Source organism: Mustela putorius, unplaced genomic scaffold (genome assembly GCF_011764305.1).
Source record: "Mustela putorius furo isolate JIRA1106 unplaced genomic scaffold, ASM1176430v1.1 tig00000580_pilon_pilon_pilon, whole genome shotgun sequence".
Lineage (NCBI taxonomy): Eukaryota > Metazoa > Chordata > Mammalia > Carnivora > Mustelidae > Mustela > Mustela putorius.
In genome coordinates this window covers 249-493,274 of record NW_025421423.1, presented here as the reverse complement: position 1 = coordinate 493,274, position 493,026 = coordinate 249, and the positions used below count along the sequence as shown (strand labels likewise).

General features: G+C 43.6%; 16 protein-coding genes and 1 non-coding gene across 46 annotated transcripts; 8 read left to right on the top strand and 9 right to left on the bottom strand.

The window, feature by feature from the left end:
* Positions 1-11,697: 11,697 nt before the first annotated feature.
* LOC101681027 (microseminoprotein, prostate associated) lies at positions 11,698-12,722 on the top strand. Its single transcript, XM_004747542.3, has 3 exons — positions 11,698-11,827; positions 12,052-12,160; positions 12,542-12,722. The coding sequence occupies exons 1-3, from the start codon at positions 11,698-11,700 to the stop codon at positions 12,720-12,722; spliced, it is 420 nt and encodes a 139-aa protein (XP_004747599.1).
* Positions 12,723-12,767: 45 nt separating this feature from the next.
* Positions 12,768-16,087, bottom strand: RGP1 (RGP1 homolog, RAB6A GEF complex partner 1). The gene is made up of 8 exons (XM_004747545.3): positions 15,959-16,087; positions 15,444-15,580; positions 15,050-15,133; positions 14,796-14,945; positions 14,375-14,521; positions 14,054-14,181; positions 13,662-13,851; positions 12,768-13,172 (listed from the first exon to the last, which is right to left on the bottom strand). Exons 1-8 carry the CDS (start codon positions 16,072-16,074, stop codon positions 12,949-12,951), a joined length of 1,176 nt encoding a protein of 391 aa, XP_004747602.1. The 5' UTR covers positions 16,075-16,087; the 3' UTR covers positions 12,768-12,948.
* Positions 16,088-16,628: 541 nt separating this feature from the next.
* GBA2 (glucosylceramidase beta 2) lies at positions 16,629-28,470 on the top strand. 4 transcript variants are annotated; one of them, XM_045081565.1, is made up of 18 exons: positions 17,384-17,494; positions 17,877-18,100; positions 21,236-21,327; positions 21,621-21,736; positions 23,868-24,086; positions 24,378-24,617; positions 24,820-24,922; positions 25,083-25,236; positions 25,328-25,453; positions 25,654-25,826; positions 26,060-26,164; positions 26,370-26,477; positions 26,581-26,732; positions 26,860-26,966; positions 27,076-27,248; positions 27,327-27,442; positions 27,537-27,728; positions 28,010-28,470. In XM_045081565.1, the coding sequence occupies exons 4-18, from the start codon at positions 21,704-21,706 to the stop codon at positions 28,301-28,303; spliced, it is 2,295 nt and encodes a 764-aa protein (XP_044937500.1). In that variant the 5' UTR covers positions 17,384-17,494; positions 17,877-18,100; positions 21,236-21,327; positions 21,621-21,703; the 3' UTR covers positions 28,304-28,470. The 4 variants fall into 4 exon arrangements, with proteins under 4 accessions (XP_012909213.1, XP_012909214.1, XP_012909215.1 ...); XM_013053759.2 differs by lacking the exon at positions 17,877-18,100 and having other exon boundaries at positions 16,629-17,494; XM_013053760.2 differs by lacking the exon at positions 17,877-18,100 and having other exon boundaries at positions 16,631-17,494; positions 27,106-27,248.
* CREB3 (cAMP responsive element binding protein 3) lies at positions 28,468-33,092 on the bottom strand. 2 transcript variants are annotated; one of them, XM_004747546.2, is made up of 9 exons: positions 32,858-33,092; positions 32,607-32,754; positions 32,464-32,531; positions 32,261-32,350; positions 30,906-31,012; positions 30,726-30,794; positions 29,300-29,384; positions 29,124-29,208; positions 28,468-29,045 (listed from the first exon to the last, which is right to left on the bottom strand). In XM_004747546.2, the coding sequence occupies exons 1-9, from the start codon at positions 32,948-32,950 to the stop codon at positions 28,729-28,731; spliced, it is 1,062 nt and encodes a 353-aa protein (XP_004747603.1). In that variant the 5' UTR covers positions 32,951-33,092; the 3' UTR covers positions 28,468-28,728. The 2 variants fall into 2 exon arrangements, with proteins under 2 accessions (XP_004747603.1, XP_044937501.1); XM_045081566.1 differs by having other exon boundaries at positions 32,464-32,754.
* A 111-nt stretch (positions 33,093-33,203) lies between these two features.
* Positions 33,204-66,084, top strand: TLN1 (talin 1). Of its 4 annotated transcripts, none has more exons than XM_045081564.1 (58): positions 33,204-33,547; positions 39,754-39,916; positions 40,148-40,245; positions 40,485-40,614; positions 40,721-40,873; positions 41,129-41,271; positions 41,379-41,506; positions 42,219-42,279; positions 42,902-43,006; positions 43,343-43,498; positions 44,439-44,540; positions 44,711-44,787; positions 45,021-45,201; positions 45,374-45,487; positions 45,604-45,712; positions 45,934-46,142; positions 46,299-46,397; positions 46,796-46,846; positions 47,401-47,568; positions 47,749-48,043; positions 48,612-48,778; positions 49,543-49,671; positions 49,857-49,973; positions 50,075-50,188; positions 50,379-50,513; positions 51,092-51,220; positions 51,825-51,927; positions 52,037-52,245; positions 52,604-52,723; positions 52,926-53,123; positions 53,327-53,466; positions 53,668-53,761; positions 53,866-53,955; positions 54,069-54,191; positions 55,526-55,669; positions 56,128-56,289; positions 56,521-56,661; positions 56,755-56,936; positions 57,133-57,265; positions 57,470-57,571; positions 57,660-57,830; positions 57,933-58,082; positions 58,190-58,291; positions 58,371-58,490; positions 59,232-59,378; positions 59,549-59,715; positions 59,826-60,009; positions 60,104-60,229; positions 60,331-60,447; positions 63,087-63,272; positions 63,407-63,514; positions 63,998-64,103; positions 64,317-64,441; positions 64,541-64,666; positions 64,794-64,856; positions 64,957-65,139; positions 65,278-65,406; positions 65,511-66,084. In XM_045081564.1, exons 2-58 carry the CDS (start codon positions 39,787-39,789, stop codon positions 65,634-65,636), a joined length of 7,677 nt encoding a protein of 2,558 aa, XP_044937499.1. In that variant the 5' UTR covers positions 33,204-33,547; positions 39,754-39,786; the 3' UTR covers positions 65,637-66,084. The 4 variants fall into 4 exon arrangements, with proteins under 4 accessions (XP_044937499.1, XP_012909200.1, XP_012909199.1 ...); XM_013053746.2 differs by having other exon boundaries at positions 33,204-33,588; positions 39,758-39,916; XM_013053745.2 differs by having other exon boundaries at positions 33,205-33,588.
* Positions 66,085-71,859: 5,775 nt separating this feature from the next.
* TPM2 (tropomyosin 2) lies at positions 71,860-79,050 on the top strand. 4 transcript variants are annotated; one of them, XM_004747532.3, is made up of 9 exons: positions 71,860-71,992; positions 72,421-72,546; positions 75,444-75,577; positions 75,675-75,792; positions 75,885-75,955; positions 76,411-76,486; positions 76,663-76,725; positions 76,889-76,958; positions 78,902-79,050. In XM_004747532.3, the coding sequence occupies exons 1-9, from the start codon at positions 71,879-71,881 to the stop codon at positions 78,982-78,984; spliced, it is 855 nt and encodes a 284-aa protein (XP_004747589.1). In that variant the 5' UTR covers positions 71,860-71,878; the 3' UTR covers positions 78,985-79,050. The 4 variants fall into 4 exon arrangements, with proteins under 4 accessions (XP_004747589.1, XP_004747590.1, XP_004747587.1 ...); XM_004747533.3 differs by lacking the exon at positions 76,411-76,486 and adding an exon at positions 76,093-76,168; XM_004747530.3 differs by lacking the exon at positions 78,902-79,050 and adding an exon at positions 77,839-78,156.
* Positions 79,051-79,997: 947 nt separating this feature from the next.
* On the bottom strand, positions 79,998-86,617 carry CA9 (carbonic anhydrase 9). Of its 2 annotated transcripts, XM_004747534.3 has the most exons (11): positions 85,982-86,583; positions 85,138-85,167; positions 84,700-84,870; positions 84,392-84,534; positions 84,224-84,316; positions 83,116-83,182; positions 81,403-81,560; positions 81,050-81,194; positions 80,873-80,899; positions 80,342-80,423; positions 79,998-80,230 (listed from the first exon to the last, which is right to left on the bottom strand). In XM_004747534.3, exons 1-11 carry the CDS (start codon positions 86,346-86,348, stop codon positions 80,164-80,166), a joined length of 1,350 nt encoding a protein of 449 aa, XP_004747591.1. In that variant the 5' UTR covers positions 86,349-86,583; the 3' UTR covers positions 79,998-80,163. The 2 variants fall into 2 exon arrangements, with proteins under 2 accessions (XP_004747591.1, XP_044937497.1); XM_045081562.1 differs by lacking the exon at positions 84,700-84,870 and having other exon boundaries at positions 85,982-86,617.
* Positions 86,618-92,695: 6,078 nt separating this feature from the next.
* Positions 92,696-97,397, top strand: ARHGEF39 (Rho guanine nucleotide exchange factor 39). The gene is given in 10 exon segments (XM_045081559.1): positions 92,696-92,831; positions 92,834-92,976; positions 93,162-93,256; positions 93,520-93,640; positions 93,897-94,015; positions 94,651-94,721; positions 94,976-95,104; positions 95,287-95,516; positions 95,769-95,857; positions 96,017-97,397. Coding segments are annotated over 10 exon segments (1,134 nt in total). The 5' UTR covers positions 92,696-92,710; the 3' UTR covers positions 96,033-97,397.
* CCDC107 (coiled-coil domain containing 107) lies at positions 96,675-99,645 on the bottom strand. 4 transcript variants are annotated; one of them, XM_045081560.1, is made up of 6 exons: positions 99,467-99,645; positions 99,225-99,379; positions 97,399-97,459; positions 97,216-97,306; positions 97,008-97,120; positions 96,675-96,953 (listed from the first exon to the last, which is right to left on the bottom strand). In XM_045081560.1, exons 1-6 carry the CDS (start codon positions 99,570-99,572, stop codon positions 96,718-96,720), a joined length of 762 nt encoding a protein of 253 aa, XP_044937495.1. In that variant the 5' UTR covers positions 99,573-99,645; the 3' UTR covers positions 96,675-96,717. The 4 variants fall into 4 exon arrangements, with proteins under 4 accessions (XP_044937495.1, XP_012909221.2, XP_044937496.1 ...); XM_013053767.2 differs by having other exon boundaries at positions 96,675-96,926; XM_045081561.1 differs by having other exon boundaries at positions 99,225-99,376.
* A 2,661-nt stretch (positions 99,646-102,306) lies between these two features.
* Positions 102,307-103,977, top strand: SIT1 (signaling threshold regulating transmembrane adaptor 1). The gene is made up of 5 exons (XM_013053768.2): positions 102,307-102,523; positions 102,643-102,778; positions 102,861-102,919; positions 103,037-103,098; positions 103,190-103,977. Exons 1-5 carry the CDS (start codon positions 102,475-102,477, stop codon positions 103,421-103,423), a joined length of 540 nt encoding a protein of 179 aa, XP_012909222.1. The 5' UTR covers positions 102,307-102,474; the 3' UTR covers positions 103,424-103,977.
* Positions 103,978-115,254: 11,277 nt separating this feature from the next.
* On the top strand, positions 115,255-122,843 carry CD72 (CD72 molecule). Of its 3 annotated transcripts, none has more exons than XM_013053744.2 (9): positions 115,256-115,497; positions 115,589-115,651; positions 116,295-116,366; positions 116,957-117,046; positions 117,360-117,695; positions 120,461-120,606; positions 121,241-121,359; positions 122,081-122,227; positions 122,505-122,843. In XM_013053744.2, exons 1-8 carry the CDS (start codon positions 115,416-115,418, stop codon positions 122,220-122,222), a joined length of 1,050 nt encoding a protein of 349 aa, XP_012909198.1. In that variant the 5' UTR covers positions 115,256-115,415; the 3' UTR covers positions 122,223-122,227; positions 122,505-122,843. The 3 variants fall into 3 exon arrangements, with proteins under 3 accessions (XP_004747582.1, XP_012909198.1, XP_004747581.1); XM_004747524.3 differs by having other exon boundaries at positions 115,589-115,696; XM_004747525.3 differs by lacking the exon at positions 122,081-122,227 and having other exon boundaries at positions 115,255-115,497; positions 115,589-115,696.
* On the bottom strand, positions 122,792-127,404 carry TESK1 (testis associated actin remodelling kinase 1). Its single transcript, XM_004747526.3, has 10 exons — positions 126,864-127,404; positions 126,609-126,730; positions 126,431-126,479; positions 125,782-125,928; positions 125,391-125,473; positions 125,131-125,221; positions 124,798-124,881; positions 124,556-124,645; positions 124,306-124,420; positions 122,792-123,972 (listed from the first exon to the last, which is right to left on the bottom strand). Exons 1-10 carry the CDS (start codon positions 127,080-127,082, stop codon positions 123,086-123,088), a joined length of 1,887 nt encoding a protein of 628 aa, XP_004747583.1. The 5' UTR covers positions 127,083-127,404; the 3' UTR covers positions 122,792-123,085.
* A 17,092-nt stretch (positions 127,405-144,496) lies between these two features.
* FAM166B (family with sequence similarity 166 member B) lies at positions 144,497-146,637 on the top strand. Of its 3 annotated transcripts, none has more exons than XM_045081558.1 (6): positions 144,497-144,663; positions 145,067-145,290; positions 145,380-145,597; positions 145,807-145,858; positions 146,080-146,132; positions 146,378-146,637. In XM_045081558.1, exons 1-6 carry the CDS (start codon positions 144,608-144,610, stop codon positions 146,597-146,599), a joined length of 825 nt encoding a protein of 274 aa, XP_044937493.1. In that variant the 5' UTR covers positions 144,497-144,607; the 3' UTR covers positions 146,600-146,637. The 3 variants fall into 3 exon arrangements, with proteins under 3 accessions (XP_044937493.1, XP_004747575.1, XP_012909197.1); XM_004747518.3 differs by having other exon boundaries at positions 144,512-144,663; positions 145,935-146,132; XM_013053743.2 differs by having other exon boundaries at positions 144,513-144,663; positions 145,100-145,290; positions 145,935-146,132.
* RUSC2 (RUN and SH3 domain containing 2) lies at positions 146,572-216,506 on the bottom strand. Of its 5 annotated transcripts, none has more exons than XM_004747520.3 (12): positions 216,201-216,506; positions 157,721-159,817; positions 152,026-152,655; positions 151,591-151,776; positions 151,290-151,430; positions 150,159-150,235; positions 149,778-149,952; positions 149,585-149,690; positions 148,844-148,890; positions 147,583-148,387; positions 147,351-147,488; positions 146,572-147,267 (listed from the first exon to the last, which is right to left on the bottom strand). In XM_004747520.3, exons 2-12 carry the CDS (start codon positions 159,747-159,749, stop codon positions 147,066-147,068), a joined length of 4,536 nt encoding a protein of 1,511 aa, XP_004747577.1. In that variant the 5' UTR covers positions 159,750-159,817; positions 216,201-216,506; the 3' UTR covers positions 146,572-147,065. The 5 variants fall into 5 exon arrangements, with proteins under 5 accessions (XP_004747577.1, XP_004747579.1, XP_004747578.1 ...); XM_004747522.3 differs by having other exon boundaries at positions 152,026-152,265; XM_004747521.3 differs by lacking the exon at positions 216,201-216,506 and adding an exon at positions 169,310-169,750.
* An 8,510-nt stretch (positions 216,507-225,016) lies between these two features.
* LOC101673740 (phospholipid-transporting ATPase FetA-like) lies at positions 225,017-340,522 on the bottom strand. Of its 2 annotated transcripts, XM_004747511.3 has the most exons (29): positions 339,201-340,522; positions 333,366-333,409; positions 311,524-311,601; positions 285,400-285,458; positions 280,766-280,879; positions 279,736-279,834; positions 277,898-277,959; positions 272,907-272,979; positions 272,463-272,533; positions 271,297-271,379; positions 269,407-269,565; positions 266,867-266,955; positions 256,739-256,935; positions 253,417-253,625; positions 252,635-252,678; positions 245,536-245,701; positions 241,723-241,911; positions 240,920-241,035; positions 236,997-237,161; positions 235,363-235,474; positions 233,855-233,960; positions 233,378-233,525; positions 232,648-232,831; positions 231,096-231,319; positions 229,641-229,724; positions 228,022-228,267; positions 227,700-227,838; positions 226,770-226,900; positions 225,017-226,673 (listed from the first exon to the last, which is right to left on the bottom strand). In XM_004747511.3, the coding sequence occupies exons 1-29, from the start codon at positions 339,317-339,319 to the stop codon at positions 226,482-226,484; spliced, it is 3,702 nt and encodes a 1,233-aa protein (XP_004747568.2). In that variant the 5' UTR covers positions 339,320-340,522; the 3' UTR covers positions 225,017-226,481. The 2 variants fall into 2 exon arrangements, with proteins under 2 accessions (XP_004747568.2, XP_044937491.1); XM_045081556.1 differs by lacking the exons at positions 225,017-226,673; positions 226,770-226,900; positions 227,700-227,838; ... (1 more) ...; positions 229,641-229,724; positions 231,096-231,319 and adding an exon at positions 330,988-331,141 and having other exon boundaries at positions 231,439-232,831; positions 339,201-339,235.
* LOC123392506 lies at positions 234,221-234,327 on the bottom strand. Its single transcript, XR_006607228.1, has one exon. It is a non-coding gene; the product is annotated as a U6 spliceosomal RNA (small nuclear RNA).
* A 141-nt stretch (positions 340,523-340,663) lies between the features above and the next one.
* UNC13B (unc-13 homolog B) lies at positions 340,664-491,455 on the bottom strand (the record flags this gene model as incomplete). 7 transcript variants are annotated; one of them, XM_045081549.1, is given in 38 exon segments in its annotated part: positions 340,664-342,239; positions 342,406-342,565; positions 342,748-342,840; positions 345,208-345,355; positions 346,254-346,334; positions 346,522-346,578; positions 346,687-346,810; positions 346,934-347,086; positions 347,307-347,395; positions 347,564-347,641; positions 348,309-348,386; positions 348,707-348,850; positions 349,246-349,342; positions 349,594-349,720; positions 354,072-354,157; positions 354,790-354,917; positions 359,838-359,966; positions 360,300-360,389; positions 361,816-361,884; positions 363,466-363,616; positions 366,215-366,378; positions 366,703-366,818; positions 367,283-367,452; positions 369,671-369,812; positions 370,412-370,639; positions 373,786-374,005; positions 374,486-374,560; positions 375,348-375,353; positions 376,787-376,865; positions 379,524-379,570; positions 427,565-427,655; positions 429,709-430,023; positions 442,695-442,929; positions 447,922-447,957; positions 480,366-480,423; positions 486,918-486,991; positions 490,018-490,141; positions 491,338-491,455. In XM_045081549.1, coding segments are annotated over 38 exon segments (4,666 nt in total), but the record flags the coding sequence as incomplete, so codon positions are not given.
* Between the last annotated feature and the right edge of the window lie 1,571 nt (positions 491,456-493,026).

Here is a 493,026-nt window from a genome sequence, read left to right as displayed (position 1 = left end):
GTCTTTATTTGTAACTTGACTCACAAATGTTTATTATGATCATTTTTTAAATGGCCGGATGCTGGAAAGGCTTTCATGTAAACACAGGAAGGGCAGAACACAAAGTAAAACCCATCAACTGCCCTTTCTACCTGCTGTCTTGCACTTCTCTCCCTCATCCCCATAACTCACTGCACCTTAGTCTCCAAAGTAAATGCTAAAACTATACCTGAGGACTTGGGTTAAGCCAAAAGTAAAGAAAGTTCTAGGATGGAAGTGTAAGAAAGAATTGAGAGGAGGGGTGATGAATTCAGTGGACATTTGTCCTTTCTAGTTCCCACCATCCGTGCCCCCTTCCTAAGACTACTCTGCCGTCATTTCAGGCAATTAACTCTCCTGTTCTCTATACATCTTTGTTGGGAGAGGAAAACCAAAAGTTTTCCCTCCCTTCACAGAAACCAAAGACTTTCTCGGGGTGCGGGTGGGGGCTCCTTCTCCTAGACCCTTTCTCTCTATATCCTGATAGAGCCATAGATGGCCCTTGATTCAAGCTTAGCCAATCAAACAATCTCTTGGGACTTCACTTTAGCAGAGTGATGCAAGAAGTAAAGAAATGGTTGGCAGTGGATCCGGCAAGACAGTTATGTAGTTCCTTCTCTGTCAGCACCAAGCCTGCTTCCTCAGGTTTCCCTTCTCTGTGAGGCTCTCCTCAGTGGAGAAATAATTATTTTAAGTGCCCCCCTTCCTCCACTGTCCCCCACTGTTCTTCAATCTCCCTCCTTATTTGTCAGAGAGAGAGAGAGTGTGTGCACAAGCAGGAGGAGCAGCCGACCGAGGGAGAAACAGGTTCCCTCCCAGACGAGCAGGAAGCCTGATGCAGGACTCGATCCCAGGATCCTGGGATCATGACTGGAGCTGAAGGCAGATGCTTAACAGACTCTGCCACCCAGGCGTCCCCAGAGAAGGTTCTTAAGCAGGGAAATCCCATGATAAAGACAATGTTTCAAGAAGAATAACATGGCAACCATGTATATAACATAGACCAGAAGAAGAGGAGACTGGAGAGCAGGGAGAATAATTCAGGGGCTAACAGAAGACAGTTCTAAGAAATAAAATTCTGGATTACAGTGGGGCCAGAGAAATGAAGAGAAACTTGTACTGAATTACAAGAAGTTGGGCTAGTAGAGTAGAAGATTAGGATTAGAAGGGTTCAATTTGAATTCCAACTCTGAAATTTACAAGCTGTATGACTTCTGGCGAGACACTTCCCTGCTCCATATCACAGTTTCTTTGTCAGAAATTTGAAGAACTTAGAATATTAGGCTTTTGCAAGTTTTTCCCCCAATGGGACCCTTTTTTTCTGGGGGAAAAACAAGGCAAGATTGTTCTGGCTGAGCATAGGTCAAGAGCTCAGAGCCTTAGCTAGCCTTCATTTTATTTCTCTCAGCCACCTCTGAGGCATTCTTGAGTGATCTCCAGAGGTCTAGGGAACAACATTTGAGAAATTTCTAAAGATTCTACTACCAACTCTAATATTCAATGACTCAAGGGGGTAAACTTGGCAGAGGTGCTTAGGAAAACAGTAATGACTTTAAGAGTTGCCACAGAATCATATAACAGAAAGGGTAAATTGCCCTCCAATAAATTTGCCTGCTTTTCCTTCCAGGCCAAACTCAATTTAATGTCCCAACTCTCATCCAAAATCTTGTGCAAGCAGTAATCTAACCTCCATATAAACAATACAGTCACAAATAGTTCACTGCCTAACAATCAGTTCTTTCCAATTCGAGGTTCACCAACTAATAGTAGAAGTTTGTCACTCCATCACTGTCATCTGAAATAAAGGTGCTTATTCTAATTTCTGGACCTAAAGCAAGTAAATCTAGCCCCTCCTCCATAGGAGAATCCTTCAGCTTTTTGAAAAGAGCTATAAAGGCTGCCTTATCACCTTTTATTCTCTTTTGCTCCAACCCACCAAGAAGCTCCATGGAGGTGGCCTGCTCTAGTTCTAGATAGATTCAACATTTTCTAAGCATCTAAGTGCTTAGGTGTGCAAGCAGATTTTCATTTATTCAGGGCTTTAAAGACTTAATCAAACCAGATGATCTTCCTTAAAACAAATGACTAGTTTTATGGTGAAATGTAAATAGAATTCAAACTCATTATCTGGTAACTATTCTTTTCTTGCTTAACATTAGCTGCTCCCAGTTTATCAGAAGTAGATTGCTAAGTCTTTTGACCCAAAGCTAATTGTGAAAACATCTATCCAGGAATCCAAAAAGATCTAAGACTCAAGGTCCACTGAGGCAACTACAAATAATAAAAATAAATTAAGCAGTCTGACTCCAAAACCTGTAATGTCATCAACTCGCAAGGGAATATAATTCTCACCATATAAAATTCAATTATCACCAAGGCAACACAGAATATCATCAGTGTTAGTAAGAAAACTTCATTCACCATTCTCCATGCCACCCATTGCATATTCCACCACCAGATCTATAAAATCAGGGTCTGTCGCTTGGGCCTGAGCATCTGCCAGTCTAGAGAATTTGAGGGCGTGAAGTAGAAAGCATGACTGAGCCCCTAAGGAGAAATCAAGCCAGCGCAGCCACAGTCCATGATGCCTGTAGGAGCGTAGAACCTTTACAGTTTCCTGTGCTCCAGTTGTCCTGGTAACCTGAGGCCTCCTTATTTGTGTTGGCATCTTGGGGCCAAGAGCGGAAGCAAAGCTGGAGCACCAGTGAGATCTGCAGGAAAAAAAATGTGGGTAATGCAGCAGTTATGCCACAGGAGGGTCAAGCCTAGGGCATAAGAATTACCTGGTTAGGGAAGAAGAGGGTGTAGTGTCTTATAAAAATCAGATTTCCAGATTTAATTTCCAATGTTTCTGATTCAACAGGTCTAGGATGAGCTCAGAAACCTGCAATTTTAAGAAGCCACCTCCTACCAAATAAGACAAAGACCACACTTTTGAAAATTCAGGCTAAGCAAGCAAATCAGCAGTCAGAGAGAAAAAGTATAGCCACCTATCAATTTCAGAAAGCCCATATTCTAGTGCAGTAGTTCTCAACATGGGGAGAGGGTTGCTGATTTTGCCTTCCAGGGGGACATTTTGGCAATGCCTGAAGACATTTTTGGTTACCACAGTGGAGGTCAGGGATGCTCCTAAACATCTCACAGGTCATAGGACTGGCCCCAAACAATAAAGTCTCTCCTAGCCCAAACCCCAGTGCCGTGGTGGAGGATATTCTGTTCCTCGGCACCACCATTCCCAATCCACAGAAATCAATGCTACATACACAATTTTGGTCACAGTACAGAAAATTATGTGAAGCCCCCTGGGGAAAAAAATGAGACCCCAAAAATCACTTTTTAAAAAAAAACAGTGAATGTCATTAAAGATATGGGTAAGAAGGAGACTAGAACAACAGACAAAACGGGCACCTGGTTGGCTCAATCAGCAGAGTATGTGACTCTTGATCTCAGGGTCCTGAGTTCAAGCCCCACAATGGGCATGGAGCCTACTTAAAAACAAAAACAAATCAACAAAAATTAGAACAGACAATGATGGGAGGTAGGTATGGACAAAAATGATGAGCCAAGAAGGAAATCAAGAAAGGACGAGGCACTGGGTGACAGCAGTGAGCAATGAACACCACTCCCTCAATGGATGCAGCCTCTCTCTACATGTAGAGGATTGGTAAAGAGAAACCTATTAAAAATAATATAAGCAAAAAAAGAAAAGGAAAGGAAAATGGATAAAGGAACTATAAAGAAGGAGCTTGAGGATACATCAAACATAGATCTGGAGTGAAAAAAGACAATAGAGATTCCTTTGTAAAAGAAAGCTAAATAAAGACTCTTAAACAATGGTAAGAAAATGAAAAGACTCCTAGAAGGAGGTTGGGAATTATGTGAGAAAGGAAAAAAAATTTTTTTTATGATCTTCTAGCCCTAATTTCCTCCTCCACCTTCACCCCAAGAAATTGATCCTTTAAAAGTTCTTTGATTTTATCAAGCAGACATAATGACAGCAGGGTGGGGGTGGGGGGTGGTGACTGGCTCAGTCACTTAAGCAACTGCCTTCTTCAGCTCAGGTCATGATCCCAGGTCATGATCTCAATCTGGGGATTGAGCCCCACATTGAGATCCCTTCTCAGCGGGGAGCTTGCTTCTTCTCTATCTGCCATTCCCACTGCTTGTCCTTGCTCTCTGTCTCTCTCGTTTGCTTCTGTGTCAAATAAATATGTATTTTTTTAAATCTTAAAAAAAATAAAATAGGGGTACCTGGGTGGCTCAGTGATTAAAGCCTCTGCCTTCAGCTCAGGTCATGATCCCAGGGTCCTGAGATCAAGCCCGGCATCAAGCTCTCTGCTCAGCAGGGAGCCTGCTTCCTCCTCTCTCTCTCTCTCTCTCTCTCTGCCTGCCTGCCTGCCTCTCTGCCTACTTGTGATCTCTCTGTCAAATAAATAAATTAAAAAAAAAAAAGAAGACAAAGTCTTCTGAAACTTTACAAAAATAAATAAATAAATAAATAAAATCTTAAATAATAATAATAATAATAAAATAATGAAAGGGAAGTTGGAGAAAGAGGAGCACACCTAAGAATTTTTGTTGTTGTTGTTAAGATTTTATTTATTTACTTATTTATTTATTTAAGAGAGAACAAGCACAAGCAGGGGAGTGGCAGGGAGGGAAGAAGCAGGGCCTCAAGCCCAGGTCCCTGGGATCATGACCTGAGCGGAAGGCAGACACGTGACTGAGCCACCCAGGCACCCCTAAGAATTCTTCTCAAAGGAGAAGATGGTGGTGCTCAAAAAAAAAAGAAAAGTAAGACTCAAAGAGAAGGACAAAAGATGTTTTGGGGAAAGGAGAAAAGATGAGGGAGAGATCTGGTAGCAACTTGAGGAAGAGGGACTTTAAGGACTCTTTCTCTTTGGGAAAGAGAAATTAAATGAGGTTTTTTTTTTTTTTTTTTTTTTTAAAGCATTACTTCTGGGGTACGAGAGATGAGACATAGCCTTTATCTTCTACCCCTTCTAAGGAACCTTCAGTAAAATCTGACATTACTTTGGGGATTGGGTCTGCATTTTTTCTCAGTTGTGACAACATGTAAGATTGGCCTTTAGGCAGATCAAGAGCCCAGTTACATACATTTTTACCATGTTTGAAGTGACTATAAGATTTCTGGAGCAACCAAAAGACAGCCATATGACAATAAACTAACTCCCAGAGTTTAGAGCTGTACCAACATAAGTTATTCACCTCAAGGCATTATTTAAATTTAAATTAACTAAAATTTAAAATTCCATTTCTCAGTCACACTAGCTATATTTCAAGTGCTCAAAAACCACATGTGGCTAGTGGCTAAGGATTAGGCAGGACAGGCAGAGAACAGTTCCATCACCACAGAAAGTTCTATTGGACAGTGCTAGAGTAAAGAAAAAAGCTTAGACAAATAGCTAACAAAAAATGAACCACTTTCAAATCTTTAAAGAGCTGCCACATTGAAAAACAAGTAGATTTTTCCCCCATGTTGTTTCAAAAAGCAGAATTAAGGGGGAAATGAGATGCCATCACATGACAGATTTCAATTTAACAACTCTCTAGTACCTAAAGCCAGATAACAGTAGAAGGGACAGCCTCTGACCACAGAAGGAAGTGACCCTTTTCAGTAGCAGTCAAGCAAAGACCAACTTGATCATCTTTTAGAACTAACAAAGAACTGGATGCCTTCTAAGTATCTAGTTTTGAATCTATAATTTTAAGAAAAGAGCAATTTACATATAAGATAAAAGTGAGAATCATAAATAGAATTTTAAAAGTCACTACTGCCACAAGTAGACTACAGAGCAGGCAGGAACAATGAAAACATTTTTTTTTTAATTTATTTATTTGACTGACAGAGATCACAAGTAGGCAGAGAGACAGGCAGAGAGAGAGGAGGAGGCAGGCTCCCTGCTGAGCAGAGAGCCCGATGTGGGGCTCAATGCGGGGCTCGATGCGGGGCTCGATCCCAGGACCCTGGGATCATGACCTGAGCCAAAGGCAGAGGCTTTAACCCACTAAGCCAACCCAACAATGAAAACATTTAAGCGGACAGGGAATTTAGTCAAACATTAATGGTGGTTAGTTAGGGATTAATTACTGGTAGTACAGGCTATCATGAATGTAGTAATTTGTAAGGAGAAAAAAAATTACACGAACTTGTTAAGAATGGTACCAATGGTTCAGAGACAAGGTGGGAAAACTTCAGTATGGGTTATTAATGGAAACTTGACCACAGTTGAAATCAGTACTAGAACCAGAGGATCTTTTCTATTCTCTGCCAAAGAGAACACCAGGCTAAGTATAGCAATTGAATGTTCTTGGAACTCTGGCCCCTTCATCCCATTCCCCTGCTGTTCACCCATGGTCTTATTTATCATCTCTCTCAACTCCTGAAACTCAGTCTCCTTCATGCGATCTCCTCATCTGCATAGGAACAGCTTCTTTCAACCTTCTCAACAGAGAATGCCAAAGGATGAGGTCTCTTAACATTCTATCCTAGCTATGAACTTAACCCATCTTCATCCTCCACCCCAAAATGCACTTGGCTTGATTATAATGTAACGTACTGAATATATATTCATATACATGTACTGACTTATTACATTATCTGTGCATTTTAGTGTTTATGTGTACATGAGAGAATTCATGCACACGCATGTGGTAACATCCTTTCTTGGTCAACACTAAGGAATCTGGGGCCAAAATTGTGAAATTCACTCTTCAGTGGCTAGCATACAAAAGCTTCAGTGGAGTCATCCAACGGACTCTACGGTTGACCATGTCATGCTTCTGAATGCAAAATACTGGAAGAAGAAACAGAAGTAGATATAAATTTGAAAACTTTTATCCTTGTAGGAAAAATAGTGGAAACATAAGCATCTTAGAGGAAGACTAGCTTAATCATAAGGGGAAGGTTGAAGGCTTGGTGAAAGCAAGCATAAGAGGCTTTTCAAACAGTCCAGAATCAGAAAAAGGTGAGAGGAGAGGAAGGAAGACAGAAGTAGATCATGCAGAATAAGTAAAATTCAACCTTTAAAAAAACAAACAAACAACAACAACAAAAAACTAAGGTCTTACCAAAGAGAAAGGTGGAAAAAAAGAAGATTTCAACAAGAGTGTTAAAGATGGAAAAGAGCCAGAAAGGGCTGTAGGCTTAAAAAAAAAAAAAAAAAAAAAAAATCAATGAAGAAGTAGTGGTGTATGTTGGCAAAGAGAAGTGCAGAGTTGAGGGAAGGGATAGAATTTATGGTAGGGGAAGTTGGTGTGAAGCTTTCCTCTAAAGATGCCCAGCAGAGCAAAGAAGGAATGAAGGCAAAAGCCACTGGGAATAAGGTAGGGCTGGGACTGAAACAACAGAGGAGAAAGCAACAGGGTCCAAAGTAGGAAATTATTTTCTTTTTTTTAATTAACTGACCCAGATTTTCTTGTCTGGGGCCAAAGGCAACTGTAGGATTTAAAGATCTTTAAAATAAATCATAAAGATCCTGCTCCTTAGAATTGCCTTTGGCCCGAAATAAAATAAACAATAAAGATCATGACAGAATTAGTGTCCGTTTCTAAGACAAGTACAAAATACCATTGTGGAGTTGATTTTACATTTTTTTAAAAATTATTTTATTTTATTTTTTGTCAGAGAGAGTGAGCACAGGCAGACAGAGTGGCAGGCAGAGGCAGAGGGAGAAGCAGGCTTCCCGCTGAGCTCCGTCCCTGTGGAGTTGATTTTAGAAATCAGACTAATTAAGTGCTGTTAAAGAAATGCTACTGTGAATATAACACCTTTACCTTTCTCTTTTTCAGTCACAGGGTAAATATAGAAACTTCATAGTTACACATGTCCACAGAAGACAGTAAGTGACCTAATATATATGGTAAAACCGAGTTGTTTGTCTTTGTATACTGTAGCCTAATGCCCACCCCCCAACAAATGTTTTACTTGGCTCAGGATTCACAGGACAGGTTATAGGGCTGCACAGAGAAAAGATAAGCTTAAAAACAAAGACCGTAAGATGAGGGAGGGGGAAATGAGAGGTGTTGTGCTGATACAGAACTGAGGTATTAGAAACACAGAATTCACGCAAGTCAGCAAGGGGGACAAAGGCACAAAAGCATGGCAGTGCCATATAACTAATCTTGATAGCCTCACTGTGGGTGTTAAAACACTGAACCCGACTTTTTAACTCTTTTTAAAACGTCAACATTTAATAGCTTGATATATGCAGTTATGTGATTTTAAATGACTATTAAAATTAGAACATCAACGCCTAATTCTTTGGCAAAGACCGAATGAATGGCAGATGGTAATCTTAGACACATTTAACCTCACCTTTAAGTCACTCACTGCTCTTCCTGCTCGGAAGGCCATAGATTCTACCTGTGAGGGCAAATCCCAATTCCTCACGCCAGCATTCAAAGCTTTTAATGACCTAGCCACATTGTACCTACATAACCCTAAGTCCCCTACCCCCAAAACCTAGCCTCCACTGTCAGAGTGCACACCTCTAGACAGACCGTACCTCTACGGTCTGGCCGTTTCCACCTTCCTACCTGATGTGGAAGTCTCCTTAATTTACAGGTTCTGGCTCGCCAAGGCCTACACTGGCGCTGCACTCCTCCAGCACTCCAGTACACCTCGCTCTCGCTCTGCCGCCCCGCAATCCGCCCCTCCCCAGGCCACATCACCTCGCCCACTTGCCGTTTTGCCCCTGGGCCCCTTTCCCTCCCCACCACCAGCTCTCTGGGGCCTTCTCCCTGCCCCCAAGAGATTCTCCCAGCAGACATTCCCGGCCAGCCTCCATTCAGTCGCAGGCTCTGTATTCAGTGTCTGATAGGGGACCCCGCAGGACCCATCCCCGCTTAACTCCCCGGCGCTTCAGTGACCCTCCCGGGGCTCCCCCACACCTAGTCACCCTCAGGGGCCCCAGCCACCCAAATCTCCCGGCTGCGGTGGGTCCCTCCTATCCGGCGGCAAGCAGCGGGGGTCGGCAGTGACTCACCGGAGGGCCAGTGGCCGGAATACGCTCACTTCCTCTCCGCGCGCACCTGCCGGGCCCCGCTGGAGCGCTGCCCGGCTGGACCTCCGGCGGATGTTTTTTCTGTCCCCGCGCTCACAGTCAGTGCGCGCCAACCAAAGCCTCCCGGCCGCCCCCCCCCCCGCAACTGGCACCCCCAACCACCGCTGCCCCAGGAATCACAGAATTGGGCCCTAAACACTGACATCCCCAACAGACAAGCGCACACACACGGAGCAACCACAAGCCTGGCCTCCAGCCCCACGCAGCTACAGAAACGCACACTTGAGCGCACCCATCAGCTGGAATGCAAGTGGGTTCAACCAACACCTTCCAGACACCCACAGCCCCAACTTCTGAGAGAGGGATCCTGGCTCAGCCCCAGCCTTTCTTTCCAGAAGCCCCTACTCCTGCCCACAAGCCTACCTTCTCTTCATTACAGGCGGCTTTCACTTCTGTCCCCATTACCTCACACACCAATCCCCATTGGGCCCCCTCTGCCTTCCAGCATCATCACTACCTTCAAGCTTCCTAGCTTCCCAGTCGTGTCTGCCCCCTACTGGGTTGGTTCCAGGTTGCAGAAGCAAAAGACTGGTCCGGACTTCCAGGGTGTCAGCATGTCCCCCTTCCCCAGAAAGGCAGCAGCAGAGCTATTGACCACTGACAAGACTTCGGGCCCTTGTGCTAGAAAGCCTTCTCATCCATCTCCTCCAGCCAAGAGAGCAGTCCAGGGCCATGCCTCCCACACGCCACCCTATGTCAGAGCACCCTGCTTCAACCACTGAGTCTTTATTCTCTCAGTACTCCTCTGAAATAGAAAGGTAGCAGACCTGACAAGGGTGAACATGTGGTACAACTGGAATCTCCATCCACTTAAGCTATCTACTTGGAAGAGGACAGACAGGGAATCTGAGGTGGATGGATGAAGTTGTGTTTCTGAATGGTGAAGAGGGTGGCCCTCTAAAAAGGTCAGCCAGAAGTATTTGTATCTGATCCGCTGGGTGACAGGGAATGGGAGTCTTGCAGTAAAAGGAACTGGAGACTCAGAAGGAAAAATAGAATGTCAAAGTGATTGGCGTAGGAGGGGAATAACTCGGATTGGGTCTTTGGAGTGTGGCAGACTGAGAGAGAGGGGCCATTAGTAGCAAAGAGATGGCCCCCATTAGAGTGGTCAGAAAGAACTTGAGAGTTCACAGGAGTGGGGATGGGCAGCAATGGATCAGAATCCTAACATGAAAAGCTGGAGCCCCCAAGTCAGCTGGAAGGATTAGAAAATGACACCTCTTCCCAGGGCAGAAGTGAGGGGACTGAGCTAGGAAAAGCGGGTTTATCTGCAACACTGTTTCTCAAACTGGAGGTGGTAAGGGTGACATGGAACACAACTGCGAAAAGGGCAGAAGTCTGTGGTAGGAGACCGCAGCCCCTAACAGAAGCCCTCAGCTATGCAGAGCTTCTCAATGTGATTTAAACAAAGAACTGTACCTTTGTCTCTGAACTCTAGAACTAATCGCAGCAGCTACTATTTTCTGGGGGCCATGTGGCAGGGACAGTACTAATACCATTACATGCATTACCTCATTGAAAGCCTCTTAACAACCCTATGAGTTAGTATTACTATCCCAATGTAAAGATAAGGAAACAGGTTTTAGAGAGGTGAAGTAGTTTGCCCAAGGTCACAGGCTTAAGTAGAATCAGGATCTGAATCCAACTAGTCTGATTCTATAACCTATGCTCTTAACCAGCCACCTTGGGGGTCTCTAGAACCTGCAGGAGGATGTCAGAGGATTCCTCAATTCTCATTCCATAATGTACAAGAGGAAAGCGGCATACCTCTGTGAAATGAGTGACTCATATCACCTGGGTATTTGAAGACATTCCTCTTTGAAAGTACCACCCCTAACTATGGGAAGATCGTGTATCTACTGTGTGTTTGGAGGTACTGAACAATGCACCCTCAGGATGCTTATGGAAGAGACACCTGCCTCCCCATCTCTGAGGGGCAGCCATGTCTCTAGGATACTTCTGGGAGATTCTGCCATAGGGTCTGAGAGAAATAGTCTGCGCTCCAGGTGCCTGTTCGCTCTCCTGGAGCCTCTGGCTGTTGCACCCTACTGAAGCTCCTTGGTTTGGCTGGGGCACAGGATTAGCCATCCCCAGGAAATACCTCCCTCCGGTCCAGGCAAGGATCCCAGCACACACACCCCTGGAGTGTGTATGTGTGTTGGGGGAAGGGTGGAATGCTTCCTTCTCTCCAGGTCAGGGAAGAGATGTGGGGACCACCTGGGGGCCCTCCCCCCTCCCACCTCCTTGCTGGGGAAATGCCCAGTCCAGTGCCCCTTCCATGGCCACCTCCCTCCCCCTAGCTGTGCCTGGGCATGAATCAGCTCTCACAGCTTGTTAAAGCTGGACCTCTTGTTTTCATGCCCTCACCTCAGGAAACAGAATTACAGCTTTTCCAGCTCTACTCAGCAGGGGGCCAGGGTCCTCACTTTATAAACATTCCCAAGCCTGTGAGAGCAGAGGGCACGGAGATGGTGAGAGACAGAAGCCCAGGGGAGAAAGACAGAAACTAAGACCGAAGGAGAAAAACAAAGAAAAGCCAGAGACAAGACCAGAAGAGAGGCCAAGAAGGGATCGCGAGGGCTGTGCTACAGGAATGACCCTAAGGATGCTCTGGGCTGGACAGGCGAAGGGGGTCCTGGGAAGCTGGGGGATCATCTGCTTGGTGATCTCTCTGCTCCTCCAGCAGCCAGGAGTCCACAGCAAGTGCTACTTTCAAGCTCAAGGTAAAGCTGGGGGAGGCATTAGGAAAGGACAAGGACACAGGGAGCTGGGGCAAGGGGGCTTAGAGATGATCCTCTACCAGAATACCCAGACTCCCTCCAGCTTGGAAACAGGAGAGACTAAATATGGGGGCAATATGCACTTACTTTCTCCCATTCCAGACCACAAGCGATTCTGTCGGCCACCACCAATCCCCAGCACACTAACATTTCCTGTTCTTCCCTAGCCCCCTGCCACTATGAAGGGAAATATTTCACCCTGGGTGAGTCTTGGCTCCGCAAGGACTGTTTCCATTGTACCTGTCTGCATCCCGTCGGTGTGGGCTGCTGTGACACGTGAGTGACCAAAGACAGCCAGAGAGAATGGCTCTGACTAGAGTGACTAAGGGCTGGCCAGGGTGTAACCAGATTGCTGTGATGTGAGAATGAATAGAACAGAGGTACGAGGCAGGCTGAACCTGAGTTACCAACAAGAATTTGAGAGATAAGGCTGCAAGCTACAAAATGAGGGATGTAGGGGTGGGTCTGGAGGGGAAGTATTTCTGCTGTGAAACGAAAAAATCCATATATGGTAGGTGAGAGCTTGGCTAGGGGGACCAAGAGGGCACTAAAGATATGGGAAAGATATGAGAGGAATGCTGGCAGAGAGAAGTGTGGGGCAGGGATAAAGGTGGCCCTTCACTGTGCTGACTCCTTTCCCATCCTTTGGTTCCCCAGGTCCCAGCATCCCATCGACTTCCCTGCAGGCTGTGAGGTACGTCAGGAGGCAGGAACCTGCCAATTCTCCCTGGTGCAAAAATCTGACCCTCGGCTACCCTGCAAAGGGGGAGGGCCCGACCCAGAATGGGGCTCAGCTAACAACCCTGCTCCTGGGGCTCCTGCTCCCCACTCCAGCTAAACTCAACTGATCACCCTTCTGCTGACTTCCCACTGCTGCTGCCACTTCCAGGGAAACCACTAGCAGCTGCCAATTTATTCTGAATAAATAAATTAATGCTCCAGCTGAAAGCCTGCCTCTCGTTGTCCATTCCATTGGACCCCACGTGGGAAAAACGGGCCCTACTAGAGTCCAGGTGCTGAGTTCTCTGTATCCTGAAGAAAGATAGTGTCACGGTGAGCCATCTTCAGATGGTTATGGTGCTGGTGCTGGGGCCTGGGGCTGCATATGAGGCCAGGGTAGGACTTGTGGGCAGCACCTTGATGGGGAGGTCCCAGCTGAAGGTGTCCACGGGCACTTGCTCAGGCCCTGTCCAGGTGACAGGCTCAGGCTGTTCCAAAGGAGGTAGGAGCACCAAACCTGGTTCTCGTGATGTTACAAATTCAAAATGCAATCGCCACTTCAGGGACACTGTGGGAAAAAAAGATAAAGGCAGAGGCATTAGAAGCCAGGAGTAAAAACGAGTGCAGGATGTGGTTAGTGAATGAGAAAAAAAAAGCAGTATTTGGGAAGAGGAGGAAAAGCCACAGGGCTAGGATCAAGGGTTTCTCTAAAGAAATCTGTTAACCAGAAATGTGACAATCAGGACAGCAAGGTCAAGCACCTAATAACTATAGCATGGGACAGTCAGGACTTGGGAGCTTGACGTAAACATGCTAGAGCATCAGAGATCAATGTGCCACAGGGTCACAGTGGGCAGGGAAAGGAAGAACACCCACAAAGCTCTTAAAAGTTTAAATGTCAGTGCATCTAGGAAATAGGCTGAAGGTCAGAGAAAGTGTTAAGGGTCAAAGGCTGGGTGTGGGTATGGCCAGGAGTTTGTTAGGAATCAGGACTCATTACACAGAGAAAGAGGACATTTTACTCTCTTCCCCACTCCGATAACGGTCAGGATCTCACCAATGGCTGTGCAGAAGCCTGGGGTGGAGCTGAGAGGGATGGGGAGGGAGAAGCTGGTTCTAGTTGTATGCAGGCAGGACTCCTGGTGCCGGGCATGAGTCACATGAGACACGGAGGGGACACCTCCCGTCCTGCGGCGCCTCTGGTACTCGGGCTGTACACGCTCCTCAGTCTGTAAGCTTACTGAAAACTGGGAGCAAGAAGAGAAGTGGGTGCTAGCAGGCACTGGGAAGTGCGGACTCTAGATGAGAGGCTTGAGCCCAACCTCAAGCTTTTTTCACCCTGGGTGACCACACTCTTCACTTCTATATACCACCCCTCTTTATGCAGGCCCTTCTCCTTCCTCCCTAGCCCTCCAAGCCCAGCACCCCAAAAGCCCCTTTCCTTCTCACCTGCAAACAAGCTACAGTTCCTTCCCCTAAGTTTAAGGTCCCCACCACATCCTCGCCGAGTCTGTATACAGATTTGAAGATGCCAAATGTCCCAACTTTTCCTCGGCCATCACTGATATTGTATAGATCTGGGGAGAATGGGACACTGTAAGTGTGGAGTCCATACTGGAGCGTATCAAGGGCTGGGAGCCAGAGGCCAAGGTGGGGCTTTTCGTTATAATGTGGGATATCAGTGAGTCCTTAGAAGTACAGGCAATTAGGAAAATCTGTAATACTATGAGAGGGCTGGTGGGGTGGGGGCAATTGTGAAAGGATTCTCACGGAGGCTGCGGCAGGATGTGGCAGCCATGAGACGCTCCCCAGCCAGCTCAGCTATCCATGAATCCTTCTTCCCACCTTCATCCTCTTCCAGGAATGGACTAGATGGGGCTACGGCCTCATCCTGGGGAAACCGGACATCTTGAAGGCCTACAGAGAGAATGAGCAGAAAATATTGCTAGGAGGGAATGGACAGTAGAGATTAGGTTTTAGACTCCAACCTATGAAGGCTGAAGGTAATGGGAACCATGCCCCAGGTACCCTTTAACTTATTGTCCAGAACCTCCCTCCCCAAACCCCTTGCACCTTTACGGAGACCAGGAAGCCTTTCTCCAGTCCCCCACCCACAAGTCCTCTTTAGATCTTTTCTGCTTTGGTGAGGCTCTTCCCCAGCCCTGGATTTCCTCCAGAAATCCTTACTTACCCGTCAGCACAAGAACCCTCAGAGGAACCCTGAGTAAAGTGATGGGTGAGTTGACACGCTGGCAGCCAATGGTCAGTTTGTAGACATACTTGACTGACTGACCCCGAAAGGAGGGTGGTCCCTCTATGGGCAGCACTTCACTGTAGGAGTCTGGTTGGGAAGTAGTAGTCAGGGCAGCCAGAGGCAGTCAGAGAAGTCCTCCCTCCAGGAGCCTTAGAAGGCAATCCAGGGGTGGGGAGGAGGCAGACACTCACATGATTTGGACTCTCCGGGATCTAGCCTCAGATCACAGAAAAGGATTTTTGGTGGAGTGGAAAGGATACACTGACCTCTCTCGCCTAGAAGAGATTAAAACAAAACAAAACAAAAAAACCCCTGCAATTTAATGACCCCATTGTCCAATACTGGATGAAGCTAGCGCAGCAATGGGGGCCATGAGCACTGCCAACAAAGGGCAGCCCAAAGTAAGCTACCCCTCTTTTCTTATTGTAAGATAGGATCAGTCTTATATCCCCAACATTAACAAATACATTCCTCCACATCTCCGATATGACAAAGACTAGAAGCACCCACTAGAACAATTTAACAAATTCACTCTCAGGTGGCAATGACTCCGCCCCCTTCCAAAGGCAAATGCCCATCTCTAACCTCGGTGTGGCAGAAAGACAGTCTGGCTCTCTGGCTGGACATCTGGCTGACTGGAGTCAGGGGGAGGTAGTGCTACTCGACTCTCACTGGCATGGAACTGGCAGTGGATTTGGGCACTGGCCCAGGCCAGAGCCTCACTATGGGAGGAGGAAAAGAAAACATCAGAGGGGTGATCCTGACCTCACAAATACACTCCCAAGCTCCCTTAACCCCCTGAGGAGACCAACACCATCAGGTGACTGTCTAGGAGTAAGGGAATCTAGAACCCCAAAGAGAATCCATCAGACAAAGAGAAGTATACTATGGGTAGAAGTGGGAATGGGGGAGAAGGAAGGAAGGGCGTGTGTAGGGCTCTGTCAATCCCATCTTCTGTTAAACAGCCCTTTCCTACAATGAGAACACAATGAGCAAGAAAGTGGTGGCATAGCTACACGACAACCTGAGCTCTGGCTTAGCACTATAGATACCAGGTTTTCTCCCAGAAGAACCACCTTCTTCAGTATCTGCATCCCTACCTGGATGCAGAGGTGGCGGTGGGGGGCAGGGGGTTGGTGACCGTCACTACACACTCCAGCGCCTCCCCCGCCAGAAACACAGGACCTCGGCTCAGCTCTGCTACCACTTCAATCATGACAGCTCCGGAATGAGAACTAGAGATAAACGGGGAAGGGTGTGTGTGTCAGAGGTCAGTACCATGGCAGGGAGGGGCGTCTGCGGCGAGTCTGGGGGCGATGTCAGAGGAGACGGGCAGTCACCGTCACGGAGTTTGGGAGAAGCACCTGGATTTGGGATGCGGGAGGTGGATGGGAAGTACGGGTAGCAGCTGACTCAGTAAAGATAGGACTTCGCTCGGGGCCCCAGACCCCCGCCCCTCTTAGCGCCGAGTTAGTTCCCTTACCACCCACACCCGAACCTCCAAACCGGCCTCCGCCGCCCTCCCTCCAGATTCCAGGTCCCAGCCCAAGGCCCTGCCCGTCACCTCGTGCCCCTAGCCTGGACACCTCGCACGGTCGAAAACGGGGTCTCGGCACACCGAGGCCCTCACCTGCCCGCCCCTCCAGAACCGGGCCAAGTGCGTGGCGGCTTCCGCGACAGAGGCGGGACTTCCCTTCAGCACCCCCTTCCCAACAGAGCGCCTTCCGGCCGGAAACACCCGGCCGGCCCAACCGGAAGGGGCTCGGGTTGTCCTGCAGCCTTGGGTCACCTTCCCACGGGCTGGCACCTGGGCGCAGGCGCTGTCCCAGACACCAACCGGCAGGACCCGGCGTCCCACCCAGGGAAGGGCCTGGCGCGACGGCCGGGGGACCAGGCTGAGGCTGCCGAGAGCTCCCAGGCCGGTCCCGGGGGCGGTTCCTTGCGGGCTGGCCCCCGGGGCTCCTCCCCTTTCCGCGGACTCGGTAGCTCTTTGGTCGGACAAGCTAATCACCGCGGCCCAATGACGACGAGGCCCGACCCTTCCCTCCCAGGACCCAGAAAGACGACCGAGGGGGAGCCCGAGGCGGCTTCATTGCTGTCGCCGCCAACGCCGCTGCAACAACAGCTCCCAGGCTCCATAGAGACACCAGTTCACCTCGGCTTTCCCCAGCGCCCGGCTCTCCGAGACGACACCTAACTACCACAACTGCCCACATCTGGACTTGGCTGGCGAGGTATTTTGTACCAAAAGACTTGGGACCAGGGACCGTCGAGGTCCTGCGGACCCAAGATCCAGGGAACATGGGAACTGGAGTCCCAGCCTCGGAGCAGACGAGGTGTGCCAAAAGGGATCCACAGGTTTATTGCCCTGAAAATGCCGGAGGCACTGAGGCTGGGCAGGTTACAGACCTCCAGAGCCCTGAAGACAATCGACCCCAAAGTGAGCCGGGCGGCAGCAGTCCGGAGGACTCTGGGCAACTGATGGCATCCTATGAAGGTAAAGCTAAGGGCTACCAGGTGCCTCCCTTTGGCTGGCGCATCTGCCTGGCTCATGAGTTTGCAGAGAAGAGGAAACCCTTTAATGCCAACAACGTCTCCCTAAGCAACTTGATAAAGCATCTGGGCATGGGCTTGCGGTGAGTAGATCTCATTGCCTACAGTACGTTAAGTTTCACTTTGTTCCAGCACAAGCCTTCCAGCAGAGGTGAGAAAGGGTGAGAAAGCAGGTGAGTGGCTCTGTCCCAGTCAGGTGACCCCCAACCCCCAACATATTCTAAGCGTGGTTTTAGGGGGTGAGATTGGGTCACATTTCTGCAACCCCCATCCTCCCAGTAACTTATCCTCCTAGTAGGAAAGAACAGGAACATCTGGACCTGTAGTCAGCCTTTCCCATTTAGGCTCCCTCTCACACACTCCCTCTTATCCAAAGACCGCCCTTTAGTATTTGCTATACTTTGTGGCAAGGTGAGAAAGGATAGTCTGGCTGCTGCAGTGCTGACACAATGTTGTTTTATTTAGGAGAGGGAAGTTCTCGACCCTGATTACCCTGAGCTGCTGGGCTACTCTCTGCCTCATTTAGGCACACATTACGTGTCTTTCCTCAAGCTTTGGCTCCGGGGAGTGGGTTGCAGCCTGCCGGCTCTCACCCCAAGGAGAGGGTGTGAGAGGTGCTGTTCACTCTATTCTGGGATAGCCAATCCCTGATAGAAAAAGCAAAGACCTCTGGCCAGAGAGGCAGTGCTGTAAGTATCCCCGGTAATACAGTGTTCCAAAGCCTGCATTAGTGCCCTTTCCACCAAGGGTTACAGACACCCCAAGTGCTTACCCTGAGCTGTAGAACTCCTTTAGATCCCTACAGATCTCCTCTGAGTTTAAAAGCTAGTGATGAGGAGCCACGACCTATTAACAGGAACAGGTGTATATGAGGACAGAAAGCATCACCCTGAGGTCATCCTGAGTCAACCTACACATAAACACAGGTGGCGATGGAAGTATAAAGGTTGGAAAACTCGGGGCGCCTGGGTGGCTCAGTGGGTTAAGCCGCTGCCTTCGGCTCAGGTCATGATCTCAGGGTCCTGGGATCGAGTGCCGCATTGGGCTCTCTGCTCAGCAGGGAGCCTGCTTTCTCCTCTCTCTCTGCCTGCCTCTCTGCCTACTTGTGATCTCTCTCTCTCTCTCTCTCTCTGTCAAATAAATAAATAAATAATCTTAAAAAAAAAAAAAAAGTTGGAAAACTCAGCCCTAACAGCCTCTAAACTAGGGGGTCCTTCCCTCTCTGTCAGTGCTATAGGGCTGGGCTGGGTAGCCCATTTACCTAACCCCAGCTCTAAGCAGTGGGAAGGACCTGGCACTGCCTGGGTATCTGGCTCCTTTGCTAGATCCTGTGGGTGGCTTGTACCAGAGAACAATCATCCCTCCAGGCTACTTCAGAAACTGACTCAGCCTAACTTTGACCCCCAAAGCTTCTGGGTTAAAAAAGATGGAGGGCTAGAGTGCTGAGAGAAGCACATGGGGGTGCATGTGGTAGGGACACTGAGATCAGGAACAGGTAGGCATCCTAGCCCCTCGGTCCCTCAGTGTGAGGGAGTCAGAAGCCTGAAACTGTGCTCAGCCCCCTGGACCTTGGCTCCACATGCCAGGATAGGGTGGACATCACCAACGCAGGTCTTTTAGAACAGAACGTGGTCCTGCATTGAGGAGAAAGCAGGAGTGAGACAAGGAACAATTCTGAATGATAATTCTTAAATTGGGGCTGACATATGGAGAAGGCCAAATAGGTCAGGAACGGCCAGCTGCCAAGTTAAGGGAACGAGACATGAACCCTAAGAGGAAGTCAGACTGGGGGTACTTTAATCAGGCGTTGCAGCAAGCCAGCATTCTCTTGGCCTCATTGTGGGAAGAACTCCATTTTGATTGCTCTCCCTTCTAGCTAGATTCCATTAGTTCATAAGTATTTATTGAGTGCTTGTTCTATGCAAGATTCTCCTTTGTTCAGCGTATCTCCCTGTCTTGCATTTCTCCCTTGTTGCCCTAATGCCTGCTGCACCCTCCCCTCTCTTCCCCAGTTCTTTCTGGCCTCTAGTTTCAAAGTCCAGTTTACTCTAAAACAGCAGGACTTTATGCCTTCCCTCTTCCTTCCCCTACTCCCAGAATGTATCCTCCCTATTCTGTAATCACATTTCATCCTCCCTTGCTCCTCTTCGTGTTCATCTGTCTAGTGCCCTAGTGCTTGTATAATTATTGGTAAATTCGGCAAATACTTAACCAGCTCCAGACCATGTGCCCTGCCTGTGGTTGAAGCTGCGGGTAATCAACTAGTCTTTGTCAATATCCCTTTCCCCATGGAATGTAAAAGTATGTCAGACTTACATAAGGAATGCTTAGAAATAACAAGACAGTGTCTGATGGGAGTTCAGATAGTGTATGTAAAGGTCACGATCATAGCTGACACGCATACTCCACTTGGTGGCTTTCCCACTTGTTACACCATTTGCTCTTTCAACCATTCCATGAAGTAGGTAGGATAGGAGGTACGTCATCTTGTAGATGGGGAAACTGAGGCTCTGAGGAGTTACTTACCCCAATTATATGGTTACAGGTGATATGCTTGAACGATGGGTATAAAATAGGTGGGTAGGGAGGACAGTGGAATTGGGAGAGTCTGGTGGGGCAAGGGTTGCTTAGTGAGGACCCAGTCTGAATGGGGATTTATAGGGCTTGAGATTAGAAGTTAGGCTGAAACAGATGTCAGAGCCTTGAATCCCAAACAGAATCATTTGTCTGTTGGAGTTATGACAAGACCAGGAAAGTGTGGGAATTTTTTTAGGCTTTACTAGGATGTTATAGAAGCACAGACTCAGAAACTTTACAGTTTAAACACTAAACTTTTTAAAAAGACTTAAAATGATATGCCCCAAAATGTAAATCCTGGTTGTCTATGGGTGGAATTTTTTGACCTTTCATCTAGTATATTCTACAGACTTTCACCTTTTTTTTTTTTTTTAAAAGATTTTATTTATTTATTTTACAGAAATCACAAGGAGGCAGAGAGGCAGGCAGGGTGCGGGGGGTGGGAAGCAGGCTCCCTGCTGAACAGAGAGCCTGATATGGGCCTCGATCCCAGGACCCTGGGATCATGACCCAAGCCAAAGGCAGAGGCTTTAACCCACTGAGCGACCCAGGCGCCCCCAGATTTTCACCTTTCACAACCAGGAAGACAAACAGTCATTTTAAAAAAGAAGAAAGTTATCTGAGCAGGCTGTGCCTATTGGGGGTGGGGTGTAGTTGGGAAACCAAAACTGGCCCTTTCAGCACCTCAAACAAAAGCTCCTGGGCTAAACTCAAGCAGTGGTAGTGGAATTAGAGGTGAGGCAAGGTCAGAAAGCTCCTGAGGAACAAAGGGGAGAAACAAAGACAGTTCCTTGCTATAAACTGGGGTGACTGGGAAGAGGAGAGGACTTTGAACTGTGGAGAGATAGAGAACAGGAGAGATTTGGAAGTGAAGGGAATGGGTCTTCTGCAGACCCATTTAATAAATAAATAAATAAATTCTAAATATTTTAATTTATTTATTTTTAAAGATTTCATTTATTTGTTTGACGGAAAGAGGAAGAGTGAGCACGGGCAGGGCGAGTGGCAGGGAGAGGGAGAGGCAGGCTCTCCACTGAGCAGGGAGCCCAATGTGGGACTTGATTCCAGGACCTTGGGATCATGACCTAAGTCTAAGGTAGACACTTAACGACTGAGCCACCCTGGGGCCCCTCTGCAGACCCATTTAATGGGAAGTTACACCTGAGTGTCTAGAGAGAGGCAGGTGATTGCTGCCCAGGAGGTGCCGCCTCCTGCCCCTTCCACTCACACTGCCTCTTGCTCCTCAGGTACCTGCAGTGGTGGTACCGGAAGACCCAGGTGGAGAAGAAGACACCTTTCATTGACCTCATCAATTGTGTACCCCTAAGACAGATCTATGGTGAGCCTCATCCCAGCTCTACTCTGCACAGAGAGGGCCCAGCCTCTGGGGCTACTGCAGAGCTAAGCAAAGAGGCTTCCGCTTAAGCACATTGCACCACCCCATCACTGGGGTTTTCTCTCCCCAGCTTTGCTGAGCTATAATTGACACAAAACATCCTGTAAGTTTAAAGTGTACAATGCATTGATATGATATTCCAGTAGTTTTCAGAAAAACTCATCTTTATCATCTAGAAAGAAATGGGCTTCTTTTCCTCTGCCATGCCCCACTAACCATCCTGATTCTACCTCTAGGTTGTCCTTTGGGTGGCATCGGGGGAGGTACTATCACCCGAGGCTGGAGAGGTCAGTTCTGTCGTTGGCAGCTTAATCCTGGAATGTACCAGCACCGGACAGTCATTGCTGACCAAGTAAGAACCAGGAGGTGGAGGAGAGGTCCAGAACAATACCCCAGGTCAGGAAGAACCTCTTAGCCCGTGTAGGATGTGGAAGTTAGATGGGCACATGTGCACATGGTTCACTCTAATAAATATTTTCAAGATGCTTTCCGTGTGCCCAGCCTTGTGCTAGGATGTACTAGGAATAAGATACTCCAAGAGCACACATTTCTTAAAAGCATAAAGAGCTCCAGCACCCCGTGTCCTCCATTTCTCTAGTAAATGTCTCTTACGTCCTTCACTGTCCCAGCTTCACTAGCTAATCCAGTACCCAGCCACAGAGGGTGCAAGGAATTCCCAGATCACTTAACCTGGTTGAAAGAGTATTTAGTAGGACCAGAAAGGAAAACAAACCCCAAAGTCTATAAATGCGTGGGGAATAAAGATGTACAGACTACCCACTATTCACCCCGATTTGCCAGCCTTCAGCCTGAGCTCAGCTCCTCTGCTGCTGATCACTCCTCTGGAGGTCTCTCTCCAGAGAGACCTGAGACCTGAGAGCCTGGGAAGCCCCTCCTCTCCCAGGCATAACTCTCTAGCCTTTTTCCTTTCTCAGAATCTTCACTTCTTTTCGCTCTATTCGTTCATCACATCTGGGCATTCAGTTGCCAGAGTCATGTGGTCTGCCTTTCATCATCATCTCTCTAGCGCCCTCAGAGGTGGAGCTGTCCACCACGTTCCCATTTCCTGTCTGAGGGATGCCTCCAGCTTTCAGCTCATCTTCAAAGAAAAAAATGACTAGCCGACCTTGAGTCCAATTAATGACAATGGCCTTCCTAGTGCAGGTTTACCAGCCCTGCCCAGTGCCCCAAGCTTCCTCTCTGGCTCATCCATTAGGTATCCTGAGGGGAAGTGCCTTCCAGAATCATGACTCTAGAGTTAAAGTAATTATTGCATACTTAACATGTGCTAGAGATTGTGCTATGCATTTTGTATGATATTTAATATTTAAAGACAGTCCTACAAAGTAAGTACCATTATTATGCCCATTTTATAGAGGAGGAAACTGAGATCCAAAGAGATTTTAGTAAGACGCCCAAGGTCATGTGGTTGGCAAAAGGAAGTACGCTGGGATTCAGAACCAGCTTTCGCTGTGGTTAAAAGGCCATGGTCTTAACCATTCTCTACCATTCCAACAACATAAAAAATTATTGTATACATACATTAAAAATGTAAGGCATATTTTCAAGCAAGGGAAGAGATACTAACCCCTCATAGATCCTATGCTCCAGAAGCTTATATTTTTATTAGAATGGGACTTTGAGAAAATGGAGACTGTGAGACCATGTAAGAACCAAAATGAGAGGGATAGATAGTACACTGAGAAAAAAGGGATACTGCTCTAGACTTTACCCATTTTCTCTCTACCCATGCCAGCTGTGCCTGTCTCTGGCAGTGGAGGCATAGTAGAGGGGGGGGGGGCCTCAGTGAATTGGAGAGGGCTCTGCCCTCAGTGAACCCACAGAGCAGTCAGAGAGTCAGAATGTAAACAAAAACATTATAACATGCTAGACTAGAGAGGAAGGGGGACATACAGGGCAATGACTCACTGCTTGAGGATGGAGATGGCATTTGGCCTAGGCTTTGAAGGATGAAAGGTTTCACCAGATGGAGAATGAGCAGGAGCAAAGGCACGAGGAGGAAATGTAGTGTGTTCAGGGAACAGTGAGTATTTGACATGATCAGAATATAAGTGCTTGAACAGGTCATGAGTATAATGGGCAGGGACAGGCCAGATCAAGGACCTTGAAAGCCAGCTAGAAGAGTTTAGACTTTAGCCTGAGGGCCATGGGGAGTCACTGAAACATAAATACAGACTAGCATATCTTGATTCTTCTGTAAGAAAGATCACGCTGATACCAGATGGGGGGAGGCAGAGCATAAACACAGATATGGTGAGGGCACGAAGACCACCAAGAAGGGAAAGAAAGCCACGGAGAGAGGAGGTAGGACCTGGTGGTGACTCACAGTGTGGGAGAGGGGCCGAGTGGATGAGTGAGGCTGTGGCACAATGAGAACTCCCGTAGGCTCAGAAAGGGGACAGGAGATGAGTTTGAGGTGCCTGTGGTTACCCCATCCCAGCCTATCTGCCTTCTTGGTTTAGTTCACAGTTTGCTTGCGTCGGGAGGGGAAGACTGTGTACCAGCAAGTCCTGTCTGTGGAGCGCCCAAGTGTCCTGCGCAGCTGGAACTGGGGCCTGTGTGGGTACTTCGCATTCTACCACGCCCTCTATCCCCGAGCCTGGACTGTCTATCAGCTTCCTGGCCAGAATGTCACCCTCACCTGTCGCCAGATCACACCCATCTTGCCCCATGACTACCAGGTGAGGCTCCCACTGTGTTTCCTCCATTGCCCTCCCTTCTCTGAGATCTGTCTCTGCTGTAAATTCCACAATCTGTGAAAGAAAGGGGACTGGAACATGACATCATGCTGGTTTTCCAGGACCTCCACTCAGTGGTAAGACAGCCTGCCTGGGAATATGGGGAGATGCAAGTGGAAACTAAAGAGAGTCCCCTGGGGGCAGGGGTAGTATTTGAGCGAGGTCCTGGGTGTGGAGGAGTGGGACTAGGAGGAGCTACACTGGGACCGTCTGAGTACGATCTTTTGCTCCCAGGACAGCAGCCTGCCTGTAGGAGTCTTTGTGTGGGATGTGGAAAATGAAGGGGACGAAGCCCTTGATGTGTCCATCATGTTCTCCATGCGCAATGGTCTGGGGGTTGGAGATGATGCCCCCGGGGGATTGTGGAATGAGCCCTTCTGTCTGGAGCGTGATGGGGAGACTGTGCAGGGGCTGCTGCTGCATCATCCAACCCCTCCAAATCCCTACACGATGGCCGTGGCTGCACGGCTCACGGTACGTTCCAGCCTACTCTAGACCTTAGCCCCCATGCCCTTCCCCTCAGCCTGGCCCTGGTGCACCCCATCCCTGAGTCCGATCCTCACTACCGCCCTTAAGCCTGTAGAACTTGGAGGTGGGAATTACAGTGGGAACTGGAGAGGTAGCCTGAAGCCAGCATACTTGTGGCGCTTCCCCTGAGTGTTTGGCCCCTTAACAGGCGGATACCACGGTAACCCACATCACAGCCTTTGACCCTGACAGCACTGGGCAGCAGGTGTGGCAAGATCTACTTCAAGATGGACAGCTGGACTCCCCCGCTGGTGATGGGGGGATCTGATAGGGAGGTGTGGGAAGAGAGGTTGTCCCTGTCTTGGGAGGAGGGGTGAGAGACCTGGTAACAAATAGGCCTTATTTTCCCGTATCAGGGATCCCTGGGACTGAAGGGGGTGCCTATGCCAATTTTTCTTGTGCTTCTCTCAGGCCAAAGCACCCCCTCGCAGAAAGGAGTAGGCATCGCTGGGGCTGTGTGTGTTACAGGCAAGCTGCCACCTCGAGGCCAGTGCCGCCTGGAGTTCTCACTGGCTTGGGATATGCCCAGAATCATGTTTGGAGCTAAGGGCCAGGTCTACTACAGGTGAAGGGACCAAGAGAGTACAGGGATCTAAGGTGCCAGAGCTCTGACCTAGAACCCCAGTTCTCATTTTTCCCCTTTCTTTCCATCCCAGGCGGTACACAAGGTTCTTTGGCCGCGATGGTAATGCAGCACCCGCCCTTAGCCACTATGCCCTGTGCCGATATATAGACTGGGAAGAGAAGATCTCAGCTTGGCAGAGCCCAGTATTGGATGACAGGTGCCAGTGGGGCGGATCTCTTGCCTTTCTCCCGGGCACTCATTCCAGTTGGGATTCCTTGGTTCAGTCTCCACTCACCAGAGTCAGCAGAGTTGGGCTGGAATTCACTTGGTGCCCCCTGCTCTGCAGAACTCCAGAATCCTTCCCTTCCTGAGAGGTCCACACTCTACTAAATTAGACCATTCCTCCTGACTCCTCAGATCCTTGCCTGCCTGGTACAAATCTGCGCTGTTCAATGAATTGTACTTCCTGGCTGATGGAGGCACAGTATGGCTGGAAGTTCCCGAGGACTCCCTTCCGGATGAGCTGGTGGGGAGCATGTGTCAGCTCCGCCCCATCCTCCAGGAATATGGTCGATTTGGTTACCTTGAAGGTACGAGCTGCTGGTAGGCCACAGTATGGCAGGCCATAACCATGGGCCAGTTAGTGCCATACCACAAGCCAGGATGGTGGGTTTTGCCTACCCCAAGGGACTGGTTGGGATGAGGGAATAAGTGGCAGCTGTGGGCTAGGCTGGTGCCCCAACCCCAACACAAGCACAAGCTAGGGAGGGGAACTGAAGGGGAAGCGGGAATTCTGGCAAGTGTATCTCCCTCCTTTCTCCAGGCCAGGAATATCGCATGTACAACACATATGACGTCCACTTTTACGCTTCCTTTGCCCTCATCATGCTCTGGCCCAAACTTGAGCTCAGCCTGCAGTATGACATGGGTGAGGGTCCCTTTTGTGCCCCTTCTGCCCTCTTAGTCCACAATACCCCTGAATCTTTGTGGTCCCCCAGATGGTCTCCACCCTTCTCTTTACCCAACGTATCTGCATCCTGCTTACTGGTTCCCCTCTAGGGTCATAAACAATTCTGAGCCCCACTTCAAGTTTGCCCGTTCCCTGCCCCCACCTTGTGTGTCTGCTCCTCCAGCTCTGGCCACTCTCAGGGAGGACCTGACACGGCGACAGTACCTGATGAGTGGGGTAATGGCACCTGTGAAAAGGAGGAACGTCATCCCCCATGATATTGGGGACCCAGGTAAAAGTTCTTACACCCCACAGTTTGCATCCCTCTCTCAACCTTTATACTCTCTACTCTACCCCCTTAATGCAAATCAGTCAGGTTTCCTCCCTTCCCACAGATGACGAGCCATGGCTCCGAGTCAATGCATATGTGGTCCATGATACCGCTGACTGGAAGGACCTAAACCTGAAGTTCGTGCTGCAGGTTTATCGAGACTACCACCTGACGGGTGACCAGAGCTTCCTGAGAGATATGTGGCCTGTGTGTCTGGTAAGACATGCATGTGCCATGGCCAGCATGCCAAGGGCATGACTGGTGTCTGGGGGAAAGTCCAGCGGGCTAGTGTTGTCTCTCTTTAGCATTCATCTAGGTCTTCAGTGTCTTGGTCCCTCTCTAGGCTGTGATGGAATCTGAAATGAAGTTTGACAAGGACCAAGATGGACTCATTGAGAATGGAGGCTATGCAGACCAGACCTATGATGGATGGATCACCACAGGCCCCAGGTTGGGGAGTAGGGATTTCCAGGGTGCCTAAGGTGGGGAACTGGGCACCAGGAATTGTAGGCTCAAGGAAGAATGACTCATTGCTTGTTATGTTGCATGGAACTGCCAGTCTGACCCCCAAACCTATGTCCCTGATCAGTGCTTACTGTGGAGGACTCTGGCTGGCAGCTGTGGCCGTGATGGTCCAGATGGCTGTTCTGTGTGGGGCAAAGGACATCCAGGATAAGTTTTCTTCCATCCTTAGACGGGGCCAAGAAGCCTATGAGAGACTGCTGTGGAATGGTGAGTTGGAGGACCCTAAGGAATCCTAAGGCAGCTCTGGGGACACAAGAAACATTATTTTGTCTTGTTCTACCCCAGGCCGCTATTACAACTATGACTGCAGCCCTCAGCCTCAGTCTTGCAGCATCATGTCTGACCAGTGTGCTGGCCAGTGGTTCTTGAAGGCCAGTGGTCTAGGAGAAGGAGACACTGAGGTGAGAAAGACTAGCAGGAGGAGCCAGAAAGGTGGGTTTTTCCTGGACGTGGGAAGCAAATCTAAGAAACCCTAATTCTGCCTTTGCCCCTCAGGTATTTCCTACCCAACACGTGGTCTGTGCTCTCCAGACTATCTTCGAGTTCAATGTCCGGGCCTTTGCAGGAGGAGCCATGGGGGCTGTGAATGGGATGCAGCCCCATGGTGTCCCTGACAGATCCAGTGTCCAGTCTGATGAAGTCTGGGTGGGTGTGGTCTATGGGCTGGCAGCCACCATGATCCAGGAGGTAATACACCACCTTTCCATCTCTCCACCATCTCTACCTTGGGCTGGCAAACTTCCTCAGCCATCATATACTTCTGTAGGGCCCTATCCACCTAGAAAGCTTCTTCTTTCCCCTGGCATGCCTTCCATTTTCTGCCTTCAGGCTTCTGTCTGTGGGTCAGATTTATTTCTGCCACTAGCTGGGAACTCCCTAAGGGCAGAGGCCTTGTTGTCTCTATCTGTGCAGCTGAACTAGCTATTCAGGGATTGCCAAGTAAAGTGACTGACATCTCTTTCCTACAGGGCCTCACTTGGGAAGGCTTCCAGACAGCTGAAGGCTGCTATCGAACTGTGTGGGAGCGTCTGGGCCTAGCTTTCCAGACCCCTGAAGCATATTGCCAGCAGCGGGTATTCCGCTCTCTGGCCTACATGCGGCCACTGAGTATCTGGGCCATGCAGCTGGCCCTGCAGCAGCAGCAGCATAAAAAGGCCTCCAAGCCAGGAGCCCAGCAGGGCACAGGACTGGGCACAGGACTAAGCACAGGGCCTAACCTTGGACCAAAGGAAGCCACGGCAAAACCAAAGGAAGCCCTCTGACTGTGGGAGGCTCTAACAGCCCAGCCTCCAGCCTGGCCTTTCCTCTTCATCACTCCCCCTACTCTCCAAGTCTCCTGCAACCCTGAGCCACCAAGACAATCATGCCCCTTCCCTTCTCCCCACCCAGTTGGGCCAGTAAAGAGGGGCTGATGGTGACCCAAGCATCAGAATCACTTATTTATTTCTCTCACCCAATCCCCTCACTGCATGAAATGTTTAAGGAGGTCAGCTGATTCCCCCGGGCCCATTCATGGGGTGGTAGATTTACATGGGTACAAATAAAAGACCCAGAAAGCCAGTTAAGTGTTCGGACTCTCAGTCTTCCTGACACAGGACACAGGAGCTCAGGCTAGCCCTCTCCCACCCCTTTCATGTGGACCCAGACTAGTAACCTCAGGCTCTGACTTAGCCCCCCATATTCACATCTAGCCTGAGTATCTGCCCTGTAAGATAACAGATGCGGGGCTATGAGGAGGGAGCCATCCCCTACCTCTTGTGAAATTTGCATGCAGGGGAAGGATGGGACCTGGGCAGGGGGACTCTGAGGAAGGGACAGGAAGTGGTAGCTTCAGGGGAGACTCAGCACCAGGAGTCTGAGGCATGTGGAAGATCAGGAAGCAAGAGTTGCCAGGAGCCTGGAGCTCCTGGTCTGAGCTGTCCTTCGGTGCCTCTGACTGCAGGGCAGGCAGCTCCAGCTGGCGGGGATCCTCACTGGGGAGGGCACGAAGCTGGCGGGACAACACTATGGAAACAAAGACTCCTCAAGGACTGGCCAGGCTTTCCCCCAGCCCTTCCTGAATGGTATTCCCAAGCCTCTCACCTCCACGCTCAGCCAGCGGGCTCCCCCTTGTGTCAGAGGAATACATAGCAGGTACGATGATCAGACAGAAGGAGAAAAGGAGAACCTGGAGAACGGGAAAAAATGGAGGGTTCTAGGTTGCAGCCCTGTCCCTGCTACCCGAGAAAAAGGATCTCTCCTTCCATCACCATCCTCACCAAGACACAGGTGCTGGTACTGCTCGTTTTGTTTGATATCTGAACCACCATGGCCTGAAGTCTCCTCAGCTGGTCCAGAAGGGACCTGGAAGAAGAAGGGGGACAGTGAGCAGCCCCTGGCCTGGCACCCTGACATAAACAATGAAACCATTCTGTTAAGGCTGCCCCTCCATCTGTGCAATGAATGATCTCTTTTGTTTTTTACCCTATTTTTCAATGGATTCTTCCTCTCTGTGGACAAAATGCTTTTAGTTCCTCATTAAAACACCTTTCTGTCCTGACCTGATTTAAACTCCTTTGCAAATACCTTCAGTGGTTCTATACTGTCCACTCAGCTATTTACACAATCCTCACCAGGCATTCGATGTTCTCTTTCTGACTTGACTCACCTACGTTCAGGTTCATGCCAGACTGCGCTATACCACTTTCTTTTATCTTTTTTTTTTTTTTTTTGCCCTTTTTCTTTCTGCCTAGAGTGTTCCCTATCCTGATCCCCACCCCAGAATCCTATCTACCATCACACATCATCTGCCCCATTGGGTTTTTCTTTTTTTGTTGTTTTTTTTAAAATTAACATATAATGTATTATTTGTTTCAGGGGTACATGTCTGTGATTCATCTGTCTTAGAAATTCACAGCTCTCACCATCGCACATACCCTCCCCAATGTCCATTACCCAGCCACCCCCTCTACTCCAGTAACCCTCAGTTTGTTTCATGAGATTAAGAATCTCTTATGATTTGTCTCTCTCCTTTCGTCTTGTTTCACTTTCCCCCTATGAGCCTCTGCCTTGCTGCTCAAATTCCACAGATCAGTGAGATCATATGATAATGTCTTTCTCTGACTGACATTTCTCTTAGCATAATACCCTCTAGTTCCATCCACATCATGGCAAACAGCAAGATTTTTGGTTTTGATGGCTATATAATATTCCATTGTACATAGATACCACATCTTCTTTATCCATTCATCTGTTGAAGGACAACTAGGCTCTTTCCATAGTTTGGCTATTATGGACATTGCTACTATGAATAATGGGGTACACGTGCCCCTTCCGTTCACTACATTTGTATCTTTGATATAAATACCCAGTAGTGCAATTGCTGGGTTGTAGGGTAGCTCTCTTTTCAACTTTTTGAGGAACCTCCATACTGTTTTCCAGAGTGGCAGCACCAGCTTGCATTCCCACCAACAGTACAGGAGGGTTCCATGGGGTCTTTGTTACTCCCTCCTCTCTCTTTCTGAGTACTTAAATTACTAAGTTACTTGTGAATTTGTTCCCCGTTACTATGAGCTTCTTGAAATCAGATCCCCTAAAGGCCAAGCACCAGACCCTGCATGTTGGAGCTGCCCAGTGTGAAGCAGGGGAAAGAGTGAGATGGCATAAAATGGGAAGGAGAAAGGACAATGTTAGTGAGTTACTTACAAATTCTGTTCCTCTAAGAGCTGTACTTTGTTCTGTAGCTCCAGATTCTGGGCTGTGTATTTCAAGACCCTAGGGAAATAATAGGATATGGGGATATGGCCTGTGTCCCCACTTCAAAACCCAGTGCTTCCGGCTACCTCTGCTCCTTACCCCCCACCCCCATCCCTCTCCCTCTTGTACCTGCTCTCTAAACCTCCCAAATACACCTTCTTCTTCCTGCGGCTCTCTTGAGCAGACTTTTTGTTTCTAATCTTCCTCCGCACTCGTGTCAGAACTTGTTCCTCCATCTAAGAGAACACAGAAAAGAAGTCTCATCAGAAGAACACTGGACCAAAGAGTTGGAATGCAACTGAATTCAATCTTCTTCTTAATGCAGGAATCCCTTCTAGAGCTTCCCTGACCAACAGACACTTGGCTTCTCTCTGAACACCTCTGAAGGCCAGGGTTAACGTCCTCATGAGCCAGACCATTTTAAACAATTTTATGAATTAAAGCAACAGAAACAACACCAACAACACCAACACCACTCCCCTTGGGGCGTCTGGATGGCTCATTTGCTTGGGCATCTGACTCTTTTTTTTTTTTTTTTAAGATTTTATTTATTTATTTATTTTATTTGACAGACAGAGATCACAAGTAGGCAGAGAGGCAGGCAGAGAGAGAGGAGGAAGCAGGCTCCCCACTGAGCAGAGAACCCAATGCGGGGCTCGATCCCAGGACCCTGAGATGATGACCTGAGCTGAAGGCAGAGGCATTAACCCACTGAACCACCCAGGCACCCCGACAGCATCCTCTTAATATCTGTCAAAGATCTGGGTTCAAAACTAGACACTAAGATGTGCTCTTTTGGCCAGTACAAAGGATAATAAGACGGTCATTGCCCTTCTAGAGACAACACCTCCATTGATACAGCCTTTGAACCCCACTCACTTTCTTAGTCATCCCCAACTGCTAACTCATCTTACACTTTTTTTTAATTTATTTTTTATTTAATTTCAGCATAACCTCATCTTATACTTTTTAAGAAATTAAAATTCTCTCAACTTTTCTGTACTGTTGATTTCACAACAGTACCACAATACGGTGCTTGTAAAGCTGCCTCTCATTCCTTGAAACTTTAAAACTTAAAACTTGGGATTTTATAATTATTCTTGCTATTAGTCCAGCCTTGATGAATTCTAAAACTTAATTCTACCGTTCAGCTATAGGTGGATTTCGATGAGGCACTGAAATCTAAGCATCAGGGCCCTTTGCTTGCACAGTCCTTTCCAGGTCCCTATACCAAGGTTGCACTGATGATTTTGAACTCTTCTTTCTTAAAGAGAACACCAAAAATTTGTATAAACCCCACAAAACCAGGATTTACCTCTGCATCCACCTTATTAATGACATGTTCCAATTTCCTACTAGCAACAAATGGTCTAAGTTGTCTAAACTCAGTCCTGTCCTGTAATAAAATTAACAGAAGTGGGGGCTTGAGACTCGACCCCCGCCCCCTCCCCCGCAGCTTTCACTCCCACCAATCAGAGTCTTACCTTAGTAAGAGGAAGTGTCCCATGCAGAGTAAGCCCCTCCTTCTCTAACAGCCTCTTCTCCTCATCTGTCAGTATCAGCCTAGCAATTTCCTGGGGTTACCAGGAGAGATGGGCAGCAGAGTTGTAAGGGGAGGTCAGAAAGGAAAGGGGAATCCGCCCCCACCCCCTGCAATGTGGGAATAATCCCGCCATAAATCAACTACCTGCTCTGCAGGCTCCTCCACACGCAGTGGAGTCGTCTGGGCCCCCTCTTTTCCATAGTTCCCACCATCTGCAAAAGGGAAAGTATAAACAGCCAGGCCCACAAGTCTCTCCTCCCACCAAACCTCACTTATTTGAGACTCACCTAGATCTATGGAGACATGCTGCTGTGAGAGAGAGTACGTGTGATCATGGAGAACAAGACAAGAATCAGAGGAGCTAAAGTCGCTCAGCGATGCGGCGGGACTCAGCAGGGAACTCAGGAAATCCTCTGCCTCCCATTCACTCAGCGTCTGCACAGGGTTCAAATTAACAAGCCCTGACCTATTATTACCCACCGCCTCAAGAACGCGGTCCCAGCAACCCCGCGCCTCTCCGACTCACAGCCCCACCCACCTCGGAAAGTGGCTGCTCGGCCCCCAAATCTCCGCTTTCCTCTAGCAGGAAGTCCAGCAGGTCCTGGTCACCCAAGTCCAAGGCCAGTTCCATAGCCGGTTATGAACGGGAAGGATGGGCAGAAACACAGGAGTTCACCCCACCACCTACTCGCTGCCCTGAACCAGTCGCTCTCAAACCGCACCAGCCCCCTAGACTCGATCCTCCGCAACTTCCAACACCACGGAAGTGACGCTCCTACCCCCGAGACATTCCGGGACTTGGAGTTCCCTTTGACGCGGAAGTAGCCTAGCAGCTGCACGCCACGTCCCGGGAGCGACGCAAATAGAGGGGACGTCTCTGCGGCCTCCTCACACCCTAGGGGCGGGCATTGTAGGGGACGGACTCTGACTCACCCCCGGCTGAAAAAGGGAAGGGTTAGAGACTAAAAGGGAACTCGGGAGCTGTTCGAACATTTGCTCCGGATTGTGCCGCACCCTTGCTTCCTGCCGGGGAGGGGCAGCCTGTCTGAGGCCGGCTCCCGAGCATCGAGTGCCGCGGCCAGAGCAGCTTCCTGCTGCCCCCGCAACCATAGAGCGCGGGCCCAGGGCGCCGCCCGCGGGTGGGGGACGTTCCGCGGACGGAAGTGCCCGAGAGAGTGTCGAAGGGAGGGCGAGGCCGGAGCCCGATTGCCACCGGGAGAACGAGCGGGTTAGCGGGCCGGCGGGCGGGGCACGAGCCGGGCAGCGCAGGTAGGCCGGACTCGGCCGAGCCGGAGTCTCAGGGTGGGGCCGCGAGGCCGGACTCGGGAAGCTGGCGGGCAAGCGGGCGGGCGGGGCCCTCTGACTCTCTTGCGTCTCCTGCTTCGGGTCCTGTTGGAGAGGTCAGAGTCCAGTGTATCTCGGCTTGGGATCGGAGTTAAGTAGGGCGTTTTAAGGGAGCCAGGCCCTTCCTGGGATCAGTCCTCTGTCTGGAATAGTTTTGGGGAGGGCGAGATGTGGGTGGCATTGAGGCGCAGGGCGGGGATCGGGTTTGAGGTTAGCTGATAGCGGGTATGTGGGTAGGAAAGCTTCGGGTGAGTTTGGGATTAGGTAGAGTTGGGTTTAGGAATCAAGGTTAGTTTAAGGAGTTATAAAGCCGGAGTTGGAAATTTAGAGTTACTGGCGTGAGTCAGGTCCGTTTTATGTAGGTGAAGTTTGGATTAAGTCATTGTGGAGTTTTTTGGTTTTTTGTTTTTTGTTTTTTTCTGGCCAAGGTAAGTCAAAGGTGGGATTCAGGGCCGAGTCAACACAGGAATTAAATTAGAAGTCTAGTTTTAGGGATTAGAGAACATTAGCATGGTACTAGGGATAAATACCAAAGGAATGGGTCAGGAACCAAGTGACAAAGGAGTTTCAGGCTTAGAGATCAATATTTAAGGTTAAGGTCAGGGAATTTGGTGCTGGAAGTAAAAATTAGATCAATATTATGGATGAAGGATTGGGTACGGTGTCTGTTAGGAAAGGGATGAATGTCAAAGCCAGTATTGGGAAACAGGAAACAAACTAGGGTCAGGGTTAATGTTAAGAATTAGGGTTAGTTTTAGGGGCGCGTAGGTGGCTTAGTGGGTTAAGCCTCTCCCTTTGGTTCCTGTCATGATCTCAGGGTTCTGGGATCAAGCCCCACATCAGGCTCTCTGTCCCCCACATCCCCACCCCGACCTGCCTCTCTGTCTTCTTGTGATCTCTGTCAAATAAATAAAATCTTTTTTAAAAAAAGAATTAGGGTTAGTTTTAGGAGGGGGTTATGGTTGAAGTCTGGGTAGTTGGCCTCTGATAGATAAAATTTAAGAGATTGGTAGCAGGTAGGTGCACTCCTTTTGTGGGGAGGTCTCATTGCTACATAGTTTCAGTGGTTCTCTAGCCCAGAGATATGGTAAACTAATTTCACATTAGGGTTCTGGGCTTCACTAGAATTGCAGGTATCTGGGATTCCAGCTTCTTTATTTTGCTGTCTAAATCCAGCGCTCTTGCTGTGGTCACCACAGTTTAGGGACAGTGGTTTCTGGACTATGTTACTTACAAGATAGGAGGTAGGAATAGGCCTGGGACCCAGGAGATGTACAAGGCCTGGTCACAAGTGGGGGACTATTTAGGGAGAAGGGACTGTGATTAAGGGGAGGCTGACCATGAAAACATTGTTGCCATGGGAGAAAGAAATGACTGAATCCTCTGAAAGTTCAGCCCTACTGCCTCCCAGTTCCCTCATTCTCTGGCTATTAAGTCCTCTCTCCAGCTCTCCTCCCTGGCCCTGCAGTTCACATCCTCCCTGCATGCCCCTTTCGTCAAGCCCAATCCTGCATACAGATTTCTCCCCTCACCTGTCACTTCTTCCATACTTGTTCATCTTGCCAGTGGTTCCCAGCTGCAGTTCTGCCTCCCTTTCTGTCCCTGATACTGCACCTCCTACCATATTTTGCCCTCCCAAATCTGAGCTTTCACATCATCTTAAAGCACTCTTCCACACTTTCCCCCCTTACCCGCACCTCCTGGTCATCTGCTGAATACCCTACCCAAAGCCTAACATAACTGTCAAGTACCTGCAGGCCCTGCTGTGTGCCAGCCCCTGGCTCTAAGCCTTCTTAATTTCTTGGTCCAGTTGTAGATCCCCTTCCCCCACTCCCCAAACAGAAAAGAGGAAATAAGACCCAAAGAGGAAACTGGGTCTTGCTGATCCCACGCCCAGCCAGGCCGCTGACCACACCCCCATTTCACTCCCAGCCTGACCCTGCCACTGACCACAGCACTATCCCCTACTCAGTGTGACCCAGCTGCTGGTTGTGCCCCAGACCCACCCCACCCCCACCAACTCAGCTTATATACTGCCACCATCCCATCGCTCTCCCCCCAACACCATCCTAGCCTTATTTAGCCATTGACCACAGCCCCATCTCTTCTCAGTCTCCCGCAGCCTAATCTGACCTCTGACCTCACTCTGTCATTCCCTGTCTTGTAATTATTTTGTCCCTTCGCCTAGCCTGAGTCGGTGACTGATCATAGATGTATTTTTCCTACCGCCGTCTTCCCCAGCCTTCTTCCCCATTTCTAGTTCGATACAGTCACTAACCTCATCCCTTCTGCCGCTACTGGTGCTAACCCCATCCCCATCTCCTGTGCCCCAGAGCCTCATCTTCATATACCCAGCTCGGCCCAATCCTGGCATTCTCCCCTTCCCAATTCCTTAGTAAACTCAAGCCACCCTAGCCACTGAATGGCTACTGATGACAGAAGCTGTGGGACTTCAGTCTGACTTTAGGCCCTGGTCCCTGAAGATTGACAAGACAAACTGTCATCAGGTCCTGACAGTTCTACCTCTTCAAACCACAAATGAACAACGTCCTCCTCTCCACCATTCTAACTACTGTCATCACTTCTCATTTGTGCTAATGCAGTGTCTTTCTGACCTATCTCCAAGGTAACAGCCAGAATTATTTTCCAGAATCTAGTTCTGGTTATGTCCCTTTTCTGCTCAAAGCCTCCCTTGGCCTCATGGTGCCCTCCAGGATGTAAAATACTCCTTCCTCTCTAGTCCTCCCCTGCCTTTCCACCCTGACCTGACTTCCCCGTCGCTGCTCCCTTGCAGGTACTCTGTGCTTCCGCCTGCCCACCCGCTCACTTCCCTGAATGCTCCTCCGTGATTTCCTGTTCCTCCACCTTTGCTTATGCTCTTCTTTCTGCCTGGAATGCTACCCCTGACTCACCTCCGGCTGGCGTAGTGGAGACAGCTTGGGCTTTGGAGTCAGAGATATGGGTTCAGATCCTGGCTTCACAACTTATTAGCTGTATGACTTTGGAGCAGTTCCTTGAACAAGTATTTAATATCTTTGCGCCTCAGTTTCCTAATCTGTAAAAATGGGTATAATGATACTTATCTTGCCGGGTTATTGTAAAGATGAAATGAAATTATGTATACAAAGAGATTGACATATCATCAATAAAAGGTAATCCTTACGATTTTTATTATCTTTATTTTAAAGTCCTAACTTCAAATGACACTTAAAACAGAGACTTTTCGGTCCCTTTTCTGTAACCTAAAGGGATCTCTCCCCTGAACACACACATCTTGACTCTGACCACATCCTGCCCTGTATTATAATTCTGTATTTGGCTTACTCACTCAACTAACCAGGAGCCCCTTGAAAGCGAAGGCAAGGGCTTGCTCTTCTTGCTTCCCAGTCACTGAGAGTTTGGCCCAGGGCCTTTTTCACAACAGACCCTCAGAAATGCTTGTTGGATGAATGGAGGGAGAATGTGTAATGGGAAGAGAGATGTTGGGGCAAGTTGTTCTCCTACGGACAGAGGTGTGTTTGTGGGGAAGCTGTGTGCGTGGGACAGGGTCTTTATGGGAAGATAATGTGGCTGAGATAGGGTCTGTGTAAGGGACTGCATGTTTGAGATAACGTGTATGTGGAGACAGTATTCGTAGTAGTTTTGTGGTAAAGAGCTCTGTGCATAGACAGGGGTGCAGTTGGAGAGAGTGGATATGTATAGATAGGTGTAGGTGGTAAGGGGCTATGTCGAGGGAGATCAGGTCCAGCCCGTCAGCTGCCCAGTCCAGCCCGAAATGAGCCTCCAGCAGCCTGAGGCCGGATATGTCAGTCTCACCCACAACCACCCCCCCCTTTACTCCCCCCTCCCCCCGCCCCGCGGTTGCGGACTCAGAGGCCAAATTTGGTAACAGACTGAGGGTTACTCCCCCAACCCTCATACATTCTGACTTTGTCTTCAGGTTTCTTTCTCCCTCGTCCCTTTCTGTAGCTCCCTGTCTTTCTGCAGCTCCCTTTGTGGGTATCTGTTCTGACTATATTTCCATGTGCCCCAAATTCTTTACCCCGCCCCCCCAGTATACTTACATTCCATTCCTTGCTAGGATTTGACCTCTTGTCCTCCACCCCCCCCCCAATTGCCCAACTCCTCTGGAATGCATCTCAGGAATGTCTTGAGGGAGGAGGAGTTCCCTGGGAGAGGGATGGGGGGGGGGCATTGTTGCTGTTTCATAAAACATGGTGGAAAAGGGAGCAAAGTTCTCAGGCCAGAGGAGGAACTGGATGGCTTCTCCCCATACTTCCAAGGGGCTTGTTCTGTGCCCTCATCACCCTCTCACTTCTCAATTCCTTTTCCTCCTTCACCATCTTGTAGCTATGTGGGTGTCCACTCAGGACCAGCCTGGGAGTAAGGGTAGGCATGACTCATCTCCCTTATCGGGGTCTCACCAGAGGTTTCCGTGCTTGAAGAAGAAGGGGGTGTCCATATGTCCGGAGGAAGTGGGGGAGACGTGCCATTTCAGCTTAGGGTGGAGGGTCCTTTCAGTCCTGCCCTCAGCTCCTCCGACTCCTCCACTTCGCTGACCCTCCAGCCCTCCAGCAGCCCCACAGCCAGGTCTGTCAAGCTACTGGGAGAGGTAGCTGAGGAATGGGGGAGGTGGGCAGAGAGCTGGGGAGACTGGAAGGGTCCTCGCTTGTTTGGAAATAAAGATAGCAAGCTGTGGTTTCTTGTGAGACTCTGGACTGTTTATAAGGTCAGAATGGTCTCTCAGATCTCTGCTCCACACCTTTCCCACATATACCTGTCTCCTGTTTCTAGATTTTTCAGTCTCTACCTCATCCTTCCTAATCTCTTCACCATCCAAAAACCTATCCCTTCCCAACTTCCCTGGTTCTGGCTTCTGTATCCCAGCACTCCTACCTGTTTCTAACCTAACCCGAGTTGTCTGTTTCCCCACTTGGGGTTTGCTGCTTGCCAGGAGGGGAATGAGCAGCCCGAATTTGCTCATTCTCTCAGTTGAGAGGAACCAATCCCTGTACCAAACTGGGTCACATCATCAGCTGCCAGGCAGACTTGTCTTCTTGTCCCCCTGGGTGCCACCTGCCACCTGCAAGGGTTCCTCCAGCCTGCTGAGAGGTGCCAAGGAGGGTGGGGGAGGTCAGGGTGGGACTGATATCTTGAGGTGCCCTGAAAATACCATCAAGGGAGGCAGTAAGATAGGGGGCAGAGCTTGAGAAGGGCTTACTGAAGACTGGAGAGCCTGAGACCAGTTGTCGTGAGGACTGGGTATTCACTTGGTGACTTGGAGCAAGGACCAAGTTAGAGACTGAGCTCCTCCTCTGATCTGCCTTGAAACTACCCAACCTGCCCCACCATGTCTGATATCCATTCTGCAAAACTGAGAATTTGACTAGGTAATTTCTGAGATCCATTTGGATTAGAGAATCATCATTCTAGTTTGACTGCCAGGAAAGCCAGATGCAGGGCCAGGCTCCCTGGGAAGGCCCCTCCCTCTCCAGTTAGACGGTGCAAGCTGCCGGTGTTTCGTCTCCCTGCCCAGCTAGCTGGAGTCGGTGTTTGCAGGCTTCAGGATCTCTTGGGAATTACCTAATATAACGTCCTCATTTTGTAGAGAAGGAGGCTAAAGCTGTCAGAGGGGAGGTCACATGATGAATCAGGGCAGAGCTCTGAAAATCCCAGACAGGAAAAAGCCAGTAAGACCTAGTGAGAGACAAAGAGAGAAAAAGACTGAACTAAGAAAAGATGAAAACAAGGCAGAGGCAAGGCTGGGAAAAGAGCAAGGTAGGGGCCAAGAGAGAGACACTTGGCACACAGAAGGGAGGCACAGATTCTAGTGGTAGGGACAGGATGGTGTCTTCCGGGAACACTGCATTGCAGACCAGACGCACACCTAACCACTCTTAGGTGGTTAGGATTGGTTTTTTTGGTATAAATAATGTTTCCATCTTTAAAATGCTTAAATAAAACAAAATAACCACGTTACTCTATGCTCTGGTGGGTCCCTTTCAAAAACACCCCTCCCTGGGGCTCCATCTGGGGGACCTCCTGTCCTCTAATACGGATGTGTGCTAATGCGCTGATGCCACGGGCCAGGTAGAGACAGGCTGGAGAGGAGAAGCTGCCACCATGGTTGCGCTTTCGCTGAAGATCAGCATTGGGAACGTGGTGAAGACGATGCAGTTTGAGCCGTCCACCATGGTGTATGATGCCTGTCGCATCATTCGTGAGCGCATCCCAGAGGCCCTGGCTGGCCCTCGTGAGTCTGAGTACCCTGGTGGCGGGGGTGGGAGTCTTCCGTCCCTCCTTTTTCCCCGGGCTCTTGATTTTAAGGGATGAACTCAAGGCTGCTCATCCCTCAAGCGTGTGCTCCCTGGTTCCTTCTCTCCCCCTTAAGCCCTCAGTCTCTGGGGAAATAGTAAGGGAACCATGCAGCCATTCAGCAACACTGGGGTCCTCGTAGTCTGAGGTGAGCCATCCTTTCTTTTAGCCAGCGACTTTGGGCTCTTCCTATCAGATGAAGACCCCAAAAAAGGTATATGGCTGGAGGCCGGGAAAGCCTTGGATTACTACATGCTCCGAAATGGGGTGAGTATCCCTTCATCAAGGACCATCAACATCCCCTCTTCTACCTCCTGTTTCAGCACCCATGTCTGTTGTCTCTGAGCCTCTCCAGGCTTTCTATCCCAGGCAGTCAAAATAACCTGCTTTTTGAGTGAGCCACCGTAGTGTTGCTTTTAGTAATCTACTTGCCTCTCCTCTGGAGGAGAAAGGAAGTAATACCTCTGGCTTCAAGGGGACCCCTCCTCCTGTTCCCGCCCCACCAGGATACCATGGAGTACAGGAAGAAACAGAGGCCCCTGAAAATCCGTATGCTCGATGGAACCGTGAAGACTATCATGGTGGATGACTCTAAGACTGTCACCGACATGCTCATGACCATCTGTGCCCGCATTGGTAAGGGGTCTTGGGGGGGCTGAGGGCACAGGAATGGAGGCTCCCGCTCTGCTAGAGAACACAGATGTGGTGCCTGGGGTGCCACCAACCCCTCCCCCTCCCCCAGGCATCACCAACCATGATGAATATTCACTGGTGCGAGAGCTAATGGAAGAGAAAAAGGAGGAGGTGACAGGGACCTTACGGAAGGACAAGACACTGCTGCGAGATGAAAAGAAGATGGAGAAACTAAAGCAGAAGTTGCACACAGATGATGAGCGTAAGCAGAAATCGAAAAAAGAGGGCCCTGGAAATGGTCGGGGTCGGGGGAGTGGCGCGGGGGCGGTGTTCATTCGTTAGTTACGGAGAATCTGCTTTTGCGAGGCGCCATTTGAGATGCAGGCTGCATCAGTAGTAAAACAAAGTCTTACGCTCATGGAACTTCTCAGTGAGTGAAGGTAGGAGACGAAGAGCAAAGAGCAGACCAGGCAGGCGCCCTAGGGGCTCGGCACTGAGGGGACTGTGTGTGTCTCAGTGAACTGGCTGGACCATGGCCGCACGCTGAGGGAACAGGGAGTAGAGGAGCATGAGACGCTTCTGCTGCGGAGGAAGTTCTTCTACTCAGACCAGAATGTGGACTCCCGGGACCCCGTACAGCTGAACCTTCTTTATGTGCAGGTGTGGAGAGGATTTGCCTGGGTAGGGGAGGTAGGGAGAGGCGGTGGGAGCACAGAGAGGGATATCCCCACACCCACACCCACCACCCACCGCCTTGTGTTCTCCAGGCACGAGATGACATCCTCAATGGCTCCCACCCTGTCTCCTTCGACAAGGCCTGTGAGTTTGCTGGCTTCCAGTGCCAGATCCAGTTTGGGCCCCACAATGAGCAGAAGCACAAGGCTGGCTTCCTCGAGTGAGTGACCCACATCCCACACCCTGTCAGGGCCCAGGACTCACTGGGCCCAACAGCCCTGCCCCCCTCCCAGGCTTTCTCTCTCTGTTCTTCTTCCAATGCACCAGGGTTTGACCCACACGGGTCCCTTTTTTTGCTGCCGTCAGCTGTTTATCTCCTTGCTGGCCCCATGTGGAACACAAACGTAACCCAGAATCTCTGCCTCTGCCCCACACCTCTCAAGCAAGCATGTAGCCTCTCTGAGATTCTCTGAAGAATTTTACTGTAGCAGCCAGAGGAAAACAGAACATTTCTCCTCATAGGGAACATAGACTTAGAAAGCTTCATGAGTCTCATCCACCAATACTCAGAATGTGGAGAGTGCAGCGTGGCTTGCTTGGCTTCCAACATGCATGGTCATCCTTCTCCTGAACTCCGTCTGCTCTTGGTTCCCTGCAGTAGTGCTCTAGACCCTCTTTCCCTCAGGGACTGAGCCTGCAACTCAGGTTCCCCCAGTCCCTCTCCCTGTAGGGTGAGACATGGGCTGCACTTAAGAGCTCATGCTAGGCCTTCTCGACTTCATGAATAATCCCAACTCTGTTCCCTTGAGCCTTCCTTCTCCCCAAAGATAACATTGTCCTAGACATTTCCTCACACCCCCAGGCCTACAGTCCATGGCCCACATATCCTTGATGCTGTCCACTACATGCTGACCCTCCCTTTTCTGGTGTAGCCTGAAGGACTTCCTGCCCAAGGAGTATGTGAAGCAGAAGGGAGAGCGTAAGATCTTCCAGGTGAATGGGGGTCGGGGAAAGTGCTGGGGATGCCCTGGGAGCTTTGCTGCTTAATCCTACTGACTGAATGGACCCCGCCCCTTCTTTGTCTCTTCCCACCCGGGTTCCAACCACCAAGCTGCTCTTCCACCTCTCCTGTGCTGAGAAAGCCAAAGACCTGGGCTCCATCACTGCATTTGCTGTGGAATTCAATTCAATATTCTTGTTTTCTTTTCTTTGCCTCTAACATGAGATGACAGTACCTTTCCTGGGTAGGACTGATAGGAGAATCAAATGAGATAGTATGCCTCAAATTACTGTGAAAAGTATATCTTTGTACAAATGTGTTATCCCCACTTCTTGAATACTCAACCAAAAAACGATCTATTTGACCTTCTACTTCTTATCTGTTTGTTTCCAGAACATCTGCAAGTTCTTTAACTGTATCCCCTGAATTCCCGCTTCTGCATATTCTTCATCAGCCCCCCCAGTCTGTCACCCTCTCATTTCTCATATCCTGCACCCCCAACCTTTCCTGTGCCCCCCATAATACGCTTTCATTGTAGTTAATGTCACAACTCCTTGTCTGTAACACTGTCCGCCCACATTCTGCTAAACGTTTTTTCCCGTTTCCCGTTTCCAGGCACACAAGAATTGTGGACAGATGAGTGAGATCGAGGCCAAGGTGCGCTATGTGAAGCTAGCCCGTTCTCTCAAGACATACGGTGTCTCCTTCTTTCTTGTCAAGGTGGGCTACAGACCCTTCTCACTGTCCTCCTCAGTCCTGCTCTTTCCTTTCCCCTCAAAGTCTGGCCCTGCCTTTGGTCACATTTTCTATCATCCCTACAACTCCCATTCTCTGCCATGCTCTGACCTTGTGAAAATTTGCCCTGTTGTCAGCCCTCTGCCACCACTTGGCTCCCAACCCTGTGTTTTCCCTCGAGGAGCTTGTCCCAGCTCCATCTAGATACCCAGTTCAGCTCTTCCCATGCTCCTCAGCAACCCCTTGTGATCCAGATCTGATCTCCTCGTTCACTCGCTATGGCCTGTAGCCACAGTACCAATGACAACCTCTGCCTCACAGGAAAAGATGAAAGGAAAGAACAAGCTGGTGCCCAGGCTTCTGGGCATCACTAAGGAGTGTGTGATGCGAGTGGACGAGAAGACCAAGGAGGTGATCCAGGAATGGAGCCTCACCAACATCAAACGCTGGGCTGCCTCTCCCAAGAGCTTCACCCTGGTGAGTCTGGGAGCCCAGAGGGGAAAGCGCTTTGGAATTTCCAGGCAGGGGTAGCTGCAGAGGTCGCTCCCCTCCCTTGGGATAGTGCAGTGTGTGTGACTCCAGCAAAGGAGAATTTTGTAACGATTACAGGACCATGGAGATCAGAGTAGAGGAGAAGCTTTCCTGGAGAATAAGTGATGCTACAATGAAACTGTCTAAAAAATCAACAGGACAGGCGCACCTGGGTGGCTCAGTGGGTTAAGCCTCCGCCTTCAGCTCAGGTCATGATCTCAGGGTCCTGGGATCGAACCCCGCATCGGGCTCTCTGCTCGGGCGGGGAGCCTGCCTTCCCCCGACCCCCGCCTGCCTCTCTGCCTACTTGTGATCTCTGTCAAATAAATAAATACAATCTTTAAAAAAAAAAAGTCAACAAGACAGAACTGTCACCAGCAAGCTGAGCTTGCAGAATACTTGAGGAGAGGGAAGGAAAAAGTGGTAGAAAAGATAAGCCTCCTCTCTTTGAGCAGGAACTATATAGTAGTCCCCCCCCCCCGCTTTATATTTTCGTGTGCTGGATGGAAACTGATACCACCTTGATAAAGTGCCCCAGTAAGGGGATGAGAATTTCTTAAAGGCTATTTTTCCATTTTGGATACTAGTGCTAACCCCCAGATGTGGTCAGTGATAAATGTTTGTCTTCCCAATTTTATTATCAGGGAAGAGAAAAGAGATTTCATGGATGGCATGCATGTGAACTATGCAGCACAAAGACTCTTCTCAGAAATAAAGTGTTGCCCTCCTGGGAGGAAAAGAAAGAGGAAATTAAAGGGTGGGCTTCTCCCCAGAGAGCTGTTGCAGGGGAAGCCCTCGCCAGCTCACCCGTGGGGCTCCCATCCTACCCTTTTCCATCCTGAGTATATGCTGGCTCTCCCACCAAGCCCCCACCTTGTCACCCTAGGATTTCGGGGACTACCAAGATGGCTACTACTCAGTACAGACGACGGAAGGAGAGCAGATCGCACAGCTCATCGCTGGCTACATTGATATCATCCTTAAGAAGGTGCCCACCTCAGCCTTTTCCTTATCTTCCCCCACCTTCTACCCAAGTCAGTCCTTTCAAAGTGGGGCACCAGGTTCTGGAAAAAGGCTGACTAGGGGAAAGAAGAAGCTACCTTTTCCCTGCCTCTCTTTTCTTTAATTGTTGTTCCTTTTTCTTTCCCTTTCCTACAGAAAAAAAGCAAGGATCACTTTGGGCTGGAGGGAGATGAGGAGTCTACTATGCTGGAGGACTCAGTGTCCCCCAAAAAGTACGAAGGGAGCTGGGCTCATCCCATCCATCAGGGGCAGGGATGGCAGGGCCTGACTCCAACGACTGCTGAGGGGTGGGAAATCCCTAGGACGGTTCTTTAACCAGTCACAGGCTCTCCTAAGACCTCACCTGCCCCACTAGACTCTAGGACCTGCAAAGGTAGTAGAGCTGGGTGGGAAGGGGGTGATAGCACAGAGTCCTCTGAGTGCTTCCCGGGGTGTCCCCTTCTAGGTCGACAGTGTTGCAGCAGCAGTATAACCGGGTGGGGAAGGTGGAGCACGGCTCTGTGGCCCTGCCCGCTATCATGCGCTCCGGAGCCTCTGGGCCTGAGAATTTCCAGGTGGGCAGCATGCCACCAGCCCAGCAGCAGATCACCAGTGGCCAGATGCACCGAGGACACATGCCCCCTCTGGTAAGAGTATGCTGCCAACAGAGGGCTAAGCCGTTCCTCCACCGTCAGCGGGGCCCAGCCAGGAGCTAGGCAGTCTTTCCCCACATCCCTGTTTGTATTCCTGTCCCTAGCCTCGAGTTCTTTACCTTCTCTTGCCTCTAAGCATTCCATTTCTCCTGCCCTTGTGTTGCAGACATCAGCCCAGCAGGCGCTCACTGGGACCATCAACTCCAGCATGCAGGCCGTGCAGGCTGCCCAGGCCACTCTGGATGACTTTGATACTCTGCCCCCTCTGGGCCAGGATGCTGTGAGTACGGGAGGAAGGAGTGGCCGGAGGTGCTAAGGCCGGGACTCCCTGGAGTGATCAGGGTTGACCAAACCAGGGCAGACCCTGAGCTTTGCTTCTCTGTCTTTCCCTCGCAGGCCTCTAAGGCCTGGCGTAAGAACAAGATGGATGAATCAAAGCACGAGATCCACTCCCAGGTAGATGCCATCACTGCCGGTACTGCCTCTGTGGTGAACCTGACAGCAGGTAAGCTGGGCGCCAGGCTCTCCTTGTGGTGGGGAGGGGGAGGAAGAACGCGTGTGAGCACAAGTGTGATGGCCCTGGGTGGGACCGCACCTTGACTCATAGAAGAGACCATGTGCGTGTACGTCTGTCTCCGGATGTGTGTATGACTAACGCCTCTGACTGTGCACTTCGTCTGGCCTGCCCGCCTCTCACTCATGCTCCTCTCCCTCATCCTCCCTTAGGGGACCCTGCAGAGACAGACTACACAGCGGTGGGCTGTGCGGTCACCACCATCTCCTCCAACCTCACGGAGATGTCCCGCGGCGTGAAGCTGCTGGCGGCGCTACTGGAAGACGAGGGCGGCAGTGGCCGGCCCCTGCTGCAGGCCGCCAAGGGCCTCGCCGGGGCAGTGTCTGAGCTGCTGCGCAGTGCCCAGCCTGCCAGTGCTGAGGTCAGGGGCCACGGGCTGGCACCAGGGCAGAGAGCCCAAAGGAGAAGGGGGCAGTCCAGGCTGTGGGGTAGAGTTGGGGGACCCATGGGCCTGTAGGACTCAGGTGCATGTGGGCAGGGATTGGGCAGCTTCTGACTGGTGTCCACTCTTCCACAGCCCCGTCAGAACCTGCTGCAAGCAGCTGGGAACGTGGGCCAGGCCAGTGGGGAGCTGTTGCAGCAAATTGGGGAGAGTGATACTGACCCCCACTTCCAGGTTAGTGACTTACCCAACCCCTAGAACATAAGCTTCTTGGAGGTAATCTCTGACCCTGAATCTAGCTCCTAATCCTGTTCCTACAAATCAACGTCTCAGAGCCAGTCTGAGCCTCTCTTTGCAGGGAATGACACTGGGAACCTCCAGTCCCTTTTTTAGGGGATGAGAATTCAGAATTCCTGAGTCTAAACTAAATCTACTAGTTCACACTTGGCTGATTGATATTTTGTAGCCTCTTGTCATCTTTTCCTTGTCTTCCCCATATATAGCCCTTGTCCCAGCTTAACATGCTGAAACCCCCTCCATGCCACCCTAAGGACACCATTCCTCTAGCTACCCCCTTCCCCACCCCATGCCGGTTTCCTCAGCTGACTTGTTATCCTGGATTTCCCATGCAGATATGTGCACCCAGAGGGGCTGGGGCTCGATCTCCCCACGATACCCCCACGGTAACGGCCTCTGGCCTGGGCCTTCCCAGCTTTGTCCTCTCTGAGCCGCATACACTCGCTCTGCACCTCTCCCTCAACCTCCTAGGGGAGCAGAACATGATGGGAGATGGGTAGGCATATCAAAGGCAGGGCTTAGAAAAATAGGATCAGGGAGGGCTGTACAGGGTCTCGTACTCCAGGGTGACAGCTTCCAACCAAGATTGAGAAGAAATGAAGGAAAGAAGCTGAGGGTAGGAGGGATGCCAAGGGGTACCTCTCTCCATCCCACTGTAACACCACTGCTCTTCCCTCCCCATCTCCATCCGAGTGTATCCGCCTCATGCATTTCTCCCTTTGGTGTAGGCTCTGTTTCTCCTGGTGTAGGTTTGTTCCTAGGTGGGGGTTCTGTCCTACCGGGTGCTCGAGGCAGGGGCTTGGGGTTTCTTCTGGTTGCTTCTGCATATACTGTCCTATGATTGGAGTCAGTGGGAATAATGAAACAGCTTATGCCTCTGAGAAGGGTCCCTGGATCCCAAGCCCGATCTCAAGGCCTGCTGACAGCTGTTTCCTCACAGGACGTACTAATGCAGCTAGCCAAGGCCGTGGCAAGTGCCGCAGCTGCCTTGGTCCTCAAGGCCAAGAGTGTGGCCCAGCGGACAGAGGACTCCGGGCTCCAGACCCAGGTCATTGCTGCAGCAACACAGTGTGCCTTGTCCACCTCTCAGCTGGTGGCCTGTACCAAGGTGAGTCCCACAGGTGGCGCTAGCCTGTGCTGCGGGGTGATGGTGCCGCACACCAGAGCCTCTTGCTTCACTTCTTCGGCTCCTCCTTACCTCTCCCAGTGACTGCTGCACACACCACAAATACCCCACCTCGCAGCTCCTTTCCACAGCCTTCATCTCTCACATGCGGTTTGCCTGCAGGTGGTGGCGCCTACGATCAGCTCACCCGTCTGCCAGGAGCAGCTGGTGGAGGCCGGACGGCTTGTGGCCAAAGCCGTAGAGGGCTGTGTGTCTGCCTCGCAGGCAGCCACAGAGGATGGGCAGCTGCTTCGGGGAGTGGGAGCAGCGGCCACCGCTGTCACCCAGGCCCTGAATGAGCTGCTGCAGCACGTGAAGGCCCATGCCACAGGGGCTGGGCCTGCTGGCCGTTACGACCAGGCCACTGACACCATCCTCACCGTCACCGAGAACATCTTCAGTTCCATGGGTGATGCTGGTAAGGACACCACTCCCGGGGAGACCACGAACCCCTCTGAGGCTCCTTGAGCCCAGTGGACATTGCCTTGCAGACCCGCCACCTCCCCCTAAGGACTCAGCATAGTAGGCTAGATGTTCGGTATCTCTGAAACCTCCAGTTTCTCCTCTGTAAAGCAGGAATATGATCCCTGTTCTGCCTTCTTTGGTGCTTTTAGAGAATATGCAGAAGTGTATACAAACACAGCAGGAAGTTGGAAGGTGGCATTAAGAGATAGCCTTCCCCACTCCACCCTACCTGTTCACCCCTAAAAGCCTTCGCAAGAACTATCTTATCTTCTCAAGACTATTTGCTGAAAATAGCCATTATAGACCATCTTCCTTCCCACGAAAGCCTGCCAGGAAATCTCCTTCTCCAAGATCCTAAACTCAAAAAAACCCAGTAACTCAGGGGAATCACTTCGAGAACCTTTGTGTCTCTTTAACTCTTCTCAAGAGCACGGTCTACCTTGTCTGCACCCTTTCCCCCCACCCCTAGCACCCTTGCAGTGTCTCAGGCTTCCTTACCTGACTGTGTCCTGTCCTCTCAGGTGAGATGGTACGACAGGCCCGCATCCTAGCCCAAGCCACCTCTGACCTGGTCAATGCCATCAAGGCCGATGCTGAGGGGGAGAGCGACCTGGAGAATTCCCGAAAGCTATTAAGCGCTGCTAAGATCCTCGCTGATGCCACGGCCAAGATGGTGGAGGCTGCCAAGGTACAAAACCTTCTGTGCACAATCCCTGATTGAGACCTGAAAGGAAGTAGAAAGGTCCAGAGGGGGTCACCCTTTCCTGATGGAAGAGACCCAGGAAAAGCAGGGAATACATGAGAACAAAGAGAAGCGCTCAAGAAGTAAATGCACCCCAGGCATCCAGTGGATGGCGGCCCAGGCTTCGCGCTAGCATGCCGCTGCCCCTTTTTTTCCCTGCAGCCCAGCTGTCCTTACTTTCTCCTACTTTGCTACCCGCTTCCTGGTCTCTCCTGGGAATGCACAGACGCATTCAGTCCTCAGCAAGGCAGGGGGACACGGACACAGGGTGCAGAAGACTGTCAGGAAGAAGCCAGGAAGCTCTCACACTCCCTGGGCTGTGGCATTCTTCAGCTCGCAGGAATAACCAGGTCCCCTGATGTGGTTTTTGAGATCCCAGATCTAAACTTTGTCCCCACCCCATCCCAGAAAGCCCCCCTCACCCCCATTTGCTAGTAGCATCTTGTGGGGAGTAGGGAAAGACACATGGCTCCTTCCCCCAAGAGGGACAGAAGCAATAGTTCCACCTAAAGAGGGTCCAAAGGGAATCCAGGGCCCCCCTACACCTCCCTCTTGCCTGCCCGAGGCAGCTCATCTCAGCTGCAGTTACATTTAGCGCGGAGAGTTAGAAATGACTTGAGGAAAATGTTTGAGTCTGGAGGGGTCTGAGCAGAGCTTATTTGGGGGTGCACAGGGACAGTGAGTGAGGAGTGTCTTTCCACTTCTCTCAGGGAGCAGCTGCCCACCCTGACAGTGAGGAGCAGCAGCAGCGGCTGCGGGAAGCGGCTGAGGGGCTGCGCATGGCAACCAACGCGGCTGCTCAGAATGCCATCAAGAAGAAGCTGGTACAGCGCCTGGAGGTGAGGCTGGGAGGGGAACGTGGAGCAAGGGTGTGGGCGCCATGGGAGGAATGAATGACAGTGGGAAGGAGGAACGTACAGAGAGAGACTTGAGCAGTATCTCCTTGTGGGCTAGCACAGCCAGGGTGGGCCAGAGGCCGAGTAGGGCACTGCCTGGGCCTTGTCCTAATGCTCTGTCCTCACAGCACGCAGCCAAGCAGGCTGCGGCCTCAGCCACACAGACCATCGCTGCAGCCCAGCACGCAGGCTCCACCCCCAAGGCCTCTGCCGGTCCCCAGCCACTGCTGGTGCAGAGCTGCAAGGTGAGACTCAGTGGGAGGTGGTGAGGAGGTGTGGGAGGAGGGACTCCCCTCCCCACCCCCAGTCTGTGGCAAGGCAGCTCTCATGATGTTTTCCCCCACAGGCTGTGGCAGAACAAATTCCACTGCTGGTGCAGGGCGTCCGAGGGAGCCAGGCTCAGCCTGACAGTCCCAGTGCTCAGCTGGCCCTTATTGCTGCAAGCCAGAGCTTTCTGCAGGCAAGGCACCCTCTCCCACCTCTCAGACAAGACCCTTCCCACCCTCTGAGCTCCCAAGATCGCCTACAGTGTAAAGCTCCGCCAATAGGCTCCTTCCCGGATGGAGCCACAGCAGTCCGAATGCCCTCACCAGCATCAGTCCGTGTACCCAAGCAGATCGTACATTCATCTGCTCTCTGTTCCCCAACAGCCAGGTGGGAAGATGGTGGCCGCTGCGAAGGCATCAGTGCCAACAATCCAGGACCAGGCTTCGGCCATGCAGCTGAGTCAGTGTGCTAAAAATCTTGGTACCGCCTTGGCAGAACTTCGCACTGCTGCCCAGAAGGTATGGGAGCTGGCGGCTTTGGAAAGTGAGGGAAGGAGCGCCCAGGGCACAGTCAGTTAAGCATCTGACTCTTGATTTCGGCTCAGATCATGATCTCAGGCTCATGAGATCAGGCCCCATGTCAGGCTCCATGCTCAGCGCAAAGTCGGCTTAAGTTTCTCTCTCCCTCCCTGCCGTGTGTGCATGCCTATGTGTATGCTCTCTTTCTCAAATAAGTAAATCTTAAAAAAAAAAAAAAAAGATGGGGCGCCTGGGTGGCTCAGTGGGTTAAGCTGCTGCCTTCGGCTCAGGTCATGATCTCGGGGTCCTGGGATCGAGTCCCGCATCGGGCTCTATGCTCAGCAGGGAGCCTGCTTCCCTCTCTCTCTCTCTGTCTGCCTCTCCGACTACTTGTGATCTCTCTCTGTCAAGGAAATAAATGAAATCTAAAAAAAAAAAAAAAGAAAGAAAGAAAATGAGGGTGGAGTTCTGGGATGATGGGGAGTCTGCAGAACCACCTCAAATGGGTAATTGTGTAACCTGGGGTATCCCTGAGACACAGCAGTACCTCCTGTATCCAAAACCCCTTATCATTGTAGGCTCAGGAAGCATGTGGACCTCTGGAGATGGATTCTGCCCTAAGTGTGGTGCAGAATCTAGAGAGAGACCTGCAGGAAGTGAAGGCAGCAGCTCGAGATGGCAAGCTTAAACCCTTACCCGGAGAGACTGTAAGTATTCTTAATACTTCTTGGGTGCCTGGGTGGCTCAGTCAGTTAAGCATCTGCCTTCGGCTCATGTCATAATCCAAAGGTCCTGGGATCGAGCCCTACATCGGGCTCCTTGCTCAGCGGGAAGCTGCTTCTCCCTCTGCCTGCTGCATCCCCTGCTTGTGTACACTTTCTCACTCTTTCTCTCTGTCAAATAAATAAATAAAATCTTATTTTAAAAAAAAAACCTTCATTCTAATTAAACGCTGAGGTTTTTTTCCCACCTGCACTCCAGAGCTACCCAAAACCTTCATTTAAACTGCCAGCTGGGGGCGCCTGGGTGGCTCAGTGGGTTAAGCCTCTGCCTTCTGCTCAGGTCATGATCTCAGGGTCCTGGGATCGATCGAGTCCCGCATCAGGCTCTCTGCTTGGCAGGGAGCCTGCTTCCTCCTCTCTCTCTCTCTCTCTCTCTCTCTCCCTACCTCTCTGCCTGCTTGGTCTCTCTCTGTCAAATAAATAAATAAAATCTTTAAAAAATAAATAAACTGCCAGCTGATCCCAACTAGCTTCTCAAGGTCCCATTTCCCAGGTCTTTCTGCCCCTGAGTCTCCCACCTCATCCCTAGATGGAGAAATGTGCCCAGGACCTGGGTAACAGCACCAAAGCAGTGAGCTCTGCCATTGCCCAGCTGCTGGGGGAGGTCGCCCAGGGCAATGAGAATTATGCAGGTATGTGGAGGGGCAGGGGAACAGGAGCTGAAGGAGGGATGGCGCTACCAAGGAAGCTGTGGGGATTGAAGCCTGGCAGTAAAGGCACCTTTTCCCTTCATCTGCCCAGGAATCGCAGCTCGGGACGTGGCAGGTGGGCTGCGATCCCTGGCCCAGGCCGCTCGGGGTGTAGCTGCCCTGACATCAGATCCTGCAGTGCAGGCCATTGTGCTTGACACCGCCAGCGACGTTCTGGACAAGGCCAGCAGCCTCATCGAGGAAGCAAAAAAGGCAGCCGGCCATCCCGGGGACCCTGAGAGCCAGCAGCGGCTTGCCCAGGTCAGGTCTGGGGAAGAGGCCACTTACCCCATGGCCCAGCCTGACTGGCGCTGAGTCTCATCCACATTGATAGGCCCCTTCCCAGGTCTGCTCCTGACAACTCCTGTCTGAATTCCATTGTTTCCCTCAGTATTGGGAGGAGGGTCTCAGTCAGCCTGAGGCAGGGGCCTCACTGAACACTGGGTTCGAGACAGTTTGATCACTATCAGTTGACACCTTAACTTCAGCCCCTTTGGCTGCACATCCCCTTCCTTTCCTCTTCACTTTTGGAGGCAGTAGAACATGTCCCCATGAGTGGAGGAGGGGCTCTCCCAAATTGTTTCCATTTTGGCAACGCCTGTCTCCTTTTCCACCTCAGGTGGCTAAAGCAGTGACCCAGGCCCTGAACCGCTGTGTCAGCTGCCTGCCTGGCCAGCGAGATGTGGACAATGCCCTGCGAGCAGTGGGAGACGCCAGCAAGCGACTCCTGAGTGACTCGGTAGGAAGACCAAGGGTGTGGGGGGCACGTAGGAGCAGAAGAATTCCCAACCTTTAGACCTCTCCTTGACCTTGACTTCCCAGATTTACCCTCTTTCAGTACTCGCAGGCTCTGTGCCCACCTCCCAGCACTCCTTGACCAAACTCTCCCTCGCATCGTTCCCCATGCTCACTTCTGACTTCCTGACCTTCTGACCCTGCAGCTTCCCCCCAGTACCGGGACGTTTCAAGAAGCTCAGAGCCGGTTGAATGAGGCTGCTGCTGGGCTGAATCAGGCAGCCACAGAACTGGTACAGGCATCTCGGGGAACCCCCCAGGACTTGGCTCGAGCCTCGGGTCGATTTGGACAGGACTTCAGCACCTTCCTGGAAGCTGGTGTGGAGATGGCTGGACAGGCCCCGGTATGAAAAGGCACAGGGTCTGGCTCGGGCCGAGTGGTGCCTGCGTGACCACTCAGTCCTGACCTCTGCCTGCCTCCTTCCCCTCTCCCCCGGCCCCTCCCTAATCTCTAGCAACATTTGAGTGTTTGGGACAGAAGAGCCCCTTTAGAGACAGATAAGAAAGGACTGACTGGACAATGTGTTGACCTTTTCACCTTCAACAGAGCCAGGAGGACCGGGCCCAGGTCGTGTCCAACTTGAAGGGTATCTCTATGTCTTCAAGCAAACTCCTTCTGGCTGCCAAGGCCCTGTCCACAGACCCTGCTGCCCCCAACCTCAAGAGTCAGCTGGCTGCAGCTGCCCGGTAAGTAGGAGCTGGGAAGCCCAGCCCTGCAGTGTTGAAGAGACTGGGGCGGGGGTGGGGGGGAACATTTCATGAGAAGCCCCAGCTTAGGAGTAGTTACACACAGAAGAGAAATAGACACTTCACATGCATAGAGGACCCAAAACTGGGTCCTCTACGATGACCTGTGCATGCATCCACTCCACTTCCTGTTCCTCCCAGGGCGGTGACTGACAGCATCAACCAGCTCATCACCATGTGTACCCAGCAGGCGCCAGGCCAGAAAGAGTGCGACAATGCCCTGCGGGAACTGGAGGTGAGCACTTGGCAGGCTGAGTGGTGTGGAGGCTGAGGAAGGTATTCTGGGTTTAGGCGGGGAAGGAGGTGTCTTGAGTCCTACTTTGTCCTCCCCCTGTACAGACTGTCCGGGAACTCCTAGAGAACCCAGTCCAGCCCATCAATGACATGTCCTACTTCGGCTGCCTAGACAGTGTGATGGAGAACTCAAAGGTAAATGCAGTAAGGGGCCCAGGAGGGCAGAGGGCAGGAAGATGGGGTGAACCCGGGCTCCTCTGCCCCTCTGAGGATAGGGGCAGACTCTTCTGACAGCCTCTGTTCCTCAGGTACTGGGTGAGGCCATGACTGGCATCTCCCAAAACGCCAAGAACGGGAACTTGCCAGAGTTCGGGGAAGCCATCGCCACAGCCTCCAAGGCCCTCTGTGGCTTCACCGAGGCAGCCGCACAGGTTATTCCCCTGCGACGGTCCCTGAACCTTCCCCTTCTTTCCCTCCCCCATCTCCTCCACAGCCTGACGCTCCTGTAGATAACCAAGAAGTGATGTATGCAAAACCAGCTCTGTGGAAACTTGAGTTTCTTTCCCCTCCTCAGTGGAGATGTTTGTCAGCAACCACAGAGTACCAATAGTACTGGTCGCTGTTCCCCCTGAACCCCTGGTACCTTGGGCTATGATGACACCCTCCAGTCATGGGCCCTTGTCCAGCCCTGGCTTTCTTGGTATATGCTGATTAGCATATGCACATCCTTTTTCACAGTCTCTAGTACCAGAGACTACATTTCCAGTTAATTGAGTCACCACTTAGCTTTGCCTTTTTATACAATTATGAAATATAAAATAATCTGTTAGCTGTGAGTATTTTGCTTTTAGTACATGAACCCTTAAGGCAGACCGGCTCGAGAGTTCATCTCAGACTGTTTTCCTGAAAACCTTCTGGCCTGCTCCCCCAGTCTCCATGACCTCCCTTTGCCCTGTTCTGTTGGGTGGCCTATTCTATATGGTGTGACTTACTTTTGGAAAAGCATAAAGAGGAACAAGCAGAGTGACCATGCGTTGAAGTATAAATCAAACCTTCTGATGGTCTTCTAATCATAAAAAATCACTGGCAGCCATTATAGCCATCCTCTCCCTCTCCAAATCCCTGAAGCTTGGAGGTGTTGAAAATACAGTGACCCTAACAACCTGCACAGGTTTTTAACTCTTGCAGAGGGGCTTTACGTGTGTGCCACATGTATATGCATGCCAGGGTGGTTTTCAAACCTTTTTGACTTCTACTTAAGTAAGGAGTACTTTTTACCTTTTGGTCCCCAGATACACATCTACACAGAAGTCTAATGAAATCCTTACCATGTGGGGCACCTGGGTGGTTCAGTCATTGGGTATCTGCCTTTGGGTTGGGTCATGATCCCAGGGTCCTGGGATCGAGGCCTGCTTCTCCCTCTGCCTCTGCCTCTGCTTACGTTCCTCTCTGACTCTCTCTGCCAAATACATGAGAAAAATCTTTTAAAAAACACAAAACAAAACCCTTACAATGTGGTTTTCCTTTTTTTTCTTTTTTACTCTTTTAATCTTTTAACCTTCTGAAATGTTCAAACACATTTAACAAAGCAGGAGAGGTTTTTCCCTTTTTGTAGTGTTACTATTATTTGTTAATATACCACCACTCACATAGGACCCTGGCTACCAAACTTATCCCTACTCTCTTTTGTCCCCACTGTCACTAGGCTGTCCACTGAGAGACAGTCTTTCTTCCTCACCCCACCTTCACCCCTCTCTCTCTCCAGGCTGCATATCTGGTGGGGGTCTCTGATCCCAACAGCCAAGCTGGGCAGCAAGGACTGGTGGAGCCCACGCAGTTCGCCCGTGCAAACCAGGCAATTCAGATGGCCTGTCAGAGTCTGGGGGAGCCTGGCTGTACGCAGGCCCAGGTAACTTAAGGGAGCAGGTACTATGGGCAAGACTGTGAAACAGTGCCTGGCCAGGATGGACTGGCCCGAGAGAGTTGTGGGAGATGTGGGGGGTGCATCTCTGACCTTCCACACACAGCTTCTCCAGGGGTGATTGTCTTTTCCTGCCATGTTTCTTATCACTCTTAGTTACTTTTAAGTTCAGAACTTCTCTGTAGCTGTTTGAGTTCACTCCCTTCCTTACCCTCCTGCAGCTTCTCCATCAGCGTGTCTGTCTTCCATCTCCCCCTTCCGACACCCTGTTCATCTTTGGGTATCTTTGTCTCCCAAATCTTCACTTCTCAGGTGACTCCGTCTTTCCTAATTAGACTTCCAGAGGTCTTGCTCTCCCTCCCCCAGCCCTCAGTAGGCTCCCGCCTAGGTGTGTACACTTCCTTCCTGCCCTCAGGGTGGCTCTGCCACGTGTCTTGTCTCCACAGGTGCTCTCCGCAGCCACCATCGTGGCCAAGCACACCTCTGCGTTGTGTAACAGCTGCCGCCTGGCCTCTGCTCGAACCGCCAATCCTACTGCCAAGCGCCAATTCGTACAGTCGGCCAAGGAGGTGGCCAACAGCACAGCCAATCTTGTCAAGACTATCAAGGTTGTCAGTTTTTGAAATTCCCAGCCTCCCTCTGACCTGTCCTGTCTCCTGTCCCCTAGTCCCTACATCAGTCCCTGAGGCCTTTGGCCACAGCCTGTCTGCCTGAGCCCAAGCCCTTTTGTGTCCAATCTGGTCATCCCCAGCCTCTCCCCATGCCCCCAGCCCAGGAGAGCTGGGCTTTGCCTCCTTTGCCTGCAGTCAGTCCTGAGGGCCTGTCACTCCTACTTCCAGGCACTTGACGGAGCTTTCACAGAAGAGAACCGTGCCCAGTGCCGAGCAGCAACAGCCCCTCTGTTGGAGGCCGTGGACAATCTGAGTGCCTTTGCATCCAACCCTGAGTTCTCCAGCATCCCTGCCCAGATCAGCCCTGAGGTGAGGCGGTGTGAAGGGAGAACCGATGGGCCGGCTGCCCCCTCATCTTTGCAGGAGTCTTGAGACTCCCCTCCCTGCCTCCTCTCTCCCCAGGGCCGGGCTGCCATGGAGCCCATTGTGATCTCTGCCAAAACAATGCTGGAGAGTGCCGGAGGCCTAATCCAGACAGCCCGGGCACTTGCAGTCAATCCCCGGGACCCCCCACGCTGGTCGGTGCTGGCTGGCCACTCCCGGACCGTCTCAGACTCCATCAAGAAGCTCATTACAAGCATGAGGTATTGCAGGGGTAGAGAACCAACGTGACTCAGGAACATACACAGTAGCGGACTGGCGGGGAGGATGGGTAGTGCAATTAGATGGGATAGTGTTGGAGGAGATCTGTTGTCCAAGATTTGGGGGATATGGGAAAAGCTAGACTAGCCTTGTTTTCAAGGACTGTTCTTGGTGTGGGAGCCTATGATGTGTCCACAGGGACAAGGCTCCAGGGCAGCTGGAGTGCGAGACAGCCATTGCAGCTCTGAACAGCTGTCTGCGGGACCTAGACCAGGCTTCCCTCGCTGCAGTCAGCCAACAGCTTGCTCCCCGGGAGGGAATCTCTCAAGAGGTAAGGGGGAAAGGGGTTATACGAAAGCTTGCCTCTGGGAAGAGAGATGGCAGACTGGAGAAGGATGGGGGAATCCGGGAGTGCGCCTCACAGAGACGTCAAGGGTTTGGGAGGAACGTGCCCAGGGGGGTGAGTTCAGTATGGAAAGAAGTAGCAGGCCCTGTTCCAGGTCGCGGTCAGGGCTCAAATTCGCTTCTCTCCCAGGCCTTGCACACTCAGATGCTCACTGCAGTGCAGGAGATCTCCCACCTTATCGAGCCACTGGCCAGTGCTGCACGGGCTGAAGCCTCCCAGCTGGGACACAAGGTACCTGGAGAGACAAGTGGGGAGTTCCAGGGCAGGGCAAGCGAGTGTTCCTGGCGCAGCTGACCTCCACTCAAACCCCTCGCCTCAGGTGTCCCAGATGGCCCAGTACTTTGAGCCTCTCACCCTGGCTGCGGTGGGTGCTGCCTCCAAGACCCTGAGCCACCCGCAGCAGATGGCGCTCCTGGACCAGACTAAAACCTTGGCCGAGTCAGCCTTGCAGTTGCTATACACAGCCAAGGAGGCTGGCGGGAACCCCAAGGTACCAGGAGTGGGAGGGAGGGGCTGCTACTAGGAAGAGGTCAGAGAAGCAGGAACACCATAGCCACCCCCCCCGCCCCACTCACTCGCTCTGCCCCCGCAGCAAGCGGCTCACACCCAGGAGGCCCTGGAGGAGGCTGTGCAGATGATGACAGAGGCTGTAGAGGACCTGACAACAACCCTCAATGAGGCAGCCAGCGCTGCTGGGGTGGTTGGCGGCATGGTGGACTCCATCACCCAGGCCATCAACCAGGTTAGAGTCCTGGGGTGCCTGTGGTCAGAGGCCCCATGAGTCAGGGCCCCTGAGCTCAGTGTCAGAGACCCTGGTAATCTTTCTCCTTCCCTAATCCGAACCCTCAGCTAGACGAAGGACCAATGGGTGAACCAGAAGGTTCTTTTGTGGATTACCAGACAACTATGGTGCGGACAGCCAAGGCCATTGCTGTCACCGTTCAAGAGATGGTGAGTTTGGGAGAGTATAACAAGGCTACCCCTGGGGAGCTTAGTGTAGGCATAACTTTACTTCTTCTGTTGTCACCAGGTAACCAAGTCAAACACCAGCCCTGAAGAGCTTGGCCCTCTTGCTAACCAGCTGACCAGTGACTATGGCCGCCTGGCCTCCCAGGCCAAGCCTGCAGCTGTGGCTGCTGAGAATGAAGAGGTAAACGTGGGGGCAGCTGCCATGAAGGCCTGCCCCCTGCCCCTCGTAGAAAATCCCAGTGGCAGGCCCCTTGTCCCCATCAGGTCAGCCTCTGGGGTCATCCCACCCTTATTCTGTCTAGCCGCCTTTAAGAAAGGGGAACATCCCCTCAGGGCCACTCTGCTAAAGAGTGATCAGGGATCGTGTAGGGACAGGATCAAAGTCACAGGGGTAGAGGAGACAGCCGACAATCTAGAGCTTTCCTGGTCTGCCAACATCCCTCTGGGACTGTGGCTGCTTCTCTGCTATTCTGCAGGTCTGTAATCTCCTCTTAGTTCTTCCCTGTTGCAGGCCCATGAAGTTCTTCCTTCCCTAAGCTCCCGGCTTTCCAAGAAAGCAAGTAATTGGATCTTACTACCACACCTAATCCCCAGACTCATACCCCTCCACATCCAGGCCAAATTGTAATCCGTGGCCCTCTGATTCAAATACCCCAGCATAAAGTGCTTCTTCCCCACCTCCTCACTGTGCTTAACATAATCCTCACCAGTTGGTGCCTACATGCTATTATTTTCCATGTGTAGGAGGTGACCTCCTGCCTGAAGGATATGAAACAGGAAATCTGCGTGCTGGGCACTTTTTCTCACTGCCCTTTTCGTCTACGATGCATGTTCTGCTAGGTCCTTCGTGACTCCTCCAAGCACAATGGAGGTCCCTGAGTGCTTTTTGTAAAGCCCCTCTCCCTTTCCCATCCGCCCACAGATAGGTGCCCACATCAAGCACCGTGTGCAGGAGCTGGGGCACGGTTGTGCCGCTCTGGTTACCAAGGCAGGCGCCCTGCAGTGCAGCCCCAGCGACGCCTACACCAAGAAGGAGCTCATAGAGTGTGCCCGGAGAGTCTCCGAGAAGGTGACTGAGCTCATCACTGTGGACTGGGGCCCTGGCTCCCCAACCCTGTGACCCTTCCCATCCTCTTCCTATTTTCCCAGCCCCCTCCTCCATCCCATCTCCCCAGCACCAATGACCTTCCTCTTCCATAAGGCACTGACTAGAGTCACCATGTTCCTTTCCTCCCCCAGGTCTCCCACGTGCTGGCTGCACTCCAGGCCGGGAATCGGGGCACACAGGCCTGCATCACGGCCGCCAGCGCAGTGTCCGGCATCATCGCTGACCTCGACACTACCATCATGTTCGCTACCGCTGGCACCCTCAATCGTGAGGGAGCCGAGACTTTCGCTGACCACCGGTGAGGAGGGAACTGGGCCTCCCAGATGCAGGGTGGGTTGTGGGGCCAGAAGAGGCTGGAGGAGCTAGGGGAGGTCTGTGAAGGGCTGACTGAGTTGGGCCCTCCCTCAGGGAGGGCATTCTGAAGACTGCAAAGGTGTTGGTAGAAGACACCAAGGTCCTGGTGCAGAACGCGGCCGGGAGCCAGGAGAAGTTAGCACAGGCTGCCCAGTCCTCTGTGGCCACCATCACCCGCCTCGCCGACGTGGTCAAGCTGGGCGCAGCCAGCTTGGGAGCCGAGGACCCTGAGACTCAGGTATCCACCTGACGCCCCTACTTCTGGCCAGACCCAGTCACCACCTGTTCGCCCGTTCCTTCCCACAGACCGGAGCCTCTGCTCTCTCGTGCAGGTGGTGCTGATCAATGCAGTGAAAGATGTGGCCAAAGCCCTGGGAGACCTCATCAGTGCAACAAAGGCTGCAGCGGGCAAAGTTGGGGACGACCCTGCTGTGTGGCAGCTCAAGAACTCGGCCAAGGTTGGAGGGGAAGGAGCGCAATATCAGGAGTGGGGGCGGCTGGCTGTGCTGCCTCCACTTCCTTAACATGACCCCCTGTCCAACACCTCGGATGCCCACAGGTGATGGTGACCAATGTGACATCGCTGCTCAAGACCGTGAAAGCCGTGGAAGATGAGGCCACCAAAGGCACACGGGCCCTGGAGGCAACCACAGAACACATACGGCAGGAGCTGGCGGTGAGCGAGGGTCTGGGGCACCAGGGACTTGGGTCTGAGAGGGATTGTGACACACTGTGAATCTGTATTTCACATATTTCCACAGACATGTAAACAGTCACACTCATTCTCCTCGCGCACTGCCACACTTTTTTTTTTTTTTTTTTGCTACACTTAAATGAGCTGCGCTGATGTCTGTCCCCTCCTCGCCTGCTTCTCAGTTGTTAGCATTTAACACCTGCCTTCTCCCACCCTCCTGCTTTCCCCGCCACCTGGGTCCTCCAAACTGCCACATTCAGTGGCCTCTTCTTGGCCGTCATCTTCTTCAGACATTTCAAAATCATCTGACTTGGTGAACAAGCCTCTCTGGAATTTTCTCTTCCTCGGGTCTCCTGACAGCAGCTTTTGTCTCACTTCTCCAGCACATCTTCCATGGCATCAGCCAGTCACCTTCAGCCTAGCACGCGCCAAGGCTGGCCCAAACTGGTGCAGATCACCTGCTTTCTCTGTCCTCTACTTTGGCAAGTTTAACCACTTCCACGGGCATTCTCTAGCAAGTTGACTTCAGTTCTGAGTTTAGTTATTATCTGCTGCCTGATGGACCACCGAATGCCAGGCCTCCCCCACTTCTGGCCAGCAAGCCACTTCCTCTTTCAGAGGTAGCCAACCTCCAGCTGTGCAGAGTCCCTTCAGTCACCTGCAACTTCCTGGTCTCATTCCCCGATCTGGACCATTGCTTGTCCTCCCAGCGCCCTCCTTTCCTGTCCCCGCTGTGGGCACCGTGGTTGGGATTCTCACCCACTCTCCCTCACTGTGACTGCTGCGGGTTTTCTGCTTGGGACTCTGCTAGCCTTCGCTGCCATTCGCATCTCGCTCATTTCTGAATTCACCTTTCTGATACGGTCTTTGGCAATGCCCAAACTAAAACTCTTAACTTTTGCCTCCCAAACCTGATCATTCTCTCGCCTTTCCCTTCTCGGTCAGTGGCACATTTTAATAACTCAGATCCTAAAGGCAGGAATATAGCTGTAATGGTCATTTTTCTCTCGTTGCTCACATCTAAGTGCATTGCCAGGACGTGTCAGCACTCCCTCCCAGTGGCTCTCATTTTCTCTTTTCCCCATCCCCACCACCTCCACCTGTCCAGACCATCACCAGTCCTTTGGTATATTTACACCACAGCCTCCATCTGCTCCGCCCCCTCCCTCACCCCTCTGATGTGCTCTCTGTACACAAGAGCCTTAGAATGTAAACCAAGTTATGTCACTTCACTGTTTAAAACTCTTTAGTGAGTGTCCTGGTGTCTAAGGCAAAATCCACACTCCTTACCATTGCCTTCCAAGCCCGATAGCTCCTTCCAACCTCCCCCATCTGCTCATCCCGCCCTCCCCCTTGCAAAGCCCCAGTCCCTGCACTCTGTCCCTCCCTGCCTGCTGCAGGCCCTTGCACTTGCTTTACTCCAGCTTTTTGAATATCTGGCTTCTTCCAGTCCTTCAGGCTGCAGCTTAAATGTCCTCTCCTTAGAGGCGCCTGGCTGGCTCAATCGGTGGAACATGCAACGCTTGATTTCAGGGCTATGAGTTCGAGCCCCACTTTGGGTGTAGAGATTACTTTAAAAAAAATAAAATCTTAAAATCTAAAAAAGCTCTTTCCTCAGAGAGGCTTCCCCAGCCACCTGTCTGAGAAAGGATCTGATTTTTCTTTTTCTTTTTTTTTAAAGTTTTATTTATTTATTTGCCAGAGAGAGGGAAAGCACAAGCAGAGGGAATGGCAGGCAGAGAGAAAAGCATATTCTCCACTGAGCAGGAAGCCCAATGCAGGACTCAGTCCCAAGACCCAAGGATCATGACCTGAGCTGAAGGAAGGCACTTAACCCACCGAGCCACCTATTTTTTTTTTAAGAGAAATTTTATTTATTTATGGACCACATTTTTATTTCTCAGCACAGCACTCTCTTTTTTTCCTTCACAGTCCCGCTTAGTCTTTCATTTTTCTGCTTGTTTACCTGTTTACTGTCTGTTGAAAACAATAGTGTAAACTTCATGAGAACAAGGGCCTTGTCTCATCTATTCCTCACTACACTCCTAGCACCTCACACAGAATCTACCACCTGCTAACTTGTAATAATTTGCTAGATAAATACGTGCATCAAAATATTTTTTTTACTTATTATGTAAAATTCTAAGGTTCTTGGTCCAATAGTCAAGGCCCCAACAACCTTTTCTCCACCATCCCTATAATTCTAGAACATTTCTTGATACTCTCTCACTTGACATCCTGTTATTCGTGGCCCCCTGTCTACCGAAAATGCCCGCCTGTTATCTAGGTCTCTTAAGACCCAGCCCCTTGCCCCACCTCTGCCACTCACCCCCTTCAAGGCTTCTCTATAGTTTAGGAATAAAGAGCCAGTTCAAACAAATTTAATTTGTTTAAATTTCAAACAAATAAACTCTCCCCAATCACTTCGGTCAGAAATGACTCAGCAGTCTTACATTAACTATGATGTGTGAACTCCTCCAAGGACCTGATATACAGTAAGTACTCAGTGAATGCCTGTTACCAATTCTGTGGATGAATGGACCAGATTATATAAGTAGAGGGCTACACTGTCTTAAGTCTCACTCACTGTATAATTTTTCTTCTTGTTCGACCCCCAACAGGTCTTCTGTTCCCCAGAGCCACCTGCCAAGACCTCCACCCCAGAAGATTTTATTCGCATGACCAAGGGTATCACCATGGCAACAGCCAAGGCTGTTGCGGCTGGCAACTCCTGTCGCCAGGAGGACGTCATTGCCACAGCTAATCTGAGTCGTCGCGCTATCGCAGATATGCTTCGGGCTTGCAAGGTAGAAACCCCGATAGCAAGGTGGAAGTCTGAGGCAGTGTGGCAGCTTTAGGGCAGAGCATGGGAGGGGAGAAAGGGGAGGGGCTCTGGGGGCCTGGAGCTCTTTGGGATCCTAACGCTAACTCTGTGGGTTAGGAAGCAGCTTACCACCCAGAAGTGGCCCCTGATGTGCGGCTTCGGGCCCTGCACTATGGCCGGGAGTGTGCCAACGGCTACCTGGAGCTGCTGGACCACGTGCTGCTGGTAAGGAAGGCGGGTGTGTTCTGCTTCCCACCAGCTTCCCTGAATACGGTCCTCTCCCTGTGTGCTTCTCACCCAGTTCTTGATTTGTTCGTTCACATCTTCCCACCCCACTTTCTATTTCCCAAATCTGTTCTCATTCCCAAGCCTCCCTTCCACTGGGGTCCCATCATTCTTAGCATCTTTGGTTTTCCTGCTCACCTCTTCTTTTTCATTTCTCTTATCTCCTCTCTTCCCTCCTGAATGCCCCCTTCTCTACCTTCGTCGTCTCTTCTTTCTCATTTCATGATTCTCCTTGCTCCTTGTCAGCCGGTGAGTGACACACCACCCCATGGTCTTCACCACGTGTGCAGTGTGGGGCTGCTTAGGGTTTGAGGGCTGTAGTGAGCCGTCCCGGCTGGGGGTGGGGGTCACGGTTGGGCTGTTTCTTAGCCCTCGTAGAAGCTAAGATCTGATGCTTCCTGCTCCCTGGCCCCTCTTCCCCAGACTCTACAGAAGCCAAGCCCAGAACTGAAGCAGCAGTTGACGGGACACTCAAAGCGTGTGGCTGGTTCAGTCACTGAGCTCATCCAGGCTGCAGAGGCCATGAAGGGTAAGCAGTGACCAGAGGTGGGGGCGGGGGGTGGGGGGGTAGAGGACACCCTTGTCATAAGGAGATCTCTGCCTCCTGCTTGGGCTGCTCTGAGCTGGCCTCTGCCCACAGTCCCCACAGGTGCCAGGGGCTCGTGATACTAACGACGTTGCCCAGTGCTCCTGACCTCCCTGCTCTGCCTTAACCCTTTTCTTCCTCCCTTCACCCCACTAGGAACAGAATGGGTGGACCCAGAGGACCCCACAGTCATCGCTGAGAATGAGCTCCTGGGAGCTGCGGCCGCCATTGAGGCTGCAGCCAAAAAGCTGGAGCAGCTGAAGCCTCGGGCCAAACCCAAGGTCAGTCCACCCCTGTCCCTCTTCCTGCCCCTCTTACTGGCAGAGTGTCCCCACCTTCACTTTGCATCTCTCTCTACAACCTTTGTCTGTCTGTTGTAGGAGGCAGATGAGTCCCTAAACTTTGAGGAGCAGATACTAGAAGCTGCCAAGTCCATCGCGGCAGCCACCAGTGCCCTGGTAAAGGCGGCGTCGGCTGCCCAGAGGGAACTGGTGGCCCAAGGGAAGGTATGTACTTGGACGCCAAGGAGAATGGGCCCAGCAGCCACTTTGCTGTCCATCCTCAAGTTGATGGGGGGCTTTTACACACCCTGGAGAGCACAGGTCTGAGTAGGCCCTCCTCTTTCCTCCACAGGTGGGCGCCATTCCAGCCAATGCACTGGATGATGGGCAGTGGTCCCAAGGCCTCATTTCTGCTGTGAGTACACAACACCCACTAGGTCCCTCCACTAGGGGGGCTTGGAGAGGGGAAGGACCAGGGTAAGAGGCATATTCTAATCTAATCCTCCTCACCTCAGGCCCGGATGGTGGCTGCAGCCACCAACAATCTGTGTGAAGCCGCCAATGCGGCTGTACAAGGCCACGCCAGCCAGGAGAAGCTCATCTCCTCAGCCAAGCAGGTGGCCGCCTCCACAGCCCAGCTCCTCGTGGCCTGCAAGGTCAAGGCCGACCAGGACTCGGAGGCAATGAAACGACTTCAGGTGAGGAACCCTGACCATCTGATGGTACCTTGGGCTGTGCTGCTTTAAACTGTTACCCCGACATGTGCTTCTCTGTGAGGGAGTGGGGCGACTCACTCAGCTGAGTTCCCGACCTCCTGCTGCCTTCTTTCTGCATAGGCTGCCGGCAATGCAGTGAAGCGAGCCTCGGATAACCTGGTGAAGGCAGCACAGAAGGCCGCAGCCTTTGAAGACCAAGAGAATGAGACAGTGGTGGTGAAGGAGAAGATGGTTGGAGGCATTGCCCAGGTGAGCTTTGCCCTAGACCCTCCACAGGACACTACCAGGGCCCCAGCGACCCCACACCCTAAGGCACAGACTTCTAAACCAAGCCCCTGCTCTCCATCCCTCAGATCATTGCCGCACAGGAAGAGATGCTTCGGAAGGAACGAGAGCTAGAAGAGGCGCGGAAGAAGCTGGCACAGATTCGGCAACAACAGTATAAGTTCCTGCCTTCAGAGCTTCGGGACGAGCACTAGGGCAGCCGCTTCTGTTTAATGCAGACCCAGCCCAGAGACTGTGCCTGCCACTACCAAAGCCTTCTGGGCTGTCGGGCCCCACCCGCCCAACCCCAGCACTCCCCAAAGTGCCTGCCAAACCCTGGGCCTGGTCCACCCAGTCCCGCTGCACATCCCCTGTCCCGTCCCTGATTCCAAGTGCCTTCATTCATGCCTTAGGGCCCCCTAAGTGCCTGCCCCTCCCTAGAGTATTAACGCTCCAAGAGTATTAACGCCGCTATACCTCAGTCTGAACCTGCCAGGGCTCCTGCCCGCTCCACCCTGCCAACAGCTGCCAGCCAGTCCCCACAGCCTTGGCTCTCCTCCTCCTTTTTTGATACTGTCTGCCCCCACCCCCAGCTACGTTGGGGGCCACGGGGTTGTAAGCCCCAAAAAGGTCATGCTCCAATAAAGGTGATTCTTCCTGCGACCTCTGCCTGGCTTTATGAGGAGGGGGGGGGGGGAGTCCCCTCAGGGAAAGAGGGTGTGGAGGAAAGAATGCGATTCAGTTCTATCACCAATTTCATCTGGCTCAGAAATGGGCTGGGGATACATTGTGGCATTCTGCCCCCTGCAGCCCCTTCTTTCTGCTTGTACCCAGATCCCCAAAGTCACCATAGTTCGGAAGCTGAGAAGTCCTATTCCTGTTGTCCCCTAGCACACCGGCCAGTGCCTATGCCTCACCAAGTGTCATTCTTTGGCTGGGACAGCAGCTGCCACTGCTCTTTGTGGCTACCAGGGACACTCTGTTCTTCATAACTGCTCAAAGTATTTGAACAAATCCAGTTCCTGCCCAAATTCAAAGTTTGTTTGTTTTTTTAAGATTATATTTATTTATTTGACAGAGAAATCACAAGTAGGCAGAGAGGCAGGCAGAGAGAGAAGGGGAAGCAGGCTCCCCCCTGAGCAGAGAGCCTGATGTGGGGCTTGATCCCAGGACCCTGAGACCATGACCTGAGCCAAAGACAGAGGCTTAACCCACTGAGCCACCCAGGTACCCCATCAAATTCAAAGTTTTAAAAAGCAGTTTTGAGGAAAAGAATAAGCTTATAAGTTACAAGTGTCTGAGTCTCAGAGACCTATCACCACAGATCTGGTCGAGGCTGTTAACAAGCAAAGAATCCAACCCGAGGGTGCATCAGGTAGGTTCCACTGCTGACGGGGCACTTGTAGGCCCTCTCAGGCCTTGTTACTCCTGCCTAGAACAGCACTCGAAGAAAAAGAACTGAAAAAGCTTGACCCTGGTGTAAGACCTCATCTGGGGGCCCAGCTCCCCTCATGGCCAGGCAGGTACTGGTAGCCCCATTCCAGTTGCCCTGCTAATCTGGAGTTAGGTGGAGGGAAGTGGTCAGGGAGGGAGATGTTTCCACTTCCTTCCACGTTTACCCCCGCCTGCCTCCATGGCATGGACCAGGTGGCGGTCCTCTCAGGCATGTCATGATTCTCATGCATGATTCTTTAACCAGCCCCGTTGCCCAGATTATTTCCTTGTCTCTCCTTCCAAGTAAAACACAAACATCACCCACTACTATTCTTGGGTGCATTTCACATTAAAGCTATCTTCTACTCCTATCCCATCAGAGTAAGTTTAAAGTAGATGGAATTACTTTGTCCTCCTCAGAGCAGCCCATTAGGGAAAGTGCCAACTTCCTACCATTGCTCCTGTCCCCTATGATTATTTCATTCAATATTTGCTAAGCCATGCCCATGCTAAGCACTGGAAAATAGAGCTGCATTATCACCTCTGACGCAGAGGCCTGGCAACTCCAGCGCATACCACTATGGCCCCCTCATCCCAGATTCAATGTCCTAACATCGTGAGTTGGGAACTGTAGCATTCAAATCCCTTCTACAACCTCCCCAACAAGTGGTAGTCCAGACTGTCTGAATCCCTCCAGCTATCAGCCCAGAACAGCTGCTTCTCCTGCTGCCACTTCCCTGCTGTGTTCTCAGGAACTGTGACCAATCGCATACCTCTTACTCGAGATGCCTCAGGGAGCCTTCTGGGGAGAGCCTCGAACACCCATTAGACCAGCAGTTCTTAAAATGTAGTCCTTGGGCACCTACTGGTGCCTAAGACCATTTCAGGAGTCCATAAGTTCACGATTATTTTCATAACACTAAGACATTATTTTCCTTCTTTACAGTGCTCAACATTTGTACTGACAGTGCAGAAATAATGGTGGGTAAAACTGCCTCAGCACCTAACGAGGCACTGGCACAAACTGTACGGATAATTGTAATTCTTCACCATCATGCACTAGCAATTTAAAAAATAAATGCCAGCCTCACTTAATGTCCTCGATGAAGCAGTTTTTAGAAATTAATTTTATTAAATCTAAATCCTTGAGTAACAAGTCTGCTTCTGCTTCTCCTTCTCCCTCTACCCCTACCCCCCCATTCTGGTGGTTACCAGAGGGAAGGTGGGGGGATGGACAAAATACGAAATAGATACAGGGCATTAAGAGGTACAAACTTCCAATTATACAATAAATGTCATGGAGATGAAAAGTACAGTGTAGAGAATGTAGTCAGTAATATTGTAATAACATATGGTGACTACAGTCATTGTGGTAACAGTATAGAATTGTTGAATTACTATGTTGTACACGTGTAATTAACATATCATATGTTAATTATACATCAATATAAAAACATTTGTTAACAGGGTTAATGTATAATGGGTTTCCATTGTTTTTAACTAATTTGTAAAAATTTAAATTTTTTCTGTTTCCCTTTTTTTTATTTTTAAAGGTTTTATTTATGTGACAGAGAGAAAGAAAATACAAGCAGAAGGAGCAGCAGAGGCAGAGGGAGAAACAGGTTCCTTGCTGAGCAGAGAGCCCAATGTCAGACTCAGTCCTCTCAGGACCCTGGGATCATGACCTGAGCTGAAGGCAGTTGTGTAACCAACTGAGCCACCCAGGTGCCTCTCAGGTTCCATTTTAATATGTTAAGTATTGATAGATATAATCCACTTCAACAAAAGTTTTTCAGATCTTCAAACCCTATTCTTAATTTTTAAGAATATAAGAGGTTCTAAAACCAAAAAGTTTAGGTGGAAAAAAAGTCTGAGAACTACTGCACTAGATCATAAGTTCCTTTAGATCCAGACAGTATTAATATTTTTGTGTGCATAAAAAAATTTACCCAGCATAAGTTTATCAAGTGTCAACTCTTATGCCTGATGCTGTATTACACCCTGGGGATTCAGAGTTGAAAAAGTCCCTGTTCCCAGAGGATTCACAGGCCATTGAAGAAGACACATAGGTAGGTACAAGAACAACTCTAACAGGAACTATGAGAATTATAGGAGCCTACACCAAGAATACCAATCTATTAGGTGAAGGGAATGAGATGTGCAGTGACCAAGGAAGGCTTCCCAGAAAAGCCATCATTTGATCTGAGTTTTTTTTTTTTTTAAAAAAGATTTTATTTATTTGACAGAGAGAGGCAGAGAGGCAGGCAGAGAGAGAGAGAGGAGGAAGCAGGCTCCTGCTGAGCAGAGAGCCTGATGCGGGACTTGATCCCAGGACCCCGAGATCATGACCTGAGCCGAAGGCAGCGGCTTAACCCACTGAGCCACCCAGGCACCCGTGAGGGTTTTGTTTTTTTTTTTTTTTTTTAAGATTTTATTTATTTGACAGAGAGAGAGAAATCACAAGTAGGCAGAGAGGCAGGCAGAGAGAGGGGAGAAAGCAGGTTCCCTGCGGAGCAGAGAGCCCGACGTGGGGCTCGATCCCAGGACCCTGGGATCATGACCTGAGCTGAAGGCAGAGGCTTTAACCCACTGAGCCACCCAGGTGCCCCAAGGTTTTTTTTTTTTTTTTTAAAGATTTTATTTATTTATCAGAGAGAGAGAGGGGGAGAGAGCGAGCACAGGCAGACAGAATGGCAGGCAGAGGCAGAGGGAGAAGCAGGCTCCCCGCCGAGCAAGATCCCGATGTGGGACTCGATCCCAGGACGCTGGGATCATGACCCGAGCCGAAGGCAGCTGCTCAACCCACTGAGCCACCCAGGCGTCCCTTGATCTGAGTTTTTAAGGCCACCAGAATCCGCCAACAGAAGAGCATTCTAGACAGAGGGAACAGAATACATAAAAAGTGGAAGCTTTAAGAGAAGTATGGTTATTTCCAGGTCCTGCACGTGGTTCAGTCCGAATGCAGCATGAAGTACAAGTCTGTGTATTGGGGGTGAGTCTGGGAATGAAAGGAAATGAGGCAGGGAGGTAGGCAAGGGCCAAAACGCAGGACTTCATATACCATATTAAGAAAAGTGGATTTTTATCCATAAAAGAGAGTGGCAGGAGGGAGGGGTTTGGGAGTATTCTAGTATCTTATTGGCAGTAACTTTTTAAAAAACTTTTGGTAACAATGTCAAGGTTCTGTTGAAAGAACATATGAATTGGGGACCCAGGAGGAAGACCACAGCAGACACAGGCAGGGGGTACTGTAAGGAGCTGCCCTAGACAACCCCAGAGACATCATGTGTAGGAAGTAGAATCCACAGGATTAAGTGGCTGTGGAAAGTGAGGGACAGGGGAGCGATCGGTAACCCCCCGGGTTTAGCACTGGCTACTGGGGAGGGTGGAGGTGTCTTCCACGAGTTTGGGGAAAAACAGGGAGATGGTCGCAATGAACGCTGCGAGGTCAGATTTGTTCCACGCGTAGCATATGGCAGCTGAGCAGATCTAAATACATTTCCGCACCCCGTCCCCAGCGGCCCGGGCCGGGGGCCCTCGGTTCCCACGGCTCCCGCCCCCACGAGCAAAAGCCAGCCGCCCCCCCCGCCCGCCCCCCCCCCCCCCCGCCAACGCACTCGGCCTCAGGGGAGCGAGGAGAACCGCTCCCTCCCAGTTTCCTCCGCCGGGACTCCCCTTCCCCCTCCTCCGAAGCGGCTCTCCATTTCCTCTCCCCCCAACCCCGCCCGAGGAAGCACGAAAACAAACAGCCCCGCACCCCTGGGCTCACGCTTCCCGACGCGGGAGCGGCTCCCGCTGCGGCGGCCTCAGCCAGAGGAGGCATCCCGCCCCCGACTCCCGACGCCGGGAGCTCAGGAACTCTTCCCCTCGACCCCCGCCTTCCCCGCCTCAGCCCGGCCCCGCCTCCCCACGGGGAAACAGCCCAAAAAAGGGCAGAAAAGAAATTTTGGCGTAAAGTTGGCTAGCAAGAGACAAGAGAGTCCGCAAGGAGAAGGAAGGGAGGCAGGGCGCGCGGGGCAGCGGCGGCGATTGGAAAGCCGGCAGGGGGAGGGAAAGGGGACGGAAGGGCCGCGTCCCGGGGGTGGGGGCGGGGAGCGCGCCGGGTCGGGCCCGGCGGGAGCCACGCGGAAAATATGCGGGGCACGTGGGGGGCAGGGCGAGCGGGGCGCGGAGCTGGGTACCTAGCCGTTCCGCCACCGTAGGAGGGGCGCTGCCTCAGGGGCAGGGGCTGGAAGGGGAAGCGAAGGGAAGAGAGGTCAGGCCCGCCCTCGGGGGCAGCAGGCCCGGCCTCGTTCCTCACTGGCTCGCGACCCTGGGCTCCCTTCCTGCCTCAGCTTCCCCAGGTCCCTGGTGAGACTCACCGCTGTCAATACCACGTCAGTAACGCTGACCCAGAGTCTGGGACTCGGGGTAAACTGAGGTACTCGAACCACGGAGGAGCCCCGCCTCCCAAGAGACATTTAATCCAGGGGGATTTACAGGAAACTTCTAAATTAAGGGCAGCGACTGCTGCAGCTGAGGGGGGCACGCGGGTCCCTGCGCCCGCGCAGCTGCCGTGAGCTCACGCCCCGAAATAGCCCCAGGGGCCCCAACCGCAGCTGTTACTGGGCCCGGCTGTCACTCAGAGGAACTTTAGAGCCCCCAGCCCGAGGGTCCCCCTCCCTTCCGCAAGACCAGAGTTTTTCCAGCAGACGGTACCAGCTACTTTACCTTCCGACGGCTGGGGGGTGGGGGGAGGGGAGGAGCCTCGAGGAGGGCGGTCCCGAGGGGGGTGGGCGCAGGGGGCAGCGGCGCTCCCCCACCCGGCTGAGCTTCTGCCCCTACAAGGTTTGGGCCGCGGTGGGGGAGGGTCCCGGGCCCCGGCTCCGCCCGGCCCCTCCCAGCCTTTTAGGCGCCCGAGCGGCTGGGACATCCCAGTCCCGCTTGGTCTTCCTCGCCCGCCACCCGTGCGCCCAGTCCGCGCAGCCAGCCCAGTTCGTCCAGTCTACACTGCCCGCCGGCCGGCCCGCCCCCCACCGCAGCCATGGACGCGATCAAGAAGAAGATGCAGATGCTAAAGCTGGACAAGGAGAATGCCATCGACCGTGCCGAGCAGGCCGAGGCCGACAAAAAGCAGGCTGAGGACCGCTGCAAGCAGGTGGGGGCCCCGGACCCAGCGCAGCGCCCTCCTCCCTAATGAGGGAGGGGTAGGCCCTGCCCTGTGCCCCCTAGCCTGAGGCCTGCGATCGCAGGCTTTCCCGTCCAGTGTGGGAGCTGGACTTTCACATTACCATCAGGAACCCAGCCAAAGCCACACTTAATCTCACCCACCATACCTGGGCAGCTGCAGTCTCCCAATTTCCACACCTGCCCCTGCAGAGCAATGATGGGCCCAGGTTCTTGGGGCTGGAAGCTTTATCTCTAGCTCCACCAGATCCCTCTCAACACCCCTGGCTGCACTGTCCTTCCTCTGCTCTCCTGCTTCCTACCTGACAGCCTCTAAGTACCTTTTAGTAGCCCCCTCACCCACAGCCAGGCCTCCTTCCTGGGGCTCCGGCCTAACTAACCAAGGCCTCTCCCTCCCAGCTGGAGGAGGAGCAGCAGGCCCTCCAGAAGAAGCTGAAGGGGACAGAGGATGAGGTGGAAAAGTATTCTGAGTCAGTGAAGGACGCCCAGGAGAAACTGGAACAGGCTGAGAAGAAGGCTACCGATGTGAGTGTGTACCTGGGGTATGGTGGGAGAGTGCACTGGGAGGGGTCCCAGATACAGGAATGAAGGGAGAAGGGGACCTGGACATCCCCAGCACCAGGACAGAAATAGTTTCCTCTCAGAAACCCAGGCCAAGGCAAGGTTGCACAATTAATCTAAGGCAGTGGTTAAATCAAAACCACACACCATTTCCCCCAGAAGACGCAGCCTTGTAAGTCCATTTGGTTCCAGCTCTTAGAACGCACAGTGATCAAGCAGTTAGTCATCGTGGGGGGGTGGGGGTGGTACAAGAATTTACCATCTACCTCAATTAATCCTCTAGCTGAAAGTGGAGAAGAGGTTGTAGCTCCATTTGCAGGGTGTGGGGTGTGGGTGTAGGTTCTACTGAGTAGGAGGAGGGAGAGGAATCCAGAGATGGGGCCTGACTTGAGTTACACCCCTGGGGGGCCATTAGAAATTCCCTGGCCTTGACCTCTGGCTCCAGCAGCCCTGCTGTGCACTGGGGCCCAGCTCAGGTTCTAATGGCCCCTCATTTACCCTCATTAAGCTGTCAGCCTTGAGACCATGCCAGGCCACAGGACAGAAGGACAGGGCCACAAATGCCAAGGCAGCCACCTTACCAAGTCCTGTTCACTCTGATATTTCTCTGTCCACCCTACATCCCCCTAACCAGACTTCTCTACCTTCTGCCATTCCCAGCCCCCACCTTGAGGTTGAAGAATGACCAAATGACCATCCAAATGACTTTGGTTATGATACTTGTACTATTCTCTGCCTCAGTTTCCCCACTTGCCTTCCATCCAGGATTAAAATGAGTCTATGATTGGAGGTATGGTAGGATTGACAAAAGTAGGTCTGGAACATTTGAGATCTGAGGTGACATTACTGTTTATGTTGACCATTATCCATGTTCCCCAACACCTCCCCGCCAAGGTTGGTTTCTCTGACCTCCAGGCTTGGTTTTGGTTCTCCACCAGCCCTGGCACTTGGGAGGGAACTGACCTGCAGCTGCTCGCAAAGGCAGCCCTGTGTGTCTGACGCTCTATAAATAACTAAGGCCCAGTGCAGCTGGAGGCAGGACTGGAAACCCAAGGAGCTGGGTGGGGGCTGGAGGGGAGGGGAGAGGACAGGGACAGAGCCGGGGATGCAGGGCAGCAGCGCCAGGAGTCAGTAGCAAACACTGCCTGGACTTACTGTATGACCTTGAACACAGCACTTCACTTACACAATGCCTCAGTTTCTCCCTTCTCTCTTCACATTTATCCAGTGGGGACAGTAGTGCCTGTCCTGTGGTTGGAGAGCAGCATCTATAAACTGGGAAGAGCTTGAGAAGTAGAAAATGGTAATTTTCAGCCCTGTGATGAGGACCCCAGGACTTCCCAGACTTTTCAGAGTCATTTGTCATCCCACTATCACAAAGAGAGTTTTCCTTTTATAAAGTCTCATCTTTCTCTAGAGTAGACCCCTAAGGTCCCCCAGAGTCATTCTTCCCAATCCCCACTGCTGTCCCCAGAATCCTTCCACACTGAGTCATCTGGTCCTCTGCCCATGATGAGCTTTTGTCACTCTAGGTGGCCTCAAGCACCTGGAGGACAAGCCATGACTTTATATGGTGCTGAGTTTCCCCTGCTGTTCCATACCACCCAGGACCTACTTTCTACCTGCTCTGCCCCCAGGGCTGCCACCCACCCCTTCCCTCTTTCACTTCTTCCCCTACACTGGTCCTTTCTCCTTTCCAATCTCAAATCTCAAGGTCTTTGTCTCTGAGGGAGACACAAGGATAACCTAACATTTATGGAGTGCAGACTCTGCGGATAGTGTGCCCAAGTGCTTTCCACATACTGTTTTACAATTTCCCAAACTTGGCTTATCATCAAAATCACTTGGAAGCTTAAAAAAAAAGAAAGGGGGGGAAAAAAAAGATTTCCAAGCTCCTGCCCTGGAAATCTAGAAAGCCTGTTTGGTTTTACAAGCCCTTCCACGTGGTCTTGATTATAAGAAGACCTGCATTACCTCAGAACCACCTACAAAAGAGGAACTGCTTGTGTCAACTCAGATTTAAAATTTAAAAAGGAGGAATCTGAGGCCTGGAGGGACTAAATAAATTGCCCAAGGTCACATAAGTGTAGAGTGAGTGAGCTGTAGCTGACTCAGAGCCCCTGCTCTTAACACCAAACTGCAGTGCTTCTCTCATTTTCCTTTATTGGAGGCCCTTCTTGCTCTGCCTTCTTATTTTCATAAGGTATCATCATTGTCCGTGGACCATTCTCAAAACCTCCGTGGTTCTTCTTCTACTGCAGATCTGGGGCTACACAGGTGTCACTCACACTGCCCTAGCACCGCCTCCAGGTGCCTCCTGGCGGGGCGGGGAGGGGGAGGAGCCTGTTCAGAAGCCCCTTGTTAGAGCCACGGATGTCTCCCCTAGGCCTGGCTAGGCACCAAGCCCCTCACTGGGAGTCTGACTGGCAGCTGGTGACATCACTAAGCTTGACTCTGTGATTGGCTGTTTTTAGCAGCGGCTCTGTCTGGTTGGCTCGATTTTCCCCACCCCCTTGGGCCAGGCTTTGTTGTGGAGGAGTCAGGAGGGCTCAGACCTGGTCTGAGCTTGAAGCTCTTTCAGTGGGTACAGAAAGGCCTGCAGATAACCATCAGGAAACTATGCACAGTGTTAGAAGAGTCCCTGAAGCAGAGGAGTGGAGCTTGTTAAGGAATGCATGTTTGGGGCTGGAGTAGAGAATCTGGTTGGTTAGCAGGGAGGAAAAAAAATAGACTGAAAGTCTGGAAGCCAGGAAACAGATTCTTTCTGACAAGAATCTTACCATCCTCTGGAACCTCTCTGATCCTCATCCAAGGCAAAAAAAAAAAAAAAAGCCCCCTGACCTCTGGCCTTTGACCCACAGGCCGAGGCAGATGTGGCCTCCCTGAACCGCCGCATTCAGCTGGTAGAGGAGGAGTTGGACCGAGCGCAGGAGCGCCTGGCCACAGCCCTGCAGAAGCTGGAGGAGGCTGAGAAGGCAGCTGACGAGAGCGAGAGGTGGGCAGGGGGCCTCCCAGAGGGTGGGCCAGGCAGAGGCTGGCAGCCTGTCTCTGCTGGTCCTGACCCCACTTCCACCCCACACCCTGCGCCTCAGAGGAATGAAGGTCATCGAAAACCGAGCCATGAAGGATGAGGAGAAGATGGAGCTGCAGGAGATGCAGCTGAAGGAGGCCAAGCACATCGCTGAGGATTCCGACCGCAAATACGAGGAGGTGACAGCCTTGCCCCACTTGTCTCCCTCCCAAACCACAGATGTTCCCAGCCACTCACCAGAGGTGTGTGCCTTCTGTCCCTCTCCCCGCAGGTGGCCAGGAAGCTGGTGATCCTGGAAGGAGAGCTGGAGCGCTCAGAAGAGAGAGCAGAGGTGGCTGAGAGGTAAGGAGACCCTGGGCAACAAGTGAAACTTGGCCTGGTCCGTGGCTCTGGGGTACTCTGGACCATGGGAGGCAGTTTCCCAGGCTTGGGGCGATAGGGACAGGTCCTGTCTTCTGACCCCTAACTGCTGCCCCCAGCCGCGCCAGGCAGCTGGAGGAGGAACTCCGAACCATGGACCAGGCCCTCAAGTCCCTGATGGCCTCAGAAGAGGAGGTAGTGACCTCTCTGGACCTTTCTGGGCAGTGGTGCCTTCTCTCAGCTCACCTTCCCCCCCAAGTCTCAGGCTGCTCTCTCACCTGCTGGGGGTTGGGAAGGGCCTGGGGCTTCCAAACTCTGCCTGCTGTCACTCTCACAACTTTGCTCTTCTCTTCTCTCTTCCACCCCTTCTTCACTGTGCGGTCTCCACTGTCTCCCACACTGTGCCCTCACACCCCCCCACCACACACCCCCTGCAGTAAATGTGGGGACCTAGAGGAGGAGCTGAAAATTGTTACCAACAACTTGAAATCCCTGGAAGCCCAAGCGGACAAGGTAGAAGGGGGTAGACGGGCAGTGAGGATGGGGTCCTGCAGGGGAGGGAGGAGGAACGCTCAGGCAGGGAGGGGCTGGGTGTTCCCTGGAGACAAGATCAGGAGTAGCCTGTGGGCTCAGTGGAGTGAAGGAGTTGTGGAGGCGACCTCCTGATGGCATGTGTATGTCCCTAAAAGTATTCCACCAAAGAAGATAAATATGAAGAGGAGATCAAACTGCTGGAGGAGAAGCTAAAAGAGGTGAGACTTTCCCATCCCCGTTCTTCCCTCGAGCCCCCATCCCCGTCAGAGACTGCCTGTGGGAGGGACTTTAGGAATAGGGATGGAATAGGAGGTTGACTTAAGTGAAAGTACCTGGGAGGGTCTAATTTTTATCATTCCCCCTTCTTACCTTTACTCCCAGGCTGAGACCCGAGCAGAGTTTGCCGAGAGGTCTGTGGCAAAATTGGAGAAGACCATCGATGACCTGGAAGGTAAAGGGATATTCCCCTAATTCCCAAACCTTTTTAAGTCGATCTGTCCCTTATTACATGTCCCAGATAAATTGGTGTTGGACCACCTAGGACTCCACCAGCTCCCAAGGCTGTGCCCACCATTCAAGTAGCTGCACCTGGGTGCAGTGTGCCCACTCCAGTGCTTCTCGAACTTGAGTAGGGTCAATGCTGCTGGTCCTCAGACCACACTTTGAGTAGCACTGACCTAGACAATTTGTCCCCAAGTGCAACATAATAGCACTATATCACAAAGCTCTCTTTATTAAAAATAGAGAGATTTGGTTTAATATCTAAGTTTTCATGACATTAATGGAAAATACTATTTTAAGCTAGATTTGATGAAAATGAACATCCAGGTATTTGCTGTCTGTGGCTGTTTCTCAGTAGTAGCAAGAATGTTGTACCTAAACTGTATTTTCTTTTTATTCTACGATAACCCTTTCACTTTCGTAATTCCCACTTCTCGTGCTTCTAGCCTTCTCAGGCAAGCCTCAATTTTATCTCCAACTTTAGGACCTTTGTCCTTTCTGGCCCTAGCACCCTCCCCTTGAAGCAAGCACTGCTACTCATTCAAAGCACTGTGCCCCCATGTCCCTGAGGGAGGTAGGAGCTCCAAGGGGAAGGACTGATTGGGCCTCCAGAGAAAAAAGAAACGGGTACAGAGAGGGGAAGAGGGAGCCCTCAGGGCTGTCCAGCCTGTTCTCTGGCCTATTTCTCCTACTCCATCTTTGTCCACCTCTCTCTGATTCTTGTTCTCTCTTTCCATTACCCTCTCTCCTTCCTTTCCTCTTTCCCTTCATTCCCTCTCCCCACACTCCCATCTGGCTCCCTTCCCCTGGACCCCCACCCCCACCCCCAGACGAGGTCTATGCACAGAAGATGAAGTACAAGGCCATCAGCGAGGAACTGGACAACGCACTCAACGACATCACCTCCCTCTGAGCCCCACGCCAGTGTGGCCCCCTCAGCCCCTTCTCTCTCCTCTTTCCATTCTCTGTGGGGAGGAGGCAGGCAGGAGGAGCAAAATGGTCAGCATCACACAGCCAGGCTGGGCGCCGCCTCAGAGAGCCCCCGCCACACCTGCCGCCCACCTTGGCACTTGCTTCGTCCTTCTATCCACCCACTCCACCCAGCCTCTGCCTCTTTCTGCTGCTTAATAAACTCAACTTGGTCTCCATGCTGTTTTCCTGCCCTCCAGAGAGCACTTCCTCACGCCCTCAGAGACCCTGGCTCTTATAGACACCCCCAATCTTGTGAGCCCCACCCCCACACTGAGCTCACCCACAGAACACTGTGGCCCACACAGAACCCCCTTCACATGGCACTCTCGCTCTGTCACTGTCTAACTGCTGCACGTTGGCACAAATCATCCCGTCAGTCGCTGTGAGCCCTCTGCTGCCTCTGAGAGACACGCTCTTATGCCGACCTAGCCCTGTCACTAGTGCCGAGCACGCCACTGCGGTTCCAGGATGAAGGAAGGACTGGAGAGGAGATGGGTGGGGAGGTGCCAAGGACGGGCCAGAAGGTGGTGAAGGTCTGGGGTGACCATTGGGAAAACCCTGCATCCCAACATGGGGCTTTCACTGCAGGTCTGGTATCTGTCTCAAGCCTGTCTGTCTGGCCTTCCCCTTTCTGGCTCAGTCTTTGTCTTCTCTTCTGATTCCAACTCTGGTAAACCCTCTAGAGAAGGAGGTAAAGTAGTTTATGACTCAGGCCTCCCCATCCCACCCCCACGACCCCGAAGCCTTGAGTGAGGCATCTGTCTCTCTCTTGGTCAATCCGTCCATTTGCCCGTGGCACGGGATCCTCAGATTCCTTCATGCTTATGTCTTCCTGTGCCTTCATCCCATTCCAAGTCGGCCTCATCCCCCATCTCCCCTCATGTCTCCCTGCCCCTCCTCACATGCTGCTTCCCCTCACAGAGACCTTGGCCAGTGCCAAGGAAGAGAACGTGGAGATACACCAGACTCTGGATCAGACCCTGCTGGAACTCAACAACCTGTGAGGGTTGCTCTGCCCCCAGCCGGGCTGCCGTCGCCGCCCCAACACAATAAAATGGATGTTACCTGCATCACGGGGCCCTTTAAACCTTTCTTTGATGTTAGCAATCGTGGTGGTAGTTTTCCAAAGTAGAAAGGCTGAGAGGATGCCCAAGGGGAGGAGTGGAAGGGCCCGAGTGACCATACTCCACAGTAGGACTTCCTTTTACCAAGGGAGCCAAGGGGTGGGGGCAGTGGGTTCCCTGAGGAGGGCTGTGAACAGGCTGAGTGAAGCAGAGAAGCCCCTCTGGACTGGGGGAACATCCAAGCCGTTATTATCCATACCGCAAAGGAGCTGCAGTCAGCGGCCCTGTGCCGTTCCAGCAGCGGCCAGTCTGAAGGAAAAACAGCAAAGCTACGCAGATTTTACTTGAGCAGGGTCAAAGCCCAAAAGCCTCACTATGATTTTAAGCCTGGAGGCTAAGCCTGCCCTACCCCCAGACACATATACTGCTGTGTGTGTGCCCAAGGCCATTCTATCTCAGTCATTTCTACAACCTTCCCGAAAACATGTGCTAGGCAGTAATGCCACCACCCCCCCCACCAAACTGTCCACACCCTGATCCTGTGAAAAGTTACCTTATGTGGGAAAAGGAACTTTGTGTTTAAGCTAAAGATTTTGAAATTAGGAAATTATCCTGTGACCCAAGTAGGCCCAGTGTAATCACAAAGGTTCTTATAAGAGGGAGGCAAGGTCAAAGGCAGTCGTTAAGAGATAAGACAATGGAAGCAAGAGGCTAGGGCAATAAGAGGAAGGGACCGCCAACCCAAGGAATATTGGGCTTCTAGAGCCCGAAAAAGGAAGCCTCCCCTCAAAGTGCCCAGAAGGAACCAGCCCTTACTGACACCTTGATTTTGGCCCAGAAGATTCATTGTGGATTTCTGACCTCCAGAACTTAAGAGGATAAATTTGCATTACCATTAAGTTTGTGGTGATTTTTAAAGGCAGCAATAGGAAATAAATACACCATCCTCCTCATCTGGGGAACAGAGCTGCCTTCCATATATTTTATTAACATTTATTTTAAAAAACATTTGGCCCTTAAAAAGAAAGTGGTATAAAGGGTAGGACAGGACAAAGTCTCCAGCTCCCCCTCAGATTCTTCTGGCTGGCTTCTCTGCACATTCTCCAAGTTCCAAGTCCTCTAGGCAACAGTCTCCGTGACCTCTGCTGGGTGGTAGCTAACATTTCCTTTGGTCCCACTTCGGAGTCTACACAACACAAAAGCCCAATCAGAAAACTCAAATGTGCATGAAACTGTCTGGACTCATCCAGGGAAGTGGGCCTGAGGAAGAGGGGTGTCAGGAAGTGGGCAAGTATACCTTTGCTGCCTTCTCATTTGCACAAGGAAGGCGATGCTTGTGACTGCAAAGAGGAGGCCAAAAACCAGGGCCAGGATGTCACCTGGAGGGAGAGGAGAGGCTGCCTCAGGGTGACGAGGAGTCTGTAGGATTCCCTCAGCCTGCTTCAGTGTATCCCCCACCCTGCCCCCTCACCGACCCCCCCCCCCCCCCCCGTTCTCCAGCTGCCCTCAGTGTCAGAATCCAGAAGAGGCCCACAAAGGAATGGGGTTGGATACACAAGAAAGAATAAGATAAGCACCTCTTTTTCTTACCTAAAAGCAAAGTAAAAGAGGTTGTTTGAGAAGGAGGATGCTAGGAGATTTCTGTAGCTTCATGCTAATTAACTTTTGCCCTGGGGACAGCGGAATCCTCTCTCCCTTGATCTGACACTCTATCTAATTGGGGTTGGAGGTCTGTTCTGCAGAAAAGGAGAAGGGGTAGGGGTGGTCCTAGCTCCTGAGGCTGAATGATGCCAAGGGGTCAGGGGCCAGAGATGGGGCACAGACTCACCAGCAGCAAGGCAGGAATTCAGGTGGACTGAAGAGGAAAAGGACACATTAGAACCAGGGTCTGTGACTGCCAGTGACAGACACAGGCACAAATGAAGACACATGGGAGGATGACGGATCTGGGATTGGGGGGGGGGGGACACGGGGCATGGCACTATGGGTCACCACAAAGCTGCACCTGGCTCAACAGTCCTGGGGCTGCCCTCTGTTTCAGTGAGGAAGGAGGCCTCGATTATTCGCCCATTCAAAGGCTGTGTTGCTCGGAAGTTCAGTTGTAGCCGTGAGTCATCGGGTCCCCACAGGGAGCCAGAGAGGGTGTGGAGCTAGGGAAGTCAGGAGACAGATGTGGGGGTAGGCTCATGACAAGAAAATGAAATGGTCACAGGCCTACTCACCGCCAGCACTCAGGGCTTCACCCTCTCTGTCCCCCTCATCCCCCATACGGCAGCTTCATCTCTTTATGCACCTTGATCTCATCCCTACACCCCTTTCCCCCACATCCCCTGTGTCACCACCATGCCCCAGCCCCACCTGCTTCGCACTCAGCCTCACTGTCTGGTTGAACACAGTCCAGATGACCCCCTGGGCGCAGGGGGGTGTGGTTAGAGACCCCTCATAGCGGAAGTAGCGGCTGAGGTCAGAGGGCAGCAGCGCAGATACATCCAGGCCAGGGACCCAAGTCTCTGAGTCTGTGGAGAGGACCTGTGCCAGAATCCCACCTGGACTGCTTCCCTCCAAAGCTTTGGAGTATAGGGATACAGTTTCACCTCCCAGAAGCCAACTGATGCAACTTCCTGAGACCACTTCTTCACTAAGTATGTCCCTTCCCATAACTCAGCATAATACCTAACTCAGAATAAGGTAAAAAGTCTGTGGGGCCTCACAGAGTGAAAGAAGTGCTCCCAAAGTCCTCCCTGAGTCTTCACTCTTATTCTGCATACTATGATAACATGCTGGACTACAGATTTAAACCCAAAATGAGTCAAAAGGAAAAATGAGGGGGTGCCTGGGGTGGGCTCAGTGGGTTAAGCCTCTGCTTTAGGCTCAGGACACGATCTCAGGGTCAGAACCCGCCCCCCCCCCACAATCAGGTGCTCTGCTCAGCAGGGAGCCTGCTTCCACCTCCCCCCACCCCACCCCACCCCCTCTGCCTACCTCTCTGCCTACTTATGATCTCTCTCTGTGTCAAATAAAATTTTTTAAAAAGGTGGGGGGAGGGAGTGAGCAGAGTAACTTGTAAATATAAATATTTGAAACCATAAAAAACAGACACAAAACTCAAAAAAGTACAGTTCCCTCTAGTTTGGTAAAATGTAAGTTCCAGAAGTGAGGCTTAAAATTACTTAGAGTGAGAGGCACCTGGGTGGCTCAGTGGGTTAAGCCTCTGCCTTCAGCCCAGGTCATGATCTCAGGGTCCTGGAATCGAGCCCCACATTGGGCTCTCTGCTCAGCAAGGAGCCCTGCTTCTGCCTCTCTCTCCCTCTCTCTCTCTCTCTGCCTGCCTCTCTGCCTGCTTGGGATCTCTCTCTCTCTCTCTGTCAAATAAATAAATAAAATCTTCTAAAAAAATAAAATAAAGGGACGCCTGGGTGGCTCAGTTGGTTAAGCAGCTGCCTTCGGCTCAGGTCATGACCCCAGCGTCCTGGGATCGAGTCCCATATCAGGCTCCTTGCTCCGCAGGGAGCCTGCTTCTCCGTCTGACTCTGCCTTCCACTCTGTCTGCCTGTGCTCGCTCTCGCTCGCTCTCTCTGACAAATAAATAAAATCTTAAAAAAAATTTAAATAAATAAATAAATAAATTAAATAAAATAACTGAGAGTGACTGAGAAGGCAAAGATTTTCAACAAAAGTACAACTTTAAAATATTTGATGCTTATGGAGGAGAAATAGAGAATTTTCAGAAAAATTTTAGCTCTCTGGACTCAGCCTCTGAAGTTCCAAATGCTTTTGTTGGGAGGGGGCTTGTTTTGTGTCTTCTTTTGGTTTTTGTTTTGATTTGGGGTTTTGTGGAGTTTTGGGGTTTTTTTGGGGGGGGTGAGTTTTTTGTCTGTTTATTTTGGTTTTTAGCCATAAAGCCTGTAGGCCTCTGCTCAGCTTTGTAATTATTGTCAAGCTCAGTCAGTTCACACGTTGGTTCCCTGCCTGTGGGAGCCAGCCCATCTCCATCCTCACACCTAAGGCTCCCCAAGGACAGTTCTTTATGAACAAGAGTATTGAGGGTAGTGGCCAAACTAACAAACTGACCTTCCTCAGTAATTTCTTCCAAATGTGACAGCAACTGCTCATAGGCACTGTTTTCTTCTGGACCCTCCTGGGAAATGACAGTTCAAGACAGGATTTTACAGGTATCCAAGGTCGCGGCTGGAGGCCTGAAGGTGAGGTGGGCTTCCCATACTCTGAGAATGCTGGGAGAACACAAAGTCTTGTGTATTACTACTCAGTGGATTTACTTTTATTTGCAAACGAATTTAACCTGCTTGGTGGACTGATTTTCAATGGTAAGTTGGAGGAGAAGGTGGGTCACTTTCCTAGGATAGGAAGCCTCCAGTGACCTGGGTCCTAACTATCTTTTCCAGTCTCACTGATCCTACGTCCACATACACACTCATGGTCTCCCCACAGAAAACCATAATAACCTTTGCATTCACATTTCCTCTACATTCACCTGAATAATTCATGTGTTTGCCTTTGGAGCAAGGACATGCTATCTCAGAGGCAATTCTCTGAACTTTGTGCTGTTAAGGCTGGCGTTAAAGAGTCAGTAAGGCAGTGACAGAGCCTAGAAGGTATCTCACCATCTGCCCATTTTACTAGCCTCTTCTAATCACTGTGTATGTAGCCTGGATCCATACAGGTCCAAAGATGTCACTAAATAATTCTCTAGGCTTCACTGCATTACACAAAACAGAAATTATAGGTTACCGGAGTATTCAATAAATTACTCTTCCTGGCGTTCCCCCCGCCCCCCGCCCCCACCCCGTTCCACAGCCATTCCCTGAGTGGATATATTCTTACTCCACATACACTGTTGGCTCTGCATGGAACATCTTTTCTTTTCCACTACTGAAGGCTTCAAGTTTGACCTCCTCTGTGAAGCTTTCTCTGACCACCTCTTTAACTCTGTCTGTGCCCTTCGTATCAGCCTCCCCCACCGGCTGTAGGCGGAGCCACGGTTTTCGGAATCCTTTGTGTGGCTCTGCGCCTGGCTTACAGGGCGTGTCGAATGAATTAATAAGTGAATGAGGACGGCCAGGTGCCAGGGTGAAAGTGCTAGGATGGGATCTCTGGGGTCAAGCTACAGTGAGCCCTGGGGCGTGGAGAAGCAGGGGATAGGGGTGTCCAGGGCTGGTACCTGCAGAAAGGCGGCCAACACGGCCAGCCCCCCGGGGCGCCCCAAGGCTTCATCAACTTTGGCAAATGCAGTGCTGAGGTGAACCACATGGATCTGGAGAGAAACAGGGTAGAAGTGGGCAAGACCCCCGGCCCAGCGCCCCCCTTCGCCTCTCCGCTGCGCGCTTACCTCGGCTGGGAAACGGTGGCCGTCAACCGTGTGCTCCGAGCCCGGGCGACCCGCAGCCCCCCAGTGCAGATGCAACTGCAGGGCCCGGTACTCCCGCCCGGGACCCAGGGCCATCTCCAGCCCCGGCGGCAGAGTCAGCTGCACTGCGAGGGAAGAGGCAGGTGAGCCGAGAGGACCAGCCTACCCGGAAGGGCCAGCCTAACTCCCAAGCACCCGCCTGGCGGGCCCGCCGCTCTGGACCGGTCCCTGTACAGCAGATACCTTCCCCGCCTCCTCCCCGAGGCTCCGCAGCTAGACCCTTCCCTCACCCGTGTGGCCATTGTTGCGCAGGCGCAGTTCTGGGAGTTTCGGGAGCTCAAAGCCCAGGAGTTCGGGGGGTTGCAGAGCCCGGCAGAATGCAGCGAGCTCTGGGCGGATATCTACCGGCGATTGGAAGCGGCCTGCGCAGGCTGGGGACACCTGGGGCCAGGGCGGGTCGCCTGGAGTGAGAGAGTGTGGACCGGCAGTCTGGTGACAAGATCAGAAATAAGAAAGCGGGATAGAAAAAGGGAGGGGGTGGAGTGAGAAAGCATGGGGCGGGAAATAGAAATCAGGGATGTGGACAGAAACAGGGAGCAGGCTGCGCGTTGGGGACTGTCAGACATGGATGCAATGGGTGGGACACCCAAGATCAGAGTTCCGGATGGCTGGGGGGTCAGATCAGAGCAGGGTGCCCAGGCTGGGTGTGCAGGGGGTAGGTGTCTTACCTCCATAGCGCCAATGACTGTGGTCATCCCCTGCATCAATGAGAAGAATGAAAAGCCGATCTTCAAGCCCAGTCCCTCCCCAGTGGCCAGAAAGAGATGGATCCCCCTTACTAGTAGGGGTTCTCCAACTCAGATGTCTTACAGGGTCATAGCAGGTAACCAAAATACCTAACGTGGCCAGATATAAAGCACAACGGATTGCAACCAAATATAACACCACAGCTTGGTAGACCAAAGATCCTACTGGTCTCAGAGATACCAGTTTGCAACCGGTGTCTTTGTAAAGTAGGTGGGGGGCCTCAGTCCCCAGGCCCAAATCAATAGACCCTCTTTTCTTTCTCCTTGTCTCCAACTCCCTTCCCAAGGTTCCTGGTTTCTGAATCAAAATACCAGGTTCCCCTACTTCTTATTCCCCCTTCCCAGGTCTCAATTTCTTCATCTGTAGACTGAAGATAAGGTGATCTCTACAAGCCCTCTGGCTCCTCCTCTGCTTCCCAACCACCCCTGCCATCCTTTCTCTTCTCTTCCCTCGTATTCCTACTTCTCTCCACCTGTCTTCTCTCTTTCCACATTCTGCATCTTTCTCCTCTCCAACCTCCCCTTTTTTCTTTCTCATCTCTTCCTGCTCACCTTGCTCCCTCTGTGCTTTTTGTCTCCCCATTCATCCCCTTATAGCTCTGAAAGGGGAAGGGTCTAGTGGCATGAGATCCCCTGGGGATGGGAAAAACTACTGTCGGAGTGCAGACTCCATTCCTTCTCTGAATAATCCCTACCTGGGCTGGGATTTAGTGTGGGAAGGACAAACCTCCTGGAGTCTAGATTTGGAGGGCCGATGACCGCTTACCTTTGTTGTGCCTGTAGTCATTATTCTGGGAGCCTTGGGGGTCCCTGGGTGCCTCAACAGTAGGCAGATCCTCTAACTTCAGAGAGTCCTCTTTTCCTGGTTCAGTCTTCATTCCAGATGGGTCCTGCTCTCCCGGTGGGTCCTCGTCTCCGGGTGGGTCCTCTTCACTGGGTAGCTTTTCCCCGTCCAGTTGATCATCTTCCCCAGATGAATCTCCTCCCAACCCAGGCGTCCCCTGTATACGGGACAGGCTCTGGGCATGGGCAGGCACCAGGAGCAGCAGTGCAAGCAGCAGTTGCAGGGCAGGGCCCGGAGAAGGGGCTGGGATCGACAGAGGGAGCCAGGGTCTGGGGCACAGGGGAGCCATGTGGCTGACTGTGGGGTGTCCCAGACACGGTGTGTACGGGCTGTACGTGCATCGGAAACAGGAGCTGGATGGGGGAGGAGCAAGCCTGGAGGGGAGCAGGCTGACTCACAGAGGGCCCTTTTGTAGAGATGGAGCCAAAGTCCTGTGGGTCTGCCTGGCCCTGTGCCCCCTCCCCGATACCAAAGCCTGAATGGGGGTGGTGCGAGGGGCAGGTATGTGCACAAGCAGGAGGTTATCGGGGTCACAGGCTTAGCCTGGAATCCAAGGCACCACCTGGCACTACACAGGCTCCCCCTGGCACCGCCCAGCTGCTCACCAGGCAGCCTCAGCTAACCCTGGCCTGCTTCCCAGGCCCAGGCAGAGAAGGGGAAAGACAGGGAGTTGGGGCCCCCACAGCCTCTGGCTGAGAGGGGAAGCAGCCCATGTATATATCCCTGGCCTAGCCAGGGAGCAGATAAAGGGGTAGGACAAGCTGCTGGGGAAGCCTGGGAGCAGGACAGATAGGTAGGTGGGAGGCAAATCTGAGTATAAATGGAAAACTGAGTGGGGCACCTGGGTGACTCAGTCCTTAAATGTCTGCCTTCTTCTCAGGTCATGATCCCAGGGTCCTGGGATTGAGCCCCACATGGAGCCCCCCATCAGGCTCCCTGCTCAGTGGGAAACCCACTTCTCCCTCTCCCACTCGCTCTGCTTGTGTTCCCTCTCTTAGTGTGTCTCTGTCAAATAAGTAAATAAGAAATCTTTAAATGCAAAACTGAATATATGTAGAAGAGGGACTGTGATGACTTTACAATAAATTGATTTTTCATCATATTATACATCTGTTCAAAAACCTTCATTAGCTTCCATCTGCCCATCTTCTTCCTCTAGTTGACTTTCAAGTCCTTCAAAATCTTACCCGAGAATCCTTTCCATTTTATCTCCTACTATTCTCCCTCATACTCCAGCCAAATTAAAACATTCATTTTCCCCCCCGACCTCTGACCACCTTTGTTCATCTAGTTCTCACTGCTGGGAATACCATTCACTCTTATATTTAACAAAATTTATTTAGCATCTACTATGTCTAGCACTGGGCTATGGACTAAATGTACAGAAATGAATAAGACACAATCCCTGCCCTAAAAGGAGCTCACTGTCTAGTGAGTGAGGGCACAATATTCAGTGGAGAGAGATTAATTCTGCCTTAGAAAGAAATACAGAAGTAGGCAAAATCTGATATGGCTTTTGGAGAAGTAGCGATTCAATTGCTAAAAACAATGGGAAGAATGGTATTTTGTGCAAAGGAAAGGCATCAAGTATCTTGTGCAGGAGAATGACAGAATCCAATTCTCATATTAGGTTGTGTTGAGTGCTGGTGTGGAGCATGGATTGGAGGGGGAGAGCAGGTACAAGGAGATGAAGACTGAAAGGACCCTAAGAATGGACTTGGGGTTCCCAGTATGCCTGTTCATTTGAGAAACATTGAGCCTCCCCTAGGGATGCAGCACTGAACTAGAGAACCCACCTCTACTGTTCTGTAGCTCACATTCTAGTAAGGTCCCCACAGCTTCAACAAACCAAACGAGATTAAGGCCATCTCAGGAAGTTCTTATCTGGGGCTAAATTCAATAGATATGTGCCAGTATGATTGTATGCATTAGAGAAACATGTTGAAATATTTCTAATCCTGTTAAGAACTAGTTCCTAGCTTCAGGGCGCTCCTTCTACCTCCCTCTTCTCTGGGGTCTCTACTAATCTCTTATCTAAAAAGGTAATGCCTAGGGTGCCTGGGTGGTTCAGTGGGTTAAAGCCTCTGCCTTCAGCTCAGGTCATGATCTCAGGGTCCTGGGATCAGGTCCCACACTGGGCTCTCTGCTCGGCAGGGAGCCTGCTTCCTCCTCTCTCTCTCTGCCTGCCTCTCTGCCTACTTGTGATCTCTCTCTGTCAAATAAATAAATAAAATCTTAAAAGAAAAAGTAGGGGTGCCTGGCTGGCTCAGTGGGTTAAAGCCTCTGCCTTCGGCTGAGGTCATGGTCTTAGGGTCCAGGGATCAAGCCCCGCATTGGGCTCTCTGCTTGGTGGGGAGCCTGCTTCCCTTCCTCTCTCTGCCTGCTTCTCTGCCTGCTGTGATCTCTGTCTGTCAAATAAATAAATAAAATATTTTTTTAAAAAATAGGGGTGCCTGGGTGGCTCAGTGGGTTAACCCTCTGCCTTCAGCTCAGGGTCCTGGGATTGAGCCATGCATCGAACTCTATACTCAGCAGGGAGCCTGCTTCCCCCTCTCTCCACCTGCCTCTGACTACTTGTGATCTCTCTGCAAATGAATAAATAAAATCTTTAATAATAATAATAATAATAATAATAATAAAGAGGTCATGACTGGCACAGCAGAGGCCCAGCCAGCTTCCACTGTCAGGAATCAGTACTTCTGTACCCACTACCCTGTAAAATAGTTTTACTGTCTCTTCTGTCTAAGTCCCTCCTATGATTCAAGACTTAGCTCAAAGGCCACCTCCTCCACTCTCTTCCACAGGAAGAGATTTCTGGTGCCACTGAACCACTACAGTTCTTTGCCTACCCTTACTAATAACCTTGCCCACCATCCAACTTATATTAGGTGATTTATGATATTTTATCTGCTCTAATAGCATTGAGTTCCATAAGGGCAGGGTCCAGTATTTGATTAAGTCTTTTATTCACCAACCATTATGGAGCATTTTTCTCTCTGCAGATCACCTTGCCAGGACTTGAGGAAAACCAAATCAACTAAGATGGCTTCCCTGCCCTCAGGGAGTTCATTGTCGGATGACTTATGTTTGCCAAACCACAACTGTTCCAAGAGCATGAGGTCACATTTTTACAGCACCCCAAATTATCTGCCTTGTCAGATTAACTGTCGCAGTGTATACCAAAACTTGCACAGAGCTGAGCAGTTGCTGTCCTCCAAGGAGGGAGGCAGCCTAACAATCCAGGTTGCTATTTCTGGAGCCAAATTAAGAGCCATCCATGGAAATCTGACCCAGTGTGCAATGTGGAAGGTCAGCTTATTGTCTGGGTTGGCTGTGATGTCAGCACCTTGGTTAGACCAGTGTCTACCCACATGGAGGGTACATGCTAGTGATACCGAATTGGATGGACTTGGACAAGACAGAATGTAGTAATGACAAGTCTAGTTGAGGTGGAAGAGGTCATGGGCAGCCACAGTAGACAGAAGCACCATGCTTACTGGGGTCTGGAGTCTGTATGTGTGGAGATCTTTCTCCAAGACCCATCCCAGCTTTACTTCATTTTCCCTCTTTACAAATGTTCTTCATATTTCCATCGTTTTCTTTTTTGGTCTCTGTCAAGATTTCCTGGTACACTTCTCTGCAGCACTCTACGTCCACCTGCCTCTCTGCCATCTCAGCTGCTTTTAGTCAATGTTTCAGAGCCTAGATCTGTGTCTATGTGCAGGTCTCTCTCTGTTTCAGCCTTTTAATTTTCCAAATGCCATTCTTCATGCTGCTGTGTCTTTCTTCAGCACTCTGTTTCTGTGTGTGGCTGTGTCTCTGGTCTGGGTGGGAGTATAGACTCTGACCCTGGATCATGCCTTTGCAGCTGGGAGACTGCCAAACTCTAAAACCGGTTCAAGCTCCCAGAGTCTTACTCTGGGAACTTTCCCAGGTTGGGACATGGTGTACTCAGGACTGGGGCACCACCTGCCTGTGCATGGCCTCTCTGTGGTGTTTATGGCCAAGTCTTTGGTCATTAGGGTCTGTGCCTTCAGACATTTAGGGCCATGTTTCTGCTCATCCCGGGACTGCAGAAGAGACTCCTAGTGATATAGATTACTGTGGGCTTGGGGCACCTGGGTGGCTCAGTGGGTTAAGCCTCTGCCTTCGGCTCAGGTCGTGATCCCAGGGTCCTGGGATCGAGCCCCGCATCTGGCTCTCTGCTCAGTGGGAAGCCTGCTTCCTCCTCTCTCCCTGCCTGCCTCTCTGCCTACTTGTGGTCTCTGTCTGTCAAATAAATAAATAAAATCTTAAAAAAAAAAAGATTACTGTGGGATTATCTGTCCCATCTTGCCATGAACTCCTAGCGTGGACTGCCCCACATTCACTGAAGAGTGTGTAACTAGTCTTCACCTATATGGTATCATCAGTTTCCTTGAGTCCAAGGTACAGTCTGACCCAAACTTTCTCTTTCCGCCATTCAACCCTTCAAGTTGTTTTTCCCTGATCTAAGTCCTGCATTTCTCCTTAGAATTCTTAGAATGTCAGTGAGCTAGAGGGGACCTCAAAACCCTAACAGTACTCTGGTTTTTGTCTTGAGTTCCAAATTCCTAGGGTTCCACAGTGGGAGGAATGCAGGGTCTGAAAGTTTCTTAACATTTTGGTTTTTAATAGTATTTTTTTTTTCCGGTTAAAAAGTAATGCATGGGGGTGCCTGGGTGGCTCAGTGGGTTGGGCCTCTGCCTTCGGCTCAGGTCATGGTCTCAGGGTCCTGGGAATTGAGCCCTGCGTTGGGCTCTCTGCTCAGCAGGGAGCCTGCTTCCACCTCTCTGCCTGCTTGTGATCTATGTCTGTCAAATAGATGAATAAAATCTTAAAAAAAAAAAAAGTAATGCATGCAGGGCACCTGGGTGGCTCAGTCATTTAAGCATCTGCCTTTGCCTTAGGTCATGATCACAGCGTCCTGGGATCAAGCCCTGCATCAGGCTCCCCTGCTTCTCCCTCTCCCTCTGCCAGCTGCTCCCCCTACCTGTGCTCTGTCAAATAAATAAATAAAATCTTAATAAATAAATAAATAAATAAATAAAATGTAATGCTTGCATGCTCCAGCAGAAAACTTACAAAAAGGAGAAAAACATTAAGAGAATTTTTGGGGCTCCTGGGTGGCTCAGTGGGTTAGGGCCTCTGCCTTCGGCTCAGGTCATGATCCCAGGGTCCTGGGATCGAGCCCCACGTCGGGCTCTCTGCTCAGCGGGGAGCCTGCTTCCCTTCCTCTCTGCCTGCCTCTCTGCCTACTCTGTCTGTCAAGTAAATAAATAAAATCTTAAAAAAAAAAAAGAATTTTAAAAAATCATCTTATTTGTCCCATTCACCTCTTTAACCTCAGCGACCCAGTGCCTGACACAGATTAGATGCTTAAAAAATATTTGTAGAGTGCATTAACTTCAATCCCATCACCCAGAGATAACAACCACAACTACCTCTTAATTGCTTATCCTTCCAGTCCTATATATGCTATACCTAAATGGGATCATATTGTACAAACAGCTTTGTTAGCCTGTTTTTTTTGGTCTTGGCAATATACTCTGCATGTTTTTCCATATTGATAGGCTTTTTACATTTGTAATGCTTTCATATTTCTTCAAATAGCTGTACCATAATTTTCCTAGCCAATTCTCTACCACTGGACATTTAGAAGGCTTCCAATTTTTATAAGGTTACAAACAACACTGTACCACCCATTCTGGTATACATATATATATATATATTTTTGATATACATATTTTTGTTCACATCTATTTCTTTAGGGTGCATTCCTAAAAATGGAACTTCTAGGTGATAAGAGTAAGCACTTTAAAAAAAAAAAAAAGATATTTATTTATTTGACAGACAGAGATCACAAATAGAGAGGCACACAGAGAGAGAGAGGAAGGGAAGCAGGCTCCCTGCCGAGGAGAGAGCACGATGCGGGGCTTGATCCCAAGACCCTGGGATCACGACCTGAGCCACCCAGGCACCCCAAGAGTAAGCACATTTTAAGACTTCTCATACATATTGGCAAAATGGCTCTGCCAATTTACCCTCTAGGGCTACTGCCAATTTCTCGAAAGACCTAACGAAGTAAGGAAAATCTGGTCCATTTTATCTTTGACGGGGTAGCACAGACTAATCAACTACAAGCTTGAGCCTTTGACCAGAATTACAGCAATTCTGACCACCACTTTAGTTACTGACATTTGCTGATCAGGAGCTAATGGGCTGTCAGGTTTTGGATCAGTATGAAAGGAAAAAACGAGTTAGTAACTTAAAACCTATAAACTTTTGTCCAAGGGCCAAAACATTTCAAACCTTGTGACCCCTGAGGTTTCCTAGTAGTGAAAGCACTGGGGACGACTGGACCCCAGATCTGGCACAGGCCCAGGAGAGAATATGTACGGTAATTATTGCCCCTTTCCTAATTTTACAGATAGGACACTGAGGTCCCGCTGATGTCTGCTTTCCAAGGTCCAGACTACAGCCCCAATTTAGCGCGCGCCAGTCCAGAGGAGGGCCACCCACCTGCCCCACTCAACGCCGCCTGAGGGGGCTTCTCGCACCTGCAGCGCCGCCCAGGCGGTAGGGCAAGGTCCTAACCGCAGAGACTCAAGGCCTTTCCGCCGGCCGCCGCGCATGCTCCGTCCTGCGCGCAGCCTCCCGGCGCCAGGGGGCGCACTCCTCTCTCTGGCCCCGCCCCCGGAGCGGTTGGGATTTGAATGTCTGGCGGGCTGCGGCCGGAAGAACCGACCCCTCAGCTTGGCATGGAGAAATGGGGCGCCAGCGGACGGTGCACAGTTCAAGAGCAGCGTGCCCGTTGGGAGCGGAAACGCGCCTGCACTGCCCGGGAGCTGCTGGAGACCGAGCGGCGCTACCAGGAACAGCTGGGGCTGGTGGCCACGGTGCGGCCGCGCAAGCCCTCCCGTATGGGGCGGGGACCCCAGGGTATGGGAGGGTCTCTGCGAGGTATAGTGGGTCTTGGGCCGGCCGCCTGCATTTAGGGAGCTCAGGCATTCTAATTTCTAGCAGCGGCTTGGCATTAGCCTCCTCTTCTGGCAGATTATATACCCGTACTCTCCTTCCGCAGTACTTCGTGGGGATTCTGAAAGCCAAGGGCACCCTGCGACCAGCAGAGCGTCAGGCCCTGTTTGGGCCCTGGGAGCTCATTTACGGCGCCAGCCAGTGAGTAGAGGGGCGAGGGGAAAGAGAAGGCGGGGGGCACTCGCCGCTGGCAGTGCACAAAGCTTGGAGTCGGGGGAGACCCAAGTTCATATACGGAGTCTGCCAGTTGCCTCATCTGTGGTCTTGGCCCAGTGCCTTACCCTGCCCCACCTTCCATCTGTAAAATGGGATAATACCACTACCTCCAGGGCAAGGTTATGAGAATTCAATGAGGTGGTGCCTGAGTAGTTGTTGGACTGCTTTTACTATCCTCACCCACGCAGAGAGCTTCTTCCCTACCTCGAAGGAGGGCACTGGGGACAGGGGCTGGAAAGCTTCTGCCCCCACCTGGAGCTGTACACCGAATTTGCTGCCAACGCAGAGAGGTCCCGGACCACCCTGCAGGTAACCCCAAGATAATCTCAAGTTCTTCCCCTCTTGCCCCATACATTGCCTCTTCCTCTGGAGCTCCAAACTTCACTCATACTGTTCCTACATTTCTACAGCCCCGTAGGTGTCCCCCATCTCTCCAAAGTTCTCTGTAGGGCTTCTCCCAGGAGCACACAGCTTACAGAGGGCTGGGTGGGGGAGTGTACACAGATGAATACAATATAAGGAGTGGCTTCTCTCCCTGCTGCCAATCCTTTCCCTATCACTCCAGGAGCAACTAAAGAAAAACAAGCGTTTCCGGAGGTTTGTGCGACTTCAGGAAGGCCGCCCTGAGTTTGGGAGCCTTCATCTTCAGGACCTGCTCCCTCTGCCTCTGCAGAGGCTCCAGCAGTGAGTAAACTCCCCTGGATTCAGCCAACCTCTCTTTTCTGGGTCTGTATGATCGCTGCTCTCAGCTTTGTGGGGTTTATGGCTTCTGTCCCATTGCCTCTCCCGGGACCAACCGCTCTTAAAAACCTCTTGCAAGAGTAAATGTGAACCCACTGGAGTAGCTGGGGTCTGCAGCTCAGGCCCTTAGCTAGGAATGTGGAAGTCTGCACTGAAGTGAGGGGGCCTGTAATAGAAGCAAGGTATCTGGAAGAGTCGGTTGAGGTGAGAGGTTTGCCTACCTTAGATTTTTGTTCCTGGGGACGTTAAGAGCATATAGTCAGGTTGTCTTTAGCATCCTCCTTGGATGGATTAATTTTCATTAATCTTGGATTAAATTTCATTAATCTAATTAACTAGACTCCCAAATCATGGTCAGTCTGCTCCTGACTCTTCAGTGTGGGAAGATGGAAGCAGAGGGCCATGTGGGGTGAGCCCGGGTTCTGAGTCCCAGATGAAAGAAAGGGATGTAACCATCAAAAGCAGGTCTTTCCTGGCCTTGCAACTAAAGTGTGTGTTGGGAGCGATCTGTAGGTCAGGCAGAAGGAATTCTGCCCAACTCTACTTCCCCTCATGGACTTCCAGCTGTCTAATTCCAGGTATGAGAATCTTGTTGTGGCTTTGGCTGAAAACACAGGTCCCAACAGCCCTGATCAGCAACAGCTCACACGTATGTTCTTGCTCCTCTGAAACACAGGCAGGAGGCTGCCTCTCCTGTTCTGGTTCTGCCTTTCTGGTTCTGTCCTCTAACAATGTCTGGTATGTCCCTATCTTCCACTGACATGTACACAACGTGTCTGTTGCCCTGCCTGCCCTCCCAGAGGTTAGACCCTCACCCTAGTCCCCTCCAGAATAGCCTTTCCTCACCATCAGTCACCCAAAGTCAAAGCTGTACCAGGAATGGGGTGGGGGATGTTGTTCCAGGGGCTGCCCGGCTGATAAGTGAAACCGCCCAGAGAGTCTACAGCATTGGTCAAAAACAGAAGAATGACCAGCACCTCCGGCGTGTTCAGGCTTTGCTCAGTGGCCGCCAGGCAAAGGGGCTTACCTCAGGTACTGCGCGCTCCCCTTCTCTGTGCCCCACCCCATCCCCAATCCTCAAACTCCCCTTTTCTGACCCTTTTTCTCTATTGCCAGCACACATGCCCTATTTCCTTAGCCTCCCCTTCTGTCTGCTCCCACGGATCATGGTCCTGGAGCTGCACCAGAATAACAGCTCTCCCACCGCCCCCCAGGTCGCTGGTTCCTACGCCAGGGCTGGCTATTGGTAGTGCCTCCCCATGGGGAGCCCCGGCCCCGAATGTTCTTCCTCTTCTCCGATGTGCTCCTCATGGCCAAACCTCGACCCCCACTGCACCTGCTGCAGAGTGGCACCTTTGCCTGCCGTGCCCTCTACCCCATGGCCCAGTGTCAACTCCACAGAGTCTTTGGCCACTCAGGAGGCCCTTGTGGTGGACTGCTCAGCGTAAGTTATTGGCGGGAGCCCTAGTTCGGTAGGAGAGGCTCAAAACAGGCCTCGAATGCCTATGTACTATTTATCCCCTTGGCCTAGGCCCCCTTCAGAGGAACTAAGCCACCTGCATTGAGATGAGAGGGGGGGTTGGGGTTCATCCCTAGTTCTCACCTCAGCCCTGAATTACCTTCATGGAAACAGCAAGGCCTTCAGTTTTAGCCTGGACCTTTCTGAGCTCTGCACTAAGTGGTGATTTCTCCTTAGCTGTCCTTTCCCCATGAGAAGCTACTGCTTATGTGCACAGACCAGGAGGAGCTGTTGCACTGGCACCACAGTTTGACTCTGGCCATCAGGTAAGAGTGCTGTGATGAGGCCCATGGGCTGGGAGTGAGCAGTTCTAATCCTGTCTCACGTCTAACACCTTCTGGGCTGCCCCACCCCCAAGGCCATGGGTGTTTTGTCTGAAGAAAGTGCTCATGGCAGTGCCTGAACTGACCGTCTTTTCTCCATAGCAGCCAGAAGAACTAGAAGAATCTTCATTCCAGAACCCAGTTTACTTGAGAGACAAGTCAAAGTCAGAGGAGTACAAAGAAATCTTCAGTACTAACTAAACAAAACACACACAACACTTCATGGTTGGAGAAGGGTCATTTCGGGTTTGCTTGGGACCAACCTGTGCCAGCTCATCTGACCAGCCCTTGAGAATCAGGAAACCAAGTCCCACCCTGGTGAAGTTCTGCTGAACCAGCCCCTCCAAAGCAGATGAGGGGATTTAGGACTGATTAAGCTCAGTGCTGAATCCCTGGGTGGTTGTTTATCAGGACTGCAGCTTTGTAAATGTGGATGTTTTTATGTTGAATACAGTTTCCGTAATTTATTTTCCCACTGCATTTTAGTAAATATTTTTCTTCTTCCCCTTTTTGGAAAGGCCTTTCTGTCTCAGCTCTGCAATAAGGGAAAGAGAGGTGTTTGTGCCCTGAAGGTTGCCCTGCTGGTGGCCTCAGGAATATAAGGAAAAGAGCTGGAGCTCCCTCTCTCTCAGCTCTCACACTGGAAGGTGGCCTCTTTTTATCCTAATAAGGGAAGCTTTTCAGGAAGGCCCAGTTGTTCTTGGGCACCTAGTATGGGTGTGTGTAGGACCAGCTGGAATAGAAAAAGCACACAGGAGTGTCCAGTCACAAGCACAGACTTTGTTTTACTAAACCTTTAGCTGTCATTTCTCCTTGCCGGCAGGGGCTGTGACTGCAGCCCTTCCCACAGCCTTGCTGCATCTTCTCCTTAGCCCCTGCTCCACTTCCCAAGGAGTAGCTAGGTTTCTCGTCTCAGTGCTCCAGTGTAGGGGCTCCTCCCAGGCCTGACTGTCACCAGCCTCCGCCTCCTCCTCCTCTATACATAAGTCCTCAGGAAAGGGTAGGCTGGCCTCTGTGAGGGGAAAGATCAGGGATATTCCTATCTCAGAGATTGTCTCCACCTCCACAAGACTCACACCACCCAACCCTTTACCTGGTTCTGGAACGTCCACACCCTTGTTTGGCTTGCTGTCTTGTAACAGCTGGTGGATGGTCTGAAGCTTCATATTCAGAAGCTCTTGCTGGGCTCCAGCCAGGGTAGTCACACTAGAAAAATATCCACTCAGAGGCTAGCCGATCTGCCGCCACCTCTTCCACCTATCACAAAGCTCCCCTGGCCACAGGGTCACTGCTCTTCTTACCGCTCAAAAAGGGGGTCCAGCTGGGCCATCAGATTGTTCAGGTGTTGCTCTGTCTGGGCTAGCTGTTGTGTCAACTGGGCCAGCTGTTGCTCTGGGGGTAAAGGAGAAAAGGAGAACAATGGTTATTTGTATCTTCTGTGGTCCTGTCATCCCCTACCAAATACAGGCTTGTGCAAAACCCACCTGACTGTGATGATTCCTTCTTGCCTTCCTCCTCCTGGAGAACTGCAACCTCATCTTTCCCCTGATGAAATAGAAGAAAGAGAGGGCTAGCCTGCAGGAACAAGCTTCTCCATCACCTCTGTCTCCAAAGCCATGAGAAGAGAAGGATGATTTTGAAGTCAAGAAAGCCATAGAGATTTTACTTTAAAGAATCATAATCACACCTAGTCTAGCTCCTCACCTAGGATGTGAAGCAACATGTCAGTATGCCCCCACACGGGGTCATTCAGTCTAATGAAACACTCCCAGGAATGAGCATCTCTCTCCAGTTTGATAAAGCTCTGGTTGTTAGTTTATACACAAAACCAAAAACTTTATGTATCTTCTTTCCATGTTGCCTTCCAAAACCATGTCCTTTCAACACGATAGCCATTCAGGCATTTGAAGACAGTGGTCTTTACCCACTCCCCTTCCCCATGTCTTCTCTGGTTTAGTATCTCTAGTTTTACTCAGTCACTGTTCATTTGATATGGTTTTCTCTGGTTGCTCTACTGGGCACATAGTGTTTTTAAAAATAGTTCCCTGAAGAGAATAAAATTCTCCCGAGTGTTCTGATCAGAAGATGAGATGCAGGGGCGCCTGGGTGGCTCAGTGGGTTAAGCCTCTGCTTTCAGCTCAGGTCATGATCCCAGGGTTCTGGGATCGAGCCTGCATCAGGCTCTCTGCTCAGCAGGAGCTTGCTTTCCTTCCTCTCTCTCTGCCTGCGTCTCTGCCTACTTGTGATCTCTGTCAAGTAAATTTTTAAAAAAAAGATGATATGCAATACCTTGTTCCTAGCATTGCCTGGGGAAGTGGGTTTCACAACACACGACTGAACTTTATTATTCAACTAATAAACTGCTAAGTTATATGTTTCTTCCAGATAGTACTTGGGTCCACAAATATAATTTATTATTGATTCTCTTTAAATTTCATCATGATAGGGGCACCTGGGTGGCTCAGTGGGTTAAGCCCCTGCCTTCAGCTCGGGTCATGGTCTCGGGGTCCTGGGATCGAGCCCCACATCTGGCTCTCTGCTTAGCGGGGAGCTTGCTTCCCCCTCTTTCTCTCCCTGCTGCTCTGCCTACTTGTGATCTCTGTGTGTGTGTGTGTGTGTCAAAATAAATAAATAAAATCTTTACAAATAAATAAATAAATTTCATCATAACTAGTCAAGTCTATTTGGAATCATGACTAGCTATCCCTTTTAATTTCATATCCCCTCCAAATTGGTAATAAGTGCAATAAGTAATTGGTAATACTTATTGGTAATAAATGCAAATAAGTAATCAGGCCAGGTTTGAGGATAGAGCCTTGGAAGGTATTATTTTCCATTCCAACCATTTCCATACACTAAAATGTACTGTCATTTTACATTTCAGGGCCTCCTTTCTAAGGAGAACATGAGACTAGGGCCTTCCATATTGTGGCTACAGCAACCAACACTTTGTGTGCCAAGACTAGAATCTTACCAGCAGCCACACTTCCGTAGTAGTATGGACACAGACTTGCTGGGTTCAAATCCCAGTTACTACCAGCTGTGTGTGACTTTCAGCAAATGACTTAATCTCTTCATTGGACTGTTGGGAGAATTAAATGTGGTGGTCATTATTTATTTACAATTTACCAAGAACGCTTCACAACTGCTACCTCGCTGGATGCTCAAAATACCCCTCTAGTGTTGGAAAGCCAAGGAACTACCCTCTTCGTTTTACAAACTGACGGAAAGAAGTGTCTCGTTCATGATACTATAGCGCCCCCATGGGAGATTCAGGCCCGGAGCATCCCCACCCCTCGTCGTCCCGCACCTGCAAACACTTGTACAGCACAAAAGCCACGACAGCTGCGGTGTACAGCGCCCCCAAAGGCAGAGCTCCCGCCCGGGCCCGCTCTCGTTGGTCCTTGGGCGGCGACCGTCGCCGGGGTTCTGTGGCCTCAGGGCCGACCTGGGCATTGTCCCCTGCTGAGGACGGCAGAGGTGGGTCAGTAGAGCCGGGGCCTGGGGACCCATGGGCAGCCTTAGCCTCCCTCCAGAAGCCCTCGCTGATACCTGAGTGTGCCCGGAGGTCGGGGCTGGGGCGGTCTCCGAGGACCCCGGGCAGTGCAGACACAAGTAGCAACCCCAGCAAACCCGCAAATGGGACCGACCCCGCCATTGCAGGCCACAGAACGATGGCCCCGGAGGCGCCAGAGCTGGCCCGGAGTCCCGCTGCGCATGCGCAAGAGGGGCGGTGCGAGGGTCGCGTACCGGGACACGCTAGGAGGTCACGCCCATTTAATGTGTGGGCGGGGCACGCTTATTAGCATAGGACCTTGGCCCAACTTTCCCAAATGAATCCATTTCTCGTCTATTTAAGAATTCGCCAGAATGCTTCTAGGAGCCTACAATCTTATAAGATTATGCTGGAAAATGGATTTTATCTCCCATACTCGCAACCTATTCACCCTAAGCAAAAAATGCTTAGGACGCCGAACCTTAAAAGAATGAGCGTGGAAACTGCGTACAGCTCGTGCTGAAGGCCTGTTTCCTAGGCTACAGACGGAGGACTTGTTCCTTATTTGTGCCTAGGGGAAAGTCCCCGGACCCTTTGGCAGAGAGTGCCGCGTGCGCGTGCACGCTGACTTTCCCTGCTTTGCACTGTAACGTCCGCCGAGAAGCCATCCCGTGTGCTGCGGGGGAAGCTGAGCGGCGTGCTGCGGGGCCGTCGTCCGTCAGCATTTCTAGTTACGCAGGCAGTGCGCGCAGCTGTGCGCACCAACCACACGGGGCTCATTCTCAGCGCGGCTGACTTTTAGAAGTGGGACTAATAGGTCCTCCCCTGCGGAGGGTCTCTGTTCCGGGTACTGTTAGCGGCTCAAGGATGGAGCGGGCAAGTGGTTTAATCCACCGCTGAGTCATTTTCTCCTGACCTAACGCGCTGTATGTATCACATCGGTTGGAGTTTCTTTTTTTTTTGCAGTTCCCTCTTCCTACAGTGGCCTTCTCTACCCCCACCCTCTTCAATCGGCAAATGTTTCTAATAGCCACCATTCACTGTGTAGCACAGCACACCGTAGACTATGGACTGATGGCCTAGAACCTGCCTCTGCTACTCGAAAGCTAAATGACTTTGGGCAAGTTACTTAATTTCGCTCTGTGCCTCAGTCTCCACTCTGAGGAATGGAGATAATGATAATACACTATCTGTACCTTACGGAGTCGTTATGATGATCAAGTGGGATAATCCAAGGAAAGTCCTTAGAACTATGCGTACTGGGCACGCCTGGGTGGCTCAGTGGGTTAAAGCCTCTGCCTTCAGCTTGGGTCATGATCCCAGGGTCCTGGGATGGAGCCTGGCATCGGGCTCTCTGCTCAGCGGGGAGCCTGCTCCCCACCGCCCCCCACCTCTGCCTGCCTCTCTGCCTACTTGTGATCTCTGTCTGTCAAATGAATAAAATCTTAAAAAAAAAAAAAAAAAAAGAGGGAATGAGTATCGGTTCATACTCCATGGAAGTCTGCTTCTCCCTCTCCCTCTCCCTCTGCTCGCTTCCCTTGCTCATACTCTCTCCTTCCCTCTCAAATAGATAAATATTTAAAAAAATTAAAAAAACAAAGAATGAAGAAACAAAGGTTCAGGAAGGTCAGTAAGTTCATCAGGTAAGAGGCAAGTCAGAGATTCCAAAGCTTTCTGCCTGTCTCCCTATCAGTTACCACATGTCACCCCCCACCCCCAGCCCTTCCTTTCACCTCCAGGACCTCAGGCAGACCTGGAGAGTTCCCGTGTTTCATGCTGCCTTTTAATTGTCTGGGACACATTGGGTCATCTTCCTAATTAGGTCAAGAGCCCTTTGAGGAAAGAAAACATTTCCCACTCACATCTTTATCTCCAAAGCTTGGCACATAAGCAAGCAATCGGCACAGGTGACAAATGAATGAGGTATATGTGTGCTAAATAAATGAATGACCTAGGAGTGTATCTTCTTGTTCTTCCAGAAATGGAGGGGGCAGGGCCAGGAGGAGAGACCAACACTCACAGGAGTTACCGTAGTCTAACTGATCTAGAGGCAGCCTGGTGGCAGAGCCGTGTAGTCCAAACCTTGACCCTAAGCCAGCTGGCATAGTCAACGTAAACAAGTGGTTCAGGCCAGATATAATACGATAAATGGCCCTTGACTGATAGTTGCCTTTAGGGAGTTTGAACCCATTATTGCCAGACGTATCACTGACCTCTGGCCTAAGGAACCTGAAATCCTTCTTCTGCTTCAGTAGCAGCCCATGTGGTTGGGTTGTATTGAGCATCACATGTGCTCCACTTCCTGAAGGGAACAAGCGCAAAGACATGGCTCAGTTTCCAGGATGTACTGGGGTAGAGGTTTCTTTGATTCAATTAACTTTTGAGACTGACAGTTCTTGGGACAGTTTGGATAAAGTGGGTCGGGAGGGGGAGAATATAAGTTTCCTCTATGCCCTAAACTATTATACCAGTAATAATAAGAATGACAATGGTCATCTTATCTCCTAGACTCAGCCTTAGGGTGTGATGGGATTTTAGGTACTAGGAAGCCTCCCCATCTCATTCCTCTTGGTAGTATGCTCAGTGAGGAATATATTCTCTCTCACGGGTCTCAGAGTGGGAGAGAAAAGGCAGACACTCTGTGGCAGAGAGTAATCTCTGTCCTAAGGCCTGGCTTCCTTGACTTATTGGTCCTGCCCCATGCTATGTTGTCTCCTGGGAGTCTTCATGGGCTCACCTGCACAGTGGCACAGAAATCGCAGGCCTGCTTCTCTTCTCTGGCCATAGAAGGTATAGGGCCACGAGGGGTGGGGGCGGAAGCTTGGGAGATACTGGGTGGCGCAGGTGCAGGCACAGGGCGGTGTCTTTGTTCTTTCGCTCATCCCTCCCCTCCCCCTTCCTCCCCGGAAACCAGTGACTCTGCCACCAGCAGTATTGGGGATGAACTGTGGGGGCCAGGCCTGGGGAGGGCCGAGAGTAAAGGGGCCTGCAGCAGCAATCAGGCCATAAGCCAAGCTGACCCCTCAGCACAGGGCTTGCAGACTCAGCTCCCAGGTCAGCAGTCATGAGCAGAGGTGCCAACCGCACAGAAGTCACAGAACTGCTAGTGCCCGGTGAGCTGGGCGGGGCAGGGGCAGGGGGAGGGGTCACATGGCCCCTTGTCCCACCTGCTGGGACCTGGAGGGCTGGGCTGGGCTGGGCAGTAACAGCCCCCATACCCTGGCATCCACAGGAATCCCCACTGTGACTCAGGCCTGGGGATTGTGGGCCCTCTTAGGGGCTGCGACGCTGCTGCTTCTCATCTCACTGGCTGCACACTTGTTCCGATGGACTAGTGGCCGGAACAGAAGCCATCCGGGACAGGGACGGTGAGTAGGGACAACAGAGATAGGTGACTGAGATTTCCCCCTTACCCAGATGTCCCCTCATCCCCTCATCTCTGTCTTGCAGCTCTGGAGGATCTGTGGAAGAGGTCCCCCTATATGGGAACCTGCCTTATCTTCAGACTGGTAGGGAGCTGGCAAAGGGGAGGGGCACCAAGGCCATGCACGTCCTGGGTGGGTGGGATGAGGGATGGCAGGGGGAAGAACAAGAAGTGACCAGATTACTACTGTTCCCTATCCCAGGTCGACTGTCTCAAGAACCGGGGCCAGACCAGCAAGATCCAGCTCCTAGAGACCCCGTCACGGTGAGTCAGTTGTGGCTGAGGAAGGGGGGAGGGAAGGAAGTGAGGGCTTTTCCAAGGGTCCAGTGAACTTCTAACAGCCTTGCATCTCCAGGCTACAGAGAAAGTGATGTGCTATACCAGCCTGCAGTTGCGGCCTTCTCAGGGCCATCTCCCCAGCCCCGGAACCCCCATCAAGTACTCAGAGGTGGTGCTGGATTCTGAGCCAAAGCCCCAGGCCTCAGGCCCCGAGCCGGAGCTGTACGCCTCAGTGTGTGCCCAGACCCGCAGGGCGCGGGCTTCCTTCCCAGACCAGGCGTATGCCAACAGCCAGCCTGCACCCAGCTGAGACGGAGGAGCTGGCAGAGTAGGACGATCATCACCCCAGCCTCCTCTGCTGCAGGGGTTACTGCTACCCTGCCCCACCATGACTGTTTCCCAACCACCCCCCAAAGACAGGTAGGAAATGTCTGGTCACAGGAGGTAATGTTTCCCAAACTTCCCCTCTAAGTGAGGGAGACACTTCAGGGGAACGAGTAGGTCCCTGGTTTCTTGGGGATGGAGGAAACTATCTATTCCCCTAAGGCCCCAAGCTCCCGAGTTACTTACTTCCCGTCCTTGTGGATTTTAACCAGATCCTCTCTGTTCCGGCTCCCTTAAAGTCTATAGTTCGGTGTCCCCTCAGATACCGGAAATGGGCAGTGGTGGAGGGGGTAACCGCCTGAGAGGAGAAGGGTGGGTATTCTCCTTGGGACCCCATAGTCTGGAGGGATCCTGGAACCTAGCAACCTGAGGAACCCAAGCCTGGCTTCTTATCTGAGAACGCTGGCTGGAGAATACCAGCCCACATCCTGCTGTCTCTGTTATGTCCCCAAGTTTTCAAATAAAACTTCTCAGAAAGTGTTTAGATTTTTATCTAGAGGCTTCAGACCTGCAACAGGCGCTACATGGTAGGGTTGTGAGCTTTGCTATCTGTACAGAGCACTTCTGGGGGCGCCCGCTGGACCAAGAGCGTCAGTGGCATCAACACTGCCAGGGTGAGTGCTAGGGGTGGAGGCTGGAGCCCAGCTCTAGCTGTACTTGCTGCTAGATCATCGTTAGAATTTGCACTCAGAGCCACCCCACTCCCATCACCTGGTGTTGCAAGCCCCCCAGCTCCTGACCCACTCTCCCCGTGGCCTCTATGACTGTGCTGCCACCAGCCACAACCTCAAGTCTACACCACTTCACCCTCCGGCTTCTGTAGAGGTAAGTCTGGCTTAATAGACCTTTCTGAGGTTTCAGGGCCAGAAGATAGTGGAAGCCAGGCTTCTACTTCCAAACATCTCTCCTTCCCACTCACAGTCCCAGAGAAAACCAGAGTAGGGAACTGTGCTCCTGAGCCTTACCTGGTGGTCCCAATAAGGCAGACCCTCTACACACACACAGAGAATAACCCAAACGCCAGATCCGCCTCCGTGGACCTCAACTTGGGCCTCCCCCAGCAGAGGCGCGGGTCGCGGTAGCAACAGGCAGCTGAGGCTGTGTGGGAGGGAAGGCGGCTTTGGGGGCCGGCACCGGATGCGGGGAACCACTGGCAGCGGGATGTGGGGTTCTGAGGATTGCTAGTCTGCAGACCGCTCAGTTCCGCGGCCTGGGGGACGTGAAAGACAGGCTCTGTAAGAGAAGGGGCTTGGGGTCCCGCCAACCCACTGGGATGAGCCGAAAACTGCAGCGGAGGCCTCAAACACCACCATCGCAGGACTTAACACTCCCCCTTACATCCACTCTGCCCGTCTCCGGACCAAAGCCGGAGCGCCCCCGTCAGGCACATCGCAGGCTTGCCACGGCCTCTGCGCATGCGTAAAACTGCCCCGTCCACAGCATGGTGGGAAATCTAGTCCCGACAGTTCTCCACCCTTCCCCCACCTTAATCTTACCCACCCCACGAGTTTAGCCCTACCCTTCGCGGAGCTGGGACCCTGGGGCTCCCAGAACAGCGTTTCGCGGTTCGCGGGACGTAGGGACTCACTAGATCTGGAGCTGGGTGCGGTTGGAACGTTATTTTACTTCTGGTCCTGAAGCCCGGATCTTTTACCTTCTCTCTTCGCTACAACCTTTTAATTTAATCTGTCTCCGAGGCTCGTGCCCTGGCCCAGGCCCTCAGGACTGAAGGCCAGGACTGTGTGGCAACGTCCTAGTTGATCCCTGCGTCTAAGAAAAAAAAAAAAATGGGGCAGCCAGCTCCACCTCAGACATCTTCGGGGACCCCTTTGCCTCATCTCTCTAAGTGGTCAGCTCGTTTCCCAAACACCTTGCAGTTGTCTCCCCTTCTGTAGCTCCAGGGGTGCTTTCCTTAGTGGTCTCCCTTTCCTGACTGGTGTAAGATCCAGCCACTAGGAATGTCCTGTTCCAGGGCGCCTGGGTGGCTCAGTGTGTTAAAGCCTCTGCCTTGGGCTCAAGTCATGATCCCAGGGTCCTCGAGCCCCACATCGGGCTCTCTGCTCTGTGGGGAGCCTGCTTACTCCTTTCTCTCTGTCTGCCTCTCTGCCTACTTGTGATCTCTGAAATAAATAAATGAATGAATGAATGAATGAATGAATGAATAAATAGAAAGGAGTACCCTGTTCCTGGCAAATTCCTAGGGGAAGATCATTGGGGTAAGCCATGAGAGCCCTCTGGAGGATGCAGCCCCAGCTTTCCCCCCTCTTCCTGTCATCTCAGTTGGGAGGACTGGGGACAAGCCCAAGACCCAAAGAGGAAGGGCCTCTGGGATGGTCAAATGTTCAATGATAGAAGGTTCTTTTTTTTTTTTTTTTTAAGATTTTATTTATTTATTTGACAGACAGAGATCAGAAGTAGGCAGAGACACAGGCAGAGAGGAGGAAGCAGGTCCCCCACCGAGCAGAGAGCCCGATGTGGGGCTTGATCCCAGGACCCTGAGATCATGACCTGAGCCAAAGGCAGAGGATTAACCCACTGAGCCACCCAGGCGCCCTAATGATAGAAGGTTCTTAAGGAATCACTTGTAGGGCCACCTGGGTGGCTCAGTCATTAAGCGTCTGTCTTCGGCTCAGGTCATGATTCCGGGGTCCTGGAATCGAGTCCTGCATCAGGCTCCCTGCTTGGCAGAAAGCCTCATTCTCCTTCTCCCACTTCCCCTGCTTGTGTTTCTCTCTCACTGTGTCTCTCTCTGTCAAATGAATAAATAAAATCTTTAAAGAAGAAAAAAAAAAAGGAATCACTTTTTAGGTGGGGAGGGGGCCTATGAAGCCATCCAGCCAAGAACCTCCCATCTTTGGCCTTGCTCTGTACTCTGTAAAGATGAGTCTAAACTTCCAAGCTTGTTTTGGCTGTAAAGAGGGAAATAGAGCTGGGACATGGAAAGAGACCAAGTTGTAATGACTTCATTTGGAACCTTGGATCCAGACATGCCTAGAGCTATATCTGCCTCCTGAACTTTTTGGTTATGTAAGCTAATGCATTCTCTTTTTTTGCTTAAGTCATTCTGTGAGGGAAAGATCAGCACACCAGAGCCAGCAGAAGATGCTGAAACTCTGAGATCTTCCCTTATTGCTCAACTCCTCCACCAGCCCATCCTCTGCTGACTTATTTAAATGAACTAAAATGCCATTTGACCCTCAAATATTTCTGCTTGGTGTGTGCCTCTTGCCAGGCTTTTAAATTTCTAGAATTCTACAGCTGGGAGGAGGCAAATCTGGCCCAAACTTATACCCACTGCAGGAGCCATCCTGCCAGCCACTTCTTAAACATTTCCAGGACTAGGGACCTCACTACCTTAACCAAGCACTTGTTTCCAATCTTTCTTTTCGGTGGGGAGTGGGGGGGACAAAATCTGCCTGTTACTTTTGTCATCATTCTGCCTCCTGAGTTGCAATCATTTAATTGTCCTTCTCCCTCCTGTACATGATAGCCCTGATGGATGGCCTAAGTCTTTTTTTTTTTTCCTCCCTCCCGGAAAAAGCTTTCTAGAATTCCTTTTACAGATATTTGCAGCTACTCATCATTCCCACTGTTTTGCTTGAGCAGAGTCTCTCTTCAAGTGTGAAGTACTTAATAAAGTACTCTTTACTAAGAGGTAAATATAGTACTGGTAGGAAACTGGACAGTCCGTCTCTTCACTGGGCACCAAGTCTATGGGACTTTGTTTGTAAGGAATACACTCACTTAGCCTTGGTTAAGTTAAGGGGATTTCAGATCTCAAATCACAGCCTTGCTGGGGACCTTAGTGACAGGAGTATGTGGGTCTTCCCACTCCGCTCCTCCTGTCCCATGACTCTGACAGAGTTTCTGTGTCTTTTATTTATTCCCAGTTTTTTCCTACTTTGCTAACTTGCTTCCTCATCCTCTACTTCTGGTTTCTGCTTCCTCACAACTGCTTGATATTTTCTCCTCTGTCTCATGACCTCAGTTCAATGTTTAATTTTAGGAATAGTGTAAGTACATGTTTAAAAAAAAAAAAAAAGAATTGAAAGGTCGACACCAATGGTTCTCCACCAGAAGTGACTTCGGCCCCCAGGAGACATTTGGCAATGTGCAGAGATACGTTTGGTCTTCACAGCTGGGGAGTGCCCCAAAGTACTGATTTATAGGGGGTAGAGACCAGGGATGCTGCTGACCGGCCCACAACACACAGGTCAGCCACTCACCATACAGAATTTTGGTCCCCCAAAGTTAAAAGTGCTGAGGCTGAGAAATACTAGAATGGGGCAGGGGGGAGTAAAAGGCCATCCCCCCACCCCAATCCTACTTCTGGTTGTAGTTCACAGAGGCACTTGCTATTAATGGGTTCTGTGTTTAAGTCTTCTGGTGATTATCATTCTGTCAATAATAAGAATACTTCGAGCAAGAGGATTCTAGGTACGTGCAAACCCTGGTGAAGCTCTCCCTTCCACAACCCCTCTGACAACTCCCAGCTACAGAGAATGAACTTTAAATGCGCTCTGCTGAATTCCTGGCAGAGTGAATTTCCTGCAGACAAGTTTCTGGAGAACAGTCTCAGAGCCAAGAAAAAGGACCTTCAGGAAGGCAGCAAGTCCCAGAAACAGCTGGCTTCCCAGGAACAATCAATGGCTTTGCTGAGTCTCTCCAGCTCTCTAAAAAACTAATGGTGGATTGAATTTCTCAGCCTTTGAGGCCAGGAGAATGCAGACAAACCAGAGGGCGGGAGAGACCTGCTGGAGGAAACAAATGACTCTCTGACTGAATGAGAGCCTGGGGAAGATATTTGTGAAGGTCAAACACAAAAGATTTCCCTGAACTAGAAAATGTGATATCAGAGCTAAAAACTTCCAAACATAAAGCAAAGGAGAGGATGGATACTGCTAACCCCCCCAAAAAAGGTCCAGAAAATTAAACAGATGAAATATCTCAAAACATGTGACAAAAATACAGAGATGCAAATTATGTGGTGAAAGATGGGAGACTGAAACAGTCCCAGGAGATTTAGCCTGCAAATTCTATGAGTTCTAGGAGAAGAGGAACAGGAGAGGAGACGTCATAATTAAATAATTTAACAGGGAATGTCCCTGAGATGAAGAAATATATAGCCCCATACCGGTGAAAATTCCTGAACTCTAAGGATGAGAACAATGTTACACACATTTCCAGGCAGAAAGAAAGTTCATTTTTCTTATTTGCAACCCTGGAAGTTAAACAACAGCGAAAAGGAATGTGAGGTAGGTAATAAAAGAAAAGGCCTGCGACCAGGACCTAGCAAAGGGAGAAAGAAAAATAGTTGAAGATTTACAAAAGTCAATCAGTATCTCATGTGAGAAATATTTTAAAGAAAAGGCTCTAATGAGACAACAAGTGAATCAGAACAGACTTCAAGATGGGGGAAGGTCAAGGGAGGAGGAGAGAAATCAGTGGGATGCAACGAGCCATGAGCTATGTATTTATATCTATATTTCTACATATGTATAACACATCACTCAAATGCTAAACACCCTTGAAACAGAAGGAACAGGTTGTAAGGGAAATTCTAATAAGGACTAAATTATCTCAATAAAACTCTGGAATCAGGTAGTGAGGATAAGGTGAAGGTGAGTGTTCTAGGATCTGAGGGAGGAGGAGGTAGAAAGGTAGTAAAAGTAGTCTAAAGACAGTATCTTACTGAGGTGGAGAGGAAGTAGAAGATAAGTAGAGTATGATGGAAATAGTTGTTCTGTATTCATGAACTAGAACAATCATGTGCATCTATTTAAGAGAACAGGGCAAGGGATGGTAACTATGAATAGAACAACAAACTCCAAATTAACAAGGAGAAAATGGGATGAACAGCCATTCACTCAGTACAGCAAAGGTAAAGAAGAGTTCCCAACACTGTTTACACATTTAAAAACAAGTAAGATGGAAATAAATCAAATTTATCCCTTGGTACAGGAAATATGAGTGGACTGAATTCTTCCATTAAAAGAGTCTAAGACTGGGGCGCCTGGGTGGCTCAGTGGGTTAAAGCCTCTGCCTTCAGTTCAGGTCATGATCCCAGGGTCCTGGAATCGAGCCCTGCATCAGGCTCTCTGCTCAGCGGGGAGCCTGCTTCCTCCTCTCTCTCTGCCTGCCTCTCTGCCTACTTGTAATCTCTGCCTGTCAAATAAATAAATAAAATCTTAAAAAAAAAAAAAGACTCTAAGACTTTGTTAAAAATCAAATTCTGGTCAATATTACTTAGAAGGAAGATACTTAGAGCAAAGTGATCAAGAAAGATTCAAAATAAAGATGTGGGAAAGGGATACCAGACAGATAAACAGAAGGCAGTGGTAATGCTGGTATCCAAAATGGGAATTTAAGTTACCAACTGGAAGAGGAGTGAGGATTGCCTGTGAAGGGGTAGGAAGGAACTTTTAGGGAGATGGGAATCTTCTGTACCTTGATTGTGGTGAAGGCTGCATGACTGAATACATTTGTCAAAACTCATAGGACTGTATGCTTAAAATTGACAAAACTTACTGCAAGTTACAATACAGTAAAACTGGCTTCAAAAAAGTATAAAATTAAGGTATTTACAAAATGTAAACAATGAATGAAAAAATAGTGAATACTGGATACTCTCTCAATTACCCTGTATCTATATATCCTCAAAATGCTATAAAGACAGCAGGCTTAAAAACAGCGAGAGAGAAAAAAAAAATAAAGGGGATACTTATTTCAATAACTTATAAAAAGAACAAGAAACCAAAATTAATCCGGAAATATCAAAAGCTGACATGAATGCAATGGAGAACAAACAAAAATACTAAAAAGCATGAATATAAAGAATTTCTTTAAAAGGGTTAATAAAGGGGGCACCTGGGTGGCTCAGTGGGTTAAAGCCTCTGCCTCCAGCTCAGGTCATGATCTCAGGGTCCTGGGATTGAGCCCCGAATCAGGTTCTCTACTTAGCAGGGAGCCTGCTTCCCCCTCTCTCTTTCTGCCTGCCTCTGTGCCTACTTGCGATCTCTCTCTCTGCCAAAAAAAAAAGAAATGGTAAATAAGGGGGCACCAGGTGGCTCAGTGGGTTAAAGCCTCGGCCCTGGGCTCAGGTCATGGTCCCAGGGTCTTGGGATCCAGCCCCGCATCAGGCTCTCTGCTCAGCAGGGAGCCTGCTTCACCCCCCCACCCCCCAACCCCGCCTGCTTCTCTGCCTACTTTTGATCTCTCTCTCTGTTAAATGAATGAATAAAAATCTTTAAAAATATTATTAAAAAATAGAAAGGCTAATAAAGTAAACTTCTTATAAGCACAAAGAAAGAGAAAAAAGAGCAAAAATAGACAAGATTAGTTCTGAGAAGAAAACATGACAGAAGAAAAAAACTAAAGAATTAATAAAAGGTGGGATGCATGGGTGGCTCAGTCGATTAAGTGTCTGCCTTCAACTCAGGTCATGATCCCAGGGTTCTGGGATGGAGCCTGCATTAGGCTCCTTGCTTAGCGGGGAGCCTGCTTCTCCCTCTGTCTGCCAGTCCCCTGCTAGTGCACGCTTCTCTCTCTCTAACAAATAAAATCTTTCAGAAAAGAAAAAAAGAATTATAAAATGGTGCAATCTAAAATTCCACATCAACTAGCTTGAAAATTTAGAGGACATCTATACATTTCAGGAAAAATGTGAATGACCAAAACTGGACCAAGAGAAAGAAGAAAGCTTGAATAGCTCAATCTACCTTTGAAAAAACTAGAATAAGAAGGTGACTATAGAGCTACTTTTGGAAAAGACTGCATTCAAAGGACACCAGAGCTGAGTTTTATCTATTCTTTTTTTTTAAATTCATGGGGCAGGGAGAGAGAAAGACAGAGATGGGTGGGCGAGGGGCAGAAGAAGGAAAAGCAGACTCTTCACTAGGCATGGAGCCCAAAATGGGACTCTGGGCTTGATCGCAGAACCCTGAGATCATGACCTGAGTCAAAGTCAGATGCTTAATGGACTGAGCCACCCAGTAACCCAAGTTTTATTTATTCTTCAATAATGATAATTTCCATGCCATTTAACCTAGTCAAAACTACAGGAAAAGAAGAAAAGCTCCCATATTTAATATTTAGAACCAGAATAATATAATTCAATTCCTAATAAAAATTCTAAGTAAAGGGCGCCTGGGTGGCTCAGTGGGTTAAGCCGCTGCCTTCGGCTTGGGTCATGATCTCAGGGTCCTGGGATCGAGGCCCGCATTGGGCTCTCTGCTCAGCGGGGAGCCTGCTTCCCTCTCTCTCTCTCTGCCTGCCTCTCTGCCTACTTGTGATCTCTGTCTGTCAAATAAATAAATAAAATCTTAAAAAAAAAATTCTAAGTAAAAATGAAAAAGAGGAAAACTGCTGAAATATCATGAAGACTTTCTACTAAGACCTAACAGCAGATATTGTTCTCGATGGTGAAATACTAAAACCACTTCCATTAAAATAAACATTTAGACAGAGGTGCCTGCTATTATGCTTATTTAACATATCTTGGATGATTTAACAAATGCAGGAAGTCCTTAATTACATTTACATTTAAAAATTTTTTTCTTAATAGATTTTATTTATTTGCCAGAGAGAGAGAGTACAAGCAGGCAGAGGAAGAAGCAGGCTTCCCTCTGAGCAAAGAGCCCAACCTGAGACTTGACCCCCTGACCCTGGGATCATGATGACCTCAGGTGAAGGCAGGTGCTTAACTGTCTGAGCCACCCAGGCCCCCATGATGGCCAGTCTGGAAAAGTAATGTGAAGGTCAGTATTGCAAAGACCACATGCAATACACATGGGGAAGAAGGATCCCACCCTCACACCCTAGTCCGAAAAGAAGGCACTGGAAGGGAAAGCAGAGCATCATAAGGGGATGTGTAGCCACCACCAAAAGGGCTAAGGAGGACAGAGATGCAGGCCTGGCCTTCTTAACATACCCATGCCATTGTGGAAACGCAGTCTAGCTCATTCCACTGGCATCCTGGTGTCCTTCCTTCTGAAGCCTCCCCAAGGGCCCGTTTAGGCAGCAGACCCATTGATTTTTTTTTTTTTTTTCAGCATATACTGGAAACTTGGTTTGGCATTTTACCTGGTGTCCAGGCCGTGTTCACTTGTGTGTACTGGTTTTGAAAACTAGGGCATTGGGGTGCCTGGGTGGCTCAGTGGGTTAAAGCCTCTGCCTTCGGCTCAGGTCATGATCCCAGGGTCCTGGGATCCAGCCCCATATCGGGCTCTCTGCTCAGCAGGGAGACTGCTTCCTCCTCTTCTTCCTCCTCTGCCCACTTGTGAACTCTGTCTGTCAAATAAATAAATAAAATCTTCAAAAAAAAAAAAAAGAAAGAAAGAAAAAGAAAACTGTAGGCATTACCTACAGTTTACTGAATTCCTGCAAATGTTCCCATAACTGATCTACGGAGAAGGGACCCCTACCCCCAGACACCACACCCGGTCTCCTGACAGCCCGCACCGGCCCCTGCCCCCAGCTGCTCTATATGCTCTCACTCCATCTCACAGACCCCAGAAGCCCCCAGGGAGCCACCGACTCCCACCACTGTCTGTTTTCTGGAGGAAGCCCTGATGAGGGGGCTGGGGGAGGGGACTGGGTTGTTGGAAACTTTAATTAAGCAAGGACGGTTAACAGCTGCAGGGTCACCTTAGGAACAAGTGAGCTTGAAAAAAGAAATATTTCCCTCATCTGTCCCCATGACCTTTTAAGACTTTTCTGCAAATGGCTCCTCATTCCCTGTCATGGTAAAAAAAAAAATAGCAGCCATCACAGGCACCCTTCAGCCCACAGAATCCTCTGAGCTAACTCCTTCCAGCAGGCCTTGACACAGATGCTCACTGCACACAGACACCCCAACAGACCACGAAGACCTGAGGATGCCTGTTCACACATGCACACTCACATGCATGCACACACCTGCCTCTTCTTCAGGTGACAAATGTGCTTTCCTACCTCGGCGGGCACTTTCTCTGGGAGGGCTGCGTGGTGCTGCTGGGCAGAGCTGTCAGCAGACCCACAGAGCCGGGTCCAACACCTCTCCACACACCACTAGTCATACACTACAGCTGTCAGCGTGCGGTGAGCACCTCTTCCCCCTTTCTTTTTCCTCCCCACAGGTGCAGCGTGTCAAGAGGTTCTGCGGGGGCAGATGCCACCTACTGCAAGTGGGTTTTTTCCCTCCCACAGAGCCTGTCTTCTCTCAGCCCCTTTGCACCCACAGAAGCAAGCCCTTCTAGGGTCATAGCTTGGTAAAATAATGTTAGGCAGCACCGCTGAAACACTGCTCAACAACCCTCCTCTCCCAGCCGGTTTCCCTCCCTTCCATCAGCCAGGCCTTCACCACCCATGAGGGCCTCCCACTCCCTGGTCTTCTCCCACAAACACTCCCTTTTCCCTTGGGGCGGAGTGCAAAGGGACAAAGTTGAGGCTCTTTAAGGGACAAACTTTAGGAAGGAAATAAAAACAAAACAAAACCGGGGCACCTGGGTGGCTCAGTGGGTTAAGCCTCTGCCTTCGTTCGGCTCAGGTCATGATCCCAGGGGCCTGGGATCGAGTCCCGCATTGGGCTCTCTACTCAGCAGGGAGCCTGCTTCTCCTCATCTTTCTCTCTGTCTGTCTCTCTGCCTATTTGTGATCTCTCTCTCTGTCAAATAAATAAATAAAATCTTAAAAAAACAAACAAACAAAAAAAAACAAAACAAAACCAAGAAAATCTCAAAACCTCAGGCCCAGCGTCTGTGCGCTCAACACCCAGCTCTGCTTTGTTTCCTTGCCTCCCTTCCAAGAAGCCACTGCCCTTCTTCCTCCCCACCCAATTCCTTTGTTCACCTGCCCCCCAACCCGACTCCCCATGAGGGTGCATAAGGCTCTCAGTACTGCAGGCTTTTCCAAAGGTGCACAAGCTTGGGATTGCCCCTCATCCTCACCCCCAGCCCTAGCTTATCCCCAAGCCTGTGCCTCTCCGACTCAGTTTGCTGGCTCCAGCCCTGATGTTGGGACATAGGATGCCATGTCCAGCAGGGGACAGGATGGGATGAGGAAGGGGACGATTGTCCAAAGGTGTGATCAGGAGGGAACAAGGGTGGACAAGGCCAGGGAAAGGCTGTGGAGAGGGAATCTAGGGCAGTTTGCAGAAGAGAAATAGTGTGGTCCCAGATCCATCCTCCAAAGCACTGCCACATTCTCAGGAAGGGATTTGGAGTGAGAACCTCCCTGTGTGTGAGACCCTCAGCAAGTCTGCAGGACTACTGCAGGAGTGGAGCTGGGTCTACCCTGAAAGTCTCCAAACTGACAGGGAAAAGAGCTCCACCAAATCAAAGGCTCCTTACCTGCAGAGAGCCCATACCTGCTGGGAACCCCAGGATGAGGAGCAAAGGCTCCTCATTAGGACCCCCCAGTATGATGGGGAGGATGGAGCTCCACTGTGAGAGAACCTCTGGGTTCAGCTGGGCACAGAAGAGCTCTGACAACACATGGATAAGCCCGTAGACAGAGAAGCACGGGCAGAGAAGAGCATAGGGCAAACCAGAGTAAATGATCAGGAAGACACGTATTCAGAGCCCAGCACAGCCCAAGTGCATCTGGGACGCATGACAGGGGAGCACAGGCAGGATGAAGGAACAGGCCTGAGTAGTGATCTAGTGACACCTCCAGACTCAACCCCTATGTTCCGGACCTCAGTTTCCCATCCCCTGTCCCTTTAGCAGAGGCTCAGGGATGCAGTCTGCTTCACTGAACCCATTAGTCTGACACTTGCTGACGTCTTCCTCTTTTGTAGCTGGAAGTCACAGGGCAAAGCACTAAGCTGTGCAGTCACAGAAAGAGTCTAAGGGTGTGAAGGGACAGAGGGGAGAGTGTCCAGGGAAGAGTGTCAAGGGTGAAGAAGGAGGAGACAGGTGGGAGCAGAGGTGTTCAGGGCAATGGCTGAGGCCATCACCTATGCTGACCTGCGGTTTGTGAAGGCTCCGCTGAAGAAGAGCGTCTCCAGCCGGTTAGGACACGGTAAGGGTGGAAGGGGCATCTCCTTGATTTTGCATCCCTAAGCTCCCTCATGGCCGCACCCCCACCTCCACCTTTTCTCTCCTCTTCCAAGACCCAGAGACTGATGAGGATGAGGAACTCACCTATGAGAATGTGCAAGTGCCCTCAGTCTCAGGTGGGCCCTTGAGCTTGGCTTCTTCTGCAGTAGGGGACAAAGCAGGTATGGAGACCCCAAAGGATATATGTTTGACGGGGTGGGGTGTGTGTGTGTGAGTCTTGAGCTGGACTCTACGGTATTCTTGAGCGGGGCAGGGGCGGTACACAATATCCCTGGGAAAGGAGGGGATGCTTAGGAAAGAGAAGAATGAGCCCTGGATAAATGGGAGTCAGGTAAGAATAAAGCTCCTGGGGCAAGGTGGAAGTCCCAGTGCGGAGACAGGGCTCAGCGAGGAGACGTGAAGGCAGCCCCCGTAGGGAGACGATTTCGAGTGGGAAATGGGGAGTTACAGGACAGAGAAGAGGGTAGGAGAGAGGGATGAGGGCACTTTGGGGGAGAAGGTTTAGGGGTGCTGAGTAAAACCTAAAGAGAAACCCAGGAGGGAGACCCGGAAAAGTACTAAGACCCGGACAGACACAAGAGTCCCGGTGGAGATGCGGGACTCCGGGGAGTGCTAAGGGGGTCCCAGAGCATCTCAGGAGGTCGCAGAAGGTATCTGGGGCCAGACTGGAGAGGGAGGGGTGGAGGCGGAGAGGGTGGAAAGAAAGGGAATTTCCCGGGTCTTCCCTTCTTGGAAACCGGAGTCTCTGTGGGTCCTCAGGGCTCCACCCCGAGCAGCCAACTGCGTCCTGGAGCTCCGTGACGTCACCGGCTGCCGGGAGGCTCCTCGCGGGTGAGTCCCTCGCCCTCCTTGCGGCGCGCGCCCCCAGCGGCCCGGCTGGTGCTTCGGCGCGCGGGGCGGTCGTCCCCCCGACTGCGCCGACCCCGCCCGGCCGCGCGGGCTGTTCACGGAGGGCGAGCTGGCGGGATCCCAAGGGCATGGTGCTGGGTCCTGCGTGTGCGTGTCCGGTACCGAGAGTGAGCCCGGGGAGCAGCACTCTGGACTGCTCCGAGAAGCCTGCCCTGCCTCTTTGACCCCCCATACCCAGATGTATCATTCCCAGATCTGGGTTGACCCAGATCCTCCCTCCTTCCCCTTTGCGGTGGTCCCATTCCCATACCCCCGTCCTCTGTCGCCGTCTGAGATTTAGCTCCCATCCTACCAGGTAGCGCCCCTCAGTGCTTACCAGAAACGACCCAGCCCTTATTCTGGAACATCTTCCTTCTGCTACCTGCGGAAGTTCACTAACCGACAAAACCCATCATACCTGCACCATATCCTCTGAGGGGTGCTCTTTCCCATGAATATCCCCCACCCACCCAGCCCCTCATTCTCTAAACTTTGCTGGGGCTCTCTGCCCTTCGTCCCACTGTCTCGCTAAGGTCGCCCAGCCTGTATGCAGTACCTCTTTCTCGGCCTGTTCTTCACCAGCCTGCTGTTAGGGGTGGCCGCCATCTGCCTGGGAGTACGCTGTGAGTATGGCTGTCCCCCATTTCACATTTACCCCAAGCCATTTTCTCCCCTATTCTCTACTCTCCCCAACAACTGCCCCCCAGAGACACCACCACCATATCCTTAGCTTTTCAACTAGTTTCTAGTCGGGTCTATTTTAGAGTGCTGTGTCTTCCTAATCCAGTACCTCCTAAAGCTTTAGGCAGTCAGCTCTTATATTTCAGCCTGTTTTGCAAAAATTTGCAAGAAGCAGAAAAAGGACGGACGCTCAAGTCTCAGGGTGGCAGGGCATGGCTGAAGATGACCTCCAAATCTCTCATTATGGCCAAACAGATCTGCAGGTGTCTCAGCAGCTCCAGCAAACGAACAGGCTTCTGGAAACCACTAATAGTAGCCTGCGACAGCAGCTCCACCTAACGATGACCCAGCTGGGGAAGAAGGAGGAGGATCTGCAGGGGTCCAGGAGGGAAGTAGCCCAGAGTCAGGAAGCACTACAGGAGAAACAGAGGGTTTGCCAGACTACCCAAGAGCAGCTACAGGCCTGCCAGTCTGAGATGGACAAGACAAAGGAGGACTTGCAAAGTAAGGAGGTGCAGAGGATGACCTTGGAGCAGAGGCTGAGCAGCATGCATGACACACTGAAGCCTTTATTCACGTGCCCCTTAGGAGGTATCCACTTTGGGAGACAAGAGTTGGGAGGGTCTCTGTAAGGGATGGATTGAAGCAAGGAGACACTCCTGGCAGGTGTCTCTCTGTCGGGGGGCCATTGAGTTGTGGAGGAAAGGGATAGTAAATGAGAGTGGTGGCCAACAGAGAGGAGAATCAAGCTGCATTCTGGATTTAGGGCGAGTCACCCAGCTCTAAGGCAGATCCTACAGGAGGAAGGAGGGAGACAGATGGCAATGCAGATCACACTGTTCAAAGCACCGAACTTAAGTCTCTGCCCTTGATATCAATGTCAAATTATCTGGGAACCCCCTGAATTGGGATGTGGAACTGGGCTTTCGCACTTTTTTCTAAAGAGAGGGTCTATAGCTTTAATTATTTCTCACCACATCTGAGATTCCCCAAGTGTTAAGAAATCCTGATTACTGAGGTGCAGTGTGGCGGGTGGGGTCGAGGCAGCTGAAGCTCTCAAGCGTGGGCAGCACTTACAATGAGGTGGGTGGGGGTAAGGTTGGGGAGAGAGCTGGCGGGAAGAGTTCATCTATTTTGAAGGCAGGAGCCCAGGCAGTATGTGGGGATGAGGGAGGGGGCCACAGAAAAGGGGAGAGGCTGTGCAAGAAGCAGGCTGAGGTTCGGGGTGGGGAACCAGGCCCAAGGCAACCAGAGTGTTCATGGCCTGGTTACCTACGGTCCAGGTTAGGCTCTGTCTAGCTCAGGGAGCATCCAAAGACTCCCCCAAGGCTTAAGATAGTGAGTTGATGTACAGATACCCCCAGCCCTTGTGTCTTTAGCCTTCTCATTCCCTGTGACCCTTAGTCCCAGGCAGTGCTGCCACCCATTCCCTCAGCTGCACCCCAGACCCAAGCAATCTGAACTGTTCTTCTGCTAGAAGGCTGGTTCTAGACCAATCCGACCACAGCTGCCTCCTCCAGTCTTTCCCCACACTTCTTCAACCTCACTGATGCCTCCAACTCACTGTCTCCCCTTTCCTCCCTTTGCCTTGGCTGTCACTTCTCTCTCTACCCTTCTTGGCTTCTGGGGCCCATCACTTCAGCCAGTCACTCTTTTGTTCTGTTGTCCTTCTGGTGTACCAGAGGGGCAAGATCTCAACTCTGGATGAACTGCGCCCCCACTGCCCCTTCCGCACCCAGGTGTGCCATATTGTGCCATCATTCTGCTTGGTGCCACCAAAACTCTAGTCTCAACCTCAGCCCAATACTCGGTACTGCCTGGCAGCAGTGCAGAACTCCTTACCCTACCACCCTCTCTCCCACTTTTAGCAGATGCCCCACTCCATTTTCCACCACTGAGCCTATACATCCATTCACATTTTTGCTCACCCCCATTTTTTGCAAGGATCACTGTGACAGCTTGCTGCGTCATTTCTCCTAAACATCTCTCATCCTCTCCCACCCATCCACTTGTCATGTGGAAGCCAGGGCAATTCTTTAAAAACAAAATCTGATCATGTCATTCCAGTTAATTAATTACATCAAAAGTCATTGCATACATACTACATGTCCAAGCACTGTGTCCAAGCACTTGGGATATAGCCAGTGAACAAAACTTCTCTGTGTAAAAAAGCTACATTGACTTACTCTTCCCTGTAATATAGAAAATTTTTTCTGGGGCGCCTGGGTGGCTCAGTGGGTTAAGCCGCTGCCTTCGGCTCAGGTCATGATCTCAGGGTCCTGGGATCGAGTCCCGCATCGGGCTCTCTGCTCAGCGGGGAGCCTGCTTCCCTCTCTCTCTCTCTCTGTCTGCCTCTCCATCTACTTGTGATTTCTCTGTCAAATAAATAAATAAAATCTTTAAAAAAAAAAAAAAGAAAAGAAAATTTTTTCTTTTAAAAAGCCTTAGCCTGGCTTCCAAGGTCCCTGCCTACCTTTCAGCAGGCCACTTAGCCTCTCACCCTCTTCCATTTGGCTACACTGACTTTGTATTCCTTTAGTTGCCATAGGACAGAAACTCAAGAGGGTACCTGGGTGAGGACACGAGACAATGTAGACGGAAGAGAGGGAGCTGGGGAAGGAAGGAAGGATCTTTGAGTGTCACAGTTAGGATTCCTGGAACAAAGCAAAGAGACAGGTGGGTTGGGATCAGGAGTACAGATTGGTATATGGGCTGTGAAAGAAAGAGGGATGTTTATTGCTTAGAGATAGCCAGGAACAGTGGAACAGAGAAGAGAGTTTTGGGGGTGCAAGGGAGGGAAACATCAAGTGTCTTGACAATTTCAGCAGAATAGGAACCAAGGTTTTTGCTTGTGGAAGTGGAGAGAGAGGGAAGGAGGTGGCTAGCAGCTTGGAGGGTGTGGGCAAGTTTTGAATATGCAGCGAGGAATGCTTTAGGGAGCGATTAAAATGATGATGAGGTTGATTGAACACTTACGGGGGCCCAGGTCAGGTCAACCAAAGTGTAAGGTGGGGGGGAGACTGCAATCATTCAGAAATTGGGAATAGTACCACCACCCTATTAAAATAAACCTCCCAGACTGTTGAGCGAGACCGGCACCCGCAAACCTCCCAGACTGTTAAGGAGTGCTGTTGTGAATATTAAAGACTTTTACTAAATATGAATAGGAATGGCATTACCAGGGGAGGCCAAAGACAGATTGCAAAGGTGAAGGGCTAGAAGCCAGTGAAGGTGCTGGGACTAGACCAAGGCGGGCACTGTTAGCAACCAGACTGAGGAATCATCACTTTTGTCCCAAATGGGGAGATCTCCCTCCTGGGTCTGGGCTATGCTGTTACATTCTTTCTGGTTTATAGATTCCTGCTGTCCCATGGGATGGATACTGAATGAGAGGAGTTGCTTTTACATCTCATACACGGAGAGAAGTTGGGGGGAGAGCCAAAACTACTGTCAATCTCTGTCCTCTGACCTGGCCACGTTCGGTGACATTTCTTATTATTTGGTAAGCATCCCCTTATTCACAGACTGTAGTGGGTACTGTTGGGCCAAGGGATATGTGTCAGCGAGTCAGGAATGGCGGTGCACACAGGGCGCACGTTCCTTTTCCGGCAGCTTCTCAGCACAGTGCTCCAGGCGGCCCCTACCAACTGGCCAGAGTTGGCACGAGAGTTGAAGCTCATGAACTATCTTTACCTGAACCTGTTTCTCATCTCAGCTTTCTGGTCAACTCTCCAGGGCTGCTTAACAGCGTCTTTGTCTCTCATGGCCTCTCAGGCAGAGGTCCCATATCTGGGGGGCTGGATTGTTGGGATTGACGCTTTATGACCACAGCAGTCCGTGGAATGACTCCTCTTTCAAAGGCTGGCAGAAATTCTTCACCAGCTGGGGGGTGAACTGAAGGGTGAGCTTGCATCTGCAAGGTGGCACTTGAAGGCCACAGGGACAGGCCCCCAAGGAGCTGATGTCTTGTGCCAGTCAGAAACAGTCCTCTTGTCAAAGCTGAGACCTCCCCCATAGAGCTCATTTTTTCATTGGCCAACATTCCCCACTCCCTACACTGCACCCCCGCCCCGGCCCCTTGCACTGGAATATTTCTCATCATTCTCCAAATACCTCTCCTCTGATTCTCCCCTCAGTTTACAAACCAGAACAGCGCAAGTAAGATGTTGATGCAAATTAGCCCACCTGGTTCATTTTGGATTAATTACAGCTTTGCTAAGAGGCGGCAGCAGGCTCAAGGCAAACGAGGCACTGGGTAAGTCTGTTAGGACTTCTGGGCATACTCAACCCCATAGCTCCTTCATATAGACATAGTAATGAGATTCTCCTCCTGTCCCCAAAGTTTTGGGAGGTCCTGCTCCCAAAATTCTTTCACAAGTCAGTATTGTAATTGCCTACTTGTCTGTTTCCTTTACTTAAGACTCTTTAGGACAGCCTTCTTCTCTGGCGCCTTTCCAGTACCTGGCAGTCCCAAGTACTTTTTTTTTTTTTAAAGTTACTAGGTTGGGACCTATGTTGTTTTTCTCTCAGAGGGAGAAGCTGAGGCTTTAGCTAGGACTTCACAGCTCATGAACCCCAGCATTCAATTTCCCATCCCTTGACAGGGCTACCCAAACTGAGATGGCACTTTCTCAGTCAGGGCCTTTTGGGGGCACTATAGTTACCTCCAGGAAGGGAGCAGTGGGGCAACTTTGAAAATCAACTCCAGGAACCCTGAAACAGGCAGTCATCTCCTATGTTCCCTATGGAGTTTCCATCTTTAATATTTTGGGTGACTTTTTCCTCCCCTGGTTCTAAAGCCTCTGTTAGAGTAGCCAGCCATCTGTCCCTGAACCATACCCAAATGTGGCCTTAGGCAGGTAGGGCAAATTAGGACTTCATTGTGTTTAATGCAGGGCAAGGGGAGCAAGGGGAGTGAAGGCAGGGTGGGAGAGGAGAGGCAGGCCTTGTCCCAGTTCTACCTCACCAATCTTTAGGTATTACAGTCAAAGCTCAAGCTGTTTTAAGGTACAAAGCAACTGGCCAAAAATACAGATGGATGACTGTAGTTCTCCTCTTCCCTGCATCTGTGAGATGACAGCTTTCAAGCACCCTGACAGGGACCACTTTTTGCCCTGAGTTGGGTAAGCATGACCACCCACTGAGGCATGGGGGTCAGGGAGCAGGGAAGGAAAGGAACTTAAAGCAGGGGCTCAGAAGCCAGAGGTAAAACTAATTCCTGAGAGCAATGGTCACTTCCATAGCCTTCAGGGTCTTGGTCTGCTTATGAAGGAGGGTGTTCAGCAGGAAAGTTGGGAACTGAAGGGAGCCTGGGGGTTCAGCTGTCCAGGGAGGTAGGAGCTGGATGAATGTTCTTAGTAGTAGTCTACTGCGGACCTCACTGGTGCTTTACTCTTACAGGTACTCATGCCAACAGAAGCCTGCACCCTTCACCCTAACTGCAGTTTGCAGGCCCTAAGATCATCTCCCTCTAGTGTTCTCTCACTCTGCCTGGGCAGTGCCTAGCCAAGGGCTGATCCATGCCCAACACTTCTAGCCAGTCTGTTGCCTGCTTGAAATCCTGTCCCAGAAGCTGGACTGTTCCTGGGAAACTGGTGAAGAAGTCACTAGAAGAGATTTTGGCCTCCCCCAAAACTTCCCATAGTGGCACTGCAGGGGGGTGGAGGAGGGCGCATGGGCTGAGTGGATAGGGGCAGCCCGGAGCCAGCCAGGCAGTTTTATTGAAATATTTTTAAATAATTTGCACGTGTTAGTCTCATGTGTCAGCAATGCTTTGTCTGGTTCAGTGATCGCCCATGGGAGAGCAGGCCCAGGGGCTAGACAGGAAATGTTCTGTCCCTTGAGTCCATGCTGAGGTTCCCCTACATGGGGAGAAGAGCCGGTCAGCCCTGCTGGGGCTGGCACTGTCCAACATGTGTGCTCCGTCCTCACAGGGCATCCTGAAGGCCAAAGTTGGAGGCCAGAGACCACAGGCCCCACTGCTAAGAGCGTGCCCCGGGCAGCTGCAGGCCGGGTGTGGGAGGCTTGGCATGGTGCCCTCGGTGGCAGAGAAGACTGCCCGCCTCACAGTTCAGGTTGCGGTAGCGGGCAACAGCTGGTGTGGGGCGGGGGCACATGGATAGAAAGCCAAAGCTGAAAGGGCCAAGACAGCAGCCAGGGCAGGGTAGCCCCTCATCAGACTCCCGGGGAGCTGAAGGGGGCGGCGAGGGTTCTGTCCGCTCCAGGGCTGCCGCCCGGGGCAGGCTATGCTGAGCCCGGTTCCACGGCTCCCCAGCCCAGCCTTGTGGGGAGTTCACCACCACAGCTGGGGGGTTGTTGTTAAGGGCAGGTCCTGATCTAGGGGACCAGGGCTGGGAGGCCGAGGAACAAGTGCTGATGAAGTTGTCTGTGGCCACGGCCAGGGGCAGCTGGGGAGCTGGTCCTGGGGGTTCTGGCTCAGGGCTACTGCCCTCACACTCCATTCTTTCTTCAGCCGAGGGGCCCATACTGGGAGGGCCAGGACCTGGCAGTGCTGTCTCCATACGTCGGGGGAGCTCAGGGGATGATGGGAGCGAACGGCAGCGACGGGCAGGTGTCCCAGGCTGGATGAGGGTCTCTGGAGTGGTCACCAAGGGCAGCTGCGAGGAGGGCAGTGGTGATGGTGGAACAAGGGGCAGGGGGGTCACGGGCTTGCTAGGTGTGTCCAACAGCTTGATCTTGCCTCCCCGGAGGTCTTCCCGGAGTGAGAAGGGATTGACTCGAGTCAGATTGTCCCCCCAGTTGGGGGGTGAGTCTGGTGATGGGGGCAGGAAGAGGTCTGACCGGCTTCGGGAAAGCCGGGGGTCTGGCCTAGGAAGGGTGGCAGAGGGACCCCCTCTTGAAACAGACCCTGTAGACAAGAGAAGTCTGGTTACTGTTCTCAGCGTTGATCATGGCTCCTTGAGGCCTCATTATTCACCAGGAGGCTGGTGGGACTACAGCTTACAAAAGGGAGTCCCACTGGGTATTTTAGACAGGGGAGATATCACCTCCAGCCCTCCTTCACCTCTCCTTTCCTTCTTCCCCTCTCTTGGTTCTAGAATTTGAAAATATTTTATTTAAGATGTCCTTTCACACCCCCCCCCCAACCTTCTCAACTAATAAATACATTTTAGTCTTAATCCCTTGAGTTCTAAAGAAGAGGCAAAAAGAGTTTAGTTGCATCAAGGTCATGCTCACTTACTCTGATTGTGTGTCAGGGAAGCTCTGGTGAGGGGGGCTGGCTCAGGCAGCTGCTCCAGGATCCATTCCAGATGCTGGGTGATTTCCGTGAAGGGAGCACGAGTGCTAGGTTCCATCTGATGGGTAGAGACCGGGATAGCTTCACTCAGTGCTCGAAAAGAGAGTCCCTACATTTTCTTCCCACCACCTGGAGCAGGAAAGCCTTGCAGCTGATAGATGGGGGTGGTGGGCAGGGAGAGAGGGGCTCTTACACTGCAGCAGTGGATGGCCAGGAGCAGGAAGGGCAGTGGGCAGTCATCCCCTACCAGGGTCCGGAAAGCAGGCACATCCAGGCCAAAGTCCTGCAGGGACAGAGAGAAGGGGTCTTCAAGTCAGCCTTCCTTGGGTTCTCCTTCTGACCCCCAATCAGGACCTTAACCTCCAGGGATCCCTCCTCAGTTATAAGCTGCCCAGTCTGGAGCTCCCCATTTTCGAAACTGGAGACATTATTCACCTCAGTTCGGGGTAGGTAATCTGGGTCCGCAGGTACTCGTGCAATGAGCTCACAGAGGACAATACCAAAGGCAAAGACATCGGCCTGGGGGGAGGAGAGAATGTCAACGGGAGGAACTGATGGTTTTCATGTCAGAATTTTGTCAGAATATGTCAGAATTTGGGGGAAGTCATGATAATTTCATGCATTGGAGGGGTCCCTATGAGGGGGCAAAGGAGGATTTGGGGGTCTCCTAAATATTCAATATGGCTGTTGAAGAACTTGGGATGGGGCCCTATGAAATATCTCAAGGGTCTCTGGAAGGCCTTGGAATCTGAAGGATTGATGTCTTACCTTCTCATCATACAGCTCACCCCGCAACACCTCTGGAGCCATCCAGTAAGGGGAACCTACCACAGCCAATGGCTCCTTTCTTGCCCCTTCCCTGCAGGGGTAGGGGCAGAGTGATCAGAGACATCCCACTCAGATAACCCCCCTAAACAAAAGGGGATGAGGTCAGCTCCCTCCCCACTCCAAAGGATAGGTCTCTGGGGGCTTCATTTAGATAGGGACCTTCTAGAAAGTTTGGGGGGGTACAAGGGCATTCACCTCACCTATACACAGGAATCTTTTCAGCCAGCCCGAAGTCACCCACAACAGCCGTGAAGCCTCGGTCTTCCCGCCGGATCAGACAGTTCTGATATACATACAGCATCCCCACACACCCATCACCTTCTGTTTTCTGTTCTCCCAATATATACCCCAAAGCCCTGTCACTCCAGAGTAACTCCAACCCCCTCTGACCTCCCAGTTCTCCAGTGCACCCCAATCTTTCAACATCATCACTCCAAACATAGCATGGTACTCTGCCCCTCAGAGCTCCCTGTCATCCCAGTCCCCATTCTCCAGGGCCTTGCTACTCTGGACATCCTAACATGTCCACTATCCACACTCCAATCCACACCTGAATCCCCTTTCATGCCTCCACCCACCTGGCCAGCCTACCTTGGATGTTAGGTCTCGGTGGAATACACCTTTGGCATGCAGGTACCGCAGGCCCCGGGCAATGTCCAGAGCCAGCCGGAGCCTGACTGGCCAGGACAGGGGTTCTGGGGAGCTGAGCAGCTGTTCCAGGGTCCCCCCATTCATATACTGGGGTATAGGGGGAGAAGAGGAATCAACATCAAGGTTTCCGCCTGTACTCTACGTCTCCCACTTATAGGCCAGGGGACACTAAGGAGGATCACAAAGGTCAGAAGGGGGAGTCTGTGCTCTAGAGTCTCCCACTCACGTTCTAGGGCTGTCCTTCCAAGACATGTGCAACTATTTAAATTATTAAGTTTAAATAAAATTAAACATTTAGTTCCTCAGTCATATTTCTACTGGTCATATTTCTACTGCTCCCTAGCCACATGTAGCTGTAGAACATTTTCATCACTGCAGAAAGTTTTACTGGACAGTACTTGTTAAAGCGCATATAGAAAACGTGACCAATGGAGGAATTTTATTTGTGGTTAGCCCAAAGGGAAGTTCAGGGAAGCCTCTCATGGGAGGGGGTCCTGCTGCCTTTCATTATTCCTTAGCAAATGCACCGGGCGCTGACACTCTCTCCCCTTGGTGGTGGTGGGGGTCCCCTTTCCTGGCCCATCCTCACCTCTGTAAGAGCGTGCAGCTGCCCCTGGTGCACACAGACCCCCATGAACCTGGAAGAGGATGAAGAAGATAGGAGGGTAGGCTTTAAGAGTCCAGGCCCCTCTGCAGTTCCCACTTTTCCCACGGGATCTTTCCTTTTCTCCCAGCAAGCTTCTCAGCAAGCGGCTGGGGCCGCTCACCTTAGGATGTTGGGGTGTCGGAGCCGGTTCATCAGCTGCACCTCCCGTAGCGTGTTTCCCCGGTTACTGGGGAGTCTGTTCATTTTCAGCACCATGACTTGCCCTGACTGTCGGTGCCTAACCTGGGGGCGGCATAGGCTGGCGAGTCCCGGGCAGATCCGCCAGGTCGCGCGGGTCGTCCGGGTCTGGGCCCCTTAGCTCCAGCCTCGCGGCTATGGCTCGGTCCCGCCCATCTGCCCTCTCTGCTGATCCTACCTTGTAGACCTCAGAGAAGAAGCCGGCCCCGATCTTCTCTGCGCAGTGGAAATCGTCCACGCGCGCCAGGCTGGAGACGGCGCTGCGGAGAGCCCGGTAGGAGGAGGGGCGGCCCCGGCCCGGGCCTCCACCCGTACTCCCCGGTCCCGGGGGCCCCTCCCCCGGCGCTTCTCCCGGCCCTGGCCCAGGGCCCCGCAGTGGGGGCCGTTCCCCGGCCATGGCCGGGCCCCCAGCCCGGGCCTGCCTCACATGGCAGGGTCCCCGGGGCCTGGGCAGGCCGCGCTTGCCATGGGCGTGCGCCGAGCCCGATCCGGGACGCCGGAGCTCCCGCTCCCGCCCTGGAGAATGGAAGATCCGCGGCAGGTCTTGGGCCCGCCCCCGCCGCGCCGGTTTGCAGGGCCCGGGTAGACGCCGCTCCGCTTCGCTCTGCGCAGGGCCTGGGCCTGGGCCTGGGCCGGGCGGTGGCGGTGGCTCTCCTGGGCGCCGGCGGGCAGGCGGGCGGGCTCCCCGCAGGCGGAGGCGGGCTGGCGGGCTGGCGGGCGGGCGGGCGGGCTGGCGACCGCTGCTCCGCTTCGCCGCTGGGGCTCAGGCTCCGCGGCCTGCCGGGGGCGGGGCTGAGCCGGGCCTCCGCTTAACTCCTTCCAGCCCGGCCCACGGGCAGCGGCCACGCCCCCTCAGGTACGCAACCCCCAACCGGTGGCCGAGACACCCGAGGCGAGTGGGTCCGGGACGTCGGGACCAAGTAAGTTCAGGCCCGAGCTGAATAACTGAAGGAAATTATGGGCTGATTGTGCGTACGCGCAGCTCAAACGTCTTTTAGCTGCCCTGGGAGTCCTTTCTCTCCTCCCACCCTCAGGCCACTGTCTGAAGAAAGCCGGGCTCAGGAAGCCGCCGGATTCCTGGACTCCGACGGCCAGCAGGGCAGAAAAGTAGACCCTTCCCGGCCAGCCACAATCGGAGGTAGCCCAGCAACCCGCCTACCTGCCTGGCCTCCGCTCTGGCCCCGCCTGCCCATTTCCCAGGTCTCGACCCCAACACCTCTGGATTCCCTGACACTTTCCCCTTCTCGGGCGGTGGTGATGCCTCAGGCCTATATAGTGAGCCCGCGGCCCGCCTGTCCCCGGTGTGGCCCCACACCTCCTTATTCCATCCCGCCTCCCTCGAATAAAGTTCTAAAGAAGAAAGGTGTATCCGCCCGGTGACCACCCAGCCTGAACCTTCCTCTTACTCTTTCCTCCAAACGGCCCTATCTCTCTGCAGAGAAGCCTCCACCTGCCCGGAAGCCCCGCCTTCCGTGGGATTCCGCCCCCTCGGCAAAAACCCGCCCCTCCGGGAGACTTCCCTTCGGAGACCCCTCTCCTCCTTAGTGAGACCCTCCCTTCAGAGGGACCATTCCTCAATACGATTCTGCCACCGTCAGTGTGTGCCAGAACCCCTCAGTGCGACACCCTTCTGTCTGTTCCTCCCACACAATGAGACCCCACCTCTCGGAGTGACTCCACGGGTCATTGTGACCCCGCCTTTCAACGTGACTCCTCCCCTCAGTGTGGCCCAGCCCTTATCTGTGTGACCCCTGTCAGGAGGTTCCGCTATCCGCCTGGTAGGAATCCGGTCTGCCCCCTCAGGCTGGAGGAGGAGCTGCAGCTGGTCTCTTTTTTTTTTTAAGGGGGCGCTGGGCCCCGAATGCGCACGCGCTGCGCACAGCCGTCCCCAAACGCTTCCGGTTCTCCGCTGGCGAAATAGCCAATTATCGCCAGGGATGAGTGACGTCTCGGGATCGGACGGACGCCTACAGGGCAAGCTATTATGGGCGGCACTGAGCAGCTCTCCACCTAGCGGCGGAATGGAGGGCGGCGGTAGTGGGCGCTGCAAGTCTCCGGAACCAAAAGCGCTGGGACAGAGCTTGAGGGAGCAAGTCTGAATTCTTATCAAAAATTCTCACTCAAGGGGCGCCTGGGTGGCTGAGTGGGTTGGGCCACTGCCTTTGGCTCAGGTCGTGGGATCGGGCCCCGCATCGGGCTCTCTGCTGAGCAGGGAGTCAGCTTCCTCCTCTCTCTCTGCCTGCCTCTCTGCCTTCTTGTGATCTCCTGTCAAATAAATAAATAAATAAATAAATAAAATCTTTAAAAAAAAAAAATTCTCACTCAAGGCTGAATTCTTTTAAAAAATTCTCAAGTACTGCATGTCTATTTTTGTGGTAAGATGGAAAGGAAATTTATACAAGCCCAGTCCGCATCCGTGTGGGTGCTCGCCTTCTGACAAGAATCCTGTTTATGAGAGTTGGAGCCGAGTTCTATTTAATTGTCCAATTATATTGAGTAGAGAAAACAGTCTTAGATTACAAACGGTGCCCCAGGGTGGAGAGAAGGCTAGAGGCTGTGCCCATGCCCTGTGCAACTGAAGGTTTCTCACAGGTTTGGAGAGAGAATGGGCAAGATTCACGGTCGTTCTAGAGCCCGTGGAGCCAGGCCAGTCTTGAGAACAACCTATGCCTGGACTTTGTGCCTCATACTCATTCTTCCAGAGACCGTTCGGTCTCAGCAAAACAAACTCATTCATTATCTTAATGTTAGCATCCACAACTACTTAATTTGTAAGTTTGGTTTCTATAGCTGTTTGAGATCTATAAACACTAGCACTTTATGCTTCATTTTGTTAAAATAGTATTATAATAATTTAATTCACTTATATCTGATCCTTTATCTAAATTTGAAAGTTACTGTTGTTGGTGGTAATAACTCTAAGCAGAGGAGCCGGGATCCTGTTCTAGAAAGATCATTGTGGTTGTTGTATGGAAGCAACGAGACTTGCCAATGCTGGAGTCAGGAGAGGATGAGAGACTGAACTAGGATAGGGATAATAGGGAAGGAGAGGAGGAAAACAGTCAACTAATATTGGAAAACTTGCTGATTGATTTAGTATCCAGAGTCAGTTCAGGGGAGAGAAGGAGCATCAGCCAGTACTTTTTTTTTTTTTTTAAGATTGTAATTTTTTTATTTGAGAGAGATTGAGAATACGGTTAGAGGTGGGCAGAGGTGGTGGGGGAAGCCTGATGCAGGGGCTCCAGCCCAGTGACCTGAGCGGAAGGCAGATGCTTAACCAACTGAGCCAGCCAGGCAGGCACCCTGGCCAAGATCATTTTTATGTTTGTAGCTTAGATGACTGTATGATATCAACTGGGATAAAGAACCCAGAAGGAGAAAAGGTTGGGTGGGGTAAGACAGATGATTGCCATAAGGAAAGGGGTGATGATAAAGGAAATTTTGAAGGCAGATGCCATCATCCAAGTAGGGTGTATAGAGGAGAAATGGGTTGGCAAGAATCCTGGGGAACACCAACTTTAAAAGGGAGGGTGGGTGGCTCAGTCAGGTGTCTGCTTTCAGCTTAGGTCATGATCCCAGGGTCCTGGTATCAAGCCCTGTATCAGGCTTAACAGGGAGTCTTTTTTTTCCCTCTCCCTCTGCCCTTCAGCCTACTTGTGCGCTTTCTCTCTCTCAAATAAATTATATATATATATATACACACACACACACACACATACATACATATATATAAAATGGATAGGTGAAGAGATGGATATATATATATATATATATATATATATATATATATATATATAAAATGGTGGATATGGATAGATGAAGAGAATTTCATGAAGGAGACTGAGAAGAAACAAGGTGAAAGATAGGAAGAGACTCTAGAGAGGCTGGTGCTATGGAATCCAAGGAATGGGGAATTTAGGGAAAGGGGAATAATGAATAGCATTAAATGTATTGAATAGTATTAAGTGTAGAGGGGTCTGCTAAGATAAATTTTTTAAAAAGATTTTATTTATTTATTTGACAGAGATCACAAGTAGGCAGAGAGGCAGGTAGAGAGAGGAGGAAGCAGGCTCCCTGCTGAGCAGAGGGCTGGATGTGGGGCTCGATCCCTGGGTCCTGGGATCACGACCTGAGCTGAAGGCAGAGGCTTTAACCCACTGAGCCACCCAGGCGCCCCCTGCTAAGATAAATTTTAAGTATTGCTCAAGTTAGGCTATTAGAAGATCCTTTTGTTTTTGTTTTTCAGACTTTTATGATGGGAAAATGTCAAACATGAAAATAAGAACAAGTTGAGAATATAACAATGAACCTTTATTTACCTCTGTAAGACCATTTGTGGAGAGCCTTGCACTAAATCACTCACGCCTGGATGGCTCGGTGGGTTAAAACCTCTACCTTAAGCTCAGGTAACAATCCCAGAGTCCTGGGATCGAGTCCCGAACCAGGCTCTCTGCTTGGCGGGGAACCTGCTTCCCCCTCTCTCTCTGCCTGCCTCTGCCTTCTTGTGATCTCTGTCTGTCAAATGAATAAATAAAATCTTAAAAAAAAAAATAAATCACTTACCCCTGCCTCAGTTGTGTTGTTGACATAAATGACCTGGCTGAAGTGAAAGTACCTGCTTTTATGTACCTTTTGTGCCAGTGATTCTCCAATGATCAATTCTTGGCCAATCTTGTTTCATATATACTCTGTACCCCTGTGCTCTCCCCTCACCTAATTATTTGGTGTATATTTCTTTTTTTTTAATTTTTATTTTTTATAAACATATATTTTTATCCCCAGGGGTACAGGTCTGTGAATCACCAGGTTTACACACTTCACAGCACTCACCAAAGCACATACCCTCCCCAATGTCCATAATCCCACCCCCTTGGTGTATATTTCTGATATAGCATTTCATCAATAAATATTTCAATATGTTACCTCTAAAAGATAAGAATTCTTCTTTAAAACAAAATCACAGTACCATGCTACATCTAAACCCCCCCAATTCCTTAATATCAAGTATCTATTTGCTCACATTTCCCCCAATGTCTTATGTTTAGTTTAAAAAAATTGTTTGAATCAAAATCCAAATAAGGTCCATACTTTGCAGCTGATACATCTCTTAAATCTTTTCATTTTTATTTTTTAAAAGATTTCATTTATTTGTTAGAGAGAAACGACAAGCGGGGGAGGCACAGGCAGAGGGAGAAGCAGGCTCCCTGTTGAGCAAGGAGCCCAATATGGGGGCTTGATCTCTGGACCCTGGGATCATGACCTGCCAAAGTCAGCCACTTAACCAACTGAGCCACCCAAGTGCCCTGGGGGCAGATAATCCTTTATTGTTAGGTGGCTGTCTGTGCACTGTAGGATGTTTAGCGACATCCCTGGCCTCTACCCACTGGATGCCAGTAGCAGCTCCTCTAGTTGTGACATCAAAAATGTCTCGAGACATTGCCAGTTTTCCCCTGGGGGAATGTAGGAGTTAGAAAACAATACTCATTCTACTCTTCCTTCCTTCCTCTACAAAGAGAAACTTTTCTATATCTGTTTGTTATGCAGAGACATATTTCATGTAGGAAAGGCAAGAAAAATGCTTGTTTCCTTTTTATTTTACCAGCTTTTAGTGAGTTGGTTCCCTTGCGTCCTCGAAAAGTAAGTTTTTTTTTTTAATGTCAGGGTTTTTATTTTTTTATTTAGAGAAAGCATATGAGCAGACAGGGGCATAGGGAGTGGGAGAGAGAATCTTAAGCAGGCTCCATGTTCAGTGTGGAGCCTCATGTGGGGCTCAATCTCATGTCCCTGAGATTAGGACCTGAGCCGAAATCAAGAGTTGGATGCTTGACTGACTGAGCCACCCAGGCACTCTGAGGGTTTTTTTTTTTAATACCCCTTTGTGATTTTTAGTACCACTGTGAACTCAGTTTAAAATAAGTATGATGTGTCTCAATTGTTGGTTGTTTTTATCTTTTTTTTTTTTTAGATTTTATTTATTTATTTGACAGAGAGAGATCACAAGTAGGGAGAGAGGCAGGCAGAGAGAGAGAGAGGAGGAAGCAGGCTCCCCGCTGAGCAGAGAGCCCGATGTGGGACTGGATCCCAGGACCCTGAGATCATGACCTGAGCCGAAGGCAGCGGCCTAACCCACTGAACCGCCCAGGTGCCCTGTTTTTATCATTTTTAAATTGTCCCGTTTTGGCCAGTGGGAGTGAGTCCTTTTGACACAACCCTTAAGGTTTCTTCCTATTTGATATGGTAAAATGTTCCAGGCCCATTTTGTGCACTCCTAGACTAGAACTGGTATCAGCTATTTCTTCCAATGATTCATAGTTGCTTTTAGTTAGAAATGGTATTTAGAGACCACAGTTTGGCTACTATGAATATAAGATTATTTGGTCTAGGAAGAGCAGTTTTGTGAATATAGTCAATTACGTATTCTTCTCAAAACAGTCCTCTTTACTATCTCTTTATTCAGAGAATTTTATTCTCTGAAAATTCAAACATGAAGAAAAGTTGAAGAAATGTACAGTGAATACCTGTGTACCTTCATTTAGGCTCAACAATTTTTAACATTTTGCTGTTTGTTCTCTTTGTGTGTCTCTAATGTGGTATATAATGTGTGATCTGACAGAATATAATACACTTTTATTGTAGCATTTTTTGTAAAGATTTTATTTATTTGACAGACAGAGATCACAAGTAGGCAGAGAGGCAGGCAGAGAGAGAGGAGGATCAGGGCTCGATCCCAGGACCCTGGGATCACGACCCGAGCTGAAGGCAGAGGCTTTAACCCACTGAGCCACCCAGGTTCCCCTTATTGTAGCATTTGAAAATAACTTATAGACATCATGGCACTTCATTAGAATTGTCTCCTAAGGTCATTTCTGTGTAACCAAAATACCATTATCACATCTTTAATTACTTTCTTCATTTCATTTCTTGATTCTCCTCATATTTTATTGGCTTTTTCTTCTAGGTCTCTTTTGCTGGTCTTCTAGATCTTCCTGATCTCTAAGCAGTGACATACCCAGGGCTCCATTACTGGACATCTGCTCTTCTTTCTACACACTTATGTGGCAGGTCATTCCATTAACTACATGGCTTTAAATACTATTCATATGCTAAAAACTTCCATTTTCTCTCCCACCTTTCCTCTGAACTCAGCTCCTATAGTCAGTTGCTTACTCATCAGCTCCAGTTGGTATCTTTTTTTTTTTTTTAAGATTTTATTTATTTGAGAGAGAGAGTGAGTGCATAAGTTGAGGGAGGGGCAGAGGGAGAGGGTCAAGTAGACTCCCCACTGAGTGGGGAGCCTGATACAGGGCTCAATCCCAGAATCCTGAGATCATGACCTGAGCTAAAGGCAGATGCTCAACCAACTGAGCCACCCAGGCACCCCATATCTTATTTTATTTTTTATTTTTTAAAAGATTTTATTTATTTATTTGACAGAGATCATAAGTAGGCAGAGAGGCAGGCGGAGGGGGCGGAACAGACTCCCTGCCAAGCAGAGAGCCTGATGCGGGGCTCGATCCCAGGACCCTGGGATCACAAACCAAGCTCAAGGCAGAGGCTCTAACCTACTGAGCCACCTAGGTGCCCCTCTTTTTTTTTTTTTTAAAGATTGATTTATTTGTTTTAGAGAGAGTGCTTGTGTGCTTGTGCCTGGTGGGGAGGAGCAGAGGGAGAGAATCTCCAGCAGACTTCTTGCTGAGCACGGGAGTAGGATATGAGTCTCAATCCTATGTCCCATGATATCATGACCTGAGCCGAAACCTATGTGCCCCCTCCAGTTGGATATCTAATTGGCTTTTCTTTTTTTAAAAAAATATTTTATTTATTTGATAGAGATCACAAGTAGGCAGAGAGGCAGGCAGAGAGAGGAAGAAGCAGGCTCCCCATGGAGCGGAGAGCCCAATGTGGGGCTCCATCCCAGGACCCTGGGATCATGACCTGAGCTGAAGGTAGAGGCTTTAACCCATTGAGTCACCCTCACCCAGGTGCCCCTCTAATTGGCTTTTCAAAATCAATGGGTACAAAACAGAACTCTTGAATCTTGTACCTCTTTCCCAGTTTTTCTCTAAGGCTTTCCCATCTCAATAAATTTAATCCATTAGGTGCTCGGGCAAGACAATTCAGAGTTATCCTTGACTTTTCTCTTTTACTCTACCTCATATTCAGCGTATCAACAAATCGTGTCTGTTAAATGTTTGAAATTTATCCGTATCTTGATCACTTCTGACATTTCCATTGTCTGTGACCCAATTAAGCCACCTCTGCCTCTTGCCTGGGTTGTTGCAATAGCCTCCTTTTTGGTCTCTCTGCTTATGCGTCTGCCTCCCTATAATCTCTTGTGTATACAGCAGCCAGAATACTCCTATTTAAAGTGTAAGTCAGTTCATTTTCTTTCTCTGCTCAAAATCTTCTGTTATTCAGAATCAAAATCTGAATCTTTACTATTGGAACGCCTGGATGGCTCAGTCAGATAAGCGTCTGCCTTCCACTCAGGTCATGATCCCAGAGTCCTGGGATTGAGTCCCACATCAGGCTCCCTCCTCAGCAGGGAACTTGCTTCTCCCTCTACATGATGCTCCCCCTGTTCATGCTCTCTCTCTCTGCCGAATAATAAATAAATCTTAAAAACAAAACAAAACAAACCCCAAAATCTTTACTATAGTTTTTTACTGTGGGTTTTTTTGTACCTATGTATACCTGTTCTTTTTTTTTTTTTTTAAGATTTTAATTTATTTATTTATTTGACACATTCAGAGAGAGACAGTGAGAGAGGGAACAAAAGCAGGGATAGGGGTGGGAGAGGGAGAAGCAGGCTAACCACTGAGCAGGGATCCCAATGCAGGGCTCCTTCTCAGTACCCTGAGATCATGGCCTGAGCTGAAGGCAGATGTTTAACAACTGAGCCCCCTACCTGTTAGTTCTTATCACAAAAGTGGCATGTAATTAATCACATCCAGAGGCATAGGGGCATCTGTGTGGCTCAGTCAGGTAAGTATTCAAATCTTGATTTCACCCTGTGACAGACTTCCCACTCAGCAGGGAGTCTGTTTGTCTCATCTCCCTCTGCTCTTCCCCCTGCTTGCACTCTCTCTCTCTCTCTCAAATAAGTAAATAAATCTTTAAGAGAAATTTTTTTTTTTTTTTTTGAGAAAGAGAGAAAGTGCAAGCAGGGCGAAGGGTAGAGGGAGAGAGAAAGAATTTCAAGCCTGATGAGGGGCTCAATCTCAGGGCCCTGAGATCATGACTTGAGCCAAAATTAAGAGTCAGACACTCAACCAACTAAGCCACCCAGGTGCCCCAATAAATAAATCTTAGAAACACACACACACACACACACAAACCTGGGGCACCTGGTTTGACATGGGTCATCATCCCAGGGTCCTGGGATCAAGCCCCACATCAGGCTCCCTGCTGCTCCAGAAGCCTGCTTCTCCCTCTCCCACTCCCCCTGCTGGTGTTACCTCTCTCACTGTCTCTCTCTCTCTGTCAAATAAATAAATAAAATCTTAAAAAAAAAAAAAAAAAAACAACAGTTGCATAAAACAACAATTACTAATTCCCCTAGATCCATGGGTTGACTGGGGTCAGCATTCTAAACTAGGACTGGCTAGAGTGTTTTGCTGTGTGCCACCTGTTTCTCTTCCTGGGACCACCCGGATAGGCTAGGCATGTTCATAGTGACAGAAGAAAAGGTAAGAGGACAAGTATGGTTTTGCAACTGCTTCCATGTCTCTGGGTCCTAACTTCTCTGTCAACATTCCAGTGGCCAAAGCAAGTCATATGACCAAGCCTAAAGTATACTCTGTCTAGAGTGGGGATGGTAGGAAGGGAGAAAAGATTTCTATGCAATGATATAATACATTAATTAATTTTCTAAAATTAAACTAATTGCATTTATAGAATAAATCTAACTTGATCTTGATGTTTTTTCTTCTTCTTCCCCTCTTCCCCTCCTCCTTCCTATCCTCCTCCCCTCCTTCTACAATATTAGACTTGGGTGTTTTTTTGTTTTTTTGGGGGGATATTTTACAATTTAATTTTTTATTAGTTTTATATTGAGATATAATTGAAATACTATATAATTCACCCATTTAAAGTGTAAAATTTAAAGTGTTTTTGTTGTATTCACTGAGTTTTGCAACAATCATCACAATGAATTCTAGAGTATTTTTATCATTCCAAGAAGAAATCTCATATCCATTGACAGTCACTCCCTACATCCCCCTCTGACTCCTTCACCCATAGTCCTAGGCAGCCATTAGTTAAAACTTCTCATTGTGCAGATTTGCTTCTTTTGGACACTTCTATATGGAATGGTGCAATATATGGGCACTTGTATCTTTCTTTCACTCAGCCTAGTGTTTTCAAGTTTCATGCATGTGCTAGCATGTATCAGTACTTCATTCTTTTTTATTGCCAAGTAATATTCCATTGTGTGAATGTACTGTGTTTATCTGTTAATCAGCTGATTGTCATTTGGGTTATTTCCACCTTTTGGCTGTTACAAATGATGCTCCTATGAAGATTCATGTATGGGTTTTTGTGTGGACATACATTTTCATTGTCTCTTGTCCCTTTTGATGTGTTTGTTCCTCTTTTACTATCTTTGGTTTAAGCTAATATTTTTTAGCATATAGTTCTAGTTTTCCTAATTTCTTAAACATTCTAGTTTAAGAATTTTAGTTTAGTCTAAGTATTTTAGTTACTTTCTTAGTGGTTGCTCTAGGGATTACAATCTAGTCAAATTATTGAAAGGCAAACACACAGTTACCTAATGCAGTTGATTTGCTTATGTAGTTGATTTGCTTTGGGTGATCCTCTGAGGACCACTTAGATGTTCTGAAGTCCCCCAGCATGACATGTAGGTGCTGGCTAGTAAAGCTATTCATATTTGAATTGATTTTTCATGTAATAAGCTGTCTTATACTACTCTTATTCTCATTGTTTTTCAGTGGTTTCTTATCTAAGTAGATAATTATTTTCTTCTTTTCCAACATTTATGGTTTTTTTTTAAGGATTTTATGGTTCTTATTTTTGTTTCATGTACTGTCTATCTAGAATAATACTGAATAATAAAGGTAATAGTGATTAGTCTTGTCTTGGTTCTGACTTTTAAAAGATGGCCTAAGTGAAGGACTATCAACTCTACATGCTGGCATTCATCTTTTTTTTTTTTTTAAAGATTTTATTTATTTATTTGACAGAGATCATAAGTAGGCAGAGAGGCAGGCAGAGAGAGAGAAGGGGGGAAGCAGGCTCCCTGCTGAGCAGAGAGCCCGATGCAGGGCTCAATCGCTGGCATTCATCTTATGTCCATGGCGAACATAGCTAATCCTTGGCTCTTTTTCAGAAACCTCACAGTAACATTCCCCTAAGTGACTAGTTAATTGGATTTGATACAATGAATGAGATCTGTTTGGCCTTGGCTTTTCTTTGATGTAGTTTTGATATTGGCTGTTCATTTCAAATATTCTTTTTCATGTTTCTGTTCCTGGTTTACTAAAAAGCCTTTTAAAAATCACAAATGGATATTTAATTTTCTAAAAGAGTTCCCCAGGGCCTGTTAGAGTGATGAAATGGCTGTTTCCTTTGGTTAATTCATCTTAACTACATTGATGAATTTTATAGTTCAATCATTGCTGTAGTCCTAGAAACTTACTAATCTTAACGTGTATTATTCCTTTACAATACTGGTGGGTTTTGTTTAGTTCATATTATGTGCCAGACAGCTCTGCTGCATGCTAGATACACACCTGTGAACAAGATAGACAACGTATCTGTCTGTATTGGGCTCTCAATTCAGAGGTAATAAAGAGAGAACATTTGCCAGTTATCCCTTATGCTGAGCCTTTGGCAGAACTCACTCAAGGTATGCTGTCTTGATATGGCTCTGCCTTTGTCGCTCCCCCTGCTTGAGCTCTCTCTTGAATAAATAAATAAAATATATTTTTAAAAAAGATATGCTGGGGGTGCCTGGGTGGCACAGTGGGTTAAAGACTCTGCCTTCAGCTCAGGTCATGATCCCAGGGTTCTGGGATCGAGCCCCGAATCGGGCTCTCTGCTCAGTAGGGAGCCTGCTTCCTCCTCTCTCCCTGCCTGCTTCTCTGCCTACTTGTGATCTCTGTCTGTCAAATAATAAATAAAATCTTTAAATTAAAAAAAAAAACAAAATATGCTGTCTTACAGAGCCTTGAGAAGTCCCAGAATGAGGCCATGATCATTTAGTGGAACCTGCCATTAGACTGGAGGACAACAGACAAGCATCCTGCTATTTGCTATCCCTGGTTTGATGTTTTATTTAGAATCGTTCATCATATAATGTGTGTGAGGTTGTTAGTTCTTGAATATGTTAGGTCTTGAATTAAGTTAACACTTATTTGGTGAATTAAGTGTGACGTGGGTCTTTTGGTGGGAGGTATCTATCTGACCACTTTTTCAGGTTCTTCAGTGGCTATTATTGCATTCGGATGTTCTGTATCGTTTGGGTTGATTTTGATTTATATTTTCCCAGACAATATTAATTGCACTGAGACTTTGGTTTGGTTACATGGAGTTTCGCATAGTATTCTTCTTCTTCTTCTTCTTTTTTTTTTAAAGATTCTATTTATTTGAGAAAGAGAGTACAAAGGGAGTAAGAGGGAGAAGCAGACTCCTGCTGAGCAGAGAGCTCAACATGGGACTCGATCCTGGGACCCTGGGACCATGATCTGAGACTAAGGCAGCTGCTTAACTAACTGAGCCACCCAGGTGTCCCGAAAATGTACATTTTAAAGATCAATTAAACTGTATGGAACTTTTACAAATATAGCTGAATTTAGAAGTGACTCTGAAAGCATGTCCAAGTTTCTCTTATTATTTTTTTAATGTGTTTGTTTTTTTAAGCCCATTAAACATTTGCACTGGCAAATAGAGAAGGGAGTTAGAACTGGAAAGAGTCTTTTTTTTTTTTTTTAAGATTTTAAGTAATATTCATACTCAACATGGGGCTTAAACTCACAACCTCAGATCAAGAACTGCATGTTCCACTGACTGAGCCAACCAGGCACCCCAGAATTAGAGCCTTAACCATCCAGTGCATCTCTTTAATTTTAAGGATGTGGCTCAAAGACTTGATTTGCTCAAGCCTATACCATTATTAGTTCCATGCTCTAGTCAGGACTAGACTATATAACCAGTTTCTTTTTTTAAAAGATTTATTTATTTATTTGACAAAGATCACAAGTAGGCAGAGAGGCAGGCAGAGAGAGAGGAAGGGAAGCAGGCTCCCTGCCGAGCACAGAGCCCATATATGACCAGTTTCTAAAGTCCAATGCCCAGATTTGGGTTATCATAATCCTTGGTTTATGATATAGACTCATCATTGGTCCTGCTTTAATTATTAATGTTTAATAATAAGCATTTATGAAGCCACTATCCCAAACAAAAACTGAGACCTTGATAGTAACGTACATCTAACTGTATGGTCTCCCCTCCCATTTTGTCTCACTCCCTATGGGGTAAGCATCTGAAACTCATGCTCAACATTATCTTGCTTTCCTTTTGATGTAGTTTTCTTTTTTTTTTTTTTTAAAGATTTTATTTATTTATTTCACAGAGAGAGATCACAAGTAGAGAGGCAGAGAGGCAGGCAGAGAGAGAGAGAGAGAGGGAAGCAGGCTCCCTGCTGAGCAGAGAACCCGATGTGGGACTCGATCCCAGGATCCCGAGATCATGACCTGAGCCAAAGACAGCGGCCTAACCCACTGAGCCACCCAGGCACCCCTGTAGTTTTATTTCAACTCTCCCTTTCTGTGTATTTCTTTTTGCCTATTTCAATCCTCCCCTCTGTCAACCATCACTTCGCTCTTTAAGCATCTGTTTCTGTTTGCTCATTTTTTTTTTAAGATTCTACATATAAGGGAAATCATGTGGCATTTGTCATTCTCATTCTGACTTACTTCCCTTAGCATAGTACCTCTAGGTCCATCCAGGTTTTTTGCAAGTGACAAGATTTCATTCTTCTTTTATGGCTGAGTAATATTCCATTGAATATATATATATATACACACCACATATTTATGCATTCATCTATCAATGGACACAGGTTGTTTCCGTATCTTGGCTATCGTAAATAATGCTGCAATGAACATAGATAGGGGTACAGATACCTTTTGAATCAATATTTTCATTTTCTTTGGGTAAATACCCAGAAGTGGAATTACTGAATCATTGTATACTTGTTTTACTTTTGGTGGTCTCCTGATCTGAGGAATTTTTTTCAAGGGTCCTGTGATTTTCTTTTAATTCATCTCCACTGAGAGGATTTATGCTTGCCCAGTATTGTCTTAAAATCAAATAACTGATTTGGGATCCACCAGAAATTTTTTTAAAAATAAATATTCCAAGTGATTTTAAAAATTAAGGATAATAGTTGACATGTAATATTAATTTCAGCTGTACAACATAATGATTTCATATTTGCACTTACATGAAATTTTACACAATTCCTGGTCAGGATTGAAGGCAGAATGACAGGGTTATAGACTGCTATTTTGGAGACCTCACAGGCTGTGTGGAACAGGGCAGGGCACTAACGTGGCTTTACTAACTGGACCCTCATTTTTTGAGTAGGTGTAATCCCAGGTGTAATTCTGCCTGCACTGGCTGTGCTGCTCCCAAAACTGGGGTTGTGTTGCCATGATGACTATCCACTGGAATCAGGGGGCAGAGAGGCAGTGAGCAGTCCTGTGGGCCCCTCAGCTAGGTCTTTCACTTCCTTCCCAGGTTAGAACACCTTTCCGATCTTCAGGGACTTAGAAATACCGTTTACACAGGTGGAAACAACAATAGTAACAGGCCATTCACCAAGAGAAGTGGACTGTTTCTTCATAAACACAAATCTAAGACTCACTGTAACTTGCTTCCTAAATTGTATTAATTCACACAGATTCTAACTGCCATGGTCAGTGCTGCAGAATTTGTTCCAGCCCCTACCTTCTACTCTATACCCCTACCTTCACATTCTAACCTTCCAATTTCTTAGCTTCACATGCTTTCCCCTGAACTCCCAACCTCTGTTACTGTCCTCAGCAGTTTTCTTTTCTCCCATTCCCACCACATTCCAAGCAAATACTATGAATGGCTCTTTAGTTAGCACTTAACATCAGCTAGACACTGGGGCCAATTGCTCTTTACGTACCATCTTGTGCTACTGTTTTGTCCCGCTCTTTTTGTCCTATTCAATGAAGTAGTAACATTAGTGTCTTCATTTTATGGATAAGAGACTGAGGCTTATTAAGATGAATTTGGACAAGGTCCACATCCCCAAGAAAGCTAGGACTTGAACTACTTTTTGTTGTTTTTATTTTTATGTTATGATGCCTTGTCCAAGTAAAAGAAAACTTAAATTGGCTTTAACAATAATGAAATTATTTCCTATAAAAAGGTTGGTTAGTTCAGTAGCTCATCAAGGACCTAAGCCTTTCTATTCTCCCACCCACCCTTGCTGTATTAGGCTTTGTTCCCAGGTTAACCTAGCTTCCCACTAGGTTTCATAATGTCTACTGAAGTTCTGTCATTACGTTTGTAGAAATTCTAGAGGCAGGGAGGGACACCATTCCTCCTTGTCCATCTCTCTCTTTAATTTGTCGTGCATTAAAAAAAGAAGATTTATTTATTTCAGGGGGGTGAGGGGTAGGAGGAGAGGGAGAGAGAATTTTAAGCAGACTCTGTGCTGAGCATGGGAGCCCAATGCAGGGCTTGATCTCTTGACCCTGAGCTCATGATCTGGGCCGAAATCAAGAGTCATACACTTCACTGACTGAGCCACGCAGGCGTCCCTGTCATGGTTTTTTTTTGTTTTGTTTTGTTTTGTTTTCTTTTTTAAAGAGCATTTTAAGTTGCTTATTTTTCTTATGACTCTCTCTTATCCTGGCAGATTTTTTATCGTCCAGAATGCCATAAACCCGTGCTCACGAATCACTTGGCAAGGGGAATAGGACCAGAATCAAGGGATTAGACTAATCAAGACTCATTCCCAGGGCTGGATTTAAGCTTCCTTGAACCACCTGGCTGCTCCACAGAACAAAATTAAAGTTCTGTTAGGAAGAAGGGAGATGGGGGTAGAGAATGGGTATTGAGTGTGTGACCAGCAGTGTCTATTATAGAATCCAAAGGTCCAGGTTGTGTTTTGTGTGTGTTTTTTTAAGTTCAGGTTGTTAACCTTGCCACACTGCTGTTTTTCTGGGTTCTCCCCGCAATTCCCCTCCCCATCCAGCATATTTCCTTAACAGTGAGCCAAGTCTACAACCATAGCTCTAAATGACACATACCAAGGCTGTCCTTAACAGAACAGTGAGGAACATGAAATATATTCCTTGGGGCTGGTGCTCCTGTGGAATCCACAGGTCAGTGACCCATGCTTGGTCAGCCTGGATGTGTCATACTTGGGTGGGGAGAAGAACAGGGGCTCTACCTCCTGGAAAGGAAAACTGGCCTGACCCTGACTCAGCACCAGAGCTGAGTTCCATGCATGTTCCCCCGTCTCTGAGAGCTCTTTTCTGGTCCATACTTCTCTGCTCTTAGGATATTAATTCTTTTTCCTTCCTTCCTCTCTTTCCTTCCCTTCTTTTCTTTCTTTCCCCTGTTCTTTTCCTTCATTCTTTCCTTTCTTCTTCTCTTCCTTTTCCCTTTCTTTTTTAAGTAAGTTCTGCAGCCATTGTGGGGCTTGAACTCACAACCCTGAGATCAAGAGTTGCATGTCCTACCAACTGAGCCATCCAGGCACCCTCTGAATTGGTTTCTTAACAAATTCTAATTTGTCACCAGTCTTAAAACCCAACATTACCATCATATTTCCTTTCCTTAAACTCCCACAGTAGAAAAATCCTTATCCACTGAATTTACTAACCAGTCACAGGTCTCCCATGTGTCTTAGAAACTTAGAGAAAATATTAGACAATAGAGAAGAAAGTTAAGTTTTAATAACTGAGTGCCAGGTGCTGGGGTAAATTCTTTCCCACACTGACTTTATCCTTAACAGCATCCTGGTAAGTTAGGTTATTTTAACCTTCATTTTGGGTTTAGGGAATTCACATTCAGCAGAAGTTATGTCACTTGCTCAGACGAGGTAAGGTTGGCTTGAGGCCACAAGCTAGTAGGAGCCCATGATAGCCTGACCTCAGGCCCATGGTCTTTCCTCTCCATCCTACATGAACTCCGTCCTACAAAGACTACATAGTCTTTGCTGGTACAAAACACATTTGTATATATTTGAGCCTCACAACAGTAGCAGGGGAAGTCCTGGTATCTGCATTTTGTAAGAGGTGCAGAGATAGGAAGTGACTTGCTGGAAGTCATGTGGAGCGTGGCTTTTCTGACTACAAAATATGCCTAGCAGGGCTTAACGGTATTTGTTAAATGATAATCCAGATGATGGTGGGTATTTAGTAACTGTCAAAGTAAAACAATTGAAAAGCAACTTAATGTCACTGCTTAGAGGTCTCTAGGTTCCTTTTTCTCCCTGTCACCTCCCCTCTGGGATCCCCTCAGAGACCCTCCTTTCCCAGGAATTCCATCACTTTGAGTCAACACTCAGCAAAGAGTAGCACTCACGTGTCTTCAGGCAGGGGGTTTAAGAAGGAAGGGCCCTCTTTAAGATAGAGCTGAAAGGACCTAACAGTGTTTGTTCTCTCACCTGGAACATGGAGGCAACACTCAGAGTTTCCCCTACGTCATAGGCTGCATTTATTCTGGAGTAGACAAACCAGTGTGCCCCTGCTCTCCTGTTCTGCTAGCCTTGGCCCTGGCAGTCCTCACTAGTGTTTCTCCCCTCTCTCCTCTCTTGGCACTGCCTCCTGCCTCTGGCCCCGCCCCACAGCCCTGGACACAGTACACACAGCCTGGAGCTTCAGCTCCAAGGGAAACAAAAGCTGGATTCTCACGGCTATGACCAGCACCTTCATACCGGGGCTGAACCCTAAGAACCCTCATTATATCCCAGGGTAAGACTTCTACCTAAAAGTACACCCCTCCTTGCTTCTGGGAATAGGGATGTAAGGACAAGAGAGCTGTGCCACCCAGACCTTGGGGGCCAACAAGCAAACTGGTATGGTAGGCCTAGGGCTGAGATATTTATGGTGCTGGATGGAAAAGGAAGAGCAAGGGGATAGTGGTAACTGGGCCCGGCATGAAGCTCTGTGTTGTCTTCTCCATGGTAACAGGGTAACAGTAGAGGGGAAGGGTTGAAAACCCAGAGAGGATGGAGAAATGCCTGCTTCAAACAAACAGAGCTGAATCCAGGAAAAAAAAAAAAAAAGGAAATCAGGGCTTCAGAGGTCTCTGTATATCTGGGGGTGGTGGAGCAGGGGGGAGTGTAGAGGTGAGCGGGTGAGTCCTATGCTACAGGTACACTGGACACTGCCCACTACTTCGGTTCAGCATGGGCCAGACCTATGGGCAGATGACCGGTCAGCTACTTCGAGGATCTCCTGGCCTAGCCTGGCCCCCTGCCCATCGCACACTTCTGCCTCCCATCCGGCCTCCGGCATCTCCTGAAGTTCCCAGGGGAAGCCTGCCTGTCAGGCGTGGGCATGAAAGACTCAGCTCCAGCATGATCCCTGGGTATACAGGTATGTATGGATAGTCTGAACAGATGTCCCGAACCTAGAATGTGTGCCCCAAACACTAATCAAAATCTTCCTTGCCCCCTTCCTCCCAGGTTTTGTGCCCCAGGCACAGTTCATCTTTGCCAAGAACTGCAGCAGGGTCTGGGCTGAGGCTCTAAATGATTTCACTCAGTGGTCTGGGGGACAAGTCAGTCAAGAGCTGCCAAAGGAGGCCGAGGGTAAAAAAGACACCAAGAAAGACCAAGAGCCAAAGCCTGAGTCAGAGCTGGAGGCAGAGAAGGAGCCAGAGCTGCAGCAAGAGGCGGAACAAGTGAGACCAAGAAGGGTAGAGGGGGTCCAGGGGCTTAGGAATGGGGAGCCTGACCTCTTGTGAGGTCAGGCCGGTGGCCACGAGTAGCATGGCTATGGGTACCGGGAATGTGGACTCAACTGCCAGCTTCACCTTCCGGGGAGCTTCTGCTGGAGCATGAGGGCTGAATTGGATAGCCTTATTTTTTTCTCTTGACTTCTCCTCCCAAGGCTTCCCCCTATTCCATGGATGACAAAGATCCTCGCAAGTTCTTCATGCCAGGTGAGAGGAAGTGGGTAATGACTAAAGGCATGGGGAGGCCCCCAAACGGTCCTGACTCAGTATCCTCACCCCCCAGGCTTCACTGGTTACGTGCCCCGTGCCCGCTTCCTCTTCGGCTCCAGCTTTCCTGTGCTCACCAACCGGGCGCTGCAGGAATTTGGACAGATGTATTCAGGGGGCAGACCCCAGAAGGATCCCAAACCTCTCCCTCCACTTTCTAGGACCTACCCTCAGAACCTGGGCCTTTTACCTAATTATGGAGGCTATGTGCCAGGTAAGGATAGCCCCAGAGGGGACTGGAATATTTGTGTGTGTGTGTGGAATGGGTGGAAGTGGCTTGGGAGAGTTGGAATAGATATGGGGGGGGGTGTCCTTGGATCATGTACTTTAGCTTTCTCACTGTGCAAAAAAGGAAATGGAGATAGCTCACAGTGGGAAGTGGTGACTGGATTTTAGAGGGCTTAGAAACTGGTCTCCATGCCACTGGCTACAAGTGACATGACTCTCTTGTCCATACAGGGTATAAGTTCCAGTTTGGGCACACATATGGGCATCTCACCCATGATGCACTGGGCCTCACCACCCTCCAGAAGCAGCTCCTGGTGTAGGTACCTGGACTTCAAGGTCTTTCTTCTCTGTCTTCCTATCCCAGTCATCCTTTTGGAAGGAAGAGAAGTGGGCCCGAGGGTGGGGGGAGGCACAAAGAGAAATGGTTTGGAGGCCGAGCACCTTTTTTATTAATAGGTGTAATAAATAAATAAATAAATACATAAACAGAAGCCTGGGCTCCTCCTCCCTCTTCTGACCACCAGGCACTGGCCACAGCCTATTTACATTTGGGGGCTTAGGGAGCTGGCCCCAATACTGTCACCTCTCCTCCTACTTGGCCTAGGGAACCCTGCAAATGGGCCTCTGGTCACCTCCCTCCACAGGGACATGCTTATCTGTACCTATGGAAGGGCTGGCCCAGATGGGCTGGGGAAATCCTGGCAGCCCAGTGCTGCATCCCTTCCCTCCTTTCCTGGGTGGAGGTCTGGATGAGGTCACTGGGACAGTTAATGGGGAGTAATTAATACTGAGCACAGGGATGTATGGCCCCCAGCTCTCAGTCTACTCTCTGTGGCCAAGCCAGAGGGCTTGGGAAGGGCTCTCAGGCTCTGAGTCAGGGGTTATGAGGGTCCCTGAGGCCACCAGCATGCACAGGGCCTCAGTTTTGGCTGCTTCCTGGGGTTGGACTTGGAGTTGGGGTCAAGGTCACATAGGCCAGAGGCACCAGGCCGGTGTCGGGGCCACGGCTGCAGCGCAGCCAGTCTCCTCCAGCTGGCCCCAGCACCCGTAGGATATCTCCCTTGTGGAAGCTCAGCTGTCCAGGGCCTGTAGCCAGATGATGGCACAGTGCCTTCACCTCGCTGGGGAAACAACAAATGGAGGTCAGAGAAACCCCTCCCAAAGCCAAACCCAGCCCCCCCCAATCCTCTCTTCCAGGGCTTACCATGGAGGCTTGGAGGGCAAGACTGGGGAGTGTGGCTCCTGCAGGCTCTCCTTGGGCTCTGGCTCTCGGCGGGCACCCACCGTCTGTGCCACTAGTTGGAACATGGACTTGTCCAGGCTCAGCCAGTCAGACGGTAGCCTAGGGGAGAGCAACCGGGGCTCTAGCTCTATCTGTGCTTTGGCTTAGATAGGCTCCCCAAATCCCTCCATCTACACCTTGCGTTGCCTCTCACCTGTTTGTGGGCCGGGTCTCCCGCTGAGCCTTTCGGGAGCCAAAGAGGTGTCCCCACTTGATGCCCCCGGGTGAAGGCTCTGAGGCTCCTTCCTCATTTTCTGCTGGGGGGGCAGTGGATCCTTCCCTCTCCCGGCTACGCCTCAGCTCAGCCAGCACAGAATCGGGGGGGCTTCCCATCCAGAAGGGCCAGCCCCTGTCCCGGCCAAGGGTCTCCTCAGGGGCAGGGCAGGCCTCTGCCCCCTCAACTACTCCCTCTCGGGGGGGTGGTCCTCCGCCTCCGGCCCCTTTCTTTTTCTCACTGCTATTGCTGCCACCACGGGGGAACCTAGAGCCCTCAGTTGAGCCATCTATGTAGACCTGGGAACTCTGCATGAGCTGGTACCACCAGCCAGCCTGCCCGCCTCGGGCCCACCTGCCACGCCCTGAACCCCCAGCTGCCTCTGCCACCTCTTCTGTCTCCTCTTCCTCCTCGTCTTCTCCACCTTCAGGGGCACCCACACCCTTCACCCGCTCCCCATGGACTGCCCTATCCATGTCTCCAGGCCCCTCCTGGCCCCTGGCCCGGGCCAACTGCAATGTCGAGTGTGCAGACAGCAGCAGATCCTGGGACACCCGCAGCAGCTCCTTGTGTTGCCGCTGCTGCTGCCCACTTTGCAGGAGCCGGTGCTGGAATAGCAAGTCGAGGCTGAAGGGCAGCAGGGCCAGGGGCTGCAGTAGCAGCAGCAGTTCCTCGAAGAGGCCGGGGCACACGGTATGCGCTGCACTCAGGAAGCCCCATGGTTGGTAGTGGGTCTGGATGATATCTAGGGGAGCAAGAGAGAGAGCCTGAGCCCCACAGAGAAGGAGAGCCTGGCCTGGGGGGGGTGCCTCCAAGAAGTGGCCCTGGCAGAGCTGCTGCATACTGCTGCACAGGCTAGGCACTGTGGCTTTGGGTGGATGCCAGCGCAAAAGAGGCCGTTCGAAGTTGGTGCAGGTCGTGACCTCTACAACCCTAAGTGGCGGCCTCAGGTTCATAGGAGAGGTGTGGGGGTTCCTGGCCACCCTGACCTCCAGATTTCCTGAGTATCCTGCTGACTCCAAGGCTCTAACACAAGTAGAAGCTGGGGAGAGACTGGACTGGAAGTCCAGGCTCTGATGATCGCTTGGGTGGTCTCCTTCCCCACCTTCATCATCTGTAAAGAGCCATGTCTCCCTCTTCTGAGCCTCTGAGATCTGGCCTATATTGAGTTTGCAAGAGAGAGTAGTGTTCTGGGCATTACCTTCGTGGTTATAGAGGTGATTAAACCAGAACTCCAGGGACCGGATGCTGTAGGAAAATAGGCAGAGTTGAATCTTTGTGGAGACAGCCAGATGATAAGGTACAAAGGAGACAGACAGGGGGTCAAACATAGGGCAGAGGCATAGGTACACCTCCCTTCTATGGCAGGGATGTTACCTAGTTCATTTCATGTAAAATAGTTCTGGAAAGTCAGTGGGGGATGTTGGGAGGGGGGTGAACATGTGATTCAAAAGTCAATGACATCCCTTTAGAATGGATGTGGCTTGCCTAGGACCCCAAAAGTCAGGGCAGCTACTGAGAGTACAGGGTACACATCCCAAAGGGGATGACCCAGGCTCATACTTGAGAAGCAAGGATACTGTAATGTGGATCTCAAGGGGATCTTATGGTCAGGCAGGATTTGGAAGTAGTGCTGGAATTGGGTGGATCAAGGTTTACAATATCCAGAGAACCACATTAATTTCCAAATAAGCCAGATTATGAATTTATAAAAGCAAAAGACCATGTTGGTGAGCAGTGCCAGAGGGCTATGGGTATGGTGGGAAACCAGGGACACACTGAGAGAGGCTGAAGCTAGATGGGGAGAAAGTGAGCCTGGGCCCTGGCCACAGAGCCTGCAAATTCCCTTGCCTCTCTCAGCCTAGGGATTTGGTTCCACAGACGTGGCAGAGCCCAGGGGTGATGGCTGTGGTTTGTCGCTCTTGCTTCCCCACACACTCACTTCAGCAGGCCGAGAATGAAGGCGTTGAAACGCATGGTGTGACTGGTGAGTTCTGGGAACTGGCTGACCTTGTTGTAGAGGCCATGCAGGACCTTGGTGGATGGGCCTGAGGGGAAGCCAGAGTTAGCAGTCACATTCCCAGTCTCCTGAATCTGAATCTTTGCCTGGGGTCATCTTGCCACCCAGCACTTACCTAGCTGTGTGGAAGCCTCAACCACACTCCACGGCATGTTCTTGCGTTGCCCAATGATGACATCTAGCACGAAGGCCTTGAGCCCATCCTCCAGCACAGCCTGGACTGCAGGGCACAAGTACTTCAGAACCAGGTGGCCCACATTGGGGCTCACAGAACTGTTCCCCAGCTTTGCCTGTGGATGCAGTAGAGAAGAAGAAGGAATCGTTTGAAGCCCGACCTTGGTCTTCTCTGACTTTCTTAGGCCTCAGCGTGCTTCTCTTGCAATCCCCAGCCCAAAGTACCCGATTCTGAGTTCTAGGTGCAGGAGAGCAGAAGGCGGCAGCATAGAATGGGTGAGGGTCAGCAGGGTAGAGCTCAGCTTGCCAGTTTTTTGCCTACCTTCACCCCAGGATCCCGGCTTGTGCCAAAATGGGCCACGATGAGGTCCACGGCAGTGTTAACCGCCTTTACCAGCCCTGCAAGTGAGAACTCCATGTGACGGGTTCCTAAGCAAGTCCCTCGGCAACTCAGCTGAAACTGAGTCCTCAGTGGAGAGAGAGAGGGGAGTCCACTCTCTCTCTCTCTGTCCTGCACATGGCCCGGCCCCTTCCTGTTTTTGCCCAGTTCTCAAGCCTTGTACTTTTTTCACTGCCAGTGGGCCTGTTCCAGCGATTGCCTCTTCAAGACCCTCTTGCTCCAGTCCTGGATCAAACTAACTATCCATCTTCTTCACTATAAGAAACCAGGCTAGTGGTTGTTGGAGAAAGTCCAGGGCCACTCACAACAGTGGCCGACAAGGGTACCTCTTTGACCTCTTTGACACACTGCTTATGCTCTCACATTGCCAAGTTTTTACCCTCTTCTCAAACTCTTGGTTTGACTTTACCAAGAGAATAGAGGCCACTGGTCATCAATTCAACTTCATGATCCATTCAAAAGACATAACTACGTTCTATCTATCTTCCTTCCTGCCCCCCTCAATCTCTACCTTGCTCAAGGTTCTTCCCTTTTCCCAGCTTTGAACTCCCCACTCTGCCTCTACAGGGGACTTCAGCTTCATCCTTCTCCCTTCCCACAGCCTTCCCTTCAGCCCACAATTATGCTCAATTCTTTCCCCATCATCTCACTGAAACAGCCCTCTCTTAGTCCAGTGGTCCCTTATTTGCTGAATCTCTTAGTAGATGTTACCATCATGCCTACCCAAGCTGGTAGGCCCTGTGGTACTTATACTCCCATTAAAGCTCGTGGCCATTTATGACATGGCAATCTCCCTCACTCTCCTTAGCTCCCTGAGGTAAGAGACCAAAGCCTGATTCTTAAGCATCTGATAAATGATCCTTGTGTACTCATGCACACTCGCCTTACAAAATGCACAGACTTCAGCCTCTTGCCCCAGTTCCTGTGCTGATTCCTTTCTAGCACTTTCCCTATCCAAATAGGGAAATATTCTGGAGGACCAGACAGTAGGGCAATAGGCACAAAAAGGTACTGACAACAGAATTCCTGGCTTGACCTGGGGGTCATATTCACCTTTTTTCTGAAGCAGGTCAATGGAAATGGCCTCTGAGTTGCCATCTGGGGACAGACAAAACTCAGCTGGAGGCTTCTCAGTCAAGGAAAAGGGATCTTGGAAGTCAGGGCAGGTCAGTGGTAATGGCTTCACTATTTGACCTGGAAAGAAGAGAAAACTCAATCTCAAGCAACATCCTTCCAAGAGTCGCAGCTCAGTTCTGTGCCTCATACTCTCTGGGACATGCTCCTGTGGGACTGCCCCCTTCCCCAGCCCTTCCCGGGGCCTGCCCTGGGCATCCTGGGGACCTGGCCCACACACCATTCAGCCGGCAGTTCAGATGGCCAGCAGCACTGAAGGAGCCAGGGAACTCAAAGATGGGGTTCCTTCGGGCCAGCCGAGCATCCTGTGGCCTTCGGTCTAGGCTCCCTGACAATCCAGGTGGCCCTAGTGGGTTCTTCCTCCTGTATTCCCGCCACTTGAGTGCTTGAGGGGATAGGTGGTTGGCTGAAAGCAGAACAGATGAGCGGAAGAGACGGGCAAGAGTTAGCAGGAGACAACATTTCACATTCACCCAGTGTGGCCATATAAAATGAGGGCTGGGAGTGCTTGGATATTATTCATAGAAGCTGGGGAAGGAGATATAAACATTTTAACCCCTGACCCCAGGTCGGAGAATAAGAAAGCATTCACAGGCAGCCGGGGTAGTGGTGGTGGGGGTGTAGAAATGCTTGCGGTGGAGGGTAAAGCTCATACCGTTATTGGGCCTGGAGGCCATGCTGCCCTCACCACCTCCCCGGGCTAGGCTTTCTGCTCGACTGAGGCTAGATCTCCAGGAGCCCAGAGGAGGCAAGCTTCCTGTTCCATGGAGACGGTACTCAGCCAAGGTCAGTAGCTTCTGATCCTCCTTCTGTGGCTGCTGGGAGGTGGCAGGCCGGGCAACAGGAGGACAGGAGCGGCTCCATGGGGGTGGGCTTTCTGTGGCTGTGGCCTGCTCTGGAGGAGGGGAGCACGAGGTGGAAGCAGAAGAGTCGGTGCTGGGCCCAAAGGGGCCAGCACTGCGGATGGGGGAGTAGCTACCCAGGGGCGATGGGCGTGAGGTTTCTGGCTCAGGCCCAGCTTTTCTGGCACCTCTGTTGGCAGGTGCCTGTGACTCCCCTGAGGGAGCTAAGGCTGGGACTTGAGCAGTGGGGGCAGCCAGTGGGGCAGGCTGCTGTGCACGGCTGCAGCCAGAGAGGCCATAGAGCTGGGAAAGGCTATGGAGGGCACGGGCCTTGGCCAACTGCTTTGGGAAGTGGTGCTGGAACACGAAGGGCTGGATGGGCAGCGTGGTTGGCCTCTGCTCCTTGCTGTAGCGAAGGACTGGTCGGCTGTCCGCACCACCCCCTGTGGCAACAGTGATGAAGGAAGAATCAGAGAGACAGACCCTAGAACCCCCAGGAGAGGAAGCAAAGAAGCAGACAGATAATGCTCACAGGGGAGAGGGGAAGAGATGGGCAGGAAGGATGGGTTGTAGGAATTGAATGCGGGGTAAGGGCAATCCAAGTTTGGGAATGTGACAGTGCTCCTCCCATCTTTTATAGAACTTTTTCTATTTTTTTATGATGCTTAACTCTTCTGTACTCTTGACTAGTCACCCCTTTTTCATTTTCTTGACTTCAAGGGTGGGTGTATCTTAAGCCTCCATCCTTAGATCTCCCTTTACATTTTCTCCCCTGTATTGTTCAAGTTCAGACATTCATACAGAAGACTCCTGAACCCATAGCTTTAGCCCCCACCTTCCCCTTAATCTTTGGATTATTCTGCTTGAGGATTCTGCTTTCACTTAAAATGTACTATTTTAAGCGTGTCTGGGTGGCTTAGTCAGTTAAGCATCTGACTCTTGATTTCGGCTCAGATTATGATCTCAGGCTCTGTGTTGGGCTTGGAGCCTACTTAAGATTCTTTCTCTCCCTCTGGGGTGCCTGGGTGGCACAGCTTGTTAAGCCTCTCACTCTTGGTTTCGGCTCAGGTCATGATCTCATGAGTCATGATCTCAAGGGTAGTGAGATCAAGCCCCATGTTGGGCTCTGCTCTCAGTGGGGAGTCTGCTGGAGATTCTCTCTCACTCTCTCCTTCTTTCTCTGCCCCTCCCCTGCCTCGCTTACTCTAAAATAAATAAAATCTTAAAAAGAAAAAGACTCTCCATCTGCCCCCCTCCCCATCAAAATTTTGCTATTTTAAGTAAGTTCATCTATCACCTTTCCTCTCATGACTTCCATTTCTGTCAAGGGCAGAACTACCATTTCCTTTTTTCTAAGCCTAAAGAGTTGGGAGTAAGGATCACAGATATTCAAGGTAAGATGTTATTTACTTCAAGCTTTTGCTCATCACCAGTCTCCACTAAAGCTGACTCACTTCATTATTAAGCAAATCTAACTATAACATTTCTTCATTTGCAGCTGGAATCAGCCTCCTGTCACCTCCATCCACCCCATTCCTACTCTTTCATGATCCTGGCACTGGAGCCTCAGGATCCACATTTGCTCCCTCTACACAGAGCTGTGGTCCCCAACACTGGTCCTCTCTTGTTCTTTCAGCCAATCTTCAGGTCAGCGTCTCTCAACACACAGGGCTCAGAACTAAACACAAAATTCCAGGATACTGCACAGCCTGTCTTTGTGTGAGCTGTGCTTCTAATAAAACACTGCACACACTATAAACATCTGAATTGACACAAGGTGGTGCTACAAGCTTCCACGAAGCCAGAAACCCTGGGTGTGGCTCACTAGACGACTCTGGCTCAACAAATCTATGAGACAGGAATTAATATCCTTACCTGACAGCTCAGGGTATTGGAAATTTAGAGAGACTAAGTCATTTGTCCAAGGTTACACAACTAGGAAGTGCCAGAGCTAGAATTCTGCCTAAGCCGGAGTCTGACATAGGGGCTAATGTTCTCTTTATCACACTGCACTACACAGGAAATGGTATCCCTCATCTTTTCCCATTTATTTACTTCATTGATTCTTAAGGGGATAGTGATCACAACCCCAACAGGGAGGGGTTTCAGAATCACTCCCAGGGAATATATTCAAAATATACCCTCCTGTCATCTCCAATCTGTGCTTAGAGAACAACCTTTGTCATTCTCCCTTGCTTATTACTATGCTCCAGCCACAATTCCTTCTGCCCTTAAACATGCCAAGTTAATTAACATCTCAAGGTCTTTTGCACCTGCTGGTTATACCCGAAATCATCTCATCATTCAGGCATCAGTTCAAATATCACCACCTCAGTGGTGACCACCCCAGTCCCTCTGGGAAGTCACCCTCTGTCTCATTATCCTGTTGTATTTTCTTTTCAGCATTTTATCCCTATTAGAAATTATCTTATTTGTTCATTATCTATTACTCCTCATAAGGACTCCAAAAAAGCAGGGCTTTGAGTTGTTCATTGATGTATCCTCAGTGCCTAGACTAGAGCCCAGTACATAGTAGGTACTGAATAAATACCTGTTAAATGAATGAATCCCCATGGTCACCCTTGGTTCAGGCTAGTCTTGCTGCAACCAGATCTTAGATAAGTCAGATTTCTTCATAAAATACCAGTTTTATCCCCTGTGGCCCTACTGCCCACAGAATGAAGTCTAATCTTCTCAAATAGGTATCCACACTTGCCACCAATTAGATTGCTCCACTCAAACTCACACACCTGCCATAGACACCGCTCTTCCCACCATATTCCCATCTTTCAGTACACAGCCTTTCCTGTTGGGAATGCCTCCTTCCTTTCCATTTATTTAAATACCAAATTTCAAGGCTGAACTGACCCTGGCTTTCAGATTAGGCCTTCCCAACAGTAGCTTTATTATGCCTGCTATATAAAGTATGTTTGAATTAGACTGTTTATTTCTACTCTTTAAAAAAAAAAAATCCTCCCCAGGTCCCCAGCATAGGGTTTGAGGCAGAGGAATGAGATAAGGGAGGAAGGAGGGGTCTGACCTGGGGAGTGGGTCTCAGTTTTGTCCCCAGGGAATACAGAGACTAAGGTTTCTTGCTTTTCTGTGGGACAGCCCTTGAGAAAATCAGAGACCACATTCACCCAAGTTTGCTGTTCTGTAGGTGACACAACCACAGTCCTTCAGTTCCTTCTTAAAATGAAGTACCCAGAACTTGCAGGTGAGTGCTAACTGTTCAGAGGAGTAGAGGACTATCTGCTTCTCCCTTCTGGCGTCTATCAATGAAGATAGTCATTTGAACTGTGTGGAAGCCCTTCCAAACTGCTGACTCATTCTGAATGTGCAACCAATTAAATATCACAAGTTAAGTCCAGCTTACCTATCAAACTTCACATTAGCCCCTGCTTTTTTGTTTTGTTCTTTCCAGATTTGGTAAGATCTTTTTGAATCTTGATTCTGCTGCTCAGGATGTCAAAGAGATCTCAGTTTCTTTTGTCATTCATGAATTCATTGAATTGTCATTCACTCTTTAATTTAAAAAAAAAAACCATACAGAATTGAGAGAGGAACCGTATGGGAGGTCACTGGAGACTTATGCAACAGAACAGCATCTCTATATGAAAAGTCTTACCCAATGATTAAACACACACACACACACACACACACACACACACGCTTTAAAATGCCTCTCCCATCTCTGACCAGGACTGTTCTTGCCTTCAGAATGCCAGCCACAGCATCCCCTGGGCTGAGTGGCACCCACCAGGTAGTGAAGTCTAATAAGGGAGTGAGACTCTGGCCAATCTCTGCTGTTTCAGAACCCCCTCCTCCTTGGGGTCTCCCCTTTCATCCTCTACCCCAAAGGCAGCTTCTCTGTGTCTTTTTAAGAGTGTGAAGTCTTTTCAGGCTATGATCTCCCCAACAGCAGAGATTACACCATTAATGGTTCTTTAACCCACTCCCAAGCCAAAGGACCCGACCCGAGCCCACAGCATAGCACATGCCCCTTTATCTCCCTTTCCCTGCTTTGTCTCTTCTTCCAAGCCCTCTGAGATCTGCTTCCCCCCTCACTACTCTCAAATGTTGTTTTCGGGATTCTTCAGCCTTAATGTTAGCAATTTCTCTTCAAAACTTTGTTGAACCCAACTCTTTTTTGAAACTTTCACCTCCTCTAGTGCCTGTGGCTTTACTCTCCCCTGATTTTCCCAATTCTTCTCAGAACCTTTGAGTGTTGCTCTGCTCACCCTTAAATCATTATATCCTCAGGGCTCTCTGTCCTTGTTCCCTTTACAACTCCACACATTCTCCCTGGGGGCTCTCATCTACTTGAAGCTTCAGCTACCTCGATTATTCTGATGATTTTGATCTTTGTGGTCTCCTGACCCCCAGGGCATCCTTTCCAATTCGCCTTTCACCCAAACAACCAGTGATCTTTCTAAAATGCAAAGACCATCCCATTAAGCTATTAAAAACAACCAAAATGCCACTTCCCTGATTAAAATCCTTCAATAGTTCCCTCCACACCCTACCAAATTATTTGGCTATACCAAATTATTTAGAGTTTTTGTAAGCATCAAGTTATTCTTCACCTTTGTGGTTTCACACAGACAACTGTATGAACCCAGAATAAGTTTCTGCAAAGCCTATTCTTCATCTCTTTCTAGACTGGCTTTAAATACAAATTGTTAGCAGTCTTTCTCTGACATTTTAGTCTGTCTAGAGATGCCCAGTACTGTACACCTTCATCTCTGGTTTTTGTTCTTAAGTAGGCTCCAATACAGGGCTTGAACTCACGATCCTGAAATTGAGACCTCAGCTGACATCAAGAGTTGGCTGCTTAACCAACTAAGCCACCCAGGCGTGCGCCTCACCCCATCTCTGTGTATTAATGATGTTACCTTTTCTGTTTTCATCCATAGTCAGAATTCCTTGAGGCTAGAGACTATCCCTCACATCTATCACCAACATTTAACACAGAGCATTTATATAACAACTATTTAAATGGAATAAAATAAATAGGGAAAGAGCAGGCCCAGGATGCTTAAAGGTGAAGTGTCTGGATTCAGGCTCTTTGAAGAGCAGCAACAATCACTGACCAAAGAACAAACCTCACTGACACCCAGTGTGGTTTGCCTATGGGACATATCTCTTAGGCACTGTAAATTCCTAAATGTCCCAAACTGAACTTGGGATTTTCTCCTTTTTCTAGGAAATCCACTTTTACATCAGTGTCTGTGGTCCCTATCCATGAACCATCATCTTTCCAGTCATCAAGGCTTACTATCACAGTCTTCTGCATACTTCCTTTCCCAATATATCAATCTCTGACATTTCAGTGTTATTTTTTATCCTTCCCTCCATTACAACTGTAGGACATGACCTGGACTGGAAAGATGATGGATCTAGGCTGAGGAACCTTTAGTGGTTATGGTTAGGGTGGTTGCTAGGGCCCTATCACTGAGGAGGCCATGCATACATATCCTGGTATTCTCCAGCCTCTAAGTTCCTTACCGTCAGCTCTAGCTCTTGCATCCTTCTGGGTATGGCTGTTGGCTGGGCTCCCTGAGAGAGCAGACCCTGGATCCATCAGCTGGGCCAGGGGTCCTTGCCCAGCAGCTCTGAGGCTAGCAGGTGGCATCTCACTGGACTGGGGGCCCTGACAGACCTGGGTGGACCAGGACTCTGGGCCAATTATGTCCATGCCGGGCCCTGAGGGCATGGGTGGTAGGCTGTGGCTACAGCGAGTGCCCTCGTCCAGTGGGCCCACCCTATCTTGTTGGGCTTCTGGGATGGGTGAGAACTCTTGGGAGGAGTCCCCAATGCTCACTCGGAGTGGAGGGGAGCCAGAGCCTGCAGCCTTCTTCCGGCCCTTGGCGAGCTCAGCAAAGGAGGTGACTCGCCGAGGTGGTGAGCCAGGCCCAGCGAGGGCCGCGGGACCCTCACTCAGGCGCACTGGGCAACTCAACATGCGTTCCAGTGAGCCTAGGCGGACAGGAGGGCTGCGCGCGAGGCTGCGATCACAGCTCCGAGAGCGCTGGCGTCCAGTGCTAAGGTTGGGGGGTGAAGTGTTAGTATACACTTGCCCCTCGATCACACCGGGGCCCATAGGAGCTGCTGCTTCCACCGAGGAACCCACCACTCCTTGTTCCTCTGTCTGGACTTCTGGCCTCTGGAATAGGTAATACTCAGAGGGCTGGCTAGGGCCAGGGTCTGGGCCAGGGCCTGGTGCAGGGCTTATCTTGGTGTGTTCTTCAGAGCAGCTGGTGATGGAAGAGCCAGCTGGGCTTGGGGATGACTGGGAGGAGAGGTCACAGGTGACAAGTTTATAGTAATTCTGGGTGGCCACAACAAGACGGGCCTGGCTCTGGAAGCAGGCTGTGAGGTCAGCCACACCTGGGCAGGGCTCACAGTGTGGGCGGTAGGAGTTGCAGTTGGCATCGAGCTCAGGAGATGAGGCATGAGGACAGCCATAGCTCCCTTCCCTTCCTCCGCTGTCAGGGTGGTGGGACTCACAAGACATCTTCGACTCGGCTGGGGAGGGCTGCAGGTCCAGGTAGAAGGCGCCAGGGTCTGAGTGGCTACAGAAAGAAGAGTTGCTGCAAGACTGTGGGGCGGAGTTGAGATTGGCACGGGAGTTGCCATGCATCTTGTTGTAGAGGGTGCTGAAGGTGACCAGCACACCATCTGAGCTGTTGCAGGAGGAGTCACTCACGTAGCCCATGGACTGGTCAGCCGCCTCGGACTGACTGGAGGTGCTACTGCAGCGGCAGTGCTGAGGCCCCGAGCCTGAGCATCCTGGGTTCCTTGGGGACTCATCTGAACTGAGCTTCCATTCCTGATCGAAGGAAAAGCCAGAGGTATCACTGGCTCCACCCCCACTGCCACTCCCCCCAGGTCCCCCACACTCATCCAGCTCCATGGTCTCTGCTTCCAGGTCTGGCCGGCAGCAGTGGCTAGGGCTGCAGTGCTGGCTCTCCAAGGTGGCCACCGGCTCCTGTTCCTGCCCCTCCACTACTCCAGCCCGACTACGCATTGCCCCCCATGGCCTGCCCGCTCTGGGGCCAGGTGGTGGCAGCTGGAAAGGGGACAGATGGAAGGTGGGCTGACCAGCCCCATGCAGGTGGAAGGACTGCTGGGTGGCACTATCACCAATGCTGTCGTCATACAGATCACTAAGTCCTGGCTCAGCCGCACCCTCCTGCAGCAGGAAAGGATTGTGCCGTTTAGGGGCCCCAGGGCCTCTGCCATCCCGAACCCTACTCTTCGTGCTGTCTGCAGGCCGTGCGGATCCCCCTGCAGCAGAGTGCAGACTGTTGTATAGCAGCGAGTCAGCTTGTCCTAGGTCTTGATCAGGCTGGGTGATGCCCAGGTCAGGGGGGCAGAAAGGATTGGATCTGGTGCTCCCACTACCTCCACTTGCCCCTCCACAGCACTGCCTGTCTGGGACCTGACAGTGCACCAGGGGGATGTGGTGGACGATGAGGGTCTCTCCAGCCAGCTTTGGGGGACTATCCATTCTGGAAATTTCGAACAAGGGCATCAACAGCACCAGACACTGCCCCCGGAGCCCAGTGGGGCAGAACACATTTCATCAGGAGAGCTTGGCACCTGGAGAGAGAGGGAAAGAAAGGGAACCTAATGTCACCTCCCTGGAAGTCAGGGACATGCCCTTCCCCAAAGCATTTTCAGATGGAGAAGAGCCCAAGGGGAGAAAAGACTCAGAGTCAAGATGGAGCTTGAGAGCACAGCCTGACAGAGTAAGGCCACCCTGCTGGACTTTCCGCATGGCACAGGTCCAGCTCCTGAGTGCCTGCTCCATTCCACATCGGCCATGCATCCACTCGTGACAAAGGGCAAACCCCTTTTCATGCCACCTATGAAGGTCTGGGGATCTCAAGAACAGTAATTTCTCCTTTTCTTTCAAGGACATGTTCTTAGCAGTAAACGATGATGATAAGTCCCAACTACAAAAAAAGCATGAAAACTTAGAAAAATCATCTAGGATGCTGAAAGGGTGCTCGGCCCTGAGGGGGACAGAGAGATGCCATAAACCCAGCTACAGTTTGCCAGCTCTCAGACAGGGGTAAAATCATGAGTACGAACTACATCATGTACTCACGGCAATAAGCTATTAATTTTGCAAGAAAACTGTTTTTTAAATATTCTGTATGGTTTGCCCCCATGTCACTTCATTTTCTCCTTTGAGCCCCAGAATGCTTGTCCCTCTCTGCTGGCTGTGGGCTAGCTAGCGATCCTCACTCTCCCTCCTACTGTCCTGGAGCTTCTACATTTTTCCTTTTTCAAGACTTTATTTTATTTAATTTAAGATTACTTATTTATTTATTTGACAGAGAGAGAGATCACAAGTAGGCAGAGAGGCAGGCAGAGAGAGAGGAAGGGAAGCAGGCACCCTGCTGAGCAAAGAGCCCGACGTGGGACTCGATTCCAGGACCCTGAGATCATGACCCGAGCTGAAGGCAGTGGCTTAACCCACTGAGCCACCCAGGCGCCCCTCAAGACTTTATTTTTTTAAAGATTTAATTTATTTATTTGACAGAGACACAGTGAGAGAGGAACACAAGCAGTGGGGAGCGGGAGAGGGAGAAGCAGGCCTCCCGATGAGCAGGGATCCTGACATGGGGCTCCGTCCCAAGGCCCTGGGATCATGACTGGAGCTGAAGGTAGACACTTAATGACTGAGCCACCCATGCACCCCTCAAGATTTTATTTTTAAGTAATCTCTGCAGTGAATGTGGGGCTGGCACTCACAACCCTGAGATCAGGAGTCACATGCTCCATTGGCTGAGCCAGCCACGCACCCCTGTCCTGGAGCTTCTTGAATACAGAGACCGAGTTGGGCATTAGAGTGACTACAAGTATGGGTGAAGCCAACCTTCTCACTGAGGGAATGGGTGTCTATTTCTATCACTTTTGTATCACTCAGGCACACAGAAAGCCTAGCAAACATCATAGGCATAATACACTCCCGATGTATTATGTCTTATGTATTATGTATTATGTATCTGTATCCGGCTCAGGATACAGATCTTCTGAAGTGCCCAAATTCTGCCCAGTTTCAGTCCAGAACTTTCACTATCAGGGTCCCCTAGAAAGTATTCTCTTCCCACTTTTTCCTCTAACAGGCAAAGGTAAAGTTCTCTCCTGTTCAAAGTCTCCTGGTCCCAAGCACACAGAGCCCATTCGGAGATTCTTTGGTCTGCTGGCTGGACTGTGGCCAAATGGCTTCTTCAAATTCTAGTCTCCTGTGCTACCAAGTTCAAGTCCTAACAGTCGTTGCTTGCTTAGACTCCTCCTATCTATTTTTTGCTAATTCATTCATTTCTCTTCCTTCCTTTTTTATTCCTGTCATTTTCCTTCCACCCACTATGAATCTAATTGCTCAATGCCTAAGTTTTCCGTCATTTAGTTGAATGCTTAACATCAATTTTTAAAAATTTAACTCATTTAGATTACAGGATCACAGCTCTTCATGTGGAGTATAGAAAAGATCTGGGTAAGTCACACATGCTCAAGGACATGAACAGGCAAAACATAAATGAAAAAATTCAAGTGGCTGATCAATACGTATGTGAGGAATACAGTTTTAAAAATTTATAAATTAAATTACATCAATAATAAAAAGCGAGTGTTGATCTTTTCTCCCCACCACCCCCCACCTTTACTTTCTGAGAGGAAGACTTCTTTGTTGGACTTCCAACCCTTTGGGAGTTGATTGGAGTAATGAGTTCATATGGAGAAAAGTAGAAACCAGAGAGGCTAAACTGAGCTATGAGGTTTGAGTTCTACAAGAAAACATGGAAATAATATTTATCATCTTGGATTGGGTGATGGTTTCTCAGATATGATAGATAAGGTGGACTTCATAAAATTTAAAAACCTTCATGCTTCAGAGGATACCATCAAGAAAAGACAATCCACAAAATGGGAGAAAATATTTGCAAAGAGATTACTGATCAAAATATATGAAGAACTATTCTTATAACTCAACAATAGAAAGACATATAACCCAATTAAAAACTAGACAAAGAACTTCAATAGACATTTCTCCACAGAAAACTTACAAATGGCCAATAAACACATGGAAAGATGCTCAACATCATTAGTCATTATAGAAATGAAAACCACATAGATACCACTTCATCTCCACCATGATGTCTAAGATAAAGGATAGTAACAAATGTTGGTGAGGATGTGGAGATATTGGAAACTCAACCTTGTTTGAGGCATTGTAAAATGGTACAGCCACTTTGGAAAATCAGTCTGACAGTTCCTTAAAATGTTAAACATAGAGTTACCACATGACCCAGCAATTCTACTCCTGTGTATATATCCAAGAGAAAGGAAAACACATGTTCACACAAAAGTTTGTATATTAATATTCACAGCAGCATTCACAGTAGCCAAAAAAGTTGTAGCAAGCCATTATCCATTAACAGATGAATGGATAAACATAATGTGAAACAGAGGCACCTGGCTTGCTCAGTTGGTAAAATATGTGATTCTTGATCTCAGGGTCTAGACTTCAAGGCCCACTCTGGGTGTAGAGCTTATGTACTTTATTTTTTAAATTTGGTTTCTCTTCTTTTCTTTTCTTTTTTTTTTAAAAAGATTCTATTTTTTTTTTTTAAGATTTATTTATTTATTTATTTGACAGAGAGAGAGATCACAAGCAGGCAGAGAGGCAGGCAGAGAGAGAGGAGAAAGCAGGCTCCCTGAAGAGCAGAGAGCTCGATGCGGGGCTCAATCCCAGGACCCTGAGATCATGACCTGAGCTGAAGGCATGGGCTTAACCACTGAGCCACCCAGGCGCCCCTTAAAGATTCTATTTTTAAGTAATCTTTTGACCCAAGGTAGGGACAGAACCAACAACCCTGAGATCAAGAGTTGTGCACTCCAACAACTAAGCCAGCCAGGAGCCCCAGTGTAGATAGATAGATAAAGCTGCAAAAAACCCCCGATGTTAAAAAATAATTTGATATAGGGGCGCCTGGATGGCTCAGCCATTAAGCGTCTGCCTTCGGCTCAGGGCTTGATCCTAGGGTTCTGGGATTGAGCCCCGCATCAGGCTCCCTGCTCAGTGGGAAGTCTGCTTCTTCCTCTCTCACTCTCCCGGCTTGTGTTCCCTCTGTCAAATAAATAAATAAAATCTTTTTAAAAAATTTGATATACGCATGCGATAGAATATTATTTAGCAATAAAAGGAATCAAGTAGTGATCAATGCTACAATCTGAATGAACCTCAAAAAGGTAAGTGAAAGAAGCCAGTCAGTCATAAAAGGCTTCTTTGTATGGTGTTGTATGATTCCATTTATACGAAATGTCCAGAATAGGCAAATCCAGGGAAACAGAAAATAGATTAGTGGTTGCCGGGGACTGGGGAATGGGGAGTGACTTCTAATGGGTACAGAAGTTCTTTCTGGGGTGATGAAAATGTTCTGAAATCAGACAGTGGTGATAATTATGAAAGTCTGTCAGTAAAATAAAATCTATAGATTTTTATGGTATGTGAATTATACCTTAACAAAGCTTTTATTTAAAACCTTTTTTAAAAATAGAAAAAATATTAGGATTTATGAGAAGAGGAAAGGGGAGATGAGGAAGGGAATGGGTGTTGAGCAATGGAGAGGATTAGGCATTTGCAGACACAAACTGAGAAAGACAAAAGAAAGAAAGCTGCCTTCAAGTATGGGATTTTGTTGAGAGGAATAAAGAGGATTTTTAGGAAATTTAGCTATGAAGTACATGAGATAATTTTCCCTTCACGACTCCCCATCTTTCTTCTTCCTTCACCAAGAAAACTTGGGTTCAAATATATATGCTACAAGGATAACAGAAAGTTGCAAACAACCTAAAATTCCAGTAGCAACAATCCACAAAAAAGTACAGAGCAGAGTATCATTAAAATAATATGTTAAGGGGCGCCTGGGTGGCTCAGTGGATTGCCTTCGGCTCAGGTCATGATCTCAGGGTCCTGGGATTGAGTCCCGCATCGGGCTCTCTGCTCAGCGGGGAGCCTGCTTCCCTCTCTCTCTCTCTCTGCCTGCCTCTTTGTCTACTGTGATCTCTCTCTGTCAAATGAATAAATAAAATCTTTAAAAAAAAATAATATGTTAATATGATTACTGACTTGGGAAAATGTTAATAAAATGTTAAGTAAAACTGCAGATTACAAACAGCATGCAGAGTATGACACCATTTTTGTAAATAAATACATGTCTATTACGTGTCTTAGTCTGTTCAGGCTGCTATGACAAAACATCTCAGACTATGTGGCTTATAAACAGAGAAATTTATTTCTCACAGTCTTAGAGCCTGGGAAGTCCAGGATCAAGGTGCCAGAATGGCTGCATTCTGCCCTCTTCCTTGTTCATGGCTGGCACCTTCTAGCTATATCTTTATATTGTGTAAGGGACAAGGGAGCTCTCTGGAGCCTGTTTTGTAAGAGCACTAATCCCACTCATGAGGGCTTTGTCCTCATGAGCTATCACCTCCCAAGGCCCTATCTCTTACTACCACTACCTTTGAGGTTAGGATTCAACATATGAATTTTAGGGGACACAAATATTCAGACCGTATCAATATGCATGAGAGAAAATTTGAAGGCATATACAACAAAATATTAATAGTGCTTAACTCTATTGAGCAATGTCGGATTATTTTTAATTTTACTGTTTCATCTATGTTTTCTTTTTAAATTTTTATTTAAATTCAGTTAATTAACTATAGTGTATTATTAGTTTCAAAGGTAGAGTTCGGTGATTCATCAGCATATAACACCAAGTGCTTATTACATCATACGCCTTCTTTTTTTTTTTTTTTTCCATATGCCCTTTTTAATGCCCATCATCCACTTCCTCAACCCCCTACCTACCATCCCTCCAGAAATCCTAGTCATTTGTATTTTCTAATTTGTATATAATAAATATCTATTATGTACATAATTTAAACAGTTTTGTTTTTCTCTCTCTTTTAGATTTGGGGGGAGAGGTGCGGGAGAGACTCTCAAGCAGGCTCCACACCCAGCACGGAACCTGGCAATGGTGCTTGATCTTACAACCCTGAGATCATGACCTGACCTGAAATCAAGAGTCAGATGCTTAACCAACTGAACCACCCAGATGCCTCATTTTGTTTTCTTTAAACAACACAGATACAGTGGGTTCAGGGCTTAGAGAGGGCAGCTTCCCCTTACATAGAGTATTAAGTTTCCCCAAAGTCTAGGCTATCATGTGACACCTGGACTAAAAGGAGCATAGAAAACTGTCTTGTACAGATAGGAGTACTTTCAGGAAAACCTATGGGCTACAGCCATCATTTGATCTTCAGTGAATAGCAACCAACCCCCCGTCCCCAGCACGATTTTCAAGTAGCATTCACAAATAAAACGTACACACATAAGAACTTTTGATTTGATTCACAAAACTATTACTGAGTCATACAGGCTTCATAATGGAAAAACATAATGACACAGAGTCTAGAAGGCTGATCCTCTAAACCAGGGAGAGAGAATAAATGGATACAGAAGATGATGAAGAACCCTTGGCTGGAGGATACAGAGAGCTGTATTACAATGTTGTTTATGTATCTGTCTCCCAAACTAGAGTTCATTCCCTGAGGTTAGAAACTGGAATATAGTCAACTCCGTGTCCCCAGAACCTATACATAGTGCTCGGAATGTGGTAAGTGCTTGGTTATTTGTGGACTCATAAACGTGACTTGTTTATCTTTTTATAATTGAGTTGTAGGAGTTTTAAAATTTCCTTTGTCAGATAGGTCTTTTTTTTTTTTTTAAGATTTTATGTATTTATTTGACAGAGACAGTGAAAGAGGGAACATAAGCAGGGGGAGTGGGAGAGGGACAAGCAGGCTTCCTGCCAGCAGGGACCTGATGTGGGACTTGATCGAGGGATCCTAGGATCATGACCTGAGCCAAGGCAGATGCCTAAGGAATGAGCCACCCAGGCACTCCCATCAGACATATCTTGAGAATATTTTCTCTTAGCTTGTCTTACATTTGTTTTCTTTTTCTTTTCTTTTCTTTTTTTTTTTTTTTAAAGATTTTATTTATTTACTTGAGAGAGAGACAGTGAGAGAGAGCATGAACGAGGAGAAGGTCAGAGAGAGAAGCAGACTCCCCATGGAGCTGGGAGTCCGATGCGGGACTCGATCCTGGGACTCCAGGATCATGACCTGAGCCGAAGGCAGTCATCCAACCAACTGAGCCACCCAGGCGTCCCTTATATTTGTTTTCTTAATGTTGCTTTTCAATTAATGGGAAGTTTTTAATTATATAAAATCACATTTATCTTTTTCTTTTTTTATGGTTAAAGCTTTTCATGCCTTATCTAAAATGTCTTTGCCTATCCCAAGATCATGAAGAAAATTTTTCCTTTTTTCCCCCCTGAAAGCTGTATAATTTTAGCTTTTATATTTAGGTTGTGTTGAATTCTATTTTAACTATAAAACTACATCACTGGTGGATTCATTTTATATTTTTGTATCTTAGAGAAGGTCTTATTCCTCCCTGATCTCCACACAACCAAGGGAAATGCCTGCCCAAGAGTTCCTTCACAGACAACTCTAGGTCAGCCAACTAAGGTGAAGTTCTGCAGACATCCTATGCGATTTTGTACTCATGCCTCTGCCCCCCTCCCCCAAATATGTTGTCTCACTGATCCTCACAACAACTCACCAAAGTAGGCAGAGCCACTTTCATTTTAAAAAATGAGGAAAGCAACAATCAGAAAAAAAAAGGACTTGTCCAAGATCACTCAATGAATAAATGACAGATTAAGACAGGACTCAGGAATCTTACCTTTTGATCAGTTAAGAATGTAATGAGAGTATACTGTACATGTGACCTTATTTCAAACACCACAGAGCACATACCTCTTAGACTTCTTTCTTGGGAATAACTTGTTCTATAATAATACAAGTTTAATACTGCAGCCCATGAACTCTAATAAAGTAAAAGAGAAAACAATGGGGTAGAAGAGCTAATTCCAGACTCATTCTGTACCCCGATTAAGTGGAGAGACATGGAAGATGAAGATGCAGAAGGAACAGAGAATCCAGAATAGGAAGAAAGTGGAAGAAAGCTCTCAGAAGATGGGCCTTCTAGCTATGATTACTAGACAGATAGTGGTGGGTTCAGCCAGCATCAAGTGAGGAAGTCTAGCTCTCTAGAACCAGGGTAAGCTTTCCATGAGAGCCCTTTTCCTGGCTCCCATCCCAAATCGGTGTCTCCTGGCCTATCGTAACAATACTATTAGTGATCATTCATTGATCTCTTGCATGCCAGGTGATTTACATATGTCATCTCTAGTTCCCCTATAACTTTTTAAAGATTTATTTATTTATTTTAGGGGGAGAGGGATGGGTGGGGAGGGGCAAAGGGAGAGAGAGAATCTCAGACTCCCTGCTGGGCACAGAACCCGATGTGAGACTCAATGACCCTGAGATGATTACCTGAGGAGAAATCAAGAGTCAGATGCTTAGCCAACTTAGCCATCCAGGTGCCCCACCACTCTAATCTTTTAAAGTAGGCATGATCACTTCCATTTTACACATGAGAAAACTGAAGCATAGCAAGAGTTAAGTAGTCTGCTCATAATTACACAGCTGAGATGGGACACAAACTCAGGTCTGCCCAATTCTTAATTATTTCTATTACAACTCCCTCCCAAAGAAAATGATCAGGGCCACACCCTCTTCCTAAAGTCTTGGCATTTACCCTGCCAGGCTGCTTCCTACCTTTCCTGTTTAGGCCGGCACTCTAGCCTCCACTTACATAATTTGTGTTTACCCACTTCTATGTTCTCTAAACCCATTGTCTCTTTCAATATTACTGCCCCAGTAATATGAGTGTTACTAAACAGTCTTCAATTCACCTTCTATTGCAGCTCCTGGTCCTCATCTCCCTGCCCCCTTCATAGTTCCCAAGGCCCCCTTTTCCTGTTCTGTAGTTCACATTCCTAGATGCTTCCTGGGAACTAACAACCTCCCACAACTTCCCAGTGTATTCCCCAACCACATATTTGCACAAAGTGGAACTACTGACTCCTATTAGCATATTTTTGAATCATCCACCAAGGTGGTGAATGGAAATGGGAATTTAAGGAACTCTACCTGCTCAGCAATAAGGTAACTCTGGGCAGGAAAATGTTCTACACTCCAGAAGAAAGGTTTCCTCTATTTTTGGTCATCAGCATCTCTCTGCCAGTCATTGAATGCCTTCCCTCTTTTTTGGGCCTTCTGAAGGAGGACTGGGATGACAGTGGTACTCAGTTGCTAATCTCTAACAATCTGACCTTGACCTTAGGTCCCATGAGGAGCATCAGTAGGACGGATAACCTTTTTCCTGTCTGGGTCCCCTCTGTGGCGGGACTGAGGGAGGAGAGGTAGAGGGTGCATTTGGGAGTTTCAGCTTATGGTCAGGTCCCTTCCTGTTAGGAATCTATGTCTGTATAAGGAGACCGATTGTAACAAGTCAGGTGCCCTCAGCACAACAGTGACCACCTCCCTGCGCGCCCCCAGTAGACTGTGGAGCCTCTTGGTCAACATTCTTTCTTATTCCATCCTTACCGAGAGCCTATTGGCTTCCAAGGTACCAGAAGATATGTGTGTCCATAGGTATGTATGTTTTTGTATGGAGGAAAAGGAATGGGCTGGATGTTTCCCAGCCCCTCCTCTTGAAAGCTGCTCAAATCCCTGCATTTTCTCCATCATAAACTTATAATAGGTTTGGGGGTGTCTCCTCCCATTAAGCCTTTGTTCTTAGATCTGAACCCCTCCACCCTGGCCCACACTATAGTACTTCATTAGAAACACCCATAGAGGAAGGAGGGGATCTGCTTCTTGACAAAACAGCATTAGCCCAAGCCTCTGCACCACAGCACAAATATATGCAAGGATGAGCTCAGCTAATGTTTGCTCTCATGCTCTCCCCCTCTTTCTTGCTCACTCGCTCTCTCTCTTTCGGAAAGACAAAGCCAACCCTCAGAAACCAGGGCCCAAATGTGCTGATCGGTTATCCTAGCGTCTCTGCCCTGCCCCTCCCCCAGCTCCGCTGAGCCATACCTCTGTAAGGAGCCTTGAGCTGTACCCGGAGGCTTCTGTTCCTTTTGCACTCCAACCAAGCTCTACCTTGACAGTTCCAGCTGAGGCATTGTTCCACAGGACCACACAGAGGGAACTGAACCGATTTCCTAAGATCTGATTTCTGCTAATACAATGGCATCGTTGCTAATGCAGGGAGCCTGCGCAATCCCAGCCCCAGGATCCTCACTGCTGCTGCCGCCGCTGCCACTGGTGCTGAGGTGACGTTGCTGCTAAGGGAAGGGGGAAGGGAAAGGAGCAGGCATGCCCACAGTACAGCCACTCAGCCTCCCTCCCTGTCAGTCCCTGTGGGCCCTTTAGCCCAGGGAGGGGGGTGGGGAGGGAAAGGAGTCAGCCACAGAGGGCGGGCAGTGCTGGAAGGCTGAGAGCTCTAAAGGCAGCGAAGAAAATTAGGGAGAGAGCGGGGCCTACCTAGCTTCTCTCTTGTCCTTAGGAGTCTCAGGGAAAGTCTGGGCAGAGGCTTAGAGCTTCCTTTCTTTATGCCTCTCCTTTTAGATCTTAGCCAGAAACCTCTCCCCCCTCTCTTCAACCCACTCTGAATGACTCCTTGTTTTCCAGCTTTTTCCTTTCACTAAGATTCCAGACGAGCCTCAGGGTGGGGCAGCCAGCCTGGGAGGGGGTTCCTGAACCTTGAAGGGAGGTTGTAAGGACCTGTCATCAGTCTACCAGCAGGCAGAGTCCTTGTGGATCCCAGCTGGACTTAGCACTAGGCAATTTAGGGTGTGCCTCTTCAGAGAAATGAGGTCTGTCTCAGAAAAAAAGGGAGACTGGGCCACAGGCAGGCTTCTTCTATACACTGGGTGGTAGTGAGACTGAGGACCAAGCTGGCAACAGGCCCCTTCCTAACAAGGGTCCAATTCAGTTCCCTGGATTTTCAGAGGGCCTGTTAGTGTGGCCGGAATAGAACCTTTCCCTTTCACCTACATTAGCTTTTGGACATGTGCCGAGTGGGGTCCAGCTGGGCCTGTGATGAGGCAGAATCCATTTGGCCAGGGTGAGAGGCCAGGAAGCTTCTTTTCCTAGGGAAAGGAAGGCTAAGGAAAGGGAGTGGTCTCCCCTTAGCCACAGAAACATCTCAGTTCTACCTGTAGACCTACAGAGCCCTTGTAAGCTCCACCTTACTCGTTCTGGGGCAGCTCTGTGGGGATCAGTGAACAGTGGAGAAGTCACAGCCAGAGCCAACTGTATAGCAAGCAACAACACTGTCCACTTCATGCCACCACTTCCTGCTGCCACCCTTGAACACAGAGATAGTCGCAAGCTGGGCTTGGCCCCCAAGTACTAGCCCGGTCTAGGTCTCCTCCCAGTGTTGACCAGTATCTGGATTCCACAGCCAAGCCCTTGGATTTCAGGTCCCTAGAAAGAAGCCTGGTGTCCACTGGCTGGGACCACAGCAGACACCACTCAGGATACAGAAGAGATGTAGTTTCTCTCCCTTATTGCTTCTTCTATTCCCTGTGAGACCCATGAGGCCACTGACCATATGCTGGGAGGTACAGAGTTGTAGAGAGAACAGAAGCGGGTGAGAACCCCAAAACCTACCTCCAACCTTGATCTTTTTTTGAGGGGACATGGCACCATGATCCTATAAAGCAGAAACAGTGAGGAAGAGAAGGAGAAAGGGAGTCTGCGTCCTAAAACTAACCATTAGTGATCCTCACGGGGAAGTTGAAAGTGGCAGATATGGTGTCACTGTACAAGCATTAACATCATTTACTCAATTTGTGTCGCCGTGTCATATTTTAGAATTCTCACAATATTTCAAACTTTTTCATTATTATTATATTTGTTATGGTGACTTGTGATCAGTGATCCTTGATATAAAGCTGTTGTTAATTATTTTGGGGTGCCATGAATCATACCCATATAAGATAGCGAACTTCATAAATGTTGTATATGTTCTGACTGCTCTATTCACTGGCTACTCACCTGTATCTCCCCTTCCCTGTGGGGCTCCCTCTTCCCTGAGACACAATATTGGAATTAGGCCAATTAAAATTCGTAAGATGGCTTCAGGGTTTTCAAGGGAAAGGAAGAGTTGTACAACTCTTACTTTAAATTAAAAGCTAGAAATGATTAAGCTAGTGAGGAAGGTGTTTTGAAAGCTGAGATAGGCCAAAAGGTAGGTCTCTGTGCCAAATGCTTATCTAAGTTGTAAATGCAAAAGAAATTTCTGGAAGGAAATTAAAAGTGCTACTCTGCTGTAGCATGAGTAGCACTTTTCATATGAATCATTAGAAAGCAAGAGACTTATTGTTGCTATAGAGAAAGTTTCAGTAGTCTGGATACAAGATCAGACCAGCCACAACAGTCCCTTAAGCCAAAGTTTCATCCAGAGCAAGGCCCTAACACTTCAGTTCTGTGATGGCTGGGAGAGGTGAGGAAGCTTCAGGAGAAAGCTGGAAGCTAGCAGGGGTTGCTTCCTGAGGTTTAAGGAATGAAGCCGTCTCTGTAACATCAAAGCGCGAGGTGAGGCCGCAGGTGCTGATGCAAAAGCTGCAGCAAGGTCTGGAAGATCCAGCTAAGATCGTTCATGAAGGTGGCTCCACTAAGCCACAGGTTTTTGGTGAAGACGAAATAGCCTTCTACTGGAAGAAGATGCTTTCTAGAACTTTCAGAGTTAGAAAGGAGAAAGAAGTCAATGCCTGGCTTCAAACGGTAAAAGGACCGGTTGACTCTCTTGCTCAGGGCTAAGGCAGCTAGCTGGTGACTTTAAGTTGAAACCGGATTGATATACTATTCTGAAAATCCTAGGCCCTTAAGAATTCTGCTGAATCTGCTCTGCCTGTGCTCTGTAAACGGAAAAAAGTCTGGATGACAGCACATCTGTTTACAACATGGCTTGCTGAACTTAATTTTAAGCCTATTGTTGAGACCTCCTGCTCAGAAAAAAGATTCCTTTTGAAATATTACCGCTCATTGACAAGGCACTTGGTCACCCAAGAGCTCTGATGGAGATGTACAAGCCTGCTAACAAAATATCCACCTTGCAGCCCATGGATCGAGGAGTCATTTTAACTTTCAAGCCTTATTTTTTTTTAAATTCTTGAATTTTAAATTTTATTTTCTTGAAGATTTTATTTTTTCATGAGAGAAAGAAAAAGAGAGAGGCAGAGGGAGAAGCAGTCCCCCCACAGGGCAGGGAGCCCTATGTGGAACTCAATCCCAGTTCCGTGGGTTCATGACTTGAGCCAACGGCAGATGCTTAACTGACTGAGCCACCCAGGCACCCTCAAGTCTTACTGTTTAAGAAATTTATTTCATCAGGCTAAAACTGCCATAGGTGGTGATTTCTTTGATTGATCTGGGCAAAGTTAATTGAAAAGCTTCTGGAAAGGATTCACCATTCCCGATGCCATTAAAAACACTGGTAATTTATAGGAAGAGGTCAAAATATCAACATTTAACAGGAGTTTGGAAGAAGTTGATTCCCCTAAAGGATGACTTTGAGGAGGTTCAACACTTTAGTGAAGGAAGTAAGTGAAGATATGATGGAAATAGCAAGAGAACTAGAATTAGAAGTGGAGCCTAAAGATGTGTCTGAATTACTATAATCTCAGGATAAAATTTTAACAGATGAGGAGTTGCTCCTTATCGATGAGCAAAGAAAGTGGAAAGTGGGTTCTTGAGATGGAATCTACTCCTGGTGGAGATGCTGTGAATTCTGCTGAAATGACACAAAGAATTTAGAAATTACATAAACTTAGTTAATAAAGCAGTGGCAAAGTTTGAGAGAATGGATTCCAATTTCAAAAGAAGTTCTACTGTGGGTAAAACACTATCAGACAGCATCAAATGCTACTGAGAAATTGCTTGTGAAAGGAAGAGTCAATTGGAGCAGTAAACTTCACTGTCCTATTTTTTTTTTAAGATTTTATTTATTTATTTGAGAGAGAGAGAGAAAAGAGAGAACACCCACGCATGAGCACAAGTTGGGGGTGGGTGGGCAGAGAGACAAGCAGATTCCTACAGCTAACCAGGGAGCCTGATGTGGGGTTTGATGCCAGGAGCCTGAGATGACAACCTGAGCCAAAATCAGATGCTTAACGGACTGAGTCACCCTGATGCCCCTTTAGTTGTCTTAGTTTATTTAAGAACTTCCACAGCCACCCCAGCCTTCAGCAACCATCACCGTGATCAGTCAGCAGCCCTCAATATCGAGGGCAAGACTTTCCACCAGCAAAAAGATTCCAACTTACTGAAAGTTCAGATGATGGCTGACATTTTTAGCAATAAAGAATTTTTTAAAAAGATTTTATTTATTTATTTGAGAGAGAGAGAGAGAATGAGAGAGAGCAAGAGAACACGAGAGTGGAGAGGTGAGAGGGAGAAGCAGACTCCACAATGAGCAGGGAGCCCAATACAGGACTTGATCCCAGGACTCCAGAATCATGACCGAGCCAAAGGCAGTTGCTTAACCAACTGAGCCACCCAGGTGCCCCAGCAATAAAGTATTTTTTAATTAAGGTGTGTACATTTTAAAGGACATAATGCTATTGCAGACTATAGTATAGTAAAAACATAATTTTCATATACACTGGGAAACCAAAATATTCATTTCCCTTGCTTTTTTGCAACATTCATTTTATCGCGGTGATCTGGAACAGAACCTATAATATCTCTGAGGTATAGCTGTACTTCCCTCTCCTCTGACAGACACCTCAAAGTGGGCTGGATAAGCAGCTTTAGGGTAGGACAAAGTCATTCTCCATGACCAAGTGCTTGGACTTCTAGCGTCTTACTGTAAGATTTCTAGGTCCAGGATCTTGTTCCCTGAAATTTCTGTGAGGCTAAGCTGTGTATCACACTGGAGAGCCACTATTTAGGAAATGTTGGTAACTTTCAAATTTTCAATGCCTGGCTTATTTCACCATATCATCACCTACTTTCTACCCACTATTGCTAAAAATCTATGCTTTTTTTTTTTTTTAAGATTTTTTTTGTTTAATTTAACAAGGAGAGAGAGAGATCACAAGTAGGCAGAGAGGCAGGCAGAGAGAGAGGAGGAAGCAGGTTCCCCGCTAAGCAGAGAGCCCAACGTGGGGCTCAATCCCAAGACCCTGAGATCATGACCTGAGCTGAAGGCAGAGGCTTAACCCACTGAGCCACCCAGGTGCCCCTAAAAATCTGTAGTGCTTTTAATGAAAGATCAAATTATTTTCTGGTTAGCAACAACAAAAAAATTTTGTCACACTATAAACTTCAACTGGCTCCTAATTAGTATTCTCACTTGCAATTTACCTTCCACAACTGCCAGATTCATCTCTTTAAAGTACCATCTTTCTTCAATACGTCACTCCTCTTGCCCCTTTTAATGGTTTCCCATTACCCAGAGAATCAAGTTCAAACTCATTTTGGCTTTCAAGATCCTCCATCTTGGCTATCTACCTACTCTCTCTCTATACAAACTTACTTCTGACACCCCATCATGTAGTCCTTCAAACCTGTTTCATAATCTCATTTCCACTCTGCCACCCTTATTCACATTCTCCTACCTATTATAGTTGCCTGTATTCAGAATTATCCAAATTCTACAAGGCTCAAATCAGTTCCTTCTTCAAGTCTTCACTGCCAGAAATGATATTCCTGTCTTCTGAACCTGTGGCTACAGGTTGTTGGTTTTACAGACAAGAAAAGAATCCCACAAAAACCAGTAGATCTATATGGGATTGCTAATTTCTTACACTGCCTAATAGCACCATTTAAAAAATAATAATAAAACTTCACACCAACTATAATCATTGCATAAGAGAAAGCATACTGTCATAATTTTTCTCATTTCATTGTGTACTGATGCAAACTTCATCAAAAAGTAGTATCAGTCCATGAACAGTTTTATTAAATAAGTCATTTGTCCTTTGATATGTTTAATGTTCTTTTTTCATATCTACTTTAATGTCTCTTTTGACTGCAAAATCCAAGTTAAATTCATCTTTTTTAGGGGCGCCTGGGTGGCTCAGTGAGTTAAGCTGCTGCCTTCGGCTCAGGTCATCTTTTTTAAAAATTTTATTTATTTATGGCAGAGAGAGATCACAAGTAGGCAGAGAGGCAGGCAGAGAGAGAGGGGGAAGCAGGCTCCCTGCTGAGCAGAGAGCCCGATTCGGGGCTCGATCCTAGGACCCTGAGATTACGACCTGAGCTGAAGGCAGAGGCTTTAACCCACTGAGCCACCCAGGTGTCCCAGTTAAATTCATCTTCGCCCAATACCCAGTGTGTAGGACAGAATCATTTTTGTTCTGTTTCCCACAAACCTAGCACAGTGGTTGGCAGATACAAGGTGGTTAGTCCAAATCTTGCTGGACGAGAGTAGTGTAAAAGAAATGTGCCTTGAGTGTAAATGAGAGTGAGTGGTAGACAGATCTGACTCAAAAGGCTTACAAGACCCTGCTATTCCCTTTGGGGAGGAGTCTATTAAAAGAAAGCCTCTGCCTTTGGCTCAGGTCATGATCCCAGGGTCCTGGGATCGAGCCCCAAATTGGGTTCCCTGCTCAGTGGGGAGCCTGCTTCCCCCCTCCCCCACTGCCTGCCTCTCTGCCTACTTGTGATCTCTGTCCAATGAATAAATAAAAATCTTAAAAAAAAAAAAAGAAAGCTTAAAAAAAGGAATAACTTCATAATCTTGAGTTAGGCAATATATTCTTGTCTAAATAATATATTAATATTATAACAATACCAAAAGTACAAGTGACAAAAGAAAACACAGATAAAGTGGACTTTGTGAGAATTTAAAGCTTTTGTGCTTCAAAGGACATAATCAAGATAATGAAAAAAAAAAAAAACCACAGGATGAGAGAAAATACTTGCAAATCAAATTTCTGATAAGGGATTTCTATCCAGAATATATGAAGAACTCTCACAACTCAAGAATAAAAAGACATATAACTCAATTAAAAAATGGGCAAAGGATCTGAATAAATATTTCTTCAAAGAAGACATAAAAATGGTCAACAAACACATTAAAAGATTCCCAACATCATTTGTTATCAGGGAAGTGCAAGCCAAAACTAAAATGAGATACCACTTCACCCTACTAGAATGGCTGAAATCTAAAAGACAGATAATAACAAGTGTTGATGATGTAGAGAAATCAGAACCCTCATACATCGCTGGGAGGACTGTAAAATGGTGTAATCACTTTGGAAAACAGTCTGGAAGTTCCTTGAAATCTTAAATATAGAGTTACCATATGACCCAGAAATTCTACTCCTAGATATATACTTATACTAGATAAGAAATGAAAACATATATTCACACAAAAGCTTGTATATGGGGATGCCTAGGTGGCTCAGTGGGTTAAGCCTCTGCTTTCGGCTCAGGTCATGATTTCAGGGTCCTGGGATCGAGCCCTGAATGGGGCTCTCTGCTCAGCAGGGAGCCTGCTTCCCCTTCTCTCTCTGCCTACTTGTGATCTCTCTCTCAGTCAAATAAATAAATAAATCTTAAAAAAAAAAGCTTGCATATATGGGTGTTCACAGCAGTATTCATGATAGCCAAAAAGTGCAAACAACCTCAGTGCCCTTCAATAGATGGATAAATAAAATGCAGTATGTTCATAAAAAAGAGTATTATTCAACAACAACAAAAAAAGGAATGAAATACTGAAACACACTATAACACAGATGAACCTTGAAAACATTATGCTAAATGAAAGAAGCCAAATACAAAAGATCACATATGGTTTGACCGCATTTATATGAAATGTCCAGATTAGGCAAATCAATGGAGACAAAAAGTAGGTTAGTGGTTGCCAGGGACTTGGGAAGGGGAAAATAGAGATTGATTATAATAGGTATGGGATTTCTTTGTGGGATAATGCAAATGTTCTAAAATTAGATTATGGTGACTGTTGCTCAACTCTATGAATATGCTAAAAACAACTAAATTGTATACTTCAAATGATGAAACATGTACCTCCATTATATCTCAATAAAACTGTTAAAAACAAAAAGCAGCAGCCTAGGGAATAGTGTTGGTCAGCTCCACAGAGATAGAAGTTTTTGAAGTCTCTGTAACTGGGTGGGGATGGTGGAATTTCAGGTGTACAGAAAGCGGCATCTCCAGCATTGCTAGCATGTCAACCCAAGGACTTCAGACAATTCCCTCTTTCTTTCTTTCTTTTTTTTTAAAAACACAAAAGTTCGGGGCACCTGGGTGGCTCAGTGGGTTAAGCCTCTGCCTTCAGCTCAGGTCACAATCTCAAGATCCTGGGATCAAATCCCGCATCAGGCTCTCTGCTTGGCTGGGAGCCTGCTTCCCCCCGTCTCTCTGCCTGCCTCTCTGCCTGCTTGTGATCTCTCTCTCTCTGTCAAATAAATAAATACATAAAATCTTAAAAAAACAAAACAAAACACAAAAGTTCTTTAAAAATAGACTATATTAACTTTAGCTTCTCCTTAACCATTTCTTAACCACCAGAAGTCTATCTTCTTATAATACTTGGACTATCTGAACTAGTTTAATTTTGAACTTATATTACTTAAATTTTCTGATACTTAGCTATCTTCTCCTTTTGAAACCCTCTTCTCCCTTTGGCTTCTGTAACACCAAACTTCCTAGTGCCTCTTCTTATATCAGTCTTTCTTCATTGTTTAATAAAAACGCATTGATAATAATACAATAATAGGAAGGGACTTTAATACCACACTCACTGCAATGGACAGATCATCTAAGCAGATCAACAAGGAAACAAGGGCTTTGAATGACAGCAGGGCCAGATGGACTTCACAGATATATTCAGAGTATTCCATCCTAAAGCAACAGAATACACATTCTTCTCAAATGTACGAGGAACATTCTCCAGAATAGATCACATACTGGGTCACAAATCAGGTCTCAACCAGTACCAAAAGATTGGGATTATTCCCTGCACATTTTTAGACCACAATACTTTGAAACTGGAACTCAATCAATCTGGAAAGGTCTCAAATACATGGAAGTGAAAGAGCATCCTACTAAAGAATGGACAGGTGAACTAGGAAATTAAAGAAGAATTTTAAAAATTCATGGAAACAAATGAAAATGAATATACAACTGTTCAAAACCTTTAGGATGCAGCAAAGACAGTCCTAGGATGGAAGTATATAGCAATACAAGCCTTTTTCAAGAAACAAGAAAGGTCTCAAGTACACAACCTAATCTTAAACCTAAAGAAGCTGGTAAAGAATAGCAAATAAAGCCTAAACCCAGCAGAAGAAGAGAAATAATAAAGATTAGAGCAGATATCAATGAAACAGAAGCCAAAGAACAGTTGAGCAGATCAACAAAACTAGGAGCTGGTTCTTTGAAAGAATAAATAAGATTGACAAACCCCTTGCCAGACTTACTAAAAAGAAAAGAATGAAAGAGGAGAGATCAAAACCAATACTGAAGAAATACAAACCTTTATAAGAACATATTATGACCAACTATACACCAACAATTTAGGCAATTTGGAAGAAATGGATGCATTCCTAGAGACATATACACTACCAAAACTGAAACAAGAGGAAGCAGAAAAGCTGAACAGACTCATAACTAGCAAAGAAATTGAATCAGTAATCAAAAATCTCCCAAGATATAGGAGTCCAGGGTCAGATTGCTTCCCAGGGGAATTCTACCAAACATTTGAAGAATTATTAACACCTATTCTTCTTAAACTGTTGCAGAAGATAGAAATGGAAAGAAAACTTCCAAACTCATCCTATGAGGCCAGCATTACCTTGATCCCCAAACCAGACAAAGACCCACCAAAATGAAGAACTACAGACCAATATCCCTGATAAACATAGAAGCAAAAATTCTTACCAAGATACTAGCTAATAGGATCCAATAATACATTAAAAGGATTATTCACCATACCAAGTGGGCTGCAGGGGTGGTTCAACATTTGCAAATCAATCAATCAATCAATCAATGTGATATACCACATTAATAAAAGAAAGGAAAAGAACCATATAATCCTCAATAGACACAGAAAAGGCATTTGACAAAATACAGCATATAATACAGTTTTTCCTGATAAAAACTCTCCATTGTGCAAGAACAGAGGGAACATACCTCAATATCATAAAAGCCATATAGGATGGCTCAATGTGGAAAAACTGAGAGCTTTTCCGCCAAGATCAGGAACATGACAAGGATGTTGACTCTTCCCACTGTTGTTGAACAAGTACTGGAAGTCATAGCTTCAGCAATCAGACAAGAAAAAGAAATAAAAGGCATCCAGATTGGCAAAGAAGAGGTCAAATTTTCATGCTTCGCAGATGACATGATACTCTATGTAGAAAATCCAAAAGACATCACCAAAAATTTGCTAAAACTGATACAGGAATTTGGCAAAGTCACAGGATATAAAATCGATGCAGAGAAGTCAGATGCATTTCTATACACCAGCAATGAGACAGAAGAAAGAAAAAATCAAAGAATTGATCCCATTTACAATTGTACCAAAAACCGTAAGATACCTAAGAATAAACCTAACCAAAAAGGTTAAAGGATCTGTACTCTGAAAACTATAGAACACTTATGAAAGAAATTGAGGAAGACACAAATAAATGAAAGAAACTGAGGAAGACACAAATAACTAACTCATGGATAGGAAGAACAAATATTGTTAAAATGTCTATGCTACTCAAGTCAATCTATACATTCAGTTCCATCCCTATCAAAATACCACCAGCATTTTTCACAGAGATGAAACAAGCAAACTAAAATTTATTTGGAAAAGATCCCAAATAACCAAAGGAGTGTTGAAAAGGAAAACCAAAGCTGGAGGCATCACAATTCCAGACTTCAAGGTCTATTACAAAGCTGTAATCATTAAGACAGTATGGTACTGGCACAAAAATATGTACAAAGATCAATGGAACAGAATATAGAACCCCGAAATGGACCCTCAACTCTATGGTCAACTAATCTTTGACAAAGCAGGAAAGAATATCCAATAGAACAAAGGCAGTCTCTTCAACAAATGGTGTTGGGAATATTGGACAGCCACATGCAGAAGAATGAATTTCTTTATGCCATACACAAAAACAGACTCAAAAATGGATTAAAGAGCTAAATTTAAGACAGGAATCCATCAAAAGCCTAGAGAACACAGGCAACAACAGCAACTTCTTGCTAGACACCTCTCCAAAGGCAAGGGGAACAAAGGCAAAAATGAACTATTGAGATTTCATCAAGATAAAAAGCTTATGTCCAGCAAAGGAAACAGTCAACAAAACCAAAGACACATGACAGAATGGGAGAAGTTACTGGCAAATGACTTATCAGATAAAGGGCTAGTATCCAAAGTCTCTAAAGAACTTATTAAACTCCAATCAAGAAATGGGCAGAAGACATGAACAGATATTTCTCCAAGAAGACATACAAATGGGCCAACAGAGCCATGAAAAAATGCTCAACATCACTCAGCATCAGAGAAATACAAATCAAAACCACAATGAGATATAACCTCACAGAAGTCAGAATGGATAAAATTAACAAGTCAGGAAACTACAGATGTTGACAAGGATGTAAACAAGGATGGGAATGCAAGCTGGTACAGCCATTCTGGAAAACAGTATGGAGGTTCCGCAAAAAGTTGAAAATAGAACTACCCTACAACCCAGCAGTTGCACTACTGGGTATTTACCCCATAGATACAAATGTTGTGATCCAAAGGGGCACCTGCCCTCCAATGTTTATAGCAGCTATGTCCATAATAGGCAAAATATGGAAAGAGGACAGATGTCCACAGACAGATGAATGGATAAAGATGTGGTGTGTGTGTGTGTGTGTGTGTGTGTGTGTAATGGAATACTCAGCCATTAAAAAAAATTATGAAATCTTGCCATTTGCAATGATCTGGATGGAACTAGAGGGTATTATGCTAAGAAAAATAAGTCAGTCAGAGAAAGACAATTATACTATCCCACTCATATGTGGAATTTAAGAAACAAAACAGAGGATCAAAGGGGAAGAAAGGAAAAAATAAAACAAGATGAAATCAGAGAGGGAGACAAACCATAAGAGACTCCTAATCTGTGGCGCCTGGGTGGCTCAGTAATCAAGTGTCTGCCTTTGGCTCAGGTCATGATCCCAGGAGAGCCCCACATCAGGCTTCCTGCTCAGTGGGGAGCCTGCTTCTCCCTCTCCTACTTCCTCTGCTTGCGCTCCCTCTCTGGTTGTGTCTCTTTGTCAAAGAAATAAATAAAATCTTAAAAAAACAAAACAAAAGAGAGAGAGAGAGACTCTTAATCATAGGAAAAACTGAGGGTTGCTGGAGGGGTGGTGGGTGGGAGGATGGGTTAACTAGTGATGTTGGACATTAAGGAGGGCACATGATGTAATGAATACTGGGTACTATATAAGACTGATGAATCACTGACCTCTACCTCTGAAATAAGTAATACATTATATGTTAGTTAACTGAATTTAAATTAAAAAAATAAAAAAATACCTGTCACACATATAAATGTAGATTTATAGTCAAATTGTAAAATTTTAAAAATAACAGTGGAAAAAAACGTAGGTTTATAGCAAGGCTCAGAGGTAAGGTCTTTCCAACTTGAGAACTGCTTGGCCCTTCCCATTATGCTGCTGATTTCTAAATCTTACATTCTACCAGAATTTCCAGAATCAAATCTCTAATAGCCTACTATATACTTCTTACCATTACCTCAAATTCCACATATCTAAAGTCAAGCTGATTTTTCTATTTTTTTTTTTTATTATTTATTTATTTGACAAAGGTCACAAGTAGGCAGTAAGGCAGGCAGAGAGAGAGAGAGGTAAGCAGGCTCCCTGCTGAGCAGAGCGCCCAATGCGGGGCTTTATCCCAGGACCCTGAGATCATGACCTTAGCCGAAGGCAGAGGCTTAACCCACTGAGAAACCCAGGTGCCTCTGATTTTTCTATTTTAAATCAGCTTTCTTTGATCAGTAACACAAGCTTGAAAACACCAAGAGTCATCTGGACTCTCTCTTTATATTCAGACAATCAACCAAGTCACGCTGAGTCTTTTTTCCAGTGTTTTAGGCATGGATCTAATAATTAATTGTACTTTCACTATATTTCAACTATTATGCTAAGCACTTACATCATCTCATTAATCTGTATAGCCACTCTTTAAGCTAAGTATTATTATTTCTATTTTATGGATGAGAAATGAGGCTCAGGGGTGTTAAATCATTTTCCCAAGGTAACACAGTAAATATCTGATCTGGGATTCAGATACAGATCTGTCTGATTCCAAAGTCAGTGTTCTTAACCACTCATTATATTGCCTCTCAAGTTCCCACCCCTACTCCTATTGTTCTAATTCAGATCTGCACTAATCTCTCCTCTGAATTATTATATAGTCTTTCTACTAGTTTTATGGCTTTCATTCTGGCTTCTTCCTTCAAGCTATCCTATATGATGACACAAGATTAACCTCCTCAAAGCACGGTCTTCAATATGTCACCTTATTACTAAGAAGTTTTCAAGGCTCCCTATTGCCTACAGGATAATCCCAATTCCTTAATGCTACATTCAAAGTTCCTTCCTACTTATTCAATCATGTTCCCTCACATGCCAAATTTGTTAAGAATTCTGAGTTTTGGCTTTCCACTGGGAAGATATCTGGAATGCTCTCTTCCTATTTCCTTTGGCCCTCCCTGCAACCTTGAGCTGAGGGGAGGGGAAAGGACAGGAGGGGAGGGAAGGGAGGAAGATAGATTGAAAACCAAAAGGCTGAGCCTTATTAAAAAAAAAATCTCAATGCCAAGATCTTAAACTCTTAACCTCTCATTTCTCTCAATTTTCATACTGAGGATGGAAAGATGACTAAGCAGCTGTGTCTTCAGTAAGCACTTTGCTACCATTTATTCTGTTATGATCCTAGAACATACACTGCAAAGTCATATCTTTTGGGTCAACAAGTTTTATGTGGCTTGCAGTCAAAATGCCCCCATAAACATTTTGGAGATTTCTTAAAAAAAAAAAATCATCATCATCATCATCATCATCTGGATTTCCAGTTTGTCTCGCTCGAAGAATGAGAACTGACCATACCAGGCTCTCATTTCTAGATGGTAACCACTGACTGGAGTTGAGAAGTGGCTGCCTTCATAAGATAGGCATGTGCCCTTCAGGTTGACATGTTCCCACCACTCCTTATGGTCTTTTGCAGCTTCATTGGTTCGTTTTATTCATCTGCATTATTTGCCAGGATCCTATAAAGCATTTGAATTTGGAACCCTTGCTCACAATAAGTTATACTTTTTCTCAATATCCTCAACCCCTGATTTACCTTCATTTCTACAATGATGTTCACTGCAGCAAAAAATTAAAAATATCCTAAATATCCAAATAGGATTGGTATTTATGACGACTGTATAGAAAAAGGCTTAAAAGTTAATTAAAAAACGTATGATATCAAAAGATACAAAGAGACTTCTTCTCCTTGAATATGGTGAACAAGGTATTAAGGGAGTCCTTTCTACTGCAAAAAAACCTAGATCCAGTAGAACATATACCTTTGAAAACATTTCAGGGCTCACAGTAAATAGAAGAAATCTCCCAGGCTACTCCTTAAAGGAGGAAAAAATCACGAGCTATGGAGTAAACAAGGAGGGGGGTCAGGGTTCCTTGTGGGCCAATTCCCAAAACATTCTAATTGTGTTCAAAATGATAAGCTCTGGACCAATAAAGGTGGGGGGGGGTCAAACCTGAGACTCCCACATTAAGCTGAGACTTTTGAAGTATGTCCAAGTGATTCAGGGCTGGTGGTTCCCCTCCCCCCAATTCTGGGGAAGAAGCAGATACAAATTTTCACTGGAGGAAACTACACCACCTTAACTAGATAGCATTCTCAAAATTAAAGAGCAAACAAAAATTTATATCAAAGATCACAAACAGAGGCGCCTGGGTGGCTCAGTGGGTTAAGCCTCTGTCTTCGGCTCAGGTCATGGTCTCAGGTTCCTGGGATTGAGTCCCGCATCGGGCTCTCTGCTCAGTGGAAAGCCTGCTTCCTCCTCTCTCTCTCTCTCTCTGCCTGCCTCTCTGCCTACTTGTGGATCTCTCTCTGTCAAATAAATAAATAAAATCTTAAAAAAAAAAAAAAGATCACAAATACACATGGAAGCAAAACACCACGAATGAATAACAGAGAAAACAACAAATAACAGATTTAAACTGCAAGCACTTCAGGTATTAAAAATGTCAGATACAGAATACAAGCTATGTGTCTACATGTGAAATGTTTTAAATACAGGATAAAATCTCAAAGATAATCAAATAGCAGAGATCTAGGGGTGGTAAAAATAAAACGTAAATGAATATAACCACTGGCTACTAACCATTCCTATTCCTGCCCAGGCTATTTTAATGGGGGGGAGGGCAAGTGTCACAAGGTGCAAAAAAAGAATGTGAAGGCTAAAGGAGACACATTACACCCCCAGCTACAGATGTGAACAGTAGCTTACTCAAAACACAATGTGTGAAAGTGCTCTATAAACTGTAAGTGTTTTATGGAAATGTAAAGCATTGGTACTGCTCTTAAAAAATGCTAGCATCTGGGGCACCTGGGTGGGTCAGTTAAGTATCTGCCTTTGGCTTAAGTCATGATCTTGGGGTCCTGGGATCAGCCCTATGTCTGGTTCCCTGCTCAGCAGGAAGCCTGCTTCTCCCTCTCCCTCTGCACACTACCCTCCCGGATCCTTCTGTCTCTCTCTCCCTCTCAATAAATAAAATCTTAAAAAAAATTTTTTTTAAATGCTAACATCCATTGATGATTTTTGCTTGAATCAGCTATTACTCTTTCTACATTTATTAGTTGGCATTCTAATACAAGAAAAATTTCTTTTTTCCTTTCCTCCCTCTCTCCCTCCCTCGCTTCCATCTTTTCTCCCCTCTCTCCCTCCCTCCCTCCCTTTGGTATCGAATAGAATCTTGGGCTTTTTAAAAAATTGAATGGATTGTAACCTATTGTTGATATTGATTTTGATGATCAGATTGTCTCATATCTGGCATTATTTGTTTTTTTTTTCATTGTGAAGACCTTTATTGCTGTGTATAAACTCTTTAAAATTATTTATTTTGGAATAGTTTTCAATTTTAGAAAATTAACTATTTATTTTATTTAATTTTTATTTTTTAAAGTAGGTTCCAGGCCTAGCATAGAGCTCAACGTGGGGCTTGAACTCACAACCCTGCAATCAAGACCTGAGCTGAAATGAAGAGTTGGATGCTTAACTGACTGAGCCACCAGGTGCCCCCAAATTCACTATTTTGAAATAATTTTTGAAGTATCTAAGATTGTTCAAAGAGTTCCTGTATGTCCTTCAACCAGTTCCCTGTTACTATTTTACATAATCCTCATACATTTATTAAAACAAAGAAATTAACATTGAACACATTACTATTAACCAAACTTGCAAACTATTTGGGTTTTGCCACTCTTTCCACTAAATGTCCTTTTTTATTATCTGTTTTTTTTAAAAAACTAAATGTATATATGACTTTCATAAAACATATGTTAATTATAAACAAAATAAAGCAAAACAAACAAACAGACCAACCCCAAAAGATATTTAGATGTATACTGGAGGCTGTAGACAAGCAGCCTGGATGTTGTTCTAAATGCACCTCAGTAAAGAAAAAGATCTGCATTTTCCACTTTCATAAAACATATGTTAATTATAAACAAAATAAAGCAAAACAAACAAACAGACCAACCCAAAAAGATATTTAGATGTATACTGGAGGCTGCAGACAAGCAGCCTGGATGTTGTTCTAAATGCACCTCAGTAAAGAAAAAGATCTGCATTTTCCACAGTCAAAACACTGAACAGTTCTGGAAACTATCTAGGCAGGTAATTTTTAGTGAAAGCAAGCAGTATTTAAAAATAGATAAGACTATGTGGTCCAAGTCCACTCCCTAAAGTCCAAATGCTTTATAGGATCCTGATCTTACTAGACCTCTGCCCCAAGTCTTTCCCAATAATTACTCTGCCTACCTCAGGACACTCTTCTTTGGAAATCAACAGGAAGTACTTTTGCTTGTGACCTAGTCAGCTATCCTCAACACCAGCAGCAAACTTATGTTAGGTAACAACTTTAGCCATGTTTTCACCAGAAATTGCATGACTGATTCCAGTAGGAAAGGTCAGAAGTGGTCAAATCATAACAAATCAAATAAACTAATGACATACTATACAGTAGTCCCCCTTTATCTGCAGGGGTTCTGTTGTAAGACACCTTGTGAATGCCTGAAACCGTGCATAGCACTAAACCCTATATATATCATGCTTTTTCCCTATACGTACCTATGGAAGTTTAATTTGTAAATCAGGCATAGCAAGAGATTAACAACAATAACCCATAATAAAATAGAACAATTTTAATATCCTATAATAAAAGTTAAGTGAATAAGGTCTCTCTCAATGTATCTTACTGTGCTACACTTACCCTTCTTGTATTGATGTAAGATGGTAAAATGCCTCTGTGATAAGATGAAGTGAGATGAAAGACACAGGCACTGTGATGGTGCTTTCAGCTACTGACCCTTTGACAACTGTCAGGAGGAGGAGGATCATCTGCTTCCAGAAGGACCATGGTTGAACATGCATGGGTTTACTGAATCCACGGAAAGTAAAACTATCGATGACTACTGTATACTTCTCCCTGATCTAGAAGCATCCCAAGGCCATTAATTAATATCATCTCGGGAGTTAGTTAAGGAAGCAAGCAAGCAAACAAACCACAAACATCCTACTGTGTATAAGCATTATGTTAAGAGCCCAACTTGAGGGGCTCATAATTTTGTTAAAATTATTGTCAACATGCCTCTCCAGAGGGCTAAAGAAGCAAGAAGGACATTTCAGTATGTGAGACAAGGGTTACGGCAGTGGTTTCAAACTTTTTCAGCCCTCATACATGAAACAGAGCTACTCTGGTTGAAGCAGGAGAGGCCTAAAGCTGTATATACTCCAAATCTCTCTCTCTCCACTGTGGGGTCCCCAAAGGCACCTCCAGGGGACCCTAGGGCTTGGAGGAAGAAATTCTGAAAACCTCAAGACAAAGGCAAGACTGACCAACGTGCTTTGTTGGGCCAGGGAAATGGAATGTGAAATAAATGATTAACTGACAGAGACCATCTCTTCTCTCTTTCTTCATGGCTCCCAAATAAAATAGGCCTGGAAAACGCCAATTAGCTGCATTAATAACAGACTTACTTCTGAGTACAGAAATGAACTTCTGCATTAATTCAGGAAAATCAGTTTTATATAAATACCCTCCATGCCTACCAAGCTTCTAGGTCTTTATAGGCCATGAGATTTGATGGAGACTGAATTTGCTGTAAGGTAAGTACTTCTCTTTGAAATGTGTAAGAGATGCCACGAAAAGATTTCAGAGATTTAAGAATTGGTGTGATAGTGATTCCTGTGGGTGTCCACACTGAGCTACTAGGAAAGAATAAACAGACTGTTGGAGGCCCGAGAGCACCTGGTTATGGCATCAGCAGTCTGATTCCACGAATGAAATAGCAGCCAATGCCCAGAGCTCATTTGTCTTTCTTCCTGGTTACATGTTGCTGCTGCTAGCTGAGGAGGCTAGCTGAACTGGTATTATGTTATTTTGGACTCCAAATGAGGCCAGCCAGCATGCTGGGAGTGTGCTGGAAAAGGCCTGCAGGGTTGTCCTAGACACACCCAGCTGCTTCCTTCTCAGGACTCCCTAATATAGAATCCTCTTTCCAAGCACAGGGCTTGTTTTGCTTTCAGCTTCTCAAATTAAGTTACAAAAAGGTTCAGCTCCAAGTCCACTCCCTAAAGTCCAATATAAACACTATAGAAAAGGCCTGGTTCTGAAGTAGAATGGGCTTGTTTTGCTTTCAGCTCCTCAAATTAAGTTACAAAAAGGTTCAGCTCCAAGTCCACTCCCTAAAGTCCAATATAAACACTATAGAAAAGGCCTGGTTCTGAAGTAGAATGGGCTGTTTCCTAGGACTACCTGGTCCCCAAGTCCTCAGTTATGGACTGGAAAAATGCAGGCACCTTAAGTGTAATCAAAATCACTGGCAGAACATCCAGGGGTGGAACCTTTATTAGGCCCCAAGCCTTTTACCTTTCAGGTTCAGCTGTGTCCGAAGCTCCCAAGGCCCCAATTCAATGAATGGAGACTACAGCACGGGAAATTATACGCAGGAAATGAATAAACTAAAAGCCACTAACCCTCATTGAGCTATAAAGAGTTGCTTTCCTTTATTCCATTAAAATTTGGTAATAATAAACCTAGCTTTGTTCCAGAGTCCCTCTTTACTCAAAAGAGGTTATACCTAGAAAAAAAAAAATTCTTCTTTTCTGCTCATCCAGCCAGCAAGTGTATAACTTTCCCCAGTAGGTCAATACTTTGATTCCTTCATTAGTTCAACTTATAGCACCTGTTTAGAGGCACAAAGCTGAATCACATGACTTTTTAAGGTCCCTTTCATATTTAATTACAAACTAAGCCAAATTAAAACTTAAGGCCCAAGGAAAGGTTCCTATGCAGGGTGCTAATTAATGTACTTCCACTCACCCTCCTGCCTTTCAACAAAAATAAACAGACACACACACACCTATACCTCCAGGTGCCTGGTGTCTCATTGCTACAGTTAGGAGTCTCTAGAGATTGAGAATTTGCTAAATCCTACTTTTCCCTTCTGAAGATATAGATTAGGGAGAAAGAAGACTATAGAGAATTAGGAAAGATTTAGTTCCTACCTTGACAGACCAAGTTCTTCAACTGAGGGAATGAAGATGAAGATGGGAAAGATTAAGCCTTCCAATGCTGGGTGTAGGTGAGCCACAAGGGAGGAGAAAACCACCAAAACCTGTCATAGTATGCCAGAGATGGAGAGTCAAAGGCCCGGCTTAGGGTGCTCTGCTAGGAGGAAAGCTCTCAAGGGTGATCTGCAGGAGCAAGTTAGCTAGGACAAAAAAGGCCCAATGTGATCAATCCCTTGTTTTTTCTTTGGCTGTTCCTTTTGGCTCCTAGGCTCCAGGAAGCAAGGCCAGAGTGCTCTCTGCTTCCCCTCCCCCAAGGCATTGGACTGAGGCACGCAGGCTGGTAGGCTGCTGTTCAGTCAGTCTTTCAAAAGCTGTAAATAAAGGGCCACAAGTGCACGGTGGACTATGAGAAGAATCTAGATTGAATTACACAAGCCAGTTGTGGAGACAGGGTGGGGGAGATAAGAGAAGAAGAAAAAGAAGTCTATCCGCCCTTCAACGAAATATTATCATCTACACACACTCCTTCCTCAGTGTGACCACTAGACGCCATCAAAGCCTTAGGGAACTGGGCTCCAGTCTGGGCTTTTTCTTAGTGGAGGGGGCCTAGTCCCTGAGAATTCTCAGCCAGAGTCAAATCCTTTTCCCAGAGGTGACTTATCTTCTGACAGGCTTTAGAAAATAGTCTGAGTCCAGGGGTGCCTGGGTGGCTCAGTGGGTTAAGCCTCTGCCTTCAGCTCAGGTCATGATCTCGGGGCCGTGAGATCAGGCCCTGCATCGGGCTCTCTGCTCAGCTCTCTGCTTCTCCCTCTCTCTGCCTGCCTCTCTGTCTACTTGTGATCTCTCTCTCTGTGAAATAAATAAATAAAATCTTAAAAAAAAAAATAAAAGAAAGTCTGAGTCCAGTTCGCCATGCTTGGTGAGAGCACTGGGGCTGCCTCATTAGCAGGTGGTGGCAAAGACCATTTCTGTGTATCAGATACTGTATTTGCTTTAGTTTTAAGACTAAAAGGAGAGGGGCGCCTGGGTGGCTCAGTGGGTTAAACCTCTGCCTTCGCGTCAGGTCATGATCTCAGGGTCCTGGGATCGAGTCCCACATCAGGCTCTCTGCTGGGTGGGGCTTTCCCTCTCTTTCTGTCAAATAAATAAATAAAAATCTTAAAAAAAAAAAAAAGACTAAAAGGAGAGTAATTGATGCATACTTAAATTTTAAAAGCAGGTGACTAGGGTCTGGCCTGAATCCTGAGTATTCAGGAACCTAGGTTCTCTAATGATTTAGAACATGGATTTTGGTGTTATTATGTCTGGATTCAAGTGTAACTCACTGGTTGCTAGCTATGGACTTTGGGAAGTTACTCAACTTCACCAAACTTCAGCTTCCTCATTTGTAAAATTGTCATGTCTTCCTTCAAAGGCTTGAGGTAGAATTAAATAAGATACTGCACGTAAAGGGTAAGCGCTCTATCACGGTCACCATTATTATTGTATTTTTGGCAGATGATCACTGGAATCTTTTCCTCTCTTCTTTTCCAATTTCCCAGAAAACCTAAAGCCTCCAGGTCCAGAGAACTGGTAGGCAAAAAGTCTTAAAAAGATCCAAAGGAAATGGAAAGAGTCATGTTTCTTTTTTCCCTGCCCTGCACTAGGAATGAATCAGTCAGCCTGTGCCGATTATACTCTAGACTGGTAGGCTGGCCCTGGGAGCCCAAGACTCTCCTAAACCAAAGATACTAATCCATCTCTAGTATTACCTGTTGTGGGGCATGCTCCCAGACTGATGGTGCTTCTCCAAGGGCCCCAGATCAGATCCCAGTAGATGTAGAAAAGAAACAGTCTGATCCCAAGCTGGCAAGATAGGTTTGTCCAGGCTGTTGTCTGCCCATCACAGCTGCCTATGAGGCCTATGGGTTAATAATAGCAACTCTGATGCCAATGGATTAAGACAGCACTGTAGGAGGTGTTTATTTTTACACTCTGGCGTCAGTATCAAGTTCTACTGGTTACTGCCCAAATCTAGGACAGCTTCCTGCTACAAGACTGGCCTCAGGCTTCTCCAGGATGCTAAAGTGAATTCTGAGGGAAGCAAGCCTTGTTGAAAACAGTTCAGAATCCACAGAGACAGGGAAGGGGAAAGGAAGCAAACAGAGCTGTCACCATGTCCAGCTGTCTGGCTAAATCTCTGGGACTAGGAGGACTTCGACTGAGAAGTGTTCTTCATCGCATTCTCTGGAGCCAGGTAGGCCCCATCCAAGGGACCTAATACACTATTTTGGAAGGGTGTACATATATACACACGATACAAACTAGCTGCACTCAAATCATCTGAATAAATCAAGAAAAGACTGTGACTCAACTAACCAGAAGCTCAGCCTTATCAGTTACAAGTCCCAGATTAGTGCTGACATTTTAAGAAAAATATATCTGAAACAAAGAATGGTTAGGCTGGTCTTTAACTGATTTGTGTAGATTTTTTAGCATTTTCAAATCCCTTGAAAATTTATTTGGCCAGAGCTCTTCCTACACATGGCACAACAGGATAGAAGCACCAAGAAACCAGCCCTCATCTTTCTGGCCTCGAGCCAATGCCCAGAACATCTTTCCTAAAGGCTTCTTTATCCCTCAAGGCCTACAGACTGGGGTCTCAGGGACCTTGCAGTTTGACTACAGTCTCTGGCTCTCTGTGGCTATCCCACTCGTCTCCCTGGAAGGCAGCTTCTAACACAGATTTCATCTTGTCCTATTAGGCAGACAGGGATGCACAAAGGCTGACAGCTGGACAGCTGATGTAAATAACCTACTAAGGGGCCATGTGCACAGCAGACTGCTGTGGAATGATAAAAATGTACCACACATCAGGTAGGAATGCTGAAGTGCAAAGAAAGAAGCCAAGCAGCCAAGTGCACAGTAACAGTGACTCCATCATCTTCTTGCCTGTGTCTGACTCATAATCATCATCAGTGATACAACAATCATTATCTTCAGGAGCCAGGGTGCTGGCAAGAAGGTAGGCTGGTGAGCCACTCATTCAATACATTTTTTTCCTGTTATTCAAGGCTTAATCTACCTGGTCATCAGAACAACAATGCAGCCTCAGAAACAACCAGATCTGATCACTAGAGATACAGGATTTGCTCTCAGTTCCATCTGAAAGCTACCCATGCCTAGGATAGTGGCAGGATGCCCAAGGACAGGAACACTGCTTTCATTCTTGGCTTTTTCTGATTTTTTGGTCATCTGGGGGCAGGGTACCTGTCCTCTCAAAGGTAAAGGAGCTAACCGTATTCATCTTCTAGTGTTGTAGCAAGGAAAAATATTTGAAAAATTAAAACAGTAAGTAGCAATAAATGTGAATGCTGTAAATTTTTTGGACCAAAGGTTTTTTTTTTTTTTTTTTTTTAAAGATTTTATTTATTTGACAGAGAGAGAGAAAAAGAGAGAGAGCACAAGCAGGGGGAACAGCAAAGGGAGAGGGAGAAACTGGCTCCCCGCTAAGCAGGGAGCCTGCTTAATCCCAGGACCCTGGGAACATGACTTGAGCCAAAGGCAGACGCCAGCCACTCAGGGGCCCCGAGCACCAAAGTATTCTAGAAATATAATTGTCATTCATGCATATAGGAGCCCTGGCCTTTCAGGTTTTTCCTCCTAGGTCATGGGGGTCGTGTTGGGAAGTACAGTTCCTTTCCTCAGGCCTTCTGGTTTGAGGAACAGCTGAAATAGTTAGAAATCTGCTTACCTAGACATAAGGTATTACTTTCCACTAATGTGTAACAAAGAAAGTAAAAACATGCAAGCAGAAAGAACACCTCCACTCACCAACTTGCTCCATCTACACATCTAATTCTCCCTAACCCCTGAGCCCAGGCCACTGATCTGAGGCTTGTATCCTATTGATACAGCATTTAGCAGCAGGACTTACCAACTGGATTTAGCCTAAAGGCCTGAGAAAGCAACGTTAATGAAAGGATGTATTCCACTGCTCTGTTAGAACAAAGGCAACACTGTGTTCTACATCCAACACAAGCCTTCACTCTTTCTAGCCCAGCAATCCCTCACTATGGGGTTAGTTTGCCAGGTCTCCAGAGTTCATGGAGAAGAGAAACAGAAATCTATTATTCACTGATGCTGACACCTCTTTTTCTGCAAGTGTCTACACTGGCGATTCAAGAGATGTTCTGATATCCTGCAGCCTCTTGTCAGACCCACCCTCCTTACAGCACACTCAATAGGTAAATATGTAAAGGGCCAAAGAGGAAATATTTAGGCTTCATGGGCTGTGTGTGTGTGTGTGTGTGTGTGTGTGTGTTTAAACAACTCTTTAAAATGTACAAACCACTTTCAGTTTGTGGACCACTATTAAATCACCCTGGCGTGGGCCATAGTTTGCTGACTCTAGACCTTAAAGGCCCCTCTAATCAAGGTTTGGATCTTAGAATTCTGCCTCTGCTGGGCCTGCCTAGAGATCCTCTTTCCTCTTCCTGTAGGGCTTTCGGAGTAAACTCCCCTCTAAGGAGCCACTGAAGAATGTGAAGGAAGAATTCTAGGGTTATTTGTATTGGAGCTAACAGACGTGCTAATTCCCCTCATATAAAGCACTTAAAAAACATCTGTGGAATTTAGCATATTGCATTATCATTCTGGAGTGCAGACTAAGCCATAAACAGTCTTACAATCTTATCTTTCTATTTCTGCTTAAAATACTATACCATGCCTCTGCAAGGCCTTTGTTGTTTGTTTGTTAGTTTTCCCCCTGCTCCCAGGTTCCAAACCCACACTTGAATTGGCTCAGGTCCCAAGTCTCTCCTCCCCATCCCTTCTACTTCTGTATGTGGTATGGTTGTGGACAGCAAGGAAACTATGAACAGTCAGAAGGGGTTGGGCATGGTAAATATGGATGAGAGGTATGGTGGCAGGGAGGGAAGAGTTCATTTTGAGCAACAACTTAGGGCTGACTGTGAATCTACGCTCTATCACAAACACAGGTTTGTGTTTTTTTCCCCCCAAGATTTCTTATATTTATTTATTTGACACAGAGAGAGAGGTCACAAGTAGGCAGAGAGGCAGGCAGAGAGAGAGGAGGAAGCAGGCTTCCTGCTGAGCAGAGAGCCTGATGCAGGCCTCATTCCAAAACCCGGAGATCATGACCCGAACCAAAGTCAGAGGCTTAACCCACTGAGCCACGCAGGCGCCCACAAACACAGGCTTTATAAAACTGGCTCTAACTGCTATAGAGGCAACCTAAGAACAGTGTACATAGGGTCAGGAATATTGGGAGTTTTACCTCTCCATAAGCCATGGATTAGAAAGAAGTAAATGACTTACAGCTAAAGACTAATACTTCTATCTAATCTTCACAATGAGCCTGCAAAGTAGCTATTATTATTTATTTTTTTCCTAAAGATTTCATTTACTTATTTGAGAGACAGAGAGACAGCGAGCAAGAGAGAAAGCATGAACCGGGAGGAGAGGGAGAAGCAGGCTCCCTGTGAGCAGGGAGCCCAATCAACTCCAGGACCCTGAGATCAAGACCTAAGCCAAAGGCGGATGCTTAACAGACTGAGCCACCCAGGTGCCCCAACAAAGTAGCTATTATTATTTCTTCTCTGCAGTTGAGGAAACTAAAGCTCTTGTTGAGATAACTTTATCCAAGATCACAGAGCTAGAAAGTAGGGGAGTTGGGCTTGGAATTCTTGTTAGACTCACTCCAAAGCCCTTGCTTTTTCCACTGTCATACACTACTAATATCCTTGGTGGAGAACAACAATCAGCAAATGTTTTTATTTGGATCTTATTTAGATTTTGTTCTAAAAGCAGCAATCTGTTGGTCTGTTCTTTTATTTTTCTTAAAATATTTTAAGTAATCTCTATACCCAATATGGGGCTTAAATTTACAACCCCAAGACCAAGAGTCTCATGGTCCTCTGAATAAGGCAGCCAGGGATCCTGGCCAGTAATTTCTTATGGTCTGAATATTAATGAATGACAAGGTGCTTAAAATTACAAGCATGACAATTTTGTGTGATAGTGATTCAGGTCACATCAATACAGCTATATTTACATTTAAGCTGGGGCCTTATCTGAACTAACATACTATGTTAAATCTCTGCCTAGTTGCCAAATACATCACTTTTCAATAGTGGTATATGTGTATCTTTGTGTAAAAATCAACATTACTTTGTAATCAATTTGGCTGAATTGTAGTTCCCACCTTCCCAAGCCCCAGGTTGTTAGTTGCCAATAAAACATCTATTCTCTCTCATTCAAATTAATAGAAGCCTGATATTCAGCTGGGTATAATGTTTTCCAACTAAAATTCTACTTCCCTTTGAATGAATGAATGAAATTCTCAAAGAGGGTAGCTAAGCAACACGTAACAGAATTTGAAATAAGTATTCTCTTTAGTCTACTTCTAGGAAATAAATCTAAAAGAAAGCATGATAAAAGTACATGAAGATATATACATAAGGATGTTCACTGAAGCACCATTTATAGAAGCAAAAATTTAAAAGATATTCTAAATTCTCTTTCATTAGTGTATTGGTTAAATTATGAGGTAGCCCATAATGGAACAGACTACAAAGCATTAAAAAATATTGTTTAGAATAGTATTGAGACAAAACTGTATACATATTCATCAGCTTTATATAATACTCAGCGCTCATTCTGTCCTTAATGCCCATCGCTATCACCTCACCGACATCTCTTCCACAACCCTCAGTTTGTTTCCTATAGCTAAGAGTCTCCTATGGTTTGTCTCCCTCTCTGATTTTGTCTTATTTTTCCTTGCCTTCCCCTATGCATGATATAATTTTTTAATAATGTAGTTTATAAGGTACAATTCATGGTGTAAGCTAATTTTAATTAAAAAAATACACACACTTAGTTCTTTTTATCAGTAGTTTGATAGCAGTAAATGAGTTTTCTAGCAGTAAATGGGTTGATGAATCTTTTAGGCCAATTAGGATCCTTATACGCTGGAAGGTCTGGGCCTCCTGGACCATATCATCATAGGAGACATGAAGGACCACCCATTTACAGCCCAAAAGAGGACAGACACTTTTATCAACAAGTACTTATGAAATGCCTAATGGTATTTCAGGGAAGAAGCAAAAACTACAGGCATGTTCTAGGGCAAATTACAATTCATTGAGAAAGTTATCTTATTTTGAAAGATTTAGGTTATATTCAAAGTTCTAAAATGCCTTACATTAGCTTGAAAAAATTATGGAAATAAAAACAACTAAGGTGAGAATATTCTTAAAACTTGTGCCTGCCTCTTTCATGAGTAATTTGGTAAAATAACTGGTCACATCTGAAGAGGGGAAATTTTCTTGTATTTTTCTTTAGCTTGAATTACCTAGGACATTAGTTCACAGGTAGACCTAAACTTGATGGTTACCTCTGTAAGAGTTAAGACCACAAGAATCACATGAAGTAAAAAGAACTATAAAGCAAAGAAGTGTATAACTAGCATATACATTTCCTCTTTCCTCCTTGGTTGCATGTTAAGGATAGAGACTGTCTTGATCTCAGTAGTCACTTAACCTACTATAGAGCCTTATATGTGCCTTAAAGTGTTCAGTGACTTTAACTAAGGAGTTCACCAAACTAAACTAGAAATTTCTTTTCTAGAGCAGAATTTGGTCATTACAGTGGTAGTCATATTTACACACTAGTTCTAGATCTTTTTGGGGTGTGAGGTACTGAGAGGATCAAGCAAGTATAGCAGCAGGCTGCCTTTTGGAATGTGCAGGGCAAGGATGCCTAGGTATAATTCCTCTCCGGGAGTTCCCCTCACACCCAGCTGGGCACTCTCTCTACTGCTAGCAGGAGCTGAAGCAAGAGAACCAGAACTGTATGTTCCAGCCACAACGACAGACCACACCCCCTCCTCTTTCTTCATCTTTCCCCACTTAACCTCACTGGTCTTCAACTCTGTTCTATGTGCTGCCCCCAGTGGGGCTGCTGAGCATCTAGGAAGGAATGCAGGATGGGTCTCAGAGAGTCCAACACTAGCTGAGGAACAGTTTGTTTTTTCCTAAAAATGGGCAGTCTATAAAGTTACGTAAGACCCAGCTCTCTCTGCTGGGAGCTTTTCCAACTCCAGCTGGAGAGATTCCTCAAGCTATTTAGAGTTTCAGGAAAAGGGTTTGGAATTTCCTGACTGGCCAGCTTATACTGGAGACATCTCTGGGCAGAGATAGGGAGGTTCCAGCAAGGAAAGCAGTAACTGAACTCCCACTGCCCCTCAAGTGTGGACCCACTGAGTTCTCCTGGAAATAGCCTGATCCGTTTGTAGTTAAAAATCTCTGAACAAGGACAAGCCCCACTGCCAAAACCAGAGCCCAAATAGAATCAAGTCTTTGGGGCCCACTCAAAAGAGGCTGGGTCTGGGAAATCTAATAGCCTGACCTAGAAGCACATCAACAGGGCTTTGGAAGGGCTTTCTTCCCTACTTTAGGCAGATGTATGGAGGAATTTGCTATTGGCTTGAAGAACCTCAGATGCCAAAGTCTTGCACAAGGACTCAGTCAATAAACACTGACTGAATACCTGTGAAGTGCTGCAATATGTGAACAGAACAGACCCGGTGCCTTCCTTCCTGGAGCTTATAGTTCACCTGGGGAGACTGAACAAATAATTGAGTAACTATGACCATATAAACTATAAAGTAGGCCTCTGGAATATGCTACATTCAAAGGAAAGATAGCTAATTCATAAAAGCCAGTTCTGTGCAGGGAGGCCAGTGAACACATTTGTTAATCAGGGATCAGTTTACACTGACTTGGCAACTGAAATGATCTGTATTTGAACTGAAAATTCCGGTCTTTGAAGCCCATTCCAGGTGGAGGGAATGACATGTGTGAAAGGCCCCAAGGAACAAAATGGATGGTATCTTAGAAAAACTGAAAGGAAGTCACTGTGGCTGAAAGTGTTCATTGTATTTGACAACCTGGAGTTCACTGGTGATCTTGACATAAATCATTTCATGGGAGTGGTAGGAAATGAAGTTAGAAGAGGGTTCAAAAGTAAATGGAGGGGTTACTTGGGTGGCTTGGTTGGTTAAGCATCTGACTCTTGATTTGGGGTCAGGTATTGATCTCAGGGTTGTGAGACTGAGATCCATATTAGGCTCTGTGCTGGGCATGGAGCCTGCTTTTGAGATTCTCTCTTTCCCTCTCCCTCTGCCTACCACGCCCACCCCCAAACCCTGTGCATGCATTCTCTTTAAAAAAAAATAAAAAAGAGAGAGAGAGAGGTACCTGGGTAGCTCCATTGTTGAACATCTTCCTTCAGCTCAGGTCATGATTCCAGGGTCCTGGGATGGAGCCCTGCATCGGGCTCCCTGCTCGGCAGGAGGCCTGCTTCTCCCTCTCCCACTCCCCCTGCTTGTGTTCCAGTTCTCACTGTGTCTCTCCCTCTCTATGTCAAATAAATAAATAAAATAAAATTTCTTTAAAAAAATGAAAAATGGAGTAGTGGCAATAGCATAGATGGTCAATGAAGGTTGGCTGTTACAGTGAAGAATTAGAGAGTAGAGAAATAGGACAGTACCAAGAGAATGATGTGTGGTCAAAGGACTTCTAAAAAAATTAGTATTTATTTTATTAAAACTGATAAATACACATGCTTACAAAGCTAAATAGTATTATCACATTTATAACGAAAAATAACAATCTTCAGCCCCAAACTTCCCATCTCTGTGTCATTCTTGAGACCACTACTTTCAAATCTTTTAGCTGTCTCAGTGGGCATTTATGTCTATGTTTATAAATAATGTACTTATTTAGTTTCTTGGTTTTAACTTTTTTTTTTTGAAGATTTTATTTATTTTTCACAGAATGAGAGAGCAAGCACAAGCAGGGGAAGCTTCAGGGAGGGACAAGCAGGCTCCCCACCAAGCAAGGAGCCTCGGGACTTGATCTCAGGACCCTGGGAATCATGACCTGAGCCAAAGGCAGGTGCTCAGGACTGAGCCACCCAGGCATTCCTTTAGTTTCTTGGTAAACATTAAACATTCTCTTTTTACTTCCTCGTATAAGACAAAAACTCAGCAATTTCACACCCACTTTCCTCACAATTTCTAGTTAGATTAATATCCAGTGTTTACTGTGACTTGGTAGCCTGTGGACCCTCACTATTACTATATAATTTATAATACTTGTCTCTCTTTTGGTTTAGTTTTCCATACATTTGCCCCTAATTCTTCCCAAACTGTCTAGCAGAACAGTAAAAATCCCTCTCAAAAAAATCCCTCTCAGTGTCAAATACAGTTTTTGTTGTTCTTGTTTTTTCCTCTAGAAGATCCTCCTGGAACTTTCTTTCTTTCTTTTTTTTAAATTTTGTTTATTTATTTGACAGACAGAGATCACAAGTAGGCAGAGAGGGGGGGGGGGAGCAGGCTCCCTGCTGAGCAGAGAGGGAGATTCGGGGCTCGATCCCAGGACTCGGGGATCATGACCTGAGCCGAAGGCAGAGGTTTTACCCACTGAGCCACCCAGTGTCCCCCTCCTGGAACTTTCTATTCTCCTGATGCATTCTGAAGGGACTATTTTCTGTGTTTATGACACCACAATCATACTGGGCTTCCCTTTATCAGCATCCTAGGAATTTCCTTTGCCTCTCTCTTATATTAGTTGCCCTAGGTTCTAGATCCCATATTTTTTTTCTTGTTTACTCTCTTATTTTGCTGGAGCATATTCTTTAGTAGCATCCTAAAAAATGATACACAGAAGGAACATTTTGGAAATGAGTATCTGACAATATATAAACTTCCACACATACACAAAAACTTTCACAGATGGTAATTTGGTTGTGCGTAAAGTCCTAGGCTAGAAATAAATTCTTCTGGGGGCACATGGATGGCTCAGTCAGTAAACGTCCAACTCCTGATCTCAGCTCAGGTCTTGATCTTGGGGTCGTGAGTTCAAGCTCCATGTTGGGCTCCACACTGGGCATGGAGCTTACTTAAAAAAAAGAAGAAGAAAAAGAAAAAAATCAATTCTTCTCAGAAATTTGAAAGCATTGCTCCATTGCTTGCTAATTAGATTCCATTATTGTTCAGCCCAATGTCATTCTGATTCCTGATATTTGTATATAACTCTTTCAAGAAGAGTTTTGGATTTCTCCATTACCTCCAGTGTTCCAAATTTTGATGATGAGGTACCCTTGGGTAGGTTATTTCTATTGCTGTAGTAGCACACACTGCGCCCTTTTAATTTGGAGACTCAATGTTCTTCAGTTCTGGGAAATATACTTGTCTGCCCTGCTTCCTTCCTTCTTCCCTTTCCTTTCTTTTCCCTAATTTCCTCCCCACTGATGTTGAATATTTAGAAAAGGTTGGGATTAAATGATAAGCAATATCCTGAGAAGCAGTACTAGCTCCAAAATTGCTATATAGTTTGAATTTGGGATTAGCAAACAGATCAAAAGGTGTGGGTAGGAGTTGGGTGGCATTAGGGAATTGCCTTGAAGTTCCATCTGTATAGCAATCACACTGTTTTTACTCAGGATACAGATTTATTTGGGGTAGCTTAAAAAGTGTATCATTTAGGTGTGATACCCTGGGCTGAATGGACATAAAAAACAATCTCAAAGCAGCTTAAACAATAGAGTAAATTTATTAATCATATCTATCAAGAAGACCAGAGGTAGAGTTACTATAGGGATAGTTAGTTCAGAGCCTTAGCATGTCTTTCAGATACTCTATTAGGTGAACAGATGGCTATCACCATCTCAACCATTACATCCAGCTATGTTAACTTCAGAGGCCAGCAGAGAGGAAGGAAGGCAAACTCTCCTAAATAAAATCTGGTTTCAGTGGGCAGATAATCAACTGCAAATATTTCAGGGTACTACAGTAGCTTAAAAAATAATGAAGGAGGATATGCAATCCAGTGCACCAGGAAGAATTGGCCTTTGCTGAGAGCTGGGGTATCTCTCCCATTCCAGTTAGTGAAGAGAGGATGGCTGCAGACACATCTGCAGATTGATAGTAGAAAGTGAGAGAGTTCATACTCAGACTTCTTTTCTCTTTCGAAGTGCGTAAGTCAAAGTCATCAGCAGAGTGCATGGAGGGAAAAAAGGAGGGTCAGGAGCTGCAGAAGGTAGTGAAGGTATAAAATATTTGTTACAAAGAATGGAGGAACAACTTTGTCAGAAAAATCTAGTAAGATTGCTGGTCACTGTAAGTTTGGTGATGATGAATTTAAGGTGATATTAAATTTGCTGGGTTGTACAATTTTCTCCGGCAATGTGAGGTGGTTTGAGTATGACAGAGTAAGGTGAAGGATTATGTTCTTTCAGGGTAAGGGTTTTACTAGATAAATAAATATATACATATGTATATATGTATATATATGTATAATATATACATAAATAAATATTTAAAAAATATTTTATTTATTTATTTGATAGAGACATAGCGAGAGAGGGAACACAAGCAGAGGGAGTGAGAGAGGGAGAAGCAGGCTTCCCACCAAGCAGGGAGCCTGTTGCGGGGCTCGATCTAGAATCATTACCTGAGCCAAAAACAGACACTTAACGACTGAGCCACCCAGATGGCCCTACATGTATATATATATATTTTTTAAAGATTTTATTTATTTATCTGACAGACAGAGATCACAAGTAGGCAGAGAGGCAGGCAGAGAGAGAAGGGAAGCAGGCTCAACACGGGGCTCGATCCCAGGACTCCCGAGATCATGATCTGAGCTGAAGGCAGATCATGAGCCACCCAGGCACCCCTAGATGAATATATTTTTAAGAGAATTGTTATGTGAATGAAATTAAAGGGCTACCACTGAGGGTGCTGCAGCAAGTGAATGGAATACACTATGTCATAAACTATAGGGCCTCAATAGCAACATGGAAAAATGCTTAGGAAATAATGTTAGTTAAAAGAAAGTAGAGTACAAAATAATTTTATGTTATAATTACATCCCTACAAACTTTATATATGCATGTAAACAGAAAAGATAGGCAGATGGGATTACATGTGATTTAAATTTATTTTATTATTACTGTTTTATTTTTGTTTTTAAGTATTTTTTAAAAATTCCTATTTCCCCTTCACCGAATGCCAGCTTGATTTATAGATCTTCTTTTTATAAGGTCTTTATCTGGCCTACCAGTATTAACTGACCATTCTATCTTCTTTAAAACTTGTTTTAGGGGCAGCTGGGTGGCTCACTGGGTTAAAGCCTCTGCCTTCGGCTCAGGTCATGGTCCCAGGGTCCTGGGATGGAGCCCCCCATCAGGTTCTCTGCTCAGCGGGAAGCCTGCTTCCCTTTCTCTCTCTGCCTGCCTCTCTGCCTACTTGTGATCTCTGTCTGTCAAATAAATAAATATAATCGTAAAAAAAAAAAAACCAAAAACTTGTTTTATAGGGCTAAAACCAAACTTATCCTGGGGCCAGGCTAGAATTTCTGTGGATGTTAATATCATGGATCTTTGGTAAAAGCAAAAAAACCTTAGGAATATAGATTTGCTGAACTAGGCTTTAAGTCAGTTCAGTTACCATAATTCATTCATCACACAAATATTTATTGAGCTTATATTATTTGTCAGACATTATGTTCGGGACATGAGTCTATGTCCCTAGGGAACAGAAAGATCTTTGGCTCAAGTCTGACATTCACACAGGGCCTCAAACTTAGCCTTTTATCCTTATATTCAAATGAATTTTATGTGTAAATTAGATATTTACACATAAAGCAAAATAGCTTTACTGTACATTTTTAAAATGTACAATCAGTGGCGTTTAGTGTATTTACAGGGTTGTGCAACCAGCACCACAATCTAATTTTGCAGTATTTTCATCACCTCTAAAAGAAACCCTATAACCATTGATTTTATATCCTATAGTCTTACTGAACTCATTTATTAGTTAAAATAGTTTTTTTGTGGATTCTTTAGGACTTTCTATATACAAGATCATGTCATTCGCTAACAGAATAGTTCTACTTTTTCCTTTGTAATCTGGATACCTTTTAGTTCTTTTTTTTTTTTTTTTCCTTAAATGTGCTGGCTAAAACCTCCAGTATAATGTTGAAATGGCAAGAACAGATATCCTTCTCCTGTTCCTGATCTCATAAAGCTTTTAGTTAGGTGCCTGGGTGGCTCAGTTGGTTAAGCAACTGCCTTCAGAGCTCATGTCATGATCCTGGAGTCTCAGGATTGAGTCTGGCATCGGGCTCCCTGCTCAGTGGGGAGTCTGCTTCTCCCTCTGACCCTCTCCCCTCTCATATTCTTTCTCTAATAAATACAGAAAATCTTTTAAAAAAGAAGAAGAAGAAAAAAGCTTTTAGTTGTCTTTTTCCATTAAGTACAAAGCTGGTGTGGGGTTTTTTGTAGATGCCCTTTATCAGCCTGAGGGTGTTCTCTTCTATTCCTGGTTTGTTGAGTGTTTTTTGTTTTGTTTTGTTTTTAAAGATTTTATTTATTTATTTGACAGAGATCACAAGTAGGCAGAGAGGCAGGCAGGGAGAGAGGGGGAAGCAGGCTCCCTGCTGAGCAGGGAGCCCGATGTGGGGCTTGATCCCAGGACCCTGAGATCATGACCTGAGCTGAAGGCAGAGGCTTAACCCACTGAGCCACCCAGGTGCCCCTGTTGAGTGTTTTTATCATGAAGTTGTCAAACGGCTTTTCTGCATCTATTGAAATGATCATGTGATTCTTATCCTACACAGAGTTTGTTTATGTAAATATTTAAAATATGCCAAAATTATTATAATCCTCTTTCGGATTTCAGCCATTTTTTTAAAAAAAAATTTGCGAGGCCTGAAATCATGACCCTAAGATCATGATCTGAGCTGAGACCAAGAGTTGGACATTTAACTACAGAACCACCCAGGTGCCCCTGTCATTTTTAATATACAAAGAATTTCAAAAACTAGGGGCACCTGGCTGTTCACTTGGTAGAGCATGTGACTCTTGATCTCAAGGTTGTGAGTTTGAGCCCCATGTTGGGTATACAGACTACTTAAAAACATTTTTTTAAAAAATCAAAAACTGGATGAGACCAGGATCTCTCAGAAATCTTGAGAGATCCTGGATTCAAAGACTATTCCTGCACTCAGAGTTTACCATTAGGTGTTAACTGTTATAATGGAGCCCCAGACAAGGCCAATGGCAGCACAGTGGAAATCATACCTAAGTTTGCAAGCGGTGATTAGGAAAGGTTTCAGAAAGGATGTCATATGAGTAGATTCTTAAAGGAGTAAAAGAAATATTTCTGTGGGTGAGGGTAAAGCCTTCAGTCAGAACAAATGCAGAGAGTTCCTCTTATTATTCAGCCATTAAGAAAGAAGGAATCTGGGACGCCTGGGTGGCTCAGTTGGTTAAGCAGCTGCCTTCGGCTCAGGTCATGATCCCAGTGTCCTGGGATCGAGTCCCACATCAGGCTCCTTGCCCCGAAGGGAGCCTGCCTCTCCCTCCGACTCTGCCTGCTACTCTGCCTGTGCTCTCTCTCTCTCTCTCTCTGACAAATAAATAAATAAAATCTTAAAAAAAAAAAAAAAGAAAGAAGGAATCTTGCCAATTGTGACAACATGGGTGGACCTCAAGGCGACTATGCTTAGTGAAATAAGTCAAACAAAGAAAGATAATACCATATGATTTCATTTACATGCAAAATCTAAACAAAACACAAAAACCAAGCTCCTAGATTCAGAGAACAGACTAGTCACTGTCAGAGGGAGGGAGAAATGGGTAAGGGAGTAAAAAGGTATAGATTTTCAGTTATAAGAGAAAGGACCTGGGGATATAATATACAGCATGGAGACTATAGTTAATACTATACTGCATATTCAAAAGTTGCTAAGAGAGTAATTCTTAAAAGTTCTCATCACAAGAAAAAAATTTTTCTAACTATGTATGGTGATGGTTGTTACCTAGACTTTTTGTGGTGGTCATTTGCAATTTATGGAAATATTGAATCATTATGTTGTATACTTGAAACTAAATCAAATGTTATATGTCAATTATATCTCAATTTAAAAAATGTGGCTGTCAGAACTATTCAGTAGTATATTTTCATTTTATACTTGTCTTTATTTATTAGATTATCCACAGTGAGCATATTCATCTATAATAAGAAAAAAAAATACATGGGGTGCCTGGGTGGCTCAGTGGGTTAAGCCTCTGCCTTCAGCTCAGGTCATGATCTCAGGGTCCTAGGTTCAAGCCCCACATTGGGCTCTCTGCTCCGCAGGGAGCCTGCTTCCCTCTCTTTCTCTGCCTGCCTCTTTGCCTACTTGTGATCTGTCAAATAAATAAATAAAATCTTAAAAAAAGAAAAAGAAACACCATTATTAAAAAAGAAAAAAATGCAAAATATTTTCCAGAAAATATCTTTAAACAAAAATACCCAAATTTTGCTTTAAGTTTAAAGAGAAAATGTCATAGTACCTTTCATTTCACCTTTCTCCATAAAAAGACACTTAAGTTTAAATATTTTCTAGGTTAAAGTCTGGGCAGCTAATAGCATTTCCTTAGAACGATTCTCCATAATCCCTTAATCTTGAATGAGTGAGATATTTATAATCCTTATCTCTAAAGGAATAAAATCCAGTGTGGAAATTATATGCTCCAAATAACACTCTTAGACAATGGTACTTTTGCCTTCAATTCTTGGGTCCTGTACATGGGGCTCTCCCCCTGCACCTCCTACCCTCTAATGAAAGTTTTTATATTGACCAACTCTGAAAACCACTGATTAAAAGGCAGAGATCAGAGTGTAGATCTAATAGTAGTTCTGCTCAAAGTGTGGTCATTGGAGCAGTAGGATCATCTTCATCTGGGAATTTATTAGAAAGGTAAATACTGGGGTTCCTGGGTGGCTCAGTGGGTTAAAGCCTCTGCCTCTGACTCAGGTCATGATCTCAGGGTCCTGGGATCGAGCCCCACATTGGGCTCTCTGCTCAGTGGGGAGCTGCTTCCTCCTCCTCTCTCTCTCTCTCTGCCTGCCTCTCTGCCTACTTGTGATCTCTGTCTGTCAAATAAATAAATAAAATCTTAAAAAAAAAAAAAAAAGAAAGAAAGGTAAATACTGTGACATCTGGTGGCTCAGGTCGTGATCCCAGGGTCTTGGGATGGAATCCTATACTGGGCTCCTTGCTTAGCAGAGAGCCTGCTTCTCCCTCTGCTTGTGCTCTCTCTCTGACAAATAAAATTTTAACAAGAAAAGAAAAGAAAAAGAAAAAGAAAGGCAAATACTTGGGCTCCAAGCCAGACTTACTGAATCAGAATTTCAGGGGTGATCTAGGTGATTTTTATGCACCCTCAACTTTGAAAAGCACATGTCTAGAGGAAATTGGGCAAAGAGGCCAAGGGTACTCAAAAGGAAGGAGGTACAGAGCTCCCCAATGCTGAACGTATACATTTTTAAAGCATATACATTATTATAAAATAGTCTAAAGACAAAACCTTTTATTTACTATAAACCAAATGTATGGGTAGAAAAATTCTTCTTGGCTCTGGGCTAAAAAGGGTCAACAAATTAGCACAGGTCTTAGATGAAAGGGCAAAAGGTATCTGTAATTCCTGCCTAGTTCCATGAAGTTTGTTAAATTAAGACTATCAATTTTTTTTAAAGATTTTATTTATTTGAAAGAGAGAGAGGGAAAGCAAGAGGGAGAGAGTGCACACAATCCCCTGAGCTGAAGGCAGATACCTTTTTTTTTTTTTTAAATATTTTATTTATTTATTTGACAGAGATCACAAGTAGGCAGAGACGCTTGTGGGTGGGGGAGCGGTGGGTGGGTGGGGGGAAGCAGGTTCCTCGCTGAGCAGAGAGCCTGATGCGGGGCTGATCCCAGGACCCTGGGATCATGACCTGAGCTGAAGGCAGAGGCTTTAACCCCACTGAGCCTCCCAGGGGCCCCTGAAGGCAGATACTTAACGGACTTAGCTTCCCAGGTGTCCCAAGGCTATCAGTTTTACATAGGAATTTGGGAATCACTTGGTTATATTTTTGCAAAATACATTTCAGTTATATTTTTTTCAAACCATGACTGGCTACTAGTGGGTAGTCAACTGAAGACGGGATCTCAAATTCAATCATTTATGTGAACCTCTTTCTACTTTGGAATCATGACTCAGCAGGAGAAACATCTTTGTCAGTGGCTTTCAAACTGTGCTTTACAGAGCTCCCTCATGGGGCTGTGAGACAGGGAGATGAAGGAGATGAAGAGGAAAGGAGGGAGAGATGACTAGGTTAGACTCTATTTCCCCAACTCCTTGCCTGTTGTCAACCAAAACAGCTCGGATTTTATCTTTTTGTGTCCGCTTTCTTGTGGAATAAACTTGAACAAAGAAGTCCCTCTAAAAGAAGTTTGAGATTCTCTACTACAGATCTTCCCAACTGACACAAAGCCATAGCTGTCTTTTGTTCTCATGAGATCAATGACCTTTGTTAACTATCTATTACTACCACTTGGTTGGTAGAAAGGACTCACAAATGCATAATCAGGCACATGATTCTGCTTCCAGGCCTCCTCCCTTCTCTGATCACTGTCATTAGGGATGAATAAACTAATGATGTTGTAGGTTGCTGTGTTGATGTCAAGCAAAACACTTTACATAAACCAGCCTATAAACCAAAATAAACACTACATTATCTAAGAAGTTAACTATAGCTTTAAGCATAAAGAAAAGAGAATAATATTTTAAAGAAGTAGACTAGCTCTTTTACAACCAAGAGGTAAGCTTCAAAGTAGTCACTTTGAAAGACTTACTTCATTACAGTAGTGCTCCTATACAAAATATTTCTAGAACTCCTGGGATGCCTGGGTGGCTCAGTTGCTTAGGCATCCAATTCCTGATCTCAGCTTGGGTCTTGATATCAGGGTTGTGAATTCAACACCTTCACCAGGCTCCATGATGGGTGTGGAGCCTACATTAAAAAAAGAAAATCTAGAGCTCCTATAAAAATTTTAAAAAGTATGTATGTTAAAAAAAAAAAAAAAAAGTTGGGGGCACCTGGCTGGCTCAGTTAGTAGAGTATATAACTGTTGATCCCGGGATCTTGAGTTCATGCCCCATGTTGGGTGTGGAGCCCACTTAAAATAAAAATTAAAAAATTATATATATATATATATCAAATATATATATAAACATTTCTAGAACTCCTCTTTTGGAACTGCAAAAAGCCCACCTAGCCAACTCACCAAATTGTGAGGCATAATCACTGTTTTAAGCCACAAGTTTTGGGGTGGTTTGTTATACAGCAATATATAATAAGTGAGACAGAAAAGTTTAAATCAGGGGCACCTGGGTGGCTCAGTTGGTTAAGCATCTGCCTTGGGCTCAGGTCATGATCCCAGGTCCTGGGATCCAGCCCCGCATCAGGCTCCCTGCTCAGCAGGGAGTCTGCTTCTCTCTCTGCCTCTTCCTCTCTCTCTCTCTCAGGAATAAATAAATTGTAAAAAATCTTTAAAAAAAAAAGTTGAAATCATTATGCTTTGGAGGATATTGAAAGGAAAAGATTAGCCTTACAGAAAAACTCTAGCTATGCAGCTGTATCTTTTTTTTTTTTTTTTAAGATTATTTATTTGAGAGAAAGAGAGAGAACGCACAAGCAGTGGGGAGAGGGAGAAGCAGACTCCCTACTGAGCAGAAAGCCCGAATGGGGCTTGATACCAGGACCCCAGATCATGACCTGAACCAAAGACAGAGGCTTAACCAACTAAGCCACCCAGGTGCCTGTATCCTTATTTAGAATACAACATTTTAAAAAACAAGTAAATAGTATTTTGTAAGAGAACTCCATAATGAATGGGATCAGCAGTAGATCCCCAACTTTCTCGAGTTTTTGCTTTTTTCCTTAGGGTCACCTGAACCCTATCTATTTTGATGTTAGGAATACTCTGCTCTCCTGTTCTCTTTACCTGAGCATGGATAAAAATAATTTTCCATTTCTCTCTGAGTACACTAAATATAAGGCTACATTTTCTTTTTAAAAAGAGCTGTATAAGAAAAGAAAGTACAAAAGTATAAAAACAGATAAACAAGTTAAATATAGATTTTAGGATACTAAGATAAGCAAGTTAAGTATAGACTTTGGATCCTAAGATAACTAAAGTGTAACCAGAAGTTGGCTGGCCCTGTTTTCCTCTCTATCCAGTTATCAATACACTGTCTTTGACTATAGGACCTCACACAAATAAAAAACACAGCAGATTATTTCAAAGCTCAATGTCTTAACTTCCTGGAAGAAAAAAAAGACTATCCTATTAAACCAAGAATTCTAGAGAACAGAGGATTTCTTCCTGAAGCATCAAAATTTTTAAAAAATTTTAGTAAATTCCCTTTTTTTCTTTTTTTAAGATTTTATTTATTCATTTGACAGATAGAGATCACAAGTATGCAGAGAGGCAGGCAGAGAGAAAGGAGGAAGCAGGCTCCCCGCTGAGCAGAGAGCCCGATATGGGCTTGATCCCAGGACCCTGGGATCATGACCTGAGCTGAAAGCAGAGGCTTTAACCCACTGAGCCACCCAGGTGCCCCCCTTTTTTTCTTTTTAAAGATTTTATTTATTTGACAGAGAGTGAGAGAGGGAATACAAGCAGGGGGAGTGGGAGAGGGAGAAGCAGACTTTCCATGGAACAGGGAACCCGATGTTGGTCTTGACTAGATTCCAGGACCCAAGAATCATGATCTGAGCCAAAGGCAGCAGCTTAACAGCTAAGCCACCCAGGTGCCCCTTGGTAAATTCCTTTAAAAGTACACTTTTAGGGGTACTTGGGTGGCTCAGTCGTTGGGCATCTGCCTTCAGCTCAGGGCATGGTCTAAGGGTTCCGGGATCCAGCCCCCAAATCGGGCTCCCTGCTCAGCAGGAAGCCTGTCTCTCCCTCTCTCTAGCTATCTCTAAGAAATAAATAACATCTTAAAAAAAAAAAAAGAAATGAAATCTTAAAAAAAAGAAAGTACACTTTTACTGGGGCATCTGGGTGAGTCAGTTGGTTAAGTGCCTGACTCTAGATTTCGGCTGAGATCATCTCAGGCTCATCAGATGGAGTCCTGTATCAGGCTCCATGCTCAGAGCAGACCCCTTGTCCCTCTCTCTCTGCTCCTTCCCCAGCCCCCGCTCGCTCCCTGCTCCCGCTCTCTCAAATAAATAAAATCCTTTAAAAAATAAAGCTACATTCTTATTTATATACTTTGTTTCACATACAATATATAGGTTATAACTTTTTTTTTCAACTTTTTATTAATGATTCACTATGAACACTAATTAATATACTAGGCTAAAATTCAATTTTGTTCTCAGAGTCTGTTAAGGACTTGCATACCAAATTATCAAACCCCTTTCTAGTTTATAGGCAAGAAAAAGAAATAAAAGGCATCTGAGTCTCTGTTTGCAGACCTGATCTTACAAGTAAAAAACCCTAAAAATACCCCACAAAACTGTTAGAACGAATAAATTAATCCAGCAGAGATGCAGGACATAAAAATCTGTTGTGTTTCCATACACCAGCAAAGAAAAATATGAAAAGAAAATTAAGAGAACAATTTCATTTACAGTAACATCAAAAAGAACAAAATACTCAGGAATAAGCTTAACCAAAGAGGTAGAAGACTTGGACACTAAAAACTATGAAATGAAAACACAAATAAATGAAAAGATAACCTGTGTTCATGGATTGTTAAGACTTAATATAGTTAAGATGTTAAAACCTGCAATATGTGACAACATAAATAGACATTATGCTAAATGAAATAAGCTAAGCACAGAAAGAAAAACATTTCCTGATGTCACTTATATGAGGTATCTACAATAGGCAAATTAATGAATCGAAGAGTGAAATGGTGGTTGCCAGGGGCTGGAGGAGAGGGAAATGGGGAATTGCTGTTCAATGAATATAAAGTTCCAGTCAAGCAAGATGAGTAAGCTCTAGAGATCTGCAGTACAACAATGTACCTATAGCCAACAATATATTTTTAAGTGTTCTTTCCACATTAACTAAAAAAAAAAAAAGTCAGTACCACCCAAAGCAACCTGCAGATTCAATGCAGTCATTTTCAAAATCCTAACGATATTTTTTGCAGCGATGAAGAAATCCATCCTAAAATTCATATGTAATCTCAAGGGTTCCTGAATAGCAAAACAATCTTGAAACAGAAGAATAAAGCCAGAAGGCTTTGCTTTCCTAATTTCAATACTTTCTAAAAAGCTACAGTAACCAAAAGAGTGTGGTATTGGTATAAATACAGAAATATAGACCAATGGAATTGAATACAGAGCCCAGAAATAAACTCTGGCAAATCTGGTTGATGATTTTTGACAAGAATGCCAAGACTATTCAATGGAGGAAAAGACAGTCTTTTCAATAAACAGTGTTGGGAAAACTGATATCCAGAGTGCAAAAAATAAAGCTGGGCTTTTGTCTTACACTATATACAAAAATTAACTCAAAATGGATCAATGACTTAACCACAGACATAAAACTATAAAAAACTTAGAAAAAAACATAGGGGGAAAACTTCATGACACTGAATTTGGCAATGATTTTTATTGCCAACATTGCACCAAAGCCACAGGCAACAAAAAGAAAAACAAATAAACTGGTTTTCACCAAAATTTAAACCTTTGTGCATCAAAGGTCAATCAACAGAGTGAAAAGGCAACCCACAGAAGGGGAGATATTTGTCTATCATATATCTGGTAAGGGACTTCTATCCAGAATATATGAAGAACTCACATAACTCAATAATAAAAAGATATGTAACCCAATTAAAAAATGGGCAAAGATGGGGCACTTGGGTGGCTCAGACAGTTAAGAGTCTGCCTTTGGCTCAGGTTATGATCTCCAGGTCTTGGGATCAAGCCCCAGGCTGGGCTCCCAGCTCAGGGGAGTCGGCTTCTCCCTCTGCCTCCCCCGCACCTTGTGCTTTCTCTCTCCCTGCCTTTTCCTTAAAAGGAAGGAAATTCAGATACGAGCTGCAAAATGGATGAACCCTGAAGACATTATGTGAAATGAAATAAACCAGTCGCAGATAAATATGATTTAACTTACAGTGGTCAAATTCATACAGTAATCTAGAGTAGTCAAATTCTTAGAGGAAAGAAAGCAGAATGGTAGTTATCAGGGGCTCTGGGGAAGAGGGAATGAGAGTTCTTGTTTAATAGGTATGGAGTTTCAGTTTGAGAAGATGAAAAAGTTTTGTAGATGGATGGTGGTGATGAATGGATAACAATGTGAATATACTGAATGCCACTGAACTGTACACTTCAGAATGGTTAAAATTTCTCCAAAGAAGACATCCAGATGGCCAAAAGACACATGAAAAGATGCTCAACATCACTCACCATCAGGGAAATGCAAACCAAAACGACAATGAGACACTGCCTCACACCCATCAGAATGGCTAAAATCAACAACACAAACAAATGTTGGCAAGGATGTGGAGAAAAAGGTACCCCCTCTGCACTACTGGAGGGAATGCAAACTGGTGCAACCACTAAGGAAAACAGTATGGAGTTTCCTCAAAAAATTAAAAATAGAACTACCCTAGGATCCAGTAATTGTACTACTGGGTATTCCCCCTCCACCCCTAGAAAAAAGCAAAAACACTAATTCGAAGGAATGCATGCATTCCTATGTTTATTGCAGCATTATTTACAGTAGCCAAACTATGGAAGCAGCATAAGTGTCCATCGATAGATGAATGGACAAAGAAGACATGGGGCGTGTGTGTGTGTGTAAAATACAGAATATATATATTACAGGATATTATTCAGTCATAAAAAAGAATGAAATCTTGTCATTTACAGCAAGCACAGAGTTAGAGAGTACAACACTAAGCAAAATATGTCAGTCAGAGAAAGACAAATATCATATGATGTCAATCACATGTGGAAGTTAAGAAATGAAACAAATAAGCAAAGGGGGAAGAAAGAGAGACAAACCAAGAAACAGACTTTTTTTTTTTAAGAGAGTGGAGAGGGGCAGAGGGAGAGGAAGAGAGAGAATCTTAAGCCTACTCCATGTCCAGCATGGGGCCTCACACAGGGTTCAATCTCATCGCCACCTGAGCCCAAATATGAGTTGGATGCTTAACTGAGTGAACCACCCAGGAGCCCCCAGACTCTTAACTAGGGAGAACAAACTTATGGTTACCAGAATGGAGGTGGGTGAGGGAATGGGGGAAATAGGAAATGGCTATTCAAAAGTATAATTATGATGAAAAAAAAATGATTAAAAAAAAGAATGGTTAGAATGGTAGACTTTATGTTATACATATGTCACCACAGTTGGAAAAAAAGAGAGTGACGGTGGTACAGGAGGTTCTGCTATGTGTTGTACTTTTTTGTTAGAATCTACTCACCCCCATCCCACTCTCATCTCCATTCCTGGCCATCACTCTCAGAGCTATGTTGATATCTGGCCACTCAAAATATGTTCATTTTGCATGACAGATTCTTTGACAGGTACTATAATATTGTACGCCAGTGTCTGAGTGGGTGTTTTCTGGGTAACCCAATCAGACTACCTTCACAGAGCTTGCCCTTACCCTAATGTGTCATAAGCCACTCCAGTCAAGTGACTTTTAATAGGGTGCTCAGTCATTGTGTATGAGTAACAGAAGAGAAGGGTGAGTTATTGTCCTAAGTTTGCAGAGAGAAAATTAGAACGCATAAGCCTTCCCATGAACTAGGGTTGCCAGATTTAGCAAACAAAAATACAGGACACCCTGTTGTTCATCTGAAATTCAAATTTAACTTGGCATCTTGTATTTTATCTGGCAACATGATGAAGTACTAGAAGTTGAAAAGAAAATCAGTAAAATAACCCAGAGTGTTCAGGGCTCCCTGAGGTCCAACTTGATAGGGAGTCTACACAGGTTAAAGTAAAAAAGCTCCTTAAGGGGCGTCTGGGTGGCTCAGTGGGTTAAGCCGCTGCCTTCGGCTCAGGTCATGATCTCAGGGTCCTGGGATCGAGTCCTGCATTGGGCTCTCTGCTCAGCAGGGAGCCTGCTTCCCTTCCTCTCTCTCTGCCTGCCTCTCTGCCTACTTGTGATCTCTCTCTGTCAAATGAATAAATAAAATCTTAAAAAAAAAAAAAAGCACCTTAAAAATTGGTCCCACTTCCCCCACCAAAAAAACGTATTGGTCTCCATATGCAATGCTCATGTGGACTCCATCTCAGGAGCCCCTCCCTGATTTGGGTATCTATGGTCCAGGACTTACTTTATAAAGACAGATCAGAGGGTGGAGGGAAAAAAAAAAGTGAAGAAGGATAAATCAAAGCTAGAAATGGGTGAGAACATACTCAGCTTCCCGTTAGGCTGCCCTGGCCTGGAAAAGCGACTTACAGCACTTAAAATCAGGGGAAATCAGATTTTGCCCTGGCTCAAAGTGGAAGAGAAACAAAGGTGGTTAAGTATCCTATGGCACTTGTAGCAGGAGGGGCACAAGTAACAGAATACAGGAATAGTGGTGGGATCTCTCCTCCTTCCACAAAGCCATACCACTGCCTCCTAAGAAACTTCAATCATTATTTGTACTTACTAATACTCTGAACCCCAGTTAAAACAAGGCCACTACTGGTCAAGCAACTACTTGTCAGCTTATCAGCGCCTACAGCTTCCCAGCCATTGTTTCATGACTGCAGTATCAACTACTTCCCTACAGAACCTGAGCTAAAACAGGTCTTTGAACCCTGTCCCACCTTCAGGAATCTGAATCTGTTCAGGTTATCCTCCTAAGAATTAACAAAAACAGATTTCAGGCTATTCTTTGAGAACGCATCTTTTAAAAGGTTCACATTCTCATTTATTACTTACACTGTTCACATAGTGGTAATCCCTGTCTGACTCTGGTCTAATGAGATATAAATGGCTCAATATGGCCTGATCATCATACTACAGCAGTATTTAGGACTTTGATATCTATCACAGTAGGCCTGCCTGGGAGGTCTACCACTCCAGTCTCTGAGGGTTGTGGATGGGGGTATCCAGGAGCTAAAGAGTAAAATCAATGAGGACTTTCATTCCTTAACCTGTCCTGAACACCAGCTGACTGGCTACACTGAGTCAGCATTAAAGGCTGTGGCTGACCTCCAGAATTCTTCCCCAGAGGGAGTAGTTAGCCTCTAGGGCAAGAGGAGCAGGTCACTTGGGCAAAGCTCTTTCAAGATTATCTGGGCAGCCTCTAAGGCACCTACCAATAAGAATTTCTGCAGCACCCCCGCCCCCTTTTTAGAACATTAGTGGAAAACAGCTGATAGACCAAAGGTCCTACCTGAATGAAGTTAGATGTGTGAATTATAAGACTGAACATACTCCATTGTAGGCTTGCCACATGAGCATCACAAGTAACCTTTCAGATACCCCCCCCCCCATGCTAACTAGAGACACCTTTCCCACCAAAGCACTCTGCCTCACACCTTCTACATTGGGGTCATTCATTCATTTATCCACCCGTCAAATATTACTGGGTGCAAACATGTCAGGTACTGTGCTTGGGCGCTCGGGATACAAAAGAATACTGTATGGTTTTTGCCCCCAGGGCAGTGCCCTGGCGTCTGCTATGCCAGCCTGACAGTCCCAAACCAGCTCCGGGCACGGGATGACCGTGCCCTTCGCAGCAGGTAAGTGCATGGGTGGGAAAACCGGCAAAAGGTCAGGCCAAACGTTTTCTTAAGGTGAGAGCGAGAGAAAGATCTTAGCCTGGCTCCGGCAGATATCAACTCCAGAACCAGGGGCCAAAGGGGCGGAGGGCACCGACGGCCTGGCTGTGCGGAAGCCCCCGCCACGGTCGCGAGGCTGGCTGCTGGGCCGCTGCGCTCTCCCAGGGCCCGCAAAGGAGATGTGGCTACAACGATACAGCTGCGCGCGAGTCAGCTGAGGGGTGTCACCGCAGGGACAGTCTGAGGAGACGGTTGGGCTGGATCTGAGGTGACGCCCAAAGGGATGTCTGGTCCTTGGTGCTTGAGGGTTCAGCGGATGGTAGGGCTGTAAGGTCAGGAGGAGGTCGGTCCAGAGGGTGGGAGCGGACCAGGAGGGTGGGGATGAAGGGCCACCGACAGGGCTGAGGGGAAGGGCGGGGGCACGCAGCGCTTTCTCCTAAGAGATCCTTCGGAACGTGAGAGCAGTGGGTCTTCCGGACCCCGCCAACCCCAAAGAGGCGTCCCTACCTCGTTTCTCGCCTCAGCGTGAGCCTACGGTGCCGGCGGCGAGGGTGCTGGCGGCGGCTGCGGCGCCGGCGGCCGCTTCTCGCGCCCTCCTGGGGTCGTGCTGCAGCTGGGTCAGGCCGGCGCCCCCCTTCTCTCCGGCCGGGTTGGTAATGTCCGGCCCCCCCTGCAGCCGCGGAGCCGATGGTCCAATCTGGTTTTCCCTCCAACCGCCCCTCCGGACGGCGCGTTGGTTCGGTCCTCTGGGCCGGCCGTGCTTGCCCACCTCCCAAGCGGCTCACTGCGATGGGTGCCGCGAGTCACGCGCAGTGCTTTCCGGCGACGGGAGCGGCGAGGCTTGGGCCGCAGCCCCGCCTTCTGCGGCCCCTGCCCCGCCCCTTTGGGGTGGTGCCCCGCAAGTGCGGCTGCGGTACCGAGAGCCCAAGGGACCGTAGGCGCCGGCCTAGCGGCATTAAAGATAGGTATATATCCGTCCCACCTTCTCGTAAAGCAGCGGTTCTCAACCTTGACACCCCAGCAGATCCTCTTAGGGAAAACAGAAACTCGAAATACACCAAGAAAACCAAGGCTTGACCTCGGCAGAGACGGGCTGAATCAGGATCTCTGGGGTGGGAGTGTAGTGGTCCTTGGGTGGCGCCCAGGCTTTAATATTTTTAAAAGTATTCCATGCATCGCCAGGATTAAGACGTCCTGGTAAAACCCGGAACTGACAAAGATTCTCTCTTTTGACCAAAACCTTAGGCTCTTCTGAATTCCCTGCTGGACTAGGCCTGACCTTGGGCTTCCCTGGAGAATCCAATTTGAGCAAGAATCCTAATTTAGTGAGAATCCCCCATCTTTGGTATCTGACCACCCTCCATATCTTAACACCTTGGCCTGCCTTTAGCAATAATTATTAAGACTCTGTGGTTTGAATGTGTCTTTTAGAAATCCACACATCGAAATACTCCTAAACGCTATGGTATTAGTAGGTGGGTGGGGACTTTATGAAGTGATTGCCTCTCGAGATTGGAGCTCACGTGAATGGGATTAGTGCTCTTACGGAAGAGATCTCTCAGTGGTCCCAAGTCAAATTCTCCAGGTGTGGTTACCAGGGGAAGTCTGCTGCCCAGAAGGGAGCTCTCACCCATCCTTGCTGATGAAGCGGCAGAGCTGGGTTCTTGTCCCAGGAGTGGAAGAATGAATCTCTGGGACAATGGAGAGTGAGTAAACGAGTTTATTAAGTGAAGATACTGAAAAAGCTCTCAAGAGTGAGAGGGGTCCCAACAGGGTTGCCAGGGTTGGTTTTCTATAGAAAGCTAACCGGGGAATTTAAATCCTTTAAACATTCTACTGATACCACCATTGAGCAAGGACTAGTGATGACACCTTCAAATAGCTTACTTCCTTTTCAGGGTCTGGTTATTCTTTGTTGGTCTCAGGTGATTGTCATAAAAAATGACACCCATCCCTCACACCTAGGGCAGGTGGTCCCGTTTGTTCCCTTATCTCTGGTTTCCCTACAACTACACATTTTGGGGATTTCAGTGAGCCTGATCACAGAGCCCCCCCTATCTATCTCTCCCTACCCAGCCCCACCTGCCCCCTACTCACTGGTACTCCGATCTTGGATTTCTAACCTCCAGAACTGTGAGAAATAAATGTCTGTTGCTTATGAGGTGGTATTTCATTATCGCTGCCTGTGCAGACTAAAGACTTCAGTTTTGCATCCACTGCCCACTACTGTGCTTCTTGGCTAGAAATCCCTGATGAGGGATCAGAGGGCTAGCTGAAGACAAAGCACAGGTTGACCCCTTGAAACCTACCCCCACCCCCCAACTTCTGGGTGGGACACTTGTGACATTCTTCAGGGATTTCCCAACTAAATGTTAATACCTTGCTAGAGGGGAAAACAACCTTAACTTGACAGCGGCAAGACCCCTGGTATTTTGTAGGTATCTTGTAGGTAGGTCCTCTTTAGCATATGAAAGTTCTTTTGAAACCTCCCTTTTCCTTATGTTCCCCAACCCCTGAGTATATAATCAGCCCCTCCCCAAGATCCCGGGACAGCAGCTCTTTCTGCCCACAGGTCCTGTCCTCCTGCTTTAATGAACCACCATTTTGCACCAAAGACGTCTCAAGAATTCTTTCTTGGTCGTTGGGTCCGGACCTCAGACCACCAAACCTCACCATATTCCAAAACCCCATCAATCCCCACTGTCCTTGAGGGTGTTTGAGTTGAGCTAAATCCCTAGAGCACTATAAGACCCCATTGCAGTGGTCCCATACCAGTTGTGATGCCCCTTAAGGTCTACTTTATCATCTTTAACAAGTGTCATGAAAATTTTTTTCTTCAAGAGAACGCATGCTCTTCTCATGGCAGGCCGAATGTATGGGGACATTGGGAATTCTGCTGTCTCCTTCCACCCAAAGTGGGGTGGAGGGGAAGGCAGGCAGTCATTAAGTAGATAGTTACTAGAAGTTCACTGGTTTCCATACCCCATGGAAGAGTTAGAGACGAAGACCCTACCGCTCAGAGTTGTTAGGTCAAAGTCAAGAAAGCAGCTAAATGTCATGCTGTGTAATGCATCCTCAGGCTTCACAGAAGTGGTGTGAGCTGAGTTTTGAAGAATGAGTGAGAGGTAAAGGGTTGGGAATCAGGATGTACAAAGAAACAGAGGGGCAAAATAACTGGTATGATTGAAATGTGGGGTACCATGGAGAGAGCACAGCAAAGATGGTCAGGCATGTGATGAAGAGCCTCCTATGATGTACTAAAGAGTCGGGGCTCATCCTGTAAGCAGTGGAAAGACACTGAAGGGCTTTATGCAGTGGGAGGAATGACAAATGACATTTGAATTTTAGAAATAAAATTCTGGGGTGAAGTGGAGAGGGCTAGGTCTACCAGTAGGGAGATTAATGAAAAGCTTGTACAGTTAAAGTGGTCCAGGGTAGGGACTTAACCCAAAATAGGCCAATTAGAATCTCTTCCCTGAGATTATTATTCCTTATAATTGGGGGAGAACTACACCCTTACTCATGGCTGGGCTTACAATGGAAATCTGAGAGTTGTGACTATCTTTTACTTGCTAAATGGCCTAAGTAGCAAAGAAAGCCAGTTTGCTGAGAAGGATCAATCTGTTGCAAAGAGAGGAGCCAAGTCTAGACACGAAGAGACTACTCCCCAAGTTCTTGAGTGACCTTCTAGCAGTGGGTTCTCTTCTGAGGGTCACCTTGATTCCTGCCTTGGGCTCATGGCACATCTTTCTGTCCTTTCATATAGTCTCATTTTTGTCTTCAGCAAGCATAGGTTACTTCCTGTTATTTATGTTAAGGTATAATTTTTTTTAAAGATTTTATTTATTTATTTGATGGAGAGAGAGAGAGATCAGAAGCAGGCAGAGAGGCAGGCAGAGAGAGAGAGGAAGGAGGAAGCAGGCTCCCTGCTGAGCAGAGCCAGATGGGGGCTTGATCCTAAGAGCCTGAGATCATGACCTGAGTCGAAGGCAGAGGCTTAACCCACTGAGCCATCCAGGCGCCCCTGTTAAGGAATAATTTTTAAAAAGGTAAAATTGTGAGTCTTATACAAACATAAACACATATTAAAACTCACTAATTAATGAGGGGGCCAGTAAGATACTAAAACTGGTTCAGATGAGAATTTGACTTTCATAAATGTGTATTTTCTACTAGGCAAAATTAATTTGCATCATCAGGAACAGGAATCATTTGCTTTGTCATGGGCAGAAACATTCTGCATTATTACCAGTACTCAAACAGACTTGCACTTTAGAAATCTCACTCTAGTAGGAGTGTGGATATTGAAATAGAAGAAGGTAAAGAGACCAGTTAGGAAACTCTGGTAATTCTGACAAGAAGTGAGAAGCTCTAAATTAGAACAGTGGCTGAGGTGTTAGAAAAGAGAAGATAGATTTAGGTTATAGAATAGGACTTAAAATGGAGGCCCCACTGCCTGAAAATATGTGACCTTTTAGATACTGTCCTCATCACTGACTTAGTTTCTCAGAGTTCTAATTCTAATTTCTAGAGAGACAGAAACTACAGTGTGTTATATATCCACTCTTGGCCAGTTGTGTCTAAGGGTAGTGGAGTCAACTGGCACCAAGCATGACCACCTAAATTCACCCCTTCATCAGGAGCTGTGTGGGAAGTGTCAGTAATCTATGAATTTAGTACCCTGATTATCAGAGAAGAAGCCACTGAGAAAATCCACAGGATCATTTGATAAACTAGTGTTTGCATCTTTGGTAGCCAAACCATGAAGTCCTTTGATTCCACCTTCAAAATATATTCTCTATTCAACCACTTATTTCTCCACTGCTTCTATCCTAGTCCAAGACACCACCATGCCATGTCTAGACAATTATAATTGCCTCCTACTCTTCCTGATGTCACTTTGCACCCCTATTGTCCATAGAATAGCCTGAGCAGTCTTTCAAGCTGGCTTTTTAAAAGTCCTCGGCTGTTTCCCATCGGATCTATCTAAATGTCCTTCTCTTTGCTCACCATGTTTTGTCTGCATTGGCTTCATTTTGATACACACAAAGCTTGCTCCTTTTAGGACTTTTAACTAGCTATTTACTTTGCCTACAAGGCCTTTACATCAGGTTTTTGAAAGGCTAGATCCTTCTAGTCATTTAGGTCTCATTTCACATGCTACTTTCCTCACAGAAAGGGCTTTTCTGACTATAAATTATAAAGTAGCTTCCCCTTTCCTCTCCATAGTCCCTCATTGTTACCAAGTATCTTCATAGTACTTATTATCAAAATGATCTTTTTTTTTAAGATTTTATTTATTTATTTGACAGACAGAGATCACAATTAGGCAGAGAGGCAGGCAGAGAGAGAGGAAGGGAAGCAGGCTCCCTGCTGAGCAGAGAGCCCCACATGGGGCTAGATCCCAGGATCATGACCTGAACTGCAGGCAGAGGCTTTAACCCACTGAGCCACCCAGGCGCCCCTATCAGAATGATCTTGTCTGTTATTGTCTCTCCTACTAGAATGTAAGATCCATGACAGTAGAACTACCTTCTTGATTTTTGGCTTTCACTGTATCTCCACATCTAGAACAGTACTCAGATTATGGCAGATGCTCAAGAAATATCTGTTGTATGGATGGATGAAAGTGATCAGAGAGACAATGGGAGAGCAGGAGAGAGGGAGACAGGGAGAGAGAGAAGCTGGAACCTTGAAAGAATGGGATTTGTGGGATTGGGATGACTGTAAAATGACTTTATTTTGTCTTCCACTCTTTAAACCCACTCATGAATTTTCTGGTCATTTTTCAGGTAGCAACCAACACTTGCCAATTTGTTTTACTTTCATAATTAAAATGTTCAGATGATGAAATAGTTTTTTAAACTTCAGACTTTAAAATTACGTTTTTTTCCTGTCTCTGAGCTTGGCCCTAATATAGATGCCCATGTTTATTTGGGAAAAGGTGTGAAGATGAGTAGATGTCTGTTTTTTCTCCCTTCCCCCACTTGCTAACATTCTTTCTTCAGAATTTGAGCACGGTGGAGGGGGAAGAGATGAGGAAGGTTTTTTCCTTGACTAATGCTACCGCAAACTAGTTTTAGTGCTTGGCGGGTGTCTAAAACTGACTCTTTCTCAAGGAGCCCTTTTGTAGGTTCTTCAGACAGACCCTTTCTATGGGTGGAGATATTTCTCCTATACCTACTTTAACGTTAGTTACTTTAACGTGGGTGAATTCAGCTCTAGTTGGTCACTTATGACTCCTTTAGAAATCTCAAAGAGTTAGGGGTTTCTAGGTGGCTCAGTTGGTTGAGGGTCAGAGTATTGGTTTCTGCTCATGGGATCGTTGCGCTCCACATCAGGGGGGTAGTCTGCCTCTCTCCCTCTGTCCATCCCCCTGCTCGTACTTAACTCTCCCTCTAAAATAAATACATGAATCTTAAAAAAAAAAAACCCAAAACTCTAAGAATTAAAATGCAACTTTATTGAAGTATAATTTACTTACATACAATAAAATTCACAGATACTAAGTGTACGGTTTGATGAGTTTTGACAAATATATACACCCATGTAAACACTTCCAAAATCTAGATACAGCTAATTTACCTCATGCCCCTTCACAGGCAATCAATCCCACCCTCCGGTGACCTTTAATTAATCAGAAATCTCTAAGCATTTGACAGCAGATCTATTGCTTCCTTCTGCTGAGATCTCCTCAGCTTTTCTGCTCTCTCTGGCAGAATAAAGAAACTAGCTAACTAGGTCTGTTAGATGGCCCATAAGTAGGTGGTCTATGGGGAGTTTCCATTCATCCCTTTGTCCCGAAAAACACAGTGTAGGGAGTATAGGCCCATCTCACTATAGCCACCAGCAGCCACCACTTCTAGCTCTGTCATAAAACAGATAGCTGATTGTTCTCCTGCTTTTTAGATTTTCCAGGTATGAGTTAGGTGTGCATTCTCTGTATCCCCCAAACACATTTATCATATCAGTCTCTCCAAATAATTTCTTTAAAACCCTCCCAACGTGAACTGAACTGAGGGTAGACTCAAAGCCCCCTAGCAATTCTCTCCATAGATCCCTTATCAATGTCTGAATCTCTGGACCTTTTCTCAAGGTGGGTAGGTGATTAAAAGTTGCACATAAAAGTTGTTTTTCACACTCCCCTTTTCCAAGTCTTGCATGGCCATCTCACCCCTCAGTGTGCAATATGGCATGTGCTATCTTGGATCCTCAGCAGAGATGGAGACTCATATCTCCCAAGATGCACATAAACCACTGGGAGAGGATGCTGATTGTTCAGGAACATTGGAGGATACTTAAGGTCCAAATTATTTTCTTACAAATGCCTTATAAGGGAGACCAGACCATGAGTGGCCATGTTTCATAAAAAGAGACCCCTAAAGTATAACTGAGCACTAGATACCAAAGGATAAGATTCATTTTGAAAGGACAGGGTAAGGGGTTCCTGGGTGGCTCAGCTTGTGGGGTAACTGCCTTTAGCTCAGGTCATGGTCCTGGAGTTCCAGAATCAAGTCCTACCTCCAGCTCCCTGCTCAGCAGGGAGTCTGCTTCTCCCTCTGACCTCTCCCTTCTCATGTTCTCTCTCTAATTCTCTCTCTCTCAAATAAATAAATAAAAATAAAATCTAAAAAAAAAAAAAAAAGGACAGGGTAAGAGGCAAGTTTAGGACAAATGAAAAGTAGGAGGGGCGCCTGGGTGGCTCAGTGGGTTAGGGCCTCTGCCTTCAGCTCTAGTCATGATCCCAGGGTCCTGGAATGGAGCCCCACATGGGGCTGTCTGCTCAGCGGGGAGCCTGCCCCCCCCCACCTGCCTCTCTGCCTACTTGTGATCTCTGTCTGTCAAATAAATAAATAAAATCTTAAAAAAAAAAAAAAAAGAATGGACAGGATTAGAAGAAGGAAAGGGAGGAGTCCAGAAAGACTTTAGTTTTCTGATTTGAGCCAGTGGGTGGTGATGCTGTTCAGGAAAGAAGAAAACCAGGCAGAGAAGCACATATGTTTCATTTGTTCATTCTTTGACAGACATTTATTGAAGTCCTATTATATGCTGTGAATAGACAAGTATATCAATGATTCCAATGCCCTGTGATAAAGTGTCACTGAGAGAGTTATTAACAGGGAAGCAAGTAAATACATAGGAAAGGTAGATAAGTCACACTGAGGGAATTCGGGGAAGCTTTTGGAAGAGGTTGCCTAACCTGATCTTTCAAAAAAAAAAGAAAAATCAGGTGCCTGAGTGGCTAAGTGGGTTAAGCTTCTGTCTTTGGCTCAGGTCATGATCTCAGGTTCCTGGGATCAAGTCCCACATTGGGCTCTCTGCTCAGCAAGGAGCCTGCTTTCCCTTCTCTCCCTCTGCCTGCCTCTCTGCCTACTTGTGATCTCTGTCAAAGAAATAGATTTTTAAAAATCTTTTTAAAAAATTGAGGGGAAATGCACATAACATACAATTCACCATTTCAAAGTACACAATTCAGTGGCATTAGTACATTCATAATGGTTTCCAACCATCACCTCTATCTAGTTCCAACTATTGTTTTGAAGGGGGCCTAGGACTTTGCTACACGAAGAAGGGAGTGAGGGAAAACATTTTAGGATATGAGAATAACATGTTTGATGACATGAAGACCAGATGTGGCATGGCTGGAGTGACTACAGGTGGGGGAGTAGTAGAAGGCAAGGCTAGAGAGGGCCCAACAATAAAATGTCCAAATTTTAACTTTATCTAGAAGGCACAGAAAGCCACTAAGGGGTACAAAGTCGGGGTTTGACATGATCAACTTTGCTATTTATTTATTTATTTAAAGATTTTATTTATTTATTTGACAGAGATCACAAGTAGGCGGGGGGGGGGGGGGGGGGGGGAAGGGAAGCAGGCTCCCTGCTGAGCAGAGAGTCATCGGGCCACAGGGCTGGATCCCAGGACTCTGGGATCAGGACCTGAGCCGAAGGCAGAGGCTTTAACCCACTGAGCCACCCAGGCGCCCATCAAATTTGCTATTTATAAATATTACTCTGGAAGTAGTATTGGTGGGATGCTTTAGATAGGGGAAAATGAGGAACGTGAGTTGGGAGATTTTATGCAATAATTCAGATGAAAGATGATCGAAGTCTGAACAAGAGTAGTAATGATGGAGGGAACCGAAAACAAGACATAATAGAGGCAGAGTTTACATTTCTTTTTTTTTTTTAAGATTTTATTTATTTATTTGACACAGAGATACACAGCCAGAGAAGGAACACAAGCAAGGTGAGTGGGAGAGGGAGAAGCCGGCTTCCCACTGAGTGGGGAGCCTGACACGGGGCTTGATCACAGGATCCTGGATCATGACCTGAGCTGAAGGCAGATGCTTAATGACTGAGCCACCCTGGCACCCCAGAGTTTACATTTCTTGATGACCTATTAATAGACATCAGACTAGAGGAAGAGTGTGGAATGATTTCCATCACTGCCTTGGGTGACTGGGATCACGGTGGCAGCATCCTGGGTGACATTTTGGGGGAAAATGATTAATACATGTTGGTGGACTGAGAGTGAATTTCCTAGGATTCAAGTAAATGAAGGATTTCAGAATCAGTTTAATAAATGGATCTTGTTCTAAGAAAGATCTAAGATAGTTTAAAATCTTCATTCTGTTGATAAACGAATTCTGGATGAAGTCACTCAACCTAGTACCAAGGTGTGTAAAGGGGATAAAGCTCCATGGTCAAAGGATGTGGTCATATTGAGGTCAAGATAGAGTTTAGCAACAAAGGACAGAAAAGTGAAATGGAACTGCAGAAGGAGAGAAAAGGGGTGGATAGGGCAGTGGGGCCAATGATACTGCTTGGATGTTACTGTCACTGGGATCCAACAGATCATATACATCTCTCCACTCCAAAATAAGCAATTTATTACTCCATAAACTTCTCAGAAACAATTTCCCAAGTACATACAATTTCTTCTCAAAGTAATTTTATGGAATGAAGACAAATGTTCATCAATTGTGGCTTATACCCCCTCAAGAAAGGATTTTTAAACATCCCCAGCAGTCTCCTTCTCCCAGTTCTGAAGCCTGAAAAGGTGTCAGCTCTTGGATAAAAGGGGTCAAAGAGAGGGGAAGAAGGCGAAATCTTGAGCTGTCCTATCAAGGCAGGAACCAGCTCCCCGCCTCCCCCCCCCCCCAGCTTTTTTTTCTTTTTGGTCCAGAAACTCTCCTTCAGCTTTTTATGATCAACTTCTCATAGCTGCCTCCTCCTTTTGAGACCCAGGGCCAGCAAAAGACTTACCCTGAATTCCCTGGATGAACCTGAGAAAGGTATCTGGTGAGATATACTTGTGTGGAGCCCTGGAAATGTTTACAGTTGCTCTGGGTATGGGAAACAGGACCCAAAGTAAGATTCTTAGGAGATATATATATATAGATAGATAGAGATATCTATCTATCTATCTATATATGTATCTATATATATATTTCTTTTTTCCCCTTTCTTATGTTGCCCCCTTTCACTCACCACTTCCATAGTTGCTTGTCTGGATTAAAACTTGGAAGGGGTGGTGGAAGGGAAGCCTGACGTCACTTTTTCTTGAACCGCTGCAACTCTGACAGATATCAGGAGGTCCTTTCTTTACCTTTCCTTGCCTTACCTGGCCACAACCTTCTAGGGAATGAAGAGGCTGAGCCCCTAGAGTGAGAGCAGAATGGCAGGTTTATTCTAGTTTTCCTGGGGCTCTAATCCATCCTTAATTTGTGCGGATACAAGGGAGGAAGAGCAATGACTGATTCCTTTGGGATTTCCCTAAGGGCCTTTACTTTTTAAAAGAAAAGCTGTTTTTCTTGAATACCTTGTCCTTCATTGTTTTGCCTGAAGTGATGAGGGCCCCAAAGCCCTGTTTGTGGGAGAATGCATAGGCAGAACGTCGAGGCCTTATGTGTCTCAGTTTGGTCTGGGTAGGGGGTAGCAGTGGATGTCTTGTCCAAAGATGAATTCTGTTCATAATCTATAGTCAGAGCATGGAGGACAGGGTTTTTATCCACCGAGGCAAAGACAGACAGGACCATGAATTCTATCTGGGTAGATTCCTTGTTCCACTCACCTTGTCCACGTCGGCAGGCCAGAACAATGGTTTGAGAAATCGGTACCCAATCACAGGCAAAATACAGAGGACCACGCTGAGGATAATAATCAGCCACATTTGTGGCAGGTTCAGAGTGTTCCTGGCCACACCTGTAAACAATGAGGTGCAGGAGGGAGGCTGAACCAGAGCCTAGAGGAAGGGGACCGTCAGCCAGAATTAGAGAACTCTCCATTCCAAAAAAGGAAGTTACTGGTTTGGAGACCATTAAGTTTCCTAATAATATAAATGCAGAAGAATTACAGTGAGGTCCTTTGTAAAGCCAAAGGCACTGTGAATTCACATGCCTTCATCTCCCTCTAAAGGGTGGGCAGGGCAAGAGAGTGGGGGCAGGTTATAGGAATCCTGGAACACTGGCCTGGACACAAGAATGGGATACAGGTTTTTGGAGAGGAAAAATGAGTGGCTTGATGAGAGGTGAGAGGCAGCTACATCTATTATCCACTCTCACTGTATTTTGTTCCCATCAAAGTAGAATGAAAGGTAGGGAAATTAATATGGGAGACAATAAGGCAGTATACAGTGGTATGCTGTATAAAGGATACTGGACTGGGAAGCAGGAGAGCTAGATTTGAGTAATTTAATTTTTAAAAGTCTCTAAAATAGTACTAATAATTCTTGCCATTTCTACCTCATAGGATGCTTGCAAAGATTAAGTTAGATAAGAAATTTGAAAATATCTTAGAAAAATCTAAGAGGGTAAAGTATTCCCCTGGCTAGATTTTGAGTCCTTCTGGGGCAGAGGCCATGTCTTATTCCTATCTATATCCACAAAGCCTAGTACATAGTAATACCTGGACAGTGAACATTTATTAAAGAAATATACTTTGTTCACACTTCCCAACCCTACCCTCCACCTCCTTGCCACACACTGAGTGGGCATAGCCTTACCTAGGAATTGGAAGACATTGGGGAACATTAGGCACAAGCCATCACTGTACAGGAGGAATAAGATGCAAAAGTAGAAACCCAGGCTACCCCAGGTGAAGATGTGGCTTATCAACGTCCAGTAGGTTGTGTCCAGGGCAATCTGAAAAACACTCTTTTATGTGCAATACTGTACAACCTGGGACATATCGGCCACCTCCCTTCTCCAGTCCATAGTGGAGAATATCCCTTCCCACTTTTCCTCCCTCCTTCTTTCCCTTTCTTCCAGACAGGCTCCCCACCCAATCCTCCTCCACCACCCCTTCCCCTCCTCCCCTAGCCACACCTGCACTGTGACCACGCAGAGCAAGGCAGTCTGTACTAGCAGGGAGAAGGACTGGTAGTCAGAGATCTCTTTCCCATCACTGTGCACTGAGTTGTGAATGGTCTTCATAGGGATAAAGAACAGCACGAAGGAACTATAGATCCCACGCACTAAACACTTCACAAATTCCTTCTTGTTGAAATAGAGGTTGTGCTGGCCTGGGTCATACAGCTCTGGGAAGCGTAGACTCCATGTTTCATTCACGTCCTGGAAGTACCAGAGGGTAAGGAGGAAAGTTTAGGGTCTCTCCATAGAAGTTCCTATCTCCATTGGAGTAGAAGTTTCTTCCCTCACTGCATCTGCTGACAGCCTGCCTAGGAACTTCCTCATGGATTACTTGAGAGGTGGAACCAGAGACCAGAGCAGTGACCATAGACCCTTCCTGAAGTCCTACACTCTAGGCAAGGATCTAGGTGGTGGAAGAAAGCTAGGAGAAGGTCAAGGTGGCGGTAAGGACCTGGAAGCAGTTAGGAGAGGGGAGGTGGGGAGTAACTAGGGTTGGGGGTAGCTGGAAGGGAGAATGGGAGCTTAGGATGGGGGGCAGTTGGTACATGAGGCCCCAGTTTTAAGTGTTCCTTTAGTTGAGTAATTTTTGCGTCAAAATCCAATAAAAGGAGAGGGGGAAGCCAATGGGGACCAGCTAGTCACATGGAGGTATCCATGTTCTGTAATGCTCTTCCCATTTCCATAGCTAATGGTAAATCAGGTGACAGGATTCTCCGTGTGAATGCCATTGGATCATCTTCATCTCCTAAACCAGAAACTTTGGATAACAAAGCTTGCAGCTTGTTTTTGAGAGGTTGTGGATCCCTAGAATTAGTCAACTGAGAAGCTTCATGGGACACAACTCATCCCTCTTGTTGCTCTGTGGCTAACAGCTACCTTGTGGAGAATTCGACTTCCTACCCTGATGGAGACCAGGAAACCATGATGCCTTGGTGTCCTCTTTCAGCTATTTTATTCCTCTTTGGAGGCTTCGTTTCTATTCAATGTGCCCAAGACAGGAAGTTGGGACAGAAGAGGAAAGAGAGGTGTGATACTAGGACCCCCCAATGCCCAGGAAATTTCTGACAGGGACAGATGATATCCCCTAGGCTGACTCCTCAGGACTCAAAGTATCATACTCACATTCCCATGCTTGGCCTTCAGGACTCTCACTAGATCACCCTGAATTGGCTTACTTTATCTCTGTATGTAAGTTGTACTTTATCTCTGTATCTCTCACTTCTTGAAGTTCCTTGTTTTACCTAGTCTTGCCCTAATAACTCTATTTCCTTTAACTACCTTTTATACACACTCAATTTACTATAAAGCACAATTACTATGTTTCTCTCTACAAAAATAAAATTGACACAGGAAAACTTGGATTTCTAAAACTGATGATTATTCTCTGTGGAGGAAGATTCTTTACTTTATCCCATGATACCTCTCCAGGTGATAAGCTCCCTTCCTTGCTCTAGAAGTTATTCCATTTACAACTGCCTTTGTAGAACTCAGCTCTTGTCCTTCCCACTCTTGTGAATACTCCTCAAGGGCCCAAGGGCTTTAGTCCTGACTAAGAGGTTTGCCGCTGGTCTTACCTGGTCAAACAGACTCAAGCTCAGGACAGGGAGGGAGGTGTAGACCAGGTTGTAGAAAGTGATAAACCAGGTATCATAAACTGTCTAAGAGAATACCAAGGAGATTTCTTAGATTCCTCTGTTTTCCAAAGTCCCAGCTCCACCTCCCAGGTTCAAGAGTCCCTTCTGGTCCACCTACCCACCACTACACTAACCTAGGGCAGGATTTGGATTTCAGAAATCTGACAGAGAAGGCTGACCCCCATCTCTGTTTGGTCCTACAGAAGTCAGAACTCTGTGTCCCAGGCTGGGGCAAGGCCACATCAAGCTTGTTTGTGGCCAACGCTACAAGGTTGATTTGGAACAACCCTACCATGACCTGCACTGCCCATCCGTGCACAGAAAAGATCCAGAGTGTCTGCTAGGGAATGCTAGCTGTACCCCTGAACTTTCAGGCGTGTAAGCCTCTGGGCTCTTTAATCTGATTTATACATTCAGTAGCTTCTACAACACTGGGTACTTTTTAACAGTGGTAAGTAGAATAGACTCAGTAACCTTTTCCTAGCTGGGTGCTCCATCCTTGGGGCCCAGAGAGGGCTCCTTTACTAGCCACAAGAGGTCAGCAAAACACACACATATGAATACACCTCTCGCATACTAGAATGACTTTGTTAAACAATTGGGGGTATACGAGTCAATTATTTTCTGCTGAACAATCTGTTTCCCCCAGAGCCCAAGGCAACAAAGGTAGTAGGGATTTCCCAAGATAATAATTCCTGAGCTTGTTTTTCTTAGGAATGTGAGAACCCTGAAAAACTTCTCATAGGAAAAAGGATTCCTCTTAGAATATAAAAATCCAGGTCCTACTTCTCTCCATTACTGTGGGGGAGATTTTATACTCAAATGTGGAATTAATTCATTAAAGCAACAACAGTATATGTTTGGGGCACAGAGAAGGGGTATCGGGGTGGAGAGGCAGAAGTAAGGGAAGCTGTGTTATGAAATTGGGCTACAGGTGAACACCATAACTAACCTGCCTGGCAAGACTCAGAGGCCCCTTGAAGCTTAGTCTGTTCCATAAAGATTGCTTTGGATACTAAAAAAACTACCAGATCCAAGAATTTCCACATACTATCTATGTTTGGAAACTAGGTCTCCATGTCAGGTAAAAGGTGAAAATATCTTATGGGAGAGTTTTGGAGATAGGAATCAAGTCCAAGTCAAAGCCAAGCCAGAAAAGTTAGGGTTTGGAAATCTAAGGTTAAATGTAAGGTTAGATGGGATCAGCATGGTTGAGGACCTTCATGCTTAACTGAATGAGCAACCCAAGTGCCCCCATGTGAGAAGCTTTATGGATGGATGGCAATATGTCATACATTGGTCTCTAGAAAAGAAAAGGGGTCTGAGATGGCTGAAGTGGGGGTGAGTAGAAAAGACCCAGCTGACCAGAGTGGGGAATGTCACCAGATCTCCTACCTGTGCAGAGAACCCGCTGAAGAAGGCATACCAGAAGTGCATCAGGGTGAAGGCAAAGTTTTTGTAAAAGAAGTAGCTGAGAAACTTGCACATGCGATTATAGGACCATCGGCCATGGACCAAAAGTAAACGCTGAAGATAGCAGAACTGGGAGATGGCGTAGTCACTGTTGAGCATGGCCTGCATTCCCTCCTGGCCAGTGATGCCAACCCCAATGTGGGCAGCTGCAAAGAAATCCCATAAGCTTCTCAACCACAAAGCTTGTCTGCTGGGCTCCCAGGTTGGGAAGTGTAAAAGAAAGGCTGAGATCATGTTGTATAAACACCTTATTTTACATTGGAAAACACTCAGGAATGCCTGGCATGGCTAGTACTAGAAAGCTCTCTTAGATGGTCTTTGTACCTACTATAGCCATCTAGGGTCTTTCCTGCTGTCCAGATGCTGAAGTTAAAATTTCCTGTTATCTCTCGAAGCCACTTAAATCAATTAAAGATGCAGGATAGATGTCAATCTAATACAATATTTAATTATCAATGTTTATCTAGAGCTAAAAATCCACCTGTTAGGAGGAAATAAATGATGTACCTATTTTGTTAGTGAAAAGCAAGTTCTTCAGAGGCCTAACATGACTTTTTCTAGATAAAACAAGGATTACACTTGATGGAAAATAAGACCAAAGTTCCTAAAAGTTTTAATTAGTCTGTTGTAGTGTAGGGTAAATTCACTCATCTTCTGGTATATATCTATTGCATTGCTTAATGGAATAGTTGAAATTTCTAAGGCCCTAAAAACCAGAGAATTCTAGAAAGCGAGGAAGCTATCGAGAACACTTCCTGGTATTAAAGACACGGCTAGAATGTCTGCTAGTGTTTCCTGGATGGAGAGAGTGGTTGGGCTAGAGGACCTCTAGATGTTGTCCATATTTGACAGAACCACAAGTTGCTGGAAGCTAACAACACTCAGTTGAAATGAAAACAAATTTCAGCCATTTGCTTCTATTGGTTCAAAGCATCAGTAAGTCTGCTATTCTCCTCCAGCCAGGTGAGTCAGGACAAGTTCTAATGAACACTGCCTCAGGAAAGAAGAGATCCCTACATTGTGCCTCATAGCTAATGCCCTGGTTGAGCAGTCTTGTCTTCTGCTTAACATTGCTCAGGCATACAGCTTTCAAAAAAGGAACAGACTATGACTCATGCCCAGGGGTTCTTTCTGTAGACTTTGATGCCACCTTGGAAAGATGGTATTGTAGTTCCATGGCCTATTCTGTGAATATATGCATATGTCTTATGGAAGCCAGGCATATACGTGTGTTAAGTGCATGCAGTTGAATGTGTGCATGTCTGCATATGGACTGATGTATGCATGTGTAAATAAGTGGGAATGCAGGTATAGAGGAGCATGAATGAAGTTGCAAACATTATAAATGTACAATATATATGATATGCAAGAGTGTGAATCCAAAACACAGTGCCACTCAGGTTGGTTTTTGCCCATGGAGGAAGGAAAGTGCAAGCCCTTGGTTGGAGGTTATGGTCCCCCGTCCCTCACATGCCTTTGATCATGCTGACGTCATTGGCCCCATCCCCGATGGCCAGTGTCACCACCTCCTTGTACCTCTTCATCAGCTCTACCACCTGGGCCTTCTGAAGGGGTGTCATCCGGCAGCAGATCACTCCCTTGCACATGCACACTGTTCGCAGCAGTTCCAACTCCAGGTTCCCTTCTAGAGCATAGGCCTGCAGGACCAGGACACACCCACATTTCAGGTTGCCCAAAAAGGCTCTCAGAACAAGATCTTCCTAGGCCCTTCCCCATAGCCATACTCCCCTATACTACAAAGGTCAGGCATAGTGGCTTCCAGGTACTGCACTCCCAAGGGAGGCTAAGTCCCCAAGTCACTTTTAGGCATCCTCACATCTGACCCAGCCTCCAATGGGAAACTGGTCAGCCTTTCTCACTGGGTCAAATCAGTTAACTAGGCTATAAAGGCCAAACGACTTTTTAGAGGACCTGGTTCTGTTTGCTCCCCACTTCCTCTAACTGATAAGCCACATCAGTAGTGAAGAATTTGGATAAGGAAGGAACATGGCTTCTCTTTCTTCATTATTCCTGCCTAGAGAAAGATAGGGAAAGATGTCTGTTGGGAAAGAGCACCAGAAGAAAGGGGGAAAAGGTGACTGATGAAATAGAGAAGGGGTCTTAAAATTTCCCTGAAGCAGGCTGGACCTAGGAAAAAAATTCCTTGGGAGAAGAGAATAGAGTTGTAGCTCTGCACTGCCCACCAGACTGTAGCCATTGATGATCAAGCCATAGTTGCCATTGGGCACCTCCTCAGGTATTCTGAAGGGCATTTGGGGCTTCGTGTTCAGGTAGGTGTTTACTGGGTCTGATTCCAGTAGAGACTCAGGTTTCATCTTTTTCCTTGCCAACCTGAAAGTCAAGAGTAGTGGTTAATGTTTGACTGAAAGCCCCAGAGCTTAGGAAAGTGAAAGTGTCCCAGAATGTAAGTGGGCAAAGGAGGTACATAGCCTCTATAAAGCACCAGCCAAACTCGACTGCCTCCCGAGAACTGCCATTGTCTCAGGTCCCTGACCATCCACACACCACACTTCTCCAACTCCTTGAGCCCTAAAGCTTCTTCACAAAATCATCTCAAGTATTTTAGTTTTTTGCCCCCACTTCTCCGTATCTTCTTTGTTCCTTCTGACAGTGTGGGAGTCATAGTAAGTTAAGAGCTGTGGCAGTTCTCCCATCTGTACCTGAGTTCTTGCCGAACAGTCTCATCATTCTTGCCTTCCACGATGAATATTCCATCCATTTCTTCCTCAAATATGTTACAGGCATAGGCAATGTTCACAGCAGTCTCTGCAGGGAAGGGGGGGAACACTGGCCACATTTTGGCTGGGACAGGGTCTTTACAAAAGTGTATACGTACATAAGCACTAATGGTGGGCAGCAGAGCCCATTTGTCCACATTTGCCATGGAGGCAGTCAAAGTATATTTTTTATGAGTCAGTGGAGACCATATTCAAACACATAGGAGACACTCAGCCTAGTACAGACTAGTGAGTTACTTATCAATAACTAGGATGATTCTGGTTTAGTCTTTCTTTTTCTTTCATTTTTTTAACAAGGAACACTTCATGAATTTGCCTGTCATTCTTGTGCAGGGGCCATGCTAACCTTCTCTATTTTATTCCAATTTTCACATATGTGCCGCCGAAGACAGCACCATTCTGGCTTAGCCTTCCAACAGGGCCTTCCCTTATTTCCTAAAACAATTCCAGTCTGCATCCACTTTTCCAAACAGTCAGGATGTATTTCCCTGTGCCTGCTTTTATGCCAGAGTTTATGGGGGACTGTTTCGGTTGTGGTCTTTACATCAAGAACCTGGAATTTGGAATAAATTCATACTAAGGAAAACAATTTACAAAAATTTAATCCTGAGCCCTCTCTGCAATGGTATCAAAATTCAGAGGAGAGATTGTAATGTCATAGAAACTTACTTGGGAAAAGACTTTGAAGGACGAGTAAGACTTATTTAGAGGTCGGAAAAAAACCATTACAAACAGGGAAACAACCCAAACAGAGGCCCTAGAGTAGGAACTGGATTGTTTGGGACATACTAAAAATAATGGTCACATCAGGATGGAGATAAGTATATGTAGGTAGCAACAGATTATCAAGATCTTGAAGGCTGTACAGTGGAGTCTGACTTTACCACATAGAGTTTCTGAAGGTATCTGAGCAGAGGAAGAGCATATAAAAGTAGTATATTTTAGTAAGATCAAGCTGATGGTTGTATAGAGGCTATACTGAAATCAATATGGACAAGAGACAGAGATCAGAAGTTTTTTTGTAAATGTACAATCAAAGGGGACAAAGGCTGAACTACGGTGGTGGCACAGTCAAAAGGGGATCTTCAGAACCCTCGGTGGGACATGGTGAGACAATGAATCTTTGGGACAACAGAGAGGGTATATTCCAAGGTAATTCCAAAGTTTTTAGCTTGTGGGTTCCTGAGTGACAGGGGTTGTGTCTGACTGAATCATCTCCGTGTCCTCACTGCCTAACACAGCATCCAGCATAAAATATACTCTTAGAAGACTGTGTACAAAACTAGGAGTGAAGGTGTCCTGTAAGGACTTGACCTGAACTATAAGGTATTTGTCAAATAAATGGCTAAGATAAAAAGAAAATGCAAAATAAAAGAAATGGCTAAGGTGGACAGGGAAGAGAACTGGTGAAGTGAGGAGCTCCCCGTTACCTTGCTTATCTCCAGTTAAGACCCATATCTTAATTTTGGCTTTGTTCAGGGTGGTGATTGTCTCAGGTACACCATCCTGGAGCTTGTCTTCTATGGCTGTGGCCCCTAATAGCTTGGGACAGAGAGAACAGTGAGTGAGAAGGAGGGAGAATGTCACAGCATTTAGTGCTACCCAACAACTCAACTGGCACCTCATCATCCTCGTTAGCAAGCTGGCTCTGTCCTGACATAAGGATCCATAAGCATCACAACAGATGCAGCTTTTCAACCACATAAATCAAACTGAGACACAGAATGTCAGGGGTCAAAGAGGGAAAAGACTTATCCAAGTCATACATGAAGCTGTGTGCTACTTCTAAACCATCTGTTTCTCAACACACTTTCACTGCTCTTTTGCTTCAGAGTACACTTACCGGCTTTCCAGTGTTGACCAGAGGGATGGGCACCAGGACTCAGTCTAAGGAACTGACAGACAGACAAACAATCGGCTGATTTCTTTTAGGCCTCCAGAAGGACAGACTAGAAATACTAACCGCTGAACTGATGATGGAAGGAGATGTATGACCTCTGGGATCTCTGTTTTCCCATCTGGTATCAGAAATTTCTGTTTTCAGCAGAGCCAGCCTGTGTCAGTCTGGTCAAAAACTTTTTCTTTTTGACTCCGGTTGTGATGTCAGGGTCCTCGAATTGAGCCCCACATCTGGCTCTGCACTCAGTGCAGTCTGCTTGTCCCTCTCCCTCTGCACCTCCCCCTGCTCATACTCATTCTCTCTCTCTCTCTCTCTCAAATAAATAATTTTTTTTTTAAGCTATCACATCACTTCTTTGGTTGAATTCTTTAATGGCTTTCCATATCTCATTGTGAGTACTTACGCTGGTTTATGAGGACACTCTACTACTTCTCTGTCTCATGTCCTTTTTTTCTCTCCTCCTCACTTATACTTTATCAGCCCCACTAACTGACTCGCTGTTCAACTAACAAGTTAGGCCTATTCCTGTTTCAGGGATTTCACTTATGTCATTCCCTCTGTCTGGAAAGCTAATTCCCCCAGAGGTCTGCTTGGCTCGCCACCTTCTTCAGGTTTCTGCTCAAAGTACCCTATATAAAATAGTAACTATACTCTGCCCTCTCTAAAACATACATGTGTATGCCGATATTCCCTAGCTATCTCTCTGGCTTTATTTTCTCCCATAGCACTTCATTATCCAAAATCTATATATGTTATTTTTGTCTGTTTTTGTCTACTGCTACATGCTCAGGGCTTAAAACATTCCTGGCACATAGGAGGTGCTTAGTAAATATGTTGAATGAATGAGTGAATATTTTCATCAGTTAGTTCTGGATTATCTAATCTATGCATTATTCAGATCCTCATCTTTCCCAGATTACTTAGCTTCTGTGAGTAGCTTTGGGATACAATTTGCAAATAGTGCATTCCACCTCCTCACCCCCCTCATTATTTGTTGATTTCAAAGATCCAGGACATTCTGAATCAGCCTGGATTCCAGTATCCTGTATCCAGAGTCCCTGAACCTATTGATTTGCTGGAAGTCACTCTTAGAGACCTTGCTCAGTCTGCTAACTTCCACCCCCAGTGCTGCCCCCAATCTGTCCCTGGCTTCTTCACACTAACCATCAAGTCTTTTTCCATCTCTCTATAGACATCTGATATTTTATCTTCCCGATTTTCCAAAGACAGGCAGGCTTCACTGTGCTTCTTGCTCCAGGCCTGGTAGAAGGCATTATCCACTTCTCGGTAGGCCACCATGAGGGTGCGGAGACCTTCAAAGGCAAAATCCTGGAAGACATGTTGTGCACTGAGTAGGCCTGGGCTGGGTGAGGGCTGAGTTTAGGAAGAGGCCAACTGACCCCACTGCCCATTTGCCTGCAAAATAGGATTTAATGATTAGTACCATGGGGCTAGTACCCAGCCTAACCACAAAACAACTGTTGAGCTTTCTCAGAATAATGTCTTAAAGGTGGGGCCAGCATAACTGGGGGCAAAGTTTGAAAGTACTTCTGAAATATAGAGAGTTCTAGCTTTTACCTGTAGTTAGATAATTTCCTGTGTGACCCTGGGAAAAATTTAGCCTTCTAGATTTTTTTTGTTGTAAAATTGGGATAGTAATTCACTGCCTACAGAGAGGATAATGATGTCTGTAATATGAGAATAGAATACTAAAGTAAAAGGAGTTGTTATAAAATATAATCAAAGATCTTACTACTTTTACAAGCATACATTCATTTTTTAAAAAAAGATTTTATTGGGGCGCCTGGGGTGACTCAGTGGGTTAAGACTCTGCCTTTGGCTCAGGTCATGATCTCAGGGTCCTAGAATTGAGCCTCGCATCGGGCTCTGCTCAGCAGGGAGCCTGCTTCCTCCTTTCTTTCTCTGCCTACTTGTGATTCTGTCAAGTGAATAAATAAAGTCTTTTAAAAAAAAAGATTTTATTCATTTATTTGAGAGAGAGAGAGTGCACAAGCAAGGGGAGTGGGGAGGGAAAAGCAGCCCCCCACCCCCGCCCCAGAACAGGGAGCTTTATCAGGACTCGGGGATCATGACCTGAGCTGAAGGCAGATGCCTAACTGACTAAGCCACCCAGGCACCCCATACATTCATTTTATTTTCCTCTTTCCCTGCCTTCCTTCAAGTATCAACAGGCCCCTCAAAAAGCACACACACACTTGTATATTAGTCTACAGCTGATTGGCTGACTCAGTTGATTAGCCACAGCCAGCCGTGTTGATGATGCACTGCAGAAATGGTCTTTGGGTGAGTTAGCATCTTTTTGCTCTATGGCCACCAGTATATCCTATCTTATAAACTATATTATATCCTATCCTGCAAAGTATTCTCTGGGTCATAAGGAGAGCCAGGTGAGAGTGTGGGTAGTTTAGGGCAGAACTCACATCCAACTGAGGGTGAGTTAGATTTTATGTCCTGAGAATTGCACATGAATAAAAATTCTCCATGATCACTGTTATAGTAAACTTCAAAATAATTCACTTTGGCATTATAAGAGCAAAGAGAAAAAGAATTTTATTATCCTGATATTCTGCTCTTAGTTGCCTGTGAAACTCCTGAGTGAAATGAGCATAAAACAATGTATGTATGGAATACCATATCTTAAACCTCTGTGCTGTTAGCAGAAGCAGCTATGAAGAGAAGCCTGAGAGAAGATGTCAGAGACTTCTTAGAAGGAAGAGACATGGCAGAAACTGATCTTGCTTAGGATACTAAACGAGGTTTAACACACTGACAGATCCTTAATTCATTCAACAAATAATTTAGTAGTCTGCACTGAAGTTATTTCTTACTTACCTCTTACTTGTGTTTTTTTTTTCTTTTCTATTGTGGTGGGCAAATCCTGACTGTTGCTTGTTTTTATATGAGACGCTTGCTGATTCCTGTCGTAGAGGGCCCGGAGGCTGTGTTTTGTAAGAGTTTTTGAATCTTGGGGCACCTGGGTGGCTCAGTCACTTAAGGGTCTGCCTTTGGCTTGGGTCATAATCCCAGAGTCCTGGGATGGAGCCCCTTCTTAGGCTCTGTACTCAGTGGAGAGTCGGCTTCTCCCTCCCCTCTGTCCCTCCCCCTGCTTGTGCTCTCTCAAATAAATAAATAAAATCTTTTTTTAAAAAAGAGGTTTTGAATCTTGACTTCTGAGTATAAGCTTCACTCTTACAAATTTCTCATCTGTGGTTAACAGATTGCAGTGTAGTCAGGCTCCATTATGGGTATCTGTAAAGGTGGGTAGCAGGACGCAGGTCAAAATATCTGAAACAGTTTTATGATCCCCTTTGGAGCCAGCCTGTGGAAATGCTCTCTGAGAAGATACCCCAATTCATGTGTTCTGGAAGGTTAGAAGATAAGTTTTTCAAACTAGCCCATAGAAAATACTGTGGCCTCTGGGAACCAGTATAGGACATAAGAACTGTCCTATGTTGGATACTTCACCAACTTTTTTTAAAACCTGAAATATAATGTATAGAGCATAAAATTCATACTTTTTAAAGTATACAAATAAGTGGTTAAAAAAATTACACTCATACAGTTGTGCATCCTTTACTATCTAATTCCAGAACATTTTCATCATTGCCAAAGGAAATCCTGTACCCATTAGCTGTCATTCCCATTCTCTTTTCCCCCAGCTCTTGGCAACCACTAATCTACTTGTTTCTATAGATTTGTTTATTCTGGATATTTCATATAAATGAAATTATACATTATGGGGCCTTTTGTGACTAGCTTCTTTCACTTAACATAATGTTTTCAAGGTTCATCTGCATGTATCAGTATGTTGTTCCTTTTGGGGACTGAATAATATTTGTTGTTTAGATATACCACATTATATTTATCTATTCATCCATGCCAATCATGATGGACATTTGGGCTGTTGCTACTTTTTCACTATTATAGATAATGCTGCTATAAACTATGTGTACAAGTTTTTGTGTGGATGTTTATTTTCATTTCTCGTGGGAATATACCTAGGAGTGGAGTTGCTGGGTCATATGATAACTCTACCCTTAACTTTTTCAGGAACTGCCAAACTGTTTTCTAAAATGACTGCATCATGGGGTGCCTGGGTGGCTCAGTCCATGAGAATGACTGTATCATTTCACATTTCCATCAGCAATGTATGAAGGTTACAATTTCTCTATACCTTACCATTACTTATTATTATCTGATCATCTAGCTGTCCTGGTGATGTGAAGTAGTATCTTGAGGTTTTTGATTTGCATTTTCCTAAAAGCTGATGAAACTAAGTATCTTTTCATGTGCTTATTGACTATCTGTTCTCTGACTTCTGATAATGTGTTAATGTGGGTCAAACCAAAGTGGCTTAATAAAATAGCATTTTCTTCAATCTATTTCCTCTTAAAAAATTTTTTTTTTCCTGATCTGCCCCTCTCCCATCCCATCTCTTTCCTATTCCCTCAACCCTTTATATATCTAGGTTTATGAGTAGAAATCTTGGAGAATATAGATTTGGTTTTCCTTTCCAGTGCCAGAAGGCTGGAGCCATTCTCTTTCAGATCCATCTCAAATCCTAGAGGGTGGAAGGAGGGTGGGATAGGCAAGGGGGAAGGTACCCCTGGGGAGTCTAATCTTGTGATAACATAGACTGGTAACAATCAGTAGTCCCCTAAATAGCCCAAGCCTGGCACCTTTTCCTCTATACCTTCAAAGTTGCCATGGCTGGTGAGGTAGCGCCTCCTGTACCAGCAGGCCCAATTCTGAAGTAAGTTCTAGGTCTGACCATGGTACCTCCTGAGCCAGGAATCACAGAGAGAACCATTTTGATTGTAGTAAGTGTCCCCACAGATACAATTCTCATCATGCCTTTGTGCCATCTAACTTCTTGACACAGAAGCTGGCAATGTAGTCGTTAGGAATGCCACACAATGAAGTAGTCTTTATTCTTCCATCAATTAAAGAGACACAGATACTAAAATACGTCCATAGGGAAACACATGGACACAATATATGTGGACGCATAATCCATGTACAAAGAACCACCCACAGCTTCCCTCCCCTGTGACCTAAACACTTACATCTAAATGTTCCATGGTCACATCTCTGAGGGATCTACAGGATGGATGGAGCAGCTGACAGAGAATGGTGTCTGCACCCTTGCAGAATAACATTACTCGATCTTCAGGTGTCCTCACTAAGGGCAAACAAATTAAGAGAGTAACCATATAGGCCCATTGTTACAAGAACTTGTCTGGGCCACTGAGGAATAGAATGAGGCTGTTCCCATGACATTTGTTTCTGATTCTTTTGGGGGATAAGCACTCATTGAGTGGTTACAGAGGATAAATGTTGCAGTCAGTAAAGGCTGGTGGGAGTGGAAAGAGACCTTATGCAACCAGTTCTTCTATGGGTTCAATGTCATCTTGGAAGACTCTGATGCAGAATCACATTTAGCTTCCCAAGCACAAGTTCCAGACCGAGGCCCATACCTAGTAAGGACCAAGGATGAAGAATGACCCTCTTCCTCTTCAGTCTGAGGCTCAAACTATTTGAGAGTAAGATAGTATGAATTTCCCTTATATTGTCTCCCCCTATCTCTTATGGGTTTATTCTCTGTTCTTATCTTGGCTTTGAGGTTTCAGACAAGCCATTATCCAGGAAAACTAAAGAGGTATATGGTAGCAAGCTCTCAAAGAGAAAATATATAGGATATGTGAAGGAGAAAGTAGGAATGGCTATGTGTTTGTATTTGAGGCATGGTACCTTTGAGAAGGCATTTGAGTAGGAGAAAACATTTGTGTGTATATAAAAGAGAAAGTCAACGTGTGAATGTATATGAAAGACAAATAAAGGGAGAGGACTGAGTAGGAGGGGCACCTACCAATAACAGACATCCTCTTGCGCACATTGCTGAAGTCCAAAATAGCCAGCAGTTGGTAGACTTTGGTCTCACCCATTTCAACTACCATGATCGTCTCAGATGTGCGGGAACGGAATACAAAGCCAAAATTCCTGGCAGCAGTGACGAGGGCACCTTCATCTGGGGACTGAGCCTGGTACACCAGCTTACCTGGCAGGAGAGAAGAGGGCAACCAGAGCCCACAGAGATATGCAGCTGAAGTTAACCCAGAGGTGACACCAAGGGGCTTATGTAAAGATAGAGCCCAGGAGGGAACATTTTTCTTCAAACTTCCTTACAAGTTTAGTTCTAAAAAGCTAGGCTGTATACAGGTCAGTTTCCCGCCCCCCCCCCCCCCCACCCCCTTCCCATATTTTCAACTTATTTCACAGACTTGAGTTAGTATTATAGAGGCACATGGTACATGCAATATACATGAACAAACAAAACATAGTTCACTCTCTGGTTTTAGTGGGTAAAGATGGGTCAGGGGGTTTGTTAAAAATGCAGGCTCCTGGGCTCTACTCAAACTTACTGAATCCAGAGTCACAAAATATGAGAGGAGGACTCAGGAAATTGAATTTTTAACAAATCTCCTGGGTGAATTTCATGCAGGTTGTTCTGCATAAACTGTTCCTATGTAAGACTGGCTATACCTTGATAAGATAGGACAATAAGGATAGGATTACAGAGCAGGATAATAGGATTCATGATAATAAGACTAATGATATAACAAACAATTTATATATACATATATATGTATATATAAATGAGTACTGTCACCTTTAAAACTCTCACCCTGGGAAGCTTAATGATTCATTCTGTTGAATCAGTCTGTCAATCTTATATTATTCAAGACATTTCTGTAACTCCTCTTGAATATTTTTTAAAAGATTTTTATTTATTTGACAGAGAGAGATAACAGTGAGAGAGGGAAGACAAGCAGGAAGAGTGGGAGATAGAGAAGCAGGCTTCCATCTGGGCAGAAAGCCCAACACGGGGCTCTATCCCAGGACCCTTGGATCATGACCTGAGCTGAAGGCAGACGCTTAACGACTGAGGCACCCAGGCACCCCACTCCTCTTGAAATTTTTTACAGCAGAGTAAAATAAAATTTATTCTTTCCCATTTTGCCATTGTAAGGTAATTTCTCTCATGGTTTTCAGTGTCCATTGATGAAAAAATATTTTCCTAGATTGTGAAGAAACACTTCATAAAATTAATAACAAAATGCTTGAGTGGTGCCTGGGTGGCTCAGTGGGTTAAGCCTCTGCCTTTGGCTCAGGTCATGATCTCAGGGTCCTGGGATCGAGCCCCACACTGGGCTCCCAGCTCTGAAGAGCCTGCTTCTCCCTCTTTTTTTGACCCTCACCCTGTTTTTTTGCCCATCCACTCTCTCTCAAATAAATAAAATCTTTTAAAAAACACCCCAAACTGTTGAATTCAATCAGTTGTGACATGTATTATTTTTTTCTCATCACAAACTACTGTATTCTAATAACTGGTTCAAATTATTTTGGTCATAAAGAGAACAGAACAAAAAACTGCACTGATGAATGCAAACACTATAGCACTGAAAAATGCTTAACTCCTCTTTGAAAATATTACCACAACCTAGGGTATATTTTGGATTATTTTTCTTCTGAAGGTCAATTTGATTTTTTTTATTGTGTTATGTCAACTTGATTTTAAAGATTTTCTTTATTTATTTGACTGAGAGAGAGATCACAAGTGGGCAGAGAGGCAGCCAGAGGGGGAGGGGAAGCAGGCTCCCTGCTGAGCAGAGAGCCTGATGTGGGGCTCAATCCTAGGACCCTGGGATCATGACCTGAGCCAAAGGCAGAAGGTTAACCCACTGAGCTACCCAGGCACCCCCAACTTGATTTGTATAAACAGTTATGTATCATCAGAGTCTTATACTTGTGAATAAGGCACATGGGATATAATTTTATGTCAGACATAAGATGTATCTCTGGGACAATAAGACTATTTTCTTGTTTCCTACCTTGTCACGTAAGGCAATAAATAAAGACAATTCCAAATATGCTTCAAGTAATAGCAACTTGGTAGAATATCAGGTCTGGAGACACCCATGGTGGGTGGGGCAAGATCTCATGGCATGAGATTTGGGTTCTTTTTTTTAAATTATTGTTTTTATTTTTAAATTTTTGTGGTGGGCAGCAAAGCAAAGTTTATTGAGAGTACAAAGCTCCTGAAGAAGGTGGGTACCCAAGAGGGTTGCCTGGGATTGGGGTTCTTTTTTTTTTTTTTAAGATTTTATTTATTTGACAAGATTTTATTTATTTATTTATTTTTAAGATTTTATTTATTTGACGGAGAAGCAGGCCTCCGCAGAACAGGGAGCCCAATGTGGGGCTTGATGTGGGGGTCCATCCCAGGACCCTGGGATCATGACCTGAGCTGAAAGCTGATGCTTAACGACTTAGCCACCCAGGCACCCCTGAGATTTGGGTTCTTATCTCTGCCTTCTTAACTAGAATTTTAGGCAAGTCACTTAATCTCTTTTAACTCCAGTTTCCCTCTCTATAAAACTGGGTTCCTTTTTCTTTTTCTGCTTACTTAAGAGGGCTGTTGTGAAAATTGTGGGAGATAATATAAATGCAAGCAATTTGGGGCACCTGGGTTGTTCAGTCAGTTAAGTGGCTGTCTTTGGCTCTATTTGTGATCTTGGGGTCTTGGGATGGAGCCCTGTGTCCGGCTTCCCTGCTCAATAGGGAATCTGCTTCACTCTCTCCCTCTGACTCTCCCCCCTGCTCAAGCTCTCACTCACTCTCTCTCAAAAAATCTTTAAAAAACATGCAAGCAATTTGTAAAACTATAAAGTGATACACAAATATAAGGTGGTCCTAACGGTAGTATTATATTAAAGGTACATTGATTTTATCTATTTAGTTTTTAAAGATTTTACTTATTTGACAGAGAGAGACACAGTGAGAGAGGGAACACAAGCAGGAGGAGTGGGAGAGGAAGTAGCAGGCTTCCCATGGATTAGGGAGCCTGATGTGGGGCTTGATCCCAGGACCCTGGGATCATGACCTGAGCTAAAGGCAGATGCTTAATGACTGTGCCACCCAGGCACATTGATTTTAAAGGATATGATTGATTTGGTTACCTAAATTCTTGTTTGTTAAAAAAAAAAAAGCCTTCTCATTTTTTTTTTTTTTAATTTTAAAGTAGTCTCCATGCCAGGGTGGAACCCAGTGTGGGGCCTGAACCCATAGCCTGAGATCAATACTGGAGCTGAGACCAAGGTCAGATGCTCAACCGACTGAGCCACCCAAACGCCCCAAAAGCCTTCTTAATTTTTAATCAGTCATTTCTCATTCATTGTTTCTAAAAGAGGTTTAAGTAAATTCATGGATGTCATAGTTATATTTGATTACTAAAGAAACTAGGATATGTGGGGATACTGTGAAATTGTGAAGCAACAAGACAACTCAACTCATCCTTCAGGAAGTCTTGTCAGAGATAATGGGATTGATCTTGGGGACAATTCAGGTAGACTCTGTGACAGAACACTGCTGAAAATCAAGGTCAGAAGCATCAAGTTTGAACCCTATCCAATGACTGAATCTTCTATATGACTAAGAGGTTGTCTTCTACTTGAATATCTCCAGCTCACTAGTTGCCTATCCATCCCATTGCTGGACAACACTCCCTATTAGAAAGCTCTTAGATTAAGCCATTACAAATGATATCAAACCAAGCCCACCTGTAGCCATCCTAGATTCTATGACATATTCTCTGTCAATGAGTCCTCAGGCCCCTCCTCACCTTCCACTTTCTCTTCTGACATCACAGTGTGACACAATGAGAGTGAGAGGAAAAACAAGTGCACCCAGTGATCTCCCTTTTTCATGGCTTCCACCAAAGTATTGTCATAAAATGAAAACTTAGGATCAGCCAGTTTGTTGTAGGAGAAGTCGACCTTTTCTGTTTCCTAGAACATATAAGCCAGAACAAACTTCTCAGTGGCAGCCTGACACTTTACAGAAGGTCTATTTGGGGACAACTTCTGGAATGGGATAAGAACACTTAGCAGGAGGATGGGAAGAGAAAATCAAGATAAATGGAGGAGACTCTGTGCTGGTTTCTAAGGTCTTTCTAGCTCTGACCTGAACCATCCATTCCCTGGGGCCAGAAAAGATCCATCCCACAGGAGAAAAACTGAGGGCTAGTTGGCAGACCCTTCTTGTCCCCTTTCTTCCCCAGCTACCCTGAATGATCAATGGCCATCTTTAGGCTCTACTCTTCCAAGTTCCAAATCCAGGGTAATCAAACTTGAGGAAATGGGGGGGGGGGGCAACTGCTCCATAATAGTAAATGGTATCTGGAAAAATTTTGTCTCTGGATGCCCTATGTCTGATTTTGGGGCCTGGGAAGGGAACTTAACCCTAAGTACAGTGATATCACTGTGTTGCACTACTTCTGTCTAACCACACAGGTGGCTAGAGAGGAATACTGCAAAATAGAGGCAGGGCTGTATAACAAGGAAGCTTCAGTATATACCTATTGATCACAGACTTAATTTTGAGCCATTTTACTTGACTTGTCAGCATACCTGGTCCCTTCCTGCCTCTAACCCTCAAGGACCCAATATTCACTAACATTTTCCCAGTTCCTTTAGATATTGACTCTCATTCTCCATTTCAGCTAGGCTTGTAGTGACCATCTTGGGTAAACATGACTCCGTTTGGCTGTGAGACTCTATTGCCCCCATCCTGGAGTGTCATATTAATAACAAACTTCTCCAGTCCATACCAGAACTCTCAAGGATATTTCTCTAGCTCTTTGTGGTTATGGTTCTACATCTGCTGGGTCCCAGTATGTCAAGTATAGATGTAACTGTCCTGGTTGGTGCTATGTCTGGAACAGGGACATTTGTAGTAAGCTATATTGGCTCTTTCCTTCTTCTTTCTTCTTTAAAAATTTTATTTATTTACTTGAGAGAGAGAGAGAGTGAGAGAGAGAGAGTGAGAGAAGGAGCAGGGAAAGAGGGAGAGCAGAGTCCCTGCTGAGTGGAGAGCCCAACTCAGGGCTGGATCACGGGACTCTGAGTCAAAGGCAGATGCTTAACTGACTGAACTACCCAGATGCTCTTTCCTATATACCATCTAGAAGGAGTTTTGTCACAGCAGTGAGGAAGTATGGTCAGGTCCAGAACCAAGCCCTAGACCTGGCCAACCACAGAACTGTGAGCTCTGAGAAGTTTGTGGGTTCAGTAATTTAAGATAATTTAAGATAATTCACTAGCATTAGTGAATTATTATTATTATTATTAATTATTATTATTAGTGTAGCATCTCCTGAGGCTTTTCTAGAACTGGGATCTTACACCGGCACACTTTTTGAAACTGGAAGCTGGTGAGTGATGAGAGAAAAGTTGGAGGGTAGGCATGAGGTAGATCCTGCATTACCATCTTATATGCAATAGGGAAGCACAGCAATTTTTTTTTTCTGGAAATGATATAATTAGATTTGTGTCAGAGAAAATCCTCTGGTAGCAGCAGGAGAATATACTGGAACCAACAAGATGTGAAGCAGGGAGACCAGTTAGGAGGCCACTGAGTAATTCATAAGAGAAATGATGTAGTAACAATAAATATTAAATTAAGAGAATAGTTTGAAAATATAGGGAACTAGAACTGATACATGATATGAGGGGTGACAGAGGGAAAGAGTTAAAAATAATTTTATATTTCCTAATAGGGCCCCTGAATAGGTGATAAGACCATTCACTGAGATAGGATACCTGTCAGGAGGATATTTTTTACAGGCTGAACTGGAGATACTTGAAGGATTTACAGGTAGTGACGAAAGCAGACATATATAGTTTGAAGCTTAGGTAAAGATCAAAGCTAGTTTCTAATCCCCCCTTCCAGACAAGTAATGTTGGAGAACATTAGATCTGGCTGGATACAGGAGTGATACAGGGCAGTCTTGGAGCTGCAGTACAGCATGATCTGAGAGTCAGAATTCATGGAAAATTCCGAGACTGTAAGCCAAAGAACCAGTTAAATAAGGTGGAAAAGCAAATCCAGGTACTACACAAAGGATGGAAACTGGGGATACCAGGTGAGAGGAAGGGGATTCAGAATGGAGGGTAGAGGTAGTAACTGAGTAAACTCCTTAAGACACTACGGCATAGCTATAGACAGTTTCTATAAAATATCTTTAGTCATGGCCATGGGTAGGAGGGAGCAACAAAGGATTCCTTAGATAGATGGATTTGGAGGTCATCAATAAGTAGGTGGTAGTTAAAGCCATGTAAATACATGAGATTACTCAGGGAAACTATACAGATGGGGAAGAGGTTCAATAAGAGAGCCTTGGAGAACATCAGCTCCTGTGGCCAAGTTGATGAGAAAAAGCAATTAGACAGGAAGAAAAAACAAAAAGAGAGTTATTTAACAGAAGCCAATAGACAGGAACTTTAAGAAAAAGTGGAGATGAAGTGTTAAAATCTGCAGAGAAGTTGGGTAAGGATTTAACAGCAAGTAGTCAACTAGGATAGTTGGCTAGGAAACTATGCTAGTTGGCTAGGATAGTTTCAGTGGATATGCTAGGTCAGAGTCTGACTACAGAGAGTAGATTGAAGAATGAAAGAAAGGTGAGGAGTTAGAGACCTCTGTAATTGCCTTTTTACTTATACGGCTCCTCCTCCAGTCTGCCAATTCTTTGAAGGTAGGGAACATGTCTTTTTTGTTTTTCTCCAACCTTCAGCATTTACTCAAAGTCTGACATATGGTTGATAGTATTTTGGACTGGTGGAGACAGATAATGGCTAGAGGGTAATGCAAGAATAGTTCTAAGTGCTTTTAAAAAATATATGAATAAAAATAAAATATAAAAATTTATTATTAGTGGTTATCTCTGTTTAATGGGCTAAGGGTTATTTTACTATTTTATTTATTTTAACTACATATTTTATTTTAAATTAATACTCTTTATTTTTTTTTAATTTTATTTTTAAAGATTGTATTCATTCATTTGACACAGAAAGAGAGAGAGCACAAGCAGGGAGAGTGGGAGAGGGAGAAATAGACTCCCCGCTGAGCAGGGAACCTGACGCGGGATTCAACCCCAGGACCCTGGGATCACGACCTGAGCTGAAGGCAGATGCCTAACCGACTGAGCCACCCAGGTGCCCAATACTCCTTTTTTTTTTTTAATTTTATTTATTTATTTGACAGAGAGAGAGATCACAAGCAGGCAGAGAGGCAGGCAGAGAGAGAGGAGGAAGCAGGCTCCCTGCTGAGTAGAGTCGGATGTGGAGCTCGATCCCAGGACCTGAGATCATGACCTGAGCCGAAAGTCATGATATATTATTATGAACTAAAGTCTGTAGTTTACACTAGAATTCATTCTGCATTGTAAAGTTCTATGGGTTTTGAAACATGCATATTTTAATGAATCCACCATGACAGCATCACACAGAATAACTGCACTGCCCTAAAAATCTCGTGTGCTCCACTGCTTCATCTCTCTCTCCACCTCTCTCCCCAAACCCCTGGCAACCACTGATCTTTTTACTGTCTTTACTGTTTTGCCTTTTCCAGGATGTCATATAGTTGAAATCATACAGTATATGCCTTTTCAGATTGGCTTCTTGCATTTAGCAATATGCTAAGTGAAAATTTAAAGTTCTTCCCTGGGGCACCTGGGTGGCTCAGTCATTAGGCATCTGCCTTCGGCTCAGGTCGACAGTTGCAGGGTCCTGGGATTGTGCCGCACTGGGCTCCCTGCTTAGCAGGAGGCCTGCTTCTTCCTCTCCCACTCATCCTGCTTGTGTTCCCTTTCTCCCTTTCTCCCCCTGCTTCTCTCTCTCTCTCTCTCTGTCAAATAAATAAATAAATAAAATCTTAAGAAAAAAAAAAGTTCTTCCCCGGGGGACCTGGGTGGCTCAGTTAGTTAAGTGTCTGCCTTCGGCTCTGCCATGATCTCAGGGTCCTGGGATCAGCTCTGCATTGGGTCCCCTGCTCAGTGGAGAGTCTGTTTCTCCCTCTTCCTCCTCCTGCTTGTGCTCTCTAATAAATAAATATAATTTTTATTAAAAAAAAGTTCTTCCTTGTGTTTGTGTGTATGTGGCTTGATAGCTCATTTTTTTTTACTGCTGCATAACATTCCATTGTATGGATGCACTAAGCATTATTTTATTTTTTTTAAAAGATTTTATTTATTTATTTGACAGAGATCACAAGTAGGCAGAGAGGTAGGCGGGGGTGGCGGGGTGGGGGAAGCAGGCTCCCCGCTGAGCAGAGAGCCTGATGTGGGGCTCGATCCCAGGACCCTGATCCCAGGACCCTGAGACCATGGCCTGAGCTGAAGGCAGAGGCTTTAACCCACTGAGCCACTTGGGCGCCTCAGCATTTTTTTAAAGAAAGGGAAAACTTGAGTTGAGGGGAAAGAATCACATTAAGGAGATAACTTTTAGATACTAAGAAAGAGAGAGCTTAGGACTGACTGAGGTTCCTGAAGAAGTGGGAAGGATGTGGGAAAAAAAGAATTCTCATATACTTTGGTGGGATTATTAACTGATGCAATCTATCTAGAGAGCAATATGGCAATGTTAAATGCATTAAAAATGTGGCCACCCTTTGACCAGCTTGTATTCCCTACAAACTACAACTTTGTTTATATTGCCAAGGTCATTACCAGAGTGCCTGGAAGAGGACTGAAAATAGAAGCAGAAGCAGAAGAAGAAGAAGGAGAAGAAGGAGGGGAGGAGGAAGAAGAAGAAGAAGAAGGGGGAGGAGGGGGAGAAAGATATTCTTTCCCATTCCCAATATTTTTGGAGAGATATAAATGAGGCAGTAGTTGGGAGCTGGAATTAGCTATTTGGTACATAAGTCAAGTGGCTAAGGGTTTGGAACTGGTTCTAGAAGGAAAGGGACAGGGTAAGGAGTACCATGAAGGTAAAAGAGAAAGCCCTATGAAGGGATGCTTAAAATCAAATCCATAAACATAAACTGAGATTTAATACTTGAGAAAATAGTCAGAATGAACCAGCTAGAAATAGGAAGAATGAATAGGAAGATATTTTTATAATTGTGTGAGTTAGGACTATTAAATATATCACAAATCCTAAAACTATAAAGGAAAAAGACTGACAGACTTGGTCACACACATTAGAAACTTCTACACAGAAAAAAATGATAAACAAAACCCAAAAGACAAAAATGGGGAAAGTAACTATAACGTATGTGCCAAAGGAAGAGTTGGTGTTTTTACTATATAAAGAGTGCTTTCAAAAAAAAAAAAAAAAAAAAAAAAGAGTGCTTTCAAATAAGAAGAAAAGGGCAAAGAGTATGAACAGGCGACTCATAAAATATTATAAATAGGAAATTAAGTGGGAAGGGGAAGGAAAATAAGGACATAAAAATGATTCAATCTGATTAGTAAACAGAGGAAGATAAATTACATGAGATGTCATTTTTTACCAATTAAATTTCTAAAGATTAAAAGATGATTAATACCTAGTACTGATATGGATATGGGAAGAAAAGAATTCTCAGATACTTTGGTGAGATTATAAATTGATGCAATCTATCTAGAGAACAATATGGCAATACTAATGCATTAAAAATGTGGCTACACTTTGACCAGCCAATTTCAATTCTAGGACTTTATTCTAAAGAAATAATTATCAGAAGAAGAGACAAGAATGTATATACCAAGCTGCTTACCACAATATTATTTATAATAGCAAAAGAAAATGGAATAAAAATAGGGGGTTGTTTAAATAAATTAAGGTACACTAATACTATTGGATATGCCACTCATTCAAAATGATGATGTAGACCTAAATTTACTGACATGGAAACAAGACTACAATATACATCAAGTGCATAAAAAGGAGGGTAAAAATAGCATACATGCTATAATGCTTCTTCTTTCCTTCCTCTTCTTTCTTTCCTTCCTTATTTTCTTTCTTCTCCTTCCTTCCTTCCTCCCATCCATCCATTCATATGTCTATCATTAGATCTCGATGTATATGTGCATATACACACATGAAAAATATCTGAAAGAGTATACCTCTAAATTTTACACTGGTTTTCTACAAGGGATTGAGTGACTTTAACTTTCTTCTTCATACATTTCTGTATAGTTTGGACTTTTTTTTTATAGTGAGCATAGATTATTTTTTAAACAGAACAAACAAAGGTATTTTCATTTCATTTTATTTTTCTTAATAGTTTTTTTTTAAAGATTTTATTTATTTATTTGACAGAGAGAGATCACAAGTAGGCAGAGAGGCAGGCAGAGAGAGAGAGAGGAGGAGGCAGGCTCCCTGCTGAGCAGAAAGCCCAATGCGGGACTCGATCCCAGGACCCTGAGATCATGACCTGAGCCAAAGGCAGCGGCTTAACCCACTGAGCCACCCAGGAGCCCGGTATTTTCATTTTAAAACACAGATTTCAAAATAAGAATTAATCAACAAATGGGAGTTTGAACTATAAAATATGAATGTTTAAAATGCAAGGAATTCTTGGGATGCCTGGGTGGCTCAGTCAGGTAAGTGTCTGCCTTCAGCTCAGGTCATGATCCTGGAGTCCTGGGTTTGAGTTCTACATTAGGCTCCTTGCTCAGCAGGGAGCCTGCTTCTTCCTCTGCCCCCTGCTTGCGTTCTCTCTCTTTGACAAATAAAATCTTAAAATAAAAAACAAAAAAAACCCCCACAAACCCAAATCCCATTGAACAAATGGCCTACAAATAAACATAGGCCATTTGTACAATGCTTTCTGATATTACGGAGCCAATAAAAGCTTTACTATTTCAGGAGCTAAGGGACTCCCAATTTGTGTTAACGATGTTGCTATGCAGCACAGCCTTAGCTCCCACATGCATTTTACAGGGAGCTGCAATCACTCACCTCAGAGACTTCTACTCTTGGTCCATTCTTGTCATAGCCATAACCTGTTGGTAAAGAAACAGAGCAGAGACTTGGCAAGGGTTTTATTTTATTTATATATTTTTATTTATTTGACAGAGAGAGAGAGACTCACTGTCTCGAGAGAGGGAATACAAGCAGGGTGAGTGGGAGAGGGAGAAGCAGGCCCCCTGCAGAGCAGGGAGCCCGATGTGAGACTCAATCCCAGGACCCTGGGATCATGACCTGAGCTGAAGTCAGATGCACTGACTGAGCCACCCAAGTGCCCTTTGGCGAGGGTTTTAAAGAAAGGTTTAAATTTTTTTGTTGTGGTAAAATACATGTAACATAAAATGTTAACTATTATTTAGCGTACAATTCAGTGGCATTTATTATGTTCCTTTGATAGCTTCTCTCAAGCCTGCTTATTGGTCTGAAGTAGAGATTAGCAGCTTCATCAACATGCTGGTTTCTCCGTCTGATTTAGTATGAGTGAACTGACACTCTCAAGACATCAGGAATACCTTGAGAACAGAGATTAAGTCTTGTACATCTTGGTATTTCCAATTTCCAACACAATGGTTTACCTCTATAAGGTGTTAAATAAATGCTTTTTGGTAAGCAGGTAAATGGAGGGATCTTTGCCTAGCGAATAGGGAAGGCTGAAGATTAAGAGGTAAATGTGAATTTCAGAGGCATATAGATTTAGAGGGAGATTACTCTTGGAAACAATTTGCAAGGTAGAATTTCCCTAGGACTCAGAGAAAGCAGGAAGGCATGCATACCATAGATTATCCCATTAATAGAACACTTATTGAAAATCATGATGTTCTGAGTCAGGGTTCCAGTTTTGTCGGAGAACACATATTTGACCTGGCCAAGTTCCTCATTAAGGGTGGTGGTGCGAGCCTGTGCTGGTGTGTCCTTTGGTGCATAATACATCTTCCGATCCCAGTTGATATAGCAACTGTTGCCCAATCTTATTATCTCAACACTGAAGAAAGCAAGAAAAGAAGGGTCCTGGGTCAGAAGAGATCAAATATATCATCTTGGTTTCCTTCTAAACAGTCCTATGATAGGTCAGGGTGAGGACCTGAAAATCAGAGTATCTTCCTTGGGAACCTACCAGGGATTTTGAAGGACTCTTCCCACCAGCCAACCCAATGTAATTCTGATTTTGACTATTATTATTCAGGGCTTTACCACCTGAGACATACTTAATTTTGCTGAGGCATAACCCCTTTTCATTCTTTCTTCTTCCAAAACATACCCAGGAAAAGTAAAATATTTTGAATTTCTGCAGTAATGCAAAGCCTGACAGAATTAAGAACTAACTACTAAAAGGCTGCCTAGGTTAAATTAGAGGATTACTGTAACTGTCATGTAAATCCACGGTAAAGAAGAGAGAGAAACTTGAAACACTCAAACTTCTTTGTACAGAAGAAGGGAAGGATGTCTGAAAATTAGAAACAGCTGATTATAGAAGCTGACCTGATAAATTTCCAGGCAGACCCAGTCTGCCTGTGGGGTAGCTTCTCCCTCACCACCAACCCTAATAGTGTCTTCCTTACTTTATCTGAATTTTCCCTATTGCCTATTCACATTCCTCTTCTATTCCAAGTAAGGAACATTATAGATTCTTTTTTTTTTAATTAAAAATTTTTTAAAAGATTTTATTTATTTGACAGAGAGAAATCACAAGAAGACGGAGAGGCAGGCAGAGAGAGAGAGAGGGAAGCAGGCTCCCTGCTGAGCAGAGAGCCCGATGCGGGACTCGATCCGAGGACCCTGAGATCATGACCTGAGCGGAAGGCAGCGGCTTAACCCACTGAGCCACCCAGGCGCCCTCTTTTTTTCTTTAAATTTTTTTTTAACATTATAGATTCTTTATGGTTAACAAGCATCTTCATTTTAAAACAGTTAAGATTTTTAAGGGGCCTCCTTCCTATCATTATTCATGCTTAATGTGTGTTAGTTTTGATAGCTTCTAAGAGACAGCTGCATTGAGCAATGTGGATTTTTTTATTTCAGGTGAGGTGGGAGGGTTCTAGCCCACATTATTGACTACTAGACCTCATGCACTGACTTTTGATCCCTCCCTTCCTTGCCATACTAACCAACACAGCAATTTCTCTAAACCCAAACATTTAATCAGATTATTTCTATCCTTAGAAAGGTCTTTCTGGCTTTTAGGATAAAATCCAGACTACTTGTCCTGGCATTTAAGGCTCTCTTGGATATGATATTAAATTACCATCCAACATTTTATCCTAGGCTACTCACTGTTCTCTGACTAGATCAAGCTTTTAAAAAACACCAAACCTTCACACAAACTGATATTTCTGTTTGCAATATTGTTTTGCTATTTTTACTTGGTGAATTCTACTCTTTTCTCAAGTATCAGTTTGATTGTTACTTTTTGGAAATCCCCAAGGTTCTCCAAGTAGAATCAACCCATTCCTCTTCTAGTCTCCCACAGAATTCCCATACATACTCCTATTACATCATTTTCTATACTGTACCATAATTTTTTAAAGATTTTATTTATTTATTTGACAGAGAGAAGCACATTCAGAGAGGGAACACAAGCAGGGGGAGGGGCAGAGGCAGAGGGAGAAGCAGACTCCCTGCTCAGTGGAGAGACTGATACAGCTGTCTGGTTATTCATGCTTCTATTTCTTTCTTTTTTTTTTTTCTTTAAGATTTTATTTATTTATTTGACAGAGAGAGATCACAAGTAGGCAGAGAGGCAAGCAGAGAGAGAGAGGAGGAAGCAGGCTCCCTGCTGAGCAGAGAGCCCGATGTGGGACTCCATCCCAGGACCCTGAGATCATGACCTGAGCCGAAGGCAGTGGCCCAACCCATTGAGCCACCCAGGCACCCCATGCTTCTATTTCTAACACCTATTATAGTGCTTGGCACATAGTAGGTGCTCAATAAATATTAAATTAATAAGATAATTTTGTCACTTAAGGTGCTTTTCAGGTTGGACTGTCACAGTGCAGGGCTTAGGAAACTTGGAAAGAAGGATACAAAAATGTGTCTGGGTGCATATTGTGAAAGGGAATGATGAAAACAGAAAAAGGAGATCAGAGTAAAAATTTATTCTATCTATTTCAAATTTTTGTCCATGTAAAGGAGGAGGAAACATCTTTTTCTGTACCAACTTTTAGAAACCAGAATTTAGGTCATAATTATACCTACCTACCATTTGTCACATTGTTTCTATGGGAAAACAGAATGTGAGTTCTGATTAAATGATTTACAAATGAATATTTGGAACCTATCTCATTGATTAACTGTGGCTCCCTGGCTTGTGCTTTAGTATCACCCAATTTCTGTACATTTTTTCTAATTATTGTATGGGTTTATATGTCTTAGTCTTTTTTTTTTTAAAGATTTCATTTATTTATTTGACAGAGAGAGATACAGTGAAATAGGGAACACAAGCAGGGAGAGTGGGAGAGGGAGAAGCAGACTCACCATGGAGCAGGGAGCCCAGGACTCTGGGATCATGACCTGAGCCAAAGGCAGATGCTTAACGACTGAGTCACTGAGGTGCTCCTATTCATTTACATTATAAGCCATTTAAGGGTAGGGATGATTTTCTTTTGTATAACTCACATAGTATCTAGCACAGTATCCTGGATATGGAAAGCATTTACACAATCTCTAGACATTTTTTTTTTAATCCTTGGATAAGAAGTTTGGCAGTTTCTTATCTTTTTTTTTTTATTATTATTAAGATTTATTTATTTGAGAGAGAGAGAGAAAGAGAAGCACAAGCAGAAGGGAGCCAGGGAGAGGGAGAGAGAATCCCAAGGTTACTCCACATTGAGTGTGGAGCCAGATGTGGGGTTCAATTTCAGGACCCTGAAATCATAACCTGAGCTGAAACCATGTTAGTCTTTTAACTTACTGCGCCACCCAGGCACCCCATTTCTAGACATTTCTCAGAGTGTTTTGTACACTGGGCACTGTGGGAAGGAAACAGTTAAAGAGCACACAATCTATGTTATCTAAACATTCACAGTCTATTTGGTAAGTTAAGCAGGAAGTAAAAGTCAGTTTCTCCCCCTATAACACAAAGTGGTCAAAAAAGCCTACCTGACATAAAGGGAAATGGGCACCATAGTGTTGAGAATAATGAAATAGGACCAGAATGTGAGGATGGCAGAGACAAATGATGAAGACACATATTCTTCCCATGGTAGAAAATCCTGGAAGTAGTAGCCTTTCTTGTTCTCCCAAATGCCATGCCCAATTGCTAGGATAAAACACATGCCACCTAAAAACAGGAAAATCTGAAAAATCAAAAAAAGAATTAACATTTCGTCCAAGACATATGCTGCTTTAGACCTACCTTTTGGAGACTTATCTCTCAACAAACTTCTCTCTCTTCCTGGAGGTGAGGGCGGCCCTATAGTTCATAGGCTCTAACCAGTACTACCCAGAATAGGAAAAAAAAAAAAAAAAAGCCCAGCAGGAGGCATCTTTGGGACTTTGAAGGGAAATAAAAGTAACTAAACTAGGGGAGCTTGGGTAGCTCAGTCGTTAAGCATCTGCCTTCATCTCAGGTCATGATCCCAGGATCTGCTGGGTGGGAAGCCTGCTTTTCCATCTCCCACTCCCCTGCTTGTGTTCCCTGTCTCACTGTGTCTCTCTCTGTCAAATAAATAAATAAAATCTTTAAAAAAGTAATTAAACTATATTAAACACTTATTAAATATCAGCAACTGTGCTGAGTACTTTATGTATATTATTTAATTTAATATTTATAAAACCTCTTTTTTAGTAATAGATAAGGAACTTGATATTAAAAACAGAAAAGTGTTTTTCCTAAAGTCACTTTGCTGCTAACTAGCATGGAACCCAATGTGGGGCTCAATCTCATGACCCTGAGATCATGACCTGAGCCAAAACCAAGAGTCAGCTGCTTAACTGACTGCACCATCCAGATGCCCCTAAAGATAATACCTTCTTACCCAAGATCATGGTTCCAAATTAGCTCAATCTGCCATCAGGTTGAGAGAGAAAAGGGTATAGAGGGACAAGGAAGCAAAAAAGACAAATTTGAGAATGATGTTTAGAAAAGAAGTTTGGGAAGAGGAGATAATCTTCCTGAACTCATTTTTCAAGGCCAGATTACCCTGGTACCAAAGCCAGACAAGGACACTACAAGAGAAAAAAACAATAAGCCAATATCTTTGATGAATATAGATTCAAAACTTCTCAACAAAAATACTAGCAAACCAAAGTCAACAACACATTTAAAGGATCAAACATTGTGATCAATTGGGATTTAGACACTAATGAAAGAAAGAGAAGATACAAATAAACATAAAGATATTTTATGTTCACGGACTGGAACAATAAACATTGTTAAATTCTATACTACCCAAAGCTATCTATAGAGTCAATGGAATGCCTATCAAGATTCCAATGGCATTTTTTTCCACAGATATAGAAAAATTAATCATAGAACCCTATAGAATTTCTATAGAACCCTAAAAAACTGTGAATGGCCAAAGTAATCTTAAGAAAGAAAACTAAGCTAGATGCATCACATGTCCTCATTTCAGACTATATTACAAAGCTATATTAATCAAATCAGTATGGGTGCCTCAGTTGGTTAAGCAGCTACCTTTGGCTCGGGTCATGATCCCAGTGTCCAGATCAACCCCCACATCGGGCTCTTTGCTCAGTGGGAAGCCTGCTTCTCCCCTGCCTGCCGCTGTCTCTGCTTGTAGCTTGCTCTCCACCACCCCGCCGTATCACATCAATAAAAGCTTAAAACAAAAACCAAAAACAACGTATGATACTCTGGCATAAACACCAATGGAACAGAGTCAAGAGTCCAGAAATAAACCCATGCACATAAGGCCAACTGATACTGGACAAGGGAGGCAAGAAAGCTCAATGGAGAAAAGACAGACCCTTCAATAAATGGTGCTCAAAAAACTAGATAATCATATGTAAAAGGGTAAAACTGGACCCCTATCTTATACCTCTCACAAAAATTTACTCAAAATGGATTAAAGGCTTAAATGTAAGACCTGAAGCCATAAGATTCCTAGAGAAAAAGCTCTCTTGACAGCAGTCTGGCAATGATTTTATGGATGTGACAACCAAAAGCACAAGCAACAAAAGCAAAAATGAATAAGTGCGATTACATCAAATTAAAGTCTTCTACACAACAAAAGAAATGATTGACAAATAAAAAGGCAATCTATGGAGTGAAAGAAGATATTTGCAAATTGTGTATCTGATAAGAGGTTAATATCCAAAATACATTTGGAAGTCATGTAACTCAACAGCAAATAGCAAAAAAGCAAATAATTCGATTAAATAAAGGGCAAAGGACCTAAATAGATAAGAGGTTTATTTTTTAATTAAAATTTCTTTTAAGATTTTATTTGTTTATTTGTGAGAGATAGAGTATGCACACACAAGTGAGGAGGGGTGAGGAGCAGAGGGAGAAGGAGAAGCAGACTTCCTACTGAGCAGAGAGCTGTACATGGGGCTCCATCCCAGGACCCTGAGACCATGACCTGAGCTGAAGGTAGGCATTTAACCGACTGAGCCATCCAGGCACCCCAATAATAGGTTTCAAATATTTGTTTCGTATTTAGATTTCAAATGCCCAAAAGGTATGTGAAAAGATACTCACATCACTAATTATCAGGGAAATGCAAATCAAAACCACAATGAGATGTCATCTTAGAAATGCTATAATCAAAGAATGTTAGAATGGCTGTAATAAAAAAAAAAAAGAGAGATAACACGTACTGGGGGGATGTACACTGTTGATGGGAATGTAAATTGGTACAGCCGTTATGAAAACAGTTCGGATGCTCCTGAGAAAATTAAAACTAGAACTACCGTATGATCTAGTAATTCCACTTCTGAGTATATATCCAAAGGATATTAAATTACTATCTTGAGGAGTTATCTGTATCCCCATGTTCACTGTGCCGTTATTTACAAAAGCCGAGTCATGGAAATCACCTAAGTGTCTACTGACAGATGAACAGACAAAGAAAATGTGTTACAAACACACACACACACACAGAGGAGTATTAGTCAACCATAAAAAAGAAGAAAATTCTGCTATTTGTGACAACATGGATGAACTTTGATGGCAGTATGCTAAGTGAAATAAGTCAGAGAAAGATAAATACTCTGATACTCTATATGTGGAATTTAAAACAAAAACAAAGTCCCATAAAAACAGACAGCAGATTGGTGATTGCTAGGGGCTAAGGGTAGGTGAGGAGGAGTGGGGTGAAGATGGTAAAAGACCACAAAGTTCCAGTATAAGATATTTAGGTTCTGGAGATGTAATGAACAGCATGGTGACTAGGCCTAACAATCCTGTATTGTATATTTGAAAGTTGCTGAGAGAGTAGATCTTAAAAGCTCTTACCACCAAACTAACAAACAAAAGAATTATACCTCTGTGAGGTATGAATGTGTTAACTATCCTTAGTGTGGTAATTACTTCACTATATATTTGACATATGCATATATCAAATCACTGTATGGTACACCTTAAACTCATACAGCATTACATGCCAATTATATCTTAAAATATATGTATATATGTTCTTTTTTGACAGCTTCTTTGGCTCAGCATAAATTTTTTTTATTTTGAAATTTATTTATGTTTTTGCATCTACTGATAGTTTTATTGCTGAGTAGCCTTCTATTGTATGGATATTGCACAATTTGTTTCCTAATTTGTTAGACATTTGAGTTTTCCCAGTTTATGGCTATTGCAAAGAGCTGTGCCAAACATGTGTGCACAAGATTTTACATGGATATATGCTTTTATTTCCTTAGTAAATATCTAGAATTGGACTTGCTGGATCCTACAGTAAATTTATATTTTACTTTTTAGGAAACTGCTAAATGCTTTCCAAAGTTGTTGTACAATTTTACATTCCACTTACGTTAGATGCCCACATACCTTTAGAGCAGACAGATATGATGTTACTGTTGAACCATTTCTAAGTCTGCTCAATGATCTTCATACCTGTGTACTTTGTCACAAAGTGTAACTAGCTCAAAGCAACACATTCCCACTGCTAGATGGCTGGAGTTCTCATCTTTGAGTTGCTGATGGGAAAAGTACTTGTTTTTGAGGAGAAAGTCTTTGAAGACAAGTGTATAAAACGCAGAAGGAGTAGGTCTAACTGAGACCATTCTCAGAAAATGAGATTTTAAAAAACTTTCTATTATGAAAAATTTCAAATATATATTAAGTTATATAAATGGTATAATGAATACCTATGTACCCATCACTCAGTTTCAACAACTATCAATTCATTGCTAGTCTTACTTCATTTAAACTTCCTCTTCCCCTTTTCTTAAAAAAAATTTTTTTTAATGATTTTATTTATTTATTTGACAGAGATCACAGTAGGCAGAGAGGCAGGCAGAGAGAGATGGTGGAGAGAAGCAGGCTCCCTGCTGAGAGAGAACAGAGAGCCCGATGCGGGACTCGATCCCAGGACCCTGAGATCATGACCTGAGCCGAAGGCAGAGGCTTAACCGACTGAGCCACCCAGGTACCCTCCTCTTCCCCTTTTACGCAAATTTCTCACATTATATAATTTTATCTGTTTAATATATACCTTTAAAGGATATTATTTAAACACATAATCACAATACTTTTATCACTTAAAAATTAAAAGTAAATCCTTAGTGTCATTCAATATTTGAGATTTTAGTGTTGAATGAGTAATGGGATGGGGGAGAACCAAAGAGAGGAAGACTGAAAAAAAAAATTAAAACCTGCTTTTATTTCTAGTCAAATGCAGATTCATACTGAGTAGCTGAGCTCTTTGTGATGGTCTCTCTGGAGCTATAAAACCGTTTCTTCTCAATCTTATTCCTATTTCTTTCTCCTTCTTTTCAATGTGAACTCAAGGCTATCCTCATTATTCAGATCAAGCCTCAATGATGAATTCTATTGGTCCCACCTTCCTTTTTGGATAATCTATGTGGCCAGCATTAAATTTGAGTCCATATTTGGCACTATTTCATCAGCTCCAGTGGGAGAGAAAATGGGGAAGGTAAAAGAATAAATTATTATTTATAAATAGAGATTTATTTATAATTTATTTTTTGGTTATAAATTATTAAATTAATTATTTCTTTCAAAGCTGTGGGAAAATATTACAGGGGAACTTCAACCTGCTCATCTCTGTTGCCTGGATAACTGAGAATTACCCATGATTTCTAATGATATGCCCTGCCTCTACTGTGAGACCATGAGTCCCTCAGGACCAGATCTTTCTGTTCAGATTAAGCCACCAGAAAGGAAAATTACCTCTATGAGACCAAATTCCATAGGCAGAGCTTCCCCCTCAGTGTGAGGCCTGTAGGGGCAGGACACAGTCTGCTCTTTCCTCATTCCCAGAACTTTTCTTGCTATCCCAAGGCTTTCTAAGCCCTTGCAGATGTTCTATGTCTCTTATTGTGATGGAGTTTATTGGTATGTAGTCTCTAACACTTCATCTTGCTTCTTTTCTATAGTTAGAAACAAATAAGTAATTGGTTGTGACTACAAACCCCAGGTTATTTGTTTATTATCAGAGCCAGTCAGATCCAAGAAGAGCAGACAGCATTCCATTTCACAAAAAGTAGTACCAGTAAACGCTCAGAGATACTCAATTTTGTCACTGTTGACAAAACTAACAGAGTACTACTAAGGATGTCCCTGTCACAGGGGAGCTCCCAGGTTTCACAGGCAGCTGTAAACAAAAACTATTCCTTGGTCCTTTGACCTTCACATCTGCACTTTTCATTGTTCCTCCCCCAAAATATATTCTAGATGTCTGGCACCACTCAAATTTCAAACACTGCTTCTTTACTCAATAGACACACTCCTACTTAATAGAGTGGGGTTTAGAAAGCAGTGTCACTGTCACTGGGGGGAGAGAGGGGATCAAACTCCAGCTCAGTTGGGGCTCATCAGGAAGCAATTTTGCTAAATATGCTTTTTGTATCTGCCAGATTTTCCCCTAAGAAACATTTCCAAAAATGAAGAAAATGAAGTGTTTAAACCAGGTAAGATTTGTGCTGCAGCTTCAAGAACTGAGAGTGCATTACATCTAATTACATTAACAATCTCCTGGCAATAAATACCATCTAAACAAAACTACAGTGCTGACAAGAACCTAGCTAATTCAAAAACATTTCCTCATTTAGCAACCATTCAAAAGGTATTTCCTGAGCATTATTTTGGCACTTCCAAGAATATAGAGATGAATATGACTTAATTTCTACCTTAGAGTTCATAATTTGGTAGCTCAGATACTCATTTATTTTCTTCATCAACTCAACAAAGAATAGTAAAGCTCTGTTATGTATCAGGCATAGTTCTAGGGACTAAAGATGAAGTAGTAAAAACAAAACAAAAAAAAGGACAATGTCTTTACTCTCAAAGAGTTTACACTGCTGTAGAGATAGGTGACCAAGAGATAGGAAGTTAAAAAAAATTAACTAGTGCTAAGTGCTATGATGAAAATAAAACAGGTTAACAGAATAAAGAAGGTCTTGGTGGGAGTGACTACTTTAGACAGAAAAGAGGCTTCTTTGAAAAGGTAGCATTGAACTATGAACAAGAAGCAAGCCATGCAAAGATCTGGGGCAGGCCTTGACAGCAAGGGTAAAAGTCTTAAGATAGTAACGGGTTTGTTTTTTCACTTGATTTGTAGTTTTCCTGGGTATAGATTTCTGGGTCAAAATAACTTTCATTAAGACCTTAGAAGGGATGATCCTACTAATTTCTAGGACCCAGTTGTATGAGTAGGAAATCTGGTACCAACCTAATTCTCAATTTTTGGTTGGTATCTTATTCTTATCCTTGTGAAGATTTTGAGGGACTTCTCTATACCTTTGAAGCTCTAAGATTCAAGATGCTTATTGGACACTTTAGATCTGAAACTCATATCCTTTTTGAATTTTAGGAAATATTTTTCTATTATTTCTTGACAATGTTGTCCCCTCCATTTTCTCTTCCTGATACTCCTGGTAGATGAATTTGGGGGCTACTGGTTTGGCTTTCTATTAAAAGGAAGTATTTATCTAATACATTTTATCTTTTTATTAGAGAGTTCTTTGACTCTTTATTTCAGTCCTTTTATTGGCTTTTTAAAATTTCAGCTATTTTTACTTCTCGAAATTCTTTTCTATTGCTCTTAGATTGCTTTTTTCTTTTTCCATTTTTTAGCAACCCTATTCTTCTTTATTTATGCAGTTGTGTCTTCTAAGAATAGTAATAAGAGTTTTTGGAAGTTCTTTTCTTTTTTTCTGAATTGTGTCTTTTCTGGGGTCAGTTATTCCATTTGTTCCTCCTTATCCTTTTCTTTTGTGTTCCTGGTTTCCTTATAGTCTACTTACAAATATGAGTAAAAGAGCAGTTTAATCGTTATAGGTTGGCTTGGTTTCTTTTGGTTAATTTTGTTTCCCCAGTAGGCCACTCTCCTGAATGGGAACATGGAAGCATGTGTTTTGTGTAGGTAGGCAGGAAGTATTATTGACGGAGCTCACCTTCAGGTGCACAAGGAACATGCAAGCACATTTAAGCCCCATAACTACCTACCTACCTGCCTGCCTACATGAATTATGCTATTTATTTATTTGAGAGAGAACAAGAGAGTGGTGCACATGTGTTGGGGAGGAGCAAAGGGAGAGAAAGAGAATCCCAAACAGACTCCCTGCTAGGTGAGAAGCCTGCTGCAGAGCTTGATCCCAGGATCCATGAGATCATGACCTGAGCCAAAATCACAACCAACTGAACCACCCAGGTACCCTGCCCCTTGAATTTAAAATAAAATGAGTTTTACTCTAAAGTGATGTGATACCCATATTAGAAGCACTAGTACTCTGAGAAAGGTTGTAAATTTCCTTAGAAAGCAGTTCTCTTGTCTGAGACTGGAAGGCAAATACATTTGTTATTGCTATATACATGCTACAGGGGTGGCAGGGTGGTACAGAGGATCAATTGTTGCCCACGTTGTTTTATGGGCAGTTTTAAAATTAACTATCTCAATCATTATCCCACCTACCACTTCTGTTCTCCATACCTGCTGATGCGAGCTTGGAGCTATTACCAAGTTCTATCAAGAAGAATGCATTTGCACTGAAGCTTTTAATACTCTGGTTTATCTATCAGTATCATCGATCTAGTTTCTGCCTTCCAAAAACTCAACACCTTGGGTCTGCTGATGGTTCATCTCCTGTCAGGGCTGTTAGGTATTTACTTCGCATTTGTACTTCTTTATAGTCATTTCATTAAGCTTCTCAATGTTCTTCTTAAACTGGATGCCCAAAACTGGACGCAGTAGCCCAGATAATATTTCATACTTTCTGAAGGAAAGGTTGCATGAACGACCATAGAAATATAGGAATTTATAGCAACTACTCTGCCAGCTTAGCTGCCCCCAGCATTTCCACTGACTCTCTGTTGCCTCTATTTTGTGAGAATCTGAGCAGAGAACTACATTCTCTCTCTCTGGAGACCCTCACCGCAGGTACCTCAATACTCCTGCTCTAATCTGCACTGGAGTTCTCTAGGCTTGCTATTCACCTATCTTCCTAGGACTCCCTTTCACTTGTCCCCATGTTTTTGGGCTTCTACAATCTTTCTTCTTCGTTTACTTTCTTGTTTTGCTTAAGTATACATACTAGGAGCTTCCTAAGAGGAGAGACATGATGAATGAATAAAATTTTTTGAGGTTTTACAATATGGATATTTCTTTATACTTGAATTTTATCAACAGTTTCCCTAGATTTAGAATTACAGGTTACAAGTAATTTTCTCACACACCTTTGAAGGCATTGAGATTTATCTTCTGCTGTTGCTGTTGAGAAGGTTAATGGTATTCTAATTTTTGATCCTCGTATATGACCGTTTATTCTTCTCCGGAAGCTTATGGGGTTTGCTTTTTAGTTTTAAAATTTCTTCATATGTGACTATCTGCCTTTTAAACAGGACTTGTCCCTCTAACAGATATCAAGTATTGTCACTGACCTTCAGATAGGTAAATAAGTAGGTGAACCTTCCTGGGCATATGGGAGACATCTTGTTTTGAAAATATTTTAGTCTAGGCTAAATGACCTAATTTAGTACCTAAAAATACATGTTCCTAATACTGTCAGAGGCGTATTTACCTATGTCATCTTCCTGAATTCTCAAATGTGATTGTCTTCCTCATCAAGAAAACAAGAAATGTCATTTTGTTTCAATTGCTGCAAGCTATGCAGACAGTAGAAAGAAAAAGAGTGTATACTAGCTTCTGGTCTCAAAGCTGAATGAACTTTCCTAATTGTCTTAAACCCCATTTACTAAATCCAGAAGATTTAGGGGAAAAAAACAGTGACATTTCCCATAATTAATAAGGGAGAAGAGGCAGTTTATAATTCAGATATTAATGAGAGATATAGAGAAAGAAAAGACATTTTTGAATTTCCAGTCTAAGCAATAGAGTAAAAATAAAAATGAAAAGTCATTAAATTAAGTAGAGGCACCACTGAAATTGCTGTTATTGCAAACAAGTCTATATCTAATAAGAATGAAGGTAACTTGTATAGGGTAGCACAGAAATAAATCTTTAATTTAAGTTTCTGTTACCAAAGCTATTATTGTCTGTTGAGTGTTTTTCAAATTTCATTTCTTAGCAGCAGAATCTATTTTCCAACTGAAATTTTACAGAGCAGATAAATATCAAGCTGCTTTTCTTGAAGTACAATATCAGGATGAGGGGGCCAGAACAAAACTCACTTGATCTTTTCAATCCTCCCTAGGACAGACCTTAGACTCCTCTAAGGAAACAGTTTGAAAATCATCTTGTGTTAAGTAAGGTGTTCTATTAGTCTAAGTAAAGTTTTCTTAAAGTGCTCATGAGTAATACAGGCTATGAGGAGATAAAAATGTGTCAGTGTCTAAAGCAGGGTCCTTGATCCATTCCAGAATCACTAATCAGAGCATGAAATCTTAAACAAATTGTGACTGTCATCTACAACAGAGGTGTAAACTAGAGAGAGACTCCCTTGTAAACCAGCTCTGTTCTTTCCTGCTTCTGGCATTAGGAAATAGCATACCCAAAACTGCTTGAGTTTTTCAAACAACTAAAGTTAGTGGGAAATGCCAGCTACTGCCATGGAAGGAAGGAAAGCATGTCTATTTGTAAAGAAGCAAAAAAAAAAAAAATGTCTTTAACTTACCCAGAGCACGAGGACATTTAAGAGATGGTCCATGTGTGTCCGCTTAAAGGTAGACTTTCCACAGTTCTGCATTAATTTGGTGTCTGGTCCTAAGTGAAACAGGGAGACCAGCTCTTAGAATCATTGAATATCTCAGAGGATTGAAAATGGATTGAAATATACACTTATGATCACCTAATCAAACCTCTCACCAATGGCAGGGGGTAATATAGGTCTGGAGAAAGGCTTGCAGTTGGTGCCAATAACTAAAAAAATGCACATTTTGTTTCTAAGGATTATCTCAACTATTTCTGCAAGTACATCAATGTTGACCCCTTTTTTTTTGCAGCACCTTAGTCTAATCTTCCATAGATGGGTTAAGTCAGAATAGGAGCCCCAGGGTTTTTTTTTGTTTTTGTTTTTTAAGTTTTAATTTCAATTCCAATAACTTAACAAGCAGTGTTATATTAATTTCAGGTGTACAATACAGTAATTCAACACCAGAAGCCACAAACGTATCATCATCGTCGTCTGGTTTATTTAGCTTAGAAAAGAGATTTTTTGATAAGGAGCTTTCCACCTTCTTTTGACGAAACCCTCTACTGGGCCAGGCTCTATTTCAAGTTTCTAATTGGCAAAGGAAGAACAGAAAAGGCAATGGCAGTGATTTCTTCTGAGGTGGAAGCTTTTCTGGGGCTGAGAAAGACTATATTTCTTCACAACAGGCAGATGGTAAGTAGAAGTAAAGAGTTTTAGTGGCCAGTGGGACTACAGTTGGGTATTACTGACCAGAAATATGGCTGTACATAAAATGTAAGAGGTTTGGAAGAAAGTATAAGCAGCAATTTCTCTGGTTTTTACCACCTGATTGTTATTTTTACATGTACTCTAATGAAGGAATTTCATTAATGTTTATAGATGAGGGAGCTTGAACTTCCCTAATAATGTGGGCAGACACTGAGAATACAGGGCATAAGCTAAGGCATTTCATGAAGGGCCTGAAGTCATGAGGAGTTTGTCTCAGAGGCTGGAAGCTACAAGGGACAGGATCTTCCAAGGGTCCTTAGAAAGAATGACCCTACCTCATGTTTCAAGAAGGATGTGGAGATCACGGTAGAACCTGGGAATCATGTAGCAGGAACAGCAACTAAATTCTGAACTTCAAGATGTTCTTCTTTTTTTTTTCTTTTTTTAAAAAGATTTTCTTTATTTATTTGACAGAGACAGAGAGAGAGAAATCACAAGTAGGCAGAGAAGCAGGCAGAAGGGGAGGGAGAAGCAGGCCCCCTGCTGAACAGAGAGCCTGATGCGGGGCTTGATCCCAGGACCCCAAGATCATGACCTGAGCCAAAGGCAGAGGCCCAACCCACTGAGCCACCCAGGCACCCCTTCAAGATGTTCTTAAGTGGTATCAGTTCTCCTTTGCTCTCAGTTTCCCAAAGCTCCAAGAGACTTTTCACTAACATTTAAACGAAGAGTTAATTTCTGGTTTGCGCTAAATTTGTGCTGGTTGGCAGCCTCACTGCCATTGCTTTAGAGAGAAACCCTTTGCTGAAAAAATGAGCTTTTTCTGAATGGTGATGTGTAGGAGTAGCTGCTGAAGTACAGTGAAGAAAATAAGTGTACGTCAAATCTTTTGAGTTTGGAGTTAGTCACCCTAGAAGCTGTCACTATAACTCAAGAACTAATGAAAAAAGTTCCACCAAGGCCTCCCTAGAATCTCAAGCTTCTCTCTAGGGTTTGGATCTCATTATTTTCTGTAAAAGTGAGACATCTAAGATCCCCCTGTCTAAGGGTGAATTCTTTAGAAGGGGAGCTATGAGTTGAATATTCACCGTGGTAAATCTTCCTTGATGCTTTTTTCAGTGCTCCCCATCCTTTAACTATGGTTGTCGTCATCAATGCCCATTGTCACCAATGCCCATCATCCCTAAGGGCACAGTGTGGCGCAGAAACTTCCTCCATCTTTCCAAACACATTAAAATCCACCAAAAACCCTTCACCAGGTATAAGGGATTATGGTTCTAAATGACATCTGAGGAGGGGCCACTGCTAATGATTCACATGTGCCTTTTCTGTGGCTTGAATCCTCACATTTTGTATTCTTCTCCATAGTGAGCACCATGTGTATTCTCTCCTGGGAGTAATCCACATATATACACTCTTCTTTCATATGTTCCCCTCTCACATGGTAATTCCATGTGTACTCTTTATATATGTTAACCTTCTCCTGTGTCCAGATATGATTAGAAAGACTCATAAGTGCCTTATGGTATTAGAACACAAAGACTTCCTTTAAAAAGGCAGAGCTGATAATGTTGGCAGCTCATTTCTTGGCGGGGGGATGTCTTTTTTTTTCTTTTTCTAAGAAGAAAGGTTTTTCTTAAATATTCCATCCTCTTGTCTACCCATTTATCTACCTCCCTTTCTGTTTGTCTCAAAGCCATGGTATATGTACATCTGAGTCACATATTTACATCCTGGAAACTGAGTGCTCATAAATTGATCATGAATGGAGTATAGCAGGTTGGGGGTCTGACTATGACTCTCAGGAGACGTACCAGTGTAAATCACCAAGCCATAGCACCAATCTGTATTCCTGATGATGCAGCCTCGGAGTAGCAGCTTGTCATGGTCCAGGGTGTAGTTTTTTCCCTTAAAAGTCAGTATTCCTGTGAATTTGTCCAACTTGTTATTGGGAGACTCACACCTTACTTTTCCTGAAGAAAAATGAAGGAGTAAGAGTCCAGGCTCTGTAATCTTAGGCCTTTCCTAACAGTAGGCTTAACAGAAAAGAGGAAAGAATACCTCTCTTTCAAAATGCCTACACATCTTTTCCTATCCTCTCTCAGCTGCTGCCCACTTCTCACCAGCTTCCTTTAGAAAGGCAGACAAAGATTTCTGGGCACCAAAGAAGAGTAATTCTGTATGGGACATGGGTCATCCAAAGAGAGAAAACCCCACATGATACCTTATCACCATCAGTACTGACAGATCATATGATCTCTGAATCTGAAGAAATTAAAAACTACTTAAAGCAAATGTAGTATTTTTATCAATGTGGAAATATTTTTTTTTTCCTGATTACTAAAGTAATATATGTCTTTTGTAAATACATATACAATACTAAGGAGGAGAAAGGAGAAAGTAAAATTGCCTGGAGATAAGTGCTATTAATCTTTTGAAGTACATCCTTCCAAGTTTTCTATAGATGTACTTGTAAACATATATGCTTCCAAAAACAAGCTTATGTTATTTATTTATGTATTTATTTATTTATTTATTTAAGATTTTATTTCTTTACTTGACAGACAGAGATCACAAGTAGGCAGAGAGACAGGCAGAGAGAGAGACAGAGGAGGAAGCAGGCTCCCTGCTGAGCAGAGAGCCTGATGTGGGGCTCAATCCCAGGAACCTAAGATCTTGACCTGGGCTGAAGGCAGAGGCTTTAACCCACTCAATCCCAGGACCCTGAAATCATGACCTGGGCTGAAGGCAGAGGCTTTAACCCACTGAGCCACCCAGGCGCCCCAATAAGCTTACGTTATATACACTATGCAGAGTTGACTTTAATAGTTTTTTTTTTCACTTAATGATATGTTCTGAATATTTTTTCCATGTAAAAAATATCAACTTACACAGGAAAACAACATGTGTTGGAGAGGTTGTGGAGAAAGGGGAACCCTCTTACACTGTTGGTGGGAATATAAGTTGGTGCAGCCTCTTTGGAGAACAGTGTGGAGATTCTTATTTTTATTAAAAATAGAACTTCCCTATGACCCTGCCATTGCACTCCTGGGTATTTACCCCAAAGATACAGATGTAGTGAAAAGAAGGGCCATCTGTATCCCAATGTTTATAGTAGCAATGGCCATGGTTGCCAAACTGTGGAAAGAACCAAGATGCCCTTCAACAGATGAATGGATAAGGAAGATGTGGTCCATATACACTATGAAGTATTATGCCTCCATCAGAAAGGACGAATACCCAACTTTTGTAGCAACATGGACGGGACTGGAAGAGATTATGCTGAGTGAAATCAGTCAAGCAGAGAGAGTCAATTATCATATGGTTTCACTTATTTGTGGAGCATAACAAAAAGCATGGAAGACATGGGGAGTTAGAGAGAAGGGGGTTGGGGTAAATTGGAAGGTGAGGTGAATCATGAGAGACTATGGACTCTGAAAAACAATCTGAGGGGTTTGAAGTGGCGGGGGGGTGGGAGGTCGGGGTACCAGGTGGTGGGTATTATAGAGGGCACGGATTGCATGGAGCACTGGGTGTGGTGAAAAAATAATGATACTGTTATGCTTAAAATAAATAAATGAAAAAAAATATCAACTTGCATATTGTTCTTAGTAAGTTATGAAGTTAGTTAAGTTACTGTACTTTATTTAACTAGTCCTCTACTGATAAACATGTTGCGGGGGCAAACCTACTTCCTAACTCACCATCAAAAGAAGACAGCAGCCCCAGGTTATCTTCCAAGTTACTGGTAACTGAGATGGACTGCTTCACTTTCAGGTTGGTTTCACTAAAGCAAATGGCACAGAGTCACCAGAGCACAGGACACATGCACAACAGCAGCAGGGGTCCAGTTTCTCCTACTTCGTCATGGGATTTTAGAATATAGATACTGCCAGTAAAGCTTGGATTACAGGTTTGAGCTGTAAGAGTCACATCTACTGTTCTCTCTCAAGGTCAGTATTGAGGTAGATGGCTCCACAAGGAAGCCAAGTGTTAGCCCACTCAGTCCCCTCTCCCTGCTCTCATTCCCTGCAACACACCACCTCTACTTCAACCAATCCATGAAATCTTCCCGGTCAGGTGCTCTTGATCAAGCTGAAGAGACATCACAAAACAACGTGAAGGTGGCACCTGCTTCCTTAAAGAATAAGGAGCAGGTCTTGGTAAGACTGCTGCACACATTTCCAAGTAAACATACTCCTCACTTCATAAATAGTTATAGGACACATGAAGGAATCCCAGTTAACCATTTGTTGATACAGGAATTGCATAGAGACAGAAACAAAAATGGAAGCCACATTTCAAAAACCTTGTGAGCACCAAGAGGAATAGTTGTAAGAATGCAATCGATAGAAAACCCTATAGGACAAGCTCTCTGAAGATGGCCTCTATCTTCCTAAGACCTTAGCTTTTGCATGTTAATTAATCTCTACCTTAAATCCTTTATAGAACACGGTATTTTATCAGTAAATAATTGCCCCCATGCTCATCCTCCCCACCCCCTTAACTCCCACTGGAAACTTCGGAACTCTTAAAAAAAAATTCTGAAATTTTACAGTTCTATTCACCTCTTTCTTATCACTCAGCATTACTGAATATAGCCAGAGTGTCTCCAGTTTAGAGATTGAGAATATAGAGTTTATTTGTTCAGATTCTGCACCCAGTGGATGCTTGATTATTGCTGTTAAGAGCTCAGTCTTAGACTTGAGGTCCCAAGGGCCTGGCCTCCTCTTTTCGCTTATCTGGATATTTCTAGCATCTTTTGCACTTCCATCTGAGAATAAAATTTATTCTCTGCATCATGCTCTCCCTCAGTGAGATATTAAGGTGGCTCAGTTGTCTTAAATGACTATCAGGAAGGAACACTTACCCATCCAGTTCTGCTGTTTCTATATATGTCAGACCATAGGGCTCACTGCTAGAGAGTAATAGCACATCAGCCTGTGGTCAGAAAAGTCAGAGAAGGTAAGGAAAGCAGGAAGGCAGACTTTTAATATTACAGTGTGACAAAAAGCAATTACCTCATGAACAGATATTCATCCTAAAAATTTTATAGATACTTGGTTTGTTCTCTTTGTCTAGGACCCACTGCTGCTACCACACACAGCCCCTCCTGAAACAAGTCATTCTTTATCTGTAGCTGTGGTGAGAGACAGACAGAAACGGGCTTCTTACCACAGGAACTGTTAATCTCTGGATGCAAAGTGAGGCAGACAGAGGTCACCAAAAGCAGGGGCCACAGCAGTGCTAAAAGGGTTCCTTTGTACTCACTCAAGTCAAAAAAGAAAAAGCCACAGCCCAAAGAGGTACTCACCGTGACAGGCTGATTATTTTTTAGTTTTATTATATCTCCCACTTGAATATTCATCCATTTGTCTTCCTTTATCCTGTAAGAAAATGGGCCCTGAATGCCTGCTCTGAGAATTTCTCCACAGTTCTGCTTTGACAATCAAGAAAAGAAATAAAAAAGAGAAAGAAAAAAGCTGAGATGAAGTCAAGACTTATAGGAGAACCAAACTGGTTTGTGATGAATCCTTGCTATAATCAAGAATGGGACCCATTTCTCTTGACTTCAGGTTATAATGATTTTCTAAAACTCTATGGCACTTGTAGTCATATGCACACATAATTATTCTTTCACTAAAAGGAATGTGCATATTGTAAATATGTATATATGCATATGGTAAAAAATAGTTCAACTAATACAGAAGTATATAAAAGGAAAAAGTCTCCTCTCTCCCCTGATTTTCGTTCTGCTTTTCAAGGTAGCAACTGCAATTTTTTTTTTAAAGATTTTATTTATTTATTTATTTGACAGAGAGAAATCACAAGTAGACAGAGAGGCAGGCAGAGAGAGAGAGGGAAATAGGCTCCCTGCTGAGCAGAGAGCCCGATGCGGGACTCGATCCCAGGACCCTGAGATCATGACCTGAGCCGAAGGCAGCGGCTTAACCCACTGAGCCACCCAGGCACCTGCAACTGCAATTTTTTGTTTTCCTTTCTAGAAAATATCAATCCAGTAATACAACATATACATTTAAAAGTTACACACTAGATACATAATTTGCTACACTTTGCATTTTTTATGTCTTGCAGAGCACTTATAGAAGATGTGCCTCACTATTTTTTTTGGCTCACTATTTTTGATAAAAATGTATTCTATCATACAGCTGTACCAATTTTATTTACTTATGTTAAAAATTGGATTGTTTTATTTTTTATTATTTTTTAAAGATTTTATTTATTTATTTGACATACAGAGAGAAGAATCACAAGTAGGCAGAGAGGCAGGCAAAGAGAGAGGGGGAAGCAGGCTCTCTGCTGAGCAGAGCCCGATGCGGAACTCCATCCCAGGACCCTGAGATCATGACCTGAGCCGAAGGCAGAGGCTTAACCCACTGAGCCACCTAGGAGCCCTATTTTTAAAAAAAAATTTTTAAAGATTTTATTTATTTGTTTGACAGAGAGAGAGATCAGGAGAGGGAACACAAGCAGGGGGAGTGGGAGAGGGAGAAGTAGGCCTCCCACTGAGCAGGGAGCCTGATGTGGACCCTGGGATCATGACCTGAGCTGAAGGCAGCTGCTTAACAACTGACCCACCCAGACGCCCCTGGATTATTTTTTTTAAAAAAATTCAAGTTAGTTAACATATAGTGTATTATTCATTTCAGGGTAGAGTTTAGTGATTCATCAGTTGCATATAATGCTCAGGGCTCATTATATCAAGTTTCCTTAAAATTGGATTATTCTTGACCCCTCAAATCCTCACTTCCTACAAAAGGCAGATGGCAGTAGGAGCAGATTCTACGGTAGTAACTGGCTCTCTCCCCTTCCCTTTTTTGTATCTCAATTTCCCTAAATGCATAGAGGCCCTAAATCTTTCTGAGAAAGAACTAAGCAAGATAGACATAGTGCCATAAGCATTTTGGAAATATGAGCTATCTCTTTGTAACAATTTTGTTATGCTAAGCACCCAAAGATGTGGCAAAGAGAAGGCATACCTGGATGCCATTGCTTGTTTCACCTTCAAATGAAGCCTTGTTATCTGTAGGCATGACATACATCACAACTTTGCCAGACACACAAAGGCATGGGTTTTCTCAGAATGCCTTTTCTGGGAAGATAGCTTCTTTAAGAAGGGCCAAACTTCTTTTATCCAAAAAAAAAAAAAAAAATCTTTTATATAAATTCACTCTTTCTTTTAGACAATTTTCTTCCAGTTCCTGGGTTACATTTCTTTAAATCTTTTTACAAATTCAATTTTCTCTGCCTGTTATTATTTTTAATAAGATTATTTATTTATTTTTGTGGGGGAAGGGCAGAGGGAGAGGGAGAGAAAGTTTTATGCACTCTCACAACCCTGAGACCGTGAACAGAGCCAAAACCAAGAGCTGGAGGCCCAACCAACTTTGCCACCCCTCCCTGCATGATACAATACAAATGTAAGACTTTGTTGTAAAACCACTATTTATACATCCTCCTTCCCTTGGTTTCAAGTGTCATCTTTACGCAGATAAAATCCTATACCTTTACTTATTTTTGTTACTAATTTTCGAATCTGCTTTATAGTTTTGTAAGGGAGTAGCTACAAGACTTGCAGAAAAACATCTGAATAACTGTTTTGCTTTGTTTTGATGCCACATTCACTTTTGCTAGTTCTCTGGCATTCTATCTGCCATGATTTTCATCAGTAAAATGTGGCAAGAAGAGCTACACCATTTGGGCTTCTCCAAAAGATTTAACAGCTTATATTTTATTACATAGGAGCTTCAAACGATTACCATTTTTTCCCCTGGACATTATAACAATCATGTGTCCCAAATTTAGGAGAAGGAAAGATACTGCCTTCTGGTTTAAAATATTAAATCCTGTTATGCCATAAGAATACTTTCCGGGCATTGCATTCTAACTTTTGGTTTAGAAAACACAACCCGAGAGCTAGAGAAGGCAACTCCAGAGGAGACCATTCACATTACAGTCTCTTTTTTTGGTGAATGATACCTCCTGAAGTTCTGTGACATAATGGTACCTTTTCTACTACCAGCATTTAGAAATGCTAGATATGCTAAGGCAAACATTCTTTCAAAAGTAAGGCTACGCTTACCACAAAGTAAGGAACCAGGAGAAACAAAACGTTACAAAACAAGGATCTCAAATCCAAAAGTCAGCATGTTCTAAAGCTGTTCTTGCTCTGAGTAAAGGAAGGAATCGCCAATCTTAATAATTAGTGACTTGAATTTTAATTTAGCCCACTGAGGGACAGGACATGAAGCCTTAGGATCTTGAGAGGCAATGAGTTGGAACTAAGAACCCCTCATAAAGCCAGGACTCTGAAAGGGCAACAACTCTAGGGAAAGGGTAGTCTAAAAAAAAAAAATCAAACCACTGGCAAGAAAGTTTGTCTGTCTTACTCTGGAGGGTTGAGCGTCAGACAGTAGAGAACTCCCCCCTTAAGAATGTATAGCCTAATGAGGTATGGGATTCAAATTTATAACTCCTCAAATTGGTCTCAGTAGGTGATATCCTTGAGTTATGTGGCAGAAGCAAACACATAACCCTCAAAAGGGATACAACCTCAACTCAGAAGATTTAGAATTCTTATAAAGAAAATTCTACTAATAATGTGCTTGTAACCAAAATTATTGAGAAATGAAAATGGCAGAAATCACAACTTGCAAAACAGACAAATTTTTCAATAGCAGTTCTATTCAAAACTATGTATTCTAGAAAAAGAAAGCCACTTTCTGGAATACAGACTGTTTGAACAACCAGCTTCACTGAGTGTTCAATTAAACACTGGCTTGTAAAGTCTAACCAGGGCCAGACTGGTGGCCTCCCACCCTAAAACCACTCTATGACAGATTCTTTTTAGTCTTTCTTTTAGTCTTTTTTTTTTTTTAAGATTTTATTTATTTATTCGACACAGAGAGAGACAGGAAGAGAGGGAACACAAGCAGGGGAAGTGGGAGAGGGAGAAGCAGGCTTCCTGCTGAGCAGGGAGCCCAATGCAGGGTTGGATCCCAGGACCTGGGGGATCACGACCTGAGTGGAAGGCATACACTTAATGACTGAGCACCCAGGTGTCCCTCCAACAGTCTTTCAAAACCCAAGTGCTCAAACTACTTGAGGAGTTCATTTGACTAAATCCATTTGGTCGGTAATTCCCTAGCCCTGAAAATTTCTAAGACACTGAGTTTTTGTCTTTTCTTTTTTTTTCCTTTTTATTTCCTTTCTTTCTTTCTTTCAAATTTTCTTTTTAATCACAACTGACTTTTCTGGTGGTGTCTTATGAGAGGCTTCAACAGACCAAAACACTTGAAGAAATAATCCACCAGGAATAAGAATGAGCTGTAACAATAAATAACAGGATTAGATACCCAAGAACTTCATGTAGAAGAATTATGTGATTAAAACTACAGTTCCTGGGGGTTCTATAGGGCCACTGTGAACAAAGACTAGACTGCAATTTTGATATTCTTCATAATACAATCATGTTACTGCACATACTCGTCATTTTTTCCTGTTTTACAATCTCTATTTGTTGAATTCTTCCCATTCCTTAAGGCCTAGCACAGACATTAGCTCTTCTAGAAAGTCTTCCTTGATTCTTTTAACCAGGTATGATTCCTCATTTTTATTAATTCTTATATTTTTTTGTATCTTTTATGATAGTCTCCATATTTTGTTTTATGTAGGAATTATGTCTGCCTTTGTATATTCCTGACAAAGTAAATTGCTTAAATTTTGTAGGACATCATCAAATATAAACACAGACTCATTGACAACACTTTAGACGGTTACCACCAAACACCACAGCAATAGGGTCAACACCAATACTTTCTTTATTTTTATTATTTTTTTTAGCCAATACTTTATTTAGATTGTTAATGAAGATATGACCTGATCAAATGTTATATAGTATAATGGCCAATAAGCCATGCCAGAATCTAATGATGTTCTAAAGACACATATCTCCATGCTGACAACTACATTAATAATAATCACTTGTATGTCATAAATTGTTAATTACCTTAATATATATTATTTCATTTTCATTTTTGCAACATCCTCCAAGGTACAGAATTTTATTTTCCTTTATAGATAAGAAATATGAGGCTCAGAGAGATCTGAGGTCCCACAGCAAATTCAGTGTATGCTAGATCTGGAAACAAATTCTTATGTTCAACCTTAGGTTCTTTTCACTGTTCTGAATTACCTTTCCAAAGTACCCAACACCATCAAGCTTTAGCAAAGACAACCCTTTCCCAGAACTGAGCTACCTAAACTGGTTTCCCTATGACTTACCTGCCATTCATCACCACCAGAACAGAACGGTTGTTGACGTGATTGTCATTTTGGTGCCTTTTCTAAAATTACACAAGAAAATGTTCAGGAAATAGGCATAGAGCAAACTGCATGTAGAAGGTTAGTATTCTGAAATACTACCCAAGGTAATACTCCTTATTTATAATTTTCCTTTAACTCCCAAGCCTTTCTATCATTAAAACCAGGGTAAGAGGTTGATTGTCTCAGAGAAGCTGGGAAAGAAGGTCAGAAAAAGAAGAGAAAAGACAAGAGACAAAATCTTGGCTTTAGGGGCGCCTGGGTGGCTCAGTGGGTTAAGCCGCTGCCTTCGGCTCAGGTCATGATCTCAGGGTCCTGGGATCGAGTCCCGCATCGGGCTCTCTCCTCAGCAGGGAGCCTGCTTCCTCCTCTCTCTCTCTGCCTGCCTCTCTGCCTACTTGTGATCTCTCTCTGTCAAATAAATAAAATCTTTAAAAAAAAAAAAATCTTGGCTTTAAATATCAAAAGCCAAATTGGGGGAATGAGAACAAGCATCTTAGTTAAAGCCACAGAGGAGAGAATGAAAAATGAGGGACAGGACCAGAGTCCCTGTGAACACCTTGGTAGGAGCAGGGAAAAGTTAAGAATTCTCAAGCATACCTCCACTACAGTCAACACACAGAAGCTTCTACAGGAGATGCACTAAGGAAAGAGCAACAGAGGTCTTCTATTCAAAAACCAAATAGAAGTGTATGTCCTGATGCTCACATGAATCTTCTACTTCCAGGTGAGATCACTCCCTGGGAAAAAGGCAGGATTATGAAGAGGAGAGGGAGAATCTTGAATTTGTCAGCATGCTTATGCTAAAAAAAGTAAATTCTAACCCAGAAGTAACTGGGTTACCTTGAATTGGCAAATTTAGTGTTCAGCTCTCATTAAAAAGGTTTGGAATGGTGGGGTGGTAGTTGTGAGATATACTGAGTTTAGCTGTAGAGAAATAAAGTCACATTTTGTACATCTGAGTTTTGACTAAAATTTCAACTACTATATGGCTAATTATGGATTTAAATGAGTTGCAGAGTTAAAAAGCTAGAGTAACATCAAGCTCACAAACTTTGGTCTAAAAATCTATCCTGGCAAAATCAGAAGGACTCTCTTAGGGGAGCTGGAGTTAGGTCAAGAGGTCTGACTTCCCAAATCCCACTAGCAGGCTTGGTACTGGGGCTTCACTCTCACCGTTCTATGCCAGGCCTGCTGTAAGACGCAAAAACGATGCCAAGCAGCTCACTGTGAGCCAGTTTCTCCCTCCAAGACCAGGAAAGGAACTGGCCTCTGTTTATGTCCTAAGGCGTTCTAAACCCAAAGGGTTCCTAGCTGTATATACCGTACAGAAGTGAAAGTTGGAATGGGAAGGAGGGAGAGCTAGAGAAGAGAAGGGGAATGTGGAAATGGGGGGAGAAAACTAAGAACAGAACAAAGAGGGAGGAGGGGACAGAGGGAGGAAGGGAACAGGAATAAAAAAAAGAGAGAAGGAGGAAGATGAGCACAAACTTGAAGAAAGCCAAGTGAGGGAAGAGGTGGGTTATTAGAAAGGAGCTGGAAGAAAGCCTGAAAGTGGGCTAAATGGTGGCAGAGGAAGACAAAGGTCTTGCACTGCCATTTTCTGGCCATGCATAGACCACCAATCTTGAGGCTAAGGGAATTACATTTTCTTCTGGGATGGATAAGAAAGTAAGGAAAGGAAACATCTCTTTCCATACAGTGCTTCTTCCTTGCACTAGGTAATTCTGGGAAGCCTTTTTTGACCCCCAACCCAACTAGGTACAGTGAAGGACTAGGAGCCCAAAAAGCCACTTCACCACATCATCGATGGCATCCTTCACTGCTGTTATGGATAGCACCACCATCAGGGGTATCACAGTCGTGTACCACACCAAGGGGGAGATCTGGGGAATCAACTGTGAGAGGGAAAAGGAAGAAACTTGGTTCAGAAAGCTTAAAGGACAATATATTTCTTACCAGCACCAGCCACCCCTAAACTCTTACTTCCACAGGTTCATAATAGATTCAGTGATCCTAGCTGCTTTCCACTGTTTTGGAAATATAAGTATTATAAGTAAATATATAATATAGATATAAATATTTTGTAAACATCACCAAGAAAAAAAAAAAAAGAGGGAAAAAAATCACCAAGAAAGGACAATAGGAGATAGTAAGTTGCCAGCTATCTGTCCCCAAATCCACTCCAATAGTCTTTTTTATTTATTTATTTATTTATCTATCTATTTATTTATTTATTTATTTCCCCCACTACAATAGTCTTGATGGGCTATTTCTCCTCTGATGATGAAGGTTCCGGTGAGAGGTAAGGGGAACTGGGAGAGAAGAGTGGACACTGGAAAACCACATCACCTCCTTTATCCCTCAACATAAGTGGAAAAGAGACAATCTGTTCCTCTCTCCCAATTTGGTCCAGAACTGCCCTACTTCCTCGCCCTGTGGTGGTACTTGTATGCTCTAAACCATTCTCTTTCTCAGAATTCCTGCATGTTAACTTTCTGTCAGGGAGGCTGGGAATGAATAAGAAATGGAGTTGTAGTTGTGGTTGGGGTGAAGAGTCTGTGACCTCCTGTGGTCAAGCTGAATTGTGGCCATGCAGGCATGGTGAGGGAGCTCTCCTTCCTTGGGATTCAGTGACCTTGTGTCCTTCCTTTTGTAGAGATTTATTTCATCCCACCTAATCCTGACCACAGGTTTTTTGTGATTGCCCAGACTTTTGCCTGTTATTTAAAGAGACGTTTCTCAGTTTAGGGAAAAGGACTGATTACGTAAACAGATCCCAGAGACAGTGATAAAATGCTCTGTGGAAAAGATCCCAAAAGTCAATACCTGTAGGAATAGCAAAATGAGGAAATATGCATTTGCAAGTCTCTGGAATTGTTCAAACAGGTTCAGGGGCAAGAAGTTAAAGACACTGTATCTTGAGGTCTTGATGGTATTGTTCTGTGAGTAAAAGAAAACAAGCACAATTAGAGGAACAAAAAACCCCACCTCCCAGTTTTAACAAAAAGCACCAAGACCACTCCCTGAAACAGAAAAAGCCTCTGTTCTTCTACCATGGGGTGAGGGGGAGGGAGGGAAGAAGTGTTTGTCTCCCACTTTTCGTGGAGACCTAGAGAATGCAAAGAAGGCAAGTCTGATCAATATGGGAACTTTTTGAGGCATGGAATTCTTTGTTTATTGATGTTATTAATAATAATGATGGGGAGCCTGGGTGGCTCAGTGGGTTAAGCCTCTGCCTTTGGCTCAGGTCATGATCCCGGGCCCTGGGATGGAGCCCCACGTCAGGCTCTCTGCTCAGCAGGGAGCCTGCTTCCCCCTCCCCCTCTGCCTGCCTCTCTGCCTACTTGTGATCTATCAAATAAATAAATAAAATCTTAAAAAAAAAAGAAAAAAATGATAATAAAATCAACAATAAAAGCTTACATTTATTGAATACTTACTACATGCAAGGCACTGTTCTAAGCATTTTATATGTAGCAGCTTATTTATTCCTCACAATAACCCTATGAGGAGAGGACTGTATGATCACTTTTTGAGGATGAGGAAATTGAGGCACTGAGGTTATATGCCAAAGATCACAAAATCAGTTGCAGAGTTGGGACTGTGCTGTCCTCTGAGCCCCAGTTCACTTGTATAACTATCCAAATGCCTTCTTTTCATAGATTCAGACATCCTTCAGTGTCATCTTACCTCACCCACTAGTCCTTCTCAGCCCTAAATAGTAGGCAACTCTGCCATTTGTATTAGCTCTACTCCAAAGCTCTCAAATAAGTTTTTCTAAGCCTGGCAAATTCAGTTTGATGTACCTTTATGTACTGTTTTCAATGCTGAAGGATATAAGGTGCCAAAAGCAAATTACTCTTTCAAGTTGAGCCCACTGAAGGTGTTCCCATACTGATCCCTGTCAGCATTGGGAAGTCACTTGCCTTTTAACTGTCCTGACAGCCTGAATAGTTTTGGTTTACATGTGAGTTAGGATTTTGCTGAGTGAAAATGGGAACTTGCTACCTCTTTAATTCTGATTTCAAGATGTTGACAGGACCATCTTACTTTCTACCTTTGGGTCTTTGACCATTTGACTTAAGAGGTCAGAGCTTGAATATAAGAGCTCAAGAAAAGCAAAAGAATAACAATTTTAACCAAACAATTTCCTAAAGATAAGCTTCTCCCCTACCTCCTCCATCTAGAAGGCCAAAACAAGAGGAAAAATCCACATGCAGTCCTGTAGTATAAATATTGCTCAAGTATGAAGAATTTTGCTGGACTCTGCCTTGGGAAAGCATCAGAAACCTTCTCTTGGAAAACAAAAACCATTCAGTCCTAAGTCTAAAACTTGCCCAGGAAGGCTAGATAGGCTCTTTGGTCAAGATGTGTCTTTCTATTTTCCTAAGGAAGAGAAGCTAGTAATAGAGCTTAGGAGTTTAGAGATCCAAGTTACAACTAAGATTTCCTTGGTGTTTTTCTCTATGATTTTCCAGTTTGTAATCAATCAAACACTATAGATTTCTCAAGGCTTCTTCTGTTCATAGCCCTATTCTGGGCTATACTAGTAGAGGCTAAAAAAAAATTAAATATCTATCCCAGAGAAGCTCATAAGTCTGTCTTTAATGAAGTTCTAACTAAATGATCTCTATTAGCCATTCTAACCCTGAGAAAATGTTCTTCTAACATAGAAATAGATTTCTTTGATCATGAGATACTCTTAAATTTTTCAGTGTCTAAGTACAGAAAGTTCTGAAACTTGGAACCAAAGACCTTTTCTGATCTTCAGCCTTACTGAAGTAGCAAGCCTTCACTACTGATTGTCCATTTGATTTTATAACTAATTATCATATTTCAGGTTTCTACCCACTTGGTAGCATTTATTTAGTAAACAAAGACAAAAGCCTTGCAGATTCTATATCAAGACAGAAATATCAGTATTTCTTTACTAACTTGGCAACCAGAGTGTTCTGTTCTACGTCAAACCAGAAGGAATATCTAAAGAATGTAGAACATCTGTATAACTATGAATTTCTTCGGTGTTCAGTTCTTTTTTGGCAGAGGTGACAAAATTTAAGCATGATAGAGGTGGTGGATTTTGGTTTGGGCTGTTTACTTAGGTAGTAAAACCTGACTGTTGGCTAAATGAGGGAATAGAGGAGAACATAAGGCCAAGGCCACAATGGGAATCAGAAGTTAGAGGCTGAGAAGAAGAAAAGGAATATGACTGGAAAAGAGTGGAGAACAGGAGAAAAATCAATAATTTGCCATGGATATGAAATGGTTGTTAAATACATAAGAAAAGTTATTTATTTAGTAAATTTATCAAATGCCATTTTATGTGCCAAATATTGTGAGGCAAACTGTGGATACAGAGATGAATGAAACTTGTACTCTTTCCTCAAGAAGCAATAGTGTCTTGCAGAAAGAGAGACAGTATTATTCACAACTATGCCTAACTCCCACAAGCACCATGTAAGGCGAATTAGGCCCTTTTCACAGATGAGGAAAATCAAGAACAGAAAGGTTAAAAAACATGACTAAAGATGCAAAGTTAGTAAGGAGTAGAGCTGTGCTCAAACTCAGGTCTGTCTAATGTCAAAATCTAGTTTTATTGCATTATAATGTCTCTCATATATGTCTAAAAGATAGAAAGGGGGAAAGAAAATCTGCTCCCATGGCCATACCCTGAACATTGTTATTATACAGAACCTCTCTAACTCAGAAATCATAAACTAATGTCCTACAGAGACTACAAATATGTATGGCTATATATGTATTTATATACCTACCACTATAGATAGATAGAGAGATAGATAGATATAGCTGTATATGCACAAAATAACATGTATAAAAACGTTCCTTGTAACTATAAATGGCTAGATACAACCCAAATGCCAATTTTAAGAAACTGGCTACATAAATTATGCTAAATCTACATAAGAAATACTATGCAGGTGAAAAAAGAAAAGAAGGAAAAAGTTATTATGAAAACATCTCCAGGATATCTGTAAAGCTTCTCAACAGTTTAAGAAAGCGGCTTTGCTTTATTTACACAAAGAAGCACTGATGAATATACAAGAAAGTAAAATGAATAGTTCTCTACAGGGAGCAGCGGTGGGCAAGGATAGGTGCTGGAGTATGAATTTGAAATATATATCTCTTTATGAGTTATTAATAAGTAAGTGAAAAATGAACAACCTAATAGAAAATGGGCAAAGAGGTAGTTCCATAAAAAGAAATACAAAAGGTTAATTAGCATGAAAAGATTACTGAAGTCACTTGAAATTAAGAAAGAATAGATAACAAAACATCATTTTTCATTCAAGAGCCCGACAAAGATGAAAAAGATTGATAATATCTAGTCTGGCAGCAATATGGAAAAATGAGCAGTCTCTACTATAAGTAGAATATAAGTAGATATAATCTTTTTAGAGGGAAGTCTGGCAATATGCATCACAATTTTTAATGTGTTTTTCCTTTGACCCAGCCAATTCATTTCTAGGAAATTTTCATAAGATATATTCACACAAGGGGCACCTGGGTAGCTCAGTTGGTTAAGTGTCCAACTCTTGGTCTATGCTCAGGCCATGGTCTCTGGGTCCTGAGATAGAACCCTGCCTTGGTCTCCCCGCTCAGCAAGGAGTCTGCTTCCCCTCCTCTCTGCTTCTGCCCCCTCCTCCTGCTCTTGCACATTCTCTCTCTCTCTAAAACAAAAATGTCTTTTAAAAAAAGATATATTCACACAAATGTGACAAAATTTATGATTAATGGTGTTCATTCAGAACCCTTTATCATAGCAAAACACTGGGGACTATTTTTTTAGAGGGGACACCTGGATATGAATGGAGGCATTTTATTTCTTTAAGGTTTATTTATTTATTTTAAAGAGAGTGTGTGTGTGTGTACATGAACCAGGGGTGGGGCAGAGAAAGAGGGAGAGAGAAAATCTCAAGAAGACTCTGCCCTGATGTGGAGATCAGTCTCACCACCCCAAGATCATGACCTGAACCAAACCCAAAAGTCAGACACTTAACTGACTGAGCCACCCAGGCACCCCTGAATGGACACATTTTAAATGTTCATCAATAGGAGACTGGTAAAATAAATTAAGGTATATTTAAAACAGTGAAAAACCATTCCACTGTTAGATCTGTGTATTATCACAGATCTCCAAGTGGAAAAAAGATTGTTGAACTACGACTTTATTTGTGCAAGAAAAAACTACAGTATTTCTTTTCTAGAAGTTATATATGAAACCCAAAATCTGAGATATATTCTCTCCTGAGCCTAGGTCAGGAGAATTAATTTTGGTTTCTGAGCCCTCACTATACCGGCCCTCATTGTATAGGAGCTTGAAAGAAAGTAGAACCTATGCTGTAGGATCTACATCTGCAATGAATTCCTGCCCTACTCACAAAGGGGAATATTAGAGGAGAATACTAACCCCCTGAAGTAACTAGAGGCCTGATACTCACGGGATATCCAAAGGTAGAGTTGAGTTCTCTGCTATTGGCTTGTAGATATCTCACTTGTTCTGAAAAAGAGGAAAGAAATGATGAGAAGGATAATCCTCTATGGATCAGCCTGGGATGCTGGCTGCTAGTGAAGACTTCACTAGATCTTCACACTTTCTCACTGAGGAGGATTATGTCTACAAATGGGGCTTTTGTCTCTATTCGAAGAACGAAGAAATACAATAAAAATGGAAATCCTCAAGTGTTAAAGCATTCTGGAGGCAACAGGACCAGAAACTTTCGAGGAGGTTTTTTTTTCTTTTTTTTTAAATTTAATTTATTTATTTGACAGACAGAGATCACAAATAGGCAGAGAGACCGGTAGAGAGAGAGGGGGAAGCAGGTTCCCTGCTGAGCAGAGAGCCTGATGTGGGGCTCGATCCCAGGACCCTGAGATCATGACCTGGGCTGAAGGCAGAGGCTTAACCCACTGAGCCACCTAGGCACCCCTCGAGGAGTTTTGTACCATGAATGTCTCTCAGTAATAATCCTAGGTGATGTCTCCACAGACAACAGGATGGCTGTACCAATATCACTGCTAAACACAGAAACCCAGCCCTCTCCAATTAGTCAATCCCAGGACCTTATTTTAAGGTATTTGAGGTTCTTTCCAAGGCAGCTTTTCCTAAACTTGCTTAATGAAATTTAAATCAATACACCATTATTAGGCAGCTATTGTATAGAGGCCAGTGTGTTTGATCTTGTGGGGGATAAAAAGATAGATGAGTAACACAGTCCCTGACATCAAGGACCTGCAGTTTGGTAATAGTAAGCCTGATAATATAACATATGACAAAACCATCACATCAAAACACGTAAGTGTTATGAATTATTACAAACAGTGAGCCCAAGGCACCTGGGTGGCTCATTGGTTAAGCAATTGCTTTTAGCTCAGGTCATAATCTCAGAGTACTGGGACTGACTCCCACATTGGGCTCCCCCTGCTCTGTGGGGAGCATGCTTCTCCTCTCCCACCGCCTGGCACTCACCCTGCTTGTGCTCTCTCTGTCAAATAAATAAAATCTTTAAAAAATAGAGACTCCATTATTGTGTTATGAAAATTTTTTTGTGTGTATTTCTATCTTCTATTTTTATTTTTTTAAACATTTAAAATTTTAAATTAATTTAACTAACATATAATGTATTATTGGTTTCAGAGGTACAGGCCTATGCTTCATCAGTTTTATATAATACCCAATGCTCATTACATCACATACCCTCCTTAATGTCTATCACCCAGTTACCCCATCTCTCCACATCCCCTCCCTTCCAGCAACCCTCAGCTTTTATCCTATGATTAAGAGTCTCTTATGGTTTGTCTCCTTCTCTGGTTTAGTATTGCTTTCTTTTTTCCTCTCCTCCCCTATGATCCTCTGTTTTGTTTCTTGAATTCCACATACCAGTGAGATCAGATAATAATTGTCTTTCTCTGACTGACTATTTCACTTGACATAATACCCTTTAGTTCCATCCACGTCATTGCAAATGGCAAGATTTCATTTTTTTAAAAGATTTATTTATTTATTTGACAGACAGAAATCACAAGGAGGCAGAGAGGCAGGCAGAGAGAGAGGAGGAAGCAGGCTCCCTGCTGAGCAGAGAGTCCGATGTGGGGCTCGATCCCAGGACCCTGGGATCATGACCTGAGCCGAAGACAGAGGCTTTAACCCACTGAGCCACCCAGGCGTCCCAAGATTTCATTTTTTGATGGCTGTGTACTATTCCATTGTATATATATACCACATCTTCTTTTTTTTTCCCCTGCACCATTTATTTTATTTTTTAAATTTTTTTATTTTTTATAAACATATAATATATTTTTATCCCCAGGACATACCACATCTTCTTTTCCACTCATCTGTCAGTGGACATCTGGACTCCTTCCATAATTTAGCTATTGTGGACATTGATGCTATAAGCGTTGGGGTGCAGGTGCCCCTTCTGGTCACAATATTTATATTCTTTGGATAAATACCTCGTAGTGCAATTGCTAGATAGGAGGTTAGTTTATTTTTAACTTTTTGAGGAACCTCCATACTGTTTTCCAGAGTGGCTGCACCAGCTTGCATTCCTACCAACAGTGTAAGAGGGTTCCCCTTTCTCTGCAACCTCACCAATATCCTTTGCCCTGAGTTGTTAATTTTAGCCATGGTGAGGTTGTATCTTATTGTGGTTTTGATTTGTATTTTCCTGATGCTCACTGATGTAGAGTATTTTTTCATGTGTCTATTGGCCATCTGTATGTTTTCTTTTGAGAAATGTCTGTTCATCTCTTCCGCCCATTTCTTAACTGGATTTTTTTTTTTTTTTTTTTTGGCTGTTGAATTTGGTAAGTTCTTTATATAGTTAAGTATTAAGTATCTGACAAGTCATTTGTAAATATCTCTCCTATCCTACAGGTTGCCTTTTAGTTTTGTTGACTGTTTTCTTTGCTGTGCAAGTTTTTTATCCTGATTAAGTTCTAATAGTTCATTTTTGCTTTTTTTCCCCCTTGCCTTTGCAGATGTATCTATCAAGAAGTTGCTGTGGCTGAGGTCACAGAGGTTGCTGCCTGTGTTCTCCTCCAGGATTTTGATGGTTCCCTGTCTCACATTTAGGTCTTTCATCCATTTTGAGTCTGTTTTTATGTATGGTATAAGGAAATGGTCCAGTTTCATTCTTCTACATGTGACTGTCCAATTTTCCCAATACCATTTGTTGAAAAGACTGTCTTTTCTCCATGTGAATATTTTTTCTTGCTTTGTTGAAGAAGATTAGTTGACCATAGAGTTGAGGATCCAATTCTGGGATCTCCATTATGTTTCATTGATCTGTGTGTGTGTGTGTTTGTGACAGTACCACATTGTCTTGATGATTACAGCTTTGTAATAGAGCTTGAAGTCTGGAATTGTGATGCCTCCAGCTTTGGTTTTCTTTTTCAACATTCCTTTGGCTATTTGGAGTCTTTTCCAGTTCTATACAAATTTTAGTTTGTCTGGTCCAGATCTGTGAAAAATGCTGATGTTATTTTGACAGGGATTGCACTGAATGTATAGATTGCTTTGGGTAGCATAAACATTTTAACAATATTTGTTCTTTCTAACCATGAGTTTTTCCATTTCTTTACATGTTGCTCAATTTCTTTCATAAGTGTTCTATAGTTTTCAAAGTATAGATCCTTTACCTCTTTGGTTAGGTTTATTCCTAGATATCTTATGGGTTTTGGTGCAATTGCAAATGGGATCGATTCCTTGATTTTTTTTTTCTTCTCATTGTTAATGTATAGAAATCCAACTGACTTCTGTGCATTGATTCTATATCCTGTGACTTTGCTGAATTCCTGTATCAGTTCTAGCAAATTTTTGGTGGCGTTTTTTTGGGTTTTCTATATAGAGTATCATGTCGTTTGTGAAACATGAAAATTTGACCTCTTCTTTGCCAATCTGGATGCCTTTTATTTCTTTTTCTTGTCTGATTGCTGAGGCTACGTCTTCCAATACTTGTGCAACAACAGTGGGGAGAACTGACATCCCTGCCGTGTTCCTGACCTTGGGGGAAAAGCTCTCAGTTTTTCCCCACTGAGGATGCCATTTGGTGTGGGTCTTTCATTTATGGCTTTTATGATATTGAGGTATGTTCTCTCTACTCCTGTACAGTGCAGAGTTTTATCAAGAAAGTATGATATATTTTGTCAAATGCCTTTTCTGCATCTATTGAGAGGATCATATGGTTCTTGTCCTTTCTTTTATTAATGTGGTATATCACATTGATTGATTGATTTGCAAATATTGAACCACCCCTGCAACCCAAGAATAAATTCCACTTGGTGATGGTGAATAATCCTTTTAATGTACTGTTGGATCCTATTAGCTAGTATCTTGGTAAGAATTTTTGCATCCATGTCTATCAGGGATATTGGTCTGTAATTCTTTTTAGTGGGATCTTTGCTTGGTTTTGGGATCAAGGTAATGCCAGGCTCATAGGATGAGTTTAGACATTTTCTTTCCATTTTTATTTTCTGGAAGAGTTTCAGAAAAATAGGTATTAATTCTTCTTTAAATGTTTGGTAGAATTCCTCTGTGAAGCCTGGGAATCTGGCCTAGAACTCTTATTAAAAGAAACTTCCCTCCCCCTCCTCAGGAGCTTTGTACTGTCACTTTGTCACTCAATAAACTTTACTTTGCTAAAGACAAAACAAAACAACACAAAACTTTGCTTTGCTGCCACCAAAAAAAAAAAAAAAAAAAAAGAAGAAGAAGAAAAGAAAGAAAGAAAGAAAGAAAGAAATTAGGTTCCAAAATAAGACAGTAAAACTTACATATATATAAAAATAAAATATAATAAAAAGGAAACAAAAATAAAAAACATACATATTAAAAATAATAATTAAGAAGGAATTAAAAAAAGGATTGAATAAATAAGAAAATAACCCCCAAAATAATACTATAAGACTAAAGAATAAAAATAAAAAGAATACCATACACTGTTTTCCCCAGGAGCTGAAGCTTTGCAACCTTCTGTGATCAGTAAACTTGGTGTGATCCAGTTGTTTGTGCTGGTGTTCTGGCAGAGGGGTCTGTTGACTGATTCTCAGATGGACTTGCCCTATTGAAAATATGCCTCCCTTGCTCAGAGGCTGGGCTCAGTGTAAGCAAATCTGGATTCCACTATGTAGCACTGTTTTGCTCCTGAAGGCTTTCAACACTGATGGGTGGGGTGAATATGGTGGCACCCCACTCTCTAGCCCCAAGCTGGAAGTTTGCACCCTCCATTCTTCAGTGAGCCTTCACAGAAAAGCAATCAATCACTCTTGTCTCCCTGGTTTCTGTCAGAACTCTGTGTTCATCTGCCCTGTGACTGAGTTGTTTTTATCTCAGGCCTGTGACTAAATTTCAAAACCCCCAATTTTATGGATTCCTGTGGAGTAGACCTGCACTGTTCCTCCTGGGGGAGGGAGGAGGGTCTCACTACCTTCTGCCTTTTGCTGGACCCCTCCCAGGAAAGTGATTGTGCAACCATGTAACAGTTCACAGTTTATGGCAATGTAGAGCAGAAAGACAGCACCTAGAGTTACTGTTTTCCGCCTGCTTCCCCACTCCTACATCTGCGAACTCTGCTCCACTCAGGCACCCCCCATTCTTCTTCTGACCCTTGGGGTCCTGAGACAATGCTGTCACATCCTGGAATGTTTCACCACCTAAGCATCTTTAAGCCAGGACATCCCCACTGTAGCAGACTTCTAAGAGTTCCAATTCTGCACTCCACTGTTTATAATACTTTGCAGTAGCCTCTGTAAGCAGACTCCCTCCTCTCTGCCATATCCTCAGCTGTATCACCCCTGACTCAAGTCTCTGCACTTCCTACCTTCCAAAAGGTAGATGGCTTTTCTACTTGTAGACTTGCAACATTTCTTTTCTCAGATCTCTGATTGATTTCTCAGGTATTCAGAATGATTTGATAACTAGCTAGCTGTACTTGAGGGACAAGACTTAGGGTCCCCTGCTCCTCGATTATCTTAACTCATCCTCTCCACTTTTGTTTTTTAAAAGATGGGGCAGCGGGAGGCGGGGAGGGTCTTAAGTAGGCTCTACACCTAGCATGGAGCCCAATGTGGGGCTTGATCTCACAACCTGAGATTATTACCTGAGCCGTTATCAAGAGTCAGATGTTTGGGACACCTGGGTGGCTCAGTGGGTTAAGCCTCTGCCTTTAGCTCTGGTCCTGGGATCAAGTCCCGCACTAGGTTCTCTGCTCAGCAGGGAGCCTGCATCCCCCCTCTCTCTCTGCTTGCCTCTCTGCCTACTTGTGATCTCTCTCTCTCTCTGCCAAATAAATAAACAAATAAATAAATCTTTAAAAAGAAAGAAAAGAGGGGTGCCTGGGTGGATCAGTGGGTTAAAGCCTCTGCCTTTGGCTCAAGTCATGATCCCAGGGTCCTGGAATCGAGCCCTGCATTGGGCTCTCTGCTCAGCAATGAGCCTGCTTCCCCCAACCCTTTCTTACCTGCCTCTGTCTACTTGTGATCTCTTTGTCAAATAAATAAATAAAATCTTAAAAAAAAAAAGTCAGATGCTTAACCAATTGGGCTCCCTAGGTGCCACTAAATCATGTAACTTTTTTAAAATTAGCATATAATGTATTATTTACTTCAGGGGTACAGGTCTGTGAATCATCAGTCTTACACAATTCATGGCACTCACCATAGCACATACCCTCCCCAATGTCCATAACCCAGCCGCCCTATCCCTTCCCTCCTAATCCCCCAGCAACCCTTAGTTTGTTTCCTGAGATTAAGAGTCTCTTATGGTTTGTCTCTCTCCCAATCCCATCTTGTTTCATTTAAATCATGTAACATTTAATACAGGATAGCAAGTCTTTTTTCTTTTTTTGAATTGTGACAAACATGCTATATTAATCTAAGGTATCAACAACAGAGTGCACTGATATGGGTATTTGGGAACTGTCCGTACTATTCTGGCACTAATTCTGTAAATCTATTTATTTATTTACTGTTTTTCTTAAATTTCTTTTCAGCTTAACAGTATTCATTGTTTTTGCACCACATCCAGTGCTCCATGCAATACGTGCCCTCCTTAATACCCACCACCAGGCTCCCCCAACCTCCCACCCCCTGCCCCTTCAAAACCCTCAGGTTGTTTTTCAGAGTCCATAGTCTCTCATGGTTCACCTTCCCTTCCAATTTCCCTCAACTCCCTTCTCCTCTCCATCTCCCCATGTCCTCTGTGTTATTTGTTATGCTCCACAAATAAGTGAAACCATATGATAATTTACTTTCTCTGGTTGACTTATTTCACTCAGCATAATCTCTTCCAGTCCCGTCCATGTTGATAGAATAGTTGGGTATTCATCCTTTCTGATGGAAGCAAGTATTTTTTTAAAAAGTCTTCTTGGCTCTTCTTTCTCTTCTGATAAACTTCAGAATAATTTTGTCCAGTTTCCTCAAGACTGAGAGGGAGAGCTACCACCCATGGGAGAAACAGTCAGGTCTGGGAAATGATATTACATTTCTCAGGAGCATAATATCATAAAATTTTTAAAAACTTTTCAAAAACTTTTCATTTTAGGGGCGCCTGGGTGGCTCAGTGGGTTAAGCCGCTGCCTTCGGCTCAGGTCATGATCTCAGGGTCCTGGGATCGAGCCCTACATCGGGCTCTCTGCTCGGTGGGGAGTCTGCTTCCTCCTCTCTGCCTGCCTCTCTGCCTACTTGTAATCTCTGTCTGTCAAATAAATAAATAAAATCTTTTAAAAAAAGTTTTCATTTTAATTCTAATTAGTTAACATGCAGTGATATATTAGTTTCAGGCATACAATATGGTGATTAAACAATTGCATACATTATCCAATGTCATTACAACAATGACACTCCTTAATCCCTATCACAAATTTTACCCATCCCCCTCCACCCACCTCCCCTCTGGTAACCATCAATTTATTCTCTACAGTTAAGAGTCTGTTGATTTATTTCTCTCTTTTCCCCTTTGCTTATTTGTTTTGTTTCTTAAATCCCACATATGAGTGAAATCATATGGTATTTGTCTATCTCTAACTTATTTTGCTTAGCATCTCTGGCTCAAATAGCAAAGATTTCATTGTGGTTTTTTTTTTCTGGCTGAATAATATTTCATTGTATATGTATACCACATCTTTTTTTATCTATTCATCAGTTGATGGACACTTGGGCTGCTTCCATATCTTGGCTACCGTAAATAATGCTGCTATAAACACAGGGGTGCATGTGTCCTTTTGCACTGGTGTTTTTGTGTTCTTTGGATTAATAGCCAGTACTGCAATTGCTGGATTGTAGGATAGTTCTATTCTCCAGCTCCCGCCCCTTTTTAAGCAGGTTCTATTTCCAGCAGAGAGCCCAGTGCAGAGCTTGAACTCATGATCCTGAGATCAAAATCTGAGCAGAGATCAAGAGTTGGATGCTTAACTGAGCTACCTAAATGCCCCAGGGTAGTTCTGTTTTTTAATTTTGAGGAACCTCCATACTGTTTGTTTTCTAGAGCAACTGGACAAGTTTGCATTCCTACCAACAGTGTAAGAGGATTCCTTTTTCTCCACATCCTCGGCAATACCTGTTGTTTAGATCGTAGACTTTTAAAATATAGCTGAGGAGATTATAAGGCAATGATAAGGTAGGGACTTTCATGGTTCTTCACATAATATCTTATTCCTCCTTTGTCCATCAACAAAAATTGCTAAAAATCAAGAAGTTATAACATGAGTAAATTTCTTATAGAAAATATCTAAGGGGCCAAAGTCTGCACATTGGGCAGTACAAAAATAGAGAATTATGAGGAAGTTCAAGGATCTGCACAAATTATAGGAAAGGTAAAACTGGGATTTTTAGTTAGTTTTACCCCAGGATTTGAGAGGTTATACAGATTAAGTGGGATGGAGTTGACATTTTTGCACTATTAGTCCCCTACTTAGTGACATACTATACATCCCTGTGAGGAAGATAGTTGTTGGTGTATCCCTGAGAAGCCACTCTTTGGTGCATTATTATGATTTTATCTGTATAGTTATTTTGCTAGCAATACATATGAGTCTTCTTTGGCCTAGGTTTACGATCCAGCTATGGACCCCTAGTATGTTCTACCAAACTAGTGCATTTCTTTCACATTGTTTAATTCTGGTGATTACTAGGATTACGTGAATGAAGATAGGTAAAGTTGAAAGGAACTGATAGGATCTTTTGTTGTGCCTTGTTTTGACAAGTTAGTGGCGTATTTACAACCTTGTGATACAAGAGCTTCAGCTAACCATTATAGCTTACGTTATCTGAAGAACTGGAACATGTATGGCTCAGATAATTTAGTTGCATCTAGAATTTAGAGTTGCTAGTTGGCCTATGCAATTTGTGGAGGGACTTTTCCAGGGGCCCAGATAGTTGCCTGATTAGGGCAGAGTATCAGGAGAGCATTGGTATTTCTACCAGTGTTGAGCTTATTTAATCCCTGAGTAGGCTAATATACTATGTTCATACTCAATCAGCTTAGGCAATAAGTAAAATCAGTCTCTCCCATGCCATTCGCCCCTCTAACTATACCCAACCAACCAACACAGCCTCTCCATTTATTAAAAAAATACGTAACTCTCCATGAAGTTCTAATATTTTCTTATTGAATCTTATACTGCTTATTAAATTTAATCCTAGATATTAGTGATTATTTTTTAATTTACCAAGAATCTAATAGGTTTTTCCAGCAACTCACCTGGATGCAGAGGGCTATTCTCTCTAAGCCTACCAGTCCCAAGATACACATGGAGTCCAGGCTCTGCACAACAACATAATACATACCTTCCTCTTTGAGTTTAAGAGTAAAGTAAAGCAGGTAGATCCCAAAGTTCAGAACCTGAGTTGGTGGAGATAGACTGAGACTCCAAAGTGGGGGCAGGAGTAAACTTCACCTAATCTTCATCTAGTCTCTTTGATATCACATCTTCCATGAAAGAAGAGAAAGGAGAAAAGAAAATGGGATTTCCAAAAGGAAGGGAAGAGGAATCAAGGCTAAAAAGTCAGATTTCAGAAGATGCTTCTAAAAAAGGAAAAACAGGAATGAGGAGAAAAGTGGTTAAAATGTCAGTTGGTACAACCGTTTAGGAGAAGAAACTCAAAGTCTGAGACAGAAGACAAGCCTAACAAAAGGAAGTAGTCAGTCATGTTTGAGACAATAAAGGTAGGCAGGCAGTTTGCAGACTGGATAATAAAAGATTAATTCAAGATTCACCAAAACGACCACGACAACGATGACAACAACAACGATGACGACAAAAACCAATTTGCTAGGGCTTGTGACTACTGTTGAGAAAAGACTGGGATGACTACCCCATTACCTGTTAACTCAAAGTTTATTTCTGTTTGGCTGAAACAAGAGTGACAAAATGTGAATTATGGATGAGAGGTTAGAACTATAGAAGGCTAGAAATTAGATTAGACAAGGAGAGTCTAGAAGACAGTCTAGTTGAAGAGGTCCTGACTCTGGAATTCAAGGGTACAAATACCTACCTCAGCCTCTGGTGACTGGAAAATGCATCCATCTTTGGTAACTAAGAGTTGAGTCTACAGCCTATTGACTGAAGACCTGGTTTCACAGGGAACTGTGTTGAGATCAGAGCTGGGCTGTGGGTGGTAAAATAATTGAACTGAAAGGGCCAGACATTTTGGTGAAGCAAGGCAACTTGGTACTATAAAATGTGAACTGGACTTGGAGTTTAAAACTATGGTAGCTTCCAGCAGTGGTTAGTAACATGAGCAGTTGAGTCAGGCTGCCAAGGTTTAAATATCAGTTCCCCACTTACCAGCTATGTAGCCTTGAGGAAATCACTTAACCTCTCTGAGACTCATTTTCCTCATCTATAAAATTGAAATGATAATAATATCTACTCATAAGGTTATTGTGAGGATTAATAAAGTAAGGCATATACAGTATCATTTTAGAATAATTCTTTTTTTTTTTAATGATTTTATTTATTGGAGCACCTGGGTGGCTCAGTGGGTTAAAGCCTCTGCCTTTGGCTCCTGTCATGATCCCAGGATCCTGGGATTGAGCCACACACTGGGTTCTCTGCTCAGCGAGGAGCCTACTTCCTCCTCTATCTGCCTGCTTCTCCACCTACTTGTGATCTCTGTCTGTCAAATAAATAAATAAAATCTTAAAAAAATAGATTTTATTTATTTATTTGAAACAGAGAGAGAGAATGAGCACACACAGGGGAAAGGAAGAAGCAGACTACCCACTGAGCAGGGAGGCCCATACTTCCTTTTGAACTTTCAGCTATCTCCTGTGGATGTACAAAGCTAATCTAGTCAGTAAAGAAAGAAGGGTACAAAAGCCACAGTCTACTGAGGGGAACTCTACTCAAGCCCTTGGTGGGATGGTAGTAGAAGAGAAGTGTCAAAATAGAAGAAGCCTTTGTCTAACAGCGCTAGTATTTTGATTCAAATGCCAGGGTGAAAAAGTTAGCTCTTATTCAGTCTTGATGTAATCCAACCTCAGGTTATAAGGGTTAAAGCTACGGAAGATTGGAGATTACTCTAGACAAGGAAATGGCAGAAACTAAAAAGGAAAATGAGCTCTGTTAAGAGGGAACTAGAGAAAGAGGCACACTGAAAAGTAAGTAACCAGTAGGAAGAAGGAGGAAGCTAGAAAAAGGGAAGAAGGCCATTGGTCAGGTGGCAATCAGGTTTAGGAGGATCTCAGCAAGTACCTCCTTGCTCATAGTGGGAACTCAATCACAAATGGAATTTTCCAGCTAAGAAAGAAAAATAGTGAGATGATTTTTAGGAGTACAAGTCTCTAGCAGATTAGTTAGGCCCTCTCTCCTTACACCACCAAACTCCCAATTCAATTAAGCACACGTGCTAGTGGGAGAAACTCAGCAATGGCCCCTTGTAGTCATTCTAGATTAACAAGTCTAAGTGATTTCACCCAAGTCACATAATGCATGTGACTAAAATAGTATAATATGAAACATGGAAGCTACCAGTAGATTCAGCTAACCATATGACTTCAAGTCTTGGGTACAAACACAAAAAAATTTCTGTCTGCTCTTCACAGACTGCATCATTTTTTTTAATTTAATAATTTTTAAAAAGATTTTTATTTATTTATTTGACAGAAGGAGATCACAAGTAGGCAGAGAAGCAGGCAGAGAGAGAGAGGAGGAAGCAGGGTCCCTGCTGAGCAGAGAGCCCAATGCCGGGCTTGATCCCAGGACCCTGGGATCATGACCTGAGCCAAAGGCAGAGGCTTTAACCCACTGAGCCACCCGTGCACCCCCACAGACTGCATCTTTAAAATATCTGGAGTTTATCCAACGAATAATATTTCCATCTAAGGAATGGTAAGTAGAATACCTAAATGACATAGAAGAGAGTCATAACAAGAAAGCCAGAACCTGTAGTCCTGCAGAATAAACAGTAATTCATTTGTTTTCTCATCATCATTTCATTATGTTTCAGATTAAGTCTATCCACTGCTATGTCTCATGGTTTACATTTAACTCACTTATTTATTTATAATACTGTAGTCTTCTCCCTCTAAACAAAGAGATACTTAAAGGTAGAGACCCTATCTTTCCTTTTTTTTTTTTTTTCTTTAAATCTCTGTATCCTACTACTTAGTTCAGCATTAGGCCTTGGATTTAATGAAGATTCACTGAATGAATAAGCATACAAGTAGATGTTTAAAAATGCTTTGTTAAATGGTGGCCATATTTCTGTCTAAACCCCTCCAATGGAGGATAATTGCCTCCTGCTTGTGGGAGTTTCTATAGAGTCACAGAACAGCTGGGCTGGAAGAGAAACCTCAGCTAATTCTTTGTTGACCTTTCTTTCTCTCTTTCTTTCTTTCTAAAGATTTTATTTACTTATTTATTTATTTGAGAGAGACAGAGATAACAAGAGAAAGCATTTTTTTAAAGTTTTTATTTATTTATTTGAGAGAGAGTGACAGAGATAGTGAAAGAAAGCATGAGTGGCGAGGAAAGGGAGAAGTCAGCTCCCCACTGAGCAGGGAGCCCTGCTTGATCAGGGCTTGATCCTAGGACCCTGGGATCATGATGTGAGCCAAAGTCAGAGGCTTAATCAACTGAGCCATCCAGATGCCCCCTTTGTTGATCTTTCTATGCCAAGGTCAGCAAACAGGAGGATATTCAGCATGGTTGGAGAGGGTGGATAGAGCGTAATATCAAAAAGAACCTGGATGGGAGGAGTCAAGATGGCGGAGAAGTAGCAGGCTGAGACTACATCAGGTAGCAAGAGATCAGCTAGATAGCTTATCAAACCATTGCAAAGACCTACAAATCCAACGGGAGATCAAAGAGAAGAACAGCAATTCTAGAAACAGAAAATCGACCACTTTCTGAAAGGTAGGACTGGTGGAGAAGTGAATCCAAAGTGATGGGAAGACAGACCACAGGGGGCGGGGCTGGCTACTGGGAAACAGCAGAGTAACGGAGCACAAAATCAGGACTTTTAAAAGTCTGATCCACTGATGGACATAGCTCCAGAGGCTAAACTGTGGTGAAGCCCACGTGGGGCCAGTGTGGCCCTAGGTCCCACAGGGTCACAGAAGGATCAGAGGTGTCTGAGTGTCGCAGAGCTCTTAGGTATTAGGCTGGGGAAGTCGGCTACAGAGACAGAGCCGAGGAGTGAGCTCTCAGCTCGGCATTCCCTTGAACTGGTCGCAGGCTGGGTGAGCTTGGAGCATGGCCAGAGGCCAGGGAGATGGGAGTGATTGGGTTCTTTTCTCTGAGGGCGCACTGAGGAGTGGGGCCCCGAGCTCTCGGCTCCTCTGGTCTGGAGACTGGGAGGCTGCCATTTTCAATTCCGTACTCCGGAATTCTACGGAAAGCTTTCAGGGGACAAAAGCTCCCGAAAGTGAACCTGAGCAGATTATTTAGCCCAGCCCCTGGTAAGAGCGGTGCAATTCCGCCTCGGGCAAAGAAACTTGAGAATCACTACAACAGGCCCCTCTCCCAAATCAACAAGAAATCCAGCTAAGACAAAGTTCACCTACCAAGGACAGCAGCAGAATTCCAGTGGAGGAGAAAGCAAAGCACAGAACTCATGGCTTTCTCCTCATGATTCTTTAGTCTTGTGGTTAATTTAATTTTTTTTAATTTAATTTTTTTTTCTTCTGCTAATTTTTTAAACTTTTATCCTTTTCTTTTTTAATGTTTTTAACTTGTTTATCTAATATATATATTTTTTTCTTTTTTATATTTTTTCTTTATTTGTTTTCTTTTTTAAATTTTTTTCCTTTTTTTTTTTCTTTCTGAACTTCTTTTTATCCCCTTTCTCCCTCCCACAATTTAGGGTCTCTTCTGATTTGGTTAAAGCGCATTTTCCTGGGGTCTTTGCCACCCTTTCAGTATTTTATTTGCTCCTTCATATACTCTTTTTTTTTAAAAGATTTTATTTATTTATTTGACAGAGAGAGATCACAAGTTGATGGAGAGGCAGGCAGAGAGAGAGAGGGAAGCAGGTTCCCTGCTGAGCAGAGAGCCTGATGCGGGACTCGATCCCAGGACCCTGAGATCATGACCTGAGCCGAAGGCAGCGGCTTAACCCACTGAGCCACCCAGGTGCCCCTCCTTCATATACTCTTATCTGGACAAAATGACAAGGTGGAAAAACTCACCACAAAAAAAAAGAACAAGAGGCGGTACCGAAGGCTAGGGACCTAATCAATACAGACACTGGTAATATGTAAGATCTAGAGTTCAGAATGATGATTCTCAAGGTTCTAGCCAGGCTCGAAAAAGGCATGGAAGATATTAGAGAAACCCTCTTTGGAGAGATAAAAGCCCTTTCTGGAGAAATAAAAGAACTAAAATCTAACCAAGTTGAAATCTAAAAAGCTATTAATGAGGTGCAATAAAAAATGGAGGCTCTCACTGCTAGGATAAATGAGGCAAACAAAGAATTAGTGATATAAAAGACCAAATGACAGAGAATAAAGAAGCTGAGCAAAAGAGGGACAAACAGCTACTGGACCACGAGGGGAGAATTTGAGAGATAAGTGACACCATAAGACGAAACAACAATAATAGTAAAATTTACAAGTCTTAGCGACGAAGAGAAAATCCTGAAAGCAGCCCAGGAAAAGAAGTCTGTAACATACAATGGTAAAAATATTAGATTGGCGGCGGACTTATCCACAGAGACCTGGCAGGCCAGAAAGAACTGGCATGATATATTCAGAGCACTAAATGAGAAAAACATGCAGCCAAGAATACTATATCCAGTTATGCTATTATTGAAAATAGAAGGAAAGATAAAAAGCTTCCAGGACAAACAAAAACTGAAAGAGTTTGCAAACACCAAACAAGCTATACAGGAAATATTGAAAGGGGTCCTCTAAGCAAAGAGAGACCCTAAAAGTAGTAGATCAGAAAGGAACAGAGACAATATACAGTAACAGTCACCTTACAGGCAATACAATGGCACTAAATTCATATCTCTCAATAGTTACCCTGAATGATAATGGGCTAAATGCCCCAATCAAAAGATACAACATATCAGAATGGAGAAAAAAACAAAACCCATCAATATGTTGCCTACAAGAAACTCATTTTAGACCCGAAGACACTTCCAGATTTAAAGTGAGGGGGTGGAAAACAATTTACCATGCTAATGGACATCAGAAGAAAGCTGGGGTGGCAATCCTTATATCAGATCAATTAGATTTTAAGCCAAAGACTACAATAAGAGATGAGGAAGGACACTATATCATACTCAAAAAGTCTGTCCAACAAGAAGATCTAACAATTTTAAGTATCTATGCCCCTAATGTGGGAGCAGCCAACTATATAAACCAATTAATAACAAAATTAAAGAAACACATCAACAATAATACAATAATAGTAGGGGACTTTAACACTCCCCTCACTGAAATGGACAGATCATCCAAGCAAAAGATCAGCAAGGAAATAAAGGCCTTAAATGACACACTGGACCAGATGGACATCACAGATATATTCAGAACATTTCATCCCAAAGCAACATAATACACATTCTTCTCTAGTGCACATGGAACATTCTCCAGAATAGAACACATCCTGGGTCATAAATCAGGTCTCAACCAGTATCAAAAGATTGGGGTCATTCCCTGCATATTTTCAGACCACAATGCTCTGAAGCTAGAACTCAATCACAAGAGGAAATTTGGAAAGAACACAAATACATGGAGACTAAACAGCATCCTTCTAAAGAATGAATGCATCAACCAGGAAATTAAAGAAGATTTGAAAAAATTCATGGAAACAAATGATAATGAAAACACAATGGTTCAAAATCTGTGGGACACAACAAAGGCAGTCCTGAGAGGAAAATATATAGCGGTACAAGCTTTTCTCAAGAAACAAGAAAGGTCTCAGGTATACAACCTAACCCTACACCTAAAGGAGCTGGAGAAAGAACAAGAAAGAAAGCCTAAACCCAGCAGGAGAAGAGAAATCATAAAGATCAGAGCAGAAATCAATGAAATAGAAACCAAAAAAATAAAAACCACAATAGAACAAATCAACGAAACTAGGAGCTGGTTCTTTGAAAGAATTAATAAGATTGATAAACCCCTGGCCAGACTTATAAAAAAGAAGAGAGAAAGGACCTAAATAAAGTCATGAATGAAAGATAAAAAATCACAACCAACACCAAAGAAATACAAACAATTATAAGAACATATTATGAGCAAAAATACGCCAGCAAATTTGACAATCTGGAATAAATGGATGAATTCCTAGAGACATATAAACTACCACAACTGAACCAGAAAGAAATAGAAAACCTGAACAGACCCATAATAGTAAGGAGATTGAAATAGTCACCAAAAATCTCCAAACAAACAAAAGCCCAGGGCCAGATGGCTTCCCGGGGGAATTCTACCAAACATTTAAAGAAGAAATAATTCCTATTCTCCTGAAACTGTTCCAAAATATAGAAATAGAAGGAAAACTTCCAAACTCATTTTATAAGGCCAGCATCACCTTGATCCCAAAACCAGACAAAGATCCCATCAAAGAAGAGAATTACAGACCAATATCCTTAATGAACACAGATGTGAAAATTCTCACCAAAATACTAGCCAAAAGGATTCAACAGTACATTAAAAGGATTATTCACCATGACCAAGTGGGATTTATTCCAGGGCTGCAAGGTTGGTTCAACATCCGCAAATCAATCAATGTGATACAACACATTAATAAAAGAAAGAACAAGAGCCATACAATATTCTCAATAGATGCTGAAAAAGCATTTGACAAAGTACAGCATCCCTTCCTGATCAAAACTCTTCAAAGTATAGGGATAGAGGGCACATACCTCTATTATCAAAGCCATCTATGAAAAACCACTGCAAATATCATTCTCAATGGAGAAAAACTGAAAGCTTTTCCACTAAAGTCAGGAACATGTCAGGGATGTATGTCCATTATCACCACTGCAATTCAACATAGTATTAGAAGTCCTAGCCTCAGCAATCAGACAACAAAAAGAAATTAAAGGCATCCAAATAGGCAAAGAAGAAGTCAAACTATCACTCTTTGCAGATGATATGATACTATAAGTGAAAACCCAAAAGACTCCACTTCAAAACTGCTAGAACTTGTACAGGAATTTAGTAAAGTGTCAGGATATAAACTCAATGCACAGAAATCAGTTGCATTTCTCTACACCAACAACAAGACAGAAGAAAGAGAAATTAAGGCGTCAATCCCATTTACAATTGCACCTAAACCCATAAGATACCTAGGAATAAACCTAACCAAAGACGCTAAGAACCTATACTCAGAAAATTATAAAGTACTCATGAAAGAAATCGAGGAAGACACAAAGAAATGGAAAAATGTTCTATGCTCCTGGATTGGAAGAACAAATATTGTGAAAATGTCTATGCTACCTAAAGCAATCTACACATTTAATGCAATCCCTATCAAAATCCCACCCATTTTTTTTCAAAGAAATGGAACAAATAATCCTAAAATTTATATGGAACCAGAAAAGACATCGAATAGCCAAAGGAATATTGAAAAAGAAAGCCAAAGTTGGTGGCATCACAATTCCGGACTTCAAGCTCCATTACAAAGCTGTCATCATCATCAAGACAGCATGGTACTGACACAAAAACAGACACATAGATCAATGGAACTGAATAGAGAGCCCAGAAATAGATCCTCAACTCTATGGTCAACTAATCTTCGACAAAGCAGGAAAGACTGTCCAATGGAAAAAAGACAGCCTCTTCAATAAATGGTGTTGGGAAAACTGGATGGCTACATGCAGAAAAATGAAATTGGACCATTTCCTTACACCACGCATGAAAATAGACTCAAAACGGATGAAGGACCTCAATGTGAGAAAGGAATCCATCAAAATCCTTGAGAAGAACACAGGCAGCAATCTATTCGACCTCAGCCACAGCAACGTCTTCCTAGGAACATCGCCAAAGGCAAGGGAAGCAAGGGCAAAAATGAACTATTGGGATTTCATCAAGATCAAAAGCTTTTGCGCAGCAAAGGAAACAGTTAACAAAACCAAAAGACAACTGACAGAATGGGAGAAGGTATTTGCAAACGACATATCAGATAAAGGGCTAGCATCCAAAATCTATAAAGAACCTAGCAAAGTCAACACCCAAAGAACAAATAATCCAATCAAGAAATGGGCAGAAGACATGAGCATACATTTCTACAAAGAAGACATCCAGATGGCCAAGAGACACATGAAAAAGTGCTCCACATCACTCGGCATCAGGGATATACAAATCAAAACCACAGTGAGATATCAACTCACACCAGTCAGAACGGCTAAAATTAACAAGTCAGGAAATGACAGATGCTGGCGAGGATGCAGAGAAAGGGGAACCCTCCTACACTGTTGGTGGGAATGCAAGCAGGTGCAACCACTCTGGAAAAAAGCATTGAGGTTCCTCAAAATGTTGAAAATAGAACTTCCCTATGACCCAGCAATTGCACTGCTGGGTATTTACCCTAAAGATACAAACATAGTGATCTGAAGGGGCACGTGCACCCGAATGTTTATAGCAGCAATGTCTACAATAGCCAAACTATGGAAAGAACCTAGATGTCCATCAACAGATGAATGGATAAAGAAGATGTGGTATATACATACAATGGAAACTATGCAGCCATCAAAAGAAATGAAATCTTGCCATTTGCGACGACGTGGATGGAACTAGAGGGTATCATGCTTAGTGAAATAAGTCAAGTGGAGAAAGACAACTATCATATGATCTCCCTGATATGAGGTAGTGCAGATGCAATGTGGGGGGTTAGGGGGGTAGGAGAAGAATAAATGAAACAAGATGGGATCGGGAGGGAGACAAATCATAAGTGACTCTTAATCTCACAAAACAAACAGAGTTGCTGGGGGGAGAGGGGTCGGGAGAGGGAGGTGGGGTTATGGACACTGGGGACGGTATGTGTTATGGTGAGTGCTGTGAAGTGTGTTAACCTGGTGATTCACAGACCTGTACCCCTCAGCAATATAAAAATACATTATATGTTTATTAAAAAATAAAAAAATAAAGATAAAAAAAGAGAGAATGAAAAGATTAAAAAAAAAAGAGGGGGAAAAAAAAGAACCTGTAGACTTATTCATTCCATAACAGGAAACTTGTATTTCCTGAATAAATCATGGGAATAAAAGGCACAGCATCAGGAATATAGCCAATAATATTTTAATAGCGATATATTGATGTATCAGGATAGATGCAAGCCTACACTTGTGGTAAACACAGCATAATGCATAAACTTGTCCAATCACTATGTTGTGCACCTGAAGCTAATGCAATATTATGTGTCAACTATACTCAAATTAAAAAGAAAGAAAGTAAAATAAATAAATAAATAAAGAGGTAAAAATGTTGAGAACATGAAAGGCAGGGAGAAATAGAGACGTTTCACACTTTAGGAGGCTGAAGATATAATAGGAGCATGTGTTACTGGAAGGGATAGTGTGCCAGAAAGGAAGAAGAGACATTGTTAGGGAAGTTAGTGAAATTTAAAAGGAGGGGACACGGCGGGGGCGGTATAAGAGTCTATTAACCGAATGATAGTTTTGTATTAATGCTGCTTTCCTGACTTGGAGTGTTACATGTTAGCCAAAATAGCAAAGTGTCCTGGATGAGGAGAAATATATATTCAAGTATTTAGGGGTGATGAGATATCATGGATGCAACTTGTTCTCAAAAGTATTAAAAAATGGGGTGCATGGGTGGCTCGGACAGTTAAGCAGCTGCCTTTGGCTGTGGTCATGATCCCAGAGTGCTGAGATCCAGCCCCACATCAGGCTCCCTGATCAGCAGGGAGTCTGCTTCTCCCTCTCCCCTTTCCACACCCTCCCCTGTCTCATGCTCTTTCTCTCTCAAATAAATAAAATCTTTTAAAAAATTCTCAGAAAACAACTAATTATTATATATGTAACAGATATGTTATATATAAATATAATATATATGGTATGTACACACATATATGCAGATGAAGCAAATGTGTTAAGATATTAGCAATTAGAATTCTGGGTGAGAAGATTATGGATAGTCTTTGTGCTATACTTGTAATCTTTTGAAAGTTAAAAAATAAAATCAAATTTATTTTCAACTAAAAGAAAAGAATCTGGAGAGGAAGCTCACTAAAGTCTTGAATGTTATGAGAGCTACTATAGCTCTTCTGTTATCTCTGCCTCTGTCTATGCTCCCCATAGCTTCACTAACTCTCCTGTCCAAGTTGAGTGCAAATAAGAGTAGAATTACTCAAAGGACAACCAAAATAGTAATAAAAGAAAATAAAATAGTACTAAAACAAATAGAAAATCAAAATAGTAATAAAAGCAAACAAAACAAAACAAAGCACCCACCAAATCCCAATTTAGTAATAGGGTACCACAGAAGATCAGTCAGTTGGCACAGTTCAAGACATGATCAAAACTAAAGCGGGGGCAGGGGGGTGTGCTCCTGGGTGACTCAGTTGTTTAGGCATGTGACTCTTGATTTCAGCTCAGGTCATGATCTCAGGGTCATGACATCAAGCCCCATGCTGGGCCCTGTAATCATCAGGGAGTCTGCTTAAAATTCTCTCCCTTTCCCTCTGCCCCTTCCCCTACTTATCCTCTCTCAATCTCTAAAATAAATAAATAAATCTTAAAAAAAAAACCCAAAAATCCAAACCCAAACCTAAAAAAACAAAACTAAAGTTCCTATCCACTATTTCTGTTGGAAATCTTGGGTTTCTTCCCTCTCAAGGGAGAAGCTGAAAGGAATATCCTTCATATCACTCCACATAGATGAAAGTTGGGAGTGGTGCTTTGCCATTCTGACATCATTTGGAAAGTAGAGCCAATGACTTTTTATCAATGTGGTAAAGGTAAAACTGATCATGTTTGATTGAACTGCTAGATATCACTTTCAGAGTTTCCCAGTCATATAAGCTTCCTTGGGATAGGAGATGAGAGGTTGGGAAACTTATAATCAAGTCCATCACTTAGAAACAAAATGCCATTCACACAAAGCTGGATCTATTAGTAAAATCCTTGTGATACTAAAGAAGTGATTTCACTCCAAGAGATTCAAAACTTAATTCCCTTTATGATTGCCAGGTTTAGCAAATAAAGATACAAAACCAAAGTATGTCCTAAATATTTATATGGGACATTTTAATACTAAAAATATATTATTTATTGAGATGCAAATTTTATTGGGAGTTGTGTACTTTATCGTGCTACCTTGCTCCTGTTACTGGGGTCAGGAAAATTCCCTATGAATTCCCTATGAATTCAACTGTTGCCTTACATTTTCTAAAGAAACATAATTCTAGAAACTAACTCTAAAAACTATAGATGTCTTTTCTATTCTAAATAACTTTATTGAGGGTGCCTGGGTGGCTCAGTGGGTTAAGACTCTGCCTTCAGCTCAGGTCATGATCTCAGGGTCCTGGGATCGAGCCCTGCATCTGGCTCTCTGCTCCGCAGGGAGCCTGCTTCCTCCTCCTCTCTCTCTCTCTCTGCCTGCTTCTCTGCCTACTTGTGATCTCTGTCAAATAAATAAATAATACCTTAAAAAATAAATAACTTTATTGAGATACACATACCATATAATTTACCTATTTATTATTTTTTTATTTTACCTTAGGATTTTATTTCTTTATTTGACAGACAGAGATCACAAGTAGGCAGAGAGGCAGGCAGAGACAGAGAGAGGGGGAAGCAGGCTCCCCACTGAGCAGAGAGCCCAATTCAGGGCTTGACCCCAGGACCCTGGGATCATGATAGCTGAAGGCTGAAGGCGCCACCCAGGCGCCCCACAAGTCACCTATTTAAATAAAATGTACAATTCAATGGTTTGTAGTATGTTCACACAGTTATACAATATGTCTAATTTTTGTGTTTAAATGTGGTATTGTGTAGGATTCTATTTTTTTTTTCAATTTATTTTTTATTTTCAGCATAACAGTATTCATTATTTTTGCACCACACCCAGTGCTCCATGCAATCCGTGCCCTCTATAATACCCACCATCTGGTACCCCGACCTCCCACCCCCTGCCCTTTCAAAACCCCCAGATTGTTTTTCAGAGTCCATAGTCTCTCATGGTTCACCTCCCCTTCCAATATACCCCAACTCCCTTCTCCTCTCTAACTCCCCATGTCCTCCATGCTATTTGTTATGCTCCACAAATAAGTGAAATCATATGATAATTGACCCTCTCTGCTTGACTTATTTCACTTAAAGCTCTGATTAATTTTCTGCTCCAAATGCCACAATATCTATGCCCCTCCTCCTTTCTATTTTTTCCTTTTTCTGTCCTTTCCTTTTAGTTTCTCCAACTTCCCTTCTTTTGTGATTATACTTTCTATCTTTTTTTTTAAAAAATTTTATTTATTTATTTGACACAGAGAGAGGAAGATCACAAGTAGGCAGAGAGGCAGGCAAAGAGAGAGGGGGAAGCAGGCTCCCCACCAAGCAGATAGCCCAATGCGGGGCCCAATCTCAGGACCCTGAGATTATGACCCAAGCCGAAGGCAGAGGCTCAACCCACTGAGCCACCCATGAGCCCCTACACTTTTTCTTTAATGATTTTTCAAATACCCCAAAGTAACACATAAATATATTTTAAATGTAAAATTAGAAATATAAAGAAAAAAAGTTAAGTTTCCTTTCCCCTCTTTCTCCTTTTCCCAAGGAAAGCATCATTAACAGACTGGTATATGCCCTTTGCATCCCTTCCTTTTCAGGGTATTTACATACAAATGCATACATATATACTTTCCAAAACAGAGGAAACTCTGTAGGTACAGTGCCAATTACAATTAAGTATAATCATACAAGATATAACCAAAACAGTAAAGCAAGAATGCAAAATAGGATATAAGAAAGGCTTAAAATGAATTGTAGATTCAAGAAAATTGACATGATATGTTCACACAAAAGCTTATACATGAGTGGTTATTGCAGTATTGTTCATAATAGCTCCAGAGGGAAAACAACCCAAATGTCTATCAACTGGTGAATGGATAAATTGTGGTATATACATACACTGGAATGGTATTCAGCCTTATAAAGGAATGGAGTACTGATACATACTACAACATGAGCCTTGAAAATAGTAAGTGAAAGAAGCCAGTCACAAAAAGCCAAAAAATCAAAATAAATATTTTTATCAAAATAAAATTTTGATTTTATTTATGCCATGTTCAGTATAGGCAAATCAAAAGAGATAGAAAGTGGTTGTTAGAGGCTGGGGAAGGCAGGAATTGGGAGTGACTGCTAATGGGTATGGGGTTTCTTTTGGGAGTGATGAAAATGTTCTAAAATTAAATTATGGTCACGTGGTACAATTCCATTAATATATTTTAAAAGTCACTAAATTGGGGGCACTTGGGTGGCTCAGTGGGTTAAACCCTCTGCCTTCGGCTCAGGTCATGATCTCAGGGTCCTGGGATCGAGCTCTGCATCGGGCTCTCTGCTCATCAGGGAGCCTGCTTCCCCCTCTCTCTCTGCCTGCCTCTCTGCCTACTTACGATCTGTCAAATAAATACAATTTTTTTTTAAAAAATCACTAAATTCTATGCTTTAAAAGGATAATTCAATGGCATGTAAGTTATATCTCAGTAAGGCTATTATTTTTAAAGACTGCAGAAGCTAAGCACTGTAAGTAATCAAGATGGAAAGACAATGCAGGGGAGGGGGTGGGGGAGGTTGGTGGCTGGAATTGCCAGAGAAGGCTTCATGGAGATAAACTTGCACTAAATCTAAAAGATGAATATAGGTTCAATATAAATATAGGAGACAGGTACATGGGCAGGAAGAAGAACCTAATGAAAAGTTTGGCACTGAGACCGGACAAGTTGTATGATAGTACAGAAGTAAGAAGAGTCTGAAGGAGGCAGGAAACAAGCCTATTAAGTCAGGGCTTTAATGTTAGGCTGATGACCTTAAAATTATTAGTAGCTGACAAGGAATCCCAGAAAGACTTTGAGCAGGGAAAAACATGATAAAATTGGAATTTCAGAATATTAAGATGGCGGATTTACAGAGGAAGAGATTGCAGACATAACAATGATTTAAGAGATTACTGTTTAATAGTCAACTTTCAAAATGATGACAGGCTGAACTAAGAAAGTGGTAAAAAATAGAAAGGAGAAGGTAGATAAGCAAGACACTAGAACCAGTCAATATTCATTCTATGTACTGTAAGTTTTCCAACCAGAATAGGTTGATAGCCTAGAAAAGGACAGAAGCCAAATTACTGGGTTTGCCACCGTTATTTTGTTGACTCAAGCTAAAAGGCCAACATCTTGGATGGATCAATATTAATCGCTCACCACTCAAAACAGCACAAGCAATAACTCTAATGTAGTAGGTAGGATTTGCCTACTTAAAGGGGTTTAGACCAGGAAAAGTGGTTTCAATTATTTTTCACTGGTAAAACTTTGGACTTTTGAAATAACCCCATTTATAAATGTTCAAGTTCTTAATTATCTTCCTGAGCAACAACAACAAAAGCATCAAAGCTCCTATAGATTAGATTTTTTTTTTTACATATTTACCTAGTGTTTACCATGTACCAGATAACTGTCCTAAGTGCTTTACAAATATTACTTCATTCAATCCTCACAACACATGAGATAACACACTGTTATTAGCCTGATTTCATAGATGAAATACTGTAGCATGGAGAAATGAAGAGATTTGCCCAAGATAACAGTATGTGGCAGAACTAGGATTGAGGCCTAAACAGTATGGCTCCAGAATCCATGCTCTTAACCACTATACCCCCATATGATCTTTACTTCACAGCACTTATTATACATATAATTTGTTATTTCTCTGTGCTATTATTTGATGTGTTATTACTTAATTAATGGCTGTCCTTCACTAAACCATAATTTCCATAAGAGCAGGGATTCTATCTAGTTTTGTTGCCATTGTATTGCCGGCATGTACCACAGTGGCTGGCATTCATTTGATGATCAATAAATATTTGTTGAGTCAGTAAACCAGTCTTTATTGATGACTGCCACTTGTTCTTTTGCATTGAATTTACTGTTCCCTCAAGTATTCTCTCCCATATTTTCTGTTCATAAGAAGATGTAGGAGAAATTGATCAGTTAACTTGTTTTCTCTAGCCTTCTTTCCTCTAGCAGTTCTGACGGTAGGAAAGGACTCCCTGGTTTTTCCCTCAGTTGGGATATCCCTGACTTCCTCTTCCTGGAACTAAAGCCTGTGCCCTTGGGATGGAATTCTTCTTTATGGAACTACGTGCTCTTGAAATAAGTTCCCTCCAGGAATCAGACAACTGCACAATGACAGAAAGTAAAGAAGTTTAGAGTGACCTGAAATCAGTAACCTAATTTCATTATCTGCACCTTCTTCATTCCTCAAAAGGAAGCTAAATATAGAACTACATTCTGGCTTGCTCTTTCAAAACTTTATGTCAGAAAAAAACCTTTTCATGTCAGTCAGTTCTAAATATAGAACTACATTCTGGCTTCCTTTTTGAAAATTTTATGTCAGAAAAATTTTTTTTCTCATGTCAGGCTTAGGCATGATTACTCCAGCTCCCTTTAGTACTTGGATGCACCACAGGAAAGCATGGAAATGGTATGGAAATCTTAATATCATAGCCGATCTATTTGCTCCATCCACAAAGAGTCTGCAAAGGAGGACCTTATGTGTTTTAGCAACTTTTCACACTGACCACTTCTTTTTAGCAGGAGGCAGTTGTGAAGGATGAGGAGAGGAAAAGGAACACAGACCTTTCTGGTGAATTTCCAAATAAAAGTACAATATAAAATAAAAATAGATAAAAATACAAAAGAGACTGGAATTACTCACATCAGAATTCTCAGATAACCAAACAGAGGAGCTTGTACTTGTAAGGACAAAGTACTTACTTCTGCAAAGTATATTTCCTTTCCTGGTCAGTTGCTTGGTAGATTGGTGTGGTCTGATTGATAGACTGGCCAGTCAGTTTTGTCTGTCATATGTATATTAGCACGTGTACTCATGCATGCAGTAATAATGACACAGAGACTTAGATATTTACTAAGTTCACCTACCTTCACTTTGTCTGTCTTCACTTTGGCTTTCAACTAGAGACATTGCAGAATAGTACCAACTATAATTCCATGGAATTTCTGTAAAGGAAATAAAGATTCAGTATAAGAATTTCTCATGCCAATACCATTTCACTTAAACATGTGCTTAAGAAATTTGGAACTTGTTCTCTGAAATCCAAAATAATCTACCTCTAAAATACATATGCTAAATTTTAGAATTCATTTCATATGTCCTCATCTTAAAGCTATATTTTCAAAGTTTGGCAAACAGATTCCACTTTCTGGCAATCAAGTCTAGACTGATGACTACATTTTGTCAGAAAAATTATCTGTAACAGAGCATTGGAAACAGGCAAAAGAATTATTGGGTGTCTCTTAGTACAGTTTTTTTTTTAATATATTTTTTTAATTTTTTATAAACATATATTTTTATCCCCAGGGGTACAGGTCTGTGAATCACCAGGTTTACACACTTCACAGCACTCACCAAAACACATACCCTCCCCAATGTCCATAATACCACCCCCTTCTCCCAAACCCCCTCCCCCCAGCAACCCTCAGTTTGTTTTGTGAGATTAAGAGTCACTTATGGTTTGTCTCCCTCCCAATCCCATCTTCTTTCATTTATTCTTCTCGTACCCACTTAAGCCCCCATGTTGCATCACCACTTCCTCATATCAGGGAATGTTTTTTTTTTTTAAGATTTTACTTATTTGAGAGAGAGTGAGAAACAGCACGAGAGGGGAAGGGACCAGAGAGGGAAGCAGGCTCCCTACCAAGCCGGGAGCCCGATGAGGGACTCAATTCCAGGACTTTGGGATTATGATTCAAGCCAAAGGCAGTTGCCCAAACAACTGAGCCACCCAGGCATCCCTCTTAGTGCAGTTCTTGATTGACATCTTAAATTTTCTATTGATGGGACTATTCTATAACTCTGTAGGCAGAGCTTAATGTGTAGATTTCTATCCCATAGAGATACAAATATTTTTTGTTTGATGAAAAAGGTAACTCCAAAGGTTATGACTTGTGTACTTTAGTACTTCAGTTAGTTTTATGTATAATTCAGAAATCTTAACTTTTCTTTATTATATTTCCTGTAAATACTTAGCTCCTACATTTTCATTTGAACTGGTCTTAACTTATTTCTGATTACATCATTAATTAATGAATTACAAAATATTTGACACCTGCTCATTATATTTATATGAGTCATGTTTTTTAACCAGTTGAAAATTATACTTTATGAAACCCCATGAGTTTGCTATACAGGAAAAACTCTTCTTTCTCTTTATCCTTAACCACACCGAGAAAAGGCCAATAAAGTACATTTATTTTAATCTTTAATTAAGTTTGTTTATAATTGTTCTAATATGGTATATAAGATATTAACACAAAAATACAGTGTGTGAAGAGTATATGGAAATTCTCTAGAATTTCTCTAGAAATTCTCTAGAAAAGAGTATATGGAACTAGTATACATATATACTATTAAATCTATTTAGTTTCTTACAGGTCTCACAAGTCACTAAGTGTGGATAAGCCAAAACTAGAAAAATTTATAGGTATTTTCATCTTAATCATCTCCCAAGATGGGAGAAAATTTATAAATTTAGGGAAATGTAAAGTCTAAATAAAAGGATATTTCCAGCCAAGATCAGGAGAAGCAAAACAAAACAAAACACACAAAAACAACACACACACAGCTAGCTGGAAAACTGTGATTTGGAATAACAATTTATCTTTCAGTTCTGCTCTGTGTGAGGCCCAAGTGACCTCATTAAGGATAAAATTCAGATTTCAGTAATCTAGGCAGAGTTGCAGCAAATAACTCAAATAGGGGCCAGGAAGTTATCAGCAATTAGATGTAAAACAATAGGAAATGAAGTGCTGGGTACTGTGACAAACTGGAGAGTGCATGCTTCCTATGAAAGTGTCCAAATGAAAAAGAAAGAAAATTAAATACTGTGCAGGCCAAACAAGATTATTTGTACTTGTTGGCTACAAGGTTTGTATCCCAACCTACTGTCTGTTTCTTCTGTCAATAGAATCTGTGTTTTCCTGTCTAATATTAGCAGTTCTAATACCACCATTCTCTAGGCATCCAGTCCTTCTGTAAGTTGCCTACATCTTCACAGTAGGCTTGGGGTTTCTACAGCTGCCAAGAAAGAAGAGCCAAGTGTGGGATGTCCTGAAGTTCTGGCTTCTCTCCATCCCCTGCAGGGCCATCAGCAGCTCTGAGAGAGTAGTCTGGCCAAATCCACACAAGGAGCATAGCTAGAAATGTCAAATGGTTATAAGGCACTTACTGGCTAGCCAGGGGCCCGAGTTACAACTGTTTAGCTAGAATCAGGAACTCACCCAATCTGGTGACATTCTCTGCACGCACATCACATTACATAGCAGCCAAGTGGAAAGTATATTTAAGCTGTTTAACTCAGAGGAGGAAAAGAAAAAAAAAACTTCAGAGGGGAAGAATGTCAGGGAAGGGAGGAAGAAATGGAATTTGGGAGGAAAAAGGGAAGAGAGAGAGAAAAAAAAGAAGAAAAGACAAGAGAAAAGAAAAAGATTAGGAGCTACAGAACCAGATTTAATTTCAGTCTGCTACTAATTAATGATAGTGTGAGCTGGGGCAAGTTATTAACTACTTAGAAATCACAGAGTCTTCCCTCAAATTTCTTCTAGACTGAGATTTTAAAAAAAGAAAGAGGAAATAAATTAGGGAGATACAGGATGTTGAAAGGCCCATGAAAGAATAAATCTGTCAGAGAGATGGAGGGTTGGGGGGTAATTATGTATTATAAACCAAGGACAGCATTAGTTTCTATTACAGGACTGAGAAGAAGAGTTATGAAAGGATTAAGTTAAATAAGGTATGAAAATGTCTGCCACAGTGCTTGATTCAAAGTAGACAATCAATAAATGGTGACTTTTTAAAATTTTAATATACATGCCTGCTAAATTGGTAAAAAGTTTTAAGTCTAATAATACTGTGCCAGAGGAAAAAGTAGAACCAGTGGAACACTTACATAGTGTTGATGGTCTTAAAAACTGAACAAATACTTTGGGAAACAATTTAACTTTTAGAGTTGATGGGGCATTTACCCTACAATCTAGCCAGTCCATTTTATGTATACACCCTAGAGAGACTCTCATAATATGTCATATACAAGGATGTGTATGGTAGCATTCTTCCTAACAGCAAAACTGGAAACCAACCAAATAGCTATTAATGATAGAATAGAGAAGTAACCTGTGGTATGTCCATATAATGGAAAGCTACATAGCAGTGAAAATGAATGAATGACAGGTAAGCACATTAACATGATTAAATCTCAGGAATATAATATTTAGGGGGGAAATTGTAAAAGAATGCATATGATAGTTCACTCACATAAAGTTAAAAATCATGCAAAACTGTATCATTATGGACATATATTTTAAGGTAAACTATAAAGAGAAGCAAGAGAATGAAAAGTATAAAATTCAAGATAAAAATTAGGAGAGGATGGGAAGATGGAAAAGGCACACTGAGCTTCAAGCTACACTTGTGTTCCTGTTATTGTTACTGTTTAAACTTACACATTTATTATAAACTTTACATCTCTTCAACACATAATATTAAAAGAACTAAAAAATTAAAGTTAAATTAAATACCAGAAGAACTAAAGAAGTAAATATACCAGTCATATGAAGTACCCTTCCTCTCTTATTCAGGAGAGTAACTTTTAATTTTTTTAAAAAGATTTTATTTATTTATTTGACAGACAGGGATCACAAGGAGGCAGAGAGAGAGGAAGGGAAGCAGGCTCCTCGCTGAGCAGAGAGCCTGATCCCAGGGATGCTGGGCCCAATCCTAGGACCGTGGAATCATGACCCAAGCTGAAGGAAGAGGCTTTAACCCACTGAACCACCCAGGCGCCCCAGGAGAGTAATTTTTTAATAATCCTTATTGAAAGAAGAGGCCAATTTGGGTCACCACATTTAAAAGAAAAACATTTTATTTTGAGATTATTTCAAACTTCAGAAGAGCTGCAAAAATAGTATAGAGAATTTCCATATACTCTTCACACACTGTATTTTTATATTAATATTTTATATACCATATTAGAATAATTATACACTACGAATCTTAATCTTCATATAATAATATAAACTGAAGCAATACCTGGGTGGCTCAGTCGGTTAAGGATCTGCCTTTGGTTCAGGTCATGATCTCAAGGTCCTGGGATCGAGTCCTGCATTGGGCTCCTTGCTCAGCAGGGAGCCTGCTTCTCCCTCTGCCTGCCTCTCCCCCTGCTTGTGCTTTCTCTCTTTCTCTGACAAATAAATACATGAAATCTTTAAAAAATATATAAACTGAAGTACAGAAATTATTTTTTACCAATTCTTTCCACTAAAGTCCTTTTCTTTTCTTTCTTTCTTTCTTTCTTTTTTTTTTTTTTGCTCCAGGACCCAATCCAGGATCCTACATTGCATTTAGCTGTATGTCTTCTTCAACTTGTGAATGATCCTGATTCTTTACTTGTTTTTCATGATCTTGACACTTTTGAAAGGTACTGACCAATTGTCTTGTAGAGTATACCTCAACTTGGGTTTGTCTGATGTGCCCTTCTCAGTGTATCCTTTCAGGGGATATGTACTGTCATGTGTATTTCTGGTGATAATAACCTAGATTGCTTAAGATGGTGTCTGCCAGAATTCTCCACTGTAAACTTACTATTTTTCCCTTTGTAATTATTTGGGGGTGAGACTCATTACATCTTAAAGAAGGTTGGAAAACACTAGAGATATAAGAAAAGGCATCGAAGAGAAATCCAGGAATAGCACCAGCATCTCTAATACATGGTTATAGGATCTGGGGCACCTGGGTGGCTTAGTTAGTTAAGCATCCAACTTTCGATTTCAGCTCAGGTCATGATCTCGGGGTTGTGTCCATGTCAGGGCCTGAGCTGAGATCAGAGCCTGCTTAACCTTCTCTCTCCCTCTTCCTCTGCTCCCCGCTTCCCACCATTCTCACATGTTTGCTCATGTTCTCCCTCTCTCTCTCTCTCTTAAAAAAAAAAAAAAAGACACGGTTAGAGAATCTAAAACTCTTTTTCATTTAGATATGAGAATGAAAGGTAGAAAAAACAGGTCCCACCTTCAGCTGATAATCTTTAAGCTGCCTAGTCATTGAACTGAATCACATAACATAAAGACAACCTTACTGAAACTTGGGGTTGGGGATGGAGTATTGATCTACCAGTTTCCAGTCTTCCAACTAGCAAAATAGTACAAACCAACTTCAAGTTCCTCCAAGCCTTAACTGTGATTCTGTGCTGCCAGCATCCTGCATCCCCCCTGCCCAGTTATTATACATAAAAAATTAGTAAATTTATTAAATATAAAGGTTGGAGAAAGTCTTTAAGTTTATATTTAGCTCTGTCTGAAAACTACATAAACTATAAAAACACAATGAAGTCTGGCAGTGGCATATTTGTGATACCAGCATAGCTGATGACTCTGAGTACTATATTGTCATAGACTGCATGCATAAAATTCATAATTGGCTCTTAGTGAACAAATCTGTCTTTCAGTGAATACAGTTTTTTATCAACAAAGGAACAAACTTCTGCATGTCAGAATTTGAGGATAGGACTCTCATACAGAAGCAGATGTGCTCATCATCCCCTGACTAAAACTAAGACTTTTATTTCCCCCAGACTGTCATACAAAATCATGAAAGCTTTCAAACTATTCCATTAAGGTTTCCCAGAGTGAACTATTATATCCAACCCACAAATCCCTAGTTACTCCAGAAATCAGGCTCCCCCATTCCAATTTATATCACATGAATCTCACCAAAGCTAACAAAAAAATTTTTTTAAAGCAATAGAAGCACATACACAATTAAAAAGGAAGTTTACCCAAATGCTTTCAAGAAGCACAGTCCAAAACCCACCAGGACTCCACATTCTCCCTTTCTTCTCAGTTATAATCCCCGCTTCATCTCTTTATTTCAATCACAACTACTTTCTGACAGGAAAACACTTCAGGGAAACAAGGATCTTCTTTAATATTCTGGGAGGGGTAGGAGGGTGTTGAAACATATATTTGTCTATGAGACCATTTAGATGACAAAATTTCCTTCTGTTTTCTAACAGGTTCTTGGCTTTGGGAACTTGCTACATTCCTTTGTTGTGGGTTTTCTTTCTTTCTTTTTTTTCTCTTCTGTTTTCTCTAAATAGGGAAAGTGAAGTGAGTCTCAGTACCTTGATTTTTAACCTGCTTCTTCCAAAAGTGATTCATAGACCTTGAATAGCCTTTCAACTAACTTGGATTTGGTTTCAGGTGGTTTAAAACAAAAAAACTAAAGATTAATATAAACTTCAAATACAAAATTGGTAGAAAGAAACCTACAAAATACTATAGTTCCTTAGCTGCTGCTTCTATTTTCAAACTCCAGGTCTTCCTCAGGAGTTATCTGCTTCATCTAGAAGGCAGGTTTTATAAAGCAGTTGTGTGCTACAAAAACCCTCTCTTGTCTGCCTAGAGCTTAAAATTGGGTCTGACCAAATAATCTCCTCGAGCTTGTAATTTTGCAGTCTCACAATGTAAACTCCTTATTAAGTAGTAAAATATGTTTTTGGATCATTTATTTTCCTTTTCTTTTAGTCTATGTAAGTAAGTTAATGTTTACTTAGTCTTAACTGTTTTGCACATAAAGTTAGTTAACAAATGTCTGTTGAATGCAATCTTAGAAAGCAGATGTTATGTTCCTTTTTAAACAAATAAAATTTGTTTTATAACTGGAGTCAAGGGCCAGAAAGAACACTGACTAATGGGGAGTTTGAAAACCTCTGTTCTATTCAAAGCTAGATTCCTAAATTATTTGCACCTAAAGCAAATGACTTTTACCTTCACTTTTCTAGATTTTCTTATCTATAATAATAATCACTTCCCTTTCTCATTCATGAAAAAGAAAAAGTATAGCAGGGGTTTTCAAATGGTGTTATGTAGAGCAGGCAGGTTCCTCTGGGCCTGAAATACAGTTAAGGGTAGAGAAGAGCAAGGAGGAAGTAGAGGGCATTTCCTTTCTCTCAACTTGAATAACTCTACATTTATCTGGTATTTTCCTTTATTTTAAGTTAAAAAAAAACCAGTTTCACCTGCTCAAAAGAAGGTTGGAAAATAACCTGGAAACTTCTGGGATAAGTGTTTGAGTAAGTTAAAATGTGTAATTGTAGATGAAACTCAACCTCCAACTAGGGCAAGCACAGTTCAAGGTCCCTTCATAGCCTTTTCTGATGTACCTAAGCCCAGCGTCTATGTGGCCTTGACACCGATTCCCAACAAAAGCTGGAGTTACTAAGAACTATCTGAAGACATTTGCTTCCTTACCAGTCTTTTCTGTCCCATGGCCAGCACATAGTTCATTAAGATACTTGGGCTTTTCTTTATTCTCATGACAATTCATTTCCCTCATTTTTCTTCCCCTACTTCTTTGATTGCTTTGCAATGTGTTGTAGCAGTTAGGCTGACCTAAATTTAAACCCTGGAGCCAACACTTATTAATTATGTGACCTTGGGGTAATGAGATAATCACTCTGAACTTTAGTCTTTCATCTCTCACATGAAGATAATTGCTTCACCTTAGTTGCAAAGACTATATTAAGTATATCAAGCATTTTCTACAGTGCCTTGAACATGGGCTATTCCCCAAAGCATTATTCTCCTCTCTGATGTCTGTGTGTGCTTTTTTGAATCATGATATCAAATCCTCTCTCTGCATCTCTATACCAGGCTCCTAAAACCATCTTTAGTCCCAAATCCATATTGTTAGACATTTCCTCTTAGGAAATGAATCACATAACATAAAGACAGTCATTGTCTTTACATAAAGACAATGTAAAGACATGTAAAGACATGTAAAGACAATGACTGAAGACATAAAAGAATCACATAACATAAAAGACATAAAAGAGAAACATAACATAAAGACAGTCATTGTCTTTACATAAAGACATGTCTTTATGTGACATGTGATTTATGTTATGTGATTTATATTATGAATCACATAATATAAAGACAATGATTGACAATTAGAATATGATTATCAAGATAATCATGTTCCAAAATGATATTTCTTACTTTCCTGATTTTAACATATCTGTTCTTCTGTCTTACTATTCTAACTTGTTCATGAAATCTAAGAATCACCTTCAGTTCCCCATATGATTACCTGCCAGATCCTATATATTCTATCTGAGGACCTCTTGAAGGTATTACTTCCTTTCTAATCCTGCTACTATCATCTCAGATTCCTTTTACTTTCCTTCTGGATTCAATATCCTGTTATCTGCTTCTGACTTTAATAAACTATCCGCTGTCACCTTAAAGCAGAACACTGATCATGTCTTCTTCCTGAGCAGGTCAAAACCTGCAGTGGCTCCTCATGGATTACAGAATGAAGTCCAGATATCAGCCGCACAGTCAAGATGCTCTCATTTGAACCCTAACTATTCTTTCATCTTTCTTTTCCACTATTTACCTTTATTGAAATTGGCTTATGTACAATTCCCTAAATACAGCCCAGACTTTCCTGCCTCTATGCCACTACTCACACTGTCCCTTCGAAGGGTAATGCCCTTGCTCTGTATCAGTAAAAATCTTTCAAAGGTTATCTTAACAAAGGCAAGCTCAAATTCCATGAATCCATGTAGTTTCTCCCTTTCTCTGATCCAGAAATAATTCCCCCACTTCTCCCAACTGCTATCTTATTTCATTGATATAATTCTAATAATTTGTTTTTCCTTATGTTATAATTATTTCTTGAATTGTATCTCCTCTATCAGATTGACTGGTGTGAACATGTCTAATTAATTTCTGTGTCTTCTAGAACCCTTGCACAGAGCCTGGCTTCCAAGTAGGGGATTGGCTGAACTTGGAAAAAAAAAAAAGAATGAAGGCAAGCAGTAGGTAAAATTATTAAGAATATTAGCCTTTCTGAAAAATACAAGTTATAAGATGTCTCTTGTGATAACTTCATCAAGACAAGTGCTATAAAGCATACAAACACTTTGTCAGGTGATGTTTAAAATCAGCTCTGGGATCTGTACATCTCTTAGTTAAAATCAATCCAAATTAACTTAGCTTAATTATTGTAGCTGCCTTACTTTATTACACATGTGGCAGCCTTGAAGTGGAGAGGGTCTGCAACTCACAGAATCCAAAATCATAAGTCGTGAGGAATTTTCTGGGCCCCACATGTCAGTTTTCTGCTAGTGATCTGTGCTCTACTACTCTACTTTACGGCAGAAGGCAGAATTTTCCTAATGCTACCAGGTCAACAAGCTGTGGGAGTTGAAGACACTCCAGTATTAATTAGGTTCCCTGCTCTCATGTCCCCAGGAAATGCTGGCTTTGAGACTAAACTAGGAACATACCTGGATCATAGTGCCAAATGGGGTTGTCAAGTGGTTTTCTCATATCATAAGGGGTTTTATTGGATCTAAGCAGAATCATTGAATGACCAGGGTGAACTAAATTAAACTAAGCCCAGGTAAAAATAATTACTTTCAGAATTGCTCTCTACTTCCACCAGTAATGTCTGTGCTGGGAGCCACCCTGGATCCTGGAGAGCCTCTCAGAGTTACTCTGATGCTGGAAATTACAGAATTTCACAACTAAAAAGGGACTGGGAGATACCTAATTCATCCTTCCATCCAGAGCAGTCATTCCTTGTGTTTAGCAACCCTGACTAAGTCCCATAAATACTTCCAGTATAGAAGAAATCACTCTCTCAAGATGGTCTCTACATTTTCAGACAGCTCTACCTATAAATTCCTTTATTCATTAAATTTCTCCTGAGTCCTATAAGCCCTGGAGGCAAGCAAGAGCCAAAAGAAAGCCTCCGTAAGTTCTATCTTTATCTCTTCCCAGCTGGTGAATACTGAGATAAACACCCAGTCCTTGAGTGTGCTACTTAATATAGTATCATACTCATCTTCCAGCATATGATAATTGTGGTAACCAAACAGGTGTTCAGGGTCCTGATCCCTAAAATCTGTCTGATCTACTTATTTACTGAATAAGCAGCAGCCAATAAAATGATTTATGAGCACTTTACTAGTTTCTCAGCATAGATCTAGGACACTTTGGCTTTGCTGCTTAAATGCACTCCACTCCAAGCTTATCCAACTTCAAATCCTTTTAGGGATTTCAATTTTCCAATTTATCTTTAGAGATTTCCAACATAACTACTGGTATTCACTCTACATATTTTCCTTCTATTCCAACAATTCCAAATCACATGATATCACCCAGATAACGTTGTCTAAAGCAAGGGTAACAGTTCTGACAAAAGATTGAGCAGGTGGGCAACTCCACCTAACAGAAAATCACGACAATCCCTGAATTTCAATAACTACTGATGGGTTATGCTTAGTGGTTAGTTTTATAGTTGATCTCAAGAAGCTGTGTTATGTTTGATAGGGAAGCTATAGTACCCGAAAAAGGTATATACAGAATTGGGAAACCAGATTTTAAACATACTCACCAACCCTTGAAAGGCAGTTAACAAGAATCAACATTAATAAATGCTTAACCCGGGACGCCTGGGTGGCTCAGTTGGTTAAGCAGCTGCCTTCGGCTCAGGTCATGATCCCAGCGTCCTGGGATCGAGTCCCACATCGGGCTCCTTGCTCGGCGGGGAGCCTGCTTCTCTCTCTGCCACTGCCTGCCACTCTGTCTGCCTGTGCTCACTCTCTCTCCCTCTCTCTGACAAATAAATAAAATCTTTAAAAAAAAAAAATAAAAAAAATAAATGCTTAACCCATCTATGGAAATATTCCTAAAGTAATCTGTTTAAGAGATGATAGGGGCACCTGGGTGGCTTAGTCAGTTGGGTGTCTGACCCTTGATTTTGGCTCAGGTAATGATGTTAGGGTCATGTTCCACACTGAGTGTGGAGTATGGAGCCTGCTTGGGATTCTCTCTCTCCCTCTTCTTCCCCCCCTCCCCACCGCCACAAATATAAATCAATAAATAAGCAAGCTGGTAAGATTAAAGTACAGTCTAAATACATTTCACACAGAGCTTAGGGTTCCTCTCTAGAGAGGAAGCCATGAAGTTAAAATAGAGCTAATCTAAGAGAGGCTCTACTCTTTAAAACTAACATGTTGGTCAGGAGAGAGTGAAGGAATGACAGTTTTTAGAAGAGAAAATATTGAAACATTTATCACTGTTTTCAGCTCTTGCCTAGGGAAAGGCTTCTCTCATTATAATACCTAACAGAGTTATTTGGAAAGAAATATCATTGGATATTTATCTAATATAATGATTAGAACAGAAAAGACTACGAGAGTACATTCAGTTCTCTTTGCTGTGATTCTGGGATCTCTAACTTGTTCTCCTGGGTAGAGCTGGCCATGAGAAAACAATGTCCTGGATGCTATTAGATTTTCCATGTTGAACTTCCAACTTAGCGGTCTTGTTGATAAATTATTCTTGCTAGAAAGAAAGGAGTGAATTGATCTCCTGCGACCTGGTCACTCCTAAGACAGGCTATATATTGAACTTGTGAACTTATAAAGCTTAGATTGGTGAGGACCACATGAAGATGCAGATTTGAGAGGTCCAACTCTAGCAGTCTACTGTCTCAGTCTTGTTCCTTAACCTCTTTACCATATTTTGTCAAACTCAATGACTAGAGATTCATAAGATCTAAGATTTCAATCAAACCTGTTTGGACTACTCTGAGTCTTATCTGTACATGAGAAGGCTGGACAAGAAAATTTCCACTGCCCCTCCCTTACACTCTTAGGACTATTCCATGACTCTAGAAATTATAGAAATAACAAGATTTTGGTAGGTACCCAGTCACAAAATAAATTTATAATGAAATAGCCTTCCTAGATACTTATAATAATCACTTAGAAAAATAATAGAAAAAGTACCACTTAAATGGCAACAAAATTTAAAATATCTATGAATAAACCTAACAATAAATTCATTTAACAAATTAAGTCTATATGAAAAGATACAAATTTTACTGAGGGCCACAGAAGAAGACCTGAATTAGTAAAGAAATACCATGTTTCTGGATAAGGAGACTCAACACTGCAAAAATACAAATTATCCCCCAGATTAATCTATAAATCTAATGTGATCACAGTCATTATTCAATAATTGAAAAGTATAAATAATTAAAAATGTGTCTGTAAAGAGACTATTCATTCACTACCTCTTTCAAACAGGATTTCCTAGAGCAGGTGGAAATTCATGAGTCCTTTGAATAAAGGGAAATATCTGTATACTTTTTGAGGTCAAAACCCATAACTTACATTGTTTAATACATCATCAATTTAATATATATATTATATATATATATAATACTGCAAGCCTGGCATTCTCAGATTCAATATTTATATATTTCAGGAGCAACCTTGAAAGCTCACAATACCTTGAAAATCACTATAGAGTGATTTTACTGAAGCATAAATCTCAATTGGATGCTCTGTGTGGGGTGCAATACTCATTAAGGTAGTGGGTGAATGTACCCAACTCCTTAGGATTTTCATCTCAAAGACTTTTGTCTACTTGCTATCATTTATGTAGTAATTTTCATTTATGAGCCAGAGGTTACCTATATTTTCAATTACATTTTATTTAAACTATTTTTATTCAATCATATTATATTCTATGGGAGGAATTATATATGAAAATTATATTTCACAAACAGTGATACCTGAAAATCTCATTCATTAATGGACACACATGCACACATACATGGTAGTCTGTTGGTCATATGATTCTGAAGAAACAGCAAGAGTGTGACAAGTTCAAAGTGGGTTAAAAAAAAGTAGCTAGGGATAAATGTTCAAGGATCAAAAAGGAAGTGCAGATTGGAAGAGATGAAAGGAGAATGCAGAAGCTTATTGAAGTTTAAATGAAATGAATAAAATTATAAAATGAATAAAATTATAAATTCATTTAACAAATTAAGTATTACATTAAGAGCTAGGGAATATAGGAAAGAATCACACAACATCCTTCTCACTGCTGTGAAGAAATTCACTGTCTGGTAGAGAAGACATATGAGTTAAAAATTGCTCTATAGTGTAGTGGATAGTATGATAGAGGTAAGGATAGGGTGTCATGGAAGTGCAAAAGAAGAGTATCTAAACCAAATTGTGGGGATCAGGTAAAGTTTCTTGGAGCAGATCCTCTGCTGAGCCTTAGAGCATAAATATAAGTTAACTTAATGAATATGTGAGACAGAATTTTCCAGGCAGGGCTGAGGAACAACATATGGAAGGTCATGGAGTGGAGGACATTGCAGAATGCCATTAAATACTTAAAAAGTTAACACAATGTTTTAAAACTTATGATTTAAAGATACATCAGTGTGAAGTGTAGTCTGAGTGATGGCCAGAAAATGAGTTGAGATGCTACTACTGTAATCCAGAGGAAAAATAATAAATAGGTGAATAAATAGGCATTGGCAATGGCAAGGTTGTGAAGGGGTTACATTTGACAGTTATATGAGATAAAATTCAAGAAAGTGGAATTTATCTTGTTGAATTCACTTAAGTCCAAGATCTGGACTTCAGTTTTTAGGCTCAGAAACCTGGTTTTGGCTCTTTACTGAGATAGAATATCTAATTCAAACTAACATTAAAAAGGGGTCAGAGGCTGATGTAAAACCAGAATGCTAGATTATGATTTGCAATGAAATAGATTAACTATCATAATAATGATAATATTTGCTTTGGCATGAAGTTCAGACATTTTCTCCTTGTAAAAAGATACACAGAAGAAATGAGGCATAATCAGAAAGAAAGATGTTTGATGAACTTAGAATTTGAGGTAGGGAAATTAAATTGGATGTTTCAAAGGTTTAATAGCATCAGGCCATAGATAGGAGATAGAAATATCCAACTCAGTTGGCTACATTCTTTTCCTGGGACAGCTACAACCGTAGTATGCCTCTCAACGTCCTGTTTCTATATTGCTACTCTATGCCTCTCAATGTCCTGTTTCTATGTTGCTACTGCTAACCAACAGTCCTTCAATGAATATTCTTGAGATAAATATCTATTTTTAAAAAATATTTTATTTATTTATTTGACAGGGACACACAGAGAGAGATAACACTGCACGGGGAGTGGGAGAGGGAGAAGCAGGCTTCCCGCTGAGCAGGGAGTCTGATGTGGGGCTTGATCCCAGGACTCTGGGACCATGACCTGAGCTGAAGGCAGCCACTTAACTGACTGAGCCACTCAGGTGCCCCTTGAGATAAATATCTTTAGTCAAGTCTTAATTTGTCCAGATTTCCTTTTTAAGGTTATTTTTGATAACTCTGCCTTGATATATATTCATGTTTCAATTTAATTCTCAGTCATAAGTCTAATTTCCCTTATTTCCAAGTTCGTAGAGATGGTAGAGTAACAACTGACCTCTCTGTCACTATTTACTTTCTACAAACTCCAGGTGAAAGTTGAAAGACAGTGAGATAGTGAGGGAAATGGGTAGGATCCAAACAAAATGTGGTTTACAAAGAGAAGGCTCCCAAACGTGCCTGGCTGGCTCAATAGATACAGCATGCAACTCTTGATCTCAGGGCTGTGAGTTAAGCCCCACGTAGGCTGTAGAGATACTTAAAACAAAACAAAACAAAAACCCAAAACAACAACAACAAATAAAGAAAAGATTCTTAAGGGCAATTAACCCTACCATAGGCTGAATATGTAAAATTCATCACTTAAATGAATAAAATCCTGACATTTTACCCCTGAGCCATCTGAAGAGATTGTCTTTCATATAGTTATTTAGCCAGAATCCTTGTCAGAATATACTTTATTTATATTAACACATCTATCATTTATTTAATACCCACAATGTTCCGGTACCAGGAACTATGGGGAAAGTGGAAATTACCAACATATAATCCCTAATCTTACAGAGCTCACGATTTAGAAGGACAGACAGACACATAAAAAAGTAATTACACAACAGTGGGATAATAGAAATAGCTTCAGTTGGAGCACAGAAGACATAGTAATCACTTCTGTTTGGGGAAAAGCAGGATGGGGACAGTAAAGAGTTATGTCACAAAGGACATAATGCCTGTGTGTTGACTCATTATTACCAAAGTTAAACTTGGCAACTGGCTTATTGGAAAGATCTAATTGAATGGATACCTCCACAGAGCAGAGGGATTTAAACCACAACTACTAACACTGATCATAAAACACCTCAAATTGTTCTAGCTTTTTCTAAAGTAATGAAGAGATCCTAAAAATTAAATCTATTAAAGTTTACTGTTTAGTTTATTTAAAAGCAATAGAAACAAGTTTGATAAGGGGTACTGTAATATCAAAATCATAGATACAGGATATCATAGTTGCAAAAATGATGGAATCCATGACACCTTATTTTCTTCATTTTCTAATTTAATCTTTAGTCTATTAAATGTTCACTTAGTACCTACTATGTGCATTTTGCAATACATATAAAATCATCATGTTGTAGCTCTTAAACTTATACAATATTATATGTCAATTATATCCCCTCAAAGCTGAGAACAAAAAAAACAAACCAACAAAACCCTACCAGTACATGTTACAGTGAGATATAAAAATGAAGACTGTGAATAGGGAAAGGAATTAGATCCAATGGTACAAATAGATATAATGCAAATAGTCATTGCCTTTAGGGAACTTGGAGGAGGGAATAGTAAACAAAATGCCAAAATGGTTTGGAGGGAAAATAGTTCTTCTAGTTAGAGAAGTCAAGAAGGGTTTAATGGGGAAGATGATATTTGATCTGTGTTTTACAACAGCAGTGTAAATCTTGGTGAAGAATAAATCCAAATATTTTTTTCCATGATAATCAAATAACCTTTTTAAATAAAGATAGGTGTGTAAAGGAAAAACTTCAGCTTTTTCCCTTCCTGTATAGGGAAAACCCAGTCTTCCCTACTGTCTCTCCTTTGAGTCATCTTTACTACTCACACAGAACACTTCACCTGACACTTTTGGTCACCAAATGTATGAGGTGGTGGTGGGGCACTTAAAATGATCAAGTCTCTGACAGCACCAGCTGGGTATCCTATAATTTAAGTCAATTCTGACACTAGCTACACTGATATAGTATCAGGTAAGGTACAGCCTTACAAGACTCCCCCACTCCCCAATTTCAGACATTAAACTGTAAGTTGTGCTTCTTACCAACCACCTGTAGATCAGAGGTTCTAATGACCTTCTTCTCAGTTTCAATTAATTTTCTAGAGCAGCTCACTCAGGGAAACATTTATCGGTTTATTAAAGGACATGAGAGAGGATGCAGATGAACAGCCAGATAAAGAGATACAGAGGGCAAGGTCTGAGAGCCTGTGAGCATCTGAGAGCCTGAGAGCAGGAGCATCCACCGCAGTGAAGTTGGGGTACAAACCCAACTCCCTATGTGGTTGCATTTGATAGCCTAGAAGCTTTCTGAACCCCACATGGAATTTTATGGAGGCTTTCTCACGTAGGCATGATCAATTATTAACTCTGTTTCCAGCCCCTCTCCACTCTCTGGAGGACGGGGGGGGTAATATAGCACTGAAAAATTCATGTAGGCCTTACAGAAAAGACTAGACTGAACAACAACTTGAAGTGGACAAAGGAGTTACTCAAAGGCCTCTCTGGAGGAAGAGCGTTGCAATCGGAAGGAATAATGAACGAGACCAAAAACTGTTTAAGGAAAAGCAGGAAAGCCAGAGTAGCTGCAACAGCAAGGCAAGGAGCAGACTGGTAGGAGAGATCCGGCAAGGTAGGGGCAGAATATACACAATCTAAAAGGCCAAGCGAGGACCTCGACTTTTTTCTTTTTTTTTTTAACTCAAGTATAATTAACATACAGTGTTACATTAGTTTCAGGTGTATAATGATCCAACAATTCTACACATTACTCAGTGTTCATTACTGTAAGTGTACTCTTGATCCCCTTTATCTGTTTCACCCCTCACCCCACACACCTTCCCTCTGGCAGCCACCCGTTTGTATTTTAGAGCCCTGGGTTATTTGTTGTTGTTTGGTAAGGACCTTGGTTTTCACTGAGTGAAAATGGGAGCCACTGTATATCATTGAGGAACATGCCCTGTTTTGCCATTTATTCAGGCTATCCTTTTGTCCATCAATAGTTAAAGTTTTCTTCATATATGTTTTATGCATTTCATTTTATGCTTAGTCCTAGATATTTTAATATTTTGTTGCTAATATGAATGGAATCTTTCTTGGATTATATTCTCTAATTGGCAATTGCTATTAAGCAAACTGTTGAGGGGTGTCTGGTTGGCTCAGTAGGTCAAGCATCTTATTCTTGATTTCAGCTCCAGTCATGATCTCAGGGTCATGAGATCCAGTCCTGCACAGAGCAGATTCAGATACCAATAACCACCTAAGCTGGGTGTGAAGTTGGTAACCTCCTCATGAAAATTAAGAGAACTCCAGATATATAATTAATATAAAAATCAAGTTTTTCAAAGATTTACTTATTCTAGACAGAGAGCGTGTGTGTGAATGAGTAGTGGGGAAAGCAGAGGGAAAGAATCTCAAGCAAACTCCCTGCTCAGAGTGGGGCTGGATACCTCAAATTTGAGACTAGGACCTGAACGGAAACCAAGAGTTAGTTGTTCAACTGACTGAGCCATCCAGGCACAACTGAACAGGGATTTTTTGTTTTATTTATTTATTTATTTTTAGATTTTATTTATTTAGCGAGAGCAGGCATATGCATGTGCATGAGCAGGAGGCAGGACAAAGGGGAGAAGGGGAGGGAAAGAATCTCAAGCAGATTCCAAGCTGCTCGAGCCCAAGCCCTGAGGATCATGACCTGAGCCAAAACTAAGAGTCTGATGCTTAACTGACAGAGCCACCCAGGTGCCTCTTTTCTGTTCTCTTAACACATCCCTCCCTATATACTGGTGCCTTAAAAAGTTCTTAAAATGTACTATAGTATTGTCTCATGGTGTTTTTCCAAATTTTTTGTCCCAAACCTGCTCCACTGCATCTATTAGGATGGCTACTATTAAAAAAAATAAGTATTGTTAAAGATATGGAGAAATTAGAATTCTTGTGCATTTTTGGTGGGAATGTAAAATGGTGCACTATCACGAAAACCAGTATGGTGAGTCCTCAAAAAATTAAAATTAGAATTACCATACAATCCAGCAATTTCACTTCTAGGCACATACCCAAAAGAACAGAAAGCTGGGGCGCCTGGGTGGCTCAGTGGGTTAAGCCTCTGCCTTCGGCTCAGGTCATGATCTTGGGGTCCTGGGATTGACTTCCACATCGGGCTCTCTGCTCAGCAGGCAGGGAACCTGCTTCCCCCTCTCTCTCTGCCTACTTATGATCTCTCTCTCTGTCAAATGAATAAATAAAATATATATATAAAAAAAAGAAGAACAGAAAGCAGGGACTTGGGGTGCCCGGGTGGCTCAGTCAGTTAAGTGGCTGCCTTCAGCTCAGGTCATGATCTCAGGGTCCTGGGATCAAGTCCCACATCGAGCTCGCAGCTCAGTGGAGAACCTGCTTCTCCCTCTGCTTGCTGCTCTGCCTACTTGTGCTATCTGTCTGTCAAATAAATAAATAAAATCTAAAAAACAAAACAACACCTCATTGAAAAAGAAAGCAGGGACTTGAAGAGGTATTTGTATACCCATGTTCATGGCACTATTCATAAAAACAAGGAACAGAAGAAACCCAAATGTCCAACAACATAATGGATAAACAAAATGTCTTATATATACATACACTGTAATTCAGTCTTAAAAAGGATATTATGACACATGCTACATCATAGATGAACACAGAGAACATTATGTTGAGTGAAATAAGCCAGTCACAGAAAAGATATACTATATGATTCCACTTTTATGAGGCACCTCTAGTAGTCAAATTCATAGAGACAAAAAGAAAAATGGTAATTGCCAAGAACCAGGGGTTGGAGGAATGGTGAGTTAGTGTTTAATGGATACAGAGTTTCAGTTTAATAAGATGAAAAGAGTTCTGAGATGAATGGTGGTAATGGTTGCCCAACAATGTGAATGGACTTAATGACACTGAACTGTACACTTAAAAATGTTTAAGATGGTAATATTCTAGGGGTGCCTGGGTGGCTCAATTCAGCTTAGGTCATGATCCTGGGCTCTGTTCAGTGGTGAGCCTGCTTCTCCCTCTCCCTCTGCTTGCCGCTCCCCCTACTTGTGTGCTCTCTCCCTCTGTCAAATAAATAAGAAAAATCTTTGTAAAAAAAGATGGTAATATTACATGTGTTTTACCAATTCTATTTTTGTTATATTAAAGAAAATTTTAAACCTATTCCATCAATGTTTGCGTGTTTCTTGTTCCCTCTTTCATTCTGTGAGGCCCAGTTTTTCCTCTGCCTAGGGCTTTGAACTCAACCTTCCTCACTGACCTTTGTTTCCAGTGTTACCTTTTTCTGGGCCTGGAACTCCTTGAGTCCCTCAACATTCACCTTTGCCCAGATTATGGTTTGTTCCACTTTTCTTTGAGCTCTTGTCAGTCTTTTTTTTTTTTTTTTTAAATCCAGTCTTGTTCCTAAGACCCCCAGCATGGGCCAGTCTCACCTATAAAGAAAGATCTCAGAAATAAAGCACACAATTCTAGAGTACAGACTATCTGTATTCCAGGTATAACTATGAACTTAATGCTGTTTAATATAAATTAAGAATTCACATTTATGGAGAATTGTTTGAAGGATATACTGTTTAGCCACTGCTTGGAATCAGTTTGTTTGCTTGTTTTCATTTTCTTTCCTAAGTTTATTTTTTTAGTAATCTCTACACCCAACATGGGGCTTACAACCCTAAGATCAATAGTCATATGTTCTGCCTACTGAACCAGCCAGGACCCTGCCTGGTTTTGTTTTCTGAGCCAAGGCTGAATAAAGAAGCTCTAGAAACTTTGTGAACCTCCTGAAATTGTCTGAAAAAACCTCTGTGATTTTAAAAGTTCTCAATATACTCTATTATTTATTCCCCCCAGAAAAAGAGTTAAGTATTTCTATATATATTCTAAAATTTGTTATTCCTTGGATTGAAACAGATCATCAAAGCCTTACCTCAACTGGAATATTCTGCCCCAAGCTCAGAATGGGTTACACTGAACAATGCTTTGGCACGTGCCAACAACTTACATGGAAGGACATTAAAAGGAAACAGTCTCAACTCTAAAAATCTGTTTAGGGAACTACCATAAAAACAAAGAGAGCAAAACAAAGATGAGCACAGATCTGCCTGGATATCTCAAGATCTTAACCAGAAAATATGTCTATAAGGCAGAAATACGCTGATGCTATCATGAGACAAGAAGAGATTATGAAAAAGGCCAAGGAAAATGAAATTCCTTATGTAAGAACTGGGTCAAATGTAATGGCAGCACTAAAGGTTCTTCCTTTAGTGAGATTTGGAGAACTACCAATGCAGGTAATAATGGCAATTTTCAGGTACATGTATATAACATTTACATATACATTGAGTATACCTAAGTTAAAGAAAGGTTCAAACTATAAAAGATATCATGTGAAATTTTTAGCAATTCTCCCTTTCCAATTTCAGGATAATTCTCTTTAATGTAACTCTCACATTCCTTGATTTAGCTAAAATCCATCTACCCATTCTTCAAAGCTCAGCTTTAAATATATATATATATTTTTTATATATTCTATATATATATAAATTTTAATTATATATTATATATAAAAATAAATGTACTTAAAATTTTAAAAATTATATATATATATATATATGGGGGGGCTCCAATGTATTTTGGCTCCACACCCAATGAGGGACTTGAACTCATGACCCAATGATTAAGAATCTCATACTTTACTGAGCCAGCTAGGTGCCCAGTCAGCTTTTAAAATTATGAAAACAAATACAGTTCAAGTCGAATTCCTTTTGTTTCACTAAAATTAAAACCACCCTCTCTCCTCAAACACACACATGCATAGCTTTTTTTAAAAGATTTTATTTATTTGACAAACAGAGATCACAGGTAGGCAGAGAGGCCAGCAGAGAGAGAGGAAGGGAAGCAGGCTCCCTGCTGAGTAGAGAGCCTGATGTTGGGCTTGATCCCAAGACTCTGGAATCAGGACCCGAGTTGAAGGCAGAGGGTTAACCCACTGAGCCACCCAGGCACCCCACATGCATAGCTCTTTTACTCTTTTTAAAATTTTTCATAAGCATATCCACAAAGAACTATGACAAAAAGTTTTCCTTTTGTTGGAGGGAAATTGCCCTCTAAGAAAAATACTCAGGGGTGCCTGGGTGGCTCAGTCATTAAGTGTCTGCCCTAGTCAGGCTCCCAGCTCAGCAGGGAGACTGCTTCTCCCTCTCCAACTCTCCCTGCTTGCGTTCCATCTCTAGACTCTCTCTTCAAATAAATAAATAAAATCTTCCAAAATAATGTAATTAAAAAAAAGTTTTTTAAACCCACTTAAACATTACTGTCTATGTGAATTAATGGGAACTAGTATCATCAGTGGTTCTAGCCAAAGACTTTCTACAATAGTCTCAAGTTCAATTTTAATTTTTTTTCCCTCCCACCTTTGTAGCAAAAATAGTCTCAAAGCCAGGTCAGAGGAAGTCAAGTCTGTGTACTCCCCTAAGAAGTTTTTTTAGAGATTCAAAATTGCAAGAAGCTTCTTGGTGGACTTTAGTTCAATCATTAATGAGTGCTCTGAGAGCACAGCAACCAATTTCCTGGCTTTGTGGTTAAAAGTGGTACAGTATAGTAGTTAAGTAAGATGTTGACCTCGAGAATCTCACCAGATATAAGGTGAGCACTTACCTGAAATAAAACATTTTATGTATTTCATTTCAGAGAAACACCACCTAAGGATAAAAGAAAAACTTATCAGTCCAGGCCCTGCTGACATAATACTTATTATTTATCAAAAGTTACTGTGTGTTGGAAACTTTACTATGTGCTTTACCAAGATCATTTTATTTAATTTTCACTAAAACCTGGGCCTAGAAATAGGATATTATTCTTTCCCACAGATGAAAAACCTGGGCCTAAGATTAAGTCTTGCTCAGGGTCATAAAATCAGAGAGCGGTAGAGTTACAGTGGGTAGAGATTTGAATCCCTGCTTGTCTGGATGCTCTTTATCACAATTTTTATCCTCTCTCTTGTAGACTTCACCACAGATGAAGAGATGACTGTCAAGTGCATTTCTAGGGCAGTAACTGAGAACTGTGGTCAAATAGAGTAGAATGTGAAGTCTTAAATGCCCACATGCTACTCTTTGGTAGCTCTGGCACTGAGCTCAGAAGAAAATCCTCTATTCCACTATGTCTCCACATTTCAGCAGCCCCTTTTTCTTTAGACTGAGAACCTCTTAGAGCAATCATTCCCAAAAGCATGGTCCATGAACAAATTATTTCAAAAACATGAAAAGCCTTTGAGAAAAATACAGACACCTGGCCCCTACTCTAGATGTACTGACACAGAATCTCTGGGAGGGGTGGCAACAAGAAACCCAGGAGATCTTTTTGCCTATTAAATTTTAGACTATTCATTGCCTTGCAGCAAAAGAGCTAGCGTAATCAGCAGGAGGTAAGTTGAAAGCTAGCCTCCATTATAATCAGTCTGACGCTGGGTCAGATTGGTGTTAAGAAAAAGATAGGACAGAGATCTTGTGAGAAGGCGTAAGGTCATAACATTGTTTTGCAGCTGAAAGAGATCTTGAAAATGGTCTATTCCACTGTTTTTCTAATAGTGTTTTATGAAGCTTTAGGAGTTCTAAAATGGGATATGAGAAAAAAGGAGCGGCAGTCAGAGCTTAAAGTCTTAAAAAAATGACTGCAGAAGCTTTACTGGTAACCTGGAATTTTGTGTAAGACTGTACCTGAATACTAGTTTTGCTGATTTAAACAAACAAAACAAATCTTGGCTGCAAAAGAGAAGAAAAAATTCTCAAGGCCCAGCATGCATCCCAAACTAATTAAATCAAACATATGCTAGTTTGTTCCAGATAACAGCATTTTTCGATACCAAGTGATTGCAATGTATAACCAAGAGTGAGAACCACCATACCAATTTGCCCTGTGCTTCCTCGTTTGAGATAAAAGAAAATCAAGACCCAAAGAATTTAAAGGCAATCAGGATTGAAACCAGCATCTTGACTTCTAGCTCACCATACTGTGTTCTCACCACAATCCAGAATAAACTAATATTCCTCTAAAATTGAGGGCATATAAATCAAGATTATTATGTAACCTCACATTTACAGAGTTCTCTGGACTTTTAAAGAGTACTTTATATGTATTCTCTTTTTAGATTCTTATATACTGGGAAGTAGGCAGGGCAAAACTATATCTGTCTCAGAATGAGGAAAACAGAGGTCAGTTAAGATAACTCAAAGTGGCTTAGAACCCTAGCCCTAATTAATCTTCTAACTTCTGGATTAAATACATCCAATTTGGCAAGTGTTTGTGTGCCTAGTATGTGTTAAAACATGGTCAAAGATAAGACATCATCCATGCCCTCAATTAGTGTACAATCTTCTTAGAAAAACAGAAATAACTAAAATCCTGTGCAGTATGGCTTATCCCTTGGACTAGCAGAAGCTGAAAACACTGCCTGATTGCCCTCGATAACAAAATCCAATTCTCTTCAAATTCAGTCTGTGGCTTCTACTTTCTTTCTGACTATGGCAACTAATGTTAGGGAACTCAAAGGGCTTGTATATAGCTATTGCATCTCTAGGCAAGGCCACGTAGCTGAAAAATGTCTTGATGCGGTAGAGAAGAGAGAAGGGTGCAATTTCAGTGAGGTTCATTTCATAATCTCTGAAGCCAAGGCTATTACTTAGCAAAAGACTGGGAGGTCCCAAAATAAAGGACTGGATGGATAAGAAAGAATATTCACATAAATAATTATTTCCTTTTCCAATGCATTTTAATAGCTTGACAGTTTGTAATTTATGTTGAAGATAAATACTATAAACCAAGGAGGAAAATAACATGTAGGGAATAGTATTTGTATTAGTAATCAGAGTGGTGGAGAAGGTCACAGATAGACAAGAATGTTCAGTCAAGTTTTTTCATGAGGAACTCATCAGACATTGCAAAATGTTGACATCCATATTTTACCAAATAAAAGATAAAGAAAGAACAGGGCACCATGTTTTATTTATAAACTGAAACAAGTTGGCCAGGAATGGTCTATCACAGTTGTTCTCAAACTTTAATTTTCATCAGAATCACCTGGAAGCTGGGTCCCATGAGTTTCTGATTCACCAGGTCTGAGGTAAGGCCCAACAATTTACATTTCTTACAAATTCAGGTGATGCTGATGCTGATGCTGTTGGTTCAGATCCCGTACTTTGAGAACTACTGGTTTATCATAAAGTCCACAATATATAGATAACACAGGCATGCACACATGCTTGTTGCAAATTATGACAACTTAGTCAATTCTCTATTGTTGCCCTTGTAAATGATACTCTCCAATACCTAATGGCCAAAAATAAGATTAAATCAGGAAGAAGTTAGGGTAAACTACTTAATTAGACCATCTATTTAAAAGTACAAACGAATGAGTTTATGAAATGAATGTTTGTGTATTTGACAAAGGCAACAAGTGAGGTATATGCAACAACTAGGAAATGACATCGCCCTTTAAAAGCCTTTACTTAATCTTGAAGAAGACATCAATTTTATTTCTTGTATTTAAGAGAAGACCCTTTGGACTTCTCACTTTCTTAAATGTTACCCAAGGTCCTATCCTCATTCTTTTCTCATTACTCACTTTCCCTGAGTTTTCTTAATCACTTCCATACCCCCCAACACCAGCTTCATATACTATATACATCATTTGCTAGTAACTTTGTTAAGGTTAAGAAATTCCTTTGAGAATCTGATTAATGCCCTTTCTTCATAAAAATAAACATACACACTGGGGCACCTGGGTGGTTCAGTCAGTTAAGCATCTGCCTTCTACTCAGGTCATGATCTCAAGGTCATAGGAATTGAGTCCTGCTCAGTGGGGAGTCTGCTTCTCCCTCTGTCCACCCCCACCTTGTGTGCTCTTTCTCTCTCTCAAATAAATACATAAAATCTTTTAAAAAAATAAACATACACACCTATATACATTTTAAATCCAATTCAAGATGAGATTTTTTCATTCAGGTCCATAGGCCCCAGATTAAGAACCCCCTATGTACTAATGATTCCAAAATCTATATCCTTCAGTCTGAATTTTTATTTTGAGCTTCAGTATTACATATCCAAAGAGCTACTTAACATCTGTTTTTGGATGTCACACGAGTCTCAAAATCTACAGGTACTGAGGAATGATTGCTTAATATGGATGGGGTTTCCTTTTGGGGTGATGAAAAGGGTCTGGAATAAGCATTAGTGATTAGTACAATACTGTGAATATACTTAATGTATATTGTGGTTAAATTTTTGTATGGTTAAAGTAGTAAGTTTCACATAATGAGTATTTTCCCACAATTAAAAAAAATCTACATTTACAAAACTGAAATAATCTCTCACACACCTAGAAGCTGTGCTTTCTCTTGTATTTCCGGTCTTTGAATATCAGTTACTAGTCTAGCCATTCACCTAGTGGCCCAAGCCAGAAACCTGAGTCATCTTTGACAATGTTCTCTTTCACTGTCCCATTTGTAATTAATTAGGAAGTTCTGCTTCCTCCCTCATTAAACAGTAAACTCGGGATAGTCATCTACTTCTTCTATCCTCAAAAGCTTCTACCTAAGTTCAGGCCACTGCTACTAACTGCAGAGTCTCCAGTGTTGTACCTGCCCCGCCCTTCACAGAATCCTCACAATCATCCTGGGACAAAGGCATTACTTTACACAAGATCATATACTTGTGTTCAAAGAAGTGATTTTGCTCTTTTAAAAATCCACTATTGGGGCACCTGGGTGATTGGTTAAACAAAGGATTCTTGGCTTCTGCTCAGATCATGATCTCAAAGTCACGAGATTGAGCTCCATGTCAGGCTCTGCTCTCAGTGAAGTGTTTGCTTGAGGTTCTCTCCTTCTGCCCTTCCTGCCCATGTTCTCCCTCTAAGATAAATAAACCTTTTAAAAAATCCATCATTAAAGGTACTTCTATTCTACTTCTGATTAGATAAAGCCTACAGATTATCACCATTTTTCTTTCTTTTTAAGATTTTATTTATTTAACACAGAGAAAGAGAAAATGAGATAGAGGACAAGAAGGGGTAGTGGCAGGCAGAAGGAGAGGGAGAAGCAGCCTCCCTGAGCAGGGAGCCCAATATGGGGCTCGATCCCAGGACCCTGAGATCATGAGCCACAGGCAGATGTTTAACCGACTGAGTCACCCAGGCACCCCAGATTATCACCATTCTTGATTATTATGAGGCCTGTTATTTCTCTGAGGGAGGAAAGAAGGTTACCATCTGTATGTTTTGGAACAAGGGAGATAGCACTTTTGAGACATGACTTCCTGTACAGATCTCTTACACTTCTTGTACAGCTGGGCCCTTATAAAACTAGGTCTTCAAAGAGAAACAAGTAACTTCTTGTCCTTGGCCTGACCTCATCAGAGAGGGGCTGTGCACACTGGCTTTCTTCAAGATCAAATGCACCGGAGAGCTACTTAAAATATTTTGATTGAATTCTCTTACCGCAAAGACTTTGGTACAGATTTCACCCTGGGTTTTAGGTATTAGGACGATTTCTGATCCTAATCGGAACACTGCAGAAACAAAAAAGAATCTAAACATATTAGCCATCTTCTTTGGATTTCAATTTCCACTAAAAGCTCAGAGTGTTGACTCAAAAAATGGCCCAAACTAAAGTCCTACATCTTCACAACAGGGGCACAAACTCAAATGCCTACCAGATGCTAGGCAAATAAAGCAAAGCTCACTGTAAGTAAACAAAGAGTAATGGAGTCTATAATGAACTATAGTACATTAACAGTTGCTTTTCAGTTCCAACCACCAGTTGCTTTGTGAGAATGTGAGTTAAAAGTTAACAGACCTCCTTAAAAAAAAAAAAAAAAAAAAAGGCTGTAAATCTGCATTGTTAAAATGTGAAATCTGGTTTTAAATAGCTAATTCAAATGTGCAAGGCTGTTGCAAGACGTGGGTAGCCAGCCAGAGTTTGACTTTTCTTTATGGAGTAGGTCTCCTGTGCCATATGAGAGAATGATAACAAATGTGCCACTTTCAAGTCAAATGTAGTATAAGATCTATGCTTTTTTCGGTCAATCTGGATATTGCTGGAGAAATGGAAAAACTCCTTGAGTTAATAGAATGCGCCTTAGCTAGGAGTTTGGGGGTATCTGTTTCAAGAGGTAACTGGGTAAATGTGTCCACCACATACTTTGGGAAGTATGTGGTGGGGAATAAAAATCCCCTTAGCTAGGTATTCAGGCAAACTCATCTTCTCTGGAGTATCTGGGAAACCCTTATGTATACTCAAGTATGGGGAGGGGGACAATAACCTCCAGGAGTATCGGGAGAACAGTTTACAAGAAATTATGAGGATAGATAGGTATTAGCGGGAAGTACACACAGCTGAACCCCAGTCAGGTAGTCTCTTCAGGGTTAGTCTCTTCAGTGTTGGGAGGGAGAAGGCAATAACCTCTCCTCCGGCGCCACCTTCGGGCGCTTCTGCTCACCATTGCCGAGCGGCCGTCAACTTCACCGATCTCCATCTTAACGCTTTCTGCGCAGGCGCCCTAGCGCCCCAGGGTAGGGTTAAGGGCAGAGTCCCGCCTCTGACCACGCCCCCACTCATAAGCACCCCCCCCACACCACGCCCCTCTTCTCAGGAGCCCGCCAACTGCCCCTCCCGCCTTGGTTTCCCAAAGCAGTCCTGTAGCTGTTGGCATGGCTCTAAATTCCTGACGCTGGGGAATACAGATGAAATACTCAGACCCTGCCTTTGGGTAGATCACAGACTTTTGAGGAGGACAAACAAGTAAATTATAACTTTTAAGTGCTGTGTGAAGGGGTTCAGGGTTGGTTGGGTCCTAAAGGCTGCCATGAAGTAGCAGAACCTAGGCGGCATGGAAAAGCCCGCAGGCCATTCCAGGAAGGGGGAACAGAACGTGCAAAGGCACAGAAGGGTAGGAGTGCAGTGTGTGTGTAGGGTTGGAACTACAGGGAAGAGCTTTAGAACAGCTAGCTACAGGATGAATGGTAGGGGGGTGTCTGCACTGTCCTGGAGGATCTTAGAATTTCAGCCCAAAGGCTATAATAGGTAACTACTGAATAGTTTTAACAGGAGAGAGACTTACCAGAGTATGTGAAGAGGGCTGGGGCAGAACGGAGGCAGGTGATTATCACAGTAATATCCAAGTAAGAGGAACTAAAAGCCACTATTCCATTTATGATACTGGGAACTGAGGTAAGACAGTGGATTCAACAGGTAAGTTTAAGGCAGAAATGACAGAGCACAAATGGCTTCCAGAAGAAGTAGGAAGTTTTAAAAATGGCTGGGGAACTGAATTGTAAGGATTTATTTAGCAAGCAAATGGGAATGACGAACTGGAAGTCTGGAGTTAATTCCCTATCCTATGCTCCCACTCAGCTCCCACCTTACAAGGGTTAAGAAACTAGGTAAGCACTTTTTTGAGTCAGCTTCTCTGATCTCCCTGCCAGGAGGCCTCATTTTACCTTGTTTCTTCCAATATAGGAAGAGACTTTTTACTCCAGCTTTATTTCCTTGAATCTTCACAAATGAAAGTTCAATTTCTACTCTTAGGCCTATTCCTTTGCCCTGTACATGGCAGCCTCAGCCCTCTAGCAATCCCCAGAAACACACCCTTACCTTGTCCTCACAACATGGACTAGTTTATACTACTAGCACATGACATCTCCTACTCTTCTGGACCTTCTGCAGGAAGCTGATACCTTGGGTCCCCATGACTCTGTTACTGGATTGGTAGTCTCAGGTCAAGGCCAAGATGCTAGCCCACATTACCTGCTTTACTGCTTGGTGCTTACCCAGAGCTGTTTTATTTTGTTGGGGAGAATAGGCAGCAAAGAGTCAGGTAAGAAATTTACCATTATACAGGCTTACACAGGATAGTTATTTTTATAGTTTTCCACACCTTAACAGAATTACCGGACCCCAGAGGCTGCTCTAAGATAATTTATTACAGACTAGCCAAAAATGTCCTGTGACAATGGCACATACAGTAATTAACAACAGCAAAGATGCTTAGTTTCTTGTTACATGTAATGGCTGGTACAACTGTGGATAACACCGAGTCCTCAGGAGGTCCAGGAGGCTGCTACCAAGGATATCCAAGAACCATGTCACTTCTCTGATCAAGGGCTGAGAAGTTCATATGACCTTCTAAAAGAATTTGTCTTTGACTTCCCAAGGAATGTTGATGGCCCCTCCATCCAGCCTGTACAGAGGGATCATAGTCCAAGCTCCTTCTGTAGGGTTGAACATCTGTGAGGCAAACAGCAGCTGACCTAGATGAAAGGGAGTGAGGCCAAAGACTAAATTCCTTCTGCAAAGGAGAGGACAACCAGAAGGTAGTAGCCATAGGTGAAGAGGACTCCTTCTAGACTGATTTCTACAATTTTTGGCTTTGTTCAGAGTCTATCCAAGAAGAAAATACAGCCCTCTTTCCTGGATCCTTCAACTAGCCCTCAGGTGCACACACACAGGAATAGCCTCTCATGTTCTGAAACATCATTGTTCCCCTTCCTACAGGAGTGAAGGAGGGGGACTCCTGGGCAGGTGGCCTACAGTGCTAGGGTTCCAAAGAATATTCTGCTCAGGGCTCTGAAGTATCATATGAACCTCATTCTACTCATGACATATTTGGGGGAAAAGATTAGCACAGCTCATTTCTAGAAGGTATCTTGTTCAGTCTCAAAGCCATGTTTTCATGGAGCCACACACAACCAGTGGATCCTGTTCAAGGGAGACTCTAAATTCTCTTCTGTACATTCCTGCCCTGGCCATACTCCAATCCAGACTATAGGGCTCAGCAACACCTTGAGGCTCAACTGACTATTTAGCTAACCAGATACATGCTCCAGGCTCTCTAAACTTGTTCTTCTAATAATTGATATGTATGGGTCTAGCTGGATAAGGTGTGGCATGGAGAGGGGTGTCTACAAAGAATGGCTGATACTCTCAGAAATGTCTGTCCCTCCCTTTATGGAAAACTTCTCTATGCAGTAATACCCACAGCCCAGCTCCTAGCACCATAGACCTGCTGGCCAGGGATTCGTGACCCCTTCTGTGAAAAGCCATACTTTCATCACCTCAATTTTTCCTTTAATATCCTCAAACTGAAGGAGTCAGCCTCTCAACTATGAGGACCTTAAGCTGGCTACATAGTAACTCTCACTGGCACTGATTTGTGGAACTGGTGCCATGTGGTTGGCACAGGAACCTAGGTGCTCAGCTCTCCTCTTCTATGGAACGAGACTCCGATTTGAGCTTCACAAACTCTCGAGCCACTTCGTCATTGCTCCTCTGAGATAGAATCCGGAGAATAGTCATGCCTGTCTCATCCATGTGGATCTTCCGGCCCAAGGGGCACCAGCAAGCACAGCTGCCCTTGGCTGCCACATCCCTCAGAGGCATCACAGCCAGCCCCAAAACACGATCCTCACGAGCAAAGCAGTAATCCTTCACACATATTTGCAACTCATAGGCTTCTGGTCCCTCTTCATTTCCCAGGAGGCTGTGAGCATAGGGTGGGTGGAAGGGAGGAGGCCAGAGCTGAAAGAGTCTTCAGATGAATTTACCCCAGCCACCATCCAATCCATTCCCTCCTCTTCCCTCCCAAGTCTTACCTCCCAGCTCACCCCCACCCCAGAGTCCTAGAGGTCCCCTACCCCGTAACTCACAAGTGAAATGTCTCATTGTACTTGGGGGCCCAGTTGTTGCTCTTTGATTTGGTTGTGAACTTCCTCTTCTTGTCACTTTGGTGTGGGCCAACCATGGTCACTTCCACAAAGGGCCGGAACATACCTGCTGTCTGCCACTTGAGGTCATTGGCTGCTACCACTGCCCGAACAAAGGAAGCCTGTGAGGGATCCCACCATGTGTTCCCAGTTCTTGAGCCCCCTGGTGGCAATCCCCTTGGAGGAAGGCTAAGTTGGAGGACTGAGATACAACAGCCTGTGCCTTCAATTGATGAGGCTAGTGCATAAGAAACGGTCTACAACTCGTAAATCTGTGCCACTCACCTTTCACTGTGACCTTGTGCTCCCCAGTTCCAGGATGTGTAAACAAGTCCACCTGAATGGACACTTCTCCCACAGGATCATCTACACCAGACCCTGAAGGACAGATGGACAGGTGGTCCCTCACTGAAGAACACTAAGACTTTAGGCCTAATTATCCCAGGTAAAACTGAGGAGTTAGGAGGCCACCACCTTATATCCTAAAGTCTGAAGCAATCACCCAAAGTAGTCATGGGGAAGTAAGCAATGGGAGAAGGGAAAGCAAGGGGATAAAGAATGCAGTTGTGTATTAAAATACATTAAGGTGACGACATCTTAGGTGAAATGTTCCAAAAATGCACTGGGAACCTCTCAGGTGCCCCAAACCTCTCTTATCTCCCAGGCTGAAGAATTTTTCATTGAAAGGTTTTAGAGAAAAGGACAGCATTACCACCTTGTATTTTTGTCTGGGAATTATGGCCACCCCACAGTGTCTCAATGGAACAATGAGGGTCCCTTCTAGCCAAAGGCAATACTCTCCACTCTCCCACCTATCCTTGGATTCCGGGACGTCCCTGGTTGGGAGGCTGCCCTGCTCAGACTTTGTCCTATTCACACCCGGACCCCTCCACAAGTCCCAGTCTCTGGCCAGTTTGTAGGCTCCCCTAAGCAGAGGTCTCACTATTTTGATAAAATACGGTACACTGCACCCCAGATAAAACTCTGTCCTCAGGTGGAGGGGTGGGGGAATCCTGAGGACAGAACTACTGTCAACCCCTTCTCAGACTGTATGAATACAACACTCATCTCTGAGACTTGGGATAGAGCTTCTGAACTTTGACACATAGTTCCCCTACTGCTAGCCTAAGCAGCAGCTCATTCTAGTTCATAGGGAACAGTGTTAGCCTATGTTAGATTCACATGTGCAAGGTATACAACATACCCTTTTCCGGCCGAATGTCCTCATTAGCTGTAAACCTAATACCTTTCCCATCATGCACTGAGTGAGAACAGGCAAGTCAAGAAGTAGTAGCAGCAGCAGGACAGAGAAAGAATAATCAGTTAGAGGTCTAAGGTGTTAACAGCCATCTGGAGCAACTCTACACATATCTTGAGGGATCACAGAGCTGAGGTGGAGAGAGAAGTCAAAGAGCTGGGGTCAATGCCTCAGTGCTCCAAATTAGACTTCATGGGTCAAGGATCAACCAGATCATGGGGGAAAAGCAAAAGAACATACAGAGAGAAGGTATTTGAGACCATCAGGCCAGGAAAGAGAGATGTTGTAGGCTTTAATTTCCTAGGCCTTAAATGATAAAACAATGGGTACGAAAGGTATACACACACACCTGGATCCTCCCTGCAGTACCCGCCTTTGCTCTTATCACATACGTGCCCATTTCAGCCCTTCCTCATCTTTACATCTAGCTTAAAGTTCAGGATTTCTAAAAAGTCTTTCTGGATTAACTCAGATCCTCCCCGATGTTAAGGTCTTTCCATGTACAGATCTTTAAAAGATCTCCCTGCCCCCTTGAGCAAGGCTCATAACTCCTTTGCTCTCTCTTCTTCCCATCCTGAACTTGAAAAAAGAACAGGTGTGGAAAATGGAGCAGTGCTACAAGTCCCTTGCATCTTTTCACCTTCTATCAACTCTAGTCTAACTGCTTAGATCCCTCTTGCCCTTCAGGTCAGTTCTGTGCTCTGAATCCACAGCCTAGGAAAGCCTAAATTCTCCCACTCCCGCCATCGGATTCACTCGGCATCACACCCACGGTTCCTCAGATGAAATAATAAATGTGCCTGAAAGTCTTTTCTGGGAGGGCCCTGATCCAGGGCTAGGGGCTGAATTTCAGTCTGAACCATCTCTAGGTAGATTTGTTTTGTTTATAGAGGCACCTGCCTAAAGACAGGGAGGGGTTCTAAGGACTGGAAGTCACTGGGAGAAAACCAGCTACCTGGGCCCCTACACATAAATGAGCATCACCCATGAGGCTGGAACCTCAGCTATGCACAGAGCCCCAAGATCCACATCCTCTCTTCAACTGCTCCCACAGTTTGCCTCTCCTAGTCCTTTTTCTCATCCACACTAGACAATCTGTAGTCTTTTGCTTTCTCCCTCCAGGACAACTTCCAACAAGATTCCCAAAGCTATGAGTTTTCACGAGTGTCTCAATCACTCATTCTCCAGGCTTCCTGACAGATACTTCCTAACAGACAGGGTGCACTCCTTGATAAACATGCACTAGCTCAGCAATGTCTGAAAGAAGAATCTCAGGCACATTTCCCAGGTTCCTGTCATTTTCCTGTCTGGTATGGGTATGGTGTGGGGGTGAGTACTGGGGTCCCTCAAGAAATCCTGGGATCTGAGTTTGATAGGCTCTCTGGAGAAGTACCTGGATCCTTCCTAAGGACTGGAAGCTAGTGACTCCCTAGAGGCAGAAATGTATCAAGGAATGGAGATAGGGACCCAAAGCCCTTGGGCCTTACCTTGGGCAGTCTGTGAGCGCACAAAGGTTTTGATGAGTGTGTCGGTGGTCTGCGTGTACAGAGATAGGGCATAGCGTAGGGACTGCAGATCTGGGCTCTTCTCCAGGAAGGTTTTCTTCAGCCCATTACCTCCTGCATGAAAATATTGCTGAAAGACAAAAGAATACCTGCTATAGCCTCCTCCCCTTATAAAGAGGCAGCTTTCCACACTGTCCTCAGAGAAAATCCTATCTGAGCAGAAGCTCAATGAAGATGCCAAAAGAGGATGATGAGGACAATAAGCCATTCAATAGACAACAAGATCGGGAATACAATGCAGAGTCACAATCTCTCAGGTGAAGAATTACTATTTGTGTAGGAGCAGTGAAGGATGGCAACATTCCTGGATGCGGGTCTTTGAAGTATGGATCTATCCAGACAAGCAAAGATATGGAATAGAAGCATTTCAGGCAGAGAACTGCCAGAAGTGCTCTTTTACCCTTCTGAACTCTTATTAGAGAACATTATCCTTTAACATAATTCTCCCAACTGCCCCATATCACAGTTTACGTGTACCTGCCTTATTGTAGCCTTACCAAATATAAGCATCTTAAAGCTAGGAACTATATCTGATTTTCTCTGTATCCTTCATGCACAGCATCCTGTGCACATGTTGGCTGGCTGAATGAAGGAATGTGTAGTAGAAAGCCCAAATAAATTTATATATAAGTGGAAGAGGGAAATTTCTGCCAGATCTGGGGTATGAGGATCTGAAAGATTGATTCCCAGTGGAAAATATTCAGGAATGGCAATGAGGAACTAAGTAGACTGAACTATACTCAAAACCCAGGAATAAGTGCTCTGGGTCTGTGGTAAGTCATCTGAGACCATAAAGGAGGTAACTTTTGGTTGCTCCCAAGCAGAAATATGGATATAACAGAGAAAGTAACAAACATAAAAAATCACTCTCTTCTGGATGTGGGGTGGCAAGAGCCCAGGGGACATCAGTTTGGCAGAGTGGAACACCAGGAACATGAAGTATGACTGGAGAAGAGGCAGGTCTCCACCTTGATGGTGTCCAGAGCAAGGTCAAGGACGGCACACTGCTTTGGAGTGAGACTCCGGGTTTCCTCTCGTACCATGTGGTCCTGGAACCCCAGAGAAAGCAATAGCGTCAGGACAGCTTGGGGCTGCCATGACAGTCTTTCCCCATCTGCCAGCTTATATTACATGTTCCTCTCATTCTTTTCCTCTTCCATCTCCAAAGCTCAAATATTCTTCCTCCTAGCATCCTGTCACCCCCAGCCTCAAAAGGACCCTATACATCCACAGTACCTTGAGTTTGGAAAGATGGCTCAGCTCCTTGGCAGCGGTGAAGATTAGCTGGGTGCCCTGGGCAGAGAGGGGATCGGTCAAAAGCAGAGGACTCCAAACTTGATCAGCAAGTGTGGAGCAAGATAGAGGAGACAGCAGGAGGAAGTGGAAGGGAAGCGTCCTTACCGTCTGGTCAGTGAGTGGAGGCAGAACAATCATCCTTTCCATTGTGTTCATCACCACCCGCCAGAGCTCCTTTAGTACACGCTTCAGGACTGTCTTCTCACACACAGTGGCAAAGAGTGTGAGGCTGTGGGCCCATGTAACAGGTAAGACTAGAGCTAGAATTTGAGAGCCCCTTTCCCTGAGAGGCTTCTCCATGTGATTGCCTCTGCCTTGCCTGTCCCACAGGACAGCTGAGTGCTGTACTCACTTGCCATCCAGGAAGTCCATGAGAGGCCGGAGCACACTATCTGCATCCTGAGCCACTGAAGCCCTGGCGTTGGGGGATGCATTCCCTGGGCCCCGAACCTGGCCCAGGATGTCAGCCATTTGTCGAACACACTCATCAATCCGCACCTGAAAACTACACATGTGCCCGCAGTGCAGCCCTCCCCTGCCCAAACTCGCACTGTCCTTGGAGCAACACCAGCTACTCAGACCCATTCCAGCATACTCCTGGTGCAGCTCCAACAGGGACAGCCAACAGGAGGAGAGGAAAGATCCACATGCCTGCAGCTGGATGGAGGGTGTGGGGCAGGGGCTTTGGGACTGGCTCTTATGGCTGTATGCTTGGGGCCACTGACCTGTTTCCAAATACCATGCTGAGTTCATCCAAAACTGTATTCAGTTTCACCTGCAGCTCCTTCAAACTGTCTGCAGCTTCAGGGTCCAACTGTATCCACAGAAAGTATGCTTGGCTGAGCTGGTTTTTGTACACTTTTCTTCCCTCCTGCACCCCTTAAACCCTCCCTCAGAAGGCCTTTACCCCAGTGTCTATTTAAATCCCTCAGCTTAAACCAGCCCAGACTCTAAGCTAAACTGCTGACACCCTGACACCTACCTCCTTGCCTCCCATGGCCTCAAACATTTTCTCCAGCTGGACCCTCAGTTGCTGCATGTTGTTCATCAGGATGCAGGGCTTTGGGGAAGATGGAGCTGTTGAGTCTTGACTTCTTTTGGAACAGGACCTATCAGACTAAGGTATCTCTCTCATACGACTCCAAAAATGACACGGAATTTACAACACATATTATATGCATCTCTTCCTAAGTACTGAGATCTGGAACCAATTCAGACAGTTCTCCTTGAACGAAGACTAGGAGCAAACGTTTCCATTTTTAAGCAGGTTGGTGGGCCTCAGGTGTTCATGGCACTATTCTTTTAACTTTTTGAATGTCTTAATTTTTTTTTTTTTTTTAAGAAAGATTAAGTAGGGAGAAGGGGGTGGGATTATGGACATTGGGGAGGGTATGTGCTTTGGTGAGTGCTGTGAAGTGTGTAAACCTGGTGATTCACAGACCTGTACCCCTGGGGATAAAAATATATGTTTATAAAAAATAAAAAATTAAAAAAAAAAAAAAGAAAGATTAAGTAAAGCTCTAGCTTAGTAGAAAATTAAGTACCAAATGGAGGTTCAGACGAACTCCTAGTCCAGTTCTTCTTATTTTGTGTCATAATCTCAAAAGAAGCCCTACTGGAATCAAGTCAGGAGCATCACCCCCACCCTCGGTCCGAGGATAGCCTCAAAAGCAAGGATTCAGATGTCTTCCACTCTCTTCTCTAGGCTCCCAGGAACTGACCCTCACCATTTTCTCCTTTGTGCAATAATCTGGGAAGCTCTTTGATAAGATGTTTGCATATTGCATCAGCACCTTCCCGATGGTCTGAAAACAAAAAAGAAAAAGAGAAAAGGAAAGGCAAGGGAACGCTTAGCTTTCCCTACACAGATCTTGCCTGAGATCATACCTGTCATCCCAGAACAACAATAGGGAGGTAGAGCGGAATCTCATAGTAAGGGACAAAGTTCCCTCTCAACCCCAGAAACACACCAAGATAAACCCACCAGTCTGCCCCAGACACAAGCAAATGAGAACGGGGTGACTTTACTGGAAGGCCACCACAGAGGGGAACTGAGCTCAGGCCTGTGATGAGGCGGTGAGCATAGTAAAGGCAAATGGAAGGGAAAAGGGAGGGTTATGGTCACCTGAGCAAATCTTCTCATGTAGTGGGCAAGGATGCTGGGGTCTGGGCATTCCAGCTTCCGGATGATTTCAAAGCTCTGGTTTAGCTGTGTGAAGACGTCCACCACAGAGCAGGAAAAGAGTGCATGCTCTGATGTCTGCTGGAACTAAGAAAAACCAACAATAGGATTGTCATCTTCAGCCACTATCTTTTCCCAAGTGTGTAGGGTTCAAAAGGGCTCCTGCTGCCTAGCAGGGGAGGCTCTTTGGCCTTCCTTATGAACTCCACAGGGAAGAAACTAAAGCCCTGGAACCTTTTTTTTTTTTTTTTTTAAGATTTTATTTATTTGACAGAGAGTTATCACAAGTAGCAGAGAGGCAGGCAGAGAGAAGAGAGGGAAGCAGGCTCCCTGCTGAGCAGAGAGCCCTATGTGGGACTCGATCCCAGGACGCCGAGATCATGACCCAAGCCGAAGACAGCGTAAAGCCCTGGAACTTTTGCTGGCAGCTAAATGCTGGGACACCTGGCCTGACCCAAGTGCAGTCCAAGGCTCCAACTTACCCCATCCTTCTTATCTCGTTCCAGGGCCCCACGCAGGAATTCCAGGGACACATCCTCATTTTCATCCAGCCATTGCAGGACAAACTGTTCAAACCACCTGCAGCCAGGCAGGAGAATTGGGGGTTAGAGCCAGTGGTTGGCATATGCCATGTGCTTAACAGCTTCACCAGACTAGGGTCTTCTAGACGATAGGGCACAGTTTGATGCTTTTCTCTTTCTACAACAGAGCCTAGAACTGGCAGTCTCAAGACTGGCTTGCTGAACTGAAATGAAGACATAGGTCCTTCCCACCCCCTAAGATGGAGGGACCCCTTCCCTTTCCCATGTAGTGCCCACATGATGACTCACACTGGGTACTCAGGCACCTGCCCCTGGAGGGCAGGCAGATCTCGCACGTATTCATTGTGGAGCCACTTCACCTTGAAGTGTAGGTTCATGTAGTCAGCACTCTTACACAGCCGGTCTTTCTCATGCTCTAGTGGTGGGGAAGGAAGCTGAGTCAGGTCCCAGCAGCAGAGGCCATGGTTCCTGAGCTTTCCCAAAGCAGCAGATGCGGCCAGGCAGCTCTATCAGAAGTCTTAAAACAAGGGTGATTCCCAACCACTTCCTCACAACCATCTCCCCCTACCAGTACTCTGTTCTCCAAGAGCCTGGTCCAAATCTTTTAGAGACTAAGCCAAACTCCTGGATGGAAGTCTTCTTGCTCTAGCTTCTAGAAGTGTCAACTGAGATACTGGCATCTGATGAAGAAGAGGAGGAAGAGATGTGGGTGCTAATGTTGATTAGTGGAGAGGCTGCCCAGGACTAGTGAGGGATGGTGGTTTCCTAGGTCTTCTCTAATCCTAGTAGCTGGGCCATTCCCACAGATCAGCTTAGATGAAGCGATGAGCAGCTACACACAGTATGAATGAGTCAATGACAACTACAGAGACAGGGAAAACCACAGTGGGCTGACAGAAAGAGCAGTTAAGCAGCCAGAGTGTAACAGCATCTTAAGGTAAACTAAAGTGCCCCAGAATACAGTTGAGACACTGAGAAAATGAACTCTCTGAGAAGTATACAAATAAGAATAGTCAGTTTGGAAACCACAGGAACACAGCAGATGAAAGGGCTATTATGCTGTAAAAAATGAGATGCTTATTATGGACTTTTAAGGTCATCTAACTGGATCTTCAGAGCCTTCTGGAGAATCCAGGACAAACACCACCCCTGCATCAGGCACTGGCTACAACGACAGGTTCTCTTCATCCATCCCCTTTATAAATAAAAAATTAATTTGAAATAATAAAATCGAACAATGTGCTTACATATAACATAATGGGAAAAAATCAGGCAAATGGGGGAAGAGTACTGAGTAACAGAGAAAGGAAGCTCAGGGTCCTTGTGACCTCTACCGCTCAACTTTGAGTTGCTATGGGTGATGCTCCTCCACATCAAAGCAGAAATCCAATCTGGGGTGGTTGGCCCTTGTAAATTAGTATAACAGACCCTTGTGGAGGAAATGGGAGCTTGGGATTCAGCCGCAAAATGCTCCCAGTCCCAGGAAAGTTCATCTCCTGGCATGGCAGGCAGCACCACCTCTGGGGTCATCAGAGAGACTTCTCAGGGCTTGCCCCTTCTCTTCCACCCCACACTCTGCTATCCTTAAACCAGTGCATGAACCTAGAGACATAAAAATGTACCATGAGGAAGACTCTCTTTCCTTCCTGTTCCCACTAGAAGTGGAGGCAGTACTGCTCCATCATTCCTCAAACTCCCTAACTGCTTTCTTCTAGGGATCTTCAAGCTACTGTATTTATATAATTCTCCCTTTCTCTATCAATCCCTTATCTGTACTCTGATCCCCAAACTCAATTTCAGTATTAATTTCTGTAGTACAGAAACTAACAGGATGACTGCTGAAACAGTGGTCACCCTTTATTCTAACAAGTCCCATGGAGTCAAGCCCCGATAAAGTTGCATGAGGTTGTTGTTGATAGAAGTACAGGGATGGTTAGTCTCTCATAAAGGGTTACTGAGTCTCTAAATCTTCTCCTGCCCCTGATTTCCACATCCCTCCTTCCACGTATCTTTCATCTTTGGAGTTCTTTCAACCTCATGATTTCAATTATTCAGCTTGCTGCTATCTCCCCCAAATCTCTCTTTGGTTCTGGTACTGTTTGTCTAAGGCCCTGCTGGCCATTTCACTTTGCCAGAGTTTAACTCTAGTCCCCATCTTTCACAATTTAATATCTCAGCTGAAGATGAACCGAGTACACACACTAATTGTAGCATCTTGTTCAATGATGAGCATCAATCTACCTTCTTCCTCTTCAGTCACGTATTTGTCAAATTCATCAAAATATAGAGTGTTTTTATTTTATGTATGTAAATTATACCTTAATAAAACTGACTTAAAAAAATTGGGTGAATGATACCATTTTCACAGTTGGAATCAACACTATCCTTTTATCATCCAGGTCTCCAAACTCCTCCCCTTGTCCTATCCTCCACATTCTGACAGTCATGAAGTCCTATTAAAACTTCCTTCCAGTGGTTATCGAAACTCATTATTCCCTCTCCAATTCTCTACTCTAAACCCAACCCCTCAGCCCTAAATTACTACAACATCATCTGCCATCCCTATGTCTAGTGTCTCTTTGTTCTAGCTGTCCTATTTTCCCCTAACGTGAACTCTTATAAAAATGCTGGGTGATACACTCAACTAATGGATCAATGAACATACCAAAAACTAATGATGTACTGTACCTTGGCTAGTTGAATTTAAGTTAAAAAAATGCTGTTTTGCAGGGTGCTTGGGTGACTCAGCTGGTTAAATGTCTGACTCTTGGTTTTAGCTCAGCTCATGATTTTAGGGTTGTCTGATGGAGCCCTGCATCAGGTTTTGCACTGTGTGTGGATCCTGCTTAAGATTCTCTTTCTCCCTCTCCCTTTGCCCCTTCCCACTCACTCACAAGCTCTCACTCTTGCTCTTTTTCTCTCGCTTAAAAAAAAAAAAAGGCTACTTTGCTTGTACTGCATCTCTGCTCATGAGCCTATCGGGTTTCTTATTGTCTTTAATAAGATTTATTCAGGGCCAACTAAATGCCAAGCAGTATCCTAAGTGTGTTACACATTATTTCATCAGCTCAATGAAACAGATGCTATTATCGCTCCCGTTTTATGGATGAGAAAATGCGAGCTCACAAAAATTGGTCTAAAAACACAATGCTGGGGCGCCTGGGTGGCTCAGTGGGTTAAAGCCTTTGCCTTCAGCTCAGGTCATGATCCCAGTGTCCTGGGATCAAGCCCCGCATCTGGCTCTCTGCTCCACAGGGAGCCTGCTTCCTCCTCTCTCTCTCTCTCTGCCTGCCTCTCTGCTTGCTTGCGATCTCTTTCTGTCAAATAAATAAATTAAAATCTTAAAAAAAAATAAATAAAAATAAAAACACAATGCTGATTAGGTCGTGAAAGTGAGATTTGAAACGAGGTTAACATTACTTCTCTCTCTTAAAGCAGTTTTTCAATCCTTTTATGTTTGTTGTAAACATTAGCAGAACTCCCCTTTCAAGAGAAATCTCATCTAGAACCCCATATAAAATTGATAAAAGCAGAACTGACTTAACTGGCACCAGGTGAAAGTCCCGGAGCCCAGCAACCCTGTCCCCCTACCTGGCTATTCCCTTTTCACTTAGCTCCTGAGATACCTCTGTTTGAAAACCTCTGCTCCACCTCATACCATCCCTCTTGTGAAACTGATATACTTTTCACAGGTATTTGCCTACCCCTCCGCCCCCGCCAAAACCCCTCAGAGCTGGGATTCTTCAAGAACTTGGACCATACTCTCCCAAATTAGGCTTGCTGAGTGCTACTGGAGAGGGGACAAGTGACTTTCTAAGTGGCCTGAAAGGGTAAGGCCTGGGCTATAGCCTCAAGCTTGACCTGGTGTGAGCAAGAGGGAGCCATTGCTCTGGGGCAGAATTACAGAATGTACATGTACAGTTTCTGGCTGTCTCCAACTTAAAACAGATCTTCAAGGTTTCTTTCAACCTCAGCTCCTAAACCTCAAAAGCTTAAGTCTGAGGGTTACCCATTTTCCCTGCCACTCCACCAAAATAACAGATCCAGACTCTGATTTGTCCTCACCCCAGACTGCTCCCTTTCCTTGTAAGTCCACTTGCACAGACTGAGGAGGCAAACTAACATATAGAAACAACAGGAAAGGCAGCTAAATGAGTGAACACAGAAGGGTACAAATGGGAAGGTAGTATACAGGCAGACAGTGTTATCTTTGTCAACCAAAGCAGGAAATGGATAAAAGAATAAGCTAAATAAACAAGATGAATAATAATTTGTCCATGACACTGCTTTATAAGAGAAGGGAGGGAGGAAGTATCTTTCTGGCTCTGTCATACCAATCCAGAACAGCTTTTAAGGAAAGCCAGGCCAGGCAGTCTCTAATAAGAGAAAATAGTCTTATCTATGTATTTAAGGTTCTATGATTCTTTAAAACTGTAAAGATAAACTTCACAAGACCATTCATACTCCAGAAAGTGGGCCACTTGACAACACCCAGCATGGGATGAGTTGATCTTTGGGTTAGGGAAAGTCTTAAACAGGCACTTGGTCTAAAACTGGAAGGGGAAATTCACATCCACATAGCCATTTCCATTATTACTTTGGCTGAACCTTTGCCTACCTAAGGACTCCTGACATGACTTAGAATCCCTCTAGTTTCTCACCATACCATTCACCCAAAACTTATAATTGTTTGGGAGAGGAAAGGGACAGCAAACAAGGTGCTTGGGTTAACAGCCTACAGTCCACTGCCTTTGGTGTACCCTTACCCTCCAGTGCATATTTCATGTCTTGGGCAAAGAGCTGCCACATCACTTCCGCGCTGACTTTTCCCACATTCAACTCCTGAGGAAACCTGGATGATGGAAGAAGCCACAGTCAGAGAATAAAGCAAGAGCTATTTGATTTGACTGATTCCAAAACTTATGTGCCTAATCTCTTGGAAGTCAGACTGAAGAGAGGAGAAGCCTAGGAAATAGGACTGGGCTCAATCTGGAGAAAAGGGACCCAGGAGCCAGTGGAAGGACAAGTGGGATAAAGGATTCCCTCAGGCAAGGCGGTCCAGGGAAGAGGATGCCCAGAAGGCAGGGACTTGAGGCCCAGAGAAGGGTTGGAGCTAGAAGGCAGGCCCAGGCTAAAGAAGGTGGACGAGAAAGTTCAAGGAGTGGGCCTAAGAAAGCCCATTATTCACAGTGGACAAACACATACACACATGGTCTCTGGATCCCCTGGGACTCATATGGCAGCCATTCCCAGGGGGCTTTCACTCCAGGGAGGCTGGCTCAGTCTGAACAGGGCCCCCCATTACGTTTCCACACCTGTCTCCAGAAACAGTTACTCAGATAGATACAAGGGACAGAGGGACAGACGGATGTACAGGAAGAAGAGGTGGCACTGCAAACACACAGAGATAGGAAAGAAAGAGGCTGTTAGACAGATGGACATGCCAACCACCAACCAAACAGGGCCAAGTGGGTTGATACGCACTGGTTCAGAACGAGTGTGTAGGAATTCTTATCTTCCTCTATGATTGACACAATGAGCGTGATGAGTTTGGGCCAAAAATCCAGGTTCCGAATGCTGGGTCCTTGTTCCTCTGGAGGTAGTTCCTGTTTCTTATTCCAGAGGAGACAGTGAGAGTCAGAGTAGAATACGGAGAATGCCTCCAGTCTTCTTTCTCTTTCCGTCCCCATACCCCTTCCTTTAGAATCAGGTACCCTTCTTCTTCTCCTAGAGCCTGTCTTCCACAAGACTGCCCATGTTCTGCCAAAGGGGTGACTGTTGGGAGGTCCTTATACACAAAGAGTCCATTCCAGAGCACTTCTCTCCCCACCTCCAAGGAACTAATATGATACGCTTGGTCGGTCTAGGAGACATAAGGATGCCTGACCCCCTTCCTCATTCTCTAAATAGCTATGAGTATAGTGACTCCTCAGGCAAAGTAAGTTGCCCCTCCAGCCTCACTAAATAGGTCTAGTTCCATGTGACCCCACTGGCAGTCTCCTCTTACACCTCCCCTAAATTATCACACACATACATATACATCTCAGCTCTGAGAAGCTCCTTCAAGTTCTGCAGGAGCTACTGCACAGACCTAGCATGCAAGTGGGTTCAACCTTCAGTAGGTTAAGGACTTCCCTTAACCTCATGAATGCTATGAGGAAGAAGAACTGTATCTATGAAGCTATTTGCCTAGTTGTATAAGTTAAGGTCTTAATGAGCCAAGAATACTCAATGCAGATAAGAGATGACAGTCTTTTCAAATAAATGGTGTTGGGATAATTAGATACATGCAAAAGAATGAACCTGGACCCCTTTCTTATACATCTCACAAAAACTAACTCGAAATAGATTAAGGGCTTAAATACAAGACTTGAAAACATAAAACTCCCAGAAGAGAACATAGGGGAAAAGTTCCTTGACAATGGTCTTGGCAATGATTTTTTTGGATATGATACCAAAGTACACACATCAAAAGCAAAAACCAACAAGTGGAACTACATCAAACTAAAAAGTGTCTGTAGAGCAAAAGAAACAATCAACAAAATGAAAAGGCAACCTACAAAATGGGAGGAAACATCTGCTAACCTTATATCTGCTAAGGGATTAATATCCAAAATATAAGTAATTTGCATAACTTAATAGCAAACAAAAAAATCTGATTAAAAAATAGGTAGAAGACTTGAATAGACCTTTCTCCAAAGAAGACATACAAATGTTCAGCAGCAAGAGGTACCTGGGTGGCTCATTTGGCTAAATCTGAGCTCCGCTCAAGTCATGATCTCAACTTCCTGGGATCAAACCCTGAATGGGGCTCTCTGCTCAAATAAATAAACAACAAAGAATGCCCAGCAAGTATATGAAGAAGTACTTAATATCACTAAACATCAGGAAAATGCAAATAAAAACCACAAAGAGATGTCATCTCACATCTGTTAGAATAAATATTTTCAGAAAGGTAAGAGATAACAAATACTGGCCAGGAAATAGAGAAAAGGGAATCCTGACACACTGTTTACAGGAAACGTAAATTGGTAGAGCACTATGGAAAATAGTATGGAGGTTCCGCAAAAAATTAAAAACAAAACTATCCTATAATCCAGCCATCCTACTTCCAGGTATATATTCAAAAGGAATGAAATAACTATCTCCAAAATTTACTGATACCTCCACATTTATTGTAGCATTATGCATAAAAGCCAAGACATGGAAACAACCTAAGTGTACACTAGTGAATGAATGGATGAAGAAAATGTGGTATATAAATATAATGAATTATTACTCAGCAACGAAAAAAAAGGAAAGCCTTCTTTTTGCAGTAACATGATGGACTTTGAGGACAGAATGCTAAATTAAATAAGTCAGAGAGAAAGAGACAAATACAGTATGATCTTCCTTATATATAAAATCTAAAAACACCAAACACATAAAAAGCGTGGAGTGGTGTTTGGCAGGAGATAGGGATGGGGAAATGGTGAGATGCTGGTCAAGAGGTACAAACTTTCAGTTCAGATGAGTAAGTTCTGGGGATCTAAGGTACAGCATGGTTGACTATAGCTAAAATACTGTCCTATATACTGGAAAGATCAATATGAAAGCAGAGCTTTAATGTTCTCACCGTAACAACAAAAAATGATAATTATGTGAGGTGATAATTATGTTTACTGTGGTAAACATCTCACAGCATGCACTTGTATCAAATCATCACATTGCACAGCTTAAGCTTACACAATGTTATACATCAATTATATCCTAGTAAAGCTGGGGGAAGAAAAAAGACTTGGTTAGGAAGAGGTAAAGGAATACAGTGGTGAATCTCAGGAAAAGAGAAGCAACTCTACATTCAGACCCTGGACAGGACAAGGAGGGGTCACTGCTGGAATGGACTTTTGTTTCCCACTGGGACAAAAGTGAAGTTGGAACCACACAGAAGAAGAGGGATAGGACTTTTATGTGGGATGCCATATGTCATCACAGTCTCTACAGTCCTTAATAAGCCTGTATTACATGGAAGTTACTAGAAACCAGGACAGAACCCACAAAATTTAGATTCTGCTTGCTTAACATCACTTAAATACATCTTTTCCTTTAACTTTTTCTGCCACTACCCTATCCTTATCATCCAAGGGTCTCCTAACTGGTTTTTAATCTTCATTCCAGTCCCCTTCCACATAGCTGTTAGTGATCCTTCTGCAAAGAGAATCTCATAGTGTGACTCCTCTGCCCTTCAATGGTCTTCAGTTAAGGCCTTCAGTAAACTTCAACTCCACTGCTTGACACAAAAGGCCTTCAGTATATGATCTGTCAACCCCACACCTTACCAATTCCCTTTCCTCGCAGCCATCACTGCCCTACCACCATCACTTATTTAGTGCTTAAGTGCCAGGCACCCTAAGAATTCTACATGGGTTATCTCATTTAATCCTCCTAACTGCTCCATTGGATGGAAATTACCATCACCTTAATTTTACAGAAGAGGAGACTAAAGGCAGTGAGGCTGCATGACTTGCACAAGGTCTTATAGCTATAAACAGTAGAACCAAGAACTGATCCCAGATAGCTGAACTCCAAAGCCTGACTCGTAACTACCCTAACTATATTGTTTATATTTCTTCAAATTAACATACTCATTCAAAATTCTGTGCCTCCAAACATTCTACTACCTCTATATGGCATCCCTCTCTTCCCCAACCCCTTTCATTAGCCAACTCCTACTCATTCCTCAAAATTCCAGTTGAGCTTTACTTTTTTGAGTAGTCCCTGATACCCGGGTCTGCTTAGATGCCTCCCTTGTTAAGTTCCCAGAACACGCTCTATGAACCTTTGGCAACTACAATAAAATGCAGTAATAAAAAATAATTTTAAAAAGACAATAAAGTAAATTTAAAAAAAAAACAATAAATCTAGTAATTTGTCCCACCTACCTCCACTAAATGATGAGCTTGCCAAAAACAGAGATGTGTCTTGATCAACTTCACATCCCTACATGTTCAGTTTGCTAAGGAATTAAATGGATGAATGAACCAATGACTAAGTGATTGAAAGAAATAAAAAGACACCAATGGTTTACCTCACTGTAAATAATGAATAACGAGAAAATGAGAATGAAAAAAGTAAAAAACTGCTGGCAAAATTCAAAGGTTAAAAAAAATGTCTGAATGGTTTACAAGTCCTCTTTCAAAGTCCAAGCTCATCTCATGGTAGGGAGCAGAGACTAAATATTCAGAAAGACCCCTGCATAGTTGAAAAATCAAAGCTGAGAACAGTGTCTTCTCCAACCAAGAGAATCTACAGATAGATGACAGAGGAGCCCAGAGTGTGGTAAGTTAAACAAAGGCTCCAGGAAAACCTCCCATGAGCTTTAGAACCAAGGGGAGGTTTTATAAAACTTAAAAGGAGGAAGCCTTAAAGATAGGGCTGGCACAAAGAGTATGTTTGGGAATGGGAAGAGGCAGTGTGAACAAGATTTTAGTCTCTGCTGAGGTACTCCTAGGAAGCATTAAAAATTAAATGTATTCTTCAAAGGGCAAATGTTCAAGAGATTTAGGTTGTCTTCTCATTATTTGCAGTCCAATATTTAGATTGTCCTCTCATTATTTGCAATAGGTTGTAGTACTATCATTTAAGGTTTACGTAAAATGCCCTTGTTTTAGTAGCTTTTCCCAATACCTGATCAAGTGTGGATTCTTCCTTCTTGGAATCCCTTCAATTTTTTCAGCTTTCAAGGCACTTCTCACAGACTGCTTTGATTAGAATTATATATTTTCTTACGAACTGTGAACTAACTGAAGGAGCTCTATGCTTTCCTCATACCTGACTCATTCAATACATATTTGTTGGACTAAAGGGCATATATTTTGCAAGTGCATGGTCTGCAAGAATTATTTCGACAGAAACTGTAATCTATTAACAAGACCCAAAAAGAAGTCCTGGCTTTGAAATGAGAATAAAAGATACTGTTGAAAGGATCTTGAGAAACATACACGGTTACTGGGTAGTAAGTTAGGATGTCAGCATAGAACAGATGATGTAGCTCAGCCTCAAAGACAGAGAAGAGTCAGCCTTGACAGTCAGCTGATGAATATATCTCAGAAGACCATGTAGTGCAGAGAGAAGTATCAGAGGGAAAATTTAAAATTTCCACAAGCTGGTAGTTCAGAGAGACAACTACAGATCTCAGAGGAAAGCAGCCTGTATCAAATTAAGCTTGGGAGAGAAAAAAGACTCTAGGATGGACTGAGAATTCACCTACTCACCGTCTAAACTGCCCAAGTTTTGGTCACTTACCTTAGCACCAAACTAAAACTTACTGTTGCCACTTCTGCTCAACTCAGTTATGTCACATCTCATCCAGTGGTCCCTATTAACCCACAAATGTCTCACCTGGTTTAGAAGGTCCTCACTCTACACTTTACTCATCCTCAAGAACAACAAGGACTTTGTCCTGAGCTCCTTTCCACCATAACCACAGTAAAGGAAAACTGAGGATCCAAGAGTCACTGACAGTGGATCCCACCTGATCCTGAACCTCTTACCAGCTGATACTGGTGACTGTACAAGTCATGGCAGTTGTTGAAGATATACTCATATGTGGAGTTCAAACAGGCCTTCACACAGTCCTTTACAACTTGGCTGGCTCTTGGAGGGCTCTGAAGTTCTTGCACCTGCCAATTAATAAAAGAAATATGGGCCCATGGTCCTCCCCACCTGAGTGGATCTCCTCCTAGAATTCCACTCAAACTACTCCATTGCATCATCTCTCAATGGGTCCCTGGACCATACCCTAGGATGAAATTGCTAGGATATCTGAATAGGAAAACCATGCAGCCCATCCCTATTGATCTACAGTCTTCTCAGATGTAACCCAGAGAACAGGTGTATGGAAATGTGGGCTTAGAGGTGATGAATACTATAGCTTAAGATTGTACCCAATGATTCTTCATGTTCCTGAAGCCAGGTGACCTGTCCATCACCATCTAGCCCAGTTTCTCTCTTACCTTCATTCTGAAGAAAGTAATGCTGGTCAGCAAATCCACTGTTGACTTTAAGTCCTGAAGCCGCTCAGGGCTTCCAGCAGGGAAATTATTCTGTTGCAAATCAAGCAAATTTAAGAAAGGAAAAGAGAAATATGAAAGCCTTCTCTGCCAAAAGCAATGAAATAAAAAGCCTCCTTAACTGCTACCCACTGGGATTTTCCCCAGGTGAGCTGAACTAAAAAGCTGTTAAACAACAGGTCTCCCTCTTTTTTTTCTACTGACACAGATAGGCCCTTGCCAAACTCAGGGGTTAATAATCCCTAGCCCAGCAAGCAACACATCCTATGCCAACCCTACCTCCCATGCAATGAGTGAGCATTTGTACAAATGGACACAAAGACACACATATTTTATACACACATTTTTCTTGGGTGAAGATTCTTACACTTAAACATTGAGTTCTTCGAAAGTTACAATGTAACTATATTCTGGAATATAAATGGTGCCACGCTAAGGACCAGACTAAGATCAAGGATATACTTTCTGTACAAGGGACCCCAGCTATTCCACTTTCCTTCCAGAGCCAGAAGATGGCACAGCTCTGAGCAGAACTGTTTTGGAGTGAGTTCTTTAAGACCTTCCCACCATGCCTCACTTCATTCCCCTTGGCATGGGTTTTAGGAGGAAGCTGCCAAGGAGAGCTGAAGGGAGATGTTGAGCCACTCTCCATTTTAAGGGTTGCTTTTTTAAACCTTCAAATGGCTACTTATATGCCAAATATAAGATACATAGTCAACTCTCCATTATTCATGCAAATGGAGGGCACTGAAATTGCAGATAATTAAAACTCCACTTCTTTTTTGACTTTGAGGTTATTTTTATACTTACTTTTTAATGTGGGTATATTGCCTGTTCTGGAAATTCACAACAGCTTAAAGCAAGTAACAAAGCCATTCTAAGAAGATCTAACTTAGGAAGAATTGGGAAACTGCCTGTTTTCGTGTCCTTCCCTGTCCCTGGTAATATATCTATTATCTGTCCCTCCTAATATATCTATTTTCTCCTTCCATTCTAGGAATGGACATGACCCCCCACTACAAATCACTTGTTGAAGCCAAGCTATCTTTTCTCTCCCTTTAGCCAGATTCTCACACCTCCCTTGAAAAATAAGGAAGTTCTTGCACCTGAAAAACACAAAAAAGAAATATAGGTATCCAATTTTTAAAGGGGCATTTCTGAAGGAGATTCTCCACCCTAATGAGAATGTCATCAGAGAGTCTGACAGAGTGACATCAGTATGGTTGGAGAGCCAACTGCGTATAAAAAAAAAAAAAAGCCACACCTGCTATTTACAACAGCATGGTCTTTGTAGTTTGGAGAATCACAGATGTCAGTGCCACTGGCCCTGTATGTAGGTGTGATGACAGGGACCAATTTTCCTTGCCTTTAATCTCTATAGCCAAGATTGGACTATGGTTTGTTTAGACAGAGCTTGATATTATCTGTTATTCCATCTCACAGTCCTGTCTTCACTCACCCTGTAGGTAGAGAGGTCAATCCTCAGTGAGTTGTGCAACTGGTCCAGTAGTTTTACAAATCTCTCTTTCTGAAGGTAGGAAACAAATAACAGGGAAGAGAGAAATAATCTGAGTTCCATAGATTGTAGCAGAAACAGAACCATCTCTGGGTGAGGAGGAGACATTGGTTTAGGGACACATCCTATCTCATCCCTGCCCATGAGAAGAAAGAACAATGTAACAGAGGACTGGGATAGGTGGCCCCTGTTCCCTCTCTTAGCGGCTCTGTCTCAAACTGGGGAATCTTTTCATACTGGCAAGGGGACAGGAAGTCCCCAGGAGAGAAACTGCTCTTTCTATATAAGAGTCAACGGGAGATGACTCATGCATCTCCATTCCTTTGGGACTCCAACTTCTCTTAGTCAAATAAGAGGAAACTCAAAACACATTCTCCAAATTGTTCCTGAGTTTGTGGTCTCCTGACTTACCTTCAGGCAGCTCTTAACAATTAAATAGCCACTGTCTACCAGTAATGATAAGAGGGAGAAACAGTGATTCATTTGGAAGGTGATCAAGCAGACCTGAGAACGCTTCTCTTTCAACCATGTTCCACATCATTTTCCTTAGTTTATACTTTTTTAATGTTAAGATAAATAACATGACACTATTTTTATATTATTATTATTTTTTTCACTTAACATAAAATGTATTATTTGTTTTAGGGGTACAGGTCCGTGATTCATCAGTATTACATAACACCCACACTCACCACACTATTTTGTTAGTTGATTTTTATAGAAAAGGTATAATTAAATGTGGAATCACATGCCTATAGGCTGTTGGTATAGCACTCCTGGAATTCATATACTGATTATATGACAGATCATTAGGTCTTATGTAAATATATAAAATGGGATGAGATAATGAAACTCATATTTGAGTGGCTTAATCAGTGATGTTAATTCATCTACAAAAAGACTCTATCAAAATAAGGGAAGGTGGTTACTCCCAAAAAACAGGGCTCAGAGACCCAGTAGATTTGGGAGTATCAGCACTGTTATTCCTAAAGAGGTAATCTTTGTGGTTGGTCAAAGATATTGCATCTAGTTTACACTGAACTTATGTCAGGTGACATTCTGAATAAAGATTCAACTTCTCAAGTAACTTAAAACCAGGAAAGGGCATATCCTGGATAGGATAAACAGTCCAAACACTAGAAAAGGGAAAGGCTCAGGAATATACTGGTATCTTCACTTAGACATCAGTCTCATATGAGCTTGAGTGGGTAAGAGAGAGAAACAATACAAGGTTAAGAAAAGTCTACTTGTGGACTTGCAGAATGAAGGAACATGATGACTCAACCAAGTTCTTGGCCTAGAGAGGTTCTGCCTGAGCCGAGGTGGTACCTCTGAAACCATAGTGATGCTATTCCACTTTCTCTCATTTATCCATGTCTGAGGAGAGTCCATTAGTAAGTCTATCTATCCATAATGAAATAAGGAGGAGTCTACTAGCATAGTCTACACATTCACAAGGAAACAAGTACATCTATCTAAGTGTCCCCTCTCTGAATTTTAGGCATATAAAATAACTCTATAGTACCTACTGGGAAAAATCAAATTTTATTAACTGATAACAACTGATTAGATATGTTTTTACATCACACTCACCCCAAAGTTGGAGGCTGCAAAGCGATCAGATGCAGAAACATTGGTGGAGGCAGTTGTGTGGGCATAATAAGCATTGATGTTGGCCAGTAAGGTGCTCATCACTGCAGGCACACCAGGACACATGTACTTGGATGACAAACATGCAAAGTGCCTGAAAAATAGCATCCTCAGCCTCAAAGACTCTTCAGGGCTTGCAGCAAAAACCAAGTAATTAAAAGAGCTCATTGGTGTGTATGAAGCTTCCAATAACCTTGGCATACAAGGATCTTCATAATTGATTCACTCAAATATACATTAATGAACGCCTACCATGTGCCAGGGCCTGTGCTATGTGCTCGAATACAAAGATGTGATAGTCTGGCAGAGAAAGCAAGTGTTAGAAAGTCAATAAGCCAAGGCATCCTAGGCAAAATCTAGAAGTAGAAAAACACAAGAAGATCACCTCAATCAGAATGGTTGGGAGCTGGAAGGGATTAGAATAAGGCTTCTCAAAGAAGAGTTGATTGAACCAAGACTTAAAGGATTAGTAGGAATTAGTCAAATGGAGAAGTGTGCAGGCAAAGGAAAATTGCATTGCAAAAGACAAATACATATCAGAGAGACTGATTCATTTGGGAAACCTCAGTTATGGCCACTGTTCGGGTATTTGATAGAGGAATACCAAGAAATGAGAGAGGAGAAGTAAGCATAAAATAGTTAACAGAACTATTTCATAGATAGATATAGATAAAGATATTTTATATTTTACAGATAAACAGGAGAGTTTATCCTCTATATGGTAAATTTTTTTAAGAAAGATTTTATTTATTTATTTGACAGAGAGAGAGAGATCACAAGTAGGCAGAAAGGCAGGCAGAGAGAGAGGGGGAAGCAGGGTCTTTGCTGAGCAGAGAGCCTGATGCGGGGCTGGATCCCAGGACCCTGAAATCATGACCTGAGCTGAAGGCAGAGGCTTAAGCCATTAGGCCACCTAGGCGCCCCACCATGGTAAATTTTAACATGAAGGCACAATGTGATCAGACTCGTTTTTCAGAAAGCTCCCTTTGATGATAAATTGGAAAAGAAGGCTTGGAGAGAGATGAGACAAGGACAGAAAGAGCAGTTGCAGAGTTAACGACAATCATTCAAAAGAGAAGCAATGAAGCACTAAGTGGAACAGAGAAATGGTTAAGAATACTGATTCTACAGCAAGGTTGTGTTTGAATCTCAGCTCCACCATTTACTCAGTGACTTTGGATAAATTTCTTAAGCTTCTCTATGCCTGTTTTCTTACCTATAAAATGAGAAAGATAATGATACCCCCTCACAGGGTTAATATGAGAATTAAATGAGTTAAAATTCATAAAGTGCGTAGACCAGTGCCTGGGATATAAGGAAATGCACAAGGGAGTTGTTATTGTATTCATTATTATTGTGTTATAGTACAAGTGATGGGTTAAAAACATTTTAAGGAGATACGAATCCAGGTTTCAGAGTTTGGATGTTGGGAGTTAAAGGGGCAATAGTAATTATGAAAGAAAAGTTTAGGCTGACTCCTAAATTTGTGTGAACACCTGCCTAGAAAATTGTTCCACTTACTAAAATAGGAAATACAGGAAGATATCATATATTTGGTGGAGATGATGTTGATTTGGAATTTAGCCATACTGAGGAAGCAGCTGACAATGGATCTGAAATTCAGGAAAAGGTGTGATCTGGAAAAAGAAATTGGGAGTCCCTAGACCATAAGTAGTGGTTAAGGTCATAGGTTTGGATGAGATCATAGAGGAAGAATGAACAGAGTAAGAATTGTAGGGAGGCATTCTCAAAGCTCATTCCTCACCATATTTCTTCATTCCATCTATAACGAACTTCTTGTAATTCCTTGAACAGTCTATGGTTGGCTGCATCTCAACACCCTAGCACATGCCTTACTGGAAATGCTCCTCTACCTTTCCTGTATTTCAAGGCTCAGTTCAAGTGTCAAGTCTTTAATGGCTTCCCTCACATGCCTCCCCTAAAATTTTGATTCTCTCATAATACCCTGTTATTACTTCTACCATTTATATTGTAATTGTTTGTTTAATGGTCTTTCTTTGCTACTAGACTCAATTCCCCAAGCACAGAGGTCCCATCTTATTCATCGTTGTGTTCTCAGCTCCTAGCACAACATGTGACACCTAAAAGGAACTTGATAAAAGTTTTTAGAATAAATGAAGCACATCCAGGGCAATAGTTACCCTCTGTTTACCTGGGGCTGCTTCCTGAGCACAGCTCTAGTGGCAGTCTTGCTAATATACAAACAAAACCTCTTCTCATAGTAAGCAAAAATTTCCAGCATAGGAGTCTTGGTCAACCCCAGACACAGTGGCTTTCCCTATAAATTAGTGACCTCTCTGATATCCAGGCTAATCTATGAAAGCTTGTCCATCACACACATATACATAAGGACACATGTGGTATCTCCTCAGGCCTGTGATGTTTGGGCAAGTTTGTCCTGGCATATCCTCTTATGTCCTTTGCCCTTCTTATCTCTGAACTGTCGGGGAGACAGATAAATACCTTCTCCCTGAATTCTGGATAAACATACTCCCTTTTTACATATATTTTCTTTGCCTTGGGGCAAAGAACCACCTCACCTAAGCTCAGGAAGGAGATCAACAAATCACTGCATACTACCCCACTAAGGACCTGTTCGCCCTCTCTGTGTGCCTTCATTAGCCTCCCCGAGAGTTAGCAGCCACTTCCCAAAGCCCCAGGAGAGCCTCACGTCATGGCCTGATATATGGACTCGATTCCATAGCGCATGGCAAATTCATCCACAATTTCTTGGGCAGTCTCATCAAAGTACACCTTCCATGCATCGTCTCCTCGAGCCTCAGGGATCAGGACTCCTCCACTACCCTGAATGTCTGTGAGGTAATGGAAAAGGTTCTGCAGGAGATAGAGCAAAGGAAAGAGTTACATATGTATTAAAAACAAAACCAAAAACTGGTGGTAAAGTCCAGGAGAATGTGAATAAAGTTCCAAAGAAATTCTGTCTTTCAAGTCATTACTAATTTCTCATGTGGCCCCAGTAGGCTGCTCTTACATTAGTGAAAGAAAACTAAGGCTGGGACTATTACTTGGGCTGTCTAGGGTAGCACAGTGAATAAAAAAGAGGGCTCAGATCTTCAAACACCCAGCAATCCCATTTACTGTCAAGGGCCCTTCCCAGCACAGCTTTCTGATACCCCACCCTACAAAGGACTGGCTCACCTCATGGAGACACGTATACTGCACATGATATGGTGCTACCTTCTCCTCCCCCTTGATTTCCACACTGATTTGTAGTCGGATGGCCCCTGAGACAGCTGATTTATCTGTCCTCTTCTCTAGGAATAAAAGAAGACGGAGATTGACACCAATGCAACTACAGAGAACACAGACATCCCCCATCCCAGTTTAACCCAAGGAAAAAGAGGACTGATCCAACCAATGGTTCACCTAATAGGCTGAACTTACTCCAGCAACCACATCGTCTATAAATACCCCAAATATTCCCCCACAGAAATTCTCTTATGCCATTAAGAGAACCAGGAGCTAAAGCCATTAGAGGTGAGCATGAGGATTAAAGGGCCTTCTGGAATCTGAAGAATGTCCAGCCAGAGTGAGTTCCAGCCACTTCCACACTTCTGTCCCCCATCTCTACTAATGATCAGTTCTCTGCAGGTAAGGCAGACTCTGTATAGAGGAATGCTTCAGGGACTGAATGGTGGTTTTAGTAGATAGGCTTTTCCCTAGATTTTCCACTCATGCTGTCCCTTCTCAGCAACTTTCTCTGGTCTTGTTTCCTTACCCAAGTTGTACCAGACATCCATCTCGCCGCTCAGTGTCCGAACCTCTATAATGGTTTGACCAAGGAAATCATCGGATTCTCGCTTCAGCCGCTGCTTTACTCTTGACTTGATGTCATCATCCTCATCCCATACACGTACCTTAATGCGGTCAGAAGAGTTGTGGCACTCGCTGTGAGAGAAATAGGCAAAACCTGTTAGGGACCAACCAAGCAGCACCCATTCCTAGTACTTCCAATTTCCTTCCAAAGCTCCATCAACTGTACTTGAGGCCCTGCAAAGGAAGAAAAGGAGTCAGGAAACTGGTACTAAAGTTCCAAGTGAGTCAAACTATCCTAGTCAGCCTGGAAGGCTCTACATACGATTATCCAGTCCTTATTCCTTTAACACAAAGAAGGGTGAGAGGGGAAGAATAATTAGGGACAATTCTGAATTTCTGTGCAGCTGTTATCGACAACATCAACAGGTGGACAAATGTCACAGAGCCCTAGGAAGCAACTGCTACTTCCCTTCCCAGAGTCAGTAAAGGTGCTAATGTTCATGATATGTCCACCTGGTCATATCTGCTTAGCTTTCCATCCAGCTACCCATCTATGTAAGTATGTGTTTGCTGAACTTCAAATACAGTTGAATTGTCATTTTTCTCTATGATGTTTCCTTTGGAAAAGGTAGTTTGGCCAGGTACCCTCCCATGTTCTCCTTCCCTCACAGGTGCTTACTGGGTCCTACTGCCTCATACTTGTACTTGATAGAATTTGCTGCTTTTTTCCCTCTGTATTCTCATAATATCTTTGCACATTTCATTAAAATACTATAGTATAACTGCTGGTCTACTGAAAAATAGACAAATCAACAAAGAGCTTCTCGAAGGCAGGAATTGTCTTACATATTTCATTTTTTAAGATTTTATTTATTTATTAGAAAGACAGAGAGAGAGAACAAGCAGGAGGAGGGGCAGGCAGAGAGGGAGAAGCAGACTCCCCGCTGAGCAGGGAGCCCGAAATGGGGCTCAATCCCAGGACCCTGGAATCATGACCTGAGCTGAAGGCAGATGCTTAACCAATGAGCTACCCAGGTGCCCCATGTCTTATACATTTTATACACACAGTATCATCTCCAGTGTTGTGTAGAGAATAGGGGCTTAAGAATGTATTTGCTAATATGATCTCCCTGATATGAGGAAGTTGAGAGGCAAAGTGGGGAGTTTGGGGGGTAGGAAAAGAATAAATGAAACAAGATGGGATCGGGAGGGAGACAAACCGTAAGAGACTCTTAATCTCACAAACAAACTGGGGGGTGCTGGGGGGAGGGGAGGAGGGAGAGGATGGTGGGGTTATGGACATTGGGGAAGGTATGTACTATGGTGAGTACTGAGAAGTGTGCAAACCTGGCGATTCACAGACCTATACCCCTGGGGCTAATAATAATATGTTAATAAAAAATTTTTAAAAAATTTTAAAAAAGAATGTATTTACTAAATGGATAAAAGCAGCAAATTGACTACAGAGTCAGTTCATTTAGAATTAATTTAGAATATTTCCCTGATGCCGAGTGATATGAATAAACAGAATTCAAGCAGGAACCACTCAGATTCTCAAAGAAATAGATGCTCCCCCCAGTAACTATTGCCTCTGGACTGAAAGCCAATTGTACTAGGCCCCAATCCCTCACCTGAGTTCTCTCAGGAGCCAACAGAAGAAGGTCTCTACATAACCAGCCTGCTTAGCTAATTCAGACTCTTAAGTCCTGGTCCTTGGTCTTAGGGGTGTGACAAAGCATCCAGATTCTCCAAACATTATCCCATGTCCTAGATTAGAGCTTGCAATTTTTCAACAACCATCCCTTACTATCTTAAGAAATAGTCTATAAGAAAGTGACAATGGGAAAAGGAGTAGGTGTAGGAGCTGAAGCAGGAAAAAAAACAGGGCCTTTTAAGGGAAATGGAAACTTCTCCCGACTCCAGATTTCCATCTTCAAGCCAGAATTACCCAGTTGTGGGGCATGGGCATTCCTTCCTAACTCTCCAGAAGAGTCTAATCCTTCCTTGGCAGGATGGCAAGGCTGAGAGGTACACAATAGGGTGGTCAATCCCTGGTTTTGTCACTGAGCAGTAGGAAAATCTTTCTAACTCTAGAAAAAGCAGTATGGAGTGCCCAGGGTCCCCTTTAATAGCCCTAGTTAAGACAGGGCCTGGATAAGGTAACCCTGATATAACAGTCCATGAGAGAAACCCAGGAAATAAATGGCTGTTGCCCAACTAAAGCCTGTGAGAAATGAGTTTTCTCCAGTGCCTCTGCCCCATCCTCTTAGGGTCCACCCAAGAATAATAGTATTTAATGCTGCTTCTAAAGCACATACAGTCCCAGGTAAGACAAAGCCCCGTGACTTACAAATGAAACTTCTCTTCCCAAACAGGATTCAGGTTCCCAAAAATAGTCTTGGTACGCTTCTTGGTTTTGCCCACTTGCACAGTCACGTAAGGGTCACTGGATCCTGTCTTGTCCTTGGCTTGTAGGCCCTGGGCACACACCACTGCAACCCAATTACAGAGGAGAAGGCTTTAGAGTATGCTCCAGAAATCCAAAGTCTTCCAGCACCACTCATATGTTCTCCATCTTAGAGCAGTCTCTATCTTCTCCTTGCAAGGGAACGCTAATCTCAATCTTCCCCATCTATGCTTAGTCCTGGGACACCAGTCTTCCTCTCAAAGGTTGGCCCAAGAATCCCACCTGCTCACCAGAGCCCTAACTCACCACTTATCCCTCTATTGATATATACATGGTTCAGCCACACCCGTCTACCTAGTAAAACACTAGTTTAACTATTCCCTGATCTCCTACCTATTCTGTTTCCCCCACCCCTAGCTCTTACAATATGAGACTGTTAACTAAGTATATAACATCAGATTGCTATCAAATCCTTCATTATCATTCCTATCACTTGTAGGTGCTGGACTTGCTCTCCCAGTATCTGATAGCACCATGGTCTAGAAGAGAAAGTCCCTCCCTTCTCCCTCAATTCTATCCTCTTTCTCTCTAGCCCACTGCTCCCTCAAATTCAGGATGCTTCTTCCTCCAGGTTTCTCCCCACAGCGTAGGCCTTCCTGTCCTCTCAAACTTTTGCCTACTCACCAGTGATGGTAATTTTGGCCGACCATTTGGAGGTGCCATCCAGTACACTCTGCTTCACTGTTTTCATCTGTTGCACATGGGCAACTTTGCTCACAGTAAAGACATCTCGGATAACCTCAAAGATCTCTGGCTTATTCCGCTCTCGGATCTTCATGCGGTCCTTCATGGCCATGATTATATTCTGGGTCCGGTCCTCAGCTCCATGTTTAGAACTCTTTTCTGCAGCCCCTGAAGAATGGCCAGAGACAAAAAGTAAGGTAACCATAGGCCACCCACCAGACCAAGGGTAAAGCTGAGGAATGGAGCCTGGGAGAGATCACTGAGAAGTAGAAGAAGCTTAAGACTGGGATGGCTCTAAGAAAAGCTAATCAATATGGGACCTGCTGAAGTTTAATGCCTGACTAGTGGAATTTAAGCTCAAAAACTTGATAATTATTATGGGGATTTATTATACTATTCCATTTAGATATATGTTGAATTTTTCATCAAAAAAAGGAAAGAAACAAAAAAGTGTCGCTTAGCCTGAAGTTGGCCTGGTCTTTCTTCTACCCCACATGGTGGTTGAGAGGTACCTTTCAAGTTTAAGGCCAAAATACCACCAATGGGTATCTCAGTTATCAGGAAGGGTAGGTGGGTGCACATGACAACTCCACCAATCTCATCCAACTTCCAAGCCATGATACAGATCTCAGAGTTCTTCACCGCACACACTGGATTCTGCCTCAGGACTCTAATGCCTTTAATCTCAGAAAATACTGTAGTATGATAAGCCTTTAGAATGAGACAAAGTTGGGTTCAAACCCTCACTCCACCACTCCTGTTAAGGACCTATTTAGCCAGAGTGACTCCATCTTGGTTAAAAGCCATTTTGTTGTTTGTGCAGTAAAACTTAAACTGACCCTGCCCCCCTTCCCCCAGAGAAACTTACTTAGAAGCAAGTCTGGGAAACCAGTAAAATATGGTCAGCTAGTTCCTAATAACAGAGCCCAGAATACAAGGCCAGGTCGGCCAGTTCCTGGTAACAGAGCCCAGAATACAAGGAGAAGTTGGGCCAGGTGGAGACATCCAATCAGTAAGAAACACACATACGAAAAGAATGTAAACCCTGCTGTTTGGGTGCCAACCTTGAGCACCAATTCTGACCAGAGTAATAGGTTAGGTCAAACAGCTATTATAGAGTAAATTGTAATTCAATTGGCCACCTGCGTGTGACCTAACATGACGACAATCTCATTGGCCACCTATGTGTGGCCAGACTTTTGCTCTATAAAAGGTAGTCTGTAAGATGCGGAGGGGTCACTCTCTTCAGAGGCGGCCCTGACCAGTCAGTCAGTCAATTCTTGAGCCTGTAAGCTGGGGGTGGTCACTCTCTTTGGAGAACGGCCCTGGCCGGTCAGTCTAACTTCTAATGCTTGGCATAGAACAAAGCTTTGCATAACTTTAACTTGTTTCAGTCTCATTCCCCATGGCCGATCAGCCTGACTTCTAATACTTGTCATAAAATAAAGCTTTAAATAACTTTCACTTTGTCTCAGTCTCGTTTCGTTTAATAACGGACCTAACAACTCCTAGCTGGGTAAACCAGTTTCTTCTAAGAAAATGGCACTTAACTCTCGGGATTATAAGAAGCTTTATGTTGGCATATATAAAGCATCTGGCCCAGAGCCTGACACCTAGCAGGAACTCAAATAAATGGTCACTTTTATTGTTATCAGCATCACTACTACCCCGGCAGAGATGGTGAGGGCCATCTTCACCAGCTCTGACCCCAGACAGCTCATTTCAGAGGCTGGGAGGTTTTCCCTACTATCTTAAGTATTGTGGCAAAACAGACTCCTCTGATGTATTTCACCAAATGGGCTTGTCAGAAAGGCCCTCTTTTACTGGCCCTGCAGACTGCTCTTACCTCACTCTACTTTCCAAAGGCCTAGGCCTTTTCTATAAAACCTGGAGCAAAAATTAAGGCCAACATCTGCACCCTAACCCTGGAAAGATGGCAAGTGGATCTTCTGTCACAGGAGGCCCACAGTAGGGCATTTCATTCCACTCTAAGCTTCACAGAAGCCTTAGGCAAAAGATATTTTCTGATAAATGAAAAATGACCTGGGCTGCATCCTAGTCTTTCCATTTAGCTAGCATATCCCATACACTGCCACCTCCTTGAATTGGGACCTCTAGAAGGCCCTTGAGAAAAAGGTAGATACCCTTGCTACAGAGCAGCATTTCAGAAGATTTCCATCAAGCCGCCTATGCAGTCTGTCTGGCTGCTAGTTCTCAGCAATTAAAGCAAGAGTCTGCTGGCACCTGTGCTTGTTGTAAACCCCTTATAATGGGTTTGGGCAAAGTCATCACCAGCATTCATATTCAGTCTTTTCAGGGCCCCATCTCTTCCACTGACTTTGCTGTAGCCATGCCACAGGCACCAATTTAGGGCTCTTCACAGAAAGACATTTTAAAGGAACAATTCTTTGAGGCCTCTCTCTGGGCACCATTTATGTCACATTATCTTTCCTTGGGATAATCAAGTGCTTATGAGTCTAAAGGTAATCTTCCTTTCTCCTCCCAGCAATCCTTGAGGCTTTCATTGCTATGGCTTGGCTCTGAGTAACACATGCAAGACCTGGAGGGGCAAGAAAATACTCTCTCATATCCCTAACCCCTGCTCCTCCTGAGGTCTAGTCACAGTGGTACAAGTCCTGCAGAAGCAGAGCAAGGAGCAAGAACTTGGAGGGCTACCAACTCCTTTGACAGAAACTTGTTGCTTTTCCTGCTCCTGTTCACCCCACTCCATGATGGCACCACAAATCGTATATTTATTCAGGGTCTTGGGAGTTTGGCACACTCTCCTCTGGGACCTCTGCCTGATCCATCTGACAATTCTCTTCCTGGCACTGTCTCTAAAAGCTACATCTATAATCAAGGAAAAAATGCTGCCTTCCCTGGCTCCTAGGGTCTATACTTGAAGAGATTCTTCTCTGAGGCATGGAAGCTCATAGAACAATCTCTCTCATTAGTTTTGGTCCCCAGTGAAACATGCTCTAGTCATTTGAGCAATATGGCCACTGCAGTGTGTATACTACTCAAGCAGATTCTGGGATTATCTGAATCCCAGAAGAGATCCAGTTCTGCCAGAGGGCCACAGAAAGCTCAAAAATTTTTTTCCTAAAGGTGCTTAAGAGAGTACTATAAGACCTGTTATTTGGAAAGGTAGTGCCCCTTGACTCAGGACCCTACTATCTCTGAAAAAGAAAGAGCTTCACAACCAGATAAACCAGAGGAATCACAGTCTAGCCATCCTAGCTTTTTGTTTAAAGAATATCTTGGAGAGGCCCCTGCTGTCCCTGCTCCACACCCCTCACCACAGGGGCACTCACGCTGTAGGCAGTCGGCGTTGAGCAGGTCCTGGCACTTCTCATGGCACTTGACTCCACACTCACTGCAGCGCATGCCCTGCCGCGCGATGCCCCAAAGCAGACCTTCACACTCATAGCAGTAGGTTGGGGTAGTGGCTGTCCAGACTTCAAAGTTGTGGGGTGTAGTGCACGAGATGGGGTAGATTAAGGCCTGCAGAGTTTTCTTATACACATGGGATTTCTGAAAGACACACCCCAGCACCCCCAAAAAACTTTAAGTCTCTGCTGAGAGATATCAGAACTGAGATCCTTGCAGGATAACAGAGACGCTGGTTTCTCCTCTGGCAATAAAGGAGATATGATGGCCAAGACTGGAAGAAAAAGCCGCACTATGTCATGTGCTCCTGGTCATCTAAGAGAGATCTGACTTGAATGCTATATCTGAACTTTTTCCCAGCATTCAAGCTTCCTAGGGAAACAGAGGGTGCTAGCCCCACCATAAAACCCTGAATTCACTGGTCACGTACTCCAACATGAGACTTGGTCTTACCTCTGTTCTGGTCCCTTGCCTCTTCCAGTGTGGAAAACTCAGACCAAAGCTTTTTATCTGTTTCATTAATGATGTTGTGCCCAACACTCTTGAATGCTCAGTTAGTATGGCTATAAAGATGATAACCAGTTTTTAGGCCTGTGGACTCATGGAAGCCCATGGGTCACTTACCAGCTCTTCATCCTTGAGAGACGTGCGTGTAGCCATTGCAGAAGTAATCCCTGCCTTCCGGGACTGGACCAAAGACTGTGAGAGAAGACCTGCTGTCAGCCTTGGCTACTGCCAAAGGCTGGCAAAATCCTAGGAAGGGAGTTTCAGTGACCAAAGTGACTTAACTACTTGACTTAATACCTTCTCTCTAATTGAACTGCCATTCACAAGAACTACCCATGGGTTCTAGGTAACGAGTCCCAAGTTAAGATCCAAAGCATAAGGCCCTCGGGACTGTTCTAACAGTATTAGAATGGCACCTCTCTTACAGTACCTATCATCCAAAGAGTTTCTCTTTCCTTCCCTATTGGTAGCTTTCCTACCCCTCATTTATAGGAAGGCAAAGGAAAATGACAAGTTTAGAATTACTATAGGAAATAGTCATTAAGAACAGAATACACTATGTCAGAGTCATATTTAAGAACCATCACTGCAAATGATGCCATGCTATCCTTTATCCCTGAGTACCACCTCACACCCACACAATCTCAGGCAGGTGGCTATAGAGGCCAGCAGTCCAAATGAGCAGGACACTTGGGAAGTGAAAGGGCAATGTAACATCAGTCAGTCAAGGCAGGGATTAAGCCTGAGAGCTGGGACTGCTCTGCTAGCCACGCTGTCATGTAGAGGAACCTAATGTATCTACCAAGCCCAGGCTTTAGGAACAGCCCCTGAAGAGGCTCATGGTTTCTCTAAGGCAATGGCCATTGGGCAGACAGGAGGTACAGTATCAGCCTAAGCAGGGGAAAGAGTTGGGAGGGGCCCAGGTGGTTTGCGATATGGATTCTTACGAAGGATGGAAAGGGGTTCTGGAGTCACTCACCATAGCCTGTGCAGAGGACAGCAGGAAAAGGAACAACATGATGTTAAAGCCACCCCCAAGAGCACGAAAACACTTGCAGAAGCAACTGAGAGATTTTTCCATGTAGTCTAATCAACGTGGGGAACAACATCCTAACCCCTTCTTCCTCTATCCACTAGAAATTATCTTCAATGCACCCAGGGGTCCAGGGCCCAGAGCTTCTGCTCTAAGAAAGAGTCATGCCAGAAAGTGAAATATAGGCAAGGTTAAAAGATGAGGATGGGAGCGGGAAATGACTAAGACACTGTTATTCAATTAATTAAGCAAAGAGGAGCTGATGTGCAAGAGAGATGGGGGTAGGAAGAGGTGGAGAAAAAGTAGGAAGACAAGAAAAAGGAGATGGAAGATCATGAAAGTAGTAAAGTAGAGATGACCTTAGAACCTATCCTCATCCAACCAGCTTGATGGTAAGTGAAGACGTACATTATAAAGAAAAAAAATAGAAAAGAGAGATACACATGCAGTAGGGGGAAAAAAAGAGAGAGAGAGAAAAAAAAAATGGCAGAGGATAATTCCATTCAGTTAACTAGGGACAGAGAAACTGGGGGGTGGACTTGGGGGAAGAGCAGGGAATGAAGGAGAAATGGGAAAAGGAGTGTATAGAAAAACAAAATAGACTGAATGGGGGAGGGGGAAGAAAACAGGAACAGAAGATAGTAATAAGAAAAAGGGTTCAAGTCTTACTGAACTTCTAGCTTTAGAGCTCTAGGATTCTGGAAATGCCTGGGCCCCACTCTACCCACACTACCCACTAGTCTATGGAAAATCCTGAGTTGATCCTGCCTCAGGAAGCATGACCCAAAGTGGGACCTTCCAGTTATTCCGGAGGTCCTGAGATCAGCTTTAACTCCCAAGCTTGTTTCAATTCAATTCCACAATTTTTTTTTTTAATCATTATATCTCAGTGCCAGACACTGACACTGAGTTAAATATTAGGGACACAGAAATACTCCAGAAAAATCTATCTTAGGAGGAGACTGTCACTTGATCTCCAAGGAGTAGCATCAGTCATGCTCATTATACACTAAACTAAATGATCTCAGTGCTAGGCAGTTCTATTCACTTCTATTCTATTCTATAGAGGCAGCTTCCATTCCATGTCATCAAAGAAGGTTGTAAAAAAACCTAGAGGAACGAGATACCTAGAAGACAACTTTGGAGCCCAAGCTATAGTTCCAGGTCGGAGTTTTAGCTAATGAAGAACCTGGGACTCTAATGAGGGAGTAAGGTAGAACAGGTCCAACTAAAGTCTCATCACTAAATCTCAGTAAAGCTTTAGATGGATACATCTTCAGTCCAATATCTGACACTAAATGGACCATAACCAGTCCTAATAACATGCCAAGGCCCATTGCGGGATACCCCAAGCCTATAGCCTAAGTTTGCAAAGAGTCACTCACCAAATCACTGACAAGCGGCAGTGGCTTCTTTCTGCGTAGATCTGGCATGCTGTCAATGCCATAGAGCCCTCCAGCTGGCCTGAGGAGAGAAGAAAATATGTCAGGACCTCCACTCCTGCCTTATTACTGGCAGATTCAGTGTTCTATTCTCCTTGCTCACTCTCTCTCCAGAGGAAAATTTCTACCATGTGTTCCTGAGAGGGGTAAGGAAGACACAAAGCAAGAGAAATAAAGTCATAGAATGACGATCAATGGAATTTGCTCCGAGGGTGCCCTTCTGAGTCTCCTTCTATAGTTCTGGCCAAAAATTGAGAGCTCTTTTATACCATTACAGCACTTCAAGAAACCTCTGTTTATTTGAAGGCCCTTGGTACTCCATAATGCAAGGAGGGAACTGGTAGTTAAGAGGGCTGCTCCCCACACTCAGGTCAGAGACACTGCTCCCCTAAGATCAGGGTTTCCAGGGCTATGCTAGAACAGAGCCCATCGGAATGGCTCTACAGAAGAGCTGCTGCATTAGTAAGCAAGACTGCTAATGACATGCAGGAGATAACCTTCCCCATCCTGAGTAAAAGAGTCACCTCTTCTGTCCATCCAAGCCTCCTGAAGAAAAAGGGTCTCCACAGAAAGAGGAACCTGCATAACCAAGTGGAAGCAGGGAAGGTTGGGATAGAAGACTTCCAAAAGGCCACTTAGAGGGGAAAAGAGACCATTCAAGAAGGAAACAACAGAATGACTCTGAAAGTCTGGCCTAGCCCTATGAATACTTAACAAGGAATAGGGGGAAAAAAAAAAAAAAAAAGAATTGCAACTGGAGATTTCTAAAACTTCTTTGCCTTTTCTATTGTTATTAATTTTGTGGTTCTTTGCCATTTCTTCCAAAACTACATACAATAAAAATAAAGAGAATGTCCTAGAACACCACTCTCACAATGCGATAACCTGGATTTTATCCCCAACTCTAATTCACTATATGTCCTCCACCAAAATTACTTACTCTCTTTGGGTCTTGATGCCAATTCTTTTTTTTTTTTTCTTTAGTTACCATATAATGTATTATTTGCCTCAGGGGTACAGGTCTGTGAATCATCAGGCTTAACACATTTCACAGCACTCACCATAGCACATACTCTCCCCAGTGTCCATAACCCAGCCACCTTATCCCTACCTGCTCATCCCCAGCAACCCTCAATTTGTTTCATGAGATTAAGAGTCTCTTATGGTTTGTCTCCCTCCTGATCCCATCTTGTTTCCTTGATTCCAATTCTATAAAAGGAATGAACTACAAAATTTCTCTGACATTTTGGAAGCTGTCATTCTGAGCCTCAGTGAAAAGAACTCATGTACTTAACCTTAATGAAAACAAGGAAACAGGGAAGGTGGTAAGGTAGTTGGGTGGTGTATCATAATTGGTCTGAAAAGGGATGTTCAGAAGAATAAATAGGTACTGCCAGCTAGCTATATAAGCAAAGAATGAAGCCATGAATTAGGTCAAGGCCAAGAGCTGCAACACGCAACCTGGTATGTTGATTCCTAATAAACTAACTTCCCAAACACAGGAAATGAACTTTGCTTTCAATTAGACTACCAGACCTAAGGAAGTTCTAAACCTATGACAGCTTCCAAGGACTAAGCTGAAGGAAAGAAAAGACAACAACTGGGAGGCATTTAGAAAATTACTGTACGGCCCCATTTTAAAATAGCTTTAAAAATTAAAAATAAAAATAGCTCAGATATGTTTGTCATGTACGTATTTTCCAACCATTAGAAGGAGAAAGCTAATGTCCTGAAGAAGGGTTGTAGAAAAAGCACCTGGTACCACCAGTTTGTAGTTAATTCTAAAAACTCCAGTATGTACCACTTATGCTTTTTACAACATAAATGGGCTTCAGACAACAGAAAAAAGGATAGTTCATTCAAATAACCAACTCTTGATTTAAAAAGGACAAATCACAAGGAAAAGGAGCATGTGAACACACAGTAGAAAACTTTATGATCTGCTCTTATTTCTTCCATGGTCATGATGAAGAGCAGGCATCCACTGGGAACTCTCATGTCAGAAGGCCTTTACGGAACAAGGAGAAAAGGAAGATCCTGAGAAATAATGGGTAGGAAGAGGTTGGGGAGGGGGGTAAACTCTTTCCTCTCTTAAGAACAGTCAGTTATAGGCAGCAGTTGAGCAGCTTAAAATGACTCTCTGCTGCAGTCACATGGGCCTGAGACTCCCAAACAAGAAGCACAGACAGAACACACTGAGCTCATAAGGGATGCTACTTATGTCTTGACTAGAGTGGAATGGAATAAGTAGGTGACTCACAACAGCTGAAGTCAGGACAGAACCCAGAGAGTAATCTAATCAACCATGCTTATAAACAATGCAATAAAAAAGAACTGTGTCAAAGGTAGATATTTTTCTAGTTTCCTCTTTCTTCTACCTAAAAGGTATATAATTACTAAGATGCAAAGAATCAGAAATTCTAGAGGCAAGGATAGAGAAGCCCCAAAGCTCCTTTCCCTGCTCCAGGGGAACCACTCTATAAAGCTCTCTCTTCTGTCTCTGAGGGATCAGTCTGCAGAGTTCTCTCCTCTCCCCAGAAAACCAACCAATCTGTATAGCAGAGCCTCTTCTTCCCCAGGATCCAACTGAGGAAGCTTTTTCTACTGCTTCCCAGGGGAAAAGCTGGAAGTTGAGTGAAAGCCTGTAAAATCCAAGGAAACCTTGTGGGGAATCACTTACCCTTCTGGGAGCCACTGAGGCAAAGAGGAGTGACCATCATCCGGAATCTTTAAAAAGAAATAGGAAAAAAGTTAGATTCTAGAAAAGATGGTAGACAGTCATCTTTCTTTGGTGAAGCAGTGAGCAGTAAAGTAGGAAACTCAGAGAAGTGTAGGTTACATACAATCTGTGGTGACACAGCCAGACTGATGTCTAAACCAGTGCCCTGATCAGCCAGAACAACAAGCATGTTGTTGAAATGAGCACTATTTTGTCTCTCTTCTCCCCAGTGAATAAGGATATAAAGTCAAGCTCACTGAGATCTCAAGGCTAAGGTTCACTGGGAGTGTGAGAGGTATCAGAACTTCCATCCCCCTCACACAATCCACTGGTATATATAACAGTAAGCCAAGGCCAAAAAAAAAAAAAAAAAAAAAAAAAAGTCCATTTGGGGCTTCCAGGCCTCACCTCACTCACTTAAGCAAAAGGACAACTTCATATAGAATTTTCTTCTAGTTATATTCCAAAGTCCCCTTTGCTGTCACGGAGTGGTGACTTGGTCTTTCTAGATTTCCATTTCATCTTGTGATTTGACTTGGCTTAGGTTCCTTGAAGTCCTAACTCAAAGACATTTGATAAGCTCTCTCTATATATATAACAAGAGAACCCAGGGTAGATCTGATACTTAGATTCTATCTTCTGGTGGACATTATGAGCTCTATAATGAGAAATTGAAAACTGAGGTACCAAACAATTCAAAGAAGAAACAGTTTGAAAATAGTTTTTAAAGCAAACGAACAAACAAACCCAGAGAAAAAAATCCTTTAAGCAGTGTACAGAGCAAAGTTCCAAAGCTTTGGAACTTTCAGAGCTCTCCAGAGAGCCAATGGTAAAGGTTGTTTAGGCTCAAAAAACCTAGTGCTAGCAGGTCTGGGGCTTCCCGCCCCTTCCTTGTTCCCTTCCACCCCCCAAAACTTTCCTGATTCCTGATACCTAAGCTCCAGCTAACTATCCTGGAACAAAAGGGCTCCAAAGCAGGGAAGGCAGAAGTAAGGTGTTTAACTTTGTACAGGGGGTAAAGTTTTGGGAGAGCCACAGATGGGAGAAGTTACAGATAAAATTAGGCAAGACAAAGTAGAAAAGGGAGAGTTAGGACAGCCGTGGCACAGGTGATGTAAAAGTGGGTAAGAATTACCCTGGGTCAGCAGCAGGCTCAAGATGAACCCTTCTCAGATTGTCTGTATTCTAAGAAAGCCTATCTGCCTGTTGCCTGTAGCCCTTCATGAACCTATTTCACCTTATCTGGCTCTTGCCCTGGTTCTGTGGGTGGGATAATACTGGCAAAAGGAGAACCAAGCCCAAAAGGAAACCAGAAGTGGTTGATATACCTCTCCTAAGGTTGCTTCTGAGGGGTAGCTCTATCCCTAAATCCCCAAATAGTCCCAAATCCCTAAATCCCCAAATCCAAAATAGTCCACTGTACTGAGCAGATTTTTATTTCCTGCCTAGAATTAGATGTTTGCCAGAAACCACAGACTTTAAGGAAACCAAGTCACAAAAGGTCTCTGGGAACCAGGTTCAACGAGCTCAGATCATACACATTTCCTATGCTTAGAGGAGGTAAAGGGTCTGCTAAAGTCTGCAGACAAAGCATAGAGCATGCACACAGAGGGACTGAAGGAGGACTGAAAGTAAGAGGAGATCCAAATAAAGTACCTACAGCAGGTATATTCACAGACACAACTTATGCCTGAAGGAAACACACGGTGATCATAGATCCTGCACATAGGGTGATAAAACATGTGCACACACCCATTTGAAGGATTCATTGTTCACCAGGGCTGGAATCATAGGCAACAGCAAACCCTCCCTGTCTTCAAGAACCAGTGCTTACGGGCACAAAGCATTAGTTATGCTGTGCATTCATGTGGCATGAGGGAACCACATCACAGGTCTATAGAACCTTGTGCTCACAGAGAAACCAAGAAACTTTTTCAGAAGCACAAAGCACATTCACACTTAGGACCCCAGGCAAGAGGCACAAAATGCCCACAGCAACTCCTGCTCCCAAATACAAAGTGTATGCATGCTGGGCTCAGCCAGGGCTTACAGCATATGCCAACCTGCAGCAACAAGCAAAAAAATGGACAAACACTGTGCAAAGTAGAAGAGGGGGGCAATCAGTGTTTGGGGTAGTCAAACTGAGTACAAGTATAAGCACACACATGCTACATTGAATGTGCACCATGCTGGCACACACATTCTCACACTGTGCTCCAGGGATGTCTGCACACGAGAATGGAGCATGCTTACAAACTGCTTTCAAAAAAAAACAAGACTATCTGCAGGAGCCAAAGGTCAGGGGCACAGATCATACATGTGTGTGCAGGCGCGCACACATACACACATGTGCACACACATGCACACCGTGCTCAGGAGAGAAGGGTTGAAAATAGACAACAGAAAGGGCCCAAGGGGCCAGAGGCACAACCTGAACGGCTCCTCGCTTTCCTTCTGCAAGGAGAGAAAGAGCAGGAAAAAAGAGCAGAAAGGTTAGTAGATTAAGTCCCATAGCATGGAACCCCAAGAAAATGCCAGCTAAATCTCAAGGGACATGGAGGAAAGTAAAAGGTCCCCTGAACAACTGCCCAGTTGTAATTTCCAGAATCCCTACATACTGTATTGGCTGACCCCTCCTTTTAGTTTAGAACAGTCCCTGTCTGGCTACTCATACTAAAGGACAAAGTCTACCTAGGGATTTCAGTCACCCACTTCCCCTTTCCAAGCTGGCTTGCATGCAATGTCTGGGAAACCAGGGCCACAGGCTTTGTTACCAAGGGCCACTCCGACAGGCTGTCTGAACTGGGTAAGCACAAAATGAGTTACTTCCTCAGAAGCTATATGTACTCTCACCCTGGATCTGCGGTAAGTCCTCAAGCCCCAAAGTCCTGGTAATTGAACCATTTCCCAGTTTACCATACAGGCTTGGCCATGCATTTGCCCAGCAAACCCTGGCCCGTCTTCCCAAAGCCCAAGTTAAGTTAGGACAGGTTAAGGTCTGAATTTAAGGCTAGGACCAAGATGCTTAAAGGCTATAGCTGGAGGCATCACCTGGCCGCTGCCCTAATAGAGTCACCAAGATCTAGATGATAAAACCATGATAGCAACCCTAGGCCTGAATATCTATTAAATCCAGAACAATACTCCAAAGGAAATGGATGCTTCCAGAAGGACCTTAGCAAGCCACAGTAGAGAAAGATAAAGTCCAGAGATTACTCCTTCTACTCATCAGGCTACATTACCTGTTAGGAGACATATGGATAGCTCCATAGGTTTCCTTCTCTAAAGCAAGTTCATTCACCTGGACTGATCAGCTCCCCTTCACTTTCTTTTCCCTCCCTTTTAAAGACCCACTGATATTACATAACAAGTAAAAGGGAGAATCATAGAAACTAATATAAAAGTTTCCAATTTTTCAGTTATTTCTAATGGCCTAACGGGTCACCTGACTTGACAGAAAAGTGAACTCAGGAATAGGAATCCTCCAAAACAGTGCAGCTACAGAAATGTGGGTAAGATGCAAAAAACACTTGCTGGAACGGGGCCATATCTCTTTTACATCTACTTCCACCTCCCCTACTATACTCTGCTCTCTTTGAAAAAGAAAATAAGGCAAGGAACACTTTAACTGACCTGTGATTCAAATTGGAAAGGTTTCTCTCTATCTCCACTATCTTAAAAATACACTCTTATACATCATGTCAAAGTTAAGTTGTGTCTTTCTATTCTTCCCAGAGTTCCCCATAATGCATAAAAATCTGCTGACAAGGCTGTCCGTGTATATATATAATTTTACTTTTGTAGCCCGAGGACTTAGCACATTTCCTAGCATTTGTATATAGCAAAAGAAACCTAAACTTTCAGGACTTAGAAAACAATAGCTTCTAAGAACATGTGTTTTGCCCATCACCAGAGAAAACACAGGTCTCTTAGCTAACAGTCTGTACCATTTTTCAGACCCCAAGGAACTGCTGTACTAGCTCTTCAATTTGTCCCACCCACTGGACAAACATAAGAAAACCTTTTTCTTGTTAAGAGTCAAACTTTTTTGTGCGTCCTAACTTTCTAAAATGCCTTAACATTTTTCCACTCAGATTTAGTTTTCAGTTTAAGTGCAATGTATCTGTAGAACACCCACTCTGACAAGAAAAAAAAAATCGCTGACCCCTAAAAATGATTGCATTCTTGTGGAGAATACATTTTATAAGGAAGTGACATACTTCTTCATTATTAAAACAATCTTAACTTCATTGTACTTAGGAGTCAAAAGACTTGAGGTACTCAAACTTATTTGAGCTTGCATTTCCTTATCCGTAAAAAGCAGATAAGACTGCTACCTCCCAGGGTTATAGTGAGGATTCATTTCTTCAACAAGTACTTATTGAGAACCTACTGCACACTAGGCACTGTTCTCAGTGCTGGTGATGAAGCAAAGGGAATGAAACAAGCTCCCTGATCTTGAGAAGCTTCTACTCTAGAGGAAGAGCTGATGACTGATCTGATAAAGGTGATGATAGTAGCTAACACTATAATGTATCTGTCATTTTGTTTGAATAAGCTCATTTATTTCTCCCAACAATTCTACTGGGTAAATACTATTATTATCTCCATTTTTTTGTTGATTAAACTAAAGATCAGCAGGGAGGTTAAGAAAGTTGCCTGAAGTCACAGCAAGGGGCAAAGCCAAAATTCACAACAGGGCATTTGGTTCCATGACCTAGAGCTATATACATACCGTATCTCTTGTGACAGAGACTCTGCTTCAAAATTCAGGTAAGATGGGGAAGATAAAGCTCCCTATGGTGACATTACAGTACTATTTTTTATTTATTAAAAGATTTTATTTACTTAAATATTTTATTTATTCAAGAGAGAGGAAGAGTGAGCATGAGTAGGAGGAGGGGCAGAGGGAAAGGAAGAAACAGACGCCCATCTGAGCAGGGAGCCTGACACAGGGCTTGATCCCAGGACCATGAGGTTATGACCTGAGCTGAATGCAGATGCTTAACCAAGCCACCCAGGTACCCCACTATTAAAATTTTACAAAGGTTACCAGGGAGGCCTCATCGATAATGTGACATCTAAGCAGAGACCTGAACGAAATGAGTCAAGAAGTTATTTGGATTCTAGGAAAGACATATTCTAGTCAGAACCAGAGCAAGTACAAAGCCTGAGGTAAGATACATTGCACTTAAACTGAAAACTAAATCTGAGTGAAAAAAATGTTAAGGCATTTTAGGAAGTTAGCAAGCACAAAAAGTTTGACTCTTAACAAGAAAAAATGTTTTCTTATGTTTGTCCAGCATCTGGTGTTCATGGAAGATGTCTGGGCCAGAGATATAAACCTGGGAATCCTTATGAAACTCATGATATTGGGGCGCCTGGGTGGCTCAGTGGGTTAAGCCGCTGCCTTCGGCTCAGGTCATGATCCCAGGATCCTGGGATCGAGTCCCGCATCAGGCTCTCTGCTCAGCAGGGAGCCTGCTTCCTCCCCTCTCTCTGCCTGCCTCTCTGCCTACTTGTGATCTCTCTCTGTCAAATAAATAAATAAATAAATAAATCTTTAAAAAAAAAAAAAAACTCATGATATTGAAATAGGTTACTTAGCCCTATAAAAAGAAGAATAAAAAGCCTGAATAAAAAAGAATAAAAAGCCCTATAAAGAGCCCGAATAAAAAGAAAAAATCAGGACTGAATCCTGGGATGCTACAGGTTGGGAAGATGAGGAAAGACCAGCAAAGATGGCTAAGAAGGAGACACCTGGGTGGTTCAGTTAGCTAAGCATCTGCCTTCAACTCAGGTCATGATCTCAGGGTCCTGGGATAGAGTCCCACATCTGACTCCTTGCTCAACTGGGAGCCCACTTCTCCCTCTGCTTGCAGCTCCCCCTGCTTGTGTGCTCTTTTTCTCTCTCACAAATAAATAAAATCTTAAAAAAAAAAAAAAAAGATGGCTAAAAAGGAATGGTCAATAGTACTGGGGTAGAACAAATACAGAGAGGTGGTCTAGAAGACAAGTGAAGAAAGTGTTTCAAAAAGCAGGAACTGAGGCATAAGTATAGACTGCAAGAGTCTTTTTTAACAAATGGTGGTAGAACAGCCATATGCATAGGAATGAAGTTACAGCCCCATCTCACACCATATACAAAAATTAACTCAATAGGGATCATAGACCTAAAAGAGCTAAAACTAAAAAACATTTCAGAAAAAACATAGGAGTAAATTTTTGTGATCTTGGGTTCAACAATGGTTTCTTACCTGTGAAACTAAAAACACAATCCACACAAGAAAAACAGATAACTTGAATTTCATCAAAATCTAAAATTTTGCACTCTATTTCATACCCATTATAATGGCTATTACAAAAAACAAAAAAGGGAGAGAGAAGTAACAACTTCTGGCAAGGATGTAGAAAAATTAGAACATTTGTGCACTGTTGGTAGGAATGCAAAATGGTGCAGCCACTGTAGAAAACAATATGGCAATTCTACTTTAGTAGAATTATAATACCCAAAGGAAATGAAAGCAAGGATTCAAAAGAGATATGTATATATTGATGTTCATACCAGCATTATTCACAATAGCCAAAAGGGGGAAGAAAGCCAAGTATCCACCTACAAATGAGTGGATAAACAAAGTGTGGTATATATACATACAAAGGAATACCATTCAGCCTTAAAAAGGAAATCCTGACACATGCTACAACATGGATGAAACTTGAGAACCATTACAAATATTACGCCAACTAAAACAGGCCAGTCACAAAACAACAAATATTGTGTGATTCCACTTATATGAGGTACGTAGAGCAATCACACTGACAAGAGACAGAAAGTAGAATGTGGTTGCCAGAGGCTGGGGAGAGGGCGAGTGGGGTTAGTTTAATAGGTAGAGAGTTTCAGTTGTGGAACATGAAGAAGTTCTGGATATTAGATAATGGTGATGGCTGCACAACAATGTGAACAGACTTAAAATGGTTAAAATGATAAATTTTATATTATGTATGATTTATGGCAATAAAAAATTTTTAATAAAACATGTATGCTTCAAAAAAAAAAAAACCACCATCAAGAAAGTGAAATGACAACACAAAGATTGGAGGGGAATATTTACAAATCATATATGTGATAAGAGGCACATGTCCAGAATATATAAAGAACTTTTATAACTCAACAACAAAAAGACAACTCAATTTGAGTAGCCATTTCTCCAAAGAAAATACAAAAATGGCCAATACATACATGAAAAGATGCTTAGCATCATTAGCCACTAGGGAAATGCAAATCAAATCACAATAAGATACCACTCACACCCACTGGGATGGGTATAATAAAAAATACAGACACTAATAAGTGTTAGCAAGAATGTGGAGAAATAAGGACTTTCATGCCTTACTGGCTGGAATGTAAAATGGTGCAACCACATTGGGAAACAGTCTGGAAATCCCTCAAATATGTTAAACTTAGAGTTAAACATATTACCCAGCAATTCCACCTTCTAATACATACCCAAGAGAACTGTAACCATACATCTGCACAAAAACTTTTACACAAATGTTAACAGCAACATTCATAATAGCCAGAAAGTAGTAAACAACAACAAACCCATGCCCATCAAATAATGAATAGATAAACAAAATATGGCATATCCATATGATGGAATATTATCCCACAACAAAAGGAAATGAAGTATTGATACATGTTATAACATGGCTGACTCTTAAAGACATGCTAAGTGGAAGAAGCCAGTCATAAAAGGCCACATATCATATGAATCCATTTATATGTAACATCCAGAACAGGCAAATCCAAAGCAACAGAAAGTAGATTAGTGGTTGCTAGAGGCTTGAAGCAAAGGGGATTACCTAATAGTTAAGGGGTCTCTTTTTGGGGTGATAGAAATGTTCTGGAGTTTGATGGTTGCATAATTCTATGAATCTACTAAAAAACACTCAATTGTATACTTTTTAAGGGATTTTAAAGGTGAACTTTGTTGTTAGTAAATTATAACTCAATAAAGCTGTTATAATAAAAGAAGAATGTAATCAATTATGTCAAGTTGTTGATTAAGAGGAGGACTAAAAATGGAACAGGAGTTTGACAACATGGTGGTCATCCAATGGCCTTGGCAAAAGCAATTTTGCTAGAGTCGTAGAAATCAAAGAATTTAATTTTCATACAATGCATGTAACAGTACTTAAAACAATGCTATGCACCCCCCGAAACAGAAGAAAAAGGATAAAAAATAAGAACTCAAATCAGTGGTAAGCTACTTAGTAAGCTTAGGCCCTGAGGCCTCAAGCAGAGCAGTGAAGAAAGCTGATTTCTTAAATGTTTCATTGTAGTAGTAGCCACTGTTACTAATACTGAAATATACTGATAAAAGCTTAGGGTGGCGCTGTTGTGGGTGAAAGGCTAACCCTATGTGCTTACCTTGCTCTATTCTTCCTACCCTATGGAATGCTGTTGGGAGTCAGGCCTAGACCCAGCACCCTTCTACCACTCCTTCTGCAGCCCACAGACCAGACTTGATCTTGGCTAGGGCCCAGAATTCTGGTTTGCTTTCTTACTGGTGCTTCAGAAAACCTACTTTGTCTCATTTATCACTGCTGCTGCCACCACCTGCTTACCACAGGTACAAGTTCCTGCATTGCCCACCAGGATATCAGCTTAGAAAGGGAATTTTACAAGTTGAAGAGCCAGACCAAGTGTGCTGAGTACTCATCCTAACAACAACTGTCACCAATGCTTAAGAAGCTGGTAAGGAAGTACTGCTTTGATATTTGTTGTTTCCATTGTTGCTGTGATGTAGTAACTTCTAAATGCCCAGGGAGGGGACGCCTGGGTGGCTCAGTTGGTTGGACGACTGCCTTCGGCTCAGGTCATGATCCTGGAGTCCCGGGATCGAGTCCCGCATCGGACTCCCAGCTCCATGGGGAGTCTGCTTCTCTCTCTGACCTTCTCCTCGTTCATGCTCTCTCTCACTGTCTCTCTCTCAAGTAAATAAATAAAATCTTTAAAAAAAAAAAAAAAAAAAAAAAAAAAAAAAAAAAGCCCAGGGAGAAGGAAAAAGGGATGCAAAATTAAGAGGAGAAACAAATCTCTTACAGCTAAGGAATTATAGAAAGCTTCCTGGAAGAGGTGATATTTTGGTTGTATATTGAAGAACTGAGTAAATTCTGCTAGGCTGATTTGATGAACACAGCACCTTAGGCTAAAAGAAAGCATGTATATGTGGGACGCCTGGGTGGCTCAGTTAGTTAAGCAGCTGCCTTCAGCTCAGGTCATGATCCCAGCATCCTGGGATCGAGTCCCACCTATCAGGCTCCTTGCTTGGCAGGGAGCCTGCTTCTCCCTCTGCCTCTACCTGCCACTCTGTCTGCTTGTGCTCACTCCTGCTCCTCTTTCTCTGACAAATAAATAAATAAAATCTTAAAAAAAAAAAAAAAAAAGCAAGTATATGTGAATATGCTGAGAAAAGACAGTACAAGGTGAATTTGTGACAGCAAAGTTTCCTTTTGGAAGGAGTATAGTGGGACAACTGGAGGTAAGCCTGCATTGGAAACTAGGGACCAAATGTACTGGTTCTGAATGTCAAGTGAAGGAATTAAGACTTTTCTCATAAGCTATAAGTAGCAGCTTAACTCTAGGGATACTTGAACATGATGTGATTTTAATTTTTAAATTTTTATAACTTGGTATCACATTTATTTTTCAAATTCTAAAAAGTATTTTAAAAGGTTTACAATGAAAAATAAAATCTACTTTCACCTTAGTTTTTCACCCAATACCTTTGCCCATGGGCGATCAGGTATCAATCAGTCTCTTACATATCTTTTTTTTTTTTTTTTTTTTACTTACTTGACAGAGAGAGATCACAAGTACGCAGGGAGGCAGGCAGAGAGAGAGGGGGAAACAGGCTCCCCGCCAAGCAGAGAGCCCAATGTGGGGCTCGATCTCAGGACCCTGAGATCATGACCTAAGCTGAAGGCAGAGGCCTAACCTACTGAGCCACCTCTCGTACGTATCTTTGTTAGATATTCTATACAAATAGACATAGATACTATGGGTTTGTGTATTCTTTCCCTCTCTTTTTTATACAAATGTAGACATTTTATAATACTGTTCTGTATCTTGCTTTTTCATATGGCAATATATCTTAGATACCTCTCCATTTCAGTAAAGAGCTACCTCATTCTTTTTATAGCTGTATGGAACTTGTGGTACTGTATTATATTGTTAGGATGTGCCAGTAGGTTATTTAACCAGTCCTTTTTTTTTTTTTTAAGATTTATTTATTTGAGAGAGAGAGAGAGAGTGCCTGCCTGAGTGGGGGACGGGCAAGAGGGAGAGAGTCAGAGACACAGGGCTCCAACCCATGACCCATTAGATCATAATCTGAGCCAAAACCAAGAACTCAATCGACAGAGCACGTAGGCCCCCCCCAAACTGTCTTTCTTAACATTTAGGTTGTTTTCACTCTTTGCTACTAAAAACAATGCTTCAAAAATAGAACATATGTCCTTTACACATGTGAAAATAAACCTGCAGGATATATTCCTGGCAGTGATTTTAGGGCTCAAAGGGTATATAGAATTCTGATATATTTTGCCAATTGTCTTCCTTAGAGGTTATACCAATTTACACTCCCATCCCACCAGCAATGCAGGAGTGCCTGTTCCTCACACCTTTGTCAACACAATATGCTTCATAATTTTAATTCTCCCTTAGAAACATTAATCAGGTTATATGCATAGGAGGACAACCCCACTTACATTTAAAACTGGATGAATATAGCATATGCTCTTTGGATAAATTTAATTTTGATTGGGAGAAGTAAATTTAAAACTACATATCTCCATGCTGCCTAGAAAAAAGTACTCTCATTCCTTGAGTCAAAACCATTCCATTCTCCTGTTTAGGTGAGGAGCATTTAGCCAGAAATGGAAGGAGTATGACCTATGGAAGGCAGAGTCCAGTTCCTGGGTAAGGCAAGGACTGAACAGCTTCAAGTTGAAAATAAGGTTCTGTGTTAAGTCCAGTACTGGGAAGAAGAAACATTAGGATAAGGGAAATTCCCACAATGGCCCACCAGCTGCTAGGGAGAGGACAATCTTATCTCAGCAAGAAACCCATTTAGAATAATTTCAAAATGCAGTGTAGGATTTCATCAGCCCCTCCAGTGCCTGTGAGCAATATGCCCATTCCTGCCTCCTACATCATACCTACTTTACAGTGGCATATCCTAAAGGACCTGCAGCTGTAAACTACTGTCTACGTGTTCCTCCCTTTTTGGAAAGGTAGTTTCTAAAGCTACCTTCAACTCCCCAATACACTGGAAGCTTCCTACAGGCAGGAACTCCTTTCCTATTGCTTTAGAACCCTCTTACACTCCATTTCCCACAAGGATTAGCTTAAAATCTGTATTCGAGTAATTTAGACTAATTTAAACTGTGGTCCTCCCCCATCACCTTGTGAAACTCACCACCAAGGTGGGTCTCAGACTAGCTTGATAGAGGCCATACCCAGCCAGCTGTGACCCCATTAAATATAGATTTAGAATACCTGAGTGTATGTCTTCTACTGAGATATTCTTTGCCTTCTGTACTAGCTCATGCAAAAGTTTTTTCTGCCTCAGTCTTTTCTCTCTCAGAACATTTTTGAAATTATTGATGCACTTGTTGAGGTAGATGGTCTCTGCACACACTTGCTCTAGGCTTAGTATGCCCTGCTTGGGAGATTCAGGCCTGGAACACGTTTCACCTCCCAGACATGGAGCCAGAGCAAAACCTGGTAATGAATATGCAACAGGCGAGGCGTTAGAAGCAAGAGAGAAGTTGCTGGGATCCTGAAAGGTTTGGTCTCTCTGTGTAGAGGTGCCCACTCCACCAGAGACCACACTGAGCAAGCTCTCACTCTCCTGACTCCCAGGGCTCTCCACCGAGAAATCTTGGGCTCCCTCTGAACCCACTGTCCCAAGAAGTCTATCACTGTTCTCCGACTGAGAACCGCTCTCATTGCTTTCCAGGTCCTCAGGACTGATTGACCCACTATTTTCCAGTTTCTGAAACACGCCCTGCAGAGCTGAACGAAAGTGGTGAATTGCTCGGCCCAGTTTGCTTTTGTAAAACTTAATTTCAACATCTTCATCCTCCTGCAAACCAACCAAGCCACAAGATGACTTTTCAAAGACATCTTTAAGGACCCGAGTAGCATGTTCCTCCTCTTCATTCAAGTCAATATGAACCATGTCACTGAAAGTCTCAGGCCCTATGATGATTTCCTCCATCATGTGGTCATGGCTCAGAGTTGCAAATCTTTTGGACTTGTCTGTTAAAAGGTCCTCTAGCTGCTTGGAGCTCAGAATATCAAGCCCAGCTTCACAGGCCAGGAGCTTGTCCTCTGTCTTCAGCAACCCAGACAGCGACAGGCAGCTACCAGTCTCACTGCTGCAGTTGTTTTCTCTTTTTGCTACACTACACGTTTCAAATCCTTGGCTGGACTGTTTGAAAACCTGGGATTTCCCAGAACCCTCCTCTTCTGAGATTAACACTGGGGAAGGTTCCTCAGAAGCTTCTCTCCCTGTCAGCTCACCACAACTGCCACTGGTAACTTGAGAGGCTCCTGATGTTCCTTTAACTTCATCTCCTGGCTTAGATACATCACTTGGCTTTGTGAAATTATTCCTGGGTGGAAAGCAAAGGCCTTGCTGCTCAGGGGTTTGAGGTTCTCTGTGTTGATTTTGAGCCCTCATTTGACATGCTCCTGTTATGGGTCCTGGGTCCCCTGTTTCTATCTGAAGAAGTGGTTCATGCTTGTTTAAAGAATTTGCATTATGATCCTGAAGTTGTTGAAAAAATGAAAGAGACTCCTTTTGAGGATTCTTATAGCACTGTGGCCAGCTTGGTTCTTCTTTGGTGGCAATTCGGACCCCCACACTCTGCAAAAGGATGGATTTCTGCAAGATGAAGTCTCTATGCTCTAGATGGGCAAGTTTCACAACAGCAGGCCTGGGAGCTGGGGCTTTGCCTGCCCTGTAAGCCTCTTTGATGTACCTGTTGCACTGCATGCCGTTAACACAGAGGTGCATGGCCAGAAAGCTGTGTACCAGCTCCATGGTATTTTCCCCGTCTTGCTCAGGAAGTCCATACAGATAAAGAATGGCTTCTTCACCAGGGCTGTCCAAATGGGGTTCCTGGGCCGTTTCCCCCCCACACACCTTGGCCAGGTTGTTGCTGCCTACCTGCAAGCCTTCTATTCCACTCAGAACCGAGTCTACACAGCTAGACACTTCATCCACTGAACCCCGGACTTGGCTCAAGTGCTGCTGCAGCTCAGCAATTTCAGTTTGGAGACGGCTGATGCCTTGTAGCTCTCTGATTATATAGTCTACTACATCCCCCAAAGGCTCTCTCTGTTCACAGCTGCAGCCTTGGTGAAGGCCTCTGGACAAAAGGGACTTGGCCTGATTCCTTTCTGAGGGCTCTTGACAGCTTGTGCTTATGCTGACAGACAAGAGGTCCTGAGAGCCAGATCCTAAAGCACATGGAGTGGAGCCCAGAGGAAACTGGCTGCCGGTCTGCTGCTCAAAGCTGCAATGCTGAGCCAGGCCCCCATCTCTATCCCCGCCAATGGTTGAAGCTGCTGAGCCACAGTGAGGGAGCAGGGAGCTATCCTCTGGTAAGGATTCAATAGGGCCTGAGGACTTGCTCTTGATGCCACACATAGTCTCTGACTTAGCCTTATCTGGAGAAAGCCTGGAAGAGGGTCCCAAGGTGACCATGATTTCTTCCTCTGACTCTTGCAACAATCGTTTCATTTTCTCCCTCAGGGTATGAGGGATTCTCTGCTTCTTCCTCTTTCTGGTCAGGGTGCTTAACAGAGATTGTCTTGGAAGACAATATACTGCCCTGCTCTTTTCAGTCTATTTCTAGCAATTATGGCTGGCTGATGCCTTGGGCTTAGCCCACAGTACTGTCTGGAATGATCCCATGTGTAGTCTCCAAACCCGGTACATGCCCTGGATTCTGGCTTGACTCTTATCCTGCAGCTAGTGAAAAAGGAAAATAGTGCACTCAGGTCAGAAAGCAGCAGGATACTTTTAATCTGAATCAAGTTGTCAAGCAGGAATAAGAACGTTACCTTCTAAGACTGTAGAAGCCAACCCTGACCTGTCTCCCACTGCTCGCCTTCAAGGCTGTAGGCACTCACTTCTCTTTTCTTGGCTTCCCATCAGAGTATTGATGTATCAACTCCTTGTGTTCTGGGCAAGTACTCAAAGCCATTAAAATTAAGACAAACTCCTGGGAAGTAGGTGGGTAAGGTCAATGAGTGACTGAATCTTTACAAAATACAACACCAGGGTCTGATTCAGGAATGAACAAATAGATGCTTAACTACCAAAGCTCAAATTACATACACAGTGAAAGACAGAGACAAGACATGGAATGTTTGTTTTCCCAGTTGGATGTTTTGCTGAAAACTTAGCAATTCCAAGGTTGGTTCCTGCCTGTGTTTATAGAGACAGCTATCTTTTATTTGGAAAAAAAGACCATGGCAATTATTTCAAACTTGGAGGGCAAAAAAAAATGTTTTCTAAAAATTCTGGAACAAGGTGGCATGGCATAGGCAAAAATCATTTTCTAGACTCAGGTGCATTAAGCATGTTTGGATCTAGTGGGGCATATGGCCAAAGACACACACATGGTGGGTCAGCTAGGGATGAAGGAAGCTCAGGGACAGTCTGGAATCCTGAACTCCATTTAATAGTCCCCAAGTGCTTGGTGCAACCTAATCAACACACAGGTTTGGCTTTTCTCCTCTACCATGCATTCGATCTAAGACCTCCTTCAGAGCACCAGGGTACTCCTAGAGTACTGTGGTGTAACAGAGGATTGCTCTAGCCCTCCAAATGGCCTGGAAAGAACAATGCATGGGACACGTGGGGAACTGGTTATATCACAGAGGGCTTGAGGATACTTTGCTATCCTTCAAAAAGGTGAAGCTAGCCTGCCACCAGTCTTGCCCCATACCCTAAACTGCAAGTGACGACTACAAATGTAAAGATGACTATTACCTTACATGGGGCTGGTATTCTTTTCCTTTTTACTGGGATCATGTAGAGTGTAGGGAAGGAGCAAAGTAGAAAGTACAAAGGGAAAAGCTAGGAGTCCAGGACTGCATGGGACTGCTAATACTTTCTGGTTCTACTCGGTTACCCTGGGAGAGGTAAAATTGGTTTCCCCCTAAAAGGGGAAAACTGCCTGTGAAGAGCACAAGCTGAAAGCTCCCACAGCAATTCATTTTCAGGAAGGGCTACTATCTACAGTTTCTGTGCTTAAAAGTTAAAAACACTGTACTTTCCCTTCATAGGAAGAATCAGAAGCAAGAGTTATAAGATTTGGGATAAAGATTAAGCTAACCCCTTTCACTGGAATTAACCAGGTCAAGAGACTAGAAACCAAGAAACGAGATTAATTCTCCTTTCATGTCTTCCCTTCTACTCTGTGGTTCTTCTAAAAACTCTACTTCATTTAGAACTCCTCACCTAAAAATGCTACCCCATTCTGTGAGGTACTGCCAAGGCCCAATCACTGCTTTTTTAGCATTGTTGCTTTACTCCTATGTCTCAAGGGGCCAGGATCAGCCACACCCCTAACTGGCCAACTCAGTATAATCTGTGTCAGAGAGGGAGATAGAGGGAAGACACTCCATGTGCACAATCAGAACTGCTGGGTCTTGGGCTTAGTGCCTAACTGCCTAGACAGCAAAGCTCCCAGTTCTAGGACTGACTGGTCAAATTATTCCTTCTCTCCTTCCACAAGTGCACAACTGTATTTCCAAAGCCACCCTTCTCTTTCCCTCAACCCCAGCCCCAACTGTGCAAGTTCTAGGTTCACCTGATTTTTGTCTTGGCACCTAATATTAGCTTTGAACAAGGTCACTGGTCTGATAAGGGCTGGAACTGGTAATCAGCCTTTCCAGTTTGTCTCAAAGAGAAAGACTGTTTACTAAACCAAGATGGAAGGTCCGCATACGACCATGTGAAGTCATGAGCAAGTGCTACTAAATTGAGGATCAAAAGACTTAAATTCGGGTCTTGCTTAATCAGTGACCTTGGATTAAACCCTTGACTTCTCTGTTCTTTAGTATCCTCATCTATAACGTGGGGAAGACAGTCACAGAAATGTTGCCAACCATGCGACCACCTATAAAAGGGTAAGAATTGAGTCAACCATGATTTCTATCTAACCCCCAAACCCCTATCTTTCACAGTGTCTTTTAACAATCTGCAGCACTGCTTGGAACCATACCACTGGAATGTGTCATCCTTTCTTAATCCTGTTTTCTTCTAAAAGTTGTTTCTTAAGATTAAAAAAAGAGGGCAAAACAGTTGGTTCCCAACAATTCATTCAGGTGACAAGAGGCTTGCCATGCTCCCTCAGGCAGTCTGAAAGCATGAGAAAGGGGCAAACAGCTAGAGAAGGCAAACTTTTCCTTTCTGATGCTGATGAGGCCCAGAACTCATTGACAGGTCTTCCAAGAGACTAACCCCACTTTGGTCCAGAGAAGGCAGCTTTTCCAGAGCAAAAGTGAATCTGATTCTCCTGCTGCTTCAGTGCAAGTCAGGTTAACTGCAGGCCTATTTCTGCTTTTCAGATCAATACTCCAGATAGGCTTGGCTTAACTTCTGGACAGACTTGCCAAGTGTCTCCTCTGAGAGTACAGTGCCTTCAACACTGGCTGGCTAGCCATACAGGGAGCAAATGGCACAGCCACTGTGTTCAGAGTCCTTTCCTAAAGCCTCCTGAAGGACTAAAGGTAAAGCTGCCTGGTTTCCTATGTTACTAACAAATAGGAAATTTCCAACTATAGCAACTTCTCCCAGCCTCAAAGAAAGAGCTTGCTTCCATATCAAACAAACAAACAAACAAACAAACTCCCCCCCCCCAAAACTTCTTATGAGTTATAACCACTGCCCCTAGATGAACTTAAGAATCACCTCCTGGGGATATGGGTTCCCTAAAGGCACCAAACCCATTCAGCCATCCAGATATTTAGGTTTTGAAGCAGGGGACAGAGTTCAATGTAATGTCCAGAGAATCAACCAGTCACTTGGCTCAGAACCCAATAAGATACCAGGAGCCAGAAAGCCCAAGTCAAGTCCCTCTGAGCCTCTCTTTGTTACTAGTGTCCACAGGAATGAAATAACAAGGGCTAAAGAGTGAGGACAGTTTGATCTCTGAATCAATTCAACTGATTTGTCAGGCACTAAGCTTTGTGCCAGGGATATAAGACACTGTCCCTGCATCCTAATATATCAAGGTTCAGAGAGGGAAATAGGCGCATATACAATCACAAAATTAAGTGAAACATGTTTTAACCAAAGTTGTAATAAGTCATAAATAATAAGCATTTAATTCCAGTGATGGGGAATGAGAAGACAGTGAGAGGCCCAGCAAAACCTGAACAGGGAAAGCCATGGAGGAGTAATATTTGAACTGTAATGGGATGAGGCACTGGGGTCCACCCAGCTCAAAGCTGACCCTCTGGATTCCTTCAAGGTATCCAGTGCTCTCATTCTGCCCTGCTCTATTAGCTTCTAGTCAACTCTCCAAATTTCATACATACGCTCTCAAAAATGGCCACACCTTTCTGCTATCTTTTCCTAAGGAATGCCTGAAGCTGGGGAAAATAAGGCAGCCCATTCAAGGGATAACTGTCTGAAAAGAGAACATATCAAAACAAAATGTATCGATCCAAAGGAGTAAACTTCAAGGATAGAAAGCTGAGAACTATGGCAGGGAATAGACCCTTAAATCACATCAGCACCAGACTACCAAAAAAAAGTCAAGAGGAAAAAAATCCCTCTATTTTCTGAAATGGCTGATTCTTTTTGTTTCTTTCTCTGACATCAAATAAATGTGATTAGCAATGGGAGTACTCCTTGTAAAATTGCTTCTGACCCAAATATTGGCTGGGAGGACCAACTGGGGATCTCTGGGAATAGGGCAGAACTCTGTACATATTATCAAGCAGCCTCTCATTCTGGGTGAAACAAGCCCAGAAGACAGAAAGCCAGGAACTCTGAACATACCTCCGCACACCACTTTACAGAGGTCAGATCATTCCTGGGCCATTTACCAATTATACTGTATGGCTAACAAGGTGGGAGGAATGGATTTCTAGGGCTCTAACAGGAAGGAGTTCTTTTAGGATGTTAATCTTTGGGAAAGATTACAAAGATTACAAAGATTGTCAGAGAAAGTGGTCAGAGTCACATGGCATGAAGAGTGACATTAGCTAACAGGAATAAAGAATGCCCTAGATCAAACTAGGTACTACAGTTCCTAGGACTTGCCATTCCTCCTCATCAGCATTAGGAGGAACCCCATTTACACACCAGAAGCTAGACATGGTAAAGGAAAGAAAACCTCAAGCATTATATCCAAAAGGGGAGACAGAACTTCGGGTAACATAAAGTAGCATGAATGCAGCCTTCAGAGGGTTAGCATATCAAGACTGCAAAATAAGGAAAGAACACCAGTCACAAGAGCTGGATATTCTTACCCTGTCCAGGGCTTCCTGTCAGAAGTACCAGGTTTACTATACCACGGAATATAACCAACCCTGAAACAAATACATATGCACCCAGAATCAGATACTCATGACAAAGACTCTCTCTTTGACCAAATCTGAGTCTGGTAGCTCTAAGTCCTCTTTCTGACTAGGCCCCTGATTTTGAGCTCTGTTTAGTCCACTTTTGCCAAGAATCCTGCTGGCTCAGCTTATGAACACTCTTCATTTTGATATCTGACCAAATTCCTTATCCACCACATTGGCCTCCCTCCAGCAAAACTCATGTCAAGTCAGTTTAGCCAGACTTCGCCCTACCCTTGATGTTTCCTCTTAGTAATTTTGATCCACAGACCCTCCACCTGCTCCCTGACTATAAATTCTCACTTCTCCTTATATTCAGAGCTGGGCTCAATCTCTCTCCCCATTACAATATCCCAATGTAATAATCACCTTGAATATAGTCTGCCTTAACGTCTTTAACAAAGGTCACAGCATTTTTTTTTTCTGAAGCATGCATCCTTACTACTTCATGGTTCTCATGAGTAGACTGAAGAAGACATGTGAGCAGGAATCTAGTTAGCCCCTGAATACTAGCCCCTCCCAACAAAAAAACCCCACATTCTCTATCTCCTTACTCTGCTATAATTTCTTCAAAGAACTTACTACGACCTACCTGATAGGCAATAAACAAACAAACAAATATATGATCTATCTCTCTAACCACCTCTCTATTCTGGAATGTAAGCAGGAACTTTGTTTTGGTCATTACTATATTCCCTGCACCTAGAACAGTGCCTGGCATGTATAGTGCTCAAAACAAACAAACAAACAAAATCTTGCCATTGAATAAAAGGAATCAGAACACCAAATCAGAAAAGTTTAGAGTTGAAAGAGTCTTTGATAGAATACTAGACCTGGAATCTCATACTACCTTGTGATCTAGCTTATGGAGGAGTTGTATTTAGATATCACAGTGTTCTTCTAAATTTTAAATGTGTAAGTCTTTATAGGCTAGGCAGCTACTCTAGATCCTCAGAAGCTCTATTACCCAAGTTTAAACCCATGATCTAAAATGACACCCTTGTTGTTGTTAATCTGTTTTACTTTGGCAGACCCCTAAAGGGGAGGTTCTTGCTTAAGGACCCAGAGTGGATATGAATTCCATTACACAGGAAGCTGTGCTTTGTTTTTTAATTCCCAATGCCTAGCACAGGGCACTACTATGCCAACTATGCCTGGCACACAGTGAGAACTCAGTGGCATGGAAAGAATAAATGAGGAATGGTAGAACTGCAATAGTCTAGTCTCCTAAATTCTAATTCACTTTTGTTGCCATAACAATACGTTGCTTCGAGTTCTAGGTTTACTTCTAGATTGATGGCTTACAACCCCTTTTGATTGTAAAAACTAAGTTGGAAACCTCTCCTCAAATACACTTAAATTTTCCTGAGGACTTGTGCAGGACAAATAAAGAAGGTAGTAGCAGCAGCTGTGCCATGGTTCCTACCATCCCCAGAGCTGCTATCATGGGGCTTCCACTTGCCCTTCCAGCTGGAAGAGCTACCCCAATCCTTGTGCTGGATGACAGGTCTAGAACAGCACTGTCCATTAGAAACATAGTGTGAGCCACATTATGTAATTTAAATATTTCTAGCAGTCACATAAAAAGTTTTTTTAAAAAGTACAATTTAATATATTTTATATAATTCATTATCCAAAATATTAATCATTTCAACATGCAATCAATATTAAAAAATTATTCATCATCTTTTTTCATACTGAATCCTTGAATTCTGGTATATATCTTACATTTGCAGCACATCTCAATTGAGACTAGCCTGCCTGCCAAGTACTCAACTACCACATGTGGCCGGTGGCTACCATATTGGACACACAAGTCTAGAAGGCTGAGAAAAAGGGGACACTGTATAGAGCCTTCAAAACCCGACACAGATGGCTGGTTGCCATCTCAGGGGCAGCAGAATGCTCTGTTCTTTTACTCATCTTTTCACCTTCTCACTTTGATCCCAGCTAGAGCTAGTATATTTCCATTTTGCGACAGGTTCAATCCTCAAGGCTACAAAGAATAAGGCCCAAAACTACAGAGGATGAGACCTTTTCTCTCTCTCAATCTAACCCCTTCTAGTATATGTGCTGCCGAAGCGAGCACTCAATCTAACCCCTTCTAGACACTCTGTAGCAATAGGTAGCTTTTTTCGAATACTCTGGGCAAAACTACAGGTTAAATCTAATTACTTCGATAAAAGCTACCCCTCTGCAGGGAAGATTTACAGATCTCTTAGACAAGAGCACAATCTCAGTGCAACTGAGTCAAAGACTATCCTATACAACTCACACTAGAGGGACATGTAATAATAGTAAAATTATATTTTTTTAGAATTTTACAGCTCACATGACTCCTATTTTATCATGACATATTATCATCATAACCCTATGAGGCAGGAAGGAAGGTTCTTATTTCATAAATGAGAAAAATTAGCTCAGAGAGGTTAAATGACTTGACCAAGGTCACTGAGTAGTTAGGATTTGAAAGGGGATCTTCAATCTATAAAGTTAGTGCTATTTTTATCACACACACATGATGCAAATGGACAGATTATTATGCATAGTGTATACACTCAAGACTGAGAAAACTCAAGATGACTTTTCTGTCTATATGGCATATGTACACATGCGAGGAAAAAATTAATACATCACACAGAATAGTATACACACACACTCACACACTAGAAAAATAGTGGGGTTTCTTAATATATAAAGGCATATACCAGAAGAGGAAAGTTACCCAAGTATACATACACATGCATGAAATAAAGAGATTATATCTATGTATGCACATGGAGGGAGATATGGCCTGTGTATATTCATTTAAAATGAATGAATGAGTTGAATGAGTTTCTATTATGTGTGTACACACAGGAAAGGAATGGTCAGTTTATAAACATATGGACATATCAGAAGGGAGAAACAGATTATTTGTATGTAAGTATGCACACATTCAAAAGGGTGGCTAAGTTATTTATATACATACAGGAGAGTACCAAGGAAGAACCGATGGTCAGATTATCAGCATATAAACACATGCACATGAAAATTCTACCCCAGTGCTGAGTATGCTATTTTTCACCCATTTTAATGACCCCCACCAGCAAGTTGGCTCAAGCAGTTATGTAATTAATGTAGCTACTCTGTATTCCACCCACAAATGCTTTGCTTTTGTCCCTGCCTGTCGTTCAGAGTCAGTCATACACTCGATACCACTTACCTTGCTGCTGCAATCAAAATAAGAGTTAAGGAAATGAAAAGGAAAAAAAAATTAAAATCACAAATTCTCAAGTTTTAGAATGCAAGTGCTGTCTTTAAGAGGAAATCCGTTCAGGAGCACTCCTCGGTTTAACAGAAAAGCCACAGGATGAACTTTCTAAGCCACAGCATGGCTGCTTGCCCAACGGACAAACAGAGCCAAGGAGCTATTATTCTCAGTTGCACCAGCTGGCTGGCTCCACGGTGCAAAGTTGATGATAGGAACAATGCCCAGCAGAGAAATCCCCTCAGAGAAAGGCTGGGCAGGAGTCTCGCTGGCTACAAATCTAGGAATCCAATCTGGTCCAGACTTCTGCTGAGGGGGACTCTGATGACCGGCCCTGCTGAAGGCAATAGCAGCCAAACTTCAATTGGATGTGGAATTCTAACCCAATCGATTCCAGGCTTTGAGACTGAGACAGAAAGCAGGGCAGCTACTGCTCCTGCTGCTGCTCCTCCTCCTCTCCAGCTGCTTCCTGCCTGCAACCTCCCATAGGGCACCAGCCCTCCTCACACGTTCCTGGCGCACACACCCCCTTTCCCAGAACACTCACGCACACACAAACCTCGCCAGCAAGCTCACTCACACACCCTTGGTGAGAGTCTCTCCCTCTCGCTAAATATAGATCTTACTCTCTCCCCTCCCCCATTTCTTTCTCTCATTCTTCACCCCCCCCTCCTTTCTTTTCCCCTGCCTATCTACCTCTCTCATGCCTGGGCTATCAGATATAAAGAGACATAGGACCAAAGACCTATATACTTTGAGGAGCTCCCAGTCTCAGAGAGAAGACAGAATACAGCAAGAAATTGCAAGAGCACAATACAAAGCAAATCTTGCCTTCTACTGAAACAAACTGTAGTTTTTTTTGATTAGTTGGTTGTTTGGGGGCTTTTGTTTTTGCTATATATAATCTGTTTTCTGCATTTGGCAAAGCTGGAAAACAGGTCAAGTACCCAAGATCAGTTAACATCAAATAGCACTATGCTCTCAGAGTGGATACCTAGTCCAGTTCTTCCTGAACAGCCACAGCAAAATAACCAACTGGAAAACAGGAACTCCCTTAGGCTATGCCAAGGCAATGATTAGGGAGAAGCATGGGAAGCTGGTTGGGCTGAGGTAGACCCTCTACTGCAGAAGTCTGGACCACAGATTGTTTTGGGATCCAGAATTTGGAACTAAGTAGACTAAAGTGAAATCACATTGACTAAGCTATTAAGATTCAAGGCCCCAGTTTCATGATCCCAAATTTTGCAGTTCCTCTTTGCCAATGGCAGCCCCATCTCCATGGAGAGCTGCTAGTCAGGTGGCTCTCACGTGGCCCTAATTTCTAATAACTCAACAATTCTACTTAGGACTCATCAGGAAATTGAATGTCCTTATCTTCAAAGAGCACTCAAGTTGTTCATTGCAACATAATGCCAAACATAAGCCAGAAATCCTTGAAGCCACGGAGCATAAAATGCCAAATACATCAAATATACAATACTCCTTTCCACTCTGTACCCACAAGACAGGAAAAACACTGTTTGAGTCCAAAGAAACTCAGAATTCTTTTCAGTATAGGGCTCCAATTAACCAGTAATAATCCAGTGAAGCCATTCCTATTCTACCTCCTCTGAGCCTGATTAAATAAGAAGGCCCTTTTCTTCTTCAGGCCAAAGGAAGGTAGACAAAACTGATTCACCCAGCATGTCCAAGCCAGGCTCTCAACATTCTGCTGTCCTGCAATGTTCTTCATGACAGTCCATAATCAAACATGGCCTTTGTTAGCCAGGAATCAGGAAGTCAGTCTATGGGGGCCACCCGAGAAACTGTCACTGCAGAACAGGCAGCCCTATATGGTAGATAAAATAAGCTTTTAAATGAAGAAAGATTTCCTTGGCTTATCCAAGATCCTGAGGAGAAAATGCTGATTCCAGAGCCAACATTTGCCTCCCTACTGCCTTTTTCCAATAACATTGCTTCCCCCTCAACCCAGGAAGAAAATTTAGACTCCGAGAGATGTTAAACAACCCATTTCTTAACCATCTACCTCATTATGCAGCCAACACTAACAGCAGAGCAAATACCTCCTAACCCAGTCGGGAGCTGGCTGGATGACAGAAGAGATAAGGACTGACAGTGCAACTATAACCACATCTAAATACAGAAAAAAAAAATCACTTGAAAAGTGTCAAATTTCAGTGGAAGCCACAGCCAATTTACTGAGGAGCTTCCCATATTTCAGCCAGAAGAAAGAGGCAAAGGATTTAAAACAAGAAATACAGGGAAGACTGATTAAATCAGAATTCCCTCCCACTCATAAAGAGCCCAGAGAATGGCTGTCATTATCAGGTTTGGGTGTGGGCTTCCTATTCTGAGAAGCTCAAACTCTCAAGAGTAGGAATGATCTTCAGAGCTAGGACACTGACTAAAAAACGCATTTCTTCCTGCCTCATCCACCAGTGGCTCCAGGACCTGGCTGAGGCTTTAGATGTTATACCTGAGGTTAATGTGACCCTGTCTTATCTAGTTGCCTATTCAAACACGTTCAGCTCATCTTCAAATCAACTTGGGTTTTCCAGGAAAATAAAGGTTCAGACAGGAGAAGACATGTTTACAACAGAAGACATAACAAATTTGCAACCTCTAGTTATGGTCTTCAAACTTCACAAGAGAGTTCATATGGCTTTGATCATAAATTACCTTTACATCTTTCCACCTTCCCATATTTCAGCAAAACTATGGAGAGTAAGTGGGAAAGTGGTAAACAGCTGTCAGTACAAGCTCTTGTTTTTTTTAAAAAAAAAAAAGCAGGCTCCTTCTACCAATCAACAGGGCCCATAGACTGCCAGATATCATATGACCAAAGGACAGTTAGTTAGACCTCTTCTGTGGACTAGCCTTTTGGGATAAACACATACTTTCTGTTTCCTGAGCCATATGAGTAACAATACAGCCTCCCTGTCACAGTGGATTCGGCTCTCAGGAATCCTAGGCAGGCTAAAAGGATAGGGGTGCTTTTAGGGGTAGGAAATAGCATAAGCACCCACCTCAGTTGGGAAGCTTCCTCAAAGCAGGGCTTTTCAAGAGCTAGCTGGGCAGAATTGGAAAAACAGATTGGGTTAAGAAGGAAAAGGCATTTATCCAGAAGCTGTGAAATGCTCTGAACAGACATTCTCAAGGTCTGGTTCCCAATTTAAATCTTTGCAGGGATCTTCGCCTAGAGATAGATGAGTCAAGATGGAAATTCAACATGAGACACTGACACTCACGCAGAGTTGTGGGAAGGTTCAGAGCTGCAGGAGCTCTAAAGGGGAACCAAATGGGTGGGTTAGTCAGAAGACCACCTGGCACACAAAATTCATCCTTGGTTAAAGCATCTGAGTAGAGTCACAGGGATACTGGAGGAGGGGCTCACCAACTACAATTCTCCCCTTTTATATAAACCATTGAAGTTGGGGCACCTGGGTGGCTCAGTAGGTTAAGCCTCTGCCTTCAGCTCAGGTCATGATCTCAGGGTCCTGGGATCGAGCCCCATAGCAGGCCTTCTGCTCAGCAGGGAGCCTGCTCCCCCCCAACCCCCCCATCCCCCCTGCCTATCTGTGACATTTGTCTGTCAAATAAATAAATAAAATATTTTAAAAAATGATAATAAACTATCTAAGTCTCCCTTGGGCCAGATATGACTAGTCCAAAAGCAAAGAATGGGCCTGCTCCAAATCTGGTCTGCCTTTCCAGGTATCACTGCCAGAAAATGATAGGGTCAGAACCAGTAGGTGCCTACCTCATCTCCCAGTGTTGACAATCACATACAAGGATGCCAAGGATAGGTGGAGCCAAAGTCTGACTTATATCAGAATAAATCTGTGACTCTTTTTCTTCTCTACCACTAAGTAAAGCCATAAGCAACAAGAGAGGCAGACATGGGTCACACAAGCAGGATCTGTTTCATCAGGAAAATAGTTTGTTCTGGTGCCTGAGAAAATTCCTTGTTCCCCCTAGAATTATGCCCTCCATAAACTACTCCCAAATTGCATGTAAGAGAGAATGATGGGCAATGGGAGGTGATTCTCCTTCCCTCAGGAACATGCCACCCAAGGAAAGTGATGAGCCTGGCAGGGAAATGATGAGCCTGGCAGAGATGTGCTGACTTTACTGATATACTGACACATAGCTGCTACACAGACTAAATCAGACCTGACAAGCTGCAAGGCAGGCCTAAGGAGTCATAAACTGCTGACAATTTTCAGTACTACAATCAGGTCAAGCACCCTGATTAGCAAAAACTTAGAGGGATAAACTCCTCAGGACTACCAGGTTAAACAGGTTTTTAGCCTATACCTCCAAAGGCTATGGCCCCATTTCCATTCCAGGACCAAATGATTAAAAACTCATAATCAAAGGAGTCCACATGTTTATTGCCCTCTCACATAAACCTGTTCAAAAGTCACAGCTCCCAGATTTAGAACTAAGACTGGTCCCGAACTAGTACCTACTTAAATACATCTTGGTACAATCCACAAAGTACACTGGCCCTGTCTCAACCTCTATACCCTAAGGAAGCCAAGAGACCATATGTGAAGGATTCTCTAATAGGAATCCAAAATTTGAAATTACATGGAGAAATGAACCCTTTATACCATAAGGTAGCTATATTCTAACTGGCTTAATATTGATCAAATATTTGTGCTTGTTCTGAGATATACCTTGGGGTAAACCCAAATCTGGAGAATTCTTTTGGTATAAGACCTTGCTTCCATAGGCTTTTCAAAATATCTTCTTAACTAGCATATGAATGCTAAGTGTCCTGGGAATCAATGAAGGGACCTCAAAGAGGAGGGTTCCCCATATATTCAAAAATATCTGGTATGAAGCACTGAATTATAAAAAGGTAGCTAACATTCAAATGGGAAGAGAAGACTTGAAACAAATCTCTTAATGATTTTTGACAAATAACAGGGAAGCATGGTGGGGAAAGAGGCAAGTACTCAACTAGAGGAGTCAAGAGAGAAAGCTAGACTTAGCTGGCAAAGCAAGGAATGCCAAGGGAAAGCCTATTGGTGGCAGTGGCACTGGAGTCCTACACTGCCAACTCACCCATACCAGTCACACAGGGAGATGACCTCTGCTCAAACACAAGGTCTTTAAAACCTCTATATTCTAATTTTCCATCCAGTGACAGAATCCCCTGCAAAACCCTCTGTCCATCTATCACATGTCACCAAGTCTAATCTATTGTACCTTTCTATCTATAAAATCTTTCCCCTTCTGGGAGGCCTGGGTGGCTCAGTCATTAAGCATCTGCCTTCAGCTCATGTCATGATCCCAGGGTCCTAGGACAGAGCCTTGCATTGGGCTCCCTGCTCAGCGGAAAGTCTGCTTCTCCCTCTTCTGCTCCTCCTGCTTGTGTTTTCTCTCTGGCTATCTCTCTGTCAAATAAATAAAATCTTAAAAAAAAAATCTGTCCCCTTCTCCACAACCCTTCATCTAGGCTTCATTACTTCTCACATGAGTTATAGCAAAATATTCGTCCTCCCTAGTCTACCCTCCTGCAACACTACCTCCTACTCCCCAATCATTTCTGACAATTTGTAAGAATACCTACCTTTTATAGCCCTTAGAAGGAATTAACCCTGCTGACACCTTGATCTTGGATTTCTAGCACCTAGAAATATAAGACAATATACTTCTGTTGTTTAAGCCACCCAGTCTGTGGTACTTTGTTATGGCATCCCCATTAAACAAATACAGTACCTTTGAGAATTACTAACACAATTCTACCAAAAAATTTTTTAAATAAGTAATAAATGAATACTTACTGAGTAACCTAGGTGTTGTACCAGGCATAATGAAAAGATATGATCCTTGCCTTTAGGTAGGTTATAACCTAACAGGGAAATGTTATGATATGGGCATTATTATATCCATACTATATATTTCAAGGGAGAAAAGTATTAGATTTTGTCCTTGGGTGACTGGTAGTACCATTTACTGAAAGGATATACAGGAGATGAGGTGGAGGAGACAGAAAAGACAATGAGTACTGTTTGAACATACTGCGCGTGGTGCCTAAGAAAATTCTGGAAACAAGATCCACAGGCAGCTGGATATATGAGTATGGAATTCATGAAAGGTAGAGATAGCAATTTGAGAATTACCAGTTTATGAGTAAACCCATGGTTGAGATTATCTAGGGGACAGAGAAAGAGGTGGAAAACTGAGTCCTAGGAATCACCAAGTTTTAAGGGACAAACAGATATGGAAAAATGCTGTATAGGAAACAAAGAAGGAGCTGTCAGATATAAGAAAAGGACTTGGAGGGAAAGATATCACAAAAGCCCAAGAAGGAAGAATGTTTTAGGGAGAAACCAGTCAACAGCTTTTTATCTCACCTGTCACAAAAAATGCTCTAGGTTGCTCCAAGGGCATCTAGAATGCTGTCCCTAACTTGTCATCATTGTTTATTTATGTTTGAATGTCCTCAGGTGTGGACCAAATAAACACATTTTCCTAGTATGCCTGAATATGACAACCAGCAAAGGGAAGCAGAAGCTTACAGAATAAGGGGAAATTATTTGTTACAATTTAGCTCTTTCCTTTCGCTTCAAGAAGTCCTATTTTATACACTATGGCTATACTTCAGGATGTGCCTATTTTGGAATGGTGGTAAATCTCACTGCATTGTTTACAGCAAGAATGTTACTTATAAGGAGGCATGGATCTCCATATAACTTAATGTTACACAGAAAGCAAGTTACCCTTTGATTTCCATCTTTCTAAGTTCACATTACTTTATTTCTTAGGCATTTCTTGATATTTTATAACAATTGCTGACTTAGTACCCTCTGGGAATTCCTCTTTAAAAAAAAAAAAAGAAGATTTTATTTATTTATTTATTTGAGAGAGATAGCAAGCAAACAAGTGAGACAGTACAAATTGGAGTTGGGTACAGAGAGAGAGGGAGGAAAAGACTGCCAGCCAGGCAGGGAGCCTGACTTGGAGATTGATCCCAGGACCTTGGGATAATGACTTGAACTGAAGGCAGACACTTGACCAACTGAGCCACTCAGGTGCCCCTCTTCTGACTTTTCTGACCACCCTAACTCAAAGGGTTTGCTCCTTCGATTTTCTGTTACAAGTGTTAATCATTTCTTTTGCAACCAATTACTTATATTGCGGTGTGACTTCGTTTCATGGTTTTAAGCAAAACTTTACTGTCTACTAAGTATCAGAGCTAATCAGCTCCTGACCTCAAGTGCAATCTAACAAAGGAGTTAAAGCATATGTTTGGATATGGATATGGAAAATTCAAGTAGAAAGCAGAAGTAACAAGAAAATAAGGCCAGGAACAGGATCTCTATATCTTTGAACTCTGTTTTCTATCTATGTGTACTAGGCCCCTAAAGCATATTAAGCACAGAAGAAAGTCCAGGGAATTATCTACTCTTAATTCCTAAGACTTCAGACTCAAACTCCCACATAACTCCTACCTTGATAAGCCAGGCTGGGCTATAAAGATGTCTTTAACTAAAGACCAATTCAAAATACAGATAGAGCAGTTTGCAACTTGACTCCTTGCTCCTCAGTCACATTCTTTTTTTTTTTTTTTTAAGATTTTATTTATTTATTTGACAGAGATCACAAGGCAGGCAGAGAGAGAGGGGAAAGCAGGCTCCCTACTGAGCAGAGAGCCCGATGTGGGGCTCGATCCCAGAACTCTGAGATCATGACCTGAGCCAAAGCCAGAGGCTTAAACCATTGAGCCACCCAGGTGCCCCCCTTGGTTACATTCTTGATTAGACATCTGAATCTCTCCCAGTGCAAGAGGAGAATATACATATAATACCAAAGGCCCAAAACAGTTTTCTCAACCTGTCTTTTCATGCCCCCAGTTTATTCCCACTGGTAGAGTTCCTGCCTCTATCATTAGAGCCCAATTAGAGCGCCTTTTCTTTGGGCCTGGAGTGAGGGCAGCTTTCAGAAACTCTTTAAAGGTTAGATTGAGTGACTAATACTTATCTTAAGAGACACTGATAAAATGTAGGAGAATTTGAGAGAGGGAAATATTTCCAGCTTTCAACGTTCTGGTTTGGATGGCAGTCAGGAAGGCTCTGTCAAAGAGGTGGCATCTGAGCTTGATCCTAAAGGATGAATAATATTTGGACATGTGGAAACTGAACAGAAGAAAAGGCCTTAGGGCAGAGGAAGCAAGATGAGCACAGATATATGAAAAGGACAAAAAGGAAGATATGTTGTTGGAAAAGAAAGGAAATGAGTATTTAGTGAATACCAACAACATGCAAGGTCCTGCTATATATGTATTATCTTATTTACTCCATGTCCATCTGGTGAGGCAAACCATATCCAATTCAGAGACAAGAAAACTACATTTCTAAAGAGGCAAGGTAACTTGTCTAAGCCTAAGGGTACACAGGTAATAAGTAGCAGAGCCATACTTCAAACTCTGGCGCTGGCTCATTCCAAGGTCCTGCATCTTCCAACTATACAATATGGCCTCTGGATTAAAAAAAGTTAGAAAAATAGGCTGGACTAAATCATGAGTGGTTATGAATGTCAAACTAAAAAGTTGAGACTATAATTTAACTACTAATGGAAAGAAAAATTAATAACCTCCCTCCCTTCCTTCCTCTCACTCTCGCTCTCACTCTCTTTCTTTCAAGGAGAAACCTTCCATTCATTCACTCATTCACTCTCGGATATATGTTAAGAGTTTGCTGGGTGCTAGGCTTTAGAGATATAAAGTTAAAAAGTCCCTGTTTTGTATCTGCATGCTATTTTTATTTAACTTTTATGTAAGCTTCTTATTGAATTATAACATATAAAAAAGTGCATGTCGGGAAGCCTGGGTGGCTCAGTCGGTTAAGCCACTGCCTTCGGCTCAAGTCATGATCCCAGGATCCTCGGATCGAGTCCCGCATCAGGTTCCTTGCTCAGCAGGGAGCCTGCTTCTCTCCCTGCCTCTGCCTGCTTGTGCGCGTGCGCTCTCTCTCTCTCACAATAAATAAATAAATTAAATCTTTTTTAAAAAAAAAGAAAGAAAGAAAAGTGCATGTCAATGTAAACAATCCCAATCAAGAACTAATCATCATCCAAATTCCAGAAACCCCTCGTGCTCCCATCTAGTCACTACCAACAGATCCCCATGCCCTGCAAAGGTAATCACTATTCTACAATCTGATACCACAGATTACTTCGACCTGTTTCCAAACTTAATATAAAAATAATCATACAATATATATTCTTTTAAGAAATACATAATCTTGGGGTCAAATGCTCACATATCTCCAGGATAATAGGATAAACACCAAAACTGACTGTATATGAAATACAATTGAAAAATAGAAATTTTAGTATCTAACTACCCAGGACTTTGAGGAAGGCTTCAAAATATGTGACATCTAATTCAAGCCCTGAGCATAAATGGTAGCCAGGACTAGTGCTCTGTTTTCAGGAAGACAATGCTGGCAGTGGTATACACAATGTAGTCCAAGACAAATAAATAAGATCAAGATAACCTTTGGAAGGCTGACACTATAGACTATGCAGTAGAGAGGACCTGAACACAAAAGGGAACAGAGAAGAGACTTATAAAAGAAACCATGGAGAGGAAAAAGAGCAAGGTCTGGCAAATGATCCAATGTGGGAGGCAAGAGAGAAGGAAGAATGACACCATGATTTTGAGTGGGTGACTAGCAGAATGATGGTATTTTAATACAAACAGAGAACAAAGAATAGGAATAGGCCCAGGAGGGAAGTTTCAAACTTTAGGAAATTGTGGTGAAAATAACTAGTAAATAATTAGACATGAAAGATAGAACCTAAGGGGAAAAGCACAGTTAGAAGTATAGATTTGGGAATTGTTTACTTAGAAAGGCCAGCTGGGGGGCACCTGGGTGGCTCAGTGGGTTAAGCCGCTGCCTTCGGCTCAGGTCATGATCTCGGAGTCCTGGGATCGAGTCCCATGTCGGGCTCTCTGCTCAGCAGGGAGCCTGCTTCTCTCTCTCTCTGCCTGCCTCTCTGTCTACTTGTGATCTCTCTGTCAAATAAATAAATAAATAAATCTTTAAAAAAAAATAAAAAAAGAAAGGTCAGCTGGAATTCGACTGGTTACCTAGCACAAAAGCCAGGATCAAGCACAGTACTAGCTATATACAGTAGTTGCTCAATTAAGGATTCTGGATTAGAGGCTGAATAGAGATTTGAGATGGAAAAAAATGCCTGTGGGGGAATCTGTAGAAAGAGACAAGCAGGAAAGGAGACTGGCAAGGTAAGAAAGGAAGGAAGAGAGGGACACCTGGGTGGCTCAGTTGGTTGGATGACTGCCTTTGCCTCAGGTCATGATCCTGGAGTCCCGGGATCGAGTCCCGCATCGGACTCCCAGCTCCATGGGGAGTCTGCTTCTCTCTCTGACCTTCTCCTCGTTCATGCTCTCTCTCACTGTCTCTCTCACAAGTAAATAAATAAAATCTTAAAAAAAAAAAAGAAAGGAAGGAAGAGAATGGGAAAATCTAGAATAATGGAAGTCACAGAAATAGGAAGTTACAAATAGGGAGTTTCAAAATACACACTGGAATGCTGCAGAGAAATATGACAATCAAGACTGAGGAAAGTATCTGGGGAAAAAAATGAAAATATTTAACTTAATTATTTCTATCTCCCTTGTGGCCTATAAACTCCTAAATGATAACAAAGAGTCTTAAAATAGCCCAATACACCCAGTGGTACCCACTTACTGGTTGGCTTGATTAAAAGGGGAATAATTTTATCAGTTGCTTCTTTTGCATAACTTTGGCAACAGGATTTTCTCTCACAGAGGAGAAGTTCCTTCCCAGCAATATCATCAAATGTTCCCATTGGGTGGATGATCAAACAAGCATCAAGAGTCAGAGAAAGCAAGAAGAGCTGCTTTATTATCTAGAAACAAGTAATTTATAATTTTATACAGAGGTATCAATCAGACCAGTTACATAAAAGTTTACTAAGTACCACTCTTTACTGATATTATGCCCAGAAAACACTGCCAGCTGGAGCTAAGCCTGCTGCCAGTATCTGATACCCTCCTCTGACTCTAGGCAAGTCAATGGTATCACGGCATTCCTCAGCGATGTTTTGATATGCACCTCAGAAACCACAGCAAGGCTCCATTGCTTCATAAAAAGCTGCCCCAAATCCCAGGCACAGATGGGACATCTTAAAATTCACAAGGGTTCAGTCACAGCCTAGAACCAGATCTAAGATTTACAGAAGACCAACCATTGATAAACATCAAGATCCAGGCCATAAACATGTCCAAAACACTTCAGGGGAAAAAAGCCACTAAGAAATGTTAAGCATTTCTCCTCATAAGCACACAAAAGCAGCTCTTGGAAAATATCCCCAGCAGTACCCATGGCAGCCTTTGTCCACCTTCCCTAGACTCCTCTGGGTTAGGCATTCCACTGACTTTTTCCTCTCAAGCCCCAGAGAAGCACCATTAAACTAAAATAGAGAGCCTTCTCTGAGTGACCCTTATAGTTATCCCGGGAACCCCATGCTACCAAGGAATCTAGATCCCTATAAAAACCTGAAATCCTATGGCACTGGCTCCTTCCTGCTTTAGCCATCAGAAGCAGTTTCGCTGTGTTCCCACTCAGTAGCAAAGGCTCCAGTTGTGGGCAGCAAGACCTCTGACAGATCACTTAGTCCTAGGCTAGAAAGGTATATGTGAGCCCTGGAAAACAATACTTCTGGTAATAGGAGGCCTATTGTTAACTCTCAAGCAATTATATCTAGAGCTTTACACTTAAAAAAATTCAATTTTCTATGATCTCACCAGAAATCTGTAAGAGAAGACAGTTATCCTTAATTTTACAGTAGAGGAGACTGAGAAATAGAAAATAGTGTTTGTTCAAGTTCTCTCGGGTTTTAAGATTGAGCTACTGCGGGGCGCCTGGGTGGCTCAGTGGGTTAAAGCCTCTGCCTTCGGCTCAGGTCATGATCCCAGGGTCCTGGGATCAAGTCCCGCATCGGGCTCTCTGCCCAGCAAGGAGCCCACTTCCCCCATCCCCACCCCCGCCTGCCTCTCTGACTACTTGTGATCTCTGTCTGTCAAATAAATAAATAAAATCATTAAAAAAAAAAAACGACTGAGCTACTGCAAGGACCCAATTCTATTTCCAGTTAGCCCATTTTAGTAATAAGAAGGTTAATAGTAAACGGATACAAAAGACATGGTATATTGTGAATGGGTTCTCCATATACCAGCCTGGCAACCACATTTCCCACCAACTAGACCTCAGAAAACAGAGTTTCACAGGTGACAGACACAGAAGCTTCTTCTATCATCTTCTTTCCCCTTCTACCTTGAAGATGTATTAGTTTGCAAAGGCTGCCATAACATAACATTACAGACTGGGTGGTTTAAGCAACAGAAATTTACTTCCTTACAATACTGGAGGCTAGAAGTCCCAAGATCAAGGTGTCAACAAGGTTGGTTTCTTCTGAGGCCTCTTTTCTTCACCTCAGATAGCCATCTGCTCTCTGTCTTCACAGGCTCTTCTATCTGTGTCCTAAACTCTTTTTGTACGAACACCATTCATATTGGACATGAGATCATCCAAAACACCTCAATTTACCATAATTACCTCTGTAAAGGCCCTCTGTCCAAATACAATTACATTCTGAGATATTAAGATTTCAACATATGGGAGGGGAGGTACACAATTCTGAAATCAGGGTTTTGAGGGTATTATGGATTTAAAAGGCAGAAGAAAAAAGGAGACAATCCAGATTCAGAAGCCAGGTACCCTGGTGTTTTCCCTTCCTTTGTAGGGAGACTTTAGAATGGAATAGAATAAATATACTGGCTGTTTGCTTTAAAGGAAGAGAACTCGCCCAGTGTCAGCTTCCTTCTCTGTGTTGGATTGCTTCCTAACAGAACATGGGCAGGAGAACCATGTGTGTCCTTTCCGGGTACTCCTGCTCTGATCAGTGCAGATGGAGGTGGAAAAGGTAGAGGGCCTGTCTTCATGTGTAAAAGAATAAATTTCTTAAGGATACCACTATTAACACCCACTCAGCTTCAACTTTGGAATTTCATTCTACCTAAGATTTTAGTTTTTACCAAAGCAGATGAATTCCAAGGACTAAGCGAGATTTGTAAATTAGAGGAACAGAAAAGGAGGGACTGACATAGGCAGGCTACTTCAAAACCCTGTAAAAAACAGCTTCTTATTACTTCAAAGGCTCAGGTGATGTTGCCAATTTCTCCATAGATAGGCAAGACAAAGAGGAGAAAGAAAGGTTGCAGATTAGCAAACAATTATGGCATAATATGGCAAATTCAAGAAAGATTCAAATAAGTTTAAAAGGAACAGGGCTGTTCCTTTTATGCAAATCATATCCTAGATGCAAATCATATATTTGATAAGGGACTTCAATCCAGAATATATTAAGAAATCTTTTTTTATGTGATTTTTTAAAAGATTTTTTTATTTATTTGTCAGAGAGAGAGTACAAGCAGTGAGAGCAGCAGGCAGAGGGAGAAGCAGGCTTCCCATTGAGCAAGGAGCCTGCTGTGGGGCTCAAATCCCAAGACCCTGGGACTATGACCTGAGTGAGCTGAAGGCAGATGCTTACCCAACTGAGCCACTCAGGTGTCCCCAGGATATATTAAGAAATCTTACAACTCAACAATAAAAAGGTGAATAACCCAATGTAAAAATGGGCAGAAGATTTGAATAGACATTTCTTCAAAGAATATATACAAATGGACAATAAGCATGTGAAAAGATGCTTGACATTATTAGTCACTAGAGAGATGTGAATCAGAATCACAAGAGACACCACTTTACATGCACTAGGATGGTTATAACAAAAAGATTAACAAGTATTGGTAAGGATGTGAAGAAACTAGAACTCTCATATGTTGTTTATGGGAATATAAAATGGAACAAGCTGTTTGGAAAAAACAGTCTGACAGTTTCTCAGAAGGTTAAATGTAGTAACCATCTAACATAGCAATTCTATCCCTATGTATATACCCAAGAGAACCAAAAATCTATGTCCATACAAAAAAATGTACATGAATGTTCACAGCAGCATTATTCATAATAGCAAAAGGTGAAAGCAAACCAAATGTTCAACCATAGATTAATGGATTAATGGATAAACAAAATGTGGTATATCCACAGAATGGAATATTACTCAGCCATATTAAGGAATCAAGTAGTGATAGATGCTGCAACATAGATGAACCTTAAAAACATTATATTAAGTGACAGAAGACAGATACAACAAGCCACATATTGTATGATTTCATTTACATGACATGTCCAGAACAGACATATCCATAGAGACAGAAAGTAAATTAATGGCTGCCAGAGGGTAGAGCAAAGCAGAAAATGAGGAATGACTTATTAACGGGTATGGCATTTCCTTTGGAGTGATGGAGATGTTCTGAAATTAGATGGTGATGAAACTGATGGTGATGGCTGTACAACATAGTGAATATACTAAAACACATTGAATAATATATTTTAAAATGGTGAATTTTAGGTTGTATGACTTGTATCTCAATAAAAAAGATATCTGTTACTTAAACACACACACACACACACACACAGAAAACAGGATTCCTTTTCCTTTTTCAGTCCAATAAGGGGAAATGGTACAGAAGAAGGGCTATATGGGAAGACGGAAGAGTACACAAAGCACAATATATTTGTCTCTGTTTTACTTTAGAAACAATCAAAGGAGATGGAAGCCACCTTTGTATGAAGACAGGAAGACGCCATAGTGATAGGTGACTGGAAAGATGAAATTTGACAATTATAAAATTCCTCAATGATGTCTTTGGTTAAATGTGTTGGATTTTAGATGCTGATGGGACAAGTGAATATACAAGAAGTAGTTAGAAATATGAACCTAGAGTTCAGGGGACAGATTGGGGCTAGATACACAGAAGAGCAACGTACATGTAAGTAGTAACTGACGTAATGAATGAGATTTCATAACAACAATGTTGGGGATTTGTATAAAAAGAGGATTGAGCAAAGTATTCCAGAAAGACCAACATTTATGAAGTGAGGGGAAAAAAAGAAGAAATCAGGAAAAGGAGCCTAAAGAGAGCTCAGGGAAGAGTGACAATGAGGATGGTTTCTTAAATGTCAAAAGAAGAGGGGCGCCTGGGTGGCTCAGTGGGTTAAAGCCTCTGCCTTCAGCTCAGGTCATGGTCTCAGGGTCCTGGGATGGAGCCCCGCATCGAGCTCTCTGCTCAGCAGGGAGCCTGCTTCCCCCTCTCTCTCTGCCTGCCTCTCTGCCTACTTGTGATCTCTCTGTCTGTCAAATAAATAGATAAAATCTTAAAAAAAAAAAAAAAGAGGAGTGTTTAGAGTTGAATACTGCAGAGAGGTCCATTGAGATTTAAAAGCAACCACTAAATTAGGTAGCTATGAGCTCAATGATGATGTCCACAAATGCAGTTTTAATAAAATGATAATGAAATCAACTGAGACAGACTTTCTTCAAATGTATTCCTTAGAAAACGAGTCCTACAGAATGCTTCTCCAAAACAGAGTTGTATGGTCAAATAAGTTTGCCATAACACTGTGCACATTATATCCTCCTCTTAAAGAAGTATACCAAGCCTACAATAGAGTAATCTGTTGATGTTACACTCTACTGGAACCCACTGTTTCCCAAATTTCTTTGACCATGGATCTCTTTATCACGTAATAGAGAATCTATTGACAGTTGTAGAAACTGAAGTTCTGTGGAACAGAATTTTTCCATACTCTGGAGTTCTAAGATTATGGTGGGAAATAGTGTTAAAAACACAGGCACCAGGGCACCTGGGTGGCTCAGTGGGTTAAAGCCTCTGCCTTCAGCTCAGGTCATGATTCCAGGATCCTGGGATTGAGTCCCACATCCGGCTCTCTGCTCGGCAGGGAGTCTGCTTCCTCCTCTCTCTCTCTCTCTCTCTCTCTCTCTCTCTCTCCCTGCCTCTCTGCCTACTTGTGATCTCTGTCAAATAAATAAATAAAACTTAAAAAAAAAAAATCTAAAAAAAAAAAAAAAAACCACAGGCTCCAGAGTTAAATAGATCTAGACTTGAATGCAGTTCTCTTATCAGCTAAATGACCCCAATCAAGTTTCTGTCTAAACCTCATTTTTTTTAATCTATAAAATGGGCCAAATAACAAAGCCTGATTTGTAAAATTACTGCGAGGGATTCATTTGGATAATGCATGTAAAGTATTTATAGTAATAGTAATATCCAGGGATGCCTGGGTGACTCAGTTGCTTAAGCAACTGCCTTTGGCTCAGGTCATGATCTCAGGGTCCTGGGATCAAGTCCCGCACCTGACTCCTTGCTCTGTGGGGAGCCTGCTTCTTCCTCTACCTGCTGCTCCCTCTGCTTGTGCTCTCTCTTCCTTGCTCTCTGATAAAAAATAAAATCTTTTTAAAAAATAGTAATTCCCAGTAAGTATGGTTATGATGATGATGATGGTGGCAGCAGTTGAGATCAAAAGGAAAATTGTGATATAGGTAATAAAGTTTTCATTGAATGAGAAATTATCGAACAATTGGGACCTAACTGCAACAAGGAAGCTGAGGATCAGAATAGGTTATGTGAATATCTAGTAATGGTCTGGAAGTGGCACAGAGAGACTGAGAAAACTAAGCCTCACTCTTCACCCAGTAACGGGGCATGAAAAAGGCATTACCCTCCCCCTTTAGAAAGGGCTTTAGTGGTGCCTGGCTGGCTCAGTCAGTAGAACATGTGACTTTTGATCTCAGGGAAATGAGTTCAAGCCCCACGCTGAGGGTAGAGTTTACTTTGAAAGAGGCGGGGCAGTGGGGAGATTTAGCAAACAGCCAGGTTTTAGTCAGTAGAAAATGTACTGATTCCGGTCTCAGATGTCAGTAAGAACTCCAGTTTGCAAAGGGCAGAAGGGACCTGTTGGAGCAACAGCTGGAACCCTCGTCTAAGAGAGCTTTCTCTAGTTTGTGAAGCAGTAGTAGGGCCTGATCTTGAGTAGGGATTACCACGAAGTCTGAAGAGAGATGCTAAAAGTTGTGGTTGGAAAAAAAAAAAAGTAAAAGCTGTAGTTGAGAGAGGTCTACAAGTATTCAGGCTTACTACAGGATTTTCATTTTCGACAGTGTTCAGTAGTAGCACAAGATTAGAAAGAATTAAAAAATCTATCAAGAGAGGACAGAGTATATAAATTATAATATATCCCCCAAGAGAAATATTACATAGCTATTAAAAGAGAATGGAAGAGCTGTATTTGGACTAATATGGAAAAATCTCCAAGATATAACATTAAATTTTAAAATGTGAAGAGCAATGTATGTAAATATACACAAGCATGCATGTGCACATGTGCACACATGCATGTGGTTATAATTGCACAGATTATCTGTGGACTGATTCACAAAACACAGGTAACAAAGGGGGAGATAGGGACTAGAGGCCTGGAAGTCTGAAGTAGGAAGGAAATATTGCACTATACATGTTTATGTTTTGTGTAATTTTCTATTTTTACACTTATTACTTATCCAAAACATTCTTTAGTTTTTTAATTATTATAGTAGCAATGGTTAGGAAGAGGGATGACAGATTGTGGGAAAAAGGAGGGATAAGTGTGGCCTCAATTAGGGCAAAGAGTTGAAGTGGTGAAAGTTAAGATAGGCAGCCTTGATCAGAGCAAAATCCTGGAGTTTAAAATTATAGAAAGAATTCTTTCCTGGTGCAACTAAATCTAAGAGATGGGGTCCTCAAAGTTGCTCCACTTGAGCATTTTTCCCCAAGGGGAATACCTTTTTCAGGGTTTCAATAATAGCAGAGGAAGAAAGTCTCCACTAGAGAGAGAGTCACAAGAACACAACAGTACTTTGTGGGAGAGTTGATTCATTCTGTCTTAATGATCTTCCCTGAGAAAATGCTGATCCATCTCTCAGGCTGACCAACCCCAATCTTGGATTTCACGGGATTGCTCCATTTAAACACAGGCCTTCTAATCTATTTGCTCAGTTCCATTTCTGCTTACTAAATAAGTCCCTCCTTCTTCAGCTTTCTTTAGCAACCCAAGAGCTTCTGTCAAGGCTTCCTCACGGCCTACCTTCATGTCTTCTCCTTCACTGTCCCTTCCACCTGGAACACCCACCCACCTGCTGCCACCGCAGTCTCCATTTCTAGAGCTAAAAGTCTCACCTCCTCCCCCAGATTTTTCTGCAGCTAAGCCAAATAAGGTACAGAATCATATCCATTCCACCCACACTACTAACATTACCGCAATGTCATCAAACACTTATTAAGTACATATGACCAGGTGCTCAACCAGGCCAGATACAGAGATGACCTATATGATCTCTCCCCTCAAGCTGCTTATAGGCATGGCATAAGGTAGCTACGTTCCTATGGCAGTTCCTTAAAGTCTATGGAATGCAGTTATCAGCTGAAGAAGTATGAATGACCTATAAATTTATCAGAAATATTCAAATCACAATCAAAGAAATGCAAATTAAAACAAGGAGATACCAATCTTCTGAAGAGAGATGCTATTTTGCCAAATTGGCAAACATTTTCTAAAATAATACTCAGTGTTGGTGTGGCACGTTCAACTACTGAAAGTATGGATTGGAAAAACCTTTCTGAAAACACATCAGAAGTTTATCAGAAGTCTTTAAAAGGCATATACTCCTTAACTCAGTAATTTATTTGAATCTACTTTGAGAAATCTAAGGTAAAGAAATAATCAAAATCAAAAATAGATTCATGCACAATAATGCTCATTATATCATTATTTGTAAATTATAAAGAAATATAAGTTGTTATGGAACATCAACACAATGAAATATTAGTTAATAATAATCATGAAATGTTTCCAAAAAATATTTAATAACCCAAAATAGGGGTGCCTATGTGGCTCAGTCGTTAAGCATCTATCTTCGACTTGGGTCATGTCCCCATTGTCCTGGGATTGAGCCCCACATAGGGCTCCCTGCTCAGCACAGAAGCTGCTTCTCCCTCTCCAGCAACCCACACCGCCTGTGTTCCTTTTCTCGCTGTCTCTTTCTGTCAAATAAATAAATAAAATCTAAAAACAACAACAACAACTCAGAATAAAGCTCACAAAAATAATCTAAGTGAGGAAAATTTTATTTATTTATTTATTTATTATTATTTTTAAAGATTTTATTTATTTATTTGACAGATCGAGATCACAAGTAGGCAGAGAGGCAGGCAGAGAGAGAGGGAGAGAGAGGAGGAAGCAGGCTCCCCGATGAGCAGAGAGCCCGATGAGGGGCTCGATCCCAGTACCCTGGGCTCATGACCTGAGCCGAAGGCAGAGGCTTTAACCCACTGAGTCATCCAGGCACCCCTAAGTGAGGAAAATTTTAAATGCATACATAGTATGGTCTAAATTCAGTAACTTTATATTTAATGTATATAAAAGTTACATAAGAAAACAGAGCTAATATTTCATAGTTACTAAGCCCTGGAAAAAATAAAAAATAGATTTAATTAAGAAATAAAGAGGCAAGTGGAGACTTCTGTGAAAATGCTGACAGAGTTTTTTGGCTAGTTAAGCATCCATAAAAGTTTGGCAAAACACTCTGTTAGGTTCTCTACAGGACTTTCGAACAGCAGCAATAAACAGCATAGCCCCAACAATCAAGAATCTTACAAGAACGGAGGAAAGTTAGATCAAACAGTAAATAAGTAACTCCATCACATTTCGGTCTAGAAAATGTATGCACAGAGTCTGGAAACAACCTCCAAAACTGACACCTGACTGGATTTTAAATGTGAATAAAAATTTAGCTAAGTGGAGAAAGAGGAAGAGTATTCCATGCATGGCAAACAACAAGTGCAAAGTCTCTGAGATTTAAAAAAAAAAAAAAAGAATAGCACAAAGAGGTAAGACCAGAAAGGCATGTAAAGTCTGTATCAGTGCTTTTCCAGTTCTTTTTGTGGAGGATTTGGTTTTTTTATTCCAACATGTCATGGACTAGTATTTTTTGTCTAAACCCTGTTCAATGAGACAGGGATATTATCATGCACATGGTATTACAGCAATCCAAACTGCCTCTAAATGCTCACTTAAAGTACTTACTTCAATTTCAGTACTTACTTCATCAAAAAGTAGAAACAAACACTTCCTGGGCTGGCCCATGGACCATACTGGGAGTCACACTGAAATTATCAAGGTCTTATTTTATCATGAAGGCAATGTGGAGTCACTGAAGTATATTTTTTCTGATTTCCTCTTTTTTTAAATCATAGTTTTACTAGCTAATTTAAAACCCTATAAAAGGGTACTATTACTTTCCCCATCTTGTGGATTAGGAAAATGTGGCTCATTAAGGTTAAAAAACTTTCTCACAAGGATACATTGAGAAAAAAAATATGGCAACTCATATCACAGGCAAGGGTTAAATTCCCTAAAACTAAGCTCCTGGAATAAAAAGTTCAATAGAAAAAAAAATGAGCAAAGAGTATGACTAGACTATTCACAAAATAGTAAATACTAACAGCCTTTACTTGTATGAAAATATCCTTAACTGTACTAAGATACACACACTTAAATTCTACTGAGAAAACACTGCCCAGTAGACCAGCAAAAATTAAAAAATTTGAATAAATCACTCTATTGGTGGATTTGGGAAGAAAAAAAGCACCCTCATGACATTACTAGTAGGAGTATAAATTGGTACATTATCTGTGAAAGGCAGATACCCTTTGGGGTAGTCATTAAAGCTGCTCACAAAAGCTTTCTAACTCTCTTTCAAGGTATACTATATTGTTCACGTGAGGTTAAATACGGTTATATGACTTGCTTTAGCCAGGGAAATGTGAGCAAAAGTGACATATTGTATATTCTGGGTGGAAGTTTTTTTTGCTTGTTTGTTTTAAAGATTTTATTTATTTATTTATTTTACAGAGAGAGAGAGAGAGAGAGAGAGAAAGAGTGATCACAAGTAGGCAGAGAGGCAGGCAGAGGGAGAGGGGGAAGCAGGCTCCCCACTGAGCAGAGAGCCAGATGCTGGGCTGGATCTAGAACCCTGAGACTGACTGGAGCCGAAGGCAGAGGCTTAACCCACTGAGCCACCCAGGCGCCCCCCGCCCCCCCGGGTGGAAGTTTTAAGAACCAGAGTGCAATTTGCTATGTTCTCTTTCATTTATCTTTTCTTTCCCTCCACCACCCATACTGATAATATCCTAGATGCAGGCTGTTCATAAGCCTGTACTGCAGAGAGAAGACATCTTAAAGCAGAACTCCTCAACATGCAGGATGACAAGCAGCATGAACAAAATAAACCTTTACTGTTTCAAGCTACTGACAAATGGAGAGCAACATGACAATATTTATCGAATTTACAAATACATATCCTCTCAAATATACTTGCAAAATGACGTATGTAAAAGGTGCTCATTTACAACATGGTTTGTTATAGCAAATGACTGGAAACAACCAAATGAACCAAATTAACATCAACAGAATACTAGTTAAATACTTGCAGGAACTTCATACAGCAAAATATCTGTAACTATTGAGAAAAAATTCTCTTAAAGCTAATATGGAAGGATCTCCAAATGAAAAAACAAGATGTTCTCAGTATGTACACCAATTTTGATTAAAAAAAAAAAAGTGAGGGGGTACAATATATATTCATATTTTCTTGCACTTGCACCAAGCAACTATGGAACAGTAAGAAACTAACAATTATTACCTTGGACAGACCATTAAAGGGTGACTCGGTAGAACTTCCAATTTACTCAGGAAAAATATTTGGGGTGCTGTACTTAACTTCCTACTCTCACAACCTCAATTAAGTTAGGCAAATCTCATGTTAAGTATAAATAGCGTACTTCTACCTCTACCTGAAACTGTTCTGATACTCTTCATTAAACTCTGGCTTATCTTTATCCTCTTGGCCACATCTTATCAGCTTCTAGTTACATTACCTGTGTTATGTATATATTTACTACTGTTCTCTTATTAAGCAATGGTTCTGTTTTTTGCTATTCTTTCTGAGAGATTCTGAATTGCCTCTTAAAAAGAAAAAAATGATAGCAAACTGTGCCTGTTCCAATATATTCTTGTTTTTCTCATTCAGAACTTTTATATGGATGTTATTTGTTTTACTTTCCTTTATAATAAGAATTATAAAACCCTTACTTATGGAAAATTACAAATAAAAAGTTAGTAGGTATGGTAACACTGTCTCCATAAATGTTCACTTTAAATGTTTATCTCCTGTCACTCTAGACCAACAGACTCCAAACCTAAAATCTATACACACGTATAACTGTGTTAATATATTACATTATAAAAATGTAAAAAGCATAAAAGAAACAATCATTTAAGATTTACTAATGATAAAAAATGTTTTTTGCTATCACTAAAAGTACTAATAATATTTTTAGTGAAAGCAATGTGATACAATATGCCTCATTATTTTTTAAATCTCAGTTTAACATTTTGTTATAGGATTATTTGAAGGTCTGGTTCCACTTTCAATTATTTCAATACTTCGTTTTCAAAGCTGCCAAAAAGATACAGATACTTCAGTCAAATGAAAGATGTGCAAGTGGTTCCTACATAGCAATTATTCAAAGATTTTGTTAAAATTTGGCTAATTATGTTCCCATTTTCTCTGTTATCTTACCAAATGGAAATATTTTTATTTTTTTATTTATTTGACAGAGATTATAAGTAGGCAGAGAGGCAGGCAGAGAAAGAGGAGGAAACAGGCTCCCTGCTGAGTAGAGATTCCGATGTGGGGCTCGATCCCAGGACCCTGGGACCATGACCTGAGCCAAAGGCAGAGGCTTTAACCTACAGAGCCACCCAGGCGCCCCTCAAATAGAAATATTTTTAACAAGTAAGTTCAAATCTCACTGAAAACTTTCATTATAAGTATTTTCAAATCTGTTAATAGTTTCTTTCCAAAATTTTAGAACATGTAGTTACAGGGTTTTATAGGTAACAGTCATTGTTTCTGATAAAAAAAAGAACACACAAAAGAAAGATTCTTAAACAATCTGTATTCACAGCAGCTACCTTTTCAATCATTATTAAAACATCTTCTCTCTGAAGGGTCAAATTAGCAATGCTTGTAAGAAGCTAGAACAATATGAGTAACAAAATAAATGATAAAAATGATTATGACTGTAAAATGTAATACATTATATAATAAATTAGGTATCTATGAGTCCACAGTGACATAAATAAAATTGATAGGAGAAAAGGGAAATCTCTTCCCTATAGTAGAATGCTAACTAATGAATGTAGAAAGTATAATGGAAATAGAAAGTTACCATTTAAAAAAAAAAAAAAAAGAAAGAAAGTTACCATTTGGCAGCCGCCATTAGTGATGGAAGATTCAGACAGGAGACATCAATGAATGCTTAGCTCACTGGTGGAGATGCAATGTGGAATAAGATACTGGCTATTTTCAAAGTACACAAAACACTTACCAGTCACATCAACTACAAAAGGAAAAAAAGGTGCCTCAACAGGTTGGAAACCTGGTCAATAAAAACTTAACTAGGTGACTGAGATTAATATTAAGGGTAGTGTAAGGACCTATTTTATATTTTTATATTTTAGCCAGAAGCTTCCATTGAGGTTAAACAATAACACTATTGTTTAACCCTTAAACTGTCCCTGCTCCCCTTCCCCCAGGGGACTTACTTAAAAACAAGTCCCAGAAACCAGTCTCAGGTAACAAAGCACAGATACAAGGATGGGTCAGGCCAGGTGGAGACATCCGATCAGTGGGGGGTTGCATACTGTCTCCCTAGCTACCAAGAAGTATGCCCCCAACCCTCTTTGGGAGCCTTTTGGGCACCAATCCTAACCTAAATTGTAATTCAACTGGTCACCTAGCAACACTGGGAAGTTTCTCTGTGTGTTACAATGTCATTGGCCAACTATGTGTGGCCAGGCCCAACACATGGCCTTTGCCCTTAAAAGCCAGTCTGTAAAGAAGAGTGGGGTTGCCCTCTCTGTAAGAGGCACGGCCCTGGCCGGCAAGTTTGATTCTTGATGCTTGGGGCGAAATAAAGCTTTGCTTGACCTTCACTTTGTATCAGTCTCGCTCCTTCAATCACAGACCTATTATTGCGGCATAACAGGTAGCACATGTTGACACGTGTACTTTCTGATACTGTAAGGGCCTATTCAGCCAGAGCAGCCCCACCCCGGTTGAACTGCCATTTTGTTGTAAAACTTAAAATTGACTCCCCTCACCCCCATGGGAACTTACTTAAAAGCAAGTCTGGGAACCCAGTCCCAGGTAACAAAGTCCAAGTACAAGGGTGGGTCAGTCCAGGAGGAGGTATTCAATCAGTGGGGTGCATACTGTCTCTTAGCTACCAAGGAGTATGGGCCCCTGCCCTTTGGGAGCCTTTTGGCGCCAATCCTAACCAAGGTGTGATAGGCTAAATCAAATGTCTACTAGGGTAAACTGTAATTTAATTGGTCGCCTAGCATCACTGTGAAGTTTCCTGTGTGTGTTACAATCTCATTGGCCACTGTGTGTGGCCAGGCCCAACCACATGGCCTTTACTCTATAAAAGTTAGTCTAGAAAGAAGGGAGGGGTTGTCCTCTCTGTAGGGGTGGCCCGACTGGTCTATTTGACGGTCAGTCTGATTCCTGATGCTTGGCGCTAAATAAAGCTTTGCTTGACCTTCGCTTTGTATCAGTCTCGCTTCTTTAATCACGGACCCATTATTGGGGTACCCAATTTTGGGAGGACCCAACAGATACAATTCACTAAAAAGAGCCCAGCATCATTTTTGTGTTATTCCTGCCAAGAAAGCATGGCCTGAGTCTGAACATGAGGAAACACTGGATGGACCCCAAATGAAGAACATGCTACAAAATAAAAGGCCTATACCATCTGTCCAAGATAAAACTGAAGAACTGTTCCTGATTAGAGGAGACTAAAGAGATATGACTACTAAATGCAACACGTCAGCCTGGATAGTATACCCTGGACTAGGGAAGAAAAGAGACATTGTTGTGATGGCAAAATTTGTATGGCATTTTTATGATGGTGTTGCCATTGTTGATTTCCTCCAGTGGATAGTTACACTGTACTTATATAAGAGAGTAGCTTTGGTTTTTTGGGAAGTAAAAATAGAACTATTTAGGAATAACACAACATCATCTCTTCAACTTTTTCTTAAATGGTTCAGAAAAAGATTAATCACACATAATGGACAGAAGGTGATGAAAACTGTGGTGACAACAACTGGAGCACCTGGGCAAGAAAGATTTAAGAGCTTAATACTGTTATTTTGGCAACTTTTCCCTAAGTCTGAAATTATTTCAAAATAAATTATTTTTCAAGTGTGTTTACACACGTGAGCATGCTTGTATTTTTAATGCAGGTATCTGCCAAGTATTATACTACTGACAGCCACTTGACATCATTTAAAAACATCCTTTCTGGGGGAAGAGGGTTCCCTTCTCCCCCAGACTCCACCGCCCACCGCACCCCCGGGGCCGGGGTTGCTGCGCCATGCCACGCCATGGTCTTTGTGCGGCCATCGGGAGGGGGCTACCCAGCGGCCCTGTGGGGCCATGCGTGTGCCCTGCGTCCTTCGGTGTGTATGTGGGGGCAGGTGGGAACACCCTGGGCGCTTGTGGGGTTATAAAATAAAAAACAAACAAACAAAAACAAAAACAAAACATCCTGTCTGTATGCATCACAAAGGCCCTCCCTAACAGGCGAGGCAGTGGCCTTGAAGTGGGTAGCCAAGGGAGACAACAACTGACTCTAAGAGGCCTTGTAATGGTTCCCCATCCTAAACTCAAAATGAAAAGGGCTCAAAGAGACGATGGTACTGAAAATAGCATTTAACTTAACCTTCAGGCTCTCAACCCACTAGATCTATCTGATTTCCATTAATCAGCATAGAAGGAAACCCACAGCCACCTCCCATCCCTTAAGGCTCTAGCTTACTTGTCATGCATCCCCAGATGCACACTATAAGGAGATGACTAATCACTGACTGCCTCGTCAGCACCATATGTCTCCAAATTTCAAAGGAAAAACTGTCCCAACTAGTACTAGAAAAACAGATTTCCTACCTCCTGCAGCCGGAGTCGAACCTTGGTAACTGCTCGGATCCAATGTGCTCTGGCTTGGGTAAATGGCGAAGAAGCATTCTCCTCAGGAAAACTTGTAACAAAGAAAGGAATGTTTCTTAAGAAAAGCCCAGGCCATGGGGTGACTGCTTAAGGCAAAAGTGCCAAATAACTTAAGTAAAATACTTTGTATTCATGCCTAGACTTGTTTCATGAGTCAGGCCACTATACAGCATAGTCCTAAATAGCCAATGTGGGTGGAAAAAAATCTTCTCTAAAATGACAACTCCTTTTAGCTTTTTATCCATTCCCTCTCTTCTTTCCCCATTTTTCACTTACCCAATAAGCCAGCTCACTGGGACAGTCAGATTTCAGGATTCTAGTAAAAGCAATGGCAAGGGCCTTGAGTCGATGCTAGCACAAAAACTATGCAGACATGTGGACTAATCCTTGTGCCTTGCCTCTCAAGACCACCAGTCTCTCTTGAGCATTCTACATGCCATCCATCCTTAGGGCACAATTTTGTTCCTGCAAACCCTTCCTGCTCCACTAAAAATTTTGGAAGGCTTACCAATTCCTAGACTACAAAAAAAATGCTAAGGAAAAAAGCACAGTCTTGTTCCTTGAGCTGCCTTAGGGACACCCTCAATGAAACAACAATAAATATAACAAACTAGTTTTGGGACAGAAACACTACACTGTATTAGAACAAACCATCATCTAGTTTCCTAACTGTGGAACAGTAGTCAATTCTTGGTGACAATGCTTCTCCTCTCTTCCACTGAGGTCTACTGCCAAGGCAGCAAACAAGCATCCACCATCTATACATCTGAAATATAGGCCAACCTCTGCTGTCATCTAACTGGATCAGCTGTTTTAAAACATTGTGGGCACTGATGACCAAGGTAGAACTGGACCTCACTTGAACAGCTAGGATCTGAAAGGACACAGCCACTAGAGAAGGACAAATACTTGTGCTGGGTACTTCTGCTGCTCTACCAAGAACTCTACCCACATAACAGCATCTGCCAAATCTAAGGTCTACAAAGAGCCATTTTTCAGTAGGTCATCAACCACAACTCTTGGATGTCTTGACTATTAGATGAGCCACTAGAGAGGTCTAAAAATCAGGAAAACATAAGGAGAAAAGAAAGTTTGTATCTTCAGTGGTGGATTAGATATACCAACAATTCTTCAAACTTTTACCACTTATAACTGCACTCACTGCTCTGACCTTTTGGTGAGAGGCATTATTTTTAGACCTTGAAATCTGAGAATCCAAGTCATACCTAGCCCTTATCACTCTACCACAGTGGTTTTCAACGGGGGACCCTTTTGCCCAGTATGGGCAATGACAACATCTGGAGAGATTTTTGGTTGTCACAACTGGTAGTTGCCACTGGCAAGTAGTGAGATGCCAGCATACATTCCACAATGCCCACAACAGCTTCTCATAACAAAGAGTTACCTGGTCCCAAATGTCAATAGTGCCAAGATTGAAAAATCACACTCTGCCCCAAACTATCAACAAATCCACTGACCAATTCAGCTCAATAACACTCAAACACAGTACTAAACTTCATTACAAGACTGCTAGAAACACAAGTTTAAGATTTTTCTTCTTATGGGTACCAATTAATTCTAGAAACACTGTTAGACCCTGGGGCAGAAGGGTGAGTTAGATCTGACTCTTAGACCAATTCTTTCTTAACTCTGTCCTAGTTTTCTCAATCAGGAAAATACAAAACAAAACAATGTTCACGTAAGAAATTTAAACATTAATAGGCTAGCAGGCCTATTTCATCCAAAGCAGGTCTTTTTAATGAAGCAAGTTGTAGGGTTTGGATCAGTTCCAGACTCAGAGGCTCCCATATATAGGTCAATTAGTAGGCCAACAACTGCAGATTTAAGAAGGCCTGGTACACTGCAGCTAACTACAAAGAGTCCAAGTATTCCTCTGAGAGCCTCAAAATATTTAGGGAATTATACCGAAAAATCAAAGGAAGCAGTGCAGAGCTAAACCTCAGTATCCTGAATCACTGGCATACCCACCTGTACAGAAACAAACAAAAAGCACTTACATCCTGAAATATCACAGGCAGGTACTAAGGAGACCATGTGAACTCCTCAAGGCAGCTATCACCTACCTCTCCTGGGGGCCGAGGACGTGGTCTTTGTGTAGCACCAGATCTGGGGGAGAATGGATTGAGGCATCTTCTTTCCTCTCCTTGGGTTCAAATGCTCTCCCCTTCTCTTCTTCACCTGTTACCTCCAAGGCTTTCTCTTGTTCTCCAAAACCCGCTTGGCCATCTCTGGAGAAGCTGCCACTGCTGTGGCACGAATGAATTGAGTCCCTCTCCCGATGGTCATCATCTTGCTCGTGACACTGGTCTAGTTCACTCAACTGAGAGCTTCCTTGACTTACATTACAGGAGGAGCCATACCTACTACTGCTGGTGGGGCTGTGAGAATGAGAGGAAGACAGATGAGTAAGTACATGCAAACTAGAGACCGGGACAAAAGTAATGGATAAATACAGAAATAATGATTCTTTCAGTGACAAGAATCACAAATACAAGGTTCCTGGGAAGACAGAACCAAACTTCACAATCTAGAAGAACTAGTTTCTAGTCAGCAGAAGCACAAAGGAAAAACAATACAACATGCTGGGTTCTCTAACAGCACTTAATCTCAACCTGTGGCAGATGTTGAAGCATACTTTATCTCAAAGTAATTTTTTAAGTAGCAGTTTAACTTTAATTATTAAGAATTACTAAATATAAAAGTAGCCTCTTGTTTACACCTAATCATCTTTACTTGGACTTCTAAAGAATCTTGTCCAGTGGCAGTGATTAAAGTATTCTAATTTCCATAAAGTAAAATGGATGAGCTCTACTCCCCTTTTCTACTATTTACTAAATTGATGTGCCCTTTCCTTCCTCTGTAATTATAAACGTGAATTCTGTTCCTTAGGATGAGCAAAGGAGATTGGAGATGTTCCTTCAATTATCTCTCAACTATCTACATGATGAGGTAATGGACACTATTGCGAGATGAAATCTATGACAAAAAAAAAAAAAAAAAATTCCTCTGGGGAATGGTCTCATCAACATGAATGTAACAATATATCCCTGGCAGCACAGGGAATGTCCTAACGATAAACTTGCCCATCTGTAACTGAGTTGCTCTTGGGATATGGCTTGTTTGGGATAAATAGGACAAAAGCCAACTCCAGAATCTACATCAGGACCACACTAATATGCTTCTATACTTGAGGAGAGGCCAGCCCAATCCTTACTCAATCACTTGAATTCCCATACCCGTAAAAGAAATTTGTTCCCCTGTTCTGAGAGACAGCACCTATAGCAGAGAAAGTGGCAGTGAATCATGATTAGAAAGAAGAGCAGTATCCACAAGTTACTCCCTTGAGCTATACACTGAATTTAAGGCAGTCAGTTCTACTCCAGCTAGAGCTTCTCGGTGTTGATCTTTAAGACCTATCCCAGCTCATATGGATAGTTCTATCCCAAATCAGGGGAACCCTTTCACCTCCGGTATGCTGCTAAAAAGCTTCCATGCAAAAGGATGAAGAATTTCTTTGCCACAGAGTCAAGCCTTTAACTGAAGGGCTTATGTTTACCCTTGACTAAATGAAGATAAATCATTATTGTTTCCCAGGGATATTTTTCCCTATGGTACCTCCTGATTACCTGGTATTTTCAGGCTAATTTCTCATCCTTTGTCCCATGGCACCAGGACAGGTACCAGGTCACTGTTATGAACAGTTCCTAACATATGTGTGTGTCTACACACACACACACACACACACACACACACACACGATCTCTAAAATCAACCCCTTTGGACAGGTTTGGGAAAGAGGTCCTGGCAGCATTCTTAAGTTGTACTGTATACGGTGTTTCTTCTTAGGGGAAATAACAGGATCTTTTCCACGTGGACCCTGCACAATGCTCCAGAATAAAGAACTACAGCAAAGGACAGCCTTAAGCTCCTGTGACACTTTACTCAAAGCACTTACCAGACACCAGTCTTAAGGGTACAAAAAGGCAAAGACTGGAAGAAACTATGCAAATCCATGTGGAATAGGACATAGAATATAAATTACCCCAACCTCTGTATCTTACATTTTACTTAATAACCTCATTGCCACTGGAGAAAGCATCTTAGAAGCCTTGAAAAAGCAAAGCACAGTAGATCTCTCCCCAGCTTGTATAGATAAAAGTGCTAAAGGCCCAAGGAAGCATCCTAACCTATCATATGTGGTTGTAATTAATATATGCTACACTACTACTTGCTGCCTCTTCCTGACCTTGTTCGGGATAATTAGGACAAAAGCCAACTCCAGAATCTGCATTAGGAGTTCTCCATTCCACTTTACACAAGGCAGAGAAAACCATAGTGAGTAAATCCCAGGGTCCAGCCTTTCCTTTAGCAGTAAGTTCCTTCTTCCAATAAATGAATTACATCTGACACTAGAGAGAGGGGAGAGGATGAAAAGACCCTTACATTATTTCTTGTTACTTAACCCCTAGTTAACATGAAGCTCAGATGCTAGGAAAGACATAGGAAAAATAAAAAGCAGGCTACCATTAAACTAGCACTAAGTCACTGCATCATAAATGGTCAATTTCTTAAAGTCATTTATGATGCTTAGATTGACAACAGGCCTTTTGTCGGTCTTTGGTTCCTTGATGCCATGGAGAGTAACTGGTTGCTGTATGTCTGAAAGAGATTCAGTGCTAGCAGGCAACACCTCCTCCTTTTGTGTTTCTGGCTGGTGAAGTAGCTCAGTGACAGTGCAGTGTTCTTCTTTATGAGTGCCTGAAGGACAAGTGGAGCTAGAAAGGTTGCTATTGGAACCCCCATGTTCTCCTGATGCTGAGACTTCTTGCTGGCTTTCCATTTCTCCAGGTCCTGAAAGCTCACGAGCACATATACTTGGCTTGGTCTCCTGCTGCTCAGAGGTCCCAGAGGGCTGACCAGCTGGTTCAGCACTAGCCTCAGTCATTTGAGAAGACTCTAAAGCTTTGTCAGCCTCCCTAGCATTAAGGTCTTGATCACTGCTGATAACCAGAGCTGGAGAAGAGGATTCTGCAGGCGTTTGTTCAGGGCCCCCTTTGTTCTCTGTTGGCCATGTGAATGAGAGATCCAGCTTCTTCCCAAACCTTAGTTTTAGATCATTTGCCACAATACTCCCTTTCCCCTCACTACCTCCCTCAAATAGAGTTGACAACTTTTTAAAACTGGCCATTAAACCAGGCTCTACTGCTCTGTTGCCAGAGGAAGGAGATGGGGAAAACAAAGAGCTCAGTGGCTTCCCACAGTCAGTGGCAGAGGATGGGAAATGGAGTTTTGGCCAACTGGGCATGTTTGGGATCTCAAAATGAGATCTTGGCTGCTCTGTTTCCTGGGGAATTGCAGGTAGATCTTTCTGGGTATCAAGTATCCCACAACTTTCTTTGGCACAAAGCACAGGTTCCTCTAGCACAGGATGAGAAAGGTATCCCTGGGTTTCTGGTGTGGCACTCTGGCCAACACTTGCTTCACTCAACAGTGGAGTACTGGTTTCCAGTGAACTGGCTGCCTGTAGTTCCAAGAAGTATTGGTTTGTGGAGTCAGACTGCAGAGATGGCTTTGCCTCAAGGGGAATAGGTGGATGAATCAGAGGAGGAAGCTCTTGGGCAATACAGGTAGGATCTGAATCCACATGTGATGGCAATGGAATATGCTCTGCTTCCAATGATGCATCTGTGTCTGTGCCCTGCAACAACCCCATGTCTCCTTCATCACTCAGAGACAATACTCCTTGCCCAGTATCGTCCTCTGAAACAGAAGGTGCAGCCCCAATTGTTTCAGAATCTTGGGGTTCTAGAATATTGTCATGAATATTATTGTTTTCCATTTCAGTTATCAGCTTGGTATCATCTATCAGAGTCTCTGAGTCTGACTTTGCACTAACTGCAGTCATTGTGCAGTCACTGAGAGTAGCTTCTGAATTGAGTGCTGGAGAGGAAGCTTCTCTCCACAAATTTTCTGGAGGTACTGACCCTACAGTATCTCTGCAACAATCATTTTGAGGCCATGCAGTAGCTGGGATAGGTGATTCTTGTTTGTATGCCTCTGGTTTGGGACTTTTAAAAATTCCAAGTAATTCACCTTTGAGGGACTGAGATGATGCACCAGAAGAAAGAGAGAAAAAGGAGTTTTTCTTTGGCAGTTTAGGAGGGGAGAAAAGTCCAGAGAAAGTTTTAGGAGGTTCAATTAAGCACCCGGAGAAAGATTTCACTTTTGTCACAAACCCTGAAAGCACCTCTACTGAAGAGCCCAACACTGATTTGTCCTCCTCTTTATCCACCTCTGGGCTCTGGAGATGCCTTGTACACCCTGGCTCCACAGAGGGAGAGGTTGGCTCCAAGATCTGTGTTAAGACTTCATCAGGGCCCTTTTCTAATGGCAAATCTAAGGGGTCACTAGTGAATCTTTCATTTTGGTGGTGGTTAGTACAAGTGTCTGAATTGTTGAGCTTTTCAGTTGAATGGTTATCATGTGAAAAAGACTGTGCCAATGAGCCACTAGATAAGGCTTCTTGTATGATAGGTTCTTCTTCGTAAGGAGCTACTCCAGTAGTCTCTAGACCAGTGAGCAGTGTTTCAGTCTGTGCCTGAAATTCTGGTGAATGAGGAACAATGTCATTCTGCAACTGATTCATCTGGAAATCTGCTACAGATGTCCCTGGTCCATTACTAGAATCTAGTTTTCTCTGATAGTCCTTCTCTCCCTTGAGCTCATCTGTAAGGTAAGTAACCTTAATGCTGTTGCTAATGGAAACACAAGGAGCCGTTTGCTGTACATGAACTACCTCCTGGACTATGGTATCTCCAGTGCTACTGGAACTTTCTCTAGTCATTGTGCCACCCATGTCTACAAAAACACCTGACTTCTTACAGGGCTGGGAAGTCACTGGAGGAACAGTTGAAAGGCTATGTTTTTCCCCAGGAGTCTGCTGCTTTCTATCCAAAAACGGTAAGCTGAAGAAACTAAAAGAGTTATTATGAGAGGCATCCTTCTTGTTGCTTGAGTTAGTAGTGGAAAAAAAGGAAGGAAGTGTAAATAGCCCTTCTGCTTGAGATTTGGTTCTCAGAGGAGTAGCAGAGGCCCGGTTCTCAGATTTTTCGGATCCAGTCAGGAAAGAAAATATACTCTTTCTGGTGGGCAACTCTGGTTGAGATGGAGAAGTTGTGGGAGTTGAAAAACTCCAATGCTGGTCAGAAAAATGATCTTGTTCCTTTGAATTTCTTGGGCTTGGAATATCAAAAGATAAATTGTTGCTTCTTAAAACTTCTGTTACTGTAGACACATCACTAGTTTCTATTGAAGAATCTCTGGAAGACTCTTCAAGACAGTTTGCTGAGAAAGACTGATTTGGTGATTGCTGGATTAGGTGGTCTCTAGAAGGCACCTCTTTTTCAGTCAAATTATTACCCTGTATATCCCTAGTCAATGGTTCTTTTAGCCCACTGTCATCAATAGTCATCTGCTTGTTCAGACTCCTAACTCGAACCTTCCTTTTAAAGGCAATTGGTATAGCAGAAATTGGCTGTGCAGGATTAGGACTTGATTTGACTTCATCCTTATTAACCAATGAAGAAACAAACATATTTTCAGTTGTCTGTATAGAAGATGCATTGGTTTTAAATAAATCCCCAAGAGTACCAAAAAAATTTGAAACACCAGGAGATTCATTCTTTTGTTGAGAAGGTATCTTTCTATTTTTATCACCATTCTTTTCTAAATTTGGTGGTCCTTCTTTTTTCACCTGGGTTTTAAAGAGGTTCAAAATTCCAGATGCCTGTTTTCCATTTGATACAGTACCTACTGAAGAGTCTTCTCCCTGAACAAAGAGTTTCAATGCACTTTTAAATAATGTTCTCTCAGACTCTTTGGAAGATTGGTCCTGAGGAATCTCACAGTTCTTGGGTTCATCCCTACTAAACTGTGATTCAAGAGGAATTGAAATAGAGTCAACTGTAATAATTTCATTATCTTCAATATGTGATTTAGCCTGAGGAGTTGTTTGGCTTACCTGGGCGGCAGATTTTAACAAACTTTGTTTTTTCTCATGAAAACTTTCATTTAAAGGGAATTCTTGCTTCATAGTTTTAGTAAATTCTGGTCGCTGTACATTGGATACTTTTTGCCTTTCTAAATCTTTCTTGAAAAGATTTTCTTCTTTATCTTGGAAGTTACTCTCTAATCGTTTATTCAAGATTAACGACCCAAGACCATCATTTGTGAGCTCTGCTAAGTCTGACGGCTGATCCGTTTTCTTCAAGACCAAAGACTCTAAGGATACATTATCATCAAAATACAAAGTATTTCCAACTAAAGCAGAAAATAATGAAGCCACTTCATTCAATGATGACATTTCTCCTGTTTGCTGTGGATTGTAAGTCATATTTTCAGGATAAACCAAAGAGGTAGCTTCCTCAGAAGACTGAACCGGGTGTAAACTAGAAGGGTAAACTGATGACTCCTTTGCTAGAAACTGGTTCTTATTTCCTTCTATAGAGTGGTTTTTATTTAAGTCGTGATTTATAATAGTTCGGGGCTGATTTCTGAGATCCAATATATATTCAAAGTCTTCATAACCACACACCGTTTCTTCAAAAGATCCAAAATTTCCATTAAATTTCTGAAGATTATAGCCAGAAAAATCTAATGGTTGATCCTTTTGGCCACAACTTGACTCTTCAAGTACTTGTGAAAAGGTTCCTAAATTTAGATACACTGGTCCCTCACTTCTTGGCAAAACTACAGATAAATCAAGAGGGTCATCAACTGGTTCCTCTTCAACACACCAGAATAATTCATCTTCCTTAAAACTGTAGGCAGAAATAATGCTGTCATCCAAACTACTTGATAGATCATTTGTCTGTAAACCACAATTCAAATACTCTTGATCAGAACAATCAGGTATAAATAAATATGCATATTGCCCAGTAGAATCAGTGAGGACATAATACATATACTGACCATCATGGAACATATAATATCCATAATTTCCATCTTCTGATGGCCACCACACTCCACTTTGAAGACATGATAACCATTCCTGGTATTCATAACCAACACTTGTAAAAATAAAATTTTCATCCATTCCTAATAATTCTTGATCAACTATAGAACATGTAGTCTTCTCATAACCTGAAGAACAACCTAAGTCAATGGGCAATTCTTCCAGTGAATTCTTAGTCTCAGTAACTGGAAAATAAGAATTTCTATATAATGAGTACGCTGCCCACATGTCCCTTCTTAATAAGTTATCTTCATTAAATGCTAACTGGTCCAATGATTCATATGGTAAGTCATGCCAAATGACACTGTTTGGGTTTGTTTGCCCCTCCAAGACATTTGCATTTTGATCCTTCTGGCAAAAATTTATTGCTGAATTTTCTGAGTCAGGCCACAAGAAAACATCACCTGATGGGTATGTATTTTGATTCAACATATAATAAAGTGGCTGAAGTTTTCTGGAATTTTTGGAGAAATCTTTTATATCAGAGTCCCATTCATAACAGAAAGGATTATTAATCTCTTCAAAAGTCTGATAGTGGTTTGATATATTAAGAATGTTAGTATTTAATATAGGTAGATTTAACTTATTTGAATTTTCATGTATTTTCTCCTTAAGAACATAGTGTGGTGTCAGCCTCTCAGGCAAGGATTTCTCTAAGAGGCCCTGTTCAGTGCTTGGAGGACAGTGAAATACCCTGTTCTCAGAAGAAGGGCAATTGTTTTCTTTTTGCTGGTTCTTCCATGAAGAAGGGCAATGGTGGTTATCAACCCAAGCATCAGATAATGGTATGTTTTCCTTAGGTAAGGATAAAGAGCTTTTTACGAATCCACATATTTCTTCTTTTTCAACATGGTTCTTCTGATTTTCAAAAGTCACACATGAAGTAACAGGGATCTCATCCAAGGATATATGTTTATTTCCATTCAAACTTTTTATATTGCCTAAGGACATGGACTTTGCTTCATCTGGTTTACAATCAGTCACACTGTTATTGGATATCAGGTTAAATATTCCAGAGAGTAAGCCTGGGGTACTATTCTTATGATGAGAATCATCACTCTTCAAACTTAATTCTTGTTGACTAGACAAATTTTCAAGAGAAGAAAACCTGTTAAACAGACCAGAAAGGAGGCCTCCTTGGGTTCTTTTCTTGGAAGCTTTATCTACAAGTCTGTCTTCATTAATTTCATTAACCACAGTGGATTTTGAAATGACAGAAGTAGATGCTAATGTACAGTCTGATACTGTTAAAGATGTCATTTGTGTAAGAGTCTTACTTAATTCTAAAGAATCTGAAGGAATATATTCTTTGGACACAACTCCAAGGACGGCTGAGGTAGCTATCTGACAGTTATCTACTGCTGCATGGTCACTTGAATTTAATCTCTCTATATTCCCATATTCCCCAAAATCATTATTAATAATTGGAACTGAATTAGACTTTATTTTATTAAGTGTGTCATCTTCAGGCCAATTTATTTGGTCATTTTTATTAAACGTTTCTGTATCATCAAAATTCCCTGAATTACTATGAATATTTGGAACTGAACTAGATTTTATTAAACTAAGTTTGGCATTTTCATGGCAGTTTCTTTGGATCTCTTCATCAATGGTTACTGCTGAGTCAGGAAAACTCTGGTCACTGACAGTGATATGGTTGTCAGTGAAAGGAAATTTAAACAAAGGAAAAATGCTTCCTTTCTCTCTTAAATCCTGCTGCTTTTCAGAATGACTAAGAACACTGAAAAATGGAATGTGTAGTTTTCCAGTAAAGGAAAAAGAATGTCCATCTTTCTTAGGGTCCTTCTCCCATCCACCTTCCTCCAACTGGTGAATTTTCATAGATTCTGATGAAGTTTCCTTTGAACAGGTCTCAGGTGAAGTGAGAAAAAACTGGCTAAATGATTTTCTGAGAGGCTCGAGAAAATCATCATCACTAGTAACTTTGTCCCCCTCTAATGGCTTTGAAGTAGGCTCTTTATTTGCGATTCTACTGCCAGTTATACAAGGTTGTCCTGGAGTGTCTTTAGCACATATTTTTGATTGATTTGGTAACAGAGACAAATCTATACAGGGTTTTCTTTCCAAAAGACTTTCAATATCATCTTTTTTATTTGCAGAACTGCCTAAGTTTGAAGGCTCATTGGCCACTTGGGAAGACAACAACAAATCCTCACTTGAGGGCATTTGGGTTGAGCTTGCAGTTTTTCCTTCATTCTTATCTAAAGTGATGATACTACTGTTATTGCCAGGAGTGTCTTCCCTTTGATTTGACTCTGATCCACACCCAACAAAGTTTTCCTTTCTTGTTGGCTTCTTCTGATCATCATCTTTTTTGGCTTCATCCTTTTCTGAGAAGATCTTTAATGGATTTAGCATGCTAAAAACAGACTTTATAACTGAACTCTGACTCTGTGGAGTGGAGTCCCTTCCAATAGTCTCTGTTACATCCTGAAAGCTTAAATTTCCAGTTTTACTAGCTGTGTGCTCATTTTCAGAAGTTTTGTCATTTCTGCCAAAATCCTTATTATCAACTGCTTGAGAGGATAATGGAAATTGCATGGAAAGATCCTTCCCCAATACTGACTTGGCTCTGGGTTTAGATCCCGAATTAACCATCTCTATTTGATTAAGAGTTTCTGTTTTCTCTGGAACTAAAGAAACCAGCTTTTCCACAGAGGTTGTTAGATGCTTTGTGCCTGAACCCACTTTTTCTGTGAGTGAACTGAACAAAGAACCAACAGCACATTTGACTCCATTCAGCTCAGGGAAAGAGACAGCCTTGTCCTTGTCATTCTTGACAATGGTTGAAGGTGGTATTTGATCCCCAGGCATTTTATGTTCTCCATTATCAACAGTACTGTTGTGCTTAACTGATTTTTTAGTTTCTGAAAAGGAACCAAATGTATTAATCTCTTCTTCCTTCTCTGCTAAATATTCTGACACTGTTTCTACCAAACACTGAAGCTCACCCATTGTATCAACATAGTCCTTCTTGGGTTCCTCAAGAGAGGAAGGGGTCATCTCTTCCAGGGGGCACCCAGACAGATCTCCAAGTGTATTTGCATCACAATTTACCTTGGGTAATGAGAATACTGGACTTGTTACATTATATTCTTCAGGTAAGTCTCTAATATGATGGATATTGGATGGATGACTTGTTGGTGACAGCAAACCTCCCTGTTTATCCGTAAGAGGAGAACTCAGAAGTTCATCAGAAGTACTGCTAGTAGAATCTTCAAGAATATCTAATGGAGTGAAATTAGTGGCATGCTGGTTTAAGCCAGATGACTTCCCACAATTCTTAAAACAACCAGAAAGATCATAATCATGATTTTGCAACTTAGTGGTCCATATGCCACTCTTAACCACAAAACCATTTTTGTAAGGATGCAAAATTGGGTAATTTTGTTTCTTCTTTTCAATGTGGCAAATGTTACAGTTTTCAGTGTTAGGATATGTACTTTGGAAGTCAGTGTTAGCTCCTAATCTATCACCATACTGTCTTCTTTCACTGTCTCCAAAATGATGGTGTAAGGGCTTGTTTTTCTTTCTCCTATCTATTGTATCATATTTCTGAGGATATCTGGCGAACACGGATGTTTCAAACTTAAGGTCAGAATTAAAGGCAGTAGAATATTCAGTTTCTTGACCTGGAAATGGTATCTTTTTCCAATTCTTGTACTTCAGTTGTTCTTGTTGGCTATAACATTTATCAGTTTTTGAAAGAGTTCTAATTTCTTTTACTTCTGCTTCCTTTAAGTTTATGTTACTGCTTTCCAGAAACTCTTGTGGTATTTTCCCCTCTATTTCCTCATATATACTTTCTTGCTCTTCATAGTCAACATCAGAGAAAGCTGAAATAATCCTAATTTTGTCATTTTTGGCCTGCAAACCTTGTCTGATGTAAAGGAATAAAATCGGAGGAAGAATAAGGCAAAGAAAAAGAGAAGAAACAGGGAAAAGGAAGAAACAAAGTATAAAATTTAGTGCATATTCAATGAGAAAACTAAAATAAAAAGTCAATATGATAAAAACCATTCAGACTGAAAATACATGATAAATAAATTTGTATGTTCTCAACTCAGTATTAAAGCAATTTAGTCAGTTTTTCCACATCAAAAAAAGAAAAGCTATAGTAATAACCATAGCTACTTGCTACTATGAGCTTTTTATGATCCTTTTATTTTCTAAGATAGAAACAAATGAACATGTTTCCTCAGTATTAAAGTTACTTAAAAATCATGTAATTTGGGGGTTGCCTCCGTGGGTCTGTAGGTTAAGCATCTGCCTTCAGCTCGGGTTATGATCCCAGGACCTTGGGACTGAGCCCTGTTTCAGGCGCCCCACTCAGTGGGGAGTCTGCTTCTCCATCTCCATCTGCTCCTCCCAACCTCATGCTCTGTCTTGCTCACATGCTCTCTTTCAAATAAATCAATAAATAAGTAATCGTAATGTTTTTCTCTGCATGAAAAAATATTCACTCCTAAACCTCATTTCATATACTGATGGAGAGTAAAATCAAATTTATATGAGATCAATTAAAAAATTTTAGCAAAAATTTGGCACTCTAAAGTGTATCACTAATATTCCTCTATGTATTATTAATAGGAAATAAACAAAAATAACAATATGGTAACAATTGGGTAAAATGCAGTGCTTTGGAAGAGTATGTTGTCATTTAGGTTGATGTGCCACTATTACTGCTGGCCTACACATCTAAGGCTTACAAATACAGAGGGGAAAAGAGGGTCAAAAGTAGTGGGTTTTTAGCAATGTTTTTTTTTCCCCTTAAAGTAGAACAATATAAACAACTAAAATCAAATAAGTAAAAAATACAAATATTCAGCTAATAAACCAGCAAGAAGTAAAGACCAACTACAATAGGATTCCTGGCATGTTTCTTTTTTAGAATCAGATTATAAAGAGTAAAAATTCTATGTGATGGTTGATACATGAAAAAATTCACTGAAAATTTTTCAGAGGTGATAGTAAACTGAGATAGGATGTTGTCTAGCAGGTAGGCAATCATCTGAGGGTCAGGATAAATATTCACCAGTTTGGTAAAATGAGGGGAAAAAAATAATGTTATGGTATGGTGAATTTTAGCAACCAAAAGTATGAGCTAAACTGGAATGGTTTTTAAAATATTAACCTCCAACCAATAATTGATTCAAGCAAGGATCATCAATGGATGCTAAATTAGTGGGTAAAAAGTTGGGGAAATAGAATAATGACACAATCTAACAGAGAATGAAATAAAAGTAAATATGCCCGAATGTTAACACAATTGATGAGTCTAGGCAACATGAATACAGGTGTTAATGTAGTATTTTCCCAAATTTTGTCTGAATTATTTTTTAAAGTGGGGGAAGAAGGGGGAGCATATATGCATATGTTTGGTTTTATACTCCTAAATTATGTGAGAGTAGTGTATGGAAGGGTACATAAGAAACAAACAAGGGTGGTGTGAGAGCTAGGAGATAGTAAGGGGACAGAATAGAGGAGGACAGGTACGAGTGGGAGATTCCTCACTGCATGTATATTGTACCTTACCTTTTTTTTAACCATGTCAATGTTTTATATATTTACATTTTTTTTAAAGTTCCAGCATAAGTACTGAATCTGCTATTAAGAGATCATCTGAAGTTCCCAGGGAAACATTTAGGTAGGAAGGATTATCCAAACATTTAACATCTGTGATTTTCTTTCTTTAATTGTGGTGAAGAGTGTATCAGAATCACTAGCCTGGGCAGAGGCATGAGTTTATTTTTTTCAGTCATCCACCCCAAGTTAGGCTGTTCTCACCAGTTGGGAATCACTGATCATAAAGAGAAATAGTAATGACAGAAATGTCTAAATGTGAATATACAGAAGACAAAAAGGAAGACTGAGAATCTATACAAAATGGCTGTGGCTTAGTCTGTCATTCTGTTATACTTCCACTACCACCTCAGGTTAACGCATCCAAATACTGTCAGTTGAATCTTGGAAACTATATTCCAGGGAGAGAAGTGCTTTGTTTCCAATACCCACCTCAGGGCTCGCCGCTCTGGATAATCAAGATCGTAACTTTGCATAGAGTCATTGTAGGAATCCCGGGAATTGCCCTGAAGTAGCAGCTGTTGTGGCAATCGCACTGGCACAGGGAACTGATGCACAGAAGCGTTGGGCTGGGAAGTCGTATGGTAAGGAGGTGGGATGCTATTGCTGGTCTCGCTGCGATAGTCACTATCTCGGTCATCAACAGCACTATCAGGATCTTCGAAAGCTGCCGAATAAGCACAGTCAATCAAAGCATCCCAGCTTTATTAGCTTTTTAGAATTTTTTCTGCTTCTCACTTAAGTAGCCACAAGCCTAGACCTTAAAAACAAGAGCAAGCTGAGCTGCACATGAGCCAAGTGACCGCAAACCCATGTGCAGAACTGTTTCAGTTAAAACTTGTAAGTTTCTTTCCTTATTAAATAAGACAAGATTCTTGCTTTCATTTTAGTGTTGATTCTCAGATAAGTTCCAAATTGTATTTTCCCAATGAAGAACTCTATGGAATTCTGATTCTTTAGCTATCATAACTCTAGTGAAAATCAACTTTCAAATGCCATAGATTCTATTCCTCTATTATTATCAAAACGGGCAGAAGAGAAATTTTCATTTAGAGTTCACCTGCTGTTTTTAGACTTAAAAAATACATAGCTGAACCCAGTAAGCAGGTCCAACATCAGAAGGTGGTGAAATAATCAGGAAGGGCAAACCCAAGGCTCTAAGAAACCAAAAGTTCTAGATACAACTAAGAACAGTAGCAGTCTTTTACATACTATGCCAAACTTTTTATTTTTTTTTGTATTTTTAAGTAAGCTCTAAACCCATTGTGGGTTGGAACTCATGATCCCAAGATCAAGAGTCACAAATTCCACTGCCTGAGCCAGCCAGGTCCCCCAAAACAGTAACAGTCTTACTGTCTGGCTGCAACAACAGGTTTTTCTAACAATTACTACCAAGTACCTCCACCCTGGGGCTCAGCATTTCCACCCAAAATCTGGGGCTAAAGAAGAAAAGGAAAACATAAGCACTATCAATGGGATCTTGCTGACAATCCAGCCAAGTTTGTCTAATAACAGTGACTATAATTTCATAGAATTATTTCTGTTCTTCAGGGCAACACCTGACTGGATAGTTTTATTCTTGATGTTAACTAAAATGACTACAGTTACAAATCCTGCTACAAACACAAATAAAAATATTTAACACAGTACTTGGAAAGGGAGCTCAACCTAATAGTGCTTCATGGTTTATTTTATAGAGAAGCCATTTCTGACACCAACTCCGTATGTGTATAATTAAGAAGGTCCCAGATGTCCTGTCTTGCCCAATTTCCTATTTGGCACAGTGAGGAAAAGGAACATTCATTATCCCAAAATGGAGATACTTTTAGCAGATGATGAACTACTCATATTAGCAATTAAAAAAAAATTCTTGATAGATATGTAGGTAGTAAGAGCTTTCTGAAGACTATAAGATTGGGCCTTCACAATCACTCAAGCAGGAGATAAGAACCTGCATCTATGTCATTGAAATGTAAAAGAACTGATGAACTAGAAAAAGAAATCCAGACAAATGATAAAACGTGGGGACAAATGGAAGGTAACAACGACAGGACCTTGGCTTGCACATCAGACTACCTGGTAGATAATAATTCCACTAAAAGAGACAAGAGGGCACAAACATGTGGGCTTTACAAACAACGAAGAGTATTTGAACACCAGATTCCAGACAACACCATGGATACAGAAGGAGTATAGGTAGAAGATCTCATGAACTTTTCCCTTTTGAGTTTAAGGCAACATGTGAACATAAAACAAGGAGAGTAACCAGAACCTCAGAAGAAAAAAAAAAATCAGTATGAGAAAGAGGCTAGGGGTTCCTGGGTGGCTCAGTTAGAGTCTGCCTTTGGCTCAGGTCATGATCCCAGGGATCAAGCCCTGCATCAGGCTCTCTGCCCAGCAGGGAGTCATCTTCTCCCTTGCTCCTCCCCTTGCTTGGGCTCTCTCTCTCTCTCTCTGAAATAAATTTTTTAAAAAATCTTAAATATATATATATATATATATATATATATATATATATATATATTTAAAAAAAAAAGGAAGAGGCTAACCTTCAAGTGGTCAGGAAGGGTACTAGCCAAAAATTAGGGGATGCAAAGTATTCTGCTCAGAAAGCACTCTCAACACATATTAGGATTAAAAAATAAGACTTCAGGGGCATTGGTTTCTATCTTGATGCATTTGTCATTCTGAACACTAGAAAGAAAGGATCAACAGACAAAAACCAATGTCTTTCAGACTTAATTCTTTCTGAACCCACAGAAAGAGTCAGTGGAAGAAGTAAGATGGATTTTTCATGCATACAGATGAGACAGCAGAGGCAACAAGGGAGACAAAACCAAAAGTCTACTTAAACACCACAAAAGTATCAACATATAACCCAGAGAACCAAAGAGGGAGCAGCGATGGATAATCCCACTCATTATGTGGCCAGGAGAGAGTAGCTCAGCCAGAGTTAGGAGCCCACGATCCAGAGCCAGAAACTATGTTGGACAGACTCTTGGTTTTTCACTGTGTCTGACCTATTACTCCTAATTAATCCTCTGCTTATTTATTTTGCTAGGCTAAGGGGAAGAATACTCCCAAACTTTCCTAAAAGCTGACATTTCTATACTAAAAAATAGAGGGCAAATATTTAAAAAAAAAAAAAGAAAGAAAGAAAGTGTTCATGGAAAGAATAGGTTAGGAGTAAAAGAGAATATGAAAAGTAGGAGAAGGGATGTCTGGGTGGCTCAGTCAGTTCAGCAGCTGCCTTTGGCTCCAGTCCTGATCCCCAAGTCCTGGGATCAAGTCCCGCATGGGGCTTCTTGCTTGGCAGGGAGACTGCTTCTCTCTCTGCTTCTGCCTGCTTGTGCTCTTTCTCTCTCTGACAAATAAATAAATAAAATCTTTTTCTTTTTTTTTTTTTTAAGATTTTACTTATTTATTTGACAGAGAGAAATCACAAGTAGACGGAGAGACAGGCAGAGAGAGAGAGAGAGGGAAGCAGGCTCCCCGCTGAGCAGAGAGCCCAATGCGGGGCTCGATCCCAGGACTCTGAGATCATGACCTGAGCCAAAGGCAGTGGCTTAACCCCCTGAGCCACCCAGGTGCCCCAAATAAATAAAATCTTAAAAGAAAGAAAGAAAGAAAGAAAGAAAGAAAGAAAGAAAGAAAGAAAGAAAGAAAGAAAGAAAAGTAGGAGGGTACAGGAAAAAGGAAATACAAAGAAGTGAGGTGAGACAAAGAAGAGAAAGAGAAAAAAGGCAGATAAGGGCAAAGACCAGATTTTTCTCCCCTGAAATCATCCCTGATCTCCCTAGAAAGAAAACCTCCTGGAACCACCAAGGCTGATTACAGACTAAAAAGGGAAATTAAGAAAAACTTTTGAGGGGCACCTGAGTGGCTCAGTAGGTTAAGGCCTCTGCCTTTGGCTCAGGTCGTGATCCCAGCACCCCGGGATCAAGCCCCACATCGGGCTCTCTGCTCAGCAGGGAGCCTGCTTCCTCCTCTCTCTCTGCCTGCCTCTCTGCCTACTTGTGATCTCTGTCAAATAACTAACTAACTAAATAAATAAATAAATAAATAAAATCTTTTTTAAAAAAGAAGAAGGTTTGAATGAAAGAATTGTGCTTTCAGTGTGGCAGTGACAATCTCTTACTGGTTCTACTCTACTCCACAATACCACTGCAGCTGGCTTTACTGAGAAAAAGAACCTGACTGCAGGTTTGGTTACTCAGCCTAAGAAGGACTTGTGGGCTAGGTTGAGGGCAAAAATTGAAAAGCCCTTGAAAAACTAAAAGGCTGGGAAAATTAACTAATTCAAGTATTAACTGAATGCCTTTAAGTACAAGGCCAAACAACATAGAAGATTCAGAGCACAATCAGTCTAAAAGGAGAGAGAAAATATGGATACAAAAACAAGAAAGTAACTATCATGAGAACAGTACACACCAAATGTTATATGAGTTGAAGGTAAGGTCACTTCCTATTAGGGTGAGCAGACAAAGCTTTATGGAGGAGACAACTTTGAAAGACTGGTAGGTGTTCAATAGGTTAAATTCAGAGGGGAAGGGGAAAATACCTTCTAGAATCTGGATAAAAACAATGGCATGAATAAAAAGCCCAACAGTGAGAAAGGCCATATATATTTTTGAGAAACACTTTGTAGCTCATTTAGCAGGTACATAAAAGGACATGGAAAGGAATGACAGAAAATAAACCTGGGGAAAGTAATCTAATCTGGGGCAAAAATGGGCCCCCAGGTACAGAGCAGGCACTCAAACAATACTGAATGAAATACTGAACAATGAGGATTTCTGGTCCTGGATTGAAATCCTGTCTTTAAATACAGAATACAGGGAGAACTTTATCAGCCTGAGAAAAAAGGAAAGACAATTCAAACCATTTTTTTTTTCATGGCTTAGTTACTTTTTTCTTTGAAAATCTTAAATTATCTCAGCTTTCTTAGGCTGTCTTAGAGCAGTTCCCAGTGGAAACACTAAGGAATCACAGAAAGTACAAAGTCATAAGAAATTCCAGTGGCAGAACAAAATTTGTCCCCTCTTAGCACATGCTGGATACCTAAGCACTGGGACTCAACCAAACCCCCTGTAAGATGGGTAATATAGCCAGTAGTGACAGCCTAAGGCTGTGTATTTTGCTGGAAAGAACTGACTGTCTACTCTCAAAGCTCTAGAATGAAGATGGCCTCCAGCCTAACTGGGCTGCTTGAAGGAAAGTCAAACCATGTTCTCAGTTTCTTGCTCACAAAAAATACACTTTCAGAAGGAACTTTCTTCTAGTCACTGCACTCCTTAGCCAAGAGAACAAAGGAGAGTTTCCCACACTAGTGCTGATGATAGTACTTATCTCTGGGAAGGAAAAACCTAGATACTGCCAAGATTATAACTGGACTTCGGTTTGAAATTTCTCTCTCTCTCACACATACACATCTCTCTCGCACACGCACACATACACACGCACATGCACACAGTCTTCAAAAAATCCAGCATGAAAGGATTCATTCCACTGCAAGTAATGGTCTTTAAAATTTAAGTAGGGGAGGAGAAGGGAGTGAAATTATATTTGCTTGTATGCATGAATATCCAGCTTCATAGTTCAGAGGGAATGTGTTAAAGGGTAAAATCAAGAAAATTATAAGGAATTCAATCTTACGTACTCTGCTGCTCTCCCCAGCCCAAATAGGTCCAGTGACCTAAGAAAACCGCAAATGGTAGCAAAAAAAGAAGAGTGACAGAGACAATTTTAGGAAAAATTCATAGACCATTTCCCCATCCCACCAATGATTATACACCTTACCTTGCTTGAACCTGCCCTACTTGTATTCCATTAATTTTACATAACATATAGAGAACCTTCTGCCTTCTATCAGGGATGAGACAAATCTAGAAAATACCATTGCTCTAATTCACTATATAGAGAATAACAAAAAACTGCTTCTACACTTTTAAAAAAAAGTTTTATTTACTTAACCATTTGTCTGTTGAAGGGCATCTCAGCTATGCCTCCATCAGAAAGGATGAATACCCAACTCTTTATCAACATGGACAGGACTGGAGATTATGCTGAGGGAACTAAGTCAAGCAGAGAGAGTCAATTATCATATGGTTTCACTTACTTGTGGAGCATAAGGAATAACATGGAGGACATTAGGAGAAGGATAGGAAAAGTGAATTGGGGGAAACTGGAAGGGGAGATGAACCATGAGAGACAAGGTTTTGGAGGGGAGGAGGGTGGAGGGGATGGTGAGCCTGGTGGTGGGTATTAAGGAGGACACATATTGCATGGAGCACTGAGTGTGGTGCATAAACAATGAATACTGGAACACTGAAAAATAAAATAAAATAAAATTACAATTTTTTTAAAAAAAAGCTTTATTTATTTGGGTAAGTCCGACACCTGAGGAGGAGCCCAGAATCATGACCCTGAGAATCAAGAGTCACACACTCCTCTGACTGAGCCATCCAGGTGCCCATGCTTTTATGCTCTTTTAAAACTCCTTCTGGCCTAGAACTCAGAACATTATCATTTAGGAGCTAATATACCTTTCCTTACTCAAAATGACAAAAATTCAACCTCTAAGAAATCCTTCCTATCTCTTCGTTCACCAAACCTGAGCCTACCATAGTATTTCCATGAGACTCTCAACCTGATACAGTGGAAAAGAGAGTGATTTCCTTGTCTAGGAGTGATGATGTCTAATTTTGATGCTCTCTATTGAAAACTAAAAGGCCAAAGAATGGCATTAACATCTAATCTTCCAAGTAATACAACACTGTGGCCTTCTGCTCAGAATCATTTCTTCAAATGCCTGCAAAATTTAATAAAATCCATTAAAATACAGAGGCTTTGAATGATGAGAGAAAACTGAACATTTTCTACTCATTTTTCAAAATAAAAAACTCAATGTTAATTACATTTAAATCCTATTCCGTATTCAAAACTGAATTTGAGGCAACTAATGTCACACACACACACACTAAAAATAGATCTTTATCCCAAGAAACAAGGCGTAATTTAGCTTCATAATTAAGAATATGAGAACTCAAGCCAAAGCTAAGTTCTTCTAGCTCTGCCACTACTCTTTAAAAGGTTATTACAGATATTTCTTCAACTGTAATATAAGAATATTATGAGTCTCATTGTTACCAAAGGATTGTAAGAGAAAAATGCATGTAAAGAAACTAGTACAGGCCCCTGGAATGGGGCAAACAATTGGCATTTCTTGTTGCTGTGTCATGTTGCCAAGTTTTTGCTTGCCTTATGGGTTCCTAATAAATAGGTAGCAGGAAGATCCACACATTGATAACCTTAGTATCTGCTAAAGGATTGTCTATGTTTGGGTTAGAAAGTCCTCAGAGAAAGAAATTAAAAAAAAAAAAAGTCCTCAGAGTTCTAAGGGTGCGGTTCCCTTGAAAATTTGCGATTAAGACTCAAAATTCTGGAAACGTTGAATGATGCCAACAGAAGCTGGTTTCATTACCTGAGCTAACTCCCAATCCTGGAGATCAGGGACTACTAGTCAGTCACAGTTCAGGTGTAAAATATAATGACTCAACAATTCTGTACATTACTTACTGCTCATCATGTTAAGTTTACTCTTAATCTCCTTGACCTATTTCACCCAACCCCCATCCACCTCCTCTCTGGTAACCATCTGTTTGTTCTCTAAGGTTAAGAGACTGTTTTTTAGGAGCACCTGGGTGGCTCAGTCGGTTAAAAGTCTGCCTTTGGGGTGGGGGGGCCTGGGAGGTTCAGTCAGTTAAGCAGCTGCCTTGGACTCAGGTCATGATCCCAGGGTCCTGGGATCCAGTGCTGCATGGGGTTCCCCGCTCAGCGGGGAATCTGGCTCTTCCTCTCCCTCTGTCCCTGCCCCCAACTTGTGCTCTCTCACTCTCTCTCAAATAAAATCTTTTTTTTTTTAGTTTATTTTTTAGTTTATCCCTTTATTTTTCCTTTGTTTTGTTTCTTAAATTCCACATATGAGTGAAACCATATAGTATTAAGCATGGGAGAGAAGAATCAGATTTGTCACTTTAGAAAGGAATGGTGGAACAGTGTGGCCGAACGTTTGTAGGGTAGATGGACTGGAGGCTGGTGTCAGGGAGGCTGGTAAGGAAGCTACTACACTCACCTAATGATTGCCCTAACCAGGAAAGTTGCAGAGGGAGTGGAGAGATAAGATTCATGAGTCAAAATCAAGGGCTTTAGTAAGTAATTAAATGCAGGAGGTGAGGAGAATAAAGCCTAAATAATATTGCTTAGGTTTTCAGCTTGAGCTACTGGGTGGATATGACATCATTCATTAAGTAGAAGTGTTAGATTACTGGCTTTCAGGTATCTATGAAGTATTTTAAATGAATATGTCTGAGAAGACAGCTGGATATATGGTTGTGGAGCTGAGGAAAGATATGTAAAGTCTTTTAAGTTTTCAGAATACAAGCTGCCATGAAGACAGATTTTTCTGCTTTGTTCCTTTCTATATCCTTAGTGCCTAAACAGTGCTTGGCACAAAACAGCAACTCAACAAATATTTTTGAATTAATGGATAAATATTACAATGTAAGTAAGAAAAAACAATGAGGCAGGGGTCCCTGGTTGGCTCAGTGGGCTAAGCAGCCAACTCCTGATTTAAGCTCGGTCATGTTCTCAGGATCCGGAGATTGAGCCCTGCAACAGCCTCCACCCTCACCAGGGAGTCTGCTTGGGATGCTCTCTCTCCTTCTACCTCTGCCCCCACCCCCACTCTCTCTCTCCTTTTTGCATGAATGCAAAGTGGCAGGCCACTTTGGAAAATAGACTGGGTATTTCTTATTAAGTTTTATATATAATCATAAAACCCAACAATCCCTCTCATATGTATTTATCCAAGAAAAACGAAATGTTCACATAAAATCCTATACATGCATGTTCACAGTTGGTTAATTCATATTCACTAATAACTGTAAACATAAATGCCCATCTGCTGAATAAATAAACAAACCATGGTATATCCATATAGCAGAAGTCCATTCAGGAATAAAAAGGAATGAACTGACACACACAGATAAATCTCGAATGCAGTATGATTAGTGTTACAAGCCAGACTCGAAAAGCTACATTGAATATGATTCCACGTATATGACTTTCTGAAAAATGCAATACCATAGGGGCAGAAAACAAATTAGGGTTTTCAGGCCAGAAATGGAGGAGGTTGACAAAAAAGAAAAATTTTAGGGTTGATGGAACTGCTCTATATCTTAACTATGGTTATGGTTACAAAATTGTATGTATTTGTCAAAACTCATATAACTGTACAATAAAAGGTAGAATTTTGATGAATGTAAGTTATACCATAATAAATCTGACTTAAAAAAAAAAAAAAAAAAGGAGGAGTCCATGAAGGAGGCTGTGAAGAAACCAAAGACAGAAAAACCATGGTGGTGTGGTCTCTGAATCAGAAAAAAAGCAAGGTTTCAAGGAGGCAGTGACAAGCGCTTAACAAGTGTTAAGTGCTGCAGGGTAGTCAAAATAAAACTGAAAAAGGCCTACTGGATTTAGAAATTAAAAGGTTAATAAAAACTTCAATAGAAATTTTAATGAATGAAAGCTGGAGTATAGACTGTTAAGAAGCAAATGAAAGCACATACAATGGAATAAGGAGACATCAAGAGATTCTGTAATTCATACAGTAAAACGCTGAATGTGAGCAAGATGGTAGACACTGCTTATCACAGATGCCAAAAAGAAGCAAGCAAGGAACAATCACCAAATGTGTTACAGAAAAAACTGAGTACATTAAGAGCTTCTTACAAAACCAGCAACATTCTCAAATTGGGCATTCACACATATCAAATGTGTGTCAAATTGACAATTATAATGAGCATGCTAGTGTTTCCCACCTCCCTAGAGCCTCAAACCTCTTCAGTTCACATATTTAACAAGTGAATAACCAATTACCCCGTTGCTCAGTGGCACCTGATGCTAAGAGTCAGGCAGTCTAGAAAACTAGAGCCTCCACTGGCAATGACATTGTATTTTCAATGTTATGAGCTCTGTGCAGATTAACTTTACCAAATTCACCTTAAGCCCAAAATCACTGAACTCCCAACACTTCAAACAGAAACTACAAGACCATTCCAAAATTCCTCTATAGATTATCTCCCATTTCCAATCTGTCAACAAATTTAATAGTTAATTCCACTCAAGTCTCCTTCCTACTGTCCCTTCCTCCTAGGTTTCACAGTCCTTATCAAGGAACTCGTTACCTCATGCCTGAATTGTTACAGATTTTGGCTGAATTTATGACCTTCTAATCTCTGTCCCATTCAATCTACTCAGCAGATGGCAACTAATTTTCCTAAATCCAGCTTCTAATCACATCATTCATTGCCCTTTTAATAACTTATAACCTCTCACTATGCATAAAAGAGTATATTTATCTTTCCAGCTTTCGAATCCTCTATAATCTGATACCAAATAATATCAAAACACACTGTCAACCACTCACCCAAAACAAAGTCATTATTGGCAAACAGGTCACAGTTCCTGTATCTGCCACACTTGGAAGATAGAGGAATGAGCCTGATTTCCCCTTTTTGCCCCTCAACTTCTGAAGCTGGAACATCCTTCTTTTCCACTGCTTGTTGGTGTAATGGAAATAGTTTTGAGTTTTGGAACCAGATAATCCTAGGTCCAAAGCCATCATTACTAGCTGTGTGACCTTAGGCAGGTTAACTTCTCTGTCCTTGTATTCATCATCTGTAAAAAATGAAGAGTAATACCACTTACCTCTCAAATTTGCTAAATATTGAAAATCATGTATGTAGCATTTAACTCCATGTGCTAGATGAATGATACTCAGTAAATGTTCCCTATTCTCCCTTATTTGATTGGCACCCATTCTTAAGTTCCTTTTAAACATCTTTCCTTATACAATGCTCAATAACTCTAGTACAATGTCTCTTATCAAAACAAAAGCCATTTGCCCATTTCCTTAAAAAGTTAAACACACATCTACCCATATGATCCAGCCATTCCACCTCCAGATATTTGATCAAGAGAAATGAAAACATATCATCAAGCTGATGTTCATATTATTCATAATAACTAGGAAAAACCCAAGTGCCTATCAACCTATGAGTTGATAAACAAAATGTGGTATATCCATAATAGAAAACTACTCAGTAATAAAAAGAAATGATTTACTGGTAAACCCAATAAAATGGCTGAGTAACAGAAGCCAGATACAAAAGAATAAATAGTATGTGGTCACATTTATATAAAACTCTAGAAAGACTAATTTAATCCACAGTGACCAAAAACCTAACAGTGGTTGTCTCAAGCCAGGAGTAGGGAGAGGATGAAGTACAAAGGGCATGAGAAAACATTTAGAGGTAACAGAAATGTTCTGCATCTTGACAGTGGTGGTAGTTTCACTGGTATATGCATCTACCAAAACGAACCAAACCATACAGTTCAGGTGGGTGTTTTTTGTATATATATCTAAATAAGGTTGATTTAAAAATTTTTTTAAAGATTTTATTTATTTATGAGAGTGAATGAGGAAAAGAGTGCATGCACAAGTAGAGGGGAGGGGCAGAGACAGAGAGAAGCAGACTTCCTGCTGAGCAGGGAGCCCACTGTGGGGCTCAATCCCAGTACCCTGCGATCATGACCTAAGTTGAAGGCAGATGCTTAACTGAGCCACCCAGGCACCCCTCAATATAGTTGATTAAAAAAAAAAAAAAAAACCTTTATTTTTTTTATTCTGTTAGTCACCATACATCATCAGTTTTTGATGTAGTGTTCCATTATCCATTATTTGTATATAACACTCAGTGTTCATTATTTGCATATAACACTCAGTGTTCATTGCAATACATGCTCTCCTTAATACCCATCACCAGGCTAACTTATCCCCCCATGCCCAACCTCTGAAACCCTCAGTTTGTTTCCCCGAGTCCATAATCTCTCATGGTTCGTCTCCCCCTCTGACTTCCCCTCCTTCAGTTTTCCCTTCCTTCTCCTCATGTCCTCCACACTATTCCTTATGTTCCACATATGAGTGAAATATGATATATGAAAATAAAAATGAAATATGATCATTGTCTTTCTCTGCTTGACTTATTTCACTTAGCATAATCCTCTCCAGTTCCATCTATGTCGATGCAAATGGTAGGTATTCATCCTTTCTGATGGCTGATCTATACAATATTCCATTGTATATATGAACATCTTCCTTATCCCTTTGTCTGTTGAAGGGCATCTCAGCTCCCTCCAGTGTGGCTATTGTAGACAATGCTGCTATAAACACTGGGGTGCATGTGCCCCTTCTTTTCACCACATCTGTATCTTTGGGGTAAATACTTAGTAGTGCAGTTGCTAGGTTATAGGGTAGCTCTATTCTTAACTTTGTGAGGAAACTCCATACTGTTTTCCAAGTGGCTGTACCAACTTGCATTACCACCTACAGTGTAAGAGCGCTCCCCTTTCTCCACATCCTCTCCACCATTTGTTTCCTGCCTTGTTAATTTTGGCCATTCTAACTGGTGTAAGGTGGTATCTCAATGTGGTATTGATTTGAATTTCCCTGAAGGTTAATGATGTTGAACAACCTATACTTTCAATACCATCCCTATTCAAAATACCAAAGTCATTTTTCAAAGAACTGGAACAAACAATCCTGAAATTTGTATGGAACCAGAAGACCCTGAATCGCCAAGGTAAAAAAGAAAAACAAAGCTGGGGGCATCATGCTGCCTGATTTCAGCCTATATTATCAAGCCATGATCTCCAAGACGGCATGGTATTGGCACAAAAACAGATACATAAAGCAATGGTACAGAACAGAAAAAAAGTTATTTAAAAAATTTTTTAAAAAAGATGAAAATTAAAAAGAAAAATAAATAAATAAAATTTAAAAAAGAAAAATGAGAAGTTAAAAAGAATTTTTTTTAATAAAAATTTTTTAAAACCTACATTAGAACTTATCACTTGCCTTTGTCCAATCCATCCATCCCTAACCTAGGTTGTAAGTTCCTTGAGGGTAAGACAGAAGTTTTATACTTCCTCTATATTTCTCTTAATGGTTGGCACAGAAAACCTATACTGAAGGAGATAACAAGTGAATAAAAGTAGGTTCCTCTTGGGCACCTAGATGGCTCCATTGGTTATGAGTTTGCCTTCAGCTCAGGTCATAATCCCAGAGTCCCAGGATTGAATCCAAATTGGGCTCCCCGCTCAGCAGAGTCTGCTTCTCCCTCTGACCCCCACCATCTCATGCATACTCTCAAACAAATAAATAAAATCTTTAAAAAAAAAAAAAAAAAAAAAAAAAAAAAAAAGCAGGTTCCTCTTAATCCAAGCAGGATCTTTAAATTTTAATAAAAATTACTTAACAGGAGCGCCTGGGTGGCTCAGTTGTTAAGCATCTGCCTTTGGCTAAGGCCATGATCTCAGGGTCCTGGTATCGAGCCCTACAGTGGGATCCCTGCTCAGCAGGAGGCCTGCTTCTCCCTCTCCCACTCCTCCTGCTTGTGTTCCCTCTCTTACTGTGTCTCTATCTGTCAAATAATAAATAAATAAAATCTTCTTTTAAAAAATTACTTAACCCTCTGGGTGGCTCAGAGGGTTAAAGCCTTTGCCTTCGGCTCAGGTCATGATCCCAGAGTCCTGGGATGGAGCCTCGTGTCGGGCTCTCTCCTTGGCGGGGAGCCTGCTTCCTCCTCTCTCTCTCTGCCTGCCACTCTGCCTACTTGTGATCTCTCACTGTCGAATAAATAAAATCTTTTTTAAAAAAATTACTTAACAGTATGCCTTTAACTTAACGGTAAGCCTGGCTGACCGTCGGTGGAGTATGTGACCCTTGATCTTGGGGTTATAGGTTCAAGCACCACCTTGAAAATAAAGTCTTTAAAAGAACAAAACAAAACAGAGCGCTGGGTGGCTCAGTCAGTTGAGTATTCAGACTCTTGATTTTGGCCCAGGTCATGTATCTCAGGGTCGTGAATTAAGCCCTGCCTCAGAGTCCATGCGGAGCCTGGAATCCGATTGGGATTACTCTCTCCCTCTCCTCCCCACTCACGCACTCTCTCCCTCTCTAAAAAAATAAATAAAGATAGAAACAACAACTTAAAAAAAGAAACCAAACTGAGATTCATGTTATAAAATGCAGATACCTAGACCCTACTCCCAGAGAGTCTCATTCAAAACCCCTGAAATGGCTTCAGAATCTATATTTGTTGTTGTTGTTGGAATGTGCCTTTTCATTAAGAAGCTGGGGACTCTCATGTCAATGATTTTAAATTACAATTTGAAAAATACAGTTGCCAACTTTCCTATATGAAAAAAGCCAGTCTCTCAGTCAAAAGCATAGTGTTCCTGGACTGATGGAAAAGAGGCAGCCAGATGTACTATCCTATTAGCTCAAAGACCAATTCATTGTAAGCATACACGTAAGTGAAAAAATTCTAGCAGGTCCAGACCCAATTAAAAATGAATCCTCTTTCGGGGCGCCGGGGTGGCTCAGTGGGTTAAAGCCTCTGTCTTCGGCTCAGGTTGTGATAGATCCTGGGATCCTGGGATCAAGCCCCACGTCGGGCTCTCTGCTCAGCAGGAACCCTGCTTCCTCCTCTCTCTCTGCTTGCTTCCCTGCCTGCTTGTGATCCCTGTCTATCAAATAAATAAATAAATAAAATCTTTAAAAAAAAGAAAAAAAGAATCCTCTTTCCTAGAAGGCAAAGCTTCTTCATTTATCCCTGCTGATAAGGCTACAGCACATATTCATATGCTTCTTGTTCTGCCTATTTCATCTTGTTTCTAGTGGAAAATATAAGAAATCAGACATAGTCACATTAAGAAATAAGGCTGATGGGGGCGCCTGGGTGGCTCAGTGGGTTGAGCCGCTGCCTTCGGCTCAGGTCATGATCTCAGGGTCCTGGGACTGAGTCCCGCATCGGGCTCTCTGCTCTGCGGGGAGCCTGCTTCCTCCTCTCTCTCTGTCTGCCTCTCTGCCTACTTGTGATCTGTCTCTGTCAAATAAATAAATAAAATCTTAAAAAAAAAAAAAGAAAGAAAGAAGGCTGAAGGCTGATAATTACCAAACAAAACACCCTTAGGCAACAGTTATATCACCAATCAATAGTCCAGTGTTGGTCAATTTTTCCAAGACAATGAAATGACAGGATATTTGATTTCAAGTGAACAGCCATCTGTCTAGGCAATGACAGGACTCTCTTATCAATTGCTAAACTGTAAATTACAAGGTAGCTCACAAAGGACAAAAAAATGTCAACCATTAGTAGTTATTCTGTTCTCCCTTTCAAAACAGGTAAGTACCACAAAACTTTTCCTCCAATTGAAAATAGTTTTTAAAAAATCTATAATTAAGTAAAGTACTTCAAACCTAACTTAAGAAAAAAAAAACTATTGACCAATCTTCTTTGTGAATATATATGTATTAGAATACAAGCAAATTTAGCCTAACATTATAGTAAAAGAATAATTTACCATAATCAAATAGGGTATATTATAGGAAAAGAGATGATTTATCAATAGAAACTGATTAATGAAATCATCACATTAACAAGTCAAAGGAACAATGGATACACATGAACAATTGGGTAAGTACTACTGAGCAATTCTGAAATGTTCAAGATCTACTCCTTATTTTTAATACAGAAGCTCTACTGAAATATAAGATGCAGAGAAGTATACAAATCATCTAAGTGCATTGTTCAATGAATACTGTGAACACACTCATGCAACCATTACATAGATGAAGGAACAGAATAGACCAACATCCAGCAGACCTCTTCCTACTCCTTTTCAGTCATTCAACCACCCCCCCCTTTTTTAAGTGGGTTCCACCCCCAGCATGGAGCCCAGTCCAGGGCTTGAACTCACAACCGTGAGATCAACATCTGAGCGGAGATCAAGGGTTGGATGCTCACCCTACTGAGTTACCCAGGCACCCCTCAACTAGCTTCTGAACCAGCTATTTCCTCTGTGCTTCACACTTTCCCCAGAGAGCCACATCACTAATTCCCTCACCTCTAAGTTTTACACAAAAGTCATCTTCTCACTGTGGCTTAAGCACTAACTACCTTATTTATAATTACAACCCAATTTCAATTCTACCATTCTCAATTTCCTTTCACCATCTACTCTTTTATTGGTCCACTCTCTAAATTCCTATATAATTTCCTATAGGAAATGTAATTTCCTATATAATTGGTCCACTCTCTAAATTCCTATATAATTTCCTAAGTTCCTATATATATAATAATGAATATAATATTCATTACATTTACTGTTTCCCCCCACCCAGGAGCTTGATGTGTTTTGCTTCCTCATATATCCCAAGCACCTAGAACAGAATCGAGACTGTACCAAAAAATGTTTGTAAGGTGCTTGCTGGCTCAGTCAGAAGAGCACCCAACTCTTGATCTTGGGTCATGAGTTTGAGCCCCATGGTGGCTGTAGAGATTACTAAAAATAAATGAACTTTTTATAAATGTTTGTAGAAGGAAAGGATCAAGAGATAGAGGGGAAAGAGGCAACGTGGTTGGAGGTGAGAAAATGACTATCAGCAGTATAAATACAGTTACAATCTTTCTAGAGTATAATTGGACAACATCTAACAAAACTAAAAATGTGTGTATTCCTGGGGCTCCTGGGTGGCTCAGTAGGTTAAGCCTCTGCCTTCAGCTTGGGTCATGGTCTCAGGGTCCTAGGATCGAGCCCCACATTGGGCTTTCTGCTCAGCAGAAAGCCTGCTTCCCTCTCTCTTTGCCTGCCTCTTTGCCTACTTGTGAGCTCACTCACTTGCTCTCTCTCTCTCTCTCGCTCTGTCAAATAAATAAATAAATATTTTTTTAAGTGTGTATTCCTTAACTCAGTAATTCCACTTAATAGAAATGCACTAATTCAACTAATATTATTGAGCAAAAGTACTAGAAATACACAAATAAGCATTTTCCTTACTTATAAAATTTATGGCCTAGAGAAGAAAAATATGAATCAAATAATCATATATATTAAGTATTATGAAGGAAAGGTACATAAAATAATATATAATAGGGAAAGGGAAATTCATTTGCATGTTTACAAAAAACATTTATACAAAGTTGTTCACCATAACACTGTTTTAGGAGCAAAAATTTGGGAAAAATCCAAATATCTACCAATAGGAGAAGAGTTTTTAAATTATACATTTCAAATGGAATAGATCAAATTTGAATTTCATCAATCTTCTGGTACAACTACCAATTTACAAAAAAAAATATGAAGGACAGAAAAGTAAACTATGCTATGGGAATATACACAGCAAAATTCACAATATGGGAAACTATAAGTCAAACAAAGACATGCAATTAAATGGCTTCACTGCCTCAATAAATAATTGCAAGGAAAAAATTAAGACATGGAGAAGGAATCCACAGATTAAAAAAAATTATAAGCTACATCAAAAAGATAAAACAGGTAAAAATAAATTCTAATGTTTAATGATGCACACCTGAGTGATAAAACATAAAGCAAGGAAGTCACTGTCATAAAGGTTGGTAATTACTTTTAGGGAGAAGATTGGGATTGGGAAGGGCATGTGGAAAGCTTTCTAGGGTGCCTAAGAAAGGGTTTTTTTTTTTTCCTATCTTATATGAATTCATTAAATGTTTGTTTTATAAAGTTGTCTCTCTGTGTTACATTCTACGATAGATTTTTTTTTTAAGATTTTATTTATTTATTTGACAGAGAGGATCACAAACAGGCAGAGAGGCAGGCAGAGAGAGAGGAGGAAGCAGGCTCGCTGCTGAGCAGAGAGCCCAATGCGGAGCTCGAACCCAGGACCCTGAGATCATGACCCAAGCCGAAGGCAGCGGCTTAACCCACTGAGCCACCCAGGTGCCCTACAATAGATTTTTGTTTGTTTGTTTGTGCCTCAAACAAACTGGGTATATCATTACAATTACTACCATCTGATGATTTCATTTCTCTTAAGTCTTCAAAAAGTGCCTCACTGTCTTCAAGATAAAATATAAATAGCTTGTTATGGCTTTCAAACCCAGCATGATATGAAGACTATATGCCTTATCTCTGACCCTGCCCCACACTTATTCCCTGCCCTCACGTCATCCAGAATTTTCAACATGGCTATAGATCATGCTTTTTCATATTAATGTCCTAGTACCATAAACTCTTTTTTCCTTTACCTGACTGACTCTTATCTTTCAAAACTCAATTTATGCCAGAGGTTTCAGAGGAAGGAAGGATGAATAGATAGGGCACAGGAAAATTTTAAGGAAGGGAAACTATTCTGTATCATATTACTAGGGTGAATACATTTGCCAAAACCCACAGAACATACAAGGCAAAGAGTGAACTATAATGTAATCTATGGGGTTTTGTTGACTTTTAAATTCTTTCAATTTAAATATCACTTTCTCGGGCGCCTGGGTGGCTCAGTGGGTTAAGCCGCTGCCTTCGGCTCAGGTCATGATCTCAGGGTCCTGGGATCGAGTCCCGCATCAGGCTCTCTGCTCAGCAGGGAGCCTGCTTCCTCCTCTCTCTCTCTCTGCCTGCCTCTCTGCCTACTTGTGATGTCTCTCTGTCAAACAAATAAATAAAACCTAAATAAATAAATAAATAATCACTTTCTCTGGGAGGCCTTTCTTTACTATCTAAAAATTGGATTAAGTTTTCTTCCTCTACTACTCACCGAATCACAAGGCAGTAAATTTCTTTTCCTCTCTGGACCTGAGCTCACTAAGGTCAAAGACTTTCATCTCTATATCTCTAGTTCCTAGCATGGTTCTTGATATGAGGAAGTGGTGTCCAATAATTATTTGTACAACAAATAATTCTAACAATTGTTAATCTCAACAGTACTTCTGTTAATCATGTTTTACCAATCAAATTCATTTTTTCCCACTCTGAACCAAAGAAACCAATAATAACAAACCAAAGATGACCATGTTTTTATGGGAATAACAAACTGTCGTATATATACAACAAATACTGTGCCTAGGTTAGGCAGTTACGTGCTATAATCAAATAAAACTTTTTTTTAACATTTTATTTTTTAAGTAATCTCTACACCCCACATGGGGCTCACACTCACAATCACAAGACCAACAGTAGCATTTTGCACCAACTGATCCAGGCAGGAGCACCTCAAACTTGAATACATTAATCTGACATTTTTAACATACATAATTGTGTGCCATAGTAATTGAAAATAAATGATAATAAGTTGATGTACTAACTACAATTAGCCACCTCAAATTCTCTCTGGAAAAAGACAGGATAGAAATAAATGAGTCAGAAGACTACAATTAATATTATTTTTATCAGGCAAACCATACTATTATAATTTCTCTCTTTTCTTTGTTAGTTTGCCAAAACCTATAATCATCATCAGTATCAACTGCTTATACAGATACCACATGTACAGAGTAAAACTCATCACCCACTCTTACTGACAGAAGTCCCAGACTCACTGCACTGCCCTATTACTAAAATAAGAGTCCCTCTACACTCTGTGGAGTCTATAACCAGTGTATTTTCCTGACTCTGAGAGTCCTAACCCTGGAATAAAAGTTGCAAAACTATCAATTGACTGATCATCTACTCCCACTACCCAGGGAGGATGTTCTAGCCAGTTATTGGCCAGGACTGAGAGTGGAGGGGGCTATCTTTTAAATTTTCCCTTCATACTTTTCTTTTATCCTACTATGAGTATCTTTTCGTTAATTCAATACATTCTAATTAGCTTCTTCAAAAGCCATCTCTAAACTCACGTCTTCTGGAAAGCTTTCCTGAACAAACTACATGCCATTCTTTTTTTTTTTTTTTTTAAGATTTATTTATTTATTTGACAGAGAATGAGATCATAAGTAGGCAGAGAGGCAGGCAGAGAGAGAGAGAGAGAGGAGGAAGCAGGCCTCCCGCCGAGCAGAAAGCCTGATGTGGGACTCGATCCCAGGACCCAAGGTCATGACCCGAGCTGAAGGCAGAGGCTCAGCCCACTGAGCCACCCAGGCGCCCCACTACATGCCATTCTTAACCATCCGCTTCTTCTTCAGCCACCTCAGGAAGATAAGTGCTAAAATTAACTCTAAAATAAATGTACTTCGAGGGTACCTAGGTGGCTCAGTCAATTAAGAGTCTGCTTTCATCTTAGTCATGATCGTGGGGTCCTGCAATGGAGCCCCTCATTGCACCCCCTGCACAGTAAGGAGTCAGCTTCTCCCTCTCCCTCTGCTCCTCCTCTTGCTCATGCTCTCAATTTCTCTCAAATAAATAAAATATTGAAAAAATAAATAATTTTTAATTAATAAAATTAATTTTATGTAAATTAATTTCATCTCAATTTTTTAAATGTCCATTAATAGGAACTGGTACCCTATATAATATATATTCAACCTATTAAGTGTAGTATATATTCAACATATTAAGTATATATTCAACATATTAAGTGAAAAAAAGTAAGATATGTTAACATTGTGCAAAACATACTACATTTGTGAGGGCGACTTTAAGTATATTACATGTTTACGAATGCATAAACTCTTTCTAGAGAAATCCATAATAAATGGCAATACTGATTGCCTCAAGGCAGAAACTGAATGGCTAAAGGATAGGGTAGAGGAAAAAAAGCACTGTTTTTCATAGCATACACTATATCTTTTGATATAAAAAATAAAATTTATGTATGAGGTTCCTTTAAAAAATAATAACAAAAGGGCAAGGAGGGGGTCCTAGGTTCAAGGTAACCAAGAATCAGCTACCCAGGGAACACCAATACGATTAGGATACTTTAATGCAAGAGCCAGAAGAGAAGACTCAAATAGAAGTGGTAAATGGTAGAAGACAGATGGCAAAGAAAGAATATGAGCTCTGGGGTTTTAGAAATGAGAAAGGGAAAAACAGAAGAAATTGATGAGGTGGGAGAATCTGCAAGATAGAGGCCAGTTGGTCAAGCGATCCTATTTTCCTGAGGGCTTGTGGTTCTATATAAATAAGTGGAAGTAACTAGTGATGTAACACTTGCTCTTCTGCTTTCATTGCTCACAGTAATCAGTCATAAGCCACCAAGATTTTAAGTGGGACAAAGCTTTCAATCCTCTAACAAATTAAAAACGAGAAAGGGTAATAGATGACAAGAAGGACGCTAGGACCTAAAGTGAGAAAGGTTCCCCCCACTGACAGAAAGACAGGAAGGAAGAAAGGAAGGAAGGAAGGAAGGGACTCCCAGAGGAGTGAATCTGCCAAATAGGGCCAGCCCTGTATATCTTTACTCTTTGAAGAAGATGTACAAAAGAGGGACTCATTTTCTTCAGCACAGTAGCAAGTACAGCTTTGGTATCATTCTATTCTCTCCAAGTCAATATGGTCGGCATACAATTTGGCATCTTTTTAATCCTCTCCCCATACTTACTACATATCATAGTATGAATAATCTTTGCTTTCAATCAACACATTTCTTTTTTTTTTTTTTAGAGATTTTTTATTTATTTATTTGACAGAGAGAGATCACAAGTAGGCAGAGAGGCAGAGAGAGGAGGAAGCAGGCTCCCTGCTGAGCAGAGAGCCCGATGCAGGACTCAATCCCAGGACCCTGAGATCATGACCTGAGCCAAAGGCAGCGGCTTAACCCACTGAGCCACCCAGGCGCCCCAATCAACACATTTCAATTAGCTCCTTAAATATCATCTCTAAACTCATCTCTCTGGAAAGACTTCTTGAACCAACTTTATGCTATTTTTAACTATTTGCTTACTCCTCTGTCATGTGAGTACTTTCCTCTTTCTAGGATATCACACTGCACCTGAGGATCATCTCATAAATAAGAGCCAAGTTGCTACATTTGTGTATTTGTCCTTTTCTGACCTAAATAGGTTATAAGCTAAATCTTCTGATTCTTTTTCCATCCTCCCATCATTCTTCTTTGAACCCCACAAATATATTCTCTTGTCTATGTATCTATTCATTAAAAACAAGAATACTCCATGAAAATACAGAAGCCTTTGGAGAGGAGGAAATGAAAAGATTTAATGGATAAACTTATACCAAAAAGCTTTGAGTTTCTTCTCTGTAATGCTTGTCTGGAGTTTCCAAGTTTCATAAGAGAAGTTAAGAAAAGTATGATAATTCTTTCCGTCTAGCATCTGCTAAAAAGTCTTTATTTCTACGAAAAATAAACATGAACAATTTAATGCTTATAAATTATGACACAGCTCACAAAGCTTTAGTTACTGCCAATATCAGCTATCAGTTACCTGATTATGAGTCTTAATGTCAGTCCTATTATAGAAGCATCCTCAGAAATCCACACATTCTGAAGAAACTAAATTTTCAACCCAAAGGAAAAGAATACTTCCTTCCAATAAATAATGCAAATTATACTTTTTCAATAATCATTTTTCTTTTTTCTTTTTTCTCCAGAAAACTTTTCCCCCAAAATCCACATGGGCTGAGGTCTCTCAGAGGTGAAAAATCAGGCTTCACTCCCTGGTACCTAACATATCACAAAGTGAGATACAGTTGTGCAAATTCCAAAACAAACAGAAGACTAAGTCCTTGCTCCTGCAATTCACCAGTCTAGTGGAGAAAAAATCCTACCAACCAGGAAAGGAAAGTCTAAGAAAACATGTAGAGTACATCACACTAAACTCTACTAGAAAATAATGATAGGTGGTGGGCTCATTGGTATTAGTTCCTTTATTCCTCTCCAAAACTTAAATGTGTTACAAGTACTCTCTCACATATTCAGATACTGCATAATTAAAATTTTTTAACTTTTTCTTTAAGATTTTATTTATATATGTGAGAGAGACTGAGCAAGAGGGAGAGAGCACAAGCAGGGAGGAGAAGCAGAGGGAACGGGAAAAGCAGACTCTCCACTGCAGGGAGCCCAACAGAGGGCTTGATGCTCGACTCCAGAGTCATGACCTGAGCTGAAAGCAGATGCTTAGACTCCCAGTACACTCTGTGTACTGAGCCACCCAGATGGCCCGTGTATAATTAAAATTTAACTTGTTTTTTTAATGGGGTACCTGTGTGGCTCAGTAGTTAACATCTGCCTTCAGCTCAGGTCATAATCCCAAGGTCCTAAGATGGAGCCCCATATCAGGCTCCCTGCTCAGCAGGAAGCCTTCTTCTCTTTCTCCCACTCCTCCTGCTTCCCTCTCTTACTGTCTCTTTCTCTGTCAAATAAATAAATAGAACCTTTAAAATAAGTAAATAAAATTTAAGTTTTTTTTTTTTAAGAAAAATTAAGATGTTGGAAGAGTATTCTCCAAACTGAGAAAACTAGTTATCTTGGAGTCGGCTGGGGAGGGAGTATTATAGAGAACTGTAACTGTTTATAATACACATTTCTCAATCACTTAAAAATTTTTACAGAGAAGACATTATGTATTTTGGGTTTTTAAGTTTAGACTAAAAAGGGAATTGATTTAATATGTTGGGGCAGGGGCGACAATGCTTTATAACACGTTGCAAAGTAATCACAAAGTTTCCACACAAATTTTGAATTCCAATACATTATCTGGACATGAACTACCAGAATTTCTTAACCCAGTAACAAACGTGTGAAACTCATTCTATCAGGGCGAATGAGGACAGAGGAAAATTCCTACTATAGTCAAGGCCGGGATTTCAGGGAAACAGATCTTTGCCATGGGAAGCAACCCAAAAAATAAACAATCTATTCCTTATGACTTCAAGAAATTTTTAAAACATAGTAAGAACCCAAAAGGGGTATTCAACTCAAAGTTAGTTCTGAATATTTTTTTGTAACACATGGTACTCTAAGAGCAAGTCAAAGGATAGAAAAAAATAAGCAAAAGGTTTCTCTGATGTATGCACACATACATTTTGACATGTCTAAAATCTCTCAAATGATTCATAAGAAACTGTTAATGATAACTACTTCTGGGGAGAAGACCCAAATCCCTAGGTATAGGAATGGAAGGGAGACCTTTTACTGTATTCTCTTTAATATTTTAAAGTTTGTGTGGCATATGCATATTTCCTATTTAATAAATGACGTAATTTTAAAATAACATAAAAGGCACAAGGCAAATAAGAAGAGCATATTTTTCTGAATTATATTACATTAGATTTTTGACATCAATAGGCCATATAGGGAAAAGAACATGGACCTTAAGAGTCAAATAGACCAAGGTTTTAACCCCAGTTCACACACTTCCTAGAAACAAGTGGCACAAAAGAAGGTAACCGGTGATACCTTCCCTGATAAAAAGACTCTGGGCTGCTTTCTTCATGCTACCATGCAAAGTGGCCATCAAGATTATAACAAGAAAAGCAATACATTGCCCAACTTTTAATACAAGTGACTTGAAATGAGACCAAATTTTAACATTGAGGACATTGAACAGAACCTTTAAAATTCATGATATGGGGGTGCCTGGGTGGCTCAGTGGGTTAAGTGCTGCCTTCTGCTCAGGTCATGATCTCAGGGTCCTGGGATTGAGTCCCACATCGGGCTCTCTGCTCGGCGGGGAGCCTGCTTCCCCTTCCTCTCTCTCTCTGCCTGCCTCTCTGTCTACTTGTGATCTCTCTCTGTCAAATAAATAAATAAAAATCTTTAAAAAAAAATTCATGATATGTATTGAAAGCGACATTATGACAAAAACAACTGGGACAGTTATCGAGCTAGAGTTTATGAGGTAGCACCACAATGGATGGAACTAAAAGCCAGCTGGCAGAGGGACTAAACAGCCCACTAATCAGGCTTTGAATTTAAGTGAACAGCATAAGTATTATGGCTTGGGGGAGTGAATGTATTTGTGATTAAATCAAAAGTAACAGTGTCTCAGAGGAACCTGGGACAGGAATTCAATAATTTTCTAGGTGTCCCAGGACTATCTTGGACACCTATCACTCAATTTCAGTGCAGGGCATTGTTTAAGAAAGCTATCTGAAGTCTTAGTATACCGTGCTAATATATGGAAGGAGCCTGCCATGCAATAGCAACATGGCATTGCAAAACATAGGACAAGCTGAGTTCTGTCCATTCAAAAGTTACGGTGAGGGATTCTTGATCTCTTCAATACACTGTGGGAAACATAGATTCACCCAGTATATGCTCCTAAAAGGATGCTACTCCTAATCGAGACTGTGAAGCCACAGACTTCTCTAAGATTTAGATCTCCTGAGAGGTAGAGGCGATCAGCATGGAAGCTACTGTCATTTGGAAATAGTGATACAGAAAAGAAAATTACTGGAGAAGAGGCCACAGGACCTGATGCCAGATAAGCTTCCTTTTTATCTGCAGCTATGCAAGGGGGTTAGGTCTGACAGTCATTAAGTGCAAGTTGGTGTCCTCTGGTATAAAATGCTGGAGTGACAGTTTTATGGTCTACTCCATATGATTATACCCTGACACAGTAAGTACTTGCTAACAGGGTCTATTCCTTCCGGCAAGGGCTGGGCCCAGAATGAAAGAAGGAAATTCTGAATCAGACATAAATAAAATTACCTGCCTATTAGAATCCACCATCACCTGACTGGGAAAACAAGTCCTGGTCCCCACTGGGAGAAAACCAGAACACCCAGAAGCTTAAAGTTAGTCTTTTTTATGGTAGGGGGAGAACTAAGATTAAGAGCAGAACTGGCAGTATCAGCCCAGAGTTTTGTGTCGGCTTGATTTTGATCAAGGAATTATACCATCATCTGTATAGTACACTGGAATCTAATCTTCTAGATGGGGAATAACTGGTTATATATAACGAATGACCCATTTCTCTGCCTCCCCAAAAAGGTATATTAGAAGTAAGTCATAGCATGGCAGTGGACAAGATGGAAACCAAGAATAATGGGAGAATCTTAGAGGACTATTCGAATGTAGTACAGACTAGGGATACTGCATGTCAGGCCTGATGGCTTAATCGTAGTGGGAAGTACTTCCCACTAGCTCCAGCTTCCTATCAAGGAATCAATAATATCAGCATTATAGATTGCCAGGAAATATAACAAAAAGTTGAAAAGGTAGGGTAAGTCATCTTATAAGAATATGTCTCTCTTCAGTATGATGGCAAAAAAGACCCTTTTGAAATTAGTGGTGGCCAAGCTATCACAACTGAGTAGCTAAGTTGATACTGATTCTACTTCTCAATGTTTGGTCACTATTATTCATGGATGTGACTCACATCCACTCTTCTGAACTGATTCATACTTTTAAGAAAAATGTTAAACAATATGTTGAGCTATGCCCTGTTTTACTAATTTAAAAGACTGATTCATACTCAAGAAATTCTGGTTTATGATCTGATATGTCACTATTTATAAGAAATATTATAACAAAACCAGTGAAACACACCCTTCACAGATAATCAGAGAAATCTCTGAAACACCAATGGTGGGCTCTATCTCAAAAGTTCAAGCTACCTTCAAGGTCATATTACAAATAGAAATAGCATAAACCCCAAACCCTTTTTATTTCAGACATAGTAATTGATTAGGAGAGACCTTAGGAATGACCACCAATAAAAGCAACACTAAAACTTCAAGAACTATTTAGAACTCTCGGGGCGCCTGGGTGGCTCAGTGGGTTAAGCCTCTGCCTTTGGCTCAGGTCATGATCTCAGGGTCCTGGGATCCAGTCCTGCATGGAGCTCTCTGCTCGGCAGGGAGCCTGCTTCCTCCTCTCTTGCTCTCTGCCTGCCTCTCTGCCTACTTGTGATCTCATTCTCTGTCAAATAAATGAATAAAATCTTAAAAAAAAAAAAAGAACTATTTAGAACTCTCAATCAAGGAATCACTAGTATTATCAAACTAAACCATGTCAACCTCAACAACCAACTATTGTTCAATTAAGTCTCAAATCCAAACTGAAAAAGGAAATCTACATGACTTGCCTCTACAATGTCAGGCCTAGGACCATTTTCTGATATTTATTGCTTTTTTTAAATTATCACATACAAAATGCATTTAGAGAAAAACTGCAAAGTTCAAAAGAGTATAAAGAACAAAAGTGAAACTTCCCTACAATCCTAGCCCTGAGAGCCACATTAAAACTGTATTTTAGGGGCACCTGGGTGGCCCAGTTGGTTAAGCATCTGCCTTCAGCTCGGGTCATGATCCCAGGCTCCTGGGTTCAAGCCCCGGATAGGGCTCCCTACTCAGCAAGGAGCCTGCCTCTCCCTCTGCTTGTTCTTTCTCTCTGTCAAATAAATAAATATGGGTGCCTGGGTGGCTCAGTCATTGAGCATCTGCCTTTGGCTCGTCATTCCAGGGTCCTGAGATCGAGCCCCACATTGGGCTCCTTGCTTAGCAGGGAACCTGCTACTCCCTCTCCCACTTCCCCTGCTTGTGTTCCCTCTCTCACTGTATCTCCCTCTGTCAAATAAATAAATAAAATAAAGAAACAAAATGCTAATAAATAAATAAAACCTTAAAAAAATACAACTAAACTGTATTTCCTTAGAGTTTTTCTTCCTATGCTTAGCTGTATATAATTTATTCTTTTTTGTAAATATAATTTATTCTTTAGATAACTGAGATCATACTACCTATCACCTTAGGATCCTACTTTTTAAAGCTTCTTCATATAGATATCTCCTGTGTCTTAAACTATTAATTTATTTATTTTTAAAGATTTATTTATTCATTTGACAGACAGAGATCAGAAGTAGGCAGAGAGGCAGGCAGAGAGATAGGAGGAAGCAGGCTCCCCGCTGAACAGAGAGCCCAATACGGGGCTTGATCCCAGGACCCTGGAATCATGACCTGAGCCGAAGGCAGAGGCTTTAACCCACTGAGCCACTCAGGCGCCCATATCTTAAACTATTTAAAAGCATAGTACTCCATCACATGGAAATGACACAATTACCCATTCTTTCAAAATTTTTGCAATTTTTATCCACTATAATTAAAGTTTATACATAAATGTTCCTTTGCATCTCAACTTATTTTCCATGAATATCACCTAGAAGTAAAATTATTGAGTTAGAAAGGTTGTGCTAACTTAGACACCCCGACAGAATGTGTGAGTAGTCATCCAATCAAATCCTTGCCAGATACTAAATCACTTTTGTTTCACTTCTCAATTGCAACCAGTAATACCATCATTAATAATACAGCAGGTGTGCTATAACAAGCAGATATGTATAAAAACTGAAAACAGCAGGGGGTGCCAGGGTGGCTAAGTCAGCTAGGCGTCCAACTCTTGATTTCAGCTCAGGTCTTGATCTCAGGGTCATGGGTTCAGACCCTGTGCAGGGGGGCTCCATGCTGGGCGTGGAGCCTTTAAAAAAATTGAAAATAGCAGAAAGTTGTAAAAATTAGTAGTCCTAAGGTCATTTGGTGTGGCAACATGTGTGCTGTTTCATTCTTTGACAAGACATAGGTAGAAATATCCTCACTAAAGAATGAAGTTTGAATACCTTAGAAAATATAAATACCTTTGGAAAAGGAATAAACCAGTTTATCTCTCTACACCACCTTCCTGTATGTTTAACATTGTAACTAAGGTAAATTCACATTATACCATTTGTTGCAAATGAGATTTCTATCTAATCTGCAGACCAAATTGCAGAGCCTCAGAATAGCTCAATAAATTGAGCAAGAATTATATAAATATGAAAAAGCTGGCATGCAGATAAGACCTGCAAAAGTAAATATGAGGTTCAAACATGCAAAAAGTATGCATCTGTTGGTATCTGCCACCAACCCTCAGTTGAAGACATATCTGAGGAACACAGCCTAAAAACAAAAGTATATTTGGGCACCGGTGTGGCTCAGCTGGTTAAGCGTCTGCCTTCTGCTCAGGTCATGATCCCAGGGTCCTGGGATTGAGCCCCGCATCGCACCAGGCTCCCTGCTCAGTGGGGAGCCTGCTTCTCCGTCTCCCTCTCCCTCTGCCAGTCCCCATTTGTGCAGGCTCACTCGTTCTGTCAAATAAATAAATAAAATTTTTTTTTTTAAAAGTGTATTCACTCACTTTTATGTGACCCTATAAAATCAAATCTGCTAAAAAGTTCTAGAACAAAAGTAATGGGCTATTGTGCTGGTACTGAGAATGACTTCAAAAAAAGATATAAAGGAAATTCAGTGGGGGAAAAAATAACAGCCTTCTTAACAAATGATGCTGGTACAATTGGATATCCACATGCAAAAAGATTATCTTAGACCCTTAACTCACACCACATACAAATGGCAATGAATGAACCTTAGTTGGATCCTAAATTAGGACAAAAAGGAGGCGGGGCATTGGTGGCTCAGTGGTAGAATTCTTGCCTGCCTAAATTAGGACAAAAAGGGCAAAAATATTTTTAGGAAAATTAGAGAATTTTTGTATAAAGAGTAGACATCAGAAGCCTCTATGGAATTCTGTTAAATTTTTAGGTGTGATAGTTTTGTAATCCTATGTGAATTATACCCTAAGGTAAAATACAACTGAAAAAAAAAAACAAAAAACCTTATATAAGAACACTGAATTTTAATTAGTAGGCCTGTTGTTACTAATAGCGTTGGTATATTAATCCTGAAATTTGCCTATGCACATGATAGGATAAAGCAAATGAGTACATAATTTGATATTCTTGGGAACAAGAGTTCTCACTGAGAGAAAAAGGAACATACAAATATGAAATGGCAGAAGGTGAGGAAAAACCCTGACATGAAAGTGTTAATTGGTAATAACAGTATGAACATATGAGTTAGGTATGTATGTTTGTTTTCCTAGTTCTGTCCATTCAAAGAACCAAAAAGCAATACTACTCCAGTAGCAATGAGCGTGACCAGTTCCAAGATCTTGATTTCTAAATGCTATTCCCCACTAAAACAAACCAGGGCTTGCTGGAGAAGTAACTTATTCTAAGACTGAGGCAGTGAAAGGACAAGATGCATGGAACATCTACCACCGAGAAAGGAAGGATTTATTAAAGAATGATGGGGCCATGTCAAAAGGACACAGGATCTGGTTTAAAGGGAGTCTCAAAAGCCAAATTTGGGGAAATTTGAGCAAAGACAGTAACAGAGCTATATTATAAAAAACTGAGTTAAAGAAAGAATACATGAGGGGTGCCTGGGTTGCTCAGTCAGTTAAACATCAAACTCTTGATTTCAGCTCAGGTCATGATCTCAGGGCTGTGATATCAAGCCCCACATCAGGCTCTGTATTAGGTGTGGAGCCTGCTTAAGATACTCTCTCTTCCTCTCCCTCTGCCCCTTCCCACCCCCTGCACTCTCTCTCTCTCTCTCTCTCTCACTCCCTTAAAAAAAAAAAAAAAAAAAGAGTATATCCAAATAATTGGGGTCAGAGAAACCTTCACAGCAAAGCTAAGAGTAAGGGCTTCTTTAGAGGAGTAGTCATTTGTGAAAACATTTTGAAGGCATCTCACAAGTAACTACAGAAGACTGAACCTAAAAGAAAAGGCAGTGGAGGGACCTGTGAAGGTATCTCAGGACTAGAAAGTTACAGGATCATGTGATATGACAGCTAAAAGAAACCTAGAGACACAGTTTTTCAGGGACACGTGGGCCCTGGGGAACATGGTAGCAATAGACCTTGCTGAGATCACAGATGTGAACATCAATTCTCATGGCGTCTTCAACTGACATCTGTGACAAAGTACTGGGCAAGACACAGAAGAAGAGCTATAGTGCCTAGGAAGCAGGCCCATCTCCCACCAGACCCAGGACAAGAAGATCTACATGTATGTCTATTCAGTGGATTACGGTCATGCCCAACACTCCATCTCCACCAAGAAGATCAAAGCCATGTACCCTGAGTACGAGGTCACCTGGGCCAATGATGGCTACTGAGGTCTGCTTAAGGGGCCAGCTGTACCCCCTGACCAGACGCTGGAGACCAATACCAGCTTGGCCCAAGCACTCCGGTTTATCTCACATACAGGAATTAAAAACATTATCACCCCTGCTTCCCCCAACACCCCACACCCCCAAAAAAAAAGAAAGAAAGAAAGAAAAGAGACCTAGAGACCATTTAGACTAACTCTCCCCTTTTATACATGAAGAAACTGAAGCAGACAGTAACAAGACTTCCAGAGTCACTCAGAGAGATAACAGCAAACCCAAATTTAGAACAAGGACTAATTATTTCATTACTCTTCTTAGAAAGTTTTAGCTATTAAAAGTACTACATTGTTGGGAGTGCCCGCCTGGCTCACTCAGTAGAGCCTGTGAACTTTGCTCTCAGGATCATGAGTTCAAGCCCCACACTGGGTGTAGAGATTATTTTTTTTTTTAAGTAGTACATCATTAAGTACTTAGAAAATGTAAGATGCAAAAAGGGGGTTAAATAGTCATAATGCCACAGATGAACAGATAAAGAAGATGTGGTATACATAATGGGATACTACTCAGCCATAAAAAAGAATGAAATTTTGCCATTTGCAATAACATGGATGGATCTAGAGGATATAATTGTAAGTGAAATGACTCAGTCAAAGACAAATACCATATTATTTTCACTTGTATGAGGAATTTAAGAAACAAAATGAACAAAGAAAAAATGAGACAAAAAAACAGACTCTTAAATACAGAGAACAAACTGGTGGTTACCAGAAGGGAGGTGAGTGGGGGAATAGGTGAAATAGCAGTAAGGGATTAAGAGTATACTTATCATGATGAGCAATGAGTAAATGAGCAATGTATAGAATTGCTGAATCACTATACTGTATACCTGAAACTAATATAACACTTTATGTTAATTATCTGAATTAAGAAGGAAAACAATAGGTAGTACCACATAAATGTTCTGAGGTTTGAGTCCTTCAAAATAACCTGCTGGACTTTCATTTGGAACTACTTACTGATTTCTTTTAGGTTAAAATTGGAAGAACAGGGGGCGCCTGGGTGGCTCAGTGGGTTAAAACCTCTGCCTTTGGCTCAGGTCGTGAACCCAGGGTCCTGGGATGGAGCCCCACATCGGGCTCTCTGCTCCGCAGGGAGCCTGCTTCCTCCTCTCTCTCTGCCTGCCTCTCTGCCTACCTGTGATCTCTGTCTGTCAAATAAATAAATAAAATCTTTTAAAAAATAAATAAATAAAATTGGAAGAACAACAACAACAAAAGTCAATCCCTCATACCAGAGACAAATTTGATTAATATTTTGGTACTTCTATTTCCAGGTATTTTTCTCCTAAATTATATAAATACATTATATACATGTATTAATCTGCATGAGCTACCATAACAAAATGCCACAGATTGGGTGCTTAAACAGCAGAAATTTCTCAGTTTCCAGAGGCTTAAAAGTCAAAGATCAAGGTTCTGGTAGGGTTCAGTTTCTACTGAGAGCTCTCCTACCTTGCAAATGGCAACTGTCCTGCTATGTCCTCACATGGTAGAGAGAGCTCTGGTGTCTCTTCCTCTTTTTAAAAGGGAACCCATCCTTTCAGATTAGGGTCCCCCCATGACTTCATTTAACTTTAACACCTCCTCACAGGTTCTCTTTCCAAATACAATCACATTAGGGGTTAGGACTTCAATATATGAATGTTAGGGGAACACAATTCAGCCCACAGCATTCCACCTCTGGCCCCCTCAAAATTCATGTCTTTATCACATGCAAAATACATGTTTTCCATCTCATCAGCCCCACAAGTCTCAAATCCAGATCAACCCTAAAGTCTAAAATCCAAAGTCTCACTTAAATAGCAACTAATTAGATATTAGTGAGACTCCAGGTGATTCCTCCTGAGGCAAAATTCCTCTCCAGCTGCGAACCTGTGAAGCCAAACAAGTTACAATGGTGGAAGGGACAGGAATAAGTGAGAGATTCCCATTCTACAAGAAAGAAAAAGGAAAGAAGGAAGAGCTGACAGATACCAAGCAAGTCCAAAACCTAGCAAGGCAAATTATATTCAATGTTAAAGCTGTAGAATAATTCTCTTTGGTTGATGTCCCACCTTCCAGACCCACTTGGTTAGCAGCATTACCCCCACAGCTCTTCAGTATGGCCCTGCCACATGGCTTTCCTCAGGGGCCTCCCTCTAAAACAGAAGAGCATTGCCCACTGGGCCTGTGCTGGGAGTAGTAGCACTGATATTCTCTGAATCACCTTCCAGGTCATTCTTCCCTTTCTTCAAGAAAAGCACATGTTCACACCAAAATGATGCTACGATCTGATCCTGTAGAATCCAAGAAGCCAATAGCCTTCATTCCTTCCCTCTTTGTCTCCGTTAGTTGAAACTGGCATATATACACCATATATACAGGAAGTTTTATATAGTTTCTAAAAGATATTTTTAAAATAATCTCTACACCCAACTTGGGGCTTGAACTTATAACCCCAAGATCAAAGTCACACATACCTCTAAGCCAGCAGACACCCTTGTTTTATATACTTTTTAACTTAAAGATCTTTTTTTAAGATTTTATTTTATTTTGAGAGAGAAAAAGACGAGTATATGAGTGGGGAGGGGCAGAGGGAGAGGGAGAGATTCCCAAGCAGGTTCAATCTCACTACTGTGATATCATGACCTGAGCTAAAATCAAGAGTTGGATCCTTAACCAACTGACCCACCCAGGGGCCCCTTTAAAGTTTCATAAAACTGTCTATTATTCAAAGCATAATTTTAACTAATGCATAATACTCAATCTTATGATTATCATTTTCTATTAACTATAGTCATTTTTTAACTTTGTTATTTAAATATTCTGTAATCAACATCTTTATACACAAATCTTTATCTGCGTTTTGATTACTTATAATAAACTCCCAAAAATTCAATGACTGAACCGAATGATCTTCTGATTGGAAAAAATATATATACCACTGTAATAAATGACCAAAAAGGCAAGGATTTTTTTATGATTATTAAAGTATATTAAAAAATCAGGACAACTAAGTTAAATGTGTGATTCCTGACTGGATTATACAATGAGGGGAAAAAGAGCTATAAAAATATTTGGGGGATAACTAGGGAATTCTTAATATGCACCATATATTAGATAATATTATTGTGTCAGTTTTAAATTTCTTGATTCTGATCATGGTGGTTTGGTTATGTAGACTGTCCTAGCTCTAAGGAGATACATGCTAATGTGTCATGAAGTCTGAAGATTACATCCAAATGGACGGCTCCATACTGAGGTTGCCTGGGTGAGGCTCACCAGGTTGCTCTGTCCACTGATTCATGATTTTCTGCCATTTCTTGGCAAAAATGGCAACTAATGGTGCTATTCTGAAGAGACCGGAACAGAAGGGTGCAGAAGTAGATGAAATTATTGAATATTTAAAGCAGCAAGTTGCTCTTCTTAATTAGATATTAAGAAGGAAACTTTGAGAGAAGAGAAGAAACTTCGAGTTGAAAATGCTCAATTAAAGAAAGAAATTGAAGAACTGAAACAGGAGCTAATTCAGGCAGAAATTCAAAATGGAGTGAAACAAATACCATTTCCATCTGATATCTGCTGCAAGCTAATTCCACAGTTTCTGAAAATGCGATACAGTCTAGATCAATAACAACTATAACTGCTGGTGCCAAAGAACAGATAGGAAGAGGAGCAGAAGAAAAGAAGATGAAAGATAAAACTGAAGTGGGGCGCCTGTGTGGCTCAGTGGGTTAAGCCGCTGCCTTCGGCTCAGGTCATGATCTCAGGGTCCTGGGATCGAGGCCCGCATCCATAGGGCTCTCTGCTCAGCAGGGAGCCTGCTTCCCTCTCTCTCTCTCTGCCTGCCTCTCCATCTACTTGTGATTTCTGTCTGTCAAATAAATAAATAAAATCTTAAAAAAAAAAAAAGATACAACTAAAGTGAAAGGAGAGAAAAAGGAGAAAAAACAGCAGTCAGTAGCAGGAAGCATTGACTCTAAACCAGTAGATGTTTCTCGTCTGCATCTTCGAGTTGGTTTTATCATGACTGCCAGAAAACCCCCTGATGCAGATTCTTTATATGTGGAAGAAGTAGATGTTGGAGAAACAGTCCCAAGAACAGTTTTCAGTGGCCTGGTGAATCATGCTCCTCTTGAACATATGCAAAATTGGATGGTGAGGGACGCCTGGGTGGGTTAAAGCCTCTGCCTTCGGCTCAGGTCATGATCCCAGAGTCCTGGGATTGAGCCCCACATCAGGCTCTCTGCTTGGCAGGGAGCCTGCTTCCCCCCCTCTCTCCCTCTGCCTGCCTCTCTGCCTACTTGTGATCTCTGTCTGTCAAATAAATAAATAAAATATTTTTTTAAAAATCGTATGGTGGGGCGCCTGGGTGGCTCAGTGGGTTGAGCCTCTGCCTTCGGCTAAATAAAATCTTAAAAATAAAAAAATAAAAATTGGATGGTGATTTCACTTTGTAACCTGAAACCTGCAAAGATGAGGGGGGTAATATCTCAAGCAATGGTGATGTGTGCTAGTTCACCTGAGAAAGTTGAAATCTTGGCACCTCCTAATGGGTCTGTTCCTGGAGACAGAACTGGTTTTGATGCTTTTTCTGGAGAGCCTGACAAGGAGCTGAATCCTAAGAAGAAGATTTGGGAGCAGATCCAGCCTGATCTCTTTACTAATGATGAGTGTGTGGCTACATACAAAGGAGCTCCCTTTGATGTGAAAGGGAAGGGAGTGTGTAGGGCTCAAACTATAACTAACACTGGAATAAAATACAATTAAATGCTTCATTTAGTGGGGCACCTGGGTGGCTCAGTGGGTTAAAGCCTCTGCCTTCAGCTCAGGTCATGATCCCAGGGTCTTGGGATTGAGCCCCGCATGGGGCTCTCTGCTCTGCGGGGAGCCTGCTTCCCCCTCTCTCTCTGCCTGCCTCTCTGCCTACTTGTGATCTCTGTCTGTCAAATAAATAAAAAAAAATTTTTTAAATGCTTCATTTACTGAACTACATTGGAGAAAACTTTAATAACAATAGAAAGAAATACATTTGTCACTTGTAAAAAAATATTATATCCAAATGATTCAGAAAATATGTGTATTTTTGTGTATGCATATATACAGAAGGAGAGAAATGAGAGGTTGGGACAAGGGAGAGCAAGTGTGGCAAGATGTTTACCACTGAATCTAGTAAAGGATAAATGGGCCCTCATTATACGGTCAACTTTTCTGTTTTGGGGTGTTTCTTTTTCCCAAAAGATAGGAACAGACTATTCACAGAAAAATAAATTAGCCAATAAACATATGAAAATTTTTTAAATTTTTTTTTATTTGTCCAAGAGAGCTAGTGAGCACAAGCATGGGAGTGGCAGGCAGAGGGAGAAAGAAGGTGGAAGGAGAAGCAAGGAGCACAATGTAGGACTGGATCTCAGGACTCTGGGATGAGGACCTCAGCCAAAGGCAGACGCTTAACTGACTGAACCACCCAAGTGTCTCAAACCTATTGATTATTTATGGCCTTTTATTTCTACCAGCTCTCTTGGCATTTGATCTCCAATCACTGCAAGTGAACTTCAAAAAGGGTGCAGGGAGGAAAGGGAAGTGAAATCTCAATCACTACATTTCACATCTCATTAGCAGTCTTGGAGAAAGGTTGAAGAGATTAAAAAGGTCAAGAGTGCCTGGATGGCTCAGTCAGTTAAGCATCTGACTCAATTTGGCTCAGGTCACAATCTCAGGGTTGTGAGATCAAGCCCCATGTTGGGCTCTGTCCTGGTCATGAAGCTGACTGAGATTTTCTCTCTCTCTCTCCTTCTGCCCTCTCACTCTCTCTCTCTATCTTGCTAAAAGAAAAACTAAATAAATAAATAATTTAAAAGGTCAAAAATAACTCATTAGAATGAGTTCTGGAAAGGACCTATAGACTTTAATTCATAGCCTGGTTTTCAATTTAGATTCTTCTGGTCTCTTATGACCCTAAATGTTTGATAAATTCGACGTCCTATATAGAAAAAAAAAGTTAGCAATAAGTAAAGTGAAAAATTGCAGACTTACTCTAAAGAAAGAAAAAATGTTGAGGTCTGCCACTGGTCTTACTTTGTTCAGAAAAGTAGCCTATAAAATGGAAGACAACCAATGGACTGACAAACCATGAATGGAGTTTTCCTTCTCAGAAACACTATGAAGGTTATAATGGTTCCAAGTATTGGCTGTGGAGTCAGGTTGTCTATGTTAGAATATTTACTTCACTACCTACTACCTATGTGATTTGTGTCAAATTACTCAATCTCTTTATGCCTCAGTTTCCTCATTTGAAAAATGGGACAACAGTAAAAACCATGTCTTAGGGTTATTTGTGAAGATTAAATAAATTAGTACATTTTAGTTCTGATGGCAGCATCTGGCATACCGTAAGATCTCAATTTATGTTACTATGATTACTATGGCTCTTATTATTACCCCTATTGCTACAATAACTACTACAACTACCACTTTCAACCAGCAGCTATTTAGAATTTGGCATCTGGTTCAGAAAAACTATACTAACACAAAAGAAGCACAAAACACACACACACAGTGGTTGAAAAAGTGAAAGACAAAGACTATACATCAGTCCTTTAGTGTCTCCTTAGGCTATTTTGAGAGATACTGAGAAGGGAGAACTACACCAATAAAACACATCTCATTTCAAGAGTGAATCTTTGTAGTCTGGATAAATTAATCTCAAGAGAAATGACAAATTCTCTCAGTCATTCATCAAACTTTATTGTGGCTTTCTGTACTATGTATCAGGTATTAAGAAAGAGTCTAGAAATATAAAATAGAAGAATTTTTATGCCTATAAAAACTGTGTTCTTGCCAAAGAAATACAAATAGATTATAATATATAATGGGTTATACGATGAATGTATGCATAGGATACTATGGAAGTAGAGGAGCGACACCCAAACTAGACATGGGGGAGGGAGGAACAGCAGGAAGATTTCCCAGGGGTGAGGACACGGACACTGAACTTTAAAGAACAGTAACAGGTAAACGGGATAAAATGGGGGAAAAAAATCATTCCCCCATGGTAAAAGCTTTCACATGGAGATAAAAGATGAGCACCACTGCCCTGCTTATAGACGCACAAAACCAAAAGGACTCTTCCAAACACTAATGACTAGATAACCACTGCAGATATGGGCCTGAATAGGTATGCCTCCAGAATATCTTTTGTTGACATCTCCACCCTCCCCAACTCAAAAAAAGCCATGTTTGGAGAACTGACAGAAAGCTTTGATCAATGATATTCAAAAACAAGTTTCTCACTTACAACACTGGGCGGCAGCAGTGGGCAATGGCTTCCTCTGGTTTTCTTCTTGACTGGAATACTAGAAGCAAAAAGGAGAAAGAAAAAAAAAACACAGATAAGAGGCCCAAATACAGGCCAAAAAACAAAAAACAAACCAAACAAAAAAAAAATCACAGCTGCTTGTGAAAAGATTTAGTGCTTGACTAGAGTTAAATTTTTATTTAACAGAAACAAGTCATCCTGCTGATTTCCCTGTATGATCCTGATATATAGGCCAGACTGTCAGATTATGGCCCTTGCCCAATTGAACAGGCTAACTAATGCAGGAGAGCAGAGAGACTGTTTTGATCAAAAGCACCTGGGTACGTACCAGCTCTGCCAGACAGCCGTAGAAGGCTTCAAGGAGCCTTAAAGAGCTTAGGTAACTCAGTCCTCTGAGTTTTCTTATGGATAACATACAGATTTCCCCATTTGGGTGATGGAACCGAAAACCTCTCTGAAACGGGAGTTTTCCCGTCTTTAAAAACATAATAGTGCTTCTTTCCTCACGAGGTCATGTGGGAGGTAAAATTACTTATTCAAGCATGTAATGCAACATCTCATACCAACTACAGTTCCCTTTCCATTCTAGCCTCCCCAACCCAACACCACCATCACAACCAAAAAAAAAAAAAAAAAAAAAAATACAGATTACTGAAGCCACTAAAAAAAAAAAAGTTCTGTAAAAGAGAGCATAACTAAATGCAAGTCTTGAGGATGGGCAAAATTTGTAAAGGCAAAACAAGAAAAAGGCATACACAAGTTAACAAAGGTACACAGTCTGAAAAACAAAATATTTTGATCAGAGCCTACTGGAGGATTCAAAAGACATAATTTGGTCCAGCAGTTTGCAAATATGAAATCTGGAGTTCTCATCCTGACTCTGCCACTTATTACTATGCTCTGATGTACTGGGCAAGACAGTTCTCTAACACTGCCAATGAATGAGTCACTCATTCAGCATAAAGTTCTTAAGAATCCATTATCTACAAAGGCCTTGACAGAGTTTGTACATCATGGTAAGGAGTTTGGATTTTATTCTAGTGTACTGGAAAGCCATTTATAATTTTAGACACAAAAGGGATATGATTAGATTACACTGTAAAAGTCTTTCTGGCTGTTGCATAAGGTGAACTATAGGGAACAAGAGGAAAAGACTAATTACTGCAATAATCCAGATGAAAGTTTATGGCAGCTTACATAGGAGATATTAATGGTAAAGGACATCTCAAGTAGTTGAACACAAAATACAAAACACTTTTTGTATGTAAATATAGTTTTATATGTGAAGTACTTTATAAATTATTAACTATGATACAAATATCAGAGTTAGATACTGCCATTACTAATTCCAATAGAGAATAATGAGAAGTCAAGCACAACCTAAACAATAGTAATAGTAAATGCTCAAAAAGTTCTTGAAAGTTAAGCAACCCACCACTCAAAGGTAAAAAATGGACTTGGTTAAAAATAGTAACCATTACAAATGAGGATGATTTTTATAGGTAGTACACAGATCTAACAGTGAGAAAATTCTGTAACTTTAATTTTTAATTCTTTTTAAGTAGGTTCCACACCCAAAATGGGATTTGAACTCACAGTCCTAAGATTAAGAGTCACATGCTCTACTAACTGAGCCAACCCGGAACCCCCAAAATTCTATAACTTTAAATATTAAACTAGAAGAATTCATATTTAAGAAATGAAAGTAGAAGGATGCCTGGGTGGCTCAGTCACTTTAGTGTCTGCCTTGGGCTCAGGTCATGATCTTGGAGTCCTGGGATTTGTCTGCATCAGGCTCCTTGCTCAGTGGGGAGCCCTGCTTCTCCCTCTGCTTGCCTCTCCCTCAGCTTGTGCTCTCCCTTTGTGATAATACATAAACAAGATGCTTAAAAAAAAAAGACAATAGCAGATATTTTCAGAAGACATATTTCATGAATATTCTCTAGACCCAAAGCAGAAAGATGGAAAACCAACTAAAGCCTAATTAACAATATTAAAAGAGCTAAGGAAAAATCTATCATACATATGTACCAAAAAAACAAAAACAAAAACAAAAACAGAGGGGCACCTAGCTAGCTCAGTTAATAGAAAAACATACTCTTGAGGCGCCTGGGTGGCTCAGTGGGTTAAGCAGCTGCCTTTGGCTCAAGTCATGATCTCAGGGTCCTGGGATCGAGTCCCGCATCGGGCTCTCTGCTCAGCAGGGAGCCTGCTCCCCCCCCCCTCTGCCTGCCTCTCTACCTGCTTGTGATCTCTGTCTGTCAAATAAATAAATAAAATCTTTAAAAAAAAAAAAAGAAAGAAAAACATACTCTTGATATCTTGGGGCTGTGAGTCTGAACCCCAAGTTGGGGGTAGAGTTTACTTCATCAAACAAATGAACAAACAAAAAAAACCATACACATACAGGAAAAAAAATAATCCTAATTATATCCAATCTCATCATGAATATAAGTGGACAATTCTCAAGAGATTACTAAGTCAAATCCATCACATTATTTATCTATAAGTATTATAATGTTAATATGTAAACAGATATGTTTGTACATTTTAAATGTGTGCATTATATGGTATGTGAACCCTATTTCAATAAAGCTTTTAAAAATAACGAGAGGGTGGGACGCCTGGTGGCTCAGTCAGTTAAGCAGCTGACTCTTGATTTCGGCTCAGGTCATGATCTCAGGGTCCTGGGATCCAGCTCCATGCTCAGTAGGGAGTCTGCTAGAGGATTCTCTCTCTCTCTCTCTCTCTCTGCCTCTGCCCCTACACCTGCTCCTGCTTTCTCTTTATCCCTCTCTTAAATAAACAAATCTTTCAAAACAACAAGAAGAGGGTTATAAAGGAAGGGATGGAAGAAGTAAACTGAGTGAACTTCGAATCCTAGAACAGAAACAAAAAGCAAAAATCTTAGAAGAAGTTGAGAACCACAGACCAAGAATCACCATTGTCAGAACTTGTAAAATTCCGCAGTACTTGTATAAGTTATATTTGGTTTTTTATTGTTTTAACTTCTTCATCTGATCCTGCATAGTGACACACAGTAAGCCTATAAAATCAAAAGTACAATGTGGGGTTTTTTTTATATTTTATTTTTAAGTAATTTCTACACCCAATGTGGGGCTCAGACTCAACCCTGAGATCAAGAGTTGCATGTTCTACCAACTGAGGCAGCCAGGCATTCAGAAATGTGTTTCTTTAAGAGGGAAAAAAAGAAGATGGGAGTTTGGAAAACTGTATACCAGTCTACACCCAGGCTGTGGGAAAACAAAAAGCACAATGGGTAAAGTAGATATAATGATAAGAGTCTATGTGGCATTTGTCAAAGGATGAGAAAGATTGGAGCATTCAACAAACAAAAAAAGTTGAGGTGTTGGCTTAGACATGAGAAGAGTTACTAAGTTATAATAGGAAGCCTAAAGAGGATTCAGTTAAATTAAGAGAAAACCCTGACAAGAGTAATTTGCACTTATCACAAATTCTATTTCTTCATCTTTGATTTAACTCATTGTGTGTTGAACTGTGTACCTCAAAAAAATATGAAGGGGCTCCTGGGTGGCTCAGTGGGTTAAACCTCTGCCTTTGGCTCAGGTCATGATCCCAGAGTCCTGGGATCGACCCCCGAGTCGGGCTGTCTACTCAGCGGGGAGCCTGCTTCCCCGGCTTTCTCTGCTGGTCTCTGCCTACTTGTGATCTCTCTCTGTCCAATAAATAAATAAAATCTTAAAAAAAAAAATGAATGTCTTAATCCCCAGTACCTATGAATGTGACCCTATTTGTAAATGGGGTTCTATAGATGTAATCCAATTAATACAATGCACTGTTGCCCTTACAACATAAATGTAAATTTGTACAGAGACATACCAAGAGAACACACTGTGAGGACAGACTGAGAGACAGAAAGGGATGTGATTAACAGAGGCAGAGAATGGAACAATGTGTCTTCAAGCCAAGGGACAGCAATGACTACCGAAAACCACCAGAAGGCAGAAGAGAGGCATAAGACAAGTCCTTAGAACATCCAGAAGGAACTGACCCTGCCAATAACTTAATTTCAGAATTCTAGCCTCCAGAATTGTGAGAAGATAAATTTCTGTTTTTGTAAGCCACTAGATAGTGGTACTTTGTTATGGCAGCCCTAGGAAACAAATACATTTATCAAAATATTTCGTTTTGGTTTCCCACACTAATCCAGAGATATTGGTCAGTCATTACCAAATGCAACAGCTCCATTTCACTCCTCATCATCATTTTTCTCAATAACACTTGACAGTATCAAGAATTTCTGCCTTGGGGCGCCTGGGTGGCTCAACGGGTTAAAGTCTCTGCCTTCTGCTCAGGTCATGATCCCAGGGTCCTGGGATCGAGCCCCACATGGGGCTCTCTGCTCAGCGGGGAGCCTGCTTCCTCCTCTCTCTCTCTCTGCCTGCCTCTCTGCCTACTTGTGACCTCTGTCTTTCAAATAAATAAATAAAATTTAAAAAAAAAATTTCTGGGGCGCCTGGGTGGCTCAGTGGGTTAAAGCCTCTGCCTTCGACTCAGGTCATGATCCCAGGGTCCTGGCATCGAGTCCCGCGTGGGGCTCTCTGCTCAGCATCCCTGCTGCTCTCTGCTCAGCATCTCCTCTCTCTCTCTGCCTGCCTCTCTGCCTACTTGTGATCTCTCTCTCTCTCTCTCTGTCAAATAAATAAATCTTTTTAAAAATAAAAAAAATTTCTGCCTTAAAACTCTTTGTTCCATGAACCTTTTTCTCTTTCTCCCACTAACTCTCTTCAGGCAACTTTTTCTCCACCTCTTTGGTTTTTTCCATATTCTATCTTTGATGTTTTCCCAAGGTTTTGTCCTCATTCTTCCTCAATACTTCCTATATATTCTACCTGAGTGAATTCCTGGGATTCCAAATGCTACCATCATGTTCATGAATCCAAACTCTATGCTTATACCTCCTAACCCTATCTAACCCTGAGTTTCAAGTTCTTTCATGAGGTTGCTTGCCAGACATTTCCATTGAAATATCCACTGGCACTCCAAATTCTACCTTAAAATCAGATCAATCTTCTAACAGCCCAACATGCCCCAAAATGAAAATCTCATCTTTTCCCTTCACCACCAATAACAAAACCATTCCCCATTCCTGACTGCCCAGACTGAGTTGACTGTGTTCCCTTCTGTGCACCAGATTTCTCTGTGGAGATAAGACAAAATCAAGCAATGCAATACTCTAAGCATCCCTAAAAAGAACATACTAATAACAATATACAGTTGACTCAAACAAAGGGGTGTTACAGGCACTGACCTTCAACACAGGCAAAAGTTTACATATAACTTTTTTGTTTTTTAAGATTTATTTATTTAAGAGAGAGAGAGAGAATGAGAGAGAGAGAGCCCATGAGAAGCAGGAGGGTCAGAGGGAGAAGCAGACTCCCTGTCAAGCAGGGAGCCCGATGCGAGACTTGATCCCAGGACTCCAGGATCATGACCTGAGCCAAAGGCAGTCACTTAACCAACAGACCACCCAGGTGCCCCACATATAACTTTTGACCCCCCCAAAACTTAACTACTAATAGCCTACTTTTGACTGGAAGCCTTAACAATTAACAGTCAATTAAAGCATATTTTGTATGTTATATGTATTATATACTGTATTCTTACAAGCTAAAGGGGAAAAAAGTTCATAAAATCATAAAAGTAATAAATACATTTATAGTACTGTATTAATTAAAAAAAAATCTGTGTACAGGACACCTGGGTGGCTCAGTCAATTAAGCATCTGCCTTGGGGTCAGGTCATGATCCCAGCATCCTAGGACTGAGCTCATAAGGGCTCCTTGCTCAGCGGGTAGCCTGCTTCTCCCTCTGCTACCACTCCCCCTGCTTGTGCACTCACTCTCTTTTTCTCTCTCTCTCCCCACCATCTCTAACAAATAAAATAAAAATCTTAAAAAACAAAAATCTGTGTACAAGTGAACCCACACAGTTCAAATTCCTGTTGTTCAACAGTCAGCTGTATTTCCCAAAATCTGGGAATTAGCAGAAGAAATGCTTTTCTGGGTGCCTGGGTGGCTCAGTGGGTTAAGCCACTGCCTTCGGCTCAGGTCATGATCTAAGGGTCCTGGGATCGAGTCCCGCATTAGGCTCTCTGCTCAGCAGGGAGCCTGCTTCCCTCTCACTCTGCCTGCCTCTCTGCTTACTTATGATCTCTGTCAAATAAATAAATAAAATCTTTAAAAAAAAAATGTTTTTCACTCACCTGTGTAATAAGAGGACAGTTTCCCTAGTATAAACTTCCACTCAGAGTCCTCAATCAGACTAAATACCAACTCAGCCATTTATGGGGGACAATGAGAAAAATAGAAGAAGTGAGAAACAGATCCTTCTAATGAATGTCCAGTGATCTTCCAGTTGCCTTCTTTCTTTAATGAAGCTTAAATTCTTTCATTTTTTAACATGCTCCTAGGTCTTCCCTAGGCAAACTATAGTATCCTAGAAAGAAATTTTCCCCATCTTTCTGTATTGCATATAAGGCAGTTCCTACCTCACTGTCAGCTCCCAAGACATTGATTTGTTCCAACTTGTAGGTCCAATATCTGGCTTCCTCCTCTGGGATATCTACCATGAAAAAGAAGAAACTAAATTACTAGGTTGTTAACTTAATCATGGCTCAATAATCCTTTATTCCATCAAATAATCAAAGTTAGAAAGTGATGGACTAATTATACTGGAAGGCTTGGTTCTTGCCATGAACTCATCTTGAATCTTCACAAAAAAACAAAATAAGGTACTATTACTCCCATTAGATCAGAGGACTTAATATTGTTAAAATGTCAGCACTGCTCAGTGTGATCTATATATTGAATGCACTTGCTATCAAAATCTCAATGATGTTTCTTTGCAGAAACAGAAAACCTCATTCTATGGATAAAGAAGATGTGGTATATGTATACACACACATACATATACACACTGGAATATTATTCAGCCATCAAAGGAATAAAATCTTGCCACCTGGGTACCTCAGATGGTTAAGCATCTAACTCTTGGTGTTGGCTCAGACTATAATCTCAGGGCCATGAGATCAAGCCCCTTGTTGCACTTCACGCTCAGTGCAGAGTCTGCTTGAGACTCTCCCTCTCTCTCTGCTCCTCACTCTCTCTCAAATAAATAAATATATTTTTTTTAATTTTTTAAAGATTTTATATATTGTGGCACCTGGGTGGCTCAGTCAGTTAAGCATCTGCTATCAGCCTGCATCACGATATCAGGGTCCTGGGATCGAGCCTTACACAGGGGCTCTCTGCTCAGCAGGGAGTGTGCTTCTCCCTCTCCTCTGCCCCTCCCCAGCTCATGCTCTCTCTCACATAAATAAAAAAAATCTTTAAAAAAAAGATTTTTAAAATTTATTTGACAGAGAGAGAGACAGCAAGAGTAGGAACACAAACAGGAGGAGCGGGAAAGGGAGAAGCAGGAGGAGTGGAAAAGGGAGAAGCAGGCTCCCCACTGAGTAGGGAGCCTAATGTGGGGCTCTATCCCAGGACCACAGGACCTGAGGCAAAAGGCAGACACTTAATGACTGAACCACCCAGATGTCCCTAAAAATTTTTTTGAAAATAAATGAAAAACAGAGCGCCTGGGTGGCTCAGTGGGTTAAGCCTCTGCCTTCAGCTCAGATCATGATCTCAGGGTCCTGGGATCAAGCCCTGCATCGGGCTCTCTACTCAGCGGGGAGCCTGCTTCCCCCTCTCTCCCTGCCTGCCTCTCTGCCTACTTGTGAGCTCTCTCTCTCTGTCAAATGAATAAATAAAATGTTAAAAAAAAAAAAAAAGTAACAGACAAAAGTTTAAAAAAAATAAAAAGAAACATATCAACATTTAAAAAAAATCTCTAGTTGATGAGGTGGTAAGAAATTTTCATGTTCTTTTTGCATACCTGTATTTTCTGAACTTTCAACATAATAAAAAAATCATGTTACTATTTTTAAAAAGATAATGGTATATAACTGAATAGAATATTTCACAGGCTTCTGAATTGTCCAAAAGAAATTTCCATTGCCAAAATATGGCAAACCGTAAGCTAAAATTCTTCCCTTAGAAAGACCCTTTTTAGTTTTCTAAAAGATTTATTTATTTATTTTAGAGAGAGATCCAGTGTATGCATTTAAGCGGGAGGAGGGGCAGAGGGACAGAGAGGGAAGCAAACTCCCCACTGAGCAGCGAGCCCTACTTGGACTCTATCTCATGACCCTGAGACCATGACCTGAGCCAAAAACAAGAGTTGGAGCCTTAACTGACTGAACCACCCAAGCACCTCCCTTTCTTTTTTTAAATTAATTAATTAGTTAATTTTTTATGGCACCTCCCTTTCTTATGCCTTTTAAAACTGTATCCCCAAAAACGTGAAAAAATAAAAAAATAAAACTGAATCCCAAATGTGGTTATCATAGAGGCACAAGCTTGGCAAATGCACGTTCATTTATCTGAGGTTTTACCTTAACATTTATTCAAAAACCCATTTATCAGACACCTATTATATACCAACCAACTCAAAAGATACCAAAATAAAATATACAAGAGCCCTCATGAAACTCAAATCTAGACAGAAATGTATACTGCCACCAATGACACGATGTAAGTGATGCAGTATTTAAAGAGAGGAATGTCCTTTTAAAATGCCTTGGTGCAGGGGCCCTGGCTGGTTCAGTCTGTGGAGCACATGACTCTTGATCTCACCGTAGTGAATTCAAAAGCCCCATGTTAAGCATGAAGCCTACTTAAAATAAAAATAAATAAATAAAATAAAATGCAATGAGGATGGATTGACAGTGTGAGGAGCTCCACAGATCCACTCTTTAGCAAAACTGCATATATACAAAAATACTATTTTTGCCATGATCATGTATTTTTCTGTTCTTATTAAAAATTATTTATATTTTTCATTTAAATTCAACTTAGTTAACATAGAGTATATTATTAGATTCAGGGGTAGAATTTAATGATTCATCGGTTGCATATAACACCCAATGCTCATTACATCAAGTACTCTCCTTAATGCCCATCACCCATCTCCTGACCGATCATCCCTCCAGTAACCCTCAGTTTATTTTCTAGAGTTAAGAGTCTCTTACAGTTTGCCTCCCTTTTTTTCTTTTATTTTTCCATCCCCTCCCTTATGTTCATCTGTTTTGTGTCTTAAATTCCACATATGAGTGAAATCATATGGTATTTTTGGTTTTCTGACTTTAAAATTATTTTTTAAATATTTTTCTATTTATTAATGCTACTTCAATGTTTAAAATGACAAATCACAAGGTATACATTCACTTCAAGACAATGAATATTAAATTATCAAAAGAATAAATCTTTGTTCTCTAGTAAGCAAGTATTTCCTGTCATTAAAATATCAGAGAAACCTATTGACTTGAAGAGAATGCACTTAGTGTGGATTCTTTAATGAGTACCATTCTACAGTCTGCACCATTTCTGGGCTAGGTGTTATAGGGACTAGAGTAGAAAATGTCAGAATGCCCTCAAAGGAATAGCTGACAAGACAAAAAATACAGTAATGAGACTAGCAAACAATTTTTAACAATATGATAAAAAGTGTTAGGTGGTTTTTAAAGTCTAATTCAATAGACTCACCAAAAGGCAACTCAAATCTTGTATCAAGCAAAATCTTATGAGGAGTCGGGTTTTTCGTTCCACAGATCTCATCATCTTTCATCAATGTCTCTGCCTCCAATGTGGACCACTCCCCAGGCCCTTCCTAAAAAACAGAGATCTAAGATTAAACTTTATTTCTTCATGACCCCCCTCCTCCTGTTTTAAGAGTTGGGTGTTTTCTTCTGAATGTCATTGTTGGAGAGCTCCTGGAGACCACTCACATCCTGATGAGGCAAACACACCACTGTCACTATTTGTCTCTGCTGCTATGTGGCTTCCGTTCTCCCTCTTTGGCGGAAGAGAAGCTTACACCATGCTCAGCTCTCTGCAAACCCACTGAACATAGAATTCTGGAGTACCAAACTCAAAAACCAAACATCTCAATAGATCAATATGTAATCTGCACAACTTTTAATGGCTGTGTCACTTAATATGTATTACTACTTCTAATCAGTAGAGAGCTACTAACATTGCTACTTAAAGTAGACCTGAACTGGAGCCACAATAAAAATAAACTTTCCATCTGCCTAGGGAAGTAGAGATAGCTAGAATTAAAAGAATTTAGGAAAGAGAGGCAGACCTTCACTATTCCTACACCCAGAGAGAGCACACAGTCAATGTTAAAGCCAAACAGGAATATAATACATTTTTTCCAGGTTCAAAGTGAGTGTGTATGGGAATATGATGCTGAGTTATGTTTTAATCTGGGAAAATGGAATAGAAAACCACTCTTGGAAATAATGTATAGAGCCAGGGTAAATAACAATTGCTATCCACGGAATTGTCTTAAACTCTGTTAGGGTTACATGTGGAAGATGGAAGACTGAAAGCAGTTCCCTGGCAATTTGTGATTCAAAGAAATAAAGCAGAGAATGGGATCCAGGCTAAGGAATTTTAATGGAACCTCTCCCAGGATAGCATCTTAGAGGAGAATGCAGAAACCAGAGGTATTAGATCACAAACATATACTTACTCCCCCTCTTCTCTCCTTTTCCCTCTGATCTCTCTGTCTCTCTCTCTCCCACATACACAGTACTCAGAAGGGGCTATCTACCTGATATGTTCTAAAGAGATGTTCTGGCACCTCTGAGTTCAGTCATAAAACAGAGAGAAAACAAGAATTAAATAAAATCTATTAAACCTCTGTGTGAGGTTAGGAATAGGCTGGTTGCATGCTCACAAATTAGGAAGGGGGACAGAGCAATCTGAGATGCATGGTGAATATAAGCTGAACGGAGCCAGGACTGGGACAAGCACAGGCTAGAACTGTACCTCCAAATGGGCAATGCATCGACTGACCTCATCCGACTGACGAACAGTCTTCAGTGCAATCCACACGGTCCCCACCATGGTGTCCCAGATCAGTCCTTTGTTCCATACCTCCACACTTAGACCTAGGTCCAGGCGACTAATTTCACTGAAGGAAAAGAAGAAAGCCCTTTAAAGAAAGCCAGATAGGGGTGCCAGGCAGTCTCAGTAGGAAGAGAATATGACTCTTGATATCAGGGTTGTGAGTCTGAGCCCCATGCTGAGTGTAGAGATCACTAAAAAAATAAATAAATAATTTTGAAAAAAAAAAAAAGAAAGCCAAATAATACGAAATATGTATCTCCTACATCTACATCTCCTGTTTTGCTATACCTTGAATACTTTCTCACCAGGATCCTATTGTCAGGAAAATCAAAATGTCCCAGAATGCTACAACATTCTTCAGGTTCCTAGAAAACTATGTAATTATCTATACAAAAATGCCTTTGTCCATCCGTCCCCTCTCCTTTGGAACTACAAATATGGTTAGATTAATGCACTTGCACAAAAAAAGGCGGGGGGTAAATAATAAGGGCATTACTGCTAGGCCTGCAAGTCTACAATCTCTACCCTTACTAACCACTTTTATATGTTTTATTATTAATAGTAACACTGCCCTCAACTTACACTTACAAACTATATATAGGAAACTTAGGAAAAGGCAAGTCTTCTTTACAAGACTTATGAAAGGGATTCCAAGCAGAAGTAAATGGGCCCCTGAGAAGATCTAATTCTGATGGGAACTTGTGGTCAGAGGCAGGTAAGGAACACTAGAGTATACCAGTTCACTCTGCACTCAGCCCCTAGAGAACCCAGTTAAAACACCGTTCCTTCTAAACAAAATGTTTGTCAGAGGATAGTTATAAACACAATGATTATCCTGTAATAACTAGGAAAAAAATTTCTGAAAAGAAATTCCAGAAAGGGCCACTAACCACAAGCAAAAATAGCATCATACGTAGTAGAATATCAGCTTGGAAGGGCCAACTTAAATATAATTATAGTCTTAAAGGGGAACAAGCAAACACTTATATTATGCTAAAAACATCCTCCAAAAGGCTTTTATTGAAATAGAGAGTTATTTGAAAGGAAATGCAAGAAACATTAAAAAAAATTCTAGCAGATAAAGTAGAAAGGTATTCTCAGTGAGACAACAGCTTTCATTACATGAAGTTTCAAGTTCACAGTTTCCTTTTTTTTGTTTTTATGGTGAAAAAATTTGTATTTAGATTTAGCCAGCTCGACTCAGTTTAGATGACCCAAATTTTTTTGGAAACATCCAAAGCATTACAGTCAGGAGCCAGTCAAACATATGCCTTCTTCTCTCCTTCAGGCCTGATCAAGGTATTGACCTTGGCCACATTAATATCATAGAGGTTCTTCACAGCCTGTTTGAGCTGGTGCTTATTGGCCTTGATATTCACAATGAACACAAGTGTGTTGCTGTCTTCTATTTTCTTCATGGCTGACTCAATAGTCGGGGGAACTTGATGATGGCATAGTGATCAAGCTTGTTTCTCCTAAGGGTACTCTTTTGAGGATATTTGGGCTGCTTTCAGAGACACAGATTCTTGGCTTGTTGGAACGTAGATGATGTGTGGGACTTCGTTTTTTGTGTGACTGTGGATGCCTTTCAGCTCCACTTTCTTGGCCTTTCAAGCCTTTGCTTTGGCTTCGGCT

Coding starts and splice junctions, on each gene's coding strand:
- SIT1 (XM_013053768.2), top strand. CDS start 102,475: ATGAGCAGAGGTGCCAACCGCACAGAAGTCACAGAACTGCTAGTGCCC. Junction 102,920..103,036: donor CCTGCCTTATCTTCAGACTG/GTAGGGAGCTGG, acceptor TCCCTATCCCAG/GTCGACTGTCTCAAGAACCG. Junction 103,099..103,189: donor CTCCTAGAGACCCCGTCACG/GTGAGTCAGTTG, acceptor TTGCATCTCCAG/GCTACAGAGAAAGTGATGTG.
- RGP1 (XM_004747545.3), bottom strand. CDS start 16,074: ATGATTGAAGTGGTAGCAGAGCTGAGCCGAGGTCCTGTGTTTCTGGCG. Junction 15,134..15,443: donor TGTCTTTCTGCCACACCGAG/GTTAGAGATGGG, acceptor AATCTCTTCTAG/GCGAGAGAGGTCAGTGTATC. Junction 14,946..15,049: donor TCCCGGAGAGTCCAAATCAT/GTGAGTGTCTGC, acceptor CTTCCCAACCAG/ACTCCTACAGTGAAGTGCTG.
- LOC101673740 (XM_004747511.3), bottom strand. CDS start 339,319: ATGAGTGGGGGCGTGGTCAGAGGCGGGACTCTGCCCTTAACCCTACCC. Junction 311,602..333,365: donor CATAAAATGTTTTATTTCAG/GTAAGTGCTCAC, acceptor TTTCCTTTACAG/AAATTCCATGGAATTATAGT. Junction 232,832..233,377: donor TCATCAATGGCTACAGTCTG/GTGGGCAGTGCA, acceptor CTGGTCCTGCAG/GCCTATGCTCTAGAAGGGAA.
- CA9 (XM_004747534.3), bottom strand. CDS start 86,348: ATGGCTCCCCTGTGCCCCAGACCCTGGCTCCCTCTGTCGATCCCAGCC. Junction 81,561..83,115: donor GGAAGAAATTACTGAGGAAG/GTCAGTTTGTTA, acceptor TCCTCTCCACAG/ACTCAGAGACTTGGGTCCCT. Junction 80,231..80,341: donor CAAATGAGAAGGCAGCAAAG/GTATACTTGCCC, acceptor TGTGTTGTGTAG/ACTCCGAAGTGGGACCAAAG.
- RUSC2 (XM_004747520.3), bottom strand. CDS start 159,749: ATGCCCTTGTTCGAAATTTCCAGAATGGATAGTCCCCCAAAGCTGGCT. Junction 151,777..152,025: donor GGCCTCCAGGCCCAATAACG/GTATGAGCTTTA, acceptor TTCTGCTTTCAG/CCAACCACCTATCCCCTCAA. Junction 149,691..149,777: donor TGAGGCTTCCACACAGCTAG/GTAAGTGCTGGG, acceptor GCTTCCCCTCAG/GCCCATCCACCAAGGTCCTG.
- TPM2 (XM_004747532.3), top strand. CDS start 71,879: ATGGACGCGATCAAGAAGAAGATGCAGATGCTAAAGCTGGACAAGGAG. Junction 71,993..72,420: donor CTGAGGACCGCTGCAAGCAG/GTGGGGGCCCCG, acceptor TCTCCCTCCCAG/CTGGAGGAGGAGCAGCAGGC. Junction 76,726..76,888: donor TGGAGGAGAAGCTAAAAGAG/GTGAGACTTTCC, acceptor CTTTACTCCCAG/GCTGAGACCCGAGCAGAGTT.
- FAM166B (XM_004747518.3), top strand. CDS start 144,608: ATGACCAGCACCTTCATACCGGGGCTGAACCCTAAGAACCCTCATTAT. Junction 145,859..145,934: donor TCGCAAGTTCTTCATGCCAG/GTGAGAGGAAGT, acceptor CTCACCCCCCAG/GCTTCACTGGTTACGTGCCC. Junction 146,133..146,377: donor TTATGGAGGCTATGTGCCAG/GTAAGGATAGCC, acceptor TTGTCCATACAG/GGTATAAGTTCCAGTTTGGG.
- TESK1 (XM_004747526.3), bottom strand. CDS start 127,082: ATGGCCGGGGAACGGCCCCCACTGCGGGGCCCTGGGCCAGGGCCGGGA. Junction 126,731..126,863: donor TCTTCTCTGAGGTCTACAAG/GTAGGATCAGCA, acceptor TGCCGCCCCCAG/GTTAGGCACCGACAGTCAGG. Junction 125,222..125,390: donor GAAAAGATTCCTGTGTATAG/GTGAGGTGAATG, acceptor CTACCCCTGCAG/GGAAGGGGCAAGAAAGGAGC.
- GBA2 (XM_013053759.2), top strand. CDS start 17,160: ATGGGAACTGGAGTCCCAGCCTCGGAGCAGACGAGGTGTGCCAAAAGG. Junction 21,328..21,620: donor ACCCCTAAGACAGATCTATG/GTGAGCCTCATC, acceptor TTCTACCTCTAG/GTTGTCCTTTGGGTGGCATC. Junction 26,165..26,369: donor CAGCCTGCAGTATGACATGG/GTGAGGGTCCCT, acceptor CTGCTCCTCCAG/CTCTGGCCACTCTCAGGGAG.
- CCDC107 (XM_045081560.1), bottom strand. CDS start 99,572: ATGGCGGGGTCGGTCCCATTTGCGGGTTTGCTGGGGTTGCTACTTGTG. Junction 97,460..99,224: donor TGCTGTACAAGTGTTTGCAG/GTGCGGGACGAC, acceptor CTATTTCATCAG/GGGAAAGATGAGGTTGCAGT. Junction 97,307..97,398: donor GAAGGAATCATCACAGTCAG/GTGGGTTTTGCA, acceptor CTTTACCCCCAG/AGCAACAGCTGGCCCAGTTG.
- CREB3 (XM_045081566.1), bottom strand. CDS start 32,950: ATGGAACTGGCCTTGGACTTGGGTGACCAGGACCTGCTGGACTTCCTG. Junction 31,013..32,260: donor GGACACTTCCTCTTACTAAG/GTAAGACTCTGA, acceptor GTGTTCTCTTAG/ATGGAGGAACAAGTTCTGAC. Junction 29,385..30,725: donor CTCTTAGAGGAACAGAATTT/GTAAGTAACTCA, acceptor TTCTTCTTCCAG/GTCCCTTCTGGACCAGCTGA.
- TLN1 (XM_045081564.1), top strand. CDS start 39,787: ATGGTTGCGCTTTCGCTGAAGATCAGCATTGGGAACGTGGTGAAGACG. Junction 42,280..42,901: donor GAGAGCGTAAGATCTTCCAG/GTGAATGGGGGT, acceptor TCCCGTTTCCAG/GCACACAAGAATTGTGGACA. Junction 45,713..45,933: donor TGTGGTGAACCTGACAGCAG/GTAAGCTGGGCG, acceptor ATCCTCCCTTAG/GGGACCCTGCAGAGACAGAC.
- LOC101681027 (XM_004747542.3), top strand. CDS start 11,698: ATGACCCTAAGGATGCTCTGGGCTGGACAGGCGAAGGGGGTCCTGGGA. Junction 11,828..12,051: donor GTGCTACTTTCAAGCTCAAG/GTAAAGCTGGGG, acceptor GTTCTTCCCTAG/CCCCCTGCCACTATGAAGGG. Junction 12,161..12,541: donor GGTGTGGGCTGCTGTGACAC/GTGAGTGACCAA, acceptor TTGGTTCCCCAG/GTCCCAGCATCCCATCGACT.
- CD72 (XM_004747524.3), top strand. CDS start 115,416: ATGGCTGAGGCCATCACCTATGCTGACCTGCGGTTTGTGAAGGCTCCG. Junction 116,367..116,956: donor TGCCGGGAGGCTCCTCGCGG/GTGAGTCCCTCG, acceptor TGTCTCGCTAAG/GTCGCCCAGCCTGTATGCAG. Junction 117,047..117,359: donor CATCTGCCTGGGAGTACGCT/GTGAGTATGGCT, acceptor ATGGCCAAACAG/ATCTGCAGGTGTCTCAGCAG.